General features: G+C 42.5%; 14 protein-coding genes, 2 long non-coding RNA genes and 1 other non-coding gene across 60 annotated transcripts in view; 10 read left to right on the forward strand and 7 right to left on the reverse strand.

The window, feature by feature from the left end:
- Positions 1–8,965, forward strand: part of SPTSSB (serine palmitoyltransferase small subunit B) — a 10,608-nt gene extending 1,643 nt beyond the window's left edge. For 2 of the 3 annotated variants that reach the window (XM_054206093.1, XM_054206091.1), the window contains exon 2: positions 7,565–8,965. In XM_054206093.1, coding sequence (XP_054062068.1) covers positions 7,596–7,838 — 243 coding nt within the window. In that variant the 5' untranslated portion in view covers positions 7,565–7,595 and the 3' untranslated portion in view covers positions 7,839–8,965. Of the gene's footprint in view, positions 1–3,402; positions 3,448–7,564 lie in introns of those variants that run through there. The other variant, XM_054206094.1, reaches the window with a different exon arrangement.
- Positions 8,966–26,334: 17,369 nt separating this feature from the next.
- NMD3 (NMD3 ribosome export adaptor) lies at positions 26,335–36,544 on the forward strand. Its single transcript, XM_054206880.1, has 15 exons — positions 26,335–26,423; positions 26,709–26,843; positions 27,855–27,951; positions 28,991–29,071; positions 29,459–29,587; positions 30,119–30,209; positions 30,391–30,469; positions 30,777–30,873; positions 31,154–31,271; positions 31,895–32,040; positions 32,717–32,829; positions 33,543–33,615; positions 34,124–34,230; positions 35,108–35,178; positions 35,636–36,544. Exons 1-15 carry the CDS (start codon positions 26,380–26,382, stop codon positions 35,767–35,769), a joined length of 1,515 nt encoding a protein of 504 aa, XP_054062855.1. The 5' UTR covers positions 26,335–26,379; the 3' UTR covers positions 35,770–36,544.
- A 9,694-nt stretch (positions 36,545–46,238) lies between these two features.
- On the reverse strand, positions 46,239–55,079 carry LOC128911750 (serine palmitoyltransferase small subunit B-like). Of its 4 annotated transcripts, none has more exons than XM_054207104.1 (6): positions 54,939–55,079; positions 54,419–54,532; positions 50,760–50,958; positions 49,960–50,458; positions 48,526–48,605; positions 46,239–47,229 (listed from the first exon to the last, which is right to left on the reverse strand). In XM_054207104.1, the coding sequence occupies exon 6, from the start codon at positions 47,192–47,194 to the stop codon at positions 46,952–46,954; it is 243 nt and encodes an 80-aa protein (XP_054063079.1). In that variant the 5' UTR covers positions 47,195–47,229; positions 48,526–48,605; positions 49,960–50,458; positions 50,760–50,958; positions 54,419–54,532; positions 54,939–55,079; the 3' UTR covers positions 46,239–46,951. The 4 variants fall into 4 exon arrangements, 1 of the variants encoding a protein (XP_054063079.1); XR_008467161.1 differs by having other exon boundaries at positions 47,187–47,229; positions 49,034–50,458; XR_008467162.1 differs by lacking the exon at positions 46,239–47,229 and having other exon boundaries at positions 48,527–49,199.
- On the forward strand, positions 54,315–57,307 carry LOC128911751 (uncharacterized). 2 transcript variants are annotated; one of them, XR_008467164.1, is made up of 3 exons: positions 54,315–54,464; positions 55,541–55,632; positions 57,224–57,307. It is a non-coding gene; the product is annotated as an uncharacterized LOC128911751 (long non-coding RNA). The 2 variants fall into 2 exon arrangements; XR_008467165.1 differs by lacking the exon at positions 54,315–54,464 and adding an exon at positions 55,079–55,291.
- A 15,198-nt stretch (positions 57,308–72,505) lies between these two features.
- PPM1L (protein phosphatase, Mg2+/Mn2+ dependent 1L) lies at positions 72,506–172,958 on the forward strand. The gene is made up of 4 exons (XM_054204424.1): positions 72,506–73,241; positions 147,529–147,703; positions 167,609–167,770; positions 172,406–172,958. Exons 1-4 carry the CDS (start codon positions 72,843–72,845, stop codon positions 172,750–172,752), a joined length of 1,083 nt encoding a protein of 360 aa, XP_054060399.1. The 5' UTR covers positions 72,506–72,842; the 3' UTR covers positions 172,753–172,958.
- Positions 172,555–173,508, reverse strand: LOC128910767 (uncharacterized). Its single transcript, XR_008466861.1, has 3 exons — positions 173,390–173,508; positions 172,952–173,210; positions 172,555–172,690 (listed from the first exon to the last, which is right to left on the reverse strand). It is a non-coding gene; the product is annotated as an uncharacterized LOC128910767 (long non-coding RNA).
- A 7,827-nt stretch (positions 173,509–181,335) lies between these two features.
- On the reverse strand, positions 181,336–210,331 carry B3GALNT1 (beta-1,3-N-acetylgalactosaminyltransferase 1 (globoside blood group)). 8 transcript variants are annotated; one of them, XM_054204420.1, is made up of 5 exons: positions 209,724–210,331; positions 199,919–199,954; positions 199,790–199,836; positions 188,874–189,119; positions 181,336–184,159 (listed from the first exon to the last, which is right to left on the reverse strand). In XM_054204420.1, exons 3-5 carry the CDS (start codon positions 199,798–199,800, stop codon positions 183,106–183,108), a joined length of 1,311 nt encoding a protein of 436 aa, XP_054060395.1. In that variant the 5' UTR covers positions 199,801–199,836; positions 199,919–199,954; positions 209,724–210,331; the 3' UTR covers positions 181,336–183,105. The 8 variants fall into 8 exon arrangements, with proteins under 8 accessions (XP_054060395.1, XP_054060393.1, XP_054060392.1 ...); XM_054204418.1 differs by having other exon boundaries at positions 199,790–199,954; positions 209,724–209,809; positions 210,089–210,330; XM_054204417.1 differs by having other exon boundaries at positions 199,790–199,954; positions 209,724–209,809; positions 209,901–210,330.
- Positions 191,003–191,587, forward strand: ARL14 (ADP ribosylation factor like GTPase 14). The gene has a single exon (XM_054204425.1). The coding sequence runs from the start codon at positions 191,003–191,005 to the stop codon at positions 191,585–191,587; it is 585 nt and encodes a 194-aa protein (XP_054060400.1).
- Positions 210,332–210,438: 107 nt separating the features above from the next.
- Positions 210,439–238,069, forward strand: KPNA4 (karyopherin subunit alpha 4). The gene is made up of 17 exons (XM_054204402.1): positions 210,439–210,785; positions 219,481–219,525; positions 220,403–220,492; positions 220,584–220,613; positions 220,696–220,748; positions 222,985–223,080; positions 223,209–223,294; positions 226,643–226,729; positions 227,328–227,497; positions 227,593–227,637; positions 228,974–229,105; positions 229,320–229,448; positions 231,086–231,190; positions 232,808–232,879; positions 233,593–233,755; positions 234,905–234,999; positions 236,149–238,069. Exons 1-17 carry the CDS (start codon positions 210,717–210,719, stop codon positions 236,245–236,247), a joined length of 1,566 nt encoding a protein of 521 aa, XP_054060377.1. The 5' UTR covers positions 210,439–210,716; the 3' UTR covers positions 236,248–238,069.
- On the forward strand, positions 229,786–230,100 carry LOC128912207 (small Cajal body-specific RNA 7). The gene has a single exon (XR_008467531.1). It is a non-coding gene; the product is annotated as a small Cajal body-specific RNA 7 (non-coding RNA).
- Positions 238,070–238,219: 150 nt separating the features above from the next.
- Positions 238,220–261,457, forward strand: TRIM59 (tripartite motif containing 59). 15 transcript variants are annotated; one of them, XR_008466860.1, is made up of 4 exons: positions 238,220–239,771; positions 250,719–251,756; positions 254,130–254,324; positions 260,569–261,457. XR_008466860.1 is itself a non-coding variant. In XM_054204411.1 (4 exons), the coding sequence occupies exons 1-3, from the start codon at positions 239,691–239,693 to the stop codon at positions 252,650–252,652; spliced, it is 1,170 nt and encodes a 389-aa protein (XP_054060386.1). In that variant the 5' UTR covers positions 238,220–239,690; the 3' UTR covers positions 252,653–252,670; positions 252,886–253,975. The 15 variants fall into 15 exon arrangements, 12 of the variants coding, with proteins under 12 accessions (XP_054060386.1, XP_054060389.1, XP_054060383.1 ...); XM_054204411.1 differs by lacking the exons at positions 254,130–254,324; positions 260,569–261,457 and adding exons at positions 252,602–252,670; positions 252,886–253,975; XM_054204414.1 differs by lacking the exons at positions 254,130–254,324; positions 260,569–261,457 and adding exons at positions 252,602–252,670; positions 252,886–253,975 and having other exon boundaries at positions 250,719–251,717.
- SMC4 (structural maintenance of chromosomes 4) lies at positions 255,531–295,016 on the reverse strand. Of its 6 annotated transcripts, none has more exons than XM_054204399.1 (24): positions 294,861–295,016; positions 292,561–292,757; positions 291,235–291,413; positions 290,434–290,625; positions 288,468–288,644; positions 274,719–274,883; positions 273,499–273,626; positions 272,789–272,929; positions 271,743–271,893; positions 270,717–270,881; positions 269,655–269,888; positions 269,278–269,463; positions 267,783–267,944; positions 266,992–267,217; positions 266,813–266,892; positions 266,133–266,285; positions 265,858–265,984; positions 263,940–264,129; positions 262,824–262,968; positions 261,555–261,728; positions 259,785–259,967; positions 258,710–258,942; positions 257,810–257,993; positions 255,531–255,719 (listed from the first exon to the last, which is right to left on the reverse strand). In XM_054204399.1, the coding sequence occupies exons 2-24, from the start codon at positions 292,715–292,717 to the stop codon at positions 255,531–255,533; spliced, it is 3,921 nt and encodes a 1,306-aa protein (XP_054060374.1). In that variant the 5' UTR covers positions 292,718–292,757; positions 294,861–295,016. The 6 variants fall into 6 exon arrangements, with proteins under 6 accessions (XP_054060374.1, XP_054060372.1, XP_054060375.1 ...); XM_054204397.1 differs by having other exon boundaries at positions 294,835–295,013; XM_054204400.1 differs by having other exon boundaries at positions 292,561–292,752; positions 294,831–295,013.
- An 85-nt stretch (positions 295,017–295,101) lies between these two features.
- IFT80 (intraflagellar transport 80) lies at positions 295,102–350,917 on the forward strand. 10 transcript variants are annotated; one of them, XM_054205479.1, is made up of 23 exons: positions 295,103–295,726; positions 296,669–296,794; positions 298,127–298,209; positions 298,986–299,211; positions 307,698–307,808; positions 310,114–310,182; positions 317,203–317,312; positions 318,137–318,226; positions 319,147–319,284; positions 329,090–329,269; positions 331,660–331,778; positions 332,674–332,748; positions 334,366–334,529; positions 339,060–339,124; positions 339,926–340,061; positions 340,747–340,894; positions 341,659–341,830; positions 342,226–342,243; positions 344,572–344,661; positions 344,760–344,932; positions 346,061–346,184; positions 349,013–349,142; positions 350,025–350,899. In XM_054205479.1, exons 3-22 carry the CDS (start codon positions 298,177–298,179, stop codon positions 349,124–349,126), a joined length of 2,355 nt encoding a protein of 784 aa, XP_054061454.1. In that variant the 5' UTR covers positions 295,103–295,726; positions 296,669–296,794; positions 298,127–298,176; the 3' UTR covers positions 349,127–349,142; positions 350,025–350,899. The 10 variants fall into 10 exon arrangements, 9 of the variants coding, with proteins under 9 accessions (XP_054061454.1, XP_054061453.1, XP_054061456.1 ...); XM_054205478.1 differs by having other exon boundaries at positions 349,013–349,146; positions 350,029–350,898; XM_054205475.1 differs by lacking the exon at positions 295,103–295,726 and adding an exon at positions 296,349–296,561 and having other exon boundaries at positions 349,013–350,906.
- A 26,367-nt stretch (positions 350,918–377,284) lies between these two features.
- On the forward strand, positions 377,285–389,855 carry LOC128911818 (uncharacterized). Of its 2 annotated transcripts, XM_054207285.1 has the most exons (16): positions 377,285–377,347; positions 379,947–379,978; positions 380,257–380,310; positions 380,858–380,908; positions 381,379–381,408; positions 382,454–382,501; positions 382,594–382,637; positions 382,766–382,815; positions 383,613–383,833; positions 383,921–384,171; positions 384,829–384,963; positions 385,259–385,397; positions 385,876–385,929; positions 386,040–386,123; positions 387,229–387,498; positions 388,284–389,855. In XM_054207285.1, the coding sequence occupies exons 1-16, from the start codon at positions 377,319–377,321 to the stop codon at positions 388,301–388,303; spliced, it is 1,512 nt and encodes a 503-aa protein (XP_054063260.1). In that variant the 5' UTR covers positions 377,285–377,318; the 3' UTR covers positions 388,304–389,855. The 2 variants fall into 2 exon arrangements, with proteins under 2 accessions (XP_054063260.1, XP_054063259.1); XM_054207284.1 differs by lacking the exon at positions 377,285–377,347 and having other exon boundaries at positions 378,284–379,978.
- A 1,313-nt stretch (positions 389,856–391,168) lies between these two features.
- Positions 391,169–394,316, reverse strand: IL12A (interleukin 12A). Its single transcript, XM_054205278.1, has 5 exons — positions 394,068–394,316; positions 392,580–392,687; positions 392,424–392,465; positions 392,216–392,320; positions 391,169–391,336 (listed from the first exon to the last, which is right to left on the reverse strand). Exons 1-5 carry the CDS (start codon positions 394,314–394,316, stop codon positions 391,169–391,171), a joined length of 672 nt encoding a protein of 223 aa, XP_054061253.1.
- A 16,645-nt stretch (positions 394,317–410,961) lies between these two features.
- SCHIP1 (schwannomin interacting protein 1) lies at positions 410,962–430,879 on the reverse strand. Of its 2 annotated transcripts, none has more exons than XM_054206832.1 (7): positions 430,547–430,879; positions 419,298–419,416; positions 416,019–416,136; positions 415,154–415,351; positions 414,463–414,586; positions 412,997–413,090; positions 410,962–411,605 (listed from the first exon to the last, which is right to left on the reverse strand). In XM_054206832.1, exons 1-7 carry the CDS (start codon positions 430,574–430,576, stop codon positions 411,554–411,556), a joined length of 735 nt encoding a protein of 244 aa, XP_054062807.1. In that variant the 5' UTR covers positions 430,577–430,879; the 3' UTR covers positions 410,962–411,553. The 2 variants fall into 2 exon arrangements, with proteins under 2 accessions (XP_054062807.1, XP_054062806.1); XM_054206831.1 differs by lacking the exon at positions 430,547–430,879 and adding an exon at positions 423,188–423,526.
- Positions 430,880–540,263: 109,384 nt separating this feature from the next.
- On the reverse strand, positions 540,264–544,621 carry IQCJ (IQ motif containing J). The gene is given in 3 exon segments (XM_054205279.1): positions 540,264–540,275; positions 540,337–540,487; positions 544,536–544,621. Coding segments are annotated over 3 exon segments (249 nt in total).
- Between the last annotated feature and the right edge of the window lie 32,095 nt (positions 544,622–576,716).

Below are 576,716 nucleotides of genomic sequence, written 5' to 3' on the forward strand. Positions count from 1 at the left end.
TTCCCCTTTTAGACCGATAACCCGTCATGGTGCAACACTGCTTCCTTTCATTAGATCTCAAAGGAGATGCACTTGCACAAGAGTTTGGTACCTGTTTTCCACTAATACCTGTCATGACTATGACAGTATTCACCTTCTCATATTACATATAATCCAAGACTAGCTATTATTTCCAGCTGCTTCAGAAATGACTCAGAGCAAAACAAAGAAGTCTGAATAAAATAACAACTACATTTGAAAGTAAATCTTTTCGTAGAGCCCAAACATCTTAGCTATTTTGTTTATAGAATGATGTGTTTACACAACCTTCTGAACTTTAAAGTCCCCTTGAAGGACCTAGCTGATGTCCCAAATCTGAAAAGTTTTAGAGAACTAAGGCTTGTCACCAAGAGCAAAGACAAAACCCCTCGAAGATACCTCCTGGAACAGTTCAAGACCTCTCAATTTTTAAGTACTTGCAATATAAACCTGCTGCTGGTCTCTAGTGATGGGTTTGATGTCTTGCTTGGGAATCAGCTCTGTTCAAAACCACGTGCATAAACTATACTTACACTGAAAATACAGGGAAAGCTTGCCCTGAGATTTCAACTTGCCAATTTACCAGTCTTCTCTGGCAGAGCTTATCACCAAAGGCCAGTTCTGCTCCAATGTGCAAGTCCCATCACAGGGGCAGAACTTAGAGCTCAGAACATGCTCAGCCCAGAGAAAGCTGGAAAGGAAGGGGTTTGTACATAAACTATAAGAAGAATCTAGTTATATAAGAACACTACTGAGGAAACTTCAGAGGAGGGAAGAACAGAAAATTCTTTGAAAAATTAATTTGGCCTTGGAAGAAAATGGGACAGAGCTGCTCTAAGAATGTTTTTGTTATAGGGAAGCTGCATCATCTTCTTCCTCTGTGCTTGAGTGCAGAGAAAGGAGAGTGTGCCAATAAATCAGCCAGGCTTCAAAGCCAGGAGGAGCTGATTTATTTTTAAGTGTGTTTTGCTAGGAGCAGCCTATAGTTTTCAGGGAGTAGTTAAGGCATGAAATCAGTCCAAACATTAACTGCTGCACTGTCACTTGAATGGTTGGGACCCTCTCTCCAAATGAGATCCCTATGGGATCTGCAGATCATCCTCTCCTCTCTTGAGGGTCAGCAGCTTATATATCGCATTTAAAATTACTTCCCGCAGTGTTGTAGGCCATGATGCACTCCATCTGTGTACTGAACTTGACTGAAGGAGCAAATAGTATTTCAGAAATCATCTGGGTATACTGCAGTCCAGGTGGAAAGATAGTCTGACAAGAATCCATTTGCTCCAGTTACAGATGTGTCCATGCAGCTAAACTGTAGCACCAAACCAATGCTTGGGAGCAAGGTATTATTGAAGAGCTGGTGAAGGAGTACATGAGGACTAGGTTTGTATTCAGAGCTAGAGATGAGGAAGTCTGGGTTGGATTTCATGTAGCCGTGGCACTGCCACTCAGTGAGCATTTTGCTGTCGCCTTTGAATCTACTGTAGGTAGAAGTAAGTCTTTTTGTCAACTGTGAAAGGTGTTTGTTAGATTCCTAGGTCTCGTATGCATTATGGAACTTTTTCCATTTAAAAGAAAGAAAACAGCGTCTATGTGCTACCACTAAGGTTGGCAGGAAAGGAGGGTTAGTGTGGACAGATTTAGAAGATGCTGGAATTCCTTCTTCTGAGCATGGTAAAGCATAAACCTGGCTGAAAATGCCATTGCCTTTTCTGCCTTACTGTTCCCACGCCTGAAGTATTTTTCCACTCCTGGAAGATTTAGTTTTTTTCCAAACAAACCTATAGGTGCAGTGGAAGCATCTTCACCTGCATGCAAAACATCTGAGTCATTTACAGCAATAAAACTTTACCATCTCTGAATTTCGTTCTGGTGTTGCATGGATGTTGGCAGGAACATGTATATAAGAAGAGTTTACAATTCCTGTAGCACAGTAGCTGGCAGTAATGTATGGCCAAGCATGCGATGAGATGCTGATTCAGGAAGACGAATGCTGAGGAAGAGAAAACAGAGATGGCCTCACTGCTGCTGTGCATTTTTACTCCAGAATTAGAGGAGGGGGGTTCTTGATTGAAATCTATATGTAAAGACATTTTTAATAGTGCATAATTGTCCGTAGTGGGAGCTATGCTGGGATTATTGCTGCTGTACTCATTCACGTTCTTTGTCTGGCATTATCTCCCTGTGAAAACAAGCTTTAGGGTACGTTTAAACATCCATGTGTAAGTACTACAGTAACCTGAGGGTTCTGCTTGTCGGTAGGTAATGGGCAGCTTTCTAGGCTGAGCTGATGCTATATCACCACGGGTCACGCTGCGTATGGGGAACTGAGCAGAACAAATGCAATAGAGGAACAGACTGAGATGGTGTCCCCGGGAAATGCTGGCATTCAGATTCCCTGCACAATTTTAACTGCTGCGTCATCTAAATTTCTTCCTGATTTCTTCCTAACTACTGGTCCACTGGACCTGTATCTCATACCTTATACACTGTGCTTGGTGCTCACTGAATAAAACATATTAAAGCAAACGCATGATGGACTGGGAACGTGACTCCCTTTGTTCTAGTTTGCATTTTCAGAAATGTCAGTCTACATAAAATCAGTGGGTTCATCCCAGAGTTATGTTACATTAACAGGGACAAGACTGGTGCCTTGGATAAGTCAGGATATTCTGAGTAACAGCAGAACAAACCCATCTAACACAGTAAAACTACAAATAAGTAAGAACAATTACAGATAAGTAACCTGTGGAAAGGACTTCTATTGCAATACCCAAGGGGAATGACTACCCATTCCTCTTCTAATAGCTAAAATTATTTGCATATCAGACAACTTTAAAATAATTATTGCACTTTGCCTTGTGACACCTGCCATTTGGAGCCTACGTGTTGTAAGTGTCCTGCATGTGAGACCAAATAGGGGTCAGGGGCCCGCGGCAGGATTTTACTTAAGCTTCAGCATGACTGCAATCCCTTAGGATTCTGCAAAACCAACTCACTCTTGCTTCTGTGCTATCACAGCCATTATTTAGCAAATGGCCAATTTTTAGCCAATTAAATATTTGCATTTTGGGGATGGTTTGATTGCTTGCTTGCTTTTCCTCCCTACCTTGTTTGTAACGCATGGCCCTACTTTACATCCAAAGCCTGAGAGACCACCTGTTCAATGACTATGGGGCTATCTACAGCCAGGGTTTGTTTTTCCCCACTCTAGATAAATTTATGGTGGAAACCCTTTTTCTCTGTATGTGTAACTCAGCCAAACTCTCCTGCTGAGGGTGTAAGGTGTTCAAGCATTCTTTGGAAACCAGTCTATCCGAGTTCCCCTACAAGAATGTTTGTTTCTTTCCACAGGAATTTCGCAGCAGGTGCATTTTGCCAGGTGCTGTCCAGCCACCCTGTTGCTCAAAGCAGAAACTATATAGTAATGTATGTAACACTCACATCTTCAGATTACAACTCCAAACGCTAGCTCTGACACTGGGAACTAAGTTGTTTGGGTTTGTGTTGGGGTTTGGGTTTTTTTTTTTATATTAGGCATGCTCTTAAATGAAACCTGGGATTATTTTTTATTTGATGATGATTTATCTTTTCAGCTGCCCTAATCAGAGACATCTGTTAACAAGCAAGAAAATCAGGTTGCCACTTAAAACAATAAAAGCTGCTTTACAGGTTTCTCTTCTTGCTATTTTTGCTTGGAGGTGAAATTGCTGAAAATAATTTGAATATTTCTTAATGGCTTTAGAAACTGAATTCTATTCATTTTATTCATAGCTGGTTGTAACAGTCTTATGGCCTCCAAACAGGAAGGCATTTCCACAACACAATCAAATACTTAAATTGAAATTTGTAGATAAATGAGCTCCAAGTTAAAATTGTGTAATAGCAAATTATGTCCTACTATAATATTGGGAACTGATGAGCTAATAATGTGGGGCCCTGTCAACTCAGAGTGCCAGCTGATTGGTTTTTATTACATTAATGCCACAGTAATGCTTAAAAATATAAGTGGAAGCCTCTCTAGGACAAGTCCTGTCTAAAATACAGAATTTTTAGCCTCAAGAGTTCCTGTTTGTTTAGTGATCAGCTGTTCCCTTTGATTATTGCTACAAGGTAATTGGCCTGGTGGTAAGGAGGCCGCCTGAGACCTCCAGAGGTGTGGAACTTTGGGCAATTTCTAATGCTTAAAACTAGCCCTGAATTAATGTAAATGGGGTACATTCAGAAAAGGTATCCATGTCACAGTAACACAGTGGATTCTTGTATCTCATTGACTGAGCAGATGGTTTAAGATGGCTTTTTTTTCCTTCCCGCCTATGTTTTCCTTTTATAAATTATGCATCTAGAATTGCATTATCCCAAGATGCCCTTCATGTTGGCTGCATTTCCAAGACAGTCCTGCTAGCGGAGAAAGTCTCTGGGTAGATTAAATGCAGTGGAAGTGTGTTAGCGGTGAGGACAGAGACTGTAATTTGACTGTTTGTCTTTTACTTATCTCAACCTCTATCATTCATTTGGAGACCGCGCAGCTTCTGCATTAAGATAGCTTGCGTTCTTGCTGGTAGCCCAGGGAGTCCCACTGCAGGTGTGTCTCAGTGCCTGGGGATGGGGTTATTCCCCTCTGCTGTGAACTGGAAGACCTGAAGAAGCACAGGCTGGCTGCTAGGACTTGGTGACCAAGCTGAATGAAAACACAGTCCCCAGGCTGGAGAAAGTGCAACAGGGTCTTTGGTATAAATCACAGGTCTGCTCCTTATTTTAATTACTTCATACTTTATTTATGTATCCCTCCAAGACAGCAATGTCTAGTAAGTGACAGTGGTGAGTCTGCAGCCTGGTAGACTGGTCTAATATCACTAAAATCAGCCTGGGGATTTTTTTTCCCTGTTTCTGGCTTTTCCTTATAGCAGCTCTGTATTGAGATATGCGAGTGTATGTGCCGCTGTGGGCAGAAAGCTCCAGTAGCCTGGGATTTCTCCCCTCAAAACCACTGCAGCACCACTCTCATAACCTCATGAACACCCACAGCAAGCACTCCAGCCTCGCAGTTTCTCCGTGCAGCAGTCAGGCTTAACAGATATTTACCCAAGAAAGGTATGAGTTTAACTAGCACGGGCATAACCCCAGTGTAAATACCATAATCCTAGATACTATGAGAGGGCCCTTATCATTTTCTTTTCAAATGTATAGGAAAGGGCTTAACCTCTTCATTCAAAAATGCTGCCCTTCTTGCAGAAGGTATAAATAGAGACACTTTTGGCTCCCACTGAGTCACAGTTTGCCAGCTGTGCCATTTTTATGACAGGCTTTGCAATATTTACAAGGCTTTAAGGCCTCTCTTGAGTTCTGCCTTAAAATAATTTATCTGAAAGGAATCATCTTCCATTCATACCAGGACAGAAACCAGGGGTGGCCTTTCTCTCCAGCCTGCACCCATGCAAGTAAAGCTGTTAACAGCAAAGACAATCACTGCTAGACTTAAAATGGAAGTGATCTGCCCCCCCAAAGCATCGTAGGCGGCCTCAGTCTAGGAAATGTGGTCTAGGCGATACAGGGAAGATGGAACTGAAGGAAAAAGACTGCTTTGGGAGGAGGAGGGAAAAATATGTTGTGGAAAGTACTGATGGTTGGAGGATGCAGAAGAAGAGGGGCTGGTGGAAAGTAAAGGCTGGGTGGGTGATGGGTAAAGTACAGAAATTTTTCTGCATAAAAATCTGTTAACACAAAGAAGCCTCCCTCCCTTTTTTAATGTACAGTGTCTACAGTTTCACTGCACTTGTTGCCACCAAAGAGGTTGCATTCATGGGGGTGTTGTGAGTTGAGGGGCAACTGGGGAACAGATGCAAGGAGGTCTGGACAGGAAGCTGAGGGATGGGAGGAGAAACACCAGGAGAGAAACCAGCACATGGATGAAGGAGGGGGAGCAAAGACAGTCAGGTTCCTTATCAACAGCATTGGACAGGCATCTGGAGTGCCAGTTCAGCCAAACAGTCTGTCATGCTTGAGGTAAGCCTACAGTTGTTGCCTTCCCAAAGAAGAAGGGATAAAAATCTACCTTAGAGCATCTCCAGATGGCAAGGTGTAAGCTGGTCTGGCAGGATGCTCCATTTTCAACTTAATACAGGAATGTTGAACCTTAACAACAGGCAGTACCGGTGACCTCAGGGAAGAAAGATGGAGAAATACGATCCGTCAAGGTGTGTGCATTTTAACAGTGCACCCACCGGACAAAAATTTTACACATCAGTAACCAAAGTAAAGCTGTTACAAAACAAACCAGGAATCCTTTTCCTTGGTAATTTGTCTTCCCTTCAGTAAATACCCACATACCACCAGAATTTACTGTACAGCCTCCAGAGGCAGTAAACCACTGAATATTGTAATATATTTGGCCTATACCAGTGGCCCATCATTATTTTAATCACAGGCTATAAATTTTCCAGTCCTACCTTAGTATTTGTTGCCTTGAGGGACAGAAAATTTCTGTTGCCCCAAACACAACACTGGAGGGATGTGACATGTCCAAGCATCTCCATTCCAGGCATTTTAGGCGACAGCAGTATAGAATAAAATGATACATTGGAAGGTTTTCCTGCAGGACTAAAATCTGCTATATTCCCTTTTACTGTGAGCTGAGCTGGTCCTTAAACTCAACACCCAAAACAAAGGAGTCCCTCCGTGAAGCCTCGTACAGTTGCTTATCATTCTGTCTCTGTGTTTTCTCTAAGTAGATGTTTTTAGCCTGAATTTAAAGATTATTTAAAATACTGAAAAGCAATTTTAACAAAAAACAGGGGAAGGCAAAACCCATTTCTTAGTCAATACTTGCTCAGCCATTCTCCTTTCTGTGTGGAGACGGGAACAATGAATGCATAAAGGTATTACCTGCGAGGAAAATCTTTCCCAGACTTGTAACTTCTATTAAATATCCTTTTAATCTGTAATGTATCTTATTTCTTTGGAACGAGCTGAAAAAACTTCTTATGCTATTTGAGATTACTTTTTTCCCTCCCTTTCATAGCTTGTCTTTTCTTTATTCCCAACAATTGCAGGCTAATAAAAATTATTATCAGAAGTAAGCAGAGGAGTTTGTACAGAGCAGTTCTTTTAATCTCATCTTTATTCCAGAGCATACGAGTCTGCCATCCACATTCATGGAAGCTGGCCCAAAGCCTTCCCTTTTAAATGCATATCTCCCTGACTTCCACGTGAACCCTGTGCCTTTGTAAGCTAATGTGGTTTTAATTCCTAATGCAGAATGAACAGCAAAACAGATTCACAATCGGAACGTAGGAATTGAGAGTGCCCAACCGATACAGCCTCAATAATTGCAAGCAGCAGTTGATAGAGCTAAAGATTGTTTTCCGCTGCTCCAGGGCAGCAGAGGCTGGTGATGGCACTGGCGCTTTAATTTCTGATTGAACTTTATTTTATAAAATACAATTATATGTGGTATCAAACTTGAAATGATGGCCACCGCATCATGTTTTAGTTCCAGGTCTTTCTTTCCACTGCAGCTGTAATCCAGGCTTCTCTATCATTACAGGTCATCTTCTCGAAATCACTGAAAGCTGAAGATGGATATTAAGCGCGTGAAGGACTATATCTATTGGCTGTACTACCAGTACCTACTGATCACTTGCAGCTATGTGCTGGAGCCCTGGGAGCAGTCCATGTTCCACACCATCACTGTGACTGTTTTCGCTATGGTAGTATACACGGCTTACGTCTTCGTCCCCATCCATGTCCGCCTGGCTTTTGAGTTTTTCTCCCAGATGTTCGGAGGCCACCCTGAAAGCACAGTTTCCATTGTGAACTGAACTTGCCCGGGTAGTGATTAGAAGCTCTTGCAACTCATGACATGCAATGTCTTCTTCAATTTTGTGTATTTATTCTGAAGTAGTTTTGCGGTTATGAAAATACCATTTTCTCTTACAAAACACGGCTTGCTCGATTACCATAGCTGAAAACCAGAATAATGCACTGACTCCTGGCTGCACAGTCCCCATTATATAAAACACAGGCCAGCTTTTGCTGTGTGATAATGAAACACATCACCTGGAATGCCACGTTTCTCTAATATTCAACAGGCTCCCACTTTTCAGCACCTTAATTTCATCACACGGGCATGTATGAAACAGCAAGGACTGTTTATGATGGCTGTGAAGAGGGGTACTATGCTCATTATACACAAAGAAGGTCTGCCAACAGCGTGCAGTGGCAAAACATACCATGCCTGCTTTGAGCCAGGTTAGAGAATATCCGGAGATGAGTGTAACACAGCGTGATTTGAGTACTGACTAGTATCCATCTGGTTACTGACTTTTTAATGGCCAGAAAAGTAAATTACCAGAGAAAGTAGCAGGAGTATGAACTTGAATCCAGCCTTTTGCATCTAAGTTGCTGCCTCTGAGTTTAGATGGTCTAAGATAGTAAAAAAAAAATACTATGGGTAATCTTGTAGTTTACTGAAAATGACAGAAAGAGAGAGAACTAGCTCTGTTTCAGTGCTGTTTCCTGCCACCTTTGATAAAAACTGAGACATCGTTTCTTTCTGCTCCCATTCACCAAAGCAAGGAAAGTGCACGTCTGCACCAGAGGAAGATGATCCAGAAAATAGAGTGGAAGTAATATTTTAATAACTGCAGGGAAGTCTGAGTGCTTAAAGAGATCTCCTTTATAATGAATAAATGAGATGTATTGTAATTGCCTGTGAGGAGTTTCTTGAACAATGGAAGGTTTGTTTGGTTTTCAGTCTATACCTAAATCAAATGTTAATGCCAAACCGTAAGTTATAGCTATACAGTGCATGTATCTAAGAGCTGATGCTACTGTTATTAGAAGTGAGAGATGCAAAATGTAAATAGCTTTCAAATGATGTTTGCACAGTTATAGGATTAAAACTCTCTCTTCTTTATCAAGCTGCAGTGGGGTCCTGCATGCTTAAAAGAACACTGTTTGTTTGGAAACTAAGACATGTTTTGAAGGTTGAACAGATCTGAACATGTGTATGTAGTTTTTTTCAGAAAAAAATAAAATTTTATTCTTCATAATCAACATTTCAGTGCATGACTCGGCTCTTCAGGTGTTTTCTATTTGTTTGTAAATATCCTGGATGTGTGTGGGCCAGGCTGACACCATGTCAGACAGACTATTTTGTTGCGAAAGTTTTGGGGCAAGGTTTCAGAGCCATGTAGATGGATCTATGTGCGGACTGCCATGTCCATCATCATTAGTGCCCCGGCCCAAAATCCCTCCTCTCTCTGGTTACAGGGGAGGGGAAAAAAAAAAAAAAAAAAGGGAAGAAAAAAACCCGGAAACTTCATTGAAGATCCTGCTCTGCCTAGCAAGTTGGTGCTTGAACCAAAAATACTTCCCAATATCCTATACTCAAAAGATTCTACTTTTTAACTGATAGTGTGATGATGTAAATGCCGTGGCATCTCCTCATCAATGCTGTTTCCAATAACATCTTATTTTTTAATTTCTCAGAAAGGTTATTCATTCCCAATGGCATCACACACAAATGACTTGCTTCTAGGAGTACGAGGAAAGACACTCTTGTAGGTATGCAAAGGCTGGGTCTCGTATCTCAAGGAACACACACCCAGATGTAATGTTGCTATTTAAACATTTAACTTAAAGCAAACAGAACAAGCAAACAGCTTTGTTCAGGAAGAGGGAATTTCCACTGACTTCTCATGGTGGGATTCTTGTAAAGCATTTCTCTTCCTTATTATTCCTGTTATCTTTGTTTAGCTCTGCGGGAGGTGCTCAGAAGATGGAGGAAAACAGCAGTTTCTCTTTGGGAGGGTCCCTGCAGCCTCACTTAAGTGAAAACACTTTTTTTGTGTGTGTTCTTCAGCTTCGTTAATAAATTTAAAGTTTTTGAGCAAGAGGTATTCACCAGAAAGGAGGCAGCTGAAAGTAACCTCTCTGTGCTAAAACCACTTTTGAGATTTTTCCAATCCTTTTCACTTCTCCTTTCTACTAGAAAAGCTGAAATAACTCTAGCTACTTAATATTCAAAATTAGTGGGTTCCAGCAGGAGATTTCAAAGCATTTTTGGCACATAGCAGTGAACAGAATTTTTTTTCCCCAGCTGAAAGAAAAAAGAGGTGGGACACCACTTTCCACAGCTTGAGACCATACCACACAGCTCAGGAAACTCCGCTCCAGTTTTGAAATCCTTTTGCCTGTAGATGAAGCCATTCGTACACAATGGAAAGAGGTTTTAATTGGATTACATCTGCATATTAACATGGAAGCACCATTTGCTGCAACAGCTACAAGCCACAGGAGGAGGGTCGCATTTCAGAGAGCTGCCAGTAACACCAGCATACGGCTCGGTACGTACAGCATATGGGCAACAACTCCGTTGTGAAGAGTATAGTGTTGGGCTCTTTATAAAACACCTTGGCAGGGCACTCATTCCTCCTGCTTCATTATTACTCCATGTTAATTGTAGTTAATTGCTCCATTATTACCCTACACTAATTGTAGTTCAGGCTGAGCACAGCAGCTGGAAGGTTTTACACCAAAAAAATCAAATGAAAGGACTATGTTAAGAGTAAACAGAACCAATAATGCAACAGTGATAAATGAAACAAAAGCAGAAAAGGAGATGAACCAGTTCCAGTTGCGTTCACCCTGAAAGTTCAAATACATCATTAAATTAAGCGCTGAAAAATGTTTGGACGCAGCTGGCCAGCACCATACTTCCCTTGTTTAAAATTCATTTTCTTAATTTCATTTAATCAAAGCTAGCATTTATCCTGCTGTAAAGATTTCCTGGCCAATTTCATGGATCACCTCCCAAATCCATTACCAAGGGCGACTACACATGCACATGTCCAGACCATGAACCCCCAGAAGCTTCTTCCTGAAGCCCCTCCAGGCAGCCTTCACCCAAGACTATTAAAAAAAGCTTTTCAGGGACCTTCTCCTTAGTGGTGGTCTTGCACAGGGAACACAGGGATCAGCATCGCGACCAGTGATTCTGCCCAACTAGCAGTCTTATTTCTAAGTTATTTTGGTGCACTCCTTTTATCACATGAATTAAAATGCAGAGCTTGAAATAGGGGAGCAGCAGTTTATGGCTCGGAGGGCCATCAGTGGGATACAGACGTCTCTGATGATCGGCTGCCAGCTAAACTCACACGAGCAGTGACTAAACGTAGCGGTAATTTATTTGAAGTGTGATATTCCCAGTCTTTTTCATATCCCCACAGTCTTACAGTGGCTCCTGCCTGACTGCTTACTCAATAGAAGAAAGAGAAACCTCTATTTCCATCACTTCTTTTGATCTTTCCAGAAAAGACCAGCAAAACAGTCCAAGGTGGTTGGTGGGGAAGCGCTGACATTGCCTATCCTACACATCTTTAGGGCACATGGGTTCACACCAGTCACTTGTAGAGACGGGTCATCATCTGAGTGCCCGACTTCATCTACATGGAATTCCCTGAAAGCTGAGACCCCATGTTTATGAATTTTTGAAATCTGAAGGATGTTCAAGTATAAATTTTTTTCTGAAGTTTTATTATTGCTGTTATTTGGCCATAATTTAAGATTCTTGCTTTGCATGCAAATTCTGTGAAAAAAATTAAGTTATTGTTTTCACTTACAATGATTCATACAGTTATGGTTAAAGGGGAAAAGGCCCTAAAGTTTTTATCAAGTGAAAGATAGTCTTTAACATATTTTAAATAATCTTTTTTTATAAAAGCCCTCTTTTAGATAAACCTTCCAAAACAGCAAACTGATATCATCCATCAACAACATGCAAAAAACCACAATGCATGAGAAATGTGCCTCCAGAGAGACACCTCTTTGAAACTAGCCTACAAATAAAAATGGTGTGTAAAGGCAAATCATTCTAATCCCCGTGGTAGAAAGTTTCTGCTGCACTACTGCAACGGCCAGGTGTTGTCCTGGTCTTCTTGCACATGCAGAATTAGCCCTGCCCAGCATGCACATACCAAGGAGCACTGTGAATACAATACGCTGTGTCCGTCTCCCTTCACCTCTTACCAAGACAATGCTCCGTTTCTAGAGTTTAATTTCCCTAATTACTTAGTAGCTAGGGAAAACAAAAACCCAAAACTATTTAAGACATCATAAAAGAAGTACAGCAGGGTGTAGTAACAGTCAGCAGAACCATACAAACTGCAAATCACACTTGCGTAGCACCAGAATGCGTCTGCCGAAATTGGGCCGACTCTCGCAGATGGATTACTGCACCCTGGGGCAGAGACGTGGACAAGCGGCGGCGTGCCAAGCTGAGCATTTGAAAATTAAAGCAGAAAAGGCTAATTTTCAAATCAGATATTACTGAACTTATAAGAACTTTCTCATAATCACACAAAATGACCAACATCCAACGTTGCGCCAAAAGCGGTGCTGCCTTCACGCAGTGCACGAGTCAGGCCCTACCCAAGTAATTTCAATTATTTACTCCTAAAATACCAAACCGCAGCTATATCAGCATGTTACTGATATCCTACCACAAACTGCTTTTTGCATGGAGCCCATTTCTCTCTGTTTGGTAACTCCAGATAGCTTCCTAGCCAAGATAAGATAACAATTCATTTATCTGGACTCCCTGTGTGCCTCTAGGTATTGCCAACAGCAGAATTTAATGATAAACCCTGACAAAGATAGCCACTTTTCTCCCTTCTGGAGTATTGGTTACCTTCTTCAGGGAAAAGAGCGCATGAGACATCAGCTTCTTGCTTCTCGCTGCCCCGCAGCCCCACCAGCAGCAATGGCCATTCCCCATGGAGCTGCGGCTGTACCTGATTCACCCTCTTTGGAAAGTGACTTTCACTGCTGTTGCCTCAGGTGGGATCAAGGGTTGGATGAGCAGTGAGTGACCATTGTTTCACACCCCTCCTGCTTTGAAGAAGTTTCTGCTGCAGACATTGATCCTCAGAGGTGGAGGAAAACAAAGCCCCAAGATGCGGCACACTGCATGAAAAAGGATGCACCACTTTGTCCTGCCGGCCCAGTGAGATTCCCACACCCTCTCCTACTAAACTTCCAAAACCAGGTGGGTTCCTCATAATTTCCAGAAAGATACTGGGATGGTCTGTCAGACAAAGAGGATACAAAATCATGATGAAAAAAAACCAAATCACTCTTTTGCCAGCTAAATTATGTGGTGTTTCTCAGCTTGCATGAAGTTCTCCAGCTACCTGGAGAATTTTCCAGTACAAGCCCTGAAGTGCCTCAATTGGATCACATCAGCACTTCCCTCCAAGCCAAGCCTGATCAGAAACTGAAAAACTGGGGAGTCAGCAGAAAAGCTAGACTCCTACAGATCATCAGCAAACTTCGCTCAACGTGCAGTCCCACTACCAACTTGTTGCAGTCAAGGAAATCAAGGGACTTGAAACTACCAAAATGTTCCTTAAACCTCAGGAAACTGAAAATTCAGTGTAGTATCAGTGTTTGTCTGCTGACAAAGGAGGTCAGATGCCTGTGACATTCCTGAGGTTCTCTGAAGGCTGGATCCGAGCGCACAGCAACAGCACAGAGCTCGTCCCACGACTCCAGCAGCGACTGCCAGGATGAAATGGGCTCCTCTTTACTCTCTTTCTTTAAACACAGGAAGGAAAACTCAGCCTGAACTAAATGAAGACACCTTCATTCAATTTTGAATTCAGTGATCAATTTTGTCCTTAAGATATTTATTCCTTACCGTAAGCAATATTTTGCCTGAATTTGAGGAGCCGAGGTTATGAAAATATCTCCAGGCAACTTACATGGAAACTCCCTAGCTGTAAGGCTATGATTCACAGGTGAGGTAAGAATTAACTCCAAGAGTTCCCACTTGTCATCACTGGTGTCTGCTCCACCCTTGTTTCAGAGGCTGCTTTCAGTAGTTGCTACATCAGGACAGCTAAGAGCTGATCAACTGCTGATTCTTGTGTTTCAGTACGGTCAGCCCCAAAGTGGGGCTGTCCTAGAGTTGTCACCAGGATAACTGATCCCTCCTCTACACCCAGATAATAAGGTCCGAGATAGAAATAGGCTGTAGAATTTACTTCCTGTGGCCTAATATAAGCTATAGCCCCCCCAATTACCAAAAGCTAGGTTTAGTCTAGGTTTTAAAGTGAAATTTAAAAGATGCATGTGTACCCTTTGCATCAAAATATGTATCCTACTGCTGAGACATGCTCAGGCAAGAGAAAAAAAGCCAAGAACCAGGACAGAGAGAAGAGTAGGAATATCTACATGATGGAGAATAGGGTAAATCTGGCAAATCTGCATGAAAAAAAAAAATCAGATTCTACTTCGCTTACAATGACTGAGCAGAGAGGGAGGAGGGGAGGAAACAAAGGTAAATTATGGCAGCGTCAGGAACAGAGGTATTGTCAGCTAGGGTGCTGTTTCAGTTATTTTTTCTGACAGCTCCTATCTTTGCTTCATAATCATGGAGCAGATCAGAAATATCTCCTTATTTCGAGGTCATATTCAAGGATGAGTTACATGCCATGAATCTTTATGAGCCTTAGATATTTTTTAAAAAAATGAACAGGAAGAGAAAATGCAGGTAAAATGTACCTCAAGGAGTATTTCACACAAAACAACTGAGGCCAAGCTTGGAATAAAGCACCCTAACATCAGAGAGGGCTGGAATTGCAGCAATGCTGGATTGCAGCAATGTAATTAAAAGACGGGGTGACAAGGCACAGCAAACAGCCTCACCCATCAGGCTGGCAGAGGGAAGGGCTTGTACCAGTTCTTTGCATTCTCCACAGCCTCAAATTGCACAACGGGAGAAGCCTGGTAGCTCATATACGCTAATTATCGCCAAATGCAAATGCACAGAGATTGAGTGATTTATGAAGTAACAGCTGGAAAAAAGATGGCGCAAACTGAGTAGACGCATCCAAGTCCATACATCCTGGTGCCTTGCCCAGAGGAAGTACAGGACATGGCAGATGTTTCACTCAAGGTAAATAATACTCAGATTCCAAGTCCTCTCCACATCACAGATGAATACTTTTTACTTCCCTTTCCAATATTTCTCCTCACATGAGAATAAAAGGCACAACTTGATGAAATTAGACCACTATCGAGGTGCTCATACCTACATCGAGCGTTGCGTTCAGCTCTCTGTGCTGTCTCACACTTGTTGTGGAAAAACACCAAGAAATGCTAAGTGCTTCCTGTATTAAAGCCTTTCACATCTGGCTAGACGTTACTCATTTGCTATCCGATAATTTTGAGTATTTTGGTATTCAAAAGCTCTTCCTTATCACAGATATATTTTGGTGGTACCAAAATACCTCAGAGCCCCGTACCCAGATCGATATCAGCCTTCTATTCAGAATTACTGTGCCCTCTAAAATCTTGCCCATCCAAATGTTGTTACAAGAACACAAGGCTTTGGTACTGAAATAAGCATTTCATTGCAGCAGCCTGCAGAGGCCTCTTTTTCCCAGGAAATCTTCAACAACAACACTGGCATCACTGAGGTTGTCTTTTATAGAAATGCATATGCTCCTAAATAAATCATGAGCTGCAACCGTTCATATCAGCTTTGGAAGTTTCCACTGACAAAGAGCAGTCCACAGTCAGTGCCTTTACATTAAAAGTCTATCATACAATAAGTTCCGGTTTTGTGATTTTATAGCTGAGCAATACCTGCACAGACATCTTTTAATAGCGATGTGTCAGATCCCGATGTCGTGCATGTGCCAGCAAGATGGGAGCGGTGGAAAGAAAAAAATCAACCCATGAAAATTGCAACACTTCTTCCTGAGAATTTATCTTGATGAATAATTATAAAATGCCTATACTATCATAGAGGACTGTCGCAAGACAAAAAAAATCTAAAAAGAAGAAAAAGAAAGAGCTAACTGCCAGTACATTTATCAAACCTGCTATTTCAGCAATGTCCTAGGTTACCACTGGTAAGATGCTTAATGCTAAAATGTTCGAGTGATCTGGCAGAGCCCTGGGTGGGCAGGATGTCCCTGTCCTCCTCCTTCTATGTTTTCCTTTCCTGACTGTTTATGCAATTTTCATTTATCGGTCCAGACTCTCTGGCACAAATTACCTACAATCACGCAGATTAGTTCTCAGGTTCTTTCTGCCCTGGGCCCCTTTGAATTGCACTATTTTGCAGTCCAGCCCTGCCTCAGAGGATTATTCCAGTGATAAAGGGTTGGCATAGTGACTGCTGGAACATTACCATTGCTTACTGAAGAAAGCATCAAGTCTGGACAAAAGCAAAGCCACTGAACACCTCTGCTATGCTGGGCTCCGGAGCAGGCATGCCTTACGGCAGACCTCAGGCTGCTCCAGTCCGGTGCAAGGCAACTCATCCAGTGCTGTAGTTTTTTATCACCTTCCTTCCTACCCTTTCCAGTTGGCTCCACATGGCCCCCTTTCAAAGCTGGATCATTGTTTCCATTTGGTTTACCTCCCATTTTGACCGACAAAGTCTCCTTTCCATACTCCTCCTTCTTCCCTATAAGCTATTGATCTTTGGCTCTTTGATCCATGTCAAAACATGTAACTTCTGCCTCCACCATACTCCTGTCCTGTTTCTACCCTCAAAAGCAGGGGAGGGAGGAGGAGCAGTACGCATCCCAACCAAAGGACAAGGGATACAGGTTTGTTTGCAGAGCAGGTTCATTGAACCGTTTTTTAGCTTTTTCTCTGCTTGGTTTTGTCTCCAGCCAGCTAGTGAGGCAAGTCGAGGAAAAGTCAACACCATCCATAATTTTTATGTACGGGTTTTTAACAGACACAATATGCAAAATATTGTTACCTGCATACCGCTATTCTCATATTCTCTCATAAGAGAACTCAAAGTGCCAATATCTGAAAACATAAATTCTACAAAAATATACTCCTTGTACTGATGCCAATGTCCAGACTTCACACTGGGGTGGACCCCCTCCTGGCAGCTCCACACCTCCCAGCGCAACCCACCCTCTCGCCTGGTTTCCTTCAGCAGGCTCATGGGATGAGATGTTTTCAGCTGAGACACAGAAGATTACAAAAGGCAAGTGGAAAGCAAACAGCTACTGTACAATAGTCTCCAAGATTCCTATCGTGTTCTGATGAGCAAATATTTACCTTTTTAAAACAATTACTTCTTAGTCTGAGGTTCAAGTCTAGTGCATCCTGGTACAGGTAACAAACATACCAGTACTAAAGCAACACTTCCTGGCTCCTGCCCATGCTTTTGCTTAAAATTAAATCTTTGCCATGGCTGTTCCAGGTAAAGAAGGCTGAACTGAGTAACAAGACCCGTCACAATCTTTTACGCTAAAAAAGAAAAATTGTAATAAAAGGAATTGCTACTTTGCACGTATCTGTGGGAATGGGCTGTACTTTCTGCACAGGTTCTCATGGATAGAAAGGCAGGTACCAGTGCCACGCTAAAACTGCCACCCCTCTTTAAAAGGGGAACACTTGGCAATCTCGGGAGAATAGCTAAGTATTAGAAAGCAATGGAGAATTAATTACTGAAGAGAGTTTCTCAGACTATATAGCATGTTGATAAGACAGTGTAAAGTCTGAGTTGCTGAAATTGTCCTGATGACAAACTAAAAGCTTTGGGTTTTGTGATTATTAAGAAACAATAAGCTGTGATGTTTGATAAACACAAAATGGATGACAGGAGCTGCTGAAGAACGGACGTTAGCACGAGAAGGATTTTCCCTTGTAATCCTATTTCACGAATCTAGGATGTCTCCTTGTTCAAGTAGGTCAATTCAAGTAACTTTATGGTTTGTGTTATTCTGGTTTTTACAGGCTGCTAAGAAAAATTCATCTGTCGGTAACCCCATGACAGGCCTAGCACTGATTCTAAAAAGGCTCCAGGAATTTAGCAAGCAGAGGATGCCTTTCAGTGCAAAACTGCTGCTTGCATCCACTGTGCCTCTGACTGCAGGAGCAGGACAGGGTTTGCACAAAGCCAGCGCCTGTGCCTCTGGCACGCTGAGCATCCAGCTGCTGCAACACACAGCAAGGCTGAGAATTAGCCCCCTCTGCTGACAAACGGCAGCATTTACCCGTTACTCTGCGGTACCCCTTGCACAGCCTGCGTGGAAACTGCTGCTCTTTCAAACATTAAGTTAGAGGTATGCCCTGCACTGCATCAAGTATGCCTTATATGCAAGTTTCATGCCACACATCATCTAGTTAAAAGAAAACTAAACCACATATCTGTGCTGCGATGAAGCTCATTAAAGCTTGATGATGCAACACACAGGTTTTATCTACTGATCAGCTGAAAGTGGAGTGTCACAATATGCTGATCTCTGTTGCAAAGCTATTTTAGAGAAGTTTATTTTCAGCTCACTTTGTTCCTGCCTCTTACGTTCAGCAGTAATAATGTTTGTGGCTCATACTATAAATTGGATTGCTAATTGGATTCCTCACAAGGAATTGAAGAAACAGGCAAGAACTGGAAAATAATTGGAGCATTATCCCAGTAAATTTAGTGCAGATTATCTCACAGAAAGCAGTCCCTGGAAGTGTCATGTCCCAATAGAATTAGCTAATGTTATTCCTCCCATTCGTATCGCTCCTTGAGACCACAGAAGACAAGTTGAAACAACGGTACCTCTGCCAAAGCACAGCTCTGCATGCACTTTGTTGTTGAAATTATCAGTTTGCAACTTACAGCTGCAATCAATAAAAGGCAACAAGAACCTTTCTTTCCTAAAGGAACAGGCCACTTGGCAATGCCTGATTAAAACCTTAACTGGGGTGGGGGAGTTAGATGAACCTCTGGCTGCAAATGTAAAGCTGCAGGAGAAACAGCAGAGAAAAGCAGTCATGCATGGAGGTGATGTGAGGCCATTCCCTCCTGGGGCTCATGGCCCAGGAGTAGCGGTGCTCACAGAGGCAAGGAGATGCCTCAGCTGCACGCGGAGGGTAAGATACCCGGTCCCTGCTGGGAGCTAGATCCTGGCTCATACTAAATTTGGAGGCTGGGAGTTACCACGCCACACACAGGCAAGGCACAATCCATTCCTGTGCCAGAATACCTTCTACAGCTTCCAGAACCACTGGCGCAGTGAGCTGCTGCCTCCACCTTGCATCCTGAAACACCTCACTTGGCCACAGCCATACCTTTATTTCCCCACTGTGAGTACTGTCTACGCTTCTGTTATTTGTCTGCTCTCTGAATGGAAACTGCTTTCTGCCTCCAAATTATTACTTGATGCAATAGGAAGAAGTGTAAAATTGAGAGGAACGTACGCATGTTCAGGACCTTGATAACTAACGTACAGACTAGGTGTCATTACAATCCTCTTAAAAATTAAATTTGACACTGCTAAAGATCATAGAGTTGTTTCATTGTTATTGCACAATCCTTCCCATATATCCATCTTAATGTTGTTAGAACACTTCTACAGTTAAATTAAGGTGGTTTTATTAATTTGTAACTCAGTGGTACTAAATGTCCTAGAAGCTGTGCACACTGCTCTGAATCTCAAATTTATTTTACAGTGAATATTTAAAAAAAAAAAAAGCGTAAAAGACTACGTTTGCTTTTGTTCTTAAATTCTTGAGAGTTTTACTTTTAAATTAACACAGCTAATGAAACAGTATCCCAGACGAGAACAAAACCTCTTTGTTGGAAGGTCAGAGCAGCTCTAACTAGACAAGAGATCCCAGGAGCTCCTCCGGTAGCTTTGCCACCTCCTTTCCTGGATCAGGTTTACGTGAGGGAATAGTGACATCAGGTGTCTGTTAAACTAATCACAGGAATATCTTTCCCACGGATTTATCATTTCTATGCTGCTTCTATTTACTGAAGTTTCTACTGAAAATTAAGCTGCTGTGAGCCAGCTGTTCTGGCTGGCACACCTCCACAAACGCCGTCCTGGCTTTCCTTGGCACTTGAGCTTTCATGCAAACTACATACAGCTATTTACTCAAGGGCCCAGTCATCCACATATGAGAGCAAAACTGTATGAAAACTGTTTTTAAATGGTGTGCTTGCTTTCCCTGCGTATCACACAGATGCATTTAATGCTGCGACTTCGGTATTGTTTGGTAGCTCAGAGTCTGAGCAGTACTTCTAAGGATCAGATACAAAATCTATTGAAAAACTTAGGATAAACTCATCTTGACTTGCATGCGAGTTCAGTGTTGTTCATATAATTCAAATGTCAATGTGCACATCAATTAAATATTTGGATATCTTAATGAATAGAAATGAAACATAATACAGCATAAGATGGTGCGCATAAGATAGTGTGCTTATGATAACAGAACATATAGACCCTAAAAAATAAAACAGTAAGAGCAGAAAACTAGTATATAGTATAAATATATTATTTAATACTCATTGAAAACCAGAAGAGGGAAAGATAAGAAATCAGTGCAAAGAGATAGGCTTTTTCACTAGAGGTAAGATTCAAGCAGATGTCTAAATTCACCAAACAGCTCATTGCTAGCAAAAAATATTGGCTTTTTTCTCCTTAGATTTCTACTGGCTTAGTGATATGAATCCAGTGGCAAAGACCATTCCTGGTGCAAAGGACAGGATCAGGAACTTCCCCAAGGGACAGCAATACATAAAAAGCTGGGTTTTTTTATTACTAGCCAATCACACATTTAGCAACTGTACCCATCCAGAAAAGCTCTTCCTCTATACTGTCTCCATTTCTACAAATCATTCTGATGACTTGTTACTGGATTAATGGGATTAAAAGTAATGTTATGGAAAAATATATGCCTCTTGGAAGAGATGAATCAGGGTAAAATGACACTTTAAAAAAAACTTGGTACAGCCGTTGATAGTGATAAAATTAATGGAAGAGTGAAAAGGTTCGTTCTAGGATGTAATGAAGTATATAGACTGATAACTGAATTAATTATCCAACTGTTCTCATTATTAGACAGGTCTATAAATCAAATGTGTGTACTGTACACACTGTCAATTACTAAATTCTGTATTTCTATATGATGCTTTTTATACACGTTCTAACTCACGTTTTCTGATTCTGTAACTGGAATTGGAAGAAACTGAGTTATTTAAAACCTCACTGTATAATCTTTGTGGCCTCAGCCTTTGAAGGAACTTTATGGAGCTCAACATGCTTCCAAACAGACCTGCACAGTACAGAGAAGGGTGTAGGACCCGGGCGACTGAGGAGCACGGCCTTTTGCTTATCCTTTCGCGACTAATGCAGCATTCAGACTGATGCCACGACAATGTGATGGCTTCCCCCTTTGAACAAGCGAGCTTTGCACAGACCCAGATGCAAAGGATTATCAAGTATACACTTTTCATACTGAGTATTTATTTCCCAGACACTCTCATCCCAGCTATTAAATCCAAATTGAAACAAGTCACAAAACATTTAAATCATTCTACATCCCCAAATTCTGGAAACTAAAAACGTAAAATAAGAAATTACACACACTGCTTGCCATGCTCCTGACCTCAGGGAATCCTAAGGAGTAACTAACAACTCCATGCAACCAGTCATACACTGAAGTGCCAATACCGTTTTAGACAGCTCCAGTCACAGAAGGGGGAACATTTTTCACCCTCACACTTTCCACTCTCCATCATTAGCACCAGAGTAGCTGGTGGCAGAGACCTGACAGCTTTATCACCAAAGCTGCCAGAATTTACAAAGCCACCTTTAAATTCACAGCAGTGCCTGTACACAGTCTTGTAACTCCTGCAGCTCCTGGGTGAAAAGGGAAATTAAATGGAGCTGTGAAAACTGAAATGTCCTGATGAGTTACCATCTCACACTTTAGATAACAGCTCCAGACACATTTGCAGGGAAAGAAAAAAACACTTAAAACCTCAGCCCACATTAGAAGTATAATTTCTGTAGGTTTTTTTCCAGGAAGGTAAGCAGTTACTGCCACTTTCTTACTTCTGTCTCACATGCCATTAAGCAGTGCACGGCAGTTCCAATGAGAATGAAGCCAAGAAGCATGCACACATGCAGCAGCACATCCAGACTGGCTTGAAATCCATCCCCGACATCTTTCTCTGGCCTGTTTAAAACAGCAACTGGGCGCATGCATAGTTATTTTCCTACCTCGTGTTTCCTCCAGTCATTTATACCAGGCCACAGATGAAAAATACCAAACCCAAACTTTTTCTTTACACGCTATAGTTTTATAATGACTGCCACAAGCTTGACTGCCCAACACACATACAGAACAGTGAAGAATTACACATATGTACTTATGCACTGTTTTCTTCCAACCCAGGATCTCCTTCAGTGCCCCTCATACAGTCCCTTTGCAGCTGGTAGGGCAGTGAGGAGACAGTATGTCTGGTTTTGAAGGCACACCAGGCCTGCCAGATATCCTGCATGGCTCCTGGGAGTCTGGCTGCAATATCAGTAAAACAGCAACCAGCATACGATGGCAAAAATACACATTGATCTTCCCAAATGTAGTGTATTAATTTAAAAGACTGATCTGGACCACCACAAATCAAGCTGATGCGGCTTGACAGGGCTGAAAAATAAACCCATGTCCATCATTTTTTCTACAGGCATTACCACAGGCATGTGGTGATCGCATGCTCAGAAGAAATCGACAGCCTACGGGATTAATACTCACATCTATGCAAATCAGACCCTCTCATAAATGATTTGCAGTATAAATGATTTCCTAAGATGTCAGATCTCTGGAGAGTGACGGCCTATAGCAAGTAAATCCATGCCTAAAAATGCCACCAATGTAGAGAAAATATCATCCATCTCGACAATGACAATAATACTGGCTTTCCTTTGAATACTGGATCCTCACTAGGAAGAGATGGTGAAACCTTTCAATCCACATCACATGGCCAAAGTCCACATCGTAAGTTCTGAAATACAGACCTACCATTGCTAAAGTTCTCGGGGAATTTGGTGGCCTGCTTTTTGTCTTGTTTATTATGTACAAAGATGTAAAATCTTTCAGAAGTGGTGCTAAGACTATAACAATAATTTGACAGTTTAAAACATACAAATTAGACTTGGATGAGTGGAAGCCATAGGGCAATGAGAGCTTGCAGAGGCAATACAAAGTACCTTGGTGACTACAAAGAATAGTTCTGATACTAACTGGCAGTAAATGGTGTCTGTGCCTTCAGCTGTGGTAGGATTTAGTAATCCTACCGAAATAAGGTGGGGAAAACTGCAGTCGAAAATAAATCTGCAATGGAAACATTTAAAGTATTATTAGGATCAAATGCTCCTCCCAGTGACTTTACAGAAGATCTGGCTCCCCTAAATGACAGCCTTTGTCCTACCCTTCCTGCAACATGCGACTCGCCAAGTGACAGCCTGGAATTTGCAGGAAGTGTATTATTTCAAAAATCAAAGAAATCAAAGATCGAGTGATTCATCAGGGCTTGAAAGTAAAAACTATATAATACCCACTGTGCAGCAAGGGCTCTGAAGAGTATAGAAATGAAACTTCGGCGCAGCGAAGCACTTCTTTTTTATCTTTTTTTGCTTTTTCCATATTTTTTTTTAATAATATGGTCCACAGTAAGTCTCCAGAGAGGTCTGCAAAGAAACTTAATTTCCAAGGAGCAGGAGTAACAGCCTGTGAACACAAGCAGCCCATCAAAGAGAAATGTGCCAAAGAAGAAAAAACAAGTCAGACAGCTCGACAGCCTGTGATTTTCAGTCCCCAAAGCAACTCTAAAGCAAGGAAAACAACTCTTCCTTTCCATCAGGATATTACTGTATTAAATGAACCACACACAATGTGTTGATGCAATTCAGCTCTACTCTTCCCCATCGTAACTAAACCTGCAGAAAACAAATGCTGACCCGCAAACGTACCTTACCATCACGACAGTTCCTCTTTTCCAGAGGGAATGGTTGGTTATTGTACACCGCGAATGGCATCTAACCCAAACAGATTGTACCATCTCCTTCTTCTAAGCCAAGGTATTATGTAACTCTTAATTGATGAATTACGACAGTGTAGTTGACAACAACGTCACTGTAAAGTTTTTTTCAGCTTTGTGGGTAAGCTGTATTAGCAATGGACCCAGGAAGAAAGGTATTTGTTGTTCTGCTGTTCTCCCCTGAGGAAGCTCAAAACCTCTTTCTGAAGGGGAAGGAACAATTCTTCAGAGAAGGTGATGGGCACAGCAGTGAGGAGAAACTTGGTGCTGTAATAACTTGGTGCCAGGCTTGGATATTTGGTATTTAAGCTTTAGGTTATACTTCAAAAAGATAAATATTAATTGATTTGAATCATGCAGGCTGGGAGGGATCTCGGGAGGTTCTCTAGTCCAACCTCCTGCTGAAATCAGGGTCAAACATGAAGCCAGAGCAGGTTGCTCAGCATTTTAACCAGCTTAGGCCTGACACCCTCCAAGGACAGACACTGCACAAGTCCATAGGCAACACTGCTCCTGTTCCTGACTGGCCTCATGGTGGAAAAGTTTTTCCTTAAAACTACTCTGAATCTTTCTTGTTTCAACTTATGCCTGTTGCCTCTCACCCACCCACCACCACACACCACTGGGACGAGACAGGCTCCTTCTCCTCCATGACCTCCTCATCGGTATGGGTGGCTGCTCTTAGGTTCCCTCAAAGCCACCTCTTCTCCAGGCTGAGCCAGCCCCAGTCCCTCCAGCCCTTCACGGGGAAAGGGCTCCAGCCCCAGCTGTCTTGGTGGCAGCTGCTGAACTCACTCCAGTTGATCAAGTCTTTCTTGTACCGGGGGACAAGCACCAGTCTGGAAGGTGAACTCTTAAAAATTTTAAAATATTTTATTTCTGTAAAACATAACTTTATAAATAAATTTTCTCAAAATCCAACAAGGCTTTGCTAGGAACTGGAACACCAGGAAGAGGAAGATAATAGATGACTGACATCACTTAAAATAATTTGCTCTTATTCTACTATTGGAACTGCACCCTCCCTTCAGAAACTGGCAACTACCTGTCAGTTCTGGGGGTAGTTTTGCATTAAGTCCTAGCAGTAAATTAAAGGCATCTGATATTTAACATAGTTTAATCCTTTATAATTAGTGATGAGAATCCTACTCATTCCTGCTTGATAACAATTTAAAATCAAAACTGAAGCCTCAGCCAGAATAGTTGTTTGTTTCTTCATTCACAAGCATCTGCACCATCACATCATCTGTTGTATATAATCCATAAACTATGTTCCCAGAAAAAAATGTGACCTCATTGCTCAGATACAGGAACACTAAACAAAGGGAGAAGTTCAGGCACTTTGGTTTTACCTGTTTCTACAAAGTGGTAAAATGTTGCTGGCAGATGTGAAAAGTAGCTAGTTAATTCTGAAACTAAAAGATAAGAGTCTTTTCAAAATCAATACTGAAAGTAATATAAATTTAATGCCAAACATCCCTTTTCTTACTATTTCCACCAAAGTTGGAAATTCTTTTTAAAATGCACTTAAAGAAGTATTTGGAGATGTTCACCCATAGTTGACAGACAGGTTCAAACAATAAAACTGTTTCCAAGCAGTATTTCTTGAAGATAAATTAGCAGCAACCGTTAAGAATCAATTACTGTTGAAAGCGATCACCTCCTCGTGCATTGCTGACAGCACCAGTCCACACTGATTTCAGCAGGATTTGCAGATGTGCCATACCTCTCAGATCAGCCCCCGTGCTAATAAATAAATGCAGCGCATTTCCATGAAAAAAGAAAAAATAATTAGGACATAAATCTAACAGACAGAGGAAGAATACAAGAAGCCGATGAGATTTATAGAATCACGGAAAGGTTTAGGTTGGAAGGGACCTTACAGACCATCCAGTTCCACCCCCCTGCCCTGGGCAGGGACACCTCCCACCAGCCCAGGTTGCTCCAAGCCCCATCCAGCCTGGCCTTGAACCCCTCCAGGGATGGGGCAGCCACAGCTTCTCTGGGCAACCTGGGCCAGGGGCTCACCACCTTCACAGTCAGGAATTTCTTCCTAATACCTAAATCTCCGCTCTTTCAGTTTGAAACCGTTCACCCTCGTCCTATCGCTCCACTCCCCGATCAAGAGTTCCTCCCCAGGGACTTTCCCGTAGGCCCCTTCAGGCACTGGAAGTGGCTATGAGGTCTCTCCGGGTTGTACCCTACTGCCGCCACTTCCTGCAACAACAACACGGGGGGAGAGGGGGAGATGGATGGATCAAATGCCGTGATTTTCACACACACGCACAAAAAAAAAGAATTAATGTTTCACAGCGTCATGAATTACAATGTTATTCGCAAGCGGCATTCACACGCCGGCAGCTTCCCGCAGCCGCAAGATGGCGACGGCCGCCGCCCTCAGCCCCTCCCTCCGCTCCTCCCAGCCGGCCTCTCGCCGTTCCGCCGCCCTCCTCCCCTTCCTCTCACGCCCGGAAAGCCGGGCCGCGTGTGTCGCCGCCGCCATGGAGTACATGACGGGGCCGGCAGCCCCCACCCAGGGCAACATGTAAGTGGCGGGCGGGCCCCGGGGTGGTGGGCCTTTGCTGGCCGGGCCCCGGCCTCAGGGTGACCCGCTGCCGCGTTGTGGGGGGGAGGTACCCTGGCGGCCGTGAGCCGGGGCGGGGGGGCGAGTGACGGCTCTCCTGGGCCACCACCTTTCTTTAGAAAAACCTCAAAATAAAACTTAAATGAAAGATACGCGTACCTTCGGCTCTCAGTGAGGCTCCCGTGGCTGTCGCCCCTGAGGGCAGCGTTGCTGTTCGTGACTGACTTTTCCCTCTCTGTGTTCCAGCCTCTGCTGCCAGTGCGGCGTGGCCATCCCGCCCAACCCGGCCAACATGTGCGTGGGCTGCCTGCGGGCCCAGGTGGACATCACCGAGGGCATCCCCAAGCAGGGCACCCTCCACTTCTGCAAGCAGTGCGAAAGGTGGGCAGCCGCGTCCTCCACGCCGTCTCACGGGCCGCGGGTCTCTGCGGTGCGGGTTTGCGTGTTTTCCAGCATATGCCCGTATTTCTCTTCTTGTGGAAGTAGAAGGGTGTTGGTACGTGTGACCGAGAAGGTTGAAATGAGTGAGTTTATGGTCCTGTCGGAGTAAGTGCTTCCTGAGGAGGCCGCAAAGATGCTCCAATGGCAGGAGCCCCTCTGCTGTGAGGACAGGCTGAGAGAGCTGGGGGTGTTCAGCCTGGAGAAGGGAAGGCTCCGGGGAGACCTTAGAGCCCCTTCCAGTCCCTAAAGGGGCTACAGGAGAGCTGGGAAGGGACTCTTTATCAGGCAGTGTAGCAATAGGACAAGGGAGAATTGTTTTAAACTGAAAGAGGGGAGATTTGGATTAGATATTGGGAAGAAATTCTTTGGTGTGAGGGTGGTGAGCCCCTGGCCCAGGTTGCCCAGAGAAGCTGTGGCTGCCCCATCCCTGGAGGTGTTCAAGGCCAGGCTGGATGGGGCTTGGAGCAACCTGGTCTGGTGGGAGGTGTCCCTGCCCAGGGCAGGGGGGTGGAACTGGATGGTCTTTAAGTTCACTTCCAACTCTAACGATTCTATGATTCTGAAAGAAAAAAGTGAGCAAATTGGTACGGATTGCAGTAAAAGTGTGAATGCACTTGGGATCCATGAGTCTTAGAATCATAGAATAGAATGGTGGCATCTATTGCCTCTCTGGTAACCTGTGCCAGTGTGTTACCACCCTCAGTCATCATAAAAAATTTCTTCCTTATAGCTAGTCTAAACCTGTGTTATTAATTTTAAAACCATTACCTCTTGTCCTATCACGACAGGCCCACTCTGCTAAAAAGTTTTTTCCCTAAAATCATAAAGCTTCAGGAGGCAAAAGGTGTAGCTGCATAGTTGATAATAAAACTGAAAACTTGTTAAATAACTGCTCAACTTTTGAGTGGTTTAATTTGCTGAGCCAGCTGTAAAATGCTTCCTGTGTCATAGGTATCTTCAGCCTCCAGGAACCTGGATTCAGTGTACCTTAGAATCAAGAGAGCTTTTGGCTTTGTGTCTTAAAAAAATCAAAGCTTCGCTAAGCAAGGTGAGTAGCTAGTTCTGGTGGTATTTCATAGTGTGTCTGTTGGTACTGCATGAAGTGAAGTCCAGCTAACATACAGGGTTCAATCCTTCCGGAGCAGGAGTTTGTACTTGCCTAGAGCTTATCAACTGATTTATATTAAACATAGAGAATGACAATCTCATCTCAAATAACTCTATTCTAGAATTTTGGAAAATCTGGTAAGGACAGTCTCTAACAAAAAATTTCTAGGCATACTGAGGAGACTCGCAGTGCAATTCTGTGACTTCAAAGCATAGAGTGTACTGCACCGTTGTTACTGTATAGATGGGAGTTGAGCATAATTAACTGAAAGAAACTAACATGTTTTTAATGCGCCTTAATGTTAGTTTTCTTTTTACATATTTTAAAAATTGTTTATACAGTACTTGCCCTTACTGGTTTATGACGGTATGAAATAGGGTTGCAGAGGTCTATGTATAGATTAAACTGAAAGTCATGTGTTTAAGTTGAATAAAGTATCTCTTATGTTCAGAATCTTACCAGAGGAAAAAAATCTGAGATAGTGTTTTAGGCAAAAAAATTCTTGCCATGGTCATCAAGGTTTGAATTAGGTTGCTTTAGTGAGCTTCTTTCTGTTGGGTTAGTACTTAATTATACAAAATATCTTTTGCTGCAGTAAATTTGCATGTTCTTAGTTTTAGAGATTAAATTGGCTTTTAAGTTCTGAGAAAACCATTAAATTATCCAAATTCATCATTACATGGCATCCAGAGATCCTGTTGAATAGTGTATTCAGTTACTCTGGTGTGACAGGCTGAGGTTGCATCACCATTATTTTAGGTAGATCAGACTCTGTGTTCTAAATAAGCATTATTAATTGGGTTTGGTATACTGATACGTATGTTTGTAATTAAGGTTATTCACTTCCTCACTTGGTTGAGGAATTACAAGCTATACCGTTAAACTTGTGCTTTCTGGTAGTTAAAGCTGCATGTTTTTAACATGTAGTAGTAGAACTGCTGGCGGTAGTAGCTGAGTTCTTGTTCTTTCCCACTGGCAGGTCCGGCTGATTGACGCAGGCTTTATTTGGACTGAACCACATTCTAAGAGGCTGAAGCTGAAACTGACTGTTCAGAAAGAGGTAACTGGAGTACAGTATTCTGCGTGTGGCTTTTTAAAAGCTTTTATGGCAAACAGTACTATTTTATTAATTTTTTATTATTATTGCAGTTTTAGATAAGTGTTTCTCTCTGGTAAAATCCAGCATGTGTTTACTGGTTTATCTAGAAACAATATTGTTTTCATCCTGCCTAAATTTTGTCATTAAAGTGTCGTTCATCACAGTTTGAAAAGGGTTATCGGCTCTTCCAGTAAAGTCAGGAAAATACTACTAACATTTGTGACCCAAATATAGATGTCTGTCACATAGTTTTAGTACAGCATGGAAGTTATTTCAGAGTGCTGTAGTAAACTAGCTTTCTGTCTTGACAGGACTAACAAGGAAACCTTTTAAACTTCTGTTTTGCAGGTGATAAATGGAGCGGTTCTTCAGCAAGTATTTGTGGTGGAATATATAGTTCAGTCTCAAATGTGTGAAGACTGTCATAGGATTGAAGCTAAGGATTTCTGGAAAGCTGTAGTGCAAGTCAGGCAAAAGGTAGAGGCAAACTGAATTTTCATTTGTTCGTGGCAGAACAATCAGGTGGACAAATATTTAGATTATTTTCTCAGAAAAAGATGCGGTTACACTTGCTGACTGCCACAGTGATACTTTTTATGTTTAAGGTTGGGGCTTTTTTCATACTGATCTTAGTTTAGAAAAACTTCCTCTCTGCTGGCTGGTATTATCAGCATACTCTTTTTAAATGATGGCTGGCAGGAGGGTCTTGTGTGAATTACAAAGTATTCTTCTGTATTTTAAGGTAATGTTAGAAACAGTGTGACAGATTGTTTATAAATATTTAATTTTCCTTTAAAGGAAATAGTATGTCTAGCAATCAGTTACGCAAAAAATGAGAAACGTAAGCTGAAATTGAAATCGTTTTGGTTACTTGGAATAGACTTTGCTCTGTTCCATTTCTAGATGATCTCTTCACATAAACGTTTATTCTTCAGGGATACTGCATTTGCACTAGACGGTTCTTAAATAACCTTGATAATTTTATCTTTTTTTCTTTTTTTTTTTTAGACTCTGCACAAGAAGACTTTCTACTATTTGGAGCAGCTGATTTTAAAACACAGGCTTCATCAAAATACACTTCGCATCAAAGAAATCCATGGTAAGTGAGGTGGCTTGTTAGCCTTGAGGTAGAATAGACTAACCTGTTTTATATTGGAAGAGTGCTTGTGATAGTAGCTATGTGCAGATAAGCGGCAGATTACTTAGCTTATGTATTGTATTTGAAAAAAACAAAATAGTACTTGAGATAGATATGTTCATCAAGCTTTCTTTTCTTTAAGATGGCTTGGATTTTTATTATTCTTCAAAGCAACAGGCCCAGAAGATGGTTGACTTTCTTCAGTGTACGGTTCCATCTAGGTATATAATTTATGTTTATTGCCTTGAATATCGAAAAGCTTTTGGGAAGTGTAATTTGTCCTTCACTTTTAAAGAATTTTATTAGTGAAAGTGTAAGGAAGCTGTATTCTAGTTAAACATACAAAATTCCTTGTACGGAAGTCCCGTGTTTTTCACTTGGCCATTGTAAAACTAACTCTCATGCATTTTTCTATTGCCTTAATTTTTGTATTTGTAGTACATAGTTATATACTTTCATTGCTGATTAGCTCCTGTTTCAAGTAGTGTCCTTCTTGCTGCCTGAAGCCTCTATTTTTATATTTTATAGATCAAAATCATCCCAACGTTTGATCTCACATGATATTCATAGTAATGTCTACAATTACAAAAGCACTTTCTCTGTGGAAATTGTTCCGATATGCAAGGTAGCTTTTCTTTAGTTCATCTTCAGGGTATTGTATGAAGTGGGTAGAGTTTAGTTTTGGTGATGGAGGCCTGATTTATTGGGTATTTGGGGGCGTGGGGAGGGGTCTACTCCCCATGAAACATGGGAAGTGCAGATTGCAGCTATCTTGAGGAAGTTACTGGGCGATATTGGGTGGAGAACTGGAAATATAAAGTTTAAAAATCTATTTCAGATTTCTCTAAAGACTTGGTTAAAAATTAAGGAAATATGAGTGTAAATTATTTTCTGTTTGTATGCAGGACAATGTTGTATGTCTGTCACCAAAACTGGCGCAGAGTCTTGGTAACATGAGCCAGATCTGTGTGTGCATTAGAGTAACAAGTACCATCCACCTCATCGATCCTAGCACTCTCCAGAGTAAGTTATGGGTTCATTTCTGCACTATGGTAGCGTCTGATTTTTCTGCTGGCACAATTATTTCTGGTTTTTTTGTTTTCATGAAATCTTGTATTTTTATATCTTAATGTTGTAAATTTATCTGTACAATCATTGACGTAGAAACTTAATTGCCAACTAAGACAAAAGCTTGATTTCCGCAGTATCCTAGGCAAAATGTGCAGGCTCCGTGGTGTTCGTGGATGTTCTAGGTCTCTGCTATACCTTTGTCAGGTATGTTACTCTAAAATTAGATGGCATCTAATTTTTCTCTGGATTATGATTCTAGCCACTTTGGTACCAGAAATACCGTGTTTGCTGGTAAGCTCTACCAGCAAAATACCTCTAGTAAGAAAACATCCAGGAGAATAAAAAGGTCTGTGCTTTAGACACGTGATATGTGATTTAGCTGTCACACATCAAGTGCTCTTGTAGCACAAGTTTGCAATACGGGTCATGTCCTAAATACTTGTGTTAAATAACAAACTTGAACAAAATGCGTTTGGCAGTTGGCTGAGTTTTGGCCCATGCTTCCTTTTTCTTTTAATTTCTTGGCAAGAAATTCTGTCCCTTATGATTGACCATGCTGGTGGTTTTTTTTCCAGTTGCTGAAATCGATGGAAATACCTACTGGCGCCACCCTTTCAATAGCTTGTTCCACCCCAAGCAACTAGAAGAATTTATCATTATGGATATCAACAGGGTTCAAGAAAAGAAAAAAGGTGCAGGTGCAGGGGCAAGATCAAACAAGGTAAAAGTTCTCTCTGTTTGATTCAGTGTTTTGGGCCTTCCTCTCCCCTTGCTTCCCTGCGCAGCTGAATTTCTGTTTTGAATCATTCTACCTTGCAAAGTCAGATGTGTGCTTTTCTGTGTCTTGGTACTGGGAAAAGCTGTTCTCAGGAAGATGTGGACAGCATTTTGGTTTGGAAATTGCACAAGCGTTATGTGAATTCCACTTTCAGATATTCTTTCCTGTTGAAGAGTTTCAACTCTACTTGTTACTGTCCTTACTGAAATTATTTTATATTAGCTTTGCAAATCTTCAGTTATTAGGTTGTTTTTTGTTCAAGTATATAAGCATTTCTTTTTAACCAGAGTTAATGAATCGGTACCAAACATTTTATTTTCAGTCAATAGCTCTATATAGTTGAAAGTTAGGAAGTAAAAAAATCCCACCAAAACAGGTGTCTAGTTACAGAAACAGCCTTAGTAGAATTCTTGGGAAAAGTGGGTGGGATGTCCATTTCCTTACTTTACTAAAGATGAGAAATGAGCAGTAGCAAGCAATACATTGGATGCTTGATGTCGAAATACAAGTTTAATTACAAAGTAATTTGAAACAGTAATATACCAGTGCAAATGTTGTAATAGCACAGCAAGTTAAGCTGCGTTTGATTACAAGAGTGTTTTATTTTTCATTCCTAAAGCACACACTGGCTGAAGCCTGGGTACAGAAAACCTCGGAATTGAATACAGACCATCAGTATTTCTGCTGTACTCACTTGGGGCACATTCTGAATCCCGGCGACCTTGTCTTGGGGTCTGTTTCGTTTCTTGTTTTTTATTAAATGATTATTTAACGACTGAAGTCCCTGGATTCTCTACGGGCTTATGTATTATCAAGAAAGTTTTGAACTGTTCTGATTTCTAAATGAAATCAGCAAAAGGGATAGAATCTTTCATCTTGGCCGCAAAGAGATGGTCCTAATAGAGGACGTCTTTTTTTTTCTAGCAGAAGTAATTTTGTGAAAAGGGTTGTTAGTAATAAGAGACCTGAAGCAGTGACTTTAAAGTGGAGATCGGAATACCAGCTTAGACACAAATAGATGGGAGGGTTTTTTAAAATACCAGGCAAGATCTTTTAGTTTGATTGTGAGTATCATATACAGCAATGACAAATGTGACATTTTTGTAAGATTAGGCAAATTAGGTGATTCTCAAGCAGACTTAAACATGTTATTGGAGCTGTTGTGAGCGCATCAGAAGCTCAGTGGATATTGCTGCTTGGGTTCAGGAGGCTGGGGAGTGCTATTGAACAGAATATGGGAACAGCAGCTTCTGAGAGTTATTCATAGTTATGACGGCTGAGTGTTGATGTGGATTTTTTATTTGCTCTCTACTTCATTTAGAAACATCTTTCTTAGGAACTGTAACTTAAACAGTGCTGCTCTTTAATACAAGCATATGATACATTGAGTTCAATTTTGTAGACTTACATAAAAGGGTAGGATAAAATATCTATTTTCATTTTAGATTCGACTTGGCAAACTGCAACTTAAATGATGAGTTTGCCAATAAGATGAATCCACACCATATTCCTGATGTGGTAAGACCATTTCCTTTCTCTGTACAAAGTTCTCTGCGTTCCTCAGCAGTATTAGGGAATATGATCTTATAATGAACACTCATTAGTTCCATAGTGCCTAAAGGAAGAGGGGATATTAATATTGGAATTTGAATAGCTTCTAATTTTGAGAATTATTTTCTCACTACTTAAATTTTTGAGTGGTGGTTAAATAATACATTTACTTTAACTTACCTTACTCTTTGTTGATTTTGTTCAAATTACTATGCGCTGTGTGGTGAAAACTGTATTACAACTCCAGTGTGAATGTGCCTCTTCAGGTCATAATGCAAAGTGTTTGGAAACAATTGAATTGACAAATGCTATACAAATTCTATATAAAACTTCTGAGTGCCAGACTGACTCTACCATTTGTTCAGCTGATTTTACAATTGCCAAAGTCCAGACTTGAGTGTTGTTTTGGATTTCAAAGGAGTGTCATCAGTAGTATTGAAGTTGTGTACGTGTAAATACTTGTTTTTCACTGTAGATATTAATAAAGAAGAGCTATGACCGTACCAAACGCCAGCGTCGCAGGAACTGGAAGCTGAAAGAGCTAGAAAGGGACAGAGAAGGCATGGATACAGATGATGAAAGGTTCAGTATCTGCCATGAAGCTTTTCAGTCCCTCCTACCTAGGATACTGTGCCAAGTCTAGAAATAACATTTCTCAGTTTCTGCTGAGGATAACCCAGTGTAAATCCTGAGCTGATGTGCTGACTGTTAGGGGTGCACAAGCAAATGCTGCTAGTTCTGTTTGAGCGTGCTGCTGTCTTGTAGGACAGGTTGATACCAGTGTTCACGGAAGAGCAGTATCTCTTTGCATTTTTCCCTCTCCCCGAGTGCAGGAAGTGCTTTAAGCATGCACCCTTTACCTGTGCTTATCCTATCTTGAGTGCTAAGTTTTCAGGGAACACGGATACTGAGGACAGTGGGGCAGGAGTGTGTGGAAACAGACTAAACCCTGAATTGTTAAAGATAACACTGCAGGTTTTTCAGGTTTACTGTTGCAAAATATAAAAACTATTTTTTATAGTATTTTCCAAGAAAAGCTTAGGTCATGAGACAAGCGAGTAATATCGGAAGCATTGTGTCTGTAGCTTACAGTTGGTGTCTCTCTAGGGATGCTTCTGTGGAAACGTGTGTCTAGTTCAGTGACAAAGCTGCTACAGGAACAGCAAATTCTAAACAATATTCAATTGAGTAGGAAAAAATAAAGCAATTAGAGTTAAATGAGGACAGGCGAATTAAATTATTTGGAATCTAGTAGAAATAGAATAGAAATATAGAACTAATAATAAAAAAAAAGACGAAAGAATGAGTTGAACATGTAGGAATGCTACCAGAAGGCACGTCTGAAGGACTGCAGGTGGCAGTCCTTCCTTGGGGCTTTGTTTCTTTGATTTTAGTTTGGTTTATAAATTTGCATAAATCCAAAGGAAAAGTGAGTAAATATACTAAGCGTCTTTTACAGACAATACCAGGATTTCCTTGAAGATCTTGAAGAAGATGAAGCCATAAGGAAGAATGTCAACATTTACAGAAGTAAGACCTTTTTAACCATTTAGTTGCATGTAATTAAATCATGACTATTCGAGTGAAAATATTTTTACTGAAGTTCTGTATTTGGATTCTTTGAACTACATTTTGCCTAGAGAAATGCTGCAATGTAATAGCTTCAGGTATTCAGTGTATTTCACATGCATTGAATGGGTGTTGATGGGTTTTGGTTTACTGCCTTTAACGTAAGAGAGAGAAGCGTATTTTTCTCCCGCACCCAAAACCTCTACTGGGTGAAGGATTTGATATGTAATTCAGTGTCTTCCAGGAGGGCAATTGCCATGGGATTGTTTACAGAGGGATTTGTTTGGTTTTTCGGTTTTGTGGTTTGTTGGTTGGTTTGGGGTTTTTTCCCCCTTCCTTTCTTGGGGTTGTTCAGGGGGTTTGGGGTTTGTTTTCTTTGCTTAGCTGTTTGTTGTTTTTTTTTCTATTGTGTTTCTAGATGCAGATGTTCCAGTGGAGAGCGACACAGATGATGATGGTCCTCCACGAATCAGTCTGGCTGAAATGCTAGAGGATCTCCATATTTCCCAGGATGCCACTGGTGGGGAGGGAGCAAATATGATGACAGAATAAAAATAGTGCATTAGTCAATGCATTAAATATTCCCATAGTGAGGAAAAAGTACCCAAAACATAAGTAAACATTACAAACTGATCACATGAACGTGAAAAGTAATATGGTAACTACCACTGTACCCCTTAATAATGGTTCTGAATTCTTATGTTATCTATAATCTTCTAGAGAATCAGGAATTAAAGTTAAATTTCTGGTGCGAGCATTGCAATATAAGTTCCACAAGTTTCTCCCATCCTCAGGTGCTCTCTCCTTGCAGCTTCTGTGGTGTAAAGGCCCCAGCTGGCTAATGCAGGGTTATACAGCGGGAGGAATCATTGTCTTGTGCTGAAAACAGCTGATAAGAAGGATGTCCAGTGGGAGAGATTTTATTCTAGTTTCTAGGTTTGTAGGTAGATTACCTACCTACTGTTTATTGCTTTTATTTCTTCACATGGGAAGGATTTTTGATGTCTTAATCTTTTGTGTACAATGGTTTGAAGCCTTTTATGTTATTGCTAGATTATTCCATGTAACAATATTTTGGGGAAGCTCAAGAATGTATCTTCTGTTCCTTTGGGAAAGGAACTCCACATACACATGTTGTGTACACACAAGAACTTCCTGTCAATTGACTGAAGATGCAGCCCATGATCAGAAAGATTGGAAACTTCTGTTAAATATAATGAATAATTGTGTTGTAGTATATTCCATGCCTGTACCGTGGATTAAAAGCAATATGCATAATGTGTAATTAATACACCAGCTATGAACTATTAAAAAAACTATACAGATACTTTTGGTCCATCATTATTTAGTTAACTTTAAAATCTTATTTCTCTCTACTGCAAGCCCAAAGAGGACAGAAGTGGTGTAGGAAGACATTATGTACTTACATTCATCTGGATTTAATTCACTTTACTGCACAAAGACAGTGCAGCCAAGAGTTTAGGTGCATGTACATTTGTTTTAACTCAATATAAATACAGGATAGCATAGCAAGTGTGGTTTGTCACTGCATTTTTTTAACTTTAGGAAAGGAGGGAAATACTTCCCCAATGTGAAGTTGGGGAAAAAACAGAGATGTGTGGGATTCATCTAATGGGGTATTAATGATTTCTTTATCAAGGATCCGTGTAGCTCAAATGAGAACACTTCACATAGTTTGTCGCCGCTTGTGTGCTCATAATAGAAATATGCAGGGCTGGAAATGCGCTATTTCTCTGTAGTGTCAGCTGAGGGAGGTGTCGGGAGCACCGTTCTCTGTTTCACTGTACCTCACAGCTTTCCAAGGCCTCAAATAAAAGAAATTATCAAGGAGTTAGCAGTGTTCAGCCCACTGCCAGGTGAGAGGAATTTTTTCCCTAACTCTTTAAATGTAATCTTTTGACTCGGTGTTTCCAAACGGGTGTGAACCTGGTGTATTTCGGGCTTTCTGTCTGAGCCCAGGCCATGTGCTATGGAAGGCAAAGGTATTTTTGATTGTCAAGGATGGAGATAGGTTTAGTTGCCAGTTACTCTTACTCTTTTTTTTTTTTTTTTTTTTTTTTTTTAATCCTGTCTCACAATCTTCTAATCATCTATTTGTAAAGGGGCGGGGGGAAGGAAATTTGGAGAAGCACTTTTGATGTAGCGAAGCTCTAAGCTGTCTGTTGGCGTTAGCAGCTCCGCCGTCCCTTAGTGCCGTCTCTCGCTGTGTATTCCTGTCACACCAGGTTCTTCTTCCACTCTCGGGAGCTTTGTTGTATTTTTTTTTTTACCATGCAGAAAAGCAGTTAAGAAAAATCCATAAAGCTGCTGAGAACTGAAGATACAGTTTATCTCATGACAGTAATTTTGTTCAGTATAGGGAAGGCATAAAACCGTGCTTAAAACATATTCATGAGAATGCAGCTGTGTAGCTAACCTGAAGTATCACTACAATAAAATGTTTTATTATACATATTTTACAGTAGCTACACCGGCCAGTAGTGCTGGGAAGATGTAGATAAACTCATTTCTAGTGACCATTGGGCCAAATCTGTGGAAACTGAAGAACTTTAATTTGCAACCTGTAGCTGTGTCTGCATGAGATGTGTTTTGGGTTGTGATTTTTCTGACGGAGGTAAAAACGATCAAGCCTTTATCTTACATAGTTTGGTAATAAGCTTCCTGGTGTTGGCAGGTGAAGGGGGAGTGATGAAAGCTTGTTTAAAACTGTGCGGTTTTGATCAATCCTTTACCTTCCTCTCTAATGTTTTCCTTCAGAGTGTCTCTCAGGAATTTCAGATGTATTGCTGTCTCGTCTGTCATCCCATTTGTTACTGGAGATGTCCCTCTTCTTCCTGTCCCCTCCACGGTCTGTTGCCAGTCTGTATTGGGTTTCAAGCATCTTTCAGCAAGAGTCTTGGCTGGAAAGATCTCATGCTACGGATGCTAGGCAAACGACTCATAAATCTAAGTATATTGCTTGGCTTTTTGTGCATTTGTTTGCTGGCTGGTAACGCATGGTAACAGCTCTCCAGTGGGGTGGGTAAGCTGCATGTGCTTGAAACCAAAGTTAGTTCTAATTTTAGGTTCTTGAGTTTACAGTGTCCCTTTAACATTTAAAGAGTTGGGAGCCAGAAGAGGCTTAGCTGGTGTACCAGCAAATGAAATGTTTGCCGAGGTCTTCTCACTGACACCGGGTAAGTAATTTGACAAAAGGTCCTTAGTTCACAATAGAACAAAGGCTGCCACTTACCCTGCGTCTCTTTCTGAAGCTTCTTCACAGCTTAAAAGGTCCTCTCCCTTTATACATGCAGAAGCTGCTTCAGGATTTTAAGTCATAACTGCATAATGATTAATTTGCACCCGGATTTTGAAGAATTTTGAATCAGAAGAGTTGAAGCATAACATCCCACTAGTTTGCTGGGGAGGAAGGGGGTTGCCTTTGAGATGTGACGTGTGTGCACATGCGTCCGTACCGGATTTGGCACAGAGGATGTGTGATCGCGAGTACCAAGCAGTAGCAGTATTTACGAATAGTAACACAGATGTAAAAGGGCTGTCTGAAGTAGTTAAGTGATGGTTAAATTTGAAGTGTATTTGCCACATGTAGTAAACTAGTAGGAAGACTAAAAAAAAAGAATACTTTCTAAAGTATTTAAAAGCAAAAAAAGCACAGCCAGCTGATGAGATTCTGTTTCAGCAGAAAAGAGAAGTTTTGTCCTTCAAAACAGCCAGCATTTTGTTCTTTCAGAAGCAAGGCTTTTACAGAGAGAAACCAAATAAGGCTTCGCACAGCCTTTCAGCCCTGGCACTGCGGCTTCGCCGGCTAGGAATGGGGGGAAGAAATAGTTACTTAAGCTAAGGGAGTTTCACTCCTGCTAGTGAATTACTGGGGGGAAGAATGGAGACAGAGAAAATGCATCAGCCTGGCTCTGTCGTCTTTGCTGTCTCCCATCAGATGCTGATACCGATGGATACGATCCCGCTGAGCCATCTCTTCCCCAGGCCTGAACAGTCCCAGCTCTCTCGGCCTCTCCCCTTCTGTCGGAGAGCTGCAGTTACGGTGGAGGGCTGGAAGAAAACAGTGAGCTGATCATACCATTTCCAAACAGGGAACGTATGTTGGGAAAACCTACCCATATAAGACAGTGCTCGTCCTCTCAGACCACTTGGGGGAAAAAAGATATGTATCTGCAGATGTGTTATCTCTGCCCCAAACCTTAGATTAGTTCCTTTGTCAATTCTACATCCTCTCACATCCTTCCCTGGACGCTCCGTGCGGGTTTAAGAGATGTAGGGCAATGCACCGCTGGCCTTTGCTGCCCCTGTAACCCAGCGCATTTTATGCTCGGCCCCTTGACACGTCCTGGAGAGGTGCTGGATCTGATCCTTCCCAGGCTGGGCTCGGCAGCAGCTCCGCTGGGTGCTGGAGGGAGGGCAGGGTTAGACCCTCACAAATGGGGACCGTGCAGAGTAGAATATGGTCCATTCTAGGAGACGCTGCCTGCAAGCAAATCGCTGAGAATCTGATGTGGGCAAGTACTGTTAGACAAACTCATTTTTCTTTTTGTAACTGAAACACAAAGTGCCGGCTGCGTTGTAGGAATGGCCTAGGAATGGCCAAATCCACTTTGCTTGAAAGGCTGCAACGTATTCTTGGGAGGGAAGGGTCTCACTTTAGGCAGGAGGCATCCACAGTGGCAGGCACTTGTCCATTCTTCCCTAGAAGTTGCCATAGAAAAATTGAGATGTGCCTGTGATTAATGTGGTAGGCCACCTGATGTCACTATTCCTTCACGTTAATGGCCCTAAAAGCAGTCTGTTCAGCTGCTCTAAAGGAAAGATGGCTATAAACTCTGAAAAACTTGTTTATGCTGATATAGTTCCTAATATTTTCATTTAAGTTTAAAATAACATAACACCAACCTAAGGAAAAATAAGACAAAACTGCTTTGATCTTGATGTTACAGGACTTATTCTGGCAAACTGCTCCTTCTGCTGGCAGATTCGTCTCTACTTTACGCTTTGCCAGGGCCACTTACGTTAGCTGCATTCTCGCAGAACAGTTAAATATAGGGGTAAGACTCATCTGCTGGGTTTCAGAGGGGTTTTGGCAGTGTTTGCTATAGCTCATTCCAGAACATAATCACGTAGCAAAGAATATTATTGCCTTCAGAATTTACCAATGTTTTCTGTACTTCATCGTAAGCTTAGGATGGGAACCCGGTTAAGACACGTAAGAAACAGGAGATGAAGTTCAAAACTTGTCAGGGTCTCAGTTCCATGATGAAAAACAAAGCATAATCATCAAGAAAGAGAAGTGCCTTTGCGTAATTTGAATATTCAGCTTTATAAAATGAAACAATTACATATAACAGAAATCCACAGCTAATGTACCTTTTCACATCAACTAAGAAAATGTTTCAGATGTGCCAAGCTCTAAAAGGGCTTCAAAGGCTATTTTAAAATAATCTGTGCTCAGTGACAAGATTTGTAAAATAGAAGGAAACCATTTAAGCTGTAAATTATTTGGCAGGTTGTTTGTATACCACTTAGCTTGATGAGACTTCATGCTGCATGGGCTGTAACAATTATGATTAACACCTTTGTTATTAATGTAGGTCTTTGTTAATTCATACCTTTTTGTAGGGTGGACCTGAGATATAAAGGACTGCAATTTTTTAGCTCGTACCTCTGCTGGAATGAATTTATGCTAATGTATGAAAGCTTGACATATTTAAGCCAGTCTGAATGCAGCAGAAGAGAAAACCCTCAAAGTCATTTGAAGCCCTAGGTTTGTTTTAGACATTTCCTTAAAAGATGGATGATCATATTGAAAATAATCCAGAATTAGGTCCTTTAGGAGCCCTGAATCCCCCGAGGAGGGAAGGTATTCAGGCACTTTGTGTTGCACTGGCGACATCTGAGGATCCCTGATGGAAGCCTCGGTCAGAGGTGGGTGTGCAGGTTCCCAACGCAGCACACACAGAGTTAGTCCCAAAGCCGAGGATTTGCTGGAGCTGGCATGCTGAGAAGAGCGATGCTGGAGCCAGCCCGGTGGAAGTGCTCGTCTGAGCACCGATGAGAGCGATCGCACTCGGGCCACTCTTCCAGCTGGCTCTTGGAGGCAGCTGCTCCTCAGCCTTCCAGCATCTCTGGGATTCGGTGCCTATTTCCATACCCGTGTGCTAAACACCCTGGTCCAGCAGGTGGCTGGCGTTGCCCAAGACCCAGATCCAACACAAGGATGTGTACGCTCCAAGTAGGATTTAAAAGGAATTCCCTTCAGTCCAAAATGTGACAACGTTGAGGCAGCTGTTGTTTAACCTTGGCAGCCTCTGGCCTCCGTATATAGCTCACTGGTTACCGCAGTTTCCTCATCGCCTGAATTTGCTCTTTCCCAAAGCCTGTAATCTTCAGCCTGCCACAGTCTCTTGGAAAGAATCCTGTTGCTGTGGCCTTCCTCTCTGTAATAAGGTCAGCCTCAGCTAAAACGCTTTGTAAAAGTTTGGGTATTTGTAGCTACTTCAGGTTTTCTCGAAGTTTGATCTGACTTTTTAATAACCCTCCCTGTAACATAGGCATAAAGCTGCTATAGGTGTCACTGACAGGTTCAGTAAGAAACTTACAGCACTGTACTAACGTACCCCAACAAGAGCTCAGTTATATCTGATGCAGTTGAGATCATACACGATTCCCTGCACTCCGACAGGATGTGAGCTACATAAAAGTTTATATAATCTCGAAAACAAATTATTTTAATTAAAAAATAATTTTTAAAAAATATTCAGAGGTAAAGTCCAAGTGTTATACTGGCTTTTAATGCATCACCTCATTATGCAGATAAATTAGACATGCATATATGTATATTTGAAAGCAGCCTTGGATATCTTCAGATAAGGCTTTCAAATAGAAAAGGTTGTTACAGGATATGAATACTCTGGGGGGGCTTGTTGGAGTTTTATTTGAACTTAACCAGCTTTCTAAAAAATACAGGTGCTTCTAAGCAGCATGGTTTGATTTCCTGGGTGACACTCTGTAGCCTCCATGGCAATGTGCAGTGGGAAGCACCAAAAAGGCTTCATTTGTCCCTAATCAAGCGCGTGCCACTTCAAACTAGAGCTGAGGGAAGAGCCGGGACCCACCAACAGCCTGGGATGATGTTCTGACAGCCGGGTGGGCAGTTGTAAGGTCCATGAGGACCCCTCTCCGTACCCCTAGCTGCGCTTCTCGCTCCAGTTCCTCGAACGGGGCAGTGCGGAAGGGGAGATGTGAACAGCAGCGAGGTGAGCGAGAAGACGCTGCAGAGAGGAACAGAGGCAGAGCCCTGGCCTCCTCAGGGAAGCACTAGCAGGCAAACATACACACTTTCAAATTCTTACCTTTGTCCCTCTGAAAAACATCCAGAAACATTTCTACGTAAAAGCTATTCTATATAGTATCTACGCTGTATACTGGAAACCTCACCAATACAGGAAGAAGTAGTTTTCTGTAATGAAGATGACTATAACTAAGCAGTTTCATGGAGGAGTTTCAGCTGAGCAGGAATGTTAGGCAGAAAGTTTCAGCCAAGCAGAACTGAGTAATTTAAGGTCAGCTTTCTAAAAGGAAACAGATCTGTAAACTCAACGTTGTTCTAAACAAATATACACAAGATGAAAAGGAATATATTCTGTGGGATGCAGAGGCTACTAAGTGCTGACAAGTTCATCTTGGAAACAGGATTTTCAAGTCAGATAATGAATAGCTAAGATAAGAACTCCGATTACTCTCAGATGTAAACAGTAGCACAGACAAAATGTAACAACAAGGAGCGTGAACTTATTTTAGGCCTCTAAAAACTGTTAGAAGTAATCAGGAGCAGAGGGCGTAAAGTTCTGTGTGAACAAAATCATCACCTTCATTGCCTTTAGGAACTTTAAACTATTTTGATCAATAAAATACAGATAATAATTTATAATGGGAGATAAACTGTAAAAGAAGTGCCACGATAATAAACCTTCATAATGAGGACGCTGTGAATCTACCATTATGTATTATAGCTGTGAAGATCAAACAGTTCATAGGGAGCAGCATGAGCAGTTTTATTTTAGCAGGCATATTATTTTGTTCTTTAGTTTCAACTCTTGCTGAACCACTGTTGGGAAGTTGTGCAATTTGAATAAGAGATTCCTTTTAAAAAGGCCGTGAAGCAGTGATCTGAACGGTACTCCACGTCACCCTCACCTTCCTTTTTAATGTATAGTAACAGTGACATAGACTCCCCCTGTGTAAATGCAAAGATCCGGGGGAGGTCAGATCTATTCACAAAGGTGGGGAATGGAAATGATGTTAGAGTATACCAGATTGGGTTTACGTCAGAAATTAACTTTGTCAAATTAAGACTGTATGTTTAAGCCCGTGTTTACAAATACTAAAATGACTTCCTTTATTGCCAGGAAGTCACTAAGCAGCACATGCTGCGTCTACGCTGTGGTCAATAGGCCTAGGAGAGAGCAACGAGTACATCTTGCATCACGATGGATAATACAACCCTGCAAATGAACGATTGATGCATTCATGCATCTGATTGATAATAAACCCCTGCAAACAGCCACTGCAACCAACCACCTCTTTTCCCGTGCACACTCCCAGATGCTCAGCCCACACGGCCTGTGGAAAACAGGCATGTGGCATTAGCAGCCCTCTCGCGTGGCAGGCATTGGCCTTAAGGATTTGCTCTCTCTTGTTAAGCAAGCAGATGCTCTGACAAGGTTTAGGAGACTAAGCAGCCACCCTGGTGTCTAACAAACAACCTCCGACTCATGCGGACTCGTCTGCATGAGCATCTCTGTGCAAAAACTCTCAGCAGGTGGCTGGCCTGTCCATGCAAGAAAGTTTGTCTGAAAAACTTTGCTTGCTCTTAGTTGTGTAAGAAATTTAGGGAAAGTGGGATGGAAATGCTACTGGTACCAGCAAGAACTCAGGGGGAACCAAGCGTGGTACAGGTGTCCTCAGAGATAGGTGTGCAAGCAGGAATCACAGGGAGTACTCCATTTCCTATTCCTCTTGAAATACTTTCTGCCTCAGCCATGCGATAGTAAACCTCAATTTGGAACGCTTATCACCAGGATTAAAAAGCAAATGTTGTGGCCACACGGCGCAAACTGCTGAGCCAGTACAAACTCTGCTGGTTGAAAAAAAATATTGAAAAATGTTGAAGCAGGCCGTTACAGTAGTCTTTATTCCACATCGGATAGCACCTGTTCTCACACAGCTGGGATAAACGCTGTTAAACAAGTGCAGGGCCAGTTTGATAGGCAACAAATTATACCAGTGGATCAAATTTACCTTGCCAGATGAGCGCGTGCAGGCCTGACATCAGCAAATGCGGAGCCGTGGCCTTATTCTATCAATTCAGCATCTCGGGATGGTGGTCAGAGCGCAGCTTCCAGCAGGGAACCTGCCCAAGCAGGTTAGCCTTTCGAAACTGAAATCGCAAGGCGGAGCTTGCATGTAATATTTTAAATCCCATTCTGTAGATGAGAGCCTTGGTGACATGCAGGGAAAAGGCTGTAATGAGTGAAATTAATCAAGAAGTTGGATTCTTTTTAGCTGCCACTAGGCCCTTTGTTTCCTTCCTTGCTTTTTGGTGCTTTCCCAGCTCTCTCCAATTCACGCAGCTGAGCCGAGATCGCTGCTGCAGAGGGGCAGGAAGAGCTGCGATGGCGTTGCTGTCACTAGCAGCCAGGCAGGAGCCATCCGTGTGGAAGGACTTGCTGCATGCAAACAGCTCAACAGGCACCATCCTACGCCGGCTGTTGCAAAAGAGGCACCAGGCAGTTCAGGCAACCACAACAAACACCCAGTGGGTTTGCACTGGAGAGACAGGGAAAGGGCGGCCATAAACAAAAACAGACCCAGGGTAGGAGTTCCTCCTTCTGCAGCCTGATGTCAGGTTCCTCAACGTCGACAAACATTTTGGCTGTATGTCTGTAGTCTTCTACTGTAATTTGGCGTAACCATAGCTATGGTGGCCTGCTTATCCACCAAGTTTTCTTGGCAGGGATACAACGCAGTGTGTGCCCGTATGGTGTGAAATCCTGCCTTTATTTGTCAACACTGTAGACTGACCAGTTTGAAACAAAATTATTATCTTCATAAATAGCTTAATAGTTGATGTAACCAAAATACTGTGTTTCTCTCTTCTGTTCCTAAACAGCAATAAATGCAATATACATACTGAGCATGAAAGCTGCTAGGAGCAAATGTAAGATATTTACTACTTTAGACATTATATTACTTTAATAAACCATACGATTCGATTCTAATCTGAAAGCATTAAATAGAAGATTTTTTTACAGACTTAGAGATTACTTGCGCACTGTCAAAAGAGTTGTAAATTTAAAGTCAGCTGCCCTCATTATCCCAAATAAACTATTTTAATATGCTGTCCTATTTTCCCCTAATTATAAATTGGGAAAGTAACTGAATCTCATGTTGAGATGACAACTTAATTAGTGTCTCCACTTTGTTTTATCACGCTCTACAACCAAATCTCATTTCATAAGTCATTTGATTGCCACTTACTAATAACATCCTGTTTTCTGGAAGGAGAGGACATCCTAGGAGCATCACTATGCTGGAAAGACGTAAGAAAACTCACTTCAGTGTGGGTGGCAGCAAAGTTGCCTTTATGTTACTCTGTACGCGCCCCGTTACTACTCCGTTCTCCTGATTCTAGTTGCTGTATTGGTACTTCATCCCTGCCCAGCTGCAGTCCGTGTCCGCTGTAGCAAGCTGGTAGCACAGGCATCTTGTGTTGCTAAGGCTGAAGCTTAAGAAACATGGAATTTGAAAGAAAGCCAATTAGAGAGTGTCCAGCGCATCAGTTACAAAGTCTGCAGTTTCGAGAGTTAATGTTTCAGACACTACTCAACAGGTAGAGTGTAAAACAGGGGGAATAAGGATTTCAGGACAAAAGGAGAGACATTGCATTTTAGGTAGGGTTTTTATTGTTTTTCAACTGAAATGTCCCTACCACAAATGAATATGCAGTTTCATGTTCTGTGTACGATATGCACGCTTTACCAGTCTTCTAAAAGTAAAATAAAGATTATTTTTTTTTTTTTTAAATTCCAAGAAAATGAGAATTTTATTATAAATTTTCATGGAAGTAAATCCCCACATTTTTAATAAATCAAATGCATTATTTGCATAATGATGATGAACCATGTAAGTCATGTAATTCATTGTATTAAATAATTGAGGAAACTAAATAAATAATAAAACCATTCTATAAATACACACAGCTTAGAGAAGCAGCTTATAGTTGTACAGTATTGTGCAAAACCTTTTGTGTACACATCTCTCCCGTCAGCAAAGCTCTGGCAGACAAGAACAAATGTATGCCATATAATTTCTCAAGATGAAAACTCTCCATATCCAAGCAGCTCTCCCTGGAATAACAAAACATGCAGCACAGTTTTTTCTGTACCCAACCCAGCTTCGTAACTCCAGCCAGTCTTTAAAATTGAAAGCTCTTTAAGAAGCAGTCAAATGATAAAAACAAGGAGTGATTGAAATTGTTTTGGCAAAATAATTTGCTGTCAGAGAGTCCCAGAATAAAGAAGAACATTAAGAGATACTGCAGAATAAAACAGTGTTTGCACGCACCCTGAACCCGTTTCTAAACAAAAACGGAGTGTTAAGAAAACACTTCTTTGATCCAAAAGTCAGTGTCAGGTTGCCAATGTTACTTCACGACAGAAACAGTATTTTCATGTTGGTTTCCAAATAAGTGCAAGAAGAATTGGAAAGCCGTGCTAATGTGGACAGAGACAAAGATGTAAGCGGTGTATAATACCATAACTAACATCGTAATGTTGAAAGTGTAGAAGAGCAGTTTTTCCCAGGGCTCCATGAGGTAGCTGCAGGTGATTAGTTCAAACTGGCAGTACAGCCAATAGAGATAGTTCTTCATGCTCTTAATATCCATCTCCGTCTTCTTTGTGTCGCTTCTGAAAGCCTTCCCTGTTACAATAAAGAATAATTAGTAGAAACAGAAATCTTACCAAAAAAATCTATAAAAACATCATATGGGCAGCAACTCCATGCTACTCAGTTTGCTCAAACTGACCATTCTTAGTAAATGATGTTTTAAAAACACAAGATTGCAAATACATTTTAAGGCATAAAACATGATCAGATAGTAATAGACTAGCATGAGTCATTCTTTTACCCCGAACCATAAAAGGGTTAATTTGTATTTTTTCCTTTCCTACCTTCAGTTCTGAACATAACAGTCCAATTTAGACCACTGAGTACTGGGCACCATTATTTACCAAAGAGGCTCCACAATATCTCTTTTTTCCAGAAATGGGTTACCCAAGAATTGTTGCAATTCTGTTCTCCAAGGCAAACTCTAGTTTCATAACTTTGCCTTGCACTGGATTATTTAAGACTCTGTTGAAGCGACTTAATTCAAAAAGCACTTCAAACCCTCTCTCCTTCACCACTCATGGATTTTGACATGGAACTTGGCTAGAAGTCTGATTTCTGCAACCCAGACTGAATTTTTACGTCTTATGCTTCAGTTGCTGCTGGAATGACAACTGGGAGTATGCAGAATACCACACATACAGAAATACCAAAAAAAGAAAACTATATAAAGATTATCCAGCTTCTTCTGCAACAGAGATTGAATTGATCTGTTGCCAGAATGAAAACATACAAATTTATTTTAAAGCTTTGTGTTCAAATTAATGTTAATAATTATTGAGTGTTACATTATATAGTTACCAAAACACAGAACTGGAGAGGTAAAGGGAAAACAGGTCTATTTCACTTACTGGTTCTTCCTGTCATTTGGTAAATAAGAGGAGACAAAACAAAAACTGTGATTCCCCTCTTTCTAATTGGAAAGTTAAGAAGTTCTGGTGGTGTCAAGGTCTGTGGAAAAAAACTTACTCCACAGAAATTAAATACAACTTCATGGAACTATATAGAGTGGGATTTTATCCTAAAAAAAGCCACTTCCTGAAGTTTTTAGAAAAATTTTGCCTCACCTTTTCCATTTTACTTCCATAGCTTCCCCACCTCTTTTCTGCCTGACAGGTGATATAAACTAGATAATGCTTCTATAGTTAAAAATTATTACTAACTACTTTTAGCAATATCCTTACTATATCCATCACATTTCTGTACATTACATGCAGTTTTTGCTAAATCTAGGTTATACTTAAGCCTCTTATCATTAAATGTATTGCCAAGCTACTTTGAAAAAGACTTTTCTTACAACAAATTGATTTTATAAAAAGCAGAACTTACCTCTTCACTCCTCCCTGTTGACAAAACGTCTAGGTGAGAGATGCTTCCTAACACTTCTGCCTTTTGCAGCTGAACAGCTCCTATACAGATTGAGAAGCAGAAACAATTAGCTTTGATCCTCAATTACAGAGTGTGTCCTCTATACCCCGCCCTTCCTCGCTATTGCTAAAAACTCCTCTGGCCAAAGCTCTCTGCATTATGCAACAAGGACAGCCGTCGTCTGGCTCAGTACTGCGCTTTCATGACAGCATTAATTTGATAATTTGTACAAAGTCAGAGTTGAAGAACTGCAGGTTGGAAGGAACATACGAGGCTGAAATACTGTTTAGAAAAATCAGCAAAAAATGTTTATAATTAGTGCCTTCCCTGATTTCAAATCTCAGAAAGTATCTCTGCTTCTATGGGACTTTACAATGCAGTAAAGTTCATGCAAGGTGCAATTTAACGTCTGTGCAAAAACATGGTGTCAGAGCTAAGTAGCCACAAAAATGTAGCTCAATTAATATACCACAGGAAAGTCTCCGGTGAAGCCACCACCTTCTGCAACCTTTGATTAACACCACTTTCAAACAGTTCCCAGTCTTCTCTACATCAGTATCTCCCAGCCCTGTATACACACTTCAGTCATCCTCATCCAGAAACCACAGGGTGGAGAGAATACATGGGCAAGATTTCTGCAAGGAAAAGATGGTGAGTTTTTCTTAAAAATCTTACAAAATAAAAGCCAGCCACAAATGCTTGAGGCATTTTAATGATCTAATTGGACAAGTCAATTAGGTAGAAATCTGCATAATACATTATGTTCTAAACTATCTGCCTGCAGTCAAATCATTTCCAAATATGAATCAGCTTCATTTTGGGAGAACATGCCACAAGCAATGTCTAAGGCATCTGAGCCTCACCTTCTTTCTTCCCTTCCTTACCAAACAGAACCTGAGCTGACCTACTCCCTCAACCTTTTTTTTCCCCCATGGTTTTCAACAAAATGAAGTTTTCTGTTTAAAAACTATCCACTTCCCACAGCCAATTCAAAAATGGTAAACTACTGCCCCTGGCAGCAGTAGTCAATATACCCCATGCCCTACTTTTCTCCTGCAGAGCAAGGGTCTGCCACAGGACTCCATCTCCTGAGCTGGATGGTTGCGGTTTAGAGAATGGACTCATCAATTGTGAAATATAATTGCCCTGGTGTAGTGCCTGCAGGATTCTTATCTCAAGAGTTTCTACTTTCAACCAAACTTTCTCAGTTACATATTTCATGGAGATCTGGGGTGGGACACGGAGTTTTTTAGGTTTCTTTTTTTCCATGAAAATGTTGGTGAAAAACACTATATAAACACACTGCTATTGATTTTATACAAGGGAGAAAAAACATCTGACTACCACAGTGCCTGCATTCTTGGCAGGCTAGCATCCCTGCTTCATGTTACTCACCTTCCCTGCGAGGTGGATCAGCCTCTTCTGAATCCTTCAGCAAGATGCGGAGGCAGATCACCGACTACCAGGGCAGCCGAAGGCAGGGCTGTCACCTCCCTGCTCTCTCAGTCCTCTCCAAAAAACACTTGCATAAAAGCCAGGAAAACTCTCCCATTCTCAAGTGCAAAATTGTACAGATGTTTTCCTTTTCAATAATTCTCCACTAGTTCTTTCAATAATATATTCCCCGAGTTGAAACAACGCAGAAAGTGAGACTCGTCTGGGTTTGCTTTAGTTCTAACAGCTTCAAAAAGTTTTACCTGGCAGCTGAGAGCCATTGTGAAAGAGATAGGTGGTAGTGCAGAAGATCTGGCGGCTTCACAGCAATAAAGCGTTGGGGTAAGCAGAATCCATTCCAACGTGATGCTGTAAGCAGATCTTGGATGGTGGTATGTAAAGCCCCCAGGCATCCTCTCCTCCTCGCTTTCTGAGCAGCCACTCCTGCTGCTTTTCCCAGCTACCCCAAGGAGAAATAAGAACTCATTAATACCTTTCACAATTCATAATCAGATGTGTATAGCTTCACTCGGAATACGAAATTTGCCTGAAAAACCTACCTTTTAAGGCCGTTTTAGTTTATGTGCTTTAAGATACTTTTCACCATACAGAAACAGAAATAGCCTTCAGATTAAAAAACAACAAAACCCCTACAAGAGCAACACCAAAAAACAGACAAAAACATACTGCTACTTTGGGTAAGACGCTGTGATGGGTGACTGCAGATGTATGGAGAAAGAATTATCTTGAAAGGCGCTTACTCTGAGGAGCAGGAAAGAGACTCTCCTGGGTAGCACTCTGTCCCAGAGGGGCTGGTCCCTTGTTTTCAGGTCTCTTGATCGTGTTGCCCACACAATTACATTTCAAAACCTCTTTTTACTCCTTCTCATTGTGGTTTCCGCTGAACAAATTCACACACAGCCATATAAAAGTCATACAGTGACACAGCGATAATTCTTCCTAGGAAGGGGAACATGAATTAAAAAAGCAAATCAGAAACATTCAAATTACCACTGCGCTAAAGGAAATCACCAGCCTCCCTTTTCAAAGTTCAGTCAGGTTCCCCAAATGGATAAGTGGTGACTTCTGATTTATACAGAATTTAGCAGATTAGCTCAATAAGCAGAAGTAAGCAGGTTTTTCCTATTATTTCATGCCTCATAATGGGATCCTCTGATGTCTGATAAGGTGTAAACCCATACTGAGGCATTTGCTCAGCATTTGGCTTCAGAATGGCTGTCTTCTGTGTGGCTTCTCTGCCGTCTAGTAAGGACTATGCAATAATCCTGCTTTTCTCTTCTTGATCATATCTTTTGACAAAATTTATATCTTTAATTTCTGTAAATTTGCCCAATTTAACTGAAATTGACCATGGGATAAAAAGTATGGTATGTGGGAGTATAGTGAGACAGAAGTAATGAAAGAAAATAAACCTCATTTCTGTAGAATACTGAGCAAAAAATGCCTGAAATATCTCTGCCTCACACCTATACACTGTGGCAAACATTTATCTGTCTACTTAAAATTTAGATGCTGGAAAACAATCGAAGCAGAAAGTCAAGGTCAGGACAGCTTTCTAATCTACCCCATCCGTCTTATCCACACAAAGCAAGGCACAGGCAAGTTTGTTTTGTTGTAATAGTATACTTCAGTTTGTTTGATCCCTTTTGGCTCCAGCATCACTTGGAATGAATGGAAAAAAGCAACATTGCTGACGAATTATTAACATACCGGAGAGGCAGCCTTCTGCAGCTCTCCACGACAGCCAGCATCTGCCTGCAGCTTCAAAACCATAATGTGGTTCTGCTTGGCTCGGCAACCTCTTCCTGCCCTCCCCCTCGTGCTGGCAGGGAAGGCACACCAGGTAACTAGTCAGGCCTGGCAGGACAAAGACAGTCCTCAGCCTGCGCAGAACCTGACCACACAACTGCAGGCACTGGAGGAAAGGACGGGATGGAAACACATGACAAGGGAGATGGTAGGAGGCTGGGCAGGCCAAGGCAGCCTAGGCAAAGATGAGCTTCACAGCTACAGAACCACACCACGGGGTAAGTAATGCGATCACAGACAGTGGTGCGAACCTCCTCCTATGAAGGTCTTCAGCCTCTGATAGTTATCTTCTGTCTTCAAGACACCTGAGCACCAGCTTCACAGCATAGGGAAAGAAACCCAGCAATAAGGAATGACTTGTATAGTGAATTGTTAGCTTGACTTGCCAGTATAATCAATCTGCACCAAAAAACCTAGAGAATATACGCTAGTGTTCTTGGAAAGGAGAAAAAAATGCCCTATACTATAGAACAGGCCAATTCTTAGAAAGGCTCTGTTCTGCATGGTGTAAAATTTCTGGCATGTGGCTCCACAAATCCTGGCACCAGAGGACAGGTTTATCTAGAGTGGTATCACACCTAGAATCAGGCTGTACAACACGTAACACCAAATGAGGAATGTATCTTGATGAGGAATGTATCTTGTCTCCAGTTTATATGGGCTTGACTTACTGCTGCTTGTAATGCAAATAACGTATTTTAATTAATACATTGTTGTCTGCAAGAGTCATACGATTTCCCAGCATACTTCCCTACACCTGGCTAGACCAGTTCAGGAACTTTTTTAATTCTATACCAAGATAGATAATTAAGTAAGTGAAAACTATGAAGGCTAGTAATCTCCAAAAGCACAAGGAATCTGCATAGCTGGCCCAGAAGGATTAGGCACAGACTATTTCAACTTGAAGTAAGATGACATCATACCATTTAATATGTCGCAAACTGAGCATTTCGTAAAAGTTGGATAGTTAAGCATGTCAGTTGTGAAGAGCAGTGAACCTAGATCTTCCCAGTTGCAATTGCTTCTCATCTTACTATACAGCTCACTCACAAAATTTTTTATTTAGCTAACACTGACGCACACGAGACTCCAGCAAAGCAAGTTTCTTCTGCCCACCAGTGTCCCAGCAGTATATAGAGCACGCTCTTGTGTGGCAGTCTGCTGTCGCAGTCCTTTCATGGCTGGTGTCTCACTGAGGTTAGGGGTTTTTTCTCTAAGCATGGTTCAAATTCACCATATTTTCCAGCTCCAGGCTGTGCTTTGTTCCTTCACCTGGCAGGCTTTCACATCCCTTTCTGAATTGGGGTCATTTACGAATAGAAAAGATAATGGAAACTATGTGTTCCTGCACTGAGCAGCAAAGTTCTGCTTTCTCACTCGTTTCTCTAAGCTGTTAACAACGTTTATCAGTTTCAGGTCTTTTCCCCAGTGTTGCCCATGCATCACCCAACATGTAACTGGTGTTGTTTCAGGTGTAAAGCAAATATAACAGAAAAGGAAAAGCTGCCTAAAAGGAGTTTAAAATCTAGAACTGTACAGATAAAAGGCACAGCTGCGAGTTGCAGAGCTGAATGCCCAGCCTGGGACTAGGAGCTGATCAAACTGAGAGTTCTCCTAAGACCAAGATCCTCCCATCCTCTAATTTCTAGGATCATTCTGTAGTTTAACTTTAAAACAGGGGTGATACAACCCTAGCTATCCTGCAGACCTTCAGCTACACAAAGAACTGACAGAAGCAGTAAGAAGACATGTAGTTTGGCTTTTAGTAGAGAAATAGCTGCGGTTCTTCTTTATTTTAGACATTTTTGCAAGCATATAGCAAATCACGTGCACAATGACAGTCATAGTGCTGTCAAATACTATGGAAGAACTTATTAACATAGGACTTGAAAAAAAAAAGTGCATTTTCTCAACCAGATTATTCTAAAAATCATACTTCCTGTCATTAGCCTATTTTCCAGGTATACAGAAAATTACATCAGAATGCCCTGCTAAAAGTGACAATACAGTGGAGTGGCACAGGATGGGAATCAGAGACTTTCCATTAGCATTGGTCAGGGACATCACATCCTCCTGCACTGCCATCTCCCCTTGTTTCTGCTCCCCTCCTCATTCATCTCAAAATTATATGCACCTCTGGTGAACAGTCTGAGTAAACATTTCAACTACATACTTCAATGAAATTTGACCTTTAATTAAGAACTCTGAAGCTGACTCCCGAGTACTCCTGCAGCAACTGAGCCTTGAGAGATGACAAAACAACTACTGCAAACTTCACTTGTGCTGCCAGCAAATAGAGTAGAGGGTTTCTATATATAGGCTCAGGATGGCAACAGCTGCAGTCCCGATGTGCTCCATTAATGCCTCATCCCTTTTCCAGGAAGCCACTCAGCTGTCTGATTCTGTCAGGACTGAGGAAATCCCAAAGCCTTCGTGACTTACCCCAGTAGAAAAAAGGCAAAAAAAGGGCTCTTCAGCGGGAAAAAACTAATTTTAAATCATTGCAGCATGAAACCCTGCCCCATCTAATGCTGAAACCACAAGGAACAGTGCGCTGGGTTTGGAATATGCAAAAGAACATTCCACTTACGGAGCATCAAAAGGATAATAGCTGTGTGCTTGGTTCTCTATCCCAGGTATGTCAACACATACTTTGCAAGGGCTAAGAATCCACCAGAACTGGTGCACTGTACGGATGACTTCTCTGTAAGACAAATTAGCATCGGGTGAGGTCCAAGGTGCTGGTTTTCAGGAGGAAAGACAAGGAATTTAAAATTTGTTTTTTTAAGAAAATAGGCAAGATGAAAGGATGAGCCCTGTGATGTTTTCTTGTTATAACTAAGGCAGGTAGTTACCAAAATGGGTGTCCCTTCCCAGGCAAGAATAATGAATTCTCACTCACATCCTCTTTAACTTTGATTTCAGTTGTGGCATCTAAAGCCTACCTGAAGCTTTTACCACCCCCAAAAAAAGGTTCTCAAAGCTGAATTCAGTATTTCATCAGAACACTGCCCCTCACCCAGCCCTCATCAGGAGACCCGGCCTTGCTCTGAGGAAAAAGCTGGTGTGGGGCACAGTGCCTCTGCAAGGCAGGAGCCCTTGGTCCTTACCTTGCGAGGGGCCAGCAGGAGTCATGAAGGGCGCGCTGTCATAAAACAATGCCAAAGGGGACAAAAAAAAAAAAGGCAAAAACAAAACAAAAAAAAATCCAAAAGCCAAAACCCGGACCACCCGCGCCAGGCCGCGGCGAGGAGGCAGTTGCCTACAAGTCCCAGCAGCCCCCGCGTCACGGAGCCGCCGGGCTCGGCGGGAGGCACCGCAAGGGCTGCTGGGGCGGGTAGTCTCGGCGAGGCGCCGGGCGGGAAGGCTTGCGGGACAGTGCAGGTTGTGGGCATGTCGTAAGAGGAAAAGTTCCGTGTGGGCACAGCGTGAGGGGCCCGATTGTGTCTGTGACAGTGACAGGGTAAGAACAATCACACAGATCTCAGAAATTCCTCTCAACACGGCGTTGATAGTTGTTGCTGCACCCACCCTCCTCAGGACTCTTCCCGCCCAGACAGACCCTCTCCCCTTCCCTAGCAGCAATGACGTGAAGTGAACAGCTTGGTTTTTTTTTTTCATGCTGGTATTTTGTTCCACATTGTCCAAACTAGAAATGGTTTTACTCGTGTGAGCTTCTCCTCTAAAGGGCTGTCCATGTCTCTTACCTCAGGGGGAACAAGCAGCCACCCTTGGAGCAGAGTGCCTGAGGTAACCCGGGCCCGCCATTTCGCTGCATTTCCCTTCAGCGTAGCCATATGCTTGGTGAGTAAGGTCCAAATTAGCTATAGTAAGAGAAAATACCCATTAAAATGTAATAATACCTTTTCTACAGACATCAGATGATTAATTAAGAGTGTTCTGAGGAAAAAATTAGTTCCTGCCTTGTGTAAGTGATGCTTTGAAAAGGCAAATTTGAGAACATTCAGTGTATCCTCTGTGACAGAAGGGTCTCCAGAGGAATTACGGTACTTGAAAGTATTACAGCCTTTTCTGTAATTGCTTGAAGAAGTACATGGCATTCAAATGTGTCTGTTAAGAAATGCTCTCTTGTCTTTCCGCCTAAGCACAGGTGGTTTTACTGGAATAAAATTTGCAAGTGTCTTTCTCATTTTTTCAGCATTTTTTTTTCTTTAATTTTGTAGACTATTGCCATTTTAGCATGAATTCATCCTTGCCTCATCAAACACAATGCAGAGGTGTTTGATCCTTGGTGTGAATAACAGTGCTCAAGTAAATGGGCCCTCAGAGGAACGTAGCACATGGCCACAATTGTGGACATGAACCGTTTGGTGGGATGAGAAACCGAAATAAAGAGTTAACCAAGTTATTTAATGCATCACTCCCAAGTGTCTTAAAGAGGTTTTAGATATCTAAATAGCTTTGAGATGTGGATATTGGAGCAGAAATGGCATGGTCATTTGGGTACTTACTCTCAGTGAAATCCTAGTCAGTAAAATTCTGTTTGGATTTGAATACATGGTGTAAAAAGTGAAAACAATGCAAGGTGAAAGCACTGGGAAACTGAATAATTCATCCAAATAATACATATTTTTTCTCCAAAAGGCCACATCAGTCTGACAATATATGCTTTATCTGAAACTTATTTCAAAAAAGTCTTTGTCAAGGTCATCAAATTGAAACTATTTCTAATTTTATTTAAACTAAATTTGCTTTTTTCCCTACACTTTTAAAATGCTGTTTCAATCTCTGGTGCTTTATACCTACCTATGAGGAAGAGGAATATTCCATGTACCTCTGAAAGGAAAAAGACAGTATAGATTATGTATGATAATGGACAGATTGCTAGAAGTTTATCTTCTGCCAAGACACTATCCCAGACTGCCTCATGGGTGCCTTTCACAGGGTGGAAGATGACTTTCAGTGAAATTTAATCTACTATAAGAGGAGCAGAGAAGAAAATTGAAGACTCAGGAAATTGTTTGCTTTCTTAATTGCTGACTCCTGGGAACTGGAGAAGTGAACATCCTCGCACTACTATGAAAGTGGGAGTAGGGATAAGTCAAGGAAAGACTGGCAGAAAACAGCAAATCCTGCAGTTTGAGTATCCTGGAATGTAATCTACCTGACAGAGAGAAAAGTGGCCCACAGCAGTGATGCTCCACAAATAAGGAACAGGGATTTGCACTTTTCCAAGCTGACATAATTAGTCATTGCTTCCTACAAAAATACAGAAAGCAATAACCAGGCTATTTCAGCCTGCCAGATCCTGCCTCTTCTGACTGACAAACCCCCTCACAGGAAGGTGTTAAAGCTTGGCTTACACAACTGAGACTTTTGCACCCAGAGAGGATTGTGCCCTGTCTTTGATCACCATCTCTGCTCTCTCCGGTAGCTTCCAACTGCAAAGTGTAACGAGGTTCAGCAGTACGGAAAATGCCGTCACGCTGGAGTCATCTGTGCCCCAAAGAGACAGCTAATTCACCTCACGCTGCCGTCAAGCCCCGTGCCATGGGACTGAAGATGCATGTTTTGCAATTGGCTCGTCACCGTCAGCAATGCCTGTCATCGCTTTCAAACCAGGATGCTTCAGGAGTCAAAGTGTGTCCTGTCACCTTTTCCTCTCGCAATGCTAATTAGACTCTGCGCTCTGCAAGTGCACAAGAGAGACACAAAAGATGTTGATGAATCTTGCTTGTTGCTGCCCTGAAGCTATAATAAATGCACCTCAGGGCATGCCAATGGATTGGGCTGTAATGTTTGAATTAATCCCGTGTTTTAGAAGTGAAACCAGGAGATAAAATAGTTTCTGCCTTAAGACATTCGTATTAGCTCAGTAAAACTATATATGGACCCCAAGCAAAGACCCTTCACCTTTGCCCAGAGCTCTTTCTCAAACTTAGTTTCTACTGTGGCACATGAAGGGGAAAAAGCTTACTTTCAGGGCTAATTAGGATGGAGAGAAACTGTTGATTTTTGGATGGAAGAATAATGTCCTATGTGAAAGAGATTTGCAGGTATGAGAGAGTCAGACAGTGGAAATTGCACAGAATGCAGCAATTTATGTTCAAAATCAAATCTCCGTAGCCAGAAGAGTAGAAATTTATTATTTTAAAAGAAAATCTTAACGTCTATAAACAGTGTTTAAATTGTGTACAAAGAACCCAAATACATAAAATGTGTCTCTCGTCTGTGTGCATTAATTTCTCTGACTGCATTTACTTTTCATCCAGTCTTTCAGTATAAGAAGCTTTATAAAATCAGAAGGCTAAAATACACAAAAGTGCGTATTTTGCTTAACTATGTTACAGTTCATTGTTCTCCAGGACACATGAATTTGAAACCTTCAGATAGCTTTCTTAAGTTAGCTCTGGCCATCTACACTTTGCAGTAGCACCTATCAGACAAGTGGATCCACCTTATATTTTATTCCTGTAATTTCTGAGTAATGACATTGATTTATTGTGAGTGAGAATTTGAGGCAGATTTTTCTTAATCCTTATGTATTTTCTATCAGAAAAGAAGTCTTCTGCATTTCTGCACTGACAAGATAATCAGTGATGCTGCTTCTTTACTGATATTATTTTGACAGAGGTTCGGACCTTTTCCTCTATATGAATTCTCTTTATTTAGATATTTCTTTCACATGTGTCCTAGTTTCTCTAGGACTATGGCATAAGAAACAGGAATTTATTTTCAGTGAAATTCCCAAATCAACACTGACAAAAATAAAATCTGAAGAATAATTAGAACTATTCTAGAAATACATGAGGAAAAAGGGAAAATAAATATATTCATAGTTTATAATTTAAAGCAATACGAAAACACTCTGTGTAGCTGTGTTCATGTGCATGCACATGAGTGGCAGAACAGTACATATTGTACTAGCGGTACAATGATGTTAATTGCGTATTTCTTCTGTTAGGAAGTTTTTACTTGTCAGCTTTAACAGTATTCCTATCAAATAGTTTTGTGTGAAATTTCTTAGGTTGTACTTCTGTTTTACAAATACTATTTCATACTGTTGCAAGAACTCATGTATGGATCAGCAAAGAGGTTTCTGTTCTGTAGCTTTGTTTTCAATGTAACCAAGCACTACCAGAGGGATGCGGTCTTGTATATACAAACCTAAATGGTGGTTGCATCATTAAATATGATACAGTTATTTGCTAAACAGTAAATTAATAAGAACTGGGGTTCTTGAGTTTCAATCTTTGATCTGCCTTAGCTCCCTCGCTGCCCCTTCATAGTTGCAAATTGTGAAAGCAGTGGGTCTTTGAACCAGAAGGTCTCATTTTTAACATTTCTCTTTGCTTTTTTCTTTATATCCTTCTCTTATTAATAGCCATTTGTCAATGTAGAATTTTCAGAATTTTAGTATAGATTTAAAAATATCTTCTTTTATACGTATCCATCTTTATGATTAATAACAGAAATGTAGCGACTGACCTAAAAAGACTGATTCCTTTCAAAATTACAAAAGGCTTTCATCCCATTGTCTGATCTGATCTTAAATGAGCACATTTTCAGTCCTGGAAGAATGAGGCATTGCTACTCCATATAAATCAAAATCTGAGCTCACAGTCTAATTTAATCAAAAAAGGGAAGAACAGTTTTTACTGGAAAATGCAGACATAATCGTCAAATGATGGATAACATAAGGTCAATGGTAGGTCATTTCTTAGAAGAAAAATAAACCAGACATTTGCAGATGCAAGATTGTATTTACTATTAACCTTTACAGTGTAACTAAATAGAAACATTTCCCAGCAGGAATTAGTACCCAGAGTGTAGCTTTTGAATCTTCATGGATTTATGAGCCATGTTCAATTACATTTTTAATTCTTTCCTCATACACAACTCTTTTATCACCTTGCCACCTATCAAAGCACCATAAAAATAGGACTCTGCCACTCCAGAGAGACCTATTGTTTCAAGACTTCACAGACTTACTATTAAAGCCCATTTCATGTTTCATAAATTTTTATATCAGACATTCATCCCTGGCTTGCTTTCCTGTCTGAATGACATACTGGCACTTATTTTAAAGATAAATTAAATCCTTTCAGCCATATTTTCCGCATTCCAGATGTAACCCTAGGGAACCTCTGTAAAATACTATGTGAGAGTGAGAGAAAACAAAGCCCATTTTGAAAGCAAAGGGCAAAATTATGCATTATTTGTCTCATTTCTACTTATACGTTGAAATCTTCCTCTGTTGCTAATATAAATGTAATAGTTGTTGATCACCTGCCTCTCTTCATATGCTGAGTTCAGTCAGTAAGTATGCTTCCAGTAAAGGCTCTTTATCAATATACTCTTAGCTTCAGATGGCTAGAGAAAGGGAGAGTTCCGAATAGACAACAGTCATTTTAGCCATAATCCTACCACTGATTCTAACAGAAGGCAATGTATTAGGCAAAGATTTAGATGTGGTTAAATGATACTAGTGTCTCACTGTGAGTCAGTAAGAAATTTGCATGTTCTGGAAGAGATTGGATTCAGTTGTCTTATCCATAGGTGACATTTCACCTAAATACATTTAATGCAGGAGTATTTGGTGTTCTTTCAAAGGGTTTTATTTAAAAGATAGCCAGGGAAACAGTGTTTCACAAAAAAAAGTGTTGTAATTTTCAAATGTTTCAATGAAAAATTTGGTTTTTTATGAAGAACAGAAAACAAATGTCAGTGATTCCTTAAATGTATATTTATTGCAACTCTGATATTTTCAATACCCTTAAAAATATTTCTAAAATTCTAATATAAAGAAGAATAATCCCGAGCATTTTTTAAAACTAGATCCTCAGGCTGTCAGGAAACAATGGTGTTAAGGAATTGCGCATGGACGGTGAGAAAGCAGAGAATTGCAGTGTGAGAGTGGCAGCCTCTTAAACTGCTTTTGACACTGAGGGAAAGGCCAATATAGCTACACCTTTACACTCTTTTATTTCTACAGCCTTTCATATGTGTAAGGAGTTAAATGCAACAAAATACAGTTCAAAAGCACAGCAGTGAAATTACGCTATTTATCTTTCTAAACACACAGCTATTAATGTTATTAAATAGTTAAGCAAATTACTGTGAAACAAATTCTGTGAAAAGAACTAATATTTTACAGCAATACAGGAGGTGTGGAAAGAACTATTATAAACCCTTCTTCAGATCTTTCACTAGTTTATTGATGTTTGCCAGTACAGCATGTTGTACTTATTCTCCCTATGTGATTTTTCCATTTTCTTATTTGTGCACTGTGCTATAATGGCAGATAACTGTGAGGTCCTTAGCTTTGAAACAAATGCCACAAACAGTATATCATTGCCCTTGTAACTACTCTCCTTGATTTCAGTAGAATCCTAAGATAAATTCAGGAAAGTCATATATAGCAGAGCATAGGCTGAAGGTCAGTGAGACTATTTATGTGCTGAACTGCCTTTCCAGAGTAGGGTCACAGTTAAAAAGCCTTTAATTTTATTTTTTTCAGCAGAACTCAGCTATTTGGAGAAACCGATCTTAATACACAAGACTTCATTAAATGTCTCTTGGTATCGTAGAGGAATAAAGACTTAGTGAACTTATTAACCTTAAGGAAGTAATAGAGCAGGTTTATAAGATGGCAACTGCAGTTTCAAATGCATAGTGCTTCACCCCAACATAACTTAGCCAAAGTTTAAAGTATATATCTTCATTTAAAATGAGGGTTTCTCACTTCTTCAGAGAGGTTCTGCCTAAGTTGCTTTCTTGTATTGCCACTCCTGTCTTGATGTTTGTCAGCGGGAGAGTTCTCAAACCTTTAAGAACCAATTTTATTAGGTTTAAAGGCCTTTATTACATGCCATCAAATCTGCTGGACAAGTACTTGAACCGCCTTACATCTTCTCAACTTTTGAATTAAAACTTACTGTAAGGGAACTTTGTGTGGTGTCTCAAAACTGTATTTTACACAAGCCAACATTTACTGCCACTGCTTCAGCTTCGTATCTTGTGTTTCTCAGACTGCTCCTGACACCTCAGCAGTGCAGATTTTTCTTGAGAGTGCTTGTTACTGGTAGTTTTGGGTAGAAAACTTATAAAAATATCTCAAAGAATTACAAGTAATATGTCTCATGCCACAATCATTACAGGAGTAAAGTATATGGGAATTTTTTTCACTGTGGTTCTGCTGTTTCATGTGTGCTGATTTGAACCAACCCTTGTTGAAGGAAACTCTTTAGAAGGTGCCACGCTCAAAGGCACTGAAAGAGTGGGGGTCTTCTGTCTTTTCCACAGGAGTTATGTTGTAAATATAGCTTATTTCGCTTCCGAAGAGCTTTGTGATTCAAGACTTTTATGAGTTTTCAGATCTAGAAAGACCAGATAAAGAAGCAGTAGAAGAAAGATAGATGAATATGCACACAACCCACAGATTCTGCAAATTATGAGATATTTTGCTTTTCTATCCTCACACACATCAATTCAGGAATTAATTCCTGTTGCTCCTGATTGGGAACATAACTAGCAGAACTCAAATTTTGGCTGGTAGCCCAGTTCCTCTCATATAAGTGCATCAGCCATCTCCTGTTCCATTATCAAATCCATAGCATCATGTATTTGTTACACAGAAAGTGCTGTTAGTTAATGCTTAGCCAAGCTGTGAAATTATTTCTTGAATATTTTTTCCATTACAGCAAGGAACAGAAAGGAGAAATTGTTTCATCTGCATGCAGTTATCAGGTTTTACTTCTGAAGCACAGGATTAATTCTAACATTAAGATTTTTCTGCTCAGTTGATCTGCCTGTCCTGAGATACATTTCTTATGCTTAAAATGTTATGAGAGTCCGTAGAGGAAGGGGTGCTTTTTCTTTGTGCTGTCACTTCTGGTGACAGAGCAGTGTGGTTGATACCCTTTTTCTGTAGCAGGTCAAGTCAAGCTGCAGTGGCCCTGTCCTCCCTGAGCCACCCCAGCACCTACGCAGGGGATAGGTGGAATCAGGAGTGCAGAGGCACAAGGGGAAGCCAGGAACTGCAGCAGGTGTATGGACCATGCGTCGAAGAAGGGAGAAAACCCTTCCCCACTCTCTTCCAGCAAGAACTCGGGATATGGCGAGCACGTGAAATAACTGTATCATCCCTCCAGCAAACAGCATTACTTTCCATTTACTGCAAAGATCTCCTTCGTAACTCCTACGGGCAGCAACAAGCGAGATTCATCAACATCTTTTGTGTCTCTCTTGTGCACTTGCAGAGCGCAGAGTCTAATTAGCATTGCGAGAGGAAAAGGTGACAGGACACACTTTGACTCCTGAAGCATCCTGGTTTGAAAGCGATGACAGGCATTGCTGACGGTGACGAGCCAATTGCAAAACATGCATCTTCAGTCCCACGGCACGGGGCTTGACGGCAGCGTGAGGTGAATTAGCTGTCTCTTTGGGGCACAGATGACTCCAGCGTGACGGCATTTTCCGTACTGCTGAATCTCGTTACACTTTGCAGTTGGAAGCTACCGGAGAGAGCAGAGATGGTGATCAAAGACAGGGCACAATCCTCTCTGGGTGCAAAAGTCTCAGTTGTGTAAGCCAAGCTTTAACACCTTCCTGTGAGGGGGTTTGTCAGTCAGAAGAGGCAGGATCTGGCAGGCTGAAATAGCCTGGTTATTGCTTTCTGTATTTTTGTAGGAAGCAATGACTAATTATGTCAGCTTGGAAAAGTGCAAATCCCTGTTCCTTATTTGTGGAACATTACTAATGGATTGGGCATTGCACAGGCCACTGAGAGACAGAACCCCTGTATAAGGAGCTGACAGTATAAGCAACTGATCAGATTACTGGCTAAGTGTCTTCAACTCCCATATTAAATCAACTTGTGGTTATTTTTTTTTCACGTACCAGGTTTACTGTTTTCTCTGGTGAACACTAGCTATCCATAATGGCCAGCAATGATAAGGTAAAAAAGCAGGAGATACAGTAGTTAACGATGGATTCACAATGTAGCAAGAAGCTTTTTCCCCCCGTATTTTAGTTTAAAAATTATTTCATTTACTTGGCAGAGTAGATCTTCTGACTTTCAATTTAAGTGTAAAGGTCAGCAGAGAACAATGTTTTTGGAGAAGTCATCAGCTATAAATAAATCAGTTCATAGCATCTGATAAACAGCCTCCTGCAGAGGGATCTGTGTAAATACATTCCATTCCTTCTATGTGCACTCTTATTCTTTGTTTGCTTCTTTTTCATCATCTGAAGGCAGCTGCCAGTCATTCTGTCCTCTCTAAACAGATACTGTGATTGTGGCAAATTTTGTGAGCTGTGAGAATGCTGAAAGCAGTGGTGCTTGCAGGGAAGAAAACTGAATTTAGTATTGTGTTGCTATCACCAGCTTTTTCTGTATGCACGTGCAGAAATGAATCCTTGATAGCTGGAAGCAGCAGTAGGGAAGCCCACAGCTGTTTGAAACTCCTTCCCCCATCTGGTGTCAGCTTCACAGTCTGGTGCCTCAGGAGACCTAGGACTGATGTGGGAACCGGGCTGGGGGGCAGGGGGAGAGGGGAGTACATACAAAAGAAAATTAAAACAAAGTCATAAAATTCTCTTGCAGTCAGACGATTTTTCCCATTAAAATACAGCTCCTATGCGGCAAATCTGCATTGTGGGGAAGCAGATGGTGCTGTGGTATGTATATTTCACCAAGTGGGAAGGAAGGAGAGAGAGTTCTGCCAGCTGAAGGTACCAACCCATGCAGCTATTTCAGTACAAACCATGCCGTTTGGATCTCACTAGACATATTGCCCATGAGAAGACAGAGAACAAACAAAAAGAAATGCGTTTGTCACTGCAGACACACAAGAAGAATAGATAACACTTAAAACATCCTTGAGTAGAGTTGTGTATGGGAATTATCACTTTCCTTACTACATACAGTTCTTATGAATCCAGACTTTCTTGTATGATTCAATGGAGCGTAGACATCTAAATATCTCTAATTAGCTTATCCCTATTACAGAATGTTTTTAAAGTCGTCTTCTGCCAGTGTCCCTAACTGTTAACTTCTGATTTTTTTAATTCCTTTTGTATTTCTTTCTGTGCTTTTGTATTTCTCTTGGAGGAAGATTATGGCTGTATCCAGTGGCCATCAGCAATGCTCCTTCAGTTTTCTGTGCTGGCTCTTTAGAGAAAGTCTAAGTCTCTTCCTGATGCTTATAAAATACATATCCCATTTCAGCCCTAGAGGTATGAATGCTTCATCTTTATTTATTGACAGACCTATTTCAAGCAAAATTCAAGCAGTAGGCATGAATACAAACACTGTAATTTAAAAAATGGGGAAAGTCTTAATAAATTCTCCATACCCCAATAAAAAAATTCTTCCATCATTCTTGTTTGAATATTTCTCTATCATCTCCATCACTAAAATCTGGGAAAATAAGTCAGCCTTTTGAACTGAGTAAAAGGAGCCCGTCCCTGAGGCTGCATATGAAAATGAAGCAGCGTGTGAGAATCAATCACATATTCCTAGAGACAAAAGGAACACAGGCTGCCTGCTTCATGCTGTTCGGGGACTATAAAGCAGTCAGAAAACCAATTTACGTGGCTTGCTCAAGGAAATCTTAAGTAGCCCAGAGCTGAGTTATCTCTATCATGCCTTTTAAAAGGCTTTACTTTTTCGGGTATATTAAGAGTATGGTCAAGGGAAAATGTCAGGGTTGGATCACTACTGCACCTTTGAAATTCACCGTGGCTGTCTGTAACTAACCTCTTGAAGAGGCATGGAGCTGAGTGCAACTTGGGAGCTGTTTTAAATTGTGCAGTCAGCTGAGTCCACAGTTAATTTTAGTGTGCAAGTAAGTCATAAAAAAAGGCACCTGTAACCTCAGTTCCCCTCTCATCTCAGTTTTGTTCCAAGCCCAGCTTGGCGGACCTAACGATCTAGTCCAGAATGCAGCCCATAATGTTTTGCATACAAATGTATCTGAAAAAAGTAAAAATGCAAGGAATTAAAATGTATAAATCAAATTTGTAGGCTCTTGCTTAATGCAAATTAAATAGTCTACAACAAAGACAACGAAACATCTGCTAAACCAAGTAAAAATTAATGAAGAAGAAAATGAAGATTGCTTTGTTGGTGGTTTTTTTTCAATTTGTGTTCAAATCTGAGAAAGATTTAGTAACAATGCTGCCGGTTTGTAGCTAATTCAAAGTGATTCTAAATTGCTTAGCTTCTATTTATATTTTCCTTGCATATTTTGGAGTTCTTCATAAAAGTGCTAAGTTTGTGATGCATTAATTTACCAGCAAATACTTTAGAAACACTTTCAAATATATCTTCACTCAGTACTGATGCAAAGTTATGCTGCTATTTAAATGAAAGAATACTGTAGATAGCAGCTTTGGCTGTCAGGATCATCTTCAGTTTTACCTGCCGGGCTTTTTTGGAGATATTTCAGTCATGCTCCAGTTCTCAGTGAGTTCATCTCTGGAAACTGACAGGGAAAAATGTGTTTTGAATAATTATGATACAGAGGGCCTAACCAGGGAAACCTCAGAATAAATCAGTGAGAATTTCCAAGAGTATGTCATACCCTTGAGAGGTGGACTCAGAATCAAAATTGTGAGATCATGCGCCCACCGAGGTCCAAGGCAAAGTTTCCCACTGACTTCAGTGAGAACAGAGCTTCAGCTTTTTGTTCTCATTTCATTGTCACTGTCAGTATTATAGTTTCTTTGTGAACCTTTTATATATTTGCATCACCTGGTAACTCTATAACTACTGACATCAGAATCGCATCGTATTCTTGTCAGCTTCTTTCCATCCCACTTCCTTAAGCCAGTTGCAGATTGTCTTTACATCAGCATGTGAGCTCCCTGTTAGAAAAATATTTTACTTTTCACCCACGAAGATAGCCATTTTTTCCTTGCAATTCTAGAATTGTATTAATTCAAGGTTCTGTAAGTTGATAGACTCCAGAATTTCCTTCTGAAATACATCCCTGGTTAAATTTTTCCATAAAACGAGTATTGGCATCTTTTCTTGATTGTGTGTATCACAGGGTAGTTTGGCTCTGATATTAAAAGTAAATAAGATTGTGTAAGCACTAATAGACAACAGCCCTTAGTTTACTTGGGAAATTACACTGATTTTTCTTTTCTTGAAATACCTGTTTTCTTCAGGTATAACTTACACCAAATGATATACCTACAATCAGAAATTATATGCCCTAACATTAGTACACCAGGTCTGGGATTTCCATTATTGTGTTATCTGTCTGTGTGCAGGTACCTGCACACATTTAACCTTCCCAGTATATCCAGGATGTGCTTCAACTGCACAGCAATACGCTGCTTCAGTGTTGTGATTCAGTGCACACTATTTCATAGCAGAATCTTATGTTTAAATAAAAGATGCTACTAAAACATGACTGCCTTTTCCAGAAATCTCCCTGCATCCTGTGACTCTCATCCTCACTGACACTAAGGTCACTTTATGTTGCCAGGAAATAAATAAACGAAAATCATCAGACTTTACACACTAAGCTGTACTATAATGGGGAATGGGAATTGAGAATCATGGAAAATAGAAAAGAACAACTTGGGTGGGAAATTGCTGTTTTCATTCCACATCTGCAAATGTTCCTCTTCAACAGAGATGCGAGATGAGCAAAACTCCTATAATAAGATTTCTCATGGGCTTACCAGGGAGAAGGCAGAATTTACCTGCAATGCTTGGCATTTGCTGCAACAATTCTGGAAACAATATTAGAAAGTGTTGTTTATATCAACTGACATTAAAAGAAAGCATAAAAGAATTTGGAAGAAAAAGACTTTGGCAGAAAAAGACTTTATTTACCTGTTACCAAAACTATTGTAGAAAGCAGTTTGTGATATGCTATACTGTTATTCCTCTGGAGATCTGTGTCTGTCACAGCCAAAGAACATCCTGACTATTCTAAAAAAATTTTCTTTAAAACATCTGAAATGAAAAGCACGAGAGATTTTACTGCATTGCAGTTTTATTCCTGACATGCAAAAATACAGTTTTATAGTTATCATTGGTACTATTTTTTCTATTATGATTTTATATATTAACAGAAGAAAAGGGAGATGGCTCTGTAGGCTTCTGGGAGAATTTTGATAAAAGTTTCGGTGTTCTGACCTGCAATGAAAGGACTAACCTGCAGTATGCTCCATTAATGTGCCCTTCTGATTTATGCTAATAACACTGAATCAGAATGAATTTGAGAACCAGTTTGAATCAGAAAATCCTGAGAAGAGTTTTCAAATAGGCAGCAGAATACAGTAAATAATAACAGAAGCATACTTCACATTTTAGCATCCCAAAGAATATTATAAAATAGAAATTTTACAGATTTTGGTAGTATTTTTACAAGGAAATTTCCATCAAATGAAACACTTCATGTTAGTAAAATTGTCCAGTAAAGCTGATGACCCATTCAGTTTTGTATCTTGCCCGTTCATCATAAAATAATAGTAAAATCAATTTGCATATGGAGTATACAAAATAACGTTTTATTGTTATTCTTATTTAAATTATCATTGTAAGTATCTTTACAAAATGAGGCTTCTTACAATCAAAAACCATTGTTTTTCTGTTATAAGCAAGAAATTACAATGCTAACAGTGTTGGTATTGTGCAGACTAGAAAAAAATGAGTGCTTTTTCCAATATCTTATTCTGTATTTTAATTCTGGGTGCCATGAAAATTGTCTGTGAATGAAAGTTGTATGCTGCTTTTTTTCTCTTGGGCCCGAAATAATTTCCAATTTCATTCCATATCAGGCAACATATACCCAATCCCCGTGTGTTATAACACTAAGCGGACGATCAATACATGTCTATATTAGCAGATTATCTGCTTCTGTAGCCAATGCATGAAAACAAATTATGCCTTGATAGTTTCCTGCTACATGTAAGCAGTAGGAGGAGCTGTTGAGCAAGAAATGTTTTTCCACATGCTCAGCTCCTTAATATAGTGTATCATTAAGTTTACTGGGGAAGTTGACTCAGTGATCGCTTTTCATTCCTTTCACAAATGAACAAAAGTCAGAGGTCTCCCCCCCAACAAAACCAACGTGAAATCTTTCAATAACAACTGATATCCCAAAGATTTGTGAATTTTTTATTACTGATTTCCAGTGTTTAAAAGAACGTGTGTGGATCTTGAAGCTCTGTTTCTCCCCTGGGGAGATTTGCTAGAATAAGCGGTGCAGGATTCAGCCATGGAGCGCAGAACGAAACCCTTGAGTGGGTTTGTTGGCTCACTCTGCATCAGACCACTGGGCTGTCTCAATGTCGCTTTGAATTTTGCACATAATGGTACATTGGTATAGAAGTTGTATGTAATACCTGGATTGTTAGCATTTAATTAGTGGACAATTCCATTTCAGGGGCTTACTATTTACATGGATTATTTTGGGATGGCCCTATCACGATGACAATTGCTGCCCCATTGCATCTGTTTAGCAGAACAAGACTTGGCCTGTACCCTATTGTTCCATATGAAAGCTTTAGACATTATGCAGCTGCGGAGCGTTTCAGGTCATATTTTCACAGCGAGATGCTTTTGGAACCAACTCAAACTCTCTTGCAGTATAAAATATGCATAATGCAATGGAAGATCGGCAACAATAACGATGTTGCTAATGGACTACTCCAGGGCAGTATGGAGCATCTTCTGCTCCTGGGGGCAGTTAGCACAGAGAGCATCCTGTACTTCTTTGGAGAAAGTTGTTGGACAGTGTACGGATACCAGTCCTCGGCAACTGAAATAGCAATGAGGAGATGCACGCTGGTGTCTGGAAGAGCGATTTGTGCACTCTCTGTCTTGAAACCACTTCATTTCACTTCGCAATCCCATAGTCTGAATTCAAATTGCCATCAGTGAAACACAGCTTGCTTACAAGTCACTGTTCCCTGACAGTACATACATGTTTATATTTCATTAAAATTGTGATTAAATAACGAATTAGTTGGTGGTAGTGAGCAGTATTCTCCACATTTTTACATTTATTTTAACTTTCATTAAACATAAAATTAAATAGAATTAAAAGAAGCAATAATACAGTTGTTATTAAAAACAAACACAATCATTACAGAGACAATTTTGCTTAGCGGCCACATACAGCTTCCAGCCAGTACAATGAACAACTCAAAGGGGAGCTCCTGCAGCAGACACAGCAAAAAGCCAGGGAGAAGAAATTACCTCTCTGAGGGCACACATACAAAGACAAATTGACTGTGCCGAGGGACCTGTGTTGTAATGCAAGTGTCCCAGGTGTGCTCAGACACAATTTAGATAGAACAAAACCGAGGCTTTGTTTAAACTGAGAAGTTTTGCTAGAAAAGCTCTATTCACAAAACGGGGACTCAGTCTGACCCTGACCCAAAAGCTTCAGGCTATATGTAGCTACAAAGTTGGCAGTAGCAAAAATATTTCATTGGTGCAACTTATTTCAGCTTTTTTCTGTTTGTCGCATTCAGTCTGATGTTTCCAGGAATTAATTGTTAAGTTAGCTATTCAGTCAGCACCGTAAGCTACAGCTGCTCTCAAGTCTGCGTTGTTACCATATTACTGAACTCATGGGCATGTATTTTGGCCTTTCAGGTGAAGACCCTGTGGCTCAACTCAAGCGGATAGTGACAGATGGGAAGATAAAGGTAAGAGTTTCTTCAGGCCTGAAATGTACAGCTTTGGATAGTCCTTTGAAATACTAACAAAGTGCTATGTATCTCTAAGATTTAAAGCAGTATCATCGTTATATACAACATCTGTCATTAACTTTCCTGTTTCTCAGAGTTGGATGTAAGAATTGGACACAAAAAGGCTTAAATCATTAACTTTGGGTTAACCAGACTTGGGTTTATGTGATTTACTCAAGCTGATCTTTGAAAAAACTAGCAAAACAATAGTTTATATACGTTTATGTGTAACTTCTATGTTGACAAAAGCCCTAAGGAAGTGGGAGCTGCTGGAAGACTCGGAAGGCACGTACCTGAACACTCAGCCTTGGCTGAAAGGCAGTTTATTACATTTTTCCACTCAAAATTTCAGACTGGTTTTGTGGTTTGCTAATTCATCTTCAACACCACTCTAATGTGTTTGACTATTATATCAGCTGTCATACTCTCTGAGGCTGGTTGACGAATTTTGTCAGTTTTCAGACCCCCAGTCTGCCAGCTGGCTGGAAATCACTCCAGCTCATTTGCAGCTCAGGCAGTACGCTGAATTGTTTATATTCCAGCAAACTTCTGCTCCCAGAGTCACAGCTTGTAATTTTCATTGCTTATCAGTTAGCAGAAAAACAAGGACTTAAAGAAATGGGTCAGAGAAAGAGAATACACATTTTGAGTATTGTTTTTTTTCCCCCAGCATTAAAATGCTGACTAGGCAAACTCTAATATCAGTTTCATAATTGAGAAATTCCTACTTTGGTTCTCCTTCACTTGTGAGCCCGTGAATGTAACTGGAGACTACTTGATTACACTCTTGTAAGATTATCCTCTATAAAAATCCTGGCGCTGTTTTGTTTCTTGGTTTCCTACGGTTTTTGGTAGGTTGGGCTCCAACATGTCCATGTCCTTCTGTTGGGGAACCCAGAGTGGATGCAGCACTGCAGGGGGGTCTCACCAGAGCAGAGTAGAAGGCCAGAATCCCCTCCCTCACCCTGCTGGCCACGCTGCTGGCAATGCAGCCCAGGATGAGGTTGGCTTTCTGGGCTGCCAGCACACATTGCTGGCTCGTGTTTTGCTTCTCATCCACCAACACCCCCAAGTCCTTCTTCTCAGGGCTGCTCTCCATCCATTCTCCGACCACCCTGGATTTGTGCTTGGATTGGCCCTGATGCAGGTGCAGGACCTTGCACTTGGCCTTGTTGAACTTCATGAGGTTCACACAGACTCACCTCTCAAGCCTGTCCAGGTTCCTCTGAATGGCATCCCTTCCCTCCAGCGTGTTGACCGCTCCACTCAGCTTGGTGTCATCAGCAAACTTGCTGAGGGTGCACTCAGTCTCACTGTCCACGTCACCAACAAAGATGTTAAATAGTACTGGTCCCAGTGCCGACCACTGAGGAACACCAGTCATCACTGGTTTCCACCTGGGCATTGAGCCATTGACCACAAGTCTGTGAGCATGGCCATCCAGCCAGTTCCTCACCCAGCGAGTGGTCCATCCCTCAGATCCATGTCTCCAACTTAGAGACCAGGATGTCATGCGGGGCAGGGTCAATGCCTTGCACAAGGCCAGGGAGACGATGTGGGTTGCTCTCCCCGTACCCAGATGCGCTGCTCTGTCTGCACCGGTTCACACCGATCTCCCCCTCCCGGCACCGCCGCCCGCCTGTCCGCGGGCCAAGCCCCGCGGCCCTCTCTGGACTACAACTCCCAGAGCCCTCCGCGCCGCCCCGGTCAGCCCGCGCCAGCGTCCCCCCGCGAAGGCCGCCGGGGTTTGTAGTCCGGCGGCGGGAGCCGGGCGAGGAGGCGGTGGCGGCGGCGCTCCTCCCCGGGGGAGGGACGGCGCAAGGCGTGGGGGACACGGGAGACAGGTACCCGCGGGCGGCCCTGCCAGGCACCTCCTCGCTGCGGCCGGCCGCTGGCTCCGCGACGCGGCGGGGCGAGCTGCGAGAGCGGCAGAGCGCGGCGGCCTCCCGCGGGGGCCCGCAGGCGAGTAGCGGCCTAGGGGCGCCCGCGGGCTCTGAGGGGGGCCGCAGCCGCGGGGGGTGCGGCACCGGCGGAGCCTTCCTCGGCCGGGCCGGGCCCGCTGCTCCGCGGGAGGGACGGGGCGCCGCGGGGCCGGTAGCCGGCAGCGGCCGTGCGTGGAGCGGCCCCCCCGAGGCCGCCGCCGGGAGGAGGAGAAGGAGGAGAAGGAGGAGGAGGAGGAGGGAGCGGCGGGGCGCGGGAGTCGGCGCTGCCCGCCCGCCCGCCGGCTGCGCCCCAGCGGAGCATGCACTGACTGCCTGCCTCGGCTCGGAGCCTTCCCAGGCGCCGGGGAGCGCGTTGCATGGTGCGGGGATACACTGTCTCGATAATAAATGATAGAGGATACAATGACTTTGCTGTCTCTGCTGGGTCGGATCATGCGTTACTTCTTGCTTAGACCGGAGACCCTGTTCTTGCTGTGCATCAGCCTGGCCCTGTGGAGTTATTTCTTCCACACGGATGAGGTGAAAACCATTGTTAAGTCCAGCAGGGATGCGGTGAAGATGGTGAAGGGCAAGGTGGCCGAGATCATGCAGAATGACAGGCTCGGGGGGCTAGACGTGCTGGACGCAGAGTTCTCCAAGACCTGGGAGTTCAAGAGCCACAACGTGGCTGTCTACTCCATCCAAGGCCGGAGGGATCACATGGAGGACAGGTTCGAAGTAATCACTGACCTGGTGAACAAGACTCACCCCTCCATCTTCGGGATATTTGATGGGCACGGAGGAGAGGCAAGTGCTCAGCTGGAAAAAAAGAAAAAAGAAAAAAAACGGGGGGGGGGGGTGCCGGGGAGGATGGTTACAGGGCAAGGAATGGACGTGTTCGCCCGCACCAGGTTCGTGCGGTTATTTTGAGACATTGTTTGGGGGGGGGCGGGGGTTTCCTTGTTTCTTGGGGCGGGGGGGAATCCCTAATTAGGGTTTGAGAGATACTCCATTCTCTTTAGCTCTCATTACCCCTTCCACGATCAGCGCGGTATAAATGTGTTTATACCCCCTCTGCCCTTTACAGTAGTAAAGGTTTAATTGAAGTAAAAGCTGTTGGAGGTGGCTCTTACGTGCGTGGAATAACGATGATGAGCAGAAACTCCCTGGAGGCATCTTTTGTTACAGCGAAGTGTGGTGTGATCTGATTTTGGCACAGGGCTGGTCTCCCCCTCCTGTCAGGAGCTGTGCTCATCGGCAGTGGTTAGAGAGGAGTCCTTTTAGAGGCAGGCGTGTGTGCAGCCTTAAAGCTGGTGTGCATGGAACGTGTCTTCTCAGTAATTCACTCTCAAGTGAGGACCAGCGAGTCACTGAGTATCGTGTTTGTGAATTGCATGTAGTTTTTAAGTCATTACAACTGTGCTGTCATACTTGTCCCCTCCCTAGCGGAAAGCCAGGAAAACTGTCATTTTGAAACTTTCTGGTGTTTAACCTCTTAACTTTTTTTAGGCAGGGTGATTTCCTTTGGGTTGTGCTATGTAATTAGTATTACAGCTTGATGGGATGCTTCATTTGTTACAGATGACAAATGTAAATACCTCCTCTTCCTTTAGGTTTGTAGTGCTGCCACGTAGCTTTTCATATAGCACAAAGCACATGTTTCATAACTGTATAAAAGGACAAAGAATTTGTCCTTGTGTGACAAATTAGCTCTAGCCAACCATTATGCTGGGTATGAGATTACTTTACAGGTTTTGCTGGGATGATGGAAGCTGGAGGGAAATGTTGAAGTTTTTCATATAAGTGGTCCTGCCGAGGAGGGGTAAGGCAGCAAGAGAGCCTGGGTGTTCGTCCAGCTGCTTTCGCAGATCAAGTAGTCAAAGTCTGTCCTGGAAAAGCGTTGTCAGTGGCCAGACACTAATGGAGCACAAGGATGGCAGCTGCTGCCCCTCTAAGCCTGTAAGTGCTGCCTTAAAAAAACCCAGGCCTCAGGCACATAATCAAAAAGCTGCTCTTCTGCCTGCACGGTTGTAAAGGGAGTCGCTCGTCTGGGCTGCTGCAATCTCATGGTGTCTAGCGTTTTGCCCCCTTTAAAATAATGCAAACACTTGGGATATTGAAAATTGTCAACTTCATAAAAAATTCTGGTTGTGATTGAACCCTGTTTTCCTCTTTATGGCTGAATTCAATTGGGGCACAGCTGTGCCAACTCTTACTGGCATACTTGTGCCAGTTCACTATCCCTTGGCCTTCGAGGAATACAGGTAGAGATATGTATGTATCGCAAACTGGTACACATCTTCTCCTGAAGGGGTATTAGCTCTGATCAGTGTATTTGGTATGTCGCTTTTGTTTTCTGAGGCTTTGGATGGAAGGTGCCAGCGCTCTGTCTTCTGCCTTCTTCCCCTTTGTTTAAACTGACAGTTTTCCTTGTCTGAACTGATCATCCAAAACAAGTTTGCAGAAATATGTGTGTCATGTTTTTAAACAGTATTCTGAGATTGTTACAGATAGAAGTATGATATACATGCTTAGACTTTGGCATTGTGAAAGGGGGATCTTATTTCTTTCTTTAATTTTGTATCCTATATGTATCTTGCCCTACATCTGATTGCAAACTCAGTATATTAAATAACCCAAAACTAACACAGAGAATAGCTACATGACAACAATGTGCCCTATATATTTTTTTGCTTGTTTGTTTGTTTTGTTGTGGATCTTGGAATTACATCCATAAGAGATATTAATGATAACACTGGATCTGTGGAAAGCTCGTTTGTCTTTTGTATTCTGATTCCTCAGAACTTGCTTTAATTGATTCAGTGACAAAGTATAAGGCTTTTATATGAGGCCTGACATTTTGAAAGGTTTAGCAGATCTCTCTCCAAATCGTACTAAAAGTTAATATTTTTAAAACTTATGTATTTAGTATCTCTTATTTATCTTTCTAATGAAATCCCCAGATGTTCTTAGTGGCCTTTAATCCTACAAAAATAGGTGCCTAATCACTGAGGACATAACTAGTTTCTAGTTTTAGATTTTACATAAAACTGATCAGAAGAGCATGAACTGTGTGCTGTGCATAGAGCAAAAAATAAATTATGAAAAATAGGTTTTAATCTAAGCAGGTTTTATAGTTTTGATTAGAAAAGAGGAGAAGAAAAAGAAATAGCAAAAAGTAATGGTCTTGCTTAATCCATAGTACATAATACTAAATTTCAGGTCTCTATTTGAACTGGTTTTCTGGATGTCTTATTTTTATTTTTATTTTTTTCAAAAGATAAGTGACTCTGTGGAATACTTTACCTGCATATGTAGCAAAGCCTTTGTAAAGATAAACTTTGCCGTATTGGCTCCCATTCAATTTCTTTATGTGTATTTAAAGAACAAAGAACTGCTAATCTCTGGAGTTGCATGTGAAACAAACTATTCTGTATGGGGAAAAACTCTTTCCAAACAGACAATACCACAAATGAGATGCTAGATTAATTCTTTCCAGCTATATACAAGGGAGTGTGTCTCCGGTAATGGCTTCCTGCCATATCATGTTGAAGTGGAAGGATAGAGAAGCGTGACTCAAGTAATATGAATTACTGTGTAGTGCTAATTTTTGAAGACTTCTGGGTTTTGCTTAAAGTGCTTAAATCTTGCCAACATTTTGCATAAATTCTACCATTCTGTTATGTCATTTCCTCTTCCATCTTACAATTTTAGCCTGAATAGGTTGGCAGACATTTACTTCAATTTTGTGGCTGGCTTGATGAAAAAGCAATACTCAAAAGTAATTATTAATGCTCTGTGTTACAACTAGGAATCTGGTGTGCTGCTGCAATTACTTGTTCAAGGCAATAATATTTTAGAGATAAAACTTGATACAGGGTGTGTAGCGCAGTCTTCTTTTATAAAAAGTTAGTTTCTTGAATATTGAATAATACTACTAACAACAACAACAATAATAATAATGCAGAACAGATAGAGGGCAAAGAAGTAGACTTAAAAAGAATAAAGAAAACTTTCTGCCTGTTGTTCCACTGAAAGACCTCACAGTGAAGACACTGAGGAGTCTTCAAGGTGATTGAACTTGGTCAAAAAAGAAGAGAAGAAAATATTTGTCTGTTCTCTCATCAGCTTCTTTATAAGGCTTAAAGATGGCTTGAGTGCTTTTTTCCCCCCGCTTTTTCTTTTATTTAGAAGTTTTGTGGCTGCCTAGACTGGAAGATTGAGAAGTGGCAAACTGCAGAAAGGATAAAATAACAAACAAGTAGCTTGAAAGCTGAGCAAAGGAAAGGATGGATGCTTAATCAGAATGATATATCTGTTTTAACTAGCATTTACTAAAGGGTTCTTTTCTCAAATATTTAAAGTTTAAGCACTCAGTTTAATGAGATGTCAGTATTAGACAAGAACAAAGTAGCTCAGCTACCATCTGCAGTTTTATCGTTATGGCTCTGTCACATATCATTGTTTTTGCCTAACCCTATGAGGTGAATACTTTAAAAATAATTATAGTAATAGATAGTACCTTATATCCTGCCTTTGCTTGTTTGCAGTCGTAAACTGATGTGGATAATGACGGTGTGAATTTAAAGCTCAGTAACTGTCTCATAAAAAATGCCTTGCTTTTTTTTTATTTCTCTTAGCCTCCTTAAATAGGAACATGGCAAAGCTTGTTCCTTATGATCTGTAGGTGTGGATAAGAGCATTTTCCCTGATATAATTGGGTTTTAGAGTTGCCAACATAGTGTTGCAGTATGTGAAATACACCTTTTTTATTTTTATTTGTAGTGTAGGGAAAAATTGGGAAGTTCAGACATGAAAGGAGGGAATTTGGTGTATCAATGGCTAATGTTTGTAACCACATACAAAATCACTTGAGGCTTTGTGTGCCACAGGACCTTGAAATCAGTAGCACGAACTGTTGGCAGAAGTCTCTGGTTACTGATTAACTTACAAAGACAAAAAAAAGGGAAAGGTCAGAAGATAATGGTGAGAGTCCTGACTAGTGTTGCCTGAGACTATGGAAACATGAATGCTGAGGTAAGGCCTGGAGAAGAGGGCACCCTGCCAGCTGTGTTTAAATGAGCCTGCTGTGCATTTAAAATATAGGTACTTGAAAGCATGATTAATTCCTCCCTGATTCATTGAGGTGAACTTGCTGTCATCTTCAGGCCTGCTGCAACAAACAAGCTGCCGGGAGGTTAGGTTGGGAAGGGAACTTCTGAAATGCAGCGTACCATGGTAATAGCTCGTGTGCCTATTCTCCTCCTTTAACGAAAATGAGATGACTTAGTCCTCAGTGAAGGCGAATGGGTAAACTACCACAAATTTACCAAACATGAGGATACCAGCAGAGCACCTGTAAATCATACTGTCAGAACAGGACATAGTACCTGTACATTTCTGTTCATACCATTTAACATGACTTTTTACCCCTTCACAAACTGTTGGCCTGAGCTCACCTGGGTGTAGGCTGTGCTATAATGCTGAGCATCTTCTCAGGGACTGACAGGGGGAGATTTATTCCATTTAATTGGAGATAATAGTTGACAGTTGGAAGGTAATGTTTACCTTCTACCAAGTATGAACTAATGATATAACTGTTTTTTTGCGATCTTTGGATTTTTTTATTAGTTTCTGATCCTAATAGCAGAAGGTGTTTTTGTTGCGTTGAAAGAAGAGAAAGCTACCAATTCTGATTTTTTTTCTAAGTTTATCTGGATCTGCTAATTCTAATTCAAACCTGTTCCTCTGATACTGAACTACTTAAGCAAACTTAGTGGTGAAAACTTAGTCATCATACTTTTGAGTAAAGGCCATTAAGGATTAATGGCTTGAGATTTTATAAAATAGAAGAATAAATCAAACAACAGTTTTGAGGGTTTTATGGATGTTATAGCCTAGTTGTAAGGTGGAGTCTTTGAGGCTTTGCAGTTTTTAAAAAGGAACTGCTGGGATGGTTTTCCTTTTATAGAAATTTCCTTCAGTTTCTAATCTAGAATCTTCTGCAAAGTGCCTAAATGTTTGAATAAATATTTACATAGGTGAGGTCATGTTGATACACGTCTTAAATCTGCTTATAAATTCCACACTAGTGGCCTAAAATACAAGCCAAAATGATATATAGAAACATTTCTGTCATTTTGTTTGGTTTATCCAGGCTTTGATTCTTGGATATCATATTACAGGGTTATGATTTTCACCCTACGAAACCATGCTTATTTGATTTTTAGGTCTAACTATATGCTCACTTGCTGTACAGAACTGTGACTTAAAATTGATTAAAATGGTGTAGAAAAATGTAATTGGAAGTAGGAACTCTTATCGCTGCCACTCACAGCTGTATCGTTTGGTGTAGAATTGAGTCTTTTTCAATTTTTATAAAAATCAAGAAGTCAATTAATTTTAAATGTAATCTGCCAGCTTAGCTTGGATCAGTGCTTCCATGTTTGGGCACACAGGCAGCCAACTGATTGCCACTGGTTTAATTAAATCAATTTTGATTCTTGGATGCTTTCAGGTTATGAAAGTCATTTAAGTTTCTCCATGAACCTGAGTTAACTCGGACTACTCCATAGGAAGTGTTTGTGTGCGTGCTCTTGCTGCGTGGTCGATGCTCAGCAGCTTATCCATCGCCGTAGATGGGGAGGATATTTCACAGCTACCAAACAGGAATGTTCAGACCGCAGTTGTTAGAGTGCCTGACGCTTTTTAACTTGATACCCTGCGGTTGCACTCCTGGGGCTACGTCCTTAGATACATAAGCAATTTCTAAAGACAGATCAAGGCTCAGAAATAAGTAACATCTTAAGTTCTTTTAAAAATGTGCTGATTTGTGCTCCTCCTGATACTGCTTACCATACAACATAGGCAATGGAGAAGACTTGTTAGCTGGTCATGCTTAACCTGGTGTCCAGCCTGGATGTATAATAAACAAATTTAAATACAGTTTTGGGGCAGTATGATTTTGGTCAATTCCATTCTGCAGGTCATGAACTTGGACATTTTTGTGTTTAATAGTGTGAGAGAAAGAAAATTCAGATTCTTCCGTCATGTGGGGTTAGTTAACACAGCAGATTGTTCTAGCTCTGTCTTGAGTGTCATGCTTTCAGTAGCATTTCTGTAGACCAGAGCAGTATTTCTCCTTCCTCCCTCTTATTGAAGATCCAAATATTTATGGTGTAAATTGTTCCTTAAAATTGAGTTTTGGCTTCAGGCAGTTTCAATTTTTAAACAGTCTCCTGGCTCATAGATGCTTTGTTTTGCTGTTGTCTAGTTTTTGCTAGTGGCTGCAATTCTCTACGGTAGTCTTGGCCCTGTAGGAAGCCCCCATAGCAGTTGCTGGGTTCCCAGGTACTGTATCTGGCACCTCTAAATTTTCCCTTGCTCTCAGGACCCTTCAGCGCTGCCTCCTTCACCTGGCCTGTCTATCATGCTTCCTCAGCGTGTAGGTATTGCCTTCACAGAAGTGAAACTATGGGGAGTGCTGCACCTTTCCTCCAGCCCCAGGAGCCTTTGGACATGCTGATCTCTTTGGAAATGGTCATGCCTGACATTGGTCAAGTTTTATGACGCAGAAGGGTAATCCAAAGGTATCTGGCACTAATGTTTCTTGGGTCTTGAGGTTCGGGACTTGCTCTTCAAGCACAGCATAGATACCGATAGATCTAGAAAAAGGAATAAACTGCTTACATACTCCTTCTGTAGTGTCCTTTGGTTTGAATCTATGCCCTTGAAATTAGAGTTCCCAAAACTAATTCAACGGCGACAGCTGCTATAATTATGCACAGAAAGTCATATGCCTCTAGCTCCACTTCTTCACTCTAGTATTTGTTAAAACCTGAAAGTTTAAGTGAACTCACCCACCCTTTGGACCCTACTGCCATCCTCCCTACTCTGTGCCCCTGCAAAGCAAGCATCCTCACATATGTCCCCTGCTGTCCAGGCAATTCTGTGACCATGCTTTTGTACCTGAGCATCCCATGAACCTTACACCTTCATCCATGCAGGATGCTCTACCTCCACAAGCTGTGCTGTGTTTGCCCATGGGTCTTTGCACCAGGTAGGTCCCTGCATGTGCTGGGACCCAAGCAGACCCAGGAGGAGGAGCCGTGCGTGTCAGCAGTAGCTGCCTTTGCTGGGGTGCTAGTCCTGCATCTCGAGCTGGATGCCAAAGACAAGCAGTAATGTGAGCTGTTGCTGCTCATACTATGTGGCACATCCGCGCTGATTAAAATGATTTGCATATTCCTAGCGGTGTGCGTTTGTGCCCCAGTTTGAAAACCTCTGTAACAAGTTCGGGAATATATGCCCTGTGCCACCACCTTCTGAAATAGGGAGTAGCTATGAGTGAGGCTCTTTTTCCTTCAAAACAGCTTTTATCACTACCAGTTCCCTTCCACTGCTGACTACCTAGTCAGGTTCACTGTTATCATCAACGTTCACCATCAGTGACTTTGTTACTAGATACCAGTCCAGCTGGACAGACCAGTTTCTCTGGCTTATGGCCAGCCCAAGAGATCTTCCATATAAAAGAAAGTCATGAAGATTTAATGACCCCCCTTTGTCTTCGTTAGCCCTGTAGAGTTTCAGTTCACCCTGGAGGTAATAAGACAACAAAAGTGACAGGTAAGGCATGTCCCTAAGAAGTTTCCATCCCGACAAAGTTGTACATATAGACAGCTTGTGATCTCCGGGCCATTATAAGTTGTGTAGAGAATCACTAGTTGCAGGTGGAGAATATAAGTTGGAAAATTGCTTTCTTTTTGGGCTGCTTGCGTGTTTTTGTTCCTGTTGTTTAGCTAGCGTTAAAACACTTCAGCTAGTGTTTTTAATAAAGCAGTTTAAAACTTACTGCCAAATGTAGAGATTTCATTTGAAAGCAGGATAGCTTTAAAAAAATGTAAATTTCATTGCAGTTCACAAGAAAAAAAGGTTTGCAGATGGCAGAATACTAATAAATACTCGAGTCAGGGTAAGTAGGGGAGACTGGTGAGAGTGTAAATTGTAAATAACTGCGCATTTATGCCATAAGGCCTGATACTTAGGTGGCAAAGCTGTTACTGATCTGGTATAAGTGAACTATCTTGTTCACATTCAAGAAATAAAAAGAATAGTCTTAAGAATAGGCTTTCAGGTCTAGATTAATTTGCAGGCCATGAAATAATCTGGCTGGAAAAATCTGCCTTTCTTTCTACTCTCGTAGAAAAGTTATTCCAGGAAAGTAGAAGTTGGGTGGTTACATATGGCACTGAGCTGGGAGAGGGGCTCAGGCTTTGGGGAGAGCAGCGTCCAAGTTATCGAGTGATAGAGTGAAGCGGACGAGGGGAGAGGAAGAGGCAGCACTCCTTCGTTTGGGTGCCATAATGAACTTCTGAGAGCTGCGTGGCAGCACGGAGTACCAATCCTGCTGCTGCTGATACAAATTGATTACGATGCTGAAACATTGCCGGCTCTCATCATCTCCGACCTTGTCTGATTCACAGCTGTGTGAGCAGCTGACATCTCCAGCCAGACAATCAAAGTACGTGTTTTAACTGCTAAACCACAATGCAGTTATCCATGGCACGTCATGTCGGCAAACCTCAAAGCTCCCCTGGAGAAATGAACATTTATTTGCATTACTTTCAGTGCTAAAATGTTATCCCTTGCAAATTTTCTCATTGTCATAAATGTTGAAAAAGCCTGTATTTCACAAAATCCCCTTCAGGGGTAAACATTTGATTTTATTAAGTTCCGTTATAATAGCTGAAACTGTCATACAGTAGTGCTTTCAATCAATATGCTTTTTAATGTAATAAATCTCTTTACTTTTTTATTCTCTACCAGATAGAAAACTGCTGGAGGGCATGAAACATTTCTTCTGATAAGCGAAAGTGCGTGGCCCATAATATAGTTCTCTGGTGTGCCATGGCTCACTTGCACTTCTTTAAACTTGCTTTTTGAGTGGGAACATGATTTATTTGCAGGTAGTCTACACACGGACTGCGCCTTAAAATTGCCTAAACTTTCCATGAAATGTGTGTTTCCTCCAAACACACGCTAAAGCTGAGGTATTGAAATATCTGATTGTGATCAGCATTAAATAAAATGCTGATCCGAGGCTGTGTGCTTCAGGAATGGAAACTTAGTCTGGGAGCAGGAGGAGGGGGAGGACAAAATGTGCTTGTTGTCTTCGTTTTCTTAACGTTCATAGCCCCGAGCTTTCATTTACTTTCCTGCATTTGGTGTGAATTTTTTTTCTAATTTTTCTAGTTCTTTTTAATTAACGAGGTCTTTTAAAAGATGTATAGGACACTATATAGGATAGTGAAGGTGATTTTAATGTTTTGGTTTTTTTTAATCTGACACATATGTGATGTGGTTACAGTGGGGGTTTATTTCTGCTGGGAAGCAGGGAAGTTGCGCAAGAGTCCCACTGAACAAAGCTAGTATATTCATTAGATATTTACTCCTGATCATCCTAAGTTTGGCCTTTTATCGGTATGGAAGAAAAGGGAAATCATGCAGGGAGAAGTAGGAACATAACTACAAAGTAAGTAAAACCAGTTTCTAGTTCACAAGCAGCAATGCTGGGAAGGAGACTGAATCCCATTTCCCCGAAGTGGCATTAACTGGGAGACACCAAACTGATAGAAGTCAGTAGGATTACAGTACATGTAGCTGGTTGTGTTGTAACTCATATTCTCACATAACTGAGATTTTTTTGTGAGAGGCCTATGATAACAATCACCTGATACTGGGATCATGATGCTCAGCACACCTGATCACAGCTGGTGACGTGAGGACTAAGCTCCCTTGGGTCTGTCTGTGGGCGGGATGCTGCTGGGATTCCTGCTGGAGAGAGGTGAAGGTGAGTGGCCTCATGCTGCATACTTGCTAGTCAGGTGCTGGAGATACAGTTAACTCTGAACTATGACACGGAAAGTCATTTTTTTTTAGTAACTGCTTGAAAAAAAGCTGTTTGCTGCTCTTTCTGTCCATGAAACTGCAAGCATCCAGCGTTCTTAGTGGAATAACTTGGCACAGGGACTCCGTCGCAGGAAGAGGGTGAGGGAGACCAGAAGTAGAGTTTGGGACTTGAAGACAAGAATGTGAGTAGAGGAGAAAAGGTAGAGTAGCGTGTATTTTTTGCATTGTAGCTTGCCTTAATTTTAGACTGCTGTAAGACTTGGACACACTGTCCTAGCAAGATCACCAGGCAGCCATAGGAAAAATACTATCAGTTTCAACGTACCGTTGTTTATACGCTGCCTGAGATCCAGAACCTGAGAGATGTACGTGTAAGGGTTATTTCTGTGGTTTAGGATGAATACTGTTTTATATCCCTCTACATGTTTGAGAGGAACAGAGAAGCATGAGTGTGCATTTTGGCAGCATTTCTTTATGGCTCTTGAAAGAGCACTAACAGTTTTGTAACTCTGGATGCTCTGAAAACTAAACTTTGCCCTCTTTGTTTCTACTGATGGACACTGGTTTGCTGGCACATATCAACAGTCCTTATTGCTGAGGACTTAGAGAACAAAATGTAGGACCAGCTGCCTGTTTCATAATGCCAATTGGCATTGACACGTCAGAGAAGAGCTCCGAGCAGCCCCTCTTCTTGCTTATGTTTCATGCATAAATAGTAATGTGAGGCGCTACGCTAATTTACAAAGAGATTGGTATGACAGACTTTTTCATTTTGCAAAATGTTTTATACTTTCATAGAAAATACATCATATAAGTTTGACTTTTTTTTTTTAAAAGGGAGTTACAACTGAACCACTATTACAGTAGTGGTTTTGGAAGGCAATGTAGAGTGATTGAATTCTCTGTGGATGAATGTTGCATAAAAGATTTGTAATCTTTGGCAATTAGAAAATTGTTGCTGAGGTTAATGGTGATATTATTTTTAACTTTGAGGGCAGGAGCAATCTCCTGCCTCCGGGATGGAATTATTTCAATCAGTGCTTTAAATAAGCACTTTCTTTGATGGTTTAAATTGACAAACATTTAAATCATCAACCTGAATTCTTTTTTTGCTTTAGTATTTATTTTAGCAATTATGTATCCTGATATACTGATTCACATTATTTTATTTTGTATTGTTTCTGAGAAGCAGAATGGTATTTACTATCAATTATTTATGTGGTGAGATTTTTTTTGCCCCGTTTTTGTATGGATATTGTAACTGTAAATAAAAGCAGAACAAAAAACTAAGTAAGAGGCCAAATAACGTATCTACATTTGTTAGAAGTTATTGAGTGATTTGTATCTAGAACTAATTGTATGCAACTTCTTCATCTGGAGGGTGAATTGATTTGAGACACGCTTCTGGGACTTTTAAGGTCGGTTTTGTGACGGAGGTCCTCTTACCCTTTCCGAGACCCAGACTCCAGGGCCAGTTTGTCTCTGATGAGGTCAGATACTGTCTCCTCAGCCTCCAGTTATAACTTGCATTAGAGCAGGACAGACAAGAATTGGAGGTAATTCTGCCTGATCAAGCTAAGCTCTTCAAAGAGAGCCATGATAAGATAGTAAGTTCAAAAACCCCGCATTTTTTCCTGCTTAGGAGAACCTGCCATCCTGTAAGGTATTTTTTTTCTAGAGTATTGGTGTCCTCACCTTAATCTGCTCAAAGGCTCTGTCCTAGTGGTTCTGGTAGGAGAGATGGTCCATTGATATTATCAGTTCAGTAACTGTATTTCTCTTTAAACTTCAGAGACAAGTATGTGCCATTTCTAATCTGTTATTTCAATTAGTTATCTTATTAAAGTGATAGATTATATTCTCAGGCTCTGAGATATAAATTTTGTTAATAGTTTTATTTTTAAATAACGTGGTTTTTTTTAAAAAGCGACTTTCATCTAACTTATGTGCCTCCTTGTAAAGAACAGTGCTGGTCTGCCTGGCAGTGACATATAGCAGCTCAAGACAGTAGCTGCGTACTGGTTCGTGCTGCAGGTCTGCATGTGATGACTAGAAAAATACTCTGAGTAAATTAGAGTATCTCTGGGGATGCGTTGGGGTTTGCACTCCACACTTTCAGTTGCATGAGTTGGAGAGTTTATATATTCTAAAGTGTTCGTGTAAACTTGCAAGACTGGCAATTGAGATAGCTGCTTCTAATAAACTATAAACAACATTATGATGCCATGGCAGAAGAGCCAAAAGAAAGTGTATCCAGCTGCATATCGGAATTAGTTGTTTCGAGTGTAGGTTTTAAAAGCTTTTTTGGCATGTGGGTTGTGCGTCTCTTATTAAGGAAAAACCTGACTGTGAAGGAAGATGAAAATCATGTTGATGAATAATATGGAAGGCCGTAACCTCAAACCTATTATAGTGAAGAGAGATATTTTTACTGGAATGTTTTGTTACTGAGTTTCCCAGCACTCCCAGTTGATAGGAAAGCTAAATACATTTTCAGTGACAAACACCATTTAATTGAGAATTTTTTTTATGTACAAATTGAAAACAAAGCATTTTGTCTGACACAGCGGCTTTACGTCAACCTCACTGTGCTTCTGATTCAAAGTATTTCAAAAGTGTGTCATGAAAACATATTATACCTCTGTGAACAGGTGTTTTCAGATCATTTTACAGGCTTAAATTTCTGCTTATGTCCCTTGGCTGATCTGATAGAAGTCAGTAACACAACTGAAAATAGAACTTTATAGTCCCCCTCTCCTTCTCTAGATGCAACTGCGCTTTTTTTTTTTTTACTCTCTCCGTTGGACACCAACATCGTTAACTGTGTGCCTTTCATTATCTAATGTAACACCATCACCTACCTGCTGGGTTTTGCACTCTTCGGTTCTGTTTCTTAATGTGGTTATCAAGAAAGTAATGGCACCTAAGACACAGCAGCATCAATGCTTATTTCACATTGGTACCATCAATCTTAGTGGTTGTCTTTCATGCCAAAATAATGTTACTGCCATGTCCCTGTCACTGAGAAACCCTGATTTGAACCTGGGGCAAGCACTGTGCTACTGTTTGTCATATTTTAAATGAATTCTTTCAGCATTTTGTTGCGAAACAGAATTTTTGGTTTAAAAAGGGATGTAAATTACAAGTGTGAGAAGATGACCAGCTGTTAGACGTGACATGACAAGGGTGAGGAGCACAGCTGGTTTCTTGTTAAGTGAACTCCCAGTCCTGGTGGCTGATTTGATAGCTGAAACTCACTGCGGATGTCACAAACTCATCACGCGCCTGACCTATGGGTCTGGCACTTCATCAGTCATTTCTGGAGCTGGAGGGGGTCTGCCTGGCAGTTTCAGGAGGCCCAAGCACATAACCAATTAACTGAATTAACCCCCAGAGCCTCCATCCCTTCTCTGTGGAACTGTGCAGGGGGAGAAGCTAAACATAATCTCTGTGCTTACCTGCTTCTCGGAAGGGGTACTCGGTGTTCCCTTTCTTTGCCAACAAGAGTCTTTCAGTGTAGGGAGCTAATGGCAAGACTTGAAAACTTGGCATAATTTGGCCTCTCTTGAGCAACATTAAAGGAGACTCACTGCAAGCAATCTACTGCTTGCAATTTAACTGCTGCAGGTGTTGCAATGTGGATTCCTGGGGCGGTACTCTTTCTCCTCTCGAATTTTCTGGCGTTGAGAGTTAAATAAATGCCCTGGAAGACTAAAATGTTCTGGAAGCTTTTGATCCAGGAGACCAACTTCTAAGAGGCTGGGGATGTGAACATAGTAGCAATGTGGAGGCTGGAAGTAAGCATGAGTAATGTTTTCTGATTTAAATAAGGAAAGAAAAGTTAAATTAGGGAACATAGGATTTTTTTTACTTTTTTCATGAAAATGCCCCAAAAGATCTAGTTAAGTGTTTTTGATTTTGACTTTCAAAGTTACGTTAATAAAACATTTAAGGCCGCTTTCTTAAATTAAAGTGCTGTATCGCAAGAAAATTGCCCTTAGCACTGAGGGGTGTTTCAAGGTGAAGAGGGCTGAGTTGGGAACAATAAAAGGAAATTAAATGAATTAAAATGGGAGTTGGGTGTCTGTGTTTTCCCATCCCTCTGTACGGCCACATGAGGAGAGAAAATCAAATGAACCAAATGAAGAAAGTGGGTGTACACCCCAGCTTAACAGGGATCTTACTATTGCCTAAAGCTTAGAGTTTAAACAACTCCACACCACTGAAAAGAACGTACAGGCATTATTTTTGTGCAGCAAGAATTAGTGAGATACTAAACAAGAAAAAGAGAGAGAGAGGATGAATGTTCAAAAGGAGCGTTCATCAATGTAAGTATTTTGTAGGGATAAGTATTTAATGGTAGGAATGAGCTAATGCCCAGGCCCTGAGCTGCCAGAGAATCAAGATTCGCCAATAAACCGTTTCAAAATGCATCACCATTGCCTTCTCTACTTCAGTCATTAAGCCCTAATACCCAGGAACTTATTCAAATGTGAGAGGTCAAGAGCCTGTCATGAAACTGTCTTCACAGGAAGAAAATGAGTCAAAACACTCCAGGAAAGCTTTTTTTACTAATGGATCTCTGCGAACGCCTGTGTCCTGGGGAGCACAGTTCCCACTGATGTACTTGAGGAGTTTGTGCGAGCACCTCTTTGCATCTGGATTTTGAAAGCTCTGGCCCAGATTCATATGGCCATACACAGGTGTACAGATGCCTGGAGGGAACTCAAACTGGCAACTTTGTCGTTTTTCCTCTAACTCTCTAGTTATGGTGCTCTAGGTTGATAAATTAGAGAAGAATCCAGGCTGTTTCAGGAGTTAGCAGTGTTCCTTGTACTTCAGTAGGAGATACGAAGTCAGTGTTTCCTTGACATGTCCTGGTTGTGCAACCTCACTATTTCAAATGTGATACTTCTCAATATTTGAGACCATTTGAACCACTTGGAATTAGTAAACATGTTAATGGTTCTTATTTGCATGAATTTGAAAAGAGCAGAGCTATTTTAAATTACAGCTGATTTCCGAAGGGACCAAAGTAGGGATGGGCTTAACTGCCTGGTGCGTACCTCGCATTTCTGTCAGGTGCCTGGTGACTCTGGGGCACGTGCCTGAAAAGGGAGGTGTAAGTGCAGTCTTTCTTATCCCTACCTTCCTCTTTCATTAGCAGATTGTATAGCTATATGGGAAACTATTGACAGCATAAAAAGAGCTTAATTTCTTAATTTATCAAAGAATAGAAACTGAAGATCTCATCAGTCCCAAGTGAGATTTGAGGGAAATTTTAAAAAATAAAAGTGGAACAAGCCAAGTCTTTTCCCTTCCTTTGTATAGAAAAACTAAATCAATTAATTTCATTCTTAATTCATTTTGATAAAGATAAGAATATATGTTTCAGCCTGAAAACAAAGGTTGAAACAAGAATCAAAAGGGACCCATATACTGAACTGACTTATGGAAGTTGGCTTTGTTGTGCTTGTGTGTGTGTGTGTGTGTGTGTGTGTGAAATAATCACGGACACCGCTGCTCCTGCAGCTGGATAGCTCTTTCTCAAGGACCTTTTAATCAAAGCCACTACCAGTCCAGACAGAAGCACTGACAACACAAAACTATCTGTGTCTGCGGGCAGCTGTAAAGAGGATTTTCTGAGTTTTCTTAGATAATCATCAGCCTCTGTTGTTTCCAGTTGTGTTGTTTCCAAAGCTCTTGATAGAAGAGCTATTTGTTGTTTGGGACGAAAGTGAAAAAGGAAGGATGGCTACTCTGTGAGCAAGAGGCACAGGCTCTTAATATATTTATGTGCATTTCGTAACATTGGGTATTCCCATGCAGGACAGAGAGGTGATAGAAGAGTACAATTGCAAAGTCCTGGGTGTCAGTATCTCTCTCCTAATTGCAGTGCACCTTAATAACATACTTCAAGATTTGCAGAGAGCCAACTCCTGCTTTGCCATGTGAGTTCTTAATCAGGAAAAAGAGCATCTTGTACAAAAGCCTGAAGCTATAATGGATTTAACACTCATCTTAAATGTTTCTTGAGGAGAAATATTGCAGCAGAATACACAATTGTATCAGCTTATGGTAGTTTGTAGACGAAGGCATGCCTGTACCCCCGTCACCGCTGTGACTGTGGCATGTGCAAGCTTGTTTGAGCAAGCTTGAGTACTGCGACCTGTGTAGCTGTTGCAGCACTCTTTGAGACTGAATAAAGATGTGTAAAGTTAGCCTGTGTGGGTCTCCATCTTACAACAGCCACATGCTAGCAATATGCAAAGAAGCAATTTAAAATTAGCACTTCAGCACAGTAGTATAGATTATCTTCAGTATAAATATATCTTCTGCTGTCTCTGCCAGACCTACTTAATTCCTCTTCATTTTTCCCAGCAACGAGGTTGAAATATTTAACTGCTTAAATGAAATACTTGTTAGCTGTTGTGGGAGTTAATACTTGGTATTTGTGCATGAAACCAGATCGTTGTTCATTAGGTTGGAATTGGGATTTCTAGGTAGTAAGAGAAGATAAAAGTGCTGTTTCAGATTCTGCTGTATGAGAGAATTTAGTAGTAATTACTTATTCTATGGATGTTAGGTTTTGTTATTTTATATACAGCTTTTTAAGTATAGACTTTAAATACTCATATCCTGTCTCAAAAACCAAATTCCAATCTGAATCTGACAATCTGGATTTAGACGGTTTTGAAACATGAATAGGGAAGCTTGCAAAGCACTATCCAGCACTATATCTGGATTTCATCACAGTTAGTCATGCTTCTTTATTTTCTGGACAAGAAATTTGCATACATACTCATTTAATGAATCAAGCATGGGGAGAAACATTCTGCGTGTTTGGTCATAGTGCATACGTAAACAGTAGGAGGTCAGACTCCAAAACGTAACTGTTCTTTTTAAGTTGAAAGCAGATCATAACCATGAAGGTTTCATACCCTGAAAGTATATTTAATAGAGGTTTAACAGCTAAAAGATGTCTTATTTAAAATGAAAGCTGTTATTACATGGATATATGTTTAAGATCAGTGAAATTTTGCTTTCGTTGCTTATATGTAAACAACTTGCTTGTGATTTGACTGTAGGAAGGAGACGGTTAGCCTGTAATCCTTGCCATGTCAGTGCAGACTGGATTTAACAAAGGAGGTGATGAGAGAGTTTGTTGGAGTAACTTTTTGCTCCCATTTCATAAAGGTTGCTTAAAACTGCCTAAAAGTGAAGTTCATAATTTTTTTAAATTGTCCATACAGTAAAAATAGTAGATTTATATTGGCTGAATAATTCATTGCTCCCTGGTTGTAATCCTGATGTGACTGCTGCCTTTCCCACTGCATATTGAAGTTCTAAAGACTTCTTTAGTTGCAAGGCATTCATCTAGATGAAATGGAAACAGAACTTTGAGACTAAGAAAGAAATTATTTAGTGTGTGGAAAGAGATGAGGAAGAGTAAAAAGAGGATAAGAAATACAACATTGTGCAGCTGTATCAAATTCATTTCTGCTTTTTGTTAGGATGTCTAGAACTAGTAGTCCGTGCTCTCGTGATTCTCACAGATGGTGTTTTCAGTCCTTGTTTGGCTGACAGAAGATGACTGGAATGACAACTATTTATTGTGTCAGGGGAACGCCTTGGGTGGACAGCGGTCTCACTCTGCGGGAACTTGTTCAAAGACTGTGGAACTAATGTGTGCTAATATAGGAAAACAGAAGCCATGAAACGCATGCGAAGTACAAGAGAGAACCCAATTAACAAAGTTTTATTCCATCTTAAAAAAAGGTGGAGGTTTCTTCAGCAAAAAGCTAAGAATACTTGAAGGAAACATTGTCATATTTCATCAACTGAAAAAGAGCAAGGGGTCTCACCGAAAACTTGCTATTTGAAGCTACAGCTGCTCATCAACAACTATTATCAGAGGCAAATGTTGGGAATGGAGAAGTCAAGACAGACTATGTAGAAGATGAAGAATCTGTGAGCGTTATTGGTGTTTAGGTCTCTATTAGTCAAGAGGGTCTTGAAGATTTGTTATTTTGAATTGTTCCAAGTGAAACAATAGGAAATGGGGTTTTTGTACCTCTGTAAAGCTGTGTAAGCATGTCAGAGGTTGAGCGTTTGCTGTGTATATTATATCTGCCATTGAAATGGAGTGGTAGTATACAAAAATTTTAATCCTTTCATTGTGGAAACCATATTTTTCTTTCAAAATATGTTGAGTATCTATTGTAAACATGATCCTTTAAAATAATTTTTGTATTTATTAGTCCAATCTTAAATTAATTACTCCTATCTTAACATATGACTTCTCTTTAGAGAAATAATGCAGTTTCAAAATCTGGATGTAGTCATACTCATGCTCTGTGATTATTTGATCTTCCTCAATCCTGTAATGTTTTGAAGTAATGACCATCCCGTGGTAAATACGGATTGCAGTGATGTCCTCCAGAGTTCAGTGCACATTCTCTTTTTGAAAAGTTAAGTTTGAAAAACTGACTTTCAATTCTTTACATATTGAGGGAAGGTAGAAAAGGAGAGAAACTTTTGCTATATTATAAAGGCTGTTAATCTCTAATAACTACAGCTTTTCAGTCTGAATTTGATTCTTCTTTATTGCGCCAAAACTTTTTTTTTTTAATTTCTGAACTACTTTGTAATTTATCAACTGAGCAGCTGTGTTGCAAGAAAACATCTTATTCTAAGATTGAGAGACATAGAAATATACTTTTTGGGAATGACCATTATAGCTGTGATGCAAACTGAAGGACACTTGCTAACAGAGCAAGTTTGTCTGGGAAAAGAAATTGAAATAGTTTGAATTAATCTTATTTTTTTCATAGAAGCAAAACCAGAAGTTGAAACAAACTCATCTGTAATTTGACGGTATTTTGACTGGACACAAGCAGTTTTCTTCAGTACTCAGGAGTTCAGTAAAGGAGAAACATAATAGTCTTGGTAGTCCAGCAGACCTCAAAATATTATCCATAGCTACACAGAGAAAAAGGAACTGATAAGCGCAGTATAATTACTTAAAATTATCTAATTTGTTCTGTGACACAGACACGTATTTGTTTGCAAAATTTAATCTATTGGGTGACTGAGTAGGAAAAAACCATGTCAAGACAGAGGTCAAACGCTGAAGTTCAAGATGTTATAAAAAGACTTTTGCACATGGAAAATCTCCAGTCAGTGGGCAAAGCTGGCAGGGAGTTCATAAATCTTTGCGGGAGCGGTCACTGCTATGAATTCCCAGCTGTGAAGTTACTCTGGCCTTCCAGTACAACACTGACTTCCAAACACCTATAAATGTGCTAATTTTTTTCATGCATACTTTTTCATTTGAATTTTCCAGTTCAAGATTTTCTCTAGCTGTGCAAGATGTCTGTAGCAGGATGTGTCTTGGATGCGGTCTGTTGGTAGAGTTAATGTGATGTTATTCCCCGTCTGCTTTTTGCTTTTTCCTACATAAAAACTTTGCACTGAAGTGTACAGCCCTCATCTCCTCTTTGTAATCAGGAGAAAATGTATTACCATATTCTAGGAACACTTAACTCCATACAGTGTCTTGAATAGATGACAACATGTTCAAACGATGCTCACAAGTAACGGCTCCCTTGGACTGCCTTGCAAGGAAGAAAATTTTCTTTCTTTGTGATGTATTAAGATCCAGTTGGTATTCTTAAATATATATGAAATTAAATATATATTTCTTCCAAGGCAGGATTTTATATATAAATATATATTTTCCAAGAAGTCATCCTTGCTTTGTTTTATCAGAAAGGCCACAATTATTTTACCACAAATGGCACAAGTAAATGCAACCTGATTCTTTCTCTGTGACAAAGCCTGTGTGCCTACAATAATCCTCCTGCTGTTCAGTTAGAGATGCAGCCTCTAGACTGGAGGGAGGAAGCATCCTAAGATGCTGATTAAATGTCTAAGTGTTAGAAGAAATTTATTTATCAGTTAGCTTTCTTAGGTCATACGTCTTCTGGTTTAGTCTGCTAATCAGTAAGACAAGCAATGTATGTCAGATACATGTATTTATACAGAAGCACGCACACACATTTGCTCACAAGCGAAGTCCTAGTCTATACATGCGGAAATAAAAATCCTCAGTGTGATATCGGGCATAAAATGTTTGTGTAAGACTTAACACAGCAAAAATTGGCAATAGTTCGTTTAGATTTTGTGCTAAATTCAGATGCCGGCAACAATGAAACAGAGGAAAGTCTGAAATGCAAACTGCTATTCCACTGAAGCCTGGAGGGTAACAAAAAGTTTCAAGAGGCACAATGGGAAATTTGCTTTGATTTGGCAGTTCTTGGCCCTGTCAGCAGGGCCAAGTAAACAGAATTGAACTCTGTGGATGAAAGCTTTGTGAAAATGTTATTTTAACAACAAGTGCACTTAAAATGTTTAACAGGTTCTAATTAGTCCTATGAGTTGGTGGATTTTTTTTAAGAAAACCCGAGGAAATGGTTTGAGAGTTAGGTATTTCCAGCTGATCAAAAATCTGCATGAGACTGTTAGCCTTTTAGGGATGCAGATGTGGAAAAGAGGCAGCTGTAGCAGCAATCAGCATGAGAGAGCAGTGCCAGCATCATGAAGAGAGAGATGAGTCCTTTGCCTTTCAGGTGGTGCTGGTGTTCTCTGCCTTTGAGAAACACCTGCTTTTATACTAGTAGAAAGAAAAATGTCCTAATCATTCTGCATTTTTGCGTTAAAGCATTTGTCTGAAACCTCTAGATAACCTTTAATACGGTAAATGCATGTAATTTGGTGGCTCTTTTAGGGGAGTATGTTGTACCTTCTTTAAAAAAAAGAAAAAAACAATTATGGTAGAACATTTCAGTTAACAGGCGCAGTGTAAAAAGCACTAATCTGCAGTGAGTAACACCGTCTCAAGTTAAACCAGGTATCATCAGGAAATTTGCCATACGTATAGCTTCCTGCTTTGAATTTAGAGTCATAGAGTAGATTTCTTTCCAAGCTCATCAAAAATAGCTCTAACCAGTCTTCCACAGACTGTAGCCTGTATTTCCTTAAGGTTCATCTATATGCAGAGGTTCTGCTAGATTGACATTTAATTTGTTTGCACTAAATTACTTTGCATCAACATAAAGGTCTTAACAGTCCTCTAGCGCAGGATGTCCTGTTTCACCCTGTATCTACCCTTTTAACTGGCATAGCTGCCTTCTGCCTCCCCTACTAGTTTTCTGCTTCTGGACACTCGAAACACTGCAGTTAAAAGTTTTCTGTCTCACTGTTGGATCAACTCTCTGTGGACTTCTCTTTCTCCACAGCCTCACTGTGCTAACAAAAAAAAGGGGGGCATTCCTAATTCCACAGTCCCCCGTGGGTGCTGTCCTAATAAAAACCCAGCGCCTCGTCAGCCGGCTGAATTGAAATGAGGTTGTTTTATGCAGCCAGGTTGGCAATGCCTCGCAAAGCCAAAAGATGTGCATTTTTGTGGGGTTTGCTTTTGTTGTTTATAGCCTGCTATATCATAGCAAACAAACAAGCAAGCAAAATAAAACCCCGCGGAGCTTCTCCACCGAGATGAGAGTACTTTTCCTGACAAGCTGTGTGTTCTAGCCAGTTGAAATTAGCTAAAGCCAACCAACTAGTTCAAAGCTACCAGCTGGTCCTCGCTGAGATCTGACCCCAGGAGAGTGTGTTACTGGGGCTCCCTCCACCAGTTGCAGGTTCCCCCCTCGGCAACAGCACCCAGCTGTGCTTGTGCTCACAGCTGCTTCGCTCTAAAGTCAAAAATACACTAATTTATTCCAGTGGGATGACTGAGACTGCAAAGGTGGTTTTTACTTCTCGCCGAGGCGCGTGTATTGCAGTTCATCTGCAAAACAGTAAGTTGCTCAGCAGAGGAACCAGGATGTGGGTTTGGGGTGTCAAGCTGATCTGAAAGAGGCCATTTCCCCTCACTGTTGCCCCAACCTTGCCTTCCTCCTGCCCTGACACTCGACTTAACTGTCAAGAGTTGCTTCAGGAAGGTGAATTGGCAGAAGCTGGTTTTTTCCAGCTGTAATCTACAGGCACGAACTAACCCCGGAGCCAGCGGGAAGGGAAGACAGGGGACATAGGGCAGGACCACCACTTAGCTGGGTTGCAGTGCACAAACATTGTCATTCCAGGCACTTGTTTTTCTGTGTAAATATGACATAAAGAACCTGTTTTTCCTTGCAAGGGCAGTGCCTCAGGTTAGGCTCCTTGGGGCAATCTTCAGGTATTTCTGTGACTCACTCTCTGCTGTTTCCTACTCCCCCCCCCCCATCTTTCAGTGTGGTTTTTACACCTGTGTCTCGTGAGAAATATTTTTCCTGTTCCTTTTCAAACCCTTCCCTGCTTCTGAAGATTAGCTTAGGTCCTGGACTTGGTGTCACAAGCATTCACTGCTCGCTTTATGCTGTATTCTTTTTTTTTTTCTTTGTATGTCTCGTTTTGGATGTTAAACTGCTTGTGGTTTTGGGTCAGTCTGGGAAGATATGGGAGAAGTAATTGATTCTTTAGAAATGTTACAGAGGTGTGGGAGACTAGCAGTGTTGCTTTTCTGCATGTGTTTTTTTTAAACTACAGCAGCAGAAGCCAGCCATAGTTCATGTCTTGTGAAAGAATATATTTTGTGGGAAGAAGGCAGGAGAGGTAATTAAGGTGGTGTTTTGAGTGCATGGGTTTGTGTGTGCATCCATTGTGCTGGGGTACAATGAATTACTTGTCTCCGATATGATAAACTGTTATTGCAGATTTAAAAGTGCTTCATAATATGGGAGGCATAGTAGAGACAGAGCAAATCTCCCCAAAGGCTATATTAATATTCATTACAGAGTTAACAGCATTACAACGCTGCAAAACAGACATAATATATAGAGAAGAAACTTTGTGGGTGTTGAATCTGAGGACTCTCTGATCTAAAAGTGGCTGCTGCACTTTTGGAGCTCAAGAATCTTGGCAGCAGGAGTAACAGCACTTCTCTCCTTCCAGCCATTAAAAGGCAAGTAAAATATAGCTTTGCAAAGCCTTTATATTTTGAGCTCCATAAATTCAATTGGAAAAGATACACAGGTCTCCTGGCACTGGCTCTAGGCAACCTGTCGTGAAGCCCATAGAAACTCAAGTGATGTGCCATAACCTGGCAGTTCTGGAGTCTCTTAAAACTGGCTTGCAGAACATATTCTCTATGAAATACCTCCCTCGATGTGTGCATGTCTCCCGTATTAAACTAAATCTTACATACTGAAGCCACTGCTCTGGCTAAAAGAAAGCCGTTTTCTGTTTATGCATCTTTGAATTTGTGCAGCATTCTTAATGTTAACAAATGTTTTATTCTTAGCACTGGTCTTGTGAAGTAAGCAATAGCCTTTTACAGACAGAAGGTGGCTAAAATGGAGCAGCGTGTTCCTAGAAAAACAATGTCACTAGAAGAGAAAAGGGACTGTCTCCACACCAGTAGCTGGAATAGGAGTGACTGGGGATAAATGAGCTCTGTGCAGCAGAGGATGAGGGAGCTTAGATGGTGTTTCTTCTGTGCTGGGCCACTACATATCTGGTTCAGCTCTAAAGCAAGGTGATGGTGATAAACTCCCGAATAATCAATAAATAAAATCTGTGCCATATTATTTCATCATTTTTACATGATCTAGTTGCAAAATACATAGTATCCCATACCGTATATAGATATTACTCTTTTTTTTTTGTTTACCTGAATGTGATGTTGCTATAAATTTAGTTAGAAGTTGAAGCTAGAGCTCAGGTGCTGCCTTCATTAGAGCCAATATTTAACGTATCACTAAATTTCAACCTTACTGAAATGACATATTATTGTGTTTGTTTAGTAAGCTTTCGTTCCCTTGGCCTCATTGATTGCATTTCACAGATTCTCAGTATTACGGTTTATTTTCATTTTGTAATTGAAAATGTCAGTGATTCCGAATGGGCTTTCATGCACCTTGACCTTGATGTTTGGCATCATCTCAGCCATATTTATTAGTTGGTAATTCCTTTTATGTAAAAGCAGGAATTCAGTTTGATGTTTTCTGTGTGTTTTCTCTTCAGTATAGTAAAAACTAGAGAGAAAAGTCAAAGATTATCTAATAATAGCTTTAAGTTTTATAAATAAGGCCTTAAATACTGCATTTTCTTGTAGTAATAAAGGTGGGTTAATTAGTTTTACTCCTGTATGGCCAAGGGAACTGAGTGGTAGGTGGCAATCAGCTCTGATGTGATGAGTTTCAGACCCAAGGGACTAAAGCTATTCATCGCTTAGTTTGGGGTTTGTTTATTTTTAAATTGAGTAATTGTCTAGGCTGGGTCTTTGTAAGCTGTGTTTTTGTCTATTTAAGTGTAGTGAATACTGTCTGTCTCTGCAGTGGAATCAGTCTGAGTTACATGGATAAGCAAGGATAGTTTAGTAACTGATATGAAAGATTCTTGATTGCTTCAGAACTATGGCTAAAATCAGGCAGAGCAAAATAAAAGGGAAATAGTTCCATTTTCAAAAATAATAGTAATATTAATAATAAAAAAAAGACAGACAATGCAGTTAAGATTATTCTATTTGTAAATTATATGGTACGTCCATGGAGAAAATACAGACTGTTCTTAACTTGTGCTTTACTGATGTGTTTAAATGGAAGTTAAAAAAATTAAATTCACAGACTGGTTGAAGAGGAGCCATGTTTGCAAATTACTTTTAAAATACTATTTGCTGTAGTGTAAGATGAATGTTCATCTTCCTGACTGCCAGGGTTCAAATCGCAGAGGTCATTATGATAGGAGAAATTTCCCTCTTTTGTTGACAACCTCAGACTGTTGTTAGCGACAGTTGTGGCATCCCAGAGCAACGGTGTTTGGGTCAAGATTAAGATTTATGGCTCCGTAAAAGTGCTTGCCTGTTTGGCAGTCTCAGTTCAAAAATGCAGCCAGGAAAATAAACGCTTCACATCTAACAAGTTCACTTGAAAATCATCATGAGTTACATAAATAATATTGTTTTAATTTTTTCCTCTGCATATCTTTAGAGAAGCGTGCTTGCTAATCCTGCCAGACATGGCAAAAGTGTATGGTGAAAAGCTTATAAACAGTTCAGCAGATGGATTTCTTAACACGCTATGTTATTCCCACTTCAGAGTTCTGCTGGGTTTGTTTATCTGCCTCGTCTGCACTCAGAAAAGTCTCTTTAAGACAGTGCTGACAATTTTAAACCAGCGATGACATTGATGCATCAAGTTTTGCAGGGTAAAGTTTTTTTTCTCCAAAATACATTGCACTGTCTCTTACATTGTAAATATTTAGCTCAGGGAGCATGCTTGGTCCAGGACAGATCACTGCCAGTCCACAAATAACTGTTAATTTAACTTTGAAAGGGAAAAAAAGTTGCTTATTATGTTATAAAAGTAAAGGTGAATGTCTCTTTTCACTTTGTTTCAAAAAAACTTGAAGACAGACCTGCCTGTAACATAGCTACCATAGGAATATCACTTTATCACCACTTAATTTGTAGAAGAGCTTGTGGAATTAGCAGTGAACACAATAAAAATGACTTTATACTTCCATCTGTTGAGTACCAGCCACAAAAGAGGTGTCTTTGTGTTCCATCCGTGTTGTATGACATAAGGCAGTCAAGCTGTTAGTAAGGGAGAAATAGATAAACAACTCGATAAGAATCCCTGTACATGCTGAAAATGGCTCCAGATGACAAATTGAGGAGTGAAAATTATAAGTGCTTTACAATTATAAAGACTCAAAGAGAGATTTTAATTTAGAATTGCTATTTTCTTAGAATTCATTCAACCTGATATGAAGCTAACATTTTGGAGAGGTTAAGATAATGAACCTCTAATTTTACAATTGATTCCTTGCAAAATCAATTACACTTCAAAGTACACCATTCTAGGAATAATAGTGTGGTTTTATTGTTGTAGCTTTATAAGTTTTCTTTCCAGAGCCTAAAGGAACTTTTTTTTTTCCTTCCATATAAACCTTCTGGGAATATAATCTTGCTTTTAATAGGTTGCTTGTCAATAAGGATTATAATATGTTGTAAGCATACTGTTTTATAAAGAACTTGGAGAGTGGGGGATTAAACCACATTGCTAGAGCACCAGTAATGAAATAGAGACTGTAGGCATAGAAACTGAATTCCATTTATGAAAACTGTTTTAATAGTTTCAAAAAAAATCCTGAGTACTATAAATGTATATGAAAATTTCAGTAAGAAACAGTTTCTGGTGCTGTATTTAGATATATGTATTTGTCATCTGTTTGCTGCCGTGGTATGGGTGGAGCATGCTGTCCTCTGGAAGACGTGAAAGTCCTAATGCTTGGAATTTAAATACTCATTTGACGTGACAGCCTGGTCTCCTTGGAGCTATAGCATTGCTATGCTGGGGAACAGCTTAAAACAAAGCCCTGACCTGATAGATACAAGGTCATTCTTCTGGCGAAGCTAAGACAGTCAAACTTGAGTGCTGCCTCTTGCAAGTGCCTCTTGTCCCATCCCAACACTGTCTACAATAATTTGTGACACGTCTGCCTCATTAGAGCAGGTCAATGTGTGCCAGGTAGGTAAATGCCAATACTACTGGAGCACCTGGAGAGTTGTCCAAAGGTGTGAGCAGTCCTTGGAGACACTTGGGCTCCTTTCACTACTTTTACTTTGACAGTATTCTGTCACACCTGAGTCAGTGATACTCCATATTCTTTAACCTCTGTGTCTCAACAGACATTTGGGTACTACTCCTAATGTTTCAAAGTACACTTCCTGGGATCTAATTAGAGTTTAGACCTCATGGTGCTTTTATGTCTCATCTTTTCCTGGGCCCCAGGTTCTCTTTCTCCTCTCTTTCATACTTTTTTTTCCCACTATTTTTTATTTTAATTGATCTTTCTCTCCCCATGTTCTCGGAGAGTCCGTGGAAGCTGTCCTCTTGGCCCTTCTTTTTCTTCTTTTACAGCTAAAGGTAAAATGTGGAAATTTCACCCTCTGTTCTCTCTGAGCTAAGGTGTTCATGGCCAAGTCCTCATCATCTATCACTGTTACTATTATAATTTCCCTGACTGACAGTCTATATATCTGACGGCTAAATTTTGCAACACCTTGACACACTCATCAATTTCCTCGGACCAGGTGTGTTTTGTCTTTTTTTGTGGTGGTGTTTCCCAGCTGGTTAATAAGAACTACTGCTTCAACCTAAATAATGAGGCACTTTCTCTGGTCCATTCCCAGTCATTAATACAACCTTGGCTCCTCTGTTTTTCCAGACGTGTTGTTAATACAGAGTTCTCCTACTCTCTGGCTGAGCTCGTCAGAGTGTCAGTCTTGGATCTATGCTCGGATCCAGCTCATGTCTTGCATACAGTACTGTCTTGCTTTTATTTTACCGCTAGGAAAGAGTCCTGGATTCTCATTGCCTTATTCTTATCTCCGTGCAGTATTTCTACACAAATTGTGTGGATTTGGGAGGGGATTTTCTGGTTTTATTCAAGTGAATTGTGGTCTGTGATTTTATAAGATGTGTGTGCAGCCTTACAAAGGAGCTCAAGGCAATTTAGAGAATATGGTCTGATACAGAAATAGGTGCTAACAGTCATATAATAAAATATTCTTTAAAAGCCACTGCAAAACATATTCAAATATTTTGCTTTTTTGTTAGCTTTGCACATTAACTTCTCGCTGTCGTAGCAACATCTTTCTGTGGTTATTGAGTCCTGATTTATTTCTTTGCTGGAAAAGTCTATTCATTGCCTGGCTAGATTTACTATCCTAGTTTATCACTTAGTAATACAAATGTGAAACAAGTAAGGGAGGGGGGTAAAAGGTGTAGTTAAATTTGTTATATGTAATGCCGGATTAATAAATTCGTTGTTTTGTAGCTATTTTTGAAGTTTTCTGCATATAGGTGATCTGCTTGTACTGTGCATCCAGTGGTTTCATGTTCAGCAGTTCTCACATGGGAAGAGAGTGAGGGATTCTCGTACAGTGCTTTGACACTTCGTGGATTTCTAATTAGATCACCCAGATAGAGTCATCAGCTGAAAGTAGCGCTCTGCTAATTTGATGAAGTTCTGGGCCCACAGTTAGTTGAACAAATATATCTCTTTGCAGAAACCACAGGCACTTCTCCAGCAGACAGCAGTTGTGCTTCAGTGCAGTGAGAAAAAGGAAAGAAAGCAAAGAACAACAATGCATTATGTGTGCGAAACAAAAAATAGAAAAAAACCCAAATCCGCCTGCCTTGCGTGGTGTCTTCATAGAAGGCAATTGTTCTTGCAAAGCTTTTGCTCTCTTCGCCTCCTTATTTTGTTGCTGGAATGTCAGCCCACTCAGAGGCGGGCTTGGCTGTTTTGACAAAAGAGTTTTTTATTTAATTATTAGTATTCAGAAATGGGCTTTGGTTGTTAGGTACCTTGTTTAAAAACTGGTTTTTACCTCGGTATTTAGAGGAGAGGGGAGTAAATTCATTTTAGTGGTACTTTTTGTTTGCAGAGTAACTCTGTCCAGTGGTATGTTTTAGTTACATCCCCATGTAGTCTAATACCATCCGGTGAGCTTTGAGGAGAGGTAAGCATACAGTGACATATTTGCAGTGTTTTAGAACTGGAAGAAAAATAAATATTTAAATATTCAGCCAGTGCCAAATAATCCCACACCTGAGCCAACCCTGCTACTCCTTTCATCAGATCTGTGTCTCCCCCTCTTGCAGATCTCCGTTACGGGGATCAGCATCTCTCACAGCAACAGCTAGCATCTTCCAGTGCTTTTGCTGATGTTTGATCATTATAATTCAGAAAGAGTCTTACACAAGACCAATGAATTCACTAGATTAGGCCCTAATCATTTCAAGACAGATGGGCACAAATTCAATATCGCAGGGTTGAGGACCATTTAAGTATCTAGCTAAATGTTTTAATGATACCAAATATTAAAAACTAGATCTCCCATAGGCAGTAGAATATGAGGAGCAGAAAACTACCAAGTGGCATTTAATTGTAATGTGAGTGGCTTCAGGATGTGAAGAGCAGACACTTTTGGGTTTATACTGTGAAATAAAGCTCCATAATAAGTACAAGACTTTATTCCCATTCTGGGAATGAATCCTTTCATGGCTTTCCACTTGGATGTGGGTCTTTTTTATTTAGAGAATATAAAATCCTCTGCCTGTGATGTAGGCAGTTCCCTAGGAACCACTAGAAATTTGAAATAAATGATCACAGGACCATGTCATTCTCCGCAATTGCATCAATTTCAGCTCTCCTTCCTTAACAAGGTCTATCCTGTGAGCACAAAACACTTTGTGTTTAACTCTTGTCTCTCAAAGCTAAAAATGGTGTAGTCATGGTTGGATAGCTTCTGAAGGGCATCAGCATGGATTAGGGAGGTAGTCTCTGTCTTTGGTGTTTCCTGTTGATTAAGGAAAATCTATGTTTCCTCCTGACATGCTTGTTCCTGGTGAAATTTTATATTGTTTTTATATTTACATATCAACTAGTTTTTTTTTCATTCTGTCACGCTGAAGGAATTGCTGGGAATAAATACTCCCAGATAACAGTAATATTAAATCAATATAATTATTTAATTAAGTATTATGCATTGTCAAAAGTTTTTCTTTTTGTAATCTTACAAATGAATAACATAAACATTATTGCCTCCTTCATTTCTTTGCTTTTCTGTTAAACAGTCTCTCTGGCTGTTGAGAATATGGCAATACTTCATGAAAAAAGGACAATCTGGAGAAGTCCTTCTCTTAAAAGACAGTCCTTCAGCTCCACAGACACAGGAATATACCTTTCAGTTGATAACAAGCTCAAAAATAAATTACAAAACATAAAACAGATTATTAGGATAAAAGTTTGCCTATGTGTAGTAAATCTAATACAAGGTTGCACGTGGCCTTTCCTAAATCAATGCTTCTTGTAATTATGGTTCTTCCCACTTACTTTAAAAGGTTTAGTATTTCAAACTCTTCAATATATTTAAAGTTTCAAAATGTTACTCTGAGTGTGGGCTTCTCTTAGGAGGAATCTGAAACCATCTCAAGTGTTTTCTAACCTGCCGTGTGAAGACAAGAAAGCTTTTAATGCGTTCTTTTGGAGCTGACACATGGTGGTGGAGTGTAGAGGAAGGGTGACTTCACGTGGGTCAGCAGATGGAGTCTGAAAGCCTGGGGTGCCCAACTGCAGCATCTCTGGGCTCTTGCTGTCGCTGGCTTTTACAGTTATGTCACTATTCCTACTTTTGTTGCCTTAAAACATTTACTGGATGATTAAACAGCGAAGTTCGTATTTGTTGAGGATTGTGTTACATTTAAGAGAAGTACACAAAATAATTATTGGGAATGAAGAATTAGACTGTTTTAAGAATTTATGATCGTGTTACACTGGGTATTTTCCCCCAAATAAATTAATTCTTACGTTAACTTTACAAGCCTATTACTAGTGCCTTTATTGGATACACCAGAGAGACAGACTGGCTCAGTAATTACACTACCAGCCGGCCTTTTCTCCATTGCAGAGTTCCTGTGTGACCTTGTGTAATTATTTAACTTTTGTGTGCTTCATTTCTCCATCTGTGAAGCAGGGAGAAAAACTCTTCCTGGCATTCCAAATGTCTGAATACAAATATACCAAACATCGTGATGTTTGTAACGTGATGTTGATGGCCTGTAGATACTACAGTCTAGGTTAAAACAAGGGCACTATTGGTCACAAAAATATGTGCCTTTTAAACAATTTTTTCAATGAATAATCCAAAATAGGGGTTGTTTTTATGTAGTTGGCTGTATGATTGGTCTCATTAGAATTAATGAAGTTCATTTCGATATCAACTTGGAAGTTTGTTTTCCCATGAGGACACTTGGTTTTAGGCTGCTGAACTGAAACTGTATTAATTTTTCCATGAGATAGAGTTGGAGGTATTCTTCTTAATGCATGTCAAGTGTTCAATGGCTGGAGGGAGCTGTAACTTTGAATTTGGTTTCTCGGCTTAGTACCTTTTCAGATGTTAACACCTGTGTTGCCAGGTGGTTTGTACTGTGGATTGCATGTGTTTTCATAAGTAACTGGGGAGTGGTTTAAAAAGATGAATCGGTGTTGTTAACTACAGCCAAATCAAGTGACAAATGGGGGCACAATAAATTTTCTGTTGCTTTTTTTTAATTGAAAGCTATGTTTATTAATTAATGCAAAGTAAATATGTTCTACAGCAGGTATGGTGAACATAAAGCTAGACTGCGGAACGGATAAATTGATGCCAAAATATTTCAGGCATTTATACAGCCTGCTGCGAGTTGTTTTCTGAGATTTTCACAAAGTGGCTGTATGCCTAATTTACTTTTGAGTTAAACAGGATTGAGGCACTTGGGCACTGCAAGTTTCTGCCAGTCACCGATCTGTATCTTTTAGAACCTGAAATCTTAAAAATATCTGGCACTGCCCGATTTCCTTATTTAGTGCTTCATGCAGAGCATTACAGGATCTAAAATTCCTAATTCCTTTCCTCATAACACTAAGTAACGTTTTCTTCCATGTAGAAATGACGATGTTTAGAATAAACCCGTACTTAATCAATAGCCTGGAAATTGTCTTTTTCAATCTATCGTGTATCTACACAAAGCAGCCCAGATGGTCTGTTCTTCTACATTGACGGAAAGGATGAATCGTAAAGCTTTGGGGCTAATCGCAGATACAGACCATCAATGACAATATTTGGTTCAAAACGTAGTTGTAAAAGGCCTTGAGTTTCAATTGCGTTTGTGAAATCCTCTGGCCTTCGCACCTTTCTGTTCACTGCAGTGAAGTCTGATCGTACCTACCCTACTGCCATGGTGATCTTGGAGAGGCATCTTTTAGATCCCTTTAGTAAACCCAAAGTGCATAAAATTATTACGTGGTAACTGGTCTTCAGCAGGTTGTACGAAGGCTTAAACAGTCAATCAAGAATCAAGCTTTCTAAAACTATGAGCCATTAGAGCCATCTTTAATCGCATGTAGTAACTCTCAATTAAACAAGTTTTTGAGTCTCAAAATTAAAGTCCACACAAAAGTCTTCATGTAGGATTGCACTCCATCTTCATCATTGTCCTAACAAGAAATGAAGCGATACTGACACAGCAGTGTCGTGTGAGTGAATTCTTACCCCAAACGAAATACTAACTTCCCCCACCTGACTGTAATGGAGTGTCACCTTTTAAAAATACGTTTGAAACTTGGGAAGTGTAGAGCAGAAGTGAGGTGAGGAGCAGGGATGATGCACCCTCTCCCAAAGGAGGCCCAGCTGGCCTGCGTGGGGTTCCCCACCATGGCGTGGAGGAGCAACTGTCCCTTACCATCACCGCTGCAGCTTTACTCTCTCCCAGGTAGCTTAAGAATAATCCTAATGAATTTATAAAAAAAACCAGCCGTGCAACCCAGTAGTTTTCATTGCTTAAGATTTGTGTGGGTTTAATTTTTCTTGTGAAGGAATACATATAAATAAATACATTTGCGCTGATTTGCGTTGCATGCAATTTTTGGCTTGAATCGGGGAACAGGCTGATCCGTGTTGCAAAGTGGCTGGTTTCACAATGACCGTACGCAATTTATTTGCAAGTGAAGGCCTAATTTCCAGCACTTGCTAGCTTTCTCCCTGCGTGCCCTGCATTTATGTTGCAAAGCCCGCGTTGGTTGTGCATCTCTCCCGGCTGCCGGCACCCTGCTCCCCAGCCCCTTTCGCATCTATTCTGAGAAGAGCCATCTATGTCACTGTGCACTTGGGGGGTGGCCCAGCCGAGTTTGCTGTCATTTAAAAAGAGGAAAGTAGGCTGTGCTGCAAATCCCCGACGTGTGGATACTGGGAAGGTGTCAGCATAACCTCTGCAGGCTCAGAATTGGGATCCTGTAGGATCAGGAACTTGCCTCACACCGTTTTGGGTTACAGGCACCAGGGCCAGGAGGCTGGCCAGGGTTTGATCAGACAGCATGGTCTGGGACATATTATATTTATCAATGCTTTAATATATGCTCCTAAGTGGTCTTCATGTACAATAGTAAGAAGAAAAATTGACGAAACATTCTCGTGCCTAAGAAATGTTACCTCTTTTCTACTGGTTTGAGATTTATTGGGCAGATTTGGATGCAAGAGGTGTTTTTAGCCTTCTCATCTTTCAAATTCAGAAGGATAGAACAGGCCTTTCCAAGGTTTGTAGGGAGTGGTAATTGATAATTGTTGCTTTTCTTCCAGAGAATTTGACCAAACTGAAAAATAATAGTTTCAGATTTCAAAGAGGTACTTTAAAGCTACCGCATCACCTAAAGGATTTAAAATATGCCCGTTTTAACTTCTTATGTAGATTTGTATAGGAGGGGACAAGCCCTGTTATTGCTTTCAATTTTGATTACAGTTTAATTGAGTCCTGAATAGATCTAGGCCAGCAGAATCATTAGTAACTAAACCAACAGATTTTTTTGGGGTATTACAAAGCCATTTTTTGGACGCTAAGGCAAAATATCCAGGATGGGTGAGGGAAAGATTTTAATTTTATTAGAAAAAGTACTGTCTCCTCTGTGGAGCAGGGGCAGCCAACTGAGGAGAATGAATTAGTCATGGTAGCTGGGTAACATCTCTAACGGTGGCATGCTATAATCTGTGGACACATATATATGCAAATAAGAAAGCCATTAACTAGACAGCTTACAAGACTCCCATGTGTCCCACGGGCAGCCGTCTGTTTCGGAACTACGACCCTATTCCTTCATCTGGAGGACGGCCGTCCTGGTCGTGTCCTGGTAGTTACCTGCCAAGGTAGAAAATAAATGCTGGTGCGAGGCTGCCCGTACCTGCTGGAAATGGTGTAAGACATCCCACAACACATGTCCAAATCTCAGCATGAAAACCTGCTGCAGCTCTTCATTGTTCGGCTCTTTGACTATACATTTCTTCTTTGTACTAATTTAGTAAGTTTTTTATACATTATACCATGTGCTCGCATTTGGTTATCAGCTTTGGTTGCGCACCTTGATGTGCTTTCAAATTAAATGGGTTTTTTTGTATCTATTAAGCATGCACTCCAAACCCCTGTAGCAGCATCTTTCTGCTCAACTCATGCAATGCAATTTTAAAGGCCGCGTTCAGACGTGTTCTGGGCTGCACGCTGTGATCCGGCCCATACCACCAGTCTCACCTCCCGGCTGCCGGTGCTCCCTGTTCCCCGCTCGCTACTCCACAGCCCAACTGCCCATGGCACTCCCAAGTTCCTTGGTGCTATTTTTCAGCTGCAGTAATTATTCATATTGTCTTAGGTTTTCATCTGTTTACTTTAGCCAGTAAATGGCAAATTATTTACTACAAAATTCTCTGCCAGGAATAACTGTATACCCTGTTAAGTCCTACTATTTCAGAACAAACTTAAACCTTTCTCTTTACATGCTTTTCTCCTATAACAAAACCACAGACGTGTGCAAGATAAACTCTTATGATCCTGGATATGCAGCAAGAAAAGAGATTATGGATTAATATTGTTTGATCTGTCTGTAATCCGTCTCTTTGAGTTTATGCGTGTTTTTATTAGGTACTCAAAAGTGATATTGAAGTGCATGATTATAGGGCAAGAGAAAAAAATAATTCATCAGCAGGATGGAATAAGGTTATTTCCCCTACCATCACCACCAGGAATTAATTATCAGAGCTATGTATTCAAGGAGACGCAGGTCCCATTTTCAAGCCGTTTCCCTGAAGACCCCCAAATCCCATCATGTGCTTTCTCTTGCTGCTTTGATTTGTCTGTGCCGTGTCCTAATTAGTTGTACGTGTTTGATTTTATTTTTCTGTGGCCCGAAATGGAGAGTGATTTATTTATTTATTTTGGGTCACACTTATAACATCGTAACTTAAACTTAATGAAAGTTTAGCCATCTAAGTGCAACATCTTGTAGGAAGAATGGTAATTTTAAGTTTATGGGCTTTTTTTCTATTGAGTTTACAATTTTTAAAAATGGATAAAAGCTGTAAAAAGTTGTTTGGCAGGAGCTGCTGTGAATACCTTCCAGAAGCAGCGGAAGTTACAGCCTTAGGTCTGCTTTAGTTATGTTCAGGGAGGTAAACGTGCAATTTTCCTTCACTTTGTACAAACAGCGTGATAAATATAGTCTGTTTTAATTTGCCTGTCTTGATGAACGGCATTTCAGTTTTTCATTTACAAATTGCTAGGGCAGAGCGTGTTGAGTTGTTGGAATAATTGTGGCTTTCAGAAGAAAAGAATAAATGAAAAGAGAATGGCTTTTTAAGACTGTTGTTATGCAAAGACTGTGGGAAGCAACATTACTGTTATAGTCCTTTTTGGTGCATCTATTATATAAATGCTCACTATTCTTTAATTTGTTGCGTGTTGAATAATCTGACTTGTTAATGCTCACCTACAGCTTGAATGCTCGGTAGTACATCAGCCTGAAGAAATGTCACCGCTTGTGACTTGGATATTGCTTTCTTAAATAAAAACGCTCGCGGAGTTGGGGTTTTTGTTTGCCATACCCAAAGACATACATTCCGCGGGAGCTCCTATGGTATGATTTTCAGCTGCTTGCCCCAAGTCGGGTGCGTTTGCCTTGAGCTGCAGTGCGTGACACGGCGCTGCACGATGTTTCTTCATACTATTTGTAGACTGATACTCTTTGAGCCACGAAGTTCTGTTTTAAATGACATAGTCTAATGATTTTTCTTCCTCCCCCCCTCCCCCGACTTCACATGTAAGGAAGCAATTAAGCCTTTGGGGAATTATCTGTCAATTAAAGCATTACTCTTCTTAAATTGCTTCTAAGTAACTGTGAGTTAAGTTCATCAAGATGAGAAATTCAGCAGGTAACAGCAGAGTTTCATCTTAAAAAGGCTTTTGTTTCTGTAGTGGTCAGCCTCTATAAGACAAAATCAGTGTTATTAGTGCTGCCTGGCACGTGTTTAAACCATCTCTCCAGCTTCATCATCAGTAATTGCTATGATCAATATGCAATTATTGCAAGTAAAACAAGTTCCTGATTAACTTGCTGAATCAAATAGATGTCCAGGTTTATTTCGGTCCTGTTTAAATCAGTTTTTCAAGGATTTTTTGTCTATCTTGTACTAAAACAATTATTTTATTCTGTGTTTATACATCTACAAAATGATATGGTCTACATCTGGAATACATATTTACCTAGCGCTTTTTTATTGAAGTCTCTTCAAAAATTTTGTTTGCCCATGCTGCTTTACGGGCAGACTGAAATACAAAATCATTTTGGTTGTTCAGTTTGAGACATCTAAAGCCCAGGAACATAGTGGCCACAGATTTCATTGAATTTTAAATTTTATTTTTATTCCAAATGAAGTTGTGAATGCTTTGTATCTTCACAGATTAAGCAGTACTGTCTCAAGTTGATGATCTTCAGAACACAAATATCGAGAAGTCGTCAAAGTCCATTTCCAAAACCTCAGGCTCAGGTCCCACACCACATATGTCACTGGGGATTAATGAAGTCTGGAAGTGAAAGGAGGGTTGTGCCTCTAGGCTGCATCCATTAGGAAAGAAGGGTTTGGGTGTATCTGCTGGCTTTGAGGGGCTGGGGGTGCAGGTTGTGAGGCAGAGGCAGTCCCAGCTGTGCAGAGGTAGCTGGGGAGCTGCAGGGTGATTGCGATGGCTGGGGATGGCAGGGTTTTGGTGGCTGCTGTTGGACCTTGGGACTGCGCGGGGCAGAGGGGCTCCGTGGGGTCTGGCTCTGAGCAGCGCAGGGGTCTGCGTGACCCCCGAGTGGGGAGTAGTGGCTGGGGATGGATTTGCTGGGGAGGTGGGCTGCTTGCTGGCAGGGTGGAGGGGATGCAGGGTCAACACAGGGTGACCCAGGCTGATGGAAGCAGCTGCTGCTCCTTTCTCCTTCTCTCGCAGCTTCTCCTCCTCCATTACGCTGGTCTCAGCTGGCCTTGGCAGCTCAATCCCCCCATCCCTTATGGACAGACTGATGATATAAGATTATCCCGTTCTCTGTTGACTTAGGGTATAGTAGTCGGCAGGCATAAAGATATCTGTGAGTTATGAATGGAAAACACCCCCTTGGTATTCTCCATGAATATGGATGTGTAAAGTATTGTATCAACGAAAGCAAATTATCCTGAAAAATGGAGCACTGGCAACAATGCTATTAAGAGAAAATTATACAGGCTTACCCTTTCTAAATAGAAGTGCCCCTAGCAATATCGTTTGTCCAAATTGCAGACTATGCGGTCTAAATTTTAAAAGGCACTTCACTATTCCTAAACTGAGGAATTATTCATAGCATAATGTACATGTGAACTATTTTTAGAATGTGCAGGCTAGAGACTATTCATTTTACGTTTACTTGGGGATTTAGACTCTATTTTATGCTGTAGCACAGAGTGAGGAGGAGGAAAGTAGAAAATACTGTGCCTTACTGCTGTTTTCAAACCATACAGGTATTTTGTACGTTATGGAAGGACAGAGATACTGCCTTAGTCTACTTAATTAATTTTCTACTTGTTATAGGGAAGAAAGCCATAACCTTAAAAGCCTCACTGAAAGAATACAAGCTCCACAGTGGTGTGCGGGGATGAGTGCACAATATCGCTGCAGTTCGAGTGATTGCCGGTAGATGTTCAATTCAGATATACAGGCATCTGTATTGCCTTCATCCCATACTAAAAGCATAAACGTAATGCATACAAATAGATACCTAACAGAGCTGTGCCTTGAGCATATTACCTGTGTTTCCCCTCTGCAAGCACATAGGACACACATCCACTGTAAATACTTTTTTGGGGCATGAGGTGCCTTTTCTCATGGCATAAGATTGGTGGTGGTGTGCAGGCTGTGTTGAAAACATCAGAGCCTCGAGGTTGAACGCTCAGAGATACAATCTACCTTGCAAAACCACCCCTCAGAGGGTATTTTTTTTCCAAGAGAGAGGTTTCAGACAAATGGCAGTTTACTTCCCCAGAATGCACTTGCCACGGAGGCCACAGAGCCGCTGTCCCCACGCCTGGCAGCTTTGCGCAAACATCAAACCCAGTTTTTATGTGAGACTTTAAATGTCACTGAGGAGAAACCCAGGCAAAGCCCAGAAAATATTCAGAGGAAAAGACTTGGTGGAAAAAATACTTTAAACCGCTTATTCAGTTTGAAGTAGCTGCAGAGGAATCACTTGAGTGTTTACTCCATACTTTGCCATTAATATTTATCTTGGAGAAGCTGAGAAGGCAGAAAGGGAAAGTGCTTTGGTATCAGTCCATTAGTCTGGAGGTGAGACAGAATACATGAAAGCATTTGCTGACCATGCAAGATGTATCTCTTTTAATAATAGAAATATATTTCTATTTTTGTGCTCTTGAGGGAAGCATTTGCGTTAATGACTTTCACTGCAGTAAAAGCTGTGACATGGCTTCTGCGCAGCCTAATGACCGTTCATATCCAGGTCTTGGGAGGGCAGGGGCTGGGGAAGAAAGTATCTGGCAACCTTCTTTCCAGCACTAAATGCATGGCCAGATTTATGTTTGAGCTCTAGCCCTGCTGAAGGGTTACAAATTCAACCCTGCATTGAGTTTGTAGAAGAATTTGGCTCTTGAAATAGCTTATAGTTGATTGCTAGACTATCTGTTCTTGACGAACGTCATGGTTAATTTGCAGCTAAAGCTGTTTCTTTGAAGACCATTCGTGTGGATATATAGAGAGTAAACTTTTCTCATATGCACTGACCAGAACTGACTGTTAGATTAAAGCAGAAATTCGTCTTCTCTTTGTTAGCTCCATCCTCCATGCAACAATAGTGAATACCTTGAAATGAAGTGGGTGCTTTGCTCTATGGGTTTTTGGGGAGAACTATTTCCAGTTCCTATTTTCAGTGGAGGTCTGTCACAAACTTTCTTGCAAGTCATAAATACAAACCATGCGTTGCATTCACAACTGAGTTGTAAGTCTTCGGTGAAGACCAAAATATAGTATGTTATTAAAGGTGTTTTCAGGAGGTCTAACCATAAAACGATTATGAATAACTGTCCCTTATCTTTCATGCCTGTTTTGCAGGAAAATATGTCTTGTCAAGTTGACTGTGATGGATGAGATTTATTGTACTATACTGCATATACTAATATATGAGAATCTGTACAGTTTTTAAGGGGAAGCAGCTGGAAAATCACAGACAGCAGAGTATTACCAAAACTTAAAATTCACAAGGGTGTCTTAAAAATCTCCAGACTTCACTGAAATTATTACAGCATCTTATGTTGACTTTTTAATTATTATATCCTCTTATTTTGGCCTTTTAATTACTGTTTTAGTTTTCACATTCATTCTTTATTAGTGGCTGTTGATGAGACTGCTATGGTACAAACGTGCATATATAAGTTGGTTTTTGACCTTCTGTGGTAGAAATACCAAGGTTTGTATCACGGTCTGACTGGATAAGTGGAACTTGGATGTAATGCATGAATTTTATGTTAGCATGAGATCACCTTTGCCTTGAACCATCCTGTGCCAGGCTTCTTTCCCTCTTACACCCTTTCTCAGCCATGCTGTCACAGCGAGGGAGGGCGACACTTATTCCCTTTGTTTTCCCAGCAAGGGAAGAGGTAGATCTGCTCCTAGCCATTGTCTTTCTGGTGCCCTCCTTTCCTCTTCTCTCCTGTGCAAATACTTCCCTGCATCCCTTGCCTGCCTCAGCATTTCTCCTGGCTCCTGAAAGTGGAAGAGGAGCATCTCTTTATTGATACAGTTTATGGCAGTTTGCAGTCTAAAATTCAGTGGAGCAGCTATGACAGTTTATATTCAGCAAAAATCTGCCCTTGGGTAGTATTAATAGTGTAATTTTATATTCATATTAATCAGTCTGACAGCTTCCTCCTGGAAGGACAGCTTCCCACTGGAATGGGAGCTGCTGATCAACACGCTTCAGATAGGAAGGTAGGAGTAAATTATTTAGGTTTTAAAGTTTATAAAAAGTGGCTTAAAGAAGTGGCACGATTTTTTTTTTGCTCTTGGCAAATCATCAGCTCTCTGCTGTCAGCAATTACAGTGGTAGTTGTCACTAAAAATGCATCCTGCTTGTCTACACCGTAGTGACTAAGCGGTACCAGTTTGAAACAGGTCTCTCTGCTGCTGAAATGCTTTTCATAACACAAAAGCAGCTGTAAGCCTACAAATCGTAAGATGAAGGAAGAACCGGGGAGCCTGGATGAGTCTTGGAGTTCGGCAAGAACGTGCGTCTCCTGTTTTGGAGCAAGTGTCATTTCAGCAGTATTCCTCCGAAACTTGTAGTCTTCTTGGCACTGATTGTTGGTATTCAGGCTATTCAAAGAGTGTTTTTTAAAGTTGTTCAGCCTGTATGCACACATATTTCATGCCTTACAAGTTCCTGTACTACTTGTCCTAGTTGAAGTATAGCTGGATTGTGTTAAGGTACATACCCGCTCTTTTTTCTTTGTATCGTTTTTTCAGGTGGGAACTTGTTTGTGCAGCACAGCGTTTGCTTTTGTAGGCTTTCCTTGTTAACTGGAGGCTTCAAAAGTGTTGCTTTGTCTCATATAAGAGGATGTAGATGAAAGCAGCACACCTTGGGGGGGTGAGTTTTGCAATACCCTTCAATTTTGGGGTGGATTTTCTTTGTAAAAGCTGATCAGGGAAGCATCAGATAGAAGGCATGTCTCTGCACAGTTTACCTTTATCCATTTGGGTAGTGTTGCATTTTGCCTAAGTAATTGGTAATGTTTTCCGTCCTGAGGGTTGAGAAGTGGACTCATATCAATAATTAGTGTAAAGCTAAGGACCAGGATTATGAAGCTGGTTTAATTTGTATGCATATCTTGAATAGTGGGATAATAAAGCCCAATGCCAGTCTTGCACTGATAAAGAATTTATTAAAACATATCGTATTAATGTGGATTTATTGTGGATGTGATTTCGTATACACAAGGATTGTCACTTTTATATTCAGTGTACAGACTTCAGCAACTGTAGTTAAGCCCATTATTTTGCTTTTGCAGTAATAATGTTGCACAATCTCTGTAAATGTACTTGTGTAGATTAAAGCCCATCAGTGCATAATGTTTCTCTTGGTCCCGTCAAAAGCATGTACAGCGCGAACATAAACATTGATAGTACATACGTCATTGCAAAAAAAAAAAAAGGACAAATGCAGCAAAGAAAATTGTAAAATTGTCCTTCTCCAAGTGATTCTGGCAACAGTTAAGAATTAATGTTGTTCTTGGGATAACAAATCATGTCTTCTCTCTGCCATTTCTAGGCTTCAGATTTGCATCCGCCTGCAAGGACGGCAGAACATCAAGTCTTCAAAAAACACAACAGCTCCCAGCCCTGCCTTACCTAAACAAATCATCTCCTTTTTACTACTATTGTTGTGTCAAAAACAACAAAGAAAACTGTTTGGGTTTCTCATAATAGAAAGAAGAACATCTTCCTTTGTTTCCTTCCCTAGCTTTTCTGGAAATGGCTGTGCATCATTTATCTTTAAACAGTTATTCTTTTCTCTGATTTGACTTCATAGTTTAAAGAGATGACAGCTTTTGAAAGACACATTTTCTTACAATGTATATAAAGCAAGAATGTGTGTAGTACTTGCCTAGCAGTCTATATGCTGAATATGTTATTTAAATGTAGGTTATAATATATATAGAAAGCATACGTATATATTATAGCATATATTCTTTATACTGATGTAATGTTCTCTACAATATTCAAAATATTACCTTAGATTGCCATTCCTAGATGAAGCAACACTTTACAAGCAACGCAATACAAGCACCTTTTATTAAATTTTTTTATAGAATTAATGTATGTCAGAGATCCTGAGAGCATCATCGCTTTGCTGGCACTAGGAAGTGACATGTTACGAACAGAAGGATCTGTAACAGGTCACTTCTGAGCCTTTTACACAGTAACCCGTCTGCAGCCAGTGTTGCCAAATGCCGTTGTTGGTGCTTGTGCATGGATAGATGGAGAAATCACACATTCAGGTCAGGAAACTCCTGAAGCAACGGCTTCACCTCTGCTTTAGCTCTGCTGCACATACGTCATTTATTCTCTTTTTTGGTGCTTGTGGAGCAGTGACCAGCGCTGTCTGGATGAGGTAGGAAGGGCCATGAGCTAGAGTGGGCTACGAGAGGGGTTGCTGAATCCAGTGTTTTTCATGCTTGGAACTACAGCCCAGACTTTTTCTTCCACTTTCCGCTTGCTCCATCTTTGGAATGATTTTATAGAGGGAAAAATTTCATCTCTGGTTTTTAAACAGTGCATTGCGAAAGCAGCACTAGAGAAGTAGCAGGCTGTTACAGTAGTTGTAAGTGTGGCAAAAGATGCAAGTTATTCACGTCTTACTGAAATGCCTTAAATGGTAGATCTTCCTTAATATAGGAAATCCATGACTGATGTTAATGCAGCAGCCTTACTGCAGGGAACACTAAATTTAAATATAAATTTAAAAGACAACAAAAAAAATCTTCTTTTCACCATTCTGTAATTATTTTGTATTAAATGGAGATAACATATATTCTCGTAGCATCTACAAAAACATTATAGGTTAAGACTCGAGTAATAACCAAGATGTGGCAAACCCATAGTACAGTAGGACTGTTTCAGTAGAGTGATTTCACGGTCTGCATCCATGTTGTTGCAATGGCATCTTCAGGTTTCATTTTGGAATTTCCCAGGTAGTAGCAGTGTAGCGTTATTGTTTGACTTCAGCAGGTTGTGCTTGAGGTACTGGTTTTGTTGTCCTTTGGCACAACTTGCGTAGCTCTCCTTACTTGGGATAGACTTTATGGGGAGCAGTCCAGTCTCTCCTTCCCAGACATTTCTTTTTAACTTTCAAAGCAGAACTGTTATCACAGTTTCGGAAAAAAAAATCCAAAATGGGCTTCAGAAGGCCAGTACACAATTTTACCCGTTATTCTGATGTGTAAATTGATTTCGCTGTAGCTAACAAAGGGTGACAGCGTGACCAGGAGGAGGAATTTCTTTAGCACGAAGGATTTCTGAAGTGGAAACAAATCTTGCCGATTTTTAAAAATAATTCTGTATGTTAGCAGCAGCTGAAATAATAGTTACATGGTCGATTCTTTGCTGTGCATGGGAAGCACTTTACAGGAATATCCACAGCACAGCCTTTGGTCTCCATTTATAGTTCATTCATATTTACAAATATTGCTTATATATTCAAAATACTCAATTCTGTATTCATACATGTTTTTGCATTCACATCTGAAGCAAAAATTACATCTGAAAGTCAAATCTTAACTCTGTTACAGCGTCCTTCAGTTCTGCGCTAAGGTTTTCATTATGTTTCTGGAATTTAGTTATTAAATGTTTATGCCATTGTAAATTTAGGGAGAAAAACCTGACACTTGAGCCTCATGTCAGCAACAATTTGGCCACTTTAGTTTTTGTCAAGAATAAACCCCCCCATTATTAACAGTTTTTATGCGTTGTACAGTATATGCTCAATAAACTGTGCAAATGCAAAGAGGTCTATGCACTCACAAATAGAGTGAGTGTAGGAAAATGCCATTTAATCTACTATTTTGCTTTAACTGTTTTAAGGATGTTTACAGAAGCACACACTCAAGCAGCGTTAAAAGAACATTCTTAAGGCTATATTCCTCTAAATTCAAAAGTGCTGGAGATAAGTTTCTGATCCTTGTAGCGTGAACTGTGCTTCCCCCATACGCTTGGTGTCTATGCTATTCACGCTATTAGCTGTAGCTTTAGATTTAATTTGTATCTTTCTTTTTTTTCTTTCCCGGTGGCAGTTTAAGGTACAATGTGATGCTAATTTCACATGAACAGCAGAAAAAAATAATTTTATCTGATTAAATTAAAATGCATGGTTGTGATTTCATCTTCAGCTCCCGGCTCCTGAAGGAGAATTTTAAAGTTGCCGATCTGTTGAAGGCAGGAGAGAGGATGTCTGAGGACAGTGATGGGACAGTGCTGTGCCCTTGCTCTTCTCCCCCCCGAGAGGAAATCTCCTATTTAGAGATTGCCCTTCGCAAGTCACAGTTTATTTCCCTGTTTTGCCCGGGATTCAGCCTGTAGGTATGCCAGTAAAGTAAACAGTAATGCTAACCTCTGCCTATAGTAAGTAATACCTTGTGCCAAGCAGTTTGTGTTTTAATTTCCATAATTCTAGTGATTTTACTCCTGTTCCTTCTGGTACGTAAAACTAGTTCTGGGTTAGATGTAAACAATAGTTACACCGCTGTTGTTTCCCTTCTATAATAACCCATATTTAATGAAGTGGAGAGTAAGTAATAAATGCCAGCTGTTTGTAGATCTGCCTGCTGGAAGCAGGAGAAGGTATAATTGCTTTTTAGTACATTAGTGCCATCATTCCTGTGATTAGCCAGGAGCTGGTCTGAGATGTTTATAACGTGACCAGAATCGATACCTGCATCATCATCTCCAAGCACATATCTCCGCTGCTCTGAGGAGCCTCCTTAGTTCCAAACCCGACTTTTCCTGTTTCTCAAGATTTTAATCTTCTAACTGGGAACCGGTATCCAAGAACTCAGAATTAAACAGCTATTTCATTTAAGTGAGTCTGGACTTCTATTAAATTCAAAATCCTTTTTCTGCAGTCAGTTCATTAAATTTTAACTTGTGCAGTCTTTTTCTAGAAGGGCTTTGAGCAGGATTTTCCCTTTGCTGGGATAAATTACATTTCTCTGTAGATGCTGTGGGTTGTGGTATATTTAAGAATGATGTTACATGGATTCTGAAACTGGCGAATACCATTATATTTACTGGATTAACCTCCGAACTTTCTAGTCTTAAAAATACCTCAAAACATCAGACGTGAAGCAGACAGCTTTTTTTGTTTTATAGCCACAGTTTGGGTATAATTTACTTCATTTGTCATCTTCAGTAATTATTTTTCCAATGCTACATCTACCACGGAGACAATATGTGAATTTCAATAAGCTGTGAAAAGCTGTTCATGAGGGGAATAAGAATTTAGACATGTGTCAGTAGTTACTTGCATTCATGTATTTTTAAATAGAAGTTTCTTTATCCTTCTTATTTTCATCCTTTATTATTAATAATGTTGTGGCTTTTCCCAAAACACTGCCATGGTGTACATGAGTTTTGCAGACAGCTGTACTTGGAGGGCAATTTCTTTCAATTAGCCTGAATTAGCTAAAATGTGTTAAAATAACAAGGAAGTAATTTAAGCTGCTAACCTGAGCTAAAAGCCAGGTTCCCCCTCATCACGTGCATTATAACTGAAATGAGGAGCAAACCTTTTTTCCAGTGCAGGGAACCGTAAGTAAATTAAGAGCCTACTCAGTAATAAAATGCCAGTAGGACTTTAGTCTTAAGTATTGACCCTTACTGGTACTTTTCTGATGCTTTATTTGATAATTTCCTACTCAACTTGCGATTACCACGCAGGCTTTTTATACTTTTGAATTCCCTGAAGCTTTTTGCTGTAAAACTTGGGAAGCAGCCTATATATGAGACCTTCTTGTAACTGCTTTTAATTTCTTTCTTCTGTCCTTTTGGTTGGAGTCTTACTGGCTTTTACACTGCAATAAAGTTAGTAAATAAGGTGTTTACATCAGGTATCTTACTCCAGCATGACCCTTCTGAAACTCTAAGAAGGGTTGCCCTGTCCCCTTGTTTGAAGGAGGCTAATGGCATCTGCCTTCAGAATCACAGCTGATGGCCCTGTTGTCCTCCACCAGACCTCCAGATCTGCAGATCTCAGGCGGCAGTTGCAGGAGCCCAAGGTTTTGTGCTAGTCAGTGAGATCTGTCCTCTCTGGTTTCAACCTCCCTTTTCTCCTGCTGGTTTTGAAGGCCTTTCGGAGTTCTGTCTGGAGGACTGCAGCCCAGCTCAGCGCTCTTCTTGTTGCGGTACGTAGTCTTGCTGTTCCTTAAGATCTCCCAGCCCTGCTGCTGAGCCAGGTTGCTCTTACATCTCCTCCTTTCATTTTCCTTTGTTGGTTGTTCAAGTGCAGCGACTTAACTGGCTGTGCCTTTATCTGTTCTTCTATGTAGTGACCTTCCTAACTGCACCAGATGACTTTTTCTTCACTTACTCATAAATCATTTCCTATTCTTTTATCAGATTTTTTTTTTCTCTTTTTCTGCTTTTTTTCCTAATGCGGTGCTTTATCTTAACAGCTGTCAGCAGTTATTTGAAGTATACCAATGTCACTACCCCTGAAATCCTTCCACTTAGTGAGATAACTCTTTCTTAACACCTGCTGAGCTCTTCATATAGATACATCTCTCTAAATATAGATGTATCTCCCTCATTGAAGATCTCTGGTCTCTGATTCTTTCTTTATTTAGGAGAAATGCAACAATTCCTGTATTAGCACTGGGCTACCGAACATTTGGTTTATATTTGGACTTTGCTGTTCTCATCCTTCATGAAGGAGAGACAGTGGTTAGTAGAGACCAGCTTTGTGAATGCATTGTCCTAGTAGAAAGGTATGTATCCACGTGTATATTCTGTGCAGGTAGGTATATATACTCTCTGCAAACTATAGCGGGCGTACTCTCTCTCTCCACTCTTCTAGTCCTTTCCCACTGAGATTTGTGAAATAAATCTGTGATTTCTTCGTATGCTGCTCGCTCTGTAAAGAATATTTTTCCAATCTCTCACGAGTAAGCTGCACTTCTGCTCACTTCAGGTCCTTTGGGCAAGCTCGCTTTTCTGTGTGTGTTTCTTTGCCTTTCCTTCCAAATCCTTGAGGTTGCGCTGAGAGGAAAATAAAGATAACTTGTATATATTGTTCACTTAAATTGATTTTCTTTTATATTGCTTTCATCTCATGCTATATATTGGACATTGTAAGCGTGTAACATACAATGCAATTAAGAAATAATACAGTTTATTACAACACAGATATTGTGTTGTATTCCAGGCGTACTCAATAAATTAGCATCTTGAAAAAGTACCAGAGAGCAATCCAGCGTTTCAGTCCAGCTAATGCTCATTTGGAGGCTTTCTTGGACAAAACTAACGCTAGCAATGATGATGAAAGGTTTTAAGTGTTATAAATTTGCTGGTGGTTAGATACAGAAAAATAAGGACTCTTCCTAAAAGCTGGCAAGTCCCTTCCTAGTAAATATTATTATTAGAGATAACTCTTCATTATGGGATATTTGTATTCACTGGCAAGAGAAACGAAGCTGGAAAGAATATTTCTGAGTGCTCGCAGAGTTATTGTAATATGAGGAGCAATAGAGATAACATGGGGTTTATTAACACAGACTTTTCAGCAGTTCCATCATAAGAAGAGGTAATGAAGAACTTATTAATACAGAATGAAATTAACACAGAATTGTTATTTGCCACCGCTACCTTACAGAAAGAAAATGGGAAACACTTTCAAAATTTTTCCAGAGAGAAATAAATTAGATGGGAGATTTAAAACAACCAACCGACCAAACTTGCTTATTACCCTGATTGGCAGCCCAGGATGCTCTTCATCAGAAAGCATCTTAAATCATCAAGAAAGTAGGAGAAGGGCAAGAGGGAGGGAGGGAAGGAGATGAAGTTTGTGAAACTAATTAATGTGTGGCATGTGAAGTTATTTTCCTTTAATTCTGCAGATTTAGAGTTCACTATTTGCACACATATTTTTTTCTGCATTTTTTGGCCGTCAGTTTTATAACTGTAGTGAGATATTTAAGATGATAGTCATGACCCCATGCTGTCTCTCCTGGATGGCAGCGTGATCAACACTACCGATGGCCCCCGGTGGAGTAACAGCCCAAGAGGCGGTGGTGGGAACACTGGTCCTCTGGTGTTGTGTAGCCTCAGGATTATCCTGTTATCAGGTCACTCGTGTGACTGAAGATCTCGTGCCAGTTCTTTTATTTCCACGGTTAGCTTTCAGTCAGATCAGTTGGCTGATCCAAATGCCGTCCTTGGCCGCTTTTTTGCTGATGTAATGTAAGTGACATGGGAATGCCTGCCTGGTGGTGGGAGAGAGCAGGACTGTCCCTTTTGATGATAACTCACTGTTAAAATCAAGCCTGTTTTGCATCTGTGTGGCAAAAAAAAAAAGCATGGCAAAGAAGCATTTTTTCTGCTGCAACAAAAGCGTGACCATGGGGCTTTTCTTGGAGTTGGTGTTTTATCAGTTGCAAATGCAGTGGTGGTCACACCCCTGTCTTCCCACATCCCTTCTGCTCCCAAACTACCTGCATTTTAAGAGGTTCTTGGGTTTGCAGTCATTTGTAGCTTGTTCTTTTCCAGTCTTATATCAACGTTGCTTTTTTTAATGTATGCAGCACATGATTCCCAAGGTTGCAGCCTTGGGACTTTGCGTGCTTGTAGAGCATTGATGTCAGTGGGACTATGAAAGCCTACCAGAGAGTGGATTTTGGACCAGGAATGTTTTTTCCCCTGGTCATGGGTTGAATGCTATTCCAACTTTTATTCTGGCAGCTACCATGAAAAGCATGTGTTTTGAACATCAGGCGCTGCTATTTGTTCCAGGATACAATAATTCCATTTTCAAATACAAAATGTACAAACATCCTGTCCACTTCTGTGATGAACACTACTTCCAAAAAATGTTTCTTAAGATAATACTAAAAGGGATACATCAAAGAGGAACCTTGTAAAAAATTTTCCCCATACCTAAAATAAACCTGCAAACAAAGCCTTCGATAGGATGTTGGCATTAATAATGTTTTGCGTCGCTTCCTTGTTGACAGAGGACCTGTAAACTTAGGGGCTTTTTATCTATTTATAAAGCATTTTCTGTTCCAGCAGTTTAAATACAGTGGGTTTTATTTTGATTTATAAATGATAGTTAAGGTAGACTAACTGGCTGCTTTCTCTTCAGTTCTACATCTACCTGCTACAGCCTGCATATATGCAGCTGTGAGAGAATTAATTAAATTATGCTGCCCATAATTATTAGACTATCCCCGGAATGTGATACCTCCAGGAATGCAATGCTCCAAACACTTTATTTAGAAGCTGTATGTAAATTACCTTCAAAATGGTGTTTTGGTTTGTTTATTGTTTTCATGCAGGACAATGAGATTGTTTCCTCCATTTATTGAGGTTTAGGAACGTGTCAGATGTTTTGTTCTGTTCAGACCGTTGCTCTGTAGCTGGCCATAATCAATATTCCTTCAATTACAAGAGTTTTTTATTTATGGCCACTACGTTTTTTACCAGGAAACGTTTGTACAAACGGTGACCGTGATTTAGGTACATGTCCTTGGTTTTGTCTTTCCGTGACCTGATTAAGCTCTTTAATTCCACAGAATGAGATAAACCAGCAATAAAGCTCAAAGCAGGGTTTTACACTGCAACATATAATGATGCCACATAGCCTTCAGGCGGGCCAAAATACTCTATTTTTAAGTCCAAGATAATACTTTGAAGTATTTATTCAAGTCGGAAAAGGCAGTGGGATCAGCACAAAATGTATTTTATTTATGCGAGAGGTGCAAAGTTGAGGCTTTTTTTCGGAGATACACAGCTACTGTGACTTTTGCAGAGATTTAGACCTGAAAGTGGAAATTCATTGGTTTTTTCCAGTTGCTTACCCATTCCTCAGAAAAATCACTTTTTAGTTCCTTCATTGGCTTGTTTGTTTGCTGCAAAGGAACAGGTCAGTGCTGCAAAGCAGTCGCTGACTCAGGATATGAAATTATTTCTGCGTATTAATACAGAATGCAATTTCTAGCTTTCATCACATTTGTTTAGTTTCCACTGGTGGGCTCTGGGGGAAACTGGTGGTCTCATTGCACCAGGAGAAACCTCTCTTATTCCCTTTCTCATTTTCCCATGATGCAGAAACTTTAGATGCAGAGCCACAGCAGGGATTGCCTACGCTGTGTGTCCGCTGTGTCAATTCTGATTGCTAAAGTTGATCAAGAGGTACCAAAAACTATGAGAAGGTTCAACAAAGTTATGGAAATAATTAAGGGAAAGCTTTTGCTTCCCTTCTTTATGGTTATAACATTTGGTATTTTATTAAAAATTCAAAATGCCAAATCTGACATATGTTTTTGTGCTAGACACCTTTAATGAAAAGGAAAACAGTCACAGGACTGCTGGAGAGCCAAGCATTAAAGATGTGATTTACCCTGAATTCCCTGTCATATTTATTCGTCAAGTCATTTTCTAGATGAATACTCAGATAAAGTTGCGCGGAAATTATTTTATTAGGTCCCTTTCAAAGTTAAAGTAAGTGTTAGTCCTTTTAGAAAGAAACAATCTGCATGTTATTTTGGCAATATTTGGTAAGAGAATAACACAGCACAGATTTTTCTTGTAATTGATTTCATTACAAAAAGTACGTGATGCTAAACCACTGAGAGACATTATTTGAATGAATGGGTTTCTATCTTGGTTTTTAAGTGAAAGTCAGATTAATTTTTGGACATGTAAGTATGAAAATATTTCAACAGCTTTTCTGGTTGACGCTGTAGTTACATTTTTTATTTTACATAATGCCTATGATCCATCGTGCTGAGAAAGGCTAATAGCTGCCGCCAATAGAAAAGCATAGGAATCAGCAATGAAAAGCCAGAAAATACCTATCAGGTCCATGATCCCTCTTCATGGACATGCCACACTGGAGTTTTTGAGGCTGAATTGACTCTCGGGTCCCTTTAGTGTCATACTTTCTGTTGGAGTCTTTTTGGCAGGCTGAAGGAAAAGGAAGGCTGATGTGTTCAATTTGGGCATGGGTCACAGCACTCAGGAGAAGGCAGGGAATATATTGTACTGCTCAACTCTCTCAGTGGTATTGTACCAGCCATTAACTAGTCTGGGCTGGACAAGAAGCGCTAGTAAGAGTGTTACTGGAGTTTCCATCAACATCCAGAGCTGTCACCCATGCCCTCTAATGCATAGAGCTCTGCTGGGTGTCTGGACTTGGTTTCAGGATGTGTGAGACTTGATTTCAGCAGATGATAGCTCATGCGTGTAGATGCTGTCTTCAACTTGTAGGTGGCAATCCTCAATTCATAAGGCAGCTTTGGCAGGAAGGTGCCACCAGCAACTGCAGAGGGAAACCTTTCTAAGCCACCTCAGTGCACTGGCTGGCCTCTACCTCTGCCCTGCTCTTGTGGGGCAGACCCACTTGGAGCGCCTCGGAGATCAGGATCGCTGGCCTTGCGCGGAGACGTGGTGTCATGTCCACATGTGAGAGCTCAAGCCACCATGGCATACATACATTCACTAGCACAGACGACAGTGGCCTGTTGACAGTAACAGAGCGTCTGTTGGCACTGTAGGTGAGAGGACGCAAGGTCTCCTCTTGTTGAAGGTATCTGACAAGCACGTACCAGCCTTTCCTTTCTAGTCATCCCTTGCTGCCTCCCTAAGTTGGAGAAGTCAGTGTTCAGCTTAATGGTGGTCCATACAATAGTAATGTCAGTTTAGCCTGTGGGACATGATGCCTTTTCTCCTGCCCCTGAGGAGCTGAAGTTCTTTAGGGAACTGGCTGAAGTGATCCTGCTTATAAACCTGGTTTTTCAATTGAATCAGAACCTGCAGTTCAGTCATGCTAATGTTTCTGAGTCCCACCAGTCTATATCTTGTCTTGTATCTACCAGTAACAGTGCATCTTGCTGATGTGTGTAAGGTACCATCTGAAATGATTTTAAGAAGTTTTAATACCCCTCCAGTCAGATAACAGAAATGTGGTTCTTGAAGAGTGCACAGTTTGGTTTTCAGATACAGCTGCAATTTACTGTTCTATTTATTGTGTGTGTGTTTAGTATAGTATCTGGGATATCACATAGCCCATGCCACAGAAAATCTATGAAATAGATTTTAATATCCAAAATGTCTAGTTATGGAAAAAATATACAGGGGAAACACAAGGTTGAGTAAGACAGTGTTTAGGCTATGCCGAAAAGTTGAGCCCATGAATTCTAAAAGTTGTTAAAGAATTTGAGGAGTTTAAGGAGAACAAAACTACATGCTTTAAGAAAGGATGTCAAATAAACTGAGAATTGCGGGAGGAATGAAAGTGAGAAAGCTGTGCAAAGAGGCCAGGGGCAAAAGCATGACAATGAGAAGTAAAAATAGCATGATAAAGATCATACTGCTACCAAAAAATAGCCTGTAGTTCCTCTTGTCTATGTGAAACTTGAATAATGACCAAAATAACGTTCATGGAAGAGAAATCCAAGATATTTACTTACAAGCTCTCCAGAACACCTTGGTATCAATGTAGGTCATGGAAGTATTTCCTTGGGAAATAGCTTTTTACCCAGTGGAATAAAATCAAGACAAAATCAATTTTATTTCTTTGTTACTTTAGTTGCTGGCATTAAAGATTTCACTTTCAGGTAGCTTGATCTGCAGTTCATTAAAAGTATAATCTCTCATAGTTGCATCTAATGAAAATCTAATTTTGTATTTGAATTAATTAATCTGCTTTGATTTCTACCTTATTTTCAAGCAGCAGTTTATTGCAAAACTTTGGAAAAACAAATTTTGTTAAAACAGAATATTTTTTTAAGTGTCAGGAAATGTCAAGCATTTTATCCTGATTTTCTAAAGTCATTGCTCTTGCAAATTCAATTTACCGGTTTACTAAAATGCTCTTTTTGAAAATATTGCATCTATTTGTAAGGGAAAGGGAGTTTATGGACTCAGAAACTGAGATAAGAAGTTCAGAAGTAGCCCTGATTAAATTTTCTTGGGCTTTTGCTTGTGTGTTTTGTTCTGACATTTTGTGGAGCCTCTTAGGTGAGAAATGAAATGAAATGTTTCCTTACAGCAGCACTTTTGCCTACAAAAGCATCACATGCATTCAGTTTAGCTCATCAGATTAATTTACATGATTAGATCAGATTCATCCTTTTTCATTCCAGGATATTTTTGTCTTTATATATAGGTATCCGTACCTCTTTAAGGTAAGGCTTTTTCTCAGTATTTATTTTGCAGGGGATTTTCTCCTTTCTATAATGGGATGCATTAAAAATAGCCAAGATTCAATCAAAAGGCCAAGCAAGGCAAACTAATCTGGTTTTGAACTACTGAGCTGGCATATACACCGAGAGAGGGATTGGCACGGGGCTTTTTATGTTGCTTTGCAGCTGGCAGAGCTACCTTCAACTGCAAGTTTCTTTTTGAGTGAAGTCCAGATTAGTGCTCTTATCAGTACTCATCCCGACCAAATAGGCTTTTCTCAGAAAACAGGGAATCGATAGACTCTAAGTTTATGTAGTGACTTAATACCTGTCAGAGCACTGAATAATGCCAGAACCTGGGGATTTGCCTGCAGAAAGCCTCCCAGAAGTTGGTGATGTTCTTAACAGCAGCATTAGCTTCTAGACTATGATTTTTTTCCTCTTTGGGGAAATGGGGTGACGTTTTATGTGTAACTGTAGCCTGATGCATCGATCTTTGGATACCCATCTCCCTGAAAGGCATTGTAATGAGTGAGTGTTGAGAAGTCAGGTGTGTCCATATTAAGGCACTTGATGTTCGCTGATTTACCAACTGTCTCCAGCCCCTCTTAACTTCTTTTAACTTCTTCATCAAAGCTATCTAAAATTTATCTTTTCTGTAACAAGATTCTTGGTGGTTGATCTTCCCTTTTGTCTACCCTTTTCCTTCCCGCATACACTTTCTCCTGAAGTAATCTCATTATTCTTTGGCTGCGGCACTATACCAATATGTTGGTTCCAAAATTGATTTCTCAGTCTTCTGTGCACTGTGTGTCTGCCAGGTTCCTCCCCCCACCCCCCCACTCCCCCCCGCCCCCCGACATTTCCTGTTGGTATTTTATTTTTCTCTATTTAGATTAGTTTCTGTCACACCCACAACATTCCCAAATCCTGTTTTATCCTTTTTTTGCTCAAAGTTGGCATCATTTCTTTCAACCATACTCACGACACTGGGATTCTTTCAGATGTTGTTTTCTCATTCTCTGTTTGTGTCCCAACTTGAGTCGCCAAGAAACAGCCCACCTTTTGGTGCAGAAAGCCTTGACTCCAGCAGTTTCCTGCTCTAAATTATTTTCGCACATTTTTGTCCTGACCTGTTCAGACACTTTGAGTAGCATATTTTTCCACTCTGCTCTTCTCTTTTGGTTCCACTGTAGTTCATCCCTTTAGTATGTACTTCTGCTCAAGTTCGCAGTGGCGTTGGCAGAGAAGCAATATTGCAGCGGCATTTTGAATGGCTGGAAATAAAGGTAGATGGCAGCGTGAAGGGTGATCTGGTAGTTGAGATCATGCAATGCCTGGAAGGAACATGTTACCTAGATGGTTTTAAAAGCAACTGCATTTTTAGAGGATGTGCTGGAAGAATTGGGAAGGTTTAGCCACAGTTTAGTTATCAAGTATAGTAAACAGAGCCAAGTCAGAGATAACAGCTTGGATACATCCTTCTAAGAATAATACTGGGGTTCTCCTGGTCTCTGGGATAAGAGGATGAGAGGAGGACTTGCGGGACAAGATTAAGAGCTATGCTTCCACTGCTTTAACTTGCACCACTGTGTGAATATCCCCGAGTAAACGTTAAAGCTGTCTGACTTGGATTTTAGCTCAGAAAGCCCTGGATAGTCAAGGTAGGTTTTGCGTCATCAGCGTAAAGATTACAGCTGATTTGGTTTCTATGAGTGGGACTCAGCCATGATCCTTGCCTTGGACAACCACTGTGAAACTCTCATGGAACATAACAGGTGGGATGGGAATAATTCTGTGAAAAAGACCCAGATGGAATAATTAGCAGCAGGGGAAAAAAAAAAAAAGAGTGGCATTAAAGCAGGCAAAATTTCAAGAAAGCAATACTGTCAGTGGTAGTAAAGTTACTGACTGTGATGTGGATGGAGGTGTCTAGAGATGCGTTGTAGAGACCGTTGCGACCTTATCTGGGAGTCATCCCCAGTTATGCTCCTGATCTGCCTCTTTTGTTCTGGGCACGGTTTTCTTTGATGGCACCAGCATGTTTTGAAGTTTTACCTTGAAATACATCTGCTTGTTCGTGCCTCTCAGCAAATCTGTTTCTGCTGTGCAATCTGTACATGGTTTCTTCTGCCTCAAACTGTACCAGACACGGTACAGTAGGGTCTATCCAGAAGGAACGTGTTGGTTTAATACAAGCATTCTGCAGGGGGGAAAAGGTTGTTTATTTTACAAGGGCTTAAAAGTATATAGCAGCAAGAAAATGCACTGCAGGAGAGGTGGGATTTGTAAAGCTTCGGGAGAGCAGATGGTATTCATTGCATGTTTGGTGCACAGTGCTGTATGTGCCTCTGGTAGCAGTCCAGACTCTATCAGTGGAGCCTATTTGTGGTACCTAGGTCCAGCTCACTGTGCTTTAAGCTATTATATCTTCCATCAGTTTTGTGGCGTGGAAAAAACAGCAGGGGAAGGAGCAGTGCTTGTGCAGGTGGAGAATAGGTAATGAAGAGCGGGAAGAGGGAAACCCAGAGTTTCGTCCATCCTCAGGGGAAAATACTGAAGTTAGGGCACAGCACCAGGCTGAAAGACAGAGCATGGCATCTCAACAAAGAGACCAAGTGCCTAAGGGTTTGGGGAAAAAAAAATGAATACAGAAAACAATAAATCAAAACCTGAGTGACAGCAAAAGAAAGATTTGCTACCAGCCCTTTTTGCTAGAAAAATAATCTTGATGTCACCAACTTCCAGCTGTATACCTCAGAGGCTGTCAGCTAACTGAATCAGAAAAACATGAGTAATTTATTCACAAGAGGCAGGTATTTCAATGAGTTTTTGAAAGTGAAGGCTGTAAGATAAGCTGCCTTTTAGCCGTGTTAATCTGGTTCGTAGGGACCAACCGTATTATACTTTGCTGTTGCTTTTGATGAAAATCTGAGCAATATTATTCTTCTCACAAGATGTGTTGTGTGCTGGAGTGCTGAAAAGAGATGATCCAAAAGAGGATGCTTGTTCCCTGGAGCAAGGGATGCACAGCTATTCCTGAGCTGATGACTTCAGCATATACATAACACGCTTTGTAAGAATAATTCCATAGCAAATAAGCCTGGAAGGAACTTTTCCATCAGCTGTGGCCCCGCACTCACCAAAGAGCCATGGGGTGGTTATGAGTTGGGGGTCTGACTTTTCAGCTCCTCTATCAGTGTGCTGAGCAACCTCGGTCAAAACACTTACTTTGTTTCGGTATCTGAGATTTCCTTTCTGGGGATAGGACACACAAGGGTGGTGATGGCTCATTTGTCTTCAGTCGAGGATGTGCTTGACAGATTTTGACAAACTTAATATGCCAGGCAAGTAGAAAGCAGTTCTCCACATGTACCCAAGTGGAAGGATTTGGGTCCACGTGCTTGAGGTCGATGGGTTAAAGCAGCGGTCCAGGTTCTGGGGCACTGCTGGCACTTGCCGTTCTGCAAAACAGCAATCTCCCCATGAAATGAAATCATGGCCAGCCTTTATGATATATTGGTTTTCTCTGAATTTCAAAGCCATTTTTCTTTAGAAATGTTGGCTCAGGTTTGCTTAAATCTCTGTTTAAACTCCTGGAAGTTAAAGGTTGAATATTTTTGGGCGCTTTCCAAAATATTAAGCTCTGTTGCATAAGTTGCTTCACTACATACTCCTGATAAAAAGGTATGTGCTTTTTTTCGTCTCAAGGCTCGCCATGAAATCTGAAAACTTCAGGCTGTGTCACTTTAATATACAAACACACTAAGCAATACAAAAGGCTTAAAATCAAAGCTGTGCTGTTATCTCTTCAGACCAGGAGCTTTTCCAAGGAGGTTCTAATGCAGAAGCAGAATAACTTTGAGTTGCGTCTTTGAAGTTTTTTTAGTGGGATATCATGGACATTTAATCCGTGCTGTGGCTGCTCTTAAAAATAGTGAGAAATTGCAAAGTGAAGCAGTAAGGAAAAGAAGCTGTTTGAACATTTAATCAGTCTCACTTAATAGAGTCTGCTGGTTCTCTCCCTGTATGGAGTAAACCTGGTCACGGCTGTAACTTTAAGTCTGATGCTACTGAAATGTCCCAGTTTAGGTGTAGTACAGTGTGATGATGTATAGAGATATAAAAACTACTAAAGTGATGACTGCAACATATTCTTTAATGTTATCCTAAGACTCAGAGCGTGCATTTGTGGTTAGAGTCGATGGAGAGGCAGCATGTCCCGGGCAGAGGTCTCAGCTTGTAGGAAACAGAGTGCTGTTTATTCACTTCCGTAAATCAGCGTATCGTGAAGTTACGTTTCTCCCCATAGGTAAATGCATTCAAAGTTGCATTGACGTTATTTTGCTCATGTTTGAGAGTTGTTTTTTTTTCCTGTGAGTGTTAGGTTTTCTAGTTTTGTTTGTGGTGGTTTTGTTCCACAGTGGCATTAAACTCTGGCAGCTAACTCGGGGAAAGAGGTGTTTGCTGAAACACTGGATCCTAATCCCAGCCACAAGGCTTCAGCAACAAGTCATTTGGCTGAATAATTTCCTTGCTCAGCTGCCCTTTCTCCATTTATTCAATGATGAAAATAGCCTGAAATCTACTTGATGTTCTGCCTTGTTAATAAGCGCGATTTACAACCCCTTTGTCCTAATGAGCTAGAGAAACAAAATTACTATGTACTATCATATTTAATTAAACTGTAATTTAAGGAAATCTCAGGAAACTGTAGTTTAAATGGTAACTTATATTTCCTTAGCATTGGTTTCATATTTCCTTTTTCTAACTTAATTCCCCTTTACTTGCAGTTCTCCCTTTAATTAGTATCCCTTTGTTCTTTTTTTCCTATGTCTGTCTCTTTCCTCCTTATTTTCACTTCTTTTTTAATTTGGTGGAATTTGGCTGCTGCCAAACTCTGGGTTTCACAGAATCACAGAATCTTCATGGTTGGAAAGGACCCTTAAGATCATCGAGTCCAACCAAACAACCTACAGTCTCTGCCACTAGAGCAGTTGCCTGAAATGCCAAATCTAGACATTTCTTAAACACCTCTAGGGATGGTGACTCGACCATGTCCCTGGGCAGGCTGTTCCAGTGCCTGACCACTCTTTCAGGAAAGTAATTCTTCCTAATATCTGATCTAAACCTCCCCTGGTGCAACTTCAGACCATTTCCTCTGGTCCTGTCATTATTCACCTGGGAGAAGAGGCCAACACCCACCTTTCTCCAACCTCCTTTCAGGCAGTTGTAGAGGGCAATGAGGTCTCTCCTCAACCTCCTCTTCTTCAAGCTAAACATGCCCAGCCGCCAAGAGGATTTCACCCCATTAATCACAAGTCCCTGGGCACGGACATCCTCCCTCTACTCCCTCTCCTCCCTCTTCATTACCTGTACTCCACCTGCACATTTTCACTGAAGTGATGTGAACAATACAGAAATATCTCCAAAGGCAGATGCAATTCTGCTTTCATTGCTGCCTCCATGAATGCGTAGAGACAAAGCATCGGAGCACAGCAGAGATCCAGGGTGGATAATAAGAACTGAGGGATGTGCTGGAAGGGCAGACACTACTCAAAGAAAACAAGTGAACAAGTTGGCTCTCCAATTACGGGCAAGACTGAAAAAGGTGGAGGTGGAAATCCCCAGAGGTTTCTCCTGAACTCTGCATCTCTTTCCCTGTGGTCCACTGCCTTTGCAAACGCCTGGTGAGAAGGCAGCAAGGGCGAGTCTGCTGCAAACAGCCTTATTGCTCTGCTCTGCCATGGTGACAGCCCTGTGGCATGGAGCACCTTCCACCCCACTGCCCCGGACAAGCCATCGCACCTTGCTCTGCACACTTTGCTTTCCAGCCAAAGATAACTTCTCTCCCTGTGCAGGTATTGCCCATTCTGTGCATGCATCTACCGAGAGTGTTAGCTGGTCCCCATGTGCTTACAAGTGTTTGGGCTCAATAAGCAAAGATGTGTTGATCGGACAGGCAAGAGAAATTCTTTTTTCATTCTTTAACTATGTACATTTTTAGAGGGAAGAAATAATAACATCCAGGCATTGGTGTTTATCCTAACTGGAGGCCTGATTTATGCCTCTCCTTCTCTCAAGGGTACTGCTCTCAGTGTTTATGTAGTGAAATGGCACTAGAAAATGAACATGCTTTGGAAACTATTTATGGATTCGAATTGGCTGCTCTTCTATTTAATGAAGTCCCTGTCTTTGAGTCTGTGCTATTTAATTAAGTGGTTCATATAATTGCTCTCTGTCGTCAGTTCTGTCCACTCCGGAAGGTTTTTGTTTTCTTACTGAAGAAGGTGTTTTATCTAATCCTGGTTTGTAATTCCTTCAACTTGGGAGACAAAATAGCACACAAGAATGCAGACACCTTCTGTAACAAGGTGGACTGAGTTGAGTGGGTTGAGATGCTGTTAAGGCCATTTTTTTTCTCCTCAGTTACTGATGTACCAAAATTTTCTCTTACTCCTCCTCTTTTTAGGAAGAGGAGCTCTGATCCAACCTCTGTGGCAGTACAGACAACATCTGTGTGCTCTTGGCAGAATACCTAGCCTGGCTCGCTCTTTGCTGTAATCCTGGAGATATTTTGGGTTTATGGTCTGGCATTCTTTACGTGCAGGTAGTACCTCTTCACGCTCTCAACGGCTGCTTTGTGTAACATCATTCATAGCAGTGGAGTCATTAAAGCATCTCTTGCTTCAGAGCCTTCTCTGCATCCTTCCTTACCTCTTTGAGCTGTTAACTTGTGTTCCTTATTGGAGGGAAGGTTTCCTCCTCAGCAGTGGTTGCTTTGGAGACAGAGTAGAGATTTCAGAGTAACCTGGTTCTCCATGAGAGTTTATGGGTGACAGATTCCATCAGACTAAACAGAGAACCCTGTGTGGAAGATGCATCTCCAGTTTTTCCCCTTGACCTTAGCTTTGGTAAATTGAGGCAGGTCCTTGCTACTTCTGCTGCCAGCTTTAGGGTTGTTTTTTTTTTATTGTTTCCACTTTCTGTTGTTGTTTTCTTAAACCCTCAGATGTTCTCTTGATTCTCAAATTCCAGGTATAAGAACTAGACACAGTTTTCCATGAACAATTCCATAACTTTACTACAGTCGATCATTATTATTCCTCTATTTATACATCTTAGGATTCCAGTAGCCTTTTTAAACACCATGTCGTACCATAATCTTATGTTTCAGCTGCTTATCACCCACATGATCATAAAGTCTGACGGGCAAGAAAAATCTTTTTTCCTGGCAGACTGGTGTTACAGTAGCACACACGGAGAGGAGACAAAAGTTTGCTTTATTCTTGAACGGTGTTGGATTAGTTTTACATAAACTGTGAAGGCGACGCTTTCCTCACTAGCTCCTAGCTCATTATTTGCAATGTGGGTCAATACAGTGGCCTTTTCAAATCTGAAGAGAGGGGAGGACCTAAACACAAGAACCATAATTGCATTTAAACAGAGCTCATTGAATCTCAAAGTCGTTATCTTCACAAATTTTAATTTCCATATACATCGCTAAAGGAAAATGTCATCAGGCCCCTGTGGTAAATTGTTTAAAGGACTACATGGCCACGTTTTCCTTGTTAACTGTTTGTGTGCAGGGTTTGTTCCAGCTTTTGAAGAGACAGCAGGGGACTCCGGTAAATACGACTGGAACAAATTGTAGTTGTGTCATCTATTCATTAATCCCTCCAGCTCCCCGGAGCAAACGGCACAGCAGAACTTCTTGGATTACCCCCAAAGGTCTGCAGCTTCACATTCTTTCTTTCTCACACTGAAGTGGTTTATCTCGATTCTTATCTCCTTCTCATCACAGCACTGGATGTAACGTGGGGCTAATTATCAACGTGATTTCGTAATACAGAGTTTTTATATAAGGTTACTTGTAAGAGAAGCAGGGACCTAAATGAAAGCTTAAGAATTGCTTCCAGCGTTAAATATATCCTGTTTAGTAAAAGTTTTACCAGGACAGGACTTGGCGGTTGTGCTCCAGGGGACAATGTCTGGTCAAAGCTCCTGCTCCAGAAGAGAAGCAGGTGATGTGCTGCTGCAGTGTTTGGGTGTGCTGGGTCTCTAAGGGCATGGGGTGCAGATCATTTATGACTGTGGAAGGCAAAATAATAGTACTTTATATGTTGACACTCTGGAATTATTTGAAAATTCCTCTCCATTTTCTACTTGTTAAGCTTTCTGGAGTTTTGAAATTGTACTGGAATAATTTACAGAAATATTTCATTCAGGTGCACTGGACTCAGTATTAGGAAAAGGAGCAGTGGAGCATTGCAGGTACCTGAATTTTGGGGGGACAATGTGCCCAGAGCAGCAGGGTGGGAACCAGTGTGTGTCTGATACTCTGCTTCCTCTATTCTTTTAAGTCCCTAACAAAAACCCCCTTATACATTTGCTTTTTAGAATGAACGATACCTGTCTTCCACCCACAGTTACGAAAACATGATGCATAAGGGCAGGACTTTTATTTACCTAACCCCTGAGGAGTGACTTACAGATCGGCGTCTGTGCACCTGCCTTGCTGCATGAGAGCCGGTGAATACAGAACAGCTCTGTATGAACCATCTGTACAAATTACTTCAGATGAAAGTAATGGTCAGGACTGCAGAAAGTCTTGGTCTACCCGTCAATTAAACCTGACCGGCATTCCTCTGAGCACACTTCACACCGCACTGTCAGATGGTGGGTAGCGAAGAGGACATGAGCAATACTGCTGCGTTTCTGCACTGGGCATTGTAGGAAATGCAAATTCCCAGCTGTATGTAAGGTGTCTTGTGTGCTGCTCTCTTCATCCATCACCTGGTAGCAATGCCTTGCTCCATCCTGGAGACATCCCAATAAGTACGAGTGCCCTGTGTCTGCAATCCCCTGCTCTGTGTGACCGAGGTGGTATCGAGCTGAAGCTATTTACGGAAGTGTTTGCCAAAACTGTGACTTTTACAATGGGAAAAGTAATTTCTTGTTCCTTAACTTCATTCTGTAGATAAATTATTTTGACTACTTTTTTTTTTTTTTTTAATCTAAAATAGAATACAAGTTTCTGACCAGATGGTTGAATTTTGATAAAATTCTAAGCAGGTGAAAATAGTCTTCTTGGTCTCCTGCATAACAAACTAATTCTTAGAGTGTTTCAGCCCAGAATGAACGTTTCTAGCTCTTGTGATGATTTCTGCTTGGCAGAAAGTGATGTCTCTATATCAGGAGAGACCATTTAGACTAAAATATTCCACTATACTCACTCTTTCTTTGCTTGGAGAGAGAGAACGACGGCAAAGAAAGAAGAAAGCTTCTTGCTATTTAATTGAGTCTAATAGGCTATAAATACATTTTTGCCTCAACTAAAGTAACAGAGTGAAAGGCTTCTGGCAAAACTGATTCTTCATAAACCATCTTGCATCCCAGTGCTATTTGGAAAAGCATCTGCGCAGGAACACCTGTAGAAATCCCCTGGAGTGGTTTTAAGGCACTTTAATTGCTGATGAAGGCTTTCATTTCAGGATCTGCATTGATGGAAGGTTAGAGTCGCAAAGTTTTAAACATCATTTTCTCGGGGGCTGCACAAAGTTGCAGTCATTTTGCAAAACTGATTTTTTTCACCTTCTGTGTTGAACTTGATGACCTCAGTAAAATACAACAGGCAGTGTTTTTCTATATCAAAAAATGCCTGATGCCTAGCTTGCAAATTGAGCAGTTCAATGCTCTTGTAAAGTTACTTGTTTTTATAACATTTCAACCATTATTTTCAGTGTTATTTCTCTTTCTCTCGCTTCTGTCTTTCTTAAGGCCAATATAAAAAAATAAAGATCCCCCATTGCTTAGATTTGAATACAGTAACATAGGAAATTGTTTCAGTTCTTCCTGGTTGGGTGAAATTTTTCTGGCAGGTCTTCAGCAAATGCAATCCCTGCTGGTGTAGCTGTATAGGTGTTTATATTTAGTAATCACTTGCGACCATAAATCGTAATTTGGGACCCAGATTTTTCTGCACTCTTAACTGGTAATGGATAAGTATTTTCATGCATTTTTAAACCTTTTTTAACACTTCCTAATTTAATATTCAGCTTATCTATATTAATAGTTACAACCAATTAGCATAAAAATTGGGTTAAATCTTGACATACCTATTTTTTTTTTAGTAATTCATTCAAATGTATTTTGCTTTGTTCCATTAGCTAAATCTTGCCTTTTGGCAAGTGGAGATATTAGTCTCATACACCAAATATTAATGTCCTTTAGATACGGCCATGTGGACATGGTAGTCATAATTATTGCTTGTCTTTTGTGTCTGTGCTTGTGTCTTCGGGGATTTATGAAATACATCACCTTTGCAATAAGCTTCAGCTTCTTATTTGTTAAAACTAACAGGAGTGTTATAAAATAAGTGCTTTGTCTGTGGCTAATTTTCAGTTTAATTTACACACTAATCTTAATTCTCCTCCGAAAAAGGGCATGAATAATAATTGGCTTCCTAGCACAATTAAGATTCAGAGTTTGTGTCTGTGCATATGCAATTTAGGTGCTAATGCATCTCCTTTTATTAGGGTACTAATTCCTCTTATTCTCATTATTCTTAATGTATTTACTAAACATTTTTTCGTGCATATATGCAGTTGTCTAAACAACCAGAATAAATATACTGTGTGGAATAGCCATCCTAATAAATTCTCTGGAAGCATTTTTACAGAGTCACAGAGGGGCTGAAGTTGGAGGTGCCTCTGGACACCATCCGGTCCAACCTCTGCTGGAGACGGCAACTGGAGCAGATTGCTCAAGAACATGCCCGGTTGGGCTTTGACTGTCTCCAAGCAAGGAGACTCCACAGCCTCTCTGGATAGCCTGCCTCAGTGTTTGAGCACCCTCGCCATAACAAAAGTTTTTTCTTTGGTTTAAATGGAATTTTATGTGTTTCATTGCCTCTTGGCCATTCACTGGGGACGGCTGAGAGGAGCCTGGCTCTATCATTTCTGTCTGTACACATGGATAAGATCCTCCTGAGCCTTCTCTTCATTGGGCTGAACAGTCACAAGCTCTCTTTGCCTCTCCTTGCATGACAGATGCTTCAGTCCCTTAATCATCTTCGTGTCCCTTCACTGGACTCACTCCGGTATGTCCCTGTCTCTGTTGTACTGGAGAGCCCGGCACTGGACCCAGCACTCCAGGTGCATTTCACCAGTGCTGAGCAGATTGGAAGGACCACCCCTGAGCCTGCTGGCAACACTCTGCCTAATGCAGCCCGGTGTGCTGTTGGTCCTCTTTGCTGCTGGGGGACGTTGCTGGCTCATAGTCACCTTCTTGTCCACCAAAACCCCCTTGTCCTTCTTCAACCAACTTGCCAGCTGGTTAGCCCCCAGTATGTACTGGTGCATGGGATTGTTCCTCCCCAGGGGCAGGACTTTGCAGTTCCCTTTGTTGAACTTCATGAGGTTCCTGTTTGCCCATTTGCCCAGCATGTCCAGATCCTTCAAACAGCAGCACATCCATCTGGTGTATCAAGTGCTCCTCACAGTTTTGTATCATCTGCAAAGTTGCTGAGAGTGCACTCTGTCCCATCATCCAGGTTCATTGATGAGGATATACTTGATTTCCTTGCGAGTAGGATTCCACTTCATGACTGTATGAATTCAAGCATTTAATTGTTTTCATCAATAATAATAGTTTTAATAGCAGTTAGCCAAAACTTGCGAGAGAACATGTGTTTTGACTAGATATACGTGCTATTTTGAATACTTTCAAATTAATACAGTGTATATTAAAGGGATTAAACTCGAGTTTAATGGAGTGATGGAGTTCAGGATGATTATAAAAAGAAATTGTTGAGGGGGTATATTCATGTGCATTTCAGTATAATCAACTGTAAGCCTATATATCTAACATTGCACAGTGTAGGTCATAAAAGAAGATGTAGGGGCTACATGAACTGTACATGAGATCTCAAGGCAATGGTGAGCCGATAAGCATAATGCAGATGGTTAATAAAAGTAAAGAAATGGTTTTGATATTAGTAAGTCTTTCTCCATGGTGCGTTGCCTTGCTGTGATGATTACCTGTAAAGAACAAAGTTGGAAAATAGGAGCGTTCAAAGGAGAACCATATGAATGCTTGAAGAGATTAGAAAGGGTGCACGATAATGTGACATGTAATAATGTGCCTTTCAATGAGCTCCATCTATTGAGTTTATCAATGAGAAGATAATGGGGTGATTTGATCAATTTGCATGTATTTACATGAGAAAGAGGAATGTAGGTGAGCAGACATTTTACTTGATTCAGTGGCTGAAAGTTACAGATAATAGCAGATTCAGGTTGGAAATAATGTGAACGTTTTCTGTGGCATGTGAATTTATCCTCTAACAGTAAGGATAATTAACTTCCAAGGGCTATGGAAGATTTTCTGCCTCTGAAACAAAGTCGAATATTTTTCAAAATGACTTATTCATTTAAACAATGAGACAGGGAAGTCCTGTGGTCCTGATTTAAGATGCCAGACAAGATAATCATAATGGTCCCCCATTCCTTGATAAAATTAATCCTTTAATTAGATGTCCAGATTCCAGGGCACTCCTTGTAGCTCTGCCAATTGCAGTGAAATCTCTGACAAATCAGTCTCTGTGCTTTGTTTGTTTCCTCATCTGTAGAATGAGTGACTGCTTGGCTATATCACATGGAGTATGTCTTTGTTAATTTTCATTAATTATTTAAAATCAGTTATTAAAAAAAAAAAAAAAGGCTTGTACAAGTATTTCACTATCCACTCCCGCGTTGGAAGATGGAAAATAATGGGTTTGCGTTTATTCTCACCTGTTCTGATCCATGTCTTAGATCAACGAGTACCATGCCAACATTCGCGTGTGTGCTCGCTGCAATGTCACACATTTCTATATGACTAATGTTGGGGGGAGTGGGAGGGAGAACAGAACATGTAATTTTTACATTACAAATTTTGTTGACTTACTTGCTTCTCATTCTAGGACATTTAAATAAGGCTATTTAAAAAGTGAGTGACAAGTGCTGTCTTAGGGAAGAAACTGAAATGCGTAATTTAAAGCCATAAATCATCATCATTTTTTATTTTTATCCTTTCTGTTTGGTGATATGGTTATTTGGATTGCTTGTAGCCATAAATCCACATATAGACTGTGTCAAAGAAGATCAAGCTCTCTGTGCTCAAAGCATAAAGTCAGAGCAAAGCTCCACAACAGATGGCCTTTTCTTTCCATTTCATGGACACCAGTTCTCACTGGGCAATTCATTATTTTCTACAGTTGAAGCAGCTGTGGATTACTGTAATTATGGATTTAATATATCTCTGACAATCCAATGCGAATACTAATTTGAACTTTATACATCTCCTTGGAATCAGGTTAATTTTCTCATGATTATATAGCTTCTGATTAACTAAACGTGTTTGTGAGGCTAATGTTTTTCCTGCTATGGAAATAAATTGTGCATGGATTGCAAAATAATAGTGGTGTTTTCGGTGTTCAGTCTTGTTGAAAGTCCTAGGAGAGAATTTCTGTATTCTCCAAACATTTTCAGATATCATACTTTTGCTAATAACCTTGTTTAAAATTATGAGCTTGGCTTTCCTAGGATACATATTGATCAATAATAAATTATTTACTGGAATATTTATTTTTGAGAAAAAAGAAACTTTTTAGTAGAAATAATAGGATAAGTTTACCAAAAGTTTGTATTACAGGAAAACTCTACTAACAGATTTCTGTTGGCATGTTTGTTCTTTAAATAGTTCCTTGCTTTAGAGGGCAAAATGTCTTGGTGCCATTTGTAGATCTTGTATTATCCTCTTGAGAGTAGATTATGTTTTGCTATCATATGTTTTCCTTTTAAATAACTATTCATAGCTTCATGTCCTTATTCCAAGAGGTTTGCCTCAGCAAAATCCCACTGACTTCAGTGGAGTTATTTGTGGTTCATGCTGATGAAGGGGAGGCATCTGATCCTAAATACGAGTGCAAGATGTGAGAGTCCGGGCTGATGTACGTGGACTTCTCTGAAATCAGTTGAAGTGGCACGTGTGGGCCTGGAGGCACCATTCTTCTATCTACTTCAGTCAACACCAGCCTTTCCTGCACTGCAGTGTGAATAGGTTGAGAAGGTGGTTTGGCTGCAGCAAGTTTAGCTCTCAGGGAGGCAGAAACCCAAAGAATATTCTTTAACTGTTTCTTGCCTATAGTAAGCACCTGACAGAGCATAAGGACACCAAGAAACGGCTATTGAAATGACAGTAAAATGGGAACAAATAGATGCACCCGATGCTGCACCGCATTTGAAAACAGCTTGGCTGGGCAGGGAGAATGTGCTCATAAAGTTGTCCTGGTTCGCCCCTGGAAGCAGGGGCATGTCCACCAGAGCGAAGTGAGTCAGGGGGAGGTTGACTTTCAGGTCTTTTATTTAATCTGAGATATGATTTCTTTAACCTAGCAATCTGATTTTTTTAATATATATATATGTATGTATGTATATGCAAATATATATATTTTTTGGTACTGTACTTTTTGGAAATAAACAGGAAAGCCTTATAGCATCGCTACAAAAAAAATCACAGACTCTCTGGAATATGTTTCTTGTCCACAATCTTATTATGCCATGATTTTTACCATCCCGTTGGGAGATATCTAATAAGTTAAGTGCACTGTTCTAGAACAATGAACTGTGTGGGTGGGGGGTTTTTGTGTTTGGGGTTTTTTTAAAAGATGTGAGTCCAGAAACCTGTATATAACAGTGTTTTTGCTAAGGAGTGCTAGTCTGAAATGTGGACTGTGAAATTCCGAATGGGATCATTAGAGCATCATAGCACCTCTATTTGAAATCTTTTCCGTGAGTGCTGAAATGAGTGAGCTGTGAATGAGGGTCAGATGGTGGCAGTGATGGGCTTCTATACCCCACGTCTTCACCCCAGGAGCACCAAACACACGTGTTGCGTCCAAGGAGACTCTGAAGATGCATCTTAATCCTGGAAGATTCTCTGAAATACTTAATCTGTATGGGATTCAGCATCCTAATTTACATGGAAGTCTATTTCTCTGGGATCCCCTAAGGCTTAAGAGGATAGCATGAAAGATTTGTCTGTGCTGATGATGTGATCAGTGGTACTAAGAGTTTTAAGCACGGGCATGTTTGCTGGAATGAGCAAGGGAGCATTTGCTCCCTGGACCGCAGCTGATCGGAACTGAATTAGCAGGTCTCCTTACACCCCCAGAGAACAACTTTGCTCTCTGCGCCTTACAAATCTTGGTGCTTTCTTGTGCGTAGAAGTCATTTGATCTCTTATCTCATTTTTTAGGCATCAGAGTTAAACTGACCAGTCTGTAATTTTGTTTATCTCCCTTTATACTATTTTAAAAGTAGCCCCGACATTGCCCTTTCCAAATAGTGTCTCGCCATCCTCTGTGAATTTTCAAAGGCAGAGGTCATTAAAGAGATTGTTTCAGCCCGTTACTGTTGTATACCTGAATGAATTTCATCTGGCCCAGCCAGATGGAAAATATCTGATCTTTATAAGCACTTTCCAACATGTTCTTTCCCTGTTCTCTCTGAAGATTTTGGTTATTTGGCTCTGATATTAGCTGCCAGTTGAACGCAGAAAGGTAGAGATAGTGAGTACTGTAGCAAAAAAAGACATTAAATATTTCAGCTTTTATGGCATCATCTGTCAATAGCTTTTCTACTCTGCTGAGCAGTAGAGCAACATTTTGCCTGTTTTTTTCTTATTACAAATGGACTCGTAGAACCTTTTCCTGCTACCTTTGCTAGCTCCAAGTCATTTGTTTACTTTAGCCTCCATTTGTTTCGCTGTGTTTGTTATTGTTTTATACTCAGATGCTATTCTGACTGTGTGTATATGTCCTTGAGTTTGAGATCACTGAGCAGCTTATGACTTAGCCAGGTTAATTCCTGGGGTTTTTCTGCATTGGGATATTTTTCACTTGCATCATTTCTCTAAGGAAATGTTTGGTCCCCAAGCCTTCTTTTCTCCTTTCACTTGCAGCTGTTGGTCCTTTTCTATTGTCAAGCCTCAGAGATCTTTAAGTGTCCTTCCTTTAGAGTCCTCTGTCTTTATTATGTTGTTGTCCCAGTTTCTTCCTGAAGAACCTTGAACTCTTGTTGAATTGTCACTTTCAGGCAAGTTGTCTTTTGCCTTCCTCATCCTAGGGGGCTCCTCAGTGCTGGGACATCCCACAGCCAAACTGTGGCCTTTGCAACTATCATCACCAGCTTGCTCCAGACTCACTCCAAGGATGCTGGACGAATATATTTCCTATAACACATCTGAGTAGTTGCAGTACTTCATTACATCTTGTCCTTTGGTTGATTATTCCAGTTCTTGGTTAAAAAAATCCAATATATCTGTGTTATTTGGCATCTGGTGGACCTGCACTATGGTAGTGCCCTCTGCTTCTCTTTGTTACGTGATGACTTTCAGCAGGTCTGTCTCCCTCTTGCAGACTGTACCTAGAAGAACAACTATTCTCTTGATGTGCAGGGCATTTCTTTATTTCCATAGCCCCCTTTCTCAGTAAGTTATGTCATCTGCATTAACAATCTAGTCTTGTTAACTACATACGGAGCCTCTCTTATCGCCCAGTTATATTATAGTTTTGATACTGTACTAATTCCTTCCAGCTCCTTTTTGTGTATTCTCCACAGTTCTTATAGAGATGTCTAACCGGGTCCCCACATGAATCCCACTTTTCCTCTTCATTATGTTTCCTTCCCATGAGATTACCGTTGACAACGCTGTCTTCCACAGGGTTTACACCCTTGTTCACTTGTTCACCTCAGGCTTTTATTTGTCAGACTCGCTTTATCCTACTTAAGAACTTCTTTCCCTGAGATAAATCAGGAGCTGAATAAAGTTGAAGTACTTCTTTTTCATAAGGTGAACTCTGTCTTGCCCAGCAGCTCATGGCGTATCATCTCTGAAGAAGGAAACTCGTTGTGACTCACATGTCTTTGAAGGAGAGGGAAACGTGTGTAAAGGAGAGGCAGCAAGATGCCATAGAGGAATCTTGATGGTTTTTTAAAGCCTTCATTGGTGTACGTGCTACACCAGCAATACCACACTCTAAAACGGATCCGGTATTTTCCTGTGGTCTCTAGATGTTTGCAGTAGCCAGGCAGGCAGAATGAATTGTCTCAAGAATATTAAGATTATAAATTTGTGGTTTTCCTCCTCTCCCTGTAAATCACAGGAGTCGGTGCAGAGTGTGGGTCTGAGGCAGTAAAGTCTCCGTCATCCATTTTTTAGATTGGAAATCTGTGTGTATAAATAATGGCTGTTCCAGCTAATTAGATCCTTCAGTTGCTTTATGTGCCAGGGTGCTGATCTTGCCATAGCTCTTGTTTGCAGTCCTTGTTTTTCACAGGGTCGTGGAGCTGCTTAACACTTGCCATCTTAATTAACACGTTTTCTCATAGAGTACTTGGGTCACTTCTTGCATGTTTACATGCGTGCCCATGGAGGTGTATCTTCTCTGTGTGCAAGCATTTGCGTGGAGAGCTGCATAATTTGGGAGCTGACTCCGATACTCTGCCGTCCTGCTTGTCCTACCCAACCCCACCGCGGGGCCAACAGCAAGCGGATTCCCAGGGCATCACCACTTGGAGAGGGTTTTCCACTGCTCAGTGTTCATCCGGTGATAATACAATTTAAAGAGACCTTCCTGAGTGTTTCAAGTGCCAGAAATATGCAAGGTCACTGTGTTTGCTTTGGTGAAAACCTGAATTTTAAAGGTTGAGCGAGCTGCATTGAGCTGTAGCAGCCTGCAGAACGTGATGAAGATGAGCAGGGATGCACCTTGTCCCTTATGGGTGCAGTGGTCTTCCACACGCCAAATACTCTACTGTGTGTTGAAAGCCTTTCCGAAATCACCTAATGTAACTCTGTAAGGAGACTGCTTTGACAAGCCACCACTTGACTTTGGAAGCCCCTTCGTGAAGAAGCCTTTAATTAACTATTTTAGGCCTTTACTTCCCCAAGTACAAGGGAGCTCCCAGAAGGATACACTTCAGAAAAGCAGAGCAAATTTTATCAGGCAGTTAGCATAATTTATAAAAAGAAAATTAACTTTAGATATGTGTTTCTCATCAATTAAAAGATGTGGGCAAATTTGATTGATGGTTACAGAAGGATGATGGCTGCATTTAAGGTTCAGGTTACCACACAGTTGAGGGATTTCAGCATTTCCTGATGTGATTTTTTATGTAGGGTTTTTTTTTTTTAGTGAATAGAGAAAAATGTGATTTTTTGTGAATAACCTCTTCAAGTAAATTTCATTGTATGTAGATATTTTAAAATTTATTCTATAGATATGAAATATTAGTTTTCCATAGTAGGATGAAATACCCTAAAGTCAATTTAGGTATTAAAGTCAATCCTTTATTTTATTTGGAGAAGGGCGCTTCAGACTGAAACATTCATGGGGGATGCTGCAGTTTCAATTTCATAAAAGAAATGAGTAAATTCCTGCCAGAAAATAGGAGGTTATTGTGAATGAGAGGAGTGTTCAGCAGTGTGCATTTCTGTTAAGTGTCGTTTTGAAGCAGTGACCACCCTTTGCATTTCTCACTGCAGCAGTGCCTATGGCTCCAAGTTGCTTTCTCATAGGGGTGGTGGTGAGGAAGACTGACCAGCAAATGTTGTACAATTAGTTGTACCTACAACTAATGGTTGAGGTCAGGTGTTTTCCAGGGGGCTTCGTTTATAATTCCTTCTGCAGGAGTAAGAGGGACCATACAGAGGGAAAGAGGATAAAACTATTTTGAAGCCTCAAAGTAGTGAAATGGTTTTTTTCCCCTAACTTCTACTGGTGACACAAATACATATATTGATGAAAATAGATTTCACGGAAGCTGGGGGGACCCCAGCACCAACTAGAGGAGGAGTGAGAGAGCTGCCGGCAGGCTGGCCGGCGTGGTGGGATGCTCTGCCAGCAGGATGCCCATGAGCAGCATCCCGGCAAATGGGTCTCTGGGCTGCAGTCTGGACCAAAATCCCTAAAGGATGCGGGGGCAGCTTCTGGTCTACTCAGAAATTGAATACTGTGGGCTGTGCAATGGGAATTGAGGTAAGATGGAAAAGCATGGATATGGTGGAAGTCTTTGACATTTCTTTTTCATTTTTGTTCACCCCGTAGCCTCTTGGTTTCTTTAATACCAAGGATGTGCATAAACACATGCACTCACAGCCTCACACTTTTTCTTTTTGAATATTATCATAGAATCATAGAATGGTTCGAGTTAGAAGGGACCTTAAAGATCATCTAGTTCTAACCCCTCTGCCCTGGGCAGGGTCACCTCTCACTAGACTATCCACTAGACCAGGTTGCTCAAAGCCCCATTCAACCATATTCCAGGCACTGGAAGTGACTTTCAAAAACCAGGATAAAATTACTTTTATAGTGAATACAATATAGAACTGTTTGTCTTGTCACTGCAGTGCAGCTAGGGATGTAATTACACAGATGTGGCTGATCACCTTTCTTGCTACAAAAGGAGAGGAGTTTGTCTCGGTTCCATGATTGCTTTACAGTTTAAATCTTTAATGACATCTAGATGTAATGTGAAAGGCAGTGGACTAAGCAAAAGTGTTGGGTTTTGCTTCTCACCAAGGGGGAAAAGAAAACCCCACTTGTGAGATCACACTTGAAATCGGTACAATCCTCAGCCTCGATGCCCATGGAAAAACTTGGCGATTGGACTGCACGTGGCTGGCGACAGCTGTCCATCACACCGACCATCCTGATGGACTTCCCATCTGCCTGTACCCATCTGTCTCTTGACTTTTACTTGGGCTGCAAGATTTTTGTGACAGGATGGGCGTCTTTCCTTACATGTGCACAGCCAGTAGCATACAAATATTCTCTCGTCTGGCACAAGACGTATTTCAGAAAATTAATATGTATAAATTCTGCTTTTGTTTTATGCTCTTTAGAATTGCTCTGTTAGGGAGAGCACAATAATACTCCCCTGCAGAGTAAAAGCTCCTCATTAAACACACGCCTGAACTTGGACTGAAATGATTAGTATACAGTGTATCTTTTGGCCTTCCCTTGGAAGAAAACCACTATTAAAATGTAACCTTAAATATGCTGTACTCACGTGGAGAGTTCGTTTAGTTTTCCTAGAACAATTTAATTCGTCTCACATGGCTTAGCTTGCAGAAAAATTGAACACGACTTCAGTGATATTTTAAGGTTGCAATTTAATAGGCAATTGACTTTGGAAAACTAAATATAAACCCAGGAAAGAGCCTGTTGCTGAGTAGAAGTAACTTTTGGATAGTTCCAGGCCTGAAATGATATAACCTTGTTATCATTTATTTTTCTCTTTTGTCTGGAGGTTGGCAGGAAAGCTGGAGCACTGGGCAGCAGCCTTTGCTACATCTTCCTTTTCCAGTTATGTTCAGATGGAAAGCAAAAAAAAAAACCCACCACCAAACCCATGCCAAAAAGAGGGATTTTCTATTCCCTTTTACAGTGGGAGTGTAATACTCACAAGAAAGGGATGCTAACGCTTAAAAACCAGCTGCTGGTTTGTATTTGGATCCCAGCAAGGAGTCTGAGCCAAAGCCCCGAGGGAGAGAGCTGTTTGGTGGTGGCTGGGATCCTGGGGGGAACCGACACCTCTCCAGGGCAGATGCTCTTATTAGGTACTACCATTTACATATTTGCACAAGGCTCCATAACATCGGTACAACCATGCCACCTTGTGTTAATTTCTGTTTCTTTATGGCCTTGAGCAGTCAGAGAAAAAACTTTAAAAGAATTTTCTGTGGGTGGATGCATGTATAGATGTCATTTTTTAATGCTGTTAAAGAGTCACTGCTATCTCCCTGTCTGAGCCTGGTTGTGTATCAGTAACAGGTGAAGTGATTCCACTCTGTCACTTTGTGCTTTAAAATTCAGAATAAAGAGATTATATTTCACAATTCTAGTTTCAAAATAACAAGAAGTTGAGCTGTTGTGGTATGCGTCTGGTCCAGCATGGGTAACTCTTTCTGGACTGCCATAAACTCCCTGCTGAAGAGTGGGCTATGCCTCAGCTCAGGGGAATTTGGTCCGTTATATCCCTGATTCCCAGGAAGTTTTGGGCAGGCAGGGGTCTTTTTGACAGAGAAATGACCTATGGATTTTGCAACAGTTAGTAGCATGAAGAGTGTTTTATTGTGAGGAGTTACATTTGAGAATGCTTTACATTTAAAAAAAAATAAAAAATTGCTATGGATATGTGTACAGCTTTTCAAATGAAAATGAATTAATTAAACCTTTGCCTCTTTTCTACATAGTCCGCAGCAGAATACGTGAAGTCCCGCCTGCCTGAAGTCCTAAAACAACATCTTCAAGACTATGAGAAGGACAAGGAGAACAGTGTGCTGTCTTACCAAACCATCCTGGAACAGCAAATTTTATCAATTGATCGAGAAATGCTGGAAAAATTGACTGTATCCTATGATGAAGCAGGTATATTTATGTTTCTTTCTAAGTTACATTTTACTGAAACAAAATTGCTCACTTTCAATCTTCCTCCCCCATACTAGTGCTTGTGCTGGCAAATTGAACTTTGTCCTCAAAGGTATGAGGTGACTCGGTGAAACATTTCTTTCTCCTAAAATCAAGTTGAAGTAGAAAATTTTCCACTTCAGTGATTGAATGCTAACTACCCAAAAGGACAGTTATTTTTTTAACAGCACTTTGTCCTTTGTAATGCACTGATGTTGATTGATCTAGCCGGTTCTCTTTATTGTCTCTGCAAGTGGTGTGACCTGGTTTCTGCTGGTTTCTCCTTCACTGCTAACTTATTTTTGAGGCTCACTTAGCTAAGACTGTACTGGATAGTCACAGAATCTGATTTTTGAATGTGACGTGATGCATGTGGATAGCCAAAACCAGCTAATTTGTAGAGTGTTGGAGGCATTTTAATGATGTAGTTACAAGGATTTTCAGTTTTGATATTTATGTCTTAATATTATGGAGGTTTTCTTAGTTATAGCTAATACTTTTTACTGGCCTTTTGTTTTAAAGTAGTTAGAAATGTCTTCCAGCTTTTAGATCCTTCACAGACTTGTCCTGATGCGTGGTGGTCTTTACAATTACAGAGGAAAAAAGAGAAGCTGTTGATATTTTTCACTGGTCTTCCAAAATAGCTACCAATATCTGCTATTTGCCTACTCCCCTCAATCTTACCAAGTTTCTCGGTGTTTCAATAAATTGAGACTATGCAACCTTGTAAAGAAAGAATCAAACAAAAAGAGCACTTCATTATTTTACTGCTGAATTAGTATTCGTGGCAGTGAGTGGACTGTCAGTGCGTACAGTGGTCCGTACGGACAAGCCGTGTGTTTTCCACCCTAGGGGGGTGTGTGCCCGGCTCACTGCGCTCCCTGATGAGTAGCAGTGAAGACACTGTTTCTCCAGTTCACTTAAACCACTCATGGCCGAGAGCTGCAACACACCATCTCCTTCATTCGCAGCCCCACCAACCAGCCTTGGGCAGCCTTGTGGTACGAAAAGAGAGTTTATACTTAGTATGTCCTCATTTTTGGGTTTTCCTTAATCCCTGGTGGCACTTTCTTGTTCTGTTACTCCCCTGACCGTAGCTGGTATGGTGGTGCCCTTGGAGAACTGAACTCAGCTCCAGGCTTTCCTTCCAGCTGTTTTAGGCAGAAGCCTAGACCTTGTAACTGGGTTTTTCATCCCATTTAGATACTGCTTGCCAGACACCATGCCAACTGTTTTGGTTGGACCTGGTTAGATGTCACACTGCTAAAATCACCATCTTCTGAGTTTCTCGTCACTAGCCCAGCTACGGGAAACCAAGCACTGAGAAGCTGGTGTTATTTTGTTCTATTACTTTGTACTCACGCTGCAGTGCCCTGGAGTACTTAAAATGCTCAAACTACTTATCAACTTTGTTCAGACTCCTACTCAGACTCCCACTCACTAGCAATACGATTCTCTTAAGCTACTTTGATCTCAAAGGCGCTCGAGCAACTTAAAATGCCATTTGCAGACTGCGCGTTCTGGGTACTTACAGGGCTGTGAGCTTTAGTAATTTCAAGTAATTACAATGCTCTATTACTTTATCAATTATATTCACACGCTTACCCAATAAATAAGCCTGATTCTCTTAAACTGCTTTGATCTCGAATGCTCTTGAGCCCCGTACGGTGCCGTTTGCAGACTACATGTCACGTACTTAAGGAGTCATATGAGTTCTCGAAGGACAACAGAGTTAAAATGAGGTCGCGGGTTATTTGTTTAATCACATATGGCCTGTTTTTAATGATGCATAAAAAATATGCTTCAGAAGTTGTTGCTTTCTCTTGCTTCTGTTTATCTTTTTCAATGCAGAATTTACCAGCCCAATGAATCATGTAAATCTTTTTCCCTGGTTTGGTCACTTCATCTCTCCAGTCATTTTGATTGATAGAAGTTTGTTAGGAAAGAAAAAATGCAGTGGAGGAAATTACTGACTCCTGTCAGAAGAAAAAGCAAGCATTTTCCTTTATTGAAAACTGCATGTTTGTACAGAGAAAATAAAGATTAAGACTGCTTGAAACTCATGCTTGGGGATTTATACCATGCAATAAAAAAATCATTTAGAAATGAGAAGCTACATAAATAACTACTTTAGAAAAGTCCCAGCATATACACACATTCAGAATGGAGAGAGAGCGCAGCTTGCTGTAAATAAAAAGCCAGAATTTCAGCTTCCCAATCAGGTAGAGACCTTTAGAGATTAAAACATGGAGATGGAGCCCGCTCGTCATTCTAATCATGTCACTTGTTTACTACAAAAGCAGAAATGATGCTACCTGCTCTTGAAGTAGGATCTGATTGTGAGCAAAGCACAGAAAACGGGCAGCTAAATATAATTGCAGCAGCTGCTCGTGATCCCAGGCGCTCCAGCTATTCAGCACTTGAGCAGTTGTGTTGGTGACATTTTTCTTTTATTGGTGTTTTTCCGTACCCAAGTCAATTTAATGAGAAGATCGAGCTGCTGGTGGTACATACAAAATGAAGAAAGCGATCTTTAGAAATCAAGATGGTGAAAATAAAAGCGATAGCGATGTAAGGGGAAAATACAACTTTGTCTGGTGGGAGACTACGTGAGACATCAACAAAACCCATCCCAGAGAGCACTGTCAAGGGTTTAATTACTGTAATCATGAGTGGTTGGAGTTCTGCTATGCCAGCCAGGGACACTAGAAAGTTAGATGTTTAAGGTACATGATAGAAGAGCTCAGTGGCTGACTGTAGTAGGGTGCCACAGGTAGGGGAGCACTTCCACAGCAAGGGAGCAGACCTTTTCCATCCAGGAAACCTTTCCCATCCCTCTTCGAAAGGCCATTTTCCAAGGGTTCACAGAGTTAGCTCACCCCCAGCTAACTCCCTTCGCCCCAGGGATGTCTCCCGAAGCAGCTAGAATTCAGCTGCATCCATTTTCCAGAATAAAAGAGAACTGCACCAAAATGGCTTGGGCTTCTGGTACAATTTTGCATGTTAATTTGGCCTTTCTGGCAGCATGCAATATTAATAACGTGCAGCTTCGATGGACTCGACATCCTAATGCCGCTTTTTGTAAATCTTTCCCTTTAGGAAATCAGTATATCGGAGCTACCGAATAAAATGAGTTCATCTAAAAATAGTCAAATGTTGACAAGATTTTTAGTGAAGTTTGACTAAGGAAGCTTTATAAAATGAAAGCAGGCCAAAAGTGACAGATGGGTACAAATCCTTTCATAATCCTTAAATCCCTTAGTTTAAAAAGTGGCATTCTTGACTAGCTAAGGCTGGGTTAATTTTGTGCAAGAATATTTTTTCCCACTGAAGCTTTACTGGATGTTAATCCTATTTCTTCGATTTATAGTATCTCTAAACATCTGGGGTGGTCAGTGACTACTCCATACAAATACAAGTTTAGGATATTTAAAGGCACTTTGGCATTTAACTCTGGTGTGCCAGGTAGCTAAAGCCTGCTAGGAGATTCTGGTGGTGTTTTTTACTGTAGTCAATAGGTTTTTCTTTAATGAATGGCCCCTCTCCCCCAGAGTCCCGTAGAAATTGACTTTCATTATTGTGCGACAAGAAAGATGAATTTCATTTTTCCCTGCCGTGAAGCAGTCATGAAAGATACTGATATTTAGGCGCTGCATCCAGAGCCAGATGTCAGCCCAAAACGTGTTTTCTCAGCTAATATTTGCCAGGGTGCCCCGGGTGGCTGCTCCTCCATGTGTCCTCCCAGGGGGGACCAAAAGCTGACCCCTGCGTGCCTCTCGCTGCGGGTGCCATTTGCGTTAGATTTCATTTGAAAACCTTTAGATTCAGTTGATGTGCACCACTGCTTGAGACGCTCACTGTCAGTGCCGTAGTGTTTCTTAAAGTGAGGTTCTTTCTTAGGCTCACAGTCCACGTCCCAAATTGCCTGAATACTCTGATTTTGGCAACAAATTTTATTTTCTGCTGAGATAAAATGTAGCCATTAGCACTACAACACATTGCACTTTGTCTCTGGGTGAGATGGGGGTTTGTACCCTGCCTTCCCCAACCATGCCCAGGTGCTGCGCTCTCCCTGGGCATCACACAGTCCTTCAAAGCAGGTGAGGCATCATCCTCTGCTCCTCACTCCCAGCACGATTTAGTATGTAACGAATGGATAAGGAATTAAATCAACTCCTCGTGTTCAGCCTGTATTTCTGTTCCTTGCAGAAGACTGGGGCTGGTTTCTCTAGTAGCTGCAGCTGTGAAAACCGGCTTCAAGCATAAATCCAAGGCTCAGACCTTCATTCCAACTGCAAGACCGCAACCTGACTGGTCCTGTGAGCATTTGCTGTTTCTGGCAAAAGTACAGAAAAGCAAAAATATCCAATATTAAACTGCAGCCTAAGAGGCTGGCAAATCCATCTGCTTCACGCAAACATCCATGCTAGTGTGGTCACACTGGGAAAAGGTTAACTTCAATCATCAAGGGGCCAATGGTGCCCCTTTTTCTGTTGCAGTGCTCCCTTTTGGGCAGCACAGGCAGGTGTTTTCCCTCAGAGAAAGTGACTACAAGGAGAAAATGAGAAAATTAAAGCAGTAAAATTGCACCAGAAATATATCCTATAATTTGGGACGCTGGGGAAAATCCTTTTTTGTGTGCCTTGGCAGGGGTGTAGCAATCAGGTACGTTTATTTTCTGATGTGTCGCCAACATGTCGACACGGCAGATATGTAACAGCACTCCAATGTGTTGGGCAACATTTGTTGCCATGCCAGAGGCTTCTGACAAGGAGAAAGCCAGAGTGGCTTGCAGGCCACCGCGTGTGGTGGCTTTCTCTCCAGCTCAGGTTCAGTTTTTATAAATGACTTTTAGGTATTTGATGTCAAGAACATGATCTAAAACAACTCCCTTCTCTGGTTGCTGCAGTGGGAACTCAGTGTTGTGCTTTGCCAAACAATGCAATAGGAAGTTCACTCTTTATAGCCAGATGATTACTACTGAATTTATTTAATCTCTGCCTTACGCCCATCACTTTCTTTGGCATATTTAATTTCTTTTACACATTAAAGCTACATGTTAAACTTGGTCACCCCGACCCAGTGCTGTTTTATTGCAGAGGACCAGTACCTACAGCAGAAATTGCGGGGCAGTCACCAAGAGTAGAATTTGTCTTTTTTACCTTTCAATGGCTGCGTTGTAGACATCCAATTCTGGGCAACTTTTCTCGAGCTCTTCAATAGTCATCGGAAAGAAATGAGCATTTCTAGTGTGATTCATGGGTTTATTTTAAGCACCTACTTTAGTACGTGAAGAGTCATATCCTAAACGTGCCCGCTCTTTTCCGTTGGCTGTGGATTAGCTTTTGCTCACAGGTAAAATACAGGTAGGCAGCTCTAGTTGGGAGCTGCACGCCAGCCTGTGTGTCTCTGTAGGTGTACACATAAAAACATTTAAATTACATTTCAGGGTGTAGCTTCAGTGCAGACCATGTGACTCTCTAATTTCCTATGTTGTGGTCTTCCACCTGTCTAAAATACTGGCAATGTTTGTAAACAACAGACATGTATTTAAGCCAGCCCAAGCGTGTTGTATTCTCTTGCTCCATTAAAATAAATTTTTGTTATTCATATAATTATAACCTTTCAGCAGAAGCTCAGAGCAGAAATAGCACTTTGACAGGTGCCTACTTGCCTGTGAAATATTCTTCTCTTCCTCATCGATTTTTGAAGTAGGTATTTAGCTATTTAAATTTGTCAGCTAGCAGTTGATTTTTCAGTACCAATGTAAATGCTAGCAATACTTGGCTATTGGTATTTGGTAAATATAGTTCTACATTTGGTGAAACTAAAAATACATCTCATATATATTTGGTGAAAGCTCTGTGCAGTGTAGGTGCAATGGTGACTCTACGGGGCTGTGTCCGTAAGTTAGAGATTTTTTTATTAATCACGTGAAGCACTCTGTTTTTACTCAAGCATATGTAACTATTTTTAGTCTTAGTATGTAAATGCCACGTACTCTTCACTTTTGTATTTATACATTTCTAGCAATTAAAAAAAGTAATTAAAAGTTCTACTATTACCAAAGTCCCACAGAAAGAGAAGAAACCGGAGTGCTGACATTCAGAAGTATAATAGAAAATGTTTTTTAAACCACTTAGTGGTTTTAATACTAATTATTACTAACTGACCAATACCTTTCTGTGTACTTATTAACTCTGGAAAACATCTTAAACACACAAATTTATTTTTAGGAACTTCCTTAATTCAGTCAGAAATTGTGACAGAGTGGGTTCATGTTTGTGCCCAGGGGTGGAGTGGTTTGACGTCTCCTGGGTTCGGGAAGGGCTGCTCCTCTGCATTGCAATAGTGCTTTTAATAGGGTTTTTTCAGCAATGCTGCATTATCACCACCTGATTGCCATCTTCCCTGTTTGTATCTTTGGCCTGATGAAAGACTTCAAAAGTATGTAAGCTCTGGAGAATTAAAACCACTGTCTGAGGTTTATTTTGCGTAAGTTTGTGTTAGATTTCATTTGAAAACCTGTCAGTTCGGTTGATGTGCACCATCCATTGAGATGATCGCTGTCAGTACCATAGTGTTTGTCCTCAATTTCAGACACACACGTTGCACGAGCACATGGACATGAGCATAGATTTATCTTTTTTATTATTATTATTTATTAAAAAGATATCGGCCAGAGATAGCATGGAAATTCAGCGTAGGCAAAGAGAATATCTGTTCCAGGCTTCTGGAAGAAAGCCATCCGTCTGGGCGGAGGTTTGTCACCTGCTGGTGGATGCAGAGATAAATGCCTGAAGGGTCCTGTGAGTAGCAGTGAAGGCAGCAAAGTTTGTTCTATCTACAAACCTGACAGACCATTTGGAGATCCTTATTAAATTTTCCTGCATCATTACCCGGACAAGCATAAACAGCATTACGGTAGCAGGGTGGAGTGGTACAAAACCTCAGCGGCTACACCTTTGCAAAACCCTTCATTACACCCACAGTTGCTAAATTTCTGTATTGAAATGAATATCTTCGGTCTCGGTGCTCCTAGTTTTGCCGTATCATGTACAAAAAAGCCAATATTTGCGTTCTTTTGAAAACATTTTAATAGGAAAATCATTGAGAAGGAAATATATAGTAATAACATCAAGAACGTGCACGTGCAGAGGGATTTATGATCCCGGGGCGCAGCTGTGTCTCTGGAGATCGCTCGCGCTCTTGCACACATCTTTGTGTCATCTGCCCTTGCGCTCTCCCCGTTTGCAGCAGCGTTCAGCTCATGCTAAGCCCTGTTTTGCATGCTCAATGGCATTGCACGCCACAATCCATCACTGTTAGCCTTTTCCATTATTTCCCAGTGTTTGAATTATACATGGGGAGATGCAGAAGGAAAAAGGAGCGGGAACAAAAGGAGGCTTTCTGTTCTCAAGTGAAGCTTTCTTAAAAACCCTATCCATAATCTGTAACAACCCATTAAGGTAAAGAAGTTGGTCATAAACAAGCAAAAACTGGCTTTTCCTTATGCTATAGTACCTTTCTAACAGTGGCAGTTGCTGAGTTTTGGCAGTATCAGTGCTTTTCCTCTCTCCATGCGCATCTTTTCCAGGCGGCTCTGGGATTACAGACTGCAGCTCCTGTCCGCCAGCAGCTTGGGCGTATCTTTGGAAAGGTGTTTGCCTGGGCTTTGTCTGCCAGTTGGATTTGCTGATCTCATACAAAAGTTCCCCCCAAACTGTGCTGTTTTCACTCAGCCACATGCCAAGAGGATGATTTCTGAAGTGACAGCTCTAGCCTCAAAGAAGGGACATTCAGCAGGTGGGGAGGTTTTGCGTTTGCAGAGTAGGGTTTGATGCAGAGTACTGGAAGATATAACCGGAAAATCTGGAAAAGAAAAAAGTACAGTCCAAGGTGACTTTTGGCCGGGCGTTGGAAGATGATTAGCCCCTGAGTTTGATTAACCTGAAAAGGGGAAAAGTCGTCAACTTGATTTAAGCTGCCACCCTTGCTGAGGCCAGCCAGCCTCAATTTACAGCTCAGTAAAATCTGCATCAGCGAGTGGATAGTGGAGGGGATGGGGACAGAGTGAGGCTCTTGAATTAAATCACAGACTTCCTTAATTGTGTGTAATTCTGGTGCGTTATCACTCCTCATCCCTGTTTCCCTCCTCTTGCTCCCACTCTTCTGCCAGTGCAGGAGATACAAAGTAAGATCACAGTCCCCTTGGACAGGCTGCATGTTTGTATTTGCAATTTGGCGATACACCTTGGGCACTGAATAAATAACTCTTAAATAGCACCTTGCTGTACAGCTCCGCCTGTGTATTAATAAGTTCCTTATTTGTTCAGGAGTTAAGGTGAGTGATCCGTCACACGAGCGCCTCGTGGCCAGCTGGAGAGCGCGGCAGATATTTACAGTGGTCCTCAATGAAATTAGCTGCAGCCCGACGGACGGTCCTGCAGCCAAGGGGGGTTAGTCTGTCGTGCAACCCAAGCCCAGGAGCCGAGGGCTAATGCAGTCATAGTCAAACCCATTTGTTGGGTACGATTGCCAGCCACAACGGGGGGTTCCGAACAGCCCCGTTAAGGATGAGTGATGCAGAGATGTGCGCAGCATCTGTAAGCTAGCCGTTAGTTACTCTGTTTGTGAAGAATTTGCTAATTATATGCCTTGAGTTCGGTTTAGAGCCTACCCGCTGACACCTTATTTATAGCTGCTGCTTTAAGTCTGGTATTTATGGCTCAGGCACCTCAGGAAAGTGCAGGTCAATTCCTGGGGTTCAAATGAAATTTTGCAGCCTCGATCCTTTAGGCAGGACTGGGATAGAGCCAGAAAAGTCACAGAACTCAGCACAAATTGGCTGCTTTCAGGTTTTTTGGGGACAGATGGGTTCCAAGTGGCATTTTCATTTTGCTCCTACTTTTTCCATGTGATTACAGGCCTTGTTACAGCTGAATGTCGGTAATAAAAGCCTGTTGAGCATCTAGCATAACATTTTCTAACTAGATAAGGTCAGTCATACTCTTACATGGCCCTGTGGGACAGCCTGTGGAGCAGTGGCATTGCTGACGCTTAAAATCAGCAAGCATCGGCTGTCCCTGTGCCGCCACCAGCAAACTTCTGCTTTGCTTAAAATGTAGGGCAGATCCTGCAGCAGGTCCGCACCGAACTGACTCCCGCAAAGCCAGTTAGTGTCATAGACGTGACATCTTTGGCACTGTGATTGTGGAGGGGTTTATTTGTCTGAAATTGCTAAAAGGATGGAATCCCCCCCTTTTTTTTCCTTTTTTTTTTTTTTTGGTGTGTGGTCAGTTCTGCAGTCTGTGTTTTATGTTGAGATTTGATGTATTTCCATAGTGGGAAGTGCAAAGCCGTAGATTTCTAATGGATCCGTAGAAGATCTGTCTTACAGATCACAGAATTTGCGACAAATCTTAACAAAGCAGACTATGCATATCTTACTGTAAAACTTTTAGTAGTTTTGTTTTCAAATTTTCATCCAGCTCTTTCTTAGGAAAGTTAAGGTATTGTTATTTTGAGGGAATACCCTTATCTTTCCCAATGAAAAATGTATAGCTTCTTCCCTGAGCACCCTAGGTTCACGTGAGCGGCTTTCGTTAACAGAAGTGGGTATTTTGCTGGGCTTGGAAGGGTGGTGATATCCTCTGGCTCCTCTTCTGCCGGCCGTTTGACACGACAGAAATCCCACTGCTGTGTTCTGAGATTGTTCAGCACAGTTTTCGAGCTAAACAAAACCAAGCTAGTTACTGCCTTGGGTCAGAGTTACTCGGGTCTCCTAGGGATGCCTCCGGTTCCAAGGAGATCAATTACATGAAATTGCCCCTAAATTTTAGTGCTGCTGTAGAAGTCAAGTCTCTAGGGAGACCTTAGAGCCCCTTCCAATCCCTAAAGGGGCTACAGAAAAGCTGGGGAGGGACTCTTGATTGGGGAGTGGAGCGATAGGACAAGGGGGAACGGTTTTAAACTGAAAGAGAGGAGATTTGGATTAGATGTCAGGAAGAAATTCTTGACTGTGAGGGTGGTGAGCCCCTGGCCCAGGTTGCCCAGAGAAGCTGTGGCTGCCCCATCCCTGGAGGGGTTCAAGGCCAGGCTGGATGGGGCTTGGAGCAACCTGGTCTGGTGGGAGGTGTCCCTGCCCAGGGCAGGGGGGTGGAACTAGATGGTCTTTAAGATCCCTTCCAACCCAAACCATTCTGTGATGATTGTAAGTCTGGGAATTGTGCCCTCATGGCCAAGAAGGCCAATGGCATCCTGGGATGCATCAAGAGGAGTGTGGCCAGTAGGTCGAGGGAGGTCACCCTCCCCCTCTACTCTGCCTTGGTGAGGCCGCACCTGGAGTACTGTGTCCAGTTCCGGGCTCCCCGGTTCAAGAAGGACAGGGAACTGCTGGAGGGGGTGCAGCAAAGGGCTACAAAGATGATTAGGGGACTGGAACACCTCTCTTATGAAGAAAGGCTGAGGGATTTGGCTCTCTTCATTCTGGAAAAAAGACGGCTGAGGGGGGACCTCGTCAACGCTTATAAATACTTAAAGGGTGGATGTCAGGAGGATGGGGCCAGGCTCTTTTCAGTGGTGCCCGGCAACAGGACAAGAGGTAATGGGCACAAACTTGAGCATAGGAAGTTCCACCTAAACATGAGGAGGAACTTCTGTACTTTGAGGGTGGCAGAGCACTGGCACAGGCTGCCCAGAGAGGTGGTGGAGTCTCCATCTCTGGAGACATTCCAAACCCGCCTGGACGCGTTCCTGTGCCACCTGCTCTGGGTGACCCTGCTCTGGCAGGCGGGTTGGACTAGATGATCTCCAGAGGTCCCTTCCAACCCTATGATTCTATGAATTGGGGAAAACATGTTCAATAACAGATGGGGGGATGAGGGGGAAATTAGGTGTAATTGCTATTTGAAAACAATAACTTTTGTTTTTCAGTTTATACAACCTGTGCTTTTCAGCAGGGGAATGCTGCGTGCTCGCCGTCGTTTGAGCTGGGGGCTGCGCTTAGTCTGCTCTGCCCAACATCTCGAAACCTTGCACTAAGCTGGACCCTTCGGTCTTGTTGCTTGGTTTATGTAGCAGCTGGTTAGAGCTATTGTAGGACTATGGCTTGGAATAGCAGTAGCAGGATCCCTATCTGTACGTACACTACGTTGCATGGTCTTCTACAGTCATTTTAGTTTCCAGTGCTTCAGGAGCTCTTACATCAGAAGCATTCAGACTTTGCAGCTTGCATGCAAATGCTTGTGTTGGACTGACCACACAGACCATGTTTTAGCCCGTGGGTATCAGAGGCTCACAGGGAAGTGTCAGCAAGAGATTTCTTTTCCTCTCATGCACAGGCCTTAGCAGAGGCATTTTTTCTTGTCGAATCGCTGCAAGGCTGCACGGGAGGTTTAACTGCTGCAGAACACCTGAGCCCGTCCGCAAAGGACGTTGTACGTGTGGTTTTCTGCACTTTAATTAGTCCGGTGAAATACAGGCATTTATAAACAGAAAAAAATAAACTGTCTTCAACATATTTTCTACTTCTAGTGTATTAAATGGCTGAGTGGGGTGCTCAGGTGAAACTAAATATGGGAGCAATGCCAAGAAATTGACTCTTGAACTGAGATGGAGATTCCCCTTGTATTAAGATTATTTTTCATAAAGACAAGAAACGAATCACGCGGTGCTGGGATAGCGCGAAGGTGGGAACGTTCCCCGTTTCCGCGGCGGTATTGATGAGGCAATGTCAGAGCAGTCTGGAAGATGGAGAGGCTGCCCAAAAGGGTTTCTCTTTTTCGGTAATTAACTTTTGTTACCTGATGCACAAAACTTCTTTACGGTTCTTGTTTTCCTGCCTGGAAGACGCTTTTAGGCATTTTTTACATAGCTTCATCTACACGAATCTTTTAGTCTGTAGGTATGTCCCAAATTACTGTGTATGATGAATATAATATGTTCAATAATGAACAGGATTGAGCTATATATACACACTCATTGATTTCTGATTGAAATAGGATCGATCTAAATAGAAATACAGTATCGTTTCTCTGTTTCAAATGTAAAATCTTAAAATACTACTGCAGACAGCCAGGTAGGAATTGTTTCATGGTGGAAATTAAGGTACGATCTTAGAAATATTCAAAGTAATTTTTATATATTTCTAAGAATCCTGTGTTTCTTTTAATCTATTTTAAAAGAAGTTTTTTAATTTTAGAGGAAAAAAATCGTTATGTTGAGATGATTAATGAATTATGAGACCTTGAATTTTCAGAATGGTTATTTTTAGGTTTGCGCTTTACAGAACTGACTTTTGCAGAAGAATTTTGTTAAAGAAAGGGACAGGTGCAGCTCATTTGTAGGAAACACCAGCACTGAGGGGATTCAGGGACGAATGCCTGGATGACAAATAGGCTGCTCAGTCCCATCCACCTTGCAAGGCATTTGAGGAAAAGGAGGTGGGTACTTTAAAAAGGCACAGGTCTTTTTGAAAGGTATTGTGAGTGATCAGCAGTTTATTTTATTCGCAGCTGGTTAGCCCAGGAATTTGCCAAAATTGTATATTTTGAAGATTATAGTAGCATTTTCTCGAATCTGCATAGCTTCTGCTAAAAGAAATTGTGTAGCTATTTAAACATTTCAATAACCTATAAAGGAGCAAAAGGCGAAGAAGTGCTAATGAGCACAATTAGCTCAGCCCTTCACAAAATCTTTGATGAAGGTTCGCTGTCATTGAAAATGCAAGTGATAAGTGGTGCCTTGGATTAGAAACTGGCCAAGGAGGAGGAGCACAGATTGTTGCAATCCAGAAAAAGGTCCATCCCAGGAAAAGGTCCATCCCAGCAAAAGGTTTTACAGCAGTCCCACCAGAATTTGCAGATGATTACAGGTTGTTGAGATCATTTTTATCGGTTGAGAGAACTGTTGTCTTTCAGTACCTGATTTGTCCCCCCTTTCCCACGCAGAGACGGTGGTTTGGGGAGCATAGAGTCATAGACTCATAGAATCATTTAGGTTGGAAAAGACCCTTGGGATCGTCGAGTCCAACCATCAACTCCACTCTACAAAGTTCTCCCTTACACCGTATCTATTAACACTACATCTAAACGAGTCTTACAACACATCTAGGGATGGTGACTCCACCACCTCCCTGGGCAGCCTATTCCAGTGTCCGACCACTCTTTCTGTGAAGAATTTTTTCCTAATGTCCAGCCTAAACCTACCCTGCTGCAGCTTGAACCCATTCCCTCTTGTTCTATCACTAATTACCTGTGAGAAGAGACCAGCACCAACCTCTCTACAGTGTCCTTTCAAGTAGTTGTAGAGAGCGATGAGGTCTCCCCTCAGCCTCCTCTTCCTCAAACTAAACAGTCCCAGCTCCTGCAATCGCTCCTCATAAGATTTATTCTCCAGGCCCTTCACCAGCTTCGTTGCCCTCCTCTGCACTCGCTCTTTCTTTGAGGCATCAGAGTGACGAAAGGGCTTCGGCCCCCTCAGTTCCCCTCACAGCCGTAGTGCAAAGGAAACGTGAATGTCTGCTGCATGATTTTATTGTTGCTTATCTTATAGATAAGCAGTGGATAATTAGATTTATTTTTAGGCTTTGGATTAGAATTGGTGGGTTGTTTGGAGGGTGTGCAGAGGCAGCATTTCATGATCTTGATGGGCTTACAACACCTCCCTCTCCACCACTTCTTATCCATATTCCTGGCGACTGGGAAGCAAAAGATTCCTGCACCCTCCCTCATATACTGACTTACAGTCTCAGTCTTGCCTATGCCACAGGCTATAATCAAAGTTTTATTTGCATTGCCTGAGGGGTATGTGCAGAGCATGTAAAATAGAAATTCAGGAGACACATGGCTGGTCTCGACGGGAGGAGCTGCAGCAGATGGGTACAGAGGACAGCTATATTAATGATAAAAATGTCAGTATCTGCCATGAAAACTACTGGAGTCCTGTTGTTTAGGATTTAAAGTCCCTGTAAGGCAAGTGGAAATGCATGGTCTATAAATGAGAAAGAAGCTGCATGCAGTGTGAGTCACTAGTGGAGAGTAAATACATATCTTTTTTTTTTTTTTTATCTTGCTTTTTGCACTGTTCTGAGTAATTCTGATTATTGAAGCTCATTCTTCATACTAATTCTTGCTTAATTATTGTGTAAATTGCTTAATTATTGTGCCAAAATACTAGTTCTTGCTTAATTATTGTGTAAATTCAAGCCTGAGCACTGTTGAAAAAAGATGGGAAGGGTGTTTTTGAGTTGTTTTTTGTTTGTTTTTTGATCAGTCCAGCCAAGTGAATACTGAATTTCTTGACCTGCAGTCGCTCTGAATGCATTTCTGCTCAAAGGGCATGGTAGACCTCTCCTCTCTAGCGGTCAGGCGTCACAGGAGTGCTGTTGTGCACCATCAGTTTGTGAACGGGGATCCAGACTTACCAAAAAGCGGTGGTGTGGGTTAATTTAACATACCTCCCATCCCACTCGGAGTCGCCAATAAGGCAGAAGAGGTTGGAGCCGTTATTCCGCTGTCAGTTCAATACCCGGGTAAGGGATTCAGCTGCTTCAAACCTGCTGCTATTTTCGAAGATACCGTCAGTGCAGGGCTCAGGCTGTTTACGTAGAAATTTCCCCCAGCTTTATGTTTGACCCTACGAAATGCAGACTGCGAAAGCTGTGTCCATCGGAGCATGGTGGAGGTCCAGGCACCCACAATATTCCCTTTCTAATTAGGGTTACTGGGGATCTTTCTCCCTTGCAGCTTCACAGCGGTCCCAGCTGGTGCTTTGGGTACTTCCAGTCACTGCCTTGTCGTTTCCTGGTCTCTTTGCATGTCTCTCAGTCTCTCTCTAAAAATTGATATCGATTACATTCGGGGTTTTTCTTTCCCTTGTCACTTTGCTTTGTTTCCAGAGATGAGATGAGACTAATTTCCTATTGCGCAGACTTCTGTCTAATACAGACGAGCTGTCACAAGACCTACCCGTGTGGGAATTAACATAACTTTGAGCCCTCTGGGGTTTAATGCTTTTAGGCCAAATGTTAAGAGGACAGTGTTGGTCTCTTTGAAGATAATGACGGTGGTCTCTGTTTCTGACGACATCCCAATACAAAATGGGCTGCGGGAGATGGTCAGTGAAAGTGTTGGGATAAATACCTGCAAAGAAAACAGGCTTTTAGCTGAGAGAAGGGACCCCTCTGGGATGAAGAAGCAGGTGCGGAGGTCTGTATGGAAACATTGGTGATGTGCGTGTTTGCAGATGGAGTTACGCAGAAGATAGATAGACTATGGAGGGGTTGAGGAGAGGGGAGAAGAGGGGAGGAGAGGAGAGGGAGAGGGGAGGAATGAAGGGGTCTTCAGAGATGCTTGCGATTAGAGAAGCAAAGGGGAAAACTAGGAGAGAAGTGTCTCATCAGCCGAGAGGAAGCACTGAGCTGGCTGGGCTGGAGGCAGGTAAGAGGGATGAGAAAAGCTCTCTTTGTGCGCTGCGGCTGGAAAACGTTATTGTGATCTCGTCAAAAGCCATGTCGATGGCAAGGCTGGGGCAGAGGCTGTGTTGGAGGAAGCGCCGAGTAGAGCCAGAAGGAAGGAGAACCTCTGGCAGTGACTGCAAACTTCATCTTCAGTGAGCTTGGAGGTGAGGCAGGAAAGCAGTGGTAGCCATAAAAATCATCAAGGGTAATGGTGTTTTTTTAGAGAGGGGCATTACAAAGATGCCCTGCAAAAGAAAAGAGCCAGAGAAGCATAGAGATGGGGCAGTAAAGAATAAAAAATGTTAAAATCAAGTCACTAGAGTAGGAAGAAAAGTTGATGGGAGGTAGCACACGAGACACCTCGGCACGTGTTGTGCAAATGGGGAAGCAGCAGTTGAAATGTGGGAGGGGGAAGTCTCATTTCTCAGTTTTGTCTGAGAAAGAGACTCTGTGCGAAGAGCCACAGAAAAGGTGTGGGAGAACTGGGAAAAGCAGTGGGAAGGCACATGTGGGAAGGACAGTTGTTCAGAAGGAAGAGCCTTGGGTGGGGACATCTGCTGTTGAGGAGCCTGAGGTGAGGGCAGGGTGGAGGTGTGATTCCTCACCAAGGCATGGGCCAGAGTTCAGGGCCGAGGAGAGCGATGGGGGGGAAGAGGAAGGGAAGGGGTTACATGTGCTGATGGCCTGAAACCTGTGGGTTATGAGAGACTTGGGAAACAAGGAAAACTCGGCAAAGAGGGAGAAAAGAAGCAACGTGGTGAGCACATGGTGAGATTAACTGCGCTTTTGCTAATGGATTAGGATGAAACAAGGGCACTGGGGAAATTTTAACCAATTTGGGCCATCGGGAGCCCAAGAGCTCCGGTCCTCATCCTGAGCTGTCCCACCAGCGGGGATTTGCAGCCAGGTGTCCGCAGGATTTTGTGACACCACACTCAAAACACGAGATCTCCAGGGTCTGCAGAGTGAGCTGGATCCTGCCTGGGCTCTCTAATGCCTTTTAATGTATTAATCAGGTCATGTTTGCACCCTGGTGCCTTTTCCTCCTTTCGATAAAGCGGTTATCTAAAAACTGGTAGAGCCGGTGCAGTCTTGACTTTTACAAGGTGCGTTGTCTGATACTAAAATACGCCACCAATAATCTTACCCGACTGATAAAAAAAGAAAACATAAAAATAAAAAAAACCCTCTACCTCTGCAGCCAGCATAGTGCAGGTTTTAAATTTTGTGGTGATTTTCTTTGTAAACTGCTCAGCAGGGTATTATTCAGGCAGCTGCATCGAGGGACTAATATAACATGTGTTCTCAATTTTGGACCCTTTATGTTGGGAATTTTCCATTGTGCAATTGCATTAAATCTGAGGCGGCTGACAAGAGCGCGATGTTTTCTAACTCTACACAAGGTTAAATGACTGAAATAAAAATAGATGGAAAAGAAAACAAAGTAAAATAAGTTTGCTTTCTCGTGTAATGGCAGGCAGTAGCGTGAGGTCAGGGACTTAACAATAGCCCAGCCATCAGTCAGGGACCGTGAAACAACTGATCCTTCCTAAATTGCTTTGGAAATTATCTTCTGTTTCAGACACTCGTTTTCTTTCCTTCCCACAGATCATATAACCAAGAAGACTGTGTTCAAAGTTATCATTTTTTATATAAATTGTGGTAATAATGACTATATTGGTGAAGCATTTTACTTGCTAAACACCAGGGCTGTAGGATGTTATTTGCAGTATTTTCTTTACTAGGAAATGTCTGATTTTTACTACTGCCTGTAGGGAACGTACACACTGTGCTGCTGCCACGGGAAGGGGGAAGGCAATCTGCGGAGCAGTAGGGTGGTCTGGCGCACGGGAGTCGATGAATTTACAAATGCAAATGTCAGGCCAAGACGGCAGCAAGAGGTAAAGCCGCAGCTCTCTGATCTTCAGGAAGAAGTGTCAGTGCGGTGGTGGGTCACGGAGCCCTGCAGCCTCGCGTGCAGCACCCCAGGGTCCTCCTGGAGCTGGTTTTGGCTCTATATTCCCATCCAGCAGGGATTTCACTTTTGTCCCTGTTTTACATCTCACAGGTTTGGGTTTCAACCCAAATTGCTCTTCTTTTTCTCTCTGAATTTTAGATGAAATGTCAGACCAGGTTTAGCAGCTACCAGCCCTCTAGTCGCATGCAGATTGTCAGCACGATGCTGCTTCAATGTTTGTTAAGGAAAGTTTCATAAACAACTTTACTGCTATAATTTTTTTATTGAAACAAAGATTTATGCATTTACAGAGTTAATAGCTTTTGTTCAGGTAGAGAATGAGGTGACCTCAAATGCTAAATCCCAGTTTGTTCTGCTTAAATGACCAGCTCCACCCCGTTACAGGAGTTTGCACCCTCGTTACGATTTTGTCGGCTTTGTGTTTTGGATACTGATAGTTTAATTACCAAGTCCTCTGGCGTTAGAGCGGGTCTATTCACCAGGGCGCTGAGGCTGGACACCCGCATCCGAACAGGGCGGGCATCCAGCCGGCAAGCGCCCCTTTCAGCACACAGCTTCCTTCACTCCCTTCGCTGCGGCCTCGGTTACCCTGCAGAGGAGGAATTTCTTGAGCAGGCAGCTCATTTTGCTGGGTTCCTCGGGTGATCCTGGCGGATGGGTTCTTCTGATTTTCCTGTTGCTGGGTGAGCCACTAAGCTGTGCAGTTAGCAGGGGGTTTGAGCAACAAATGGGAAACTATATCCATTTAGGTCTGCAACGTATCAGTCAACTGCAAAAATATAATATATATATATATGCCTGTCTTTTGAAAAAATAGCTCTAGATTAGAGCTGTGGAAAACAGGCCAGTAAGTTAAAAATAAATCTTCAGAACACAGTGCATCTCAACACAAATTGTTTATTATTGGCTATTTTATTTATACCAGTCATGGGATATTCAACTACTGACATGGGAACAGTTTTTAATTCTGGGTTTGGACAGTGATGCAGCAAGGGGCAGCTATGAGAATTTAGCTTTAAGACCACAGAACATAGATTTAAACCCTACTATAGCTCCCCAGGAGCAAAACCAGGGGTCAGGATGCCACTGACGGTAGGCAGTGCTGGAATGCTCCGCTGCCGGCATTTTCATTAAGACTGTTTCTGATTAAAACAAACAAGCAGAGACAGGTTGCTTTGTAACACTTTGTTGGTTGAGTTTCATCGCTGGGGGCCTTCGTCAGGCCCCGAGTGCTTCTTCCAGAGCACCCCAGCTGTGGATGCACCATTTTTTATTAATGAATAATCAGATATAAATTAACAACAGAGGTGAAAACCCAACCATGTGCTTCTCTGGTCTACCTAAAAGGAAAAGAAAGCCATGAAGTTAATTTTGTTTACTGTTGAAGGATACTAGAGTGCCTTCTGTAATAATTTCAACAGTGCTGTGCAATCCAAACTGAGTTTGTTAGCGTTTATCTAAAAACTTACTTGCCACCTTTCTATTCTAAAATATGAATGAAATCGTGGCATCTGGTCCAAAGCCCATGCAAGGAATATTTGTAATAGCTGGAGGTTTTATGGATACAGCTCACACTAGCTGGAAGAGGAAAGCAGAGAAAAGGCATGGTCTGAATGGGGTCTGCTTTCCTCAACATTCATTCCACTCTGCATCAATTAAATGAGGAAAATAAAACCCATAGCGTTCGCACTTAAAAAACAGCCAATTTTTCCAATATTTTCCTGCCGCCTTAACCAACAAATACTATGCCTGTTGGATACGGTGGTCAATGACTAATTACATTTTCTGTGTATTTAAAGGTTAAAGTAATTAAAAATGTCAAATCTTTTCCTCTTGTCAATAAAAAAATAAAAAGCCTGATTTCAGTTGTTGAAGGGATGAAGGGCGAGAGCGCTGTTTCACCCATGCACAGCCCAGCGCAGCAGTTCCAGTTCACAGAAGCTGCGAGTGAGCTCTGGGGCTAATTTGTACTTTTCTTTTATTACTTTCCTTGGCCATTAGTAAGAGCCGGCTCTCAGACGGCGACTGGAATACACTCCTCCCTCTTCAGCCATTATTAATAATGACAGGACCAGAGGAAATGGTCTGAAGTTGCGGCAGGGGAGGTTTAGGTTAGATATTAGGAAGAATTACTTTCCTGAAAGAGTGGTCAGGCACTGGAACAGCCTGCCCAGGGACGTGGTCGAGTCACCATCCCTAGAGGTGTTTAAGAAACGTCTAGATTTGGCACTTCAGGGCATGCTCCAGTGGCAGAGATTGTAGGTTGTTTGGTCGGACTCGATGATCTTAAGGGTCCTTTCCAACCATGAAGATTCTGTGATTCTGTAATAGGAAGAACATTTTCCTGCTAATCATTTTGTTAGAGAGAGAGATATATACCCACACCATAAATTTTGTTTTGCTTCCCATTCCCTTCTCTTTTTTGCAGGTACAACTTGCTTGATCGCACTGTTGTCAGATAAAGAACTCACGGTGGCCAACGTTGGTGATTCACGAGGAGTCTTGTGTGACAAGGATGGGAACGCTATCCCCTTGTCACACGATCACAAGCCCTACCAACTGAAAGAGAGGAAGAGGATTAAAAGAGCTGGTGAGTCGTAACGTTTTTGCTTTGGATTGAAGGTTCATCTTTTTTCTTCTCTACTCTGTCAATAATATAGACTTTTCCCCTGAGAGAGACTGAAAAGTACTAGGCTGAGGCATCAGCAGATAAAATCTTCCATTATTAATACAGCGCTTTTCAGTGGGATGTGATGGTGCAGACAGAGAAGTGGAAGCAGATTGACCTATCCCTTAATGAGCCAGTGTCAGGGTGAGAAGAGCAGCTTCATCTTCAACAGCCAGTTGACCGTCCCGGCCGGTTTCCCTCTGATCTCTGCAGGGAGCAAATTAATAAACAGGAGCAGCAGCATTACGGGCTGCTTCACCCCAAACCGTATCACAGCTTTTATGTGAGAGGCTGGGTCTGAAGCCGAGTGAGGTTTAGTTCTAAAATAAGCAGGACATGAATCTAATTCATCAAAGCTATTTTTTGTTCCCATATAGTGACTGCTAATGAGCACAAACATGTAAATTGTAGCAGGAGTACAGGGAAAGAAGGTAAGAAACAGAAACCTTTCCGCAATAAATCTTTCTCGCTTTCATCACTTGTCAGTTTAGCGACCTCCTGGGCTAGAAGTTACATTTGGATCATCAAGTTTAATAGCCAATTCTTCATGAATTTGTCAAAGTCTCTTTTGAACCCATTTCTGGTTTGGCTCCCACAGCAGCCCGCAGCAGCGAATTATTTGATGAAGGAAAGAAGTTCCTCTTGTTTGTGTTAAACCTACCGAAGAGCGTTGCCTCCAGAGATGCATTGCCTCTCTGCCTCCGCGTCTTCATCTGTAAAGTGAAAATAACAAGTTTTTCACTGAGCATAAAACATTTTTAAAACCTACAGGTTATCAATACGCTCACATCAGCATAAATACTCGTACACGCGCAATGTGCCCTTTCCTCTCGGTTTGCTTTTATCGCCGAGGAGGCGTAAGAGCAGTGGGGATCCTTCCTGCTGCCAGGCAGGGAGCAGAGGTCACATACATCCCCCAAAGGGGAAGAAAAAGTGTACAGATCCTAAGAAAAAGGAATAGGAAAATCTTGGTCTCACTTTGCTTCAACTCTGTACTTGGGGGATGAATCAATAAAATCTGGAGATTTTTCTGTAAAATTGCTTCCCTCTTAGCCAAGTCCAGGGCCTCTACGTGATTGTTCACTTAGAAAAGGCCTTCACTTAAGAAGAAAAAAAAAAAGGAAAAGTGGATATTTCTTGTGCATAGAATTGAGTCTTTATAACACAGCAATGTGAAAAATGAAATTGGATTTTTGCAGGAATTTCCAACTTTGGAAGAAATTATTTTAATGGACAGGTAAATGTTCTAACTATCTGCAGCTAAACAAGAAATACTCTGTCTAGCCTGGTGACTTAATGAATTCGCTTCTCTGGTACCTATTGCCCCGTTGTATTATCATGATTGATACGGCCTCACAGTCCTGTTAAAAACATAGAATCCAGTTCAGACTACTGCCGGATACTTTTACATTTTGGAACATCCCTTCTTTACATGTAGTAAGTGTAAAATTGAAGCAAAGTGCCCAAACTCAATTATGACACTTACATTGCTACTGTGACAAAAGTACCTGCCTTTTTTCCGCCATCTAGATAACTCCCTTTCCATGTAGAGCAGAAGAAAGTGACAATAACCACATCATTACGTTACATTTCGGCTTTCCAACTTTACATTGCACCGTCAAGCTGCGCTGGCCAGAGCCCTGTAGGTAGTTATGAAATGACTGCACATTTGCGTTAGTAAGATTAGATTTCATTTAAAAGTGAAATCCATATAGCCACGGTTGAGAAAATATCCTTCAAACCCCAGTCTGATATAAATCAATTTGAGGCAGCCTGAAACAGCAGCTCAGAGAAGAGCGTGACTTGCCCTGTGCGTTTCAGCGGGGCGTTAACATTGGGATGACAAGTCTAAACTAATCCGTCTTTTTTTGCTGCCACGGTGGACGTTAAGGAGCCTTGCTGCTTGCTGCTGTCAGCGGTCCGTGGATGGGGAATGAATTCAGTCCCTCTCTTTTCCCTGCTCCCAGCAATTGCGTACGAAGTCCTAGTCAACCCACAACCTGAAAAAAATGTCCATTTATCAGTCCGACATGACTCGGGCAGCTCTCGCGCTGAAGCCCCAGGAGATGCTGCTCAGGTTTCTCCTGGGAGCTCCTGCGGTGCAGTGGGAGGTCACTGGTACCCGAGCCTGCAGCCAAGTGCCAAAAGGAAAGAGAGCAGCTACAAAAAAAGGGCAGGGCCTTCCATTTCGATCCGAGGTGCCGCATCCTGTGGAATTAACCTGCTCCGCAGCGTGGCTGGGCAGTGAACAGCAGCGGCCACAGGGGCTGGGTCAAGACTGAGTGTTATTTTCACAAAAGGCTGGCTGATGCACGCTGCCCAGGGCTGCGGTGCGGCTCCTCCCGCAGCCGAATGAGATCGGGGTCCCATCACTGCCCCGTTGCTGTGGGATATGGGAATGTGTGTCCTGTGACACGAGGATGCTGATTTCCCCAGAAAACACGAGGAATCTCCTTCTGATCAGGAGCTTGAGTGATGTATACAGTATCAGCGTAAGACAGTGGCCCTGAAGCAACCGTGGTCTTGGCTTGTGAAGAAACACTTGGTCGTAGACCCACAAGGTGACTGTCACTGACAGAGATCTAAGTCATTCACCTTGAACGTACTCCTCTGAGCTCAGTCTCACTAACATGCAAAACGTTTGTGCGGTTGCCAAAAAGCTTCTGTTTCTTCAGTGCCTTTTCTTCTCCCGTGGCAGCCAGGGCTGCAGAACGTTTGCTTTTCCGTGAGCATTTTCATGTGTTCTGTATGGATGGCTTTATGGAAGAAAATATTAGAAGTGCCAACAGACACTTCAGCAAAGCACAGGAAGTCAACTTGTGCCATAGGCAGTTCTGGGTGCCACGTGAGAATGGCACCGAAAAGTCACTTAGTACATGTACGCACAACCTGAGCAAATACGCGTGCTCAGCGCGTCAGCAGCATCAGCAACGGGCACAGGCACTGCTGCCCTCTAAGTGTGTGTAAAATGTCTCCTTAAAACTGCCTCTTCTGAGTTGCATTTTGCTTCCCCTGGCATTCCAGTACGTACACATGATCACACTCTGGGTACCAGAGTCCTAATCGCTGACGAAACCCCCTGGACTGGTGAGTAGGTCGCTGCGTAACGTTCAGCTGAGGTGCCCTCAGAACCTACAGCAGCGGCCAGGCGAGGTGTGTTTGACGGCTTGTCTGAAGAGGAGCTGCAGTAGGGTCACCAGTCCTTCCTTTTTTTGGCTATGGAAAGAAACGTCTTCAGAATGGAGATTCCCTTAAAAATATTCATGAAAACACACAGCTAAAAAGTTTTCTTTCCACTGGTAACACAAATCAAGTTTCAAGCTTTAAACAACAGTGAATCATTAATTGAAACGTAGTTTCACCTGAAAGGAATTTACAGATTAGATCAGCCCAGGAGGAATGGAAATGCTGGCGTAAAATTTAGGTGACTGGGTGACTGACAAATAACGCACAGGCTGAAGCGCCGAGCTGAAAACATCCTGATAACTACAAAGAACAAAGACATTTGTAAGAACACCAAAGCAGACAGCTCACAGATATAAAAGACAACAGTTCACCTAATTTTGTCATACATTTTAATGTTCCACATTTGCAAATTATTTGTCCTCAAGTGACTTGTCATTCACATTAAGGTGACAGGAATATTGCTATGAAACAGCACCGGCAGTGGCACGCAGATGCAGGCGCAGGAATTGAAGGTGCCTAAATTTCACTCTCGGACCTTGAGCACCGCGCGGTTCCCCCCCCCGCCCCCCCCCCCGACACAACCAGGCTGTGTCACAGGCAGGTGCTGGCTGCATCACACCCATCGATTTCACTGCAACACTTACATCACTATAAGCAACCCCCCAAAAAATAATGTATTTTCAACTAGAAGTAGCCTTAATCCTGGTGAGGGTAAAATCAATCAGTCGGATCCCACAATGCATTTCTCTGACTTGAAGTAAAATTTCATGATCGGTTTGTTCACGGCAGTTTTTTGGTCCTTTTTGACATGGCTCATTCAAGGCAGTTTGATAAAGGAGCCTATAAATGCTTTTTGCACTTGCTGCTTTGCCTTATGCCTTAAAAGTGAGTTGTGATTCCTACTGCAGGGCGTTTGCAGTGTTGTTTCCTTCATAGATCTTCTGAAATGGGGAAAACGTGAACTACACAGAAAAAAAGAGGTGCTTACTAACACGCGAACATCAAGATTTGCTTTCGGTATTTTTGTCTTAGCGTTGCCGTAAGGCTTTCGGAACACTCAGTGGTGTAGTATGGGGATACGGGCGTTCAGTAAGTTGTCGGTCTCTCCGGGGGAGTGGAGAGCGTGAAGCTGCTTCGTTTGAGAGCGGAGCCATTCCTGACTTCTCTGCTCCCGCTCTTTCACCAGCACAACCCAGCCCTTCCCTGCAGCGTGCTGAGATTTACTTAAGGCATCTCCTGCTTTTTGAGATGGGTAACATCTGTAACACCTCGGGAGACAGCAGCGCGAATATCTGGGGGGGTCTGGCAGGAAGACAGAGAAATGCTTCAGCTTTAAAAAGACCTGCTTTAAGTGTTGGTGTTTCTCTCCAGGTGGTTTTATCAGCTTTAATGGCTCCTGGCGCGTTCAGGGGATCCTGGCCATGTCCCGCTCGTTAGGAGATTACCCTCTGAAGAACCTGAATGTTGTCATTCCTGACCCTGATATTCTTACCTTTGACCTGGACAAACTGCAGCCAGAGTTCATGATCTTGGCGTCGGATGGTCTGTGGGATGCTTTCAGCAATGAGGAAGCCGTCCGATTCATCAAGGAACGCTTGGATGAACCACACTTCGGTGCAAAGAGTATAGTTCTACAGTCCTTTTACAGAGGATGTCCTGATAATATAACAGTGATGGTGGTGAAGTTCAGGAATAGCAGCAAAACAGAAGAACCTTAATTACCGATGGTTCTCTGCCTGACTCTGAACTTAAAACAAACTCTTACATTTTAAACATAGTAGAAAGCTCTAGTAAATACCGTTAAGATTCTACACAAAAGGAACAGATCCCTCTGGTCTTTGTTCTTTGCTTAACAAAAGCAGCAATACAACAAATACGTTCTGAGTGATTATAAGAATTAAGTTTGTTCACATGTACCTGTCTCCTGTGACCTTGCTGCTCCTTAGAAACTAACTGTAATCTTCCATTTCAGAGTTTTCTTTACAAATCCTCTGTAGACTTTTCATTTGATTCCTTCCGCTCATTTCTGATAGGCGAAGGTTCATTGGGGTGCGGCGCAGGGGGAGGGCAGCGCTGCCGCTCCGTAGCAGGTGCTAGGAATGATGCTGCTTTTCACTCGTAGGTGTGACTCTTCAGAACGATGCTCTCGTGTTTCCCATCTCTTTTCTTTCTTAATCTGCAGTGATAAGGTTGTATAGGAAAAGGTTTGCGGTTATTGGCCTGTTATTGATCTGGAAGAGGAGCCGACTATTAGCCTGCTGCCACAGAACTGGCTCTCTCTCGCTTTGTTTAACCTCCCCCCCTCCTTAAATAAATCCCCGCCAAGCATGTGATTGGGCATAATTAACGAATTACCTGAAACCACATGTTGATTCAGTCTGTGCATTACTCTAATAACATTTCTTCTATGCCGTATTGTATTCAAACCAACTAAAGTTACACTCCAGCAAAATACTCTGAGGTCTGACACCTTCTATATCAAAAAGTAGCTCTGTTGGGATAGAAGAAAGTCTGTCATTCACCAAAACTCACCCTTACGTTAGTTTTTTGGCATGGACTTTTTATAGGCATGTAAAGAAAGTAATGCAAGATAAAATTAATTTCGTTAGCGACTGTTTGGAAAACTAATCAAAACAGGGCCTTCCTTAGAGCTACCTAGATGGAAGTCAAGCTCATTAAAGACTTCCTTGTGCCACTGCAGATTAATTTGTGGGGTTAATCCAGGGGAAGACCACTTTAGAACCCTTTTTTTGGTATAACGTCTGAATGCCAGGCAGCGTCATTGCACTGTAGAGACGTAAGCTTGTGTTAAATCTAGATAAAAATATCTTTAGATCTACCTTTAAGTATTTAATTGTACTTTGGAATCTGTGACTACTGTAAGTTTAAACAATGAGTCTGAGTGTGCTCCACATCTGATGACTTAGCTGGCTGCTTCGTGATCGAGAGGCAGCGGTAGCAGAGTGACAGGGCAATTGCGTGTTAGAGGGACAGAGCCAGGGCCTGAGCTGGAGGTCAGTATTTTGGATGGCTTGCTTACCCGTATCGTGTCCTGTAATAATCCTTGGGATTCCCTTCCTGCAAAAACGTGGTCCTGGGCAATCCACTGAAGTCTCTTGTCTTCACGGTGATGGAGGTTGTCAGTATTTGGGTCCTGATACATTATCTTTGTCTGATTGTAGGATAAGCATACAGTATCAGCTAAAAAGCTGCCTGTTTCTCATCACCCACCTATAGCATTTTTGGGCAAGTGGCTTGCCGGTCCCTAAAATACTGTGGGGTGTTGTGGTTGTGCTGAGCGGGTGTGATGCCTCTCCAGACAAAAATGAAAGAACACAAGGGGTCTTTTTGCTCGAGAAAAGCACTTCTTTCTGCTTGAGAAGGAATTCCCATCTTAATCTTTTCATTTTTGTTCCTAGATTTCCCAACAAACTTCCCTCCTTTAATTGTTTGGAGATAATCACAACTCTTAATTGGCTCTGTTGCTATTACCAGTGCTATTCAAATTGTATACAGAGCCTTGAGCAGCCTCTGCTGAGCCCAGGCGCCCGGTGGAGCCCCTTGACTCTGAGGAACAGCCAAGTGAAAAGCAGAAGTATGAGAGTCCAGCACCTCTGAAACCAGCAGGCACCCAGCCTGCACTGGTCCTTCCCCGGAGGACGGAAGGTTTCGGACTTTTTAAATCTCCCGAACAGTGCATTCGGTGAATTTTAAATGCAACTTTGCGGTTAAATTGAGCAGCTAACAGGAAATGTTAATAATTGCAGAGCGCTTCAGTTAGTTATTTTATTTTGAAAAGCTATTTGAGGTCAGAACGCTGTGAAATGAAAACCTTGTGTGATATTTTCATGGGAGTGCTTAATCATGTTCTCATACTGCTACAGCAGCAGTATCGCAACCGTGCTCCAGGCAGAGCTCATGGTGCATCTAGCGTTTGCCTTTCCTTTCTCCTTCACAGATGAGGTTTCCGTTGTACTGGCTTTTCTTGTAGGACGCTGCCTGGGTGTTTGTCAAAACAGCTGCCCAGGGAAAAGAGGAATTAGACCCAGCAGCCTGCAGAACTGTAAAGCAGAGGGATGCTTGTATAGCAGAGACATCACTACTAATCCTTCACAGGCATTTGAGAAGTTGGAACTGGAACAATGGTCAGCTCCAAAAAAAACCATTATAGACTAACGCCACTTGAGCGAAAAGCTCTCGGCTGCCACTAAGCCTCCTGCAGCTCGCGGTCTCGAGGTCAGCGAGCGTAGCCGAGGGATGCCCGACCTCCTGAGCACAGCTCGCTTGCTGCTTGCTCTGGCGCTCGAGAGAGATAGAGAGGACGATGAGGTGTCAGGAACTGTACGCATTGACAGTCCTGAAGCAGCAAGGAGGCAGTGGGAGGACGGCTGGCTCTGGAAGTAAGCCATGCTCACAGGATTTGGAAAAGACGTAGTGCAGTGCAATACAAACTGGATATTTATTCCAGGATTCATTTATTCCGTCACTCACAGGGTCATCCAGCCAGTTACTGAATCAGCCCTATTTCAACCTTCAAGTGTCTGCAGTTGCAACGATAGTTGTTTTAGCACCTTCATTTTTCTCTACAACACTCCCACCTTTCTAGCAGCTCCCTGTCCTGGCCAAAGACGTTCATGCCAATCATCTCTGGTAAGGTTGTTAACTTTTGGTTTTAATTGCTTTACGAAACTAGTTACAGCTACTTTAGATTTAAAGATGAAGGACTAATGGAGATGAGAGGCTTTGTGCAGGCTTCCACATACATGCGCAGTGCCTACCTCTGCCTCCTGCTAGAGGTCTTCTAAGTTACCCAGTTCTAGGCATCTGTCACCCCCCAGTCATGCTGATTTGTGCCAAATTCTGTCGTCATACATACAGCTGTTGGATGACAAGATTGAGTGATGTGCATACTGCTGAGGCAACCTAAACAATCTCGGGTCTGATCCTCCACTGCCTTAATAATACGTCTTACATTTGGAAAGAGTTGCCAGACGCTGTAGCCAGAAATATCCCCCGGTACGCTCCGGCGGTGTGGCAGAACGCGCTGCAGCACCGGCGAGGCAGTACACCAGCGCAGTACACCCGGCCTGGGCACCCCTCCAAAAAAAAAGGGAGATGCGTTGAGGTTGAAGTGGCTTGCAGGCATGTGAGAGCTCCTTCTTGCCAGGGGTGTTCATGGAAGTTTTTTGTGGCCGAAGCCAGAGTAGCTCCATTGGTGACATCTGTTTGTCAAGTAACGATGGTTTCTCATGGCAGAAAACTGAGATATTAAGTTGCTGCCAAAGAGCATCTTTTGTATGGTCCGATATGAAAAAATGTACCTTGTAATTAGTCACCTGATTCAGTACTTCAAAGAATTTGGGCTTTTCCCCGTGGTATTACAACCTAACAATTTAACTACATCTGAAAGCTACTACCATTTAGGTTTTCATTCCGATTACAGACGGCCATTTAGTTTATGACGCTGGTGACATCCCGGCAGGGTTGGGAAAGGCCGTTCGGTGGTACAACGAAAGGGGCACAGCCCTCGCCGTGTGCGGCAGCCGCTGGTTGCGGGATGCGGGTCCCGCTGCCAGCCGGGATGGGCGGGATCACAGCTCCGTCTAGCGGCCGCCCTGCCCCGAGCTCGGTCACCCCGCGGCGTTCCCCGAACAACAGCCGCTCCCTTGGCCCCCGGCAAAAACGGGCGTGAGTTAAAGTCCCCCTCGTCCCTTGCGCAGAAGTTGGCCACCGGGTTGATGCGGACCCGTTCTCTCGGGTGGAATGTTACGGCAGAACGGGCTGAGCACGCGTGTCGCCGACACGGCTAACGAACGCAGGTAATTCAGCCCCTAAAACCCGCCTGTGAAAGTCCGGCACGCCGCAGTCCTGCCCCACAGCCCCTCCAGCTCACCCCCTGCGCGGGCGTCTTCGCAACGTCGGTCAATCCGTTGTAAACGCTTGTTTGTGGCATCCAGACGTTTGGCAGCAGTGCGGCTAACGCAGACAGCAGCCACGCGGCTTCCCGGAGCCCAGAATTGATCACCAGTCTCAGGGCTGGCAGGAGACGCTATTTCATGTCGTATAAAACGTATGCCGCTTCTTTTGTTGCGACATCCAGCACTAGTGCTCTGGGCAAATCAATCCTGTCTCACGGGGGAGGGATGGTCACAGGCGGCACTGTGAGGACTGCAGCAGCACCGTAGTCCTAAAATGTCTAAAAATCCAAAATTTGAAATGAGCGAGCCTGTTTTACTGAATAGAATGTTTAGGTAAATAAGAATAAACGCCATCTAACATCATGAAGTATTGTCTACCGACTTGTGAACACCAGGTCAGTACCAGAACTCCTCCTGATGTTATTACAGTATCATACAATTTACATAAGGTAAAATTTAAAAAGTTGTACAGTTTTTAGAATACAGAAGTTAGTACTAAAGCAGTGCATCAGCTTGAAGTAACAGTGGTTGCGACATAAACGCTAACGCTGCATCTTGGAAATAAGGGAGTTTTGTTGTTCAGCTCCTTCAGAATATATGACATCCTTGCTTTAAATAATATATTGCTAATGTAGCTGATAACTTCTTTTACACAGAGAAACATTTAGTAAGTGATTATACTAAAGAAAAAAAAAAAAAGGTCACCAACCTTTCATTTTCTAAAGTAGGTTTTCCGGCCTCCTCCATCCTGAAATCTGGCTGTACAAAATTGCAAGGTTAAAATTTAGAATGTTCTGCTGAAGTCTGGCAACTGTGATGGACCAGAGCTGCTGCCCCTCCGTGTCGTCAATATATTTATAAATTACCTTTCCAAACCTGAGGACTCACATCTAAAAAGATATATACAGTTAATACTGAGTCGAAGTTTAAATCACTTTTGATTTACATGACGCTGCCTATTCAGGCTTAGGTAAGCAGCTGGTTTACGTGCGGTTTTCCCTGAGGTAACACGGCGTTCTAGGTGTGGGTTGTCTCTAGTTCTGGCCAATAGTCTGGACGCTCTGTTGAGCAAAACGTGTGCAGTCAGCACAGGTGAAGCCTATCAAAAACCATAAATAGAGGCTCACATCAAGAGCAGGTTTTGGGTGAAGTCTTGAAATTCACCTTTATGAACAGGGCAGCTCCCCCGTCTGGTCTGCTCGGTCTCAAGGACGAGCTCCGAATTAGTCGAGCAACAGGGAAAGAAAACATTTTTTTCTGCATTTAAATGGCCAGCCTTTTATTCCTTTAAGCCTGTGGAGACTCATCAGTACTTCTAGGGACACAGATGCTCGGCAGTCTGCTTCAGCCTGTATTCAGCCACGTTAATTAAATGAGTAATTGGTGATAATGTTTTAAAAATCTAAATGCAGGACTGCCAAACATTGCTCTCCGGGAATTCCTGTGCTGTATCCAGGGCTGTGAGAGCAACATAGATGAAACTGTCCTTCATCCGCATGCGCTTTAACCTCGGTGGTAAGAAGAGCCGTGCGGGCCGGCAGTCAGAGCCCTGCAGCATCCCCTGCGCCACCGCGCTGCCCGGGCCGGGAGCCGGCGCCAGGCAGAGTTTGGGGCTCCTGCGCCACTGCAGACCTTGGCTTCAGCCGCTGTGGGCGACAGAACTGCCAAAGTCCATCTGCGATGTTTAAATTTTCTTCTTCTGGTAAGAAAATGATATGTTAAAAACATGATTCATTTAGAAAAGTTCTTTGGAGCTCATTCCATTCTATACTGAATCGCTGCTCGTCGGTACCCCCTTCCTGTGTGCCTAAGCCGGGTACAAAACATAAGGAGTCATTAGCAATGCTAGATTTACAAATTAATTCTGTTTTTATAAAGTTCAAACCCATCTGCCTTTAACACGGCAAACTGTAACAATCCTGTAACTGTTAACTACAAAGTTAACAGGAGGAGGGTCTGGAAAAACAACACGAAAACCTGTTCTGTGGGAATATTACAGTGAGCGCCTGTAAAACCACTGCTACCCGGTGTCTTTGGAAATGCTCTCCAAGAAGCGGTCGAGACGGACTCATTAGGAAAATGAACCGCACATTGAGAACTCTGCGAGGGCAGGTCAGGGCTTTATTAACAAAAACCCTACACAACACGCGAGATAACAAAACCGCAATGTTTAAGCAATCCGTCTTGGTTAAAGACAGCTTAGCACAACCCGGCGGTGCTGGCGTCGATAACAGCCTCCTCAGGCTCCTGCCTCTGGTATCTTTTCACGCGGAGCCAGAAGTAGTTTTAAGATTTTATCTTAATCGCAAGCTCAGGGGAGACTGCGCCGTACCCCTGGGAGGAGGCCAGCGCGGGCAGAGCATTCCCGAGGAGCGGCTGGGACGTCCCAGCGGGGATGGACGCGACACCCCCACACCATCGCCCCTCGCGCTGCAAAAACTCGTTCGGATTAACGCGGCCGGGAAAATCACCATGCTGCGCAGCAGCTGTCCGAGGGTGAGAGGAAAACAGAGCTCAGATCCAGAAACCATCGAGAGAGAGAGGTCACTTGGGGTAAACTTTGTATTTTTAAGCCCTTATTTTATAGGAGGAAAACAAAGTCCCGAAGTCCCGTAACGGGGGGTGAGACAAACGATGGTATCACAGCTGGCGTTTCCCCGCACGAGTTGCGGGTCGAGGCTGCCCTGAGCTAACAGTCCCCTAACAGCAGCATTTCGGAGAGACTCCCCCTTCTTCAGCCCTGTGAAAGAAGGGGGCTTTAGGATCTTTAGAAACCCAATATATAAACGGGGGGGGGCTGGGTGTTTGTTTTGTTTTACAATTTTAGGTTTCTTTAAAATGTGGACTCAACTACACATGGAAAAAAACCCCACCACCAAACCCACCCATCTGCTTATCTTCATTTTAACTTTGTTTTCTTTCCTCCCTCCGTGGAGTACTGGCGTTTGGATACGGTTTACAGCTTAACACGCAACGCACAGTAACTGCACTAAACCCTGACAAGCTTAATTTACCAGAGACGGCAGAAAGCCTTACATCTCTCTCCCCGACACCTCTAGCTTAGGTAAAGTACTTAATAAATGCCCCAAATGGTACACGCTTCAGACAAAAATGGAGATGAACGAAAATTTGAAAACTAGGGAGCCGAGCTCTGCCTCCCAAACGCCTTCAACACACCGAACAGAACCCGTAAGACACGTATCAAGAATTCCATGTCACGTTGTTTGGTTAACCTGCAATCAGTTTCTAGTTTAAAATTGAAAGAAATATGATGAAATTACATTATTTATTGTGCATCCAGATATTCGTGAGTTACTCGCCATGAACTTGCATTGAAATGCTTTAGCAGCAATGAGAAAACGTAAGACCAAAAGTAGGAAAATATTCCAAACCGTCGCTGCCCTGTTAATTCCAAACTGATCGTAGAGAATAATGCCCCTAAAGTTGCAGCACGTACCACGTCACGGTTTATTTTGAACGTGTTTGTTCCAGAACACACCCAAAACATTGATGCGTTTTGACTTTTTAACTCTTCTGCAATAACATACGAACACGGGCTTGAAAGGTGAGGCCGTAACCCCCTTTTGCAAGCCGCCAGCAGCAGCTTCCCAACAGCTCTGACCAACGGGTTATTATCAGGCTGCCCAGCTCAGAACGGCCCACGCTTTTCATAGCAAAACCACAAGTGCTTGGGATTCTGATTTAACACGGCTTTCTGACCCACTTGCCTGCACGAGAAAAAGCGTTTTAGGCTTTGGGAAAATCTTAGCCTGTGGTTTAGGCTTCATTTTTAGTACCGTAGGCAGATGCAATAAAATTTGGGCCCATCACTGACTTAAATGCTTACATTAGTTCACAGTCTGAAGCTTTTTTTAACCTCTTGCATGGCTGCTCACAGGAGAAACTTTCCTGATATTTGCTTTAAGCAGAAACATTAGCTGAGTTATGAATTTTTATGATCTTTTAAGCAATAATAAGGTCAGACTCAAATACAAACCAGATTTGGAAATGAGGTTTTTTTTAAAAAGGGGAGCAGGAGTATTTTACAATGTAAATTTCTTGCGGAACTGCTGTCACTTTCGATTACAATTTCAGGTGGCGTAAACAGATCACTGTGTATAAACCTACATTTGTGAAAGCAAAAGCCTTGTAATCTATGATCAGTGTTATCCTTCCGGGGCACAAATATAAAAAAATACCTTGCTTGGTGACAGTTGCATTTTTATTGCAGTCCTGCACAGCCGTTTCTCTGCGATACTCGGTTCTGCCTCTCTCAACAGGAGCACTGTCGCCTTCACCTACCCAGTTTCTGAAGATTGCATAGTCTTTCATAATTACATTTTTTTTGGAAAAAGCAATACAAACTGTGCTGTACTATCAGTGTTCTTGTGACAAGTAATTTATTTCTAAACATTTAACATGGCGCGCACATAAAAAAAAAATAAAGGTTGTTGTTTTTTTTTTTAAAGATGTAAAAACAATCAAAGAACAAGTTAAACATTTCTCACAGAGCTCTCGGGATCTGACCACAGGACAACAATCAGATAACAGATCCTAAAACCAGAGGAACAGCTGTAGTTTCACAGCTGTTTCTAGAAATACAATACCATTCTTCCCTCAGTTATGCAATACTGAAACTTTAGCTATTTAGTTTACCAAAAAAAGCTATTTTTGAAAAACTTTGACCTTCTTAACATACATTCTTAGAACACTGACATCTGAAATACTTTTCTAGAGAGTATTCTCCCCAAGACCTCATTTTTGTATCTAAAAAGTAACATGTCCTTTAATCCCGTCATAAAACCACGCGCAGTTGTTGAAAAGATAAGCAAAATTCAATACTGACCATAATGACCACGTAACAAAAAACCTGGTGAGACCTCAAACTCCGTACTAGAGGGTTCTGCACCTCTTCTAATTTGTCTCTAAGAGACTATCTGCAAGACAGCCAAATGTAAATACATCAGAACATCTTAGCTTAGTACAAACAGGGTGGCAGTGCTCTGTCATTGACGTGTACAGGATGTACCTATAGTACCCTCACTGTGTAGTGGATGTGGCGAGAATAATTATGTTAATGCAATTGCAAATTCTGTATTGTTGTCTATTAGAAGTGTAAACTACTGAAAACTTGGCCTTGCTGATATGAATAAAGTGATTAAAATACCCATCTTTACAGATATAGCGTAGTTTGTCTTCTTTAAGAAATAACAGTCTTAGAATTTCTCACTTTTTTCATTTTAAAATTTGAAGGAAAAAAAACCTATTTTAGAAACAGACATAAAGTCCCAATATAAACGCATCTGGTTTAATCTTCCCTGCTTGGTTCCAAAACTCCCGGGATGCATCAGGACGCAGATGGATGTGTGTGCACGTGGGGGGTTTGATTATCCCGATGTGTTAGAGATGTCTAGTAACTACACTGCAGACGAACTCTACTGCATCTAGCCCTCCATAACCTGTGAATGTTATCAAAGACACCAAAGCGGTTCTATTTTGTTCGTATATAGATATACCTAGATATACACACACAAAGTGCATCGCGTTTTCAGAACTTCCCATCAGCTTCCGCAGACCCCACAAGATCCTCGGGCTTGTGACACTCTCAGAAGGATTACGGAGGTGAGATGCTTAAATAAGCAGGTGTAACACTCTCAGAGGGATTACGGAGGTGATATATCGAAAGAAGGTCGTTGGGCGGAGAACAAATACCTGAGGGTGGCAAAGGATGATGCAGTTGCAAAAACAATTTTTAAAAAACCCAGTTAGGAATTTGGGAAGCAGCTTCGAAGCTGGTTTCTTGGCATAAACATTATTTCTCGGTGACATTTCACACATTCCAGAAGATTCAGGTAGAAATCCCGTAGTTACAGCAGACCACGTGGAGAAGCATCAGAGGAAGACAGGACAAGGTATTCCAAAGTATCCTGCATGCGTGGGATACACGCATGGCAAAGTGCTTTGTGAACGCCTAATATTTTTATGTAAGAACATCAGAATGTCCCAGAGAAACGCTGACGTTGCAGTGTTGCCCCAGCAGCACAGCCCTCCTTCAGCTGAAGTCATCTCTCCAGCTGTGTTTTTGGTTTGTGTTGCCCTGGACTTTAAATGTTTTTACACCGAATACATTTAAGCTTGTCTACTAATACAGAATCAAAGGCAAGTAACTGAAGTGTTAGATGTCAAATCCTGCCAAAACCCAATTATTTCACTTGATGTAATGCCGTGAACTGCAATCAAATGTCTATACTTACAGATATCAAAATTAATTTTGTAAAGAAAGAACTGTTGTTTATCTTCTGGAATACTGATGTTCACCTTAAGTATATTTAAGCAGATTCCAACATACACATCCTCAAATTTAATAGGTTTGATATGACTCATCAGTTCATAAATCCTCAGAGCCAGTTTTCCATCCAATATATAACCCATCCCACTGCAATACGGAGGATACAACCTGAACGGATATTCATCATAAGAGATGTACGTCTTTTTGTAAAAGCCCCTGTAGGCGAAGTTATCTATAAGAGGATAACCGGTAAAAACATTTTCTGAGGAACTGAGCTTCAGAAGAAATTTTACCAAGTTAGCGGTGTTGATGAAGATGTCGGCATCAGTCTTCATGAGGAATCTGGCATTTGAACAGAACTCAGCGACCCACCTGAACGCCATGATCGTTTTCAAGGTGAGATTGTCGTAAGTGTCCATAAAATCCTGGCGAATTATGTCACCGTAGAGGATGCTTTCATCTTCTACCGACAGCGCTGCAGCGTTGTCTTCGCTTTGAGTGTCCTGACCTAGTAAGAAAAGGGTTAGAATTCGATGTCCCCACCAGAAATTCTGAGATGCCCATGTTATCCTGATGGCCTGCCTTGACTTCACATCCTTAGGTCTCGAAGACACCAAGATGACTAGGAATGGATTTATGTCTCTGCATTTCAAGCGCTCCCGCAGCGTGAAGAGGTAGCGTTGCTTGTAAATTGGTTCATATTCATAGAAATACATAAGGTTCGTACGCTCGCTCACAGTGTTGGAAGAAAAAGTTACATACCACATCGTTATGACAGCAAATAAAAGGAGAAATAAAAAAATCCATTTTAATGTGCTCATATACATGACACTAACTGGAACGGGGCAGTAAGTACTTTGCCAAAGTGTGTCAGTGACCTTCAAAATCTGTACCACAAGTTGCGAAGCATGTTTCTTGCTGAAAAAGAAATGAAAAAGTAATATTCAGAGTGTGATTATTCAAATATTATCTTTGTCTTATCTTGTCTAAAGTGTCCATTGAAAGCACGCGGTTAACAGAATGAAGACAAATCCGAGACTCAGTGGTCCAGCTGGTACACGCAGCATCCCTACGCCACCAATCAATGCTGTATCCCAGGAACGAGCAGGAGCAGAACGCTGAGCTGCTACTGAGCACGGCATGGGTGGAAACCTCAGAGCTTTCACCTTGGAAATTTCCCCTACACAAACCCGATCTGCGCAAGAGATCACACGTCAAGCACCGTGATCCCAGAGATCTCAGCACAATGTCTTCAGCGCAATTAAATCTCGAGGACGGAATACCGTGCACAAAATCTCATGGCTACAAAGTGCTCAGCAAATCGACTTCAAAAAGGCTTCAAAAATTTCTGATTTATTTTAAAGAAAAGAAGTCCTACCAGTTTTTATAAGCTGGAGCAAATCAGCCAGGAAAGCAGGTAAAAAGAGAAGTACAAGCAAGTATTTCATCCCTCATTTAAGGGTTGAGCAGCGACTTGTTGTGAACTGACTGAACAGGTGATGGGGGGGAAGGAGAAAATCATCTTCCTTACGACCGACATCAGAGCTGCAGACAGGCAAACACAAACCTATCCTGACAGACAGACCGAGCTCTTACATTGCCCGAAGAAACGGCTACTCCCACAACACGCGATACAGCAATTGTTTATTTGCCGATACGTGCTTATTAAATCAAGCGATTTAATAAAGGGACATTGCAAGGAACTTTGTTGTAGCAGCTTTACAGTTGGCATAATGGGAGCAGCGGGGAATCCACTGCAGCAGATGAGCTTCAAATCTTCAACAAGTTTTGTAAATTCTTCTAATATTTTCCGTTTAAACAAACAAGACACTACAAAATCCTCCTGCTACTTCCACCTATTTAAGTTTTAAAGAAGGGAACCCGTCTGCATTATTTTCATGAAATGTCTACAAACCCTACTCCCATCTGCCAGGGCACGAAAACGCGACAGATTCGCTCAGCTCCGTCAGGAATGCCACACAAACAGAAATAAAACCAACCAGTACGAGAGATGAGACGAACCAAAGCCATTTTTCGATTCGAGACACACATCTTGGTCCGGAGTCCAATCTACGTGGGCAGGCGCTTACAAACCCCCGCGGAGCCCATGCTGAAGATGTTACTACAGTGTCAGGGCTAGATATCCAAATCAATGCATCTTTCCAAAACTAAATTTAAAAACAGAATCTCAGTCCTGTACCCTCCCTTTAGCAGTGCTTACCTTTACTGTATTTTCTTTAAAACTACAGATGCTGTGAACACATATTAGATATCTTTAAACCAAAATAATTTCCGTGTCTTACTGTGGGAGTTCCAAACGATTTCTAATGTTTGCAGTAATAATATTTACCCTGCACTGTGAAGTATCCACAAAGACACAGTAAGGCTGATGGAAGGTTCAATTTCACAGCGCAATTAATTACTACTTATCTTCGAAGACGAACACTGCAGGGCTTCTAAATGTTTTATATGAAAAAAAGAAATCCAAAAATCCACACACCACGCTACGGTTTAGGTGAATTTGATTTGCCAGAGCCCACCTGCCTTATATTTCTGTGGATGATGTGAATTTAAATTAATGATCCTCTGAAGGAAGCATCTGGAGCCCATTTCATCAACGAGGCACAGCGCATCACTTAAAATGTATTAAAGCAATTTTATATAAATACTTATTTAAATAGAAGACTTTGTGACTGACGCCTCTCAAAGCTGCGTTACTCCAAAGATACTGCACGGCTAACAGGAGTCAATCCTTCATTAAAGGGACCTCACATAACTGCAGATGAACAAGTGAGTTTTATTAACAACTTCCTAACAGGACCAATACCCTGGCTTATAAAAACCTAGAACCCCAGAAGTTTTACGTCGATCCACTTCTTTTTCTCCACAAGGATTAAACATACGCAAGTACAACAGAAGTTTGGCAACTGCAGAGGCAACTGTCGTCGGGACTGTTCACACTGCATTTAAGGAAGTTGATTATAACGGCAAAAAACCTCAGATTTGCCAATCTGGTATTTACTTCCCAGCTTTACGGGAAGAAAAAAAATAATAAAAATGCGTAATTCTCTCTTCTGTATACCAACTTAACTTTTAGTGAACAATATGAAAAATACACACTGGAAGAAAATAACCTAAAGTTATATATCAGTGCTTACGTATTTTACTTTATATAAATATTAACATTTCTCAGGGTTTGATGGTCAATTTAAGTAAAAGCATATCGAAGTTTGATCAGTTCTTCACTACCTAATAGGAAAAAAAATCTGATTATAAGGAGTTTGATTCTTTATGGACAGAAAAGCCTGATTCCATGACATTTTGAACAACAGAATCGGAGACCAATGCCTGATCTGCTATGTAACAAAAAATCTGGGAAAATAAATCATCAATTTGGGCCCTTTGCCCGCAAAACACAATCTTGAAGCTGTCGTATCCTTACGAAAAGCCTGCACCACAGGGCATCCAGCACAAGCACTGTAAAATGCTGTTTTGCTGCATGACTCCCCAGGAGCCAGGAACCCACAAACCCTGCTGTTCTCTTCCCGAAGGTCGCATTCCTCCAGCGATACACTAAACTGTTTGCAAGCTAGCATAGGTTCACCAAACCACGGCTTTTATAACGGTCATGGGGTAGAAACTACACTCCCAAAACACGAGACAGCTACTTCTGCAGCGCTGGGAATTCGAAATAACGTGCAGTCATCCTCCAACACTAAGCGCAGAACTCTGACTTCTAACACACGCAGAGAATAGTAGAAGGGCAACTTAGAGGGGAAACCCTAACCACAGCCCTTGACAGGACAATCCCCTCCTTTTCCTAGTTCAAATGCTTAAAACAAAGTAATGAGGTTGAAGAAGCAAGGTCTGAAAGTTGAGCTGTCACATTTGCTGGTGGTGGTGCAGTTGCAGACCTTCCAGCTACGCCTGGGACAGCTTCTCCACAGCTTCTGCACCGCTTCCAGACCTTCCAGACTCTATCTGCCAGCAGTTTTCGCCTTCCAGCTGTGCCGCAGCAGCACGGGACACGCAGCAGGAGCAGTACCAGGGCAAGAACTCCTTTCAGGGAAATATCTTCATTTGCTTCCAAGCTCACAGTTCGCTGGCACCACACCACACAGTCTGAGATTATGCTGACAAATAAAACTGATCTACTTTAAAACGAATGCAAGAAATCACATACTGAGCATGCTCCATAGGAATTTTTATATATTTCTCACCCTCTGCTATAGCTATGTAATTATTGAGGGCAGACATTCTTGACAGGAAAAAAGTGGCAAATTCTCATATTCATTAAAGCCTAATAATCACAATAACCAATGGCTAATCCAATTTAAAGTTTAGAAAACTACTATATTTATGTTAGATGTACAGAAAAATAAATCCTTTTTTTTGTTGTTGTTTTAAGCTACCAGCACAAATAACACGGAAATATATTACCGTTCCTGGCTTCTCATTTTCTTTATATGGCTTACTACCGATAGAAACTAGAGGAATTTTTGCAAGACCCCGGGCTATGACGATCTAATATAACAATACTTTAAAAATTATTTTAAATAACCTGGAACAACGACTTGCTCACTTCGAGTTACCCAATTTTAATTCTCTTTTCTAGGCAACTTTTCACAACGGAGTAATCGAGCGGTGACAGCCCAAAATGTCGAATTCATTACGAGGAAATCTACCGCCCCCTGCTGCAACCTTGTAAAAATTTAAAGCCGTTTAACCGTTTTCTGTTTAAAAAGGGAAAACGTGGTGACAGAAGAGCACTGGGTACCCACACAGGCGGCTGCCCCCCACGCCGCCTCCAGAGCCTCCCCCTCCCCTCAGCACCCCCGTGGGGCGGCGGTCCCTTCCCTCCCTCCCTCCCTCCCCTCGCTGTCCCCATGGGGTTCCCCCCCCTCCCCTCGCTGTGCCCCGGCCGCCGCCTCAGCACCGCCCGGGGAGCCCCGCGGGCGGCCGCCGGCCCCGTGGCGGCCTTACATGGCGGCGGGGCCCGCCCGCCCCCTCAGGCCCGTGGCGCCCGGCCGTCACCGTTAGCGTTACCGTTCCCGGTGCCGCCGCCCGCGTCTCCTCGCAGCGGGAAACGCCCGCCGCCTCCGCCGCCTGCTGTCGGGGGCCGCGGCGGGGCCGGGCAGCGAGGCGGCGGCGGGGGGGAGGGTCGGGAAATGGCGGCGGCGGCCCCTCGGCCTTCCCTGGGCTGGTCCCGGCAGCGGGGCTCCGGCTGCGTCCTGCTGCAGCAGTCTCGGCGCGGTCGGGCGTGAGGGTAAAGTGAGGGGTTCCGGGGAAGAGGAGACGGGCGGCTGCAAAGGGAACTTGTTCCTCTCCAGCTTCAGCCGCTAGAATTGTTCGCTGCGAGATTCACCCCCAAGCCTCCCTGCAGCCTTAATGGCATCTTGTAACGTTGCAAAAGCCCGCAGTGGAATATCCTGCTTGGACAACTTGGGAACCTGCAGAGTTTACGTAAACCGCCATAGTTTACGAAAGGTTTATTGTGCAAAGCTTGAGTTCAGATTAATTGATGGCAAATCAGCTGTCGCGGCTGTGTTTTATTAGTCTGGGGTTTTCACGCTGAACCTCCAGGCAAACCCCACAGCGGCGGGAGCACCTCACCCCGGCAGAGCAAACGCACCTTTGGACAAAGCGAAGGGAGAGGTCTCCTTCCAAACGCTCGTCTGTGGGGGCAAATGCAGATGCAGAAGGTGCGGGTGGAGCACGGCGCGGTGTCCAGGGCTCTGAACCCCGGAGAAAGGCGGGGAACCGGGACGGGACAGGGCTCGGCATCCCAACGTCGCCCTCGGAACCAAACTCGGCGTTTGACTCAGGTACAGGTAAAAACTGCAAAACCACGGAGTCTTCAGAAGCCAGCTGTTCTGTCCTGGAAATAAATGTAATTAGCTTGTAAAAAGTTGGGCGTTGCTTAATTACTTCTTTAACACTCTGATGTAATAAAATAACAGTTGAGACCACCAATATCGAATACAGTTGGAGCAAATATGTAGAGTAATCTTTAAATCACGGCACGACCCAGGGACACAGAGCATCCATCCACTCTGTCTCAGCCCGCACAGAAGGGAGGGTTTGCCCTTGATCGGGATAACCATATTTCAGGGAAGTGGCATGCTATTTTGCAGGGAATTGTGATTCATTTGACTGTGCTAATAATGCGTTTTGCATAGTTTCCTGTCTCCCCAACTTTTGATTCATTCCTATACATTATTTATCAAGAAACACAAACACTTTCTTCCCCGGTTTAATACATCGTGACCTGCTCCTGAAAAAAAATCCTACACGTAATCTATACGTGTTATTAAATATGAAAAATGCAAACAGTGAGTTTGCCACTGCCATCTTTTGTTGCCCCCAATTACTTCTGATATAACCCTTTCAGCTTCAAGGAAAACCAGATTATAACTTGTCTGTCAAGACTGAGGTTTATTTTACGCAACATGTGTAATATCTGAGCAACCAATGTCGTAATTATCAAAATGATTACCCTATCAGTCAGCAGCTCACTTGGCCAGAAGACCTGTATGTTTTTTTGCTGATGATGTACTTTCTGAAGCAAAGACAAATGGCAATAACTAATAGCAGTGCATCTGGGTATAAGGGCAAATGAGTACTGCAATACTTGGTACGCGTTGGACCAGACCAGCGCAGGCCTAACTGTCAAAAAAACAGAGATTCAATAGGAATTAAATAATATTAGACTAAATTTTCTATCCCCTCTACTATTTAGAGTGCTGGTCCAAAATGATGCTTTGATTGAGACTCAGTTTTTGCCCCCCTTCTCGTTCCTGAAGGAAATCTTGATCGTAGATCAGTGGGCAACAGAATGGAGCGTAATGAAGCTAACGGAAATTCTTAATTTCATGTAGCTGAGTCTCAGTAATGACCAGGTCCTAAGATCTGTAGTTAGTCTCCGCCATGCAGAGTGCAGTTAAACTTGTCCGTACAAACACAACTCTGACGCTGTAATCGGAGCAGACAACTCCACGTGCGCGTGGGCAGGAGGAGCGCTGGCCGGAGTCCGAGGCAGCCCGTGGAGCAGAGCACCTTTGTACGTGGAGTCGTGGTTTGACTGAGCCCATGTGCCCGTGTACACTCACATCAGAAACCTCTCGAGATTCACGGGTTGCTGGAAGATGGGAAGCACCGATAAATCAGGCACCTTGTCATTTTGTGGACTGGTAAGTATGGACAAACCTTAACATTTCCCCTCCTCCCTAGCTGCATTTATATTTCGTTTCTTTTCCGAAACGGCTGCGGATGCATTGACAAAGGGGTTTATCTCTGGGCACCCACTGAAACAGGGCAGACAGCTAGCGGTTCCCTGGACCAAGGCATCGGGGAGTATAACCGGGCTGCTGCTTGTTCAGCACAGCCAAATTTACAAGGTAAAGAGCTCTTGAATGGTCATGTAAGTGTGGCTCACTGTTCAAACAGGCTCGAAGGCTGCAACCTTTGCGCTTGTGACCAATCGGTATGTTACTCATGGTTGTTCCACCCACAGGCTTGGCACGGAACAGCACACCTTCATAAATGCTGTTTGCCTATTACCAAGTTGATAAAAGCCAGCATGTGTTTGTACAGTGCTTTTACTTGATTTTCATAGCGCAAAGCTGCTTCTTCCCCTTCCTCTTCCTGACTCTTTGTGCTTCATCTCACGGAGGAAGAAAGACATATTTCTGACAGAAACTGGCTTCACGGGAAACAGCGAATTCCAGCTTTAAAGGCTTCCTGGAGAACACCCTGGCGCAAATGGGCCTCCAGAACACCAAACACTCCAAAGTCAAGCAAGCGACTATACTGATGTTAGGACTCGATTCTGCAGGAAAATCTACACTGTTGTACAAGTTCAAGTATAATGACGTTTTTCTAACAATTCCAACAATTGGCTTTAATGTTGATATGATCGAAACCGGGAAAGATTTTACGTTGACGGTTTGGGATGTCGGAGGACAACAGAAAATGCGACATGTTTGGTGCAATTTCCTGGAAAACACAGACGGACTGCTGTATGTTGTGGACAGCTCTGATAAGCAGCGTCTGGAAGAATCAAAGAAAGAATTTGAACTCATTTTAAAGAATGAATTTATAAAAAGCGTACCAGTCGTCGTGCTGGCGAACAAGCAGGATTTGCCTGGAGCTTTGAACGCTGAGGAAATAACCAGGAGATTCAACATGAAGAAATACTGCAGTGACAGAAATTGGTACGTACAACCCTGTTGTGCTATCACAGGAGAAGGTTTGTCAGAAGCTCTCCAAAGACTAACCACGTTTGCAAAACAGTACAGCAGATCAAAGGAGACTTCTACAGTCTTTAAGGAAATCAAAACACTTTAGGAATTTCTGTCATCAAATTCTGGTGAACTTTAATCAGCATATTTTGTTGGACAGACTAAATCTGGAAATACTGGATTCTGGAGAACTCCTATAAGTAAATATTTATAAAGAACTTTGACAATATTAAGTTATACTGTTATACCTGCAGATGCTTCTGTGATACTACTCTGCAGCATTTTATTAGTGATCGTATACTCGGGTTTATTCAGCTCAGGAGTGTCTTGGCTGAACGATGAAAAAGGTGGAGCTGAGCTTCTGAACTTTAGCAAGTGGAAACAAAATTGGTGAGCAGTGCTTAAAATGCTTAAATGAAGTTGTTTTGCCAAGACGTAAAATAACCAAGTCGTTCATTCAGCAAGAAAAGCGCGAGAGAAAATGTTCTTTCATAATAAATGTCCTGTGGATGTATTTCTCATGTAAAAACATAGTCATTTTAGAGCTTAACCTCTTAGTTATGTTCAAGAGAACCTGGGAATCTCAAATATTTTTGGGGTATTATTGCATTCTAGAACTGATTACTCCAAATGGATTTTAACAGGATCTGCTCCTCATCGAGCCACAGACAAAAGTGGGATCCGGTGCTGTCTGTAAGGTGTAGATCTGATGTCTCGTTGTTACAGATTTCCATGTGCCCATTTCTTTGCGCTGTCGGATTGCCATCCTTAGCCAAGAGCAGAGCAATGGAAGCCAGTATGGGATCGGTCCAACGAAGCGCTGATCCCCCTCGGTTTTGGGGTGCGGGATAAAGAGGGAAGGGATGGGGGGAATTGGCTCCTTGAGTCATTTTTTTATAGATCTCGATGGATCCTGTCCTGCCTGTACTGAAGCCGCCTGAAACTTTGTTACTGATAAATTTAGGTTTGATTAAATTTGACATAAGTTGCACAAAATTTCTAATCCTATTACTACAGTTTGTAGAAAAAAAATTCCAAATGAAGTTTCTGTTCAGATTTCCTGGTTCATGAAGGAGCAAATTAGTATTGTGAATGCCGTTAAAGCAACAAAGGGTTGATAACTGGAAGACTAATTGAACTGAATCAACCATGAAAACAGTTTTAACACTAAGGCTGAAAAGTTAATAGGGCCTGCTCTTTTAAAAGCAAGAGAAAAGACACTGTCTAATTATTGGTTATACAGTCCCAGAAAATACAGCCCAATTATTTCTGCCTTCTTGAGCAACGTCTGCAGAGGTAGGATGCTCCAGTGGTTAGGATGCTTGCTTAGATAGCTGGATTTTTCTTTCCTACGTCTACCACAATCTTTGACCGTGGCCAAGTCACTTAATCACTCTGTGCCTCAGCAGTCCCTTGTCAAAACGAACTTCCCGGTTAAGCACTCTGAAAAAGTTGCGGCAAGGGTCAGCTTGTGAGTTTTTCGCCTGCGACAAAATGATCATGCAAAGTAATTCACGTAAGAGATTTACATTTAGTTCTTACTAATAAACAGGCAGGATTTTCAAGTTATAGTAGGGTGAAGCAGCAAGAAAAGCACACGGACGTACCCTGTTGTCTCATGCATATATTATTCAAACACAAAAAATCATCAGGTGAATTTGCTGAAATAGTAAACAAAGGACTGTTTCTCAACAGAAGCTGTTATTAATATTGACAGTAATTACCACAGGCTAAATCCTGAGTCATGTTGAGACTACATTTCTAAAAGGAGAGCAAATATTTAGACTTGTCATTGCCTGGTCTGATGATTTAGGCTCAATATAAAGTATCTTCTGTCCCAGAAAATATTTTTAAAAGTCTACAACGAGAACACTATTTTTCTAAACCAAACAATTCAATGCTAAAAAATGTAGTATTTCAGATCAATACATTTATAAACATTTGAATGCATAGGTTACATATTGAATTCTCCCACTAGTTTAATCTAATCATGTGTCTATTATCAATCTGAATCTAGTTCACTGGCCTCGGGACTTCCCCAGGGAATAAAACTCCTTGAGAGATTTAATGAGAGTGCACCAGGGTCTCTAATTAGACAAGAAGCCAGTTCTGAAGGGAGAAATAAAGTAGTATAATAGACCAGCTCATATAGCTAAAAAAGAGAATAAGCTTTCAGGCACACGGTCCCTTCTGCAGGTTAACAAATTAGATCAAGTGATACTCACATTGATTTGAAGAAAATGTTTTACATCATCCTTCACACGAAATAAATAAACTCAATTCCATTCACTTTAGAGAATATCAAGTATTTAAAAATTGATCTTTCTCAGGGATTGGTTTCCTAAGAAAGTGAAGCCGTGCCCATTTTATTCTGCCCGTGGAGACCCCTACCTTTTTGAATAATTTTTAAGCTTTAAATCGGGTTGGACAGGGGTGCACACTCTCAAAGGAATTATATACCTGAAAGTTTAATTTAAAAAAATCAGTGAGATAGATAGAGAAAAGTGGCCATACTGGTGCCCCAGTGAAAGCAAAGCTGGTGAGGTACAAAAGACTAATCCCCGAGGAGATAAATGTTCCATTTGAGCCGCAAGAGAGCCTACAAGAGGACATAAATCCACAGAGCCCAGAGTTAATTAGTTCCTCTCCTCCTGTAGCAGGCTGGTCTTTTTTCTATACTGCATGAGTAAATAGGATGAGGATGAGGAGACGGAAGATATAGAATCCACTGTTTAGAATTTCCTTTCTACACCTGGAGTAAAGCATCGCCCTGGCTGCTCACCACGTTTTGGGAAGGATCCCTGAAAAAGCATATTACGTGGGCAGGAAGGTGCAGAGGAAGTGGAACCTCTGGCTCAGTTCTGCAAGGATGCAGAGCAGGTCCCCACGCTGCCCGCTTTGCAGCCGGTGCGGCGCGTCTCCCCAGCACACCAGCAGACTGGGGCTGGTTCTGACGGACGGTCACTTGGCAGAGGCAGGAGGGAGCAGGGCCCCCTGCGCCACTCACCCCAGCGTCCGCGCCTTCTGCCCTCACCCGCGTACTCCCCCCAGGGCACTGTCTGGTCCCTATCAGAAGCCTGGAAATTGTTTGATATCCGATGCCATCACGTGTTATGTGGTGAAATCAATAGCAAGGAAGTTACAAAGGGGTTTCACCGCTTCATATGTGATAGAGAGCTTCCTATCTTTTGACTGCTGGGCTGAACAAGATAATGAGCAGAATTGTCTTTACGTTTCAGAGCACAACAAAGTGGAATTCTGCTTGTGCTAAAAATACAATCCACAGCATCGTAAGCATAATTTATTCCTGTATAAGTTTTATTTTATTATTTAGAATTTATATAGGTTACTCACTAAAAACAATTTTAGGACAATTGAAGGGTTCAGGGTGCTTTGAGAAGGTAAAAAATTAGAATATGAAGAATGCTGTCCCCCCTTGGCAGTGGAACCAATGTCTATGAGTTGAAAAGTTTGCATGGGATGAAAGGCCTTAGAGAGTTTGGCCCCCACCCCAGCTGTTTATATTGCTTCAGTTTTGGGAACTTTTTTCATGAGCTTTCCTAATAAATCACACCCTGATCACCCTGGTGTTTCTTGCATTTTTTATTGATGCATACTGGCAGTCTTGTGCAACTGCACTGAAGTGGTAGAAGCGTTACAACTATGTGGTAGCTAAAGTGTACAAGTCCTCTAGTGTCTGCTGATATTTCTTACACAAAGTTTGCTGTTCCTGTTTGTTTCTGCTGACATAATAGTCATCCATGAAGAAATAAATGGTACGTATCTTAGATTGCGAAACACAAACTGGGAAACCCAAGGCATGCTGTATCCTGTGCCCTCTCAAGGAGATTATCCACTGGGACATGTTTGGATGTGACAATTTAAAAGCTGACAAATCCAGAGTATGGGGAACTGTCCTTTTGCCCATTCGTTGATAAGATTACTGTGGTATAAAATCACAATCAGCTTTCCGAGTTTTGAAATAGTTGTCATGGAGCTCACTGAACATAGTTCCAGTGGGATGAAATGCTATTTTAAGGGAAGGTGTGGAGCAGCATAAGAAACCATTGCAAATTTGGATAGTAATACTCCCTTTGCCTGGGAGACGAGTCTCACAATAATTAAATATTCTGCAGAATCAAAGGGAAGTGTAGTGTATAAGGAATGCAGGACAAGGCTTTTTCAATATCAGGTAATGTAGAGCTGGGCGAGTTACTCAAAATGTCTCTGTTGCCATCTCCTCCTCATTTCTGACAAGTTAACAGAAACAACCAAAGGAAAGACTTTCATACATCAAGTTCTAAGTCTACTGCAAAGGAATACAATACTTTGAAGTGCTGTGTGCATATTAAACTGCTTAAAGCAGGCTTTCTTCACAAAGTAAATGACCCATACTGAGTTCTGTGCTGTTACAACTAAACTTCTTCCACTTACAATTAGCTCAGGTATTCCTGTTCAGCACAGGCATAAGGATTCTGGACATGTATCTCATCAGATCACGCAGGCTAGATTATACAAGCCTCCGTAATTCAGGATGTAAACTCTTGAGGGTGGAGGCCCTGCTTACAAAGCACACACCATACTGCAGCTACAATTTGCAAATATAAATTCATAAAACAGTAGCAAGTCCAAACACATCTTATTTTGAACGCATGTGAATTTAACAAATTGTGCGTTAGCTTGTGTTGCAGGTTCTACAATATTCTGTTTTTTCGCTGTGATAAATGGTCTTGTGTCACTCCCACTCGTCCACACGTGTTTGCAGTGTAACTGTACCGCATCTAGCGCTAAGTTGGGCTGCCACCAAGAGAGACCTCCCCTCACCCTCTGTCAGCTCTGCATCTCCCTCCACAGCTACATATTTATACTTGCAAGTCTCTGCATAGCAGAGCTTTTCTCACTTCCCTTTTCCTTCACCAGTTATCAAAATGGCGATGTCAGTTTTCATGGTCTTTTTATTAGATTTTCATTGAGTGTTTAGGTGCTTTCTCTCATGCTGCTCCTTATACTTGGAATTACCCAAACACATTTACAAAACCATTTTATTGTTTACTTTCAGATCCTTCCTTAAAGCACTTTCCCATGATGCAAAAATCCTGACAATAGCTGTTAGGGTTTTATGACGAGGCTGCAGCCCGTATCTTTTCATGAGTATTCTTTTATTATTTCCTTGTTCTCCCCGTATTTATTCTTCTGTTCCCTTCTAGCCTTAGAATATGCTTTCTTTGGTGCAAAGATCATCTTTTTGTTCTGTGTTTCATATACGACCTGACTGATGAGAAGAGTTTCTAGACCTTATATTACTGCCCTAAGTAGGCTGAATCTCATGAAATATCTACTAAAACATGTAATTTTGTGAGTTTAAATAAACCATCTAGCTCTGAAACCTGAGCCATGCGTATTCTTTCTTTTTTAGCAAACATAGTTGGGAACTGCAGCAACAATTTCATTGATCCAAACAAAGGCTAATCTCCCTTACAATTGTGCTTGGCTGTTAAAGGATAACTGTGCCTTAATCAATAGTTTTCAGTTACTTTATCTAAAGCATACACATTAATCACTGAAGAATGCTAGCCTCAGCCTTTTTTTAACTGATTCATAATTCTGAAAAGTTCTATTTTAGTTTAGGGCCATTAGAGATTCATGTGAAAATCCTTCATATCATTTGGATGCAAAACAAAATGCAAAGGCATTCTGTAAACAGCTTAACTACTATATGATAAAAGAATGTCCCCACCGGCTGGGTCTCGTGCCCAGGCCTCCACTGCTGGGTGCTGTAATTTCACGTATTCACAACACAATGCGATGGCTTTTGACTAAATTAAAATGTTTTCTTTTTTTTCCTTCGTTAAGGACTTACAATGTAAGGTTCAATACACCTAAAATGAATATAGCTGTTCACAATATGAATGCTTACGTGCTCATCTGCTATTTACACATGTTGCAGACCAACGTGAGGGCATACAAATCCAGCTTGAATTACTCTGCTTTATCTAAAAAGGTAAAGTAAGAAATAGTACGCTATAGAAAAAGTATATAAGGAGTTAAGCAGGAGGAGAAGTGGAGGAAGACAAGCTAAAGAAATACAATGGGAAAGGACAGAGAAAAGAAAAATAGGTGAGAAAAGTTCTCAGGACAAACACAGTACTAAGTGTATGCAGATACACAAAGCAATAGAAAGCCAAAAAAATAGTGTTCCAGCCATCAACTCTTGAGTGGCTTTTGCATTCCCCTCTTGTGATAATAGTGTGTTAAGAAGCCTTCTCTTATTTAAAAACAAACATTTAATGTAGGCAAGCATTCCTACTTGTCCTCACATATGTTACTTCACGTGTATTCTCTCTGAACATATATTACATACTAAAGGCAACTATTTCGTAGATTTTAGTAGCATTAGGCCCCAAAGATAATGTAACCTCTGAGAAATTATTATGCAAATAACTGGCTCCTTATACTAACTCTAAACAATATTAATACTGAATATAAGTCATTAAAAAAATATGCCATCTTATTAAAATCAAATGGTGTGGAAATTAAATACAGTCGTTTAAAATAGCTCTTCCATTTAACCAGCTAAGGAAGACATATTCTTAGCTATTCATATTTCTCAGCTATCGCCTGCTTACTAAATGCTATACATTGAGCCTTTGCTTTTCAAAGATTAAGATTTTTCCAGTGAGTCATTCAGTTCATTGACCACTTAAAACAATTTATTGCCTACACTAATGGGTAAATTTGTATACGCTTTTCTTTCTCATGTGCTACTAAAAAGCCCCTGCCAAGTATTACGGAAAACCCAAGTTAAATACTAGAAAATCTTTACCTAAATTGAGTAATATTATAAAAACACTTGTATAAAGTTTAGCATTTCCACACTGAGACATCTTGTGGTGCGTAAGACATACTGCAGTTCATAAAAACGAAACTGGTTGAAAATTCAAATGGTGCCAACATGAGCATGAGAACTGACTCTCTGTTCTGAGGTTTAAACCACACAGCTAAAAATCTCGTACATCACTTTTTCAAACCAAAACTGCCTAACTACAACATTGATGGGACTTATTTGCAGATATTATGTATTTACAGACCTGATAGTAACAATTTGTTAAATGAAAATTTCTGTACTTTAGGTAAAATCCACATTTGTTTTCATTCCACATTCAGACGAATATTTCAAAAGTACAGCATTGAGCATTGTATGAAACAGAAATTTCGTAACAGTGAGTGATGTCCAAACTGCTGTTTCTCCAAAGAAGTATGTCAAAACAAAGAAATGCAATTACTTTAATATTGTATTTATCTGATTAAAAAAATGCTGGTTTGAGTCGCTTAAAAAGTAAATATTCCAATTCAACTTGAATCTCTATGGAATTAAATATTTTTTAAAAAAATCAGATGATTTCTCTAAAGATAAATTATTTTGAAAAAAATTATTTGACAGATTTCTCTGATGAAAACTTAATTCCTGTTATTCTGTTCATTTGTACTTCAGTCTTTGATTTAAAAAAAAAAGACAAACATTTTCTAGATGACCCATAGTTGAATGAGTACTCTGCTACAATCGTTTAGCTAATGAATGCAAACAGTATCACACACTGGAGTACCTCACTGTCAAGAAAGTACCACAACAGTACAGCCCCTGACCTTAACTTTTTCTTTTTTGGATTATCTCATCCTTTCGCAGCATTTCCAACCCACTGGACTGACCGTTCCACCAGAGAGGAAAAGGGGAGGAACAACAGTCCAGCTGCCAGAACTGTCTCTGAAACAGGGAGACCCTCCGTATGCGATTACTTACATCAGTACCACAGGACCTCCCTCTATCTGCTTTTTCTTCTGCTTTGGAGGTCTTGGTATTACCAGCCTCACTAACTGTAATTAAAAATCTATTTAATATGTTAGCAATGTAATTCAAATGTACAACAAATTGTATTAAGTTTTTCCTACTTCTTTCACAGGGTTCTGATTTATTTACAGCATGTAAATGCTGAGAGGATTAAAAACTGTGTTTACATCTCATGGGAATCCCTCCTGCAATCTGCTCTATAGAATGAACAGTGATTTTCGTATCACGGGTAGCTTAAGATGAAGAGTGAGCCATAGTTAACAAAGGAACAAGCCTGACATTTACTTGAAACATCTTTTGAAGTTAATGAGAATTGAACATAACTCTGGAAAAAAACTTGGTATAATATTTGACTGCTAAGCTGGTGGTCCATGCTACTATTTCATGTTAGTAACGTCAATATTAGTTCTGTAGTAGCACTCATCCTGGCCTGCTGCCCCCTGTGACAGCAGCCAAACTCACCTCCCCAGCATGAGAATCCTTGTGCTGTCACGCTCATGGCTGTCCACCTACAATCCATGAATGGCTGTTATGGTGGGTTCTCAAGGGAAGCAGTTGCCACCAGCATAGGAATGACGCGTTCTTTCCCACCTTTTCCTACCTCTTGGTCGTAGCCTTTGGTTTATGCTAGGGGAAAAAAACAAGCAGACAATAGTCATTTCAACATTCAGTAAACATAACTCAGTAATATAGATGTCCAAAGCTTAACAACCTGTTAGTTTGCAACACATGCTCCTCATTAAAGTGTGCGCTAACAGCATCATAAGCAGGAACAATCAATAGTGGGTTGAGTGGATCTAAATGAAAAGTAGCTCATTACTATGGGAAAGGTACTGTGGGGGAACACACGTGCTGCACTGGAAAGGAGCCCAGAGGAGGCAGCTTGGCTGGGGACCCCCTTGCTTCTCTTCCTGGCTAGCCAGGGGAGAATTTTCCCTTTCCCTTCATTTTATTTCTGTCTTTTTGCTTTTTACTTTTACCGAAAAGCAATTTTTACTGTTAGAGTGAAATGTACGCTGTCAGCTATGGCTCAAGTGTAAATCTTTAGGCAGGTAATTCTGCCTCAACATCTTCTGTGCAACAGATGGGAATGCAAGTCAGCTTCACGTCGGTTTTCTATTTCCTAGATTGCAGGCAAGTGTCACTCACAGTCTACTCAAATGTATTATACTGCAAAAAATACCCTGTCAGTCATTACAGCATCCAGGATAGCCAAAGTGCCATTCTCACAGTCTGACTTCACTCCTCAGCAGTTCCACCCCCACCCCGCTCCCTTCTCCATGCCAGCAGCATTATTTTCCTGCAGGAACACTACAAAATCCCATCATATCTGTCCCACACGCTCAGACTACCACAATGGAGAAAGGAAAATTACTCCATAGCTTATTAGATTATGTGTTTCTAAACTGGAATTGCCAGTAACCTTAAAATGTTTGTTTTTTTTTTTTTTCACATTAAGTTGGTAGTGATTTATAACAGCCCTGAATACCAGTACATAACTAAAAGGAGATTTTAATTATAAAAAGAAGTAACGATCATTAAAATAAAGAGTTGATCTAGGTGATCTGACAGAGGCATAGAGTTCTTGAAGCTACTAAAATCCTATATATTTCAGGAAAATTATGTGGCCATTATTACCCCCGAAAGACAAGCTGAAACAGAAGTATTGCCCCTTGTCAGACACCAGAAAATCAAGAGAGCTCAGTCAGAAATCCTTACAAGAATGGACCTCGTTAGTGCTGCTGCTCAGAAGTACTCATTTTCTTTATTACTGTGTAACAGAGATACGCATACTTAAGGTATTTTCACATCTCTACTCAATATCAGTCCTTCAGCGTTTCGAAATTCCTTGTTTAGTTATGTATTCTAGTTTCCTTGCAAAATTAGCCTGAAACGCAGCATTGACAATAGCAATCTGCATCTGGACATTTACATTTTTGTTGCATAAAAGATGCATCTTGGATTTGATGCCATTTTATATGCTAAATTCTGCTCACTGGCACTGCTAACAGCCAGAAATAAGATCGCTTAAATTTTAGATGCTCCCATAAATGTGTCTAGCTTTGCGATCCTATTAGTGTTTCTATATGCAATGTGAAACACATATTACCTAGCAATTCATACTTGCATTTAATTATCTAAGCATATTGTATATATTAATTTTTAAAATACAGCTCTGAGAATCATCCTTCCATTTGAAAGCATGAGGAACTAAGGATATGCGGGCAAGGGACTTACTTCCCCTTCTACAGAATCCAGAATATTGGAATTCCCAGGCCTACCAGCAGATATTAAGTTTTCCTTTCCTTGAAGAAACATTATGGAACTCACCCAAAACAAGCAGCTGCGACAGAAGAGTTTTCTGTCACTGTCTTACCATCAGCAAGCAGTGCTACCAGAGGATGACTTTGTTCTAGGGGCTTCTTAAGAAGGAATTTGTTTTAGCATGGGAACAGAATATCCCTGACTCTTCCAGGGAACGCTGAAATGGCTCATTTCACTAACCATTTCCTCACTTTTTTATCTCAAATGTAATTTTCTTCCCATGCCTTTATTAGGAAATCATTCTGTTTGAAAGCTAGAGCAGCTAGGACAAAGGCAGGAAGGCGCAGCTCCACAATCTGCTGATTCACGACTGATTCCTGTTCATCTTGGGCTATTTGCAGCTAATGGATTTTGCAATCAGCTCCGTCTCTGCTACCAAGAAATGTTTTTGGCAATAGCCTTTTCATGATCTATAAATTTGTCTTCAAATGGTCTGATCTAATGCATTAAAAACTGAGCGTATATAGGCTGAACTGTAGAAAACATCACCAATGTAAATTAAAAGCAATTCCAAAATCAAAGGTTCTATTAAAGTTACATTAAATCAGAATAACTTGGAAGTAGGCTCATGTGCTATTTCAGGGATAGCTTTGAAGCTCTGATCACAAATTTTAACAGGACTGCCTCCTGCTTAGTGTTTGCAGTCATGTGGGAGCCCTACGTTTATTTTCTAATCACAGGAGCAGATGTTCAGCTGATGTGAATCAGCAAACGGCCACTGAAGCCAGAGGAACTACCTTTCATTCACACCATCTGGGGATCTGTTTTGCAGCCTCTCCTTTTGAAGAAACACAATATTGTGCATTATCTTGTAACTAATCACATGGTAGCTTCCAAAAAATGAAAAATATCTAGAGCTCTTTAACTAGAAAAAAAGTGCTCGTTATGTGGTGTTTCAAATTCAAACAGGCCTTGTGAGAGGAGATCCTCGAGGCATCTGTAATACCCAGGCTGTACGTAAGCACAGGAAAGCAAGCCTGGCGAGGGACAGCGTTAAATGAGTGAGAGCACTAAAACTAAATTGGCCAAGTGACATCAACAGGCCTGTGGCTTCATTAACATCTGATACGGGCCGGCACTGAAACCAAGATCAAGAACATCTCTCAGTAATTTCAGTGTCTTGTACAACATGATTAAAGCGTTATAAATGGAAAGGCATTGAATCCTACTATGTTTTGGACATTTTAGGGTGTTCTAGGCTGATTTTGATTTTCAGTTCTGGGCAGTTCATTACTCTGAGAAACAGTGATGCTATGAACTGATGCTATGAAGTGAGTTTTTAAGTACCACTCCGATTAAAGAGTATTTTTTTCTAAGTATAAAAACATAACGTTTTATTCTGAATACAAAAAAGCTAGAATACAGTGTAACCAATAGTTCTAATTGGGCACAGAAATATAAAGGGGACACATGTACAAGAACTTGACAGCTTTTGAATACAACCGAGTGTCCCGCGGCACAAGAGAATGAACCCTGCGTGAGAGTGAATGTAGCCAAAAGATAGGAGAGCTGTTTAATTAAGAGTTTGTGGTCCAGATTTTTTTTTTTTCTCCCGTCATCCAAAGGACTTCAGCCAACTTCCATCAAAAAGCAACTTTAAACCAGTAGGTTAGGGTAACAATTTGAAAAACAAGTTGAAAAATTACCTAAAATCACTGTATATCAACTTTTTTTTCAAGTGAGGAGGGAAGCAGGACAGAAGGCTGTTTGTAATTTGAGAGTTAATAATTTATCCAAGAAGATAGCAGTATTAATATGTCTTTCTAGCTCAAAAGGAATGACATGCATCCATGCCAGATGTATGGACCATCATACTGCTGGTTTCACATGCCTCTAGACAACAGAAAGAGTAAAGGAAAGGTCAGCAGTGATACCAGGATTTGTTGTAGATGCTGCAGATAGTCAGTGTACAGCCTTTTATTACAAGATGGCATACAACTGGGGCGAAGCACATTTGAGCAACTAATTAAAAATCGACCAATAAAGCTATTGCTCAGGAAGGAATTTCAGCTTTGTGTGAACATTTTCTGAGAGAGAAAAAATGACTGTCTGGCTCAAGCAGTTCAAATGGGTAAAATAAGTAAACAGCAGAAGAGACGATAGAGGGCTCAGGCAAAATCAGGCTCTGTACTAAAAGGTGACATCCTAGAGGTACTAGCTGCTTAATGGCACATCTGAAAAAATTATTCTAACACACTGACAGAAGACTAAATGCAAAAATAGCGTTCAGCGTGTAGAAATCAAATTTTCTCCTAGGTTTAACCTTAAAAATGTGTGGTCTTTTGCAAAACTGTGTTTTTGAGTTATCTCCCCTGAAAGCAGCCTGTGGGGGTTGTTACCTCAGTGGGGGAGGTCTGAAATGCAAGCATGGCATCTGCTGCTCACGACCTGTTGCCTCATGGTGTGGGGTTCGCTTAGCTCATGCTAAGGGTTCTGTGCTGACTTGCCTCTGGGATCATTATGTCTCCACCTGCCCGCTCCTTCAGCAGCAAAACTGTCAGCACCTCTAGCTCTCTCTAGAAAAGGCTTTTCATGCTAAGGAGCTACAGCACAGAACTTCAGGGAAAAGTGAAAACGAGCGCAAAAGAACTTGAGTTGCTTAATGCAGCCCAGGAAAACCATGGTGCTTTACTTGGATTGGTCCTGTTCAATCTCATGTAGGTTAATTTTTCTAATAATGTCCCTTTTAAAATAAAGTCCCTGTTCTGTGAAGTTCAATTTTGTATATTTGCTATTTGTATGTGGCAGTTTTTATATCTTTTCCACCTGGTGCAATATTCACAGCTGACCCCAGTTTAAGTTGAGGTATTATTTGATATGGGTGTTTCACTGTCCAGCAAGTGCAGTTGGATTCCAGACTTGGAGACGCTCTGTGTAAAAGGAAAACAAATAGCTGTGTTTGCATACCAGATGAAAGATTATCATAAAATATCCTACCAGCAGTCCAGTGGTCTACTTTTTTGTTAATACTAGCTATTCCATTTTGAGTCTGAAAAGGCAGATAAACCCCAGGATTAATGAGAATTTTTCTATCTGCAACACAAATCTTCTCAGCTTTGCATAATATTTTGTTTCTTATACTAAGGAGATAGGTTTACTGACTACGAAAAGCCATTTGCAGTGACTCATTTTACCTAAATGTATGTTTAGGGCAAAATATATGAGTAAAATATTTCAGATCAATCTACAGTATTTCTTGAAAGACATTTTCAAAATTACTTGATAATTACATATTTTCTAATTGCATAATCAAGTGCAAAATTCACAAATTATAAATATGTTACCTGTTTGTAAATGTAAACTATTTGTAACACAAATCTGTCTAGCTGTGTATACAGATATGGACGGCACAACAGTGCCTAAAAGTCATTTTAAACATACATATGCTGCCTTTTTTTCTGGTTTTTTTTTTCTTTTTTAGAGATCCAAATGATCTCTGAAATCATCTCTATGATGCAGCTGCGTGGCAAGCCAGAATTTTCATATGCCTGAGCACAATGCCCATGCAGCATATCCTCTGTGTCAGAAACTTTGAAAAGTGACAAAATTGGTTCCTTACATCAACTGGAAACTTGTATCGTGGAGAAAAATTCCTCCTTGCCAAATGGTATCTCCTTTCTAGCACCTATACATCACCAGACAGCTCAAATCCCACACAAATTATAACTGCGTCAAGCTACTCCAACTTTATGTTCAGGTGCCAGCAGCGAATAATTTAGAAGGACTCCTTAATGAGAGGTTAAGGCAGCTCTCACTATCTTCCCTGTTATTGCTTGAAGGATTGGAAGGTGAGCAGAACCTAATTCACATCTTATATTTGCATTACTATTATTTTCCAATTTAAGAAATATGCAAAAATATAAAAAGATACAGAGCTTTGTACTGTAATATCATGTGAGGTTTGAACATTATCATACAAAGAGAATTTGCACTATATGCATAATTTATTATGTTGTAGGCATCTACATTTAGCCAAAACATATCCTTCTAGGAGAAACTAATTTAGAATCAAACTATCCCGTAGTTTTATTTTTAAAGACAGCCCAATGCCACAACACCAAGAATTCAGAAGGGAACTGGTCTATTCTTCAAGATCGGTCTTCCGAGTGTTGGGAGATTTGCACTGATGATCTGAGGTAAAATCAAACCAATACAAAAATAACATGGTAATTGTTCCTCTGAGAGCTAAACAGATTAATTAGACTACAGTTAAACAAAACGCACTTGATTAATCTCTGATTATGTCTTCACTGAAGTCAACACTATAAATTATTCTTCAGATGATACCAGATGAAAAATACAGATCAAAGACTATTGAAGGATAGTCTTCCTCCAAACATACATAATTTAGTAAGAGTGAAGCGAGTTCTTGTATTTCCTATAAAGGTAAACAGTAAGAAAACTATGCACACCAGAATGGTATATTAGATCTGATGATGTGGCAATCTGATTTTAGGACAGGTCTGGATTTGAAGGAGGATTCTCCAAGGAACACTACCTTGGTGATTCTCAGTTATTTTCAAATGGTTACTCATGAAGTGACACGATTATTGCTCAGTCCCTTGTCTCTGTCAATCTTTTTCCAAGAACACAGAGGGAAGGTCAACAGAGAGATGACTTCATTAAAAGGTCATTGTTACTAGTTAGAGCATTGAGTCAGTTCTGGTCGCCAGAGAATGTGCTGGCTTTCTGATGCCATCTTCCCCAACCACATGCTACATAGTCAGTGCTAAGCATGGCAGCAGCGGGAGGTGGCAGAGGTTGGATGAGCATGTATACGTTTAGGTTAGTGAAGACACGGAAAAGGTAGCTATGAAAAGAGCAGTGACGGAGCAAAATGTTTTTTTCTTTCATAAACTTCTGGGTTGGGTCTTGGACACCACATATTTTTTATCTTCATAGCCTAACTAGTTACAATCTCAAGAGATGGTCAGGAAATGTAGCACACTAGTACCAATGTACTACAGTCCAATCTCATTATTAATGACCATGTTCTGCTGAGACAAACCCTCAGTTGTGCTTTAAGAGACTGCTCACAAAGAAATCCTTTTGGGGCAACAAAATTTTAAAACTCATTCTGCAAAAATGTTTCTCAGGGACACTAAAATTCTTCCTCAAAGGAAGTGACACAACTAACCAGCAAATTATTGATATATCTGTAAAATACCTTTTGAGACCAATGACTTCATGCCATTATGTAATAGTAACTTTTTGATACTTTCATTTTTATTTTTAGATAAAATTGCAAGGCAATTTTACTTGTTAAAATTCTTGTATTTCCTCCAATTGGTGCATAACTTCCTCAGAAGGAGCTGAACTTTAAATGTACAACTAGATAAGTCAGTCAGAATAACAGATTCATAGTGCTGCATCCTGGATTTTCACATCTCTTGTAATAGTTATTAGTTAAACCTTTGTTATTTTTAGGTATCTCTCTCTGGATTTCATACCCTTATTATGTAAAAAGCTGTGGTTCAGCAAAAAGTATTAGAGCATGGTTGTCAGTGTAATACTATTTCCATCATATCAACTCCACGATTACAATAGGTATGTTCAGCTAGGGCAATTTCAAAGATGACAGAGAATAAAAAATACAAAGGATTTGGCATGTCCCTGTGAAACATACAACACAATCTTTAATCACAAAAGGAAGCAGCCTTAAAATACGGCTGAAAATTAAATCAAAAGTAGGCGGTTACCTGAGTTAATTCAAACCATTTGGATGTAAATACAGGGCTATAAAATAAACTCAATGTAACAAAAGCCATAGCAAATATAAGAGATTTCCAATTTGGTAACGTGAAATATTTTACCTGCTGATCATTTCCTTAAACAGTAAGTGCAGAAGCTAAAAGCAATGAGAAACTACCCATCAATTCTATTCAACTGATTTAAAATAGAAGATGCTGATAGAATTTCTTGTTTCCCAGACTTCACACAATTTTACTTGTTCCATATTTTAATATTTTTGTTTCTTTACTAAAGACTTCCTTCTGAAATTACAGCATCAATTTGACATACATTAATTTTGAAACAGTGAGGTATGACATTGGCATGTTTATACTTTTATAATATCCTGTTTTCTTGAGGCAGCTGTGCTGTGATACCAACCAAAATGAGTAAGAGCACTAGCTAAAGAGATGCTTTTTTTTCTTTTTCTCTATGTAGTTTTCTAAAACATTGCCAAATGGACAAATTGCATTACTTTTTAAAATGTATGTAGCCATGTCATGTAAGTGTCTTTTTTGCATATCCAGACTGAAATGTGAAGGGGTTGATGTACCTACACCAGTTTTGAACAAAATGGTTTACATATTGGTAGACAAGTAGCTATGCCTATATGAAATACCACCAAGACTAATTAACCCTGACTAATTTACCCTACCCACATTGCTGTGTCATTGCTACATTATTTATGCAACAAATGTGGCTGCGGTGGCTCAGACTTCTGCCACTTTCAGTCTTGGTGAGAACTCGTTCTTAGAACGGAGCCTCATCCTCTGAGAAATCTCCCAGAGATAAAACACCCAGTACCCCGTAGTCTGGAAGATCATCATCCTCATGTTTTCACAAAGAATTAAATCAAGTTCTCTTTTCTGATATTCATAAATCTCTGAGTGACTTAGTTTACACACTAGGGAGACTGCGTCTCCCATCACGGCTTTGGCTTCTCAACAAGCACCATGGAAAATCATAAGGCCGCTGATGAAATGAGAGTTCGATCAATATACAGGACTTAACAGAGAGGAATCCCCAAAACCCCCAACTTAATTTTCCAATCACTAAGACCGAGTACAAACTACATGCAGGATCAGGGCAGCGTACATTCCAGTGAGTGCTTCTAGTTATGCACTGAGGTACTACGTTCTGGATAGAAGTAGGAAAAAAGTTACAATCCCCTCTGCTCTGCAAGGGTATCTATCTATTTCTTTCAATACTCATTACCTCATTTCAATAAAAATTTACCAGGTTAGCTTAAACAGTTTGGATAGCAGCTTTTTTGCCTAATATTCTGGAACACTGAAAGGAACAGGTACTACTCTGAGCGTATTTTCCTCACAAGTTAAAGCTGAGTCCCAAATGTCACAGGCATTACCAAGTGAGCTTTGAGAAGAAAAAACACTGGCTATTTTGTAAATAAACCACATTTTTTTTTCTGGAAATTGTTGATCTCCCTACCTTCCCAGAAACTCTCTGTCTTCTAATGACCTGCATCACAGAAAAGCTATAGAAGTGGTGTATTTCTGAAGAGTGACTGTCAAAAGGCAATAGTTTATCAGATGTGAGTTCCCAATAAATAATGCTTTACAGTTAGGATCTACCTTAATAAAGACAGGGGCATATTCTGGTAGCCACAATATGTAGCATGAACAAAATGTCTTGGGCTGTGATCAAACAAAGCACACCTATGGAATTTTCATGGCATCATTCCCTTTGCCGGTGTGTTCAGTGCAAATTCAGGAATGACTTTTTGCAGCTCACCACAGTTTGTATGAAACATTGGTAATGTTGCTTGTGACAAAAGCATCCTGGAAGGAAGCTTTAAGTCTCAGAAGGGAGTTTATGAACATGTGTAACACTTATGACTATACTCAAACATGAAAAGCCTATCTGATGAAAGCTTGTAATTAGTTTGGAAACGGTGTTCACCTACATCACCTGACAGTGAGTTACAGCAGTTACTGCTGGCCAAAATCCACCACCACTAAACCTGACTGTCATCATCAATGCCACTTAACCTGACTGTCATCATCAAAGCGGTAAGCCATCGGCCTGTAAAAAATTCTGAGACAGCAGACTCCAAAAGATGACAGCAATCTATTTGGGACCCAAATAAGCGATTCTGGCCTCTTTTCATCATGCTAGGAAACTAGAAAGATCCATGAAACCTGATCTTTCCGAAAAATTATTTTGCTCCCAATACTGATCATCCCTATCAGAAATACTCCCACTAAGCCTTGCTTGTGAACTTGGTCCACAGTTGCTACGCACCATAAATAAGCATATTGCCCAATAGTGCAGAATCCTGCTGACACATCTGCATACAAATGATGTTAATACTCGAGCTTACCCATGTCTCCACAAAGGCTGTCAAAATACCTGCTGCTGTGCACTACCTCCTTCTCTTTCCAAAATTAGTTGTGCTTAGGGCCAACTCTAGTAAAGAAAAGTGGTTTGTGTTAAAATCCGCACCATGCCAAACGTGACAGCTGCACTGGCTCCTTTTGCTCCATCTTATAGTAAGTACTTTTCCGAAACTTCACAGGCGTGACCCTGCTGAGCATCCGTGCGGGGCCAAACCGCCGTCCGTCTTCTCTCCCCTCAGCCGGCTCGGTGGAAGCCGAGCACCTCCTTCCCGCGCCGCCCCGCACCAGCCCGGCTACCCGCTCCCTGCCGTCCTGCGGCTGCAAGTAGAAGTTTTATTAAAAAAACCACCTTTTTATTTTTTAAAGTAGCGCGGGGCGAGGCGATGTCTCCCCTGAGGGGAGCGAATGCAAAGCCGAGCGGGGCGAAGGATAAGCCGCTGATGGCTTTGGGCTGAGGAAACGGCGGGGAGGGCGGAGCGGGCACGGCCGCCCGCCGCTCCTCCTCCCGTCCCGCACCGACCCGCCACCCAAAATGGCGGCAGCGGCTCAGGGGACCCGGCCGAAACACCTCGAAGGCCCCGCTCCGTCACCGCGCGCGTCACCTCCCCGCGCAGCTTCCCTCCCCTCCGCCTCCCCTCTCCCATTGGCCGCCGGGCTCGTGCTCCGCAGCCAATCGGCGTGCGCGGCCGGCCGGCCCAGAGCGAGGCTGCCCCTCTTTCCCCCTCCTCCCCTCCCCCGCTCGCGCCGTCCCTCGCTACCGGCGCGATCGGCCGCCGGGGGAGCGGGCACCGCCGCCCCGTCTCGCCTTGCCGGTCGGCCGCGCCACATCCCGGCGGGCGTTGAGGGTTGAGCGGGCTCGGCGCTGGGAAGAGGGAACCCCGGTGGGCTCGGGTAGGGGCACGGGCCCGGGCCCGGGAGGAGGCGGAGGAGCCGCGCTCCCTCCCACCTTCCTCCTCCTCCCCCCCACCCCTCCCGCCATGGCCGACAACGAGAAACTGGACAACCAGCGGCTGAAGAACTTCAAGAACAAAGGCCGCGACCTGGAGGTAACCGCCGCGGCGCCGGGCGGGAGGGGCCGGCCGGCCATGGCGGCGGGAGGGGGCCGCCGCCGCCGCCGTGTGGCGTCTTTCCTAATCCGCCGGCGAGGGGCCCGCGGCGGGGCCGCGGCCTGCGCTGCCCGCCCCGCCGAGAGGCGGGAGCGCCGCTCCCCGCCGCCCAGCGAGGGAAGGGAAGGGAGGAAGGAAGAAGAAGGAGAAGGGGAGGCCGCGCTGTGGGGCCGGGCGCGGCCGGGCCGTTGGGCGCCGCGCGGAGGCGGGAGCTGAGGGGGGCAACGGCCGCCGCCGCCCGGCTGGACCCGCAGCGCGGCCCGGGGGATCCCGCCGCCCCGTGGCTGACAGGAACCGGGGCCGGGCCCCACTGGCCTCGCGTTCAGGGGCCTGATCTGGGGCCGTTCTGGCTAGGGACTAGCTTGGTGGAGGTGTTGCCGCCGTCAGCGGCCGTATTTTCGTACGGCTGTTACCTTAATTTCTTATTAGTGCTTAATAATCGTTCTTTGCGCTGAGTAGCCCCGAAAAGCCTGAGTCAGGCATTAGGGCCCAGTTGGGTGTTCTGCTGTAGGATACTCAAGCAAATAAATGAACTAGTTATTGCCTGTGCTTTATAGTAAAGATTATTATTAAAAAAAAAAAACAACCCCCCTTTTTTTTTTTAACAGGGTGAATGTTACTCTTTTACTGTTCAGTTTACTGAATGTAGGAACAGTTGTGGCTTGTAGCATAGAGCCTCTAAACTTTTTGGTGGCAGGATTGCTACATATATTATTTGAGCTGTGAAGGTGCATCCTCAACACAGCAGAAGAGATAATTGACATAGGGTTTCCTTAATAAATACTCAAATTTTAAAATTGGGTATCAATCCTCACTCATAAATGCTTGGCCAGGAGTGATGACTGGGGAAACTGGTGCAATATTGTCACTATAGGGTTCTGATCAAGAAATGGGCTTGGGCATTCCCATTTCTGGTTTTCACTAGCCTTAATGTGTGTCCCTGTAATTAGCACAATATTCTACTCTTTCAAATGAAGACAATTGTACAGTATTTATTTTTGCAAAGTAAAAGATGCACTTATGTTGCTGTCATTTGTTAAAACGTCTGCCAAGTTTCCCATCTGAGTATTTCAGAAGTCAATAACACCCTGATTTTTAACTTGTCCACGTATATTGATAAAACAATTTATTCAGTTATGTACAAAGTTTGGTGATGCCAAAGATGTTGGAAGTGGGAATAATTACTGCAGTGATTGCTCTGCTTACTGATAGGCTTGTTAGCATTGTTAGTAACTACTTGCCTTAGATGTTAATTTGTTTTTGTATAAATTGTTTTATTATCATTGAATAGACAATGTACAAGAAAGGCATCTTTAGTAAGGTGCACGGTAAAGCATATGCTGTCATAGGAGAAGATGAATTAATGGTAAAATACAGGTTGGAATTCATCTGCATTTTCTCTCCTTTGGTGCCTACGTACTGAGTCTTAAGGTAAGTCAGCTGAAGTAGGGAAGGTTCAAGATGAACATATGCAAGTAAAAAGAACACGTGTGTGTGTATCAGGAAGCAGGTAATCTCTTCAGTATTTTTTGAATTTGCTGATGCACTTAAATGGCCTACACAGTGAAAAAAACACTGCTAGGCCATGTTAAATTTTAGATATTGACATCTATCCAACAAATCCTGGAACATATGCTTGGTACCTAAAATAACTACCATGGATGGCTATTTTTCATACAATAGCTCAGGCTTATGGCTATCATTCTTGCTTATTAACTGCTTACACATCACATTTTTCATTAGTGTGAGATGTTGGTAATGTCCACTTATAGCCACATATCCTATGATAGCAACAGTTGCCAATCAGTATTTGGTTAGTTCATAACACCTGTGTTCCTGTGCTGCTTTTAGCAGAAAGATGTCTATTTACTTCACATAGGAAGCCAACATTTGATCTTTATCTCTTTCCCTCCTCCCACCTCCTTCACTCCTCCCCCTTTTTATCTCTGCTGAAATAGTGCATTTAGCCATTGGTTTCTTTTTTTTTCTTTTTCCATGACAGTTTACCTCCATTCGTCATCAGCAGACAAAGAATAAATCACTCTAGGTCTGGCAAATCCCAAATTAATAGATACTTCTAGAGGCTATGAAGTGTTGCCATGTTGCAAATTACAGCCTCTTTAAAAATGGCACATACATGATCTCATGGTGCCCAGATCAGTCCATTGACAGTTACATTGCTTGCAGTTGCTGTCACATTGTACTCACCTTCCAGGTCTTACATGTTCACAGAAGGTAATTGTATATCTTGCAAAAGACAGGAAATTTTCTGCATTTTGTCTCCTAAAGTGCTAAGCGTATGTGTAGCTTTTTGGATACTTAATGAGTTAAGTTGGACTTTCTTTTTCCAGTCCATATCAATGTGCTTCTAAAAATACAAATTCTGGCCTTGAAAAAGGGGAAAAAAAAAACCCCAACAGAAAAACCAAACCACACACACCTGTTTTACATAAGATGTTTAGCAAAATTCCTTCATATGCTTGAGCACTGGGTAAACATGCATGCATGGACATGTTATGTTGTAAACAATTGCTGCCATGTGTTTTAAGATGACAGATTGGTGGCCACAGTGGGAATAGAGGGATAAAATACTTCCTTGTCCTTTTCTCTTATTTATAGTACTGCTCAAAGAAATACTGAGTGTAATAAACTTTTTAATATCGTAAGAGTTTGTGCCATGAGAACAATAATTTGTAGCTAATACTAAGGCAGTATCTCTATGTAGTGTTTAAGATTTCTAGTCTAGTTTGTGCAGCATTCTGTTAAGGTTTTCCAAGATTTAAGAGGAGTTAGAGCTGTGGAAAAAAAAAAATTACTATTGTTACAGCACAAAAAGGAGACAGCCTTACAGAACCGCAGAAGTGGTCACACGTTTTTTTTAACACACAAACCTAAAATCTTACTTAAGTGCTTATTTGGACTCTTATATAAAATTATGCAAATGCCTATCTACTAGGAAAGCTAGTTCAGTTGACTTTTTTATCTTGTCTTCAATGGGGAACAGGTTTTACTTGGGCTTTTTTTTCTTCCTTGAATAAGAAAGGATTAGCTATTTTTTTCTGTTTATTGTGGGTATGGCTGTTATGATACCCAATTTTCTTTCCAACATTTGGAATTGAATAGTAATGTACAAAGACCAGGATAAGTGCAAATTGTTCATTGTATCTGCAATAGAGGAAGTTTTATGAGTGGTTTGTTTTTGAATAATTGCTGTTTAGTCCTGCTGCATGTTAGGGGTCTTAAGTGAAGCCTTTCTTCTGGGAAGGTTTGAAAAGAACGTTTGGGGTGGGGTTTTTTTGATTGCTTTGTTTTGTTTTACTGGGTGATTCAACATTTCATTTTCATTTGGTTACTGTTGCCTGCTGGGTTTTCTGAAAAGAAATAAAAAATATTTCATGCATATTATTTCTCTGGAAATGCTGGAAGAAACTGATGAGTTTCTGCTGGCCTTTTCTTCCCTGACTTGCCTGTGTGTTTGGGTGAGAGATTAAGAATTCTTTTAATAGTGCCAGCACAGGAGAAGTGTCAAATAGATACTTCTGCTCTGTAATTGAGAGACGCATGATGTGGAATGATGATAATATTGTAATGTAGGGTACTTCAAAACAAATGTTGGAGCAGCCATTCAATCTAGATGTTTTAAGATCAGCAATGTCAAAATTCTATGAGTTGCCCGTAGTGTTCACTGGACTTGTAATACTAATGGTATATTTGAGAACACCAGGGAAGCTTCAGGGGAATGTTATGAGAAATGCTGGATATCACAGGTAGTTAGAAGCTTTTCAACCTTTTCTGTATCCCACACAAAATACTTTGCTTGGGATTGAAATACAGAGGAACTGAAGGAGAGCAGGAATTTCGTTCACTGAGTTAGTTAAAAATAGGTTCCTTTAAGCTGAGTTGTAGTTCTATGGTGAAGCTCATCCATTTTGTCACTTAAAAATCATACTGAGATATTTGTTTTTATAAGGCATTTTATTTGGCATGCAAAACTTCTATAGGAAAAACTAGAATGACAGCATGTGCAATGTCATACTGATTTTTATTTATTTATTTGTAGCTGAGTCCCATTATAATTCTGAGGGGGGAATAGTTGCTGAGGTGTGTTTTCTGGTGGTGTCTTGTAGAGATCGTGTTGGCTTTAAAATACCATAGCACTTTTATCAGCGAGCTTGAGAGTAGACTTTATTGCTCCAGTCTGCAAATGAGACATAATTAGTATAAGAGGGAAGTAATGGCTGAAGGAGGGCCTAAATCACTTGATTAAACTGAATGTGAAGAGTGTAGGTTTTTACCCAATCCAAATATGAGCTTGTGTGTATCTCTGACAGGTTTTTTCCTTGTTTTGTAGTTCGATGCCTTTTATACCTGTGAAGGACAAGACAAAAGTTTCTCAGTCATTGCTGTGGTCACTGCGCTGGATGTTCTGGGTTATAGACTAGTCTTCTCAACTGTGGTCTGCAGACTGGGTGCCTTCTGAGTAGCAAGTGTAGTGATTAAGCAGTTTGTGCACAGGGCCATAACAAGTAGCATTTAAAAAAAAATAAATTTAAAGAGCCATACAGTTCACAAAATGTTTTGGGGGTAAATAGTAGTCTGTTTCTGCATGCACACCCAATCACACCCCCCATTTTTTTTGTTTTGTTTGTATTTTGAATCTTAGACCACACTAGTGCTAATGTAGAGTAGCAACTTTCTAGGAAGGAAGGATGGCTTAAGCAGTGCTCCTTTAAAGTAACTGTTGCCTTTGCAGTTCCACAACCGAAACAACGTGCCTTCGGAAACCACTCACTAGAATGAGAGGAATAGGTAAAGCTCTACCATTATTTGCATGCTGTCGGACCGTCCTGTTGTAGATGCATAAACAGAGCTACTTGGGTGAACTATTTTATAATAGCAAAAAAATAAAAACCCACCCTGCAAAACAATAAAGACAGGCTGTGTGTGTGATAGGGTCTGAGTTTCTGAGAAGCAGTGATTCAGAGAAAAGTGGAAGAGGGATCAGGATACGCTAGCTGAGCACAAGCTCCAGGTATATGCTAGTGTACTTAGAAAGAGCTAATAGGTCTGAGCTGTTTCCGAGTGTGGAGCCTAGAATATTTCTTCTGTATCTGGCATTGTTGTGAAAAACACTAGAATGTATTGGAATCCTGCAAGCATCAACTAACACAAGATTTTAATGATAAACTGAAGGGCTCAGTAATGACTAATGGTCAGAAAATAGCCCTTATGATAAAACTGCAGCTAAATATAATTGAAAAAAGGGAGGATGGTGGGGTGGCAATTGTAGGCTGACAGAGATTTGATCATTTGTAGCAAACGAAGAACAGGATGCAATTACTGAGAGCACCATGTGAATTCATGCTGAAGTGATGAGTGTTTTTAAATTGGAGCACTTTCCCAGGACCGTTCTGAATTCTGTAATGTAGAAACTTTTAAGTTGAGGTTAATTTCGTACTCACATTTGTGTTAGTGCAAGCTAATAACTGATTCAGTGAAGTCTAACAATCGAGTCAAATCTTCCACAGAACAGAAGGGAGAATCTAGCTTTACAATGCCATCTGCCGAGAAACCATTATACCTAGTTTTCTGCACTTAGAGCTGTTTTCCAAAAGACAGCACAAGTTGATCTTAAGTCTGTTTGTCATTTTAGTTTTTCCAAACTATCTGTTCCATTTCTAGGCTGGGATGATGATGCTGTAAAACTCCTTGACAGAGGTAACTTCAGTTCTTATTTATTGTGCGTTTTCTCTTCCTATGAGGAAGAGCAGTGACAGGTTGACCAGTAATAACTAGTTTGTCAACCAACTACTGTTTACACAGAAAATTATTTTAGTGGAGCCCTATTTCAGTAAATTGTTCTTAAGAGTGACTTCTTTGGTTGCTTGTTTTTCATGTGGAGGTTTTTCTGAGTCCAAGGTATGCAGGTCCTCTTCAGGAGCAGGCAGGAATTAAGACAAAGGGCCTGACAGCTTTTGTCTGGAGGGGGAACATTATTCTTGTTCCAGCAGAGTGCTGATGGAGTTACAGGATTTTTTTTGAGCCTGATAAACTGCATGTATGATTTTTCAAGTCAAGCTTTTGAATGACATGTCTGAAGCTTTTTTTCTTGGAGTTTCTGTTTTGGTCCCACTCATTGCTCCCCATATCTCTTGTCATGTGCATATGTGCTCGTCCTGAAGGTGTGTTACATCTGAGTTGGAATACATTTCCTGTTGGGCTCACCTAGTAATTGTAACTATTACTTTTTAATATCCCTTACAGCTTAATGACCATTTATAGTCGGTGTTGCAGCAATTCAGTCTTTCTACTCCTTGAAAATGTACATTGGGTCTTGCTCTTGGTTAGCAACAGCTTTTCTGTGACCAGTAATGTCATTATTGAAGTCTGGCAAGAGGAATCCTTCTTGGAGTACAGCTTTTCTATGGGTATGCCTGTGTTCTTAGGTTGCAGTAACAATCGTGTGTTGGCAAGGGGTTAAATAACAGTCTTCAGAGATTATCAGGGGCTTGGTACAATTCTGCAGTCTTTTTATCAGATATTTTTCCCTACTTTATTTTCTTCTTGAATATGCCAGGTTAGTAGACTTTGGAGAAACTACATTACAGGATGAGAGCAGGAGCCTGTAGTAGATAAGTCAGTGGTAAAGCTGCAGCATCTTTCCAAAGCTCCTAAATGGTGGATGATACCCAGTAGTGTATGAGCTTCTCAGGGAAGGCAACAGCACTTTGAGCACAGATAAATGATAATGGAATGCTTCTTGCATTCAGCTCTGTTTAGAGTTACTGTTCATCATTCAGGGGGGATGCATGTCTTTGCTGGTGAATCCTAGGCTATGCTTTTTTGGGCTCCAGTTGCATTACACCAACCTGCAGTTGTGAGCATCCTGTGGTGTGTGCAGCTGCGGGCTGCCCAGTGTTGAAGTGATGCACACTTGGGAGAGCTGAAGCATGAACTGCCAGGTGATGTTGCCAGTAGTCTGTGATCAGATGTTTGACAAAGGCATGTGTAGGAAGATAGCTGCCGGAGAAACTTTTTTCCATTTTTTGTCAGTGTAGAAACTTGAGTTGGAGCTACTATAAAACAACAAAACTTCATTTATGTATTTATAAAGCAGGCATTATTATTCAGAGCATACCTATTGGGCCAGAAAAGTATTAATAAAGATTTTTTACTAAAGTATGTTTTTTCCTGTCTTTAGAGATTACGCCTGTGAGATTCTCACTACCATTTGAAGAATTCTAAGAAATATCTGAAGTTTACCTAGCTATGGAGAGTAAATCCATAGCACTGGAATAAACTTTATCTGCATACTAGTAGTGTTCAGCGATAACTGTTGACCTCCTGTAGCAGACACAACTCTTTATAGGTTTAAAACTGAAAAAGCCATGGATCTAAGCTGCATTAGACTCAGTTATTGATTCTAATTTTGATTGACCAATTGAATTAATGTTCTTTAAAGATGCCCGTGTTTCCTGGAAACTTGCTTTGGTGCTTTTTAGTGTGGGACAGTTTATACTTGCTTATTATGGCTCTTATCTAGTTGTTCCAGGTGTTGCAGCTGCATTAGGTACACTTGTATACTTTGCCTTTTATATAGTGGGGAGCTATCATTGTGTGGGTGTGTTTTTTGCCCTCCTCTGTTTTTCTGATGATGAACTGCATTTTGGTCCTCGAATGATGAAAAGTTCTAACTCCAAAACAGTGGGAAACCATCCCTTCTTTTCCAGTGGCCTCCTTTCCTGCACATTTATTTTTCTTGTAACTCCTTCCTTTGAGAAGGTAAATGGTCTTGCTCAGAGCTGGGAATTTGATTCTGATGAAATGCACATTCCTTTTGATAAAAATAATTATTCTTGAGATTCTTTTTGCTTTAGCAGTTGTACTTTGTTTAGGTGAAGGATCACCTGCACAGTCTGAAGTTCAGCCTGTTTTTGAGCATAGCTATACGGTGACAGTTTTCTGTCTGTAGTGGATTGTGCTCCTTGCTGCTTTCTGATGGCTCAGCGGGTCTGGTGGTGTAGCCCAGGCGGCCGAGTGTCTGCCTGGGGAATTGCCTGATTCCCCTGCTAACCCGAGGAAATAAAGGATGCCAGCATCTTAATTAGATGTGTAGATAGGCAGTTGTGCTTGACTTTGACTGCACAGTTTTCAAGTTTACCAATATGTCTTTTTATAAAAGTGGCAGTTTTGGCTGTTTATGAGTTTTTGGCTCATGCTCTTTCTAAATGTGTACATTTAAAAAGCCTTGAATCAAGAGAAGGTTATAAATGTTGGTCAAACTTTAGTTTGCCATGTTGTCTATAATGCTTTTGGTGCGCTGCCGTTTTATGCGCAACTCCTTTCAACGTTGCCCTTTGTTAAAAGACACTTGTTATTTATTACCTGATTACGTATACCTCTCTTATTCAATATGAAGACCTAGGAGACTCTGTTTTACAATAAAATAATACAGGCAGAAATAACGTAGTTTTCTCCATTTTCTGTTGTATTTCCACTTTTATAATGAAAATTAAATCCTGTGTGTACAAATACTGTTTAAAGTGCATGAACTTAAAAATAGTTCTGCAAGAATTTTTTCAATTAATTGGTCTAGATTCAGAACATAATGTACTTTGATCTTGATTCTTTTCAGACTATGAGAAGACAAAGAAATGAAGTTGTTGTGGAGTTGAGAAAGGTGAGGTGACCTAGCATTATTTTTACCCAATGGGGTTTGGCTCTGTTGGTATTTCAGTAAAACTTAAGAGTTTTTGTCAAAGTCTTAAAAAAACAATGAAAAAGATGCTGTTGTGTGTTCTTCTGTAGTCTACCAAGGATACCATTGTTGAACTATCTATTTGTCTTTACTAATTCTATGAAGGTACTTTGGTTTAGAAGGAAGTTCTAAGGTTACCATACCTGGTACTATAAGTTCCATATTTTTTTTCCTGAAAAATGTGATTTTATTTGTAACCTATTGAAGGGAATAATTCTTGGCTTTTCCAGCTAGGTTTTTAATTTTAAAAACTTAAAAAAAGCTTATGTTTTTTTCCCTGGAAAATCAGATGTTCCTGCTAATTTGAAGACAGAAAGCTAGTTTCTGTTGTTGAACAGTAGTTCAACACACAAGTAAGAACAGAAGAGTATATGTGTGAAGATAACACTGTTTAGAATTGTTGGAAAACTAGCTCTTGAGAAAAGTCATCATAACTTGAATTATTTTACTTCTGGGATGAACAGAAAAGTAGCCTCTGGGAATTGCCCTGTGTTGCTATAAATAATGACAAACAGGTTGTAATGTCAGTGCTGATGGATGTGTGCATGTGAAACTTCCAGGAAAAGTAGTTACTGCAGTAGGTGAAGTTGGATGGAGGATTTTTCTATGAAGAAGCGATTTCCAAAATGTGCTTCTCTGTGCAGCCCGTTCCAACTTCTTGAAGGTTGGAAATTTTAACATTATCAATGAGAGCAGGTCTATGAGGCTCGTTTAAATTAGAAACTTCTATTCTCTTTGTAACATCCACACACACCCTAAATCAAATTTTTAAAGGTATTAATTAATTTTTGTCTTAAAGAACAAAAGAGACGAGCATCTTCTAAAGCGGAGGAATGTTCCCCATGAAGACATCTGTGAAGATTCTGACATAGATGGTGACTTTAGAGTGGTAAGAATTAACTTAACTCACAAGCACGTCTTCTTTTTACGTATTTAAAGGACATTTCTGATTTCTAACTGGTTTTGTCTCTGTTTTCTAGCAAAACACTTCTTTGGAGGCAATAGTACAGGTAAAAAAAAATCAGTTGTTTGAACATTCTTCATGTCATGGTGACAAATACATGAAAAATCTAAATTCTCTTTTTATTTCAGAATGCTTCAAGTGACAACCAGGGTATACAGTTAAGTGCTGTGCAGGCTGCAAGGTAAACACACTTTTCTCAAATGTACTATCTCTGTTCTTATTTTATTATGCTCTTAAATTCAGAAAAGGTGTTCTAGCTTAATTAGAAAAAGTATGTCATTAACTGATTTTAAAAAAAAGAAAACTTGATAAATTGAACTTTACAAAAAATATCAGAATACCTAGGTCCTTGAAGTAGTTGGAATTTTCATTACGTTTAAAAAGTTTATCTTAGTGCAATACTTCATGCTTCTCACAATTAGAGTAAAATATATATTTAGCAGGACTATAAAGTCTTTAGCTTTGAGTACAGAAAGAACTGGTCTAATCCTTTCTCTAGTTTTGTCATGGATTAGGCCACTAAAACCACTTTTAGCTTTAAGAGGAGCTCTATGTAGTTCTGTATATTCAATAAGCGATCCTAAAATACTCTTACAAACTTTGCTTGCTTAAATTTAGTTTTTAAGTGCTGTTTCATGAACTAGTGGGTGGGGGTTTTTTTAATTGTTGTAGCAGAAATCTACAACTTTGTTTACTGTCTGTGGTTGTGGAGGTTGATTGAAGTGCAAGGGAGGACTTCCAATCAAAGAGAAGCTGGGTGAACTGGATATCACTTTGACTTTTGGGAGTTAATGTATTTGAAATTGATAGGGGAAAGAACAGTTTCTGTGCCCGTTTCAATTGGACAACCTGCCTTCTTAAAAAGTTTCAACTTGGGGGTAGCATCATGTAGAACACCCTATTTACTATAGCTGATCTAAACTTGCTTAGGCTAAAGTACACTGAATTTTAAGGCTGGTTTAAAATTCAGTGGGAATGTCCATGTGGATTTCTTACTGAAAGCTAATTTGAAGTTAAAGCGGTGCGGTTTACATTATTGGAAAGGCATTGACGTATATTTTAGACGTGAAAACAAATGCTTTTTAGTCTTGCTTGAATCTGTACCATCCTTTGGTCTGAAGATGAAACAGGAAGGAAAAATCTTGCCCAAGTCTAACCCTCAAGACATACAACTGGAATATGAGGAACAGAAAACTGATTAGAAGTGCATAAGGAAAAGCAAACCCCAAACCAAACGAAAAACCATCAAACCCCCAAACCCTGAAGTTTTATTTGATTCTTGCAGTAGGGTTCTCTACCTGTTTCAGCAGGTGGTTTGTGAATAGACTGCACTATGGTTGTTTTGTCGCTGAACAAAAATCAGTATTAAGATTCTGTAATTTTTATGAGCTTGTGGGTGTAGATTGTTTTCACTTCAAAAAGGAATCTCCTTTACTTAGTTGGAAGTTGAAAATGCACGTCTGATTATTAGAAGAGTCTTCACATAGTCTTTGTTCAGATCCTCCCTATTTGCTTAGTTTTCTGAGGCATTTTGTTTTGCAACTTTGTCTTTTCATCTCTTCTCTTTGCTTGTGTTGCCCCCTTTAACACACCGGTGATACCTTTCAGGATAAAGCAGCAGTGGGAAGTTGATTTCTAGTTACTGTGTTCTGTCAAGCCTTTCATGTGTTTGTGAATAGGCTTGTATATGAAGAGATGAGTGTTTATAATATCTCTTACTACTGCTAGTAACAGTTTGGTGTGGCAGCCCAAGTTGTCTCCTCCAGGAAGCTTCCTTCATTCTTCTGAATTTCTTTGCTGCAGAATGATGAAGCTGAAGGGATTAAAAATTGAAACAAATGCGTACGGTTCTGTTCTTTGCAGTAGTGCTTTGTGAATCCTTGCTCTCTGACATTATGGCCTTAGTAAAGAGGAAACAAGTTTCTGCTTTTCCTCCCTTGTTGGGTGGAGGAGGAAGAAGCTACAGGAGGGTGTAACTGAATGACTCTGATCTTTATTTTACGGGCTGCTGATGAACTTCAAACATCATCAGAGAAAACATGGTAGCTGATATGGGCAATGATTGTAATGGCTTCAGGTTTTCAGTAGTTCAGTAATTTCAGTTTTGGGGATTAGTTATTTTCACTTAAAGTGGAGAAAACAAATCCCGCTTGGTCTTTGAGGGTATGAGAGGCATGCTGGGGAAGAACTTCCCAGCCCAGAAGGTAGCGCAGCAGTGGAACGGTTTGTCCAGGGAGGTTGTTGGATCTCTGTAAACTCAACTACAGGAAGCTATTGCTGACCTGATCTAGTGTCAGCAATAATCCCACCTTGAGAGGAAGGTTGGACTAAACAACCTCCAGAGATCCTTTCCAGTCATGAGTCCTCATTTTGTGATTTATCTGTTAAGTCTTGTATTTTCTTCTTTTCCCAAACAGAAAGCTGCTTTCCAGTGATCGCAATCCACCAATTGACGATCTAATAAAATCAGGAATATTACCTATTTTAGTGCACTGTCTTGAAAGAGATGACAAGTGAGTATTTTTAAAACCCAAAATGTTTAATTGTTGCAAGAATTCTTGGTATTTAACTAACGTGCCTATGGCATCTCATTTGAAAATTCATGGTACAATCATAATTATTTTTTTTTTTTACTTTGCAGTCCTTCCTTACAGTTTGAAGCTGCATGGGCTTTGACAAACATTGCCTCTGGAACCTCTGAACAAACACAGGCCGTAGTTCAATCTAGTAAGTTCAACAGTATTTGATCATTGATAAAGCACGCAGTGTAACTTCCACAAAAATAAGATCATCTGAATGATACTGTAAAGAGCATCCACACTCCTGTTCCTCTCTATCTCAAGCATGTTCACCAATCCACATGTTAGGGTTGGTCCTTTCATGCGATAGCCGGGATGGTTGAAATTGAGTTGTCAATCACAGGCACGTCGCTGAAGGACCTGCCCGTGAAGTCTCCTGCCAGATGTTCTACCTCTTCTCTGGCAAGCAGCATCAGTTGAAGCGCACATCTGCTTTTGTTCTTCATTTTCTCAGATTTTAAATTCAGTTGGGTTTCCTAATGGTGAGTAATCTCTTCTGGAAACTCACACTATTTTAGCGGAGTTGATATCTGCTGGTTTCCAGTTTTCAAACTTCAAAAAAAAAAAAACCCAACAAAAAACTTGAAACAAAACCAAACAAAAAAAAACCTAAAAAAAACTCCCGTGGAGGGATTTCCTGTCTTATTGTGAAGAGGGAGGAAAAGATGTGGACCAAGCCCAGAGGGTGCCTGACATCGAACTCTCTTCTAAGATCAAGTTGAAGAAAACACGCTGTCCTTCATAGTTTGAGGAATCTGAAGCATGGAAAGGAATTGTTGTTGGACTTGGAATCTGAGTTGCCAAGCAAAGCAAACTTCTCTTCTGTACTCTAAACATGTCCTAAGTTGAAGTAGTACTTCTGTTGATAAAGCAGAACTAAGTAGAAGTGACTGCAGGCTTCTTGAACTGGGTGAATAAAACTGCAGAGCTTCTTGAGACCTATGGAAGAATCAAGCATAGAGTAAAACAAGTTTTTGCCTAAAATTTAAGGAAAAAAAATCCACAAAACTTACATTACGTGAGATACCATAGCTTTAATGGTTGGAATCAGTGTTGTATTGCAGCGCACGCTGCTGATACCATTAGACACGGTGTGCTTCCAACAATGTAGAGGCACAGAATTATGCTTGATTTTTTTTTTTGTGTATTTCGCACCACCACAACCATCATATATTGACTCTCTTTAGAACTACTTGGAACTTCTTTTCAATGTAGTAAGTACAGTTCCTAAGATGTGTGGTGGTGGTTGAGTGTTGAGATGTCAATGTTTGTTACAAATATTCCATGACTGACGCTTTCACTTCAGTGATCAAAGATTGTTTCTTTTTCGTTGGTGGTGCTAAGAGACTTCTCACAAACTGTATATTATTTGCTTTATGTTTTGGGGGAAAAGAAAATGTATTCATAAGGAAGTTGTTAGCACCATCTTTGCTAATAAATGGCTGGGTGTATTTCAGAAACATTTAACTGGAAAAATAGGTTAATTCTCCACAGCAGATGTGAAGGTATTTAAGGCAGGTGATTTCAGATGCCTTATTTTTTTAGTTGAATGTATGTTTTGAGATTGCATTGGTTGCAAGATCAGTTGTCCTTTGCTCTTACGGACTTTCAGTGTTAGGAGCATTTTAACTTTGGTATAGCTTGGATTTGACCATTATAGTATGTATCTTTGCTAATACTTTTTCCTTTTTCCCATCTTCTTCCTCTTCCTTTCTCAGTTGCATCCTGACTTTTCTTTTGGAAATCTAATTAATATATAATCTGTCTCACACCTCTGATCTAGAACATGTCTTTTTATTTAAACCTTGCTTATCAATGGGTTGAAGATGAGTGCCAGATACAGTAATTGTTTCTTTCAGTGATGACCTCTGATTTGGCTAGGTCTGCATGTATGCACTATATTAGCCAATTTCATAGCTATAACATATGAAAGTATGGTTTATTTCTTGTAATGATTTATTTCAATGAAAAAGTAGGTCTGTTGTAGTCTTTCCAAAAGTATTTATTAAGATGCTTGATGGGGATGTTTTTTTCTGCTTGCATACAGGCATTGTAAAATATCTTTATTTAGTAGGAAATAAGAAATCTGTTGTGATTTGTTATTTCTCCAGCAAAAAACGTTTTACATTGAGAAAGAGTCTAACTAAAAATACCAGCCACTCTTGAAATACATGATCTAAAGAAAATGAGTGTTTCTCACGGCCTAAGTTGTCATTAGCAAATCATGTAAGCAAGCACTTTAGTGCTGGGGATGATAAAATAAGGATCAGTTATGTAAATGTGGTGCATGTAGAATGTGTTCTAAACGCGGGCTTAGCTTTAGTTCTAAATATTGGGAGCAGTCTCCTGTCTGACACCACGTAGGGTAGAAAAGTAGCTGGCTTGATAAGTTGTGGAGTTTTGTGTGTTGCCTTTTGAATCCCTTTCTTACTGCTCAGTCAGTTGGCTGCTTTTTTTTTTTTTGTCACATAGCAGTAGCATTTGAGACAGTCTCAAATGATCATTTATGTTGTTCTGGTATGTTAGATCATGGGTGTCATCTTGAGTAAAAACTGAGTGATATAAAAGGAGACTTCACATCGAGGAATGCATCTGTACTACCTTTCAGGAGGCCAAGATGACTAGATGTGTAGAAACAGCTGCTGTTGCTGTACACTTACCTTCATAATGGTTATCAAAAGATACTCAACGCAAAGTTTCAAAATATTAGGGAAAAGTACACAGTGACTTGGCGCTTAGTAGCGCATCTATGTCAGCTGTGAGAGTTCTCATGCAGTTTACCTTGCATGTCTACTTGTGAATGCTCAATCAGCCAGGCTTGCTCTTGGTAGAGCCACAGGTGAAGTTATACACCAAAGCCTTGCCTGGGGCTCCACGCTGGTGATGTGTACAGAAGATCCTTTGGGTAGTTGGCTTTCTATGTGTGCTAGGAGCAGCAGCAGCTGGCACATACTTCACTACTAGTAAAGATGTGATGAGGGATATAGGGTACTGTAAATCAGTAAGATTGAAACAAATCAAACTCCTGTACTTCCCTCTTACTGCATTACCAGTCAGTGTAGGTGTGTACCTACTGACTCTTTAGTTGGCTGATTTGCATGGGTGAGGTTGGGCTTAAACAGTTACTACTTTGCAGTTGGTTCTGATAGATAACTTGGCACGGAATTTCCAAATTCAATAAATATCACTAAATTTGGAGTCCTGACAAGCTTCAGTAAATGTGTGAGACATTCAGACAAATTAAATGTCAGGTTATTTTAAGATGTGCTTTCATAATATTCTGAAGTGCAGGCTCTATAAGAAAGTGCAATGAAGGAAGAATTGTTTCAGTATGTTTTATTTCAGTATCATCTGGGAAGTTAGTAAAGTTTTGACTGATCAGGAGAAAAATTTCTCATGCAGGACTGAAATTTCATTGAAGAGTTAATTACGTGAACTACTTTCTTCTGAGATGTATTTCTTAACAATTGCATGGGGTTTTGTTTGTATCTTTCAGATGCTGTGCCACTTTTTCTGAGACTGCTGCATTCACCTCATCAAAATGTTTGTGAGCAAGCTGTGTGGGCTTTAGGAAATATCATAGGTTTGTGTTATTCTTGCCACTAAAAACTTCTAAGTTCCTTTTGGTATTGAATGAATAAACTCATTAGGATTTTGTGTGTTAGAATTTGGAGATGTTCAAGTATGAGACAAAAGGCAGGATACAATGATAACAGTATCTCTTTCCAGGCTGTTTGGAACTACTCTTAGGATGTTTTAATATTGATTATAAACTTTGTGAAGGGATCTTCAGGAATACATTGGGGTATCAGTTGTTCCTGGTGGTTTGGCATTGTCTGCCATGCCTCTTCCTGTGCCCAGCACCACCCCAGCCTGTAGATCTGCTGTAAATCACGGGACGCTTTTCTGTTAAGAATTCAGCTAGTTTTAATGAGTAGTTCCAAATGAAGTAATTAGGCAGGCAGCCACAGGTCCTACTAAAGCTTTATGTAAGTGTCTTTATGACAGATATATCTATAGAGATATGTGTGTGTCTCTATGTTTATATGCATCTTTCCAAGGCCAATACTCTTTAACTTTGTACACGTTTTAAATAACTGAAGTTTTAAGTGTGTAGTAGTTAGACTTTCTGTGAATAGCATAGGATGATCTTTGTCTTCATAATTCTTTGTCTTAAACAGGTGATGGACCCCAGTGTAGAGATTACGTTATTAGTCTTGGAGTAGTGAAACCACTGCTGTCCTTCATCAGCCCATCTATTCCCATAACTTTCTTAAGAAATGTTACTTGGGTCATGGTCAACCTGTGCCGTCACAAAGATCCTCCTCCACCGATGGAAACCATTCAGGAGGTGACTGAATGAACTCACTGTTCAGTGTAACTAAACTGAAGTTGAGTATCTGTCTGCCTTAAAAATAACTGTCAGATGTTTCTTTTCCTCCTTAGATCCTGCCAGCACTCTGTGTTTTAATTCACCACACAGATGTAAATGTAAGTAACACCAATTAGAGCTGGTTTTGTGTTCTGGTATAGTTTTTTAGCTGAAGTGTAAAGCTTGTCATAATTAACTCTTTTCTTTAAAAAATAACTTTAAAAAATCTGCGATTTTTCTCTTCCATTATGGCAAACAGATTTTGATATCTTTAACTGCTTATTTTTAAGTATCAGTTATGATTTATAGCTGTTATTTCTCTGTATCTTTGCAAGTGCTTATTTGCATGTTCTTTCCCTAGTCTTAAAAATAAATGCAGTCTCGGTTGCATTGCTGTGAATGTTCATTTACAGATAAATACAAGATTTTTTGACTAGCATTTAAGTTTGAGGTTGTAATAAAAATCAACATAAGTGAAAGAAAAATTACTGTCTGCATATATAAAATGTTAGCTTTAGGTATAACTTCTGCAGTGTTAAATGTGAACATTAGGTTATTTTAATAGTGAAGAAAATGAGTGAGACTTTACTGAAATAGTGAAATAGGTCAGTTTTTTGCCTAAACATAAGTCAGAATTGTTTAAGATTAATTCTTTGCTTCCTAGTGAAGTTGTAGCTCAGTTGCCTAAGTTAATGGCAACAGTGCTTTTCCAAGATATGTTTAAATATATTAACTAAAGTTTGCACAGTAGTTAAAATGTATAAATTCTTGTATATTAAGTAGGTGAGATTAAGCTTATTTTAATTTCTTGAAATGGCTGTATTTGTGAATCAGTCAAGAACTGTCAGCTGAAACAACGCCCACTCAATTTTTTTTTTTTGTAAGCTGTCACTTGAAATGTTCGGTTTTACTGCAATTTAAATTGCCTTTTCTGCATATGAATACACACATGTATGCACACACACAGAGGAAATCCAGTTTAAGTGCTGCTGCACCAGATTTAAAAATCAAAGTTCTTAAATTTTGTGGAGGAACACCATATGATGTACAGCTCAGTGGCTTGAGAGTGCCAGATGCCTGTAGTTTAACATTTGCTAAGTCTTTATCTTTCTTCCAGGGGTGAGTGTTTCATATCTCACATTGTGCACCAGTTTTTCATGAAAAGAGCAGATATAATTGAATTACTTCTATTATATCCTTCAGAATTTAAGCTGTAGTTAGCAGTTTAGCTGTTTGTTATTTTTTTATCTGTCTCTATTCTTTGGAGCTAGAACATGTTGAACAACTGTTGTTCTGATTTCTGTAGAGTGGAATGTATGACGTTTGTAAAACAAAGAGGGGTTTTGCTGTATTGCATCAATTCTGGCTTCACAATAATTGTTTTATATTTATGTTATTTTTGGTAAGACATGTGATGCATCTGTACTAATTGAAAATACATGTTTTTACTGTTAGATATTGGTAGATACGGTCTGGGCACTCTCATATCTAACGGATGCTGGCAATGAACAGATCCAGATGGTGATAGACTCTGGAATAGTCCCTCATTTGGTTCCTCTTCTCAGTCATCAAGAAGTTAAAGTGCAAGTAAGTTTGGGTGACTTTTAAGGAAGTGTTGCTCAAAATGTAATACTAGAGAAAGTAAATGGTTTCTTTTTTATAGTTCATGTTGAAATAAAACTTTTTCCTGTGCAATGCAGCATTTGCATAAAACCTTTGGTGTTTTTAACTGTTACTGTTTGAAAGTATGTGCTCAGCTAGAAATATCTTTAAAAACTTGACAGAAAGTGTTTTGTTTCAGACTGCTGCGCTGAGAGCTGTAGGAAACATTGTCACTGGTACCGATGAACAGACGCAGGTAGTTCTGAATTGTGAAGCTCTTTCACATTTTCCAGCACTTCTGACACATCCCAAAGAAAAAATTAATAAGGTAAGTGACTGCAGAGGTTGCACCTGATTGATAACTTTTTCTATATTTGGGTTGGCTGGTTTGGATTCCACACAACATAGTGTGCTAGAAATTTGAATTATTGACTATTTTACCAGTTTATGGCAAGAGCAGGCAGGGTGCAGAAACTTTTCTTAAAGTTAACATCCATAGAAAAATCTCTAAGGAGCTGTGAACTTGTACTTGATGAGAACGTTGTTTCCTGATTCTTCTAATTGAATGTTTATGAAATTAAAGCTTTATATTATAATTCTGGCTGTTGACTTAAAAGTTAGAGTTCTTGATGTGTGAAATGTCACTTTAATTAAACTGACTCTCTTGGAAGTGATGAAATAGAGATAATTGGATGTCTCTTTGAGTGGAATGTGTGTGATAAATGGAATTTAAACCAAGTGGGGTGGGATGTGGGGAATGTATGTGTGTGTGTGCGCATGTATAGCAGAGGCTTCAAACGGGGGCACTGATAATGCAGTGCTGATTCCGGAGTGCATCTGAGGCATGTTGTTAAGTTCTAGGGTGCCACATCACAACATTGCCGATGATTAAAGCCCAAAACAAGCCCACCAAGACAAGCCTAAGCATCCTAAATCTCTAACAGGTTCATTAATGACAGTGATCCTGTGATCTGATCTGAGAGACTCAGTTAAATGAAATGTGAGAATTTCTGAATCTCATGTTGAAATACTTGTCTAAAAAGTTGTCATGCCAGATAAGCTGAGAGAAGGGAATTGAGGAGGAGTGATGGAGGGTTTCGAAGAAGGGAGAATTTTATCAACTGTAAGATTAAAAAAAGATGATGCTCTGAATACACTTAAAATTTTAAGCGAAACTGTGTGTGTTATTTCTTGACTAAACTATAGATTCCCGCTTAAGGGGCATGGGGGGGCTCTCGATCCTTCTTTAACATAAGAATCCAGATACAGCCTTTGGCTTAGTTCAAAATTTCAACTGTTAAGGGCTGGGGGGGCCTGCTGGGGGAAAGATCTCTTCTTACACGCTTTCTTAGGTGCCTGCTGTTGGTTATTGCTGGAAGGAGAGAGTCCTGGGTTTATGGACAGAATGATTATAAAGGGTCATATAACTTTACAGTATTCTTGAAAAGCAAGCATTTAAGTAATAGCTGTTGCATTTTCTTGATGACTAACACCAAAAAGAGAAACAGGTAAAGCAGGTAGAGAATGTGTTGTCTTCTACCAGTCATGTCTGGAAAGCATTTTGGAACTCATCTGACAATCAGCTGAAAACTGCTATAGCATTCATTCTCAGTAATGGAATCAATTCTGAGTGCTCATTTGTAGCCTTTTGACTTTTTGGGCTCCAAATAATTTTTCATTTTAATCTGTGGGTTTAAGTGTTTATAACTTAGTAACAATAAAAGACAGAAGAGCTTTGTGAAATCTCCTAAGGCAAGACTGTCTGCTTTGCCTGTATGTCTAGTCAACTTACTAGGAATTCAGCTATGTACAATCAAACTGATGCAATACTTGATTATATTTAAGATTCACTAGTGTATGAATTGTAGATCTAAAAATGTTACTGTATACAACCTTGCTGGAGTGGAAATAAAATACAATATAGAAGACTGAAAAAATAATTTCTCACTTCCTTTTATTTTGCAGGAAGCGGTGTGGTTCCTATCTAACATCACTGCAGGAAATCAGCAGCAAGTTCAGGCAGTAATAGATGCAAACCTTGTTCCAATGATAATACATCTTCTAGATAAGGTTAGATAACAAGAAGGATTTAACAGTTTGTTTCCTTAATTGGGAAAAGTGACATTGAATTCCTTGCTTCATGTTTTACATCATACTGTAAATGTGGGGGGCAAGGGGAAACTACGCTGAGCATTTTTCATATGTTGCAAGGTAAAATACGTTACTGTTGATATTCTTTCGTGAAGTGCTGTGAGGTGATGAGTGCCAGATGTATTGGGGAAAGGAAGCAGATCAGGGGAACCTCCTTCTTGAGTCCTAGATCTCATTTAAATTCCTTTTCTTGCTTTGTAAACAATGGGGGTAGAATTTTTTACTCTCACATGTAGTGGTCTGGATGGGAACAGCATTGAGTGAGTTCCCAGCATTTTGCCAAAGCTTAAGGACTTGATCCTTTTCTGCCCCCTGCATTATCTGGAAACATAAGGAAGTGCTCAACAGTGGCATTTATTAACCTGTTCATGTTACTGCATTTATGTAGTCTGAGAGTAGTCCAAGTAATGATCCTGTGACACATTATGGACTGGTGTTGTCCTGTCTGGTGGTTTCTTTTTTTTAAACAGGTAAAACCACATCAACAAAAAATAAGTGGCCATAGAAAAAAAAAATTGGAGCTTTTGTGTGTTCAGAGTTTTTCCCATAGAAAAGCAGCGCTCTGTGGATGTATGCTTCTTTTCAGTGATAGATGAAACTTCAGATGAATGCTTTTATTGTCTTTTTTTATTAAATTGTAAAGTCAAGTAGTTGCTCACAAACACTCCTGAATGCTTTTCTCATGCTCTTTGACTACTAGAGATTGAATTCTAATGGTTCATCATTTGGTACTTCAAATACCTGAATTCCTTTTCAGTTGCTGGATGTTAGTGTCTCTTAAAACATTAGTTTCCAAACCATGTTGTGCTCCCAGGGATCTGCCTTGTGAGAAGGGTAGCTAAAAGCATGTTTTTAAACGGGAACAGTATGACATTTCTATCTTTCAGACATTTCCTTCTTTTTGCTTTATTCATTACCTGATTTTTCTTTCCTGAAGTGTGTAAAGAAGCCAGAAATACCAACTTATGATGTGTTCAGCTATGGCAAAGATGCAATGTCTTGTGTCAGTGTAGAGGCTGGGGATGAGACTGAAGAAGCACTTGTCTCTTCCCCAAAGTAATGTATAGCTGATCACAAATAGTTCTGTTAGCTGCCCGTTTATTGACCACTGAGAAAAGAGTTGGAGATCTTTCTCTTTAAATTTAATAAGCAGACTTGTGTTGACTAACTTCAGAGGCAGGTGCAGTTATAATATGTACAGTCGTTTATCAAAATTGACACTTACTGCTTATCTCTCACTGTAATGTATGACAACTGTTGATAAGGAACGTGAGAGAGTGGAGTACTACAGTTTTTATTTACTTTGCAAACAAACTTCCCTTCCTCTGGAAGATCTATTTAAAAACATGGTTGCCAGGAAGGGATGAACACTCTGTGAATAGACCCAAACATCTACAGCATTTGTTAGTTTCCCTACTTACTGAAAACTGATATGGTGATACCGTGCAGAATGGACTGTAACAAATAAAAGCTTTACTGGACCACTACATAACATAGAAATTGGAATGATTATTTCTGTTTATGGTTGTATTTTAGGGTGACTTTGGTACTCAGAAGGAAGCTGCTTGGGCAATAAGCAACCTAACGATCAGTGGAAGAAAAGACCAAGTGAGTCAAACCTCAAGAAGAGGTCCATTATCATTCTTGGGTGCCTTTGAGAGAGACACATCAGCTGATGTGTTCGGACTTCTTCTGTGCCAGGATTATGAATGTCTGGATTCCTCCCCTATTCAGTAACTCTTCCCTTTTCCACAAGGGGTTTAAGAGTGAACAGTTGTTGTTTCTGGAACGACCCGAGATTAAGAGTATAGATGGGGATTTGGATGGAAGCTCTTCTGTTAGGGTGGCCTGGTAGCTATCAATGACTACATTCAAGCTCTGATGAGATTCTCCGTCATTCGACATCTCTGTCTTTCTACTTTTTATCCCTTATGGATAAGAGTGTGATAGTTATAATGATAGTGGCCATTGAGTAGAAATGTACTAGTTTATTGTAAGCATATTAAATTTGTGGCAGGGTTGGGGTGGTGGTGTCATTGTTCAAATATTAGGTTGAAACTCTTTGTCTAATACTGAAAAATTCACAGTAGCTGTTATGTGTGTGTTCTAGACTTGAAATATATTTGTAACGTAATTCATAAATGTTACCTTCTTATACTCTGAAACAAAAATTTCTGAAAGTCACTGCTACGGAATACTTGTACCTTGTTGTGTACCTTTCAGTACTTCGCCTTTGTTAAACTTGTTTACATGTGTGCTTGTGGGGCATTGTTTGCTTCTGCCACGCTTCTGATTTAACCATTTGCTTTTTTTCCCCTTAGGTGGCATACTTAATTCAACAAAATGTAATTCCTCCCTTTTGCAATTTGCTGACAGTAAAAGATGCGCAAGTTGTGCAAGTGGTTCTGGATGGACTAAGTAATATATTAAAAATGGCTGAAGATGAAGCGGAAACCATAGCCAATCTTATAGAAGAGTGTGGAGGTATGATGCTTAGTATTTTGATACTTCTTTTTCAGAAATCGATGGTTTGGCTTCCTGCCACGTGCATATGCTGTTGGCTTTATACTGTGCTGGTACAGATGTCTTAAGCAAACCTTTTTTTAAAAGTGACCTTCTCGTGCCTATCAGGTGAATATATGTAGCTTTTCCTAACTGATTAAGTTTATGATCAGGTAAAATGTGGAGGAGCTGGATAATGGCAATAAAGTTTTAGGTGCCAATTTTCTAACAGTCTGGTGTACTCAACAAATTAGTTTCTGTTAATGTAGGGATGATATGCTTACCTTAATCATGCACAAGTCGTGTCCAGGTGAATTTGGGGAAAAAATAAAATTTTATGTATAAGGGTTGCAGAATTATGATAGCTTTAATTTCCTAACGGCCTTCAGACTTTCTCTGTATTGGTTGCTATTTAAGTTGACTGAAATCTTCAGTGATGAAAGAACAGGGGTATTAGATTTGGGCCCAGGTAAAAAACTGGGATTTCATTAATATAGAGTTGAATAGTCTTTAAATACCAAACCTTGAGCAGGGGGTAAGCTTAATTGATCGGTGAGGGAGGGAGAAAAGAGGTGTTCATGCCTAAAGCTCTGCTTGTCAGAACTTCAGAAATATTTATGTATGCTCTACTCGCGTCTGCCAATAACTTACACTGTAGTACAGCTATTTGCTATATAATCAAGCTACAGGTCAGTAACAGATAGCGTGCGTGCCTACAACAGTATGTGGACTTAAAATGTCACAGCTTGGAGCTGTCACACCAGGTGCTGAAAAGATGTTTTTGTGAAAAGGGAGGATGTCTTAGTGCTTGGCCCTGGCCATATTTCCTCAGATTAGCGTACCCACTCATAGCAAGAAGTGAAGGGAAGTACTATCATCGCTAGAATTGACTTCGTACAAATTTTTTTGTCCTGGGATGCATTCCTCAATCTCTGATATATTTCCTCAAATCTCTAAGAAGCTTTTATGCTTTAAGCATGTCAAATGAATTTAACAGCATCTTATTCATAGTCGCTCTATTCCTAGCTTTGTTTTTAATTACTTTGTGTGATGAGGCTTTAAGGAGACAGAGGTTGTTTTGCCTGAACTTAGTATTTTAACTCTATTACGTTTCTTGTGTATTTGCTGTAGGCCTGGAGAAAATTGAACAGCTACAAAATCATGAAAATGAAGACATCTACAAACTGGCTTATGAGATCATTGATCAGTTCTTCTCCTCAGATGATGTAAGTGTGTAATAGCTCTGCAATCTGCTTTTGTAATTGTTTGTTTATATTTATAAATATGGCTGAAGATAAAGGCAACAGCTCTAAACAGTTCTGTGACATTTGTTTGGTTTTTCCATGAAGAATGAGCCCTTACTTGAACCTGTTGCGTATCTTACCATTCTTCATGATGAAGTGTCTAAGGATCTAATGCCTAATTTAAGCCTCATCTCTAGGGATTGAAATATGAGGCTTTGAATAGTTCTTCTGACTAAGCTTGACATTTCACATTTGATAAGCTCCTTGCTGACTTGAGTACCAAATTTGAGATTCTGCTTCTTAAGAAACAAACTATTTTGAATGTTTTAGTGATTTCAGAGGTAGGATGTGCTGATCAAGAATGTTGTTTTCAGTTTAAACATGTATTGTAAATCAAAGGAAGGTTTTAGATTTGTATGCGCTTTGAATCATAAGAGTTAATTGCATATAAAGGGAATGCAATCATGTTGGTCTGTGTCATGAATTGAGAAGGTTTTCTACTTAATTGAAGAACTTTCGGGAGCAGATTACGGCAAAAATGGTAGAGCTCAGTTGTGTTCATGCCCTACTGTCTGCATTGAAGTTTATTTTGTGCTAGAGTTTCACTTTTATATGAACAATAAGATGCAAGTCTTGTTATGCAAAATTTGAGTTGCTAATACAGCAGGACTTGGAATAGAATCTAGTGTCGATTTGGTAACCTGTATACTAGGTATTTAAATTGAAACTGTGGTTTCGGCTTAATCCTTACTTGATTCAATGGTACTGGTCTTCTCAAGAACTGACAGTTTATAAGCTGGCAATAAGGATGACGCATGACTGACAGAATACTTTCCAGGAGTGAAAACTGCATAAACAAGAGAGACCATGGATGGTCTCCCTAACAAGGGAGACCCTAACCCTAAACAAGGATGCCATGTAACCTGCCTACTAAATACAAGCTAAAACATTTTGGCGTAAATTACTTCATCATTGTAGTGTTTTTCCTAAACTGGGGGAGAAGAATGGCAAGACTTGATGCGAGAAAGTAGATTAGGTGAAGAGATAGATGCTCTTTAGGATTATCTGGCTGCTTTTCAGTGAGGCTTTTGTCTTTCTATTCCTACTCATAATGTTCTTGTTCTGTTACAGATTGATGAAGACCCTAGCCTTGTTCCAGAAGCAATACAAGGCGGAACATTTGGTTTCAATTCATCTGCCAATGTACCAGCAGAAGGGTTCCAGTTTTAGAGTGGTATTTTGGGAGTTAGGTACAATGCAGCACTGAATAAAAAAAAAAAAAGGTTTGATCCATCAATCTTGGCTCATGGGATCCGCTGCTGCATTAAATCGGGAAAGAAAATGTGAAGATTTCATTTGGAATCACAGAAAAGCCCAAATGAAGTCAAGATGGCGAGTGGGTGCGAGTGAGAATGAGTGGCAAAATGTAATGAAAAACTTCACACTGAATGCTTATTTAGATTGTTCAAAGAAAAAGGGCTACAGGTCAAAGATCTTCAGTGCCTGAGAAGGAGCAATGACTTACTAGAGCAATTGGGGGAAATGCAGTACTATCATCATCAAGCCTTGTAAGCATAAGAGAATAGGATGCCCATATAAGTCCAAGGAGAATGAGCCCAGGCCTTGCTATGAAGCACCGTGTGAATGGACAACATTGAGTGAATGTCTGGACTCGATGCTGTGGAGCCAGGCTCGTGTTTCAAATCGGGGGCTCTTCAGTCCTGAAGCAGGCTCCTAGTCCTGGAGTGGCGTGTGTACGAGAGTATGGTTGTGATGCTGTATGTGAACGCATGCAAGCTTGATTTGCCTTCAGGGGGCTGATAATAAACCTAGTAAATCATCAAAATGAGTTCATAAGTGTTAACTTACACTGGACACAAAAGCAAAGACCGGTTTAGCAGCAGACTCTGGTTTACTCCTGCAGCCTGTGTTTCTTTTCTGTTTTTTTTTTTTTTCCCCCCTCTTATTTTTCTTTTAGTTATTTTTAATTTCTTTCCTGTACGGCTTATTAGTTGTTTGTAAAGTCAGAATTTCAGGAAGGCTTCCCTGTGCATTTGCACCAGATGAATGTTTGATGTTACGAAAAGCTTTCCATATCATCAAAACTAATTTGTAGATTTTTGCATGCAAAAATCATACATTTCCCTTCAAATAGACTGTGTTGCAGTACACAAGTTGCCATAATAGTAGAAAGCAGTAAAATGTGGTAATAAAAATCTCATCCTTTTCATTTTCAAAGATAACATGAAGACCTTTGCATGTGGTAATCTACAGCATAGTTCATTTTTAGATTTTGTTGAGTCCTGTAATCAAATGTTTCCGTTGTGGTAGAATACCGTGCTGTGTTTCAATGTTACTTGTTTTCAAACTTTGTTTTCTATGAAAATGATATGGAAACTTCTAAAAATGAAATTTGGTGCATATGTACTGCCGAATAAAGACCGAAAAAGAGGTGTGAATAGATGTACAAATCAAGTCATGGTTTGAACACCTTTAATATGCCTAATTCAATTGTTTTAGACTCTTTTTATCTTAGATGTAGGCAGCCATGAACAATCTATTTTGAGCCACTTTAGAGAGAAAACTTTGTATTTTTAAAACTTGCACAAAAAGGATGCAAGTGTTTTTATAATTGGAGTAATACCTCAGTTTTGAGGTTCTGCACACTAAATTAAAGGTGAAGTTACAAATTTGTACAAACTGAACTCTTTATAAGGTGGCTCATTGTAGGAAATGCTGTGCCTTCCCCTTTGAGCACAAGTGTTGCATGAACAACAGTTTGCTATAATAAAACATACCAGATTAGCCACCATTAGCATCTATATCTACCTTGTGTTTTAAAATCAACTGGTAATTCTGAAACACTGTAGAATGGATAAAGATTATTTTGTGATCATAACTCTTTGTTGGACTAGAGTATTTTTGCAGCATTCCTTGTCATCAGAAACATGGTTAAAGTTTAAAAATAGAAGCAGCGGAAACTAGCTTGTGAAATTTATCCAAGTAGAGTGCAGGCTAGGCTGTCTTGGGGAAATAAACATTAAACTTGCAACAGCATTGTATTTAGTGTGTCTTTGTATATGCTCTCCAGCTTTCATCAAAACCTGAAGAACACAATTTGAAGAAAGTTGCAGTGAGACTTCTGAATCTCTTGAGTTCGGTTTTTTTTTTTAACATGCCAGATGTCTTCGTGGTGTGGTATGTTACGTAGGCTTGGTTATGTAGGGTTGAGGTAACTAAGTATTTTGGCATAATTATTAAGAAATAACTAACTAACCTAATTGCATAGTATGTATTCACTAAATAAATTGGGGTTGTTTTCATGTAACATGTAGGGAACCCTTAGAGGAGGTAAAAATGCTTAAACTGGTGTTTTTAAGGAAGTTGCAATGCCAAAGTAAAATTATACTTACTAGAAACTTCACAAAAATATCTTTGTAGAAGGATGTACTGTAGAAAACTGCTTTATTGTTAGAATCCTTTCTTTCTAGGGTTAAAAGGAGAACAGATGTTTGTAGCAACTCTTTTATGTTTCCAAAACAAAAAGAAACAGCCCAAAACACTGTCAAGGTCTGCATTTACTGCCAGTAAATGGCTTTTTGGTACTTCCCCTGATATACATTTAGAGAATTACCTTCAACTGGTGCCGTTCTAGCTGCAGCCTGTACTTTCTGACGTGGTCAGTGGTGGTGTTTTGTTGGTTTTGGTGGGTTTTTTAAGTGAAAAATTCTCTTCGCGTGCTTCACAGCAGATCCTGCCACTTGCTATTCCATTAAGCTTACCAAAATAAGGAAGCCTTAAACATTTCGGCATCCACAGGGTGGCAGTGTTCAGAGTTCTTGAGGAGCAAAACTGAAGCCAGTTTGTCCAATGACTTTTTTCCCAAAAGCTGCAGTTTGAGGTAATGTAATTAATTACATTGTTGGGGAAAGGGGACTTGTTTGGGAGGCTTGGGATCCAAACAAGAAATAACTAATCAGATAAACTTCAGAAAGTCAGAAGGCAGAGTTACTTAGAACCTTGCATTGCTGCAATGGAAGTCAGAGACCAATTTTCTGCCCATGCGTGAAGATGAATAAATTTTAGCTTCTGACTTGAGCAGTGGAATTAGGTTATCAACAGAAGCAACTCGGATGTTTCCCTTTTAACACCAAAGCTGTGACATCGAGTGTACTTTTCAAGCTGTTCAGTAGCAGAACACTGGTCTGTGATGTTTAGATTGTCTGTAACCACACAGATGGTAACTCTTTGGTCACTGTTCTTCAATTCTAATAAAAATAACCAAAGATGTGGAGGCGATGTTGTATGTTAATCTACTCTTTCAGTATTTTTAAGTAGAAAATTAGCTTTTCAGCTGAACTTGGTGTAGCAGGTATCTACAAAAAAAAAAACCTTTAAAATAGTAAAAGGACAAAAGTTAGTCCATAGTACAAGCTGTTCCAGGTAGGGTTTTTATTCCAAGGAGTAGCATTTTTGGACCAAATTGAAAATTGAGACTCTTAGGGTTGCACTAGCTGATTTAGCTAGGAGTAGTCCTATGGAGGGAAGAATATTATGCTGAATCAAAAGGGATAGCTTGAAAGAAGTTGACCCTCTTTCTTTCTCTCCCACTACTGGAAGTGGAATAGCCCCTGACTGTATGGGGCCTTTCAGCTGGGAGAGCCATTCGTTGGATGCATGGAGCCTTGAACAGAGGCATACCTTTCATCTTTCTTCACAAAATGGTATCTTCAGGTGGATCACAAGCATTACCAGTAAGTTGTCTACTGTTTTTTTGGTAGCAGAACAGGGTAGCCTGACTGTTTAAAAAAAAAAAAAAAAAAAAAAATAATTTTGAATTGTGTGTTAAGATACCAACCAACTTAAAAGTGGTTTAAAGTAAAATAAAATGCTGGCTAAGGCAACTTAGCCAGCCCTGAGCAAGAGAACCTGATGACTTCTGAGTAACCAGGGCTCTGCTCTTAGAAAATTTCAAGGATGAAAGGAGGGTGACTTTCTGCTTGAAAGCAAAGAAATCTGTATGTATTTGCTAACAACTCCTCCTATCATACAGTATGTTGCATAAATTGCTGCTTTATAATTAAGAATGTCTTCATATTAATACTTGTAGACTTTTTGCCATTTTTAACTATAAATGTTTCCTCAACTCTGCATGTCACCAAATTACTGGCAGGAATGCTGGTCACAAGGCTGGAAACAATTACAGAAGTCCTGCATCTGGATCAAATAGACTTTATGAAAGGAAACTTAGTAGCAGAAAATGTGTAAAGTTTACAAACTCTTCCCAATAGTAAGTTTTAGCTACTGCCAGAGTAAAACTCAGAAGGTGCACAAAATTAATTGGAAGAGTTAATATTGCTTCAATACCTACAGAAAAGTGTCTGGAAACTTAATTTCCATAAATAAATGCTCATATTTGCTTGTAAATCCCTTGAAGTGGGGGTCCTGTATGAATTCTGCTGGTTTGGTGTGCTCCAAAGCTGAGGAAAAGGTTTTTTTTCAAGCTGCCATTAAAACTGTCATATGTAAATACCTTTGATACACTTCTAAATTTCAGTAAAATAATACTGAAAGCTACTATTACTGGACGACAACAACAAATGTAGGAAACTTTAAATGCCAGCTATTGGTAAATGCATCACAGAAGTTTTGTAATTGGATGGAAAGGCAGATGGTCAGTAGTTAGACTTCACATCAGCAACATCAGATCATGGCATGAAGCAAGTATGTCATTGCTAGAATGGCAGTTTTTCAGATTAAATGTTGCTTCGTATTCTTAATTCTTCGAAGTACATAAAAACTGGGTATAAAACATTTGTTCGTACTCTGAACATCAGTTACTTATATTGTAAATTATTGTCAAAAGCTCCCTTGTTTGGTCTTCTACCTTTTTCCTTAAGACTTTCCTGGTATGTTGAGGGGAGTAGTAGAGGGGAAAGTATTATAGCAGTTTCTGTTCTGTGTTACGTAGTGCACGTACCCCAGAAACAAAACAACTCCCAGGTTGAGTGCCTGTGACATTGGGACTCTTTTCAGGTGCTGTGGTTTACTAGGAGATCTTCTCTGTTGTTGCCATGTACTTGGTATTAGATCCTGGAGTAAAGTATCAATATGTTCCCATCCTCCACCACAAAAACTAGAGCATTGATGAGCTGGAGAAGCATCTTTTGAGAAACATGGAACAGATTGAGATCGTCATGAACTTGGGGTAGGGGAAGGAGGGGAGTTCTCGATACCATGGACAGCTACAGACTCCTCGCCGGAACGAGGCAGCTATCTCAAATATACTGAAATGAGAAGAGGAACCGATAACCATAGTAATTGGTTCAGCATTGAAACTAAGGCAAAAATCTGAGCGCTTTGTCAGCCTTAGATTTTTTTTCTTAAGTGTCTGTTTGTCCAGCCGGTGAAGTTCTGTACTAAGCCCTTGCCTTAGCAATATTGTGACAGTAAAATCTTACTCTGTCCTACTGTGTTACTTCCCTTCTTACAAGTTTACAATTTTTTCTTTCCTTAACTACATACCTAATTTACCACTTTTTCATTTAAGCTGTTTGGAATCTGTCACAGATTCGGACTCCTCTCACACTGCACAGTTCATACTCATTTTTCTACTACTTTTGACAAGGTATTTATAATGAACCAGAAGTGTGCAGCCTGCAATTAGACTTCCATGGTGGAATCAAAGCCTTAGTTTGCAGGGTAGTTGTATTGTGGACCTAAAGAAGGCTTTCCTCACCTGAAATGTTACATTTTTTCTAACTTGTTCTAATAATATGCTTAGTTACAAACCATGACCTGCTTACACATTTATCTTTGCTATATGGCGTTTTCATTTTTTAGCTGCTGCTATTTTGTGTGTTTTGCCATGATGGCTTTCTAAGCTTTACAGAATTGTATATAGAAATGTAGACTTATTTTTTTTTCTAATGGGGTAAACCTCTGAAGTGTGTTCCAGGTTACTTGATTTGTAGTGAGACACAAATAATATCTATGTTGCTATGTTTATGTTAGTGGATTGTGGGATACCTATTTTGCACCAGCCAAGCATCTTCAAAACAGTTCCTGTTATGATTTTCATATTTCACCTGACTTAAATTGCAGAAACACCTTTTAGCAGGTTATTACTGCACCAGACCCTATGGATGCAGTTAGAAGGGAACTGTCTTTTCAGCTAATGTTTTCAGAATGGCTCTGGCATTAGTACACTGCAGACTGACAGCTGTGCAGATTGAACACTGGCCCATTGTCTTGTCCATTGCAATTTCTGCCAGATGCAGAATTCTGCTAGAAGATACTTATTCCCAAAATTTCATTTGCAAAGATTTGCCACTGCGGTGCAGTTAATGTAATGCTACCAACAGAACATCTATGGGTTGCATCCTCTTCAGCAAATTGAGCACAAGGGTAGAATAATTTGGGTGTGAAGATTTGTATATCTGGCTTAATAGTACTTTTTCTTGTTCAAATAGTAAATAAAGTGTTGAAGATGACATTTCTGTAATAGAAAGTGGATTACTGATCTTTTAGTGAATGGCCACATTCTGTTCATCTCTGTTTAAAATGTGCACTCATCCTCCTGATGTACCCACAGCAGGTGGTTTAGTAATGACCCATCTGGTATAATGACCCATTCTGTGGCATAATCCTCCAGCCAATGGATCTGTTCTTTGAAAAACAAGTTATTTTCTGAGTTAGTTTTCAGCTATTTCTATAATGAGCCCATGTGGGGCAGGGCTTGTCTGTTGCTGCTTGATCCCGGCAAGGCAAAGGGCTGCAGCAGGTTCAACCTGTGCCAAGGCAGTGCAGATCCAGCCGGCTGCAAGGGTGCACGCAAGGATAGAGGAGAAGCTTGAAACAAAGGCTGAGGAGAGGCCCAAGAGCTGTAGCTCCTGCGCAGTGCAGAGTTTGTGCCTCGTCAGTGGCTAGAGACCAGAGCTTGTGGCTGCTGCCCTGTCAGCAAACAGGGCAGCTGAGCTGTGCAGGAGGAAGGTGGCTGTTCTGCCCTGCATCAGCCCCCAGGAAGTGAACCAGCAAGGCCCTGCAGCTGCTGAGGATGGCTAGCAGCCAGCAGAGGGCTACTGAATTCATGGGGATGAGTCCTGCACAGCCCAGAGTGGGCACTGAAGAAGGGATGTCCCTGTAATGAAGGACACAGGCCTTGGTTGATGCACCTTGGACCATGACGCAGCTAGGATTGGCTCCAGCCATGCACGTCATCCCGAGGGATAAGCACTGGGATACAGCTGCCTCCAGACTGCCTCTTTTCTGCTTTTTGCCTTTTGTTGCTGTAAGGCTGTGCAGGTGCTTGGAGCTTGTGGCTGCTTCCATGGAGCTGTGCTGGAGTCGGCCAGGGAGAGAGGGGCAGCTCCTGGCCCCCAGCACCGGACTCCTTCCTCCCGAGCCCAGGGGCAGCCTGGCCTGAGCCAGACAGGGTGCCATTAACGCATCCAGGAGAAGTGCTGTGTTCAAAAAGGAGAGAACAGTTAACCCTGCTGAAGGCATGTGTTGTGTCCCGAGACAAAACCACAACTCTATGTTCAGGAATCCTGTTATCCCAGGCCCTGCATCAGGCCCTTCAGAAACAAATGTCTCCCAAGTACTGGAGCTACCACTTAGTTCAAATCCTAACTGACATTCCTATTAAAAATTGGCACAAATAGGTGAAAATAGGTGAGTGTCACTAAAATATTTTTCTATGTTGTGTCGTGTGTCCCCCCCCCAACTCCCTGTCATTGAGGAAAAAAAAATCAGGTATATTTTTAATCCCCCCTGCTTCCCTGCTCCTTTGGATAGCAAAAACAAGAACAATTTTATCAATGTACCGTCCCTGGGGCCTGTGTTGAAAGCCAATATGCATGGAGGTGTGATCGTAAGGAATGCGTAGGAGAAACTCTAATTAGATTTAGATAACAAAAGTAATCACCAGCCAACAGCTGATTTGTTTGGGGTTTTTTTTTTTTTTGTAACAAAAATCAGAAACAAAGGGAGTTGAAAAATGTGTGTGTCTTTAGAAAACGTGTTTGTTTTGAGCAGGTTGCACTTAGATTGCAGCAGCTCTACTGCCACAAGTGGAACTATGGTGACAGAAAGCTCTATTGCAACTCGTTAAGGTTGAAAAGTTGAAAAACTTCAATTTGATAGCATACAAAAAAATTCAATTAAAATTGTTAAACGTTCAAAACTAAAGTGGTATAAATGGCATCAAAAGATATGAATGTCAGGCTAGTGTTACAACAGCTTCACAGGAAAAAGACCAATTACAGCTCGATGTGGTATTGTAAACTCTGTGCTTATCAGCTAACCTGTGATGGTTAATTTCTTAGAACATGAGGGTTTTTTTACTATTTGAAACATAATTCCAGATGTTTCCCAGATATTTGTATAAGGTCCTCTAAATACCAGTTTTAAGACAGATGTTTAGGTAACTTTTGAATGATGATGTATTATGATTTACATGACAGCACTGAATGAATTTCTCTTTCAAAGTCACTGTAAAAGCCACATCTGAGAATACAGTTTTAGTTTAGTGTAGTTTGATGCATTATAAATAAATATAGAATAATCTGGAGTATGAGAAAAGTCTGCACGACATGGGGTACTTTAATTTAATAAAATCTTGAGATATACCAGTGTTGCAGAGGTCAGTAAAACACTGTCAGTAACTGTCGTCCTGATTCATTCACTTTCTCCTGCAATCTCAGTTTTTGCTGGGAAAATCCATATAGCTGAGACATCCTGTGCTACTCTGGAGGATTTTAAAAGGTGCATTTGGTATTGGGTAATATATATATTAAGAGAGAGATATGCAGAATTGGCTATGTTCTTCATTATAATCGCCCAATTTTAAGGTATGGCAGGAGCAGTTTCACTTCACTTAAACTACCTTAACGGTCTTCGGTAGCCCGAGTAGGTAGTAGACATGCTTAAATGGAAACTGAGCTTTGCCACTTCCATTTATTTACTGTTATTTCTGGGATCAGTGGTTGGCGGAAGGTCTGCTCCTGCTCCCCCTCGGCCTGTCAGGGGCTGTTACGTCTCTTGCTCTCCGGGGCAGATTTCCCCCCAGACCGTGAAGAAGGTTGGGTTTAGCGGGACGTGGCTGACCCCCGGCAGCCGAGCGAGCGCCACGCTGTGGCGGGGGCCGGCGGCGGCCGTTAACGGTCGCCCGCCGGCTTTGAAGGCGGCGCCCCGCCCCGCGGGCCGTTGACTTTCGAACGCCGCGGCCGTTGGTGCCTCCCCCCTCCACGTCCCTTCCCGCGCACGCGCGGCGGCGCTGAGGGGAGCGGCGGGGCGCGGGTTCGGCTGTTTGAAGGCGGCGGCGGCGGAGGTAGGAGTCTCGGCCCAGCTTCCCGGTCGGAGGGTTGGGGAGCGGCCGTGGGGAGTCGGAGAGCAGCCGAGGGGGCGCCCAGGTGGATCGGGGGTGTGGATGGCTCGCAGGGAAGCGCGGCTGTGGCACCCGGAGGTGTTTTGTGAGGGGTTGACCCGGCGTCGGAGCTGGCACGGCCGGCCCACTGAGGTGAAACCGCCCTGGGAGCCGAGCGGTACTCGGAGTGACCGGTCTCCCCGCCTTCTGCCACTCAGCCTGCGCGGCCGGGCAGCACCGGCAGCCGGCCCCGCCGCCTCCAGGTGTGGCACCTGTCCTCGGGCAGTGCTCAGGTGTCACATACCCCACCCCTTTTTTCGTCGTCTTTAAGCGTGTTTCTCTCTTTGTAAACTTAGCAAGTTCCTGGTGTCGGTGTCGATCCCTTTTTCTAGTTATTAATACCGGCGCGGTTCCCATCGTTACTAGCGGCCGAATTGGGTGCGGGAGCTGGCAGAGGGTGTGCAGGTGGCAGCTGAAGGTGTCCTCTTCCTTCCAGCCCCGTCACCCGGTGACGTGAGGCAAATGAGTGCTCAGGGCCAGAAGCTTTGATAGAGTTCAAGAGATAAGGGATGGAGAGCAACTCCCGGCAGCGGAGTACGAGTGTGGAAAGGATAGAGTAGTATATCTGCGTTTTTTGAACACAATAACTTGTGTAAGCTTGTTGTAGAGGCAGGCAAGGAGCTAGTGGAGGGATATACAGAAGGGAACTGTCAGGTCAGCTTCATAGGGGGAACTGTCAGGTCAGCTTCATAGGGAGACCAGACAGACTTCTCAGCTGTCTTCATCTCCTTTCAGGTCATAAATAAACTGTAAAAAATCTGGGATAGTGATGTAGTAGCTGTGGTAGGAATAGGGACTAGGGGCAGAACATCCCTGGTTGAGAACTGCTCTTAGGTGTGGGATATTTGTGGCATGGAGTAAAGCTGTACAGCTCACACGGGCTGGAATAGAAAGGTCTAAGGTCTGGCTGTTTATGGTGCCTGGCCTGTTGTTACAACCAGCAAACCTGGCAGTTGTGTAGCAGGCACTTGTGGTGCACTGACAAACACCAGAGCTGCACCTCGGCGTTCTGTTTTTTTTTTTAAAAGTTCTGTCACTCTTTACCATGAAGGTGACTTATAAGTGGAAAATACTGCCTATAATGTTATTTAATCTTATCTTTGCACAACATAACCTTGAGCTTCTACGCTAGTGCTACAGGAGGACTTCATGGACCACTGTGGGATGGGGAGACAGCATTTAGTTTAAGACATGGATTTAGTTTAAGTGCGATACAGTATTTTAAGTCAAGTCAAGTGTTTCAGTGTCGTTCAGGAGAGAGCAGATGTCGTTTTCTTCTGTGACAGTGGTGCGAAGGAGGAACGGGGAGCCTGGTAGCACTGACTCCTGGGGAGGGTCTGCCTTAAGTGCCCCTTTTAACTCTTGTCACAACTGTTATCTAATGCCAAATTCACCTTTTAAATTTCTCCGAAGTAGAGTGAGGCGTATCAGCTTGTTACAGCTGGCTTTTGCTATACAGCAGTTAGTTATTTATCTACTTAAACACTGACATACACTGTATTCCACGTATAATTGTTTCTAAACAGAATCTCGTATAATTAGCTGGATGAGCAGTGGCCTGATCGCTAGGTGAGGAGTGCAGTGTTATCAATGAATACTACTTTGATCTGCTTAACTGCTGGCAGAAACAGTATGTTGTATTATGTTTTCATCTCATCTACAGTATCACTAATTAGAAGAGGATAAAATCACAGCTAATTAGCAGGTCTTCTATTGCTGGAAGATTTCTGAAACTCACTGTGTTACTGGCACAATTACACTTTTGCATTTTGAAAATACCTTCTAGTTTGTAATTTGCTTATACTGAGTGACTCTTACAATGAATATGTATATACGTACACGCATATTTGCTACCACAGTTGTTTGGAACATTTAAGGAGAAGTATCTGCTCTGTGCAGGAAAGCATTCACCAGCTTCCTGATACTTTTTTTTTTTTCCTGGAAAACTTTTTTTCTTTCTCTTTGCTTAACTCTATAATGTTGTGTCTTCCCAGTCTCTTCGTTGGTGTTCTCAGTCTCTGTGTTTCTGATAGCTATGTACAGATTTCTTTTCACTGTTGTTCACATGTAGACTATTTTCTCTGTGCTGCTACCAGTGCAGGATGAAACTGAATTTCATGATTTTTACCTTTTGCTTCCCTGGTACGACTCTGGAGTAGTTGTCTAGAACAAATTAAAAAAAACCACAGGGTGCCTATAGTAAACATCTACATTAGCATTCCAAATGCTGTTTGAAAATCGATGAATAATAACTAAAAATCCAAGTGCTATGTCTCCTCGCGGTGCCTGGGAGGCCGCTGGGGCAGGGTGCCCCACACACCCTTGGCCAGAGCTGAAAGCAGAAGCCTCTGCCCTCACGCTGCCGACCTGGCTTTCCAGAGCTGCTCGCTAGCAGGCAACCACTGTCGTTCTTTAAATTTCTCAGTTGCCTGGGAAACAGAGCCGTATTTTTCTGTGGAAATGGGAATTTCGGTCCCTCTGGCGAGTGGCTGCAGGGTTATGAACGGCTCTGGAGCGAGTGCAGGCTGGCGGGCTTGTGTCTGCTTCAACCTGCGCAGGCTTGCAGCACAGCGCCTGGCTTTGCTCAGGGGAAACGCTGCCTGGGGAGGGTTACTTCTGCAGAGTTTGAGGGGATTCATCACAGTGCTAAGAAAAATTCTGTTCCTTCATTTTTATGGTGGCAAGTAACTATTTTGCAGTTATAAAATTTTTTTTAAGATTAGTTTTATCTTGCCTGTTATGTAGCTCACATAAGCTAGATGTGTGTTCATTATAAAGAAAATTTCCCTCCTGTAACATTTCCTTTGAAGAGAACTACAGCCCTATATTTAGGAAAAAATAGTGATTTTAAACATAGAGTTTTTTTTAAACTATATTCATTCCACATATATAACAGAAAATAATGAATGAGAGTACTTACTAAGGATTCTTTTTTTTTCCTGTGAGCAAAAACTTGACTGATTTTTTTTTTTTCTTTTGTTTATGTGGAAGTGGCATTCCTAAGATTCATAATAACTTTATAGATAGATAAAAAAATAAAACCTTTAAATGTATTTTCCACGGGAACTAATTCTCAAAAAAAAATTATCTGGACAGTGGAGTAGATTTGTTGTTCAGATTCCCTTCATTATTGACACATTTCTTTATTTGCAGTGTCTGGAACATCACTCACAAATGTGAAATTATTAATGTAAAGATCTAAAGAACCTTGCGTTGCCACAGTGGCTGATTGGAAAAGCTGGAAAATAAAGGTCTGTGGCTCCCAGTAAAAAGAGAAATAACCCCGTGGTCTTCAGTAAGAGCAGTGCAGTACAGGAGTAGATGTAGTGTCAAAGTGTTGTGAATGTCTTTTGCTAAATGTCTGTAGTACGTGATATTAATTCTCTTTAACTAGGAGAATACACTAGTTAGTTATAAATACTAATGCACTTCATCATTCTTCTTTTAAAGGCTGGTTCTTAAAAATCATGTGTCTCTAGTAGATTTCCTTCCAACTGTTCTCAAGGTCTCTTTATAAAGTGGAGTTCAAATACATGAACCAACATTTTATATTAATTAGCTGAAAAAATGATCCAAAGTGTGTTGGATTGATTTTTTTTTTTTTAAGCTGAATTAATCAAAATTGTTTTTAATATAAAGTTGACTTGCTCAAAAAACAACATACAAGTACCTCCTTGAATTGAACTTGATTTTTTTGGGTGATGATGCCCATTAGATTGTTTTTAATTTTATTTTTTTTTTTAGTTATTATTCTGTCTTGTTTTACAGAGCAAAAGAAATCTGATCAGACTTTGTTGAACACTTTCACTTTTGGGTGTAACAACCTTGTCTTATAGAGTCAGATAAGTCACACGTATTTCTGTATAACCAGAATAGGTTTCTCTGTTCAGAGCTGATTTAACTCTCAAAGAACCGGGGTCTGAGTATTTAGCTTCTGACTTCCATCTGGTTACCTCTGTGCCTTTTGCAGGTACAACGCTGCTTCATTTATTTATTATAAATGGTTTATTAGTTAGTGTCAAATTTAACCCTTAGTGACTGTCATGATTCCAAATGCAATTTAAGGGTTTTATTTTCAAAGGAGAGTATATTTAACAATTCACTTCCTTTTAAGGAGATTCACTTAAAATAAATCAAACTTTATTAATCTCAGTGTCAATGAGAAATGCTGATAGATTGATGCAAAAATATGTTAATATAATAAAAAGCTTAGGAGGGCACATCTGAATGAAATAGCTTCCTTAAACACCTCTCATAGCTAATTATCTTCCTGACTGAATCGAACAAAGGTTCAGTAGCAGTTCATGCAGCTGTGTTAGCCCAGTTGCATGTTATTGTTTTCAGATTTAGAGTTAGACCCTAAATTGAGAGTCTTTGATACTAAATCCTTGGGCAATTTCTTTTTGCAGTGTAGCAAAGTCTACAGAGTTGACTAGAACTGATGAAGGGGACAGGAAAATGTGACAAAAAGATAAAGGAAGTTCATACTAATTTCCACATTTTTTTAACAGAATGAAAAACAGAATTATGATTTTTTTTTTATGAGAACTGGCATTAGAATTATTAATGTTTGTGACCTTACGGTGTGATTTCACTAAGCTGTCAAAGAAAAACAAGGCAATATTACAAAGGACGGAAAACGAAAGTTAGATTTTTTAGTTTCGTGCTTAAAGTAATCCAGGAATAACACCACGAGTGTAATTACTGTTAGTGGTATTGTAATTAAGGGCCACTGAGTTAGATTCTCGTTTGTGCCAGAACCTAGTGACAGATTTTAGTAAATTAGACTGCTTAATACTCTCATGAATATTGCAAAAGTAACAGTCAAAAAAAGTTAGGGCAGAAAAAAAGTTTCTGTACTTACTGCTTTATTCTTATGTTGAAAATGTTACTCATAGTGAGAGAAAATTTTCATAGTTTTGAGGTTATTTAGAAACTATAGTTCTAACTTTTATCAGTCTCTTCTATTGTTTCCCACTTTAAGAAATACCTAGTAGCAGATTGCTGCTTTTTCTAGCTTTTTAAGGCAAAAGTTGAATATGGGTGAACGCTATCTTGTCACTTAGATTCTAAGTGCGGATCATAATTTGCTGATATCTTTGAACCATTGCTTACTTTCATTCTTCTTTTGTGTTGTTTTTTTTTTTTCCCCCTTATCAATATGTAGGTTAGGTTGCTGGTCACTAAATGTCACGTGAGGCACTTAGGCTAATAAAATGATTTTAAATGATTTGATTGTAAAATGATGTTAAACTTTTTTTTTTTTTTTTTGTAGGACATGCATCACTTTGAGGAAGAATTAACGTGTTCCATTTGCTATAGCATATTTGAAGATCCACGCGTTCTGCCCTGTTCCCATACGTTTTGCCGGAATTGTCTGGAGGGTGTTATTCAGCTGTCAGACAACTTTTCCATTTGGAGACCCCTGAGACTCCCTCTGAAGTGTCCTAATTGCAGGAGTATTGTTGAAATTCCAGCCGCTGGTATCCAGTCGTTGCCCATCAACTTTGCATTGAAAGCTATTATTGAAAAATACCAACAGGAAGATCACTCTGATGTTGCAACCTGCAGTGAACATTACCGGCAACCGCTGAACGTTTACTGTCTTTTGGATAGAAAATTGGTGTGTGGCCATTGCCTTACAATAGGGAAACACAACGGCCATCCCATAGATGACCTTCAAAGTGCCTACCTAAAAGAAAAGCAGAATTCTGGAAAAATTCTCGACCAGCTGACTGATAAACACTGGACTGATGTATGTTTGCTCATTGAAAAGCTGAAAGAACAGAAGTCGCAGTGTGAAAGCATTGTTCAGGAGGATAAAAAAGCAGTAGTCCATTATTTTAAGAAACTTAGTGATACCTTGGAGCACAAAAGACAAGCTCTGCTGACTGCCCTGGATGAAATCAACACACGCATTTTGGAAGAATACGAGCCTCTCATTGAGAAGTTGAAAAAAATAAGGGAAGAACAGCTTGAATTAATGTCACTGAATACATCTATTCAAAAAGAAGAGTCCCCTCTTATTTTTCTTGAGAAGGTGGATGATATGCATCAACGTATAAAAGCTTTGAAACAGAAGCAACTACCGGATGTTAAACCTGTGGAGATTTATCCGAGGGCTGGGCACCTGTTGAAAGATGTGTGGTCTAAAACTGAAATCGGTCACATCAACAAGATCGTCACTCCAAAAATAAATCTGATTCCGAAAAGGAAGTTACGCAGCAAAGGCAGTGGAAAGGAAGGAAAAGAATCTAAAGTGCTCCTCCAGGCTGTAAATCCTTTAGCTGTCCTGCTTCTTTTTATAATGCTGGTAACTCTGTGTTCGTTTCACAAACTGGTATCATCAGCTGTAACTGAAGCTACTCCTGCTCATATCTCCGCGTTCTTGCTGCTTATTTATCAAGATTTCTGTACCCATTTGCAGAATATGATGGATGTGCTGTGCCATGCATTTGATTTACTGATAGAGTTTTTAGGGAGGATTGTTTCTCTTAAGACTTTTCAATGACTAGTTTAAAAGCTAGTGTAGGAATCCCCAGGATGTTTTTTAATTTCTACTTAAAAGCTGGATTGTTAAAGCTCTACACTTTTCTGTTTCCGTATCCTTTCTTTTTCTGTATTGTATAGATTTCCTCTTAGCTAACTCTTAGTTAACTGAGAAGATTTGCAACAAAACAGGCTTCCTCTTCTGCTCACACCATACGGTCGGTTGGTAGGGGTTTGTTTAAACTGGGAGCTGATGAGAAACAGTGTCTGTCTAAGAAACCTCTAAGCAGTTTACGAATTGTAATCTGGAGTCCTGTTCGTAAAAAATCCTTAAACATCTACTACCTTTTTTTCCCCCCTGGTAACGTAATTTTAAATTGTTTTTTAAATAAAGCCACTTTAAAGGTTAAAAAAACACCACAGGCTGCAAACGGGCTAGTCCAGGACGGGTCAGGCACTAGCTCTGGTGTGCATAGAACACCTGGTGTTTTACTGACCTCTCTGAATGTATTTTAACTGATACACCTCCGTGCTTTAAAGCATATATTCATTTGGTTTCGTTTGGCTTGTTCCTGGTTACTAGTGGGTGACGTGATTTCATCTGTTTGGGTTTTTTTAACCTCTCTTTAATAACTTTGTGTCTTTGAAATGGTTCTCTCCACTTTACAGAGCAGTAGCTGTTGCACTTGTGGTGAAATGCTGCAGACAGGTTTTCAGTGACAGCTATGCACAAACCAGGTGTGTGTTTAGTCTGCTTACAAACATGAGCCCTGAATTTTTGCTAAATCATTTAATAGGTAGTGAAAATAGATACATAAGCAGCAAAACTCCCACTGCAGTCAGTGGTATAAGGATTTCAAATGTTGTCAAGAGCTTTTGAGAACGACTTGACAATTAATGTAAATTTATATCGAGCTTTTCAGCACAAGTAACAGAGATCTTTACCTTGACAGAGGAGAAACACGATAGCACTCAGATGATCACTGACGCTTTGCTACTTCTGAGGTGATGCTGCAGTCTAAACTGTGCTCAGGAGCTATATCCCCAGTGAGAGCTGATTTTGGCCTTCAGTTGTTAACAGGCTGATTACAGCAAGTACTGGGACAGCCTTGGAGAGCTGCAGTTACGACAGCAGAACACGGGTGAGCTTACAACTCTCTAAAAACCCAAAAATGAGCATTCGCCATGGCTAATTGTATTTGACTTGATAAAAATAGTAGCATATTCTAGATAGCAGCGTTCCTTGGCTGTTGTATATTTTTAAATAATAGAATTTGTTTAAATAGTGAATGATTTCTGAGGCTAGCTTTTAACTACGAGGTGTTTTAAAACCCTTGTGCAAACCAAAACTTGCCCATGGCTACCAGCTAGTACTAGTGGGATCCTGCAAAATACCAGTTGCTGCCAGGTCAGCCCTCAGATGCGATGCTGATACATTCCTTAAATAAAGATCCTAATAAGAATATTGCCATCCTGATACTGCTGTATTGATAAAACCCCAAGTCCAGCCACACGGCTACTGTGCAGCTCGGTGGATTTGCCTCTCTGCAGTTGGTGGAGGCAGGAGCCAGCAGCACGCAGAGGGCTGGGCCTTTGCCTGTGTGTGAGGAGCTGTTTCTAGAATTTGTACATACGTTTTCTGTAACATTTTAGAGTTACAAAGGCAAATCCCACGAAAACTACTGGTCAGGGTTTGAAATAGCGTTTGGGTGTATTCTGAGACTGCATAAATGCTGTCATATTAATTTCTCAATAAAATCAGGAATTTGTCTTAAGCCCTGGTAGAAGGCTGTCACTTGGCATGTCAGTCTCTTAAAACCTGGTGCTATGTGTCTGTCTGCTACTACGTGGTGCTTTTTTAACTTACCTTCCTTTTATTTTCTGACTTTTAAAAACTTACAGAGTTTGTAATGCAACTTTATTTTTCAAGACCAGAGGAATTTATAAAATGCCTTTACCACCGATTGAAACGTTTAGTACTTGTACTTATAATGCAGTATGTTTTAATAAATTTGCATACAAATAAAATATATTCTTACAATAGGATGGCTAACGCCTCAATTTCCTTACTGCACAGAAGCTTCCCTGTGCGTCTGCACAGCTCTGACACAAGACGGAGCAGGACTGTGGCTGGCCTGCAGTGCTCTCTTGTTGCTCCTTTTTCTACCAAGTGCCCTGTTTTTGTTTTTTTTTGCAGTGTGAACTTCAGGAAGGTTCTCTCAAATGGATGGCCCCAGATGGGTCGATGTGGATTTCATGGCCTTTCATGATGCCCACCACAGGCCTGTTTTACTGATTTTTCTGTTGGACAGCGAGTTAGTGCGTACCAGTATCTGGCTGAGCTCGCGCAGGAACTGCTGGAGTGCAGCGTAGGCACCTTCTGGGAAGTGCTGTAAGTTATTGTGCGTACCTGTCACCTGCCCCGCCGCAGCTTCCCTTTCTGCATTATACCACCCCCTTCATTTTTCCAGACCAGCTTCATGTTGATGATTTCAGGCGAGGGTGAGGCTTTGGCTGGGTTTGGGTCCCTCACGCGGTGTTTAGCTGCACTGGGACTATGAGAACAAAAGCAGGATAAACTGACTGGGGTTCTGTAAAGCATGCCTGGTATGAAAATAGCAGGAGATGGCAAAGGGAACAGCACAATGAGCTGGAGGTCTAGGGCTGCTCACAGCTTTGTTACCCCAGCCTTTTTCCTGAACAGTGGCACTTCTAGTTCAGGGAGCTGCACCAGTGCAAGTGTGTGAGGTACTGCCCTGATTTTTGGAACAAAACACATGGTTTCAGTTCTTGAGGTGCAACAAAAGATCAGATTCAAAGCAAAACCCGTACACTGAAGCATTGACAGGACACCAACGGAAGTGGAGACCTGTCTATAACAGCCAAGGGTACAGCGGTATCAACCTTGCCTCTTTGTAGGAAGGACTGAGAACAGCAGAAGCGAGCAGATGGTAATGACTGTGTTAATAAACCTGGAGTGTGCAATGGCCAGGGCCTGAGAGGGAGGGAGGAGTTGTCCCTGCGGGAGGGGAGAGGAAAATAACTGAAGAGCAGCTTTGGAAACGGAACCAATTCATTACAAAATGGCTACAAACGGCCGATTCCCAGACCATGCAGCAGTACATTTGACATCCTTATTATATACATGTAAATTATTTAGTATGACCTTAAAAATTACTTTAAAATTTTAAATGACTTTAAAAGCAAATTGCTTTTAAATGTTACCGGAGTGTACTGTAACATTTTATTATGTGAGTTCCAGTAAGTAATTTGCTTACTTTAATATATACAGTAAAACCCAGTAATTTAAAACCAAATACAGAACCCAAACATTGACATCAGCTTACACAGAGAATATTAAAATTGAACTGAATACATAATTTGAGAAATAGCTTTTTTTTTAAAAACCCAACTTGTTTCACATAATTAAGATCTATATAGAAAGCGTAAATTTAAAATCCCCAGAATTTATTGAAAATTTATTGTTTTATTAACAAGCTCAAATAAACACAATATTCAAAGGAAAAAAAAATCTCAAATAGAAAAGCATATTAGACAAAAGTAAACAGCAGCAATGAGGATGGAAGTTTGTTCCACTCTATTTTTGAGCTATACTACACCCAAGAGCGTCGAGTTCAGCCAGTCCTTTGGATGCAATAACTTTGGGGTTTGTTGCCACGCTTTTTGTGGTATTGTGAGTCTTATAAATTCCAATTAATCTGTCTGCGATCTCAAACATGTTGTTTCGCAGGGAGATGATGATAAATTGTGCATTTTTTGTTTGCTCCTGAAACAGAAGTGATTTGTGTTAGCCCACAGGATTTAAAAAAGCTGTTCTTGTATGATCTCTGTGTGCAGGTTTTAGGTGACAAGGCCTCAGAGCTTCTGCTGTCTATAACGGGTGTGTGCGCAACACACCATCAGCACGAAGCACTGCCATTAACTTAAGCATGAGTTTCCTCTTTTTAACTTTTACTTAACTTATTCAAGTGAATTCAATTAAACCTGCATAATTTCTTTCCAGAGTTGCAATTTTAACAGGTATTCTACAAGACTTACCGAAGGAGGGTATTACTAAGTATTACTAAGTTACTTGAACTGTTATAGCAAGGGTTGCTTTAAGAATGAAAAGGGAAACAAACCTATTTCCATGCACTGACAACAGGGGAAAGCAAGCCCTCTGCTAATGAGAACAAGCCTTAATGAACGCTAGTTCTGTGACGCTGAGGCAGAATGACTATAGATAATAGAGTGCTGCCTCCAGCTCTGGAGCCATAACATAAGCAGGACATGGACGTGTTGGAGTGAGTCCAGAGGAGGCCACAAAGATGCTCCGAGGGCTGCAGCCCCTCTGCTGTGAGGACAGGCTGAGAGAGTTGGGGTTGTTCAGCCTGGAGAAGAGAAGGCTCCGGGGAGACCTTAGAGCCCCTTCCAGTCCCTAAAGGGGTGGCTTACAGGAAAGCTGGGGAGGGACTCTGGATCAGCGATAGGACGAGGGGGAATGGTTTTAAACTGAAAGAGAGGCAATTTACATTAGATATAAGGAAGAATTTTTTTACTGTGAGGGTGGTGAGACACTGGCCCAGGTCAGGTTGGATGGGGCTCTGAGCAACCTGACCTAGTTGAAGATGTCCCTGCTCGGGGCAAGGGGGTTGGACTAGATGGCCTTTAAAGGTCCCTTCCAACCCAAACTGTTCTGATTCAATGAACAAAATATCTAAATGTGGTGGTGCTTTAAAAATAAAACAAACCTTATTGTTAAGAACCCAGCAGTATAAGTTCACCAGAGGAGCAAAGTCAACACGCAACTCTGGCTCTGTTCTTGCTGTGGTGAGCTGGGACCTTTTCTCCTAGGACAGTACTAATTTTTTCTGTATCCTTTTCTGCTAGGATAGTACTAATTCAGAAATTGTATACAAAACATGAGCTACAGTTATATACTAAGCTGTAATTTGCATTGAAGAGCCAAACCGTACTAAGTTTCAAATGTAAGCGTTAGCCTGCAGTTGAAATTAAACCCTTTGCTCTACCAAATCTCATCTGGGTGACGGACCCTCCTTTGGGAAAATACAGGCATTGTAGAAGCAAAGTTTAAAACTACAGTTGCAGGCAGCTATTGTCAAAGTGCTTCCCTCATTTTAAGTAGCTAATCAGAATCTTTGGCACTTCTGGGGTGTTCCCAAAATCACTGGTTATACTTTGAATAATTCTGAAAGTTCCAAATTTAAATTAGCAACCGAAACTGTAGCAATGTAAATGTTTGCGTGACTTAAATACGATGATGACAGAATTTTTGAAGTCATGAAAGAAAAAACACCCTAATAAAGACACAGATCAAAGAAGCCTGTAGGAAACAGCTCACATTAATGCAATGGAATATAAAACCAAGGAACCTTGGCTGCTCCCAAGAACAAAACCATGACCTTGGTACTTCAACACATTGCTAAGAGCTAGGTAACTTATGTATTCTCAGTTGACCATAGCTGATTATTTTGGGGAAAGTATCTATATTTTAAAGAGGAAGCAGTAGCAGCAAGGATATATGGAAATGTGGAACCTTTCACAAATTCCAGCACTCTTCAGACAGCTTTTGAAACAGGATTTGGAGAGAAAAAAACCTTGTAAATCCTCTATTACTTGCCCCATTTCAGGAAAGCATGAAACTTGGCAGCTTAGAAAAAAATATGCAGAAAGCAACATTCTAAGCACCTTTCTGGAAATCTGCTCAGTACATAGTTTCCACTTAATTATTTGAAAATAATCTATCATTCCAGATTTTTAAGTCTGGCCATAATTATGTTACCACTTTGTCTTTTCTGGCAGAGAAGAAAATATGTTAGAAAAATTATCCTGTAGTAGTTACCATTAAATACTTACATATATGTAAAACGCTACAATAGATACATTTTTGAAGTCAAGTGCTGCATCAATCTCATCCATAAAATAAAGTGGCGTTGGCTTGTAATGATGAAGAGCAAAAACTAGAGCCAGCGAGCTAAGAGTCTTCTCTCCTCCTGATAAGTTAAATATCTTCTTCCAACTTTTCTTCGGAGGCCGAACACTGAAAGAAATGAAGAGTTTGTAACTTATTTCTGTTCATGATGAAAATAAATACGCTGTGGTAAAAAGCAAGTCACAAGGCAGGAGGGAATTCTTGGAAGACACAACACAAAGCAGCTTGACTAAAGTCATGGATGAGCTGCTTGATACTCTTAGTCCTCCACATCTGAGAGGGAGCGAACGGGATTAGTTCTGTTCACCACAGAGTAACTAACTCCCTGGGTGCGTGCACAGCTACGCAGTCAGCTGATGTTTGCCTGAACTCAAACTACCGTAACACTCGGCTTTTCTCTGTAGGAACTACAGCACTTAAGAACTGCTATTTAATTATCTTTCAAAAGTGCTATTCTACTCCTAAGTAATGAATATACTTTCAGGACCATTTATAATGGAATAATCTCCAGTTACCAACGTGACTGACACAATTCCCTAGGCAGAATGAAATGATTTGGGAATTAAGAAACCCTGAGAAATTGCTTCAGCAAAGTCAAAGCTTTCTAACTGCTGTTAGTTACTTATTTCTCCAGGAGAAATTAGTCTCTTCGTTACCCAACGCTAAAAAGTTGTGGCTTCTGTCAGTATCTTGCCGATAGTTGCCAAGAGGGAGGACTGTCTTGGTTAGCTGATGATCAGTGAAAATTTACTTTAAAAGCAGGTTGAAAAAAGGAATGCAACAATTAAGAATTACAGCAATAATACCAAATTATTTTGACAAACCTAAACATGATTCCCTCAGAGAAGGGATCCAGACTGTCCACAAGCTCTAATTCAGCATCTCCTCCCAAAGTAAGCATCTGGTAGTTTTCCTTCAGTTTATTTGTTATCACATTAAATCCTGCCATAAATTCATTCAGCCTTTGTTTCCTAAGATCTTCAAAAGCTTGTCTGAAGTTGTCTCTCTCATTGGTAATATCATCCAGTTCAGCCACACGTTTCAAGTATAGCTCTTCCTGCAGAAAAAACCCCAAAAGTACAGTTAAACAAGCTGTCACCTTAATTTAGACTTTGAAACCATTTTAAATGTCGTTTTTCCCAGAATGGCCAACAGCCTCGAAGCAAATGAATAAACCCAAACTGTCCCTTTTTTCTCTCATCTCTATACTCTATGCTGCTGATCTCTCTATACTGAAAACCTGTGTTAAAATAAAACAAATAAATAAAATAACAAAAAACATTTCATCTGTTGAATAGTCCAATATTACTGAAGGGAGCGTTGTGAGGAGAAAAAAAATCCTAGTATTGTTGTGTATCTGTCTAGACTGTCAAGACTAGTTGACTGTAAATAAAGGAGAAAGTTGTCTTCACCTGCCATCTACACTATCAAATAGAAATGGACCTAAGCTCTGAGATACAACTTCCACACTTGGCTCAGTACGAGCTACCAGCTGTTGGGATGCTAGCAACAGCACAGCCTGCAGAGAAGAAAGGGAAAATTCAAGGGTTCCATTTCAGTTTCCAAAAGAAAGGAACGGAAGAACAGGACAGCTGTTCCCTGGTATGTCCATAGATGAGGTATTTTCTCTTGTCACCTAGAAAAAGAGCGGATTTTGGCATGCATTTCAAGTGCAGGATCCATTTGAGCAGTCACCTGAATTAAAACGCGCAATTGAAGGTTACCTGAGTACGTCCGAAGCAATGACATGAATTCTGTACAGATTCAAGTGCTGGAAAACAATGAAGCCATACAGAAAAGGCTTACCTTAGATGAGGGGTGTACCATACCACGGCACTGACAGGCAATACAGGATCAATAAGATGAACCCTACTACTACACGATAGTAATTAATCTTACCTTCTTCTTATATTCTGCAATAGCGCTAAGGTTGGGTTTCATTTCATGACACTGGGTTTCCAGGAGAGCTATTTGACTAGTGATAACATCCGGATCCTTGATAGCCTCAAGCTCTTCTTCACTTAGTACTGGAAGTTCTTCAGGTGGTTTATCCTCTATGGGGTGCAGTGTTAGTTTTGATATCTAAAAATTCAAAACCAGTTACTAGAAGTCTTTAAAGATCGCATTAGTTATCACATGAACATGTTTCCAAAATAAACATTTTCTGTGTTAGTACGTATTGAACCTTCTAATCTCAAAACATTCAAAGATTCTTCACTTAACTCCCTTTAAAAATAAGATGCAAGGAAGACAACAAATATCCTTTTATCCTATTACTCTGTTCCTGAAAATAGATATACATCATTCTTACAAAGGAGATTTCTCTGTAACAGGAGCAGCAGCAGATAACGAGGAAATCACCTCTACTGATGCCACAGAACTTTAACAACTACATACTTAATACTTTGTCTGTTCAAGATGGAAAAGTTTCTGACAGCAGCTTTGCTTGCTGGGTAGCTGCCCCCATTATCCTCAAATTAACGAGGGTATAAAGGGCACCCTGCACTGCAAGGTTACCTGCTGGTCTAGATCCCTACTGCTATTAAAGATTTTAAATATGAAGTAGGAAGGATATATAATAAAAAGAGAATGTAAGTTTATGAGCTCCAGGTGCCTAACTGGCCTTTTCTCTGAACATGCCTCCCTGGGCACAGACTTGATTTTTGCTATTTCCATAAACCAGGAAAACCAAAGCAAGACCAACCCCCAGCATTGCCTCTTGTTGACTCTGCGCTCCACTAACCTATGGGCCAGAAAAAGTCAGAAACACTTTTGAAATGAACACTCCAAATGTCAGACAATGCTTAGAACAAGCTCATTCAGCAGAACTGGAGCAGTTAGAACGGACACGACCGTAAGAAATCAGGTCTGTGTACAGCGATCTGTGTGCTCGCCTGCGGACAGGCTGCCAGCAGCCCTGCTCCCTCAGAGAAGCCAGGTGTCGTAGCACCTGGAGTTAGCAATTCCTTGCTCCCACTGGCTCTCATTTATTCAACGAGCTGGTTCAAGCAGCAGCCCGAGGAGCAGAGTTTATTCCTGGCCCCATGGAATTCCAGTTGGCCCAATTATCTATAATTGGGGAAAGGCAATTTGATGTACCAAATGGACTCATGTTCTAGGTGGAATGCTTTCAAGGAAAAGGTCTTGCCATTTTATAAAGACCAGCTGAGTGGACACAGCACTGAATACGGTTCCACGTAACTTGTGTTGCAGTTATCAACATCCTACCCCTCTTTGCTTCTCTCACCCACGAGGGTGCCTGCCCTTTTAAAACATTTTTAGCATGTACAGAGAGAATACACAGGCACAAAAAAGTCTCCTGGTTGCTGTTTACGGAGTATGGATTTTTCTCTCATTGCTCTTAATTACTTGTAGATAGTGTTATGTCAGTAATAGTTACCCTACCATTTATTCATAAATAAAAAATCCTGAAAAGCTAGAAGCTAAACCATTTAATGCATAATTCATCCATAACCTTGTATGTAAACCAGCAAGTAAAAGGCTGAAAGGTCATCTTTTTTAGAGTTGGGTTTTATAGCATAAACACTAATAAACTATGAGCTGAATATTAATTTTTCTCCCAAATTATCTCTTTTCTAACCACATGTTAATACATTACTCTGTTGAGATCTTACAGTTCAGATTTTAGGAACGAAACAATTTCCCTACCTCTTTTTGCCAGTATTTAATCTTTGACTGGTGTTCAAAAATATGTTTATCAATTTGTTCAATTTTCAGCTTAATATTAAGAGCTTCCTTTTGAAGTGCGTGTTCATCATCTTGAATCGTTTTAATATCCTGGAGTAAACCACGACGCTCCTCCTGAACTGCCGGCAACGTTTCCTAAACAGAAATGATCAAAAAAGTGCACTAATCAGTTGCCTACAAAAATGTTACCACTTTCCTGGGTTATAGATTTGTTTTTACTGTGTTATTCCCAGAGCTTATTCTCCACAATCCTAAGTACTGATGTAAACAAATACATATTCTTGTATTTAGATTAAGCAGGTCCCTGAATTCTGGAATGACTGAAAATATGCTGCAGTTTATATTTTCATTCCAGATCTGGATTAGACGAGTCCTAGACTCGGATGTTTTTAGTGAAAAGGCAGTTTTACAGAAAGACTGTCTCAAAGAAACAGCTTTATTTGGAAGAATTTCAGCCGTCGTGGTTGCTTTCACTGTCTCTTGTACATAAATCTAGATGGGAAACTGAAGTCCCACATAACTGGAAAAAAAAATAATCTATTTTTAAGCAAGTTTTAAACCCAATAGTTTCTTTGGGGAAACTTGGTTTAAGTTTTTTCTTAGCTTCAGAAAATTGGGTCAAGATTTATTTCCAGATAAGTAAAACAAAAAATACACCATTCCCATTCCCTGGCCATCACGGAATGTCACTCTGCAGCTGTACAATATTTGCAGAAGAACAGAACACAAGGATATAACTTAGGATATAATAAGGATATAACTCATCATCCTGGTTTTACATAAAGATCAGACTACTTCCTAGGACTGTTTTAGCCTAATTGTTTTCCCCCAGCATCTATATTTAAGGGTTAACTTTGATTAAGGATTAAACAAAATTATTAATTTTGTATGAATGCACACAATATATTGCGGGATACAGAAAAGAACATTCTTTGCCATTTTGTCCCCCTGTGAATTTTTGGAGGATGAGTAGTAACGTAACTGAGAAAAAAAAAAGATACTTTAGACGAGCATTGTCATGTCTGAGGTTTAAATGGCAAGGCAGAATTTTTTTTTTTTTTTATAATAAATGAAGGTACTATTAGCTAAGGCAACCCCTTGCTAAGCCTGCCTGGAATGTCTAAAGACATCAGCCATTAGAACAACTCTGACACAACAACTATTATCTAAAATTTATTTCATAGGCTGCCTCCTCTATGAAGAAATACACTAAATTAACACGGCACTTACTTCAGCTTGCCTGCAGTCATTCATAACCGCAGTAGCTTGGTCTTCTAGCTTAGTCAGCTCTTCTGTTAAGTCTTTAATTTCTTTCTCATTACTTTCAATTTCCTTCTCCGTGCGAAGAACAGACTCTTCGGATTTTTTCAGGTTTCTGCATGGGTACCGAGATGGTTGTACACCTCACATGAGTGCAAATATGACATAAAATTATCTAGAAACAGTCTTACTTTAAAGATTGTTCAACGGCTATTGACTACCAAATAGGAAGTAATTTTTATTTTGATATTTATTGAATTTATACATGAACACTCACGCTGCTGGGATATCCAAGTAAAACAAAGTTGTCTTCCTAAAACATATAGCAGATGGGCCTCATTAAATGACCTTTTTTTTTTTTCATAGACAGTTTTGACATTTGTTCTAAGTATTCATTACGTATTGTTAAGTAACGTTAAAAAAATATATATCACAATTTATTTCCTGACATGCCTTATAATAAAATTAGTCCCTTCAGATCTGAACTGCTCTACTGCATGGCCATTAAGTGCTATTTTGAATCTTTATCCTGAAATATTGCATTTTAGTGATAGGCAAATATTAGCAGAAAAATACTGATTAAACCTGACTTTTAAACTGCCTATTAGAAACTACAGAATTTTATTTCCCTTTACCTCCGTGACACCAGCAACATTCAGTATTAGACGTGTAACTGAAAATTAAGATTTTAAGATCACAGGATTTTTAATCTATGGAGACTACTTAAAACAAGGAAATGTCCCGCAGGCACTGATGCCAACAGATACGGCTATTTGAAGGCCAACAAGACTCTAATTGATCAGGTTTCACTAAGCTTTCTAGGTCTCTGATCCTTTGCCTGTAAAGCACGCCAATTAACAAAGATTATGGTTCTTAAAAAAGAACCAGTCTCAGGTTGAGGTAAATCAGTTTACAGAGGAAAAGGTTATGACCTTCTCCCTCCAGTTTTCCTCTGGCCATAAAGAGGTGAAAATCAACTCCTCTGGCCTGACGGATCCCCCCCCGGAAAGGTCCAGCTGTCACCAAACACGAGTCACAGCAATATGCAATTGCAGCCTGAAGCTTTACCCCGGAGCACTACCATACCTGTCTGCAGACTTGACGGCCACTTGGGCTTTAGTAATAGCTGAAGTGCATTCATCTATTTCTTTGTTGATCTTATCAAGTACGTCTTGCTGTGTTTTAAGTTTATGATTATTGATCTCCATTATGAGGTTATGTAATCGCTTAACTTCGTTTTCTATTTTCCCAGCTTTCTCAGCAATGCAATCATAATCTGTCAATAAACAAAACTGAGTTAAGGTCGTTATGCTGTTCCTAGGAACACCAGACTGCTGCAATGTATCAAGATTAAAAAGTGATAAAAAGCTCTGCTGTATCACTAGAATGAGAACTGTTCGTTATATTGTGAAAAATGTTGTGGGTTTTTTTTTTTTACCGTAGCAAAAAGAGAAATACTGCCCACGTCTTTCTGACGCTATTATATTACCAAAGCTTTTTTGGTGTAAACTCCCCAAAATTGTAATTAGATTACTTCATGTATATAGAGTACTTAAATACATGAGATCGTACAGAAGTAGTTTATCCAAGCTCATGTTTTGCATTTATTTAATGGGAAGATGCTCAAAGGGCTTAAATTGTAAGAACTGGCCACTAACTGTTGCTCAGTAGCTGGTGTTACCGCGTAGTTACTACACACGCTGAGTAATAATAAGCTCTACTTTCAACGTAGATTACTTTCCTTGTTTAGCTTATACTTAAAATTCAACAAAACCATCTTAATAAGTTGAACGGCTTTCAAAAATTAAGAAACCTAGCACCTCAGTTTTCTAAAGGCAAAACAAACCAAAAACTCCCACACAAAGTTTGCTACACATTTAGAATTTCCTTCTGGGGACAGAAACTATGTCCTGGTTTGAGGTAAAACAGAACCAATTTTCCGTTTTGTAATCTTACTTTTTAGCTGGGCCTCTTCTAACTGCCTGAACTCTGAAATTAACAGCGTATTGTTCAGAAACTGTTTGATCTCCGAGTGGTAAGACCCGATTATACCAAGGAACAGTATGCAGAGAGGCGCTTGCTTACGCTTATTGCTATAACAACCAAGGGCAGCCAACGTTGTTATTTGCCCCGTTAGAAGGTGGGAAGCAGAAAAGCATAGAGGGGTCACACCTGTGGGGAGGAGTGGAAAGGTGGAAGGCAGTCATCTCTCCAGAGAGCACAGGTCTGTGTCTCTCCATTACTTGGTAGAAAAGTTAGAGAAGATATTTATAACATCAAACCTTAGTGTGATTGAAAAAGTAAAGCATTCGTGCTCTTTTGATGCTCTACTTTTCAAAAGAGGCATAGAGGGAATCCATAGCAGTATGCATTCTCTTTCCTAAAATGCTATGAAAGCAGAATTGTGGGGGAGGGGAATGATGTTTTACTGTGCTCATTTTATTCCCTGAGCAAGAAGTACAAAGAAGCAGTCAAGGTTTACTTTACTAAATTACCAATTTCTTCAGAGAAACTGTTACTCAAGTTCTCAGAGTAAACATTTTTCGCAAAAAGAACGGGGGTACCGTGTGCCCGGAACGCAGCATATTCAGTTTAGCGCGTCACGTAATAGTTCAGTTAAAGCATGGCAAAAGCCTTTGCTTGACTTTAATATCACTACCCTCCACGTGAACAATCCTTACCCCTAATTAAACTAAGTTTCCCTATGAATCTGTATGTAATACAGCCATAAAAATCCAACCAAATAAACAAAAAAATACTAAAATTAATGTTTCCTTTAGCTTGACTGAAATATGAACTTGAGCAATTGCAAAAAAAAGGGGTTTCACTCTCTAATCTCTAGAAGCACCTTTTATCCCTGCCTTACAAGAAAAGAGGTTCCAAACCAAGATACGATACCAAGATACGGTAAACTGAAAGAACAAAGCGATAACCATTCCTTCCTGTGTTAGTAAAAGAACATGACTACAATTTTTATCTATAATCCCCTCTCCACAAAACATACCTTTTTTATAACTGTTAAGGACTTTTTCCAATTCCTTCTGTTTGTTTTTGTCTGGAGCAGCAGCAATTACGTTTGCTTCAAGTTCCTTAACTTGAGTTTTTAGATGAATTTCTTGTTCAGATAAATTCTGCAGAAAGCACAACTGTGTTAGGATCCTGTACTTTAAAAAGATCCTTGATACTAACGAGGACTATGTTAAACTGAGGCTGAAAAGTTATCCCCCTGCACACGTTCATGGAGAAGCCAGATATTGCCTCAAAAATAAACTTGTTCACCTGGATACTTGCTGTATACTTTTCTAAAGTATTTCTCTTTTCCCGAATATCTTCGTGCAGTTTTCTTATGGCTTCTTCAAGTTGTGATTTCTCTTCTTCATACTGTACTGCTCTTTTGGAATCCTTTTGCAGTTGAGATTCCATTTTATTGACCTACGCAAAAATGAGAGGTGATCATCTGCCTAGTGTCACCACGACGAAACAAAGCACGATCTCAGTCACGTGCTCGGTAGTCAATGATCTCTTAAAACACAAGAAAATGGAGTAAAAACTTGAAAATTCGCTGTAGCGGGACAGAATATGGAGGCTGACTTCTGAGAAGATCAACTGTAATAGTGGAAAAACAAGAGGAGCAAGCATAAGAAAAAGTATGCTAAAGAATCCCTGTCAAAATAGCTCGTAATGGAGAATTTTTTAACGAAATAAAACTAGATCGATCTTGAAAGGCTTGAGTCAGAGTAGTGAAGGCAGAAACCAAACAACACATAAGGAGAAGCTAGGAGCAATTTTTACTATAGTTGATTTGATGCTCGTTGTTTTCTGTGGTAACTTGGTGTTAGGAAGACAAGGTTTTGCAAGCAGTAACTCGTCAAGCCACCAAGTCTTGCAATTCACCTTCAAGAGCAGAAGGAATAAGGATACATTTCAGATCTCAGCCCATTTTCTGATTATGTACAAACCTCTTCTTCTGAAACATCCATTACAACCGAGGAACCCATTCTGCCCTTCATTATTTTACCCCCACCACCAGTCATTGTTCCTAAAGTAAAAGAGATGAAAAGAAGTTAGCGAGCTTATTGTGCTTATCTATAATCTACAAAAGTGCTTAAAATATAACTGCAAGTTTGCACTTAAATACCTGACTGTTCAATGATTTGTCCTTGCAGTGTTACCACCCTCCATCTTTGATCTTTTTGGAACGCTACTCTGGTAGCTTCTTCCAAGTTATTAGTTACTAGGGTGTCGCGTAACGCGAAGTAAAAAGCCAGGCGAACCTTCTCGTCTTCTATTTTCACCAGATCAAACAACCGAGGAGTATTTTGAGGAGTTGGGATCTTTTGCATTTTTTTTTCCCATACAGCCATCTACATCAAAAAAGTAAATAAATTAATGAGAGATCCCTTAGGATAAATTATGAGGTCATTTCATTATTCTAAGGTATGCTGAGGCTTTAAAGCAAGTGCAATTGTACTGCAATTAACAGCAAAGCTTCTTTCCTTGGGGATCTCTACTTGCATCCAGTATAATTAAAAACTCACTGATAATTCATCGTTCTCTTTCATAGTTTTCAGTATTTATAGTTACTAGATTACTTGGATTATTAAGTTAGCTAATTTGTTAAAAAATCTAAATATAAAAATATAAAAGATTTGCCAAACATTTGTTGTACAGATATAGGTATCTAAAAAACCTTGTAATTCTCTGTAATTAAACATTATCATTTACTAGGAGAATATTCTAAGGTACTAAGAGCCTATTGAAATGTTTTATATTTTAGCTTTTCCTGTATTAATACATACACAGCGCAATATATTAATATATAGTACGTATGTATACATATGCCTATTGATAAATTATACATATGTAGTATTAATACTGTGCCCATTCGGGTACATCAACAATTCGTTTAGCCGAAGTGCTAGTACTTACTTTGTCCAGGGCTATAAACGTGGCAACTCCAATTCCACCCGCCTTTAAGAAATTCACACATTCCTGGGCAGTATCGATTGTATCAACAACAATGTTGTCTAAGGCACCGCAACAGGAGGAAATAGCAACATCGTACTTTTCATCGATAGCTCCCAAGTCTCCCTAGTAATTGAGGAGGGAGGAGGCAGAAGTACACCCATTAGCTTGGCAGCAACGTTTTCTTGGTATTAAAAAATAAATGACAAAAACTTTACACAAAGTGAAATGAGATGAAAACAAATTATAAAATAATTTTCTGTGAAAGAACTTAAATCTTAATTAGAATTTGTAACATAACACCATGCCTGTCTTCTCCTGCACACTGCTATTTATGTATTTCTAATGTACTTGTTTCCAAAGTAGAAATTCATACACTTAGCGCTTCAAGAGTGGTGCTTCTGGTACAGCAATGTGGTAGCATTGCTCTATTTTCTGTAGACAAATGTCAGATTTCACGTGCCACCATTTTAGTGAGGCAGTCTGGCCTAACAAAATCATTTAATGTGTTCTCTGTGTGGTTCTACCATTGGGTGGGACCCAGCGAGTCATACGCTTCTGCGTGCCGTCCTGTACTGATCTGAGAAACGGGTACAGGGGTATTTATTCATCATCTTCGAAAAATTCTCGTGCATCTGCAGATAAAAACAGCATGCACAGCCAACGGCGAGTCATGCAAGAACAGATTAACCTCACACTCCTCTGTGGCAAGCGATAACAGAGCATGAGACAAAATACACGCCAGCTGTACTAGACAGTGGTCTGCTGCTGATTGAACTTTATCCTTTTTTAATAAAGCTATATGCACACTTTTTAAATATACACACATGAAATAAATCGAGTCTCCTGAAGCAGAGATACTTCTCTTTGGACGAGCGGGGGGGGGGGGAAGAGAAAATTGCCGAATGCAAAAATAGCACTTTTACATATACACTGAGATGCGTGTATTATTCGGTGCTCGTAAAAAAAGGAATGAAGAATTCTCTCAGCTGCAGATTTTCAGAACTTTAGATCAACGCTGCTTGGAAAGAACTGAAAACACTCAACATTTTGCTGTGACATAGCTTTCCTCGGTCTTCTGAAATGATATTGCTCTTTTGATTTGACATGTATGCAAGTAAAACAAGAGGAAACAAACAGCAAAGAGATCACCAAATTTTATAAATTTTGAAGCAAAAAAAAAGCGTACAGCTCCACATTAAGTTACGTACAACTTGTAAGATGTTTTTTGAAGTTTCATGGCAGTTCTTATAGCCATTGCCTTTCCTTAGTACTGAGTAGAGGAACTTCAACAATCTTATTTTTTAAATTTATGGCAAGTCCACAGGATTTGCAACTCTGCTGTCAAAATGAAGAGCACCAGAGAAGTGAGGAATTCTACCTTTCACTCAATTACAGAAACACCATTCTGTTCCTATGAAGTTTAAGACTAAAAGTATAAAGGCCTTTTAAAACTTACCAGTCTTCCGTATATTCCACGGATATTTCCAGATTTCTTCTGCTGAAGCAGAGCCTCAAGCACTTTTCCTCGACTGCGACTTTGTGCTAAAGAACTTTTGGCTTCTTCTACTTTTTGACGCAGATTTCGAAGAAGATTCTTAGCACCTGATTCCTCTCTTTGCAGCTTCTCAAGCTGATTCTCTTTCTAACGGTTAAAAGACAGACATTATCTTAACCTCACAAAACCTACTGTATTCAGGGAGTCTTAGATTCATGATTGTGTAGGCAATGAAACCAGCCACTGAAAAGCAAACTAGCAACCATTTACCAGAAGAAAGGCTGGTTGTTACATTGTGTTGTAACTCAAAGAAATTCTATATGAAAGTTAAGTCTCACCTCCTTTAATTCCTGTTCAGCTTGGGGTAATTTTATACCTATATCTTTGATAGCAGCTTTCCTTTCCCTAAGTGTTTCTGAAGAAGTCACCAGAGCCTCCTTTGCCTGATTTAACTGAGACACAGCAGTATTATGACGGCTGAGATAGATATCAAGCTCTGACTGGGCTACATCCATCTTTGAACGTGCTTCATTCACAGTTTTACTGAACTCCATAAGCTCTTTCTCTTTGCTCTGCAAAAATGGGCAGTGTTACAACTAGAAACAGACAACTGGGTAATTTATTACATCAATCACACAGTATGAAAGAAAAAGAAAATGGGCAATGTTCTTTTACCAACTCTCCTGTCAGCAGAAAACAGTTACATTATCTAGAAGTACAGGTATTTCTTAATTTATTAACATACTCTGTATGGAAATGAAATAAGGCATTTTTCAAAATTATAAAGAACATCAGGGGATTATCATAGAACATTTCCATACAAGCTTTGTATCATTTTCTCAACATAATGCTAAATTACAGATCAAGTGGAGAAACCATGTTTTCAAGTACAGAAAATAATCCCCCTAAATTTACAGGATAAACTTCCAGCCTCCAGGTGCTTGGCGACTGGACAGCTAACATCAACAACAATAACCAAGTGTTACAGTAGCTGTCTGTTAATTCCAAGACAGATTAGAGCTGTGTGAAAGACTTGGAACATACCTTTTCAAAAGCTATTTACTTATTTAAGCAACATATTGGCTTAAACATTTTGATGGGAGAAAATTAAAGTGTGTTCAAATAAAGGAAGTGTAGAATTATTTAATATACATCTATAAATGATATACTTGGTGACATATGATCACTATAAAAAGCAAACAACTTAATGAGAACGATTTATCTTTGATTATAAATTCAAAATTACTTTCCCAGTTAGGTTCCATTGCACTAGCACAGGAAACAGGGTATTTGTCGTATAAAATAGCATTTTACAACTATGTCATGATCATTTCATTCATAAGTGTAAAAGCTATACATCAGTTATTACAGTCAGTGTACCAAGGCAAAACAGTTCAAACCTCTTTTTCTTCCTGAAGTCCTTGTGTTTCTTTCTTAAGGCTGTCCATAACCTGCTTGAGTTTTTCTTCTTCTTTCTCTTTTGTCTTTTCCAGAAGCTCTTTCTTAGATGTTGCTTCACTGATAGTTTTTTTGCTATTGGAAGGTACATTTTTCCATTCTTCTACCTACACAAGCAAAAGACTTTTAACTTCCTCTCCCACTGAAGCAAACCAATTTTGCCTTATTTTTCAGCCCTGCCTTTCAAGTGCTATGTGGAAGTCAAAGGAAGCGTAAGCCCTAACGAAGCTCATGTGTTTTCGTAGGTTAAGATACACTGTGGCTTTAGCAGGAGGCCAGGATTTTATTTGCAAGGCTTGTTCTGTTCTAGAGCCCATTCCGAGAGAAGCAAGCCATAGCAGTAAAAGACGCAGTTTTACACCTAAGAAGTCAAGTATTTGAATCGCAGTAAGGCTTAATTCTTAAATGGCTACTTTCAGAAGGACAGTCTTGATCCGGAGAGTGATTTAAGATTTATAACAGCTGGCAACAACCAACTTGGTAAAATATATTCATTAAATTAACTAAATTAACTAGGGAAACGGGAAAAAAATGTTTTGAAAAGGTAGTAACTGTAAGGACATGCAATATTCCTGTAATTTCAACAAACATGATAAAAAGATGTTTTTCAAGCCATGAGACCTCCCAACAGAGCTGAGAAACAACAGGAAAGCTTTTGACTTTGCCTTTAGGCAGAAAGCAGATGGGTACTGCTGGCCAGTCTCCCATGGTAAGATGCGCAATGAGCAGCGGTTTAAGGGAGAATAATGCATTACTTCAGTAAGTGATTTGCAAACAAAATCCCTAGCTGATTTGAATGACATAAAATATCTGATTTTTAAAAAAATTAAAACATATTTTTCCATCTTCTTTGTGGAACAAAGTACAATTGGCATCCTTTGCTATTTTATCCCAGCTGCACAAAGATGTTCCCATCTAGAGCAGCCAATTTCATTTCCTTAAGCAAATCAAGTTGCAGTTCACATTACCTTTTCTTTGTCCTTTTGAAGTTGCTTCTCCAGTTTTTTAGCCTTGCTTTTGGCATGTTTTAGATTTTCCCTTACTTTAACATCCTGCAAGTCCAACTGCGTAAATTTTTCTTTATTTTCCTCTACAAACTTTGTAATCTTACTGAGTTTCCTGAAGGGCAAAAAGAGAAAGAATAATCTATTCCATACCCTATAAAAATAATGTCAGTAAGCCTATAGAATTTAAACAACCACTACTCGGTTTTTGTGAAAAACACCACCCAATACTTACTATATTCACAGTATTTTCCCTGGAGAAGTGATGTTTCATCAGGAAAAGATCAATTAACAGGGCAATATTAAACACATTTTCAGAATTTTTTTTTTTGATAGAATTTATAATTCACATCTCTTCCAGGTAACTTTCTATGATCTCAGAAGATGAGAAGGTTAATATTGCACTTGGACTGGAGATTAGTACCCAGACAAATCAATTTTAAGGGAACACAATTTATGCTTAAGAGATTCATAAGGAAACCAGAGAAAAATACCTAATATCCATGTACCTAAGCATTACGGTTGTATATCTAAAAACCTGAAATAACGCCCCTATTATTTTTTGTACAGTCAATATAAAAAAGTATGCACTTTAAAATCCATAAAAAAATCAGACACCTTCTTATTGTAGTTGTGAATATAACTCAGACTTCTCCAAGACAAGCAATTTGCAGAACCAAATCAAACCAATGAGAGTTTTTTAAAATTTATTTTTGTGCAAAAGATAATTTAATCTATGCTAGGGAATGTTCAGATATACCACAAGTGACTCTGGTCACCCGATAATTTGATTTTTGGTGGAAGAACTACTGAAAAACTCAGCTGTCCTCCCTTTCTTTGATCATCTTCCCATGCAACTATTGTACACATCTGCTTTCTCAGGTGCTCCCCCCCCACGCAATGCAACTACCACAGCTTTTTCTGAAAATTCTCCTAACTTTTACACCACGTATGCAGAACACATAAAACACAGTACTCTTAGCTTATTAACCTATACCTGAAGTACTTACTTTTCAAGGTCTTTCAAAGCTTTATTCTTGTTTTTCATTTCGTCTGCAAGTTTACTACTCTTCTCATTAACATCTTTTGTTTCTTCATTAATTTTTTCTTTCTGCATTTCCATATCATTTAGTCGTTTCTTTAGGTCATAGCTAGGAAAAAAAATAATAAAACAAAACCCAAACCTCCCCTTTTTCCAGAAAGCTAACATTCATAACGAATATGTATTTCCAATCTAAAGTGTAACAAAGTGATTCTGTAAAGTACTAAACCCTAATATTCATTATTGAGTAAACTTGCCAATTTCATACAAGACAGCAAGGACCTCTAATAATTTAAACACTTCAGACGAAAATAGTCAGTGATCTACTTTCTCAATGTAAGTATAAAGCTATAAGGGATTAATTTGCCAGACTGCTTTGCATTGTAAAAAGCTAGGAGGCAGGTCTTTGGGTTGGTTTTTTTGTTGGTGGTGTTTTGAGGTTTTTTTGTTGTTGTTTTGGGGTTTTTTTAAGGTTTTTGTGAAAATGGTCTCTATTTTAAATTTTTTAACGTCATAATTTGAAACAAAAATCACTATCCACATGCTATTCAACAAATTTTGAAGGACTGATACGGCTGTGAAGAAATGCAAAATATTTCTGATTAGAGATACGGAAGCAGAGCTTAACACCACCGCCACCACATTAAAGCCAAGTCAAAACTTTAGCGAAGTACTTACATATAGTATTGACAGATGTGATTCTTCTCTTTAAACATTTTGTTTTCCAAACAAAGAAATTCAATGGCTTTATTCCTGTCCACTTCCAAGTCATCCTTTTCTTTTTCCACCATTTTAACTCTATTTAACTAGACAAAACAGAGAATCAGAGCTGACTTTACTGCTGGTACTACAGAGAATAAACCACGAGGAGAAAAACCCCAGACCCTTCGTAGCACACGCGTCCTCTGGAGAGATGGTGTTAACAATTAACTTGGCAAGGCAATTTAGCATTACAAGCTTTCTGAAAGAACAGATCACCATTTCCACAGTGGAGACTGTCCTTTCAGGGCAATTCAAACAGTAATTTAAAACTAAAAAGGCATCCTACAGATGCTAGAAACAGCTCAGGCAAATCAAGGAAAACATAGGTCAGAAATAAAGAGGAGTTACACAGACAGTCAGTATATGTTATTTGCCATATTTCAACCTTTTGACTATCCCCTTTTAAGTTAATTCCTGCAACTACTTGTCTTTTTGTTTTCCTTCCCAGCCTTTTAAAAAAGGTCTGCCACGTATTAGGATTTACCTCGGACACACCAAGTAAAAAGAACGATATCATTTAGTACTTTTAGAACTCAACACATAAATAAAATGTTACGGATGCAAGTTCTGCAATAGATCTACATAGCTCAAGTCACAGCTAATTTTCTGTAGTTTTAAGCCTCCTCATATAGCTGTGTGCGCATCACCTCAATGCTCTGCCTCCCTCTTCCTCTCCCCTTTCCATAGCACATGAAATGTTTCCCTGCTCCTTCTCCTATGAGCAAACAGGAGTCAGGCAGATAAAAAGCCCTATCTGGATGTATTCAGATAACGATAATCTGTTTCTCTATTCAGCCTGCGCAGCATTTAATGCACGCAGATATGATCAAAGAGTGTTCAGCAGGTAAAAAAAACCTTGTTCTGACTCAAGCATTCAAACCTTTGGGAACAGAAAGCCAACAGCGCTGTGTTTAAAGGAGGGCAACTGATGTTGACTGCCCATTTCTTTTATAAGTGAGAGGAACAGCAGATACAATTAAGATAACTCAAAATCTCTCTGTACTGCTACTTTTCTAGAGGAGTGCCAATTTTTAACCAAGTCTTTAAGTTAACTGTTTTTCTAAAAAATCCAATAATGAAACATTGCAAGTTTATATTTTTTATTTGTAACGCAAACAAAACTTTCTGAGACTCACCTTTTCTCCTCTCTGTTCATTCAGAACTTCCACTCTGCGACACAGAGTTTGGATGGGCTCTTTCAGTCGTGCAGATCCTATTAAGTCTTCCAAGTACTCAAGCATGCCTTCATCATGTTCAGTCTGGCCTTTCGGTTTCATCATTGCGATTTGTTCAACTTCCCCCTTGGAAAAGAAAAGTGTGATGTTTTCTTTTCTTTTTTTTTTTATTTTTTCCTGGAGGAAAGAGTTAGTACTCTAAAAAAATGCCAATGTCTTCGGAGTGCAAGTATGCGACCATATTCTAGCATTATAAAAAAAGAACAAAATAATGCAGTGATCAAAATTGACTATACAGAGTAGCAATATATTCGGGAAAACAAAGATCAAAATGAATAGATATTTCCTCCGAGGAGCGTGCGATGGTGATATGCACAAAACCCAGCATCTATTCTGAAGCCACCATTCAGGTCTAAACATTGCTTCCTTTCTCTAAAGATTCAATATGTATTTCCCCAACCTAAAAAGAGAAGAAGAGAATAAAGCATGCCCTCTTGGTCCCGTAGCACCCAATGGTCTTAACGCAGCTTCATCAGGATTGAAGTCCCTGGAGGGTTCTCTTTAGAAAACAGAAGGTCCATAAAATCATGTCTGATGGATAAACTGGACTTGTAATTCATACAACCGAGACTTCCTTGTTGGAAAAAGAAAAACATTATTTAAGTATTAGGTTTCCTTCATTTAATTTTCTTTTATGTACAGCATTAACTTTAAATTATTAAACTGAATAGTAACAATAATTTGAATTTTTTTTTTTTTTTTAAATATGAATTAGGAAAGATTTAACTGAGACAATGACAAGGACTGTTTGTTTTACTGATGCTGTCATTAGCCAACAACAAAAACATACCTATCATCAACGTTTTATGTTTAGGACACAGTAGCACCAACTCTTTCAAATTACAGATTATATTTTGTAAATTACATGGTCATAGATCAGAAGATGAAGACATGAAATTGAATATACACATATTAAAACGGTATCTGGAGCAAGAATAGATGTGATAGATGCTGCAAAAAAAAAATTAAATAAAGAGAACACCGCGTAAAAACTATTCACCCTTCAAAAACCTAGATAGTGAGGTACATGACAAGAGACAATTCACTGGTAAAACAGCTAGCCAATACTGCAGAGTACCGGTATTGGCATTTTTGACCGATTTTTAATGCTTTTTAACCGAAATAACAAGCTGAAATAAAGTTTTTAATTTAGTTTTAGAACTGACAAGATTTTTTAGAAAAAAAAACAACAAAATAAAATTTATAGTGCAGTATCCAAGCTAAAAAGCTTAAGTCTATAGCCACAGAGTGAAAACATAGTTGCGAATTTAGTCATTATTGTTGGCTGCTTGTTGAGCGTGAGCTGACAGCTAAGTCTCTACAAAAGCACGGATGAGGAAGAACTTCTGAAGAACCTACAGGAGGAGGGGTGATTAATGAGTCTGACGGGGAACCAGAAAGGACAGTCACAGAAGCCAACGAGGTGCAGGATTTCTAGGCAAGCGTTGCGAATCAGCCCCGTCGCCAGCTCAGAGAGTTGCGGATAAGGTACTCCTGGATGTTAGCTAAGAATTTTTTGCCGACGTGATTTTGTTCCACGTACTCAGTATACAATGACACCTAGTGGCCCCATGCTTTTCTTCCAATTAGTAAATACTGCTTGGCTGAGGAGAAGGGGAAAAGCAAAGTTTTGCAAATTTTGCAAAATAAGAACTAATACTTATTAAGATAAGTCTTTCATGCACGTAATTCCTTTGTTAGAGTAAAACACAGAGGCAGAAGTGTTTCGGTTTTTGTTGGGTTTTTTTTGGTTGTTTTTTTTTTTTTTTAATTTAAAATTCTAGAAGTTAAATGCATCTAAGTTTTAATTTTCTGGTAATTACTGTTCCTAAAAGCGTCAGCAGGTTTAACAACACAAAAAAAACCCCCTAACAAACACTAAAACCAACTCAACTCTTATTTCTTATGCATATCAAAAAAGCCAAACAATTAGTTTTCTGGTAATTGCAGTTGTGTTACATACCATTCCAATGACACATTTGCTCCCTTGCCACAAAAGTATGATTTCTCTAGCAAAACCCACCTGTCAGTGAGACACTGCTCATGGGTAGGAAACTGTGTAGCTTCCTGAATTTCTGTGGAATTGTCCTAAGTCTCTATTTTGTTTCTTCCTGCATTAAAGCATTTCCTCGGTTTACATCCAAGAAAAAAAACCACTCACAGAACAGATATGTAATTCAGGTGCTGAGCATCAAGTCTATGAATTTTCTACACTGCATGTATATCCCTCAAGTTAGGTGCTGCTGTAAACCACAAAACTACCTGGATTAACACAGGAATTATGGACAAGCAAAGAACACAGGTCGACTTTTGTTATGATCTGGGCAAGTACAATTAACCATCTTTAAGTCACAGCCATCTAAGAAAGATGACAACATAGTTGTGAGGGTTCTCCATAGCTCGCTATGTAATGGAATATAACTACAATATGCTTAATGAAATAGTAAATAACTAAATAACTAATGAAATGTAATCCAGTTACATCTAATTCTATAACCTCATAAATTAAGAAATCAGGGGGTTGGTTGTCTACATGGTAAATAAATACATCACCGTATGACCAGGAATTACTGGTGAGCTCAGTTTAGGCCACACCTACAATACCATTTTGAAAAGTTGAAGTGAGTCGCGTCCTGTTGAGAAGATAAACCACATGAACTGAATTTGCCAGGCTGGCTATGGCCAATTTTATATGCAATTGCTCTACTTCACCATAAGCATGCAATTTTAGGATTACATACGCTTCCTCTTATGTGAAGAGACGTAGGACGGACTACTTACTTCAATTCTTGGATTCTTTTCTTATCAAGGGTAAAAATGAAAACATTTAGAATATATAAACTATAACTGAATAATAAGGGTATTATTTAATATTTATATTTACCACGTTAATATATTAAGAAATCTGTTTAGCCCACCCCTCCAGTTAACATTAAGAAATGAAAAGGTTTGCAGCTATTTTAACTGATAAAGGAGGCTGTAAAAGTTGTACCTGCTCTTCTTGCAAGCAGTCATGACGATGATTAACAGGCGAAAAACACATTTTACAACTCTGCCTTCTGCTGAAACTTGATAGTCAATTTAACTGTTTCCTAACATTTTAACGGTGCTTATTACTTGACCCATTATTTGAACTATGTGAAAAAAAAAACACCCGAACACCCTTGTTCATTTATCTAGTAAAAGATCTTTCGAAATACGGACAGCATTTTTGAAAGTGAAACTAAGGCGGCAGCAGGCAGACATTTGTTGAAAAGAAGAAAACATGCTTGGGCATGCTTAACATAGCTGTCACACCTAAATTTAAAAAGTCTCAGAACAGACCACCAGGAAATCTATTATTTGCCTCAGTTATCTCGCTCTAGCTCACAGGCGTGAATTCATGAGAGGAGAGGGAGCAATGTGCAACAACAATAAAAAAGTAAATCCTCTATTTAGTTGAGAAGACAATCAAAATGGATGTCAACACTAAGACATTGGTGACAGTGGCTGACAGCTAACAAAGCACGAAACATCCACAAAAGTTAAGTAATCACTGTATGAAAAAGCAGCAAATACCCACTGAGTATTTTGGGAAGGCTCGACATTCAGTGCAAGAACTCCACATGGAATTCCAAACCCCATTTCAAGTTCCTGCGTTGTCTGTGAAGTCGTCTACGTCAGGCTGAAGTTGTCACTGGGATGCTGGCACATCACCAGTAACAGAGGTGGTCAGCTCAAACACCATATAATGAACATACATCTAAATAACAGTTTCTACGGAATGCCTCAGCTTAGTTACCACGGTACACTTTAATAGAGAACGTGAGTTTCTACGCAGAAATTTCTAAGGAATAAGGTTAACTGACAGCTGAGGCAAATCATGAGAAACCTTGCTCGACAGCAGGCTACAAAGTTATAACAGAAGGGCAAGAGCCATTTTCATTTGAAAGCCACTTCCTCCGGTGAAAAATACAGGGAATAACTTCAAGAACTTGGGAGCTGGAGATTCCGCCTTCCTTTGCACAGCTGAACTCTTGAGATGAATAATTTCAGTGCCATGGTTCAGGTACTTTTCAAATTTAAATTTCTATTGTGCATAAGTAAAGAGCAAAAGCTTTAAAGGAAATTGTAAAAGCCTTCAAAAAGAATTGCTCATAATAAAAGTAACCATTTGGAATCAACGACCCCGTTGAGATGATGAGGGTCAGCATAAGCACAGGGTGAAGTGGCAGCGCAAAATACGCCAGCCAGGAGTGCCGGGACTACCCGTGCCTGCTGTGTTCAAGCCCGTGAGGATGCCATGGGTGGACGCCCATAACGATGGCTGAAGTGACAGAAGTGGCGACATCATCTGCATAATCTATCACTATTTTAACGTTATGAGGCTGCCAAGTCAAGGGTCTATCTGCTTTGAGTTCTGTGCATCTCAGTAGAAGTCATACTTGCATCCTAGGAGTATGTTAGGAACGCTGTACGTTTAATGTAAGACATCTATAGACAGAATTCATCAAATTTCAGTCTCTACGTTGCACACGCTCTTCTGTATTTGCGTTAAGACAGATTTTCCCGAGGACTAGCACATCTCTAACAATGCAGGCAGCTTACTTAAATAGCCACACCCCACTGCTGTACGTAACTTCTTAGGGCAAATTTGTGAAGGGTAAGAATTTCACCTCCCATGTAGCCCTCAAAAGTTGAGACAATGAAATCCCTAAACTCATTACCTCGTTTCTTAGAGCTAGTACCATTTTCTCTAAAATTACACGTTCATTTCTTGAAACAGCGGATCCTCTCAGAACGCAAAGCTTTTAATCTGAGTTTATCCAATGATTTCTGGCATACAGAAACTTGAATCTTAACAAGGTTATCAAACTGCTTGATAAAGGAAAATTTTGACCTGCTCGTTAAGCTGCCTTTCTGCAACTCTTAGCACTAGCCCTGAAACAGGAGACTACTTTTCACTTCTGCAGATAACTCCCATTTGTTGCTTTTGGCAGACAGTAGCATCACGTTCCAGCAACCTTCCTTTACATCGAGAGTAGGGTCTGTGGACTGAAGCACTAATTCTAAAACTAAGAAATCTGAACGGCATAATGCACTAATCCCAATATTGACGTTGTTCAGCCTCAGATGGGGACAAACGTTGTTGCTTATTTGTGCCATGCACAAGAGTTCAGTCTGTGATAGCGCTGGAACTAGAATTAGGGAGTTTCAGAATAGAGCCTTCAAACTCCATTTTAAAATTCTGGTATGAAACAAGACAGGGCTAGCGAAAACCCTTTAACATTGAAAGATTACCGACAGCAGCCTTAAAACCCTTCACTCTGCATTATGACTAGTGGTTTCTGGAGAACCTATAAAGAAAGATGTTTGCTTACCAATTACTGCCTCCTCTTCTCAGCCCTAAAAATTTGGGAAAAATAACTTTTGAAGACAGTGTCTTGCAACACAATGAGTTTTGTCTACTAAACTGTTAATACGACATTTGCAGATCAACTTTGTTAGCATTCCACAGCATAATTACAGCAGCAAGTAGGTAAAAACAGTCTTCCAGGATTTTGGTTGTCACTTAATTTCTGGTATCTTAATCTGAAGATTTAAAACAAAGTGCTGAAAACCTTGGGATAGATTAGCCTGATCCTATACAATCTAACAAATTGGACTAACTTTTGAGCGTTAAAGCCCACACATCAGGAACACTTTTGAAGCACAGTAAAGCATGGGCACATTAAAACATACTGGAACAAGTGAATTTTGTAGCTTGGAATCCAGTAGATGGAAATGTACTGTACTCTGGGGGGGGCGGGGAGTACTGGGTACTTTGGGTGGTTTTTGAGGGGAATTTTCTGGTGCGGTTGCTGTATTTTGGGGTTTGGAGGGGTTTTTGGTAGCGGAGCTCTTCAACACTTGTCAAGTTCAAGAGTGGAGTAATGTAACATCTAAGTGAATTGAAATTTGCATTCAGCTTTGCTCATAAGGAATAGTTTTAGAGAAAATACTGCCTAGAAAATGCAATACTATCTATTGGAAAAACCTTCCCTGCTTTTACACGACTGAAACTTTGTGAGGCACTACCTTGGAGAGCAGGACATCCTATTTGTCTTAGTTTCTCACTTTAACCATTGCAAGTAGAACACAAGAACATCTTCTGAAGCCTTTGTGGAACTTCCAACATACTTTATCAATTGAATTCAAGCTTAAAGATCACACATTTTGTCAATACTGGTAGATTAGATGAATCTTTTATACTAGCTTTTTTTTCTGTTCACATTTTCTCCACCTTTGAGGTGCTGGGCAGGAGGAAAGCGTTCTTACTTCAAGTTGTACAAAGGAAGCACATTGCAAGTAAGTAGCATCTCCTGTAATAACCTGGGTATTTTCCTCTCACAAAAAGTTTCCTCAACTGTCAACATTTGGATTTAGTCTCTCATACCCAGATGTCAAATCTACCTATAGCCTGGGTTCTGCATCGATACAAGATGTTAGCTTTGTTTTGGAATTCTTTTGCTACCAGTGTTTGGAATAATGAAAAGTAAAATAAGCCTAACTACTACAAGCTGCCCAATTTTTAATTCCTGCCTTGAAATAGAAGTGCTACAGGATTTGGAGAGAAAGCTGTGGGCTGGGGTTATGGTCAAAACAGATAATTGTTTCAGGATTACATTAAACTCGCAAAATTTTAGATACGACTTTGGCTATAATATTTGGCATTTTTAAGGCAATCACATCTTTTTTTCACATTCAGAACAGTATTTCATTAGTTTCACTGTATCGGTAGCATACTTTTGACAACATACTAGCTTTTAAGGCTTTTTAAACACCCATAAAAGGACGTTTTGTTAATAAGTCCAAAAATCTTTTGAGTGATGGATGAATGTAACAGCTGCTACAGCACAATTACAGTAATCTTGTAACTTCTTAATACTCCCAATATGTATATTCAATTTGCTTACTAAATTACCTCAATAAATGAATCAGCGTGCAACTTGATGGTATGACAATTCTGTTTCATTGAAGCGATACGCAAACGTAGGCAGTGGTCAGACCGTTGTTTCATTGAACTTTGTCAAGCATCACAAGGTTAACAGTCTTGTGATGTTTGTGACAGCGTTATTATATATGCATGTGTAAAGATTTAATGTAAACATGTTGAATTTTAGATTAAATGGATGTATGTTTGTTCACAAAAAAAGGGCTATGAGTTATTAGGAAAATCCATAGCACATTGAACTTTGAAACAACAGGGTTTTCTTTATATGCAACAGGCGATCAACAGAACTTGTCCTTTAAGCGCTGAACTGAAGCAAACAGTTGAGTTGTAGCCAGCGTATCCAGAACGCTGAGAAAACAGTACTTGCGGTTGTAACAGTCACCTCTAACTCAAAGTTTTGTGGAGGATTACAGCAGCTGTAGGCAAAATCTGTTATTGTTTGCCTTGTTGAAGAAAATCAATCTTGATCAATCCAAACTACACCCAATTTCAATTCTTTTCTTAACTGTTTAATATGGAAGGCTTGACAGAGCTGACCTGGCATAAGGCAAAACTTCTCTTAATAAAATAATACTAAAGTTTGAAATTTTTCATCTTATTTTATAGAACACAGCTGTATTTCATTTTCTTTCAAAAAATGAAGCATTTCTCCCAGAGCAAAGGGAGTGTGGACAAGAGATTTTGAAAGTATTTCACCAGCCAGCTACAAGAGTTGAAAATGCAGCGTGCACAGCTTCTTAGCGTCAGCAGCATAGGAGTAATGGCTTATGCAGCCCGTAGAATGAAACCAGTGGCACCACGGATTTGCTTGAAGGAGAAACCACATTAGAATATTTAGAACAATTACTATAAAAGCTGTTTTTCTACAGAGATTTAAAAGATAGAAAATACAAACCTAATTTTGGGAAATTCCCATTACTGTTTTTCCTTTCTTGGTCCTCCATTCTAACCCACTTCTGAACACTGACATCAGAACTAGCACTAATAATAAATGACTACTAATAAGGTTCAGGCTCTTTTCTTATGCAGCTCCAATTCTACACGTTTGTTTGACAGAACTTGTAACTGCTGCAAAAGTCAATTGGGAGTAAAATTAAGAGGAAAAGTAGTATTGAGTATCAACCTGTTGTATCATTTGATCAAGTGCTAGCTTAGAAGTTGCATAATTCTTAGTTTCTGCATCTGACACAAGTTGCCTCAATTATTTTTTTTCCTGGATATTTTGTGTAGTCAGTTTCTTGATAATATGAAGGCACCCAAACTGCATTCTTATCTTATGTAAGCCACTAAGCAATGCGAGACAAGTCTTTCCATCTCCCTGTATGCTACTTCCACTGTTTTCAACCCTTCTCCCATTTTTTATTTTTCTTACATTAGACTATCATGACAGTGCTCACACTTCACTTTTTTTTTTTTTTTTTTAAACTTTAGCAAAATAATGGCTCGCCCTTTTTAAGCAGGAGTACAGTAAGGAATGGCAAAAAAAAAGTGCTAAATTCGTGTATCTTCAATCTTCCATAATGGTAATTTCAACTTGACTTTGTTTTGACAGTGTGCCCATACTCCCCTCTTCACGTAAAGTTTTGACTATGAATTCTAATTCTACATATGTGGGCATTGGAAGCTATGTACATACATAACCAAAATTCCTGTAACCTTATTCTTCCTTTCCCGGAAACGTGACCGTAATACAGCTCTTGTAAGCCACAACACTGTTGGTTTCCCCCCCACCCAATTCCATGTTATTCCTGATATTACTTAATGGTTGCAGTCATATTTCATTTCTACCCTTCAATTTTACAAATATAAAGAAGGGGAGAAAGTATGAAATACTCGACTTCATACTCTGCCTTCCAAGAAAAGTGTTACAAGCTATGTGGGAAATCAAGAAAGTCAAATAAGTAATAAATGCACACAGACAAATCTACAAGGCCACTACTGTCCAAAGATGAGGAAAAACTTAGAATTAGCCTGTTACACAACATTCAGTTGTTTGCACAAAACTACTATTCTGCATTCTGGAAATAATTTAAAAGTAGCCTTTGTCAAGCTGTTTGCACATCTGACTAATTTTAGAAGCTTTCTTAAGGACATTCTTTTATTTAATACAAGAATACAAATTGAGTGCAAATCTAGAGTCACTTTGGAATCTAAGTCAGTCATTGTCAAACTCAACCTACAATGTTTGACTTAAGATTATTGGTATGTTCTAATTAAACTATTTAATTGATCACTCTAAATTACACACTGCTCCTAGCACAGTGTTTTTCTCTGCTTTCCATATTTGCCTATTTTCCTGAAGAAAGCTTAATAAACATTGGTTGCAACGTTAGGTTGCAATTTGCAAAATAAAAATCACATGAATTGCCAAAGTAAGTTTTCTGATAGTGTATGAGAATTAATTTTGAAACTGCACACAGACATATTAGCATATCTTATGCTGCTCTGTATTCACTTCAGCATAAAGCGTAATCTTTAAACAGTCAGTGAAATTGATTCTGTACTCTATGAATCAGTGGGAGGCTTCTATTTTTAACATAATATTTTATTCAAATAATCTTGTTTTACTTAATTATATTGTTGCACTTGCTTTAATTCTTCCCACCACTTCAGCTCAGCTGTCTTTGACCTTTCTAGAACAAACCTCTCTTCACCACCAATGTTGGCAGCATAGGTCTCCATTTATAATCCCAGTAGAGCTTTTCAGCTTGTGCTCCGCTCGGTGCTTTAGCTCAAATGTTGGTGTGCCTCATTAGGAAAGCAGACCTCAACAATTGGGAACTTCTGGCTTATCTCAAAGCAAGAAGAAAATCTGCTCTCCCTCATTTCCTCTCCAATACACTGAAAGAGCGACTCCTACATTATTTCCACAAAGCAGCAGGTGAAAAACTTGACTAAACTTCCTTTCTGGCAATATCATCTTGCCATAGGATAAGACTTGGCACATTACAAAATGCCGTTCCAATCAGTTAAAAAATACATACATATAAAGTCACTGTAGTAGTTATATACTTGCTTGAGAATATTTTAATTAAGTCTATCAAGTATTTAAGTGAAATACTACTGTAATTAGCACAAAATTTACTTAACAGTTTCTTTTTGTTTGAAAGAAAGTAGGTTCTAAAGTAAATTGAAATCAACTGATAGAAGTCTGCTCCCACGATATTGTCTTTTAGTACAAAATTAATGTAAAGTCTTGTTCCATTTATTTCCATTTCTACAATATTCATTTGCAAAATCGCTCAGGAGTTACATACCAAATTCCACTTCCCTTTTAAAAAGTTTGTATTGACTATACTTCTCTTACCTTGAAAGACTGCAAAAGCCAGTTTCAGCAGGCATTAATGGTTGCTCCCAAGACATGCCTACCCTGCGATGTCCAGAACTGACATTCCTTCAAGTGCTCCCCATTTATTTAATGCCTTAGAGGCAAACCAGCCAGGATAAAGAGGCCGAGATTTTTTTCTGGCCTCAACGTTAACCTGTTCAGAGGATTCACTACTGAGCAACAGCGAAGATACTTACCTTCCAAGTTTTGCCCAGCCTGTTCAGAGCACAGAAGCCACACAAGTTTTCTCTACATATACACTTATATATACACTTCAAGTCTTTTGAGAAAAGCTAAGTAATTTTATTTTTTGTTCTTTACAGATATGTAAGTTACTGATGCTGAGGCATCAGGCATGGAAGACATAAAAATTGCAGAAAGATGCTAGATTTTTACAACAGTGCTTAGCATGTTTTTTTTTTTTTTTAAGAGACAAGATGAGGTTTTTTCCTGTTGCAGTGTCAGGCTGTAGCATGCTCATTAAAATTGCCCTGAACAGTTGTCTATTCCTAAAGTACTAAAAGCATATATCAATTTATTAAAAACATGAAATATGTAGCGTAAGAACTTAAGGATCACAAAAGTGACAAACTCCTCCTGTTAAATGTTGGCAATATCCCATTGTAACTAAAGCCATTTTTAAACAGTATTTTTTTCAATTAGCTAGTTCAGGCACAGGATTTGTAATACTTCTAGAACTACTCAATTAGTCTTACATATTCTGTTTTTCCACAGGTGTTTTTTGTAATGTTACTCACGGAAGTAATTTGATTTTAGTATTTTCAGTATGGCATGAGCAGAAGTACTTGTATCCCACCCTACCCAACATTTAAAAAATTCAATCTGGCCTACGCTTTCAAATTTTATCCTAAAAGGCATCAAAATCTACTATGTCAAAAAAAGTCTGCAAAATAGGGGGTGAAGTGGGGAGAAGAAACCAAAAAAAAAATAAAGCAGTCTTCTAAAAACCAAGTATTTTCCATTGAGTAATACTAAATATGCTAGCAAGATATAATCAAGTAGCTAAAGGTTTTGTTACTACATGTAGGACATGTTCTCTTACAATTTTTCTTTAGTATAACTAGCGAATATTCTATTGCACGCCAAAACCATCATTTGATAATCCTTAATTAACATTGTTGCCCAAAATCTATATTACAAGTGAAATATTTTAATCACACCCTATTGACATGGTCAAAGAGATTTATAACTTACTTTAAATTAGAAATTACTCTGACTTGATACCAAGTTAAACTTAGTTTAGCTATAACAAAAGAAGAGCAAAAGCTAAACAAACCTGTTTCTTATACCCCCAGTTTTAAATAACTTAATTTGAAAAACATTAGGGGAAAAAGGGCAATCCTTGTGATAGTAGTTCACAGCCTTAGCCTTCTGACACGGTCTCATTTATTTCTAACTATAATTTTTAATATTTAGGTTTTGAAGTTCGACTGTCCTTATGTGGAAAATATTGCTACATTTCCCAACTGGGAAGTACTCAATTTTGAATCACCAAATCAGTAAATTTCACTTTAAAAAGGCTCAAAACTTTATGTGCAAAGACAAAGGACCATGCCTCAGTCAGAAAGACTAAAGAAACACAGAAAATCTCAGTACAGTTTCCTCTGCCATTCTTGCTAATATGTTACCCACAAAGATTCTAGTGTAATGAGAAAAAAAAAAATAACGGTGGGAACCATTGCTTTATACCTTAATTATTACCTCCCCCTTATTTCCCCTTGTACAGGTGGAAAGCATGAAACTCAAGCTTTTAGGAAAGGGTATGTTCTCCTCATTGATAACTTCCTGGGAAACAATTAATGGGAGAAGAAAACAAATCACATTGGGGGGAAAAAAATAAGATAAATAAAAAAGCTTAGCAATACTCCATCCCAAACACTGCCTTCCCCTCCTCCCAGTGGTAAGAGGGCACGGTCTCTAACATTAAGCTTTTGATATCACTGCACCATAATTTCTACCTAGCTTAATCTTTGACTCTGCATTCTCCCCCTTTTAGAAATTTTGCTAAAATGATACTTCAGAACAACTGTGTAGTGTATTTACTGCAGTTGTTTTGCTGGAGGTACTTCTCACTCCATCTTGAAACAGAAAGTACAGGAATAAAGTGTTGGAGAGAATAATTAATTGGCACAGAGACTTCAAAACAGATATATCCTCTTTTTGTGGGTGTAACTGTAAAAAGGACTGCACAAAAAGGCTTGAGGAAGTGAAGCAAGCAGAGCAACCTATCTAGAATTTTTCTTTCTTTTTTTTTTTTTTTTTTTTTTTTTTTTTTTTTTTTAGAGGGGAACTGGAAGCTCCTTTGACAAAAACAGGCCTAAAATAAACTGTACTGAAAAATATCAGACCTTGGGAGGGCTCCTACTGCTCGCTAATTTTCTAGGCCATGATCCTTCAGAACAGATTTGGGACCTGTTAGTAATAGTAGTGAAATAATTACAGGTAATTGCAGATATAGTTCCTCAATTGAATTAATATTTAAATACTTTCATCAAGTACTTTAACTCAATTTACATTTTAAGTAATTGTTTGGCACATAGCAAATTTCTCCATTATTATTTCAAAACTAGAAAAAATTACTGTGGTTCTCTCTTCAGCCTGTCTTTTGAACAGCAGATACCAGCAAGCCTCATTATTTTAAAGTCAAACGTTAATATAAATGCTATTATATTGACAAATTCTATGATTATTTCTACAGTAAAGACTATGAACTGTAGCTTTTAAAAATATAGCTCGAATTGGCTATAAACTTGCCATTCTTTGAGTCCTCTACAGTTGTTAAACAAGTGTAAACACAAAGTACACTTCATGTGGTTTTTTTTTTGCACTCCATTTTTATGCAGTTATTTTTTATAAATATACTTCTCCAGTAAAACCATGTCTATATATGAAAGCCATAGATAAATCCTAATGATTCCACGGTTAAGTTAAGTTAATATTGATGCACTTTTATCTAAAGCATAAACAAGTTGCTGAATCTCTGCCACGCTTAAGCAGCACAATAATATTGGGGTTTAAGGTTTATTTTACTACACCAATATTTACGTGCTGCTAGGGCGGAACAAGTATGACAACTCTTCTATTCATCCACATGTCAGGAACACAAATTATTAACAAAAAAATTTATTAGTATCTTCAACTGTTTCTCTTCCTTAAATTTCTAAAGCAGCAAATAATGATTCGCATCTTTATTAGAGCATGCAAACCATGATGTGCTGCTAGAGTACTTTAAGGCCTCAAATACAAGACTTAAAACCTAGACAGCATTTTTTATTACTATAAACGGAAATACAGCTTTACTTAAAATTGGTTTTATTTATACACCAACCTGTAAAATTAAGAACCTGTTATGATCCAGATCAATTCCATGGCTTCGAAGAAGAATACCAACATCTTTGAATGTCTTTTTCTTTCCATTGATGTGGTAGACAGAAGAATTATCTCTATAGGCAGTTCTAGATACACAGAAATTGCTGTTAGGAATGACTTCATAATCATCTCCTTCCTGTTTTGAGGAAAAGCAAAGCCAGAAAAACAATTACTATATCACAGGTTTACCTCATATTTCACTATCAAGCACAGAAGTTTTATCGCATTCAAGTTTTAAGTCAACTGCACACTGAAGTCTAGTAGAAGTGGGAACTATCTTAAACCTGCATATCTCAAAAAAGATATTTAAAAAAACTCCAAAAATACTTGGGAACTGTACAAAAACTAGCCCAAATTGTTTAAACTGAATGGCCTTCATCTTATGCCTTTCTCACCACTAATACAAGCTATTGCATTGAAAAATACTTAGTTTATTCTCCTTAGCACTGCTTCAAATCACAAATGAAAAGGCCTGCGTCAATTTTAAAGTGGCTGTGCTATTCCACCCTTTAAATTTTAGATTAGGAAGCCTTGAATGACTAAAAGTACTAGTTGCATTTTAAACTCCTCTTTTATAGTGCTAGGAAAAGGAGTTACTTTTAGCGAAGTAGTTCTAAAGAGAAACTGCGAAGATAAAAAAGCAAAACATTAAAGATGTGACAAATACGACATCATCAGCTTCAAAAGATATCTTAAGACTTACCTACAAAGCAACAACTAAAATAAAGCTGGTACTATACTTGAAAAAGTTAAAAAAAAAATCAATGAATGCTTCTAAACTAGCCTACCACTTTCACAGATTAACCCCCAAGAGCATAATCGAATTGGTAACTAGTATATACAGATCTTTTTTAGATCATAAAGTTAGCTCCTAGAGGTTAATACAAAGTAAAATGGAAAAAAAAAGAATAAATTTAACAATGTTGAACCTGGGTTATTATAAATACAAGCAAAAGGTATGTGTGTATGTACATCAAGTCAAAGAAAAAAAACAAGTCTTTTAAAACTGTTCCTTTAAAGGCTGCATATATTGCCACTTTATTAACACAATTTTTGAAATTTCGATGTATATTTCCCACTATTTTGACTGTCCCCAAACTCAGTAGTTGATACTTCAGCTAGAAGGCGTGCACAAAAATTATACTTAAATAAAGTAAGAGAAATAAATTCCTTGCACTGTAATTGCAATAAATCAACAAAAATGTCCATAAGTTTTTATCAGTACATGAAGTGGCAAGCAAAATAAATATTTTTTTAGTTTTCCAACACTTTATATTTCATTCAAACAAAATATCAAGTTCAAAAATATTTAGTGGTAGGATGTGAGGTTCAGAATTTTTGACGAAAAATCTGTTTTAAAATTGCAGGCATGTTTACAGGATACAAAGTGTAAATAATAAAGTTTCAGATTCATTATATATTTCTCTAAATCTAGATAACCTAAAATAGTTCCTAATCAGTTTGGAAAGTTTTGCTTAAATAGGTTTTATTTCTTTATATATATGCTCATATTATAAATTTAAGAATATATAACATGTCTAAATGTAGACTTAGAAAGTTTTAGGGGTCGTATTAATTTCAGAAATAAGTTTATTTACTTGAGGTAAAACAGATGACAACTCTAAAACGACTTCTTCTTAAAATGATCATTACATATTTCTAAATAGTTTAAAAACGGACATGTACCAAATATTAGTCTTGCAGAAAATAAAAAGAGAATCCCTACTAATATTTTAAGAACTGCACCACTCAATAGAGGAATTTTTAAAGCTAATTAACTTTGAAGTGATGCTTTACATCCCAAAGGTAAACTAATCATGCTGTGAAGTTTTTCCCACCTCAAACTAAAATAACCAAATATTAAAAGTTTTCAAATCCTTAAAGAAAAAAAAAGTCTCCACTGTTCTGAAGAGAAGCATACATACCTTGTCAATGATCTTTTGGAAGTGGACTTCCACAGAACAGCTCTGGATGTCTGTATGTTCGTCAGAATTATGGATCAGCACAGAAAGTTTTTTGGATCTGATTTTTTGTGCTCGATACCCAAACACAAAAAGCATTGAATCAATGACATTGGATTTTCCACTGCCATTTGGCCCAATAATACATGAAAAACGCTGCATAATAGAAGGAAAAGAGTGACATTCAAAGGGAAATAGATCCTGGCCAGTGCACATCACCTATTTCATTTGTGAACAGTTTAAAACACAATTATTTCTACTGCATGAAACTGCAGACTATTTGATAGTGTTTAATGCCAAAAGTAAAGCAGTACAACTCATTTCAGAAAAAAGAAAAAAAAATCACACCTCAACTCAGCTTTCTATATTTTAACTTGTTAACTCAAAGCGATACTGCATTTAGCAAGCATGTTCGCAAGGAAAGTTTCATGATTAGCCACGTAAGTCTCTTGTGGGCACTAAAAAATATTCTCATTCTTCAAACACACCCCTAAAAGTTCTCCAGTAAGCGAAATAAAGAGAAAAGTGTGCTTTTTTTAAGGTTTACTGACAAATTAAAATTGTACAATATGAGAAAGTTACACTTTACTGTTTTCTCTATTGTCCAATAATGAAAATTTAGAATATTACTATATAAGTCATTCTAAAATTTAAGTATTTTTCAGTTGTTTTGAGATAAGCTTACATGAAAACACAGGAAGGAATACTAATACCCAGCGAAGTCCCACCTTAATTTAAAAAATGCTTAAGATAAAAGAAAGATACCTTATGAAAAGGTCCCAAAGTTTGCTCCCCTGCATAGGATTTGAAGTTCTGGTTTACAATATGAGTTATCATAAGACGAGGAGCACCGGCTTCATTGGTCATTGCTGGAGGTGGGGGAGGAGGGATGCTACCCAAAATCTCTTCTAAACTTCGATTATCAAGCACCTCATTTGAGACTGCTAAAAACCATCCAAAATAAACAGAAAGGAAAAAAAAAAAAAAGACTATAAGCTCTCAATGACTAAACACCTTTCAAAATGTTCAACTGGAAAAGCAAACATAATTTCTATATGAACCAAACCTATAATTTTGCCTGTAATTATTAAAATGAGCTAAGTGGAATTAAAATTTGTCTTTCCATGAACTGAACTCTTTTGAAGAGATATTTAAGATGTCCCATCGATTCACTAGTGGGTTTTTTCTTTCATTATGTAATTCTTATTCTAACACACTTTAATAGGCACTCTGCAATTACAATAGCTACAACCGTCACAATAAGCCTACAAATCTGAAACAGGCAAAGTCTTTCTAATTAATAAGTGCAAAGCCACATTTCAAGCGTGCTCACAAGTCACTCTGCAAGATTTGGGGATCGCTGTACAATGCTCTGAAAGCTGTAATGACAGCACAACTACTCTGCAAAGACAGGAAGTTTGTTACGAAAACAAACTGGCCCCCTGGATATCAGCTAGTTGTAAGCAAAGAAGCTTTTCAACAGTTACTAGCAACTTTTTCTTCAAAAAGACAGTAGTATTTGCCACCAATTTCAACATATTAATCTATTTGTCAAATACCTTGCTTCAATAATTGCATATCTGGCTACCTAAAAAGACACACACTGCTGTTTTTCCAGACATTTTCAGCAAAAACTCAACTCAGGAAACTCAAGAAAATACACTGCTTCATGAAAAAGAAAGTCAAATCATTTTAAGAGTTAAGTAAATAAACTTGACATTTATTCCATTCCAAGAAATCCCATACCATTGGCTGCATATAAATTTGAAAAATCCTGCTGTTGTACCACAATCTTAAGTACAATGTTACAGATCAGGAATATGAAATAGGCTTTATTAGGAGAAAAGCTACAAATTGCTTTTGCACGTGTACTAAATTACTGGTCCAAACACTTTAACTCTTTGCAAGCCCTCTTTATCATTTCAAAAAGTTTAAACTTGCCAGGAGTCAAGGCTTTTCAATATTCCTTTCTAGAAGAGAAAAGAGCAGATCCTCTCTGCAGCAGTTGGTAAATTCAACTGAACATTGTTGCTAAACAGGCACTATCACATCAAGTTTACACAACATCAGAATCACAATATTCAGACCTACCTTGTGGAGGTACTTCACCAAGCTGTCGGTCACCTTCATTTTCCGCTTCCATGTCACTGGTGGACTCCTCTAAGGGTTCTCTGCCTTTCCGATGGGCTGCTGTAGAGGTTTTGGTGATCCTGCTTGGCTTGACCTCCGTTGTCTGTTCCCCTTCCATTCCAAGCAATCAAACTACCGAAGGGATCTATTCTCCTTTGCTAACATAAACAAGAAAACCCCGTGATCTAAGCATTCAACTACAATCCCCTAAGGAATATACCTACATGTTTGCCCAGATGTTTGACTAATTTAGAAACTAAAGACCAGAAGTATTTTGAAGACAAAAATCCAAACCTGAAACAAAATCTAAAGCTTAGCCTCATAATGATATGTTTTAAAACACAACACCCCCCAAAAAAACAACGGACTGACCTGAATCTGTAAAAACAGCACAAATCTACCTACTGAAAACTCATACAGCCATGTTCAATGCAGTTACTATGCTCAGAGAAAGCAACCATAATACTGGGGGCAAAAGAGTTAAAGGCATTCGCAATAACAAACTGAGTAGCCATACATCTTATGGAAGCACTCTTTACATACACGTCTCAGACCTGAAATGCATTTTACTTTCAACAGTCCATGCTGACTATATATTTTATATCAATAGATAGATAAACAAAAAGACCTGCATAATTATACCAAATACTTGACTCTTAAACAGCTTAAATCAACACATTCATTTCGCAAAATACAACGCAACCTCTACCACCAGCATTCAGCATTTATCAGAGAAAGTAAAACAAAATACCTTAATCTAGTTGTGATGTTAAAGTAAACTGATGAAGAACGCAACGTTACAAAAGTCCATCAGCTGGCACTTGAGCACAGCTCCCAAAAAGTATAAATAGAAAGCAACCAATGTGAATAAAGACGACTGCAGGAGCGAAACTCTCTCCGAAGAGTTTAAATTGCAGCAAGTGGCGAAGTTAGTTCACAGAAAAACAGACATGAGAAAGTTTACTTCTCACAAGATAAAAAACTGACGTGGTTAGAAAGTCATCTTACAATTGGTGCCAATCATTTGACGTTTTCAGACCTACCCCCAACCCACACTCTCATGAGAGTCCTTCATTTGGGACAATGGGGGAGGGGGGGAAACGAGAGAAAGAAATCATTTTAAGGCAATTTGAGTCTATGCCCCTGTTCAAAAGTGTTCCGCAATGGCTGTCGCAGACAATTACAGCCTCTCAAAGTACCAGATTTATTTATTTTTTTTTTAATCCAAAACTGCTCCACTGCAACAGAATTGTGCAATATAGACCTATTTACCTTACCAACCCTTCCCCCCCAGATACTGCAACAGAATGAAAAAGCGTAACTACTTGACCTCAGCCTTTAAATCGCGATAAATCAGCTGCCACATACTCTCTAACAAATTTAACAAATTCGTGCCCGGCCCCTCCCCCGAGTCAGCTCGAAGGTGTTTGTTAAAAGCATCTCTCCGCCATCCCCTGCCAAGTGCCGTTTTTGTTACGGGGATGGCGAAAAGGAGAGCCGGAGACGGACGGAAAAGCTTCCTTATTAACAGCCGATAAAATTTGATAACGATAACCCCTGTCAGTGAAAAATTTCGGGTTTTTTCTTTTAACCAATCCGTTAATCTAAGGCGCCCAACTGCGCCCTTGTCACGGTCTTTCCAAGTCGTTATAGACTTGCTTAGAATTTCTCTCTTATGCTTCAAGCATAAAAGTAGCAGGCAGAGCTCGCTACGGAAAGGGTCCCTGCTTTGTACGCAGATTAAAACCGGGCCTCTCTGATACCGAAACGCCTTCCCCGTCCTAGGTGGGTCTCCGATTCACGGTCCCCAGAGGTCCCTAAGGGCACAGCGGGAAACCTCGGGCTTTCGCTTGGGCTGCCGAGGACCCCTTCTCATCCCCGCTCCTCAAACGCATCTGCCGACACCAGGCAGGACGGACAAACCAGGCGCCGTGTCCCGACCGGGCAGCCGCCGAGCAGCCCGCACCCCTCGGCGGGGCAGCCCCCACCCGGCCGCCCCGACCCCGAAGAGAGGGGCAGCCGCCGCCTTTCCCTCCCTCAGAGCGGGGAAAAATGGGGAAGAATAAGGCGGGGGGCACAGCCCGCCGCCCCGCCACCCTTCCCCTCAGCACCTTCCGCCCAGCGGAGCGCCCCGAGGGCATCCCCCGCCGCCCCGCTCCCAGCGGGGGAAGCCCCCCCCACCCCAACTCCACCTGCCCTCAGGCGAACCGCCGGCGCCTCCGCCCGCCGACCTACCCCGCGCCCGCCCGCCGAGCTGCTACCTTCGAGGACTGGCGGCGCCCGGCCCTAGCGAGGACCGCGGGGTTGCGGTAAGAGCGGACGGCTCCGACTCTCCGCCGGGCGGCTCGGCGGTTTTCCACACTCGAAAATGGCGCCCAAACGGCGAACTCGAACCGAAATTCGTTAGAAAAGCGCGGGGCACGCTGGGAAGGGAGGGGGCCGGCCTCCCGCGGGTTTGAAAGGAGGAAAAAAAAAAAAAAAAAAAAAAAAGTCCCGCTCCCGCGCCATCTTGTTTTCCGTTACTGCGCGGACGGGCTGGGCGGGATAGAGGAGAAAAAAAAGTAAAAATAAATAAATCTCCCCGCGTCAAGGAGCGGTGGGGTTTTTTTGAGGGGAGAGGCTGGCGGCTGAGGGTGACAGCAGCCCCACGGCCGTGGCCGCCCGTCCGCCCGGCGGCGGGAAGGATTTATTTTAATTTTAGAAGTAGGTCAGTGGGCGGCGCTTGGTTGCGAGGGGCGACGGGGGCCGGAGGAGCGGCGGCGTGAAGGAGCGCTGTTATTTAAAAAAAAAAAAAAAAAAAGTAAAATGAAAAAATAATAAAAATTGGATAAAAATTGTGGGGACACGACGGTTTTAAAGCGGTATTAATTAACGGTGACGCCACCAGGCCGTGTCACCTGGTCAGGAAGGGCCCGTGAGGTGGCGGTGGGACGAGGAGGAGGAGGAGGAAGAAGAAGTCTCGCGGGAAGTCGCCATAGAGACGGAGCCGCTTGGCCCCGCCGCTGCTGCGGCGCCGCGCGGACGGGGAGGAAGGCGGGATTAGCGCGGAAGCCGCCGGTGCTTGGGAGCTGACCGCTGAGGGAGCGGTGCCCGCCGCTCTGCGCTCTCCCTCCCGCTGCCGGCGCAGGTAAAGGCGGGCTGGGGAGGAGGAGGAGGCGGCGATCCTCCTTTCGGCGTTGGGCGGCAGGTCTGACTCACCGCCGCGGTGGGCGAGAGGGTCGGGAGCCGTGACCCTTGGGGCGGCGTGGGAGGCGGGCTGGGCTGAGGGGAGCGGGCGGCAGCCGGACGGCCCAGAGGTAGGGGCGGGGGAGTCCCGACCCCCTAGCCGCGGCGCCCCTCGGGGGAACGGGCGCTGGTGCTCGCACGGAGAAAGCGGACGGAGCGGAGGGGATATTCTGCCGTTTGGGAAGCTGGAAGCTGTGAAGGGAAAGGGGGTGCTGGCACGGTCGGGGAGCGGGCTATGCCATCTGTGTGGTGCCCGGAGCCGTCCCTCGGGAGACGAGGCACCGCCACCTCACGCAGGCGGGGCGGGAAGAACCGCAGTTCCCTCACGGCGGGGAGCCGCAGCCGCCCCGGGAGGAGCGAGCTTCTGCCCCGCCGCCGCCATCCCCATCCCCGCCCTTTCTTTCCATCCCGCCGTCTCTCTTTCCCTTCGCTCCCCCCCGACTCTTGCTCAATCTCCCGCCGCCGTCTCTGGTCCTCATCTGCTCCTTCGGCAGCTCCGGAGAGGAAAAGGCTGAGGGGAGGAGAGGGTGAGGAGGCCTGGGGCTGCTGTGCAGGACACGGGGACCAGCGGGGCTGGGAGAAGCCGGGCCAGACTCACCGTGCCAGAATAACTCCTCGTTATTGCCCCATCTTTTTTAAAATGCTTTCAGCTAACCTGCTGTTGGGCTCGTTGCGGAGCTGTATGTAGCGGATGTACTAGGGTGGGTGATGATGGATGTACCTGTTGCTGACAGCAGGTGAGCTGTGTGACGTAAGGGTGAGCGTTCAGCCTTTTAGGTGCACATAAAGAGTGTTTAAGCCATTTTCAAAAATTATAATAAAGTTCTGGCCTTGTCTTTGAAAGGAAAATAACAGAATTCCTTGTGCTGGAGGGAGGGAGTGCAAGCTGGAAGCTGACAATAGCGACACGCCTGCTGATACCCTGAGAGGGAAATAATCAATAAAAAACTACCAAGCAGCAACTGAAAAGGTGGGTTTAGCAAAGTACGGTGTGCACAGAAAATAGAAGCAGATAAGATCCATGCATCCAAATAAATACGAGGTATTCTGTTAAGCAGGAGAGAGGCTTATGTTAAAGTGGAGAATAAATCTTTAATACCATTTTACTCTGTGCTGTTTCTTTGCTGTATACAAATCTTATGGTTTATGTTTGGGGATTTTGTTTTAGAATTTGTGTCGCAAAGACTAGCTCTGTAACTGATCAGCAGAAAACATTGCAGCGTATGCTGAGCGGGTATATACAGGTGCTGTACAATGGCATTGCCACCATGCAGAAGTCAAGGACATGATTAAAAAGCTACTTTGAAAGTTTAGCGCAAACTTAGGCCCCTTTTAAATGCCTTGATGACAAGGTTCCCTATGTGTATTTTGGATAAGGGCAGGAGAAGGAAATTAGACGTTCAAGTAGGAGAGATGTAATTATTTAAAAATAACTATTGTGTGTTTATCAATTAATGTAAAGCAGGGTTGAAAATACCTCATTTTATTCTTTGGGCACAGGAAATTATATGTTTTAGAACTGGTATCCTTTAAATGCTTTTTTAAATTCTGCATAGTAACTGTTTGACACGCAGTTGTTTTTGTAGTGAAAAAATTCCAGAAGATTGGAAGGGCACATTGTGCATCATCATGGTCTCCTCAGAGTGTACCTTCTGCTCTCACCCTCTTGGTCTCACTTCTTTCCATCCTGGAAGACAGAAAAGTTTTAAGCTGGATCAGTGCCTCTACACTGTCCAGGCACAGATACACAAAGGCTTTTGCTGTCACAAGAGGGAAGGGGCTGAGAGGATGGGACCTCAGTGAACTGTTTATGGAATTTCTGTTTTGCAGCAAAGTATCGTGGACATTACAAATAGGGGAGGATGAAAAACTTGGACGTTGTATCGTTTTGTCACGGCAGGGTTATTTTCATAGTATGACTTTTCCCCCTAACTTTTCTCACAGTGCACTTGCTAAGCATGAAGTTCCTTGAAAAGTTTGTGACTCCAGGTTTTCCCTTGCGACCTTCATGGCTATATGTCAGCATGAGGGAACTTCAGTGTTTCAACCTCCAGTGTTGTAGCAGTATGTTCCTAGCGTCACTTGCTCTTTAAATTGTCCAGCGTGTTTATACTAAGTGATCAGATAAGTGTGGAGTTGGGTACTGTACAAACAGATTTCTTTAAAACTGAGGTCTCGTTTGGTGTTTATTTTGCCACAGTACTAATGTAATATTACATATTTAAAAACTTTCTATTTTGCTGTTAGTGTCTTCCTTTTAAATTTTAGCTACTCATATATGTGTTGTTTTGTTTTATTACAGTTACAACATACCTATGTATCTTTTTTTAATGCTCCGTCTGAACAACTGAAATGAGACTGAAGACTTCACTTCTAAAGGAACCAAAACATATCCTTTGTCTCAGAATAAATCATAGAAAAACACGTTAATTCTGAATAGCCTTTTTTCCAGAAAGGATCTCTTTATCATAAATGTCATAGTAAAATATTTGTAAATTGCAGGTGGCTTTTTTTTTTTTTCTTCTTTTCTTCACTTTGCCATTCAGTGCAGCCTTTAAGGGCAACGTTTTAAGAGATGTTGAATATGCTTAGAGTACTTCCCTTCAGAAGCTATCAACGTTTTGCTAGAAAGTTTCAAGTTTTTCTTTCCTTTCTTATTTGTAGTTATAAGTTAAAGGCTTTCCCAGGCCGTAAATAGGAGTAGTGGTACATCTGCTTGCTTGTAATAAGACATGCATGTAGCAGATACAAACAAAATTGTAATTCTTCTACTAATAAGTTAGATTTGTCAACAATTTAAATATGATGTGGCGTTAATAAACTGACACATTTGAATGACAGTTGGGCGTTCTGCACTTGCATTGTGCACTAAGACCCTTTTAGAGGTGTAACCCAACATTTCAGCTGTGTTTCAATGAGTATGCATCATAATAAGAATTATATTTTTCCACAATACAGTCTGTTTTATTTTTTGCTGAATTTCTACCAGCTCTTTTCATGTTTTTGTTATATAAAACATTCTTATCAAATATATATATAAAAAACAATCTTATCAAAATAATCTTCCTGTATACTGTTCCTTCATCTTTGTTTAACCTAGATGAGATATTTTGTAAGCTTATTTTTAATAATTAAAATGTGCACGCTTCCTTAATTTAATTAAACATAAAGAATTAGTTAGCTGTGTGGGATGGACTACAGCTGACGAGCTATATTCCTGCAGTGATGATCACCAAATTATGAAATGGAACCTTTTAACTAGTGAGACCACGCGAGTAGTGAAACTTCCAGATGATATTTATCCCATAGATCTTCACTGGTTTCCCAGAAGTATAGGTGGGAAGAAGCAGTCCCATGCCGAGAGCTTTGTTCTCACAAGTTCTGATGGTAAGTCAATTTAAAATATTTATAATTTCATACCACTTTGGGCTTATGTCACTCAAATACATAAGAGGTTAAGGAGTCTGCAGTAAAGCAATTTCAAATACCTGTACACCAGTTGCACTGGTGTAACATTAGTAGTTTCAAATTTAATACATTGTACAACTATAACTTTCTCCAATACAACACTATCAAACATATTTCTGACAGCAGATGTATATTTTTTTATGTAAGGTCAATTTCTACCATCTTTTTTCAGTTTCACAAACCAGTAGCTTTAAGTATGTCTTCACTGCATGCCTACATAGATACTATATTGCCTACAGTTATGAAAACTGAAGATGACCAAGTTACTGAAATTGCTTAACGGTGATATTTAATATCAATGTAGACCGTTTCTTGGACATGTTATGAGAGCACATCTTGTACCTGGCTTCTATGGAGTCTTGAATATCCCCCTAATGCATTTAGTTCTGGCTGTTGTGAGAGATGTAAGACTAGTATATATATCCACTATACTGGCAGAGGTATATATACATATGTATATCCAGTATGCTGCTATTTGTCTAGTGTACTAATACTAAACTGTATGATCCAATATAGTAGCTACTATATTCCAGTGTATGGGTTTTGTTTTGTGGAAGAGAAGTGGGAGCAAGAAGGTTTGATGATGGCTTGGGGTGTTTGTTTTACTTCCTCTCCAAAGAGAAGAGGAATTGATTTTTCCCGACTTGCACGCAGTCAGATTTTTCTTCCTTCATGAAGGCAGATATACTCATATCCCCAGTTCAGTGAAGAAGTCTTAGGTAACTGGTTTAATTATTATTTTACATTTATTATGAAGCAGTCCATACTGTTTAGGTCAGACTTTGTCTCCTTTCTTCTCAGTACCGTAGTGGGGATTGTGTTGCATGCCATCAGGATTTTTCTGTACATGTTTCCCCTTCCTTTCCTTCCCTCATCCCTTTTCCTTAAGGAAAAACATTTGGACTCTCCTTGATAGAATTCTTTGCTTGAACAAAATACAGAAAATAATGGTAAAAATAAATTTTCCTAACCCTCCCCCCCTTTATTTCTGTTACAAAAATCCTACCATGTGGAAACCCTGTAGTTTAGATGAGAGTTTCTTCCCGAATCTACCAGTTTTAAAAAGGGGTTGATCCTCTCTGAAATCTGCTGGTTTACGTTGACCTTGTTATAAAAATTGTGTTGGAATAAAAGCTCTGGAACAGCCTCACTGACAATCTACTGGCAAGAACTTGCTGGTGGGGTTGGTGTGTTAGTTTGTGAATGATTTCTGATACTTTCATGTGTTACATGCAAGAACTTGACATACAGGTGACTTGGAAGAGCTGTATGACTTGCTTGCAGAAGTTGGACAGTCCTTATGCCTATCCTATCTTTTTATACCTTTGTGCTTTACTCAGTTGCTAACGCTGTTTAAGGTTCCAAAGTAAATTAAATTGTCCTGCTGGTAATAGTAATTATGTGCCACAAAGAAGCAGATTGCATCAACATACTAAACTTAGTTTGTATTCTTTTGTCAACGGTCAAAGACCTTGGTGGTAAAGCTGTATTTGTACATAAATGGCAGTGTTGGGAGTTTCTCAACACTGAACCGAAAGCAATATGCTGCTCTAAATCTCTGCCAGCCTTTTCAGGCAGAACAGATCATGGTCAATTGTTGCAGAGAGTTTCCATCAGGATAATAATGGCCATCTGCCCATGACCCTGTTGATAGCTTTCACAGGGACCTATTGATAGTTTTAATGGGACTGATGGAGAATTTCCAGCTAACTTCTGCCCATGTTTTGGCCAGAACCTTGAATTTGTGGGTCTAGTGTGTTTTCTTTGGTGAGGAGAACTTACTGTAGGCTTTTGGCTAGCTTCACAGTGAGCTTGATTTGGAACAGAAGGTTTCTTACTGGGCATTAGCAGTTGAGCTGGTATGTCCAGCATGGCTTCCTGTACACATGGAGAGAGGTAATATGTATTTGAAGAAGGTAGAGGAAGTTCATTCCTTGCATGAATTTTGGGGATTTCTCTGACTTTTGCCAATAGTTGCACTTAAAAATTGGGAGGGCTGAGAGCTCAGTTCACAGAGTGGAGGACAAAATTTCTTCAAGATACTTAGTACTTCCTAAATGCACTGAACTTACAGAACAAAAGCAGGGCATCTTTTGTCACCCTGTCACTTCCTAGATGTATGAGGGAGGGAAGATGAGCAGAGAAGTCTGACCAAGTAGAGTTGTAATTTTTGCAATACTTGGTGCTGAACTTCACTATGAATTTTAGGCAGCTGGGTTTAATGAGGTATTGTTTGTAGAGCTCTTAAGGTGGAAATGGAAGGTTTTGTGAAAACTGAAAGGAAGATTCATTTGTATCAATATTTGCATGCATTACAGTATTATCCTTTGGGAGGGCAGCGTTTTTCAGTAGGTCATCTGGTGCTCTTAATTCCTAGCTTTTTTCTCCTTTCTTTTTCTTTCTCAGTTATCACATTTGTATTTCTAATGTCCTGTTTCTGTAAAGTTCTAAATTGTATGTGTAAATAGCAAGCAAAAGAACAATTGTAGTAAGTCAGATCTCCTGTTATTTACTCAGTTTTCCATTGTTATGAAAATAGTATAGCAGTATTTCGTGTTCTGCTTGAATAATGCTTTGACAGTTTATTGAAGAAATACATAAGGGCTACTACTACCTTCATGAAAAAGATGACTCATAAAAGTCTGCTATGCAATTTTTCCTTTTTTTTTTTTTATATCACTAAGATATGTGAGAAAAAATAAATCCTGTTCATAGGTATGTTTAGAGAGGTTGCCTACTTTTTTAAGAAGTGTTCAAAAATTAGCATGTCACAGGAGCTGTACATTCGAAAGTACTTTAGTCTATATGTGAACCCAGTGCAAATTCAGGTAAGATACCAGTTCTTCAGTGTAATGTCTAGTAGGTATGAATGCTTGCCCTTCTCCTGTAAGTGGATTAACTGAAACTACAACAAAGAGTTACAGTTTAGGAATAAAGATTCATGAATAGCACTGAGTATATGTAGACCCCAGAATCTTTTCCAGGATTCATTAGGACCTTTGCAATTAACTGGAAGTTGGATTACTTTAAGTGACATATGTCAATGGCAGGGGTTTAAAGCGAAGGGTTCTCGCAGTTTAACAGATGATTTTTCTTGCTGGTCAAGATTTTAGTTGCATGTGACCAACAAATTCTAAACCAGTCCCTTAATATTAATCTCCATGTTCCTTGATAAAGCTTTTGTGTTTGTTTGCTTACAACTTTTACCAAGCTTTTTTTCTCTAACCTAAAGTTATCATCCTAGGATTCTAGCTAATGTTGAAGTATTTTATAAAGATTTCAGCTATGAGACGTAGTGAGAGGAAGGTCAGGAAAAATGCTGTCTTCTCCCTAACAGTAAAAAAAATATTAAAGATTACTGAATGAGAAAAAAATTTGTGAAACATGCAAATGATTATGTAGTTACATCTCTGTTAGAATTCAAACGCACTTGAGAGTCTATCCATTCTATCGTTGTCCAGCTTTTGGAGATCAACTTGATTAACTTTCACTTTCTTTTAGTGCAGCTGTTTCTTGCTTGCATGGAGCATAAACTGTTGTGGCTATCTTTGCCAACTTTAATGCAGTGGGTTTGGGTTTTTTTGGGTTTTATTTTTCTTTTTATGAATGTGTAGGCCCTTCACGGTCCAGTTCTTGGCAAATCCCTAAGGCGTATCATCTTAATCTTGTTGTAGCTGGGTATTGTCTGATCAGAGTCTGCAATCCGCTAACTTCCCCCCTTTCCCAAGATGACACATCCTTTAGTTCTTCAAGCCAGTCCGGTGATCGGTTGTTAGATAATTTTGTATTGTTCAGTGAGTCGAGTTTGTATTCAGCCCTTGCATTCCTTTTGGACATCTGGGGCCTTTATTGCTATTCCTGTTGTTAATTCGAATGCTACTGTTTTGCTAGCGTAGCACAGTGCAAAGCACAACTGAGCTTTGCTGGATGAATTGCTACTAAGACTAAATGCTTTATGGTTGTTACAGAGCAGTAGATACTCTGCAGAAAAAAGATAACGTATTGCAGAAGGAAGATAGGATGTAAGACCTGTTTAAGGGAACAGACTAAATCCCAATTTGTTTATTTGTTTATGGAGTACTAAATGTAAACAAAACTGAATGAAGAAACTGACCTAGAAACTTTTTTTTTCTCTTGAAGTTCTGTTCCTTAAGAAAATGAGACTTCATGACCAGCATTGTAGGGCGATTGACTCGCAGGTAATCAGTAACTTTGGAGCTCCTTGGTGGGTTTGATGGAGAGAGGCAGCTACATGGTGGAAAAATGCCCACTGAGGGGGCAGCTGTGGCATGGTCTGCAGGCATTTTGGGCAGGGAGGAGTGGTTTCGCTTGCCCTCATTGAAGGGAAACATTCATCTGGGGTCCCTTCTTAGGCAGGGGGGAGTCCACCAACAAAAGCTGATTAGGTTTGCTGTTACTTATGGAACAAGTTATTTTTGCCATAATTCATTCACAGATCACAAAACCTGAGATCTTCAGGTTTTATCTTGCACAAGTTAGCACTTTATTTTCTTTCTTGTAGGGATTTTTTACCTAGTTAACTGTTGTTAGGACTAAGGGATAAGCTATTAGCATTGTTTGGTAAATTCATCCTGAACATTCAATTTCTGTAAAACTGTTCATGGGATAGTTTGGTTTGGGGTTTTTTTTTCAGTGAAATTGAAATACAAACCAGTGCTAACCTAATTTGGAAAGAATAAATTGAGATAAAAACTTAATGTAGAAAATTTCCAAGTTTTTATCTCCTAGTGTAACTTAGCACTTTCAATAAAGAGAACTTATCTTGTAAAGATCTTTTTTCTGCATATGCAAGTGAATTATTGCGTTGTAAAAGTTCATGAACAAGTGTTGTTGCTTAATTGCTATTTTCTAAAAACCTTACATTTAAAATTCTGTTTAACTATTACTTAGATAGCATGCCTTACGTGTCAAGCCTGCAATTTTCTTGCAACAGCTAATTCATCTCTGTGATAAGGATTCCTGAAAATTTGCTGAATCCAATGGAAATGGAGTATAATGTCTTTACAGGGTTGCATTAATTCCTGGTTGAACTCCAGATGTTTGTGAAATTAGAGCAAATGTAAATTTAATCCTCTTGGGTTTTCTTCTGAGTTGCGTCTCTTGTGGGATATTGTTCTTTTACTTCCTACTTACATTGATCTTGTTGCTGCTTTTTTACGAAAATAAAGAATATGTTCAACTTTAAACTGCTTATTAAGCACAAGTCATAAGTGAATAGACCTATTTTTTTCAACTTTTTATGTTATTGATAATTTAAGCATTTAAGAGTCCATGAAAAGTAATGAACAAAACATACATGTTTTATGTTCTATATTTGAATAGGCTGCTAATTTCCCACTTGAAATTCCTCCAAAACTGGAGAGTCACTTTAAGATCGAGGACATTCTGGCTTCAGGACGTAATAAAAATAAAGGAACAGTCTTTTACAAAACTGAGATGTAAAGTAATATTAAGTTGAATCACTTCGGTCTACTCCAAGCATGCAGTTAAAATTTTCACTTTCTTAATTATGTATGAGGCAGTAAGTTCTAATTTGAAAGCCTCTGCTACCTCAATGTTAAGTTGAAGAACAGAAGGCAGAGAAATCCATTGAAACGTTGCTTTTGGAGCAACCTCTATATGTGAATGCAATGAAAAAAGCAGTGTCTAATGAGTCACATCATTTGACTGTCATCAGTTGTAAATTCATATGTTGGAAAAATAAAGAAGTTGCAGAAGTAAAGATGATATCCGTGAAAACTTGATTTGGCCCTGTTCCACATAAGGATTCTGATGCAGTTTTTAAATGCATGTTCACATTTTTTCCAGATGAATTCTATCTTAGTGCCTAAGGTGGACCTGCTTTTGTATGAAACTGTATTCTTTCCTGCTAGACTACAATTTACTGGGTTTCACTATTTGAAAGATGCGTTGTGTAAGTAGAGCTTACTTAGTAGAGGAAGTAAGAGCTTGTGGAGTGGGAAAGGATGCAAAAGATTGGTAAACGAGCTGAATGTTTCCCTGTATAACAGGATTTTATCCCGTGCTCTGTGACATGGCCCATTGTTTTCCTGATAATGTGACCTAAACCAAAGTATTCAGTTGCTTGCCAACTGTCTGTTCTTTCATTTAATTTATGTTTTCTCTTATGTGTTCGAGCAGTTTGCTTGCAGAAGAATTGAGCTCTCATGGACTCAATATAGAAAATGCCATAGAATTCTTTGTGTCCTTAAAAAAGTCATTCTGAATGTTTCAGATTGGATACTGAAAGATGATGAGTGCCTTTGAGTTAGATTTCTGTGTATGTTAGCTCCTGATTTGCAAAGCTTCCTTTTTTTTTTTTTTTTCCCCAAGGGAAATTGGTGAGATATGGTCATAATGGCTATGAAGAGCTAGCCACTTAATGATGAATACTGTAGGTGATGGCATGAGAATATTCATGGTCCTGTGATCAGATTAGGTTTAAGTATTCTGCAATGAAAAAATGTCTTGGCTACAGATTGAACAAGTACACTATGCATTGAAAAAGACAGGTGATCAGAAAATAAAACATGTTTGTTTAAAACCAAAAAAGGACATTTTGACAATTTAATTGGAGAAAACAGCATTTAGCCATCAAATTCCTGTGAATCCAGTTATTGCTTATACACAAAAAATTAGAATCTCATACCTGAGCGATGTTCTAAAAAATAACTGATGCATGAATTATATTAAATATATTTTATAATTCTAAATTAGCATGATGCATTACATGTAGAATACCAGTACTGAAAATTTTAGGAAACTAAAAATTAACTGAATGAGAAAGAAGCGGTCTTAGTAATAATATCAGTTCTGTGAATTCAGAAAGAAAGGGAATTAACTAGCTGTTCAGAGTACTCTGATAGATATGAATATTAGTGATAAAGAAAAGCAAAAACGTATAGTCGTATATGGTATTTTAAGTGGTTTGTTCAAATAAACTGATTTATACAAACCGTAATTTTCTTCAGTGTTAAAAATCTTTTGCTTGGAAATTTGGCTGGATTATTGTGCCTTTTTGTTTATGTATTTAAAAGTAAAATGAAGGCAAAATGTAATTTTATTCATTTGAATAATACTATGGAGAGCCCTGATGTATGTTTCATGGTTATTTACTGACAGACCTACCAGAGTGCTTTTTCTTTGTTTTTAGTCTGGCTTTGTTTTCAAGGTTTGTTGGTTGGTTGGTTTTGTTTGTATTTTAAACTGAAGTGCAAAATAAAACATGGGAAACCAGAACACAATAACAGTTGATTCAGGCTTCTGGCAGCGCAGGCCACTTAAATTTTGCCATCTTGGCTACTTGGTGATATGAATGTGCGTGTAGTGTGGCCATGTCATGCGTTTTTACCTTCTGTGCAGTTCATAGTTAACTCTGTTATCACCTGCATACACATACTGGTCTTCATAATGTGGTCCTTTACCGAAACAGTCAGGTATTTAGTTTCTGGTTCTGGCTTATCAGGTATGGTCTTTTTTATAATTCGTATTCCCAAGCAGGATGTTATTAATGGAAAAATTATACCATATTGGATTTGCACACGCTTAGTGTGAGGTGTCTGTGTACTGTTTATCTCAAAGAGTTCTGGTCACTCTGGAAATTGTTTTAGTGGCTCATTGTCTGGCAGATCAGATAAAATAATTTTAAAAGAGTTTTGGTTTTAAAGTAGTTAATTTGAATCACTGAACTACTCTAAGCCGTGCGTTTGTTCTGCCCCATGTTTCCAAGTCCTCCTTTGTCTGCTCTTTGGTCCAGTTTAAATTTGATCTTCCTGGATTTAAGCAACATCCCTCATTTGGAAAGAAAGACTTCCTCATGCTTCTGTTGAAATCATTAATAGCTTTGTTTTTGGCTTCTGTGAATTTCCATAACAGCTCCATAATGCAAGCAGTAATACTTCCTCAGAGCAACGCACTGACCGATGGTCAGATAGTTCTAGCTTTTCCATTATCCTTTTGGTGTTGAGTGATTTTTCAGATCTTAAAAAAAGAAAACACAAGCACTCTCCTGGGCTGCAGTGTATATACCTCTGTTTGTTCGCTTTCAGACAATGAAATAACATCAGGCAGTTTTGTCCCTGGAGAAACATGCAAACTTAAGGGACATAAGAAAAATGAATAGGCAAAACAAAGATTATACATACCAAAAATAAAAAAACCTCACAACTTTATAGCTAGTTTACAAATAGCTCTTCTATAAAAACTCATTTGTTTGGGCTAATCATAGCTATGAACAACATAATTGCGTGTTTTGTTCTTTTTTTTTGTTGGTCGTGGTTTCTTGTCTTGTTTTGTGCGGGTATTTTTAACAGTTGATAACACCATTACAGTCACAAATACTGATTCACAAAATTAGATACACTGTATCTTGAACTTTTGTTTAGGAAAGTTCCACTTGATTTCAAAGTTAGGAAGAGTAGAGAAAAGTGTAGAAGCACACTGTGGAGCCGTACTTGCAGGAAGGTGGAATTACGAAGGAACAGCGCTGGTTACAGGTAAGCATTCTTTCAGTAAGGAAGTGTTTTGAAAACTAAAATAAGGGAAGAGCTCTTTCAAAATAAAGCCTTTCGTTTTTCTAATACACAAAGTTGACATGCCACAAAGAAATGGAAGGGTACAAAAATACGGTATTAAACAAAATTTATGAAAAGTAAGTGCTTTCAATAAAATGTGTAGAATGTAAGTACTTCATGGGATAAATACAAACAGAATGTTTTGGAAAAATAATTTAGTCTGACATATGTTTAGACAATGGAATCCTAAATTTCATAGTTTATGTAGTAGTTACATTGACTTTGAATGAACAAAAGTGAGTATATTAAGTGTTCGCACACTGATCTAGCTTGAAATTCTCACGAGAAGGGGGGGAAACGGAAACACAAAATAATATAAATGAAGTTACCTTTTTTGTCTTCGTTGTCGCTAGGGTTGTTATTGTTTAATAGAAGTTCATTTTGCACTATTTCATTAATGCTGTTTTAGAAGAATGTTGTCTATTTTTAACTAATAAAAGATCTAGTAAAAACATTTATTTATCTTTTTTAGCTATCCTTAGTTGTTAGATGTTATCCTATTCACTTGAAAGTAAATAGTTTTAGCATGAGAGTGCTTAGATGGTTTTGTGGATGTTCTGTACTTCATAAAGGAGAATATTTGATTTTATTTTTTTTTCTTATCTGTTACAAAAGAAGTTTGCTAAGCTAGTACATGTATATCCCTGTACATGCCATTTAGGTTTTTTAGCCAGCAAAATTTACTGAGGGCTCATCTTGAATGTTCCTGTGCTTTTCTTTCTTAATTATTAGGAGTAATGTAGATCCAGCTGCAGTCTAACTCTTCTCTATTGAGGCTGGGAGAATGATTTCCCAGTGTCTGCATCTCTATATGTTTTTTTTTTTTTCCCACCTAAATCTTTTGGTAATTAGTTGCTTTTGGCATTTTTGTCAAAAACGTCTATCTTGATATTAAGGGGAAGCAAATTAAATTTCCTATGACAGACTTCTCCTTTATGGTATTTCTGTTGGTGTCAGAATTTTCTGCAGCCTCCTGTTGATCTAGCACAGCTGATTTCTTTGGACAAATTCCAACTCAGTCCAGAAGTACTGAAGATAATTTTGGATCTGCTTGTTTCCAGACTCAGTCTGACTCTAAAATGCTGCTTCAAGGAACTCTGTCTGGCATGTTCCTCTGAAATCCCAGTGGGATAGAAATATTGTTCTTTTTAAAGACAGATTTACCTCCGGAACTTCTCCAAAGAAAAAGTCAAACTTGCCTTTTCAATTTTTTTTTTTTTTTTTTTTTTTTTTTTTTCCGGACAGACTGCATGACAGTTATGGGGAGTATGGGAATTCATCACCATATCCAAACAGTGTACTCTGAGAAGATCAACTAGTCTTATACCGTAACTAGACTTTGAGGAAGCGTACATCATTGATGATTCTGTATCATTTAAAATATTCCTTATGTCTCTCTTTTAACAGTATCAAATGTGCACAAATAAGGTTTTTAAAAATTTTTTTCTTATACTTTTTAAACACTTAAAAGCTACATCAGCCAGATATAAAAACCTGACATCTGGTAAGTAAATTACCTTTGAATGGGAGAATGGCATTAAGTGTCTGGGTGTACCTTTTTCCTCATTAATTGAATCTGGGAGGCCTAAATGAAGGCCCAGAGCTGTATGTTTTAAATATGATAGCACACTAGGAAATCTGTGTTCTTAATGTGTACATAACTATGCTGTATAGTGTATAAGAACTTAATCTTTAATAAGTAAACTGAGGTTTTTCGTAACATGCAGTTATGTTATAAAACTTAAGCCTTCCAAACAGAGCCTTCAGTTATCTTCACTTTCACCATTTATCAACTGTGAAGCCTCCGGTTTAATACATACAATCTGCTCCTACTCTCTTCAGACTCCTCAGAGACTCATTTAATCAGCCTCTGGGCCACTGAACTGTAAATAGATGAAAAGTACTAGCAATGCTGAATAGAAAATACAGAATTTGGGATACTTAAATAGCAATGGACTTTCTCTTCCCAGGAGCAGCTTCAGATAAGAAGACTATAGGGAATTTCAGGAGAGGAAGAGACTTGTTGATAATAGCAGAAGAACAATCTTAAATATTTTTTCCTTAATATACTATCCATTTGCATGTTAGGAAGACTACATAAACAATATTTACCTGCAAGAAGACCTGGACTTATTTTAACCCTAGTGTTTCTTAGAGAAATACAAGTGCTGTGTTTGTTAGACTTATTATTGCATTTAAGGTTATGATTTCTGTGATGACTTTACAGTTGGTGAAGATGGCCAAGTGAAAATCTGGTCTAAAAGTGGAATGCTGAGATCCACTTTAGCTCAGCAAGGTAAGTTAATGTTCTTAAAGTTCCATTAGAACTTTTAAATTTGAATTATTATGAAATATATGTAAATAACAGACCCTAAATCTGGCAGTAATGGTTTAAGGATCTTATGGCCTAGATAAACTTAAGTAAAATTAAACGTAAATCATAGTTGAATACAGGGTAACTGAATTTTTAATAAGACGATTATCTTTAAAAAAAGAAATAAATTGAATTCTTCAAATTGAAAGTATTACTGCAACATTTTTACACAGTAGTTTCAGTTCCACCCTAAGGATTCTGGAGAGGCTAAAGAATTAAAAATTAAAAAATCCAGTTTTTGATACCAAGCCACAGACTCTTACGGTAAAACTGAAGAAAAAAAATCTCTAAAAGTATTGCAAGAATGCTTGAAAAATGCGAAGTGCATGTAGGTTAGTTCCTCTGAACTTTAAAACTTAACAGCCCTTGGTTCATCTCTCTGTTTAACCCAGTAACTAAATTAGTATATGCAAACAGTCCTACTGAAGTGAAACGATCCCTTTGCTTAAGTTCTTTGTTGAACTGGGGCTTTGGAGACCTAACCTTGATCTTGGCTTTGTAACTACAGTTTTATGCATACTAGAGCATTCCAGTTATTTTAAGTCAGTTTGAAATCACACTATTGTGAAGTGCAACAGCGTAAGCTGCAAATACATATTTATACAAATAATGTTTGACGTTTTTAAAATGCATTTTTTTATAATCATAATTTCTAACATTTTTGTACTATTTCAGTGAAGATACTGGGCTAGATTTTGTTTTTAAGACTTCATACATTGAGATCATGTGACCTTTTGACATTTTTTAAGAAACCACATGCACCTGGGGTTGGGTTAAATGTCAGACCCTTATCTCTTTCTAAAACAAATTATCTAAATTCTTTCAACCTGTTGGAGGCATTTTAACCACAGGAGTGAATGTAAAATGTATTTCAATTCTGTTAAGGAAGTTCATATTCAGATGTAATGTTTTTTCATGCTTACAATGTAAAAAGATAAGCCAACTGAACTGCAATTTTTGAAAAGAAAAAAAATAGCACATACTATTCACTATTTCTCAGTTGATACATTTCTGGTACAGTATAAAAGTACAGTTGAGTCCCCATGGAATAATTGTCTTTTTGGTTTTGTGTTTTAAGATAAGACCCTGTCAGGCTCAGAAACCCTTTAAACTTTAATTTTGTAGGATCAAATTTCCACAGACCACTCTGTAGCTATTGGCATACCTGGGATCAGGATAGGATTCTGCAGAAATTGTTATACCTCTCTTAAACAACATAACATCTTTAAGCTAAATTTTCACTTCCTTTAGCATATCCTTGAGAAATGAAAGGATTCCCATTGCTAACGTTCCTCTACTCATTCCACTCTTTGTATTAGAAATAAATTTTCAGGCTCTTATCTTTGGGTGAAAGTCTATGTGCCTATTCTATCTTTGGATTTTTATTCACTACAAAAACATGAACATATATTTTTCCCTTTTTTAAGTTTTTCAGTACATCTATGGAGCGCTCTGGCCACATGTCTCTGCATCATGTCGATGCTTGGAATACAGTTAGTGTGACCTCATGGTCTTTACTGCATTCAGCCTGGAGCTGTAATGTTGCTGTCATGGCTGTGTTGTTCTTTGAGCCTGATCTCACTTCTTCATCCTTAGATTATCTTAATATTCTTCCTTCTGTTCCTCCTTTTCCTTAAAATGAAAGCTTTTAAAAAAAATGCTGTATTTGCAATCCTTTGGGCTTCTAGCTGACATGGTGCCCTGATACATTTGGATGTGGTAATTTTTTTTCATAGATCTCTGGTATATGTTGGTAACCCACGTGATGATGCTTAAAGCAGGATTTGTCTGTGTATTCTGTGCTGTATACGTTGCAGCACGATGCTGTGCTCAAAGTGTCTGCGTTCCTTTGGAGAGAGCCACTGAACTGTGAAGAGTAGGAAGTATTGAAAGTCCACAATTGAAAGAAAAGATGGCTCTACCAGCATAAATTTTTACAGTGCTTTGTAGACTCTGACACTAAGATTGTTTGAGGTGAAGTCTGTAGTGTCAGTGGTGCCACCTGCCGTAACCAAGTCCTTTGCAGGCCAAACATCTGGGTAGTAGGACCCGTGCTGAGCCCACAGTTGCGGAGCCTCTCTTGAGATGTCATTCCAAAATTGCTGCTGCTGAGGTTCATAAACCACTGTCTCTCTAACGCTCCAGGTCCCCTACAAAGTCAAAGGTACTGGTCAAGCTGAAAATTAAGTAGAGTGCAGGTGTGCCTTCCTCACTACAATCAAGATTATTCTGTAGCACCATTTCTTTAGCTTATCCCACCGGTGAAGCTGACAGCTTTGCTGGTAACTTGCTGCAAGATCTGAGAATCTTCAGGGCAAGCAAGCTTTGTGGATTGACCCTAAGTATTTCATTGCTAAAGCACCTGCTCAAATCCTGGTAACTATTCTCGTGTCCCTAATTCCAGTCAAGAAGGGGGTAATTCCTTGCAGGAAAGTCATATTTTAAATCCACAGGATGACTTTATTTCTTGTGCCATGAAAACTTAATTTCTTTAAGAGCATTTGGTGAAGGACATCACCATAACCTTAATGGAAATACGCATGTGTTGTATAGACCAAGTCAGTGTTCTCCATGTGCTTTTTGATTCTCAGTGAAGCCATAACTTCCCATTATAAAATCATATGACACTTATTTATCATTTAAACATGATTATCCCCAGACCCACACATTTTACCAGTTTGCCTCAAATGGATTTCTAGTTCTTCAAGCGATTTCTGTCACCTTTCTTTCCAATTGAATTTGTGATCTAGTACTTGACTGTATCTTTCTTGAGTACTTGTCTTTTGGCCCTGCTGACTTTCTGATGGGCTTCCAGTGGCTAGTATGCTGAGTAAGCACCAAGGAGTAATGTGAATAATTGGTGTATAGGTTGCCTTTTTGATTAATGGAAGCAAAATCACAACAGTTGCAATGTAAACAGTTTAATTACAACATGTTTATCGTGAAGTGTAACTTTCTTTTTAAGGGACAACTGTGTTCCAAATGCAGCATCTATTTTTTTTTTTTTGTGCTGTCACAGAGAGACATAAAATTGTCTGAATTAATCTTTCTACTCCTGTGAGAGTCACACAGACTTACTGTTGTAATTACTGAAGTATCTGCTGTGGCTGAAAGTGTCAGAGTAACTGCTCTATCGCTCCTGCACTCAGCCCTAGCTCTTTCTCTGACGTATGCATTGGCCACGAGAATGGATTCACTGGGGATTAACATCTGCTAGTAGAGCACTGAGATGTGAAGCCCACCCTGTGTGCTTAATGCTGATGTTCCTTCTTCAGATCCTCTCTTCAGGTATCACCTTTTCTGCTTTTCTCCCTTCTTTTCTCAGAGAGCGTTTTTTCCTGAAACTGTTTGTCACCAATGCAATTCACTGCAGTTTGTCTGTTCTACTGAATTTTTCTTTCCACAGCAATGCAGTGTGTTGGCAGTCTTTTCCCAACCAAGTTCTTGTTAAGTGCAGAAGGAAATGAGTTAACTTAGCTCCTGCTGTTAAGCCCTGGAAATTGTGGTTAAGTAGTCAGCCGTCATAAAAAAGTTAAACATTTGGTTTAAATATAAAAGTCTTCTGATTGTTAAATCAGCATTAGAGCAGGACAAAAATTAGTTTATTTAGAATTTCTGTACAGCTGGTGACAGAATTTATGTCATTTTCAACATAAATTGCTGCCAGTAGGAAAACAGCTAGTGCCAGGTTTACTTAATATATGTTGCATGTTTCTGTGAGTTGTCTCCTATAATGGTTGACAAGTTAAAAAAAAATATTTACATAATTCTGTATTTCTAAGTAACATAAAATAAATGCCTTCCTAAAAGAGAATGTATGAAGTACAAAATTATTCAGGAGCAATAACACAAGGTCTCGGTTTAGAGTTTGAGTATTTTGAAGCTCTAGTCAGGTTTAGTGTGCTGAATTGATTTAGCATAATAAAATCAGCTTTTTGCTCAGAGAGAAAATTCAAAGGCTTAAGCAGTAGATATTAGATGATTTTAGGGCAGCTGATACAGCAGTTCCATCATTTAAGTATCTAAATCTCATCAAAATATTCCCATAAAAAGAGATTCCTGAGTCATTTTTTGAAATGGAACTTAGTATGTCGAATGTGTCTTAGAAAATTTTACCTTAAGCCTTGTGGAGTTTTTTATTATCATAAATTAAAGATATATTAAAAGATTGTTTATTCGATCGATTTTAATTCTTTTGAGCAATTTGATACATAGTTATCAGCTGAAATATGCATGAGTCCCTAGGAAGTGCCTATCTCTGAGAATTTAGGAGAATTTCTGTCCATTTTCCTCTTCTAAAATTATGAAATGGTTAAATACCACCATTTGGGTTGTAACAATTGGTCTTTCTGTGGTTTCTTATTTCGCAAACAGAGTTTTGGGGTACAATTCAGTTGCGTTGATGTAGATGTGTCATTAGTGCCATTTGAGGTTCATTGGGCTAATTCTGCTTAACCTCCAAATCTATTCCAGAAGGAGATGGCTCTGCTTCAGGTCCTCTGTCGTGTCAGTAAGCTCCACGTGGGTATCTTAGAGTACCCTGGGTGCAGCACATCACTTAGGTGCTTGTGTTTAGACAGTTGAATTGTGTCTTCAAAGGCCTTATTTCTGCCAGTGAAAATATTAGGGTTGTTAGAGAAAACCAGAAGCCTGAAATAAGCCTTCTCTTTCCCATTTCAGAAGATATGGAAGTAAGTTTTACAAAAAGTAAAGAGAATGGTCTGACAGTCTCCCTCCTTGCAGTTTTATATGCAGTGTAACATTGAGGCGGTGCCGAAACTTGCTGTCCATTGCTACAGGGCTTCTGCTGTGATAGAAATAAATGTTTGGACATGCTCTTTACCTAACTTTCTTAGTTTTATTTGCAAGGAGTCAAGTATTGTAATACTTTGATTCTTCTTCTTCAGGGGAGACTAATCCTGTCAAGTACTATGGAAAATATTTGCATAGTTGGCAAGTCTGATTTTTTTTTTTCCTGGATGCTTTTTCCATGTAATTTTTTACTTCCTTCTATTTTCAAAAAAGGTCATTTGAATACTGCAACATAACATGATTTTAAAACGAAACAGTCAGCTTTATTCTAGATATATCATTCTGGAGTTTTCAATCTGGAAAAAAACGTTTGCAATTAATTGCGAAAAGTCTGTGAAGTCTGCAGGCCACTTTTTCTAGTTTTATTTGTTGTTGTTTGTTTTGCAAGTTGCTTGTGTATGGGATGTTTGTTTTTTTTATATGTGCAGCAAAACAAAAATATCTGTTTTGTTAGAGACTTAGTTATGGAGCCTAAACATCTTCCAAAGAATAATTTTGGTGCAATACAAAGCTTTTTCTACCCACATTTGTGTTCCATCTCACTGTTGTAGGTGAAAAGAGCTATTTCCTGATGTCTGTTGATAAGTATTAGGATGACTGTTGTCATGTTGATTTTCGGCATCTCATAAGTGTCAATTGGGAATAAAATTGCATCAAAGTATAAAAGATTAAGTAAATATAAAATGCAGCTATTAACTTTGTTTTCTGGAGTTGTATAAAACTGTTCACTTATAAAAAGTTTTACAAATTAATAGCATGGTAAATGGCAATAGATAATGAGGTTTGAGAGAGAAGCAATATTAAACCCACAGTATTAAAATGATAGGTGGTGGCGTGGTGGACCACGTATCTGACTTGCGGAGCTTACTTTTCATACAAATATTTGTTGCTTTTAAGTTAGGTATTGGTCAGCATCGCAGCCAGTGGTCTCAGCATTGAATTTAATCATATTGTAGGTACTCTGGCAAATGAGTTTGCAGGAATTTCAAGGTAAACATGAAATGGTTTTGTAGGTATTTGTAGGAAGTGTCTACAAACTAAACAGCAAGAGAAAAGATCTGAAGATTTGACAGGTGGTCATTGAAGGCTGACTTTGTGGACTGATCAGCTGGGAAGAGTTAACATTTTAATACTGAATGAAAGATGCCATGATGCAGTTAGACCTTAAAAGTGACCTCACCGTGAAGGGCTTTTTTTGATATAATAGAGAAAATTGTATAAATGGAAAGGGCAGCACAAATCTTTGCAGTGTCCCAGTTAACCATGAGCCAGGGGATCAGTACATCAAGGTGAGAGAAAAGCATCTTGAAGATGAAAAGTGACCCAAAGGTGAGAAGGACAATTGTGGGGAAACAAAAGCAAGTGGGAGTATATACATGAGGTTCAGTGAAGCTAAAGAAACAAAATTGTCTAGTAACGATGATTTGACTGAAGAAGAAATCATACAATAGACGAAGAAATTTGGTGATTTTAATTCTTTCAGAGGTGGTTTTAGAAAGAGCACAAAATGAAGAAGCAAGTGGTACATGTTGTCAGAGTCTGCTGGGACAGACCTTGCAATAAAATCAGTAGGTCTTAAGGGATGCATTGAAAAACTGGATAAGTACAGTATGAGAAAAAGAGATACCTGTAGCAGTAGTAAAGTCATACACTTTTTCAGTAACCCAGATGTAGCAGACAATCCATCAGTTCATTGTTTGTTTTGCATAGAGTTGATTTGTTCAGAGTTAAATTCAGAGTGACCCCATGGAAAGTGGTAGGTATTTGATGGTTTACTCAAGTGAATTTGCCAGGACTTCACTCTATGTATTTTTATTTCCTTGAGGGGTGTTGGAAGGGTATGCAGCATGAGCTAAAGTCTTCTAAGTTTTTCCTTCTGGGTTGCATCTGTCTCTTACTGCTCTTCCTGTGGCTGTCTAAAACATGAAGTGAACCAGTAAACGTGGCCGTAAGTGCAGTCAGACAAGTGTGGAGGACAAATGGTTGCCCCTACTTTAGCTTTCTTCCACTCTCAAATTTTTGGTGTATGATTTTAAGTAACCAGTTTGAAGTGGCTATAGCAGTTTCTGCATAATTTGATCAGATAAGTGGTAAGAAATGTAATGTTTCTTTTTTTTTTTCTGTCTACAGGAACACCAGTGTACTCAGTAGCCTGGGGACCTGATTCTGAAAAAGTTCTCTATACTTCAGGGAAGCAGCTGATTATTAAACCTCTTCAGCCAAATGCTAAAGTTTTGCAGGTATCATTAATACATGAAGGCTGTCTCGCATTTCCATGTGAATACTTTTTAAAATTATTAAGAGTTTTGCCAAACATAAAATGTTTGTGCTAAAATTTTCCATGCAACATGTGTACCACTCATTTCTCCCCCACCACCCTTTTTTGAGTGTTGTTGAGAATAAGGAGATTGTTCGTTTCTCTAAACTAAAAAAAAAATAAAAATTGACAGTTTATTCTGTGGATATTCTTCAGGCATGTGAGTGAGCATTTTTCTTTTCATAAATAAATAAAAAGCAAAAAGATGCAGAATCATAGAATAGACTCATAGAATCCTTTAGGTTGGAAAAGACCCTTGGGATCATCGAGTCTAACCATCAACTGCACTCTACAAAGTTCTCCCCTACACCATATCCCCCAACACCACATCTAAACGACTCTTAAACACATCCAGGGATGGTGACTCCACCACCTCCCTGGGCAGCCTATTCCAGTGTCTGACCACTCTGTCTGTGAAGAATTTTTTCCTAATGTTTCCTAATGTTTCTAAACCTACCCTGCTGCAGCTTGAAGCCATGCCCTCTTGTCTTTCCCTTTTCGTTTGTTATGAAAAGGCAGAAAGATACCGAAGTAATCATACAGAACATGGTTTCATTCTGCCTTGTTCAGGCTGTATTCAGTTTGTTTTTCTGCAGAAGAAATGACATCTCTGCATTTGTACTGTTGAAAACCCTGATCTACGTTGGAGTGTATGAATGCCCACTAAGTGATGAATGATAAATACTGAAAATAGAAGTTGTCAGACTCGTGGCATCTATATTTAATTTATTTTTTTTTTCATTTCAGTGGAAAGCCCATGATGGACTTATTTTAAAAACTGACTGGAACTCAGTTAATGATCTAATTCTTTCTGCAGGTGAAGATTGTAAATATAAGGTGAGTACTGGTTAACTTTTTAGGGAAGCTAAATGACCAAAAAAGATATTAGGCATTCTGATGTCTTCTAATTCTAATAATACTTGGGAGCTCACAATTAAATGAGAAGTCTTTCAATTTTCAAGAAAAAACTTGTTACCCTGAGTTTCTTACTTGTAAATACATCTTGCTCTCTTTAGTAGCATAAAATCAGAATATTTTTTTTCCAAGTATGGCAGAATATAAAAATAGGTAAAATGCAAGTGAAACAAACTCCGAAAGGAAAATATGTAGAAATATAGAAATGCTTACTGGAAGTAGTATAAGCTATGACATATACTGAAAAAGGTAATGACATATAAAATTAGAGGAGATAAAGCTACTGTTTTCTGTTACAGGAGCATTAATGAATCCCTTAGGAAATTTTTTGGTTGGTCTATTCTGTATCCAAAAGCATATATTGTGTTTCTTCCCTTACATAGGAACTTATTTTTAATTGTGTCATATGTTGGTTGTATCGTTCTCTTAAGTGTATAATGACTGTGATAAAAACATACACAATTAAGAAATTTTAAAAAAAATATTAAAGTGTTAAAATTAAATTACTTCACTCTGAATTGGCTTCCTGGTATTCTGTTGATTTCAATCAGTGAGAAAATGTCTTTGGTCTGGAAATTTGCAGAGATGCCTCGCATTGTTGGGAAAGGAGTGCAAATGGAATAAACCTTGTGTTTATTTTACAGACTTCCAGTAATTCGCAAGAAACAAAACTCATTAGTTCAAATTGTTTTATACAAAATAACGTAACATTTGCCATAGCAGCAAAGCAAAGTCTATCGTATTAAACAAACCAATATTAATTAGGAACAACATTTAATGAAAAGTGAACTATAATATGCAAAATGTATATCATGTAGATATATATGTAACTTTTTTTCAAGGTTTGGGACAGTTATGGACGTGTACTGTACAGCTCACAGCCCCATGAATATCCTATAACCTCCGTTGCCTGGGCTGGGGATGGAGAATTATTTGCTGTGGGGTCTTTTCATACTTTGCGTCTATGTGATAAAACCGGGGTAAGTAACAACTCGGAGCAATAGCAGCTGTGGAATTGTACAGATTTATTGGTAATACAGTATATATTCCTACAGATATACACGTACAGGGATTTTTGTTAGCAAAAACTAGTCATGACTTCCAGCACCTTTCTATTGGGTGTATCTGATTTAAGATACTGACTTCTTGATCTGTTTAACTGCACTTCTAAATATGTTTTGGATGGGAGAAATTTTTTTTCTATAAGATTTTGTTTTTCAGGACATTAAGGTTTTTTGTGCATTTTTTAGCTTTTTGCTTAAAAACACCTTGGTGTTTGCAAGTTTGCAAGCATCTCTTGAAAGGCAATCATAAAATGCAGTTACTAACCATAGGAGTGTGTGTGGTGGTTTGGGCTGGGCTGGCCACCAAACAAATGGCAGATGCTCTTTTTAACCTCTCTCGCTTCAGAGGGGGAGAGACCATCCAAACCAGGACAGCATATAACAATAACCTATCTTTAAAAAGGAGGTAGAAGAAAAATGTCCTGTGCTTTTATTATTTAGCTTTTTTTCTTAAAAAATGCTGAGAGTTGACAAGCCCATCTTATGAAGAATCACAAAATGTGATTGTCGGTCATTAAAAATGATAAGGCTAAAGCAGAAGTAAAAGAGGAGCTAAGAGAACATTCATGCTTCTACTTCTGATGTCTAAACTTGGCAGTTTTACAAGGTAAAGACATACTTTAATCCTCTCATCTAATCGTCTCTTACTTCTTAACTGTTGTGAGAGAAAAGGCAAAGGCTCCTAAAAGAGATAACCTTTGTTTCCCCTTTTTTTTTTTTTCCTTCACTTGAAACTTTAGTCCCAGTTTGTTGTTGTTGACCTAGGGTTTTTTTGCAACTTGGTCTCCAATTAAAATGAATTTAGTGCAGTTTCATCTACTTTCATTGGTATTCTAAGTAAGTTAGTGTAGAGCACAGATTGACCTGATTGTCTCTCTGGATTTCGTGTAGTTCAGCAACTTTTTGTTCAGACTCGCATTGCATCGAACCTTGCTGGTGTGGGACTTTTATTGTCCCATTCTCTGCCTCTTTTCTTGTGTTTGTTGCTCTTTTGCTCAGATTGGGAAGTGTTCGCTGTGGTGTTTTCGGGTATCTTCAGCAGAGCATAGTTCTCCTTACCATGAACTTGAAGGAGTTATTAAGCACTGGAACAGGCTTCCTGGGGAAGTGGTTGAGGCACTGTACGTGGAGGTATTTAAAAGACAGGTAGACATAGTGCTTAGAGATATGGTTTGGTGATGGTTTTTGTCAGAGTTACGTTGAGGGTTGGACTAGATCATCTGAAAGGTCCCTTCCAACCTAGGCAATTCTATGATTCTGTGTGTTTTGAGTATTTTTACATTCGTGGAGAGCCTTTAAAAATTATGTGAGAAGAGGCATGCAGGATCAGATCTCTGAGTCTTCATTTTTCGCTTTCTATACTGATTATGGTTTCAGTAATCTTCACTGACAGAAGTAAGTGTAAGCTAGGCATTAAATTTGAAGTAGGCATTGCTTCTGTTTTCTGTGCCTTTTCCTCTTACTTGCTTGGGGAAATTCTTAGTGCTACTTAATCTGTGTAAGTAAAATTTGATGATAATTATCTTGAAGTAAAACAAAAGTATTCACACGCAGTTTTCTTTTGGAAGGTATTATGTTTCCAGTTTTGAAAAAAGGTGTTTTATTTCTGCTATCTACATTTTTAAGATACTTATTTTAAGGAGATTTTTATTACCTGTGTGTTACAAACACAGTCAGAAGTTCAGAGAGTAAAGTAGTGAATAGAGTTGGAACCTGAGGTGTGAATTTGTGCAAAAGATTAGAGTACCACTCACATAGGTAAAATAGATAAAGTAGGTATAAAAGACAATGAGGTAAAGAAGATATTTTCTGTCTGTTTTGTAGCATATAGCTTTTGGTTTGATCCCTAGGGCCTTACTGTTTTTCTTGCTAGTTATTATGTAATAGAATTTACTATAACTATGGTTCCAGCTCCTGCTATCTGAAAACCAGTAATTTTTTAATCAGCATTCAATATTGAATAGGCTTGTGGACTTTGTTTGAAATTTTAATGCAGATAGTTTTATTTTTTCATAAAATTAAGGGTTCTTTTGCCTGGGTTATTACTCCACTCTTAAAGAAACAAAGACACGTACAGTAGCTAGTGGCAGACACATTTGTTTGTTTAGCAGCTACCAATGGTAATTTATTATCTTCAAAAGTCATGATTTTTCATGAAAGTTCCTTTCCTGACATTAAATGTAAATAGTTACTAAAGAACTAGCTTTGCTAGTATTGAGGGAAAAGGAAGAATGATTCGCATACCACCAGAGTGATGGAGTTTGAAGAGAACCAGACCTGGCTTTTACTGATCAACATAGACATTTTTATTATGTCTGATGTAATGGAGTTGTATTGGCAAATTGGTCCTCAGGGAGCCATCAGGCGATACATGTATCATTAACTCTTCTCTAGCATATGTGTTCAGTTTGGGGACATAATTAAATTAAATTCTGTTAGAGTATGTTCTTTTCTCCTGTTCTTTTCACCTGGTTACTTTGTTCTAGCAGCTTGATATTAAAAAAGAAAACTCCAAATATAATAGTAACTTTAAAAGTTTAATTTCTTCATTTCATTATTTCTTCATTTGCTCCAATAGCATTATGTATCCAAAAGAAATTATTATGGCTATCCAACAGAATACAAAACAAAATACATCTAATGTAGTAATTTGTTGCCTGCTTTAGTGTCCATGATCGTTAATCCTGCAGAGAGCGCTAAGATTATTTTTAAAGTATATATATTGAGATGTAAAGCTGGATGTATTGATGGGTAGACTTTAGCCTTCCTCGTGTTCACAGCTTTTCAGAATCTAATCACTTGGCTAGAGGGCAGTGCTTAAAAAGTTCATTTATGTCAGCTATTTCCTGTGGCTCTGCATGCTTCCCTTGACATTACTGATCAGGTCAAAATATTTACACAGCAAGAGATGGTAAGAATGACTGAAATTCACTGATTTCCTCCGTCCCCACTCCACTCCCACATAAATATCTTAAAAAATGGACCATACCCATCTGTTCCAAAGACAGGTTGCTTTCCCAGTGCCTTGGAGAGCATAGAAGGATAACTGATAAAAAACTTTAAAGCGAAACACTGTGGTCAAAGGAATCCTTTTAAAATTGACAACAAAAGTTAGCAAAGATGGACATCAAATTTATATTTTAATGATTCTGAATGCATGTATGCATTTGGTTTTGGGAGGCCTTTGAGATTTTCTTCCATTAATGATGTGTTTACTATTTACCCTTAATGGGGATTGATCAGCTTGATTTGATTTTTGGTTGTTGTTCTTTTCCAAATTAATTGTGCTCTTCTTGTTGAACATTTTTTCTGGTGATGTTTATCTACGGTCTGTTTTCATAAATAGATGTTCGTTTGACTGCTAAATCTTGCCTTTTGATTAACTGTTACCTTGATTTCATCACTATGCTTAGCAAATGCTTTGTTACGAAAGCAATTCTCTGCATAAATCTGTAAGTTCAAGTTTTTAAATTATTATATACATTCTACAAACTTTCTCTTTTATTACAGAATGAATAGTGGCCATTTTACTAGACTGGTAGTTTGCATTTTTGCCTGATTCTATTATACATGGCATTTTGTATTCCATGGCTTGCTCCCTGGAATGTCTAATTTTGCTAGAAATTCTATAAAAAAGATTTGGAAAACGTAATAAAATTCAGGGAATATTGCCTAATATCTATAGAAAATAAAGGAAAACTTCCATTTTGCAAGTGTAACAACAACTCCCCACCCACCACCCCATTTAAACCTAGTATGGTTCTGTGGCTAAAAAATATTGAGCTCTGTGGTAACATGTTTCTATTCAGCTTTTTATCAAAAAGATACAGACTTGAACTTAATGAAAGTTGATTACATTAATTTGATGTCCAGGGTTGGTCCTACGTTAAACAGTAGCCATGTTTGTCGTTCTTTCCTTATTTTTTAAACTATCAACAAAGGAGGAAAAAAAACATCCAAGAATTTTAAAACTACAATGTAGCAGGTATCTACAGAGAAGCTTTGAAAATAATTTGCGTGTTTAGCATTAAACACGGCGTGAATTTCATTCAGGACAGTAAATTGTGTGGCTATTATAAAAGTAACATAATATATCCTTTAAATTAACATTAGATGTTATACAAATATAAAAGAGATAGCAGGATTTTGAAAGTGAATTTATACAATGCATATATTTTCGTATTATTCTGATAGTGCTGAATTATCCTAAACTAGAGCACTATGAAAACCCAAGCAAATCTGCTTTTGATAGTTACAGTGAGCTTTGATCTCATTACATTTAGTTTTAGTCTTGTTTCACGGAGATATATGCTTTTGGCAGTGTAACAAAAATAAGGTTTTTTTCTGTGCTGTCTCTATTTCATCTACCTTTATTAACAGTCATGATCCTGAATTCTTTGTAGCTCAATAAAAGAAAAAATATTACAGAGAGGTTTCCCATGAAGTTATGTTGTTGACCAATTCTTTCCAAGTTGGCATGTTTTAATTTATTAGAATTGGCTAATGTAACTTTGGGAAGAAAATGAAAACATATGGATTATCTATGGAAGTAATAATCTATTTAGAGAACTACATCACTGTTTCATTTTCTAAGGTTAAGAATTTATATGGGACAGTTTTTCATCCTATTTTTAGTTCTTGGGTCTAATAATTGTGAGAATGTGCTTGGATTTCAGGAGAATTTCAGATATCTTCTGTTTGGCTTTGTCCTTCTAATGTGCAGTTTAATACCTCACCTGGAGGTCGTGGCTTAGTTCTTGATAATTCACATTAATGAGTGGGGTCAAGTCCAACAAATGTTTAAGAAGGCAACAGGAATCTTTCACAGTTCTGTATGTCAGTAGTTGTGTCAAGGTTAGTTTCTCCTTTTCAGGTAAATTGCCCAATATTCACATGTAGCACTGGATTTCCTTACCTCCAGTTACGTATGTATTATCCGGTTTGTAGAATCTTTTGTGGATTCCTGTGTGGTAGGAATTGAAAACCTAATACGTCTTATATTGTAAAATATCATTACATTTTATACTCAATAAAATATCAGGCGGGGCTTCTATAGACATATATACGTATGTATTACCCATGAGCTAATTCCATGTATGTGTGTACATTCAGTGTTTATAAGGCACCTAAATGTGGATTTGCTTTGGATAATTGATTTTTATGATCCTGTAAGATTCAATTTACCTTCCATTACATCAGAAAATTAATAGTCACTTTCCGATGAGAAGCTTCTGGGCAGTTTGCACTGAAGTGTTGGTTCATCACTCGAAAGTAGTGAGAGTAGATTGCCGGCTTTTAATGGACGGTCAGACTATAATGTATTTTCAGATGTCAGCTACATCTGCGCTAATGTGAAATGCCCTATGGGCCACAAGGAAAACTGAGCCTTCACTTAAAAAAGAATTAAATAAATAGACATCCTCAGTTATTAGGACCTGAAACAGTTTGTGTGTCAGACTTGGGTAGGAGGAGGTTCTAGCACACTTGTCTTTGTATCAATTGGAGCATAAAAGGCCAAGAGCGTGTATTTGTTGTTAGTCCATTCTGCGCTCTGATTTCTGGAATGGATTATGGAGGAGATTGCACATTTTCTTTTCATAAACAAAGGCAAAATAATGGGCAAAGACTATTATTAAAGTCAGTAGATTAGGTATCCTGTGTAGATTATGACATTGTGGGGAGGTTGAGCAGTATCAGCTGTAGTTCAGTTTATGTCAGCATTCCCTGTTCAAAACTCCACGTACTGGTAAACAGAGCCGAAACAGGGACCCGCCAGGAACAACCAAGTGTGCTTTGCACAGCTGACATCGGTATTACTCTTATAATTTAAAATAGAAGAAAATACTTTTTCTTCACTATGTTTTTTTCAAAACGTTTATGCTGTGGTATTATGTGGATAAACATTCTTAATTTATTGCATTCAGTCCAGAAATAATAACTAACTAGAACCTTCATATTGAGTCTTGGAGCATCAATATTATACATGTGAAAGACTGTCCTTGTTCCTGGGACACAGAGTTCTCTGAATCTGCTCATTGAAACGATTTCACCGACTTCTCAAGAGCCTACTCAGTTTCCATTTATGGAAGTCAGACAGTATTCAGTGACTATAGTACTTCATCTTTTTTACTGCATTGTGCAATCAGAAAAGGGAATCTTAAGTTACTGCTTTTATGTATTTGTTTAATATAATGAAACTTTTATAACTACTGGTTTTGTTCTTGAGAGAGTTCATTGAATTAAATGAAAAATTAATTATGACACAGGAAAACTGTAAGCAAAACAGTAATACCAAAGTATAATATTGCAGCGAATGTTAGAACAACATTCATGTAGTCTTTTTTTTTTTTTTTAACTCTGTATATCTAGGAAATACATAATAGCTACTTCGGGTTTTAAAAATTGTTCCTTTCTTAGAAATGGAGAGCTAAATGACTTTTATTACAACATTTTGTGCACATGATAAACGTACTGGACATCTGCAGGGAGTATGAATCATTGGAGTGGTCTGAATTATATTGAGAGCTTTCAAAAATAACTGGAAAATAAAACTTTGGAATCGCTGTATATATTTAAAAAAAAAAATTAGGTTGTAATCTGGAAATATTTTACTGAGTATTTCAAATACCTGGGGGGAAAAAAAAAGGCTTCTGGTTAAAAAAAAAAAAGTAGTTTTGGAGATGTATCCTCTCGGCGGTGCAGTGTATCTTCTATGCTCTTCTATGCATAAGAAAGCAGCACCAAAGCCACATTCTTCAAGCTCCTTAAATTGGTTCTTAGTTGATGGCTTCATGGCTTCATGCCCCTTTATTATTCATTCGGACTGGTGAGTAGATTCTTGATCTAAGGGAAATGACCTTAGAAACAGCCTTGTCTGTTTGGGAGGATCCCAATATTCAGTTTTGAAATAGTACTTCTTCAAACTGTTCTCAGATCACATCTGGCCAGCTGTGAAAAATCTGTCTCAGACACAGGGCATTTAGAGCATTCTCTGAGTGGGCTTGTTACAATCGTTCGTCCTGCAACCTCAAGAGCTTACTCATTTGCCGTATAAGGATATCAGACATGGTTAAATATTATGCACTTAATTACTATAGTGTGTTTCATACAGAATTCATCCCGGTGAGAGGGAAGAGTAGGTTGTGGACTTTTCTCCAAAAATTGCAATTGCCTCCCCAACTGCAGATCATATGGGCAGTGAATGGTGCGTCTGTCAGCCAAGAGGCATGGAAGCTGCAGCCTTAAAATTGAGTGCTTGAAATTGGAAATTCAGTCAGTGCTGACATTGTCTTTCACTCACGCGTATGCGCGTAGGCAGTAAAAGAGCCTTAACTCAGTAGGTCATCTTACATGCTATTCTGCAAATCATTAGCACAACTGGGAGGTTGAATTTCATCCCATTTTGTTTCCTTGCTATCGAACGTTTAAGTCTGACGCCTTTATTTTATTGTAATTTTTGTGATTTCATTTCTTATAAATCATATGAAGACTTTGTGTGAAGGACTTAGTATTTCTTGGGGTTTATGTGTACTGCAAAAGAAATCAGAATATGATGAAATGTGTTAGAAGCATTAGGTGACTGTTTTCTTCCAGCTGTCTCCCCTTTGGTATAATATCATGTATCCAAAAGTCACGAGAATCCAATGTCCACATTTAACGTCAGTTGCATGTTTTTTTTCTTACTGATTTGATTCTTAAGATTTCAAGTGTTTTTGAGTGTTCAGGTAGTTCTTCAATTGCTAAATGCTTTTTAAAATACTCTTACACAGTTCTGAAGAGGCAATAGTTGAGATTCGCCTGTTGTTTTAAAACCTGGTTTAATGTCTTCCTAAAAGTCTATAAAAAGGTTATTTCATTTTTTGTCACCCACTTTCAGGGAAACACTTGTTTGGAGATTTGTAATGATTTGTACAAACCGTATTTCTGAGATGCAAGAAATAGAAAACAAGTGTCTTGACCTGAAACAACTTCTAGTTTTTGACAAGAATGTATTAATAAGGATCCAGCTAAACTTTAGATGAGTCTCATACATAAGGCTGGGTGAATTTAAGAATAAAGTTCTTCGTTGGAGGAAATTTAAATATTGAAAAAGAACAAAATTAGGTTTAGTACTAAGTGTAAGCTTCTCTCGTACCTACATTCATGCTATGGATCAAAAGGAAAAAACCAAATGCTAGTTTTAATACTTATTCCTTGTTCTTTGTGCTAGGGGGATTTATGGTTTTATTTTTTGCAATGCTAATGGTGAGAATTAAAGTATGGGGGTGTGTCAAAGGGTAAGAAATCGGGTGCTATTTCATTAAAGCGCATCCCTGTTGCACTGGAACAGGTGATTCCATGGAGCCACGTGGGCAGGATGGGGAGCAATGTGCACCCTGTTGCTAGAGAGTATAAAGCTCTTTTTTTTTTTTTTTGTTTTTTTTGTTAATTAAAAGCATGTTTTAGCAGCCAGCCCACAGTTCACGAACTGCTGTATAATCTCTGTCGTTAGCCCGAGGCTGGCTGGCTGCTTGGGCAGAGCAGCGTGTCTCCTGGTCCGTGATCCGTACTGCAAGCTTCCAGTCACTGCTGCTTCCTACTATCCCAATGATTCGGGGCCTCCATTTAAAAACCAACAAACCAAACTGATAACTATATTTTGATAGACGTAGATGATGTCAACCCATAGTACAAGATGAAGGAAAGTTATTAACCACAATACCACAGAAATGTGTTAAGTCCAAGCGAGCCTTTCCACCTTGCAAAATCCAGTTACCAGGAAAATGTACAATGATGCTACTTTGCCTACCGTTTGAATTTCTAGCTCTGTAGGAAAGCAGATACGCTACTTATTTTGATAATAAGATTCTGAAATACAGTTATTTGACCTGTGCCTCCGCGACATTAGACTGTGATACTCTCATGTGAGCACCTCTTAATTAGTCTAAAACAAATGCGACACACAGAGCTATTGTTTCTGGTTCTCTCCAAAGCTGGGCCAGCTGTCACTGTTTTGGTGCAGTAATGTTTCCAGTTTTTGTTGTTATTGCAAGCATAGCAACTGGCAATTTTTCATACATCCTTCCCTCGTACAGTAACGAGAGACAGAAAAAGGTAGGCAAAGTATCTAGCTTCTCTTTTGTGTTAGGAGGAGAACAGTATACAGGCATTGCTTTTGGAGCTTTTCATAATCCACTAATGTCCCTTATGTTGGAAGCGCAGAGAGAAGCAACACAAGAGCTTTGCAATTCTCTGTCAACTTGGGATAGGAACGCCTTGTTTATACTGACTGATTTTGCCTAGGCCTTGGTATTTATATTCAGGAACTGCTGTCACTGCAGCATAAACTGAATGCATCACACTTAAGACCATCACCCGTTGCACTCATGTAACCATGTTTCTAAGTATGTTCATTTAATTTTTATCTAGTGATTGTCCAGATTCATTAATGACTAGGTACACTTTAAATGTATTTGTGACTAGATAACTATACCTAATGTACTTCAGGCAGTCTGACGTTATCATTTCTGCCATACCTGATGGTTTTCCTTTCTGGATCCCTGCTTTTCAACAATCTGACTTAAGATATCTCATCTCTTTGGTTTGCTTATTCAAGTTGTAATAAAAAGTTAGTTCATTGATGTTTCTTAAAAAATTATAAGCATGCAAATCTGTTTATTACAACAAATAATTTCCAAAAAGTACCAGAAAAATTAAGAATTTTTTTCTCGTTTTCTGCAAGTGGTCTTATGCTTTAGAGAAGCCCAACACTGGCAGCATATTTAATATTGCTTGGTCTATTGATGGCACTCAACTAGCTGGAGCATGTGGAAACGGACATGTCATTTTTGCCCATGTTGTGGAGCAACGCTGGGAGTGGAAGAACTTTGAAATAACGTTAATTAAGAGGAGGACCATGGAGGTAATCTTCACAGTTCAGAGCAGTGCATTCTCATTACTAGTTTTCTAAGGCTTTTTTTTAATACAAAATGGGGATTTTTAATCCTCGACAAAACATTATCCTTTTTTTTTCTGTGTATATAGGACTAAAAATGCTTAAGATCATAAAATGGCCAGAGTTAGCAAAAGATGTAAATAATTATCAGTGGTACAGAAGATCAGATCCATGTAAACCAAACCATACTACCAGATGGAGCAGAATCACAGAACTCAGAAGTACTTTATCCTCTAGAAAAATGCAAAGCTCATTTGAAGAGCATGTGAAATTAGCTGTGGGAGGCCACTTAGAAGAGAGAGATAATTTCAAGTGTAATGAAAATATTTATGCAGAAAACAATACAAATACATTGGCCAAAACCAAAGCGCCATATTAAATAGTATTACAGTAACTGTCAGCAAAGATGAAGCCGCCTAACTAAGTGTAGATAATATAGAGGATCTTTCTTTACCTTATCTGCATTCATGAGTTGTTGGAGACACTGATGCACTTTGTAATAGCTAATGTTTCCGTGTTGTTAATGAAGCTATGATGAATGTTGCTGTCTTAGGGCATTTCCAGATAAATTTGGTTGCTGACTGTAACTGTAAAGAGTTGTAATGTGCATTTCTGCACCACATACTGTATTACAGCCTAGATTCAGATCTTCCAAAGCTCCAGACGTTTCTCGTATATCATGTAACATACATCAGGTACCTGTGTGGTGCTTCCAGCTGAGTACTGAGAAATAGGCATTGACCTCAGTGGGAGCTGCCAAGTCTCAGCACTGCTGGAAATGAAACAGGCCCCTACATGTGGTTTCTGGAGCTTAAGTTTAGGATCCTTCTTTTGAAAAACTTTGGCCTGAATCCACATTTAGGTTACCAAATATCTGGGAATTAATACAAAAATATGAATTTTTACCTTCTAATTTGTCCTCTGTGTTCCCAGACACTGACTCACAACATTCGCTCTCTGAACGCTGGGATAATATAAGATTTCCATTCTTACAAATTTTCCAAATTACACATTTGGTATTGGACACCAGGCCAATATTTTCAATATCGAAGTCAAGTTCCTAAATTCCTAATTAGGCCCTTAAATGTTTTTCGGTCTTGATTCTTTTAATGTTGAATATGTAATTGGGAAAAGTTGTAACAACAGAAATGCTCTATTACAGTTTGGTCCGGTGGGTGGGATAACATGAGTCAGTGTCTGGGAACACAGAAGACAAATTAGCAGGTAAAAATTCATATTTCTTCTTTCATTCCCAGACATCGACTCGTAACAGATGGGCTCTCTGAATAATCTCCAGGGTGTTTGAATATGCAAACAACTGAGGAAGTATAGCTAACCCTGATTCAGTGCTAATATTTTATTTTATTATTTTATAGTGATTTTATTTTATTCCCATATATCTGGATAGCAAAATATTACCTACAAAGAAGTTCTAGATGCATTCTTTTTTTCTGAGTACTACAATAGCTAAGTTAATTATGGACATGTCACTGCAGTAGACATAGCAATTATTATGTCTTTGGAAATGGTTTCTAGGCTTTCATAATAATTGAGTTCAGTCCTTGTTTTGCAATTGGTTGCATAATGGAGAAAATCGAAAAGAAGTTACCACCCTCAGAATGGTGATGTCTTATTCAAAACAAAACAAAACAAAAAAAACCCCACAAACAAACAAAAAATCCCTGTCATAAGATAACTCCTTAGATTTTAGCTGCCTAAAATCTTTGAGCTCAGAAATCTGTGTTGATTACAGGCAAACTGATTTTATTGAAATATTATATTTTGAGCAAATTTTCACAGAAATGGCAAGGCCACAGCCTGCTTACCAAGGCTGTCTCCTAAATTTCCCTTACTTCAGAGTGTGGTAGCATTAAAATATATGCTAGAGCTATTCAACATCTAGACAACATATCTTTATCCAAATCTTGGATTTTGCCGAGTTTTTCTGATGGGATTGCTGAAATACTATATTTCAAATGTTTAAATAATCAGCAACTGAACACTGAGTCTTAAAGTGGGAACTTTTAGACATCCTTGATCTCAGATAATTTTCCCAACACAATGATACTGCGTTTGTATCTTATGTATTCCAAGTATGCATTAATTGCTCTCTTCTTTTAAGGAACTCTATTAAGCACTTCAGTAATTGTTCATTCTTTATTCAGAGTTTACAGAACCTTTGGGTTTAAGTTTTCACCAGTGCTGTGAAAGTGCTTATTCCCAGATATATATGTTCTTCTGCTAATGGCATAATAGCATCAGCATGTGCTTATAATAAGAAAGAACGTAATATTTCACTAATTAGTTTTCACTTCAGTTATTGTTGTTTTATTCAACCAAAATTTTCTTTTGATTAGGTGCACAATGTTATTAATGATGCAGTAGATTTGTTGGAATTCCGTGACAGGGTTATTAAGGCCTCTTTGAACTACGGGCATTTGGTTGTTTCAACTTCTCTTCAGTGTTATGTTTTTTCGTAAGTAATATAAATTCATGAAACTTTCTCAAGCTTATCTAGCAGTTGTAAGAGAGTAGCAGAAACTTTATTTGAAGTACAGTAGTTTGTTTTGTTTTGTTTTGTTTTTTCTTAACGAATTGAAATATCATATGGAACTTAGCATCGTCTACAAGAAAATGTATTGGAGTATAGCTGCCCTCCTCCCCCTGTCATCCTTTCTTCCAGCTTCTTGCTGGTGCCACGACTGCCTGTTTGTTTTGCTGCAAAAATTTGACGTGCTTTCTTTGCATGTAGAGGCAGCAGGAATGGTGGCTGGATGCAAGTGTATCTGTCCCAGTTATGTGCCTCCATCTAGGGACTCCTTTTTTTGGATACTGCTTCTGGCATGCCATTATTTTGGAATGGGACAGGAATGATTCAATCCTGCATCATGTTTTAAGAACATGATATTCTGTTTCATATGCTGAAATTTAAAGTTCACTCCTAAAAGCACTTATCTGTTCAGTGAGATGACTAATACTGAACAATCATGCAGGCTGTAATAGGGCACACAAGAGAGGGACTCCATCCTACCTCTGGATCGCTATAAAAGAGTTGAACCACAATTCAGAACTATTTTAAAAATATGTTTGTTTCATATAAATATGATTTTGCTGTTTCCTAAGACTCCTAGGTCAGCAGCTGCTGGTGTGAAGGGATGTAAAATGAAGGCAGAAGTGGTATTGGATCATACTGCATGGCTATCAGTGTTACTTGGCTTCCTAAATGCTGTTTTTCTTTTGAAAACCTCCCTTTTTGGAATATTAGATGATTAAAATGTGTGTGCTTTACTTAGTGAATTCAACTTCGTATTTGCAATGATATGTGAAGATTAGTGGTTTTGAGGAATGATGAATTTATTTTTTTTTTTCAGCACAAAGAACTGGAATACGCCACTGATCTTTGACCTGAAGGAAGGAACAGTTAGTTTGATTCTACAAGCGGAAAGGTAGCTTACTTCTTGTAATGCTCACTATCAAATGTGAACATGCATTTCCTAAAACTTTGTTATATCACATAAGCACATACTGAAATACTAGGAATAGACAAAAAGTATCCAGTATTGGTAAGCAGCCTGTAAAGACTTAGCTGGTATATTTGCCATAGATCTGTAATTAATTTTTTCATATATTACATATGTATGCTTATACTCTTATTTATGGAAGAAAGTAGATATTCTGACATTACTCTAACGTCTGGATTTTTTGAAGTCATATTGCTTTTTTGAACTGGAATATATTTTATATAAATTATCTGTGGTCTCCAGTTTTTATTAAAAACAGTGCCAGGTATGCCAAATAAAAAGAAATGGTTTCATTTTTCTTACATATTTGTATTTATATTTGCAAGAAATAACTGGTTTTTCTCAGTTTAAAAAAAAAAAAAATAATCTGCATTTCCTGAAAATCATTTGTCAAAGAGATCTTTACATATGCTTTTGTAGAAAGAGAGTCTTTCTAAGGACTAAGAATAGGAGCAGAAGTCAAAAATCTTGAGTTTTGATTATAATTTTAATTCTTGTGCACTAATGTTATTGGACAGCTGTTTCAGCAAAGTGCAGCACAATTCTCGCTGCATTTTTGGGTGCCCCAGATTAAACACATCCTAATCTACAAAGATAACTGCAGTAGAGAACGGGTAAGCAAGTGGACAGGATTTTGAAATCAGTTTCTAGATTCAGAGTTTTGTGCTGCTGTTTAATTTTTGAAAACACGGCAGAGATTCTTTGGCAGTGTAGGTGATCCACAGAAACAGTCCTAAGGTTTTGGTAAAACCAGTCTACGTCGGCAGATACATGTGCAAAGAGAAAGTGGTTCATTTGGTGCCGGTGATTGGTAACATTTACAATAGCTGAGAGTCTAACAACTGGCTTTCGGTGTATGGATGTGTTTTGTGTCTATGAACTATAGATACTGTACTTACCAAACAGTTATTATTAGGTAGAACTACTTTTATTATTTATTTTATATATTATTATTTTATGTATTATTTATATGTATTTCTTTTTTATATATTTTCAACTATTCTGTATAGAAGTTTGCAATGTGTTCCTGCCAATAAGTTATTGAAGTCCTGCATCGTAATAGATGGTGATCAGTTCATTAAGTGTCTTCTATTTGCTTTACATTATAATCTAGTTGTAATGAAGAAAATGACACAGGTAATACTATTTCAAAGCTAGCTGTAAACATTAAAGCTGTTTCTCACATACATACACACAGCGTTGTCTCGTGGGATGATGTGTGGGGAGTACTGTCTGCAGCTGTATGCTTTGTCATCATGAGATTTAAATCTTACAATGTCTAGAAGAGATAAAAATCAGAGTGATTCCAGATAATAAGTATTTTTCATGCAAAACCATAGCATTCACATTGAAGTTGAAATCTTTCATACAGAGCTTTCAGAATATCAACTTTGAAATGTAGGGCTTAGAAATGATGTAATTTAACTGAAAACAATTGCAGGATATCAGACAGTTATCTTCAAATTGTTCGAACTTATCATGCTTTTCTGTATTATTTAGTGATTTACATTTTGGGGTTTTGGGTTTGGTTTTTTTTTGTAGGCATTTTCTTCTTGTGGATGGTGGAGGACTTTATTTATATTCATATGAAGGAAGATTAATTTCCTCTCCAAAATTTCCAGGAATGAGAACAGACATTTTAAATGCTCAGACAGTATCTCTGAGTAATGATACTCTTGCAGTGAAAGACGAAGCTGATGAAAAGGGTAAGTCCTCCGTTCCAGTAGTTCTATATTTGCTAATAATTCACTGTGAAGGTTTCAACATCTTCACATTTAATTTTGCTTAGCATAGTTATGGTAAAAAGAAAACGTAAAGCATAAACTATTTATCTATTATATAAATTATAGATAATATTTATTATAAAAATGAATTTAAATGGTATGTCTTGCTTAACTTTGATTAAAAGAATAAAAGAGAAATGCCTCTGAAGTTCCAGTTGTATGTAATGCATCAGAGAACCATGGAATATTTACAGTAAATACTTGAATGGTAGATTTTCACGCTCTGATGTGATTTTTTTCTAAAGAAGTACCTCGGCAACATTTTTCTGCTTGACTGCTGCTCTTAGAAGCCACGAGTACAGTAACTGGGATTAATTTTAGGTCTCAGATGTTCTTTTAGTTTGGTTTTTTTTTGGTTTTGTATCTTTACAGCATGTAAGTTTTATGTGCAGCTGATATGACCATAGTTATGAGGCTGTGATGTTCTGTCTCAGTGTTGTGTTCTTGAAGATTTTTATGCTCTTAACTTTCATGTTTTGACATCAAAAGCACTATAATTATAACAGACAACATGGCCAAATGAGCTTCAGTTAAGTTTTTGCACTAATGAGTGGTACAGGAATATGTTTTTGTCAGTCAGCTTTTTCCTCTTGTGCTACCTCTTGACACAAATGCAACCTGTGCAACAATTTAAATTTGAAGTGTCTGCTGGAGGCAGGCACTTCCATTGCTGTAAAGCCATGACTATGACTTTTGACTTCATAACTGTGCCATTTATAGGCCATACAAAAGTTAGAATGCAGAGCTGCAGCGCTATCTATAGCTGTATTTCTCCTGCAGTATGGCCAGGAAGGGGTTTACCAGGGGGGATAACGATGCAAGGAGGTGCTGTTATTGCAGAGTGAAACAGTTCCTGCCCGTGGTTCTGACTGACACGAACTCAAACCAATTTTCTCCAACTCTGTTATCCTAGACTTAATGATTGGATTTTAAACAGTTTCAGAATTTTAGAATTCTTTGTCTCGCAGCAAAGAAGAATCATATTTGTCTTATTTTTTCTATAGAAAAAGAAACCTTTCAGTGTGCAGTACAAAAGACAAAAGAAGGTCCTGATAAATATAGGCAGTGAGTTAGTCCTTTAGTGCTGATTACATGGTAGTTTTCTCAGCAGGTAACCCACAACTTAAATTACTTGATGGCTGAAAAAAACCCTTGTAATAATCCTTTAAAATATCCCTCCCCAGGCAAAAAAAAATTAGGTGAGGTTTTTCTCACTTCCTTGTTACAAAGCATTTTTGCTAATCTGTACAATTTATATGTATGTTTTTTTCTTGTACATCCTTATCTTTTATGTGAAAACAAATACTTTAATTATTACACAGCTATTTTAGATATTATTTTTGAATAATTACTTTAAAGAGTAGTAATATAACTGTAATGTGCATTTCATTTTTAAGGACAACTATTTCAGAAAATATTATCCTGGAGCACCAAGACATTAAAGATATCTAAAATAGCTGTGTAATAATTAAAATGGATTTTAATTAGCAAAAGTATATTTGTGTGAATTATTCAGAAGAAAGAAATGGCTTGCAAAAAAAAAAGGATAAGTGAAAAGTTGCATCTTATTTCTGATGTTTTCTCTTTTACTTGGTGTGTCTTTGTATTTCTGTTACACAAGTGTATGTATGTTTACTTATATATTACTTAATATGTATAACACAGAGACTTTATTTTATTGCCATATCGACACCTTGATGCAGTTAGAGTAGAAACAATAGAAGTATTTTAAATAAACTGAGATTATATAGAAAGTTCATCCATAAATATTGACCGCTCTCTATATGCATGCATATTTAAGATTTTGGTGGTATACTCACTCTCTTGCCCTGTTCCCCTGCCCGTCTTCCTGAATAGACTGAAGAGCATCTCTGTCTCCCACCTATTCCTGTTAGTGTCCTGAAAATCTTGTCAGCCTGTATGCAGGCAAATCTTCATCAAAACTGTAGTTACAGAGGCCGGCTTTCTGGCTTTGTTTATAAGATAAGCTCTTCAAGTGATCCTGTCGATAGTATCTTCTGTCAGGGCAATGAGTTAGAGGTGGGTTTGGTTTTTTTCATTTTTTAGAAATAAGCCCCTCTAGTAGTGCCAGCACATGGGAAAACAGAATCTTGGCATGGGAAACTGTGGGTTATCTAGGCCTGTGTATTCTTCTCGACTCACCCCAGCAGAAGCTTTTTTTTTTCCTTTGCCTTATTTTGAGGGCAGGTCTGTTTTTCATAATGCAGTGCATTATAGAAATATCTAAGATAGCTCATTTTGATACAGGAAGCAGTTTACACGTTATAGCGTGGAGCTCTCTACAGCTAATTTACTCTGAAACAGAGAGGGAGATGACTTGCTGTACTTCAGTGTTGTTACATGGATATTCTTCCTTTTTCAGTCATTTAGGAAAAAGATTGGTACCTCTGCGCTTACAGTCCTTCCTCTGTCTCTCATGAAGCTGGAAGAGGGAGGTGTGCCAATTCTCAACAGGGAGCTGCTGGCCCTGGGAGCAGTTATTCTGTGATAATAGAACGCGTGTGGTAAAAGACACACGGTAGCTGCTCTCTTTCTCTGGATGCTCAAAGAGAGATAATTCCCTTTGTTTATAATTTATAAACAAATATAAATAAATATATAAATTTATTTATATAAAAAAAGATATATTTTAGGTTCTAAATGATCGTAAAGTGATGTGGAGCTTTTCCAGATAGGAAAAAAAAATATCCAAACAACCCCAAACTTATTTTCTGAAATACTTTAATAAGGATTGCAGATTAATGAAAATTAATCTACTTTTACTTGTCAATTAGGTACAGTGGTTTTCTTTAAAACTCTCTTGATCTTACTTCCTATGGCTAGCATAGCAGCAGTAAAATTGGCTGGTATAGGTAGATCAAAATAAATTTCATGCAGGGGGCCATGCATAAAAGTGAGAAAAATACCACTTCTGAGGAACAACTAGTTTTCTTTTGTATATTTAGCCAGCTGCCAAGAGCAACGCTTGTGCAAAACCCTTTCTTTTTCTCCTCTGCAAACTCAACCAGTGCTTTCTGAACACCTGCTCTTACAGTTGTGTTTGGTTTTTTTTTTTAATTCTGCCTGTATAACCATTGACCTCAAACCAACATCCTGTGTCCTAGTGAAAGAAACACGCAGCAGGATTAACATGTTAACGTCGCCATCCTTTGGAATTAACGTGTATATTCATCTTACATTGTATACTTACAGGTAATGTGTTGAATCTGCAGGTGGGATGTGTTACTGAACATCTGAAACGTTTCTCTGACATCTGTGTTTTCTGTGAACTAACGCGGAATCACGTGCTTTCAGTTGCAGCTGGTGTTCCTTGTAATGTTACTGTTTTTTCTAGCTGTGAATGCTCTACCTACATCTGTCTGAATCTGGGTGTATATTCACAGACTATACATAAAGTATGTATGAATAGTTTTTGAACACACATGGATGTGTATGCATCACACACACACATCTATATATAAAGAAACAGAAAGAAAGAAAAAGAAACTTTATTTTTAGGCAAGTTGCAGATTTGTGTCTTCACTGGATATCCCAGAAATACAGATCATGTAGGTGGGGGGCGGGTTGAGTGGTTTTTTTTTTGTTTTCTTTTTTTTCTGAGGGCAAGATGGGGAGAGAGTGGAAAAGATGAACTTTTGGTAACGATCGCAAGAATTATATATAAAATTCAAGTACATCTGTATAAAGCAGCTACTTTTTGAGGGAAGACAGTTATTAATGTATATTCATTAACTGTATCATCATGACAAGCAGAAACCCCAAACTGTCCTGGAAGAAAGTGTGCCTAGGGACCACTGTATGAAGAATTCAAAATAGAGCAGATCATTCACAAATTAGGGAATGCTTCTGAAGAATGTTTTACCCAATAGTTTAAAGAACAGCTTTCTATATATCTGATACTAATTCCCTTAGGAAAATACATCGGTCAATGATACACTTCCTGAACTTTAAGATTCATCAAAACTGTGGGTTAAAATTCAGTAAATCTCTCAGATAGCCTTCGTAACACTCATTTGTTCACAACGTAGGGTACAAACTTGTGTCAGATAGAACTCAGTGTCATTTCTGTAAATAACCATTTGAGCTGTGATAGGGAGTAAAACATTAGTTTTCTTAATTCCGTATCAGACCATAATATCATGTTACAATGGCTATTAATGCTCTGAAAATAATGATATTAAAGAATTTTCACAGGTCACTCCAATTGCAAAATGAGACTATTCCTAAGCTCAGCAGAGTTACGACAGTTACATTTTCCCAACTGTAAGATTCTTTTTTGACCAGAGTGTAAAAGTCACTGCTAAGTCTAGCACACACTAATAAGTATCCTCTTGCAGTAAATTGTACGCTGAAAATGAATGGAACTGCTTGAAAAGTATATGAAGAATTGTTGCTTTTAAATAATAAATCATATATTTTTTTTTCCTTCAGTTATCTACATATTTGAAGCTTTATCTGGAAAGCCATTGGGTGATGGAAAACCTCTAACCCATAAGGTAAGGTGAAGGATACAGTGTCTCTTTTTCATTCTGCTTTGAAATTCAGAATCATTAATGGGTTTCCTCAGTAATGGGTCTAATAACCTATTAAAGGTTTACAGTCTTAATAGAAAAGAGCTTGGCAACCCTAGATGACTCATATAGAATAACAAAAATCAGATTCTTTATGCAGTGTTGATGTACAAAGGGATATACTATAGGTTGTGTTCGGTTACTGGCATGTTTCCTGTGCACGTAAGAGTTTGAAACTACAGGTAGATAGTTTTGTTATGTAGTAAAACTGGTGAACTGAGTTTCCTTTGCATGTACTCCAAAGCAACTTTTATTAGCGTTGACCTGTTGTTAACACTGAAGAAAAGAACACCAGTGAAAACGTTGTCTGTCTCCAGTCCGAGCTTTTACTGTTTTTACTTCAAAAATGATTGCACGAACTGCATTTTACTTTTCTTCACTCTTATTGTATACAACAAAAGCAAAATTAGTCAGCTTCTACGGAAAGACGAGTGAACATTCATCTTTGAGGCATCTTTTGCTTTGGGACTGCCACTTCTGTAGTTTTATAGTAAATTCCTTAACTGCTAACTCTTCTCTGTTGCAATTTTGTTTTAATCTGCATGAAATTAATTTATATAATGCTGCATTCAACAGAGAAGACACATATAAAGCATCTTCGCAGTGCAATTTTTCAAGAGTTTTTTGCCCTGTCTGTAGTAAAGCCTTCATTTGTCTGAATATCACATGCATTCTATGATATAAATCTCCAAAATAAAAATCAGATATTTTCTCTTTCCTTTTCAGACGGAAATTGTGGAGATTGCTTTGGACCAGAAAGGACTTACAAGTGAAAGAAAAATAGCTTTTATCGATAAGAACAGAGATCTTTACATTACTTCGGTTAAACGGTTTGGAAAAGAACAGAAGATTGTCAAAATAGGTTAGAAAATTTCAAAATAATCTTTAACTATATGCTAGCAAATAGACTTTTACCTAGTACAAGAGACAAAATTTTGTTTTTTAATCAACAGTGAAATTGGACTTGAAAAAACATTAGAAAAGTCCTGTGGCTTTCATGAGATAGTGGTACAAACAATTTTAGCACAATTTATCTAAATTCTGATAATTTTTATATCAGTTACACGTAAAGCAGTTGTTAACATTTAAGCACTCGTTATTGCATTTCAGAGTAAGCAGCTAAGAAGATATTGGAGAAGGATGTATTCCTTAGAATTATTCAATACAGAATCTTTCAGACATTTTTCTTGCAAATGCAAACTCTTAAGTTCATAATATTTTTAATTAGAAGTTTAAATGCTGTAGACAGATGCACAATCCTGTAAGTACGATGGTGCAGTCTGACCATTGTGTTAATTTTGCTCTCCAGTCTCAAAACTAGAATCCAAAAAACAGGACTCTGAAAAAAACTTTCTTTCAGAAACAGAGAACTGAATTTGGCTGAAAGTTCGTAAGATGTTACCTTACAAACTAGGGGGTTAAAACCAGTCCTTATAAAAGGAGGTAAAAATTACTAATAATTACGCTTTTTCTACAGTTTGAGAAGTGTACCTTTATTTTGAAGTTTCTTGTAGAAATGCATATTATTCTGTTATCTTTAAATATAGGGACAATGGTTCAAACTTTGGCTTGGAATGACACGTCTAACATTCTTTGTGGAATTCAAGATACCCGTTTTACAGTCTGGTACTACCCCAACACAGTCTATGTAGATAAAGATCTTTTGCCAAAAACTCTGTATGAAAGAGATGCAAGGTAATATATCCTTTTTGATCAAAATAGTATTATTGTGTATTTTAACTTGTTTACTTGTTCCTTAAAGAAATATGTTAATTTTGGCAGTTGAAGTAGAAGCCAGGCTTGCAACTTTTAAAATTCTTTTCATGTTACTACTTCTTGACTAGGAAATGAGGAAAAAGTGTTTTACAAGGTATACCATAACGTTTGGAGTTGAAATTACAATGCGCAATTTAAAAGTAGAATAGTAGCTTGATGCAAAAGCAAAATGTTAATCATACCTCATGAAATGTTGCCTTAGTTGTTTGTAAATAAACAAACAAAAAAGATCTCTTAAAAGTATCTGTTGGAAATTAAACATATCAAGATATTAGGTCACAGATAATATTATTTCTAGCTCAGCATGTTTGCTTCAGCCGGTATATTTTGTGATACAAAATTATTCATAAAGAATACCTGAATTCATTATTTCATTTTAAGAGTTAGGGGAGCCCAAATATTTTTAACTGAAAAATTTAATTGAAGATTTTTGCACAAATACCCAGTTTGCATTTTCCTTACAGTCTGTGAATGTGCATAACTATAATTTTATTTTTAGAGAACATTACAACTACCTGTTGGATATAACTGTTGAATAACTGGGTGCTTAGAGTTTTATATGCTCTGAAAACAAAGTACAATCATGTTGCAGTTTTGAAACAAAGATATTTTTTTTTTTAATTCCTAACGTTTTTTCCATAAGAAAGAAGTGAATATTAACTTATCTTTCTTTCTCTACCTAGTGAATTTAGCAAAAATCCGCAGATTGTACATTTTGTAGGAAATCAGATAACAATTAGAAGAGCAGATGGTTCACTTATTCACCTTAATATTTCACCTTATCCTGCGATTCTTCATGAATATGTTAGTAGTTCTAAATGGGAAGATGCTGTCAGATTGTGTCGCTTTGTCAAGGTAAATGCTAATTATCGGGAACTTTAATAATGATAATTGCATATCAGGTGTTACATCTCATTTCCATTTTTCTACTTTGTTGCTGATTATTTTGGGGCTGGTCATGAAAAATGATACATTTTTCATAATTACATAATACACATATACATAACTTCATAATTTTCATTGTACATAATAAAAAAATCTTATTTTTATTCACACCAAAGTCCAGATGGATTGAACACAGGTAGTCACAGAATTTAATAATAAGCTTATGTTTTCAGCAGTAGGCCTTAATATAACCGTTTAAAAATTATCTGCATCTCTACATGCAGTTGCCTAGTATTTTTTCATATTTTATTTCACTTGTTTTTGTTTTTTTCTTTTTTCCTTTGCTTTCTTTTGCATGTATTTAGGCAACAGCAACAGATGAGGTGAGTCTGGCAGTCTTTAAAACAGACAAACAAAAATCTCCCCAAGTCCCGCCTCCTTTCACCCATTTACTCCTAGAAAAGAGTTTAGCATTTTCATTGGTTATCATGACCTTAAATGTTTATTTAAAATATTTTGTATTTGTATTATTAAAACAATACACATCCAGATAATTTGGGTTGTATAATGATTTTTATTTTGAGCGTTACTCCTTTAATATTAAGCTTTCATTCCAGTATTTCGCAGTGGAACTGGGATTTCAAATACAGTATTATGTGAATGTTTTTGAGTAATCTAAATGCATGATCTTTAAAAATAAAACATCTGTATTGGGTGCTAATATTCATAATACTATTTCTTTCTGATGAATATGAAGATTTTCTAATTTTCAAGGATTTTCTTTGTCAAACTCTTCATGCATTCTCTTTGTTCTTACGGGTAGCGTCATCCAATGAGTCTAATCATACTTAAAAGGAAAAATGTTTAAGATTTTCAGTGCTTTTTTAATAAAATGCCAATATAGGTATCATGCTTTTTCACTGTCCGTTTTTTGTGAGCTCTTCCTCATTACTCCAGGTCTGGCAACAAGTGAGGAAGGCCTTTCAAGAAAAACTATAACAGAATCTTTATTTTCTGTGTGAAGAGTATTCACATCATCTGTTTTTAAGCATCTAAGTTAGGTACCTAGATCTCGGTCCTTGAAGACTTTTCCTTTCCATTGATGAAAAAAGGAAGTTTTTGTCTTTGACAGAAGGTAATCTAAACTGGCCTAAATTAGATGGTGTGAATATGCTTTCTATTTCACAGTTTGTGTTGCCTGGGCTGAGGGATGACCTGGAATACCCTTAACAGCTCAGTAAACAGAGAGCCATCACAGCTGGGCTTGCCTTGACTACTTTGTTTATCTTTCGTGATTCCTAAACTCTTCACGGAGATACAGGGCTGTTTTGTTGATTTTGGCAACCCTGGTAGACAGTTCAAAGCCAGTAGTAACAAAATGGGCCATCTTTCTGAAGAGAGAACAGCAAGACATATTGGTGAAAAACTCCTAGAAACTTGGTCTCTTGCATAATTTCAGGCTGAGCTTTCAGCATTTTATCACCATTTTTCTAGATAATAGGGAAGTGGGAAGAGAACGTGACAAAGATTTTTACCAGCATTTGATTCTCTGAACAACTTTAATTCTCCCAAATCCTGGGCTACCAGTGGGAAGGTTAATCTTGTCCTGAATCATAGGAAAGAGTAAGAACATGTGGCCAGAGTAGGAAGAGGCACAGAGATGGTGATAGGGAAATCACAGCCTCAGGCTGAGTTACTGTATTTCATTGGCTTTAGTAGGTCTTACCAGTTTTGTTTCGTACAAAAGCGATTGTAAGACAGGGCATGGGAAATGTTTAGAGCATACTCAGTGTAGCTGTTTATTCTGATTTAAATCAATAGTAATCCTACGCTGCTTCTAAAAACCTATTCATGTGGTAGCCTAAACTATATTAGCTAATCTTTTAATAGTATATCTTTGTCATAATGTTGTCAGACTTGACAAGGGAAGATATCAAAATGTCAGAATTTTGCTAAAGGTTTTTCTGAGTTAGTGTGGTTTCCTTAAGGTTGTGTAAAAATAAATAAATAAATAAATATGCAAAAGTAATGAAAATAGAAAACAAAGGTTTAATATTTTTACCACTAGGTTTTTCTAATTGTTAATTCTAAATATAAAATGTACTGAAAACATCACAAAGGAGACAGAACTTTTGAAACTCTTATTTATTTTTCAGCAGGTTCTACAGTCAAGTAAATTTTTCCCCTTCCTCTTTCATTTGTAGTATGTTTATGATAAATGTACAGTTTAGTGCTATTGTCAGCATCATGGTTACAGTACAGTCGTTCATGAAGCCAGATTGAGATTAGCCAGGTTAAAATAATTTTTTTAACTACAACCAGTGCTTTGGTTTCCAGCATAGTCCCACAAGTAGCGACAGGGACACGAATGATGAGGTTGTAAAGTGGTACTGTGGCAAGAGTTCGTTACTGGCTGAGATGCTGGAAAGTAATGATGTATTCAGCCACACTATCAGTCTCAGCTGATCACAACATCAACTTTTCTATAATGAAGGCGTTCGGAGAAATAATTTAGTGACTTTCTAATAAGAGACTTTGTCGAGGTCCTCAGACCAGGACGGACTTAGACCACGGTGCCAAAAATGGCATACTAAGCAATGTTGTATTGTTATACATTATTTTCAGGACTGGTATACTTCCTTTGAGAAGTCATTTTTAGCATGATAATAAATATTTGCAGTTATAGGAGTTGCTTTTTTTTTAAATTTCAGGATCAAACTATGTGGGCATGTTTAGCTGCTATGGCAGTTGCCAACAAAGACATGGCTACAGCAGAAATTGCCTATGCATCAATTGGTGAGGTAAGAAAATGGTGTTATTTATTTCCAGTTACGTTGTTGAAAAACTAAATTTATTTATTAATTTCCCTTAGTTAAACTATTGTACATCTCGTTAACAGATTGACAAAGTTCAGTATATCAATTCCATCAAAGATCTTCCATCAAAAGAGTCGAGGATGGCTCATATACTGCTGTTCAGTGGAAACACGCAAGAAGCTGAAACCCTACTACTTCAAGCAGGCCTTATTTATCAAGCTATTCAAGTCAACATTAATCTTTACAATTGGGATAGGTAGTATTTCTTTAAACATAATATGTTTATAAGCAGTCTTCCTGAGGTAACCTGTAAATTACTTCGATCAGTTGTTCTGTTGCAGTTACTTAGCTGACTAATTTCCTACCAAAAAATTAAGTTAATCATATCCTGACAATAACTAAAGAAGTAACTGGTTTTGTATCACATTTGGAAGTTACAAGTATTCTGTGATAAAAGTCCAAAACATGCTTGGAAGTATTTTTAAATAACATTCTGCTTTTTCATTATTGTTAACACAGAGAAGTCCTTAGCAATACCTCAAACTGTATGTGACCCTCAAAGAATTAAGGCTGTTTTGAAATGTCTTGTTGCTAAAAATAGGTATGTGGCGATTCAGACTCCCAGCACTGTGTAGGTGGATGAAATATGAATTAGGCCTGAGAAAACAAAGTAGGAATTTCTCCTTTAAACAAAACCCCATGTTTTCTAACAGAATCTTCTGAGGCCATTTACTACTAATTTCTCTGCTATTATATTCATATCACTGTAGGCAAAAAGTTGTTTTTCCCCCACATATCTGTGGGGTTTTTATTATGTTGCCTAATAAGTATCGTCTAAAAACTGTGTATCAAACATAAGTATTCCTTATGCCATCGAGAAGAAAACAGATGTGGGAGTAATCAATTATATATGCAAGCCAATGACTGATCTTTCCCACCTATAGAATATTCATAAATGCTGTGTAGCATATGCCATAAATGTGTATTATGACACTGTTCAGAAGCGATTCCTGACTGTAATAAAGTTATTAAAAATACTGGGTTTGCCCTTTTATATTGAGAGTGCTAAACTCTAACCATTCTGCTTTATTTCTTTGAAATAAAAAGACTCCTGTTATCAAAATCCAATGATGTGATGAGGTTGTCAACAGAAATAACTGTTGAATATTTTTCATAGCACGCATCATAAAATAGACAGTCTCCTTCGCTGGCTACTTTTAACCCCCTGTGATTGATACTAATGTAAAACGGCTTGGCACTATAGATTAGAAATCTTTGCCTGCAGCCCGCACGCTTTTCAGCGTATCGTTTTGCAAACCATGGTGATTGTAGTTGTGCCAGAGCATTTATGTAGCTTGACAAGCCCATTTCTGTTTTATTCCAGGGCTCTAGAACTAGCAGTAAAGCACAAGACACATGTTGACACAGTCCTGGCTTATCGACAGAAGTTCCTAGAGGACTTTGGTAAAAAAGAAACGAACAAAAGATTTTTGCAATATGCAGAAGGTGTAAGTATTCCTCAGGATTATTCCCGCAGCTTTAGGCCTGTTCTTTGTAGCCAGTTTGGGGTGGTATGGGGGGAATTGCTCTCACGTTTTCCTTCTTTGGTTCAAATGTGGACACAAATCTTAAGATTTTACATCTGAGTAAAAGATCATCGCTTAACGTGGCTACTTGGCTAGTAATAGTTGCGCATGTGTTTTATTTGAACGCACAGATACAGAATGTATATCTTTAGTACCTGGCAAGGATTATACAAATGAAGGCACAGTTGTTTTCTATAAACAGGGAGCTAGACCTTAGTATGGTTGGATGTGTAATTCTTAAATGTCTTCAACATTTTTATGTAATTTTATGGACAGCAACAATAACAAATGTTGAAGGTATCCAGATATATATTGAGTGAACTACGCTACGAACTGTTCTGCCAAATATGATAAATAGCTAAATATACAATTTCATCAAACCTCTGGAAACCCTCTCCATCATCAGTAGGTCATTTCAATTTATTAGCATTTCACGATCTTAAAGACTGAGGACAGACAGATCTTGCAGTTCATAAGCTGGAAGTATCTTAGATTCCACTGGGGTGCTTCTGCGCCTTTCCCCTTAGGCGAGGCACCCGTGTGTGCACCTTGGAGAGCAATTCCACTGAGCAGCCCTTATGTCCTTCCTGCTCTTCTTCTCGCTGTTCCTAAGCATTCTGAAGGTGAAACTGTGAAAAGAGACGTGTACTTTAACTGTGTCAGATCCTTTCATCCACTGTAGCTGATGGATCAGGAAATACATCCAAGCTGTTAGCTCAGATCCTTTGACTGGACAATGCCCATTACGCTTTCAAGAAAGCTCAATTTCTAATGTAAGTCATTAGCTTTTAGCACTTCTAGGGATGTTTCATTTCCTAAACAAGAATAAAATTTTGCACAACATCCAGCCCCACAATGAAGCATTCTGCAGTACTTTACCTAGAAAATACAGAAAAATAACATAACAGTTTCCAAGCACTCTTACCATGCAACAATTTCAGCTGCTGTGCTGGAATTACGTCTTCTACATATTTTAAATCCATTATGGAGCAAAAATAATGTTGGTCCCTTGACGCATCTGAAAGAGACTTTTTAGATAATACTGTCTTGTCTTTAAATCATCAAGAAAGCCGTAGTTTCTGGAAGGGTTCCTAAGCAATAACACCTTGTGTGATGCAAGTGGAGCTTGTTTCACTGAGTTTTTTAAACTCAGTCTTGAAACTTGGTTGTCAGACTGTAGAAGGTTCCTGGAGTAAAGAAGTCCCTGAGCTGTATTCTGCATCCATGTTCTGGGTCTTCTCTGCTGGATCTGAAACTAGGAGAGAACCTACTGAATGAAATGGATTTTAAGCTCTTGGTTACGGTGGTAACTAACTTCTTAATGCAGCCTGTTAGACTCATACAGCCAAGTTGGAAGGAAATGTTAAGGGCATCAAACAGAAAAGGAAGATACTGTGCTGCTATTCCTTCTCAGGGAAGGAAAAAAGAAAAGGGGTCTCAATTTCCCTCTCACCACCTAAAACTCCTTCAGGCTTAAGTAGGGAGTTCTTACGTCTTTTCTATACTGCAGCTGAGACCACTGATCTGCAATCAGATACGGAATCTAAACAATGTGCTTAGTTGTTATATCTCACATCTTTATATATAAGGTATTATGAACCTAGTATGTATACTGAAAATCCACATCTTGGCAGTTACTAGGTGTCACTGGCAAGGGTTGTTGGCTTCACTGGCAAGTAGCTCTCTGGGCTAGATGGCAGAATTAGCCCTGTATGTGGTATGTTTAGCATCTGTGTGACATCTGTTAAAGCAAACACATTCTTTCTTAGAGCTCCATAAAGATTTCAGTCATCAGATCCAAAGCACCTGGACCCAGTAAATGCATTCTGAATTGAGGGATTAACCTTTTCACATGAGAGTGTGGGTATTGCAGTTACATCTTCCCTCACAGAGAATCTTCCTTGTTATTTCATGACTTAGTTAACAGAGTAACAGCTACTCTGAAAATTCCCCGTGCAGCACTTGAGATTTTTTTTCCCATCCCATCTTTGACAGTCTTAATTCTCCAGCAATGAATCTGAACTTCGCAATTACATTTTTGCCCAGTTTTTGGACGTGTTTTCATAGTCATCAAATGCACCATGATCCATTCTTCCTTGTCAAGCATTTTTGGAAAGAAAGACAACTATTATACCCCTCTGTACCACGGATATTGTACTATATCTATTGTCTGAAGTTTCACTGAAATAGAATACAGCCAGAAGATGACGATTCCCTGCAGCTGGAGAAACACCAAGATAAAGCTAAAACATTTATTGATGTAGAAGACAAATTTAAAGCAGAAATCTGATTTCTGTTATATCAGATAACTAGTGTACTATGCTATCAGTTTACTTGGTGGACTTTAGGTGCAGTCAAAAGACATCAGTGCATATATTATTGATAAAGGCTTGTATTCTCAGTAATAGGACACAGATGTCATTACATTTAAATTAGATGCAAGTTGATCCAAGTTATTTCCGTGTTTCAATGTTTTTTTTGCCAGACACAATGAGATGTATTAGTATTTGTTAAAATGTATCAAGCTTGTTTTATTTTAAAGGTGGAAAGCTCAGTTTGTTAGAACTCAACTGTGCCTTCATACATTCCATTCGTATAAGTTGTCACTTACACAGAAAGAACTATATAAGGATTAATATGGTCACTTTGTAATTGTAACTTCAAATTGTCCTGTCAGTGACTATCTACCTGTTTGACCTCTCTATGTAATGTTAGTTGACCTCTGCATACTCTCTTTTCTGTTCTTACAGCTGGAAGTTGATTGGAATAAAATCAAAGCCAAAATAGAGATGGAAATAGCTAAAGAAAGAGAACGAGCAGCAGCCAGTCCCGCAGTGAGGGCTAGTGTAACTGTACAGCAATAACTGTCCTTGTGGTCACCTTCGTAAGTGCTTCTTGAATATTTTGTACTGGCATATTTTGACAAATATAAATAAAAAAAGCCGCAGCAAACATTTTGCGGGGAACAGAAGTGAGAATTGGTGTAGTTCTTGTTAACTGTTGCATGACAGGCAGAATTATTTATTTACTACAGTCTCATTTGGAGCTGGGTTTATGTTCTGATGCCCTAGCTCCAGTGTGTAGCTACACTGTAGCCCATAATACGTGTATGAGAAAAAAAGGGGAATTAACTGTCTTTCCATTAGTGGCTTTTAAATTTTTATTGCCATTAAACTTATTTAACCTTGGTTGCCTCCAATTAAGTACTGATTTCCCTATTTCAGCCAGCACCTAGTTAAGTGGTTTGGTTATTTCTGCAACCTCGGGGACCTCTGAAAAGACTTGTTTATGTTGCCCTAGAACAAATTTAGCAAACTGTAAGTGTTGAAAATTAAAAAAAGGAGCTTGCGCCTATAAAGCACAGCAGAATATTTCACTCATGGTTACAGTAATCCGTATTTCTGCTCGTACATATGTACTGGCAAGTTCTTTAATAGGTGATTTCAGATTACTTCAGCAATTCAGGTTTGTCACTGCAGCAAACTATTTAGCAATAAAGGGTATTTTCTGAGATAATGTCAGTTGTTTAAAATATCATGGAATGTGCTTTGAATGTTGTTTGCAGTAACAAACAGCATCGTTGGTTGGTTTTGTAGCATCTAACATGTATAACTGACAACAATATTGAGAGCTTCCTTAAGGTTAAAATGTCATACTCGTTTAAAATAAGGAAGAGCTTTTTGCGTATTTTTTCTGCCCATAGCACTTGATTTGAAAATATTGTATTTACACTTATGTTATTTCATTTTTTCTTTGTTTTACACATGAAAGTGGCTGCATATGTTAGATATTCTTTGCAAAAGCCCTGTGCATTATAAATATGTAAGCAGGTTATTTGTAACTGACGTTGTATAATATGTATCTTTCAGATGTTACCGTCAAAATGTTCACTATCTGTATATCTGGCAAATTTCTGTTTTGTAAATCATTTTATGACACTTTTTTGCATAGTTCCTAAATTTCTTAATAAAAACAAATAAAGGTTTGGTTGTGGGGTTTTTTTTAAATGTATCTAATAAGTGATGCATTAGGTGATCTCCATTGATTTACCTGACTGCTAAATAAAACAATAATTTTGATGTAGCTCATTTGAAGCTCCGCAGTATTCTGGTGTACTGACATGTGGCAAAGTGAACACCTTCACCTTCCACTGACTTGCAGAAAGCACTTACTAGTTCCAGAATTGAGCCCAAAATATCACTAATGGCGAGCGTTTAATGTTAAATTTATGAAGCCTTGCTCAGATTTGTAATGCAATGTAAGCAATTTTTTTGAAGATCAGTCTAGTGGGGATACAAAGTTCAGGGTCTCGGTTCAATCTTGCTCTTTTCTTCTTGGTCCAGTACAGTAGAGGCAGCAAATTCACTAAGCTTCTTAAAAAGGCCTGGTGCAACAATTAACCATTGCAAAGCCTGAGATAAAAGAGTGGAATGGATGCTGCGCTTGCGAAGGTGTCCTTCGACTGTCTGTCCTTCAGGGTGATGTCAGTGTCATCCACAGAAAGTGATACCGCAGTACTTCAAGCTGGCTCTCCATGGCTTGGTATTAATGAGAGGTGTCGTATTTGTAGGTTTTGTTCACAATAAAGACCTTAAGGTATTTATCACTGATCAGATCTCATTTTTTCCACGCATAGCCAGTCCTGAACAACTACTGTGTTTGTGTTAAATAGAAAACAAAGCGAACCAAATATTTTGAGAAAGCACTGTTTATTTTCATCAGGTTCTAATACGCAGGTAACCTGGCACAGTTCTAACCTTGGGTATGAAATGTAAATTTCAGAATATTCTGAGAAGAAAACGTTCTTATGTGGCTTACCTGGAATTGTTGCAGGGTTTTTACATGTCGCAATTTCCATTTCAAGCAAGGTGCCGTCTGGCCAGTCCAAGGTATTTTTGTGCTGGTATCCTGGGGGTGTATCGCATTTGTACTAGAGGCCAGGAGCTGTGTCGTAAGAGCGTCTTTGAGGGAGAAGAGAGGTAACAGGAGAAAAGAGGTGGTGTTTGAGCGTGTCTGGGAGTTTTGATTCTGTTTGTGGCTCTTCTCTGTGCCTCCTTTTTTCCGTCTGCAGATGGGAGTAATGTATTTAGCCATGTTGCAGAGCTGGGTTTTGGATTCGAAGAAGTTAATGTCCATAATGCACTCAGGCAGCGGAAAGGCTGGCGAATCACCACTTTAAAGGTTTTCAAACGCCAAACCAATAAACATTAATAAATGTCATGGCACTTGATGAAGGTGGCCAGTGTTATTATTCCCTTATTGACAGATGAAGTCTCTTGCCTGTGGTCATCCAGCAGGCCCGTGCAAGCTGGCAATAGGACCGAGCCATCTCTTTGGCTGAGCCCTAGCTGCTGATCCAGACAGCTGTAAGGAGACCATCCTCATCCCTGCTGGAAACTGGGACGGATGGGAAAGGCTGCTGAAATGCCAAGGAATCAGCCTGCAAAGCAGAGTACAAGATTAAGCTGTGCAGCGCTCATTGAATTTAACGGAAACTGCCCAGATAGGATTTGGTGGAGGTTTCGGAGACAGGAGTCCAGCGAGACGCGTGTGTGCGGGGAGCGCAGCTGGAGGAGGCTTCACGGGCTCTGCCTTGAGCGGCAGCGGGATTTCATCCAAACCTACCAACCTGCATGCCGCTAAAAGGTAAAACTTGCTATTGCAGATAACAAAAAATGTCCTGCAATCCTCTGAGACGTAGCCTTTGCTTTTTAACCAGAAAATATGTAAATCCTATTGAATAGTGAATGGTAAAAAGTAAAAGCTGGTGGGAAAGAAGCGCTATCCATTGAATTTCAATGTGTTGGTACTTCTGATTCCCAAAGAAGCAAAATAGGAACCGACAAGCTGGTGTTACACTGACAGAGTAAATCTTAGCAATGACAAATGCCTCAAAGCTGTGAAATACACTCCTTTTCGAGCAGTGGAGCAAGCTGAGGGCTGTATCATACTGGCCTGGTGCTGGCCTGGACTTGATTTTTTGGGCATATCTGGTAAATCTGCCTGAAGAATAGCGTAAGCCCAGCGAGTTTGGTTTGGTCCCCCTAAGAGCAATGATAAGCTCCTTTACAGTTTAACTTTTAAGAAAAAATTAACTGGGGATTTTCATCATTTATAAAATAGAAGGCACCGTTTTGGCAAGATATTAATCCCATATTTTGCCAGAATGCTGTCTGTCCTTCCTGCAACAGCAAGCTTTTGAAGCCTGCGGGATTCATCAGTCAGTTTAACCGTGACACAAGCAGCACACAAATACGCCAGTAAAGGTTCTCCCACATAATCTGCGCTGTCTTCGGGGCTAAAAAGAGCTATTGAAAAGCTAATGCTCGTTTGCAAGGGACTGGTATCTGCTGCTTTTCCCACTTTAAACGTTGAGGTGTGGAAAAAATGGAAGAAGTGCTTGGAAATGGGAGTAATCTGCCTGGTGATGGAGCTCCCCTCGGCCTAGTAAAATGAAAAGCAGGCACATGATGATGGAGACCCTGCTTCTTAACAATGTAAATAAGCTAGGAGATGTCTTTGAGCTTTCACTAAGTGATTGAAGAGAAACAAACCATTGCAAATGATTACTCTTTCAGGAATTAAGGTTTTTTTGGGGGTAGACACATCTGCAATGAACGGTCAGTGAAGGACTCGGTTGTTCATCAGTTTTTCCAAAGCTCTTATGACTCACCCTACTTTCATTTCAGATGTTAATCGCTGGTTTTCCATGTAAATTAACCAATCTGCGTATTCATTTGTGTATAAAATAGAACATACAAAGTTCTGTGTAGGTGCAAAATAGATATGTGGCGTGATTTTACTCCGTTTCAATCATTGGCTGGTTTATACTGGTGACTGTGGGGGTTAGGTCAGCCCCTCGCCCTTGTATCTTGCTTGTCCATAGAAATGAGAATTTACAATAAAACACCCCAAGGCCAACAGTTATTTAATAACAGAGTTAAGAGTCAGAAGAAGCTTAGCTAAGAAGTAAAATTACTGAACAGAAAGTAGATTCTGTTCTACCTCACCCCAGGACACCACATCACATTTATTCAGTGGCTCCAAAATCAGCTGACGTTTCATGACGCGGTAAATGCAGTTGTGTTATAATTGTTGATCTGAATATATACGTGGTTTGAATTCAATGGCTATACCATTACTCATGGTTTTATGCAGTCAGTGGAATATAGAGATGATTGTGCACTGAGCCTTCTGTTAATATAAAGAGAAGATGGAATTACCCATTCAGCAGTTATCACTATTGTCCGGTGGCCCTCTGCTCCTGGGATCATCTCTTTGCCTTCCCATATAATTTGACACACTATTGCATCCTCTGCACTGGTATTTTACTCCGTAAGGTACAGGGAGAAGTTTGGGGAGAAGAAAAGGTTTTGTGAATTGATGGTATGTAAGAATCTTACAGCAGCCTTCCAGTCCCTAAAGGGGCTGCAGGAAAGCTGGGGAGGGACTCTGGATCAGGGAGGGGAGCCATAGGATGAGGGGGAACGGTTTTAAACTGAAAGAGGGGAGATTTAGATGAGATATCAGGAAGAAATTCTTGGGGTAGTGAGCCCCTGTCCCAGGTTGCCCAGAGAAGCTGTGGCTGCCCCATCCCTGGAGGGGTTCAAGGCCAGGCTGGATGGGGCTTGGAGCAACCTGGTCTGGTGGGAGGTGTCCCTGCCCAGGGCAGGGGGGTGGAACTGGATGGTCTTTAAGGTCTCTTCCAACTCAACCATTCTATGATTCTATAATCTGTATTTTCAAATTATATTTTTATTGACCCAATTCAGCCAAATGTTGCCCCACGCTATAAAATTTCAAATACAGAAACATGAACTATCTGTTTGTTTTAATTCAGGTACCTTCACCCTACCGTAAATGTTTCTAATGAGAACTAAGTGCTTCATATGAAGATATGATGGTCTGATATCTTCAGGGAAATAGAGGGATACCTTCTTTCTCTGCAAAGAGCCAGGCAATATGCCTGGATCAATTAGATGAAATGGATGTACAAAGGATATCATGTTTAATTACTTCTGTGTCTTTTGTTGAAGGGTCTGCAAGAATTTTTTTCTTTCTGTAAAGAAATGACTGTGGTAGTTGGAAACCTGCAGTTCGGAAATATTCTAAGCTCTATTCTAAATAAGCGTTCAGGGTTTCTTTGAGATTAAACAGTATGCCTTCAAAAAAGGCAAAAGACAGGGCTTGTATCTACATCTCCATGCTCTGTAAAAGATCCTCGGTCCTCGTGGTAATTGTATATGAAGCAGTGACCAATTGGTAATTTAGGACTAAGTTGGATACTCCCAGTTAATTCAACTGCGATGCCAATGAGGACGGAGATGACTCCTGCCCTTCCTTGGTGTTTATTTGCCTCGTTCATGTATAGTAGCGCTAGTGAAAAGCACCCAGCACCTCGAGAGGACTCCCTTCTGCAGGCAGACACTAGCTCAGGCAATTCAAACCTCTCCATGAAACTCCTTCACGCTTGACCTTGAGTAATTTAATATAGAGGTGAGCCTCGCTCAGCCTTTGGTGTCCCATCACTGGGGCACAACTGCAGGGACTGATGTGCTGTGGGTCCAAGATGATAATACTTTATTTTTCTTTCTATTTAAGGCATTCTTCATTAACAACTGGACTTCTTAGAAACTGTGTTAGCCGTCTCCCGGTAAGGATATAGCACCAAACTGGGCCATATTTTAAACACAATAGATTCAAGTATTTTGGCATAGAAAAAGGAGGCTGAAGAGGAGCTATTGATGTATCTATTCAAAATGACGTTTCAGTCCTGAAAGTTGCTTTCTTAGCTGAACCTGTCCCAAGTATAGTCCGGCAGTGGATGTCCCACAGAAAACATACGCTTCTCCCAAGCTTTCCTTGTTCAGAGCAGTGAAGAGTTGAACCATTAGAGGTGAGCCATGGAGAGATGGTGCCTCTCAGCCCATGGGGGTTCCTTGTCCCTTCCGTGTGGAAATGAGTTTTTCCTCCTCCTGGTCCCTGCACAAACACTTGCTCCTCGCAGGGGAAAGGAGGGAGGGCAGCTTTGCCCAGGGAGGGCAAATACAAAATACACTAATAATGCAGTATTAAAGCAGAACACTAAAAAATGTTCTATCATTTTCTATTGGGAGGGACAGAAAAAAAAAGTTACATTTGTTGATGTTAGTACTTTGACTGCAGAAATGAATTAGTACTTTAACCTATGGGCGAGAAAAATTTTTGTCTTTCAAAAGTAATATCCACTGGCTTTCGAAATTTAAAATTGCACATATTAATAGAGTATTTTTCTCTGCCTTGCTGGAGCTTCCCAAAGCGATGCCTTGGGATTTTGAGGCACTAAATAAATTGAGGTGGCTCAGAATAAAGGGCCCGGGACAGCCCTGCCCTGCAGGGACCCTCCGAACTTCCCCCGGCGGCGTGGGGCTGGCGACCGAGTTACACGGCGTTAGGGTGAGTCCTTCCTTTCTGTGTTGCTATTCGAGATATGCAATTACCCTCTTATGCGGCATATCTTATTCAAGAAAAGAGTTTTCCCATCGAACACAGTTTTTTTAAAAATTCCTAATATTGCTCCCCTTGTTGCACACAAAACCGCACTCGGCACTGGATGCAGAGGGCAGGCAGCACCCGGCCACAAAACCTGAAAAAACTCTGTATCAGTGCACTTTCTACATGGTCAAGTGTGAGTTTGCGGTGGAAATCAATATTTCAGTGTTTTGGCTGAAAAAGCCAAGGAAATTCTAAAGGAAACAATCTTTCCCCTCCAATTTTGCTGTTCCTTCAATGCAGGCACTGCGGGCACTTGGCAGGAGTGGAGGTTTATAACCCCTCCTGGTAGGGATGGAGAACCCAAAAGGCCGGCTGGGCTCCTTGGGGTTTTCCCTGTTTGTTAGGAAGACTCAGCATTATTCCCGGTGCTGTAATCCACCTTCACACCAGGACCCGTGTTATTGTAACCCAAGAAGCTCCAGGTGAGAAAATGCGGCAGGATTGGGCCTGATTTCTCTGGGTTACGACCATCTCAGGCCTCCTCCTCCTCCTCCTCCTCTTCGTCTGTCTCTGTCCCCTGCAGCATATAAAAAAGGCCTAATCTCAATTCCAGCAAAAATAGGATTGCCACTTCAACCAGATACGAGGATTTTATGCGGCATCTGGGAACATCTTTCCGTCTCAGCATTTTTAGCTGCGATATAGAAATGTTTAGAAGCCACGGCTACGAAATATTTCAAAATTCAGACGCCCGTATCGATACCTGCATCCATATCTGTACTTGACGAACATCCAAAGCCCCGGTTCTGCAGCGTGAGGCTCTTTTGCACCTAAAATTATTTACTAACCTTGCCTGCGAGGGGAGGAGGGGTATCTCACGCTCTGTCTTGTTGGGAGCCCTTTAGTTGGGACCCATAGAGCAAGGCAACCCGTTTTGTGGACAGGAGACCTGGCAGTGGTCAGCACCGAGGTCTGGTGTGGCCTGTGCTGGATTGGGCCATTCATTTCCTGATCCCAGGTCACCTCAGTGAAATAAAAAGCACGCTACCAGAAGGTGCTAAGATTTTATTAGCAAGCTTTGGAGGTTGTTCTCCTCCGTTTGCCTTGCTGACAAAGGCAAGGCTACGTACAACCACTGCGTTGCACAACCAAAGCCTGATCTCGCCTTCCCCCATGCTTGCACCTACCCCCGCCACCCGTGGGTGCGGGAGGTGTGAGGATCGCTCCCTCAGGCCGACTTCATGCAGTCGTGTCCGCGCAGACCCTGCGCACCGTCTCCTGCTGCTTCCACAGATGAGCAAACCCGGCATTCCCAGCGTGCAGGAGCCCACGGCACAGGCTTGGGCGAGGGGAGCTGGGGGTGCTGCACCCAACTGCACACAGTTCTTTTCGTCTCCCCACGAAGAGCGTGTCATCGTACTGGAGGTGATGTCATTGTATCAGAGGCGATGTCCCCAGATCAGCTTCCTCCTGGACGACTTATCCACCTTCGTAACCAGCCCCCGCTGGGGCTCGGGGGCTGAGCAGCATTCTCTGGCCACCTCGCTGCCCAGCCCACGCTCCCGGGGAGGTGAGCAGGAGCTCCCCAGGCTGCAGGTCCCTCTGGTGACTGCGGTGTGTCCCTCTGGGGAGCCCTGGTGTCCTGCAGGCTGTCCCACTGGCGACACCAGCATCTGCTTCCTGGGCACAGTGGCACGTCCCTCTGTGGGCCCTGGCACCCTGCAGGCCATCTCCCCTGGGAGCCGTGCATGTCCCTTCTGCAGACCCTGGTGTCCAGCAAGCCATCCCGCCCTGGACGCTGGTGGACAACCTTTCCAGGGGACGGTGTCTCCCCCGGGGGTCCACAATGTCCCTCCAGGGAACCCCGGCGCGTCCCTCCCCGAGACCTCGGTGTGTGGCATCGCATCCCTCCCGGGGACCGCTGCCTGTCCCTGCGGGGACGTCCGGCAGCCCGTCTCCCCGGGGTCCCCGGCATCCCGTCCGGCGGCGACCGCTGTGTCCCTCCGGGGACCCCGCTGTCCTGCGCCCCGTCCGCGGGTGCGCAGCGGAGCTGGGGCTCAGCCGCAGACGCCCCCGTCGCCCTGCCCGTCCCCGGGGGTGCGGGGGGCACAGCGCTGCGCCTCCTCGTAGCTGGGCAAGTGCTTCACCTCCTCGTAGCGGGGCAGCGGCGGCAGCTCAAGCCCCGGCCCCGGCTCGGCAGGGGGACCCCCGGCCTCCAGCAGCGCCGGGCCGGGGCCGGGGCCGGGGCCGGGCGGGGGGCGGCGGCGGGCGGGCGGGGGCCGGCGGCGGGCGGCGGGGCAGGCGCGGCGATGGAGGACGCAGCCGGCGGCCACCAGCGCCAGGAGGACGAGCAGCGCCGCCAGCCTCCGCGCCAGCCACCGCGCCCGCGGAAGCCAAGCGCGCCCCGCCGCTCGCCCGCCCCCGGTCCCGCTCCCGCCGCAGCCGTCCCGGCCGCACGGCGCCGGCCCCCGCCCCCCGGCCATCCCCCGCACCCCGCGCAACCCGCCGCCCGTCCCGGTCCCGCCGCGCACCTTCCGCGGAGCCGCTCCCCGAGGCCGCGGGTGCGGGCTGGCACCCCGCGCCCCTCCCGGTGGCAGCGCCGGGTTTTATCCGCGCCCGACCGGGTTTTATCCCTGATGAAAAATTGATGGGGCCATTTGGCGGCGGTTCACGGGCTAATGGGGCGGCGGAGGTGCGGGACGGGGCACCGGGCCAGGCTCGGCCTCTGCGCCAGGGCGGCGCGGGGCCCGGCAGCCCCGCATCCCACCCCGGCCTCTCCCAGCAGGGTCACCAACGGCATGTCCCTGCCACCCAAGCTTCACACTAAATGTGCCCCAAAACTTACCACTGAGCCAAAATGTATCTTCCCCAGAGTGGGGACAGGATCCCTGACTAGGGATAATCTGTACTCGAGGACGTGGAGATGAGTGGTACCCAAGGATGTGGGGATGAGCAATACCTGAGGATGTGGGATGAATCTAAGGATGCAGGGACTAGCAGTACCCAAGGACATGGGGATGGGTGGTACCCAAAGATGCGGGGATGAACAGTACCCGAGGATGCAGGGATGAGCAATACCCAAGGATGTGGAGATGAACCCGAAGATGTGGAGATGGGTGGTACCCAAAGATGCGGGGATGAACAGTACCCGAGGATGCAGGGATGAGCAATACCCAAGGATGTGGAGATGAACCCGAAGATGTGGAGATGGGTGGTACCCAAAGATGCGGGGATGAACAGTACCCGAGGATGCAGGGATGAGCAATACCCAAGGATGTGGAGATGAACCCGAAGATGTGGAGATGGGTGGTACCCAAAGATGCGGGGATGAACAGTACCCGAGGATGCAGGGATGAGCAATACCCAAGGATGTGGAGATGAACCCGAAGATGTGGAGATGAGTGGTACCCAAGGATGTGGGGATGAGCAATACCTGAGGATGTGGGATGAATCTAAGGATGCAGGGACTAGCAGTACCCAAGGACATGGGGATGGGTGGTACCCAAAGATGCGGGGATGAACAGTACCCGAGGATGCAGGGATGAGCAGTACCGAAGGACACAGGGATGAGTGGTAGCCAAGGACAGAGGATAAGTGATACCTGAACCCTGAGCGAGCTGTGGGAGGGAAAGTGCAAGGTGCAGAGCCTACCACTGCTTTTGTCGCTTAAAAAGGACAGCTGCAGCGTTGGAGCAGGCAGCAACAGACTGGCTCCCTGGTGCCTGTGCAAGGCACAAATGAGGGTGAGCTCTTCCTTCTTCCTTTCTCTTGGTTTTTACTCCTACCATTAAGGATTCACAGCTTTTTGCCTGTTGGTGAGGCCAGTGAGTCCCCACGTCACCCAGCAGTGACCGTTGCCTGCGCCTCTGGGGACCCAATCCACCACTTTATTCCATCCCCGTAATTGCGGACCCTTGGCTGCTTTGTTTGCTGATTACCCTCAGCTCGATTGCAAAACTCCTCAGGCAAGCGGGAGAGGAGAAGGAGGTCTAATCTAGTTATGGAAAAACTTACTAATATGAAACATGGCAAAAAATGACCAGTACATTTCTGCTTGGTTTCCTTTTATGTGATCACGCCAAATCTGATACGCAGCAGCTAACCCACCTACGTGACCGTCACGTGTAATGTATTCGTTTCCTTTGTGCTGTTTATTTGACCTGTAGTGATTTCATTGCTAATATCGGTAAGTGATACTCCTGCTGTCATCTACGTTTGGGTAATTCATGCCTATCGTATCCATTACAGATTTTGTGGTGCTCAGATGGGAAGAGAAGGTTCTCAGCAGCAACACAGCATCGGGCAGAGTTTGCATAAAAATAATCTGAAAGGAAGGAGGGGGTCAATGGTGCTGGGCTTCTGGCAGTTTCTTTCTGTATCATTTCTCCTTGGAGAAGGGCGCTGGAGCTGGGAACTGCGGGAAAGGTGGGCTTCAGGCACGGAGACAAGGCAGGAGGGTGGCAGCAGGGGGACACAGCTGCTCTAGGACCGACCTGCCTGGGCAATGCCGGCTCTGCCACCCTGCACAAGGACCCTGGCCCTGTGCCTCAGGGATGTGTCCTCGCCCGCAGCCGGTGGCATCAGTGATGCGGAGCACCAGCAGCAGCTCCCTACCACGCATGGGGCTGCATGCACTTCAGACTCGTGATAATAACCCATGTGATTTTTTTTTTTTTAAGGCAAATACAACAGTGAGTAAACAGCAGGATGCCCGGCGAAGCCTACCTATCCATTAATAAAGCGCTGCATTTTAACAACATTTCTGATAAGCTATAACTCCGCAATCAGAGTGCTATGAAATATTAAAGCCTGTTGATAGCTCATTAAAGCTAACGTTTTGGCTGGCCCTCCAGCGCGCCCCATGGGCCCAGCTTCGGTGCTCAGCCTGCAGAGGAGGCCGAGGATCGGCTCTGCACCCCGACAGACGAGGAAAACCACGGCTGGAGGGAACAGGGTGCCGTGATAACAAGAAGAAAGAAGAATTAAAATCCTGGCATGCAGCTACGTGCACTCCAGCAGCCCCAACTCCCACAGCCCCGCACCTGGCTTGGGAAAATGTAGAAATACCAGCTTCTGAGGGGGTCAGAGCCAGGGGACTCATCCCTGCTGGCTCAGTGGCTGCGTGGGGACACCTGCACCCTTCCCGGGGCAGCTATGGGTATAGACACTGCATCCTCCACAGGTTTGGGGGGATTTGGGGTCATGCATCGGTGGAGCCGGGGCAGCTGCTGGTTGGGCTTTTGGAAATGTATGGAGAGTGTCTTCTACCCACCTGTGGACTCCTATGTGGGCATGGTGGGCAGGCAGGGGTAATTGGCTCCATCAGCATTAATTGGCGTCACCGATGGGAGTGATGAAGACATAGGCAGCTGCAGCTGCAGCTGCTAGCGGGGATGAGGGATAGGGGATTTTTAGAAGTGTGTTTGCCCTTCTGAGGGTCAGTATGGTGTAGGGGCTGTTTGCCACCTCCCTGGCATGGTACCTGGCAAGAGAGGAGATGAGGGGGCTGCAGCCACCCCGGGACCCCGAGTGGCCCTGTCACTGGGCAGGAAGCTTGACCACAGGGAGCCGGGTCCTGGCTGGGGAGGTGGCAGCACTGGGGCAGGGAAAACTGGGATGCAGCAGACCCTGCTCAGCTGCTGGGGGCAGCAGCCCTTGCCTTCTCCTCCACAGGCAGGACCTCCAAACGGGGCGACAAATATCCACCAGCAGGCGATGGTCCAGCTGGGCAGCGTGAGGAGTTCCCTGGCTCACTGGAGGCGAGGACGGAGGCGGCAGAGGCTCTGGTGAGAGGTACTGAGTGTACGTGGGGGGCAGATGTGATGATTCGCTACATGTGAGGGAAGAGATGCTGTGGTCTGGGCAGTGCTGGTGATGTGGGGACGTGCTGGGGTCCCCCAGGTGCGGCCTGCAGGACAGGGGCAGCTCTCTGCCTGCTGCCTGGAGATGCGCATTTCGGAGCCAATGCTCAGGCTTGACACATCAAAGCAGCCAGGAGAGGCTCACCATTCGCCTTGTAATTCTCTTAAATGAGCCTACAATCAGTTAATTCCATCTATATTGAAGCTCAAATTCAACCATTGGACCTTCATAGTGATCCATAGCACCGAAAGCTTCCAGCAAATCAGCGCAAACAGGTACCGAAGGGTGGCAAGTGCCCCTGTGCGCCGGAGCAGTCCCAGTGTGCTCCAAGAGGTTTTTTCTGCTTGGATCAAAGTGTAGTTGCCTTTTGTCCCAGGCAACTGACTCTTTGAACGCTGGGCTCGGGCATCATCCTGGGAGTGTTTTTGAGAGGGATGGGAGTGCCATAGTAAAGTGAAATGTTGTTTCTGTTAGCAGCAGCGTCACTCGTAGGCAGCTTGTGATGCTTTCCATATTGCCAGTGACGAAAGAGAAATAAAATTGTGGGTGAGATGGCCCAGATGGCTGTCAGAATTAGCCTTGAAAATGGCGAGGATGCTGTAACATACATTCTTTTAATTGCGCACCCACAAATGCCTCTATCACTTAACTGTTTGAGACCGTGGGCTCTTTAGATCTCAAAAAAACCAAGTAAGACCCTGGTTACCACGCTTGGGAGTGAGCCCTGCAAACCAGGCGCAGGCACCGTGGCGCGGCACCTCCATGCTCCTCATCCCTGCACCACGGTCCTCCCATCACTGTCCCCCTGCCATTGCCAGGACGTGGCTGCGAGCACTCGCCCGCAGCTGGAAGGGTCACAGCCAGGGGAAAAACCCCACGGGCAATGGGGGAAGAAGAGAAACAGTTTTCTGGGAAACTACCTGAAGGCAGGGAGGCGAAAAAACAGGGCACATTGTCGCCGGTATTAGTTTTTTAGCAAAAAAGATGGCGTAAGTTTGGTTGTGAGAACTCCTGCATGTATTTTCTTTTATTAACATATATATATATAAAATCTTTATTTATTAATATTTCTAAATGTTAAAGCAGAATATGAGTAAAGGAGAAGTGTTTCTCCCCACGCAGCCAGCCCAAACATGGGTGAAGATGGGAAGATCTTGCCCATCTGAATGGCTCTCCCATTTCACGTTTCCTTCTCCTCCTCCTCTGGATGCTGCTCAGGACCTTCATGCAGCCTGGGGCAGTCCGGGCCGATGGCCAGTGCTGTCCCCAGGCCTGTGCGGAGCTTTCTTCTGCCCCCACCACCCTCCCCGCCCCCCCCCCCAAGCACAACAGAGCACCAGGGAGTCGCTGAGCATGAATAAATCATCGTTAATGGCTGCATCGTGCCTCCCCCATCCTGAAATCTCCACTTTTTACAAGCTGTGAGAAACCCACTTTGCAGCTGCCCAGAGTCTTGGGCCAACTCCGGGGCCGCCGGGCAGTTTCTGGGAAGGAGCTTTAGAAGTTGTTTTTCTCCAGTTTTGCAGGGGATGCTCAATTATCGATCCTGCAAATGACCCCTGCAGAAATACATCGATCCCTTTGGAGCAGCGGATCATTAAATACTTGACTTCTAGATTTTTTTTTCAAATGGTGCCAAAGACCTGACCTGGCAAAATAATTATTTTATAGGGCACGTAATTGTCCCTGCGACCGTTAGCATTTGTGTAACTCTGAACTCGCCTTCACAGGAGTCTGCTACCTTAAATGCTCTTTGTACAACGATGCTTCACGTCTGCATTTCCTTTTCTCTTATATGTTTTCCCCCAAATTTGCGAAAACTAATTGGAAAAAACATAAGGAAGCTGAGGTCTCTCTTTTTGGGCAAGACTCGGAGAGCCTTGCACGTGGTAAGTAGTATTTGGTAGCAGGAATAATGCCGCGGATTGATGGAGGGGAGCACAGCTTTGGATGACGATCTGGATTGTAGATAGAACAAGTGCAGCCCTCACAGCTTCGATGATTTTATAATATCTAGATGACCCAAACCTTGCGACAGCTGAGGCTTTTATAGGAATTATGGAGCAAATTGCTGCTACGTTGGAGGATACGCAGGCACGTCATGTTGCATTTTGGTCTCGGTTACAGCCCTTCTGTGAATATTCCTCTCCCTGGTCCCTAAATCAGTAAATGCGGTGTCGTGAGGGTGGTGTTTCGGGGGGCTGGGTGGGTGAGGCTGTACTGGGGGGGGTGGTTTTGCTCTTGTTCCGAATGGGGTGAAAGCTCCTCTTGGATCAGCAGTTGGCAGCGGCAGAGACCGAGGGCTTCCCCAGCGCTGGCACCGGCAGCCGTCACGCCGGCCACCGTCACAAGGGTGTGTCCAAATAAAGAATATTTCTGTAAAAATGGCTAAAGAAGCTCTTCGGAAAGCCTATCTAATCAGCACTGCTCAGGGGGAGCTCGCCGTTGCTCGAATTAAACGCACAAAGCTGGGATCTGTTGCTTCACATTTTTCGGGCACATCTGTAGCTGCAATAAGGCTTAAGGAAACAAGAAGATGACTCTGCATATGTAAAAAAAAAAAAAAAAAAAAAAAAAAAAAAGAAGGCCATTACCTCACAGCTCAGAAATCTCTACTGCCAGCAAATATTTGCTGTTAGACTATTAAAAATCAGAGAAAGTGAGAGAGAGAGAGGCCGAAACACTCCTGCATGACTCCGATTCCATCCCGGCTAGGTCAATTCTTCTGTTAACAAATTTGGATGCTCTCCAGAAATGAAAGGTATTTTCTTCAAATAAATAAAAGTGGAAATATCGCAGGGCAATGATGTCGATATCAAGTGTGTTGTCAGGCTTCCCAGACTCCGTGTCACAGTTAACGTATTCTATTTTATTCCTTCTACTAAAAATAAGCACTAGAAAGACTGGATAGTATTAGTTCTCCCCTTGCAATAATTCCTTGCAATTAGGACCTGAAACCTTTGACTCTGTGGAAAGGCTCCCAGTCATGCAGTGAGCTTTGGCTGAGACTTTTAGTGTTACAAATAACGAACATCTCTTCATATAAGGCTCATATAATAAGGATGATTTGCTCGAATGGCTGTTTTTCTTCTGAATCAAACTGTATTAATTTATAAAACTGATATGGGCTAGATGAGGTGACGGTGAGGTGGATGGAGAGCTGGCTGTGCGACAGAACTCAGAGGGTTGTGATCAGCGGCACAGAGTCCAGTTGGAGGCCGGTAACCAGTGGTGTCCCCCAGGGGTCAATACTCAGTCCAATTTTGTTCAGTATATTCATTAATGACTTGGATGATGGGACAGAGTGTATCCTCAGCAAGTTTGCTGATGATACCAAGCTGGGAGGGGTGGCTGACACTCCGGAGGGCCGTGCTGCCATACAGCGTGACCTGGACAGGCTGGAGAGCTGGGCAGAGAAGAACCTAATGAGGTTCAACAAAAGCAACTGCAAGGTCCTCTACCTGGGGAGGAAGAATGCTAAGCACCAGTATATGTTAGGGGTGGACCTGCTGGGAAGTAGTTCTGAGGAGAAGGATCTGGGGGTCCTGGTAGACAGTAAATTATCCATGAGCCAGCAGTGTGCCCTTGTTGCCAAGAAGGCCAATGGCATCCTGGGCTGCATAGGGAAGAGTGTGGCCAGTAGGTCGAAGGAGGTCATTCTCCCCCTCTACTCTGCACTGGTGAGGCCACAACTGGAATACTGCGTCCAGTTTTGGGCTCCCCAGTTCAAGAGGGACAGGGAACTACTGGAGCGGGTCCAACGTAGGGCAACTAAGATGACTGAGGGACTGGAGCATCTCCCTTATGAGGAAAGGCTGAGAGAGCTGGAACTCTTTAGCCTGGAAAAGAGAAGGTTGAGGGGAGACCTTATTATGGCATACAGGTACCTAAAGGGTGGGTTGAAGGAGGATGGTGCCAGACTCTTTTCATTGGTTCCCAGTGACAGGACGAGGGGCAATGGGCACAGGTTAGAACATAGGAGGTTCCGTTCAAATACACGGAAAAACTTCTTTGCGGTGAGGGTGACAGAGCACTGGAACAGGCTGCCCAGGGAGGGTGTGGAGTCCCCTTCTCTGGAGATTTTCAACACCCACCTGGATGCAGTCCTGAGTGATGTGCTCTGGGCAATCCTGCTTTAGCAGAGGAGTTGGACTAGATGATCTCTAGAGGTCCCTTCCAACTCTGAAGTTTCTGTGATTCCAGGATTATAACCTCGATCCAACACCATCCTTAAGCACACATTTAATTTGATGGCAGCGAGACCCCTAGGAGACCGGCCGGCGGCTGGATGCCTGGCAGGCTGCGGCTGGATGTATGAGCAGCTGAACGCATAAATACTGAAACGTATTAAAATGCAGTGACAACCGAAAGGCAATAAAGGACAATTTGTCGCAGTTGGAAGGATTGCTCCAGTGGTCTGGAATAACCAAAAAACTGTTTTTTAATTTTCTTTTTTTTTTTTTTCCACAGGGGGCAACGTTTTTCCAAGCTGCGGTCCTCGTTAGTCATGCTGTTTCTCAAGAGGCTGCCATGATCCAGTCATGAATTTCTGAGATGATTTCATCTCACTGTTATTTACAATTTAGCCCAAAAGCTCGGCCTCTTCCTATTATTTGTGGTTAAATATAGCAATGGATTCTTTCCCATTCCTTTTTCTCTCGGAGCGCTTTTTCTGCCACCCACACGAATCGCATGAGTCAGAAGGCACACGAAGGAGCGGTTCCCAGCTGGCCGGGCCCTCGCCGGCTGCTTTCGCGCAGCCCGAGCTCACCCTGAGCATCAGGAGGTGAAATAACGTCTGGCTGCTCCCCACCGGGGCGCAGCCGGGGCTGCTCACTCCCTGCCCCAGGGATGCGCAGGGATGTTCCTCCTCTCCATCAGCTCCTGCATCCCAAGCAGGGTCGCATCCCGGCTCCTTTTCTTCCATCTCATGCAGCGATTTCAGGTGCCCACACTTCTTGTGTAACCCAGCGCCACAGAGGACACGGGGGTGTCACCAAGAGTGGGGCAATGCCCCGGGTGTGGGGAGTGAGCACCATCCTGCTGAAAACTCTCTCCCATCGCCCTCTTGCTCTTTCCTTCCGCCTGAAGCTGCTTTGCTTTTACTAAACTAAATGTTTCTCCCCCCCCCACCCCCCGCCCCGGTTTTATCAGCACCAGCCTGAACTCCCTGCAGCCCCCGTGCATGGGCGACACGCCGCAGCCGGAGGGCTTTTGCTGGGGGGTAAATCCAACAGCGACCCCCAATGAGTGCCTCGCCTGAGCAGCAGGTCGGTACCTTGTTAAAAAAAAAAATTTAAAGAAGGGAGAAAAAAAACCTTCCAGCTATTTTGCTGGGAGGGGAATGACAGCCGTGTCAGGGGCAGATGAGGGGCTGCGCACTCGGCCGGGAAGCATCCTGCCTGGAAGCGATGCAGCCCGGTGCATCCCCTAGGAAAAGCGTAAGAGGGAGGGATGAGGATGCTGAGGTTGGGGGGGCGGTGCGGGGGCAGCAGCCACGGGGGGAGGACGAAGGGGCAGGGGAGGTTTGACCCTGCTATTTTAAACCGCAGCGTTTACATGCTGTAAATAACCGTGCCGGCCTCGGAGGCGACGCAGCAAACAGGAAAGGTCCCGGCATGGCCCCCCTCCACCCCCGGGTCAGCTCCTCAGGCCTGGGGGGTCCTGCTGGCCACCACGCAGCTGGGCTTTGGTGAGACCCTTTTTGGCAGCCCACATAGTGGTGGGTCTGGATGTAAAAGGGCAAATATTCCCTGTTGGGAAATGGGGTGCATGGGTCCCGCCAAGCCAAAATAGCAGATTTGCTGCATCCTCCCCACTGCCGAGCCAGCCCCGGCTTTTGGCACAGCAGGGATTTATTAGTTCAGATGCATCTGGGGGAGCTGACATTTAAATTCGGGAAGTCAGGATTAAAACATGGGAAATGTATCACAGTTTTGCTGTTGAGAGAAGAAAACCCCACGACATCGTGTACCGAGGTGGCTGCTGTGAAGCTCAGCCCCACCAAGGGCGGGGGGCATGGAGAAGGGGCCAGCGTACGGGATGCTGGGGGTGGCTAACAGCCTCGGGACCCCGGGTGCCACAGAGATCAGCCAAACCCCAAAAAAATGGAAAATAACCCCAAATCTGAAGTTACTCCTGATGGAGTCTGGGGTGGTGGTTACCGGTGCCTCCGGAAGAGACAGAAGAGCTAACTGATACCAGAGAGATTAGATTGCTGGCTAATTCTCTGAGGACTGAATTACTTAAATTGCTTTTTCTTCTTTCATCACCTCCAAAATAATAAATCGGCACAAATGTATAAGTCCCCCCAGGAGCTGCGTTGCTACGGATAAAGCCATGGGTGATTTTTACCATCCCCAGTGCCAACCTACCCTCTGCCTGCCTGGAGCGGTGGGTTTTGGGGGCATCCTGTCAGTCCCTGTGGGATGGGATGTACTGGCTGTACCCTCTGATATTGGTGGGGTTGTCACCACCTGCCAGGCAGACAGGTCGGAGGGATGTCCTGTGTATGCAGGGCCACCGGGGACAGCAGATGTCCCATCCCTGTGTCATCGGCCTGGCACCGCTACTCTGGCTCTTGCATCTTCTCCTCCACCTGAAGGCTGCGTTTTCTCCTCTCCTGATCCCCCCCATCATGCCATGCACAATGATCTCTGTGAATCTGCAGTATTCCCATCCGCAGGCAGTTATCCCCCAGTCCTGTCGAGCCCAATAACTAAATTTGCCGGCTGTTCCCTTGGGCATAGGAAAGGGATCGCCATTGCAGCAGGTGCCGCAACGTGTTTTGCAAAGCCTGGCACTTATCACTAAAGCCAATATTTTAAATGGAAACCTGTATTTTAGTGTATTACAGGCATTGTCCTCCCCCCATCTATTTGCTATGTAATTAACTCATTGCCTTTTTAGAGCCATTATTTACTGTCTCTCCTATCGATTTGCTATCTAACTGGTAACACTGCTGAATTCCTAATCCCTTTTAGCGCCGTCTTGCCTGGTGGTGCTAACGGGTGCCTCACCAGTTTGGACATGCTGAATGGCACTAGTGACCCCGGCTCCCACCTGCGCAAACATTTCCAAGGCAGCTCAAACCATTGGTGTGCCCAGCAGACGGCAAGCTGAAGCCCTGTTGGTGTAGAACCTCCTTGGAGCATCTCCAAGGGCTTCCTGGGCTGTTTCTGGTTGGGGTTGTGGTTTAAGAAAATACAGGCAGGTAAAGCCTTTGTATCCCAGGCTTCCATGCAGAAGGTTTTGGGTGGAAAACTGGCCCAGGAGAGAAGGCAGAGAGCGTGCCCCCACGTCACCTCAAACCCAAAACGGCACGGCAGATTTATTTTTTCATACATGGACACAAATTGGTGTAAGGAACAAGATTTTCAGTGAGTAATAGAGTTTAGCCTAAAATGTGTTAGATAGTCTCAACACAGGTTGGAATTGCTCTGATTATTTTGGTGGGGAGGAAGGGGTTTTCTGGCCCTGCTGTGTAGGTTTGGTCCTCGCTTGGCAAAGCCGCTCAGTTTGGATTCCTCCTGCCCCAACAGCTTTGCAGCATTGAAACCTGGATTGTCATCTGCTCAGGTGACGGACCATGGAAAGCTCTTAATTCTGACCACACCGGGTGGCTTTCTGAAATACCAGTGGTTTAAAGCTTTTTTGACAATTGAATGGCATTGATTTTATTTTAACAAAAATAAGCCGCAGGGTGCTTTGATGCAGAGGAGAAAAGAGTACTCAGGAGCGCTGGGGTATCATTTGGGATATGGAGGTTATCACGCGCCATCCCCAAATATTTTTTTCTAAGCAGATGGAAAGCTCAAAGCGCACAGTTCATGTGCAGCATGCATCTGTCATTGCGGACTTTTTGCAAGTTAATACGATAAAAAAGAGAGATTCAAAATGTGAGACTCATCCCAGAGCATCCTCCTCTCTCCCCGTGCCATGCACTGTGTCTCAGCAAGTGCTTCAGCGCAGACGTTATGATGCCTCCTGCAATTTCTGTCATCTCTTGGGGATCCAGGATGAGGTCGTGATGTGGAGCAGCATGGAGTAAATACAGTGACTATCCAGCAAATACAGGTGGCATAATTACGAGACACAGGTGGTCACTGATTTCTGCGTAGCAGGAACTCTAGCGACGTATTTCTGGCCTTTTCACCTCGAAGAAGAAGATGGCTGTTTATAATTACTTCTCTAAGTGACGACGCAACATCACAAGTGGTGATATATGTGTGATGCTTTCATTTACAGCTTCCAGACAAAAGCCTGTCTGCAGAGAAGTTAGTGGAAATTAAAACCAGCTAATGCCTGTATATTATACCAAGGCCTGTACGCAATTATGAAATCAGAAATAAATAAAGCAGGATGCAGATGGAGGCGTTGGGATCCATCCCTCGGTGATTATGGTTGTACTTTTTGAGCTAAAATCCGGGAATATTTGTCGTGGCCGTGATGTGTCACCTCTCCCGGGGGTCCCTGGATGTCATTTTGAGGGGAAACACTGATTTTCTGACCACCGCCTCCTCAAACCGCGTGGTGCCCCTTTATATATATTTTACTGAACAGGCTAACGCATGTCTGGGGCTAAAACTCTGTTTTTCCTCTTTTAATTTTCGCTTCCCGCGTGTGCTCAGCTGACCTGCCTTTCTGCCACGCTTCCTGTCTGCTACTGCCCGCAGCCAGAGGTTTTGTCTGTCTTTTCTGCAACCATCCAGCAATTCCCTCTGGTTTCCTTCCTCTCCTCTCCCGGCTCAGAGTCCTCCTCTCTCCTTACTTGCTCTCTTACTGCAAGCAGCAGCCAGTCCCTGCCTTTTGTTTAAGAAAAAGAACCCCAACCTACACCAAAAGTGGCAAAAAAGCCTCTTAATTCATCTGGGTTTATTTCCAAGTGGGAAGTATCAGTTAGCGTCCGCTTCACTGGGAGATGGCATGGAGACCTGAGCCCCCATGGGCAGCGCTGGAGTGACGCAGCGCTGCGGCGCTTTCGGAGCCAGCTCACCAGGAATTGTGCTTTATAACTTAATTTTTTTTTCTTTTTTGTTTTTTAAAAAAAACTTCCCAAAGGATTAGCTGTCAAAAAAGTGTGAGACTGATTTATCAAATGCTAGGACGTATGTGGGGCTGTGTCTGTATGTTTTATGCACGCCGTGTAAGATCGGGCCAGAGAATCTCCTGTAACAGAAAAGGGAAGTGCTGGAAATTGAAAAAAAAAACCTCTATCTGCACGTTTCTACTTTACAATACAATATGTTGGGAACCACCTGAGGGGTGCAGCAGGAGTTCCGAGGGCTTTCCAAGGAGGCCATTCCTACCTTTAGGATGCGATTAATCAGCGCCCACCCCAATTTAAAGGCAGCCAGGGACCGACTTCTCCCTAACCCTATCGCCCTCCCAGGGAAACATCCATTTAATTTTATTTTTTGGGGAAGTGAGCCCTTTCCCCGCCCCCGACGAGCTGTTATTCTTGCTGGCCCGGCCCGCGGCGCGGCGGCGCGGAGCTGCGCGGGCGCGGAAGCCCCGCGGGCGGCGGGGCCGAGGAGCTGTTGCCATCTGCAGGCGGCTCCGCGGTGGTGCGACCACAGCTGGGCTGAACGGCAGCCAGAGAGATGCTGGTGTGGCTTTTGGGGCGGGGAGGGGGGAAAGTCCCCGGGAAAGGGGTGTGGGGGACAGGGACACCCAGCCCCGGGAGCACCCACCTCAAACCAGCTGCCCGCCAGCCCAAAGCACCTCCGCTAATTAATCCTCTTACCCTAATGACCAGGCGAGGTGGGAGCCCCCTCCTCTTAGAATCATAGAATTGTCTAGCTTGGAAGGGACCTTTAAGACCATCAAGTCCAACCATCAACCTAACACTGACAAAACCACCACGAAACCACGTCCCCAAGCACCACGTCCCTCAGCATCATGTTCCTCGATATCACGTCTACCCATCTTTTAAACACCTCCAGCGACGGTGATTCCACCGCTTCCCTGCGCAGCCTGTTCCAATGTTTGACAACCCTTTCAGTGAAGAAATTTTTCCTAATATCCATCCTAAACCTTCCCTGGCGCAACTTGAGGCTGTTTCCTTTTGTCTTATCGCTTGTCAGTTGGGAGAAGAGACCGACCCCCACCTCACTACCCCCTCCTTTCAGGGAATTGTAGAGAGGAGAAGGTCTCCCCTCAGCCTCCTTTTCTCCAGGCTGAACACCCCCAGCTCCCTCAGCTGCTCCTCACAGGACTTGTGCTCCAGACCCCTCACCAGCTTCGTTGCCCTTCTCTGGACCCGCTCCAGCGCCTCAATGTCTTTTCTGTGGTGAGAGACCCAAAACGGGACACAGCACTCGAGGTGGGGCCTCACCGGTGCTGAGTACAGGGGGACGATCACTGCCCTAGTCCTGCTGGCCACACTGTTCCTGATACAGGCCAGGATGCTGTTGGCCGCCTTGGCCACCTGGGCACACTGATGGCTCATATTTAGTCAACCAACACCCTCAAGTCCATTTCTGCCGGGCAGCTCTCCAGCCACTCCTCCCCTTCGTCAGCTCCTCCGTTGCTGGTGCTGCTTCTCCATCACTGTCCCTCTGCAGCGGGTGCTGGGGGCTGGCCAGCTGCTTCTGAGATGGGAGGAAGTTGGTGGGAGAGTCTGGGGTGGGACATTCTGGGGATCCTGCCGGCACAATTAGTATTATTTACTCTCTATCACAGGCCTGGGACAGGGGGTGCGGGCGCAGCACCCTATTATTTGAGGAACGGGCCACTGGGCTGGCAGAGCTGCCACAGGGAAAGGCAACACCCACCATCTCTTCAAAGGCGGGTCCTGGTCATCACCTGGGACCAGTGTGTCTGATCCTGGCTCTGGTGGGCTCCATTCCCTTCCTCACCCCCTACCAGCTGCTCACTCCTGGAGCCAAACAATAACCCGTGACCCTGTCACCTATGGAAAGGTGATGGTAGGCGTCAGGTAAGTGAATGTAATAGCAGCAAGCTATAGGAAAATATTTAGGGGATGGTCTTACTTTGAATCAAGATGTGTTGCTGCAATACATGAAGGTACTGAAGAGGAAGCCGTAGCAATTGGAAACATGGTGTTAAAATTGAGCCCTTCCTTTCAGGGGGGAGGACTTAATGCTGCCGCTATCAATAAGTAATGGTCCTGCAGCTGCAGGAAGAGCGTGTTTAACTCCAGGATGGAGCAAGAGCTGGAGAGGAAAAATCTAGTTGCATAATAATGAATGATGACCTGGCCCGTGCTCAGGAGAAGCTGGCGATGGGGTTCCAAGGCGAGCAGGTATGAACAAGGAAAATTGCCGGGCTTTGGAAGACTGACCAGATGCTGCCCCTGCAATTTGAACACGGCTAATTCCACCCTTAAGCTAATTGCAAAGGGATCACATACAAAGTATGTGACTCGTGTGTCATTTGAATGAAAGGACGTCAATTTTCTGACAAAGGGGATTTAGCTGTACAGTATAACCTACTGTCCTAAGCTAACAATTACAGCCCACATTCAAGTTTGGCACAGGGTACTCTCACAAATTCCTGTATGAATATGTGAATAGCTATTCTTTGACTACATTCAAATAAATTCTCTCGCTTTGCATTCATTTTAATGATCCCATACATGGCTGGAACACATGCACTGTTGTACTGGGATGGTGCAGGGCCAGCTGAAACCAGCAAGTACAACTGGTCACTGATGGAGCTTTTATTAAAATATACGAGTCCACGGAGCACTGAAAATCCTGCAGCCTTGTGACTTAGTGTTTTCGTGGCTGGCTTGGGCAGAAAGATATCGGGGACCACAAAGTGGATGATTTGGGAGCATTTACATCAGTTTATGTCTCTTTCCTGGTTTCTCTAAGTTTTCTGGCAAATACATTAGTTGCTCAAATACTACTCAAAAAGCAAATGTGAAGACTGTTCTAAGTAATAATAGTAATAATAGTGGTAGTAGTGGTAGTAGTAGTAGTAACAGTAATAGTAAAGGGTCATTACCAATTTCTGTGCTGAAAACTCTGCTTCTGAATACTTTGGTCAACTCCGTTGAGGGAGAAAGAAGAGATGGCTCTTTGTCTCATCTCGCTCCTTAGACAAAGTGCCATCCTGCATCTATTGTCACAGGCGCCGTGTTTATATGATTTGTCCCCATTTGTAAAATTGAGCAGTCTCTGGTGGAAGTGGTGTTGCTCGTTCGCAGCCTGACAGCTGGGACAGACCGGGGAACTGGGGGATGTTTCTGCAACCAGGGGGGAAATGTAGGAGGGTGAAAATGCTCTGGGTGGCTTTGGGTGGCTGCGTTTGCAGTGCCCCACCTGAATCGCTCAAGTGGAGCTTGATTTTTAGGTGACAAGTGCTTAGCACCCTCGGGAAAATCTGAAGGCGTCTCAGACTCCACATCCTGAACCTCTGCAGAGGCTCGGATGGCCGCTCTCGGGGTGGTTTCGCCCAGCAGACCTCAGCGATGGGGAACTCACGTGTCTCCTCTCGGAGACAAGAGGCAGGAAAACCCCGTGGTGCTGCCTGTGAGAGCTTGCCCCGAGGTGCCATTAACAGTTCAACTTTCTCTTTCTGCAGGAAGGACTAGCTTATCAAGTGCCATTAAAGCTACTGGTAAATCGCTATCAGTTCTGTCCCTGTCCTTGAAAGAAAGACGATTTCTGCTTCAGGAAACTGAATTCGAGCCTTGCTTCACCCCTGCATGGCTCCGGTTTAAACCGGTAAAGGGTTGCTGATGCAAAACTGGACCAGTGTGTGCTGGTGCTGAATCAGGCCCTCGAAGGAAAAGACTTAATTTGAGTATTTTGGACCAAGTGATACAACTGCTGTGTGAATCTACAAACAATGTGCGCCGGGTTGAGCCTGCCCTGGGATAATTTATGAATACTTTGTGTTGGCATAGCTATCGGGACTTTTATTGCACGAATGCATTTCTTCACCTCAGTGTGAGAATGTCTGGAAAAAGTCAGGAAAATAATGGTTTGGGAGAGCCCCCCTTAGCAAGCTCTGAGTGGCAGCCAGGGGATGGGGCCAGGAAAGACAAAACCCACCAGCCCAAGCCCTCTGCAGCACAGAGCCATCTTCCGTTTCTCATTTCTCTTCTGCCTTGCTATTATTTTTTTTTTCTTATTTACTCTCCATTGTGTCCTATTGTGGGCACTTATTTTCACTTTCAAATTCTTGTCCTTTGTTCCATGAACTTTTTCCTTTAGTTTGTTCCAGGCTGGACTCGCCAGTGCCTGGCCTGGCGGCAGGATGTTGCTTGCAAGGGGATTTCCTTCGGCAACTTTGGCTTCTTCATCTCTGCCTCTTATAGCTTGTTCCCCTGAGCTCTGCACGTGTATTTTCCTGGGGATACAGATTTTCCAGCACTGTTTGGCAGGATGGGGCTGGCAGGATGCAGAGGGGCTGGATGCACGGGGGAGAGGGGCAGCGCCGGGAGGCTCCCGATGCCACATCCAGCGTGTTCATACCCAGCGCGGGAGGATGTGGGAGCCAAGCACTTCAAAGGCACCTGGAACGGCATTTTCAGACTGTGTTTACTTATATACTTATGCTTGTTTATAGAGCTTATCTTTTTTTACTGCTGTGTGCCCAGGGCGGACACACGAAGGGTGACCCCGTACCCAGCCTGCGCCCTGGAGGTTTGGGGTTGGCACAAGGGGAGGAGGGCGATGCTGAGGTCCAGGCCAAGGCTGGATGAGCTTTTGGCATAAGAGAAATAACTTTATAACGAACACGTCAGAAACACCCTCTTCCCAAATGGCTTAGCTTGTCTGGGCGCAAACTGAGATGACTTTGGATGTTTCCCACCTGGTGCGCTCGGCTGGCAGGCAGCGGCACAGGGGTGAGGAGCGAGGGTGTGCAAGGGTTTTGTTGTCCAGAGCCTGCCTGGAGGCCTGGAAATCCCCACGCAGCCCTCGCCTGGGTTCGGCAGGCTCTCACGGGATCGTTTTCCTGCCCTGCAGAGGCGAGTGCTGTCTGCTGGCAATCCCAGGGCAGAGGGGCTGTTGGCTGCATTGCTAGGGGCACCTTAGAATCTCCAGGAGCACTTTATTACCAAAATGCTTCTGGTGGAGAAGCTTATATTCTCTTTTTTTTAAAAAAAAAAAAAAAAAAAAAAATATGTGCTGCTGCAGGTTTGGGCTAGTTTTGTTCTTTCTTGTATTTATTTATTTTTTTTTTTAACAGGTGGCTCTGCCACCATCTCCGAGGCAGATCCTGATGTGGCAATGGCGAGGGCAGCATCTGGCATTTTTCCTTCCTGAACTCCCTGGCAGCGTGCGGAGCTGCCCATGGAGTTTCCCTCTGGCAGAGGATGGCGGGTGATGCCAGGGTGGCCCTGGGCGCTGGCTGTCCTGGCACCCTGCCCGCCCGCAGGGTTAGCAAAGGGGAAATGGGAGCGGCAGCAGCGGCACAGGCAGTGCTTTCCTGCCCTGTGTTTGGTGCCTGGGTTCCCATGTGGCACCAGCCGGGAAATGGGTGGTGGTGCCAGCCTATGTGCTGGTGTGCCCGGGTCGGACCACAGCCTGCCGTCCCCCAGCAGTGTGGACCCCATCCCTGCCACCTCTGGTGTGTGAGCTGGCAGCCCTCATGCCCCGTCTGGCAGCTTGGTGTGTCCAGATACTGTGTGTGTGCAGAGGTGAGACATTTTACTGTATATATTGACATATATCTATAGACGCTATGTATCTAGTATGTATATACAATACCTCTATTCCATTCCATTCCATTCCATGTCCAGCTCTGGGGCCCACAACATAAGGACATGGACCTGTTGGAGCGAGTCCAGAGGAGGTCACAAAGATGATCAGAGGCTGGAGCCCCTCTGCTGTGAGGACAGGCTGAGAGCGCTGGGGGTGTTCAGCCTGGAGAAGAGAAGGCTCCGGGGAGACCTTAGAGCCCCTTCCAGTCCCTAGAGGGGCTACAGGAGAGCTGGGGAGGGACTCTGGATCAGGGAGTGGAGCCATAGGACGAGGGTTAACAGTTTTAAACTGGAGAGGAGATTTAGATTAGATATTGGGAAGAAATTCTTGACTGTGAGGGTGGTGAGCCCCTGGCCCAGGTGGCCCAGAGGAGCTGTGGCTGCCCCATCCCTGGAGGTGTTCAAGGCCAGGCTGGATGGGGCTTGGAGCAACCTGGTCTGGTGGGAGGTGTCCCTGCCCAGGGCAGGGGGGTGGAACTGGATGGTCTTTAAGGTCCCTTCCAACCCAAACTACTCCATGATTCTATTCTATTCTAATATGTAATACCTAATATGTCCAGTATATGAATAGTATATACACATTTATGAAGGCATACCATATATATCTGTACCTATGCTGAGAGAGCATGTGTGTATAAGTGCGATATACATACATATGTGTATATACAAGTATGGATCTACAGAGCATATATCTAGTGCATGTGTATACTGGTGTAGCTAGTACACATATGTAGTGTGTATATACATACATACATATCTATACAGTATATACCTAATATACCAGTGTATGCCGTGTGTGTACGTAGCACCTGGTGCGTGTGTGTGTGTACAGCAGATGTACATAGACACGGACCCAGCACCCGGACCCAGCACCGTACGCCAGGCTTCCGGGGGATGCACAGGCGGCAGGGGCGTGGCCGGGGCGTGGCCGAGGGGCGTGGCCGCTATGGGGACCGCCCGCCCCTCCCGCCTGGGGAGGCGGTGCTTGCCCGCCGGGCCCCGCCGCGCCGCTCCCGCCTCCCGCTCCCGCCTCCTCCGCGATGTCCCGCCGCGGGCAGGAGCCCGACAGGTGAGCGGGGACGGGGGGGACCAGGGGGGCCCGGCTGCCCCTCGCCGTGCGCCGCCCCACCCCGGCCCCAGCGCTCTCCCCAGCATCCCCGGGAGCCCCCGGGCCTGGCCGGCATCCTCCCGCCCCTATACCCCCAGCAACTTACCTTCCCCCTCCCCGCATCCTCCCGATGCCCCCCTGCACCCCCAACCCTTCCCCCTGCACCCCCAGCCCCTCCCCGTGGCCCCCCTCCTCCCCCAGTCTCTCCCGATGTTTCCCTGCTCCCCCAGCCCCTCCCGACGTCCCCCTGCCCTCCCAGTCCCTCCCGATCCCCCTCCAGCATCCTCCCCAGCCCCCCAGCATCCTTCCAGCCCCATCCCCTCCCCACCCCCCCATCATCTGCATCCCCCAGCATCCTCCTATCTCCTCCATCTCCCCTTCCGTAGCCCCCGCCCCCAGCATCACCGCCCTCTCCATCGCTTCCCGTCCCCCCATCTCCCCCACCTTGCCGGACCCCAGCGAAGGTGCAGCGCCCAGAGGGTCCTCCCCCCCACTCTCTCCGCAAGCCGCAGCGGTTTTGGGGCGCAGGGCCCAGCCTTGCACCTGCAGCGGGGGTTCCCCAAGCCCTGCCCCTCCGCTCCCCCCCTTCCCCCGCCGCCGTGTCGGCGCAGCCTCCCGCGGCCCCGCTCGGCATCCTCTCCTCCGGCGAACAAAAGCGCTGGGCGAGCCAGCGCCGTTCCCGCTCCACCGGCTCCGCTCCGCCCCGGCCCCCCCGCTCCGCCTGCCCCCCCCGCCCCGCCCCGCTGCCCCGGCTACAGCCCGGGGATTGCCCTAACTGGCGGCAGCTGGGGCGGTGGAGAATGGAGCCTGTTTATCTCTCCCCTCTAAAGCCGGAGTCGCCCCGCTTTGGTTTTGCTTCAGCGGGGGCTGGGAAACACCATCACAACCGTGCAGGGCAGGGGGTGAAGCTGGCAATGCCTCTCTTTCCTATTGTAATTAATTTTGGCAATAATTTCTTACACTGAATAGGGCTGGGTCGTTTTTGGTTTTTTCTTCTCTCCCTGCTTCTCTCCTCCGGAGCGTGTTTTTTTAGCCCAGGAGGAGGGAAATGCAGCTGTGAGGGGTATAAGGCTGCTGCAGGCCAACCTTATTTAGCAAGTCAGCACTTGGTGGATGGGTTGCACAAACAGCACTTGGCTCGGGCCCCGTCTCTGGGGTATATCCAGGCTTTGTCCAAGTCTTGCAGATGCTATGTCATTATTTACTTATTTTTAAGATACAGTTTGGAAGCACAAACCCTGTTGTGTAATTTCCCATTCGTGCCCGCGGTGAAACCTTTGCCCAGTTTCTCCTGTGTGTCTTAACTGGCCGCAGCAGCGTTTTCCCTGCCCTTGGCAGATAAACTCTTCCAGCTCCAGGCTGCGTGGGAGCATCCCTGCGCTGCTGCCCGCCCCGCCATGCTTCACCCAGGACGCCCCCTTGCTTGCATCGCTTCACCTAGTGCCTCAGCCATACATTAGGGGATTACCTAATGTATGGCTGTCTTTACCACCTATTTATTTTTTGTATTTGAATTTTGTGTTTGAGCCAGCCCACCATGGCAGCAGCTGAGGCTCTGACCCCCGTGCTGATGTCCAGCCACTCCGGTGGCACCCCTCTGCTGTTGGTTCTGCCTTGGGGAGGTGGGGACCGGAGCGGACGGGCTCTGGATGCACGGTGGCAGCCCGGGAAGGTCAAAATCAGCCTCCTGAGCTAAGCTGCTGAAGAGTAACTCCTGCTGCTTGGCTCCGGCATCACCAGCATCCCGAGGCATCACCGAGGCATCACTGAAATCCCCCACCTGCCTCCAAAGAGTGAGGGAATATTTGATCTTTGCCTGCCCGCATGGCATATGGCTGCTGTTCCAGCTGGCCGCTGGCAGGGCGGAGGGGCTGGCGTAGTTGTTTGTGCCACCGAAGCGAAGGAGAGCTGGATGTCACCTGCTGGTTTACGGTAACTGCGCCCAGGGCAGTTCCCTTCCTCAGCAGCAGCTTTTATGGTGGTTATTCAGTCGGGCTGCAGGGAGGACATTGTGGAGCTTTGTGGAGCTTCACAGAAACATTTTCAGACCTGATCTTTACACATAAATGATAAAAGCAGCACATTTCCCCTTTCTGAGAGCAAACGGGGACTGAAGGTTGGTCTGGCTTTGCCACAGATGGGCGATGGGGTCTGTTGGAGTCATCTGCCATGTCTGAGCCACCGCATTTATCTGAGCTTCACACCTCACCGAAGAAGATTGGTTGGATTCCCACCAAAACCAATGGGCGCCTGGCACACAAACACCGGGCGCTTTGCAAAAGGGGCTGGGGCCGAGGGTTTGTGCCAGAGGGAAACATGCGCAGCAGAGCCAGGCGTCCCTGGCACGGCAAGGGCGAGAGCCGGGGCCATGAGTGATGATAGAGAAAATTAATTTTTAATCACCAACCTCCCATCCTAAGTAACCTTAGGTTACCTCTGATTCCCTGGCTAAGCCAGGGAGCGATGCCAGCGGGCAGGGAGGTGGGTAAATGCCAGCTCGTGTGAAGGTGTGGCAAAGGTCTGACCGATCTGCTCACGTATTGCCCGTTTTATCTTCCAGCGGAGCTGAGTCCCTCTCGTCAGATGAAAAAGGTACAGTAATTTTGTGAAATACAGCACGTCAAATGGGTTTGTTATGAAAAATGCCCATCCTTTGGAACAGGAACGACGATTTTATAACTGCTGGCTTTAAAAAATACAGTGTAATGCTCTATGCTGATGAATAAGAGTTTTGATTTTTTATACTGATTTTTAAAATTGTCATTCCTTTGCTATTTATTCCCTTCCTCTGACCTGCATAGTACAAAAACGCCAAGAGAAGAGTTAAATTTCTTTCAAGCTTATGTGCTCTGCCTGCTTTTCTCTTGCAGAGGTGGCGGCCGGCAGTGCGGAGGGAGAGGGCTCAGCCGAGGAGCACCCAGTGGGTGAGCACACCCGTGGCTGGTGGCTTTCCCCGCACGTGGGGTGGCGGGGACAGCCTCGCGCCCCCCATTGCCCCCGTGATAAAACCGCAGTGTAGACACTGCTGCAACTCCTCAAGTCACTTGCTTTGCAATACTGGTTTCTCTTCAACTTATGCATGTGGCGCATCCCCATGAGTCATGTCACTGGTGGAACACACCGGCTCCCACTGATGCTTCTCCCATCTCATGTGAAAACCATAATTTAACTGGGTGAACTGGGATGTGCCATGGGTGAAGCTCCTGAATAGTCCCAGTTTGTATGAAATATTAAAATTAGGCATCTTGAACATCACACATACCCTTTAGAAGGGCCTGACCCCTAAGTCTTCTCTGATGCTAGGATTTGATGCTCTGATGCTCCTCTCTGCCTCAGTGTTTTTTCTACTCTGTTACGCTATCTAACTTGCTGACCAACCTGATGTATTTAAACTTCTTATTGTATCCTTTTACTTACTTGTGGCATTGCTTTATTTCATTCTGCCTGTGATTAACGGGGTGTTTTGTTAAGGAGAGGATGGTTCCGAAAACAGCTCCAGCAGTAGCTCGGAAGAGGAGTCAGGTGAGCATCGCTTTGCGGTATTTTCTCCGTTTTGAAATGTATGTTCAGTTTCAACCAGCTTCTTTTCATGGGAACGGTCTTAGGGTTATTGTATAAGACTGTTAATTCAGTGATTGCATGCTGAAAAGCAGAATGATATTATTGTGAGCAAATGATTTCCTAGCCGCTCCGTTTTGAGCAGAGCAATAATAGAGGAGCAGCAGCTAATGTTGCTTTAGCCTCGTAGACACAATACAGGCAGATGTTTTTACACCACAGTAGTTGTCCAAACACCAAGAGGCTATAAATCTGCTTAAAAGTTGGCAGCAAAAGTGGCAAAACAGGATGGACAGGAAAAGAATTAAAGGAAGCGTTTGCTGTTGATGAAAAGCCTGCGGGTTTGCGCTTACATGGGTTACACCACCAGCAGTTTATTCTGGTTTCACGCGAGGTTGATAGTCTTTAGTAATCACAAACCTTTTTCTCATCAGATGCGGAGGAGTCGGATGGAGGAAGGTCGGGTGAGTGTGCTTTTATTTTGTTCCTTGTATCCGCCTTGCAAGGCGTGGGGGAGCCAACCCCGCTGAGTGATGCGCAAGGGGAGTGAGATGCGATGGCAAGAGGCTGATTTAGTGCTGGCCCAGCCGTCACCTCCATGTCTTTCGTACAACCCCTTGCTAGAGAGCACACCTGAGGAAAGGGGGGTGGCATGTGCCGTCCCTCGATACGCAAACAGAGCCCCGGCGCAGGGCTGTGGGTGCAGGGAGCTGCCGGTGGGAGCCGAGGGTAGCCCCGGGCCACTGCAGCCCCGCTGCAGCTCGGGGACAGAAATAGCATCGCTGCGGGCAGGGAGCCAAGGCGTTGGCGGGTGTTTGCCTGATGTTTTCCAGGCTGTTTGCTGCAGCGATACATTTTCTGCCTTCTCCCGCATCTGCCTGCCGGCCCAGGAGGGTGGTGTTGTCCCGGGGCTGGAGTCCCTGCTGGCCGGGAGGGGCGTTGGTGGGACGGGGAGCAGGAGCGAGCAGCATGGCGCCCGCGTCCCCGCACGACGGCAGGCACCCCGTCACAACACCTCCTCACGACTGCTCTGCCACGCGGCTTCTGCAAAATCCACCCTTCGGGCTAAAAGCTTTTGCCCGATGCGTCAGCTCTGTTGGCTGTCGGCGGTGTTGGGTTTCGTAAGGAGGATTCAGGCACTTTTCAATCATTTTGGGGACAAATACGTCGCTCTCGCATGCTTTCCTGCCCACTGGGAAGCACCTTTGCCAGCTTGCGTGCTGGTGATTGAACTTTGTACTTGGCATGATAAAATTCATCGTGGGGATTAATAATTTTTTAACCCCTGTCAAAAATTTCCAGTAGTTTGGGCAAGTTATGCGATCTGGCAAATGTTGCATCCTGCACCCGCAGGCGTGCAAGTGTGCGTGCAAGAACTTCGCCTTAGGAGTATTCTCCTGGGGTATTTTTTTGATCTAAGCAAATTAAACTAGTGGGTTGTCCTGGCTGAATACGGGAGCAGAAACTGGCTGGAGGCTGAGGTATTTGCTGCAAACTTCTTTTTTGTAGATGAGGAACAGGAGGAGAAGGAACCGCTACCGCGCTGCAATGAATCAGGTAGTAGCAGATCTCTTGAGGGCTGGGTTTTATTTTTCTGAGCGTTGAATTACTTTGCTTTTAATGAGCTGATCTTCCTGTTTTCTCACTAGGAGTGAACTGTCTGCCACCCTGCGAGCACTGCAGAAATGTAAACGTATGTTTATAAAAAAAAAAAAACAAAAACACCCCAAACCCCGCATATTTTGCAGGAGATAATCTGCAAATTGTAATTCTGCGCTCCCGTCACATTTTTAAATATGTATTTTTCTTTTATCTATGTAGGACCAGAAGGAGCAAGTGACCCCCAGGAGACTTGCTGGAGGACAGCATGCGTATGTTTTATTTTAATATGATGGGTATACATTTATATTGTTCTCATCAAGTTACTTCTCTCTCCAATTTAAGTGGGAAAAAGACTAATTTGGTGCACAAATACATTTGGAGTTATAACGGATGCCCCCAAATCCTTAAAAATAAACAATTTAGAGCAGCTTCCCTTGCTGCCTCCAGATCTTGGTCCAAGAAAGCTCTTAGGACGGCTTCCTGCCTGCCTCATCTTGCTGCAGTAATTAACATCAGGCACATTTTTATGTGCTTTTTCATTCTGGACACACATGAGGGGTCTTGCCCTGCTTTGCAGGAATACTCATCCTCACCATTTGCACTGACCTTGCATTTTTTGCTGGACGCCGGCCTTGTGCTCCCTCTCTCTGGCTTGGAAGTTGTCGTGGCTGTGTGATGTCGGTGGCGTTCGTGTGTGATGTCGGTGGCGTCTGTGCGTGGTGTGGGTGTTGTCAGTGTACGATGTTGGCTCCGACATTGATGGGAGCTGGGCTGAGTCCTTCGTGTAAAAGCAGCTGCTTTGCTTGCAGGAAATGTTATGCAAAACGTTCATTACAGCTATTTTGCAGGCACTGGCTGGGTCCTCCCGGACAGTTTTTAACACTTCAGTGACGGTTTAAACATAGAACTGGAGAAAAAAAATTGTTGTGGCATCTGTGCTATCCAGATAAAGTGCTCTGTGCTTGTTGGGAAGGGAGCTTCTCTGTTATCCCTTGCAAACCACATTTTTATGGTATTTACTAGGCGGCAGAAACTAAACTAACCAGGTCACTCTTGCCCACGGCAGGGTGCAGCTGGACGCCGAGGGGACTTACCAGTGCAGCCTCACGGGCTTGATTTTTGAGGTCACAGAGGCCGTTAAAATCACATATTCCCTCTTATCCTGGAGCAAATACGCCAACCTCGTGGAAAAGCCGTGGATCGTGGGCGGCCCTCTCTTCGACGTGTGCTGCGACTCGTCCCACGCTCTTACCTCCATCCAGTTTCCCCACTCCCTCTGCCTCGGCGGTGAGTGCCGGCCACCGGCCCGGCGGGCGCGGGAGGCTGCCGGCTCCCCGGCGCAGGAGGCGCTGAGACATCCCTGTGTCCCCGCAGATCATGGCGCTGGCATGGCCTTCAAGGTTTTGCACATCAAAGGCGAGGGCGCAGCCATCGAGCCCTCCGCCGACTACTCGGCCTCGCACGTGAAGTGGCTGGTGAGCTCGCTCTCACCGGTGGGACCGCTCATCCAGAGCCAGGAGCCCGTGCAGTACCACGGCGCCGTCATCCTCTACAAAGTCGTCGACCAGCATCCCTCCTTATCCTTTCGGGTCTACGTGGCTACAAACAACGACTCCTTTATAAAGGTGTGGCTCGTGTCAGGGCTGCAGGGTGATGTGACATAGAAACACTGGTAGGGCTGGTTATGGGGATGTTGTGTTCAGGATGGGGTACAGTGAAGAGATGCTCTTCTCTCGCCCCAGTGTTTGCATGCAAAGCTCTGGAGAGAGAAATATATATATTTTTATATATGCATAACAAGACTTCCGTACCGAAAAGGTCTGCCAACTTAGGACATGATACTTAAGCAGTTGTACCAGCCCATGTGCTCACTCCCAAGCTGCTAGAGAAAGGAAATACATCAGAAACCTGTTTACCACTAAAAGCCACGGAGCTCAGGATTTATACCTAAAAGGGCTTGTCTTCTCACCCGTTCCCCGCTACAATATGTAGGCAAACACCAAGAAAGGACAGCAATGAATAACCTTCCTTTTACTGGGGTTGCAGACCTCTTCTATCTAATTTCACCCACGTAGCAGAACAACTGAAGAAGTTTATTTGATGTTTATTGAGGATGGTGTTTAGCGCACAGCTTTCTGTAAATTTTGCCCTGTGGAACAGGTCATGGACACTTCATAGAGCTGGGGACAGAGAAAAGCCCAAGGAGCCGCATTAGCACAGGTTTTAAATGTTAATTCCTTTACCGAAGTGAGTAACCTTTAAATCGTATTTTTAAATTTTAGGATATCGCAAGAGCTGTAAAACATTCAAATAAGAAATTCATTAAGATTGACAAGCCCCCTGTATGCCAAAAATTACTACAGAACGGAAAGAGGTATAGATTAGTTTGTGAGCCAGAAGCTGAAATAACTCCAGAGGTAAGTCCCTTACACCACCCTCATTTCATGCATTGCGGCTTCATTAGAAATGTGGTACGACGTGACTTTTCCTGCGCTAGCGTTAAGGGCATTTTTCACATTCTTTTTCCACTGCTGCAGAAAGCATTTGCCTCTTGGAGCCCTAAAATATCGGGGTGAAATCCTGATGCTAAAGTCAACAGCAAAACTCTGGGAGGGTTGGAGTTGGGCTCAGATTTGTGCCAACAGCCAAATACCTCCTCTTTAGTTTATGTTTTGGGTAAATATTTATTTTTAACATATTTACATTGCATAGGAAATTGAATTTGTTGACGGATCTCTCTTGAAACTAAAAAGTTACATTGAAGTCTATTTGGAGAAACCCGACGACTTCACCTTGTCTTTGGTTGAGCTGGAGTCTGATGCGACCGTATGGAAGGCAAAGCTACGAGAGAGTGAGTCTTTGGGCTTCCACCACGGGTTTCTTCCCGCTGGAAAGATGCAGGAGTTGGGGTATAATTCAGCCCTTGGATACACTGAAATCCCTGCTGTTAAAGTGGCGAGGTTTGGAGCTGGAAGTGTTAAAACACGAAGGGAAGAGCTCCGGGGGGTCACGCAGGGGATGTTGCAGTAACCTGCAGCATCCCTCTTCAGCAAACAGGCGAAGGCCTCGGGGATGCGGGCCGTGCGGGAGGACGCTCCGCTTTAGTTTTACTTACTGGGAATAATACTCAATCCTTACTGCGTATTATAGGTGGCGTGCTGCAGCACGTTGGATAAAAGGGGAAAAGTCATCTCATTAATAGAAAATCTTAGGTCAGCAGCCGGAATCCACCCAGCAGCTTGGGTTTGTGCCAGGGAGTTGCTGGATGTAGGGCACAGCAATGGGAGTTCCTACCTCACCTTTTGTTTCCTCCGAAAACTGTTTCCCAGGTGACTGGATCCATTACGATCAGAACAAAAACGAGCAGAAAAGAAGCGCAGCGGGTAAGTTGATTTGAGGCGAAGTCGGCGTTGCCTATTTTCTGTGCACCTCGCTTGCCATTGCAGCTCGAGCGACGTGCAAGAAGTAACATCAGCTCCCGCTTGCTTTTTAGGCGTCAAAAAACGGAAAACAGCCCTCAGCATTTCGGAAGAAGAGGAGCTCTGTAGCAAAAAGCAGAAAACCGGCAACACTGAAGGTAGAGCATTTCTGTGTCATTTTAAATAACAGGTTTGGATTGTCTTTTTGTTCTGTTTTTTTATATCCCATGAATTGAACCTGAGCTCACTTCTTTTTAAGAGCGTGGGAGGGGATATAGGAGGGGAAAGCGCTGCTTTTGTAGATACGGGATTTGTACCTACATTTGTGTGTTTTGGTACACTTTCATTCCGTTGGTAAATAAACAGGGAGAAGCAGCTAGGAAATTTGATTTAAAAGGGTCAGCTAAAATGGTATTGTCTTCTAAGACTGGGCAACAGTTATGTTTTTGGAAGGAGCTTCTGCTACCTGTCTCAGATTTATTTTGCATTTGGGATGTCTCCTGAGCTATAAGCAGCTGAGTTTTTCTGGAAAAAAAAAAAAAAATGATCTCGCGTTTATTGTTGACGCGTGATGTCCCGATGGTCAGGAATGCTTGGTGTCTGGGAGCTGCCACCCAGAAACTCCTCATTTACTACTCGTTCCTTGGAAAAAAATACAGAAGAAATAATGTTAGTTCAATAAATAATGGGCAAAAAAATAATCAGCAAAAGTAGCCACGTAGCCACCAGAGGGAGAGCTTCCATCTCTCAAAACTTCAGTTGTATGTGAAATTGGTGACGCGGAGAAGGAAAGCAGCTCGCGCCGTGTAACAGCACGGGCTGAGGCTTCTGAGCCGTTGTAATTAAAAGGAAAAACAAACGTCACCTTTCTGGAGCAGCTGTAGGTTTCAGGAACAACAGGCATCTGAACTTGCTGGGAGGTAAGGAGTGCTTAGCGGGGCCTTAACGTTATATATCTCAAAATCTCTGGGTGCTTGGTAACCTAACGTACCAAGGGAGGTTCTTCTGCTGGATGAATAGCTGCTTATAAATGGGGAAAAAGCCCTTTACAACAGGAATCGTGCAATCAGATGTTACCATCTTCATGAGCCAGACTTCTTAGTCCTTCAGGAGCTCTTCTCCAGCGCTTGGCTCTGACCTTGCTGGATAACCTGGATAATAAGATCACCTTCCTCGTATGTCCCTGGCCACGCACAAAGCTAATAGTGTCAGTTTAATGACAAGAGCAATGTTAAATCTGATTTTTGTTCCATGTCTTTTCAGATGGAATCGAACCAAAAACCTTAACTGATCGGCAGCTGATGGTGATCGCAAAGTTGTTTGGTCGGCAGTGGAGAGAAATCGCCATTGAGTGTCTTCAGATGGAAATGAAAGACATTGAGCAGATTCAGGCAACGGAGGAAGAAGTTAACATGCAAAAGTTTCTGCTGTTAAGCAAGTGGAGAGACAGAGAAAAAAGCAATGGAACTGCAGAAGCTTTGTACAGAAGTCTCCATGAAAAAGCACCCTATGAGATACTGCAAGCCCTGCAAGGTATCGCCTCCCCATTTTATTTATTTAATTACATCACTGTGTTTCGGATGTATTTTAAGAACTTGCATCGGAGAGTTTACCGAATACCTAGTACGTGTTTTACTGTGTAGGTCAAAGTTGTCTCCCTTCTCGTATTAATAATGACTGACTGACTTGTGTCATTTTTATACTTCCCTTCAGAAACTGATATAAAATGAACAATTTTTTGGCTGTGTTGGGAGTGCTGGGTGCGTGACCTGGCTGTCGTGGCCAAACCGGTCGGCGTTACATACCTAAACCAATTCTTGATTTTCCTCAAGGAGTCCAAAGAAGAGATGTTGGGGTCTTTATTCTTATGTATTTTAGGAACAGTTAATTAACACCTTCCCCGGTAGATGACTTAGTGGGTCGGTCCTGCAGACCCCTGTGTGTCTGTATGTCCTTACTGCCCACGGGTGCTCCCACCGATTTCTGGGGGTCTCTTTATGTTTGGTTCACCTTGTGCAAACCACAGTTGTTCAGTGGGCTGAGAACTCAGCCAGCCAAGGGGAGCCTTTCTCAAAAACTAAATATATATATTTTTTATTTTTTTTTTATTTTTTTTTTTCTGGAACAGGCAAAACTTTGTTCTTTCTTAATTCTCCCTAAAAGCAACCTGCCTGTTCGTGCTCCCTCACAAACCCGTCTGCACCACAGCCTCCTGCTGTCTCACGGGGTTTTAATACGTTTATTATTCAACTCGAATATTGCAATAACTTGTAGAGGTCAGATAACCTCGGCGTGTTTGTGCGTGTTCCTTTCCTCAGGTTTCTCGGAGGGATGCTGAGCGGGTGAAGCCGGAGCTAGGAGCGCGGTGGGAGCGAAGCTTCTCCGGCCGCTTCCCTGGGATCCCGCTGAGGTTGGGGAAGGAAGATGCAGGGCATCACCACTCAGTGGGCTGCGTAGGCAGGATCTTCGCAAGAAATGTGAATAATGAAATTTGGCGCAGCTATAAGCACACGTCGGGCTTTCGGGAGCAATTCCTCACGCGGTGGATCCCAGCATCGCGGCGGGGGGAAAACCCAACACTGCCACCCAGCTTTGTCCCATCTGAGCCAGTCCTAAAAGACATGAACACTGGAAAAAAACAGTTTACCTTATTCAGGTATATGATCGTTGTCTGGAAACGTTTTTATTGACATCAGGGAAAGACAGGGAGAAAAGTTATGCAGGAACTTTCATCCCCTTAAACAAAAAAAAAAAATTGAACTGCCAAAATCATGAGGTCCATTGTATTTCTCACAGATGCCCAAGATCAGGGAAGAATAATCCTAAACTTGCAGATAATTTCCTTTGCGTAATCACTGTATATATACATAATTACTGTATATACTTGTGTACATTCAGTCCTTGTTAAGCTGTGGTTCTGTCTTCTAAAAACCCGAAGGCTGGTTTCACGGGCACACCACTATTAACTCCAGGCAGCTTTGAATTTTCCCTGGGAATTTCTTCTTCACTCTTTTCTGTATAGTCTGTCAATTTTTATAAGATAATTTTTTACGTTGTATAATTTTTTTTGTTTTATAAACTTTTTATAATTTTTTTTTTCTTTTACTTGATTAATTTTAACTTGAATAGAATTAGGTGCTTAAACAAAAATGGGAGAAGCCAAAATCTCTGCGAAGGCTGTTATTCTCTCGGCAGTGCGCGTACAACATACGACAGAATTGGAAAAGATTTGGAAATAATGTTATTTGCGGAAGAGAGCGGTGACCTGATACGGGAGATTGTCTTGTTTTTAAAGACACGGGATTCTTTTGATCATCTTCCTCTGCATATGTTTATGAAAGAAAAAGCATACTTTTAAAAAATAAGGATTAAACCGGAAACATTTACACTATTTATGTATGATTTTGGATTTTTAAAGAAATTTTATTTTAGCTATTGGATGAAATGTTGCAAGATTGCTGTATGGTGTGGGCCGTCTTTCCAATCTTTGCTGCCCCACTGCTATGTAGATCCCGGGGGGTGGCAGATGAAAAGGGCTGTGTTGGTGCTCAGGACCCTGCGGGCTCTGCTGCCGAAGGGGATTTTAGGGGAAAAAATTGCTGTGGGAGGCAGGGAGGCTCGTGTGGGGCTCTCCAGCCCCAGGCAGAGCTGCCCCTGGCTCCTCTCCGGGACAAGTGGGGGGAAAATTGACATCAAGGGAACCGTTAAAATACCTGATAAAAAAGGAAGTTCTAATAGAGTCCTCTGGTCAAAAGCAGAATTCAGTAAATCTAAGCTAGAAATAGGATGTTTATTTATAATAATGAGGGTAATTGGATAACATAGCAGATGGTCAATGGAGATGATAAGGTCTTCAACCTTCAGGTTCTTTAAATCAAAATAAAGAAGCCTTGTTAGAAAAAAAAGTATGTTGTATTTCTGTGCTTTTCAGTTTGGCTTTGGCCAGTTCTTGCAGACAGAAGGAATTAAACCATCACGGTTCCATCATGGCACCAAAGCGTGAGGTTGCTCTTACCTTACAACTTGGTCTCCGTTGCCCTTGGTCTGTGGGACCAGGGCTCAAGCGGTGGGAGTTTATAAAGATTATAATATTTATAAGATTACATTATAATGTTTATAAGGTTACACATTAAGGGCTGGTGTGGTGCGCAGGTGACACCAACGCCTTGGGAAGAGGGGAGAGGATGAGGATGGCAGCTATCCCCTCGGCATCTGGAAGAGCAGGGGGTCCCACCAGCCCCTCGGCATCACAGGGGGATGCTCGGGGGTCCCCAAAGAGGGCAGAGCTTGGAGGAACCAAGCGAGGGGAGAGAGGTGAAGAACAAGGCGCTGGCGATGAGGGGCAGTGGAGGCGGCATGGGATGTGGCCAAAGCCACTGCTGGGGCGAGGGCAGACCCGACAAAGAGGGGATGGACGCCTTTGTCTGCGCAGGCTGATGCGCTGCCGGCACCCGGCATCCCTCCCGGCCTCCAAAGCTCGGCATAAATCCTTGCCTCGCTGAAACAAACAATTTAGCCATTGAGTTCAGTGGGGCCAGGATTTCACCCCGGAAACTATGTAACCGGCTGGAAAATCGCTGTAAACGAGGATGAAACCGAGGGGGTTGCTCCGAGTGCTCAATCTGAGAGAAAAGCCACAAGCAACGCGTCTGATGTAAGTAAGAAGACGGAAACAGGATTTTAAAATATGAAACCAGTGCTGAATGTTACTGTGATCTTTACAGGCCAGCAATGTTCAAAGTATTTTAAGAGTATTCATGTTACATCTCAAGGAAGGAAAAAAAAAAATCCACAAAAATTTTCATGCAAACTTTAATTTTATTAAGCAATAAATAGAATAAATAAGGAATATAATCATAAATAAGTTGATTATTACAAATATGTTTCAATTTCTGAAAATTACGTCTGAATAAATAAAAAAGTTAAGATAAATTACGGTTGAGTGTTCAGTGGTTCAAGAACATTTTGGAACTACGATGTAGCTTATTTTCTAGAAATCTAGAATTTTAACATGATAGCTTAAAAGGCATTGACAACATCTCGCTAAAACATGATGTATAACAAACTTTGTGAAATATCATATGCTAGATTCCTTAAAAATCCCAAACCACCTCGCAGGGTGTTGACCCTATTTTTTTTTTTTTTTTTTCTTCATAACATCTTTAGGTCAGATTTATACCCAAAGTGCCGGAGGGCTGGGAGCTCACAGTGAGCTCTCTGGAGAGGTCAGGTAGCTCATCACCCTGTTGATGGTGACCGTACGGATCCGGAAGGCGTGAAGGATGCCGCAGAGCCTCATCCGCGCTTTGAAGGAGGTCAGCCCCGCGCCCGCGGGGGGCTGCGGCGCGCTCCCGCTGCCCGTCTTCAGGGCCTGGGAAAAGGTAAGGGCGTTACAAAATGATCACCAGAAAGTGGCTAAAAAAAAAGACCTCTTTAGCTTTTTCAACCCCTGAGCGATAAATGAGAAGACTTAGAAAGAAGAATGCATTCTCATAAATGAGAACTTTAAAATATTTAATTATATAATTAATATTTAGTAGTAAGCCAGCTGTACTTTCCTTGGGATAAAAACGTCCATTCACGTACAAAGGCTCTTTCTGACTAAGAATGAAGACGCTTTTTTAATAATAAGCCTACGGCCAGCTTTGTCTAGTGACCCCTTAGGCTGAGCTCATCTGCCCATGGCCAGAATCTCCAAGCTATTGTGAGACGCTGTGCCGATACAAAGGCAATTAACTTTTTTTTTAGTTAGCTTTTGTTAAACAAACAAACAAGCTTTTAGCATCTATTCCCTCTGCTCACCAGTAATACTTCTCAAAGTTCAGTACACCCTATGTCATATTCAGTATACAAGGTGTATTATATTTCAGTATTTGGAAGAGAAATAGAGCTATGTCCCTTTTACTCTATCTTTTATTCTATTTTTGAGTTCTCTGAGGAACTGGCAGACAATCCTGTACCCCATCTCCTTGCGGGAGCGGAGCAGTGAGAAAGAAGGATCGCTGCTAAGGAGCCATACATCCGAGTCCTGATGCGTTGACCATATTATATCAGCAAGGCAAAAATAGGAAGTGCGAGACACAATTCATGAGCATCAAGTCCCTTCTAGGAAAAACATTAACAGGTAATTTTTTAAATTACCAGATTAAAGAAAGGTCACTGTTCGACTGACTACAGAAAGGAGGAAACTGGATTAAAAACTCTAGTTTAAGACAGAAATAGTAGAAAGGAAGGAGACCGGAATACTTACTTTCATCATTTCATCAATAGCTGCCAGCACCTTTTGATCATTGAAGTTCTTCAGCTCTGCCCTGTAGGCATTCAGATCCTCGTAGATGCCCTGCAGGCATTTACTCTGCAAACATCAGAATTATTAGGAAGTGCAGGAAGCTGTTGTTACACGCTTTAAACGCACAACAGGCAAAAGGAAGGGTTCTTTGGGGAAACCTGCAATTTACCGTATCAAAAGTAGATCTTTCCAGTGCTGTACAGTTTCCAGTCTGCAAGTTAAAGAAGAAACAAGACATGTTGATTTTGTGGAAGTGTGAATTATGTATGTCTACTATGTTCCACGAATTTATGATGCTGAAACTGGATATATTTTTTTTTTTTACCCCTGTATCTTCAGATATACAAGCTTTTATCGTGTTGATGTGATTCGTCGTGATATCTTCAAGATCAATCTCTTCAAGGATACATTCAAATCCCAGGGTGTTGAGCTCCTGTGTTAAAAAGGGCATAAAAAAGGGTCATTGACACAGCTTCATGGCACCGTGCATATGTATGTAAATAAACACAATTATAAGTGATGTGTCACAGCTGCCTGCACTTTGCTGAATCCTAGGAATGAGGCTGTGTGAGGACTACGGTTCAGTACAAAAGCTAGAAAACAGAGACTGAAATGCATGTGGCAGTTGCGTTTAATGGGAATAAGCTCAGGCTTTGCACAGATTTTGTTTATATGTTGTTGTGAGTTGCGCTGCCTCCATTACTTTAAATTATCCTCTCAGACACCAAATCTATTGAGAGCTTTATGTTGCTATAGTTTCAAATGTAAAGTATCTCTTAGAATGTGAAAAACAATGAATACCATCCGCATAGACATTTAACAGTGCTAACTGACCCGCTGCAAGCGAGGCGCAATGCACCTATTTAGTGGTAGGGGATTTTGCGGTTCTCTGAGGTGAAGCTTATTAACAATAGCAGGGAATTTTGGCAAAAAAAAATAATAAAAAAATCCCCTTGGCACTACTGACAGGGAGCTTTAGTGCAGAAAGATGCTACAGCACCAAGCCAATGACACCAGCAACAACGAGCGAACATGACAGCAGTGTCGGAACCAGGTATTTCCTGAGCCAGCTCTGCAGGCGCCTCAGAGCGAAAATGAGAGTGCTCGATCGGCCGCTGCTGTGCTGCCAGCGCCACTAACGCTGTGCGTGTTTCTGTGGGGGTCAGTGAACAAGGGTTGAAAAAGACACCTGAGTAAATCCCCATCTTAAAGGGCTGGTCAAGGGAGGCACGCAAGCAAAGATCAGGTATGGAGTCTTAAAGAGAGTCGACAGAGAGCATCCACCCTCCAGCAACACATCACTGCCCTCCTGGATACCGTCACTGCCCCATCACTGCCTGCTTGGGTACCCTCGCCAACCCATCACCTCCTGCCTGGATACCATCATCGCCTGCCTGGGTACCATCACTGCCCCGTCACTGCCTGGGTAGGGACCCTCACCAACCCATCACCTCCTGCCTGGATACCATCATCGTCTGCCTGGGTACCCTCACCAACCCATCACCACCCTCCTGGGTACCCTCACCCACCCATCACCTCCTGCCTGGGTACCATCACTGTCCCACCACTGCCACTGCCTGGGTAGGTACCCTCACCATCCCATCACCTCCTGCCTGGGTACCATCACCACCCTCCTGGGCACCCTCACCACCCCATCACCGCCCTCCCGGGTACCCTCACCAACCCATCACCGCCCATCTGGGTACCACCGCTGCCCTCCTGGGTACCATCACCGTCCCATCATCGCCTGCCCATGTCCCCTCACCAACCCACTCCCCGCCCCGGCCCGTTTCTCGCCGGGCCCCTGGCAGACCTTCAGCCGGTGGAGGGAGGCCTTGGCGGCCTCCAGCATCTCCCGGGAGCGGCTCAGCCCCTCGGCGAGGCGGTGGCGGGGGGGCGGCGGCAGCGCCCGGACGGGTGTCAGCAGGGCCAGCGCAAGGCAGAGCCTGGGCAGCAGCGCCCAGGGCCCGCACCGCTGCCTGCACACCCGTCCGGCGGCGCTGCGGGGCGCTGCCTGCCCGCCGCTGCCCGCGCTGCCCGCGCTGCCGCCGCGCTGCTCCATCCCGCTGCCGAGGGAGAGGTGCCGGGGACGGCGGGACGGCGCCGGCTTTTATGGGGCGGCGGGAGCGGGAGTTCCCCCTCTTCTCCTTTCTTTTCTAGCAGGCTGCCCGGGCCGGGGGGCTGCCATCACTCATCCCGAGAGCGGCGGGGCCGCCGCCCCGACGGGAATCCCGGCACTGCGGGAGGGGGGCGGGGGAGCCCGGCCCGGAGCTGCAGCTGCGGGGGTCGCTGCCGGCGCTGAGCCTGTCTGAGGATGCCGCGGGGCAGAGCTGGGCGCTTGCGGAGGCTGGAAGTCCTTTATTCAGGACTATTCCCTTTGCACTCAGTGGGCAGCCAGCTTAGAGAAAAATAAGAATTACTAAAAGTACGTGCATGACCCGTAGATAAGCTTTTACATTTCCATTCTTTATTGTTAAAAACTATAATCGTAGAATTGCCTAGGTTGGAAGGGATCTTTCAGATCATCTAGTCCAACTATCAACCTAACTCTGACAAAAACCATCACTAAGCCATATCTCTAAGCACTATGTCTAATGATGAGGTGTTGTCCTGGTTTCAGTTGGGATAATTTTCTTCCTATTAGCTGCTGTGTTTGGGATTTAGTATGAGAATAATGTTGTTAACACATACTGTTTTAGTTGTTGCTAAGTAATCACAGAATCACAGAATAGTAGGGGTTGGAAGGGACCTTCAGAGATCATCTTGTCCAACCCCCCTGCCAAAGCAGGGTCACCTGCAGCAGGTTGCACAGGAACGCGTCCAGGCGGGTTTTGAATGTCTCCAGAGAAGGAGACTCCACCACCTCTCTGGGCAGCCTGTGCCAGGGCTCTGTCACCCTCAAAGTAAAGAAGTTTTTTTCCTCATGTTGAGATGGAATTTCCTGTGTTCCAGTTTGTGTCCGTTGCCCCTTGTCCTGTTGCTGGGCGCCACTGAGAAGGGTCTGTCCCCATCCTCTTGACATCCCCTTTAGAGATTGGTAAGTGTTGATGAGATCCCCTTTCAGTCTTCTCCAGGCTGAACAGACCCAAGTGTCTCTGCCTTCCCTCATAGGAGACATGCTCTGTTCCCATGCTTATATTAAGTCAAGGACTTTTTCAGCTTCCTATAGAAGCTGAGAGGGAGCATAAACAGGGCAAGCTGGACAAAAGAATATTCCATACCATAGACTTTATGCTCAGTATATAAATGGGGATTGCTGGGGGGGGTAGGAATCTGTGATCACTGCTTGGGAAAGGCAACTGGTCCTCAAGTGGTGAGAGCACCTTGTGTTGTATCACTTAATTTTGTATATACTTTTACCATTATTACTATTATTACTACTATTATTATGACTATTATTATTTTTTTTCTCTTTGGTTACTGGTCTATTAAACTGTCTTTGTCTCCTTTTCTCCTTCTCCCTACCCTACTGGGGGGAGGAGTGAGCGAGCAGCTGCGTGGTGCTAGTTGCTGTCTGGGGTTAAACCGTGACAGATGTTATTAATGAAAATTCATGAAAACCTGCCTGTAAACTTGCTTTTTGCTAATATACTTGGTATAATCACCACATATTTCAATATTAATTCATCTTGCACGTGGCCATTCGTAGCCTGGCCAAAAAGCTGTAGAAAATTTTTCTATCCGTAGGGTCTGCCGTGAAGTCAATGGGAATTTTGCTATCAACTTGGAAGGGAGCAGGATGAATCAAGAGTTTTATATCGCATTTTCAGATTCTTTTTATTTTAATTGACATCTTGTTTCCCATAAGAAGGTTGTGGTGTGTCTAGAGACTTGCTTTGCTAGAATACCAGCACTGCATAATTTTCCAATTTCACTGTGTGTTTTCCATTTCTGCGCTAGTCATTAGGCTGTGGGCTGTGGTTTTAATCTTGTGTAGGAGACTTTTTTTCTTTCTGACACAGAAGTGAAAGAGGCCTTCGGCATGTGCTTGCATGCGTGTTCTTGAAAAGGCATCGGGTTGGCTTTCCAGGTTTCCTTGCCCGATGTTCAGTCATAGTGTTGCCCTCAGCAGCAGGGCATGAGGGTTTTCTTCAGGTAGGGGCACTGATGCACAACTTGGACAACAGTTTCTGGTTTATGGCAGTCCTGCGCTGCACTTTGGCATGTGTTGGGATATTAGTTACGGTTATTTGTGTGAAAGGAGAAACGTTTAGCTCAAACACCTCCAGAGGTCTCTGAATGCAGCTGCTGTTGAATGGGCATTGTGCACAGAACAATTATCTCAAGGGAAGCTGTGCTTGGAGGTGCCTCTTCTCAATGGTCTCACGGGCTAGGAGAGGACTTTCCTTCCTGCTGCTGGGTCCCAGCCACCGGAGGGATTTGTTTGTGACCCCAGGCAGTGAGGTGGGGGAAAAAAATTGAGCTATTTTTCCCCCCCACAGGCTGCAGAAAGCTGGCTAGGATGGCAAGGGCATCTTCATGGAGAGCTTCACCTCCAAAGGGTCCCCCAGCAGCCCCCAGCCATGGGGGGGCTGACAAATACAGGCTACACAAGTAGGACAGCCATACAAGTAGGACACTTCTGGTTCCTTTTTATGCAAAACCTTGAGCTATATTTTGCTTTCTTCATGTGATTTTTTATCTCTTATGATACATGGCTCACAGGTAATTTGCAAGGAATGTTCTGTTGTTGCACAGATGTTCCCAAAGCAGAAATGCTTTCATGGTCAATGCTCCCTCAGCCCAACGATTAAGTAATATGTTACTGAAACATGGGGTGGGTTTAATTTGCTGATAAAATGGAATATATTCTAATACTGGTGAGTGTATGTTTTCCTAATAGAAGAAGAAATAATTGAATGTTGCTACATTTGCTGTTTCAGAAATAGGAAGCTTTTTCTCAATTATCTATAAAGAACCGTGCCCGAATGGTACCCTTGTCACCACTCATTTATTTTCCCAATAGCATGCGAAACAGAAGCCCTTGCCACGCCGGGCTGCTGAAGATCCTTATACACCTGTTGCAGGATCAGAGGTGGTAAATCCAAAGAACCGTTGAAGCTCCAGCACTTGTAATCACACTCTGCAGACTCAAATACCCCCTGGAGCACCAATTCCATGTGTACTGCGGTGTGAGTCGCTGGGGCAGATGCTGAACATGGTGTTAACGTGGTGGTTGTGCTGGTTTGGATGGGTGGTGAGTTGAGCCTGACCAGTTTCTGCTCCTTTTGCCCGATTTGTACCACATCTGTATTCTCTGCCCGGCTGCGCTTGTGTTTCGGCCAGGGACTGAATGCAAGCGTGCTCTTGTGTAAGGCACTTTTCATCTAGATTTGACTCAAAGCGAAGTCTAAGGTATTAACTGCTGGGCCCTGGCAATGTGGTAATAAAGTCTTAATGATACCTTTATTCTGGGCAGATGTTACATCTGTTTTTCATTCCTAACCTCATCCATCTGTCTGCCTCCTCCATCTCAAAGCATCCTTGACCAGTCTTGAGCCTGAATGAAACATCTCAAGAATTACTGTGTACCGTCTGCCCTTTGAGCTTCTCTGTGTCTGTCTGCTTTGCCCAGGGCGAGCACGGTCTCGTGGCCAGCCCGGAGGAGGGGAATCGACCCCCTCTCACCCTCGGGGCTGGTTCTGCAGTCGCCGGGCTGGTCCCATCCCAGGCACTAACCATCTTTCTGCCTTAGCTGAAAAATGGGAATAACCGCAGATCTATAGCTTGGCCTTTGATGTTCCTTAGCCTAACACCTAATATTAATATTATTTCGGTGAGGCAGACTTAGTAATATTTTCTGTGTCGGCGGCATCAAAAAGTGAACAGCAAGTTCTTTTGAAATTGAAAAATTAATGTTCTTTTTATGGCATATTGTGTCCTGATCTCAGGTACCCATCTCATCAGGCAAACGAAGGATTATAGAGGTGGGGTGATGCATTTGTTATTAAAGCAACAAAAGATCGGGATATATCAAGTACGCATTTAGAGATACAGTGCAGTAATTGCATACCACAGTCTATTAAAGCTGTTAGAAGATGTATGATTTTACACGAGAAAATGTAATTCCACTGACTTTATTTCAACCATAAATTGCTCTTGCTGAAATTAACCTCCTGAGAAAAATAAGAACCGTTCTGGGTCTGGCTATAAAACTGTAACATTATTGTAGTCAAAACTGGATGAAGCTCTGTTCTTGGCTACGCTGCACTCAACCAAAACAATACTTAAAAATCCTATTTGAAAAAGAAAGGAAAAACAATAATAATAAAGAAACCCAATTAGAAAAAAACCAAAACCCCCAAATCCCTCAGCTCAGTTTAGTTTTGAGGACCGTATATGCGAGTGATGACAAATAGGATCTTCTCCAGCCACACTCTTCTAAAAAAACTGGGAGGTTCCTGGAAATGTGCGCTGACACGGGGCGCTGGGGTGCTATAAACTTTTGTTTCAGTCTTGGCTTGCCTTCTCTCCCCTCTAATGAATAGCAATCTAATTTTTGTCTTCATGGTTACTCTCAATGTCCAAGCTAAATGAAGACTACCTTGCTTTCAGACTAAGCTACGTAAGAAGAGCCACGAACATCACACGCCGTCCTCTCCATCGTCAGCTGTGTGCTGCGGTGAAATGGGGGGGGGTGAGGGATATTTCCTAAGCGGGTCTCTGGTTGCGTGGTGTTAATTCTCCTGTAACCTGCCAAATTACCTGAATTTTCTTCATTAGCAGGCCAGCTCCCGAACACTTTGTGAAGGTCACGTAGCAACTTGTAATGTGTCTTCAATGGGAAGAGGTGGGTTATTTGTAGGAGGGTCCTTTTCACCATAATTATAATTATATATAATTATGCAATAATTTTTTATATATATAATTATTCAATAATTTTATACATATAAAAATTAAAGCTGCAGTATGATTATATCACAGCTAGGCTGACGGTTAATTGTAGATTGTTGCCACATAAAAAGAACTGCAAAATGTTGTGTAGAGTAAGATTTCTGAATGCTTCAGTAAATAAAACTAATTTTTATACTACTTACTGCTCTCAGAACATATGGAGGATTGATCACGGGTCGTTTTTTTGATCCTGGATATTTTTTTCAGGAGATCCTGGGTCATATATCTCATCAAAATAACCTCCCTGACAGAAGTGTTGGGCTCCATTAAATGGGAAAGCAAAGACTTGAAACTTGCCTGGTGTTTTTTTGGCTTTTGGTGCTTATTCATTGAGGAATCCCCTGAAATACGTAACCCTGAGCATGTGCTGGAGTTTCATTGATTTGAGAGCTAAAGTCACATAATTAAATGTTATTTCTGAGTCAAAGTGGCTTTCCTGAGCCCACAGTCAGCACGCTGAAACGCATAAGATCCCGGGTGTTAATCACCTGCATCTCCGGGCTCTTCTTGCTTCCAGCCATCGCTGGAGTTCATGTGGTTTTCCCCATGACCCTGCCGCGTACTGCAGCTTTTCTGCTCTTCACTGCTGGTTTCTGGCCGTTGGCTTTCAGGTGACAGCCTGGCAGTTTTGTATCCTTGGGTGGCCAGCCAGACTGAGGACCCCCAAATTCAGCGGGTGTTATTTGCAGGCTCCATGCCAAAGCTCGAATCCACGTGCCAGGGCACAGCCTTTCCCAGGAAAGGGCTGGAGCTGGTCATCGCCCCTGGATAGGTGCTGTAGCTCCCGAAAAAGCACACAGGTATTTTGAATGGTTACATTTTGGGCAGATAACTTCTCACACCGAAATGGGAGCCTTGTTTGAAGAGCATCCTAGAACATGTGGGGAGAGGAAGGTTTTTTTCTGAATCAGTGTATGCCTGAGATAAGACAAGAGTTATGCTTTTTTGTCCCAAATTTTTTCAGCAGCTTTTTCAATTGGATCTAGGAGTTGATTTTTTTCACCCATTATCAGCCAGCTGCGTTTACTGCAAGGTTAACTGCAAAGCTTTCTATTAAAGGAACATTCACATCAATCTCAGCATTGTCACTCTAAGGGATCGCCGTACTGAAGTTGTGACGCTTTACAGAAAATAAGAGATGCGGGCAAGCTCCAGGAACCCTTACCCACAGAAACAGGGTTGGTGATGTGGTTAAAACTCCCCGTCACCCCTGTGGGTTTTGTTTTAATGTTTTATGACACTAATAGAAATAAAAAGCTCCTGTGAAGACCTTCACGGGGCTGGATGGTGCTGCAGTGCGGAGGGGCAGGCGCTGTGGGCTGGGGCACCATGTTCATCCCCTGTTCCCTCCGTCAGAGCAGTGGTGCCTCTCCTGCCCATCACCCCGCGACCTCAGGAGCCCCATGAGATTGTCCTTTGTCTCCTTGTCTTCTCTGCCACCCTAGCCCTGAAAACACCCGGGTGAGTAATGTGACGGGTGCTAGTGGTGCCTGTGGTTTCGTGTGTGGGGAGGGAGTGCTGGCCTCTGCTGAGCACAGCGCTGCCAGCCTGACAGCACTTTCGAGGTCCCTCTTTCACTCTCACTTTCTGTTTTCACCCACTGCAGCTTTTCTCACCCCTGGGTACTTTTTTTCTCTTCTTTCATCCATCCCTTCTATCTCCTCTCTGTGCGTTCAGCTGCTGTGGCTCTGTCCTAATGGGGCAGGCAGGAGGACAGCTGTGATGGAGAAGGGGGTGACCGTAGTTTTGCTCTCTTCTTGCTGGTTTTGTGTTTGCTGTTTCACCCAGCAGTGGTCTTGCACCCGGGAAAAAAAAAAAGGAGAGGTGATATTGGTTGACCAGGAGATGCATCAGGGCAAAGGTTTTTTTGCATTTCTTTGCTGCAATGTGGTTGTCCGAATCACATTAATGATGGATTCAACCCTTCATGCAGTCCTGAAGGAGCAGGATGGGATAAGTGCCTGCGCTTTTGGTGCTGAGCCAGATGGTGATTTAATACCCGAGAATACTTACTGAGGTGCATGGGTCAGAGTCTCGAGTGCCTGGGGATACCCGGAGAGCTGCTGGCATGACTCATGGTCAGAGCGTTCCCCCGATGAGAGAGGGAACCAAGCTCCGGTCCCAAGAATGCGTATTTGGTAGGAGTTATTCGAGCACCCGCCGCCCCAGGGAATGCTCTGCCCAGGATTTTGCACCAGGGTGAAGCACTTTGCGATGCCCTGTATGGGTGGGAGGGAGCGCATCGCTGGCTCCCCACGCCGCTCCTCCGGGTCAAGCGCTCCCCTGGCAGACAGTTTCTATACAGGGACACATTTCATATTTTTTTTTTATACCTTGGTTAGCATTTAAAAAAAAAAAAAAAGCAGTCTCAGTGAAATGAAGCCCTGACCAAAAGGAGATTATGGCCCCTAGGTGTTCGTGGGAAAGGTGGGAAAGGGACCAGTCCTTTCCACCAAAGCAATTATTAGAAGAAAATTATGTCTCTCCAGCCCTTGTGGCATCACAGGGCGGTATTTTGTCTGCACGTGCTGGAGGGATGGGCAGGGACATCCTGGACCCTGCAATGGTCACTAGGAGGGACTGAAGCAGCCGATGTCCTTGCAGGAGCAAAGATTGCACGTGTGAGCAGAGTGTGAGCAAAGTACGGATTGCATGTGTGAGCAAGTGCCATTTGACTTCCAATTTCCAGTACCACAAATACATCGAATACGTATTATCCTCATTAGACCAAAGATTATTCATATTTTAGCTGATCGCAGAGGTTAAGTCCCATCAGGTCAGATAAGGGCAGGCCCTGCTGGTAACAGGTACTGGAAAATAGAAGCTTTTTGTTCAAGTTACTTGACGAAAAAAGAGCACCCAGCTCATGTGCGCTCGTAGGTTGTCAGGATAAATGATGCTCTGTGTGAGCAGTAATTCCCGAAGAAACATGGAAGTATACGGGCTAACTTGCTTGCTCCATTTGCTGAATCCGTGGGGAAGGCGACCACCTCGCAGGCAAATCGTCATGAATGAGAACATTAAAGATATTTGCGGCAGCTGCACTGATTTCAAATTACAGATTACCTCATCCTCAGAAATGAAAGAGGAAAGGATTGCAAAAGTGCCTGAGTCTGGGGTTCAAGGGAATTAGGTAGCAGGGAAGCGGGGCTTTGCCGAGCCCATGTGGAAAGGCTGGGAAGCATTAAGCAGGTTTGAATCCTAAAAATGCCATCTGAAAGCCACCACAGAAAAAGCTTTTCGATTTAGCTGCCACCAGTTGGCATGTGCATCTCTCCTGGCACAGCTTTAATCCGCCGTGGGTTTGGGGAGCCGGCTGGACACAGGCTGGGTGACCCACAGGGCCTGAGAGCTGGTTTTCTTGAGCTGGCTTCCACTAAATAGGAATGAGGGGGTCTGCGGTGGGTTAATGACTCGTTTCACATCTGGCTGTACGCTTTATCATCGGCAAGGGAAAGTTGACAGTACTGAGTCCAGCATCTGCTCGGATGCTCTTGCAATGTATGTGCTGTGTGTGCTGCTGGGCTGCGGCTACAGCTCTGCCCACTGCCACTGGGCAACGGGCAAAAACATGGGTCACACAACAGAGACTTAAGAGATTTAATGTGCGAAACTATTTTTGACGTAGCTGCAATCAACTTTGCTTTCGTTTTCAAATAATCAAAATAGAAATTTCTGGATTTGGTTTGATTAGGGCATGAACGAAACACCACATTTGAACTGTTTGAAGCTGTATAATTATGTGTAAGCTCTTTCCAGTTCTTCTCCTGAAGCCTGTGTGATTGCTCAGAGGAGCAGACTCCCCATCGGGTCCTGGGAACCTGCACGCGTTGGCCCATTCCTGCCATCGAAAGTGGAGAGCTGCATTTTGCCCACGTGCAGAGAAAGTGAAAAAAATCCCCAGGGCCAGCCGTGGGGCAGGTCGGGCTGTGCTGCCCTGTTAGGCAGAATAATCCCTCATTTCCATGGACTAGGGTGAGCGTGGTGGCTCTGGCTCCACCACAGAGCCCAGGGACGAGCATCTGGGTGTGATACGGGGACATGGGCTCTGTGGTGGTTGTGCTGTGGTTCGTGCCTGTTGTCACGGGGTGGGGGTGCAGGAACCAGCTGAGGGTGGGATGGGGAGGGGATGCCTGGCACCCTGACATGTGTCACCAAGAGCCCTTTGTGAGGATCTCCTGCTTCACCGCAAGTCGAGGAGCAGCTGCTGCTCCGGGAGGTTTCCCTGGTTGTGTTTGGCTTAATCCTGGCAGTGATGAGGATTCATTCATCACATCTCTGTTAATGAGGGTGCTGAGGCAGGGTAGCACACAGAGCCCTTGACCCCAACAGCCCTGAGGAGCAGCAGTCGTGGTACCCCACGCCTGGAGGAGCAGCCCTCTGAAATTAGAAGAGTGATTTGGAGAGCCGTGAGCTATGCTCATACATATTGGATTTTATTTTTTTTCCTTAGGTGTGTAATGATTCTTCCCTTGAGGTCGTCTTATGGGTGTTTGAACCTCAATTGCCTCTCACCATGGCCTGGCACTCGTATGTCTCCTCCTGTGCACAGCTGGCTAGGCAATACATGCTCCAAAGCCCTAACTGGCAGGGAGCAAAGAATTTGCAGTTAACCTGAAGAAGCTGCTGTTCATGTATTTGTGGAGCCACGAGGATATTCAGGGCACGGTCAGTCACGCAACCGCAACCGGGCTCATCGCTCGCTTCGTGAGGGATGACATCTGGGTCCTCCTGTGCTGGAAGAGGAAGCTGCTGCTCGTAAAGAAACTTGCTGAGCATGTAAATGTGGGGCAGCCCTGCGTCCCACGGCGGGGCGGCCCTGGAGCTGGGCTTGACGTCACCCTTAGAGGGGAATTGGTGTGCTGGGGACAGGGTCACAGCTGAGGTCATATAAGGTACAGCAGCTCCTGGGGAGAAGGGGTCTTGGACAGGGAGGAACTGTGGCAACCGAGTGCTGCACGGCTGGGCAAGGATTGTCAGAAGAGCTGGTTCTTTCAGGTTGGGTATCTTACTCCCAGGCCAAGGCAGCATCAGCTACTCCACATGTCCTAGCAGAAGGGCAGCCCCCAGCTCGTCAACCATCTTGTTACTGCTAGCTTGGAGGAGACATAGTACGGAGAGGAGAAAATACATGACAGCGCTATAAATGAGGCTTCAGCTGTCCCCAGGGATCCACCCCTGGTTTTGATTAAGACAAAAATTTACAATTTCGTATTTTGCATAGAGTACAGAAAATTAAATGGGGTGACTTGAAACCATGTGTTTTGGGCGCTACGAACTGCGACAGTCGGTCTTGTTTCCCCATGCTGGAGCTGGGGGTTGACCACAAAAAGCAAATTCAAGCCCGAGGAAGAAGAAGCCCTATGTTTGGTGCGTAGACAGGGCCTGTGGCACTTCCAGGTGCTGTCCTTCCCTTGGTGAAGGCACCCAGAGCACAGAGGCTTCATTTTTGCTCATGGCTACCTCCATCTTTTGGCCATACAAGGGCTTTAAAGGAGACCCAAACCATTTCCAAGTGGGCTGTGCTAAGCTGCAGGCTGCTGGCGTGATGTTGAACTCAAAGGCACCCCAAATATGATTGTGCAACCTGTAGGCACATCTTCCAACCCAAAACATCTGCTGCAGGCTCTTGACCTGTGCTTGGACATGGGGGCTGGTGTCCCTTTTCATCCCAGACCTCATATTCCAAGGCAGCAGGAAGATGCAGGATGGGTGGTCTTGCACAGTGACATGGATCCCTTCCTGACGCCCAAAAGTAAATCTCCATGTGGTTTGGAGCTGCAGAGCTCTGCAGAGTGCCTCGCCAGCTCTTAGTCTTGCTTTGGTGGGGTCGGTCTCCTACAGCCTTGGCTGCAGCCTTTGGTGCTGGTTACTCCAGCAAAACTCCCTGAGTGTCTGATGGGAGTTTTCCAAACTAGTGCCTGTTTGGGGGTGTCAGCCCTACCTCCATGGTGGGCTGAGGCCAACACCTGGGAAAATTCCTCCTCCCACAGCTCTGTCGGCAGTTTCACCGCTGGGCGGTGGAGGAGTGTGGAGCCAGCTGCCTGGAAACGGCTACTGCCTGCAGGCTGTCAGCTCAGGAGATCCATGTGAAACCTTGCAATTCCCTTTTTTCATACAGCCGTGACTATTTCACTTCTCTTTTGATGTCGTGTTTCTTCCCCGAACACGCTGTTCTTAGGAAGCCAGAGGGTAGGTGGGTACGGTGCTGAGCAGCATTGTGTCCAGGCTCTGCTGCCAGTCTTTCATGGCGGTTGCTCCATCAGCAACAGAGCCAGCATCCCAATATAGCATCAAATACTGGAAATTTAGTATTTGCAGAGTCTAGTTGGAGTCACAGAGCCTAGTTGGAGGCCTATAGCTACCGGTGTTCCCCAGTACTGGTCAGTACTGGGTCCAGTCCTGTTCCACATATTCATCAATGACCTGGATGAGGGGACAGAGTGTACCTTCAGTAAGTTTGCTGATGATACAAGACTGGGAGGAGTGGCTGACACACCAGAAGGCTGTGCCTTCTGTTCAGTGAGACCTAGACAGGCTAGAGAGTTGGGTGGAGAGGAACCCAATGAAGTTCAACACAAGCAAGTGTAGGATCCTGCACCTGGGGAGGAATAACTGCATGTATCAGGTCAGGTTAGGGGTTGACTCGCTGGAAAGCAGCTCTGCAGAGAGGGACCTGGGAGTCCTGGTGGACAACAAGTTGACCATGAGCCAGCAATGTGCCCTCGTGGCCAAGAAAGCCAATGGTATCCTGGGGTGCATCAAGAAGAGTATGGCCAGCAGGTCAAGGGAGGTCGTCGTTCCCCTCTGCTCTGCCCTGGTGAGGCCACATCTAGAGTACTGTGTCCAGTTCTGGGCTCCCCAGTTCAAGAAAGAAAAGGAACTACTGGAGAGAGTCCAGTGAAGGGCTACGAAGATGAGCAGGGAACTCGAGCATCTCTTTTATAAGGAAAGGCGGAGAGACCTGGAGAAGACTGAAAGGGGATCTCATCAACACTTACCAATCTCTAAAGGGTGGGTGTCAAGAGGATGGAGACAGACACTTCTCAGTGGTGCCCAGCAACAGGACAAGGGGCAATGGGCACGAACTGGAACACAGGAAATTCCATGTCAACATGAGGAAAAAAACTTCTTTACTTTGAGGGTGACAGAGCCCTGGCACAGGCTGCCCAGAGAGGTGGTGGAGTCTCCTCTGGAGATATTCGAAATCCGCCTGGATGCGTTCCTGTGCAACCTGCTGTGGGTGACCCTGCTTTGGCAGGGGGTTGGCCGAGATGATCTCTGAAGGTCCCTTCCAACCCTACCATTCTGTGATTCTGTGAAGTCATGAACCACTGAGAATTGGGATCATTTATTTTGCGTTGATCCTTTTATCCCCTTCACTGTCAAAGACTTTAAAAAATAACATTTCACCACTAAAAAGGAGCTTATGGTTGATCTAAGTGAAGAGGGAAGGTCTAATCCTACCGAGTGACCAAAGCAAGGCTTGGTACTCGCTGCCAAAGCTCGCAGTGGTTTTGCTGCCCAGCGTGCGGGATGTCCCTAGTCACCTCTGGGGCGGCGGGTGGAGGACGAAGGGTCACACACGCATGGCTTTCGCTTTGCTTTACAATAAGAAGGAAGAGAAACTCCCCGGGAGTGGGCGTAGGCTTCTGCAGGGAAGCGAGTGCGGACCGTAAGCCCCCCCACACCCGACGGCTTTTCCTTGGGGATGCCCTGTGCAAAGCTGAGCCTCCCTTGGGGATGCGCAAGGACGGGTTCGCTTTGAAGAGGTAAAATCCAGTGCCTTCATGCTAATCGCCTTCCCTGACAGCAGCGCAAAGCAACCGGGGACATCCTCAAGTGGGCTGGGAGCAGGGACTGTGCAGGCAGCAAGCACAGGGTTGTGTTCCACCACCCCGGCCCTTCTCGTCTGAATCCACACCTGACAATTTTCCTAAGTTTGTTAGTGCCTGGCCTCCAAAGGCTAAAATCAGTAAAAGACTGCGTGTATGCTCTGCTATGGTTTTACATGGCCACGGTCCATGGCGGTACCTGCGTGCCCAGCAAGATGATGTGCAGCGAGCCCCGTGTACAGCGAGTGCTGCTCCTCCGTGGTGACCAGGACATGGGCGGTGGGGGTGTGTGTGTGTGTGTGTGTCACCAAAAAAGGGAGGAAAAAAATAAAAGGGGAACCCAAGCCGCAAGGTTTGTTTGAGAGGAAGCGTGTGGCTCATAAAGCATGCCTCTGTTCCCAAGGGCTGATTAAACGTCAGCGGGATGTTATCAACTCACACATCAGAATGATTTTTTTTTTTTCACTTTTCTTTTTTTAATGTTTTTTTAATGTAACATTTCATGCTTTTCAAGCATAGGTGAGTTTAGAACCAAGAGACCACTTAAAAAAAAATGAAGAAACACGTTTTGAGACCAGCTGGAGGCAGGCAAGGAAAAGCAAGCAGAATTTCCCGTGGATGGCCAGGTACGGTTGAGGAAAGGGGTGCCAGAGGAGAGCGTGATGGGGGACAGGACACGGTGCAGGTCCTTTCCTGCCCAGCTATTCAGGCAGCACGCAAAAAGAAATAATAATAATAATAATAAAAAAAAGTTGCAACAGCTAAAAAACAAGATCCAAAATTGTTTCCAAGCTGCGCAATGCTCTGTGCCTGTCCCTTGCCCCCAGGGCTGGTGAGGCATGGTGCTGCCCAGGTCTCCATGAGCAAGGACCTGCCGTGGGTGATGTGCTGGTGGTTTCGGCACTGGACTGCGGTGACACAGGCTGGGAGTGATGGGGCCATGCAAGTCCCATGGCCATGCCGTGCCAGGCAGGGAGAAAGGGGGGGGGGGGGTGTCATACAGTTTTCACACACACGTTGCCTTGTGCTCCCTCAGCCCCAGCCAGCGACGCCAGCTGGAGGAGACAACATTTATCACAGCTCTGCAGCTGCCTTTTATTATTTCCCCCCCCATGCTATGAATTATATACGTTTTTGCTGGGGGGTCACTGATGTCTGGAGGCAGCATCGCTGCAGGCAGCAGCTGGACATTTGCCTGCCACAGCCTGTCCCTTCGGCTTTCCTTTAATTTTTTTAATGTTTTCTCCAAATGAACACATTTTCCCCCCCACACACATACCCCCCGCCCCAATTATGGGTGAGGTACACCGGGCATGGGGGCTGCTTCAGGCACCTGATGGTTGCATGCTGAATCCTGGGGCCTGGGGTGGAGCAGTGGCCACTGTCATAACAGAAGCTGTTTATTACTGTCCCTGCTGAGCTCACCAACCCCCCCCCCCCCCCAACAGCAACCTTCTGACTGAGAGCCCTTTGAGCCTTCTTCGGGGAATTCGGCTCCAGGGTTACAGTATTGATACTGGGAGTCCCAAGTGGAACCGTGTAAATGCCCCATTCATGGAAGAAAAAAAAGGTCAAAAAGTTAAAAAAAAAAAAAAAAAAAAAAAAAAGAAAGAAAAAGCAAGGCAGAACAAAACCCTCAAATTCTCCTCAAGGATGGAGGCTACCAAAAATCCCATGCTGCGAGGAGCAGCTATTCCCCATGGAGAGAAAGAATTAGTTACAGCCAAGCGCGGCTGGTGCATGGAGGGTGGCAGGCTGGGCGACGCGGGGAGCTTGTGGAATCCCCATCCCCATTGCCCCATGCACAGGCAGGGCGGGTAGGTGTTTTTGCTGACTGCATCAGGTATTTTTGGTGACTTCTAGTCCCGGGAGGTACTTTTCCCGTTGCACACAGTGAGCTGCGGGCAGCCTGCAGAAGGAAAGCCCTGCAAAGTCTGGCATCCCGTGCGAGATGGTTTATGTTTGGTGGGGACTAGGGAAAGAGGAACCAAAAACCCACCCAGGAGGACACAGGAGACTCAAAAAGTGTGACTGATACCCGGCAAGAAACAGGTGACAAAATACATATTGCCCATGACCGGGCGGCGGCAGCAGCTCAGACACCACGCAACACCTTTCTCTTTTAAAAACGTCATTTAATCCATTAATTCCACAGCATCGCCATCGTACACACCAGCACGACACCTCGGTACATGGGACACAGAGCCAAGGAGATGCAGTTACCCAGAAACACGCTTTTTCTTCAAAAAAACCCCAACCCCTTCCCCCCTCACAAAGGATGTAAGGGGGAAAACCAGCAGTAGGTGACCGGAATAACTAGTTCTCTTCAGCAAGTTAAAGGCACTTAGCAAGGGAACGAAACGCCAGCCTGACCAGGCTGCCTCACCCCGGTGCCCCATGAGCTGGACCCTGCCGGGGGCGATACCAGGGGCGATGCTGGGGGGCGGCCATGGGGTTCCCCGGGAGCACCCGGGGGCTTTCTTACTTTTTTTTCTTTTTTTTTTTTTTTTTTTTTAAAGCTGAGAGCAAACTTTTTTGTATTTGGGGCTTTTGCTGTTCACGCTTTAAATCCAGCAGCCAGCACCTCCCCACCGATACCTGACCAGCCGCTGCTGCTGATGGAGGCACCAGCTCCGTGCGCCACCCCCACCCCCCCCACCCACCCCCCTGCGACGGTTTTGGCTTCAGAGCGCTGCAAATACGGCATTTTTACAGAGCAGAAATATAAAATCCAGCAGGTCTCCCCACATGCAGGCAACAGCATCAAGATAACCAAGAGCTACAGGGAAACTAACACCCCCTATATATATATATATAATTTTCTGCATAGATTAAAAAAAAAGAGAAAGAAAAATAAAGAGTTTACATCATCCCTGGTCTGCAGGCGAGGGCTTTCCAGCTTAATCCATCCCAGCATCTTTCTGCAGTAGCCGGGGGCAGGCACAGCTCGGGGACACTGCCCGGCAGGGACATGGGACACGGGCCACGGGCCCCCATGGGGACTGCGGGACAGGGACTGTCCACTGGAAAGCCCCTGGAGCAACTCCTGGGAAAGGAAAAACAACCCTAAGTTAAACCAGCACCCCCCCCCTCCCTCCCCAGCCCCACCAAACCCCGCCGAGGGCTGGCGCCTCCATAACCTGCACTTTCTGCAAAAAAGAGTGGTGGGGGGGGAAAGAAGTCATTTTACAAAATACATTCTTGGCGGGGGATGAAATTTTAATGCAGCTCATGCTTTTCTGAAAACACCCTGAATAAGACATTAGCCAGACTCTTCGCTAAGATGGATTTGCCCCCGAGGAAAAAAGAATTAAAATGTAAAAAAGCTGGCGCGGGCGAAACGCTTGTCTGCTGCCGGCTACAGCCCGGCAGCCTTAGGAAGGGGATGGCCGAGCTGTTTCAGCATTAAATCAAATAAATGAGGGTTGGAGACAGGCCTATTAGTCTCCCAGTGTCCCTCCGCCTGTACGCGCAGGGGAGGACACATCCGGCTCTCAGCTAATGAACGCAGCCACTAACGGGGAGCCCAGCCCAAAGGCAGAGAGGTGAGTAATTACCATATATAATACATTTAATATGCTGCTTAGATTTTTAACATAGATTTTTTTTTTTTTATTTATTTCTGACATCGGTGAGTCATTTAAATATTTAGCCCAGGCAATAAAATATAAAAAACATCCCATCTATGGTATGTGCCTGCTGATTCTAACAATAGTCACAACATTAGGGCCCAGTGAATGTTATTGTATTAGAATCTCTTAAGTCCATGTCGTACATACATTATGAACTCACAAATAAATAGCTCTACAAAAATCCTGTCTTTTCTCCATAATTTCACGCGATCGGCAAAAAAAAAAAAAAAAAAAAAAAAAAAGGCTCTTTCTGGTGATGACAAATTAGAAATTGCACATTTAGTTGGAGGAATACATTACTGGTGCATCACCAAAGTCAACCACTAGGCAACAAAAAGACGTATCATATGAAACAATTTTTTAAATTTTTATTTTACATATTTATACATAAAACTTTCAAGGTAACTCTCTGAATCCAACCGAATGTTAATAGCACATCTAAAAATGAATGTCAGGTAGTCAACATTCACAAAATGTTGAAAACTGATTAAAATATACATATTACTGAAAGCTACAACTTCACTACGAGGCAGGCATGTATTTTTTTGACTTGTATAGCACCGTCAAGTACAGTTTCTTTATTTTAAAACTACAGTGAAGAATAAAAAAGTAGTCAATGGTAAAATATCGTTCAACTGAAAATCTCTAAACAAACAAAAATAAAGTTAAACTACCCTCTCTTCTCACCCATGATTTATAATGTTATAAGTACTGTACATTTTTTTGTAATAATATTATTAAAATGCCTGATATTTAGTGGCACGAGTAAAAAAATTAAAATAAATTAAGAAGCAGAGGCCAATCACCGGACATAAAGCTTCAGACATGGTCAATGACTAACACTGGTTTTCTTGTGCGCCACCGTGGACATCAGCGCTTGGACACACACAGAAGCAAAATGAAGCCTCGCTCGAGCTCTGCTCCCGGGGCTCCGGGGTTCATTTTGCTGGCATCTTCTCTGCCATGTGCTTCTGCTGACTTTCGGCGTGTCTGGGGGAGGAAAGAAGCCGCGTCAGTGGCTGGGCCGGGAGGAGGAGGAAACCCAAACCACAGGCAGGGCTGTGCTCCAAGCCAGCATCCGCGCCGCTCTGGCAGCCGACCAAAACCAGCATTTCCCAGAGGAAAAAATAAGCACCGGGCGAGGGATGTGCGGTCTCTGCCCAGGCTCCTTCCCGGTGGGAGGGAACCAGGAGGTGGGCGAAGGGGAGAGGAAATCCTTCTCTGGAGCGGTTTTGGGTCAGCTGGGATCATCTCCTCCCCTCCTGCAGGGATGGCCCCGAACAATGCCGGGATGGGGACAGGCGGTGCCCCCCACCATGCACCAAAGCCGCCACCATCCTGACCAGCTTCCCAATAAATTTCATTTACTGAACTGTCATTAATTGCATTTAGGAAGCAAAGCCTTTCTTGAACCACAGAAGGACAAACAGATGTGTGGTGTCGTTGTCGTTTGTTTGACCCAGTTCTCTCCCCATTCCAAACGCCCCCCCCTTTCATCACTTGCTCTTCCTTAAGGGAAGCAACGACGGTGTCTCGCTAGACCCAGAAGTGACAACCTGCCTCCTTGTCCCTGGGGTCACCATCCCCTGGGCAGCACAAGAGCCACTCCCCAAATCCCTCGCGGCCACCCCAGCTGGCGGAAACTTTTTCCGGGCAGAGCACCGTCAAATCTCAACCAGCTGCTATGCAGCACCACGGTGTTTTAAAATAGCAACAAGTTTAGGCTTTTTTTTTTTTTTTTTTGCAAGCTTATTGCTTCAGTTCTGAAACCCCAGCCCTCGTGCACTGACAATAACCAGCATCACCTTTTTCAGCTTTCAATACTCCTCTGTGTTTCTGCAGCACATCATGAAGGATCTCAAAGGAAAACGCCTCTTAAGCCTTGCTCCCCAGGAGATGGAGTCCTTTAGGAAACCTGCCTATATTTTGCAAGGCTTTCTGTTTTATCGGCTATTGGACATTAATATTTAAGAGACTCTGAAATGCTCCCGTTGGCCAAGTCCTCCTGACGGTGGAGGCAGACCTGCTGTCGCTCACCCCAGTGAGAGGGGTGAGGGACACGGGGAGCTGCTGGGATTTTCCTTAGATGCACGAGGGTTTTGCAGCATTGCTCCTTCCCATGCTCTTTTCAGACTTCAGAAAGGGAAACACCAATTCAAGCGCATGTGTTTGGGGAGCTCTTAAAAGCTGCTGACAGTCTCCAGAACCCAAGTGCCTTGATCTCTTGTTTTGGAGGAGAGAGCAGCGTCCTGCCCAGCCCTTACCTTTGATGGCAAAAGCTTCAGAACTGAAATTCTGCTAAAAGAAAACCCCTACGCGCTGCTGATGGTGAGCTGGGGACCTGCGAGGAGAGAGAAAATACCCCGAGGAACCTCCTTCACCTGGTCAGGTCCTCGATGTCCACCAGCATGGCGTCCTGCTCCGTGTGCAGCTCGTCCCGAATGAGCAGCAGCTGCACCAACTCCTCGTTCAAGCCTGGTGCCGGGGAGAAAGGGGGTGAGTTTGGGATGTCCTGAGGAACCCTGGGCTGGGACCCGTACATCATCCTTCCCCGCTGCATTACATTTAAGCTGGTGTGCAGAACCAGAAGGGACCTCCCCAAAGGATGCACATTTTCTAGGATACACTGTAAGCCCCTTGCTGCTGCATGCAAGCAGTTCCTCCCCTGAAATAGCTTAATGCAGCAGCAAAAACAAAGATGAATTTCTCAGTGTGCCCACCCGCCCTGCTCTGGGGACACTGGCCAAGCCAGTCCCTCTGCTCAAGAGGGATGTTTGTGACACTGGATTCTTGCTTGGGGCTGTGTCAAAGAGTGGGGAAGAAGAAGAAAACGAAAAGGACCATGTGAAAAATTGATCTGCCGGCCCAGACTCCCCCAAAGGCTCTACCTGCCCATCACTCACTGCCAGCGCTGGCGTTTAGACTGCTTAAATACTGGTTTAACGCCTCTTCAGTTTGGGACACAAGCCCGGTGTTAACAACATTAACGCTCATGCTCCCATACTTGGGGCGCTTTCTAAAGTAACATTAATTAACGAGCGTTGGCTTTTTTTTTTTTGGTGCCTTTGCAGCACAAAATAACAAATCACGACTCAACGGCGCAGCTCCGCATCCTCAGAAGGGCTGCTTCCAGAGGGGATGCCAATTAACCAACACAGGTGGGAAAGGAGCAGCACAGCAGCACCCAACCAACCTTCTTTTGACCTACGGCCACTAGAGAAGTCTACCTTAAAATGGTTAATGAATTAATTAATTACTTGGAAGATGGAGATCCCTTGGGGAAATAAACCCCTGGATCTTTTGGAGAGAGCAGAGGTGAGGTGGTGTAGTACTGCCCCTGTGGGCAAACGCAAGGACCCATAAAATGCGTTAAGGGGCTGTAGCCAGCACAGCATCGTGTTAACTAGGGAATGGATTTACCCTGGGACATCTGCTAAACCGGAGGGTTTCTGCGCTTACAGATGTTTTTGATGCTGTGGCATAGCATCACATGAAGATGCAGCCATAAAGCCACGAGTGGCAGGTGCTTCCAGGAAAGGCAGACTTCCCAAGACTATTTTTACCCCACTAGGTTTTGAGTTACAAGTGGACCATTAGGTGCTGGCACAATGCTACAGCCCTCCCCTCTCATGGAGCCAAGTGAGGGCTTTAGGAGAAACTGGAAAAAGGAAAGAAGAAGGTTGAAAGAGCCAAATCTGGAGGCAACTCCATCTCCAGCTTCTGTGGTGTGTCTCTTCCATATATTCATGTCTAATACGACATTTATCAATGTTTCTATGTGTATCCTGGAGAACTGTTCTTAATTAAATGGGGCATACCAAAGAATAATTAAACAAGTGTCACTTACTTTCTATCTGTGAGTGGAGATCATTGACTATCACTTGTAGCTGCCCGATAGTCATGTCTCTTAGATCAGTGGGTTTTAAACTTCTCTTCATCAGGCATTCACTTATATGAGGCATATGTGGCAGCTGAAAAGAAATGTTCAATTTTGTACTGTTTTCTTCGAATTACTTCTATTCCTGAGCAGTTTGCCTTGCAGGCGTCCCCCTCTCGCAAGCCTGCATCAAGGACAGCACTGAGAGTACCAAAACAAGCTAAAACATCTACACAACGTTTGACCCAGGTCTTCAGATCTACCAGGAACAGTGGTGGAACGATGCAAGGGGAGGCGAGGGCTACGGCGAGCAGCATTGGACCAAGGCAGGAGTGCTCCAGGTTGGGATGGGATGCGATGGGATGGGATGTGCTGAGCAGACTGCACCTTAGAGGGTGAGCAGCACCATGCTAGCCTCAAGGCAGTAAGAACCTTCACACTTCATCATCTCATTCCCTGCATCCCCTAACGCCCTGATGAGATAAGCTATGTCAACCCTTCAACTCCTGACTGACAGTCCCTATCTCCACTGCTCCTCTGCATCTCTACAAGCACCGTGAGCAAGGACTGACGGCTGCTGTACGTGTCTTAACAAGCAAAAGCAAACAGCAAAAGAGCTGGTGTTACCCCCCTTCCATGCCGTCCCACGGCCCCCACTTACAAGATCCGCTACTGGCGATTTCTTCCTGTTCTGCTTTTCCACCTCGACCTGCATTTTGGCCATGGGCTTCGCCATAGCCAAGGCCATTTTGGCTTCAGCTTGGAGTTTCTTTTGCCTGGTGAGGAAGTCCATGTCATCGAGGGACTCCGACTCTTCCTCCGTCGTGTCTCTGTCGGAGTAGGACGAGCTCTGCTTGCTCTAGGGAAGCAGACATGCAGCTGTTTACAGGCCCGTTGCCCCAACTGTGCCACAGCAAAGAAGTTTGCTGTCAGCTTACAAGTTTGCTGTACACTTACAAGTGGCATCATTTCTACAGAAAAGGCGAAAAGCACAGATATTTTTTTTTACTTTAATCCACAAGTCTACCTTTAAAAATCAGAGTAGTTCCCAGGTAGGCCCCCTTGACTATTAATAGCAACTCGAGCACTTCAAACGGAAAGAGGAGCCAACCAGATCAATAGGTGTTGAAGGGACAGGCTGGTTAAGCTGGAGGAAAACATCGGGGGCTGTGGTGTTGTATTCACAAAGGAAAAGAAAGGAGAGGAAAGCTGGTGGGAGCTGATACTGCGTCATATCCATTACTGCCCTGATAATTATCAGAGCCAAAAAGAAAGGGAGGAAGGAAGGAAGGAAGGAGGAACACCTTCACATGAAGGCATCTGCTCTACAGCAGCTCTGTGCAAGCCAGGGGCAATTTGCTATCTGCCCCTTAGGATCTCGCATTTCTTTTATTGATGGCTGAACCTGCTGCTCTGGGGTTTAGCACCGCTGTTTTAATAGGATCAGCTCTTTATCAGCTTCCATTACGGATGGTCTCATGGTTTCCATGCTCCAGAGCCTCTGTGGGATGGGTTCTCGGACCTACCATGGGCGACAACGGCGTATCCAGGCTGGTTTCTGTCTTGCTGTCATCGGCGTCGCTATCCTTGTCGCTGCCGCTGTCGTTCACGAAGCAAATCTGCAGGTTCATCCCACTTTGTAATCTGCGGGGGCAAAGGGAGAGGTGACACCTTGGCCCTCTTGCGCCAGCTTTTCCCGCCGCGCCGATGGGCTGCGTGGACAAGACGCTGGAGCGCTGTCAGCAGCGAGTTGTTCACCTTTTGAAAGGATGCTGTTGTCCTGATGTTGTATTGGCCTCAGGAAAATATAACCACTTTCACTTTTTTCCAAGAAGAATGTCACCCCCCAGCCAAAAGCCGAGCCAGGACCACCAGCTCGCAGCAGCAGGGCATGGGTAAGCTCCCAGGGCTGCCCCGTGCTGCCGTTTCCGAGCGGCAGTTACATGTGGGACTGGGAACACAGTGGCCGGATGATGACAATGCTTCTACCACCATCTATTGATGAACTTCAGAATTGCCAAGATACTGCAGAGCTTTTGTCATCACGGGTGGCTGTATTATTACATCAAATAAAAATATTATATATAAAGTATACATGGAATATATAAAATTATATTATATATAAATATATAAAGTATATTTTCTATATAAATAATATAAATAATTTATTATTGTACTATATAAAGTAACGTGTTCACGATCGAAACTACTTGTTCAGAAGGTTAATAAGGCTGTTTGTGGCCAAGAGGCGCTACTGTACAGCAAGAGATGGTTACTGTGTTTTCTGGACTCTCCACACCATCGCCCAATTTGGACAGGTTAAGACCACCCAAATTCACCTTCCCAGGAATGATTTTCTCCATGGTGGCTCAGGGCAGGGGCATCCCAGCACAGGCTGAGAGAGGGAAAAGCACTTCTCCAGCTGAGAGCATCCCGGCTTTGGCTACAACGACAGTTATCCCCCAAAGCCACTGCAGAGCAGGTCATCAGCAGATAACACACGTTTTATGGGTGCCGGCTGATGCCCGCAGAAGAGCATGGCACACCAAGCTCCAGGTGGACCCCATGGCTCTCTCTGCTCAGACCAGCCTCCAAGAGCAAACAATGGAATGGATTTTTTGGACAAAAGGGTGTCTGTGAAAGGCTCCACTGATGTTCACATTGCGGAGCAGCTCTGCAGCCACCAGCCAAGCCCGGGATCTCCAGAAGAATTCACCCAACTGACACCAGAGTCAGGCCCATTTGTCTCCCACAAATTCTGCTCTCCTTGCACATCTTCCAAATTCATTAAAAATCAGCCCCAGAAACTAGAGACTTTGGGGGTCACCTCTATCAGTCTTCTTGGTGCACCCTACCCCATTACTACCTGCTGAAGATGGGGCAAGCCCCCCCATACATTCTGCTGCCTGTTATTCCTCATTCTCAACGTGGCGGGGGGCTTATATTGGTACTTACACAAAGCAAACCCTTATTTTCCATTTATTTTCGTGGAATTTCTTATTCACCATTACCATAAAACAGATAGCATTAATAATTGAATTTTTTTTACAATGAGGGTGATGAAATACTGGCCCAGGTTGCCCAGAGTGGTGGTAGATGCCCCATCCCTGGAAACTTTGAGGTTGGACGGGGCTCTGGGCAACCTGATCTAGCTGAAGATGTCCCTGCTCATGGCAGGGGCCTCGGACTAGATGGCCTTGGAAGGTCCCTTCCAACCCAAACCATTCTATGATTCTATTCCATAATTCTACACAAGATTTTAAGCCTTGGTGGACAGATGCGGGTACCCAGGCCGGGCAGCAGAATGCACCCTTGGCTCAGCTTCAAATTGCATTGCACAGAAAGGGCAGAGCAAGCGTAAAACGTGGGTCTATGACTCACTTGCCTTTCGAGAGCATGACCCCAACGCCTGAAACCCAGCAATTCATGCTCTTTAATTTCGTATGCAAGCACAGTTCTCAACGAGAGCAACGGTCCCCCAAAGGTTCCTGTAGGTCCTGTAACAGGCAGCGTGCAATACTAATGCTTTGCCTGAACGATAAATATTAATGAAACGCCAAATCGTCCAGGTACAGCTGGTAATTTCTCGTGGCACAGCTGCCAAACCCTGCCGTGCAGCATTAATTAGACCCGTGCTATAATTACAAGATAGCAGCTCCTGGTTTAGCTGTAACTACACAGAGAAAAACTGTTTTCCCTTTCAAATGACTCGCAGTTCAATTTAATTTCACAATTGTACCTCTCTGGTGTAATAACAGTATTCCTCCTGGCTTTATGCCTCTCTCAGACTTTTTTCTTCTCCCACACCATGGCAACAGGTAGATCTTCACTCCCAACGTGGGAGGCGCTCAATCCTTTCCAAGTGCCATGGGTTACTCCCCGGCAGCTGAATATAAACAAGCCTTTTTGGAGTATATTTGATGTAGATATTTAAAAAATCAGAATAAGTGAGGTATCCATGCTACGCAATGTGCCAGCCCCAGGGATGCAGCCGTGTCCAGCCAGCAGGGCCTGTGCGGAGGATGCAGATGTTGGGGGGAGGCAGGGAGCCATGCTAAAGCTCATTTTTTCCATTCTCTGGTGCTTTCTGTGCTTGAGATTAATTGCTCTCCACTGCCCTGCTGTCTCCAGGGCTAGCTATCAGCATCAGATCTCTTTCCAACGGGCTGCCACCTCCTCAGCCACCCAAGGAAGATGCGCTTTCACAAACCTGTGTTTTTTCACCAACCATCACCACCACGCTGCCTGGCACAGGACTGGTGGCACCGTGGGACCATCCTCGAGCCTTGCCCTGCTTTGGACACACACGTCTGGCATTAAACCAGGCATTCGGACGTGAAAATCCTCAGTATTTTGCAACTCAACTTAAAGAACTCCTTTGGGGAAAAAAAATTAAAAAAATCAACTGTTTTCCTGACAATAACTCCAGTTGTGCATTCACCACCGTTCTCGGTCCGCCCAACTCAAAAGCAATGCTCACTTCAGGGCAGAGATCCTAAATGCAAACCAAAAGGAAACCTACCTCAGGAAAATTCATCATTGCTTTATCCTCTGAGCATCCAAATATCTCTTCTATACAGTTTTAACCTAGTATTTTAGCATATTATTTACAATTAGTTACATAACAGACAACTATTGCGTTTGGAGCATAAGACGTTGCTCTAAAACAAGGAAAAGTCAAGAATACGGTTGCAAGCAAAAACTGAGGGACCCTCTGAAGGGCAGGTCTCAGGATGCCCCACTGGAGGCATCTCACGCTTTTCAGCCTCCAGAGAGGTTTTGGGCTGCGAGGCCCCCTGGCTTACCGGGAGGAGAGGCTCGGCTTGCCGCTCTTGCTGCAGCTGGTGTAAAGTCCCGGGCCATCGTCAAAGAAACTGCCCAGAGCCAACTTCTGCCTGATGGATTCCCGCTCATTCTTCTGGGCCTGAAAGGGAAGGGCGACAAGAAGAGATGAAGCTGCCGGTCACGCCAGCGCGCAGGAAGAAGAGTTGTCCCACCAGCCCCACCGCCATGCTCATGATTCCCAACATCCCCCAAGCTGTCTCCAACGCTTGGGTGGGACACATAGCCCATCCCAACAGAAAAGCTCATCTACATCTCTCTCCACATATCAATAGATATATATCTATATACACATACACCTAATGTATACTTCTGATACATACCTTATACATATATATATATATATATATATAAAAAATATATAAGCCACCAAGGCCACGCTTGCACCAGTAGCGTCTTCCACTTCCCTGAGCAGCCTCCAAAACCACACAATCCTTCTTCTGCCAACGTGCTTAGAGATTATCCATTATCAAATTATTCATTATCAGATTATTCAAATTATCCACGGTTTAACAAATGTATTTTTATACATATATGCTTTTTTGAATAAGGGCAAGCTACAAAGTGGTTTGAAGTTAATCACCGATCAATGACTATGGAGATGACATTGTAACCAATGTGCAATAAATGAAAATCACAGATCTACATTAAAAATTAGTACCAGTACTATCCCCGTGTCTGTCACTAACAGATTATGTGCCAACGCTGACTACAAATTCATACAAGGCGGCAAGTTATTGATAGAAGGAACATTCTGAAGCCCACAAACATTTAATTTTAAAATAACACATAATACTCAATCAAGAATACACAACAAAAGAAAACATAGCAGGCAAGCACGGGCTGCCTCCACGGTGTTAATTAATATAACTGCGCTTCCCATATTTCACCTAAGTAAAAATAAAGCACCTTTTTTTGATGCAAGGAAATGAAATGTAACAAAATGCAAATTATTAACTTAAAATAGCTAACAATTTAATTCCAACTCCAGTGCTGACTACATACATAACATTATCACACTGCCCATTATATTGTCAGTCCCTTACCAAAATACATACTTCATTCGTAACGTAACTTCTTTTATTTAAAATATTAAAAATAACCCCCACGGCATAAAGCACTATTGAGTTTTTGGGTTCAGCTCCTGGCTTCTGAAGTTCTACCCGGACCACCCAGCTACGTTTTTCTGCTTTGTTTTTTCACGTTTCAATAACTGATGCCTCAATCACATGGAGGCAGCTAGACTGAGAAGAAAAAATTGCCAGCCCTGCTGGTGAAGGCAGCACAGTGAAAAAAATAAGTCAAAATGAGTGAGAAATATTGTTTTTAGTGGTCTGAAAGCAGAGACAGGGCTGCCTGTGCAGGTTCCTCACGGTGTCCATCTCATGATGCACGTTGGCGTCTCCCCCGTGAGCACCAGCCGCATCCCTCAGTGCATCAATATTTCATGGAGTCAGGGATACTTAGCCTCCCCGTTTTTTCCAACTCAGCTGATCCTGTCCCACATCTTCCCATCTACTTCTGATTTTCCTTGCGTTCCAACAGAAATCAGGAGCCCAAAGTACATCTCCACGTCCTCCTGCCCAGCCGGGACAGCGCACCCTGGCCAGCCCGGATGGCTCCCTCCCCCCGCAGCACATCTGCCTACTCTCTGTGTGCTGAAATCTGCTCTTCTTTGCATTAAAATACACATAGATACAGGCACACTTCCACATATTTACCCCTTTCAGATGGGGCTGTCTCTCCAGATCTTTTTTAATTTTGCTCCATTTCCCACCGAGACCCAACTGCTCCCGGTTTGACATCTGTACATTTACTCAATGTGCAATTTGTTTTCTCCACCAGGTCATTACTGAGGATACTAAATAACAGTGCTCCCAGGACTGAGCTCAGAATATCCCGTTTTATAAGCCAGACACAGGCTAATGACCATAAAGAAATCAAGAGTCCTATTTGTTATTATAAAATAGGGAACAGTTACTAAGAAATAGAATATACCTAAGGGAACTGGACTTTAGGCTCTAGATAAATTACCCAACAGCTGCAGTATACGTCCTGAGCTGGGTATTGAAAACTATAAATTGAGAAGGAAAATTGCAAGTGTTTTTTTGATTATCAAATATACTTACTTGGTATATAAAAAGTAATGGATCAAATACTCAAAATGCAAAAGCACTAGCAAGAAAAACATAAACCCATGTTTTCAAATGTGTATTTTGGCACCAGATCAAAAAACGCCTGTATTTCAGGGGTCCGTAGAGCTGAAGTCTGGTTCAGACGATTATTTTAAACAAAAGGCTGCTTTTTGCTTTTAAGGCCAAACAGTTTTGGGCGGATGTTTTCCTTCTTACTGTTGACCTTCCAATTCGGAAGGTCAGTAGCTACCTTTGTTTAAGTACACGAATGAAAACACAATGCCGGGGTCTGGCTGTGACCGCCTACATGTCAAATGCTTTACCCAACCATCCCAGGAAAGGCAGATTGCCAGAAGAGGTTCAACCGTTTCCCATCCCCGTCGCCCGCTGTAATTATTGCTGTTTATAAACCTATTGCAATCACCTCGCCGGTGTTTGCAGATCATACACGACCGTTTGTGCTCTTCACCACCCGCCTCCGACACGTGCCGTCCCTCGCACCAAAAAACCCTCCATTTTTGGGGTAATTCAGAGCCTGAATTTATCCAATGTACGCCTTCTCCCCACACAGTCCCATGCCTGGGGATACACGGAGGTACCGCTGATGCTGGGCGCCATCCCCAACCGACCCGAGGCTGGATGGAGAACAGATGCTCATGGTAGTGGGCACAAGATTTCTGCTGTTTTCTGGGAAAATGAGCAAAGTCCATACTGTGTTATTTATATCACTCAAGAAGTAGTAGCTGGACTGCTCTTTTTACCACGTACACTCCATACTATTTAGCATACAGGCACCCGTACTAGCAGCCTTTACTCCTTACAGACATCACCTGAAACAGCACATAAAATTGCTTACAGATCTATTCAGCGTTGAGGTATAGCAGCCATTTGCTATGCTCCTCATCATGCTCTGAGATGAGACCCCCCCTACCTTGGGTAGAGCAGCCAGCTCCTAATAACGGAGCTAATAACTCCTAATATCTTCTGGAGTCGTACTGATGGAGACCAAAGCCCGACCAAATACCAGGCAAGCTTTGCTAAGGCGCTGCCTGTTTGAAGAGGGAAGAGGCTAATTACACAGTGAATTACAGATTAAGGGGTGCCAGCAACACTTCAGCAGGACCCTGCAGTGCCACTGCGATGCGAGGGGTTAAAACGCGGTGAGGCCAGTGGAGGCTGGATGCTGGAACCATCCACCGGCACCAAACAGGGTACACAGCCCGGGACACGGCCAGGCCACCGAGGCTATTTTTGCCAGGCTCTGTCATTACCAGCCACGGACAATTACTATATTTAAAGTTCCAGACCCATAGGCAGTGCCTTACTTTATCGCCGTCAAGTACAAGGGCTATTCTTGGATTTACAAGCACAAATTGTAACCACAGAGCATTTGTTTTTATCTCCTTTTTCTTCAAAAACCAAGTCAAACTTGCGTATCTCAAGCCACGTGGCAAACTGCCTTAAAACCCAGGGGTCTCGGGGTAGGAGAATGCGTTTGGAAACATCTCTTTACATTTTCTTTACCATAAAGTGACACGGAAACACAGAGGGAGGAAGGTTTGCTGCCCCGCATCAGTGCATTAAACGCTATCAAGCGCTCCCCTGCTCCGGCACCTGAAACGCAGCGCCCTGGGAGGGTGTTGGGCAGCGTTTCGCCCAGTCCCCTCCTGCCAAGAGGGCGACTGTTGGCAGACAAAAGGCTCCTTTTTGTCCCTTACCTTTTTATAACTCCCCTCCCCGGCCGGCGCGGCTGCTTTCCTGATGACGTCACCCATGCCATCACCCTCCCGACTCATCTCCTTCGCTCCCGGGTCCTCACGTGGCCGGTGAAACGCTCCCCCCGGGGCATCTCAGTCTTTCCTCCGCTCTTCAATCGGCACCATGGGACCAAACGCTCGTCCCCAGAGCCGAGACCTGCAGCAGCCCACCGTCCCCTGCCCGGGATGCCTCCCCGGCCCCTCTCGCCTCCTGCCCGCTCCGGAGCACCTTGCTTTTCCCTAATAAAGTCAACAGCAGCGCCGGAGCCTCGGCCAGCTGATGAGAGGGAGGCGAGGGCTGAGCCGGCCAGGGAAGCCGCGTCCTCCTCCAGCCACTGCCAGCGCCGGATAAAAATAGCCCCGAGCCCTCACCGGCTACACAAGGGCAGGAAAAAACCCGGTATCTGATTTCAAAATCCAAGCCTGGCGGGGTAGTCACGGCTACAGCAGGCAGGAGGAAGGGGCTTTCTCACAGGGTTTTCCCCGTGGAAGTTATCCTAATGAAATTCCGGGGGTCGGAGGAGTTGCCCACGGCCGCGGCAGTGAACCCAGGCCGAGCCGGAGCACCCTCAGCCCTCGCACGAGGATGGGCAGTCACGGCAACGTCAACCACAAGATGAAGGTTTTTTTCCCACTCTTTAGACAAAAAACACCAGGACGACCCAAGGGGGCTATTTCTTGGCTAAACCAGCCTTTTAAGGTACAAAAAAAAGTTTCTAGGAATTAACCAAGAGCTCAAAAAGGCGTTCAGCCTTAACCTGCCGCCTGCCTTGTGGGCTTGCAGAGCCTTGGGACACCTGCAATGTCTCATCCCTGCTCAGGGGTGGCCAAGCACCCCAGACCTGGCTCCCGGGGGGCTCTGCAGCCCCCAAACCTGCACCGCTTACAGCTCCAGCTCGTGCCTCCAGCAGTCCTGCCTGGAGACTCAGGCTTCCCAGGCACGGCTGCTGCTCCCCGACCTCGCGCAAATCCTGCTCGGTCCCTGCTGAGATCCCACCTCCGTCTCACCCATCACGGTGTGCGATGTTCGCTCCGGATCAGCCGCGGGTGGGCAGGGAGAGGCAGAGATCACGCGCTCGAGGCTGGCATTTCTATAGGGAATACTTAGAAAGGTGGAATTGATGCCACAATTTCTCAGTGATCCTCAAAACGTGGCGCAGCAGCAACAAAAGTACTGATTTCTGGTGCCACACAACCACGCTGCATGCCAGATGAGTAATTTTAACAACCCTCCAAAGTTTACATGTTTAAATGACATATCCAAGTCATGTTGACATCATTTCACCCAAAATGCGTATTCTAGTTAGATCACCAGCTCTAACGACATACGAACCACGCATCACGGCATTACTCTACTCTGAAATTTCAGGAAAAAACAGTAATAATAAGCAGGACTGTTCAATTCCATTCTTGTCCCACAACACTGCTTTGTAACTGCAATTCCCAAATGAAACAAAGTCATTCTCTGGATATTTAATTATTTTTAGTTCCCCTCCACCACTGACTCATTGTGTCCTTTCCTGCTGTTGCTAAATTAACTTCCTCTCCTGGCCGTGGGGATGGATCCTGACACAATAAATCTGAAAAAATAATAAATAATAAATCTCACAGCCCAAGAGGAAGGATGTGGTAGCCAGGAGGACTGGGCTGGGGGCTGAGCTTGCAATTTGTCACATACTCCCCCCCCTGCCCCAATTTGGGACAAGCTCCCGCATCACCCTGCCCTCCGTTGTCAGAGGGGGATGTCCCCAGACCCGTTCCTGGGCTGAGCTGGGGAGCCCGGCCCGGTCCCGCTGCGCCCGTAGTACCCAACGCGCAGGGGGAAGGATGCTGCGTGAACTCCCATCCCTCCGCAAACTGACATCAAAGTCAGCCCTAAGGGAAGGAAGTGACACAGTTTATCGAAAATATTTTTAGCGCTTTTCACCTACATTTAAAAAAATGGTTTATCCCCCGTTTCAGGTTTCAGGCCAGCTCACCTCTGCCCTGCCCTCCGAGACGGGATGCTCCAGGACCAGCCTCACGGAGACGCAACCCCTGAGGAGATCCCACAGAGCTGGTCTCAGCCTCCAGTGAAAGCCCCGCTTCCAGCAGCCGCCTCGTCCAACGCAACAGGAGAAAACCAAACGAGGTTAAGAAGCACGGCCGGGAGCCCCTGCACCCCCATAACCATTGCTGGGGGCAGATTTGGGTGCCCTGCTCGGTGACCAGGACCAGACCTGGCCCTGCACTCCTGGGAGGGGCATCTCCCCACTAGCAGAGGAATGGCCAATTTAAACCCTGGATATCAAAAACACAAGACGAATGAATTTTGTGATTGTCTCAGTGCAGGGACCAAACCCTTTGGTGTTTGTCTCCTTCCCCACCCGATGCAAAAAGCCACCGCGGGCAGACGGGCAGCAGGGCTGCCTGCACTGGGCAGCCCAACAAACTCCCGTGACCGTCCCTCTGGCAACCGGCCTCTGCTTGAAACACCCCCCCCCACACCCCCACCCCCAGCTACTGGGTTTAAACAAACAAAAAAAGGCAATGTCAGGGGCGACACCGTCAGGTACGCTCCACGTTGGCATCACCAGCCAAGGACTAGCACGCCAGACTGCATCAGAAGGAAACCGGCCTCCATGGCCACAGCCACGGCTTCTCCAGCAGCCCACGGCAACGCTGGCGGGGGGAGGGGGGGAGAGGTGGCCATGGCCACCTCAGTCCAGTTTGCTTTTTATAGCACGAAGGGAAAGCTGAGAACGGGCGTATCTGGAGCAGGTCAGATGTGTGGGAGCACGGGGCCACGGACCCAGCGCCGCGGGGAACACACCGGCCGGGGATGACAGTGCTCGAGTTGTCCTTATGCAAGGCGAGGAAATAGGACACATCAAGTTTTGTGTGCTTTAAACATGCCTGCGTATGGACAACCAAACAGCTAAATTTAACTCTACTGTGCGTACGTAACGCTTGCTTGAATCAATGAAAAAACCCTCAATGCTGTTGGAGCATCCTCCACTGGGGGAGGAAACCACCACCGTCCCCTTTCTGTTGGGGATCAGCTCCCACACACCGCCGGTTACCAAATTAGTGGATAAAACCCCCTAAATTCCCAGCAAAGTTCAATGAAAGCACGCCAAGCACCCTCCCTGTGAAACCGGCGTTCGTGGCCATGGGGCGCTCGGGCCAGCATACGGAGGTGGCTTCCAGATTCACAGAAATCTCAAGTTGCCAGAACTACTTCGCAAAACGTTTATTTTATTGTAAAGTTTGGAAGAAACCTCTTCAGACAGTCCCTCCAAAGCACAGCATCCTTCCAGTGCAGAGCGGCGGTACAAGGCACTTACAAGTCACTGGAAATTTAGGGATGAGATGGACCATGCCCTCCCCTCAATGATGCTTCCCTGAGTTTTTGCGCTCCAAATGCTTTCCATCTAGTTCGCAGAGCTCTTTCTTTTCTACCTCTGCCTAAACAAGAAGGCCTTCAGCCTCAGCTGTCTAAAATGCAGGCTTTATTTTATTTTATTGTAAGTGGCTTGGGATGCAGGGTCAGCGTGCTCGGCCACATCAACTGTGGGTCCTCTGCTGTACCACTCTGCAGCGTCCCTCCAGCCACAGGCCAGCAGCTCTCCGGCTCTGCCAGCGCTCCACGCTGGGTTTCGTGGCATTTGAGGTTTTCTCCAAGGCCCGTCTCTTGAGGTTATATTCTGCCACGAGAATCTGTATTCGCTTTAATGAAAAAGATGATGACAGCCTGGTATTTTTACATGCCACGAAAGCCTACAAAACCCTGAAGATATCAAACAAAAGAAACCTAATAAAAAAAATTTTTTTTTTTTTAATGAGCCCTTCATATTTTAAGCTTGTGATTTTTATTGCCCAACTTTTATGGTTTGGTGCTTGGTGGGGACCTGGGAGCGGTGGGGGCCACCCAGCCTTGCCTGGTCCATGCCCTGGGCAGCCAGCCTGACCCACAGCGACACCAGCACCTCCCCACTGCAGGGCTCTTTCCAACCAGCCCCCCCGGAGAGACACGCACAAACCTGGCATCACCAGAGCGGCAGAGAGTCAAGGCTGATGCACGCACCCAGACCAGGTCCCAGGAGAACACACGGGGCCGAGCAGGATGCTCCACACACCCCAACCCGCCAAAGAAATTATTTCTCAGCAAATAAAAATCTCATTTTTCACATCAGATTTTTTTTTTTTTTTTTAAATTTTCTTTGCCTGTGTAAAGCCTGGTAACATCTCCCGAGAGACCCTCCCGCCAGCAGATAGCTCAGACCGTGACTGATGCCAGCGCACAGAGCCAAAACCGGTTCCCACGGGCAACTGCCTGTTTGGAGTCTCCTGCCTTAGGCTGGGGCTACGGGTGCCGAGGGGTTTTTCCACTTTTAGAGACGCATTAGAAATCAACCCAAGGAGACGATGTAAATCCAGACGTATTACCCACTCATACAGCGGTGGCAAAGACACACAGAGGAAGGCGGCAACACCCTGAAGAGTCCTGTTTTGCTCCATGCAAAGGTGGACCTACCAGGCAATGCTGGAAATACACATTTACAAAGCGAACTGAAACATTAGCTAAGGCTGCAGGCCAGTAAAGCACTGCTAATACACACACTAGAATAAAACCTTTATTTCCATGCTAAGGCCCGGATTTGCACGCTGGCCTTTTATACTGCAGGAGCTCGGGACCTCACAAAACGTAGACCCACTGTGCAAGAGCCGACATTGCTCTTGTAAAACTGTAGGAGCAATATGGAGCCCTAAATGAAACGTTTGGCATAGGAAAAGAAATCGGTATGAAATAGGAAAAGAGAAATAACTAAGAGAAAAATACACAGCGGGAAGAGTGGCTGCAGCCTCCAGGATGTGGTCATGGGAAAGATGTCAGACGCTGGGACGTCCTGACCATGGAGGACCCGGCTTAAATTCAAACGACGGACCTGACTTAGCCACATTCAAAACCCCAGGAGGACCTAGGGCCACCTCAATTTCAGAGAGCAGCAGTGCCAGCTCATTTATGGTATGAAACAGGACTTCGGAGGCAAGGCACAGCATGCAACAGGAATACCCTCCTCTTCCTCAGCACCCACCTGCGCTGTGCCCTGCCCCCAGCACCCTCCCTGCCGCGGAGCTCATGTGCCAGCCGTGACGTGGTCATGTCAGAGTTTTTCTGCTGAATTTCTCCAAAACAAACACATTTTCAAGTTTTCCCCCTGCGTTGGCTTGTTCCTCTATTTGGTTTATTTTTAGTTTATTTAGCAGCTTCAAAAAAAGGGGCGAGAAGAGGGAGGCGAGCAGAATTACATGCTGCCACCCTCCTCCCCTGGGACACTCCGAGCAGCCATCAAAATCCTATCATTGCTGGCTTCCAGTCGATCCGAAACCCGGGATTGCCGTCCACAAAAGGATTAAAACTTGGCCTTTAGGTTAATGGGTTTGGGAGGGGGCTGGGGCTGCTCCTAATCTTTGCAGTGTCGTAGGAAGGTTTTGAAACAGATTTCATTTGAAAAGACCGTTTCTCTGGACTTTTTTTTTTTTCTACGATTTGCATGCTTTCTGGCTGTTTTCACTCTAATATTTATTGGTTTGGAGGAGAGGAACCAATTCATAAACAAGCAAGTAGATTAAAGCAGATAAAAGGCGGCAGCAGCGCTGCCATCGCAGCAAGCCCAGCGCATTAACATGCAGGGATGCTGGCCAGGCCTGCGCCGCAGCTCGGCATCGGCTCGGCTCGGCATCGCTCGCCCACCACCATGGCAGGACCCGCTTCCACCCAGGAAACAATGCGCAACCTTTAACCCTTGCGTTCCTACAAGTATGCCGGGAAAACATCCGCTGCGCAGAAACAATGGCACCATTTATTAATGCACTAGACAGCAACAGGCTCCGAGCTGCAGAAAAATCAGATCCCCTCAAAAGGGAGGCTGAAAAAAAAAAAACCCAGGATTTTTTTTTTTTGCAAAGAAGCTAAAAATGGAAATTCATTTCCAGAAGCATTTGCTGGATTGAAAACATTCAGTGAAAAATCTCTTCAACTCTTCTCTCTCTGTACATACATACGCTTTTGTATCTTTTCCCTTCACGATGTATTTTGCAATATGAGACATTTTGTCTTAAAACACAGACTGAAGTTTAAATTAAATGCGGTGGTGGAGAAAATGAGGATATGCCACTGTCCTGGGCAAAGCCCCGTCTCCCGAGGGTCCAGCACTGCCGCTGGGAATGCCTGTTGGCTGTTTTGCAAAACACACTCCTCCGCACGTACGCAAAGGCATTTCTCAGCATCGCCATAGCAGATGGACAGGCGTTTGTGCATTTGATAATCTGCCCGTACCATCGAGCCCTAAACATGCCATTTTCTGTGCAGGTGCACCCAACAGCACCCACCCCCTCTTTACAGGGAAATGAAGCCACAATAACAGCCCACCCCAAGCTCTGACTTGCCCCACCAAAATAATCCTGACGCAAAAGCTGTTATTGATGCTGCCTCCCCCAGCGCTGCTGCCAGGCCCCAGGGCCCCCCCAGGGGACGGGGGGGGCTGTGATGGATGCTCAGAGAAGGAAATGCTAACCCCAAAACCCATCACCAGTTAGAATCATAGAATAGTTTGGGTTGGAAGGGACCTTAAAGACCACCCAGTTCCAACCCCCTGCCATGGGCAGGGACACCTCCCACTAGACCAGGTTGCTCAAAGCCCCATCCAGCCTGGCCTTGGATGATTCTTGCATGGATTCCATGCAATCCACGCAGCTCTTGCATGGATTATTTCGCGGAACAGCATAAACCACGACGAGACTGCATCTGAAAAGAATTATCTTGCAGGTCAGCTCTCATTCTTACATAAATACAGAAAGCACTGAGAAATACGCTATTATTTCTAAAATTCCCATCGCTCTCCTACGGCAGCTCCAGAACCGCGAACCCGCAGCTCGCTTACTTACACGGAGCAGTTTCATCAGGGCAGGCAGGCAGGAGGCAGGGGCGCAGGCAGCTGCCTGACCAACCCGCCCTCCGCCGGGCGAGCGCATCCCCGGCGCCCGCTGCGCCTGCCAGCCTCACATGGCGACCACAAAAGCCCCTCGGGCAAACAGACAGCTCCTCCCCGCCACGGCCGCTTCCAGCCCGCTGCCCTGAGAGCCTCGGGATGCCCCGGGGGCAGGAGACCACGGTGTAAACCCGAAAAGGCGGACGCGGGCTGCCCGCACCCCCCGACACCCCGGGGCCGGCGGCGGGGCGGAGGCCGGCGGAGCGGCTCGGCTCGGGCGTGGGGGGCGGCTGGGATCGGGGGGCCAAGCTCGGATCGTGGGGGCCAGGCCGCGCTCGCCCCTTACCTGGTAGGAGCAGTTTTCCTGGTGTACCATCTCCGTGCATCATCCGCCGCTACCGCCCAGCCGCCCCGCGGGGTCTCCGGCCCCGGCGGGGGAGGAGGAGGAGGAGGAGGAGGATGGGGAGAAGAAGGAGGAGGATGGGAAGAAGGAGGAGGAAGAGGATGGGAGCCCGGGCCAGCCGCCCGCCGGTAAGATGGATGCTGCCGCGCTGCTCCGCCTGCGCAGCGGCGGCTCCGGCGGAGCTCGGGGAGGGGGAGAGCCCGGTCCCGCCTCCGCCGGCGGCGGCACAAAGAGCGGGGGGGCTCCGCGCGGGGCTGGTGCCAGCCGCGCTCCTCCGCGGGGAAGCGGGGGGGGGGGGGAAAAAACCCAAATAACCGCCCCTAGACACTGCGCTATGGCTGGGAAGTTCCTCCCCCTCCGGCCCCGGGGCGATGCTGCGGCAGCCGCAGTTCCAGCCCCCCCAGTTCCAACCCCCGCCCCCGCCCCCCTCGGCTCCATCTGCCGGAACGGGGTCGCTCCGCAGCTGAACCGGCCCCGGCGTGGCGATGGACCACGGCTCCAAGGACCGCAGCCTGGGATGCATCGCCTCCCCGAGACGCTGCGAGACCCCGAGCTGCGAAATAAGATCTGAAAGACACCTTTCTTTTACTCTCTGCCGCAGAAACATAGCGCAATCTTTACTGGAAAAGGCTCTGCCCTACATTTCCAGCTAATTATACCTCCACCCTGCAGCGAGGGGGAACGCGGAGCCCTCTGCCATAGCACCCGCTTGGCCTGGGCTCCAACCTCGGATGCGACCTGGTTTTGGGCAGAGGGATGGATGGAGGCAATGCTTGCGCTCGCCCCAGCGCCCTTCTCCCACCACTCTAACCCTTCTCTAACCAAATTTCTCCAAAGAAAAGGCCAGTGAAGATGAGGCAAACATCCAGCGCTGGCTCTGCAGAGCCTTTCTGCAGGATGATGGTTTGGTGGGCTGAGCTGGCACTTGCAACCTGGGGACAGTGAAGTCTCTGTGTCCCAGGGCTGGGAAGCCCCTCTCCAGCACCCCCATCATTACACACACAGCAGGAATTCACTGCCATTTGCAGAATACTCCTGTGCTACCCCAAAATAGCATTGCGAGATTATCAAACTTTCTTCCCTGCTTGCAAGCTCAGGCTCGAGGCAACAGAATAGAAGGAACTGAACCCTAATTTTGCTTTCTATTTTAAAAGGAGAGACTGGAAAGAATGGCGGGACAAGTGCATAGTTTATAATTCTCTGCATTTGCAACCTGCTGAGTGCTGGGTTCTCAGTTAGCTCAAGTCAGCTCAGTTTGACTTTGCCACTCATTTTCCAGGGGGTAACATGTACCCCAACAGCCTCATTCGCAAGAGTTTGGGGTCTGGGCCACAGCTGGATGCGAGGATTCAGCAAGTCGCATGTTCAGTCCCTATTTTTGGCTGGACATGGACCATCCGAGGGGCACCAAAGCACCCAGAGAGCGACGGCAGTGCCATGGGTTGAGCTCGCACCATGCACTGCCTCTTACCCGGGCAGGCGATAGCGCTTTGGCTCGCAACTAAAAGAAATTCCATGCCTCGCCTTCCTTCGTTCATCAAATAGGGCTTTATTCTGCTCCTAGTCACAGCCAGCTGTGGCTACATTCAGAAATGCACATGACTGTGAAACCCAGAAACACTTGCTCACAGAGCGTCTCAGATTTGATTCCCCGCACCAGATGTGCCTCTGGAAAAAAAAAGGCCTTTGTGGGATCATCGCTTTGCCCCAGCTTTCCCAGCTTCTCACCCCCACAAACAGGCCAGAGCCTCTGTGGGTGGATGGCGAGTCCCCGTGCAGCTGGAGAGAAACCCCCAGACCCGCCTCAGCTCCAACCCTCCTCCTCAATGCCTTCTCTCCTGCAGGAGTAAGAGCTTTGAAAAAAAAATAGAGCTTTCATTTAAAAAGAAAAAAATAATATCTTCTGCATAAGTTTTTAAGAGAAGATGAAGTCATGCCTGTTTTTTACTGGATCTGCAAAGAGTCCCATTCAACTAGGCAGCTATTTCCAAACATCAAAATAAAGAATCCCCACTTTTCAAGATACCGCATAAATCTTTGGAAAATTATCTGCGGCAAGCTGAAAGCAGCCCCACATATTACGTAATCTCTAATGCCATTTATTATGTGCATCACAAGGAAAACTCCTGAAATTACCCCCCACTTCCCACGTGCGGGTCTATCTATAACGGCAGTGACTCAGAGCTGCTCCGCACGCAGCAGATTCCCAGTGGGAACTGCACCAACCTCCCGGCACCCAGGCCTGGTGTGGCACGGGGCAAGCCCCCCCCAGTCTATTTAACAGCTTATTCCTTTTGCAAAATTCGGCTCAGCATGTCACCCGCTGCAGAAAAGCCCCCCGTTTGCAGCAAGTCTCTTCCCTCCAGGGCAGGGAGCCCCGCACGAGCCTGCGATGCAGCCGGAAAGGGCCAGGCATTGCTCTCAACCTCTGGATGTGCTCCTCTGTTCTGCATCCGTTTGCGATTACCCGTTCAGAAATGAGGCAGGCAGGCAGGTAATAATTAAAGCAATGAGTAATTAAATTGAGTGAAAGGCTTCTGGCAGTCCTCCAGGTGGGTCAATGGGAAACGATGCTCCTGGATGAAGGCAGTGAGCAAGCGCTGCTGCTCACCACGGAGGCACAACCCAGCAGGAAGCCCCAGGAAAGCCCTGATGACCCCCAACAGCCCCTCTCGGCTGGGGGGTACCTGCACTGCCTCCTTAGGGCATCTGATACCACTTATGTGATGATCTAGACAAGTTTTCCTGAAGCTTTCCCCCAAACCAGCTCCAAACTAGAAATGTGTAGTTCAGAAAGCCCCGGAGAACGTCTCCAGGGGGTCTGATACCAAGCCGGGGACACCCGCACGAAACACTTCCCTTCAAGCCCCCGCTTCCAGGTCTCCTCCAGAGGGTCTGGGAAGATGCTGCTCAGAGGCAGGGTCAACCTTGGCTGAGCAGCCCCCCAGCCTGGACCTGTGCTGTGGTTAAGGCGGGCCACCAGGAACAGACCAGGCCTGATGCCCTGCACGCTTGCAGGGCTTTAACGGTGAGGACACAAGAAATTCAATCCCATGGCGCAGGCAGCAGCATCCCTCCACTTAGTCCCCGCAGACACACCGCTGGGGCAGCTGCTCCGCAGAGAAAGAAGACACAGCTTTACCAGACACTCTCAAATTCTTGTAGAGAAACAACAGGATTTCATTAATTACCCATCTACAGAAGGAGAAAACACCTGGTATCCCCAGTTCTGGGGGAAAATATATATAAAATATATATACCAGCCGTATTCGCAGCAGCAGGTGTCAAATGCAGGCAGCGCCGCTCCTGCAGGCAGGCTGGCCCTGCTGCCCCATCGCAGCCCTCGGCGCTTTCCCTGGCTGCCGCATCTCTGCCCCAGGCCCAAGGCAATCATTAACAGGGGAGAAGGGGATATCAGCCGAGGTCATCAACTCTCCCATCATCATTCCTACTCGGGGAAAACACTCCTTAAAAAAAATAAAGCTGCGCAGTAAAGCCAAACCCCCCTGTTCACACCGCCTGGGAGCAGAGGGCAGCCGAGCGGAGCGCGTTCTCACCGCCGCGGGAGGGAAGGGAAGGAGCCCGGACGTATTACTCACATGAAAGCCACAGACAGCCCTTTTCCTGATGTGTTTGTCATTTCTCACTGTCTCACACATTTATTTTTACACACACGTGTCCGGCGCTGTGTGCCTGAACCCCACCAGCTGCAAGGACTCACAGAGCCCTTTAGCCCAAAAACTATGCAAGGGGAAAGGCAGCGTTCCTTCAACAAGGCAGGCTAGCGTTGGGTTTCCTTGTCTCCAATGAAAACACCAGAAACGATTTCCTGACCACAGTCATTCCTCGAGGGACCTTGGCAGGTGAAGCTGGGAAAGTTTATTTTTCAGGCTGGTATTGGCCAGCCCATTTGGTTGATACAAAAAGCTAGTCTAAATTAATAAGTTTTTTTTCTTCAAATTGCAAACCAAACATATAGCTGGATCAATTAATATGCTTTTCCTTCAGATCTCAAAATAAACATACAGCTGGGTCATGTACCAGGCAGAAATGAGGTAGAAGATGAACACCGCATCACTTGGGCACAGCAGAGGGAGAGGCAGGGAGCCCGCCCTGAGCGACCCCCACCGGCCTCTCAGGGATGCTCCTGCTGACCCCGAGCCCATGGGCTTGCCCAAGCACAGCAAGCTTGCAGGGAACCAGGAATTATATACGGCATCACGGGATTTCAGCTTTATTTGCTGATGATTTCCTAGGAGTGATGGATTTAGCTCCTCTTTAAGCCAAGCTAAAGCTTTTCCAGGGTTTAAATCTAGCAAGGAAAAAAAGAAAAAGATTACTTTTTTAATCAGTTAATACTAGACATCTGCTTGGAACGGGGAATATTTGTTTGGATTACATACATATACAATGCTTTAGACTATTACTTTTTTATTTAAGGAGGATGATGCTGAGGTGTTTTCCATCATTTTGGATGCGTAACTCTTCTCTACAAGGGGATAAACCTCCGACAGTTTAAGAATCCAAACAGTGCCCTTCCCTCCTCCGCGCTCCTGTTACTTCCACAGAGGTTTCTGGAGCCCTTTACAGACAGCAGCGTCACAAACCCCTCCTGAAACACTTGGGTACCAACTGTTCAATTTTTAGGATAAAAACTTGTGCGCTGAAATGTTGGAATAAAACTCTTCTTGTTCCTTTGAGGACCAAATATGACTTTATCAGGGAAATGCAGGGGAAAAACCCCACTCTATAGTGAGTTACTATTAGTTTGGAACTTGTATGTGACCAGGGAATAAAGGAGTACCAGGAAGGATACCCTCTGCACTTTTATTTTGATGCAGAAGTGCACATCTTGCGCTTTTAACAGCCTCATGCTCCATTTTTCATCTAAAACCATCACTTTTCTCCACATCCTTGCCATTACATAATCGAACCATGATTTTCTCTTCCCTCAAAACATGGAACAGAAGGTGACAGTAATTTCACATTCTGGTACCTCCGATGCACAGGATGTCAAGCACTTTACAGGGAATTGGAGTGAATAATTTCAGTCACCCAAGTACTTACTACTTTCTGGTGATACAAAAGTGGTAAAACATATGGTAAACAACCAGAGTTTTCCATGAAAACCATCTAGAAAGACTCGCTGGTACTGTTGCACAGGCTTACTTTTCAATTATACAATTTATAAGCTGGATCACACTTGCTTAATACAGAATTTACACGGGGTCTGATGATGAGCAGGCATGAAAGCCCACCAAGTATGTCCTGCTAATGAATGGCATCTACCAGCTCCTAAGGAGCCTGGGGAGAAAGCAACAGAAAAGCTACAGCTGCCTCCTTGCAATTTTGTTTATATTCTTAAGAATAAGCCGCTCTTTTGGAAATGTAATATTGACAGTATGCAAAATGCCATGGAGAACGTAAGCTTTTCAGCAGGACAGGGTGAACCTCTAAGTTTTTGTACTAGCATCAATAAATTAAAATGATGCAGCCCACCTCGCTCTGCAATGCTACTTCTGTCCCATTCGGGAGGGGATTTGTAGCAAATCCCATCAGCTACAGACAATTTTCAGCATTTTTAGCCTGTGCAGGCAGACGGTGCCGTGCAGGAGACCCAACGTTCAGTGAAAGCAGACGGGCTGGGTTAGCTGGCACCAACCACGCGACACTCTGTCACAGCCTATTATTTTTACATCGCCTCTACCCAACCAAAAATCAAACCTCGCCCACCAGTTCTCCCCACAGCCGCCGTGCAAACTAGCCCCAGGGCTAGCTGACCCCCAGCAGCATCCCCAGATGGCCGATGGACCAAGACGTGCCCCCGCCAGCGCTGCCCGGACCAGCTGTGCCCGACCTCATCCTCCTGCCTTCGCCAGGAGCAGCCAGGCACTGGCAGCCGGGGCATCCGCACCCGGCACGGCCACGCCGCCGGCTGAAATAAAGGCGAGACCCCCCCGATTTCATCTCAAAAGCCCATTTTCTGCTGCGAGCTGTGCCTGGGTGAGGGGATGCTGGCACCAGCGGGAGGCACCCAGCAGCTCCCCCAAAACACCTGAGATCTTACGTAAAAGATTCCCAAATCTGCAGCCCTATAAATATTGATAGATAATAACTGAAAATCATTAAAGCTGTTTCTTCTGATGCATGAGCTCTGAGTAACGTCTTTGTCAGATCTCTTGGATAACAAATTTGGTAGAAGTTTTTAACGGAGCTAATAACCCAGTTTCGTGTTTTCAAATTCCCCTTACCATGCAGCCCGCTCGGGCTTGCTGTGTGCAGCTTGCAGGCAGGCTTTCCTATCCCTCCTCCACCACTGATTTTTTTTTTTTTTCATTTTCATTTTTCAAATATAAATTTCTTTTATATTTGCATTGGCCCCCCATTACGCAGCCTTGCATTTTAACAAGAAGGCAGGGAGAGAAATTAATGTATTTTCCAACAATGAAGAGAGAAAAGGGGGAAAAAGTGGCATGAGAAGAGGGGGTAGAGAGAAACTTTCCCTGAAAGGTTGAAGGACAGGGTGGCCTTCAGCTTCGTCAGACTGGGGACAGCAGGAGTTACACGGAAATGTTGATGAGCTGGAAGCAGGTACAGAAATCCCACGTCCCATGCTCAACACTTAGCAACCATTAAGTTACTGGTCTGGGGCCAAAAGCAATTTCTGGATGAAATATTAAGCCCTTTTAATTGTGGCAAAGTCCCAGAAACTCCAGCCCGGCCATGCAGGCAGACAGCACTATAACCTGCATTTCAATATGGGCGATTCATTTGCCTTTAGCGTGGCACTTACCAACAGGCTGCACCAATGTTCATCCGATAACAAAAATTAGGCGCCGAGTTATCAATCATAAATTAAGCCACTGACCCCACGGGAGTCAGAGGGCAACATCTGTGGGTGGGGACGGGATTATCCCTCCGCCGGTCGCCTTGAGCCCGTCTATCCCTTTCCATTCCCCTCGTGCTCTCCAGCAGGGAGCAGCTGAGAGGGCTTATTTCTGGGCTGGCTTTATTTTGCAACTTTATTTTAATTGCAAAATGGATGGTAAAAGCACAGAACGGGGACTCGCAGGCTGAAGAAGTAAATAAACCATACTACAAACTCACTCTGAAATTAAGTTTCTTTTCCAGCCAGCCAAATACCATAAGATACTAATACAAACAGGTAACAGCAGTGTCCTTTAAATGCTTCCTCAATAAAAGCATGAGTTTACAGAGACAAACCTCCCTCTGAGTCATGGTCAGGATAAAAATAGACAGAAGGGGATTCTTCACACAGCTCTGAAGTCTGATGTCCCTAACTCCAAGCTCACTGACACAGCCTGGAAGAAATACACCCCTTTTTTCGGGTCTATTTATACTATGCGCACAACTCTCCAAAAATCAATAAGCCTTCAGAGAGGTTCAGACTCCTACACTGTTGGGATCAGGGGTTTTTGGAAGGGTGCGATTACTGTGTGGGAACAAACCTGGGTCCATCCGTGCAAAACCTGGCTCTTGTTTTAGGTCTATTTTACATTGTCAGCCTTTAAGAAAATGGACGTAAATCTGATTTTCTGAGTTTGACTCACAACCTCACTGTCACTTGAGAAAGAAGAAAATAATAATCCTCTTGTGCTGTAGCAGCCTGTAAGGTTGGAAAGCTAATTACAACTAATGGACACGGCACATTTTGCAATGGGTATCAGTTACAAGCTCCAAAAACAATACCATCAGCGATAAGAAACCTCATCCCTGCCCGTTCCTGACACCACAGCCCTCCACGGGAGACTGCCGGGTCGCAAAACCAGTATTTAAAAGAAGGCATGGAGTTACATCCCTCGGCAGGGCAGGCACACTAAGCATGAGGCTGGAAAAAGCTAAAAATAACAGGATAAGCAAGGGTGGATCCCAGCTGAGCCTTATTAGTCATGGAGCGAAGGAGCCACGCGGGGCTGCTGCCTGGTGGCAGAGCCGCACCATATAAGAGAATGACTCTTGTCTCTGAAATCAGATTTTCCCCCTCTCCTGTTCTGCCTCAGGCACACTCTTTTCCTCCGAGCAGACTTGCTCTGGCAGCCTTCAGCTCCTACTAATAATATGGTGTATTGTTTTCTGCAAGTCTTTAAACGGAATAAAGATCACGGGTGATTCATTTTAAGGTGTCTGCTGGAATCGGACCAATATTGATAGGCAGGCATGTAAAGGGTTTATTATAGGTTGGCTTTTTTTTTTTTTTTTTACTTACACCATCTTTGTGTCAAAATTGAACGTTTGAGGTGAATGACGACTGAGTCACAGATGGCAGAAGAGCCTAGCAAAGGCAGCGCTTGCTCCTGGAGGAGTAATTGGGATGAGTAGAAAGGGTAAGGTGCAACGCGCCATGTTTTACCTTGGGATGAAGCCATAGGACAACAAAGGGAACAATCAATAATCAATCAATATTCAAACACGGCTTAACGTGGTGGGAACCGCCTCCAAGGCTGCTCCAGCAGCACTCGGCCACACCAGCCTCACCATTCGCCTCATCTTCTCCCTTGGCGCTAATTGCAATTACAGCACCACACCGGTCCTCCCACTCTCCACCCAGCCAGCGCCAAAATGAGCAGGGCCATCGCCTTGCCAAGGGGACGCGAGTGACACCGTCCAGTCCCTCAGCCCAGCAGATGCGTAGCTGCCCGGTGCCCATCCTGCCCGGGCTCTGCTGGGTGGGTGCTGAGGGCACATCCCAGGGCCACCTCACCCAAAGTCACGCCGTTGCCACCTGGACATCCCAGCCCGGCAAAGGCACTGCTGGCAGCTTTCCAGCACCTCAACTGTGAAAATCCCTGGGAGTGCTCAAAATACCTGGGAGCAGCACGTCAGGGCCACGTTTGCACACAGTGGCTCCTTGTTCCTGAGGCCAAAATGCAGAGAATTACCGTTTGTTCTCAAGACGGGGGCTGTCTTTGGAGCTTCTCTAAGCACCACCACATTCACCCGAAGCAGCATTCCGCTCTCCGAGCCCCTTTTCCGGCAGGACCAACGCACACACAATGCGTTCAGGCTCCATGCGCTATTCCGATATAATTTTCAAGTTTAAACAGAAGAAACGCTAATTAAGCAGCAAAACGAGGCTTTAGTACTTCAACGCTCGTGAAGACAAACGAGAAGTCAAGTATAAGAAAGAAGAGAGAGCAGCGCTGCAAATAAAAACCCTGCCTTGGCCCGATTTCAGCCTTTGCAGCTGGCCTGGGGAATCGGAGCACTCACCCCAGCCTGCGCCCTGTGCATTTAATGTTGTGTTTGACTTCTGGCATGTAACGTCAAGGACATTAAATTCACCCTTATGCCCGCCGGGGCAGGCTGAGGTGGCTGCAGGACTAAGCCTAAACCCTGCAAACAAGCTCAGTGATGTTTTTGCCAAGCTCCAGGAAGTCCCCAGCAACGAGGTATTGGCACAACCTCTCCATACGCCATGAAGCTGAAGCTGGTTTGGGGCCTCAGACTCCCTCTACAGAGAAACTACAGTTTATATTTTTTGTGTTTCACCAAACTATCAGTGCAAAAGGAGCTGGGGAAAAGCTGCTCACAGAAAGAAGGCGCTCAGAGACGGTGTTTGCTTTCTGCTGCATGGCTTCTCCCTCCATCACCTCCGCCGGGAGCTGCGAGCCCAGAGCAGAAGGATAACAAATGGCATTTTAACTTGAAAGTAGAGCAACAGCCAGGCAGGTTCGTAAACCGAGGGATCGTGGTCACCCCTTCAGTGTCACCTCCACGCCGAGGGGCATCCCTGCATCCTGCACACCTGCATGGCCTCTGCGTGCCCCTGCACCTTGCCCCGGGCTGGCTGCGGTTCTCCGCTCAATCAGTTCTATACCGAGCGTAGGCAAGACATCTTTTGGCCCAAAGCGCTGCTGCTGGAGGTCAGAGAAAGCTGCGTGGTCTCTCCTCGCCTGTTCCAGAGAAGTTGGCTTTGGCACCTGACGGGTTGCCGTTTGCTCCAAGCCACTGATGCACCAACCCAGAGAGAGCAAAGGAAAGCTTTCCGTAATAAATACAATTATTTAGCATTTTCTTTGTCCTTGCTTGTGGCCACGTTTCTGCATGTCGCGCGTGGGCTGTAGGATGTTGTCTGGGGTGGCGGGGGCTGTGCTGGAGCTTGCATTGGCACCCCATCTAGGGAGCAGACCCTAGGTCTGGCCTGAAGACAGCTTGGTTTTCAGGGAACAAGGGAGAACGGGAATGGGGGATACCAAATAGCTGAACCATAGGAGGAAAAAGAGATGGCGATGAGAATGCTTTGCTGCCACAGCAAAGCAATTACAGTTTAAAGTTACAAAATAAATTACCCCAATCTCTCGGGGCGCTGCTTTGGGGAGCAGAGAACCGCTTTGCTTTGCCGGAGCGGGTATTACTCCAAGGAATACCTATCGCCAGCCTGGAAACAGCAGGAGCATGTCCAAGGCATGGAGATACTTCTACTGTGGAAAGTTTATTTTACCAGAAGCTGTTGTATCTCCGCCAGACATGTGCTATGTTACATGTTTACTAGTTTTCCTCCAAATACATTACTTTAACAAGCAAAAAAACTTTTAATAAAGCTACAACTACTACGTCAAGCAAATTGGCTCTGTCTCTGGGATGAAGTGCTGCCTCTTGGGGATCAAGGCAGCGACATCTGCCTGGTTGGATCCAGACATCAAACTGCTCCAGCCTTGATTCCAGTTATGTTTTGCACTGGACCAAACAAAAAAAATAAGAGTAACTAACAGGCATGCCTTAAGCAGTGTGCTATATTCTACAGACAACACCGGCTGCAAGCTCCAGCCTTGTTAGCGCGTGGCTTCCTAAAGGCTGAAGCCCTCAGAAGAGTTTCTGGATGCTGCAGAAGCTCTCCAGCATCTATTATTAATATCAGCAATTTCAATGATATTAACCTTCAGCTAATGCTAAGTCCACATCATTTAATGAGTACGAAAGCATACAGATAACAAGGCAGGAGGGACAGCAGACGAAGTGCCGGGGCAGATGGAACTTCAGAGCCATCCTGAAACGGCAGAGCAGCTCCCTAAGGATAACACAGCTTTCCGCTCCATGTCGGACTGAGCCATGCAGAGGGCTGGGATGGGGAACAGCAAGCAAAAGATATATGTATATGGCAGTACGGTATACAGGGACAGCCGGTACTACCTGTAAAATGTGGGAAACCGTTATCCACACATCTTAAGGACAGCCTGGACTGACATTTCTTGGGAAACAGGTACAGTTCATCCAGCCTTTGTACAGGGAGAAGGACTGGATAAGCTCCTGAGCAACTTTTGTGTGCAATTTAAATAGTCTTAAGGTATGCAAATACTAGCCATTTTGGTCACTTGAGGATACGTTTTAAAAAACTGCCAAGAGAAGCGGGAGGGGACAAGGCTGTACAGAGGTCTGATCTGCAGGCGCATGCCCTGATTTTCACCTATTTTGCCCTTCCCAGGATCAGACAACTGGAAAAGGTCCCGGAGATGTTTTTTCAAGGCTACAGGATGTTTCCCTGCTGCCCCCAACAGCTCCCAGGTCAGCCTACAGAAGCAACAAGCTGGGAAACTTCCTCCTAAGAAAAAGCCTCTTTCATCTTTGCAAGGCACAGCCAGAAGCTGGCTTTATGATTTTCAACCTGAGAAATAATAGATGAGAAAGCAGAAGAAGAAAGAAAAGGCCAGCTAGATTGTGCCAGGATATATATGCTAAGCTATTGGATATTATGTATTAATGCAAATGCACAGCACAGAGAATTCAGTAAGGAGAAAGGATTCACAGATTAATTTTTTTCTAACTATTAAGAAGAGTTTATCATCAACCTCCTATCAGGCAAAGGAGACAGAGAAGAGGATGGCCACACATGACTCAGGTACAGAATTCTGGTATTTCCCCAAGTCCCTCTTTAATAAATTCAATAGAGGAATTACATTAAATAAAAAGTTTAGATTAAATTTTTAATAACTCACTAAAAGCATCGCAATTCCCTATGGACCGTACATACTAGCAGCTTTTGTATGCATAAAGAATTAAGCACTTTAATATAGTTCTCCTTTTTTTAGTGTTGCCATCTACCAACGGAGAGGGGATTAAATCTCAGCCCGGCACTCCCCTTTCCTCCCCAGCCCCTCTGAATTGCAACTATTTCCTCCAGCGCAGCCAAATGCTCGGATTTCATTTTAACAAAGCACAGATGAGCTGAAATAAATGGCCTTAGCGCGATTTTCTCATTTAAAGGAGATCTATAGATCACTGAGCAGGAAACCCAGAGTGGTGATATAAATAAGATCTACCACTTCTGTGACACAAATGACTCCGCAGGCGCGACAGGGAAAGACAAAGCGCCGCAAAATGATACAAGTGCTTGAAAAAGCTGGAAACCCTTGAAGAGAAGAGCTATTATCTAGCACCTCACGTCTAAGGCAACAACTGCAGATAATTGCAAAAGGGAAACTCGTTTTCCACTGAAGCCATCGGTGCTTTGCTCACAGAAGGAGGATCGATTGCAGATCCCGGTCAGCGCGCAAGCTGGGAGAAATATTTTCAAATCTTTTTTACTTATAGCTAAGGAAAATTCTCAGGCAAAAGCAGAATTATTTGAAGTTTTAACAGCCAGCACAGAGTAAAGGCCTCTGCTGGAGAAGTCCAAGCCACTCCTCAGCACTGTCATTCTGCCCTGCAGCTGCGATGCTCGGCTGGGGATGTCTCTCTGGGGGAACGGCCCCTGGCTACAGGAACTCGCAGTCCAAGGTGTCCAGCCTTGGAAAAAAAATAATAATGAACTGATCAGATGATGTGATTATCTTAAACAGCTTCTTGTTTTAAAAAATAAATACCTGTACTGAATCATTGGGAGAAACTGGGAAATCAGATTTTCTTCCAGTGGTGATTATGCCCAATTTTCATGACTTAACTCGGAAATTTTATACACCTTCACAATGGGATTTCCCTTTGAAAATCATCACCAAAGTCCATTTTTCCCACCAAATATGAAATGGTGTTCCCTGTAAACCTCCTTCAGGCTGCACCTCCGCATCCTGGCCATGCTGTAAGTACAGTAATTTGCATGGCTGAGTGTGCCGACTTATTTGTTAAAATAGCTACCATACAGAAGTCTCCTAACACAAGAAAGTGAACATTTCATTTCACTAGGGGAAGTCATACAGCATCTGACTGCAAACTGTTTTGGAGTTCAGAAAGTTTATTTCACCTTCTCAGAGGCAGCTTGGCCAAAATATTGGTTTATTTCCCACAGAAGCGTTTACAAACTGTACCACACAGCGCAGGGAAGCTCACTCTGGCTTTCTATCTCTCCTTTGCTTTCTTTAGATGCGAGAGTAAATCTCAAGCATTCCTTGCAAACCCAGATGGGGCTTTGCGTGCTTGGGCAACAGGTAAACAGGGAGTTGCGTAGCAGGGCTCTGCCTGCCCACGCAGCGATGCTGCCCCTCCAGCCCTGCCTGCGCTCCCTCCTGTTGCTCCCTGTCCTATGGGGACCGAGAGTCTCGCAATAACAAAAGTTATGCCGGAGAAGAGGATGTCCGTTTTCACTCCGGGAGGAGATGCAGTAGGGTCAGAAACGCTCAGGGAGCAGAGGACTGGGCTCGGGTGCAGACAGTAAGTACACGAGGAAACTTCAGGCAGCACCTCCGCTCTTCAGCAACTCACGTTGATGCTACAGAAACAATACTGAGGAGTTATTTAAAGCCCACCATGAAGCAGTATGGGCTGGTTTTGCCTGGAAAATCTCTCTCTAGGTGCTGTTTACCACACCAGGTTATTGCAGGAGCATTGCTCGGCTCAGGTGCTCCAAGCCCACATGCTTCTGCAGGAGACAGGGAGCCAGCTTTACACCACTGACGTTAATTCTACTGATTTTTTTTTTTGCAGTTAGGAGCAATGACGCCCTGAATGCAGCCAGAACCCAGTTCTTTCTTTCCAGTTTCTACACAAACTTAAAAAAATAACCAAGCATTGCACTTGATTTTCCAACGAGCAGCCACTTAATGCAAAACCGCCTTAAATCCAGGTGGAGAGAAATAAGGAAATAAATCACAACAATTCCTGCTGTCCATATCACTGCTAAGCCAATTCTGCTGTTAATATAAATACATTTAGTAAGGTTTTGGAAGTATTTGGAGTATTATTCAAAATATTTAAATAGGGAGATTCAGCAGACATGCCTGAGGTCCCTGTGCAACAACTGTGACCATTAGCTTTGGGGTCGAGGACGGTCCTGCCCTACAGATGCAGGATCATGAAAAGGGCAGAGACTTCTTCATGACAGCCCCAGCACCACTCGCCTGCCTGCTGCCTGGGGGCGATGCTGGTGGGGCAGGAGGGGCTGCTCCGGCCTTAGCAAAATCACTGCTTGCCATTCCGGCTCCTCCAGCAATCTCCGCCTGGTTAGACTTCAACCCTATCGCTTTCTGCTTGCTACATTTATTTTATTACCTTTTCTAAGTGCCTGCGAGAGAGTTCGAGGGCCTGGTGAGTTTAATACTTGTTCCTGAAAGGGTTTGTCAGCAGCAGCTCCGGCAATTGCCGCTGGGATGGAGCTAGCCTGGCTTTCGAGTGCTCCTCGGCAGACCTGCAATGTGGTTTGAGTTGCACTGAATAAACACTTTTCACATGGTTTTTAAATACCCTCTGCCTATAATTTTTCTCTCCACATAGAGCATTATTTTCCACAGTGCCAGGTGTTACAGGCGCCCCATCCTACTCCACTGCCAGGCAGAGTGCAACCGCAGTAACTGCTGGCTGTCCGTAGCAAAAATAACAGGTTTTACACAGCACAGGTTAATTCAGAGAATTAAAAACCACTACCTTGCATTTATCACACCCAATATGCAACAAACAGATGCACAAGTACACAATTATTATCCTGTCAAATACGTGTTTCTGCTGCCCACTGCGATTCCAACCAGTCACTTATGTTTAAGGGGGAATTTGAAAGTATTAGTGAAGGCGCAGGAGGGGAGGGGGCACAAGGCTCCAGGCTGCAGAATCCTTACATTTCAAGATTATGCCAACAACATTCCGAGATGATGAAAATATTGACTCACATAAAGGCTTACTTCTCTCTTTGGAAATCCTTAGCATTTGCTACTTACTATACCCAATACCAAACATACTCTTAAAATACACTCATTGGCCTTATATAGGCAGCAGCACGAATAGCACGCTTCAGCATCACATGCAAGTACATTAAAGGGAGATTTACTCCTGCCTGCAATGCAATTAGCATTAGAACAACGCAACTTTCTCAGCTTGTTTTGGCCATTTCCAAATCCCATACGAACCAGTCACTTACCAATCGACTGGGAAGCGCTGCCAGCTCACTGGGGTCCATCACACAGAGGAATTCACGTAACAGGAATACCCAAATAAAGGAGAATCATTCATCAAAAAGAGAATCCGTACACTGACACCCCATGTATTTAGCACTTTCTTTAACGAAAGGCTCTGCAGCAGCAATGGAGATAAAGCTTTTGCTCAAGATTATTAATCGTGGGCATTTCGCCTGGCCCCGTTGCAGAAGCAGCAAACATACATCTTTCCAATCTATGTAATTACCAACGCTCTTCAAGCAACAAGCACTTTAGAGTACCTATAGATGTTTTCTTAGCTTAATGACACTGCACACTTTGGCAGAATCATTAATATCTCGCCAGCCTCATCTAACCTTTGAGCTGGGTGGAAAGTGGCCAAAGTACAGTGCCGTTTTGATTCCTCTGCAGCAGAACATGGCAGCGACACATCGCCCACTGCCACACATCCCGCAGGTCCCGCACCCAGGGATACTGGGGAGACACTGGCACAAAGCAAACACATCCCCCTGGTTCGACGGAAATAACAGTATTTTTCCACGGCTAAAAGGTTTGGTTTTCATGTCGGCTAAGCCTTAAAACAAATGAACTGCCCCGAAGCACCTCTCTCATCACGACTTTGACTTTCTTCAGTTGCCTGATGAAGAGTTAAATGGTCAAACTGAATAAGTAAAAAGCTGTCAGGTGGAGAGAGGTGGTCTTGCTGGGCCTCTACGCTGTAGAACTGACAGAAGTGCAATTTCCTGCAAGCCAGAAGTTTGATTTTGAAAATTAGTGTGTCAGAAGTTAACGCACTGACAGCTCTTGTCTGGGGAAAATTGCTTTCAGGCATTAAACCCCTGGCTGTTACTTCCCGCTCCCAACACTCGCAGCCAAGACAACATCGAACACCACCTAGGGATGAACAACCTAACACTTTAAGCAAGCTCAATTAAGCAATTATTATTTATTTTAAGTGAGAACAAACTCACCGCCAATCTTCAAGGAAATACTTGCTCCCTAAGTGCTAGGGACAACACACCCAGGTAGACCAAAGCTTTGCAACATGCAACACCAAGGCTCTGCGCTTGATCCCAGCCCACGTTCCCGACAGCCCTACACCGATACTCTCATGGGGCTTTTAAAAACACCCATTGCGCCCAGAAGCATCATTGCTCACTCCTTTCCTCTACTCCCTCTTGCCAACCTGGTCTACACGTTCCTCCTTCCACCATGGCTGCTCTGACCCAGCTCTCTCTTCAGAGCTGTCCTACCGCTCCATCAAAAATAGCCCCCTGCCCAGGGCCAATTATTAAATTATTTAAACATTTAATCCCACACTGTAATATGTACTTTGAATTAGCCTCAAATTTTCAGCAGCCATGAAGGGAGACACCAGTAAAGCCACAGACGGAAGAAACAGGTATTTATATGGTCCATGATAACTTCCATCCTACCAGCTTTTGGTATCGTTAGCCCTTAAAGCCTTGTGCAGAGGTTTCCAACTGTTTTCAAACGCACACCTGACACTTCTCCAACCTACAGACAGTGAATTTAAGACTGCCACCAGTGGCTCTGGCTCTTCTTTGCTGCCTTTCAGGGTCCTCCCCAAAGATGTCCACGGGCAGCTGGCCACCGACCAAACACGGCTGTGAAGGCAGCAGGAGCACCATGCCCACCTCCACCAACTCAAGACAGGACGAAACGAGTCAGAAGGAAACAAATTTAACTTCCTAACACACTGTAAATGCATGAGCCCACACGCCTGAGGGTGAGTTATGTGTCTGGGCAGACGGTGCTGCTGTGCGATCTGTTATATGTACTGCCAAAGGTACCAGATAACGGGCATCTATCTGTCTCGACAGCGTACACAGGAATATTTTAGTGATGAAAAGGGAAAACACAGGCTCCGGCAGACCCTTACCCACACAGAAGGCTTCTGCAGAAGTCCTGGAGGCTGCAGGGATGAGCTTTCATCGCCACTGCCTGCAATAAGCCTGCTTTGTGGACAGCAAAACTCATTCCGTAGTGCCATCCACCTATACACTATCACAAGTCCTCAAGTCTCTTTACAGGGGTTAAGTCGTCTGTCTGAGCCATTTCCTCTCCTGCAAGTGTTTTTTTAATTGACTATGGAATTTGCAGATATTATTTTCAGAAAATACATCCTATTGATTGTAATTACCATCCTCAGAGATGCAATGGAAAGAATATTAAAACCATTAACGCTGATTTGGATTTTATTAGAGCCATTAGTGAAACAGCAAGCAGAGCGCCGTTGCTTCCCGAGCACCTCAACAGCTCCTTAGTGCCATAAATCATCTCACAGCACATTTGTTATCGCTGTGGATACAGCCAGGAGTTGAGCAAAGGGAAAAAAACGGAGGCAGCAGGTTTCCCGCAGCTGGGTGATGAGATTGGTACAAGCATCTTTTTGATGAACCTTCTAAGCATCAACTGCCTTCAGAAAAGATGTCACTTCTTCTCTTAGGTAGAAGTCCAGCAGACTCAAGAGCCATTTAACGCAACCCATTGGGCTTGTGCATGTCACAGTGGGCTTGCAGGCAGCTTGTCTGCCCAACTGCAGCTCTAGAAACAGTCACTTCACCCTCATTTGGGGAGAAAGAAGTAAACATCCTCCATTTCTAGACATCATCTTTCCATATGTACCTAACCCATGTGAATCCTCCCAGATCCACTCAACTGATGTGGCATTAGGGACTTGGGTGGCATTATAGCAAGCCCACATCTTGAGATCAATCTGCCCATGCAGATGGCATAGTCAGGACGGACAGACCCTCAGCCTAGCACCATCCAACCTGGCTGGTCCTGTGGTTCTCTCACCAGCATCATTTAATGGGGCTGCCAACGTTGAGCAGAAATTGCCAGGCTATTCATGAATGCCACCATTACCCTGCCTGTGACCCGAGGAACCAGCCTTGTCCCTCACATCTCATTTGTGTTGTGTCATTCCATCTTGAAGCTAACCAACAGCCATTCTGACATAGTTAATATTCACTTTCTCTGACCTTCCCAGCGACTTGGGGCAGAGCTCTGCACATACAGATGTGACCGAATGTCCCTTTTCAACTTAAATGCTTTATTCAGTCTGGCTGCAGCCCTCCCAACCCCTCCTTGCATGTCAGCCCAGATCTTCCTTGCCTTGAAAACCTCCTAAAATCATGTCAGCGTTTCCTTAGAAGTCTGATTTTCCTTCTTCTTTGACTCCAGCCCGACCAACATCCCTCAGCAAGGACTCAGCACAGGTCACTGCAGGCTTGGGGATCACCAGAAACTCCTGAAACCCGCTTCAGACACTGCCAGCCAGGGACAGGAGACAGGGATGAAGAGGGCAGGGTTCCTCTCCCAGCACCCATGTCTGACCCGATGGTGAGGAGCGCAGCACCAGCTGGGCAGCAAAGTTGAGGCCCGAGGCAACCGTGATGGATCACACCTGCCCCAGCGCAGTGGCCTGGCCCTGCCCTGCTTTCCCTTGGAGCATGATAAGAGGCAACTAAATACAGGCACTGACAGCAGAAAGAACTCTCTATTTCTCTAGTTTCATAGGAGTTGCTCAGGATTTTATTTTCCGTAATAGAACATCTACATTGGACTCCTGGTAACATAAACCAGCCCAAGAAACATTTCCACTCAAAGCAACAGCTGCTTTCACATCACATCCCTGGTGACGAGATCATTTTAGACTACACCAGCGAAGGCCTACAATGCTGAAATTTCTCTTTTTCTAATATATTCTGCTAGCAGTTGGAGCAAGCTAGTCTATCTTCTCTGTAGCTGCTTCCTGGCTTGTTTAACTTCATGATTTTCATGTTTACAAACACTTGGGCTTCCAGCAGGGCAAGGCAAGATTTTGTTATAAATAACAAGATATTGAACGGCAGGAAAATGTCAGGGGCAGAAGAAAAAAAAAAAAAAAAAAAAAGATATTTTCTCTTCAATCTGGTTTCAGTGAGCCTTGAAGGTATTGAGTCCCTGCAGCTTGTGGGGCATAGGTCTAGGTGCTACAGATACAGCCCAAACCATGCGGGAGGGGACAGCAGTACCACGGGGGGCCGAGCTGGCCAGGAGGTGAAATGCCTCTTCGCAGTGGTGGCTGGGCTGCCAACAGCCCTTTTCCTTCACCCCAGGTGGGAAATGAAAGGAGCAGAGCTGGAATACCTCTTTCTCCTCCTCCCTGTGCACCAGGAGAAGGGGAATCCTGGCATCGCAAGAGTGAAGACAAGGCCAGGAAAGCAAATTGAAAGCTGCCTCCAGGACTGGTGGAAGGTTGAGTAAAGCCTCTCCAGGGCCACATACACTGAAAAACTTATGCCTGCAGAGCGGAAAACTCTGGTTGCTTGTGAGTGTAAGAGTAACCGGCAGCTCAGCCCTACCCACGGGAGACGCTCTCAAGGCGCTGGGCTGCTTGATGGCCATAGCCAGGCACCCATCATGGTTCAGCCTGGCTCCACGTGCTGCTGAGGCGCACCCGGGCGGCTGAGCTGCACAGCACAACCTGCAAACCCTGACTCGACAGGACAAGTCGGGGCGTGAGGAAGCCATGAATGCCTTCCAGTGCCTTTGTGCTCACAGGAGGGAACGGAAGGATGGAGGAGGAAAATCCTTACAGAGGTAAGCAGGCAAAATTCCTTAGGTGACACCTCACTTAGTTAAGCAGATACCCAGAGGCAAAGAGTTTCCAGCACTGCTGTTGCTTCCAGCAGCTCGGGGCAGCAGGAGTTTATCAGATAAAGCTGTAGAAATAAGCTCCCAAACCACAAAAATGAGCTGCCTTTTGTTTTTTTCTTTAAAAAAAAAAAAAAAGAAAAGCCAAGTTTCTGCATAAATGACTGTAATTAAGGATGTTACCTGTCAGGTCCTCAGGGCGTTGAGGCTACAATGTTCCGGCTTTGGAAAAAGTGTCCGGCATGGCAGCTGTCCCACTCCTCTATCAGCTTATTTATCACATCCAGCACCCACCCAGAATTTCTCACCATTTAGTTGTAATTCAAGGATTTAGGGGGAAATCCCCACCTCCCTGAGCCAGATGACTTCACAGGAAGTAAGGGGATGGAATGCCTTAAAAAAAAAAAAAATCATAAAAAAAAAAAAAGCAGCACGCCAGCGGCGAGGCTGTAGGGTGTGGGTGGTGAGGCACACATGTCTCATCACCATCACGTGTGTCATCGCATCCGAGGGCTCCTGCAGCGGTTTCAGGAGATTTTGTAGATTCCTTTTAATTCATACATGATGGAAGAGTCTCAACCGGCACGGTGCCCCAGGCGCGTGTGCAGTGCTTGTTCATCTAACCAACATTGCGGCTTGCATCTCAGAAGTTACGTACAATTTCTAAAACACTCTGCAAATAACGCGACCGCCTAACAATTTACGCACTTGGGGGTTTCATCTGGGCTGACATCGGGTTCTCATCATCCCTCACACAAGGAGAACATACACCACCAGCCTGTCACTGCCTCCAGCCAGCAGAAAGGCTGCTATTCCTCAGCATCCCCCAGGGAAAACCACCTCTGAAGACGGCCCAGCGCTGGCGGAGGCACCTCGCTCCCCGCGGGCTCCGGCACCCGCCACTGCCCCATCCCCGCAGCCGAAGATGCTCCGGGAAAGTTACCTCCTCCGGCCTCCCTCTTCCCGGGAGGCACCGCCGCACCGGGATGGGGGGAGCGAGGTGCCTCCGGAGCGCGACACCCCGCCGGCCCCAGCCGCTCCCGGGGGCGGCCACCCCCCGGCGCACTCCCCGCCAAGCCCGGCTCCCCCGGCGCAGCCCCCCGCCCCGGCCGGGCAGCGAGTCACCGCCCCGGGGCGAACCGCGCCTGTTCGCCCGCCCGCCCTCCCGGCTCCTCCCGACTCACCCCGACTCACCGAGGCGGGGTTGGCCCGCTGGCCGCGCTCCTGCTCCCGGCACTGCAGCCCGGCCAGGTGCCTCTCCAGGGCCGCCCAGTCCATGGCCGGCGGCTGCGGTTCCCGCGGGGGCTGCGCTCCGCCGCCCCGCCGCGCCCGCCGCCCGCCCGCTCCCGCCGCCCCGCCGCCGCGCCGCCGTTCCTGCGGGGGCAGCGGCGGCGGGCGCTGGTGCGGCCGCGGGCGGGCGGCGGCGGCGGGGCGGCGGGGCGCGGCGGCGGCGGGAGAGCCGCTCCGGCGGGCGGGCGCGGAGGGGCGGCGGGCATCACCGGCGGGGCAGCGCGGCGGCTCCCGGCGAGCCGGCGGGGAGGGCAGGTAGCCCCCGTCCTCCTCCTCCTCCTCTTCCGAGTCCTCCAGCGCCGCCAGGTCCAGGCTGCTGGGGGACGGCGAGGACTTGCCCTCCGAGCACGGCGTGGCTTTGCTGGAGTTGGACTCCGAGCTGGAGCGGCTGCTGCCGGCGTCGCTCCCTAAATCCATCCCATCCTCCCGGGAGTCCTGCCGGAGAGAAGCGAGAGGCGCCGCGTCAGACAAACCCGGCACCGGCCACGGGAACCGCCGGGCCCCGGGGCGGGCCGCCCGCCTCGTCGGGGCCGCCCCCGCGCACCGGAGCCGCTGCCGCCGCGGGGCCGCCCCGGGCGGGCGGGCGGGCGGGAGTCAGGCGGCGGCGGCCCCGCGATCGCAGCGCCCTCCGCGGGCGGGAGCGGGGAGGAGCGGGGCCGGGGGTGGGGTGGGGTGTGGGGGGGCGGTGCTCCCCGCTGCCGCCGCGGGGGGAGCCGGGGCCGGGGCAGCCACGGCGGGGGGAGCTGGGGTTGGGCCCGGGCAATCGCCGCGGCGGCGCCCGGTGCAGTTGGCTGCAGGCAGGGCTGGCGGCGGGGCGGGCAGCGGCTGCCCCCCCCGGGCAGGGCCGGGCCTCCGCCTTCCGGGGGGTCTGGGAAACGCGTTTGTGCCGTAGAAATAAGAGATCTTAACGGGGAAAAATTTGGGCATTTTGGAAAGGGCACGTGGCACCTTTCGCCATCGCTTCTGCGGTGCCCGGTTTTGCGAGGGGTGTGTGTGTGTGTTAGCTGTTAATTACAACGCAAGTGGCATCCTCCGCCGCACACCCCAAGGGATGTACGCAGGCACACGTTACAAATTACTTCTCACACTCTCAATTTCTTTCCTTTTTTTGGTAGTAATTTAAAGTAACTAGTTAAGAGTAGCCTATAAATAACTCTGCTAAAAAAACCTAATCTAGTTTATATATTCTAGGTCACCAAAGCCAAGTTTAACATGCAAATGTTCCCATTCCCAGATTCATTTAAAGACGACCTTTTAATGTTGCATGGCTGAAATGAAGAGCATTAATCACACAGAAGAGCACCTTCAATGTGGTGTTTGGGAGACGTGGCAGCACCCGGCTGGCTGATACCTACTGACCCAACCCAGCAGATATAACGAGGGAGAATAAGGGGACAGTAAACTTCTTACAGCCCTGGGGTCTAGCAGAGGGAGAGCCAGCAACTAGTCTTAATTATAATTAAATTAAAACATTTAATTGGATTGAAAGTTTATTTTCTGGCAGAAATAGAGGAAAGCCATGTAAGAAACACATCCTTAAGGTTGCGTGGAGTTTAAAACTCTCCCATTCCATAGGATGGCGAGGGTGATGCCGAGCACCAACGCACGGCAGAGTGCATACATGGCACAGACACCCGGTGAGTGTGCCCAGGCCTGGCGTGGCAGAGCTGGGGGGATCTGTCCCCCACGGTTCTCTCCTCTGGCGCTGCCAGTGCCCTGCCTGCACGTCGGCAGCCCAGCCTGACTTTGTCAGTTCTTCCAAACAGGGCAAAGAGAAGAGGGGAAGGAGGGAAACATCTGCAGCTGGTTAACTCTCGGGACTTTTGAACTCGTTGCTATGCAGCTGGTCATCCTGAGCAGATGACAGACCTGCACCGGGGGAGCGGGGGGAGGACGTGCTCACTCTGCCGACTTACAAGTCTTATTCAACATCCACCTCTTTCACAGCGGTGACCAAGTGCCACGGAGGGCCATGGTTTCAATTCCAGGGACTCATGCCGGGTACCAAACAACCAGCACTGTGAGGCAGACAGAAAAAAGATCGGTGTAACCTGTTGTGAGCCAGGGCACAGACTTGGGCTGAAATGTTTTAGGTGTTGTGGAGACACCCGCTTTTCTCCCATCTCAGTATGCCTCATGGGGTGGCTCCTAGCCACCGCTCAGGAGGGCTAAAATGGGACTATGGTACACAGCAAACAGTAATACGGCTAATTTAGCCAAGATGATATTAACCTCTCTGGTGAAGTTTCTCTACTGGGTGCTTTCCAGGTTACCAGCAAGAAGATACCAAAGATACTGTCACGTTAACCAAGAGCAGCCATTGTCAAGGCTGCTTCCCTCCTCCCAGCACCGTCCCTGCTTTCCTCCCAGGCTGCTGGCACTTGTGGTTGGGACTCGTAGAATTAGTAACTGGAAAATATGTTTTTAAAAATAATTCCAGCAGATGACAGGAGGGCGCAAAAGTTAAGTCTCAATCCTGGAAATGGATTGTATTGGTAAGAGCTTTTATCAGTTGCACACCTGTAAGGTTGGTGGGGGGGATGACGTTTAACATACTTTGCAAGGCATAATTCTTTATTTGAGTCTATTTTAATATCACCACCGCGCTAGGAAACGAGTATCTGCTGAACAAAGCGGAGGAGCTACCTCATTGGTTCCAGTCTGGCGGTCGCAGGCTGCAGAAAGCTTTATTTATAGGATCTCATGGTGTGCCTGATTGATTAGGAAAAATTATTTTCTTCGATGTGACAAGTGCATTGATAACATCTCATGGAAGATGAAAGAACTCCCCTCCCATGTAGCCCACTGAATTTCCCGGTGCAGAGCCCACTGCGATGCCCAGAGGGCCGTGATGTGGGTGGCAGCCACCTCCCATTGCAAATTGGCCTGTTCCAGGTGGATTAAGACTGTTTCAGCCACTGTGACCATCCTTCAGCCCAACACAGTTGACTCAGTTGACTCCCCAGCACTGCTTTCTGTACTGCCAGACCTTAGAAATGCCTGCCTGCCGCCCTGTCTTCAAACGATGGTGTTCTCTCATGAGGTTAATAAGAATACACGTGTTTGATGATTTTCTTTCTTTTTTTTTTTTACTTTTTTTTTTCATTACAGACAGTTGCAATCATCTTTAGTCTTGCAGTAAGCCCTCTACATTTCTAATTATACATGGAGAGTATATTTCCGCTCGACCCTTCACAAGAAGAAACCAGCTATTGCTATTCAAAACACATATGTAATTCCTCTCCTTTACAAGCCTACATCAAATAGGTTGCTTCTCCAACGCAATGAAAAACTTGAAATTCATATGAATTTTAAAGGGTGAGCAGTGTGAACACGAGCCCTTGTAGATGAAAGGACATGCTTTACAGTTATTTTATTCAGTGCAAAGGAGGTTTTAATACAAACAAGGCATGTTGAGTTTATTCTGAAACAGAAATAGAACATAAAAATAAGATACTTATTACTTTCATTGAATGAATGCAGGGCCGTTTTAAAAAACAGTTTGCTTATTATCATAAGCTATTAAATTTATTTAATTTTACCATTTTGGCACTACTCGTGCTCTCTCGCTCTCTCTCATGCTAAATTGCAGAAGCTTTTGGATTGGGGGAGGAGGAAGGCAGGCAAGCAGGGAAGTCACAACTACCCTTAAACTGCCTCTTTCTCCTGGCCTCCACAGGCAACATCCAAATCCATAAGCACAAGAACATCTCCACCAGCTGGGTCTTCATCTCACCTACCATTCAGCCCCTTCATCTCCGCCCTGAGGTCCCAAACACTGAGCAGCCCCGTGCAGGACATGCTGTCCGATGCAGGTGGTGAGATATGAGTAGGAGACCATGTAGACCATCTGCCCCAGAACACTGGTGAGTTCCTGGCATCCGGTCCTTGGGTAATTACTCAAGGCAGCAGCTAGTGATGGATTGAAGCACAGTCAGTAGCTAATGCTGACATTTGATCTGATATTTAACCAAATGCCTTTGGATTGTGACTTTTCAAAATGTTTAGATTTTTCCCAGCTTTGAAAGCCTGTCTTTCCTGCCAGGCTCATCGATGTAGTCTCTCCAAAGTGCTTTCTCCTAGGGGAGCCCAAACCAGAGAATCTCCAGGTGAGCTAATTCATTTTGGGCTGCGTTGTAAGGAAAGCAGACAAAACTGTGTCCTGGGTACTTTCAGTTGAAGCTGGATTGTGTCCTCCATAGCAAACATGCTTGCTGCTCATACCTGTGCAGCCTGGAGCCCACTGAGAGCCCCCAGTTAGACCCATAGTTGGTCCAAGGAAACCGTGCATTTACCTTAAAAGTCTGGCTAGGGTTTTTTTGGGGGATTATTCTTTAATTGACTTCCACGCAGAGCTGACTGCTGTCATTATGCAGGTGGGGATTTTCCAGAGAAATGGTGCTGACCTACCTGCCCGGAGGTAGCACAGGAATGCACAGTTTCCTCCAAACGCAAAAAATTTATGTTTCCTACCACCCCCTAAAAAAGGAAAAGGACTGCTCCGAGATCCATGCACATTTCCTTTTCCTGGTACAAGCCCTCTGTCATCCCATGGGCAGGAGAAACGTTGCCAGCGTTTGCCTGGAGTCTGTGTTGGACCCCAACACACGCACAAGTGAGCGTATACCTCCAAAAATTAGATGGCCAATATATTCACTGGCCACTAAACTGGCCATTTTTATTCAGGAGCTTTTTTTTACCCATTCCTCTTCCATAAAAGTTTTCTGCCACATGTTCCATGGGTCTGTCCTTCCTGAGCTATGGAGGTATTCTAATCTTTCATTACAAATAATGTGTCTGCCAGATTTTGCACAACACGTAAGCCAAGTGCAATAGCTGTGGTTTCTTCTTCCTAAGCCTGCAGGGGCGAGAAGGGTCCCTGCCTTCGTTCACGTCACTGCCTTAATTCTCAGGAATCTTTAAGATATCCACCCTAGTAAATATTCCCCATCCAAGGAACCACAGCTGTCCCCAAGCACGGCTGTCCCCAACTCACTGTGGCCCTGCTCCAGCACCAGCTGGGGAGGAGGAGGAGGGAGGGGATGGTGCTGACTCCATCCGGGGTGTCCCTCAGCAGCACCATCCCCCGCACACCCCCCAGCATCTCCCCACATCTCAGAATGGGCATTACACCATTTCCAAGGAAAAAAAAACCTGCTTTTTTTGGTGTGGAGAAAAGCCTGGTTCTGTCCTGCCTGCAGCACGCAGATACCATGGTGACAGACACCTTCCAACATTACGAAAGCAAACAGGAACTCATGAATTTGTGTTTTAAGGCCAAATTATATATAGGAGCACCACACACTTGACATCTGTCGCTGCTTCCTATTAGTACCCTTTGCTTGATTAATCCCCCGCAGCCAGCCTAGCCCCCAGCTAGCGCTGGGAGGAGCCGCTCACGCTTTCTAGGCTCTATTGGAGAGATTTAACAAAGTCCTGTGCAAGGCAGCCCTGGCCTGCTGCCTGACCGAGCTGTGCTGAGCTGTGCCAAGCCATGGCGAGCCATGCCAAACCGTGCCAGCCTCCCATACGTGTCTAGCAAGGCGTGGGAGAGAGCAGGACAAACCACCACCAGCTACCGGAAGGGCTGGGGACAACTGCGGGAGGATGGAGCTACAACTTGGGTACGTTGGAGTATTCTCCTCGTCGTGTTCAGCTGCAGTTGGTGTTATTTAGCTATGTTCTCAGGTGATGCTGAGAGTCCCAGATACAACCGAGCTGGCATATTGGTGCCTCTAAAATAATTCCCGCAGACACCAGAGTAGGCAAGGGAATAAAAAAAGGTCAGATTTAAGCTTGAATGCTGCTGGGAAAAGGGATGTATCACTCGTACAGAAGCGATGACTGTAATGCGTTTATAAATATACCCATGTGAGAGGTGCTATTCCCTCCATCAGCTGTCCTTGCCCACGTGCCACAGGCTGTACCCGCATCTCTGCCATCTCCTCACCCGTGCAGCCGGGCACCGATGCTTTGTTTTATTTTTCACCTGCCCTAACTTTTCTTATACTGACCACAAGGTCTCATCTGTCAGATTTTCCCACCTCATGGGATTTCTGCCACTCTGGGAGCAGCCGTGATCACACCTAGCTGGGGCTTCTTGCATCGTCTTGTCCCAAGTGACAGAGAAGAGGTGGCAGTGCTCTCCCCCCGGGTGCTGGGATGGGATTTTGCTCAGCACTTCGGTTTCAGGGAGCATTCAAGCCCCTTTTAAGTGCTGTGTGAGCCCTGGGGCCGGCAGCATACATCCCCACCTGGTAAATAAAACCAGAAAAGGAAGAAAACAAGATTGCTTTGGCTTGATAGTAGCTGTGGAAGAGCCTCGTGATAAAAATGCTTGAAAACAGTCCACAGATCAGAACACAACTTCTGTGATCACTTCAGAGGGATAAATATTTTCGAAGAGTGGGTGCATGTCCAGACCACTGCCACAGCTCCAGCTCCAGCCCTGGGCAGCGTGGTCCTCAGCACCTTCACAGACTTTTAAAAGCTCGAGCAGCCAAATGCCATTGCGTGCTGCTGACTCGCTGCATTTGATATAAACTTGCATTGCATCTGGTATTTAATTTTTTTTTTTTATTTACTACTGCTTATTCATAGACAATAAATAAGTTGTGGCCAGCAGGTCAAGGGAGGGGATTCTGCCCCTCTACTCAGCTCTGGTGATACCCCCCTGCAGTGCTGCCTCCAACTCTGGGGCCCCCAACATGAGGAGCACATGGACCTGTTGGAGTGAGTCCAGGGAAGGCCACGAAGATGATGAGAGGCTGGAGCCCCTCTGCTGTGAGGACAGGCTGAGAGAGTTGGGGTTGTTCAGCCTGGAGAAGAGAAGGCTCCGGGGAGACCTTAGAGCCCCTTCCAGTCCCTAAAGGGGAAAGCTGGGGAGGGACTCTGGATAAGGGAGTGGAGCGAGAGGACAAGGGGGAACGGTTTTAAATGGAAAGAGGAGAGATTTAGATTAGATATTACAAAGAAATTCTTTACTGTGAGATACTGGCTAAGGCCACGCAGAGAAGCTGTGGCTGCCCCATCCCTGGAGGTGTTCAAGGCCAGGCTGGATGGGGCTTGGAGCAACCTGGTCTGGTGGGAGGTGTCCCTGCCCAGGGCAGGGGGGTGGAACTGGGTGGTCTTTAAGGTCCCTTCCAACTCAACCATTCTATGATAAAGGTCGTCTCCTCTCTAAACATCACAAATAACATCCTGCAGTCCCTGCGTGCTCAGATTAGCCCTATCACATGCCACAACCCCCATGGTTTGGCTTTGGGAGTTAGAAGCACGAGGATGCTGCATTGCTTCATGTTTCCCTGCCAGCCCTGTACATCCCTGCAGCTGAGACTCCAGCAACAAACCAAACACACACCGCCCCGGAAGCACACAAAATAAAGCCATTTCATTTAAAAATTCTCAGGCTTGGGTGCTCACCTGCAGCCTGACGTGGCGCAGACACGGGTCTGGCCGGCTGCATCCCTCCCTGGGGAGCTGCAGCCTCCCTTGGCATTGCTGGAGGGCACGGAATGGGGCAGTTTACTGGGCTGCAAGCGAAACCTTTGTGGGAATTGTTTCTGTATGTTGCCATTTGGATTTGCAGGTTTAACTGTTTAAAATTAGCAAATTAATCCTTTGCTTAATTTAGAGGGGGGATAAGGGGGGGAGGGAAATCGCACGAGGCAGCAAGAGTGTGAGTGATTACGCTCTCATTAAAGCTCTTCTGCTGGCAGAGGAGGTAACGGAGGTGGAGGAGAGGGATAACGGCAGCGTCTCAAAACTAATCCCCTCTTAGGTCATGTTCATCTTTTTTGGCTCTGTCAGGCCCTGGTTTCCCATATTGGGATTCGATTTTTACAACAAGAAAAGCTGCTGGGATGGCTCATGCCCTGCCAGGGCTTTCTGAGCTCCCTCACCGGGGCTCCGAGGAGCACAGACCTCCCCCAGGTCTCCCCGACCCCAGCAGGATGACGGCACGGGGACTGATGCTGCTGTCTACGATGGACACGTCAATACCACTACAGCAATACAGAAGCTGCAAAAATGGCCATTACTGGTGTCCTAACATGCTTTGTCTCCTATCCTTTGTACAACTTGAAGAATAATAATAAAAAGTCCCTAGTCCCTGTCCAAAGTGGTTTGCCTCTAAATAATTTGTTTTGGGCTGGAGGATGAATAGAAGGGCAACATGACACGGACAAAGCAGATGAAAAGGGGTGAGCTTTTTAAACAACCTCTCTTACATACCTTATTTAAACTCTTTTTACATGCATCTCTGACCAAACTCAATGACAAATTCACATCCTGACATCTGGGGAATACTCAAAAAGGTAACAGTGGGGAAGGAAGAAGAGGGGGTGCACCTCTGTTTCCAGAAGCACTAACCACGCATTTTTGCTACGCAGTGGATCATGAAGGAGAAAAAAAAGGACGGAAAAAATCCCCTTAAATTAAAATTATTTCTTGACCATTTTGATAGGTTAGAAAACTGCTGAAATCTCTCGAGATCTGTCATTTGGGAGACCAAAGCGGGCAGCCAGGATAACTAATTTTATTCCCAAAAACTGTGAAATGTGCTGATACACACACCAGAGGTTTTATCACTGCTTTGGCAAGACAGGGATTACCACCTGAATATATTTAAACTGAAATTATGCTGAAATCGGTAGGAAGTGAATGCTGCCTTATTGCTTCAACAAAGGTGCATTAAAGGCAATTACCAAAGAATACCCTTCAAGGAGTAAACGGGTTGCAATTAAGTTATTAGCAGTTCTGTGCCTGCGTTCCCCAAGGACTGCTCATCTCCAGATGAGTGTAGCTCTGCTTGGCCCTTCTCCTTCGACTCCTCCTGGTGTGGATGTCCATCTACTCCACCCAGCCCTGGCCATGCCCATCACCTCTAGCGCGACACCACCCAACGCACCCCACTGTCCCCGAGGGTGACACGTGGCATCTTGGGGACTTGGGAAGCTGAGATGGGTTGATGCAGATGTGCTTGGTACCTTAGGAAACCTGATCATCATCCCTCCTCCTCCTCTCAACCAAGCCAGAAATATGTCTGCTATCCCATATTTTTCCAACAAGGACACATTGCTGGGGTTGATCAATACTCGGTGGGGTTATGAATTCCTCTTTCCATCTGCTGTCTGTCCTGCTAGGGCTGCTTTCCCCGGTGCCAGCTCCCCTCTGTCAGACACAGGAGAGCCAGTAAAGCACTTAGGATAAACAAAAAGCAAGGTCAACAGGGATCCTCCTTATCTGTCTAAAGGCCTCTGGAATTCAAGGCTGTGGAAAAAAAAAAAAAGCCCTTTTATAAACTGGATTCGAAGGCACGTGGGTAAGGAATGCAAGTAGGGAAATAGCTGAAATATTTCAAATGCACAAGTCCACAGCAGCGCTGCCACATCTTAGTATTTATGCTGGTTACTCTAAACACATTAGCTCACAAATTTCAACATGTGCTGAGAAGGTTACGCAGTGTTTCTGCTCAGAAACCCCTCCTGCCCGCCATCCTTTGGGTATAAACACAGAGGTGCGGGGCGAGGGCAGTGAGAACAGGGGGAGGAATCAACCCCTTAATTAAGTTTCAACGAGGAGAGCGATATCTGCCTCGGGGGCCTGTGTTATCATAGCTGGGGCTTGAAGGTAACTATTAACCAAACCAGAGAGGGACAGTGCTCAGCTCCAGCCATATCACAGCAGATTTCGTCCCGGCTGACTGAGCTGAAGCTGGTAACATTTAGAGCAAGAACCAACATCCAGGAATTTGTCCCAACTCTTTGTTGTATCCCAGGGCGATCCAGCCCACTGTCTGATTTAGGGCTGAGAATTTTTTTCTAGGACCGTAAGTATCTTACAGTGAATCATTTCTTGCCCAAACCTATTAAACGAGTTGCAGAAAATGGCTTGGAAAACAAAGTCAGGATATTCCTTACGCAGTCATGCAATCTCTTCCCATGCGTAATGTTTACCAAGAAGTTTTACTGTCCTTTCACTGCTGTTTTACTTCAGTTCAGCTCAGCTCGGGCGTGGATTCAGGTTACGTACAAATAGGCCCAGCCTAAAGCAGCCAGAGCCTGGGACGCAGAGGGAACTTACGCACTGGGAGAGGGGAAGGTGCAATTACTGCTGAAAGAGATATTGCTGCAGGTGCCCTTCAAAGGGTGGGATCAGGTTCCATCAATCTGCTCAATTACCATTTAATTTTGAGTCTACAACTGTCGCTGATTCCCAGTATCCAGTCAAGGGCAATTATCTTTTGTTATTTCTTTGTCTCTGCATCTTTACGAGCCCATATACATTTAGATGCAGTTCAGGTTTACAGGAGCACATACTGCTGCTTTGCTTTTGTCTAATGATTTATGATATGCTTAATACAGCCATTCGCAACAATGCGATATTAACATAACAGCTCAATAAACAGACCAAGAATGAACTGTTTTTAGTTTGCTGGGTGTTTTTTTTCCCCGTCTAAATTTCAGGGACGACACCAAACTCCTTGCACTCCCTTCTCCTCCACAGCTTTGCCTATTATTTATTTCGCTAGAGGCAGCGCAGTGCTGGGTGGCGTGGGGATGCCCCCCCTTTGCTCTCCTTTCCTCTTCGGCTGACGAGACCTGTATTTACATGGGTATCGCTGAGATCACCGACCTATTTCTTGTGGCCTGGGGCAGAGCCAGCAGCTTCCCCGAACATCTCCCTGCAGTTATCCCCGAAACCTGGCTTGGGAGGGCAGCCCCATGGCAGTGGGGGCCCAGAGAGGCAGCAAAGGGTGTCAGAACCCACAGCTGTGCTGTCACAGATTCCTTTCAAGCACCAAAAGAGAACTGCTTTCCAAAATATACGTGCGTGCATAACAGCTGCCTGTTCGAGGGCAAATTTCAGTTAGAAATCTTTCCCTCCGTCATCCCTTGGGTCAAGTACTGCAAATACAGAAAAGCCAGGCAAGCCTTATCTGTTATCACACCTAACAGCTCTGCCCTCATTCAAAAGCTGGTTGCTGGCTTTTTACCCACTTGGTTCTGCAAAACATACCGAAGAGCCGATGGCCACAGATTTCTAATGTACCACATTAGGAATCTGGTCACCCAGCACTGGGAAGTATTTTGGTACTCGTCTGTATTCAAAGTAAGAAATGTAACTTCAAAAAAAACCACCCCCAAATCCACATGACATGCAAAACTGGGGAAAATAAAATATGTAACTACAGCAAATGTAGCTGTAAGGAAACAAGCCCTCTTCCCTGATGATGAATTATACTTTGCTTGCAACAGATGCAGCTCTTTATATTTGTTTTCTGCATAAATCTACATATTAGCCTGAAAGCAACTGTACGTGCTTTGTCTTGCCTTGATTCCATCACTCACTGCTCTTTTCAGCTGATTGCCTTCAAGTGCGGGGCTGGGGCCTCCGAGCACAGCTCTGCTTCAGCAAACCGCCCCGTTTTGTGGCTTTTCCAGCCCCAAAATCGTAAGGAGGGAGCAGGTGGACATTGACCGTGTAGTGACTTTGCTGCGTGCCTGGTGGAGCTCGTGACCTTTCTTCTGCCCTTGGCCACCAGTTTCTGCTGATGGGGATGGCATCTCCCCACCCGTGAGCGGTGGGCAGACCCCTGGGCCTTACAGCACCCAAGGAAACGGGGAGGGAGAAGCAGTGCCTGCACGACTCAGTGCCAGAGACAGGAGCTTCTGCAACAGCCACGGGTCTAGTTCTGCAGTTCAATTTATATCATTTATAATTTATTGCGTGCTGCCAACCGGACAGGCTTCCCTGAAGCTGGGATGGCCAGTGAGGATGGCTGCTCGTGTACTGCAGCATGGCTAGAAGCAAACACCCAGCGCGGATGGGCAATGGGTTTTCCCCAGGAGCCTTATTTCCCAAGAATAGCTGGAAGTGGGAGCATGCACGGGGTGCAGGTGGTGGGAAGAATATTCTGCAATCGCAGCCAGAAGAGGTGAAAAGGATAGGTATCAAATATAATTATCTTATTAAACGGTGAGCCCATTTTTTCAGCTTTTCTTAATCTCGTTTAATGCTATTGGTGTCAAGTTAAATTATTTTTAATTGTTTTTACAAAATGCATCTGATGAATTTATGGTTTTCTCTATAGGATCTCCCAGAACATAATTCTCTGAGAGAATTTATTTTCCTCTCCTCTGAGGAATCTCATTTAATATCTGTGCACTGGAAATTGAAGCGACGAAGCAAGTAAACAATTACTGCAGCGTATCATTAATGGGAGCAGCCTTGTCCTACAGCCACGGTGAGCATCCCTACCCTCATAGGCAAGAGCCTTGCTTGTTTTGCTCCTTCCCAGGGTCCCATCTGTTCTTGCCAGCCTAAGCAGCTCCTGCTATCCTGGAGCCTGTCCCCTCCCCTGTGGGAGGCTCAGGGATAATCTCCTTTACTGGTGCTGGTGGGAGGGAAGGCAGCTCCATCCCCGCTGAGGGCTCACCGGTTGGTCTCTGGGATAAAAGCTAGGTGAAATGAAGGGTGGCTTTGAGGCTGAATTGAACAACTGAGACAAGCCTCTGCTCATTTCACAGGGTGAAAGCATTGCCTACAAGCAGCTACGGGGCACGGGAAAGCGTGCAGGGAAGTCACCAGCACTGGTGACAGCAGAGAGGACGTAGGTACCAACAGTCCCCTCTCCCTCTGGTCCTGTAAAGCCATTTTTCATCCCAGAGGATGGGTGCAGAAGCTCTTGCCAAAGGGGGTTTAAATAGGGTTAAGGATTGGTAAGGTCTCACAGGCAGGGCTGAAGGCTAGGAGGGTTTTGGAGGGTCCCAGGTGCTTGCGTCTCGGCCCTCTGCCCGAACGGGGCATCTTCCCGACCTCTCGCCTTGTGTGTGGCATCAGAGCAAAGCCATTTCCCTGGCAGAAAGTCACCCACCATTTGCAGGGAGAGAGAAACATACATTTTTTTTCCCCCCCATGAAAAACTGAAAATTGAAAAGCTCTGCTTCTGAAATCTCTCATTACCGGAGCAGCAGGTCAGAGGGATGCTGCTGAACTCGGCGCGCAAATGCTGGGGTAGGACAGCAAAAAATAGAAAGCAAATTGCCATGACCTATTACTCCAGAGAAAAGATCTATTTCTGATGCATGCACTATTTAAACAGAGGTAGGGCTAGCTCATCTCTGGCTGTAACCCACTTAGGCAAAGCTTCAGGCATAAAGCAAGGTCATTGCCAGCTCCTGGCTGCTTACTCACCAGTGACACACCGGCACAACGCAGCAGGACAGAATGAGACGGATGTACATTATCACAGAGGGCACAACATGGTACATGTTAAAAGGCTGGATTATTGGTGCACAGGGATAATTTCCAGGTCTTTAGGCTGTAGCTCTGGCAGGTTGTGGGCTGTCAGTGTGAGCTCTGAGCTCGCCTACGCTGGAATGGGAGAAGCAGATCCTCTGTGGTTCTGGGAAGAGGGAGCTGGATGCTGCGAGAAGGAGATGTGCAGGGGACACTGCCACAGCCAACACGTGCTACGTACACTCGACAGCATCCTGCCTTCTGCGTAAGGTACGGTGCCAGGCAATACAGCTCTTACTACTTCATCAGCGTTCAAGAGGCAGGAGAAAGTCTCCTGGCTGCAGCCACGAAGAGGATTATCACTGACATAAACTCTCGGTATTCCCCAACCCAAGCCCTGCGATGCAGCGAACAAGCAAAGCTCTCAGTACGACAGAGAGAGACGTTACTGCTGAAGGCATCTCCCCCTAGTCCTATTCCCAGCAAAGGTTCAAGGTGTAGACTGAAAACTGAGATGCAGGTGCTGGTACTTTGGTTCAGCAATGGCATTAGGGTTACGCTGTGTCTAACAGGAGAGGCTGGCTCCCAAACAGACGGCAGATTCCTACTGTCATTCCAGGATAATATCTTGAATAAACCACTTTATCTATTTAAATGCCTTAATAATCAACATACCAAGCACAGGAGTTCAGAAGTGGTAGATTTAATTAATCCAGCTCTTGAGAGCTTTGTCTGTTTATTTTACAGGACCCTTGCAAGGCAGAAACTCCATCTTCAGCTATTCCTAAACTGCAAAGTGGGCGGGTTGGGTATTTCTGACTGTGCTGCAAGAAAGCGTAGGACCAACATTTGCATTCCTCTGTAAGAAAGCCGGCTAGCGGAGCTACAGAACAGAAGTACCTTTCAGCAGCATAAAGCCTGATCCTACATTATATGGAAGAAAAATCCTGAAGTTAACTCCTGAGACCAACCCAGCCTATGTAAAGGGTAGGACAGTGTAGCACATCGCTGCGGTGACTGTTTATGTCCCCATAGCTCGTGCTGCAGCCCGGGCTTCGGCTACGGCCTCGTGCCACTGGTTTTCCCACTGGAACTGGAAGTCGGTGAAACAGAAAGTGAATAATCCTCTTAGCGGGGCTGGCGCCGGCTGCCATCGCCCGTGCTGCGCTCCAATTAACACCAGCGTTTAAGCCTCACCGGAGGTTTTGTTATTAATTATGGGAGGGAGGGAGAATTGAGCATGCTTATTGCACAGCTGCTTGGGCTGGGAGAAAGGAGATGTCCTAAAATAACTCACAGGGAAAAAAAAAAATCAACGCCTTGAAAGTGGCAGTGGATCAGCGCTGTCCCCGCAATGGAGGATCGCCCATGGTGGGGACTGGTCACCAGCGCCTCTGTTCATGCTGGGGCTCACCACAGACACCGCCATAAGCCAGGGCCTGGCACATGCTCCTGAAATCCCAAAGCTGCTTTTCCCTGGGGCCGGCGGATCTGGAAATGACCCTGGGGTGTTGCCTCTGCCCCGAGAGCCGGTGGTGGGACTGGAGCTCAGCTTTGGCTTTGCCCCCCAGACTGAATCCCTTTCCCATCCATAGTGTCAAACCCTCCACAAAATACAGCCCAAGTGTCACCTCTACTTCAACAGGACTTTGAAACTGGAAGCTAAGCCTTCTCACTTTTCCAGGTTGACATTTAATCTATGGTTATTCTTTTAAACAGAGGATTGCAGAGTACTTTGGTTTGTGTGAATACAGTTTCTGGGGTTTCAAGGTTCCACTGATCTCACAGGAAAATCTCAATTGTTTGTTTTAAACACAGAATTCAGAAGTTTCCAATTATTTTCCTTCTGGGAAAAAGCAAGAAGCCCTCCCCAAACATGCCTAGGATGAGATGGGACTGGAGCCGTAGCATCCTCCGCTCCACCCTGCAGCCCGACTGGGGACATGGACCCATCGCACCCACCCGGCTGCCACCCAGCCAGTGTCACCCTGCCCCGTGCCCCCGCATTCTTATCATTGTGCTTCTTGAATAACTCATAAGTTTTAGCACACTTGATAGCTTTTCCATTTAACGGTGAAAACGGGTAAGTAATGAGAACGTACTTAAGATAAAAGAGCCTGGCTACCTTAAATAGGGAATTGTTTTGGTGCACACAACCAAGCCCATGCCTTCCATTGGACTGCCAGATAAAATTGCATGCCTCTCTGAAGGGACATGATGCTTAAAAATAGCCTGCTTTGTCCCAAATGCTTTTTAAGGGAACTCAAGGTCGTTACACACCATAGGAGGAGATTTTTCTCTCTTTCTGCTTTGGGTATTTTGCAGCTCTCTGGGCAGAGGTAAATGGGAATATTGCTGCCACCCAAGAAAGTGCAATTCTGGCAGCCCAGGGTTTGCTGAGGTGAAGAAGATGGCTCCAGGCTGCCCAGCTCCCACAACACCGATGCCCTGTGAGGACGGCTGAAGAAAGCACTTATTTCCAGAAGCTACTTTTCCCATATTTCCCGCACCTGGATGTTTTGCGAGGAAAACTGGACCATGTGTGCCCGGGGCAGGTCTGCCTGCAGCTCTTCACGCAGGCAGCCTCCTCCCCTTATCACATGTGTCGAAACAAAAAGTGTGTAATTCTTACGTTGCAAGACAATTGGAAAGAGATTAGCCTCAGAATGAGATTAGGGGAGCTATTAATTGAACGGGAATTAATAAGTGTGCAGCTCTTGGATGCTGCGGGATAGAAAAAATTAAAATAACTCTTGCAGGGTTGGGAGGAAAAAAACCCTTCAAGGCGGAGGCAGGATGGACAGACAGACAGCACATGACACCAGCTTCTTCCCATTTCAAGAGTATAAGCTTATTAGTGTGGTTGTATGCGCTGTGCTTCTCGGGATTCCATTTAAGGAGGTCAGAGGCAGAGGTGGACAGTGATAGCTGCCTACAGATCCAATTAGGAACGACTTTCACAGATGGCTCCTTTTCATTTTGGCTGTGGTTATTAATGCCTCTGGACAGACCTGGTCTGTGGGGCTGGGGGGGATGGAGAAGCATCGGTTACTGCCTGCCCTGTCTGAGACAAGGGTCCCTTGGGGCCGGAGCCACGCTGAGCCGGGAGGACTTGCTCCTTCAGATCTGGCAGTGAGGCTGGCTCTCGACTTGGGTGGAGGGATCATCACATCTTCTCCCTCTCCATCCTAGGCATGATATCCCTGGCAGTGGCATCGATGTTCTGCTCTGGGCGACTTCCAGCACACACCCAAGGGGATGCTCACCACGGCTGAGGAGCAACAGCCGGTCCTTTCTGCAGCTCTCCTGCTCTAGAAAATGCTTGACAAATGTCGGTTCTTCTGTGCTCTTATCTCTGAAAAATGGGACAAAGCAGGAGCAGGGACAAGTCATGCTGTCAGGAGCCCCAGAAATGCCATTTCCCCAGAGTATGCAGCAGATTTGCAAAGACTCAGGACCAGAGCTTGGCTTTGTAGCCTCCGCCCCTTGGGCTTTTGCCCAAATGCATCCCAGGAGCCCCCATGTTTCTGTAGGTTGTGTGTGCGCAGCTTTCCAGGGGTCACACACGGAGAGGAGTGACGGGCAGGCTGGTTCCTGAGGGTACACACAATTATTACAGGCAGTAGGTAAACACAGCATCACTTCTCCTCCGTGCACAGCTCCAGCGTGGCTTCTCCTCCATGTGCAGCTCCAGCATCGTTTCTCCTCCATGCACAGTCCTGCCATGGCTCAGTCTCAAAGGGCTGTTTCCTCCCCTCCCTGCAAGAGTTATTCTAATTTTTCTCACTCATGGAGGCCTGGCCACACTGAGGGCTCCCACTGACTTCCCCACACTGGGCAGATGCCAGCGGTCCATGGCACAGGCAGAACCATCTTCCCCATGAGCAAGACTGGAGCCGCGTTTTCTAATCATGATTTTCGCTCAAAAGGGTCTAGCTGTTACCGAGAGCGTGGTTATGTGAACGTGTCTTGCCTGAGTCATTAAAATGAATTAAATGTTAACTTGGCAGCGTGGCCAGCAGCACCCATACCCCGGATTTTCCTGCAGGACCTCAGCTGCTCTGTAGATGTGGCCCCTCTGAGACACTGAAGACACAATTATTTTAATTTTTAAGAGCCCTGAGCATTAATATCCTGCTGAAAGGAACCAAATGCATACCTTGTCATAACCTGTTTAAAACAGACCCAAAGGAGAGCAGGAGGTGAGCTGCCTGCTCAGCATCCCCCAAGCCTGGGGTGGACACCCCCTCTCTCAGCAAGGGGTGCTCTGCTTATCCCCAGGCGCTTTCTCTGCTCTCACCCCCTTGCCGTCGCTGCAGTACAGACGGAGCGGATCTGTGAGATACAGCGTATGGACCAAATGGCTCCTTCCCTCCCATGGGGGGGAAACGAGGGTTTCCCCTGGTGCAGAGCAGCACCTGAGACCAGAGCCCCCCACAAGAGGTACAGGGAGGGTCCCCCAGAGCCGGGGCTGTGCCATGGAGGGGCTGCACACCCTGGGGAGCCCCAGGGACCCTGACCGACTGTGGGCTCCTGCTCCTCTCTGTACCGCTGGGGCAGCTGCTTGTTTCAAGCTGCTGAGTCACAAACAGCCAAACACCAACAATAACTGCAATATCTGCAGCCCCTCGCACTTGGCAATTGCAGGTAGATTTTTGCCTGTCCGAGCAGAACGTGTTGCAATGAGATATCCAAGTTCCAAAAGGCTCCTATTAGAGGCTTGCAGCGTCTCACTTACACCCACAAATGACCACAGCTGAAAAACGGTGCTGGAATAATTTCCTTTAAAATTTCCAGACACACAAGCTAGCTTAAGGTCACACCAAGAAAACTGTCAACGCTCCTTTATATACTCTTTAAGGAAAAAAAAAAAAAAAGAGTCCATGTAAAATTAATCAAATAAATCAAGTTAAGGCTAAAAATATTGACTTAGGATCTCTCTCAAGGATCCGGTAGGTTTGTGTGAAATACGTTGTAGCTGTCCCTATTGCTGGTTAATAGAAGATGCACCCACGAACGCTTCAGACTAGGAGCTGCAATACATCTGATTATGCAAAGCACTAGCTAATACGGAGTATTTTGTGGAGTATCCCCTAATATCTTTGCAAGCTGCTGAAAAGCAGCAAGAGATGGGCTCAGGCTGAGCTAGGGCTCTGAAATCAGAAACGCCGAGTTCTTCACTATCCTTTAGCTTTCTCCCCAGTGCCTGTAGAAATCCTGCTGTGCCTGAGCTCGTTCAAACGAGGTACAGGATTTTTTTCGCTTGTACCCACATTATATCAAAAGGTCTCAAGTACTGATTTTCTTCTGGCAATACAGTTTGCAAGGCTATGAGTAAGGAGGCACGCCAGATGGGCAGTGGCACTCTCAGGCATTCAGACTGGCTGTTATTTAAAGGATCTGTCTCCCAAACTGTATTTCTACAGAGGTGGCTAAAGAAAAAAAGAGACCGGCCAGCGTGAAAGCAAAGTGCAGCCTAAAAGCATCTGATTTGCAATGTACTCACATTCATCTTCCACCCCGGGCTCCTCTTTCAAGCCATTTTGTGAGAAATCCCAGCACTTGTCGGGCCAGGCGGAGCCCCGTGCCGGCTGCCTACGGCTCCGCTCCCTCCTTCCCCTGCCCGCCGGTGGCCATTCCTCTGGGACTTGCCAGTTGAATTGAAAAATAGACTTTTAATTCATTTGGCATCAAAGATTCTGGCTTAACTCTTCGCAGCAGCTGTTGTGTCCCACTAAAGGAGCTGCGGTGCCAATCGCTTCCAATATAATCTCCTCTCCGAATGCTTAGACGATGCTTGAACTCGTCTTAACCCTCCGGATGGATGGAGATCTCTCCGCAACGCCGGAAGAATATGATGCTGCTCTTTCCAAAAGCCTTCCCTTTTACACGCCTCGACCTTGCAAGGGAAATCCTGTCTCACTTGAATTATTCATAATACTTTCTGTTCTGCCAGCTCCAGCGTACATTTTCAATCATTAATATGTCACAACTTTTTACCCTTTTGGACCTTTATCTTTTCTCCTGCACGACTCGCTGCTTTCAAAATAACGCAATCGTGGCAATATTAATTAGCATTAATCTGATTTACTAAATAAAAAAAATGTCTCCATCCTAACGCACGCCCTTCCTGGTGGGAAATACCACTTGAACAGCTCCGGGAACAGGGATAGCGCCGGCTGGTTCTAGCTAAAGCAGTGCAAACCGTGTTTGGAGCTCACGCTTTTGGCAGTGTTTCCCAGCTTGCAAGCCTGTCTGGTGACGGAAGGCAGGGTACGCTTCCAGCATCATAAGAAAAAAAAAAAAAAAAAACACGAGGAAGGTAACTGTGCTGTGAACTCCATAAAAGAGTGTATTTTCATCCTTTTTCAGTAAAGCTCATGGTAAATCATGGCATTCTTGATGATGGTGGCCAGGCCAGGCTCTGCTCCCCACGGTGCTGCCTGGTGAGTGCATCCCTCTGGCTCACACCAGAATCTGTCCCTGAAGCTTTGCCCAGTGATGCCCAGTTTGTGGCCATCCCAGACCTGCCCTGGAGTCTGGGAATGGATTAAACTGCCCGGAGGCTCCTCAGCCCTTCCGCATGGAGCCCAGCAGGGACCCTGGGCGCCTGAAGCTTCACCACAGCAGCCGAGCCCCCCGCTCCCCTCGGTTCCGATGGTTCTGCTCTCTCCCACACACAACATTTATTAATTGAAAGTCGGATGGAGCAATTAGCTGGTCGCCAGGAGGCTAACGCCTCTCTTGGCTCCCGCTGCTCGACCCAAGGCTGAAAGAGTTGAAATTCCTGTCCCGTTATCTGAAGAGCAAAATGACATTTTAGCAGCGGGGAACTCCTGCCAACGAAATCACAGCCTGAACTCATTGCTTTCATTATCCCTTAAATTATTTTCTGTACTTGAAGTGGACTTATTGCTAAGTCTGGGCCATGTATAGAAAGGAGAAGGATGAAGGGCACCTGGCTGCTGCCCCAACCCCAGCCCCAGGCACCCCCAGCGTGAGATACATGGGCTGCTGCAACTCCAATGTAGCCGAAATAGTAACAGATATAACCTGCTAATTTCAACAACATTCCCTTGTTTACGAATTTTACATAGGAACCAAAACTAGTTTCATAACAGAAATACAGTGGGAACCCGAACTGTTCAGCATCGCGGTGCCCGGGCAGATGAGCTCTTGCATCCCTGCAGCCTCTTGCCTCACAGACAGGTTTGTGGAGCCTTTCTACACTCCCGATTTGTTGCAACCGTGTCTTATCTTCTGGCTAATAACAAACAGGCAGTTGATTTTGTGCAGCCGCGGCAGGAGCAGGAGGGTGGCTGGGGCCAGGAGAGCACCGATCCTCCCCACGGCACTGTGCCTGGTCTGTAGCCGGGTCCGCTCTTCACTGTGCCAATACTGGCATTTCCCATTTCACTTAAGCTACACAAGCGTTGTCTGCCTGCTCCAGCTCAGAATTACACGTCAAATTACTGCACGTTTCCCAGCAGCTAAATTACTGTGGGTTTTTATTCCAAAGAAGTGAATATTGCAACCATTTACCCCGACTTCTACTATGTCTGCAAGCGTGAAGCTGCACTTTAGGACAAGCTGTCCTTGGCTCGAGCAGGAGCTGACTCCAGGATTCAAAACTCGGGGCAACTATTTCTCAGAGTTCAGTGGGATTTTTGAAATCACTGTTTGTGAACCGAGAGGTGGTTTCTAACCAGCATGGCTGGGAGCTGCGCCCAAATTTTACTGAAGTGATTGAAGGCGGGATGTGCATGTTGGGCACATACAGACAGCAAAGCTTGCACCCCCTGCTGAAGTGTTTAAACCTGAATCCTCCATCTAAATACGAGTGGTAGTTTTGCTGGCTCATTTTTCTCTCCCTGGCACCGGATTTACTAAGATATTACATATTTCAGTATTTTCTAGCACGTGGTTAGTACCTTTCATGAAATGCTCCCAACAAATTCCTTGACCTACACTTAAAGTAGTAGCAAGGTCCTTCCCTGGGCTGGCAGCACCTGTGGTGGGGGGAGAGACGGAGAGACGGGGGGGGTACAAACCAGAGCCCCCGCACCTGCAGCCGAGGTGCAGAGCTGCCGGGGCCGCCCCGTCCCACGCAGGGGACAGCAGCACCCACAGCCCCACCCGGCCCAAACCACAGCGATTCTTTGGGCCGCTTAATCCCCCTTTTCCAATACAGGATTAGAACTTTCTCTAATAGGTTTCTGCTAATTCCTTAAGAGAGAGGAGCACAAACAAATACATCTCTGCAGCTAAGAAGTTTTTCTTGATGCTGGTGCTGTCATCTTCTCCCCATGCCCATCCTTTGAATACATCTCATCAAGTGCTTGCATTCCCCAAAATAATCGCTCAAGCGGCTACGAGCATGTCACCGTCCCAGCCACCCGCACAGACCATGAAGCCCGTGCTGCCTGCGAGCCCACCGCAGTGCCTAAAGCAAGGAGGGAGCCATGGGCTGGGCATGGGTCACAGGCAGCAGAGCTGTATCAGGGGGAAGAGACTGTACAAAAATGCAGCCCAGCTCTGGTCCGCTTCCCCCCCCCCAGGGTTAGGTGCCCTCCATCAGAGAGGATGAGCACCCTGCATCCCTCCGAGCCTGGTGTTGGGAGCAGCTCTTCTTGCTGGGTCCAAAATACTGCATCTTCCTCCCCTGGGATGCTGCGGGCTCCTGAGCTAATCTCGTAATGCAAATAGCATACAACTGACTTGTGGGAGACCACAAATTATTTTCACCGCCTGAGTCCTGAAGAAGGTATCAAGCACAGTTGGGGAGCTGCCACATCAGAGAGTGGCAGCAGCAATTCCCACCTGCAGCTGTGCGGAGCAGCCAGGGTTTAGAAGGGTGACCTGTAGATTGGGGGCTAAGGAGGTACTCAAGGTAATGAATAATAATAATAATATTTAAAAATCAAGTAATAAATGCATGGATTCAGCAGCGTGAAGCCCCCTGGAGCCCTTGTTTCCCCCTTGGATGCCCCTATGTCTGCTGGGCTCTATGTAGCTCAGGAACCCATCAGTTATAAGCCTATTTTGGGCAATAACTACCAAAAAATAAGGGTTAAAAAAACAGCTAAAGACTTCTACTCTTGTTAAGTGTTCTAACAAAGCAAGGAAGTTTAAGTTTCTGTGCATCTCTGACATACAGCTTCCCCACGGAGCGACTTTTCCCCTTTAGCCGGCAGCTGCAGGGCTGTGCTCATGCTTTGCCGGGGCTGCTCCTGCCTCTGCAGCCCTGGGACCAGGCACTTGAGGCAGGCACAGGAGCCCGGCTCCTTTGTGTACCACAATTTCACCCTGGTGTTGTTGGATTTGCATTTGAAGCTGCTATTAACCGCCAGGGTAATGAGGAGCCTGTGCAAAATTTTAAATAGTGAAAGAGGATGAAAGTCACCCAAAGAAAGGCTGTGAATGCGCTGATTACGCCTGGCTGGGAAGTGCTGTGTTCGGGGCTGATGCCGCTCCCCGGGAGCGAGGGAGTGCTGTACCAACACAATTCCCCATCAGCAAAATGTTCAGGCGGGGAGATATTTTAGGGCTGGGAGAGCTGCAACTAGGGCAAGACGCATTGTGGAAAAGCCAATAGCATCCTTTCCCTGGGCACCGGCACGTGCCTGGCGCTGGAGAGGTGCAGAGACATAGGGAATGGAACATGGGAGAGGTGGAAATCTCTTCAGAGAGCTAGAGGCCACCATGAGATAATATATGCTCGCTTCTGCAGTACTAATGTAATCGTTTCACCCCAAGACTCCTGTGTTAAAGCCAGCAGGTTGGGTTAGACACTGGGATGCTGTGCCCCACGCACAGGGAGGTGCTGCTTCACCTCCTCGTGTTCCTCTCTCCCTGCTGTGGTCCTCGCCATCTCACCCAGGATATTCTCCTCCCTGGGCCCCAGGCCAGCAGTTCTTTCTATTTCTCTTCCTCCTTCACACCTGCTCAAACACAACCCAAAACTCTCCCCATCTCCATTCACCCTATGGTCCCAGTACCTGATGCTGTGGTCTTCACTCTCATCCAACCCCAGGCCTTCAGAGAAAGACAAAAAAAAAGGTCTAGCTATCATCTAAAAGACAGCTGGGCAATACGTTTGGCCTGACCTCTGTAAGAAGCTTCTTGTCTCTGCAATGTGGTGGTATTTGGGTGCTTACTGCCTCTCACCGTCTCTGTGCTTGCTGCTCTTCACCAAAGAGGAGATGGGTTTCCTGAGGTTACCTTGAAGGACACGGAGCCACACGCAGACCATCAACTCCACAGAGCTTTTCCATCTCCTGTGCCATCTATCCCTCACCTTTCATGTCCAGAAAGGAGGGGAAAAGGCATGGCAGAGGTGCAGGAGGCAGCAGAGAGGTGTGGGCTGCCAAGCTGTCCCCAGGACCAGGGACCGCAGGTCCGGGGCCATTCACACCCACAACTTCCACCCAATGAGCACGGCCACTTCTGGCAACATACACCCAAACCCCACATCATCATTCAGGTGATGATCGCCAAAGGAAACCTACATCGTATTTCAGTTTTCTTTAATCAAAGGGCTGCGCTAAGTTGACCTGTCATAAATTGATAGCTTGCAGGACTTGCCCTGAAGTAATGTGCATACATACTTCATCAAGTCAACTTTAAAATTGCTGAGGCAGCGGTGCTGGCCTGGCCAAGGGGAGGGCTGCAAGGGGGCATGGGTGTTTTGGGCTCCTTTGCCATGGGGCTGGTTCACATGGCATCCCTCAAGCCACAGAAGGGCAGCACGGCCCAGGCTCGTCACAGGGGACATCGCTTGTGTGTCAAGGGGGCGATAACCTGAGGAAGTCCAGCTGCTGGGATTGCATTTACACCAGGGGCATTTTACGGTGTTATCCCCAGAGCTACAGAAGCTCTCTGTTAGAGAATTAAAATTTGGCACAATTTGCAAACCTAAGTCACTCCGAAATAAGTCATGATTTTTGCTAGAAACCATTTGAATCGCTGTTGTCCCCACCTGAACGAAGGGACACTGGCTGTTTTCGCCTTCCCACAGTGCAACGAAGTTAAAGGTAGGTAGATGAAGCTACGGCATCTCCAGCACCATCATCTGCTCCCATCCCACTGCCATGGACCTGGGTACCAGTGGCTCTGCCATGGGCTGCAGCATCTGCTCCAGGGCTCCCACCAGCAGCCTCCCCAAACTGAGCCTCTCCCGGTGCCGCAGGGAGGAGCGGACCCTGCTGTCCTGCCAGCCGGGCGCCAGCCAAAATCAATGCTCAGCCTTTGCTGCTCATGTTCAAGGGGATGGGGGGTGGGGGGGACGGGCAGAGGAAAGACAGACAAAAACTCATCTCTTGCTATTTCTGCCTTCCCAGCCTCTCTCCATCACATGTGGTATTGGCAAGAACAGCGGCTATATAAAGTTCACAGGTTTCACGCAGTTTCTTCTGTTTTAATTAAATCCTACTGTCATTTTTATTTACTTAAAATTTTGCCTTCTCAGTCTGCCCGCTCAGCTCATGTTGGAACTATATAATTAGCACCAGTCATTACACAGCTCCCCAGAGTTTACAAAGTTGGCAGATTTTTTTTTTTCATCCATTTAAGGCTTTTAGAATCCAGTAACAATAATTTTGTAACTTAAAAATATATCATTTGCTCAGAAGGTTTAGTTCAGCACGTCTGTCAGCTTGCACGGCCATGGGCTCAACCCTGTTAAAGCTTTTCCAGGTCAGTGGTGGAGGGCATGTTCTTCCCACACCTCTGCCTGTCAGGCACTCAAGGGTTAAATCTGCTGTATACTTTTATTGCCATGTTTTATTTCATTATTACAAGTGTATTGTGAAATTTAATTGGCAGGTAGGTAGCAGAGCAGATTAAAATGCATTAACATTTATTGCAAGCTCTGTTTATATGATTCTATTTATTTCTGGTTGACTGTGGTTCACAGCAGCATGTTGTTTTTAGCGTGGCAGCCTTTTAAATATGCCACTATAATGGCGCTTTGTTTATTCCCTTGATGTGTATTTGAAAGAAAGGTTTACTTAACGGGCCTGATCTAAAATAAAACCCGTTGAATTCAGAGAGACGTGGGTAGCTTTAGGGCCAGATCCTTTATGGACAGGGTTGCGGTTTTAAGATGAGGTTATGCAAACAGGTATCAGCCACAGCTGTGATGCCCGGGTCTAACTAGTCTATTCCTGTAACTCTGGGTGGGAGCAGCTCCCACTCCTGGGAAATTCAACGACAACATGGACTGTGACAACCTGAGGCATTCACAGAGAAACCCATCCATCAGATGGGTTTCTCAGCAGAAGGCGCAAGAAGAGAGAGGAAAGATACAACCCAAAACCTGTGAGGAACGGCTGGCTGGGAAGGAGCTAGCACTGCAGCTCCCGTCCTCTGAGAGAGGTGCTCTGGGGAGCCAATATCCACACAGAACAAACAGCCTGCAGCAGGGATACCATACAATACACACTCTGCTCTTCCTCTGCACGTCAGTATTTAAGCAGATTTGAAACTGTACAAACCAGACACGGGTCCCAGTAGTAAAGAGCACGAGCACCACCGCAGCGCTGGGCAGCACCTCCATCTGCACCCACTCTCTGTCCGAGGCCGTGCTGCTCCGGGGTACCCATCGCTCACTCACACCCTTCCTCTGCCGTGTTTCCTTCGCCTGTTTTCATAAGAACGGTTTTCCTGTGACGATGGATGCTGTTTGAGGTTTCTAGCTTCAGTTTAACACGGCCTCCCAAGGTGCCTCGAGAAAAGCTCCTCAAAAGACAGATCAATTATTTGCTCAAGTTATTAGCTGGCGATAATGGCTCGTTATTAAAACTAATATTAAGGCATTAAAAAAAAAATGCTGTGGCCTGATAGAGTGATGGCTCCTTTGTAAATCCTCTGGGTGGTTCATTAACCTGACAGACAGTGCCAGTTGCTATGCATGCAGAATTGTGTGGTGTTTGAAGTGGGCTGCAAAGGGCTTGCCTCCTCCTCCTCTTCCTCCTCCTCCTCTACTGGGGCAGCCTGGGCTGCTCAGTACTGGGCATGGCCCCCTGGTACCAGCAAGCGCCTTTCAGTGCTCCTCTCATTCACTGTCCCCCGATCCCTGAAACAACGGAGACTGAGATAAAGCAATTCCAGAAGAGTACAGCGTCAGCATGACTATTCAGGCAATAACAGCTCAATCATTCATTTTAATTAAACTCCAGTAAGTTGATAGACAGCAGTCACCTCTGAAAGATGGGTATCGCTTCATAACCCCTCTTTCAAATTGCCTTCCCCGAGGTTACACTCAAAGAGATCAGTCTAATTCCTCAAGCATAAAATATTTTAGGAATCTATTCAGACCTTGACATGCCAGGCTGCGATTAATCAAAAACTTGATTTTAAATGTCTTATCAGAAAGAAATACAATTGTGTGAAACAGCGTTTCTTCTTCCGAGAAAGTGAAAAAGCCAAAGCGATGGCGTGGCAGAACCCCAGACGAGAGCTGCAGGCCGGAGGTGCCCCAAGCCCACCCCTGGGCTGGGCTGGGAAGATGGCCTCCAGGCTGGAGCACTGAAACTCAGGATTTTTATCAGTCTGTACAGAAGGTGGTGAGTTTTTTGTGTTTCTTCTATGTGCTACATCAAGTAATTGCACCAGAGTAGCTTCGTGTAAAGTGCCAGCCCTGCAGGGACTTGGGTGGAAAGTGTGGCTGGAATGAAGGAAACCCACAAGACTCTGTATGTGGTGTTGATGAATTAGCTACTCTTGAATCAGCTTAATTGCTAGCTTTAAAGTTTGTGCAGCAGCTCATCATTGGTAAAGCTGAGAAGTGAAAATATGTAGGTGAATACAGATGTGGAAACACGTTGCATAGAGTGTAACCTATAACAAGGATACAACCCCTCCATTCCTTACACCTCCGCACTCTGCCTGGCCGCCTGCAGCAAACGGCGAGGCTCTGAAAGCCTTGCTGGGCAATAATCACGATTTTAGGTCAAAAAAATCTCTCCGTGCTTCAGGGTTGCTCGGTGCCATGTTGCTGCCTGTGACGCACCTTCAGAGCGGCCTTGAGAGGTGGCATGGGGTGGACGCACTGGTGGTAGCAGTTGGAGGGGAAAGCATGGCTCAGACAGCGGCGGCGGTGTTGTAGCAGGGAACCCAGGCCCCGAATTATACTCGTCCCATTTGTTTTCATGTTATCTCCGGTTTCAACCTCTGCCAGCGGGCAGGAGACCACGGCGCGGTAACCAGGCCTGACGCGCAGGCCGGCAGCATCGCCTCCCGCGGGAGGAGGGGTACTCCCAGCGCTCACGCTAAATCACCCCTTCTGTTTTCTTATAAAGATGAAGTCAGGCTTTCTGCTCAAACAGTAATAAAGAACAATCCCAAACTAATGTAATCCTCTACCAGCCAAAACCCACCTGCCTATCTGATCGCAAGCGAAGCGCCGGCAGCGTCCAGGGATGCTGAATACAAATGGGCCGGGGTTAAGCGTTTCCAGGCCTTGGGAGATTTGACTTATAAAGCCGTGTTTTATTTCTCCGAGCTATTCTCAAGCTGTTTTCAAAATGTATGTGTCACTTCATTTTCACTTCTTTGTATTGCTTTGGGCTTTGAAATATCTTCTTTGCCGGCTGAAGCTGAGCTTACAGTAAGCCGTCAATATCAGCCATTCAGAATTAATGCCAAGAACTCCCAGCTAATATTTTCTTCATCAAAAGAGATCATTGGAGAAATATCCTAATAATTCTTTGTCCTTTGTAACAGCATTAGGATGTAAAAGTATTAAACAGCAATTATGTCTTATCTGGTATGTAAATGGCTATAATTTGAATTTATGAATAAAGTATACTTCTAATACGGCTAAAGTGCGCAGCCCACTCAATTGTGCAGGTATTACAGAGCGCCGGGGCTTGCGCAGGATTTATCACAGTTGATTTAAATGTTTGCATTACGGCAGCGACTGCCTTCATGGGTTACGTTTTTCAGGAGCCCCGAGGGCTCCCAGGGCTGGTGCTCCCCTTCGAGACCCCCCCCAGCGGGTCCCTGCCCTCCCTGGTGCCACCAGCTGCGCCCCGGCAGCATTGTGGTGCGTGGGCTATAAAAATAAATGGGAAAACTGGTCCTCAAAGGCAAAATTGCCCTTTTAATACATCGCAGGCAAAATTTCTATGCTCTTCAAAGCTTTCTAGGCTTTCTCTTTTTCCACAGCCTGTATGGGGTTTGAATTATTTGTGTTCACACGGCGTTGATACCAAGATACTTCTCTATTAAGCTACAATCTGGCTGAGCTGGGGGGAAAAAAAAAAAAGGAAAACCTAAACTAATGAAAATAACAAAACCCCCTAAATCCTGCTCACCCCTGTCCTGTGCAACCCAAACCAGTGCAGGCACAGCTGTGATGGGACCAGCCGGCCAGGCTGCATCCTCACCCCCATGGCACAGGTCATCCTCCGCGTCACCCCACCTCCAGCACTATAAATCATCCAAGAAAAAGTTGGAAATATTGCTAACAAGAAGAAAATTGCAGAAAGTTCAGAAATGGGGATTAATTTAAAAGCACCAATAGCGGGCAGAGTTTGTACATCAGTCTCTCTCCCCGTCTCTTATCGGCCCCACAGATGGCAGATGTGGGGGGACAGGAAAGGGCCTTTTCCATGCCAACCCACTACTAAAGCGCTCACAGATTAATTGAGTTCCAACCCCTAACACCCCGCTGCCTGCCACCTTTTTACATTTTGAGTTTTCATGATCCGCTTCTTCCTTAACAAAGCCTGGAAAGCTTACCCCTGTCAGAGGGAAATATTCTCTTAGATAATGGTAAACCTGTTTTGAACGCTAAAATCCTCTTTCTTGATGGACTAAAATGAAGCTGTTAAAGCTTCAACCACAGATGTTGGGCTATTCTGCTTCCTTACAGGAAATTCAGGCTGACACTTGGAGAGAGAGGATCCCAGGAGGGATGTCCTCAGTGCCCTGTTTTGAGTCTTTCGTGTAGGTATATGTAAAATATGACGTTAGCTGAGCATCTGAGAACTGCGTATGTACCACTACCTGCAGGCCTCTTTCCGGCAAAAAATGTTATATTAAAAGATATTTGCTCTGCGTTATTTTTTGCCATTGCAGTTGCTGAGGGATGCGCTGAAGCCTCAGGGGATTCCTTCTGTGAAGAGATACAGGGCAAGAAATTCCTTAAATGTTTCAAGAAAAGAGGTGGGGAATATCATTCAAGAGGGAATTTTTCATTTTCAAGGATCAAAATATACCCTGATGAAACAAAAATAAGCTACACTGAAGACAAGAAAACAAAACGTAGAATTTGGCATTCTAGGTCCATCTGCTGTTGAAAATATGGAAATATCATGAAAATATACTGGCTGCAAAGTATCTCCATCACAGCCAGCTAGTGGGAAATTCCACCGAGCAAAGCACGAATGAAAACCACACTGAAAGAGTAGAGTCAACACTAAAAAATGGGGTGAAAGGATCTTAAAAACATAAAAAAGAAAAAAAAAACACCACACAACCAAAACACCACCAGAGAAAAATCCATGTGGGGTGGCAGTGGTGCAGAAGACAAGCAGTAGGAGAGAGAAGACCACGAAAAATAAAATAAGATAAAATGAAGGGAGGAACTTGGACCAACAGAAAAAAAGCCTGGGAAAGGTCCTTGCAGTAGCAGAGTGGCCAGAAAAACCACACCAAAAGGGTAAAAATAATAAAAAAATAAGTTATTTTACAGCTGGGCAGCTGAGGGTAGAGCAGATGCCTCACCAGGGGCAGGATCAGACCAAGAGCTGCGGGATGTCGGGCAACTGCCTCAGCCACTCCACCTGTCTCTGAGGCCTCACGCTAAGCCCTCCAGCACTGCTTGGGAAAAGATGTTAAAGAGAAAGTTAGGCCATTAATTATTAAATACTGAGGGAGAATTAAAAATTGAAAGAAGTGTTAGATAATTTAAAAAATAAAATAGACCTGTGCTGCAGAGGGGGATGCTGGGTTCTGAAAAAGCAGGAAGAGACACATCAGATTGGTAAATAATTAATATTGCATTTAATTTATTCATATTTCTTTACTTTACTAATGTTCCTGAGAGAAAAGAAGGGCTTAAGGGATGAGGCTGTGTAACCGTAGTCACGAGGAGAGGGGAGGGAAGGTGGGGAGGCCCGGAGAGCCCAGCAAAGCTCTGGCCACCAACGGTATGGCTGCTTTTTCTCTCCTGCGCTTCCAGCGTGACAAGAGACATATGTTTCACTACAGTTTTTACATTAAAAGTGTTCTTTGATCTCCATTTATATCAATGAGGTGTCTAAAAATCAGCCCTGTTAAAAGACATCATTAATTAAGCTATTCCTTGCTCAGAAGGGGACAGATGAGACATGTCTTTTGTGGCATCTCAGGCAGAAGCAGGAGTTATTCCCATGCCCCTGCCCTGGGCTTTTGGGCCTTGACCATTGTGGAGAGAGAAGTATTATGAAAAGCTCTGGGGATCTCCCTGTTTCGGAGGGGATACAGGAGCACAGCAGGGTGCAAGTGGGTCCCAGTGTGCAACCAGGCTCAGGATGGCGGTGGGACATCCCCAGTGCTGCTGCTGGTGGGTGCCATTAAATCGAGGACGCCAGCCAGGTAATTTTCCTTTTTTCATTGATTAAAAGGGCGTGGATTAGCCTGGGGTATTATTTGCCTGTGATTTGGAGGAGCTCTCATGCCCGGCCCCCTCCATGCGTGAGGTCTCAGCAAGCTGTTAGGGTGCGAGTACCAAACCCCTGCACCGAGGGACAACTGCCCATGGGACGGCACAGGTCCTGACCTCCTGCTCCCACACCCAAGGAGATGCGCTAGTGGCCACCCTTCCCTTCCTAGGATTTATCTTCAGATGAAGCCAAGGAAAGGGCCATCATCAACTATCAATTTCCAATTTTCTCCCTGAACTTTGTCCAACCGTCTAAACTGAGTTTGGGGAGTAAAGGATTTTCCTCAGACACACATAATTGGCATAATCAGCAAAGCCCTGTCTTTTGGCCCCCTAATTTGCAATGTGATACGATGGCACTTTTTGGCAATAACTAGAGTGATCTATACTCATGAGGATTTAAGTCCCCGGGTAGAGGGGAGATTTATGGTTCTGGCTATAACAGATATTTTACTCCTCAGCAGCAATAAAGGCATGGCTGAAAGCTCTACAAAATCAAAATAAATGCAGAGAATGAGGAAGCTTGTCAGGTAATAAAGGAAGTTCTTTAAATCAATGGGGAATTTAAGGGAAAGGTGACTGAAGTTTTGGAGCAAGTGTTGCACAAGCCCAATAACGCTGTGCAATTACTTCCAGCAATGCCAACTTTTACCCTGTCAGTGGTTAATGCTATTGTCTATTTTATAAGAGGTTTAAGCTTAATTAAAATGTTTTTATAGATTACATAGGGTGACCCCATGAGTATCAAAAGTGTCTGGATTCAAGGCTGCTTCTGTAAAAAAAAAAAATCCCACAATTGAGTTACAATAAAACAAGGCCGAGAATTACAACTGCAAAAACCTGGGCTGATGCCTCGAGAATGATGTTTCCTATCCTGGCAGTCCATCCCCATGGAGCCTCTGTGAGCCAATGCACCAGGAGCTGGGAGCTCCTCATGGCCAATGGACCCATCAGGGAAAACCACCACTGCCGCTGGCTCATCAGCTCCAGCATTGGCAGCACCGGGAATCCCGATACCAGTGGGCTGCTGCCCGTGGATGCTATTTTGAACGTTGCACTGCCTGACATTGCTGGGAGAAGCGCAACTGGTGAAGCACTGAAAATGGCACTGGCAGCTGGTGGACTGTTCCTCCCTTGGATGGTGTATGTGCTTGACAAGCAAAAGCAAGGCTGTCCCTGTTACCTACGTGTCTGCATAAGCCTTCATCATCCCAGCATTGGAGCACCTTGGCAGCACCAGCAGGATGGGCATGTGCCTCCAACTGGATAAATACATGATATTATTGCTATACCATAGTCGCCCCTATCTGCCACCCCTTCTTAATTTGTATTTTTCATCTTTACCACAGCTACAACGCAAAACGCGAGCTCAGGAAGGCAGCAAGTCTTCTCACCAGCTTCTGTACAGATTTAGGAGCCCCAACTTAAGCGTTTGAAGGCCCTGACGTGACTTGGCAAGAAAAAGTTAAGAAACCTAATGCGTTCACCAAAACAAGGGAAAACATCAGAGAAATAAAATACAACACTAAACTCCTAAACTAACATTGCCTATCAGCCCGTAATGATGATGTTCTTGCTATTACCCTTAATACAAACAATAATGACTGGTCTAAGATAGTCAGCTGGGTTCCTTCAGAGGTCAACCACAGGCAAGACAGCGCATTCTCACACAGCTAAACCCAAGGGAGTGAAACGCCACCCTCAGGGTCAAACCAGCCATTTCTCATCCGTTAGAGGAAACGGTTCAGAGTAATCTTCTGTAATAGATTTCACAGCAAAGTTTCTAGCTTCACACCATAACCTTGAATTGCAGAACAATATATATGTATTAATACATCAGAAAGTGAGGAAACTCAAACTATACCTATTATAATTTGTCCCTCTGAATATAAATTTAAACAATTTACTCATTTTTTTGAGCCTAAACCACAGACGAAATGCAAAATTTACACTGCCCTCCAATGATTTCCTAGTGTCTGTCCCTACAAAAAACAAGTGCTGGTGTATGAGTTATATCTAAAATATACCATTATTGTTCATTGGAGTAAAGATGAAATATTCTTGTGGTTTGGGCAGGTGCCAATTGGCTGTCATTCATGAAGTACCAAATCATTTACATTTACACTGAGGGCAGAGAAACACAGGCACAGGTTGCCCAGAGAGGTGGTGGATAACCCACCCCTGGAAATATTCAAGGCCAGGCTGGATGGGGCTCTGAGCAACCTGGTCTAGTTGAAGATGTCCCTACCCATGGCAGGGGGTTGGACTACAAGACTTTTAAAGGTCCCTTCCAGCCTAAACCATTCTATGATTCTATGATCATTGACATTGAAGTCCTTTTCATAATACAGAAAAGTCTGGTTGAACCTCTTATAGTGATGTTTTGTACTGACAGCATGTAAGAAAAGGGTATAAATGTGTCGGAACTGGTTTTACAAAGCCCCTGGGTTCAGCAGCCAGCAGTGCTGCCAGCAGGGCCAGGACTCAGCAGGCCCCTGCTCCGCTCCCCATCACGCTGGGGTACCTCAGTCAGCTAAGTCACTGTGGTGTGGAAATTGCAACAAAAATCAGCGCATATGACTCACGGCAGCTCATGATTCTCTATCTTGGCAGTGATACACAAGCTAATTAATCCCTTAAGGGAGTGTGACACCAAGGCAATTTTTCCTACCTGTTAATTCAGCATCATCTGGTTGCTCGATGCCACCCTAAATAAATGGGTTTGAACCTTATTGTCAGCAGAGACTGGTATCAAACAGAGCTCAAGCTCTCTAATATACGCACCAACAAAATCTCCTATGTCAGCTTCTTGCAAGAGTTCAAGCCCTGCTTAGCTCTCCAACCATACGGGACAGCCCAAAAGTGCAAAGACATTGAAATAAAACCATGGTTTTGTGCTCTTTAACAAATGCAAGGTGTACCATAAAGATAGATAGGCATTTTTTATTTTTTTTTTAGCTTGGAAAAAACCAAACCACAAGCAAGAATGAACTTCCATGTGCCAGCAGAGCCCAGAGTCGCTCTTCACAGAAATGGTTCTGAGGCCACTTTGGAGCCAATTACTGCAGTCAGGACCTGGGCTCCCACCCCAGACGGTGCTGGAGCACCCAGCGTGCCGCATCTCCTCCCTTCAGCTGCCACACAGTCTCTCCCAGTTCCTGGGTGTTATCCCATGGGAGCAGACTGGTACCTAGCACAGGTTTGCTAAACATTTTCTGCAGAAGACATCCACCATAATTTAAAGTATTTGCTTTGGAGCTGGGGTTCATAAGACATCAGTAAACTTGTCATCGGAAATAACATAAACAATTTGATCCCTGGGATTAACCTTAATTTCCAAATTGCTGCATGTCCCACTCTGGAACAGGTGTTCCTCTGCACGCTCAGCTAATGAGTTCCCAGGCAGTATTTTATCAAAGAAATGTGTCAGGGCCTTTCTGTTATTGCTTCTTGTTTTGGAGCGTTAGTGTTAGTTATTAAAGCAAAGCATGTATTTTTTTTTTTTTCCCCCCTTGACAGGAACCGTTGAGGGCTGTCGGTAACAGCGACCAGGGTAGGAACAGCTGGCACACGTTTAATGGTGCATTGTTGCGTTGTTAACACAAAGCTGTTACATGCCTTGATAAACACGTAACAGACCTCATGAAATTAAAAGAAAATTAAAATGCAAATGTTTACACAAGATATATTCCCCCCCCCCCTTCTTATTTTTTTTTTTAAACTCTCATTCACCTGTGTCGCAGGTGTAAGACGGCAGCTTGTGATAAACCACAGCTTACAGGGTCGTGATGGTTGTGCCACCAGCTCATGGTTGGGCACGGTGGATGGGAGATAAAGGGACACCTGTATGGTGCCGCTGGACCGTCGCTCTCTTTGCGATTAACCACCCAGCTGTAACGAGGCAGTACTCCTTACGGCAAGGGTGCTGCTTGTCCCAGCGCTGTACGGCAGGAGCTCGTGGCTGGGTGCTGGGGCGGTGCAGAGCAGAGAGCGCTGAAATGGGTTCCCCCCAACTAACAGGCAAGACAGGAAAGGTGAAATACGTAATATAGATTCTTCCCAGTAAAAGAAAATACACTCCAATTGTCTTTGTGCAGATGGCTCCTTCATTAAATCTATGCTAAATGCATGAATTTAAGCCCTGCTTGATGTGCATGCGAGGCAGGAATAAGTCTTGGAATCAGACGTGGAAGTCCAAGGGTCTTGGGGAAAGATGGGGCAACAATATTTGGGTCCTGGGGGGCACCCAGCCGGGGGTGCCTTCAGCCCTACAGCACACGGCTTGTGGGGACCACCAATACAGCAGGAGTGTTTAAGGACTAAACCAGCACTCCGTCTGAGTCAAATAACAGGCAGGAATCCGGTTCCTGGAAATCTGCTCTGTTGCTGTAATTGTTATCACTGCCTTTGGGAATATTAACCCAAATGGGGAGAGGAGGGTTTTTTTTTTTTTTTAGGAGCGGTTTCCACTATCCGATGGCCACTTTCCAAACCACCAGAGCCCAGGGAATCACGAGAAACAGTTTCCACCAGCATTTGTTGAAACGCATAAGCTTCAACTAAGGAATTATCTCCCTTTGCATTTGTATTTAATTGCTGGGGTGGTTTTTTTGTTTGTTTATTTTTTGATAGCACAGACATAAAATAGATCAAACAGGTCCATCTGGGCACCTGAGCAAGTCTCAGGACAGAAAGGATCTCAAATGGATAGTGCAAGCACCCTAGTTCTCTAATCAGGATAAAACCTGATGTTTTAAACTAGTTCTGGGAAATTAATTTGTTTAGCCCAGAGCTACAGGGACAGAGGTTCCTCCACTGGTATGTTCGTACAGCAAGACCCCAAGAGCAGATGCAGGAAAGCAGCAGCAGACAGTGCCGTACTCTATGTCCCCACAGTAATTCCCGATATAATCAAGTGTGGAGCTGTTAAACGCATCATCGCTTCTGTGTCAACGCCGCATATTCAGTGCAATAAATTGTGGCTTCCACAGATGAAACGGTGTTGGGGTGTGTTACAGTAACTCCCAGGTACAGCTTCCAAACAGGTTTATTTTCTACACTATTGAGCAAGAGCCGATAAAAGGAGACACTTCACGGGAGGTGGAACACACCAAGAGCTGTGAGCAGCTGTGGTCAACACAGACCCAAGCAGCGCCAGGCGAGCCATCAGCAGCTCTGCCCATACCCAGCTGTCCTCACCCATCTCAGGGATCACACCAGTGAAAAAAATCCTGATCTTTCATCCCCAACAAAGCCTGGGCCTGGCCTGAATTCATTATGGTAAAACTGTTGTTCTGATATGACAGATTTCCCCCTCTTCTAAAAATCAAAGAGCACTTTTAGTATTAATACTTCTGATTATATGTAAATTATGTGTTATGCTTTCATACATTTGCTTCCGAAGAGGAATCCCTAATTTGTTTGCACAGCAACATGGATAATCTCCCTTGATCCATGGTAGTGTGCAAGTAGGTCACTAAAATAATAACATTTAATAATTTGTCTCAAGAGGCAAATGATGTAGGTTTTGTACTCTGCATCACTTGAATGCAGTGTGAATTGCTGTAATACCACACACAGTTTCTGAGTTTCCACTATCAAGCTTCGATATTTAGAGCTGACAACTGCTAAGTCCACCTAAATCTCCTCTGAATTCACCCTCTGCTAAGGAGGAAGAGCTTCATTCTGGCTGTACCTCCCTGTCCCACTGCAGATTGCATTTGCTAGCTCCTCTTCCCAAATTTTCGGAGCACAGATGAGGCACCACAGGAGGAGTGCAGACACCTGCCTCCTGTCCTCATCCCACCTTGCAGCCGCTTAACCCCCAGCATCTTACAACACTCTTGTGTGCTGCTTTCTTTCACTCAGACGCCTAGCTTGCCTGCGAAATATTAAATTACCAGCATACCCTACTGCAGCTCCATATTAACACATGCAACTTCCATAAAACCTTCTTGCACAGGGTTGAGGTTAGCATTGTTGAGTAAGCATCTACTGTAGCTGCAGCATTCAAACATCCTCCTGCAGGCTGGTGTTTACCGCTTTCGAGTTATCCACCCGCTGGGAGCGGAGCGGGACAGGCAGGGAGCCTGCCTGCAAGGGCAGCATCCCCTGGGACACCACACAGGGGCTGCCCAGCCCCACCATGATGCTGAGACACCACGTCCACTGCAAGGGTGACCACAAGATGGATATGGACCGAGGAAGCCACCAGCTGGAGTTGTAATGAGCACAACTCACTTTCTCCCCTTAAAAAACAAATCAAATCCATCCTAGTAGTCTTCCCTGGTCATCAAACTAAAATCCCTCCAAAGCAGCGAGTAGACATGTGCTTCTATTGCTGAACACACACAGGTGAAAAAACAAACATACGTGAAAGCCCTTAGAAGAGGCATCTTTTGCATGTGAAATATGGACATGAGCCAGCATATTTTTTTTCCCCTGCTCCACCCAGAAATGGGTGAAGCACATCACTAGGCTTTTTTGCTGTGGACATGCCTGGGACTGCTTAGCAGCCTGCTGTGATGCTCCCCAGTCAACGGAGCACATAGAAACAAGCATTTCATCTTTACTTTTTCAAGAACGAGTTTGGAAATGCTATCTTCTGAGGTCTCTATCTTCGCTCTTCTCTGTGGCATTTGGGAAACTACAAAACCCGTTTAAACTCAAGTTTGTCACAGCAGTACTTGATGACAGAGAATATTGCACAAAACTGACTGCCATCAGTGTAAGCAAGCACAGGGAGGAATGTGATAGTAGTCACTGAATTGGTTAAAACCCACCCAAACCAAAGCCTGTGCCCTTCTCCTCTCTCTCCCTGCCAACGCTGAGGTGGATGCCTCGTCACTCATCTTGTGTTTGCACAGAAGCCATTTCCATCGCACATGCAACTTGCTCCCACTTCTTCCATTTTGGCTTTTATCTTTATGAACCAAGGTGTTTCTTTAAGTGACAGTTCCCACCCTACTTTATATTTTGGTCAGCAGATGAATCAAGACCGATCTAAACCAACCAGGTTTCAGTATAACCGTACAACTCCTGCAGAAGATTATCTTACCATATTTCCAGGGGGGTCAAGAGGGAAGCAGCAGTGTATTGGCCATTGGGTTTATAACTGTGTTTTGTTGCCTGAAATCACTGAAACTATGAAATAAAATTTGAAAGACCCAGATTTTTAACTTGGCTGTTTTTAAGTTCGTTTAAATATAATTGGTCATCTAAATCATATGTTCCTTTCCTTACCACATGAGTCAATAGAAATGTGAGGAGAGAAAAGGGTGCCTTCCTGCCAAACTTCCTTGGTATTTACAGTTTTTCCTATATATGAATTCTTAATGTATGTTTTAGGAAGCCACCTCTGTTCTAGAAAGCAGTTCACATCCTAATTCCTTTCATAGACTTATGCCTGCAGCCACTGGCCAGGATCCCACCATGATGCCCTGGTATCTCCATACACTAAATCCTTTCTTTCCTAATGGCTTTCACACTATCCCTTCCATAGGCAAGCTGCAAAGAAAATACATTGGGCTTAATTGTCTATCTTTCCTTAAAAACCTGCGTTACTAAGCATGCCTGGAGCTTGCAACTTAATTGAAAAAAAAAAAAAACAAAACAAATCAAAGGAAAAGCAAACAACCAAAAAACACACATCAGGTTCTGTTAAGTAAATTGTAGGGTATAAGAAGTAGTCTCATATGTACAATACTTAAAAATTTTGTACGTAGATCACTATAAAGTATTACATTAAGCCCCTCGCATGAGATGTATATCGTATTAACTAGGACCAGCAGAATGTTTAATTAAAACTCTAACTTCAGTGAGTAGAAAGCCATTTTTCCTCATAAGATGATAATTAACAGGTATTAAAACTGCAGGGAGGAAAAAAAAAAAAAAATCCATTTTAAGCCATACCTATGAGGAAGACAGCCTGAATTCACCTTCTTTATGACACTTATTCTTACTGCTGCTATGAGGTAGGTCAGTGTAATTAGGTCTGTTTGCAAGAAATTCTTGGAGTCACTTGTTTTTGCCGAAGTTTTGAGAAGAGCCAACAGCTCTATTCGCGTGGCTGGTAAAGGGACACCACAGGCAATTCTGCTAAGACCAGAGCTCATTTTCTCAATTACATCTTCCATGGTGTCTTTTTGCCCTTTCCTTAGACTGGTGCAACTCAAAATTAATAGGTTCTTTTTGTCTGAACGTGAAGGACGCTGTCCTTAATTTTTTTCCTCCTTTACTTGCAGCACCCATAGGATGAAGAAAGAAAAAAGCCTGTTTGCATTAGACTTTGTGAAACTCTTGTTTTCCCTACTAGCAAAAGTCCCTGCAAGAAGATGTTATCACGACATGATTATGTGTTGCAAGTAGCAAATTCAAGCCCTTGGGACCAATTTTTCAGAGGCACCAGCTACCCAATTTGCACACTGGTTTTTGTCATAGCTCTGGGAGCTCAGAACTTGCCGGTTCAGATCATCCGCTATAGCACAGCGGTCATGCTACATGTGAACGTATGTGGCACACAAGACGCCTGAGCAAAAGTACAGCGCAAGGCAGGGACCAAAGGATATAAAAAAAGGTGTGAAGTCTTCAGAGGAATGGGTACAGCTGGTCTCCCCAGCCAGCCAAGGAGATTTTGGGTCCAGTTCTCCATGAACTACTGTGGCCAGCTTTAGAAAGGCAAAAGCTTTGTGTGGAGCTCTTTGGTTAGTCCTGCTTCACAGCCTTCCTTTAACCTGCTCATTCACCTGCTTGGGGACTATCATTGCCTTTCTGAAAGAGCTGCACTGAAGAGCTCTTGGAAGGGAAGACAGTTACAAAGTGCAGCTGGTCAGTCCTACGTGATCCTACATCATGCCTTCCTTGGGCTGCTTGTCAGCAACACCTCCAGTTTTGGGGAAGTCACAGGTCCCAGGCAGCGGTGAGCCATGGCCAGTGCCAGGGCAGTGGTGGCCAGCAGAGAGCAGGATGAACTTCAAGCTGTCTGCCCGAGGAGTGCATAGACCAACTTCGAAAGGAAGAATAATGCATCCATGAGACTGCCTTGGTTATACATTAACGGGGGGCAGGACGTATCTTCACTGCCCCACGGTTCTCACTGTCTCATCGAGCGAAGGAGTCAGTCGATGTCTCCTCCAGGAACCATCACTGCTGCTCCCTTCCACCCATGGCCAGTCTCCCGGGCAAGCTCCGGGCAGCGCCTGGAGAAGAACCGCATGCTGGCAAAGAAAGAGCCTCCGAGACTCACATTATTTCTAGCTTGCAGCTAATGAGTACATGGAAAGGCATTCGAGTCATGAAAAGGCCATTTAGGCTGGTAATAACCTGTATCCCTGTTGAGCAGGGCCTGACTACGGATGCTCAGGCAAGATCCACGCTGCAAAGGAAAATCCTTTATGGAGTTTCTAGGTTATTAACATAAAAAAACCAACCCCTAAATTATCTAAGCAGCATATAGCTGTATGATTTTTCTGCTACTGATGCATGTCTTATCATTAAATCCACTCACATAATTTTGTGAACACAGCTTTTTTTTTTTTTCCCTCCCAGTGATTAAAACAGAACAAGTTTAAAAAACCCTGCTTTACAATAAACAGTTAACAACAAAAATAATGCTTAAATGCATAGTGACTTCATACAGGTATAGACTTTGTACAGGCAAAATGTCTTCAGCTTGAACCCAGAGGAGTACTGAATATTTAAAGGCAATAAAATTCTGATCCTAAAACTAATTTATTCTACAACCTATCTTGTATTTATCGGGATACTTAATCAGAACAAAACAACTGATTTTGTATTATGTGAGTCTAATCAAGGAGATTATCATCTAACATAATAGAGTTATCACATTGTAAGATACAAAAGAAATACCTACTGTAAGTGTATGTTCCCTCCTGTCCTAATGTTACAACAACTTATTCTTAGGTTTAGTTAAATAGATATATTTAGTTTGCTGGTGAACTCAGATAATCAATGAACTCAATTCAACTATAAAGAGTAGAACCAGCAGATGCATCAATTTGCATTGTTAAGGTAACATCACTCAGCAGCACTGACAAAGCAAAACCTATAGTTTTATTAATGAATCTTGGATAACTATTAACTGAAAGCTGTAGTACTGTGCTTGGGTATGGATGGTGCTATCCGTGCTTACTGTAGCGCGTTCTCATGTAGCAGCTGTAATGAACAGGGGTGGGAATGACGGCGGGTCCAGCTGAAACACCCTGGGGACAAGGGAAAGCTTTGTGTCTGCCCCAGCTGGGATTTCTCATAACAGCAGAAAGCAGAACCAGCTGTAAGGCACTGCGCAAGGAGGTAACCATGTACCACGGCTGCCATCGAGCCGATTCCTGAGGCAGAAATCAACTGTGCAAAATAAACCTGTGCCAAATCAACAGGCCGTCCCGCACATGGGGACCGACAGTGTGCCCTCTCTACTGCTGGCTCTGCAGGGAAGGCGAGGGACAGGGATGTCCCCCCTCATTTACCCCGGGAAGAGGAAGATCCTGGTGGGACACCCTGCCAGCCATCTTCGGTGCCAGAGAGGATGGGGCACCACAATGGCCACTGCGGTGGGGAGAGGGCTCTTCGTGCCCCCACAGCATTAGAAAAACTGAGAAACAGGGAACACACGGGAAAAAAGAAAAACCACAATCAAGCCCCAGCCTCTTTTCAGTGGATATTCTGATAAAACCAACGGTGTAATTGAAAGTGAACTGTTCCAATAAACAAAACCAGACAGATTTTGAGGAATATTTCTGGTACGACCAGGGGAAATGCAATCATATAGATTACTGTAGCATTTTACCCGTGTTGTCCAGGAAGCGCGATTTTGTGTGTTTCATTTTTAGGGGAAACGCTAAACAGCCCATCAAGACTTCAGTCCATTCATCCCACATAATCCACTGCTTTTTGAGGTAATCGACTGCTTTTGGAGCCAGCCCTGAGCTGGCCATCCTTCCTTCTTGATTTCTCATTCCCAGTCCTACGACAGCATTTTTTCTTCTCCATGTGGTATCCCCCACAATAAACACAAGAGCAAACTAATTGCCTCTGGTTCTCTTTCCCTGTTATTTTGGAATAATTATCTGAACAAAATTTTAAGATGCAAGTGAGAAAATGCCAGCATCAGAGAAGCTGCAGGCAAAGCTAATTGCTTGATCTGCTTATGTAGATCTAATTTAAAACAGGAGTTGAACTTCTGGAACCGCTTCTTATTTCCTTGGAGGCATATCCATCAGTCTGATGTGAGTCATTTCGATGTGTAGAGACATTTTTACCCTTCTCTGTAGGTATAATTCTGTTAACGCAGGTGAGCGGGTGCTTCTGGGCATGCAGGAGAGACCGCAGCCTGAATAGCGAATTTGCAAATAAGTAAACTTGTAGTATGCCCCAAGTGCTTTACTGGGATTTCATTTTTCAGAGATATTAAAAACCCGATTGAAACTATCATGTACCACCCCAGGGCCCCCTGGAGCTGGGGGTAATTACTCCACCACCTTGCTGCTCCCCATAGCAGAGCATCATGTACCACAGCCATAACTATGTTTTAAAAGAAAGAGGAAAATGGTTAAAAATGTGCTTTTCAAGCAGGTTCTTTAATTGCTCTGGGTTCTGCAAACCTGATATGCAGACACCTAATCCCTCAGCCTGGGGTTTCTCATTCCAGGGCCCCATGCGTGCTCCCAGCCAGTGCCCCAAATCCTCAGAGACTTGAGGCAATCCTGGCACCCTCCAGGAGTGAGATGCATTTCAAGGCACACACCTGGCCTTTGTGCACACTACCCAACGCCCATGGTATGAATTACAGCATATATTCTTTTGTGGACAATCGATAATGACAGTCTTATGGCACCTTTGATTTTTAGCTACATTTCTTTAAGCCACTTGAATCACAAATATAAAGCCATCCTCGTGTTGGGGTTTTACTGAAATCCCACTGCAAGGTCCATGTGAGTGTATGTAAATACACGTGCAGCATGATTAAAATAAAAATGCTGCATTTTCACGGTTTAATCAAATTGTAAAATTAATCAGCGGTATGGCTGATTCTACACTACTTCTTACAGAGAAGTGAATGCAATTATAGTGTTGCCCAAATTCATAATTGTTGAGCTAGTGTAATAAGCGTGAACAAGAAGGGACCCTTGAGACACACAGTTGAGCCCCAAATAGGTTTTTTATTCAAGATGAGCCCTAGCATCGCGGGAGCACCAAGAACAGCAGCAGAACTAATTACTTTAGCAAGACCTGTTCTATTTAAAAATAAATTAAAAAAAGAAAAAGAAAAGCAGGTGCTAAGATCAGACCTTGTGGCAATGTTTACCCTTTGCGTGGCAGCCCCTCACCAAGAGCTTTGCAGAGGACCACCTTGTGTTACACAGCCCCATGAAAGGTGTGGGGACAGGGCTTTGCCCTAATAAAAATCTCGGTGCAAAAGAGGTATAAAAAAAAATAATAAATTGCTGCAGTTGTTATTTTTTCTCTAGGGGTATTAGGAATAAAGAACAGCAAAAATAAGCCAAGTTTGCCATTAATAGGATTGAACGGTTTCAGAGCTGAGATTTCAGCTCTGGCTTGAGTTACCAGTTCTGGGCAGCAAGGGTACTTGGCATTCAATGCAACTCTTTCTCGTGTGTACTTGTCCCAAACACTGAAAGTGCTGAAGAACGACAGTAAACAAGCTTTAATCCCTAGGAGGTACCCAACATTCCCATATTCTGGGGCAAAAAAACCCCTAGGTGAGCTAATACTGAGTACAGACAGAGTTAAAGAAATGGAATCCTACAGCCATCAAGAGATACAAAATATGGTGTCTAGACCTGATACCATAATACACGTGTACAAGTTGTGGATAAGACTTTCCAAAGAATCCAGGAAAAGCCCCAAACCAAAATTGCTATGTGAAAAGTGCGGTTCTAACTCAGTGTGACTAAGACTTCTTTTATTCAATTTCTCCCTTTCGATATCCATTTTTTGCAGGGAAATGTAATACCCAAATCATATGTTACTCTAAGTACACCCCGCAATAAGAGCAAGAAAGATCAATTTTTCCAGTGTCTTCTGCCAAGTGTATTTTGGACAGCACTTTGCCCGTTCCTGGTGATGCCAGCCCAGCTTCCAGTGCCAGGTTTGATGCCAGCAGTTCACCAGCACTCTCTGGCACAGACAGACACAGACCTGGCAGTAAAGCATTTTGTGAAGTTTATAGCTCGCATACTCCCTGCTGCCCCGCATTACATGTGACATTTCTTTGTTAAAACTACACAATAAGCGGGTATTTCAATGATTTAACCAAGGTGCTTTTTCCAACTTCTTTTCCTGCCTCCACTCTTCCATCCCCAGTAGATATTTTAGGCATGATGTACTTGGGTTTATTCCTCCAGATTCAAGGCATGAATAGCTCAGCGTGTCTGAGCTATGACCTCAACTGAGCCCCAGGTTCAGCCTAAGCAGCGTTGTCCCTACCAATGATCACCCCAAAACAGGACAGACCTTGCTCCCTGCTGCTCTCCTGGCTTTTCCAACTGGCTTGCTGGGGTCTGGCATTTGCTGAATGCCACTTCATCCAGACCCCAAGATGAAGGGCAGGAGCAGCACAACTGTCTGCCCATCAGAATCCCACAGGACCTCCCCACCCTGCAGAGGTGGGCAGAAGCTACTAATGAAAACATCTGATGGAGAATTTGTTTTGTCTGGCCTTCACTCGCTCCAGGACATTTTGCATGGCAAGCTGTTTGCGTGTATGGCCACTAACTCCCTCCTAGCATCAGAGAAATCTGTTTGGGGAGGGAGAGATTGCCCAGCGCTGCGCAGAAGCTGTGGTCTCCCACAGTGGTTTGAGTCTAAAGAGCAATTTAGACCTAGGAAACCCAGGCTGGTGCCCCTGAAAGTCAAATGAAATTCAATACTTCGGAGGAAAAAGCAGCATGGTGCATTTAAAAGAAAAAAAGAGACCTCACACTGCTACAGACCCATTCAGCTTCCCCAGACAGCCTAACACAATCTGGTTCCTCTTTAAGGTCCCTAACCCAATCAACTAAACATTAGCAACAGACTTGAGCGGAACAGATACTGCAAATAAATACTGAGCAGTTACAAAATGTCAGAAGGCCACAACTAGATCTCGTGGTTTGATCATTTCGCTGCAATGGTTGGGGCCGGTCACCAAGTGCTCTCTCCGCTTTCACAACAACCTCTTTTCGTGGTGTGCCATTTCCTACCTTGCAGGGATGCCAGAGGCCCACACTCAATCTGAGTTAATGTTATGACCAGAGATATGTACTGCTTGCTTTTCAATAATAAAAAGAAAACAACAAAAACAACAAACCAAGTCACAGTCACCAAATACTTCTACATCAGCAAAAGAAAAAGCTGAACTAGATAATTATGACAATAACACCTCATGGGGGAGAGTTTGGTCTCAGTTTTACAGGTAGCTGAAGTGCAAGTGGCCCTTGTCTGACACACAAGCCACACAGCCAAGGGGGGGTTTCCCACTGCCCAGCCCACCTACAGACAGCTCTTCCTAACCCCAGCCCCTGGGGCTCGGCTGCAGGACCGTCCTGGCTCGCCTGTAAAGCAACTTTCAAATGAGGTGGGAGAGCCAGTGCCTGCACACTAGAGATCTCCTGGACTCTGCATATAATCCCCCCAAAAAAGGTCCAAAGGTTTGTGTAGGAGAAGCCATCCTACGTTTCCTGAAGGATGTCCCAGGGGCAAGGTCAGCAGCACCCAGAAAGCCACTTTGCTCTACAACAGAAGACCAGTTCTGATCTCAGAGTGCTCCTGCCTAAGGACAGATGTGGTCCAGCTGGAGAGAAAGCAATACCTTGTTTTGATCGTGGCTTTTTTTGAAGCAACAACTACTTTGTATTCAGGTTATTGTCTGCATTTCAGGTCAGTGAGTTGAAGTGCTGAGAGAGTTGGCGGAAACCAGGGCCGCAGAATGCACAGCTTTGATGCCAGCAGAACCAGACCCACAGCATTAAGAGCTCCAAGTTAAAACCACAAATTCTTAATTCTGGGTGACACTTATTATTTTTACTTTTTTTTTCCTCCCCTTCCAAAACCATAGAACTGCATTGGCTTTGATTTTCCATCGCATACACACTCATAATTCCCGGTCGCAGTAGCAAGCCTATACCATGGACACTTTAAACTTGCACTAGTCTCATACCTGGACACAGAGTAAACAGATGGGTTTGGATAAATGAAAATCAATGAGCTAGCAAAGGCTCCTCTCGTTTGATTGATCCAAGCCCCCGGGCAGCAGGCACAGCAGCATGCAAAATGGTGTTAATGTAGCACAAGTATAAATTTCATTCACAGGAAATACAGTAACAAAAACTAATAGCAGCACAAATGCAGTCCAGAGTATCATTGATCCCGAAGTATTAGATGACAGCATCAGATAATTTAATGAACAGTAAAGATCTTTTAAGAGCAGCAGCAGCCTGTTTAGCATTGCTTATTTTATCTCTGTACCATTTGAAGCTACATGATGCTGTATATCTTGTTCAGCACGTACATAACAACCATTGTTTAAACACTGATCTACGAACTATATTCGGGCTTATAAATTCTTATAGTATTTTCCTAGTAAAGTTTTTACATTGTTTCTCCCGCTAGATATATTGCTGGGACTTCTTTACTACACAGCAGACACTTCCTGCAATATTGCACAGTCACGTCTACATATGTTGTCATTGAAAAGTCTCTTAAATAACATCTGTTGTGGTCTAAAACTGACAATCCCTAGGTAAGAGCACATACACTTATCTCCAGTTTTAAAGGCCCGTTGCACTCAGGATGTTGGCTCTCTGAAGGGGGGGCTAGGACGGGACACAAGGGGTGGTTAGCACAGCACGTGTTGATTCTTCAGGTTCGGACACTGTTGATTAGGTTGTGCCGAATTAACCTCTGCATACCTGCCCATGTGTGGGTAAACAGCTATTCAAGGTTTCTTTCACATATATGAAATATTAGACATCTACTGTAACACAGAAATAAGGAGATTTCCCCCAAATGTATCTTCTTTTTTAGGGACTGTATCTTTCTGCCTCTGAAATCAATGGTTTGTTTTTCATCGACTTCAATAAGAGCAACACCCAGCCTAGATACACCTGGGCATTAGTATTGTAAGGAGCATCCACAGCATCCCACGGCGATACAAAGACGCTGGATTTCAAAAAAACATTGATCTTCTCCAGAGATTTACAAACGTCATTAAAATACATCTTCAAGGTATACACAGTAAAAGCACTAACAACTTAATGCGTTAGAAGATTTGTAGGAGCGCGTCACAGCCAGCGACAAGGTTTTCAAAAGTTATCTGAAGTTTTCATTTGCATCCCTGGAAAAACTGGCGGGTACAGAGGAACACGAGCTTGAAGCCACAATAAACTCAGGCAAAAAAATTCCAGGTGAGGCCCTGGCAGTTCTACTTGAGGCCAGATGTTGACAAAAGGTTAAAGAAAACCTACTGCAGGCAGTTTTTCTGAAGTCTGTTAACAGCTGCAGAGGAACCTGCCCAAGAGCTGCAAGCAGATTGACACCTCTGCCCATCAAAGTGCTTAGCCACCAACTTTTCCCCATGGCGGCTGAGTCCCACAGACCTCCAGGGAAGGCACAGGGACAGCGTTCAGCCTGGTGGGACACAGCAGTAAGTCAAAGGGGAAGGTGTGACTGCACATCTCCATCTTTAGCCCCCAAACCCCACATCTGCCTTCCTCTGCCCCATCTTCCCCCGCGCGTCGCCACTCATCTCCATCCACCACGCTTCGACGCTTGCCCAGTTTAAATCCCCAGCGCTCGGACACGCCGGTTCAGAACGCAACCTAGTGTTTTACAAAGGACAGCCTATTTCCCAGTGAAAAATTGCAGTTGTCCATGGCACTGACTATGCAAACACCATTTTCTCTGCAGCTGAGCTTTGGGGAACGAAGAGTTAATGTTCTCATCTGCATGTCAGGCCCAGACAAGACTACGGGTCTGACTTCTAACATTCAGCAATTTATATTTCAGAATATGTGTGACTTGCACCCTTCGCTTCCTAAGGGATCCCTTCTCAGTGCTCTGAGGGGTTGTACAGATTTGATGCCCTTGCTCTTGTGCCTCTCAAAATAGCAATAATTACTTGTAGACAAAGCCTCATTTCTTTCCAAAAAACCTGGAAACAGCGCAGAGATGCACATTGAGCTGTTCCCCCCCAACAAGGAGCCAAAAATGGTAAAAAGGGCAAAAATGAACATGCATTTCATTACCATTTTTTGATTATGGCTCAGTTCCTGAGCCATAACCTCTAATGGCAGTAATTAACTCACGGAGCGTTAATACAGGCATTACAAAGCCCCTGCTGCATGCCGGAGACTCAACACGCAGGGCAGACACATTGCTACGCAGCTGCAAGTTTTAAGATGTTGTAAAGAACGTCAAGGAACAATAAACATGATTGAAGAGCTTGTTTGCGGGAACCGTTCGAATGCTCTCGCCATACTCTGAGCAACAACAAAAAAGGAGAAAACAGGCTTAATTGTCTTCATTACGCCTATCAGAAAGACAAGCTACTCGGGAAAGCCACATGCAGGCTCACATCACCCAAGACTTCACGAAAATACTGAAGCTTGTTCCGCTTTACTTTCCAGTTGTCACGGTGAGAAAAGACATTTTCAGAGTACAGACAAACAGGGAATTTGGTATAAGAGTTGTTTTGTGCCTCTTGGGTGCACAAATATAACCCCTGTGTTATGAATTCCAATTGCCCCAGTATAATCTCTTCCCCCAGGACTTCCGCATTCAGGTTAAAGACAGGTTTGGTGCTTGTCGTTACTTCTTTTACCCCTAAGTTGCATGAAGTCAGGACTTGTGCGGTTACACTTGAAGTTTTAAAGCCTTTTAGGGAGATCCTCTTAAAAAAACAACAACCAACAATACAGATAATGCTCTGCTGCATCAGAGGGAATGCAGGGCTTCCTCAGAAAGCTCCCAAATTGTTACTAGGAGAGTATTTGCTTAACATCAGAGTGTTGTACACATGAACACAGAAAAATTCACTAGAGTTATCACTTTTTCCTGTCCCTGTGGTGCACCAGATCCCTGAAGAACATGTGCGTGCTCACGCTGGGGCTGGAGGGCAATCGTACGGTTCATCCCCATTGTGTTTGAGTTACAAGTGCAGATATCAAAGGCGCTTTCACATTTCATCTCTCGCAAGACATGCAGCCTGGGAAGTTGCAAAGTGTTTCGATCGAGTGCTTTAGGTAAGGGACAGAAAGGGTCCTGCCAACGCACAGCAAAACTGCGACTCCGAGCAGGGTGGCCCTGAGGGTGCCCTGGCCGAAGGTCACAGCTCATCCCTCCTGCCGGGAGCCCAAAGGGGAAAGCGGGTCCCACAGCCACCATCAGGGTCTTTTCTTTACCAAAGGGGAATACAAGCAAGGCAGTATTTCTTTCCAAAGCCTTTTCTGGAGCTTCTTCACAAGAAGAGCTCCACAGGCATTACAGGTACCCCACGCCCTCCTTCCCCAGTCCCTCCCCTGTCTGACCAAGGGCAGGGTTTGGCAATGACCGTGCACAATGTGGTGCATTCACTGCTATTATTACCTTTAGGATCATTCAGTGTTTATTTTCTCCATTTAGGGTCCTGTTCCCAACAGCTGGGGGATTTCCTGAGCTGCTGTACTGCCAGCAGCTCCCACCCTCCACTACAGAGGCGGAGACCTTCCTCCCTTTGCCTCGATGCCTTCTCATCAGGCACAGAAAATTCAGCCCTGCACAGGAAGGTTAATTTACACACAGAAACACAAAACCGTACCTGAGATTTCCAGACACGCGCTCTTATTCCGCAAGGTGAAGCCTGCGTCCTTCCCCAGCCATCCCTGTGGTTGGAGGCAGCCTCTGCCCCCAGCGCTGCTGAATCACAGCCCCTCACAAGGAGAACTCCTCATCAAGCCTGCAGGCTCCTGCTGCAGCTCTCTTACCATCACAGCACCAATCAGCACCTCCATCACCGACACCACTAACCAGGTGGGGATGTCTCTGCTCCAGCGGAGGAGCAGCTCATTAAACCCCCACCGTTACCCTGCTAGAAAACAATTGCCTTTAAATGCCTTATAAATCCAACAGGCTTCCTTATTAAAGCTGGTGCTCCACTAAATCATTTCACCGCTTAATAGCTCAAGGTTCAATCTGCACTTGACTTCTCTATTTACTATTTTCGTGCTTTCTATTACCAGAGGCTTAATTAAATGCAATTACACATCTCCTGGTGAAAAGCTACACGTATTGTGTAAGAGACCAGCACTCGAGTAGCGGGTGGATCGCAGCTGGGGGATGGCGTCTCCTCTCCCTCCATGCCTCGCACACCCTGTTGCACCCTCGCCATAAAGAGGGTATGCACATCTGACAGTCTGAACAGTCTTTCTTCGACATTTCAAAAACATTTCACATTTGCTCTTCAGCTGTATAATAGAGCTTCTCCCCCACCATCCCTGCACCCCAAGAATCCGGTCACCATCTCCATCCACGCCTTTATCCCTGTATTTTGTGAGGATAAAGCTTCATCCAAGCAGCTAGAAATATTTGCTGCCAACCTTGAATGAGTTAATCTTTTCCAGGAAAAATACATCCCGTTAAATATGTACTCGAGAGGAAGTTTTCTGAAGGCATTGCAACCAGTAAAGTAAAAATCCTGGCAAAGCTCAGCTGTCAGCTCCCAGGCAGGGTCTCCGGGTCCTGCGGCTCCGTGATGCAGCAGCCTGGAAACTCAGCAGCTGCTTCATTTAATTTGAAATGGGAGAGTCTGGAGGAGGAAGGAAAGGCGCAGTTTCGAAGTGGCTGTGTGCTGTTTTGACGTGCAGTCCTTCCCCGGGGAAGGCTGGTGTGTACGCACGTATTGCCTCTCTGAAGCTGCTACAACGGGAAAACAGCAACTCTAAAAGCGGTGGTATTTCTAAGCTTGAAGGGGCTCTGATAGGAAAGGGAACCTCTGAGAAATACCTCTGAAAAGTTAAACCTACCAACCATCAAGCTGAAGTGAAAATATGGTGTTGATTTACTTTTTTATTACTAATACCATAGGAACGGAGCAGTCTAATTTTAATGAAGGTAAATTACAGTAAAGCAGTCTGTAAATTTTTAATTGACCTGCTGGCTCAGTCAAATGTAACGTGGGAGAGTAAATGCCAACAGACAGACGTGCAGTTGTGTGGACATGGCAGAGAGGAGTAGCACCGTGGGGCAAACACATCAGCCCTTCATCCACCTCCTCCTTCCCCCTCTTCCTCCCACCCAGGGAGATGCTCGTGAGTGGGCCCTACCTGCCACCAGCTCCATGCTGCCTTTCCATGCACAGGTGCCTGGAAGCTCAATATAATAAATATTTCATATTAATCAGGAGCCTTTTTTATTCCAGGCATGGTACGCGGCTCATTAACGGTGTGCATATGTGCAGAGTGTGTTAATTTATAGCTTATTGCCTTAAAGAGAGTTAATATTGTACTTGAAGTGCCTCCAGCGCTTGTTTAGGTTGAGGAGAACATCTCAAGTGAATGAGGTAGGTATTGATACACGATGCCCAGGTATTGATACACCTGAGCATCAGCATGAGCTGACGGCATGAGGAATTCCCTGGAAAAATTCCTGAGTGACATTTTTATGGTCGACCATTAAAAGTGCTGATTGAAAACATTGTCATAGGCCATGGTAATTTAATAATATGTGGTAAACCTAAAAGTTGTGGCTGGAAAATATTTTAAAATCTTTCTTGAGGTCTTCAGTGGAAGGGCTGAAAATAAATAACACTATTTGCTGAAACTACAGAACACTTCATTCACAGATTTTTGAGCTACTTCACAAACATTCAACTGACACAACTTGGGCTTTGGAGTCACTTGCCAAATTTCCATGTTGTCTCTACAGAAACTCTGCTGAGCACTGTCCCTCTGCAGGAACGAAGACGAAATTAAATTTCAGTCATTTCTGTGCCTCCTCTGTCAGAACAGAGGCAGATTTGGAGATCTGATGGTACTGCTGCCTTCTGCTGTTGCAACAGTCACTGCAAACTTGCTCATGGCAAGGATAAGGAAGATTCACCATCTTCACAATTTGTGATGGTTATTCTCCTGTGCTCTACTCAAAATATGTCTTACTGCACCTGAGCAACTAAAAAGAAGTAATGTGAAGATGGCCCAATGCCTTTTAAAATTTCCCAAGAAGGCTACGCTCCATCAAAATCTCCTCTCAGCACCACTTTCCTCACATTGAGTTATTTTTCTTAGTGAAGAACTGCAGCCATAGCCGTTGCCCAGGTGTTTTAGTGCAGCTGCACATCTGTGCTAATAAATACTCCTTTGACAGATACTAGAAATTATTTGCATGGCAGAACAGGTAAAGTATTAAGAAGAGAAAAAGGAAAGCAATTCACTGATACCAGGAAAAATCAAATTAAATGAACCCCCAGTATCCCTCACCCATGTTGTGGTGCCAGAACAGGTCTGGGCTTGGGGACTGGTAGCTGCGCTCCCTAGAGCTCACTCTCACACCTGACGCTAAAGCATTTTAAAAATGTCTAAGAAAAATGAGTTGAAGTGTCCCTTGTTGTTCCCATCCACTGGAGCACTGCTAAATCCTGTTACGGGGCCCAGAAACATCAGGTGAAGTCTCCGAAATAATGATGGACCTCATCAGCAACTCCTACTTCTTTACTCCTACTGCTCTTTAGACTTTACTATCGGAGTTATGCAGTCCTCTGGGGCACCAAAATTGAGGGGATCTGGCCAAACAACACATAGAAACACAAACAACAATAGAAATATCTATTTTTTCCTCCCAGTGGGATGGAGCACACCATCTCTCGTGGGCAGCGTCCTCCCAGCTGCTCAGCAGACAGGCCATCGCCACGCAAGCAGGGGATTTAACAGTGATTTTTGCAGGAGATCTTTTCTGAGTGCAGTACCCTGTTGTTAAAACAAGGAGAGAAGTCGGCTGGGCAGGTGTGGTGCTCTGGTGTCACCTAATTATTTGAGCTTTCAGTGGAGGAAACCGGTTTCAGGTCTGCAATGAACGGCTTCAGTAAAATGTTCGCTATCATTTAAGTGATAGTAAAACCAGATAGCAGTGTATCTCAGGACATCCCTGAGTGCCACAGCCTTACCTGGGAAACTTATGCGAAAAGAAACTCAACAAACAATACCATATCTGTTCAGAAAGAGAAATGGTCTTCATGGTAATGACTTTTTTATCACCGGGGGCCGTGGGGGGGAAAGAACAATTTACTTTGCTGGTTTCCATTTCTCCATCTACTGTCAGACAAAATAACGGGCAGACATAGAACCTTTTCAAATGAGAGCTGGCAGGTTCATGGGAAAATACTTTTAATATATTTGAGTCCAACACTCTCTACTTTACATTATTCAGGCTAAGCGTGATTTGCAGCTCTCACAGTGTCAATTTTTTCTATTAATTGTTAATGAAACAGCTAGATCTCCTGGGGGCAGAGGGAGGTGTTGTTTTCTAATTTTTCAAATCAAGAATATTGTAATAATCCCTCATTAATTCAATCATCTTTCTGTCAGATAATTGCTGTATAATTTAAGGGGTAAGGTTTTAAATAAAGATCCTGGCAAAACCACCAGGTTGATTTAATACATATCCTCCATCTAAGTGAAACTCATAACCCTTGGAAACAAATTAGTCTGAAAATCAAAGGTAGATGGCAACGGAAATGTCATAACTCTTCATATATGTCTTCTCTCTCTCTTTTTTTTCCCCTCCTTTTTCTTTTTATCAATCTCTTTTATTGTTTTTATTTTTTATCATTTGGAAAGAAACATTGATCGTGCTCCACGTATGGTCCCTTCGGCTCCCTGAAAGATGTCTTTTCCATCCTTGACCAATTTTCAAGGAGAAGCAGGAGAACTTGTCTGGTTTCAGCTCTGTGCTGCCCAGTGCTGCTCCCCAGCACCCATTTCTGCTTGAGGAGCAGGTTGGCAGAGGCAGCACCAAATTCTGCGCCATCCTTGGCAAAAAACTGTATGAACAGCATTGACTAAATGCTTGCCTCCTGTTCACTGGCTCTGCCCAGAATGATTTGCCAAACTGTGCAAGAGTTCATTGGTCCAAATGTTGAAAAAATTGGATAGCACTAAAATGCAGTAAATGCCCAGGGTTTTTTTGGGACACATCCTGAGCCATGTCAGTACTTAATACAGTGCTAATATTGGCTAACCTCTCTAAAAACATTACCCGGTTTCTTTAAATGAGCGTGACACTCGGTTCTCTCATCTTCTGGGCTGTCAGGTTATATCGCTTAGGGAACACACTTAGGAGCCCCTTATCATGCAAACAGGAATCATCTGCTTTACCTCTGCTTCACCTGGCTGGCTGGGCACATCCTGCCAAAGCCAAAAAGTAAGATGCTGCTGTAAGCTATCTCCTCTTCTAGCAGGAGGAGATATCTTTGAGTCAAGGTAAGCGAGGAAGATTTCACTGTCTTTTTTAAAATGTTGCTATGTTGAACAAAAACATCCCTCTAGAAACTGTTATTGAGGAAGTTTCTCAAGCCCAAGAAGAAATTTCTGGTCAAAACACATGATAGCAAATACTGCAATGATGTCTTTGCATCGTGTACCCAGCTCTGGACTGCTCCGGCTTTCTAGGGGATCTCAGTCTCTCACTCTCTTCTCTTCCCACACGTGGAAGTTTTTGAATGGTCCCATTTCTGTGCTGGCACAAACTGACAGCAACGTTTTCAAAACTAGACAGTTTTTGGTGATGGATTTTTGTTTTCAAATCATCCCAAATTATTGCCATGTGATCAGATTCGCAGCTTCTTATCTGTATCATCCCTGACAAACGAGACCACATCTTATTTTCCAGCTGAAACCGCCAACCAATAATCAAAGCTGTCCTGCCTTCATCCTTCTTGTTCAAAGGTCAGCACATATCCTTGCACCACATCTCAAAGAGCAGTCCTTTATAAAAATAAGATTTAAAAAAAATATCTTCAATACTTTGGGCTGATGTTGGACAACGTTAAATCATGGACAAAGCGTCCACAGTGAAATTTGCCCTATTTGCCAGGAAGATGTTTACTGGGAGAATGCAGCGGATGCCACCACCTGTCTTACAGTGATGGAAATGATCACTTAATGCACTTCTACACTTTCTTTTCCTGAAATTACTGCAGGTGGTAAGATAGAGCTCTTGGCTGTTTGAATCTTGCAATTCACTCACCAGGATGATCATTTTAACTTGCCCCATCAAATCATTATTTCTAAGTAGAGCTACAAGTCAAGAGATGTAGATACTTAAAAATAAATATATTTTCCAAATAGCTTCTTAGGTAGAAAGAGAAAATCAGGGTAATTGAAAAAGTAATAATGCAAATAGGCTGCAGAGAGGACTACAGGAAAGATGAGTGTTACATTTGATAGAGATGGAGACAAACAGAAGACCACAGGACATCTTTGTTGGGACAATGACCTAATGCCAGCCAGAACAAACCAGCCGTGGTCAGAAGAGCCAGAGGAGAGCATTTGACTTGTTGGTCAAAATTCTCTAAATGAGTTGTTACATGATCAGAAGCAGAGGCCAGGAGAAGAGTCAGCCCTCTCCTCCAGCTGCTGGCAGATGTCCTCCACCTGTGCCCTCCACCTTCCCTGGGAAATGCTACTTTGCTTCGACTTTTACAAGCAGCAGCTCCTAAAAAAACCCCTATTGAATCTGGAACAAAGCTCCTGGGAAGCACCATAAGCCAGCAGCACACAGGTTCATCTTCACTTGGCTTTAAGACAAGCTGTCTCAAGCACGAAGTGCAGCGAGATTAACAAAATACTTGTCTGAAAGCTAATGCTACCAGGCATGGAGGGAAAATGAGCTTTGAAATGGGACTTACAATTAGATCATTTTCTGGATGCACAATAATTAGCATTCTCTGAATTGCTAGAGCCCCAAAGTCTAATGAATTGGGTACTAGTTCCCTTGGCTCTGCAGAAATATGCATCTTCAGGGCATGGACATGCTCAGACACCTATTTTTCAAAACACTTGCTGGCTGGTACAGCACAAACTCCTTCAAGTGCGCCGAGTGTCTTCAATGACTTTAAAATTTCTCTGAAAACTCAGGGATTAAAGAAGTTGTTAGGGAGAATAGAGGGTGGGTGTGTGAGCATGTGTATACGTGCCTGTGCATGCAGGTAGATGTGTCTTGAAACTGCCAAAACTGCCACGATGTTATATATGACACTGGGTTGGACAAGTGAGCTCCTAACCACCCGTTACCATTTGAGCTAAGTTCCAATGGAATGAACACAAATATGTATTTTGCCTTATTTTACTAAATCTTACTTTAATGTCCTCCTTAATTGAGAAGTTCTTCTGTGGCATTTTAAATTAGCAATTTCTTTTGAAGGTCTCACCAGGCTTTGTACATCACTTTCACACTAATCGTTGTGAACAACGTAAAGGGAAAGCGGCGGGATCATCAAAGTCTGAGAAGGCTCCTGGATCCTGGGCTGTTGTATTTGATTTATCCAACCGACTTGAAGTGTTCTGGCAGTTTCTTGCCATTATTGAGCAAATGCTATTTATGCAGGTGTGATTTATTTTTTTTTTTTTTTAATACTGGATTCTGTCAGCAACTGCTTTAATCTGTTTTCATATCTTAATAAGTGGTAATTGGAAATATCAACTGTTTTCATCTCCAGTTCTCTTTTATAGAAACAAGTGTTGCAATGGTGAGTTCAAAGAGATGCCATAGCTGTTTCCCACCTGTCATTTAATAAGCAATCTGGAAGATTTTAGGTCCTCTGGAGAACATGGTGAATACGGTCAGTGTCTGGCATCAGCCGTACTTCAGAGTCCTGAAAGCATTACCTCTTGTAATGAGTCTTGCTTTAGACTTTCATAGAAATATTTTTCAGGTATTAATATTTTGAAGGGTCATATAACTTATTGTAAGAGGTCTTTAACATTTCAACTTATCTTTAAATTTCCCTTAAATCTTTTAGAAATGGAAGCAGGACTGAATACAGCAGGCATTAAATGCCCTGCCTTTCCCTATTTCAGCTCTTGTTGTTATCATATATTGACAAAAGCCATTACAGGAAAATGTTGTGTATCCCACCTCTATTTTTCAATGCTCAGAATAGCTACTTGTGTCCTTGTAACTGCTGCTGGCTGGTAGAGAGCAATGAAAGGCAGGTAATCAAGAAGTCTGGATCCATACAGTGCCTTGAGGGCCTGGTCAGGTTGCTGCTAACTCATTTATTCAGTAAATCTGTAATAACAGATAATAACATCACATGGCAATCACAGAAAATAAATATATGGCCACAAAGGTTAAACTGAAGGATGCTTCATCTGTATAAAATCATTGTTTTCATAAAACGAGTAGCCGATTAAACTTTGAAATAGCAAAAATAATTCCTTGAAGAGCCTACATTGGTCTCTTAAGACTGATCTTTATTGGCAGCGGGGAGAGCATGTCCACTCTAATGGAACAATTTAAATGCATAACGGTTAAAATAAACTCCTTAAAGTATGTCTCCACATTCCTTATGTTGACTAGTGAGACAACGCTTTTTTCATAAAACACTGTATAACTGAAAGATATTTAAAGCAGAAAAAAAAAATTACGATGTCTATCTCAGGCTGGTCTGTAACAATTTCTACACTTAAAGGCATGATTGATTGTGTGAAAGGTAAGACTAAAATGCACTTCACATAGCTTTGCAGATTTAAGCCTCCTTTCTGGTTTTCCTTATGCGTATGTAACATTCCCAGGGAATCTACTGTGGGGAAGAATAAAGCAGCAGGGGAGATAACAGAAGAGCAAAAATGAAAACAAAACCAAACCACCACAAAAACCCCAATCCCCAAAAAACCCAACTAAGGTAAACCAAATCTCAGTGTTGTACGTACCTCCATAGAAGACCCCCGACTTGCCCAGCCCAGGCTGGTGGAAGGTAAGTCCAACTCTTCCCATACTACTTGGAGGGTCCCTGTGGCCCTCGAGGCTGACCCTGCGGCTCAGTGGCTGCATTAGTGTCACCAATGCCCCAACGCGACGTCACCTCGGGGGTGCTCCCATGGGAGCAGAGCTCGGTGACTTACGTTGCTCCTCCCTAGGGTTATCAGCAAGCTCAGAGCTGCTGATTCGTGGCAGAATAAATCAGTTCTAGGTACTTTTCCTTGGATTTCATTTTAAGCAGGTTAAATAAATAAATCTACATTTAAGCAAATTTATTATCTGGCTAATGCATTGCAATTTTACACTGATGGAAAGCTAGAGCAATCAAATCAAAGTCACAGATAGGCTGGAAACAAATCAATGAATCAGAATGATCAGATCTTCTTCATCAGCCATAAAACAGACCTAAGGATGAGTTTGCGATGACAAAGAATTACCTTCTGTCAGGAGAATTGATGGAGGCTTTACCTTTCTTGCAGCGTAGGGCCCTGACTTAAATTGGGAAGGTATCAGATTGAAAGCATCTCAGGATTTTACTTCAAACACAATTTATTAAAAAATAAGGCAAGGAGACTTCCTAGGGAAGGCTGGAGATGAAAGGATTTGGCCAGTAGGAAAAAGAGGGAGCGTCTTGAAAGCCAGCGTCTGCCTGCTTGGAAGGGGACCAGCTTGATGCCATCCCTTCCACAAAGAAAGGGACAAGATCTGTCCCCTGCGCTGTTTTTGTTGCACGGAGACCTCAGTAAGGACATTGGTGCCCCAGTCACTGTGCACAGACACAGAAAAGCTGACAGCAACAGGGGGTTTATTTGCACTCGTGACTTTTCTTCAAAAAGCCAACAACCAGATCTTGAATTTTCAACAGAGAGTGGAAAATAGACATAGAAACCAGCTTCCTTGGTAGAAAGCCTATTTTTTCTTGAAAATAAATTCCTCCACCCCATTTCCAGGGACAGCTAGTAAATCCTGAGCACTCAGCTTCAAATCTCGTGTGCAATGAGACGCAACCGCTCCTCCCCACAACACTTCTTTAAACATGAGTAATGCCCTGAGTGCAGCCGTCTCCATCTCCCTTTGCATTTTGCAGTGCCGTCAGCTTCCCCATTACATACACCCATCGACATTATGAGGAGCCATCATCATGCCACTGGGTGACCCAAACTCTGCTTCTCCTACGTGCCAAGCCCTGGCACGCTGCTGTAGCCCTGCTCTTCCACCCCTTCGGCAGCAACATGAACATCCTTGCATGTTTGGACGCTCTTTCTGGCTTCTTCTTGCAGCTGCATGGGCTTGTTGCTTGCAGGCAAGGTCTTGCTCTTAGGAGGAGATGTGCCTCCTCCTCACCCACTCTCGCACTCGGGATCATGCCCGGGTTAGTGCAGCACAGAGCAGCAGTGTCAGAGCCCATTGGGAACCCAGATAAACCTTTAAAGATCAGTCAGAAGAATTAAGAGTAGTTAATTCCAGTTATTACAAGCGGTACCAGTCAATTTTATGCATGGGTGGTTAAGACACCAAAGGCTATAAAATCATATGATAATGAAAAGAATGATCCTAACAGCTTTTATTTATTGCCTTTTCTACCGCTGGAGACCACAACCACTGCTGTAAATGTGTAAACAATACCAGTGAAGGCTTTAATGTATTTTATCACCGATTTCTGTTGTCTGGAGGCCAATGAGACAAGGCTTTGTGCTCCATGTATTGTCTAATTAAGATCTCCTTAATGAAAAGCAAAGCTAAGACAGTTATCAACCAATTTATGTAGGAAATTGGAGGCATCTAGCACAAAAATACACAGCATGGCGGTAAGACTTTTGTAGATATTAGACACTTAATTGTATTTATTATGCACTTACTTGTGTGAGGGGAACACAGACAGAGCCCACCCCAGGCTGCTGCTCACAACTGTGGTCAGAGGATGGCAAATCCCCTCAAAACCCAGCAAAAGTAGTTGGGTTTGAGCTGGGTAGATGGGAAATGTTCACAGTCCATGTGGCACATGTGGGGTCACTCTCCTCCTCCTTTTCCTCCAGCACACAACAAAACACCCAGTAAAGTATACCTGGATGGTGCCCCAGTCCTTTGGGCTGTCTTGAGGGTGTTTGGGGCACCCTGAGAATTGGGTTTGGTCATGGGTTTGTTTTTTTTTTTTTATGTCATTCCACTCAGATTAGTCAGGCTACAGAAAGCCTTCTTTCTAAAAAAGTTACCCAAAGAAAACACATTTCACACGTTTTCTAAATACAGTCAGATGCCTTCAGGCTAAACATTCTTGAATTAATCCTGTTACATCTTTCCTGGCTGAACTATAATTATTGCAGCAGCAGGGATGAGTCATCACTAGCTGTAGTTTATCTTCTGGACTATAGCGTGTACTGTGTGCACTGGAACTAAATCAGCCACTTACTCCAATATCTTTATTACGAAAAAAAGAGCCAAAGACAGGATCTATCTGCCATTCACATGCAATGCGTAGCACAAGCCCTTAATTTGCACCTTTCCTACAAGAATCGCAATAAGAGATTTGATGTTATGTTTAACTACCTCTGTGTGCCATGTGTACAAATAAAGAGCAACAGTCTGCAGGAGAATAAACTCAGAAGCTGGTGAGAAAAAGGTGGAAATAAAGCAGGAAACCCTGCTGTGGGAATTTGCCCTTTTCCCTTTGGGTGCCCTCGTGGGCACGGGGAGGCTCTGGGTGGCCTCACACCAAGCCGTGCCCCTCAGGGTGACCATCCCCATGTCCTTCTGGAGGAAACCCCTGGGAACTGGGTGTTCATCAGAAAGCAGAGCCTCAGCAATCATACGCTTTTTGTACATTCTCAGAAGGAATTCAGCTTTCCTCATTTCACCTCTAGTTGAAACGCCTCAATTTAAGCTTCCCCCGTTTCATTAAATTAGCCACCACATCCTAATTAACAGCTTGTGCACTTGAGAAATGTAGCCTCCTGTTTCAAAAGTAACGACTCTTTCCTATTCTAGGTTCCCACCTAATTTGTTCTCTGCTAAAAACTTGAGAGATAGCAGCTTTTAATTACACAAAAAGGTAAGTCATCAATTTGTCTGTACCACCCTTGTTAAAGATTTCCTTCACAAAAGTTTTCATTGTGGCTTATTGCACCAAAGCACTCAGAGATCTGCTGCTGCTCTTAATGGGGTAACCAAGGGTCCGTGTCTACTTGTAGCTTTAGTTTACTCACTAAAACCATCTTCAAATTGGATCGAAAATTCATCTTTTCTTCAACTGCAGGCCTGCTAACAAGTCCTTATTATAAACAAACACGTCACTCCCAAAGAAAAATCAAGAATATTTCTGTGACCACATCAGCTTCCCCCAAAATGAAGTGACAGCTCACAAGTCAAACACCATGCTGACGGGCAAAAATGCAAAGCTTAAGAGACCATCTGTGCTAACACTATAAAAAGGCATGGATTTCCTATTTTCAAAGACAAACTCCTTGAGAACAACTCATATTTGTCTGATAGCTTGAAGGACACCCAAAAGCACCAACGCGGGTGCCCAGGCTCTCCTGAACGCCAGCAGCAATGCCTGGTGCCGGCACAGCAGGTTATATTTAAGGCGAAATTTGGCCACTCTCTCCATGGGAATCATGCTGCTGTGAAGATCCAGCAAGGTTTATGGGCATGCCACAAACCACCTTATTACTGCAGACTTCTAGGTCGTTGGTTTCCCTTCTGCCGTACTGTATTTTATAGGATCAATTTTTACTAATCAGATTGTCCAAAAAAAAAATCACCTGAGTGGTGTAAGTCTGAAGTTACATCTGTTGGGTTGATTAAGCAGTTCATGCTTGTAGTCCACAGGGCTCTGTTTTTATTTATTTTTTTTTTTCCCAGTGTCTGTGTTTAGGTAACATTTATTTTCGATATAATACACCTTTCAGTATTGGGCCACTCATGGTTAGATTTATCTTTCCATGCTCAGATTTTGCTACTATGGTACCTATAAACACAGGCAGTTGGAAAGCCACGGCTGAAACTACCACTTTTCTCCTCTAAAATTAAAAAGTAGGCTCTGGCTCTCATCAGCAGCGTGACTTGAGGTAAATTAACTTTCACTTTGGCTTTTGATGGATGTATAATGAACTCTGCATTGTTCAGCTGGAAATCTTGGAGCTATTTTTCATTCCAAATGTCTTCTGAGCAGCACGTTTGACAGGTTATTAAGATTTTAGTATCACTGTGGAAACATTTTTCTAGGCTTCTTGGCTGGGATCAGAAGAGGTTCACTGCACCTTCTCCATCGCCACACCAGCCTGCTGATCTCCTAAACCAGCTGGTTTTCAAAATTCAGCTTTTTTAGATTACCACGCATAGGAAATATCTAATAAGCAATGATTTCCAATTCTGGTTTCTTTGCCCTAATCACCAAGCTCCGCAGAGCAAGACTTTCACATCATTTGATTTAACTACTTAAGTGCAGGAAGTTTAGCTATTAGTCATTGGGAAAGGTCAAGTTTCTCTAAATGAGCTCCTGGAGCTGCTCTCCAGCCAGCATCTCCCTGGATCCGTAATTTGGTATCACCAAATTTGCTGCAGGGCAGGAGCGAGGGCACATGGTGGGGCAGCAGATGGATGCTGGATGCTCCTGACTGCAGCTCTCTGGCCTATAAGGAGAGATTTTTATTATCTGAATTACTCAAATCTCATGTTTGTGCACTGTTTCCATTAATCTCACTTTTATAAAGGTTTTCATGATTTGCAATTTTCCAAGCAATTTACAAAACACACTTCAGCTTCCTTCTGACAGGGCATCGCAGACAAACGTTTTGCTTTTTTTATTTTTGGTGTGGTATGACTTTAGTGCTTATGCACTAAAGACAAAACTTTTCAACTTTGAAATAATAAATTACAATGAAAATAGTGAAATATTTGGTGAAGAGAAACTAAAGAAAAGGTAAAAATCTTCATATCACAAACATATTTGAGTAGGTTAAAACCCCAGCCTCCCCACAGTCCGTGCAACCATCAACTTCTGCTTCTACATACTTCAGTTTTGGTTACCAACCTGACTTTTTGGTAACTGAAAGGAGGCGAGGGAAGAAATAACTATGGAGGGGTATAGGACAAGATGAGCCCTAGGGGAGGCAGGGAAGAAAGGAAATGGGCTCCCAAGTCAGTTTCCCAGTTTCCTAAGCCTGCGCCTGGCAAATGAATTTCCGAGTTCTTCAGAAAGCACAGTCTGATGACACATAATACCCCTTCCTTGAGGAATAATGGCAAGACGGATGCCTTTTCCTCACTCCATTCTGATACAACTATTTCTTGCTGTCTGAGTCATCTCATCAGCCTGCCCAACTACAGAGAGATTTTTACTGGTGTATAACGCCACTGATTCATGTCCTGTATTTCAGAACTTTACAAAAGAGAGGAAAACGGGGTCCAATATTTTTATGAAAAAGGAGCATTTGGCCAAATTAGAAATTAGCAATTAGCAACAACCACAAAGCTACCATGAAATTAGCGCCAAATGCAGGGCTTTCTCAGTGACTAAGCTCCAACCCTCACCAGCCTTACCTCAGTATGGGTCAGTGCTATCGTTTTGGAAGTCAGCAGTTTGAATTAAACTGGCATGGCTGGGTGTACTTCTCAGCTCCAGGACAGGGACAAGTAAAGAGCGTCATATTAAGAAAGTTAACTCTTCGGTTCATTCCTGTCTTGCAAAATCTTCACTATGAAAGGCCACATGAAACTTTCTATTCCAAGGTCAGATTATTTTTTTTTTAATTATTTTTTTGTTAGCACTGATAAAATGCCTTCAAAACGGAGGTTATAAAGTAAATTAGGTTACTCATTAGCATTTGAATATCTTGATAGTTTGAAGATCCGAAGTTATTAAATAGAAAGTACTTTCAAACAGAGAATATTTCTAAAATTATTCCTGGTCAATTTTTTATTAGGTTTGCCCTCCTGAAATAGAAAGAAATACTATTTGCACAAGATGAAGAACAGGGAAAGTGTCTGAGATCTAGGGGTCACTTGAATACATATAACTCCACCTTCAAACCTTGACAGCTACAGTGATGAACACTAAACTATGATAGCTTTGCTTTTAACAACCCTAATTCCTCTCTCTTACCAGTAGATCTGCTGTTTGTACCAGGATACTTGATGGGCGAATTGGATTTTCATCTTTTCTGTCTTTTTTTCCCCCAAAATGCTATAAATCAGCATTTTATGAATGAATAAATCCCATCTGCCAGCTGTTAAAATTCTGTTTCAAGGCTATGATATCTAGGTCATTTTATTTCATGACTCTGATGCCACCAACAATAAATAAAGTCGTTACTGCAACTAAGGATATTTTAGTCTTTCTCAAAATGAACTGTTAAAATAAGCTGGTAACTGTTTAAAGCACTTGCCTTAAACACGTATGCTGCTCTGACAGCAAGTGGGCAGCTTCCCTTCGCCATCAGCCTTGGCCTGTCCTTTGAGTTGCACATCATTAATTAACCCTGCCATGACCACAGCCCAGCAAACTTGGGAAATGAGCAACTGGCCAACCGAGATAAAGACGAACGAAGGCACGTTGGAAAGTCTCCTTGTACTGCTCGAGTCTGGCTGCCTTTACCAAAGCTCAGAGGACACTATTACAGGAGCCTTGGTATGTCCTAGGCCCTCTTGGAGTGTCAGTCACAAAACACATGCACATTAAAATTTGGATGAGGTGAGATGAGATCAGTCTTTTATGGCTTGTTGAAGAATACTTTACGCATAAGTGAGAGGGTATATTTCTACTGTATGCAAAAACAGATGCGCACACTTAAGGGCTTCCCCTACAACTGATGAGGAGCATCCTGTGCCAGCCAGAGACGGGCAGTTTGTTACAAAGCTTCAGACCTAAGAGACTAGATTTTCTGAAAATTGTGCGCATCAGAACACACATTTATCTCTCTGCCCAATTTACATGTACAGTTATTATTTGTGTGGGCAGCGGCAGTCACTGTGCATGTGGATGATTAATGAAATGTGTAAAAAACCCCACGCATTTTGTTGCTATGAATGTTGCACAATCGTAATAATTTTGTGCATAGTTTGTGTCCAAAGCACACTTTTCCCCCACGCAGTTATACCTTTTAAAAGCCAGTGTGAGTACTGAGAATCCATCCCCATCACTTCTAACCTCATGTGATCTTGAGATCAAGATCTCAAAATGTAAAAGTGCAATTTCTTACTAGTAATATTGCTAATGTTCTGTTTAGTTTGGGTTCTGGCAAGTGGTCGCTGATTATGTTACGTGTTATGCTAATGAAGCATAAGATGCTATTTCCATGCTTGTCCTGAGCTGGCACAATATTACCCAAGAGGAAAGGCAGAGATCCTTTCCTGGTGCATATGGCCCTCCAAAACTGGAAATTGTTGTCACTAGAATAATTGACGCACAACACTTCTCAATATGTCTGTTTTTAATGAAAATATATTTCAATTAGAAAGGGAGAACAATTTTAAGGGGCCCTTTCTGCCAGATGGTGATCCCTAATTTGCCTCAAATGTGTTGGATGCAGCGTAATTTGTTCCTGATTAGCTGAGGTTGATCAGATGTGTAAAATAACGATTATGCTATGAAAATTGAGTTGAAATGACCCCATGAAATGACCATATGGGTCTTTTCTTCCATTGACATCTGAAGTATTTAAGAATTAATGGGAATTCTGGCTTTGTCCTAAGACCACTAAGAACCTAAGAGCCACTACTGATTCAGCTCAGGGTACTCCACAAGTTCTGTGGCTGCAGACAGCTTTCGAGTCCCTAAATCAGCTACCTATCCTTTCCTTATCTGCAGATTGGCAGCGAATACTCTAATTATCTTCCTTAAAAAGAATTCTCTTTTCAATGGACCAACTTAAATGCAACTTCAGCTTTTTCTACTGTTAAGACTCCTAAAAAAACCCCAAATACAGGACATATTTTCTCATATAATGTTTCCATGTCAAAGCAAAGCAATTAGTACAAATTCTGTGTCTGGCCTGTGGAGTTCACAACTTCAGCTCCTGCAAAACAATTTTCAAGACCTAATTGGAAAATCTGTGTTGCAATATGGGTGAATATTAGGCGGCTCCTTTCACTTTTACATACTTTCATTTCCGCCAGCTCTTAATTTGGCGTGCTCGTTGATGGTGAATGAATTGACTGCACCATACTGAAACAGCAAATCATGCACACAATGAACATTAATATTTCCAGCATGTAAAATACCCCTTACACGTCAGTGAAATACATGTTTTATAAATTAAACTGAGAATGCAACCATGATTTGGCACTATATTAGCAGATTATGAATTGCAATTTACTGCAGTGGCTGAATGCCATCCCAAACCCCCCCCAGCCTTGGATCACCTTCAGCACCCTTCAGACTTTCACTCTTCTCTGCTGGATGCTATGCGTAAATTTCCAGGTTTTGGATTATAATAATTTTTTTTTAAAACACTGGGGATTTAAGCTTATTCTAGTGCCAGAACTAGTGGTGGTGCTGCAACAAGGAGCCAGGATACTATAACTGCTGGAGTGGCAACAAATCCCTTGGCTGCTCTGGTAAATCTGGACCTGAGGATTGGGCAGGATTAAAGACCATTAGGTTACATGGAAACTCACTGCAGTCATTGCATAAACTCTGGCTAATAAAAGAACTTTTTATGTTAGAGTGTAAATAATCCTCAACCAGGTCTGACCACATGAGTATTTTATGAGTGAAGAAGGAGAACGGAGAGATGGGGAAACGGGACTGAGCTGTGAGCGGATAAAGTGTTGTTGCCCTTCAGCTTTCCCGCAGTTGTTATTTCTTCCTGTGACTATCAATAAAAATTTACCTTAGCAGTAACTCACAGGAGATCTAAGTGGTAGGAAATTAGATTCTCTGATATCTTGATATTTGCCGCTGCAATATTATATAAAAGGTTAGTTGGTATCTGAGACCCCAGTCCTATACTCTGGGTCACTGTGAGTAGACCCCGTGTGCCCAGGGAGGCAGTTTTACCACCAGGACATTGCTAACTACCTGACACATTAATTCCATGGTATTTGCAATGACCCTTGGAGCCTTAATATTTCACCAGCCCCGTTGGAAAGAAATGACTTTTTTCAAAAGCTCAGTTCAGTGGCACTTGCCCGGCAAAGCAGAAGGTCTCTGCACGACAGGCGGCATTTTAAGATTTCCAGCTCACATTTTGTAGCGTAAAGATCATCCTCTTACACACCAGCCATGGCAATACTTGGGAGCTAACATAGCTAAATACTTCTTTGCATACCACTGTATTTCTTAGAGGGCAAGGTTTTCAGTTTCGAAACCTTTTTTTAATTTGCATTTCAAAGTAGCTATAAAATATGAATTCCAGTGCAAAGCATTAGCATAAAGCCATTCAGTATTAAATATTCTGTCAAAAGTGCCAGGAAAAATTCCACAACTATTGCATTTCCATCTGGCAACATCTTCCTCCCCCGAATATTTGCATAAAATATTTCCGCAATAAAGGAAAATTATGAAACATAGAATCTTTATATTATTTCCAACTAGATAACTTCTTCACAATTGTATAAGCCAAGGAACCCTGCTATTGCAAACTACTACTGTCTTTTTCAACTATTTCAGAACAGTTTCATAAAAACCTTCCCTACTCTGTCTTCCACTTAAACGTTCTAGATAGATTTTTAAATGTATAACATTTTTGGTTTTTAAACCAATAAGAAGTCACTGAAGAGAGGCTGAACAAGGTGCTCCTGTTCACTGCTGTTTGTGTGCTCACTTCTACCTCCATTTGCAACTTAGGCTTCCCAAATTATTGGAATTAATTGGTGCACTGCTTTTTGTTTTGGTGCATTGTTTTCCCCCCAGTACTTGATCTATTGAATTAGCCCTAAATTTTCATAGCTACATATTTGCAAGTTAACATTTAACGTGCCACTACGCTATCTCACAGAATTAGACTTTAAATACTGTATTTCCAGCATTCTTCCACATCTTGGATGGCAGAGAAGAAAGTTATCATGCGGCCGCAGCAAAACAGAGTAAAATAAAGAAGAAAAATAGATGGGACTAAGCTAGGCTCAGATCTTTGAGTTGGACACTGAGCTAAATTCCACATCTGGACTACGGTGAGGCTCATAGGGAGAGTGGGTGAGGAGAGCAGTGTGCGTTAGATGCCCATTTGTCACCGTGGCTTTCACATGGATTCGGATACATCTGCGAAACCCTCCTCCACACACGACAAATCAGTTTGTAAAGATGCACTGCTGAAAGGAGAGGGTCCTCCGGGCATTTAAGTATTGAAAGTCTTGACCCAACATTTCACATAGAGAAGATTGTATAGCTGTTTGCCACCAACATCTATTATAATAATTCATAAAAGATATCAGCATAACTCTGTAATAACTCTTTAGCCCAATAGCGATACGGGTATGATGTTTGTAATAGTGGAGAATAAACCCACATTAAAACAAGATAAATAACTTTGGCAAGCTATTTTTTCTTTTCACTTCACTGTCTGGGAATGTTACACCAGTTCTGTTTAGCGTTTATTTCGGCAGAAAGGTTGTGTGCATTTCAGTTGCAGAAACAAGGAAGTTTAATGCAAAGCATATATTCTTTCTTTGAACATGCACACTTATCTAGTCTTTTCCATGATTACGTGTCAACCTTCTAAGAAAAGGAGGAAGAAAATGCAAAAAAATATATATATTTGTGTGTTGCACATGTCCATTCAGATTATATGGAATAGGCAAACATCTTGCTCATGTGATTATAAATAAGTTCTCTGTTATAAATAATTCTACTAAAATATAGCTATGTTTACCAGTCATTTACATCAAGGTTAATTCTCAAAACCCCATGCACTTTTCATGCTTTAAATGAAGTTCAACGGAAATTAAACTTATCTCAGGCACAAGATGTTATTTAACCAAGTAAATAGACAGCACCCCGTGACACCCTCCCCAGCTCCTTGACGGGTGCCCTGGTTAACACCAAGCGCCTGAACTCAGAATAGGGTGACAGTCCAGGACTGCAGGGGATGGCATATGTTTAAAACACATAGGAAGAGCAAAAGAGCCAAGACAGGAAGGGTTCGCCTTCAGACAGTAATCAATCCGGAATACTCTGTCCACAGCACTGCAGCAAAACCCTGTGGGAATCAGAAACACAGCTTGTTCCCACTGATTTTGCTGCTCAGTGGCTAGGGGTCACGCTAAACTACACCTTACACAGGGCACAACACCAGCTATAATATCAAACTTATACTCTAATTGCTTTTCAGTCCTAATTAAGGGAAAAAAAGAACAACAACATTAGGGTATGATAAAAACAACTTTTTCCTCAACTGTATATAGCCTCTAGACTTGCACAAAATAATTATATGAAAAAAATCCCTCTTTGAAGAGCCACAGTTTGAGAATAAACCAAGACGCGCAGGCTGAAATAAACCTGCCCAGACATGATTCATTGTGGCATGCTTTAGGCAAGAGCTTTCTACAACCCTACTTTTCTTTTAATACAGCTTTATGCTCATGTTGATGTAATAAAGCATCTTTTAGAGTGAGGCTCATGTGTCCAGAAAGAGATTCCACAAATTCTCAGGACCTCTTACGTTGTTAGCATCAACCATTCAAGCACACAAGAGTTACACTGTACAGCGAAGGCTTAAGACGAATGACAGTGATGCTGTACAAGACCCAAATAATGCCTTTCAGTCATGCTGGAAAATATATTCATTGAAAACCAGTGGGGCTGGCATTCTTTTTTTCATAGCAAGAGGGATTCAGTAACAGCCTTTAATTTCTTTGGCATGATTATACAGAATCTTATGTTGTGCATGCCCTCTAACACATGAAATAATGCTTTTCTGTTTAAGAGTCAGATCTAAAACAGAGGCATGGCAGAAATTTATTCCCAAAGACAAGGACAGTTGAAAGGACATCTATAACACATAGAGTGTTCAGGAGCAAAGGTCTGTGCTTATGCTAAAGGCTCTGAGGGAAATTTAGTATGAACATTTTAAATTAAAATACCTCTTCATTGATAAAATGTGAATATTCTTAATTTTCTGGATCATTAAACCTCCTCCTGGAAAGTGAGTTAAGAAACTTTGGGATATTTTTACAGCATCAGTTTAGGTTTGGGGATATCTAACAACGTGGTGGCTCAAGCTCACATTTACAGCAGATTGGTGCCCTCACAAAGCCTTCTCCAGTCTCTCTGAAAGGTCGCAATTCAAGCACAAAGTCCCAGTTGTCTGATTCCCTTTCATTTGGGTTAAGGATCAGCAAAGGATCTGTTTCATTAGAAGAGATGAATGAGTTCCTGCGGATATACTTAACAACTAAGTATACCAGGATTAAATGTATTGGATGGAAATGAAGAAATGGAAAACACAAACTGGGATTTGTATGTGCAAAATCTAAGCTCTTCTAAGCCTCACTGATTCTTACCATGCTGTCTTAGAGAAGATTTATGTCTCAGTCAAGTGGGTTTGGTTTTTGTTGCAGAGACTCAGAAAGCTCAGAGATGGGAAGGGGCAGACAGATGTCCAGAGCTGCCCAACAACAACTGATGTAGCTCCACCTCACAAAGTTAATTTTAAAATTATTTCAGAAGAAAAACTGGAAAATATCTCACCGTCAGGAAGAGAGACATCAAAATGGGCACGGAGTGGGCAAGAAGCCACACCAGAATTTCCCGTGTTGCTGTTTACAGCGTTTTGCCAGTCTTTGGTAGAGAAGCCATGGTCATAATTTTAATTGCTTTGCATGCCAACGAATACAGGTCTGGACTAAAACCACTGAATTCTCCACAGCACCTCCATGTTGCATTTCAATTTCCTCAGAGGTAGGAAGTCTGTTTCTGAAATTTGGCTTCAAGATTTAGTCTTTGGGTTGTCATTCCAAGTTTGCAAAATTAAACTCACGAGACAATATAAATCACCAGCGGTTTGGGCTGCTCAGGAATGTGTGCAGCAAGTTTTTACAGCCTAGGGTCAACAGCACTGCGGCGCAGGGGAATAGCATGTAGTTAGCATGTAAAGTATTATGACATGCTAATCTATTTGTATTACATCATTGCACTTACTTTGCATAAAAATAAAATTACTGGGAAGGATTTTATTCCTGCATGCAAAACCTTCTCTTCCTTTCCATCCCCAATCTGCTCTTTAGAACAAGATGCTCCTTTTGTTCCTTACAAAACCAGTAATATTTTATCCAACAGGCTGTACAATATCTAAGACTTCTGGATACTATCATAATCAAATACAATAACACTATGATATTCTCCTTAGCTCCTCAGAGTATCAAATTCATTTTATTATTTTGAAGATGCTTTGAAACCATCTCAACTACATCTTTATTGAAGCAACATAAATGTCTTGAAAGCTATCTTGGTGCAAATGTATCAAGAATACCATTGAAATTCCTTGTTATACCTTGTACCTGAAAATCTATTTGAAACACATTCTAGTGTATTGAATTTCTGTCTGAAACAGCTGATTTAGGCAGCTGATAGAGTATGGCAGGTGCCCCATTCATTGCGTTATCATTTTATACAGTCTGTCCATAAAGGCCCCAAGAGAAGGATGTACTGTCTGTCCGTGAAAAATAATCCACTGTCTGTGGCTTATGGGAACAGCAATAGAATTTTAAATACCTTGGAAAGACCAAAGCTTGGCCATTTACATTATTCTAGCAGCATTTTTCTAGCTGAATGGCCATATTCAATCTCACAATGAGAGGAGTAATGCAATTAAACCGGCTCCACAATGAGGAACTGGAAACATGGGTTTTAGTTTGAAAAACAAAAGCTTCTAAATTTAAAAATAATGAAGCAACATGACTGTTGCACACTATGTGAAGAATGCATTATTAGACACAGCAGTAAAATGTCAAATATAATATACTACAGCAATATTCTACAGTTCACCTATGGCGCTTTTGATACCCTGTACTCATGTATTTCCTGATATTAACTGCTCATTTTTGCTCCCCCCAACAAATTGCCCTGTCCAACAGGAGGAAAAATGTTTAATTAAACGTCCCCTAATAAGGAGCAATTAGAGCAATCCAAGCGTGCCCTGCGTAAGGCTGTCTCACAAGCAGGTGGGCTGAGAGCCGGCATGGGTAACTCGGCAGGTCTCTGCCGATGGGATGGGATGAAAGCAAGAGGGTAAGAGGTCAAAAAGGAAACCATCTCAAATGGGCAAAATAAAGTCTAAAATTTCAGAAGCCACCACTGAAGGAAAGTTTAAACCACAGTAAGGTGGGATAAGGACACGACTGGTGCATTGGCAAAACTCTGGCCACAGCTCAGCTCCTTGGGGAGGAAACCCCAGGAGTTTGCGCCATCAGTCTGAGTGTGGTTTTAGGTAGCCTGGCAATGATAAACGAAATATTACTGTGTAAAAGTGCATGAGACGAGAACAAGGAAATGGGAAACCCCTTCAAAATTTACTGTTACGTATGTAGGACAGTGGAATTTTTAGGATACCAAGTGGAGGAGGCTCATAATGGCTGATACTTTGGAGGCAAGGGAGAAAGAGTCATAGAAGTGGAAAAGAAGTGATTTAATCTCCCCTCACAGTATAAGCTGCTCCCACTGCATGCTCAGTAAACATCTGTTTGCAAGCCTCGCTATAGAAAAAGCATAAGAGGAAACCAGTCAAAAGCAATTAGCAGCAACACAAAAAATCCCAAGGACAAATAAAGTTGTAAAAGAAGAGCAGTTACCCCTGCAAAGGGAAAAAAAAAATAGAATCCAACCAGAAACTGTTCCTATTGCAGTCACGTTTTAGACAAAACTGAATATAATATACAATATATATAAAAATATATACTGCTATAAAATATGAGGTTCTTTGGAGAGCCCAACCCCACTCTAGATACGGAAATATTTTCAAAGACTTTTACCCAGGGAAAAGCAGCAATCTTCCCTCAGCTCTAAGCACTGACCGAATGGGTTTCATACGCAGGAGACAACTAAGTGATACAATCAAACAAATCATGGAAATAATTCATAATACAGAATAAAAAACAAAGGTCCACTGCTATCGTTAGATCTCTTGAAAGCCTTAGAAAAAACAGGGTGGCCTTGCTAAGAAACACTGTTATCAGAGATGAGGTTTGGGGAAAATATGAAGACCTGAATAAATAGAACATATGAAACTCCATCTGGGAAGATAAAAGTTAATAAGACACGCTCCAAAAGATTTCAGCTATGAGAGCCAAAAAGAAAAAGTTGTTCTTTACGTTCTATGTTGTGCTTTCTTATTGAAGTCCTGGAACAGTCACTTCAATCCAAAAAAACCCCAACAGCTTATTAAAACAGTAACCCAGAATGAATTCTATTCATAAACAAATAAAAATAAATAAGTAATTATCTCTGGATAGTGCAATGTTACCAGCTGCCACCTTGACTATTTTTAAAGAAATTCTGTGAACTCAAGGCCACAACATCAACTATGTCCGCCCAAGATTCCATGGCTGGATAGACATGTGTGAGCTTACACGCTCCGAACAAATGAGATCGTTGGGAACAGAACTTCTTCAGCTACACAGAGTCAATGTCTTTCTGTTATTTCAAGGTGGAGAATTCCCCTGTCTGCTTTCCCCTCCACGCAGTCAATTCCCCAGGGGCTGCCACATCCCTTGTGGACCCCACATGCCTGGGGCTGCCCCACTGCTTTCCACGTTGGGAAGATGCATCGTACGCAGGGCATATGCATGGTCCAAAGGGTACGGTGCAAGGTTGTGCTTAAATTTATGCTATTTAAACCCACGCCATCTGTGACAATGTATCCATGACCAGTGTTACCGAATGTGGGAAATTAGGTGCTAATTTCACCTCCAATATCCACAGTATCACTTGTCAAACAAGCAATGACGAAACACATCAGAAAATTGTGTCTAAATCCATTTAAAGTAAAAAAAAAAAATAATTATTACCTCAGGGAAGGATCTGCTCACAAAACTATTACTATTAGCACCTAGTTGTGCAAGAACTCATTTTGGAAATAATTCTCTCCTGCACGTTAGTGGCGTGGAGAAATAATACATGATCATTTTGACTAGAAAAACTGACAGGCATTCTGGATCAAGCTGGGTTTATAAAGCAATTTGTTCTTGGAATTTGACCAAAAAAAACGGGTAGATAAGATTAAGAGGTCAACCAACCAAATAGTAATTTACACTTAACAAATTCAAGTTATGACTAAGATTTGATAATTCCTGTATGGAAAGTTCATGTATCATCTTAATGTTAAAGTGAAGACCTTTGCAAAAGTACTCAGGGCTTCCGAACTGCTGTTCATAGAAAGTCAATTTGGGTTTAGTCACGCTGAGCTGGGGACAGCTGGTCACATCAGCTTCCTCGTTCTACTGCTCTGTGCGGTGTTTATTCTGTTAATCAAGGCATGGTGCTGGAGGGATGCTGAGCTGCTGGGCAGCAGGCAGAGCTGCCAAACCTTCCTCTCAAAAAGCAGTGCCCGTGTGGTCTGGGCTCACCTCCGCCATGCGCAGAGCAGATGGGAAACGAATCACTAACAGCGAGGCACTTCTCCGCTGCTCCAGTTTGGGCTCTTCACTAAAATTATTATGTTTTGTTTTGTGTTGTTTTTTTTTCCATTGTGAAATAATTCACTACTTGGAGAGAAATTGCCTAAGAAAACAAGGACTTTTGCCTTAAATGTATTCCTTTGGCAGAACCGTTCAAGCACATTCTCGCTCCTAAAATGTCATATACGTCTTACTAATGAACTTTAGCTGACCCTAAGAAGCCATTTCACATGTGTAAGCAGTCAAGTTGGCTCAAAAATGTATCGAAATAGATTTAGAATCTCCTAAAGACCAGGCGCAAGGTTTGCTATTTGGTTGCTTAAATTCATAGCAGTGAGAGAAATAGCTAAACCGGTTAGTATTTATTCATGTAAAAATACACTTTTCCAGTATATTTAATCTAAAAATTTATTTTGTGCGCAGAAATAAATACTTTCCACTTTGGGAGGATATAAACTGAGTCTATTTGGAAAAATACACTGTTCTGTAACAGATACCATTAAAGCGATGCTGCCACATTTCAGTGTTGAAATAGCCACCAATATAATTTAATGAACCTGGCTCTGGCTCTTTTAGTAGGGTTTTCCCTACATATTAATAAGTTTCTATTACATATATTTTATATATTTAGTTCCTTCTGGTCCTGCTAATCACAACTGTACTGTCTGTTACTTCATTTTCCTTCATTTTTTCCTCTTTTTTTGGTAACATCAGAATATAATTAATTCCAGTGAGTGAAGTTAATTGCTTAAGGGAAAACCTGTGGTTGGAAATCTCTTGGTCTCAAATAACCTAGAGCTGGAGATGTACCACCATGTACTCTTCCCACACAGTTGATAGATGGAAAAATTAACCAGCAACAGCAGTCGCTGGAAAGAAAAACAATTCTGCAATCTTATCTTCTCTTTAGCAACTTTTACCCATCACTGGAGGAATACCATAACAGACCCCATGCATGAGATGACAAAAGCAGTTATGGCCAAGGGGGCAGTAAGGACAAATGGATGCATTACCTGCAAGATGCTGCCAGGTCAGAGCAAACAGCAGAGAACCTCTGCTCAGCTTTTGGGTTTTCTTCTCTTTCCCATTCCAAAATGATTCTCATTTTCTGCACTGCTCAAATATTTGTCTCTGTATATCTGCCTATCTGACCTCTGTTTTCTGCAGCACTGTCCCCACACATGGTGAGGGACAGATCTCTATATTTTGAATTTGCCAAGACCTGTTCTTCCCCAACACGTCCTAGGAGCCGGGATTTGCATGCTCTGCTGCATTCTCTCTTCATCCATGCTCAACTCTCAAATTATCACTGACACACATGGTTCAGAACTGGGATCTCAGAGAGCCTCATTAGTAACTACATATTTTAGTATATTTTAGCTGCACACCCTAAACAGCAGGAAAAGAACTGGCCTTTTTGGGTCTAAAGAAAAAAAATCACATCATTTTCAATGGGAGAGGGATCAATCCCCACAAAGGCTGCAAATACCATCATCAGGACTCACTGGCCGCTGAGCGCACAGCTTTTGTCAGCACTCGGGGTGCGCTCCCCCAGCTGCCAGCACATGAGCCTGTTGGCAAATAACCATAGCGCAGTGCATCCCCGCCACCCAAACTCTAGCTCTGTTCTCCGTGACAAGAATAACATAGAGAAGTAAAAGAACAGATGTATAGAACCATCTTATAAAACAGCAAAATGTGATTTGGGGGATGTTCCTCCAAGTCTAGATTTTCAAGATGTTACGACAGGGCTGGAGAGAAACCCTCCAAGAACTTTGTATAATGGTCTGATTCTGCTCCACACCCACCTGCTTGATTAACCATCTAAAAGTCTTCATTACCATTGTTTTCATTTTTGGGGCCTGGCTTTGCCAAAGGCAGGGTATGGAATTTCCCTCCCATGGGAATAAATGAGGTATTGTAAATAATTTTTTTCTCTGATTCTTTTTCTTAGGAAACATTTATGAAGTATTCAGACAAATTTTCTGAAGTGGAAGTTCTAAAATAAACCTATTACTTTTAAGACCTACCATCAGTACCAAACAAGGTAATCCCGTTGTGAGCCATCACACCAAAGCCAGCCCCATTCCATAAGTACAAAGAAATTGTTTTCAGTTCTCTCAAGCAGTTCCCACTGAATATTCCCACAGAAGCATAGCTCAGAAATGTCTTGTTAGACATTTTGTCACCAGCTGAGATAATTTTTGAATTGATTTTGCTGCTACTAAACTTCAATGTATCAAATTGACTAGCCACATTGATAGTCAACATTCGATATACACAACACACAGAAGAAGAAATCTATTGGCATTCTGCTACCACCGGCAGAAAGGAATTGAGATGGCCCTTTTGTATCCCAGCATTTTAAAGCCCTGTGGGACACTACTTGTAAGAGAGTTAAACATACATAGTCATTCTGGATTATTATGTGTATGCACAGATACATACACAAACTCATCGGAAGAACTATTTCTACATAAAAACCCCATTCAAAAGATAAATGTCATATTAGACCGGAAACATTCTGCGTTATCTGCTTATGTTTAGATCTGAAATTATTTGAAGGAAATTAAAGAAACTGAAAACAACATTTGTTTCCCTGTTCGCTTAATTTCAAATGTTATCTTATAGCCCACACCAGCATTAGTGTTTCTCACAAAATCATCAAATATTTTGTTTCTAATTAAGCCCTTTTCATCCCAATGCTAGACTAGTCTTCCTCATCTTTAATTATGTTTCCATCTACGTTATTCAAGAGCAAATACAAAGATCTGTATTTTTGCATTACATAGAAATCACGTTGTAAATATCTCTCAGCTCCCTCCCTCCTTCGCTGTTCACAGATTCATGAAGCCAGACTCAGAGAAAAGAGAGTGTTCCCCACACCAACACTCCATTTCCTTTAAGATGTAGCTTTGTAACCACCAGAGAGTGCTTGTTAGGATTGCACTGTCTTAGATAATTTGGTAGTCCCTTCCCCTTGGCTTCTTCTCCTTGCTCCTGCAGGTGCCAAACACACCTGAGGAAAGTCACCGTCATTGGCATAAGCACAGGGAGCACTTGCAGGTGTGGGGAATTATAAACACACAAAAGCTGCAGATGGATTTTGCTCTACATTTAGAACCAAATCTTATAGTGCATCACTGAGCAAAATGAATGCAGCTTTGAAGGTACCACACATGGGAGGAAGGACAGCAAAGCAAACTGGGCTTTTAGTAGCAGAAGTAGTACAACAGTAGTAGTACAACACTTGGTCTTTTCCCAATTCAGTCTTTTCCCAACTGGACCTGTCCTTCCCATCTTACTACCTTCATATTACGTAAAATACAATCTGATTTCATAAACCTGTAAGTTTTGGATTCATTTTGCTATGAGGGCTCTACTAATCCACTCCAGACAACCAGAACTAATAACAATTCGTCATTTGACATTCCAGAACAAAATGATGAGATTTTCAGGCACAAGCCTCAGTATTGTGCTAGAGCGTGCTTTGGTTTGCAAATACGTAAAGTGTTATTATCATTAAGAACATTAATACATTTATCACAATTAATGTCTCTGAGATTCTTTGTAATAATGAGTCACAGATTCATAAGCAGTGAATCAAGTCACACTTTCTGTTTGGCACTGGAGCTCATTGTGCTAATCATCACAAATTACATTAGCTGGTGAAGTTCCACCTAAACAAACTACCACCCTCCTGCTAATACCACCTGGTTACTGCCAGAGGTAAAAAAATCTATTTTACAATCCCAGCTCGTACTGTGTACTACCTTAATCCACCTCTGTTTAAAGCTACACAGGATTACTGGTGTGTAGTTGAACAATTCCTGCTAATAGCTTAATATTTACTCTTGGTAACAAACCAGCCATAGCGAAAAGCAAGGAAAATACTTAGCTTGAACAAGGGCAAAACATCAGGACTTAGTATTAATAGCTCATTACAAAAACACACTTGCAATTCCTATTCTACTTTTCAGAAGAATACTATTTTTCTCAAACATGTCCCTCCCACCAGAGCTGCCCTGGGCTTAGTCTCAGACAAGGCAGGAATTCTGTTTGGAAAGTCGGATCTATTTTTGATCCTAAATGTGGAACCTTAATTTTGTCAATGCATTTTTTTAATGCATTACAGTGTACTCTCTTATTTATTTTAAGTAGGACATAAGGGCAGGATTAGTGTGTAGTGCTGAAGCAGATGGAACTGAGGAACAGAACAGAAAAGACAGGAAAAACAGAATTAGGGGGAAAGAATTAGATGAGAGCTGTCATTTCAACCAAGAGAGATAACATGCAGAGGCAGGACTATTTACTGTACCTATGTTGTACTCAAATTAAGACAGAAAACATTTGCAGTTTCACACAGAGGGAGGGTGTGAGCAGGAGGTTACTGCAGGGATGTAGCAAGCAGAAGGGGAGGTAGGAAAATAATAGAAAGGGAGAAAAAATAGGGGGTGGGGGAATGCACAAGTGCTGTGGTGAAGGAAAAAGAGCTTCTTTCTATCAGTGCAGAGAAATGTCCCAAAACCCAGATTTTACTAACTTGGCCTCCTTCCGAGGTGCACCATCTTCAGTCAGTTATTAGAGCTGAGCTTCAGAGTATCCAAAGGAAACCAAGCTCAGGGACAGGCTCTGATCTAGTAAAAACTAAACACCTCCATGTTTTGTGGCATAACGACACAAGTCCATGTTTTGTGGCATAACGAGCAGCAATTATAGTTCAGGATGGCACTAAGGTGCAGATTACCACAGCCACAGATTTACTGGATAACTGAAGGAGTCAGTGCTGGAGATGGAAGGAGCGCAAACCCTACCCTTCAGTTTGTGCACCATGTGGCACGTGGTTTGGGCAGGAAAACACTCTTGATAGCGTATGGCTTTGCCTTCTACCCTTTCCCCTTTTTATACCAGTGTTTTAACTACAGTATGTTGCAAAATCCTTTGAGACGCAATATAGCAAGAAACATGAAATTCTCATAGGTGTAATACACAGGAATTTTTTTAGCCTCCAACATGATTGAAATGAACACCCATACAATGTCACAAAGGCGGACAATCTGCCTACAAGCCAGAGGGTCCAAGCCCCATCAGAATGTTTAGGGTGGAGATAACACTATTTGTCTGTCCTTTTGAATCTTGGAGGCAGTATTTTGATTGAAGGCAGGTTACTTTTGGAAACGTCGTATTGAAAATTATGTCAGGCAGGATGATGTATGACTTTCCATCAGAGTGAGAAAAAAGGATGAATTAATGGACTGGAAGAATCTATTCAATCTTGTACGTTAAATTTCACACACACATATATATAATATATATTTGAATAAAATTTTGATGATAATGCAAAAAATCCCAATGCCCAGCCCCCAGATACAGCCCTTGGAGGGCTGGACTCCATCTACGTTAAGTCAAGAGAAGTTTTAAACCTGCCATGATGGACCGTATAGGTTTTACCCTAGACCTTTTTCTTGCTTCTAAATAGCACTGTAGTATACACAGTATACAAAGCCAAGATCACTTTAGCTAAAAGTGACAAAGTTTATAAATATACGATGTTAGAAAGCATTCAGAGCATTTTTTTTTCCTAAGCCATAAGGGTGACAACTTCTGGTAGAGGAAATTAAATATGAAAACACATGACATTGTCCAAAACTCTTTTTCAGAAAACTCCACTTTTCTGAACTCTCAGGCTATGCTGCAATCCCAGATCAACAGAGGTAACTGGTACTAAAACAATGGAATATATTTCATCCAAACAAGACAGTGTTTAAAAATAACATCTATTAAAGGGCTGGTAATAGCTAAAAGGGAAACTAGCTGCTATCAAATAGTTAAATAATTTTCAGTGAGCAGCATGTGGTAACAGTGTGGCTATTTTTTTTCTTTGTTCCATCTACAGAAGTTTGCAAGTTATGAAGAAAATGTTCTGGACTGATGATTTTCTGAAGAGATACCCACCCACACATTATGAGTACTTGCACATTCTAATTTTTATGATTTAATGAGAAATAGTCACTTAAATTTTGCCCACAGTAAGTAGCTATGGATTTTAGTAGTAAATCTGTATAAAAAGGTTACTATTTCAAATTTGCAATATAGAAAATTATATACACACAGGATAAGTGGTGGAAGCTAGCAAAGCTGTGTATACACCACAGTTAAAGTACAGACACACACAAAAAAGGGCTTTTATAAAGAAATCATACACCTTACATTTTTTATTTTGCTACTTTACAAAGGATCCCTCCCCCCCCAATAACAAACTCAGTAAATTATGTGCTAATTCTTACTAAGTAAGAATGGTTTTTGTTGCAGCCCAAATTCCCCAAGCTACAAGATAAGGCCTCCAGCCAGATAAGAGACTTAATTATGAGCAGAATGAGCTGCAAACATTTCTTTGCAGTTTTCTGTGTTATCTTTGATTCAATACTATGATCCATGTCCAATTATTTCACTTCAATTCCTACTTGATTTTCAGAGTCACAGAATGTCTGAGGTTGGAAGGCACCTCTGGATATCACCTGGTCCACGCCACCCCTCCCCATCCCCCGTTCAAGCAGGGCCACCTAGAATAGTTTGTCCAGGTGGCTTTTGAATATGTCCAAGGATGGAGACTCCACAGTCTCTCTGGACAACCTGTGCCAGTACTCAGTCACCCTCACAGTAAAAAAATTATTTATTGGGGTGGGTGGGGGACGATCTTGGAAATCACTTTTTGCGACACCAACCAATGGAGAAAGGGTAGAAAAGCATGCTTCACATGTTTATATCTCTAACAAGAGCATTTCTTAGTAGAAAGAAGCCTATTCAGGTGCTGCACTCAAATAAAAAATGATCATTCTACAGAACCAGTTGTTGCCATCCTCATGAACATCAGAAGGAACATTATTAGCAGAAAAACCACGTGTTGTGTCAGTATGCGTGGGCAGGACTGAAGCGGCTAGGGGGAGAAGTGCACTAAAAGGCAGCGAGCACCCAGCCCGGCTGGGGGCAGGACCAGGGGCACGCCGCGGGGCTGCCGCTGTCCGCGGTCCTGAACTGCCCGCGCCGTCGCTGCCCGCGGTGCTGAAGGGCTCCGGGCGGCGGGGTGGGGAGGGAGCGCGGCACCCGCCACCCCCGGCTGAGAGCAGACCCCAAGGGGCTGTGGAGGCGGGGGCGAGGGTAGAGGGTCCGGCTTCTCTCCTCGGAAGCTGTAGCAGGGTAGGAGCTGGCTGCTGGGGGAGACATGTCCTCCTGGACATGTAATTTCATATCACGCACAGCGGAAGCTACTTCTGCCCAGAGCGGAACGAATTAATTTTGTTTCCATGTCAATGTTTCAGATTAAAGTAAAAAAAGAAAAAAAATATCAAGATCCCACTGCAATTCTATAAGAGCTCTGGATGCAGGTATGTCTCGCACCAGCTTTTGCTTGTCTACTAAGGATTATCAGGTTTTCTGTGACTTTCACAGACGGTATCTTTGTGACTGAACCATTTAGAGAGACACAACGATGTTGTCATGAAAACAGGTCAGAACCACAACCACCTTTTTTCTTAGTAACTATAGATACAGTTTTTTATTTCTGAGGGAAAAAAAGCAGAAACTCAGTCACACGCGACATAGGAAGGTAAGTGTTGACACCTTTCTACACAATAAAAAGAAATAAAGTATCTATAAGGAAGAATATTATTTTCAAATCTATTATTTGTCTTGCTCCTAATTTTTTTGATTAAACATAAACATGCAAAAGGGAAGCAAAAGCAACTAAAGATGGTACAGATACTGCTTGTGTGCTCCTAATAGAATAATCTGATAAATCATTGACAGCAGGTCCTTTCCAACAGTTAGGAAACTGCCCATACGACACACACACAGTTGGCAAATCCTTTATTTTCCAGCCTACAAAGCAGTAGCTGAACAAGAAAAGTCTGTTTCCCATCTCATCACTCAAGCTATGTTCCTCGTCTGTCATTCTGCCCATTATATCAGTTTTCTACACGAAGGCAGGACGAAAGAAACATTGTATACTATAGCACAAACACTTTGAGATAGCCTCATCGCTTCCCCCCCGCCGCAACATCAAGAATGATTTGTCTGTTTGTAAACAGAAAGCATGACCCATTACCTGATAATATGATCTACCTGAAAGGTTCTCGGATTAAGAGGGCAGTAAGGACTCTGGCAGGAGTCTAGGGAACTAACAGTGCTTTCACTGAGTGCACGTACATGTCTTATGACCTGGATAGAGGCAGCCTTTGTGAGCGTCCTTCTAGGATTGGCCAGTGTCATTTATGAAAAAGAAAGCCAAATGAAAAGAAACGAGGATTTGTTCTTGTTTCAAGTGGGACGTTAATGATTATGGATCAGAGACAAATCCACATAAAAATAGTGCAGCAGAGCAGGAAATTTGTCCTGAGTTTTTAAAAGGAAATCTATTTGTTGAAAACATGAGATGAAATCTCATTGCAAATTTTCACATCTTCTGAAGTTTACCTTCAAAATACTAAGAAGTGAAACTCTGGACTTCATCAACTCTACAATGTATATAATACTTCAGGTTTGGTATCATTTTTTCTGGTTGTGAGTTTCTGATTGCTAAGTGCACTGCTTTATTTCTTCCATCTACATATCTGATAGGGGATTTTAATTGCTTTTCTTTGTGCCCTATTTTATTTTGTGCTTTGTGTTATGTCTCAGAGTCATGGCAGATGTATTGTTGTTAAAACAGCATGAATTCCTGTTCATTGGATGCGAATCTCAAAGAAGAACGCTTTCAGTGACAAATATTTAGATCAAATTGAGTGTATTTTATTTAACATAAAAGTGTGCCTTAAAACCAGAAAACTTTTCCAAGAGATGCATATGTTACTCTTCAAGTAATTTTCCAGAACAGTAATCATTCATCTTGCTATTTCAGTCACTGCATCCCAGAAAAGGCTGGTTTTCTTAAACTATACTATCTGCAAATATGTTTATTTTAAAAGTTTAGTAACAGAGCAACTGATTTCCAACTAACTAGAATTGCTCAAGGTACTTGTGATCAATCATTTTGAGTTTGAATTAAATTATCTATTTTCCTTAGTTGCCATTCTGACCAACCCTTAAGCCAGGAGGAGGAAGACAGTGGTGGTGGCAGTCAAAAAAAAATTAATTGTGGCCTTGTTTACTACCTGGTGCCTTTGAGCCAACTAACAAAAAGACATGCACAATTGTAATGAAACGTTATTGGGATAAGATGCTCAGGCTTCAAGGGGAAGAGGCTTATAAACCAGCCTGAAGGAAGAGTCTTTTTACTTTAGTACCCACAAAGATTCAGTGTCCCACAGTCTAGAAGACACTGTTCCTTTTCTATAAAATTAAGACAAAATTTCACATGGGAGAGCTGCTGTGAATTATCAAGCCCTGGAGGTAGCAGAAAAAATAAGGAGTTGTTTCAATTGTGGATTTCTTTTCTCCTTCATCTAGTTGTTCCTTTTCTACTTCACGATTTCTTCATCAGTATTTCATTTTAAGAGCAACGGTTTTCTGCAGTTATGAAGGCAGCTAGCTGATCCAAAACAAGTTCAAACATTAGACTCAAAGGTATCATAATTAATGATTTATCAAGATTCCCAGTCTTAGAATCACACAATTAGGTTGTCTCTCTGAACTGAAGTATGGTAACCACAGCCAGCAGGACTAAGCTACAGTTTTTTGAAGCCAAATGCATAAAAGATACACACAATCTTCAGCAAATCAAGGAGATCTCACACCGCCCTCTATCAATGAATCAGTGATGAACTGATTGATTATACGGCCAGCATCTCACGCTGGCCAAAGGCAAAGCCCATTTGCCTAGCTATCCCCATCTCACGGGAAACAAATGGCTTTTAAAAAGTGATATGAAAACTGCTAACTACGAAAGTTGTGGTATGGGCTGCCCAGAAAGCATCCCTGCTGCTACTGAGCAGAGTAAGAACTGTTCCTGGTACCTCCCCTTCTCCTCACTTCTTATAAGTTACTCTAAAATTGTTGCATTGTGTTTCTATAGTTCTTTCCTTGGCTAGGACAACAAGGAAATGCCACATTTGATGAATTCACAAAGTTTTAATGATTACAAATGAATAAGTGCCTGCATATCAGGAATGTACAGCTACTGTTAGGGCTCAGGCCATCACTGCTAACTCCTCCCAGTATTAGTGCTCTTGCTGGTGCCCTCCCTCCCACCCTGCATACAAGCTGTGCGTGTGCTCACAAAAGGGCTCACACCTTTGGTTTGTGGTGTTTTTTACTTCGAATGTACAAGTTTTTCACTGTATTTCCGTTTCCTATGGGTTTAATTATTTTTTCTACTTCCTGTTTGGACATTTTGTCTTATTTTTTAAGAGCGAAAAAGTTTCAAGGGCAAGAGAGGAAAAGTGCTTTTGAAACCCTGACTTCTCTCAGTCCTAGTAATTCCTTGTTTTCCTTTACAAATGACTCAGGAGGTTTGTAGTAATATTGGAAATGAGCTCAAAGACCTTATCTTTCGACTACAAATGACCAAACACCATTCTTAACTCTCCAGCTGCAGACTGCACCTGCTGACACTCTCTGTTGTCCCCAACAATAAACATTGGTTTTAGATATTATTCCTCCAATTAAGAGTTTCAAAATTCTACCTCACCACAACTGCTGGTCCCACATACTGGTAATAAATGGATATTTGGTGTACAGTTTCAATACCCATCTTGCTGCAGTGGCATGCGTTTGTTAGCCCGCGGGTTCTCAGTTATTTTTTTGGCATGAGATACTTTCTGTCTTTCATTATTCAAGTAGCCAACTACTTTTTTGCCCCCAGGAGTGTGCAAGATGCAGCTGAGGATCCAGCAAAGCTGAGCACTGGGAGGCTTGTGCTGAGAAAGGAAATTGAAACCCAGGATTAGATTTCAGCTGAATCAAGTGGCTGTGTTGTGACAGTGGTTTCTCAAAATACTTCATAAATTTCTCCCTCTCCCATCTGCATCAATACTTATTGCTAACATATTTTGACATGCTAGTTGCTTTCTACTTCTTTGAAAAAGAAATGGGAAAACCTCCAAAGAGTCCAAATTTCAGTCTGACTTCCTCCCTCTGAATTTCTCAGAGGAAGACTGCCAGACAGCAATAGAAGTTTGAGGGACTCCATGCTGCTCAGCACAGCATATTTTTATGCAAAGACTAGGCACCAGCCTACCTTTTAGGGCATCAGCAAAACTGCTAATGCAAAAAAACCAATGGCATCGTAGTGAATTTGCCCCATTTTTCAAAGGTCTTGTTCTGGAATGTAAGCCAAATTGAGGACTTGGCAAACGGATGTGTTTGACTGCTTGGTTATTACCCAGCTCCCCTCCTCGGCTTCCAGCTTGGGTCTTGTCAACACAAACTTAGAGAGTGTAAAATTACAGATGGGTCCGGCAGCGGTTTCTCTGCTCTCAGATGTTTTTTCTTATTCCTTAATTTTACCTTATACTAGAGCTGAAAAATGTGGCTCACAGAACAAATGTTGCATTTAATTCTACCTAAGTCTTTATTTGGTTAAGACAATTAATTACTCTCCCATTCATATGTCAACAGTTCAAGGCTAATTGTCCCTGTTATGTTCCGGCTTTATCCTGGCCCTGCCCTAAACCTGATGGTATCAATTCCAAACCAAAAATATGTGACATTTGCCATCAGCAAGGCACATTTGTATCTGACAGAAACGCTACTGCACTAGATCAGAGTCTATCCTTAGTATATGTGTCCCAGGACTAGCAAGGATGACCCAGCCCAGCTCTGAGAGGCACATGCACTGGTGACATTTCCTTGCACTCACTTATACACCCAACCTTACACTGCAGAAGCTGAGGCCACGATCCACACAGGGCCAGCAAAGTTTTACTTCATCAGAAGCAATCAGGAAACAAAACTACACTGAACAGTGTTACTGTCTTTTTGCTTTGTGGCCATAGCTGTTCTCAGACCTTTCCCATACAACACCTCCCCACCAGATTTCATACCTTCAACCACCTCCCTCTTAGGGCACCTGCTGAACTCACACACTAAAGGCTTCTCCTCACCTCCTTAAGCTGCTCCCTACTTTGAAGATGACCCACAGCACACACTGATGCAGACAGAAAAACATCTAAAATCAGTAGGTCCAATTTTGAATGGTTTATGAGGACCTTGGCCAAGCACAGCAGCATTTGCCTGGAGTCATAGTGCCTCATCCCAGAACTGGGGACCATCCTGCACTTACAAGTGTGGGTCCCTCAAGCCTCAGGTATTGCAATCATCAAGGACACACCAAATAGGTAGGGGGTTCCTTTGCCTTCAGAAAAGTCCTCTGATTTTTCAAAGGTTATTGTTTGGCTTGGCACTAGAAAAGCTCGAGAAAATATTCCCATCTTCCTTTGCATTAAAAAAAAATAGGATGCAGAAGACAGATGAATGGGTGCTGAATTAATACAAACTAAGTAGCAATTCTAGTGTCCAAGTTTCATTTTCCCACAAATATATAACTCCCAGATGTACTCCTTTTACCCCGAAAGACCCGAAAGCATTGCAAATGCATTGTTTTCCACATTGGGTTACTGATGGAGCCTTCCTGCGCAGGGTACGAGGGGCCTCTTGTGGTGGCCGAGTGGCTGGCTCAGCGCTCCCGCACGGCAGCCGGGCTCCAACAAATGCCAGCGGCAGAGAAAAAATAGATCCAAATTTATCTCTCTCGTTAGAGGAACCTAACTTGTTTAATAAATGAGGCATTAGTGTATAACCCAATATTGCAACCTAGTTTATCATCCAGGTCTCCAGCGACGAACACAAGGCATCTAAAAATAAAACAGTGCACTCTCAGTAATATTTTATTAAATGCTGTCAAATCGAATGCAGCCTGCCTAACCACAGTGTCACAAAAATAATAGCTGCTGGAAACAGCTCACCTAGCTTCGGTTTGAACCTGGTTCAATGGAGGAAAATGTCAAATTGTCCCTGTAAAAGACCGGAGCTCTGGCGCAGAACAGCTCTGTTGGATCCGTGAGCCTGCCTCGTGCTTTACATTAGGTCGCTTTGCTCCAGCTTTGCGACTGAAGGCAGAGTTAAACTAACAAACACCTCTCCCTTGCACGGGGACTCCATCTACTTTAAGAACCCCACTAGCAATGATTTCTAGATTTTTGTAGTGAACTCAGAAGCCACCAAATGCTGTCCCATGACTGGCAACAGAGCTTCAAATAGCTGACCAACATGCAGTCCTAGCAAGGATCCAGACAACCTGTTCACACCTCAGTCAAACACTGGGACACGGCCTGCTTTTATTTAGCTGGTGTCTAACCCATATCGGGGCAACTCGTCTCTCCTGTGTTTTTTTTTTTTAAACTATTATTTCATGTGCTCTAGCCTACACTTTCCTCAAAACTGATGCATTCTCTCACAAAGCTGAAAACAATATTTATAGGGTCTATATCTACCTGCTGATTTGTTGACCTAAAAGATTCCACTCCAGAGACAGTCACAGAGCCACTTGTTTTCAAAAAATGGGCTCTATATTTGGGTTTCTAGTTTAGGGTCACCTTAAAAAGAGAAGTACAGCCTCCAGCCACTAGTCATCCAGTCCGCAAGGTGGCATGAATATTTATTCCAAAATCAAATTTAAGTTTTAATCCCTAGATCAACTTCTCCGAGTCTCTTTTAGGAAAAAAAATAAATCCTACAAATCACATTTACTTGTAGGAAAAGCACCACAATTTTGGGTTTTTTTTGGGGGAACAGAAAATGCTAAACACATGTGAAGATCCCTGCTTTCTGCAGAAGAACACACCATTTGGAAACACCTTTTCCCATCAAGAGCACTGTTAATATGCGCTGCGTCCAATACACAATATCGCTGAGATCCACATCTAACACACATGGTCACACACTCAACTGTACCCACAAGAGGCACATCTGCTTGCAGGTTCATTTGGGACACTACTACTCCCTTAAAAGTCCCTCTTTCACGATTAGCCCATAATTTAGCTTTCATTTATCCAAAGTCCTAGAAAGGAAACCAGCAAAAAGCAACAAATAGGAAAAATGGGTCCCAACGCTGTACTCACCGGTGTGCTGCTGTCGGAAAAAGTGTTCATGCTGATGGACCTGCTCATCTTGTCCGAGGAGAGGGACGGCGGGGAGGGACTGCGCTTGTCCAGCTGCTCGTGGTGTGGCAGGTCCTGGCGCTGCAGGTATTCACGCCATGCTCGCTGGATACTGCCGCAAACACCAAGGCACAAGGTTGGGGGAGGAATGTAGCAACAAAAAGGATTTAAAACATATATTCTTGGCTGAAGAGGGGGGGTTTTGTGCTTTGATTTTTTTTTTGTGCACTTTGTTTTCCAATTTTGATAATGATCACACATAACTACCCTCTGTAGGTCTTATTTTAGCCACTACAGCTATAACTTGAAGTAACTGTTACATAGAAGCAAATCTTTCAAATCCATAATCCTACAGAAGTGATTTAAATTTGAGACTGCACATAACTCAGGAATTCCCTTACATCTTGCAAACAAAAATATGCAATTATCTGTTTAAAAGGATGAACAGCCTTCAACATCTTATATTTCTGTCAGCTTTCAGATATAATGCAGATATGGTTGGAAGTTCAGAGCCAGACTGGTATCCTTTAAAATCTCCTCCGTCCTGGGCAGCTGGGGACTTTAAACCTCCTCCAAAGCAATGCGTGGGGATTGTGGTAGGAGCTCTGCTTCCAAACTCTAAGCTTTGACCAAGTTGCTAAAACCTGATGTGAAATTCTGCAAAGAAATTACATTTTCCATGCCGGCTGGTGGCCAAAGCAGCCCTCACCAGGTGGCAGTGCCGGACCGCCTGAGCCGGAACGACCAGTGAGAGATGCTGGGAATTAAAACTGTGTTCACAATAGTAATGGCACTAACACAAAGTCTGTGGGTGTTTGCGCACAGGATAACCTGTGAACTTTGCAGAAAAGCAGAGCTAAATTCTGACCCGAGCTTGGCTGTGGTACTGTAGTACAATGAGCAAGAAAGAGCTCCTTTTAGGATTTATAAGCAACTGAGAATTTATTCACTGGGATATCAAGTCAGTAAAACCTTCAGTGCATCTGTTAATCAGGTAGAGTACCCTGACCTTTGCTTAAGTTGCTCTCAGCAGTGCACAGCTCCTGTGCTGCTCTGCGCAGGTGGCTGTTCGGGGTGTGGGTGGCAGCCGGCACTCCTCCACCCTGCCTGCTCCAGAAGGGTTTGGCACCGTCAGCACCCAGCCTTGCTGCTGGGGGGGCTCCCTAGGAGGGATGCCCCATGGGATCTCACCCATGGTATCTGCACCCCAGGGCAGTGCAGAAGGCAATGCTCCTTCCTGAAGGAACCTTACCATGTGCTTTGCACTTCAAACCAAAAGGTCCAAAGACTTTGGCATGGATTTACATTGTTGTAGAAATGTTTTTTTTTTAAAAATAATTTTTTTTTTTTTTTTTACCTTTTTAACAGTCAAGATGTCATTTCTGCTCCCACCTCCACAAGCCAGAAAAACACTTAGCCCCCAGCCACTGCCGAAAAGGCATTTGATCCCACACTGGCACATCCAACAGGAAAATGGTGGTTTTGGCTTCACAGGAGGAGGATAAAGCTCAACACCAGGACATGTACAACTTCTCATTGACTGCCTACAGTGCTGGGAACTCCAGAGACGGGGAAGTATCTCTTGGTGGGTAATTTTTCCTGGTCAGGGGACAAGTCTGCCAACACGTGGTATTTTGAACATCTCAAGGTTGAAGAAATCAAATATATGTATTTTGGTTTTTTTTTTAGAAGAATACCAGATCAGAAACAAGCCAGCATTCATTACAGCCTCACCAGGATAGGTGCACTTCAGAGCTAGTAAGGTAGGTTAAGACCTGTGTTGTTTTCACACAGGAGCTTTAAAAGGACAGCAAAGCTCCCAAATGTGAGTGCCAATGGAGGACCTTTCAGTAAATGCATTTTTCTTTCAAAAAATCCCCACATCTTCACACCTCAAGCATTTACACTTTGCATTGTTTCAGGTTCAAGCTTTGCTGCATAATATATACAAGTAGTATTTACATATTTATATTTACATGTATTTTCTATTTTAAAGCTTGAGAGTATACTGAGGTTAAGTCATAACTACCCTTCCAGAAAGCTCTCTGAAAATTTATTCTTCCGTCTGGCTTATATTTGCATGACTAAAAGACACTGGCTTGATTTTAATTTGAAACTTCGTGTCCTTTTAATATTTTAATATGGCATTAATATTTTAAAGTCCTGTATAGCAAGTAGCTTTTCAACTGAAAGTGAAATTCAGTATGTAATGTAGCAACGCATACAACTCAGTGTTGCAGCATTTTGCCATGAAGTAGTTGGGGGCTTCAGCATAAAGACGTTCATATTTTTTGATGCAAGTGGAGCCTTGTTAAACTTTTGCTGTCTGCTGGGAAGCCCAGGGGCACTGTGTTAGCGCAGAGTTGGTGCCAGCTGGATGGAGCTAATGCCTGCACCATGGCTGGAGTCCTCTTTTCCGATAAACATGTGGGTAAGTTTTAAGTTATATCCCTAGTATTACCACAGGTATCACAGCACAGTCAAACCTTTTAGAATAACTGACCCCGTGGTAAACTATACAACATGCAGGAAATGTATTACAAAGGCTAAATTTATTGCATTTGGAAGCTGGGGTGTTCATTACCAGAACACAGTGATGCTTATCTCTTCACTCCAGGTGGTGTAGCTAGGTGTCATCTATGTGCCTTGGCTGAGTGCTACCAACTGCTGCGTTTTCCAATAAAAACCAGGTTTCTTAGTGCCATATAGCTGTGCTGCACCCCCCAGGACAGGAACCCTGGTCCCCTCAGACTTACATCTCCATCCCCGTGCAAACCCAAGGACTGCTCCTTGTAGAGGAGTCCCGTGAGCTGCCTGGGGATCTTTAACCAGACTTCATGTTAGATATGAAAAATACCACTGAAGAGACTTCTGCTTGCTTCGTGCTATACTTCCCCACTCTAGTATGCTCTCTAAATATATGAAAAATCTAGCAGATGCTCAAATATTCTTTAGTTTCACAGGGGAAATGACAAAATTAGTGCAACACTGAAGTTTAGCATTTGAAACTCAATTCAAAGAGAACGTTCATGTGCTTAAAGATAGAGAAGAGCTTAGCTACCTTGTGAAATTGAAGCTTTTTTATGCTTAAAGTTACACAGGAATCCATGACGGATACAGTTTGAGTTCTGCGGTTTGCGAATCGGACAAACTCAGCGGCATTTAAAGGCAGAAATTACATTCTTCATTACTTACATTTTCACTTTTGATTCCAAGGGCTGTAAGTTGATATGATATTTTTCGATATTATTTTCTTCATCCATGGTAAGCTGATGGCTATGGAAAAGAAAAGAAAATGGGCTTAATGTGTCTCAGCATGACATTTCTGCAATCACTGTGAATTAATTCTGAAATTTTGACAGGAACATACAAGAGCTGCTTATTATAAGGTGTTGCTGTCTTTGGAGGAAGGCATCTGGGTCCCTGCATCCAGCTCCATTTGACTGTTAACAAAAGGTACCAATTTGGATCCAGTTTCCAGATCGGATCTTGCCTGAGTCCTTGCGCTAAACCTTTCAGATGCCACAGCTCCAGAGACAGGCACACCCAGCAAAGAAGCTATTGCAAATAAAAAAAACCCACTGGCAAATATAATAGATATTCTTGCTAAATTAACTTTCATCCCTGGGGCTACATTTGAAAAGCTGGAGAGTAAAATGGAAAGTAACAATGGTAATGCCGGTAGCAAATGAATTACATCAGCAAAAGCCATACAGGAATATGAAGAAAAAATTCTTTGTAATAAACGATGACCAAGGAATCGGTGCTGCAAACTGATTGTTTTGAGAAAGCAATTTTAAAATGCTAGAAGACAAAAATCAAACATCTTGGGACGCTGCTTTGGATGGGACTAGCAACATGAATGAAAGATCTTCGCATGAAAATTTGTAAGATTAGACCCCAACCTGTGGAATTATTTTGAGACTTTACTGGACACTTAATTACATCATTCAATCAGCAGCAGTTTTCAGAAATTATCCTCCTGTAACTAAAAATAAGAATTGTTTATGGGAGAGATGCAAAATCTTGAATATTTAGTATATTACCAAGTGACAAACATAGTCTACAACAAAGAGACTACCCCTCAGAAAGGGCTTCTTGCCTTATAAAATCCATTTCACTTTGCCACGTGTGAGAGACTGCAGAAATCGCACATTTACCTTTGAAGTAAGTCTTTGCCATCATTGACTTGTTCCAAGGTGTGCTGGAGCCTTCTGAGTTCTTCCTACAAGGCGAGAAAAAACATTTCAATGTGCTCATGGGAAGCCCTTGGTTGACATTGGAGATTCCCCCTCAACTTCAAGACGGCATGAACCAACCACTAACAAAATAGTCCCTCGGGTAATGCCTACGGAGTTCGGAGTTGCTTGCAAAGTTAAACTTCCAAAATAACTATAAAGAAACTAAAATATTTATCAATATGTCCAGCAAAGGTTAGAAAGAGAATACCAGACCTACAAAAATAATAGGCAGAGAAAATGAGGAAAGTATTCTTTCATGTCTTATGTGCGTGGCTGCTTTGATTTGAGAGGAGATGGTATTGGTAAGAGGCAAGTGAGCATCAGCCCGTACTTTCAGGCACTTCTCTTTGTTCTGCAATCAAACAGCATTCAGTCTCACAATTAAGAGTCACTGGCTGAGATTTACAGCCTGATGCCTTTACCAGGGTATTTGCATCAGATCCCATTTCAATAGCAGAGATGTCACTAATTTTACTGCAGATGCATAGCTGGGGTTCCCTGCATCCATGCTAATGTCCCAGGAAAAATCTTCCCAGGATGTTCAGCACAGAGATACGGCTTAAAAAACTAAACTGTATCTGGCTGGCAGGGTTTTATTGTTCAGAAGAGGGGAGAGTTGAGGAGTGGAGGAGAACCCGGTTGCAATAAAGTGTGTGCCCCAGGGGATGCAATTCCTAGGCTGAACTTTACGTCCCCCTGCAGGGCACAATCCCACAGTGCGCCCTGGCATCGCTGGGACACACATGCCCGGAGCACACGTGCCTGGTCTCCTGAAAAACTGGGCTCACAAGCAAACACTGAACCCCCCAGAGTGCATCCCTGTGATGCAATACAAAGAGCATCACCATCCTGAGATGCAGGGATATGCCTTCAGGTTTGTGTTTATACATCAACTGTTTGGTAATTAAGCAACACTGGAAAATGAGAAGTCTATGCAAAACACAAAGATGTTAGCTCATTATTTCTTTTAGCTCATTAAGTTTGGAATCAAATGTAAAAGCAAAAGCTACTCAGAGTAAGGAAGGAAGGTAATTTACTTCACATCTATCTTGCATGCAGATACAGGATTCCCAGGAAGGCTAAGAACATTTAAAAAAGGAAAACAAGGATATTTGTGTCCTGTATATCTTATCTGACCTGGAGATGAATCAAAGATTTTTGTTTCCAGTAAGACTGTTGCCATCTCCAGGAGCAAAATACATCAGCCAACTCTACCTTCTGCTTTCCCAAATTAAGCTGATTTTGTGAAACACAGAAATTTTACATGGCACTTTTTAATCCGGTACAAGATTCTACCTTGTTCGACATGAAACAAGATCACAGTTGGTAGCTGATTTACTCCTAATACAGCTTTCATTTCCTCCCAGCCTTGGAAGGACTATTACTACAAAATATGTTTTATGCATAAACTAGATTTGTCAAGACGACAAGTTAGATGTTTCCCCAGTCTTTGCCCCTCTGGGTCTCTAATTGTAGCACCATTTTGTGGACATGCTGCAGCTGATAATGCACCATGTGTGATTCGGGAGGTCTGGCTGCTGCTTACCTCTCATCAGTCATTGGAAATAATCCAGTCGTGAAACTTCTTTTTATTTTTGCCTTCCCTTTTTTTTTTTCCTCTGGCCTGCTCTGAGGTACATCCTCTTCTGGCATATTAAAAACAAGCAACTTTCAAAACTGTTTTCTTTGAAGCACAGTTCAGTTGAGAAGATAACCTTTTCTTCTCCTGTATTATTCTGCTGGTCATTTTTTCAGCATATCCCAGAGCTACGTACGGTAATTTAGAATGGGAAAACAATTTGCAATTGACTTTATATATAGCTCTGGGTGACAAAACCTGCATGACTTACATAAATCATTTCTTGTGTTTGACATCATTTTCTATTAACCTCAGGGTGAAGACTGAACACACAAAAAAAAGTAAAAACCAAAATTGGTTGTGACATTTTTGACTATTCAGTCTTTCAATTAAACATCACCGGACAGTCTCTATAAAAGCTGTAATAAAAGGCAACTACAGAAGTGGCATAGTAACATTTGCATAATTGGGAAGAGAAGGAGACATAAAATCTATACTAATTTCAGTTTTGCGTCATTAACCGTGAAGTATTGATTATTGCTCCTTGCAACAAAATTTATGAAGCTAGCTATGCTGCTGCGCCCACAGAAAGTGATTTGGATGCTCTGCCCTCAGCCCCCGGCGCGGTAACTGATGGGTGGCAGTGACAGCCGCGATGCTGCTCTTCCAACCCACAGCCTTAGGAGATGCATCTCCCAGATTACACCAAGAGTGACCCAGCTGCAAACTCCAACTTCAGAAAATTAAATTGGAAGAGATCCATACTTCTGTTGGAATACACGATGAATTATGATGCCTCTATAAACCTTGTTATAATGTAAACATATTGTAAAATTTACTGCAGTTTTCGTTTTCCCGCTTCAGTTGAACACAGATGTTAATAGCAATCAGATAGCTACAGACACATATAGGTACCTAAGGAAGAAAAAGCAATGAAAGCTTGAAGTGCAAGACTGGTGTTGAGAGCAATCTAAAGCGTCTTTTTCTAGTCTTTAATTTGTACATTCTGGTTTTTTATGCATTAATTATTTTTTAGCCTGTAGATCTGTACTTTCAGGAAACTAGACTATTGCAATTATTTAGTTATTGCCAGGAAACCCTGTAACCTTGTGGCACGGAAAAGACCGAGGGTCTCAAGGTCTGTAGACTCCCACCAGGGAGAAGCCTGTGAAAAAGTGCTGTCTTAAGCCGCACTGAGCTGGCTCCTCATGCAGTCCGCACGTTATAAAAGCCTGGCTTGGCTTTGCTGTCAGTATTTAATTAGAGGAAGAATGTTCTGGGTCCCTCTACCTTTTTCCACTGCAAATCAGCTGTGTTTGGCTCCAAGCAGCCCAAGGACAGACTCTGTGCGTACGTGTCCAGTGAGGTGATTTAGCAACCTCACCCAGCTGCCTTCAGCAGTTTTCAGGGTCTTTTTTTAACGGAGGGACCCAGAGGTTGCCACAGTCTTTGGTCCTTGTTTGGGCTTGCACAGAAATGCCACCTTGTTTGACCAGCCATGGAGATGATGGCAGCCAGCTATCCGAGACAGGTTCAGACGCAGAGGAGCAGAAATCTAAAGCAATCTGAATGCACTAGTCCTTAAATTCCTTTCAAATAAGTCTGTTTCAAAAAACAGTTATTCGTACAAAGTCTAAGGAAAAAATTCTGCAGATGTTAAATCATACCTAGATAAACGTTCACCTCAAGTAGCAGGTAATGTTTTGGGGTTTTTTTGTTGCTATATCCAGAAATACCCATTCAGGTCAGTGAATCTATTTATACCCGTGGGTTTAGAGTAGCACTGAGAAATCAGGGCAGAGGCCACATATTAAAAATTAATTTTCAAAATCCTTTTTGGACATGTGTGCTATTGTTTGAATATCTCTGCCTAAGAGGTCTATCACTTGCTGCTGAAAGAATATACAAAAGTGCTTCCTGAGAGGTCAGAGAGATGAAGATGGGAAGAGAAAGTTCCTATTTCAGCAGTATTCCAAAAATAGCAGTAAAAAGGTTGGGGTTTTTTTCCATTTTATAATTAATAGTGAGTATGGCAGTTATTCAAACATGGCAGCTTTGGGTAGTTCTCTATTTTGTTGATATTCTTCCAGATTTTAAGAGAAATTTTGTTGAATGGTGATTTTCTATTATGCAGGAAAACTTCCATTTAGGTGCATTTCTTTCTCTCCTTACGTGCACGTCACTTGGTGAAACACAACAGTGATGGGGGAAACCCTTTGTCGGAGTGGCTCGATTGCTCTCACCCTGTTGGAGCAGGATGCGCTGTCGCGTTGGGCTGCGTGGCGCTGGTGAGCACAGGGAAGATGCTGGAAAGGGGCTGGAGCGTCAGCGCTGCTCGATAGCACCCGGGTGAGATGGAGTAGAGCAGAGTACAGCCCAGCTGGTGCCTTGAAGGAGAACTATGTCTCACCAGCCTGCCGGTGCTATGCAGGGAGGGAGTTACTGCCCAGATCCTTAATTTGGAAATATCAGTAAAGATCACTGGAGCTTTCACAGCCATTCTTGCCAGTGAACACGTTACCCCATCTCATTGTTCCAGAGCCACTGCATTTAAAGGCAAACGTATGAGTTCTTCTCTGTGGCACTGACACAGGCACGTGCAAAACTGATCCTTCCTTTGCCAGCACAACCTCTGAAGTGATGGCACAGCTAGGGCAAGCGCAGCTGAAGGCAGTCCAAAGCCAGAAACACTGCAACGCCTCCTGCCCTTCAGACCAGAAGCCATGCAGGATCCATCCTCTGATCAAAGCCACCTGATGCCTCTTTCTGTCACCTACTAGGAAGCCAATTTATCATTCCCACCTCCTGCCATTTTCCAATCCTGTGATCTTCAGAGGCAGGCAGAAAATAACAAAGCGCGCTCTGCTGCTGCTGCTCACCTCTTCCAGTCCATCGCACCAGTCTAGGGACAGCACACTCGGTGCTAAACCACCTTTAGCACTAGCTCTGATCCATTTGCCATTCATATCCCAGCACAAAAGCAGCAGCCTCAGCTGCTCTTCAAACACCCCTGCTGCTCTTGGTTACTGAAAACAGCCCATTGCCCATGCTGTTCTGAGCTACTTACACCCATGTCTGCTCTTATCCATGTTTTTAAGACTTTGTTTCCCATTTAACAAAGAATTCCCCTCCACACACACCCCTGACTCTTTTTGTGTCCACGAAGTATCTCGGGGTTTATTCATTTTCTATTTTCTCATCTTCCAGTTTGTTAATTTTCATTTCTATTTTGCCCTGTGTTGCCAGGGAAGACCACGGCCCCTGTATTAAATGATGTAGAGTCCATGTTTCAGTCTGACAAGGCCTGTCAAGCAGTGTGTTAATTAAGCCTCTTAGCAGGATACAATGAATCTAAAGAGGATAGAAAGATCGGGATCCTTTGCGGTGAAAGCTTTTACTCGCTACTATTTTGGGTAGCCATTCATGCTGGCATGGAGGGGCTGCTCCCATGGGAAACACGCTGGATTACACAATCAGGGCCCTGAAGTTCCTGTTCCCTCTTGGTACACAACAGGGTTGGTTTTTTCCCCCCCAAAAGCAGCATCTCTGGTGGCACCTGTGTACCTTGTATGGGGGTATACCAGAGGCACAAGGAGCCACAGGTCGGGCAGATATGAGACCATCTGCATTAATTCCCATTTCAGGGATGTGTAGAGCTTTCTGCATCCTATTTTGGGGGCTGGAACATAAAAGCTAATGCTACTCCCGAAATACGCTGAGCATCTGGTAAGGTTGGTAATTAAATGTCATATCTCAGAACAAAAAGACACATTAGACGATAGTGGCTTTTGTATATTGGGAGAGGCAGGGGAAAGGTCCTATTTTATTTGCTCTGGCAACCCAACAGGGACCTTGAACACTTAAGCTATGAATGTTCAAGAAAAGTATGTTAACTGCACAAGATTAACACAGCTACAGGGGCTCTGTGACCCACAGCTGTCGGAACAATTTGCCAGATCACTTGAAAAAGTTGTGCCATCAATAGAGCTACCTAAGCCTACTCAAACAAGTTTCACGTTCGGATTTAGAAAGAAAATATGAATTAGCCTGGCTGAAATGGGTTATTTACTGCAGGCAGACACAGCATGGCCAATCAGGTTGGATCCTGTGTCCTAGCCTGCCACTGACCTCTGATGGCACCTTAGGTCTTTCTTTCCACCTCCTTTCTTGTGTGCATCTGGTATATTTAGGTCACCAAATCTTCAAGAAAGATCACAGCTCGTATTTTTCTCTTGTGCATCAGGGCTGTGATCTTGATAAGTTAAAATACAATGTGGTTATCAACTGCTAATTAATGACAAACCATTTCAGATCCTTCCATCAAATACTGCCTGTACTTCCCTTCCGTGGCTCACCTTCACTGCAGGGAAATCATAGTCCCTCTGCTGCAAATATTGCTCCTGGTGAGCACAGGGCAAACCTGTGCAGGTTCTGTCCATGCACTCATCTTTCCAAACAAGCCAAAGGTGTCAACTGAGGCCTGCTCAAGGAAAGAAAGTGTTACCCTGAACAGAAAATGAGGTAAAGAGTAGGAAACAAAGGGCAAGCAACACTGAAACTTTTCAGGCTGGAGAGAGGTTACCACTAATTACAGTGCCACCGGGATGAGGATTAAGCATCGCGGCTGTTCAGCACAAATGAGAGTGCGCTGGTGTTGCAGCAAAGTTTCTGATGATCTGATACATGGAGCTCATATGGGAACAGCAGCCATTCGGCAATTAACTCCCAGTTTGTGGGTCATGTTTCCATTGTTCTAGAATCTTAAGAGATACCTCACTCAATATGCATATTCTTAGTTTACTGAGAATCAAGTTATGCTTGTAGTGCCCAATTGCTACAATTTAAGTTATTCTCTGAAAAGGAGGACCACATTGCTTTCCACTGTTCTCCAGCACAGGTTAACACTTGGGATATTTTTTCAAAAACAAGTTTCCTGTGCATTTACTAGCTAGTAATATTTTTGTTTTCTTCATGTAAAGCCCTTCCTCCCTTTTTATACCCTACGGACATAATACCTAATTGTTTCTCTTCCCACAGTCTCTCATTTAATCAAAGTAGGACTCAATACAAAACTTCTTTGACTAAGTGTAAACCCAGCATAGGGAACAAAAGCAGAAAGTCTTGGCCTTCACGTATTTGAACTGAGCGCGTACCTCATCCCTTTGCTACAATCCTGACTATGTAAGGATGCCCAGGACAGCTGATATATTAATTCCTCTCATAAGAGGGTGTAAACAGCTGGAAGGGAAATGCAGTAATGCTGGTGATATCTCCCAGGGGACGAGAGCACTCACAAGATGACCTGTTGAGCTCTTCTCCACTTTCCGTGATATCAATAAATTGTTTTCTTTTCCTTCCTTCAGCTCTGCCCTGAGGAAGAGTAATCTATTGCACAATGGATACAGAACATTATTTCATAGTTACAGCAGCTCTGGAAACCTTGCACAAGGATGAATACCATTAAAAAGCCGAGTCAGATTCCTTTTAAAAAGCCTCTTCTTTCTGATGCCGCCACTGCGGTCAGGGCTTTCAACAGCAGTGCTTCTGCCTCAAATACACAAGCTTTTAACTTTTGCCAAGGGAACCAACTAGAGAGAATGAAGCCTCTTGACATCTTGGCTCCTCTGTCACCAAAGTGCTTCTGAAACTACAGCCAGTCTGAACACCGAGGAAAAGGTCTGGAACAACACAAGCGCTACAGGAGACTCAGCAAAGAAAGCATTTCATAAGTTATAGTTTAAGGGAAAAACAAAAAAGTATACACACACACATATACGTACACACATTGGGATGCACGTCTAGGGCAAGAAAGCAAATTTCTCACTGAAGGCCAGAAGTTTTCAGTCTCGGATATGACAGCCACTCTACAAGTGGCAGCAGGCACTAAATGATTCACCTACGGGATGAGGCGATGCTATAACCCTATCTAAGATTTTAATGCCATTTGTATGGGACCTAATGTGACAGGGCGTAACCTGGTGTAAATCACCAAAAATTCACCAAAGCAGAGAATATGCGTTTGTTACACATTGTCCATTATATGCTGCCTTTACTACAGCTACAACCTGCACCAGAGCTGGTCAAGACACCATCCAACATGCTGTAGGAAACACTGATTTTTTTTTTTTCAAAAGCAAGTTTACTTTTGTAAAAAACCCCAACAATTTCAACATGCCAAATGCCACTACAACCACTGTTAGAGCAACCAGCATTCCCTGCAAGTCCTGGATAGCGAAAGGCATGTCCAAAATCCCAACGGGGCATGTCCAGGGCTGGAAGAGCCATGGAGGCAATGGGGCTCAAGCTCAACAGGGCTGACCACCTGTGAAGCTTTCCAAGCCAGTAGTGGATCATGTGGAATGGTACTTTAATCTTCAAGAAATGAAAATAAATGGCAACCCTAGTATTGTGCGCTGCTTTATGGCACAAAAGCTGCACCTTGAAAAGAACAGCATTGGCCAGATTACTTAAGCAATGGTAAGTGAATGTTTTTATGGAGACGAGACATGTCCATCCTTAAGTGTCACCAACAGTCCAAGTTTCTTTATCGTTACCATTAATTTACCCTTTCTCTGAAGGGCTGCAGAATTGTGCCTGCTAAAGAGAGACCAGTGTTTTGGTCTAACGGTTACTTTACAAAGAACACAAATCTGCACCCAACACGCGCTGCTGGAAGAAACCTTCCATCTCCCTCAAGTTTTCATTGCAAATTACAGTTGAGTCCAGCTTAATTTTGAGAGAAATATGATGAGATTGCAACCAAGCCAGTGTGGATTTCAGCATGCCAGGAAGGGGAAGGCAGGGGGAAAATCTGACATGACAGATCCATCTTCTGAACTCCCAGCAGAGGTTTTTTTCCCCCAGAAAAAGTAAGCAGCTCTTTTTATAGCTCATGAGCCTATTACTTCTAATGACAACAACAGATGACTGTTTTAAAACTGAAAAGAAATATATTAATCCAATTTTCAGCTTTTCAGCCTGTGGTACTGTCTACTAATTTTCACAGGAGAGGACTGATGAACTAGTTTAGGAATCGGAAGGTTACTGTAAAAAAATAAAAATAAATATCACACATCTATTACAGAAACACTTTTCTACGCTTCTCACGTTTCTCAAAGTCCCATTTAGGCCAAGCAGTATGTACTTGGTCCATAACCAGAAGGAGCTGCTTTTTGGAAAGCATGTACAAATGTCTATTACGTTGCACCGCAGAAGCACTTACAAAATGGTCCCCAAGCCACCAACTTCACAGCAACTGCCTTTGCTCGGACAGTGCACCTGCAGGATTTAATGTCAGGAAGTTTTGCCCTCCAACACTGCACGCATGGGAATACCCATCCCTGGGCAGGACAGGCATCCCCATGCCAGGGTGGTGAGGAGAGAGGTGAGTCAGAAGCATTAAGGAGCTCTGATCCATGATGAGTGCAGATGAGCATGCGCAGAGGAGGCTGCCAAGGAAGAGGTCCTCACCACGGCCTGGGTCATCAAGCCTTCCCACGCCACATAGCTACTGTCTATATGGCAGCTTTGTTCTTGGCCACAGCATCAAGGATCAATGCCAGCTCCCAGAAGGGCCCAACACTTCACAGCCAGCCCAAACACAGAGGCCGCTGGGCTTTACTCCTGTTTTCAGGTGTTTGAGATGCTAACATGGTCCCTCTCCTGCAAGGCACATGAGTGAGAGGTTCCAGCACAGTCAGCAGCCACATGAAATGTCTGGTCGAGGACCCTAGACAAGAGCAGTTGCATCTACAGATTTTAGGATCACAAAAGAACACTTGCATCCAAAGAAACACTATTTTCTCTGTTATGATGAACTACATACCGAGCAGTTTTGATTAGGGTCTTAATCTCTATGTATATTGTAATTTTCATGAAACACTCTTGTGTTTGTCTTCGACATGAGAAATAGCTTTTCTGTGCTGATAATAATGAAACTACTCACTCATTCTGATGCTTATAACTATGCGAGCACACCAAGAAACCAGCAATCCACTTACTAATGTGCCAGCTGAGCTGTGCTTGCTAGAGACAGTACGCACAAGTTAACGTCTGTCTCCTTCCCTGCGCTACCTTTTTTTCCGTCCCCATCATCGCTTGATCACACAATACGATATTTTCTAATACAAGTAGAAAGTATTTTGTATTTAGCAGCTAGCAACTGCTCAGCCATAAAGATCATTACAGTGTCAGAAACAGAGAAACAGTCCTCTGAGGCTAGATTCCTCCGCTGCGACAGCACCCTCCATCCGGCCAACAACCCTCATCATCCCCTCTAGACATTGCATCCCAGAAGTTCAGCAGTAACAAAAGATTTACATTTTTCTGTACAGATCTAACTGCGAGTTCCATAAAGCTTCCTCAGCACTCTCAAGAAGTAAATTGGCATCATATCCATCTTAAGGATGTGCATGATTATGCTAAGAGGCACGCACAGGCCAACTAAATCAGTAAGGAGATTAGCAAAAGGGCTACCTAGGGTAAAGCAAACTCCATGGTCCTTGTTTGGATCCCAACACTGATAGAATTTTAGGGTTGAGGTAAGAGCACCCTATATCCGTACATCATTACCACCTTGCCGGCGCTGAGCTGTAAGCCAGGGAACAAACATGGGCTCCCGATCAGCTGCTGTTCTTGCATGAGAAAACAGTTCTAACTAATAATCTCTCGCAAAACTCATCAATTTCATTTAGCAGGGATTTCTTTTTTGTTCTTCAGTCTCCAGCTTGCTGCATGCAAACTGGATAGCAAGTTTATTAAGGTACGGACCTCGTGTTGGCAGAACATCACCACGTGTATGAGGCTTCGGATACACAGAGCACCTTGCTAAGTGATTTTTTTTACACTCCTTCAAAAAGAGATTGTTTATGCTCCGGCATTTCTCCACAATACAACTGGAAACAGCCACAGTGTAATTTAAGATGGGCATCACAGCAGGAATTCCTCTAACTTTTGTGGCACTACTGGGGACCACTATAAAACGGTACCAAGCTAATTAGACAAGTCATAAAGATGTTCCTCTGGCAATCTCACAGGTGAAATAATCTAATCTTCTACACCCTGCCTTCCCAGTTAATCTCTTAATAAGAGTCATTAACACAATTGTTCGGTCTACTGTAGTCCCTTTATAAAGTGCATATAATTTACAATCCCATTAAAAAGATGGCCACAGATTAGTCTCAGAGGCAAATTACAAAACCGTTCAGTTGTGGTTTCAGCACATTAGCTATCGTTATATGAATCCTGGAGAAAAAAAAAAATAATCACAGAACATAGCAGGTTTCAGAGCAAGTATACCTACCAAAAATCACCTATCCAATTTTCTGTATGAAAATTAAATATAATTGCAAATTGTACTCTATTCAGCAGCTGAGCAACCATGTGAACCTTTTGCTTTTGTGAACAGCAAGAAAAAAAAAAGTACTAAAAGAGCACAAAAGATATACAAAGTTCTGTTATTTAAAAAGCTGAGATTTAGTTACTTCACAGTTTATGCTAAATTTCTGCTCTTTTCAGTATTGAAGTTACCTGTGCTATGCAATTCGAGGTGCTGGAGGATGCTAAGCATTGGGTGTTTCAAAAGAGCGGAAAGGGTGAAGACACTGGACCTTGTAAAAATACGATGCAACAGATACTTGCTGCTTTTGTGTATTCATGCTTCTTAGCATCAACTTCTAAAATCCAGCTTAAAATACCATCTACTTCTTCCAATACTACACTCGGGAGACTCACCTGCATCCAGGAAAGTGATTAGGAGATTGTTTCAAAAAGGAAGTAGAATACTCTGGCTTTGTCTGGGCTTCTCCAAAAGCTACACAGGCCCTAAACAAAAAGCTTGAGGTAATCTTAAAATGCACAAATACTGTGAAACATCTCTGAAAACAGAGCTGTGGTCCTGCATGGGATCTGAGGACAGAAACAGCTTAGGTGTGATTTTTCATAGGATACAAGAAAAAGCACTCAGATCCTATTAATTTTCAACAAAACTTATGCATTTGAGCACTTTGGAGATTAGAAAACAGGATTTTTAGTGTTTAACATTATTGAACTTCCCAATGTAAAAGGCCTCTTGTTCTTGTATTTCTGGTCCCGCCTCCCTTTAGCGGCACTTAACCTTCCAAGTGCTCCCCATATGTTTGGGTTTTTTTATCTTTCACAAACAACAAACCAGCCCGGGAATTTAAGACATCACAAAATTGGGCAGCACATATTTCTAGTTTGTAAAAGAAACCCTCTCATATTTCTACTCCAGCTGTTGGGAGGCTTGAAAACAGCATCCTAAAAATGATAGCACTTCCAAATATCATCTTTCTGTTGCTTTTAGGAGGAAACCCTAGGAGTCTGTGGCACGTGGGAAGCAAAAGTCGTGTTTCCAAGCTTTTATGGAAGGTGTGCATCACTGAGAGTCTGAGCCTGAAAACAACCTGTCCGTGCTGGAGTCTTCAGAGCAAGGGGAAGGGCCGAGCTGTGACCACCATGGACCAGGGCAGAGGGAGCAGAGGCAGACAACAGCGATGGGCAGAAGCGGCAAAACTCCTTTCAAAATCTAGGCTTGAATCCATTTTGAAGAATTCATCTATTCGGAGATGCTTTTAAAGGAGCACTCTTCAAGTGCTTAGATCTGAGCTCTGTTTTGAGGCTAAGGTTGAGCCATTTTGAATTTCTATGCTTCCGAAGACAGAAGTGCAAAAATCCTAAGGTCAGAGATTGGTTCAAGTCTCTCTCTCCTCAGAGCTATCTGACATTAAATATTTTTGGAGTTGCAGGCATCTTACTAATGACGAGCACACGCAGGAGACATTGCTAACCTGGAGAGAAATAACGTAACACTCCCAAGCTTTATATTATAGGCAAAGCGACAGCAACTGCTGATGTAAAGGAGGAGGGATCTATGACAGTATCTGCTGGGTTCAGAGGTTGCTCCTGTTTGAGCTCCTGAGGAGTTAAATCTAATTTCTCATATACTGCAGATATCTAAGAAGATGTTTTAATTGAAGGCTGTTGCTTAGCAACTGCATCCCCTGTGCTGCAGCGATGCTTTTCACCTGGAGCAGATAAACATCAGGGTGGCACTTTACAAATCTGATTAGCAGCAATGAAATAGCTGGCTACAACAAGCTGCAAGTGCTTTTCCAGAAGTTATGCTTCTTAACCTGATACCCATCAGAAGGGAAAACCCAATGAAACTCATTTGCAGGTTAGAAGAGTTCTCTTCTCCTCCTCATGCCCAGCAAATGTTTCGGTCTGCTTCTCACAGCTAGAGCTTATCAAGAGGGAGATAGCATTGCCAGGATTTCTGTTACTCGAAAGATTTCACTGCAGTTGGACACATAATGATAAAATACTAGAGCACTTGCAACCGTGCACAGATGTTTTTCCCAACAGGCCTACGATTCTTTGAAAAACATCAGAAAAAGCACATTTCCACACCGCAAAGAAAAAGATTTCCTCATAACTTTTGCAACTGGACATTACTGTTTAAAGACTGCTACTATACTAGCCTTTACAAGCTTTTTAAGAGCTAGTAATTGGTGCTGTTACTGCATTTCTAGCAAAGACTATTAAGCTTTTGAATAGCTCACTTCCAAGATCTTTACATTATAATGTTACTATAAGTCATAGGATCACAGAACTGTTTGGGTTGGAAGAGACCTTGAAGACCATCGAGTTCAATCCCCCTGCCCTGGGCAGGGACACCTCCCACCAGACCAGGTTGCTCCAAGCCCCATCCAGCCTGGCCTTGAACACCTCCAGGGATGGGGCAGCCACAGCTCCTCTGGGCAAGCTGGGACAGGGTCTCACCACCCTCACAGCACAGAATTCCTTCCTGATATCTCATCTAAATCTCCCCTCTTTCCATTTAAAACCATTCCCCCTTGTCCTATGGCTCCCCTCCCTGATCCAGAGTCCCTCTCAGCTCTCCTGTAGCCCCTTTAGGGACTGGAAGGGGCTGGCTCCAAGGTCTCCCTGGAGCCTTCTCTTCTCCAGGCTGAACAACCCCAACTCTCTCAGCCTGTCCTCACAGCAGAGGGGCTCCAGCCTCTGATCATCTTTGTGGCCTCCTCTGGACTCGCTCCAACAGGTCCATGTCCTTCTTATGTTGGGGGCCCCAGAGCTGAACACAGCTGGGGGTCGTCATAATGTAACATACAAATGTTGACATTTATACTTCTGTCATGTTAGTGATCTGCTATGTTGGGTGTCTAGTACACAGTGACCCATTAAATATTTAAGATTCAGAAAAGATTCATATGCATTTTCCCATCCATTGCAAGTCAGCTACATGTCCCAGCCATGACCAGAATTTGATTTGCCAAGTAAAGGCTACTCTTGTTGCCTTGATTATGTTCCATGATACCAAATGCAGAATAACAGGCTACAAGTCCCCAGAGAACTGTCTATTTGAATGCTGAGAGATACTTTCAGAAGGTTGTTCACCAGCAGCACTCCAGTCTATAGGCTAAGGAGCAGCCTGGCTTGGTACCCACAGGGCCAAGAGGTGGGAAAGCATAAGGCTGGAGACAGCATGAGTTTGTAATCCAGACAGCTGGACTGAGGAGCAAGAGACATTTTTCATCATCCTTAACACATCAAATACAAAACCAATCGCAAGAAGAGCTCCCAGGAAGGTCAATGGTTCCTGGAAAGATTCAGAAGGGCTGTGCCCTGGGGAAGCCCCAGAAGAAGGTATGCTGGGATGGTTTTCAAGGCAAGTTTAACCTACCTGGCTTGAACACCTAACCTCCACAAAGGTCACCCTCCAAGGTCACCCCTTCTGCTCCAACTGGCACTTGAGCATCTGCTTAGATTTTTCATGCTAAATAGGACTTGGAAAAACATGTTAATTTGCTGTCTAGGATTAGGATGAACTTCAGCATGTGCTAGAATCCTTTCTCAGTGTTACACATACCAAGCTTCAGCCTTCACCATGAGAAGTAAAGCCCAGGCTTTACAGGGTGAGTCGTACAAACCTTCAGCTGGTGTTGTAGGAGTGGGCTACAAATTGTGCTTTCTCTTGGCAAGTACTCTTGAGACCGCCTTTGATGTAGCATCTCCATATCACAGTACAACTATTGGGATACACAGCAGGGCTCTGTCACATCATCTACTATCATTCCAAAGTGCTGAGCCAAGGACATCCCTATCAGAACTTGGCTGCAGTTATTGAGCTATTTGCTGAAGTCTTGCTGTAATGTAGACAAAATCCTAATTAGCCTGGACCATAAAGAATTTGTCCCAACTATATTCTTTATCTGCAGGATGAATCATGTTGAATCATTGGTTGTAAACCACATGAATCAATTAAACTATAAACCAGAGTTTCTTCTTTTCCATTTAATCTGTAATCTCTCAGATACGTCTCCATTCTTTGTTATTATACCCTGGTTTAGGTCTTCATTCTCATCTCAACAACTGTCAGAACTAGTAAACAGCTGAAAAATTGAGAGACAGGACAATTTTCTATGTGCTTGACAGTGGGAGTGACTTAAGCTGGTTGCCAGTTTTGAATGCCACTTGTCTCATGACAATAAGGTTGTAATGGTTTACATAAGGATGCTGTTATTTGATGGTTAAAAGGAAGTTAAGGAATATTTGGAAAATTCTGTTCTTGACCTACCAAGGAGAAAGAGATAGCCAAAGGAAATTCTTTCCCTCCTCAAAAATAAGATTATATAGAGCTGCCTTGTTTTTGACCAGAATATTGCCAGCAAGATATTCAGACACTGACATTTTCAGTTTTATTAAAAAAAATACAGTAAGTCATCCACCTAAGACAGAAACAAAATTTAAAGCCTTACATAGTCATCCAGCCTAGACAGCTACACCCAAAATATGTCCTTCTAATTATAAAGAGAGCAACCAACAGCTGCATTTCAGGTTCTAAGGAGCTCCAATAGGGCCAAGATGACCTTTCCTTCCCTCCTTGCCATCTTCAGACTTGATTAGCCACAGGCAGCGGTAAGAAAGTTAAACCACTGCATTTTCCTGTAGCATCACAAGTTTCTTGTAGGGAGGTTGAAGGTGTGGTGTGACACCCTGGTGTGACCCTTGGCAATATCTACATTACCAAGTAGTGGGATGAGATCAGGAGCAGATGTGGCATGGCAAAACCAGTAATCTGATAAGCTGTTAGGGATATCAACAACCTGGTCCTAGGAGCAAATGCCTATCAGTGGCTCTGAGCTTAGCTCCAGCCACAACAAATAGAGCTTGTGCAGTGCGAGATGTTCTGAGTCCAAGTACAGTAAGGGAGGGCAATCGGGAAATTTTTTTCAAAGACACTCTCTTGAGCCAAACTCACATGCTGGTATCGAGGCACTGCTGTCAATCTGGGGTCCTGTTAGTCTTATGTAGGCCTGGGGCATTGGGATGCAGAAGATTCTTAAAATCAACATGTAGCATTTGGAGCTAAAATAATAAATACTTTTTCCTTGGTGGTAGCACTCCAACGTCAAAGCAGAATCACAGCATTACTTCCAAGGTTTATTAGCTCTTCAGTTATTACATTCCCTTGTTTCCTTGGCTCACCCTCCCACCAGCTGCCTTATTTGCTGTGTGAAACCCTCAGTATTAACCACAATACAGGTTCTTAATGTTTAATGTGTGGCTGATAGAACCCTGCAGCATCCAGCAGAGCCTTTGAATAAAGGGCACCCTATAAAAAAAAACTTAAATGCAAACAAAAAAGCAGCATGTGAAGCCATACGATAGAAGCTAGTTGCATTCAATCTCTGAAAGCAAAGAGCTACAGCTTATATGAATAATTCAAAAACAGCCTCAGACAAATGATCCCAGGTCTATAAGGAAATAGTAAAACCTCTGGAGTCTGCAGCTCTTTTTATTACAGCCTGGTTCATGCTGAATGCTGTTTTCTCTGGGGTTATTTTTTACTCTTTTTTTTTTTAATATATATATATATATAAATGAACAGTCAGATAGGATGTTCAGATAACATGTACAGCAGACCCCAGAGAAATATTTTAATTTTATATTCGCTTCTGACTTGTAAATTATTCATTAACACGGATCATGCAATTGGGTAAAAATTAAAAATTGGAAAATTAGTTTTCATTTGTTTATGTTAATTATTTAGTGTTCCTCCTTTTTATTAGAAAAAACACAGAGGGAGATTAGTCTTGTTCTGACGATCTGTGCTTGCTCCCTAGACAACACACAAATTAGCATTGCTATGGCTACTTTTATGCAATGTCTATAGAAATATGACTCCACTGCCCAGATCTGTTGCTGAGACGTTGTGGCATATGCTGGATTTCTAAATTGCAGATATGCCTTTGGATATTTTTCAACAACGCTTTGAAAAATAGGCTGTTGGGTCTTTATTTACAGATGAAGTCAATGATTGTTTCCATGACCCTTCCATGAATTCAGCTGTGGCTTGCGAGCACCCATAACCTCCTCCGTCACCCCAAGGAAACTCCAGCCAGTGGGAGCTTCACCTCCAAATTAAGACACAGTCATTCCACTGATGTTAGGTTTCAAAGATAGATCTCCGTTTTAATATCCTTTGATGGATTTAACTACATAGAGAAAAACCTAAGCATTAAGTGCCACCACAACACACGTAGCAAGAACCTGCTGAATAAACTGCTGTGGGTTTCCTAGGCAATGCACATCAACAGTATTTGAGTATTCAGAAACGCTAATCCATTACAATTTTTAATATGTTTGTTATTTTTTTCTTTAAGATATCTCTCCTTAGAAAGTGAGGATTGTGCCAAGTCTCTACGCAAGAGCAGTGGGACTGATGTTTTGCAGCTAGCTACGGGTCTGGCCCTGCTCAGGTTCAAGTTCAGGTATCACTGTGACAAGGGACTGGGGTTGCTTGCCCTCCTCCATCCACATCCCCACACTGCCATGGCTTGGGATACCAACCAGGTTTATTCAGCTCATTGAATTGCACTTGCCGTCAACTCCAGATCCCAGAGGGGACAGCCAAACATACTCTCCCCAAGCAATTTTTCCACAACGTGTTATCTATTCGATTCACCCTGTCCTGGCTGATTTGGCTAGACATCAGCTAGGGATAGCCCATTTTGTGGGTGCTGACATTCATCATGTTCAGGCACCACCTCCTCTGTTGCTCAGATACTTCCCACCCAATCCGTAGGACTTTCTTCCATCGAACTCATTGGTGGTTACCAACCTGACCGCTCTGCTCAGCATGGAGAGGGAGCACAAAGAGACAACGCATCTGCTTCAAAACGCTTTTGGATCCTGAGGAGCACTTCCTTCATGGCCAGTTTTCATCTTTGCTCTTTGCTACAACGCGATTTTTTAACACAGAGTCAAGCACAGAAAATATTAAAAAACCCATATAGTCTGCCAAGGAAAGTGAGTAACTATGAACATGATGCAATTCCAGTAGCTAAAAGGTCGTCTTAGGTTATAGAAGGAATCCAAAACATTCCCACACACATTCCTAATTTGCATGTAAGAAATCAGCGCTGTATAACTGCTATATAACTGCTACAGAGTGCTGCAGATCAATTAATGATATTAGCAAATTAAAAAGAAAAAAATAGCAAATGGAAATCCTAACCTGTTTATAACGTCAGTCTTTCTTTACCCAAATATTCATAGCTCTTTGCAAGATCATTTCTCCTAAGGAACTAGGATGAGAACAAAGAAATAGGAGAAAATCCCCAAGCCCAAAACAGAACAGAGAAAGTTATGTCAAAAAGTATTTCTAGCATTTAATTTGACTGTGACGTATAAGAATATTGATTAAAAACATTTTTCTGAGCCTTTAATTCCATTATTTCTGGGAATTGTCCCCAACATCTGTACAAGCACCATCTTAATCCAGTTACTGTGGGTGGATCCTCAAGGTAAACGTCATTGCTGATGCCTTTCAAAAGAGGAAATACAGCATGTTCCTTCCTCTGGCTGCATTAGCTAGGCTGGATTTGGAGAAACGAGGAGCAGTAATGACTAGCTAAGTCATTTCAATAACTTATGCCACCTGAAGGTGCAGGTATCTGGGAGGAGACGGCTCCGATGCATTGTCAGAGGAGGTTTGTTGGAATTGTGATTCACTCCTTCCCTCAAGATGAAAGAATCGGCCCTCACATTAAGGATACTTAGGAGAAAATAAGACATCCTAATTTTGTCCATTTATTCGAGTTAGTTTTGCTGCATAGTAAGTATTAATATAAATAGCCCTGCAAAATGCACTACAATTCTGAATTAAAATTTTCTCCATGGTGAAAAGCAGAAGCCCATTTTTACTGAGTGATTCATTAAAAACAAGTTTCCTCCCTTGACCTACGCCTTACAAAAATACAGCAGATTTAAATTATCATCAGAAACAACACCCAAGTGCGAATTTAAACCAATGATTTATGCTTCACTTTACATAGAGAGTCACAGAGTCACAGTGCTTAAGTTATGCCTGTCTGTGGGACCCCAGGGTCCTCCTTGTTGTGTTAAAAACTAGGGCTGCTCACGCGTGCTCTCCCAGGAGGCTGGGAGGGCTCTGCCCAGAAGTAAATCCTGAATTTCACGTTATGCTTTTTATGACAAATGGTGAATTCTCCTCTGAACCCTTAATAAAATGAAAAGGGAAAGAAAAGGAAAAAAATATACCCACTCTTCTTCAAGCCCAATTTTGTAGATAGTGTGTATATATGTAGAAATTCCATGTGTTTAAAATTATGTATGAAAAGCAACTGCTGAACAGTCATTCATTTTAACGGAAATGCTAGCGCCTCTTCCAGGTCCTTAATCCTGGTGGGATGAGAAAAGCAGTGGTTGGAGAGGAACTGGGATTTACATCAACTGCACAGTAATGGGGTCCTTTTCAGCAGCACTGTGCTGTCCTCCTGGACCAACGAACTGTGCAGATCCTTGCAAATACCACAAATCTCCACACCTCTCCTGCTGTAATTACACCATCAGCGCTTCCATCCAAGTGTGCTCATCTACAGGTTGGAGGCTTTCAAACTTATCGTAGATGGCTTTGCCGTAGGTGAATTATCAACATACAAGCTCTCAGAGGAGCAAAGTTATTTTCATTATTTCAATGATGTTCCCTAAAAAAGTCCCATCTTCTATATTCACACACCTGCACATCAGTTCACCCCACAGCCCTACAACTCCCGAACCCCTTGACCAAACATTATGTGACGAACTTGAGTATCCAGTAAAGTCAGGGCAGTTTGGCCATGAGCCGAAGAACCCACAGACATCCTTCCAGATGGAAACTAGCAGTATTTTTAGAGTCAGCCCATCTCTGTCCTCTTTGAAACTAACCAAGTTCCAAAACACTATTAATGGAAAAAAAAAAAAAAAAAAAAAAAAGGATTTCTCACATACAACAAAAACAAACCCAAGAACATTTATGGCCAGGACAGTCTGAAGGTCTTCAAAGCAGATTTGAAAATAATTTTTCCTCCCCTTCTCTTTTTTTTTTTTTGCATCATAATGAGGAAGGTGAACTTCCATCTAACTAGAAGTCTCTTCACACAAATTAAGTTTTATGCTAATTTAGATTTCTCCACCAGGAAGCAGATGCATTCAGAAGACAGACATAATTTATGAACTCTAGCAGCTGTCATTGCGAAGTGAAAAAAAGATGGATTTAAATAGTTTCAAGCATCATTTTGGCTGCACATGGGTTGCTTTCACTCTGGACCTGTGTGAATACAATAGCTTAATGAAAATTAATGGGGAAAGATTGTTTTCATGGACAAGAATCCCAAACACAGGTTAACTTTTTAATAGAACTTCACCTTTAGAGAAATGGGTTTTAACAAGCTCTGTTCTTTTTAATACTGTGCAAAAAGAAAGATTTCCCAACTTAATTGCTTTGTGACTCTCGGACAGATCTTTGCAAGTAAAATTTCTGTTAATTACAATAACAATTTACCCTGCTAGAAGTGACACTTGGACAATGCCAGCAGAAACCCTCCTCTTCTGTTAGGTGGCATGACTGGTTCTTTGGAAGAACAAGTGACAAATAGCTTTAGCATCATAATTCTGTAGAAATTATTTACATATTTGGGCCCCAAACTCAAATTATTATAATCAACACTAATTCCCAAAATGAATTCACAGTTTCTTGTAACTCTAGAAACTGGGTTGTCATGGTGAATATTTATGAGGTTGATAAAACAACCTTATGGGATGTGTTCTCATTCAGACGCATATGATGCACAATAGGAATTTCTGGTTTTTCATACAAACTGGTCTGTTGAAAAGAAAGGTTTCCATAGGCCCAGCAATTCCTGCACAGGTCCACACCCTGTATGTGTCCACAGCAACAATTCATGACAATTTAAGCTCTTCTTTTCCGGACACTGCTGCTTCTCCCAGAAGTCAGTGCTGTTGCTTGCCCAGCTTCTTCCTTTAGGCTTTTGCTGGAGGAGTGTCTGCACTTCAGGGGGAATTAAATAAAAATATTCACAAGTAGGTGCATACTTCCCAACAGTAAAATTCACTGATAGGGATGAGCGCCATCAGAGGTGATACTTGCTTGTATCATGGCTTGTGAACTTGAAGGACCTTGGCTTCAAGAGTTTCAAAAGTTGACTTTCCTTTACTTAACATACACCTGAGACAGCATCACTGCAATGAAGGAAGTTTTACTAATGGAGTTTCCCCCAGTGTACTAGTGTAACTCCAAATATTAGCTCCATGTTTTTAATGGGAAATTTAATAATTTATCATTTGGATTACCAGAGCTGCCTTATCTAGGCTTGCCTGCTAATAAATCTTAATGCTGAGCAAACTGACACTGAACAAGTCATCTAAACAATTTCATTCTTTATGTTTACAGTCATAATTGCCAACAGGAAGAGCTCATTCTTGTTCTTTGAATGCTTTATTGAGTGATTGCACTTATTTAAATTAACACTTTCACATGGACCCAAAGTGTCTCACCTCTAAAAATCTGAGCCTCACTCCCTGTCTAGAGAAGAGTATGTTCTGGTTATGGAATTGACTGCCTCCTTTTTTTTTTTTTTAATGTCTATGAAATTGTCCTTAAAAAAAAGAAAGTGATTGGCATTCATACAATATCTTTGGCTGAAAACTAGCCTTTATTAATTTGGAGGAAGATTAATGTGCTCACCTTCACATTTTAAACATAATTCTAGCTCCATACATTAAGGTTTAATAAATTTATTTCTGACTTTTACTGGTTTCTTTTCCCTAAATGAGATGCCTGAGTAACAAGCAGATTTCAGAACACAAAATACAGTTGAAAAAATGTCCCAGCTGAGGGGCTGCGAGGCTGCCCTGTTCACGTGGTTGTGAAACACCACCACCAGAAGCTGCTTGAGCCCAATTTCATCAGAAGGGAAGACGGGCAGTTAGCCCTTGCAATCATTTGGATAAGTACATGCTAAAGGAAGAGACATCGCCTGTTACTCTTTTTCAACTGGGCACCTGCCACCTCGGCGGGATGTGCCCTGGGTCTGTTAGTGGGAGAGCCAGCGAACAATTGATCCTGCTCATCCTTCCCATTGCAATCACGATTATAAATACTCTTTCTTTTGCAGCCTGAGGAGCCCTTGCTTATTCACCCATGTACAGAGGCTCCTCTACAACTGATTCTGTTTGCTGCCTTCCTTTGGAGTGTTTCCAGCTCTGCTCTGTCCTGTTGGGAAGCAGGGGCACCCCGGCGTACCGTGGCCTCAGGATAACATCGTGACATTCTCCTCTGTTATCTTCCTAATAATGACTAGGATTGTATTTCCTTTTCTTACTCCTCCCAAGCATTGAGTTGACATTTTCATCAAGATATCTATTACAGTGCTAACGTCTCATTCCCTTGTGGCAACGATGAGCGCCGAGCCCATCATTTTATACGTGAAGTACAGATTTCCCCCCACATACACATCAATTTACATTCTCCATAGTGAGTTTCGTCTGCAAGCGTAATGCCTGATCGCATGCTTGTTGAGCTGCTCTTTACAAACAACCATCTTCACTAACCCAAATAACATAGCATCCTCTGGAAACTTTTTCATTGCCCTAATCAACCTTTTTTTCAGAAAGTCACAAAAGGACAAAAATTTCAGGTAAAATAGGTAGTACATTTACCAGTGATTTGGCAGAAAATAAACCTTCAAATAACAGCAACTTAGTTTTCAAAGCTTACTGCCACTGTATCATCCAAAGATGAAACTTCAAAGTGATGATTAGGTGTATTTATTGACCTAATCTGGAAATAAAAGTCCATTTCTCAGGACAGTCTTGCAGAGAAATTAGATTCTAGTAAGACTTTTTTGTGAACATGGTTCAGAGGAAAGAAGAATATCTAGTTTGTCACCTAGTGCCATTTCATATGCTGATACTTTCTAATGGCAAGTTTACAAATAGATAGTCATGCTTATTCTAATTCAGAACTCCAAAGGAAGAAAGGGTATCTTACTTCTTTATTCATCGACCTGAGCAGACGTATCTGTTCCACTCAGCGTTTGTTTAAAAGAAGTGTTTTAATATTAACAGAAATGCACACTTCAAACACCTGGCAAAAAGTATTTCTTAATCATCCAGACCTTAAATAGCAAACATATTCCAGTTTTCAATATTCAACTTCAAGCCTGGTAAAAAAACAAAAGCAAAAAAGTCTCCCACAACCTTCCCTATTTAAGAGTGGAGTGAATTTGATTTTGCTTATGAAAATGGAAATTCTGTACAGTCAGAAGATGAGAGCTATGTAAAGCAAATGGAAAGGAGAACTACGCTGATCACAGCCATAAGTCAAGATTCAAGTCCAATTTAAGCACGATGGGAAAATGCAGCCTGTCATTTATCACCAGATCTGTATCAGTCTGGTTGATTCACTATCACAATAAAATTCCTACTGGTATTATCACATAGTACTGCAGGGTTATTTTTCTCCCCTCAGAGAGGGAAAGGGTCCGATAAGAAATATCTTGTAATTGTCTTTCAATTCCCGGGGTTTATGTCCAAGCACAACACATATTTATACTTCTGTGCATGTACTATACATATATCCATACATGCACACACATCTACACATACAAGCCAAAAAGCTCAGTAAAAAATTCTTTGTTCAGGTCTGAATACTCTTTCCCCCCCCACCATGTACACATGAATTATTCTTTTTCATGTTGCAATAAACTGTTCTAGAAACTTAAAAGGCTGTCTAAGGATTTGCATTTTTCCTATAGTTCTACCATTGGGAAGCAGATTTGAACCGACAGATTAGCCCCGAAAGAAAATAAGAACAAATATTTAAAAACAAATTTAGAGCTTAATCTTGCAGCTTGGTCGAGGCAGAAGTTGAAGTGCCATCAGAAGTTTTCAGTACCTCGCAGTGCAATTCTTCGTTTTGGTCTTGATCTTTTATCCTGATTTATTAGACCAACGATTTTTTGTTTCACATTCTTTCCAATACCCTGCTTTACTACAGTAGTAACTGAGAAAAGTGCAGTTATAATATTGCAATATTCTGAATATCCCCAGAGAAGTGGAGCCCAACCTCCCTGTGACCACGCGACTGCGGAGATCTCTGCACAGCTCAGCTGGAGAGGGACCAGTAAGAGGCACGGCGGGTCTGCAGGGGAGCTGGGGCAGAGGGAGGTACGGAGAGAAAGACCTCGGGCATGATGGGGACAGGCCGAGGTTGGCCATGGACTGAAGGTGCAACTGGATGGTCATGTTGGAGGATAAATTGTGCCCAAAAGTGGCTGCAGATGTAGTCATCCTTCGGGCTCAGATGAATGAATTCACATGCCATGTGGAAACATCCAGATTTTTTTTTTTTTTTTTTGCTACAGATACCTTCTTTTGTGCATTCCTACACATCACCCTCAACAAAGGTATCAAGGTTTAAATAATCTAAGTCATGGTATGCTATTCATGCTTATGCACGTGTTTATGCCGTATCAAATTGCAAGATGTTATAATGGAATATTTTACTTATTAAAACACAAAATTTACCATTTATTTATCAACATACACATTTGGAAATAACATCATGAGAGAACCAAGTGGCTTGAGAAAGACTACTATTTGTACTGCAATTATTTTTCCAGCTATATAGGTGTATAGCACCAAGAAAATCCAAGTGAAAATTTCAACACACCTTGCATAAATCAGCATGCCTAGCAGATTAACCAGTATGAGGAGTAGGAAAAGAAAATAAAAATACCAGTTTCTTCTGTGATCTTCGAGTAAATCCACCCATACAGACCTCATTCGAGGCGAGAGCAACAGGATGGAGGGTGAAAAACCCTCCGGGACAAGGCGAGCCTGTAAGCCCCTGTTTGGGTAGCGTAAGGGTTAGCACTCCTGCAGTGCTGAAATGCAGCTTGGGGCCTGAAAAGCACCTACTGAAAAGCTGCAGGTGATGGAGCTGTAGATATTTATGGGTTTAGACAATGTCAATCAGATAGAGCCACAGGGGTTTTGTTGGTTTTGCTTTGCTTGATTAAAAAGAAAAGAAAAAAAATAAATTACTTGGCTTTCTGTTGCACATTTTGCTAAGACTTTTTCCATTTCACCTCAGAGCTTCAAGTCTAAAAAAAAGAAAAGAAGACAGACTCACTAGGGCTGATAAGACACTGAATCCTTTCTCGGAAGCCCTGAGCCAGCACGGGGCTCCAGAAACTCCAGAGACCCCCAGCCCTCCCTGTCCCCCCTGTAGCCCAGTCTGCTGCAGGGCTCCCTCTCACAGCCTCCCTCCTTGCAGACTTTTCCATCTATCCATGCTTTTTGTTTTGTTTGCTTGGGCAGGATTCTTTGAAATGACAGGGCTAGGTGTACTGTGGTTTGAGGAAGCCCCAGAACACCTCTTTTTCAGTGACACCAGTTGTGGCAGTAGTGCAAAGCAGATTCCTCTCAGGGGTGCAGATCCCTAAGCCTCAGCCACATGCATTAAATGTTCACATCAGCCTTTAATTGTTAATGTGCTTTCGAGTAATAAGAAAATATACATGCACTGAAGTTTAATGGACAGTGGAAATAGGATTGTCTCCAGAGCAATTTTGTTTTGATTTTGCAGACTTGCCACTCTGAAGAGCAAGAGTCAGGATAAGTTAATCACAAATGTTGGAGGCAGACTAAAATTGGTCTTTTCTTCAAAAGTCTCTAGGTCCCCCCCAACCCCACTGCTCAGCTTGCAACAGTTTTATCTAGCTCCACTGAGCTGACCCAGAGGTGGCAAGAAAGCTTGTTCAACATCTCATAAAAATTTTTGTTGCTCGTAATTTCTGTGGCTGCTCCATCCTGAAAAGCTTGAAAAGCTCTTCCTCCTCAAAGCTTTTCTACCCAAGCAGATACACAACTCCCAGCCTCAGCACTTATATTTCTCCAAAACTGTACAAGTGAAACCTGCCATGGGGCCACTTGGAGATATATATTTATTTATAAATACATTTGAGATGCCAGTAGAGAATAATAAAAAAAAAAACCCAAGCTGAATTTGTGGGAGTTCCCAGTCTGACAAGACTGTAACTTCTTGAAGTTTTTAAACAGGTTACAGCTTTGCCCGAGAGATAAAACTGCACTTGCTGCTGCTTGGTCGAAAACCTAATAGCAAATAAGCCCAGCTGAGACATAGCAGGGAAATTTGATTCTGCAATGATGAAGCAAAAAGCCTGGCCTTCGGGCCTGCTGGCTTTCTGCAACATCCTGTCTTGGCCCACTGAATTTTCTTACTGTGAAATCTAAAGGCGATTTCATGAACTGCAGTATCTTCAGCTAATTCAGTCAGATGCGGCCAGTCTATAATGACTGCATTATACAATATTGGCTGGATTTGGTTTGTTAATTCTGCCCTCCTCATTTGAGATTTGCGACTGCATTGTTGCAAATTCAATGTGCAGATGGGGCCTTCTCATACTCCTAGTTTCCTGAAAACATACGTTCTTAGGAAGCTTCAAAAGATAGATCCAACCGGACAGGAAATTAAAGCCCCATCTCCAAACAACACAAAATCAGATAAAAAAAGAAAGGAAAAAAAAATCAAATTGGTGTTCACAAGCAAAAGAACTGTACATACTAAGCAGCCCCAGGTGGTGTCAGTTTGGAAAGGTAAAAACAGCCCCTCACACTGAGGTTTGTCACCATTTCAAGGATGTGGATTTGGCCCTAACCCAAAAGTCCCATTAAGATCCTGAGCAATGGCACGGAGCTGGTCTGGGAATACAACTGCCTTGGGCCACTCTTGATCCACCCACTGGAGCTGCTGATGGACATCAAGGGCTCCCTCCTCCTTTCCCGAGCCACAGCACCCCTCCGAGCAATGTTTTCCCTGAGGGCAAGTGGAAGACCATGGTGGACATACTCTCTGAGCAACAGCCAGGGCAAAGACAAAAACCACGCAATGTATTCTTGTAAATATTTTCCACCTCTTTCACTACGTGATGGGGATCAGCAGAAAGACACCTGAGGACCATTAGTAAATCAAGCAGGCAGAACACGTAGTCTCCGTTTCCACTAATGAGCCTATTAATTTGTGCTCTAGGAGAAGCCTGGCTGGTCAATGAGCAGAGAGACTGAAGTCTTTGATACAGTGTGAGAAGCTGGATAGTCCAGAGAACATTTATGCGGGTTTGCTTTGAGATATCCTATGCAGCTGGGACTGTCATTTCATTTGTTGTGCAAGATGCAATACGGCTGCAGCTTGCAGGCTGTGATAATAATAATTTGAGGTTCTGGACAGCTTAAAAACAAAAACCCAAAACAAAACAACAAAAAAAAACCACCCAACAAAAAATAAAAACGCACTGCGCAAAAAGTCAAAAATACACCACTCTTCACTCACTGAAAAACCAGCACTGGCTATTCCTAAGCTATATTAGAAAATACTAACACGATCTCGTTCTGGGGCTCCATATTTACCCTTTCTCCAAACTAAACAAAAATGGTTCAATAATGACTCTGAGTAAAAGAAAACCCAAATACTTAGGGGCAACAAACCCCCTTTCATCACTGTCTGGTATCACCGAACAGGTCTCTGCCATGAAGGACACGGTAGCCTCTACGCTGGGGTCACAAGAGCAAAACTGAATGTGACTGAACTCACAAGCATGAAATGCCAGCAAGAGCACAGCAAAAACCTTCCTTTAAATGCCTACATCTTTCCTCCATCTAAGTGGCAGAAAGGACAAAAACTCAATTCACCAGAAGTTTGAAATTTTCTGTCATCAAAAAGCAAGATAGAGCCCTTAGGTTCACACATGAAGGAACCTGCCTGATTATACCTCTTCTTTTCAAGGTGCTTTTATAGTGCCTGCAATTTTTAAAGTTACCCCATTATGAGAAAGATCTTTCACAGCTGAGCCTACAAGGGAAACATCCCATTTTTGCCAAGTTTCATACTACAAGAATGTAAGAAATACCACTATCATAACACAGAACCACAGCCAAGCTACAGTAAGGTCACAGAAGTGAACTTTATTGACTGAAAAGCTGAGGAAAAGGTCGAACGGTCACAGAGAGTCACATCCCAACAGATTCAGTTTGTGTGTGTGCATATGGTGGGGTGAGGGTGGAAGCTATAGTGAAATGTTATATAAATGTTAAGTTGAAGATGCTGCCTTAATGCTATTGTTATATCTCTGGAAACTGCAGTATTAACAGGATATATCTGTCAAAATCTGGAGATTCAGGTTTAAAAAAAGCAAATGTTGGCACTGGGTGTTCATCTGCTCCATTCATCATGGGTTGCTGAAAGCGGTAAAGGTCAAATCACTACTTCTACAGAAACCTCTTTACAAGTGGATAAACTTTGGCCATGGGAAGGAAAGGTCAGATCAATAATGCTACGTAATCTCTCAGAGCCAGCCAACGCTCATCATTTGAAAGATTGCAAAGATCGTTTTGTTGCTGGGTACCAGCCATGCAAAGGAAAACCATCCCTTCCAGCCCCTGTGCTGGGCTCCCCGATGTGAAAGGGAGGTATGGACTGGGTTGATTTTAAGCATATATCTCTTCATCAGACTCTTTTGTAATGCATTACAAGCTACCATGATACGTAAGCCTTAAACTTAGGACTTAAGCCTAGAAGCATCAAGTGGCTCTCATAGGCAAGGGTTTTCTCTGGTTCTTTGGGCGCTCCCTTGCTGGGCAGTCCATTTTTATAGGCAGAGGAAGCCAACACAAAATGCAACAGCACTGTCACCCCGAAGCACTGCAATCCCAGCCCAAGCAGCTTTTGCTGAGACCCGAGCCTCCCTAGCACCTTCTCCCACTGGAGAAGGAATTGGAGAGGTGCCTCTAGCCCAAGACCAGCTCCTCAGCAGCCAGAAACAACCGACAAAGCCGAAGTGCTCTTATGATGCTCATTTACAGGGGGACTTGTGATTCCTTAAGAGATGAATAAGAATTGCTGCACCCCTCTACAAGCACAGCCAAGCTCATCTCTACACCAAAAAAAGCCAACCACAACTGGGATGAAGTATTTTTCTAAATTTCTAAATTTTCTAATTTAAGAGCAAACTACCAAAAGAAAGCCTTGCTCTCATCAGTCGAGGTTCCAGTCCAAATTGGCACGGATTCTTTATTATTTGTTGCTTTCATAGCAGAATACAAGAAGCTATACAAATAAGTGAATCACTATTATAAACAGAAGCTTTTCCTGTTAGAATCTTAGAGGAAAATGAAGGTATTTTTCAAGGTGGTTTTCTTACCTACTCAAGAAACCCAAATCCTCTAACAAAGAGAATGGTTTTACTTAGATCACTTGTTTCAGACTAATCCCCATACTACAGGATAACATAAACTATTGCTTGTTACAATGCTACTTGATACCGGGGAACCCTTGTCCTTCTGCAGAAGGACTGACCACTGGGAAAGAGCTACCAGGAGAAGGAAGCACATTGCTACAATCAGGGAGAACTTAATTATCACTAAATTTAGCATAAAGGCAGAAAAAGCTATTGAGAAAGGAAATGGATTTCTATTTATATCTTATGTTTTCCCTTTCTAATTTCAGCAGACAGAGAAGTAGCACAATACCTTTAATCAATAGTTATTATATCTACGGTAGAGTCATTACTTTTCTTGCCATCACACATTAGGTTGTTGCACATTTTCAAAACCTGAATATCAGTAGCGTGGGCTTTGTGAGCCACCCTGGAGCGACAGCCCCGTCTGACAGTGCCGATGGAGGAGCTTTCTTCTGGGCCTGATTCTTCCCATGGGTAGAACAAGCTTTGCTACTCTTATCCTATCAGATGCTTCTATTTAAATATTATAAAGTTTGAAAACACAGTCAAAGCACATTTTAGACCATCACCTGTCTAGAACCTAGAGACTGACCCAGCTAGAAGAACAGGCTGCTCTTTCTTACACCAAAGCACAAAGCCACCCATTTGTAGCAGGTTCACATAATGGATATTTAAGGACATAAAGCAGTTTTGATTGCTTAGTCTCATTTGCTATTTGACAGAGCACACAGAATTTCTCCTATCCAGTCCAGCACTGAAGACCATAACCCCTGGCCGAGCAAAGACACCTCTGGCAGAAACCAGACCCCCAAACCTTAATGGGAGGACTTCAAGAGAGAGAGGACCCATCACATACACAGGCAAATGGCTCTGGTCACTGATTATCCATACAGCCGTTATTATTTTGACCTCATTTTCTACCTGCATTCGTCTCTTTTTGGCAACTGAGATTTAAGGGCTGTCCAGGTGAGCCTGACCTGATGCCCCGTGGGAAGGCAGTGCAGAAAGCAGAGGGAGGTGAGCTGGCCCTTGTGCACCCTGCAAAGGGGACACACTTCAGCAAATCCTCCCAGGTGAAGTTTCCTAAAGGGGCCTAGCGGCATCGAGCACAGGCATAGTCATCCATCTTCTAGGACTGCCTGCGAGGACTACAGATTTTTCTCTGTGAAGAAAGTTGGATGGCTTTTTTTTTTTAAAAAAGAACAAACAAAACAACGACAAACCAAAACAACAACAAAAAAACCCACAAAATAAAACCCAGTAACGGTGGGGGAAGTGGTGAACAGAACGCATGCCCTGTGCTGCTTTGGTAAGAGCAGCTCTAGGACAGGCTCCAGTAGGAAGCACCACACTCTAAGAGCATGAGCTATGGTGACAACTAATCAGCAGTGGAGTGTACTGTTGCTGGTCTTTTTAAAGGATCAAAGATGATGAACTGAGGAATCTGAGCTTGAATTACTGCACAGACTTTGGACTCCACCACAAGCACTCATTTATCCCTTTAGTCCTTTCTTGCGTGAGTCCCACTGACCAGCTACACTTTGCCCAGGCTCTTTGAGAAGGCGGGAGTGACTCGCAGCGTGTAGCACGGGGGTGAGGTGTTTCCTCACTCATTATCCCTGCCTCAACAGGCTTTACTGATACCCTCTTCAAAGCTTGCCACACATAGCTTGCCTCAAAAGAAAGAGCAACTTTGACAGTCCATTAGCTCGGCAATGCACAACCTAATCCTCAAAGAAGTGAGCGTATGCTGCGAAGAGCAAGTCTGCTAAAACACCAAGCTGCAAAGGCTCCCCTCTTCAGAGCTCTGTAATCTTCAATTTAACCAGCATTATTGTCTCAGAAACCGATGCTGCTCCTCCACTGTCCAGCAACCCGCTCTTTAGAGCTATTAATACAGACTTTTCAGTCCAAGGTAAAAGCTCAGTGTCTCATGATATTGCTGACCCATTTCATTAAAGAGCAGTTTAATAAACAGTAAAGGAAAGAGCCAAGGCACTCAGAGCTGCTTTGCAAGTTATGAGAATGGTAAGCAAAAAATAGCACTGTGAAGCGTTTATCCCTTCATCTCACAAATAATTAGAAATACATGAGATCGCGTTACGCTTTTTAAATAGGCTATAGTAACGGCTTGTGGGAATACAATTCAATGACAATAGTTTATCATGGTAAGTCAGCTCTGTAGGGTTACAGTATGCCAAGTCTAAATGGGAAACATTTGTTTCCCTTCTGCATTGCAGCAGAAGCTGGCGTACTTTGTCTGGGAGCATCATTGACAGTCTCCAACTGTTATTTTTTTAAATTAAACGCCGTGCCTACCGAGTTAATAGGCGTGCAGTCAGTAAGGTTTCTCTACAAGTTCCTGTAATAGCACGCACAATACTTTGTAGTAACAGATAATAAAATTTGACAAAGCATTCTGTAATTACTGCTCTGCTTTATAGAATATTACTAATACACGTACTGTGCTGCTCTTGTAATGAATGACACATCACTGAGAGCCTGCTGCTTCCTTAAACTGAAGGCACACAAAAGTAGCCAAGTTGAAACATGCAAGTGGGTTTGTTGAAAAGCCAAGAGGCTTTACTATTCGTGTGTATATGAAGAACAAAACTCTGCCTTTATAGGCAGTCCCAAAAGTCCGTATCCCCCCGTAAACATTGATTTCTGTAACGTGTTCTGCAGGGGTCTTGGGACCTCTTGGGAAGGTAAGGCAATACCTGCTCATAAAGGAATGTATTGCCTAGAAAGCGTGTGTCATTAGGTGATGCAACTCCAAGATGCACACTCCTGCAGCTCATGGGGGCTCTTGCTTTGGAAGAGAAGGAACCAGAGCTGTCTGCTCTGACCCGA

Source organism: Rissa tridactyla, chromosome 6 (assembly GCF_028500815.1).
Source record: "Rissa tridactyla isolate bRisTri1 chromosome 6, bRisTri1.patW.cur.20221130, whole genome shotgun sequence".
Taxonomy (NCBI): Eukaryota; Metazoa; Chordata; class Aves; order Charadriiformes; family Laridae; genus Rissa; species Rissa tridactyla.

Excerpts from the sequence above, each read along its gene's own strand:
- NMD3 (XM_054206880.1), top strand. The coding sequence starts at position 26,380 with ATGGAGTACATGACGGGGCCGGCAGCCCCCACCCAGGGCAACAT. Across the intron at positions 31,272-31,894 it reads CGATCCTAGCACTCTCCAGA|TTGCTGAAATCGATGGAAAT; the intron begins GTAAGTTATGGG and ends TTTTTTTTCCAG. Across the intron at positions 33,616-34,123 it reads CACACCATATTCCTGATGTG|ATATTAATAAAGAAGAGCTA; the intron begins GTAAGACCATTT and ends TTTTCACTGTAG.
- SCHIP1 (XM_054206831.1), bottom strand. The coding sequence starts at position 423,265 with ATGAGTCGGGAGGGTGATGGCATGGGTGACGTCATCAGGAAAGCAGCC. Across the intron at positions 415,352-416,018 it reads ATACGCCGTTGTCGCCCATG|AGCAAGCAGAGCTCGTCCTA; the intron begins GTAGGTCCGAGA and ends CTGCTTCCCTAG. Across the intron at positions 414,587-415,153 it reads AATCGCCAGTAGCGGATCTT|CTGCCACATATGCCTCATAT; the intron begins GTAAGTGGGGGC and ends ATTTCTTTTCAG.
- ARL14 (XM_054204425.1), top strand. The coding sequence starts at position 191,003 with ATGGGCCTCCAGAACACCAAACACTCCAAAGTCAAGCAAGCGACTATA.
- SMC4 (XM_054204399.1), bottom strand. The coding sequence starts at position 292,717 with ATGGAAGGGGAACAGACAACGGAGGTCAAGCCAAGCAGGATCACCAAA. Across the intron at positions 271,894-272,788 it reads GCTTTGAAAGACCTTGAAAA|GAAACTCAGTAAGATTACAA; the intron begins GTAAGTACTTCA and ends TTTGCCCTTCAG. Across the intron at positions 257,994-258,709 it reads TCTGAGGGAATCATGTTTAG|TGTTCGGCCTCCGAAGAAAA; the intron begins GTTTGTCAAAAT and ends CATTTCTTTCAG.
- B3GALNT1 (XM_054204420.1), bottom strand. Across the intron at positions 184,160-188,873 it reads TCCCTTCGCTTTGTCCAAAG|CAAGAAACATGCTTCGCAAC; the intron begins GTGCGTTTGCTC and ends TTTCTTTTTCAG.
- TRIM59 (XM_054204403.1), top strand. The coding sequence starts at position 239,691 with ATGCATGGAGCCTTGAACAGAGGCATACCTTTCATCTTTCTTCACAAA. Across the intron at positions 239,772-250,718 it reads GTGGATCACAAGCATTACCA|GACATGCATCACTTTGAGGA; the intron begins GTAAGTTGTCTA and ends TTTTTTTTGTAG.
- PPM1L (XM_054204424.1), top strand. The coding sequence starts at position 72,843 with ATGATAGAGGATACAATGACTTTGCTGTCTCTGCTGGGTCGGATCATG. Across the intron at positions 73,242-147,528 it reads TTGATGGGCACGGAGGAGAG|TCCGCAGCAGAATACGTGAA; the intron begins GCAAGTGCTCAG and ends TTTTCTACATAG. Across the intron at positions 167,771-172,405 it reads GAAGAGGATTAAAAGAGCTG|GTGGTTTTATCAGCTTTAAT; the intron begins GTGAGTCGTAAC and ends GTTTCTCTCCAG.
- IFT80 (XM_054205479.1), top strand. The coding sequence starts at position 298,177 with ATGAGACTGAAGACTTCACTTCTAAAGGAACCA. Across the intron at positions 332,749-334,365 it reads TTGATTCTACAAGCGGAAAG|GCATTTTCTTCTTGTGGATG; the intron begins GTAGCTTACTTC and ends TTTTTTTTGTAG. Across the intron at positions 340,062-340,746 it reads ACAGAAGATTGTCAAAATAG|GGACAATGGTTCAAACTTTG; the intron begins GTTAGAAAATTT and ends CTTTAAATATAG.
- IL12A (XM_054205278.1), bottom strand. The coding sequence starts at position 394,316 with ATGGAGCAGCGCGGCGGCAGCGCGGGCAGCGCGGGCAGCGGCGGGCAG. Across the intron at positions 392,688-394,067 it reads CCTCCCTCCACCGGCTGAAG|GAGCTCAACACCCTGGGATT; the intron begins GTCTGCCAGGGG and ends TTTTTAACACAG. Across the intron at positions 392,321-392,423 it reads AAAGATCTACTTTTGATACG|AGTAAATGCCTGCAGGGCAT; the intron begins GTAAATTGCAGG and ends TGATGTTTGCAG.
- LOC128911750 (XM_054207104.1), bottom strand. The coding sequence starts at position 47,194 with ATGGATATTAAGAGCATGAAGAACTATCTCTATTGGCTGTACTGCCAG.
- LOC128911818 (XM_054207284.1), top strand. The coding sequence starts at position 379,876 with ATGCCAGCTCGTGTGAAGGTGTGGCAAAGGTCTGACCGATCTGCTCAC. Across the intron at positions 382,638-382,765 it reads AGCACTGCAGAAATGTAAAC|GACCAGAAGGAGCAAGTGAC; the intron begins GTATGTTTATAA and ends TTATCTATGTAG. Across the intron at positions 386,124-387,228 it reads GAAAACCGGCAACACTGAAG|ATGGAATCGAACCAAAAACC; the intron begins GTAGAGCATTTC and ends ATGTCTTTTCAG.
- KPNA4 (XM_054204402.1), top strand. The coding sequence starts at position 210,717 with ATGGCCGACAACGAGAAACTGGACAACCAGCGGCTGAAGAACTTCAAG. Across the intron at positions 223,295-226,642 it reads ACAGGCCGTAGTTCAATCTA|ATGCTGTGCCACTTTTTCTG; the intron begins GTAAGTTCAACA and ends TGTATCTTTCAG. Across the intron at positions 229,449-231,085 it reads CCAAAGAAAAAATTAATAAG|GAAGCGGTGTGGTTCCTATC; the intron begins GTAAGTGACTGC and ends TTTATTTTGCAG.